Source organism: Callithrix jacchus, chromosome 8 (assembly GCF_049354715.1).
Source record: "Callithrix jacchus isolate 240 chromosome 8, calJac240_pri, whole genome shotgun sequence".
NCBI classification, from domain to species: Eukaryota; Metazoa; Chordata; class Mammalia; order Primates; family Cebidae; genus Callithrix; species Callithrix jacchus.
The window spans coordinates 98,499,393-98,968,944 of NC_133509.1; the positions used below are offsets into that span (position 1 = coordinate 98,499,393).

The window sequence follows — 469,552 nt, forward strand, 5'->3', positions numbered from 1 at the left end:
TTTGAGACAGAGTCTTGCTCTGTCACCCAGGCTGGAGTACAGGTAGAGTGCCAGAGAGATCGCAGCTCACTGCAACCTCCACCTGCCAGGCTCAAGTGATCTTCCCTCCTTAGCCTTCCGAGTAGCTGGGACCACAGGCGGGCCCCACCATGCCTGGCTAATTTTTATGTTTTTTTTTTTTTCCTGGAGAGATGGGGTTTTGCCATGTTGCCTAGGCTGGTCTCAAACTCCTAGACTCAAGTCATCCACCTGCCTATGGTTCTCAAAGCGCTGGGATTACAGGTGTGATTCACTGTGCCCAGCTTGTGTGTTAATTTTAAATCTAGCTACAGGCCAGGCGTGGTGGCTCACGCCTATAATCCTAGCCCTTTGCAAGGCCGAGGTGGGTGGATCACCTGAGGTCAGAAGTGCAAGACCAGCGTGGCCATCATGGTGAAACCCCATCTTTAAAACAAAACAGGCTGGGTGCGGTGGCTCATGTCTATAATCCCAGCACTTTGAGAGGCTGAGGTGGGTGGATCACGAGATCAAGAGATTGAGACCATTCTGGTCAACAAGGTGAAACCCCGTCTCTACTAAAAATACAAAAATTAGCTGGGCATGGTGGTACATGCCTGTAGTCCCAGCTACTCGGGAGGCTGAGGCAGGAGAACTACTTGAACCCAGAAGGTGGAGGTTGCGGTGAGCCGAGATGGTGCCATTGCACTCCAGTCTGGGTAACAACAGCGAAATTCCGTCTCAAAAAATAAATAAATAAAGAGCCCTACTAAACAACTGTTGGATGAAATGGAAAATAGAATTAAAATTGAACTTGAATAATTTCTTTCTCTTTCTTTCTTTCTTTCTTTCTTCTTTCTTTCTTTCTTTCTTTCTTCTTTTTTGTTGAGATGGAGTCTCGCTCTATCACTCGGGCTGCAGTGCAGTGGTGCAATCTCAGCTCACTTCAGCCTCTTCATCCTGGGTTCCAAGTGATTCTCTTGCCTTAGCCTCCTGAGTAGCTGAGACTACAGGCAGGTGCCACCACACCTGGCTAATTTTTGTGTTTTTGGTGGAGGCGAGGTTTCAGCATGTTGGCCAGGCTGGTCTCCAATTCCTGATCTCAAGTGATCTGTCTGTCTCTGCCTCCCAAAGTATTGGGATTACAGGCATGGGCCAAGTACCTGGACTAATAGGGCACTTAAAAATTTCCAGGTGGAAGGAACTACTTGTTTTCTGATTTTGTTCCTGATTTCTAGTTTTATTATATTGTTTGTTTATTTACTTAAAATTAAAAAAAATAATAGAGCAGAGTCCTGCCGTGTTGCCCAGGTTGGTCTCGAATTCCCAGGCTTAGGCTATCCTCCTACCTTAGCCTCTCAAAGTGCTGGGCTTACAGGTGTGAGCCATAGCACCCAGCCTGTTATATTATTTACTTACTAATTATTGTTTAATTAAAATAAGCCTGAATCTGTGGCTCACCGCTGTAGTCCCAGTACTTTGGGAGGCCGAGGTGGGAGGATTACTTGAGCCTAAAAGTTCAAGACCAACCTGGGTAACATATAAAGACCCTGCTTTTGCAAAAAAATAAAAAATAAAAAAATTAGCTGGGTGTGTTGTCATGCGCCTGTAGTCTCAGCTACTTGGGAGGCAGAGGTGGGAGGATCCCTAGAGCCCAGGAGGTCGAGGCTGCAATGAACCATGATCATACCATTACACTCTAGCCTGAGTGACAGCCTGAGAACTGGTCTCAAAAAAAAAAAAAAAAAAAGATATTTGCTTTATTCTACTATTGAAGATTTATTTATGATATATTATAGCCAGTTTTCATTGCTCACTCATATGTGCTTGGGAAGAAAGTATGTTCTCTCTTTCTCTCTCTTTTTTTTTTGAGACGGAGTATTACTCTGTTGCCCAGGCTGGAGTGCAATGGTGTGATGTCGGCTCACAAAAACCTCTGCCTCCTGGGTTGAAGTGATTCTCTTGCCTCAGCCTCCCAAAGTGGTGGGATTAGCAACGTGAGCCACTGTAGCTGGCCCATTGTTTTTGAGATGGAGTTTCACTCTTGTCACCCAGGCTGGAGTGCAGTGGCGAAGTCTTAACTCACTGCAACCTCTGCCTCCTGGGTTGAAGCGATTCTCCTGCCTCAGCCTCCCAGGTAGTTGAGATTACAGACACCTGCCACCATGACTGCCTAATATATATATATATATATATTTTTTTTTTTTTTTTGAGATGGAGTTTCACTCTTGTTACCCAGGCCGGAGTGCAATGGTGGGATCTCGTCCTCCACCTCCTGGGTTCAGGCAATTCTCCTGCCTCAGCCTCCTGAGTAGCTGGGATTACAGGCATGAGCTACCTCATCTGGCCTATTCTCTATTTTTGAGGTGTAAAGTTCAATATATATGATATCCAGGAGGTCTGCCTTGTTTTTTTTTATTTATTATTAAAGGTTTATCAAGTGAAGCAGTGGGAGTGAAGAAGGAACAAATAAATCTATAACTGGTTGTGATCAATTAGTAGTAAACATCACTGCACTCAGACCAGCCAAGGTCTACCTTATTTATTATTAATATATTGTTTAAGTTTTCTATATCCTTGCTAAATTTGGCTGGTCAGACCTGTCGTAGACTGAAAGAGACATGTTCATGCCTCTTATTTTTATTGTGAACTGAGCAGTATGATTAATCTATCACTTTGCATTTGAGGTAAAGCAAACTAGACATACAAAAGGATTTCTTTAAATGATGCATTTATTTCTGTTAAAAACATGTCCAGGTTCTAATTCAGGGACAGACACTACTAGTTTTATTAGGCAAATACTTTAAGGTTTCAGTCTTCTCCTGTGTAAACTGATGTCAGTCATGGAATTTTAAAAATCTGATATTTCAATTGACCTATTCAATAAGTGCTTTTGAAATAATACTCTTCCAAGCCCCAAAGTTACTGACTGAAATAATTGCAGTAATGACAGCTATCATTTGTTTAGTGGTCACAGCCCGCCAGCCTCCACGCTCAGCACTTCACATACACAGTTCCACTGAATCATGGCATAGTCCTTTTTAATTTTTTCTCAATCTCTATTGTTGGACTCTAGTTCAACTGGCAGTACCAACTTGCATCTTGTTGGATGCAACTTTCTACTTTTATTAGGATGATGGTCAGAAAGAACACATTAGTCAAGGGAGCAATTAGCCAACATTTATTTCTGTTAGTTTCCAAGTTTGACAGGAAACAAGACCAGGGTGAGATAAGGAGCTCTGGCCTTTGCAGGGTGTGATTGCACTCTTGGACAAAGAAAAACCGAGCTGTTTTGCCGGCTAGCTATTTTCATCCAGGTTTAAACAAGGGCTCCCAAAGTGGTAAAACATACTGTAGCCAAAAATTGTTCCTTAAGTTAGGCAGAGATAGCATAACAAGGAGTGTTTAGCACTAGTTAATCTCCTTTTGTCTTTTTTAGTAACATTGTAATATAATAGGAGTAAGTAATAAGATGGTCTTACCTTGCCTCAGATTAAGGAATATCGTACCTGCTTCTTTAGATAAAAATACTTTGCGTTGTTTAAAAATTCACTTATCCATCTGGCAAGCCACTTAACATTATTATCTTATTATCTCCTATTACCATCAGGGTTGACAAATACACGATACCATTGTCACACTACCATCCTCTGTGCCCATGGCAGAGAATCAGTCATTAATCAACTTGTACACTTTCTTGCCAAATCTAGTTGGAGCCCCACAATTTCTTTTCTTTTCTTTCTTTCTTTCTTTTTTTTTTTTTTTTGAGACAGAGCCTAGCTCTGTCGCCAGGCTGGAGTGCAGTGGTGCAATCTCAGCTCACTGCAACCTTTGCCTCCTAGGTTCAAGTGATTCTCCTGCCTTAACCTCCGGAGTAGCTGGGGCTACCGGTGCGTGCCACCATGCCTGGCTAATTTACTTTATTTTATTTTAGTAGAGACATGTTTCACCATGTTGGCCAGCATGGTCTCAAACCCCTGACCTCATGATCCACTTGCCTTGACCTCCCAAAGTGCTGGGATTACAGGCTTGAGCCACCACACCAGGTCAATGACCCACAATTTTTTTTTTTTTTAAAGACGGGGTTTCACCATGTTGGTCAGGCTGGTCTTGAACTCCCGACCTCAGGTGATCCACCCGCCTTGGCCTTCAAAGCGCTTGGATTACAGGCATGAGCCACCGTGCTCGGCCGACCTACACTTTTTTTTAAACATGGCACCCAAGTATGACTGGAATTAGCTCCCAAGATAAAATCTGTTACCATTCTTGTTTAGGCACTCTATATGCAGGGATAAATACACAGAACTCATAGCTGAGGGTGGGATGCAGAAATATAAATATTAACACTTGTGCCATGAGATCAGGCGACAGAGAGGAGTTGCTGGCTAACTTAGAGTGGCAAATTTAGCATTTCTTTAATAGCACGAGGATGCCCAGCTCTCTTGAGTTCCTTAGACCATGATTTTTGTAGTGACTCTTGGTTGACCTGCTCAGTACCCTGTGCAAGTATATGTGGAATGTCTACTTCAGTATTGTCACCCATGTGCCGTAGCATGTTTGTGTACCAAGTCACAGATGTGCTTTCATTTTGAGCAACTTGCAAAACTTATGTTTACTACAGCTGGAGTTAGCAAAGTTGCTCAGGTAGGCTGTTGAGCCCAACAGATCGTTTGTTATAAGATACAGAGGCTTGCTGGGGCATGGGGTATAATATGACGACGTACTATTTTATTTTATTTTGCTTGTTTGTCTTTTGAGACAGAGTTTTGCTCTTGTTGCCTAGGCTGGAGTTCAATGGCACAATCTCAGCTTACTACAACCTTTGCCTGCCAGGTTCAAGGGATTCTCCTGCCTCAGCCTCCCAAGTAGCTGGGTTTACAGGCATGAGCCACCAAGTCTGGCTAAGTTTTGTATTTTTTTTAGTAGAGATGGGGTTTCACCATGTTGACCAGACTGGTGTTGAACTCCTGACCTCATGTGATCCACCCACCTCTGCCTCCCAAAGTGCTGGGATTACAGGTCAAGCCACTATGCCAGGCCGACAACATACATGTTGTCATACTATGGGAAAGTGTATGCATGGCTGGGTTTGTGGCAACTCTTACTATTTCCTAGTCAGAGATGTAACCATATGAGCCATCTGTTTATAGGCTCAGGGTTGTGTTTTAAGAGAACTAGGTGTGTCTCTGTTTGGCTTAACATTACATTTGATTTGCACTTCAAAGTACAGAGGATCTGTTTCATTGCACTTGTCATTAGTAATCTGCTGATTTAAAAGTAGGTGTTAATTTAATATCCAAACTGGGATTGCTAAGAGACACTGCAGGTAATTAAAACGCTCTAATTAGAGACACCTAAAAACATTTTGAGACATTGTATTCTGGACTCTTTAAAATATACTAGACAACAAGGAACAATAGTCCTTTCACATCAACAAGGGCTTGTAACATAGATGCCTGACTAGGAAATTAGAACATTTTTCCCAGAGACTGTTGCCATTATGATTTTTGCAAGATTTACTGTAAAGAAAGCAATAGACACAGAATGGAAATTAATAGAATGAATAGAACAGAGAGGGGAAAAATAGCAATGTTTTGTAGACAGGTCCACAAATCTCCGAGCCCAACTTCTCTCTAAAATTGGCTCTCTGGCTTGCAACTATCCATCCCATCAAGCAAAGTGGTTTTATGAAAAGACAGCATAGGACCAGAAAGTTGTTCTTCCTTTGTAGACTTTTGTTGTGACTCAAGCCATTGTTAATAAATAATGCAAAGCTAGGTAGTCTGAGAAGTGATATCATTGGAAGTACAATCTAGGAATACAAGGAACTCTGCATTTGTGAAGAGTTGAGCTAGTGACAATTAATAAAACATGCATTTCAAATAATTTGCCTGGGGCCAGGCGCGGTGGCTCACGCCTGTAATCCTAGCACTTTGGGGGCCTGAGGTGGGTGGATCACCTGAGGTCAGGATTTCAAGACCAGCCTAGCCATCATGGTGAAACCCCATCTTTAAAAATAAAACAAAAACAAAAACAAAAACAAAAAAACAAATAATTTGCCTGAATCATCCTGGTAGTCACAGAGGTAACTGTTTTTGAAACAATCGTTCCAAATCGTGGGTACAATTTAAAACTAATTTTCCCATTAATATATGTTAGCTGAATGCATTATCAAACCTCTAATTTCTGTTATTTGCCATCTACTTTGAGACATTTCAGTAATTCAGGCAAGATTCTGTTGCCACAGACATATATATGAACTTGCAGTTTTCAGAAAAGTTAAGGCCGATGCAGTGGCTTATGCCTGTAATCTTAGCACTTTGGGAGGCTGAGGTGGGAGGATCACTTGGGGCTAGGAGTTTGAGATCAGCTTGGGCAACATGGCCAAACCCCGTCTCTAAAAAAATACACAAATTACTGGTGTAGTGCTGTGTGCTTGTGGTCCCAGCTACTAAAGACGGTGTGTGGCGGGAGCGAGAAGCTGTGTGTTGGGGGAGCGGTGAGGCTGGAGGATCGCTTGACACCGGGAGGTAGAGGCTGCAGTGAGTTGAGATCGCGCCACTGTACTCTAGCCTGGGCAACAGAGTGAGACCCTGTCTAAAAAATAAAATAAGTTAAATCTGATTGTGATAGAAACAATAAAGAAGTACTGAAAAGTCACTGCTCCTTGATGTGATAATAGTGAGGTGCGCCTTTTATTTGGAACTTTAAGTGCCTTAGTAATACTGTAAATAGCAGCGCAAGAGGTAAGTGGGAGTCAAACGACATCCTGAGTCGAAAGGGATTGAGTATTGCTGTTAAATCAAACAGCCATCTGCATGCAAGACGCAGTTCCAAGGATGTAGTTCGCAGTGAGTTTTCAGACCTGGATGTTGTCTGTCGCGTCAGACGACTGAGGCAGCTCTCCACTTCCCCTCATCCAAGCGGGGGGAGGGACCCGGTCATCTGCATTGTTAACAAGAGTCTCCCCTTCTCTCCAGAGGTCCGGACCACACTACGAAATACGGATGCAGATTTTAAAGGCCTTCGAATCCAAATCCCTGGTGTTACAAACAGCCCACGGGGTGAAATGAGTTGTTCACTGCCCGGTAGCTAATCGCAGATCTGCTCTCTTACTCACACTTCCAAGACCCAGGAATCTACGGGCGTTGGAGAAAACCCCTGCTGAAACAGTCCAGAAAAGCTTTCTGGGGGAGTTTGTGACCCCTGGTCCCCCAGCCCCGTGTAAGAAAAGGGCCATGAACCTGCATTGCGAGGTGGTCTCTCCTCACACCACCTCTGATGTCCCAAAACACAGGGAGAAAGTTGCCCGCCCCGGGGCTGCGGCGGGGCCTGCTGCTCCGCCCCGCGCTGGCGGGCGCGCTCCACACTGGCCGCCGAGTGGCGAGCGCGGGACTCGGCGGCGGGCGGCGGGCGGGGAAGGCGCGGGGCGTGGTTTGCCGCTTTCCGAGCGCCAAGGAGCGGAGCGCGCTCAGCTGCGCCCAGAGCCTTCGGCCCGACCTGAGAAAGCGAGAGGGAGAGCGAGGAAAAGGCGCGATCCAGGGAGCCAGGCAAGCGGGGCGCCGACCTCGAGCGGCCCCGGCCCGCGCCCTCGCCCCTCGGCCGGGCGAAAGGTGAGTGAGCGCGGCCGCGGGGCCCCAGTACCCCGGTGCGCCCAGAAGAGAGCGGGAGGGAGGGGAAGGGGCGGGGGCGAGGGAGTGAAAGATCCCCGAGCCGGGGGCGGGGGCGGCGGGAGTCGGGAACAGACCAGATGCCGGGGTCCGAGCCGGGCCACGGGAAACTTTGCTCGGGTGGGGAGAGCGGGGTGCGTGGAGGGCGCCGCAAACTTGTCAGCGGGCGGGGCGCTCCGGGGATTGGAGCGAGCTCCAGCGGGTGGCGTTAGTCTCTCCGGGTTCTTTGTGTCACCTCCGGGCCCCAGCCCGCCGGTCTGCCCGACTCGGGCAGGCGCTGCGCGGGAGGCTGTGCCCGGGTGCCCCGGCCGCCCCCTCCCCGGCCCAGGCCCAGGCGCTCGGTGGCTGCTGATTGTTTTCATTCCTCGCGTCATGCCTGGGCGGGAAAGATTTTGAATGCTGCGTGAGCTGGAAGGCGGACAGCTGCGGCGCAGAGATTGCAGGATCGTGGGCGGTGCGGGGCTCGCCGGGGGGACTCGGGAACCCGCGGGCCGGGGCGCACCCGGGCTGGAGGGGGCACGGGGACGGACGGACCGGGCACTGGAGGGGCGGCGGCGGACGGGACAGCCTAGCGCCTCCGCGGGGGCGGGGGCTCTCAGACGCCCGGGATTATAATTCCATTTTGATTGCTTGGGGTCTTTGTTGTCTGAAATTGCCTTTAGGGTCTGACGGTGGCACCTTCTCCTCCTTAGGTTATTTTTCTTCTGTCCAAAAGGGCGGGGCGGGGGCTGTATGGCATTAGGGCTGCTGGGAACGTTAGCGCCTGATGTGATGGAGGCTGAGAAGTCCTGGGTAGCATTCGCGTTTGGGGATGCCTGCTGTTTCCGAAAGTTGTTTCTCCCTCCGTGAAAGGGAGCGTCTGAGCTGGACGCCGCAGGCGCGATTGTGTACAAGCACCGGCAAGTCGGAGCCAATCCGTGAGGGTTCTTTCGCGCGGCTCCATTCTTGGCGTCGCCTTTTTTTTTCTTTCTTTTTTTGAGTTTCTTTGATTTGAAGCAACTTTCGTCTGCTTTTCTAAAAGTTCCGAAGGCTTCGTTGCAGATACTATGCGGCCATGCTAGGATGGGTTCGATCACTTTTAGAGGTGGGGAATACAATGAAACCACGCCGGGCCACACCTGGCCTTCTCAGCACTCCAGTACTTGCCACTGAGACATTGTAAACAGGTTCAGGGGAGAGCGTTCAGCTTTTATGGAATGGAATATTTGGTGTGTTTTCATGCTTTAATGCATGACTCCTTCTCTAAGTTGTCTTTCTGGAAAGCTATGGAGACTCTCGAGGGCTTTTCCTGAGATAATTACTGAACTGCTTTAGCCTGGCCAGCCCCCTGGGGCGGTGGGAACAGGTGTAATCCTCATTAAGTTTTTTTTGTGGTGAAGACTGGAGATAGCAGAATAAGAAGTGGAAATGTTTTAGGTCTTCGTCCATATGTTTGAATTAACAAAGCTTTACCTGAATTTTAAAAGAAACCACAGCTAGCCTTAAAATTGTTTGAAAAATCATGTGAATAAATCTACCCAATTAAAATTTTTTAAAGCATTTCAGTGGATTCGTGTTGTGTTGTAGGATATTGAAGGTTGTTTAAAGAACTGAGTCACAATGAGGTCATTCTGAGTAGTGCTTTCACTAGCGTAAGGTGAGAGTTAATGTAAAATTTAAAAACAGAATGAATCACATTTTAATAAGTAAGGGAATGGGTGAAAAGCAATTTACTCATTTTTCTTTTCTTTTTCTTTTTTGAGACGGAGTCCCACTCTGTCACCAGACTGTAGTGCAGTGGCCTGATCTCGGCTCACTGCAACCTCTGCCTCCCAGGTTCGAGTGACTCTCCTGCCTCAGCCTCCTGTGTAGCTGGGACTACAGGCATGCATCACCATGCCCAGTTAATTTTTGGTATTTTTAGTGGAGATGGGGTTTTACCATGTTGGCCAGGATGGTCTCGATCTCCTGACCTCATGATCCACCCACCTCAGACTCCCGAAGTGCTAGGATTACAGGTGTGAGCCACTGTGCCTGGCCTCATTTTTCATTATTATATTTTTCATTACTTATATGTTTTAAATATATATTTTCAATAATTTCACAAAGTTATTTATTCATTTACTCAAATAAATTCCTACACATACCAGCCACTGTGCTGGCTTCTGGGGATCTAAATAATGATAATAGTTACCCTTATAGAATGCTTATTTTGTACCAGCAGATACTTTACATAGATTACCTTTTTCCCTTTTTCATCTGTAAATATTTATTGAGTACCCACAATGTATTGTGCTAGCTGCCAGGGTGATAGTGGTGCACAAGACAGCCGTGGTTCCTGCCCTTATCTAGGTGAGGAATATAGGCAGGAAATAAAACATATTGCTAAACTAATCACAGGTTTTGAAAGGTAAATCATATCACATCATTCTTCTATTCAAACCCTCCATGACTTCTCATGTCTCTGACTGAATGGCCAAAGACCTGACAGTGGCTTCCAGAGCATACCTCTTTTGGTTTCCTTTCTTTTCTGTGCTGTTACCTTCCTATCTTATCTGCTGCTCTGAGTGTCTACAGACAAACTAGCTGTCTTGCTGCATGAGGGCTTTTGGACTTGAATGACCCCCTGGCCTGTATCTCTCATGGTTCCCTGTTGACCTGACCCCCTTCACTTCTTTACTTGATGTTATTTTCATCAGTGAGCCTTCACTAACCCCCAAATTTAAAATCACAACCACTCTCGCAACTCCCATTCCTCCTTTCATAAGTTACTGTTTTTCCTCCATAGCCTTCATGGCTGTCTACCATATAATATGTGGCTTGTTTATTGTCTGTCATCTTCAGGAGATTGTATCCTCCTTCAGACCTGCATTAAAGCTGTTTTATTCACGGTTGTAACTTCAGAATCTGGAACAGTAATTGGCAATAACTTGAATGAATGTTGAGTGGAAAGAAGGGTACAACAGAATACTGAGACAGAATAACTGAGGCTTCCTATAATACTGGTGAGAAGGCCTCTCAGTGGAAGTGATGTTTAACTGAGCTTGAAGATGAGAAGGAGCTAGCCATGTTGTTGTGGCATAAGAGGTTGTAGAGAGGAGACAGGCATGGAAGAAGATCAGACAGAGAGATAGCATGCTCAGAGGCCTTGAGGCAGGAAAGAGCTTGGCGGTGTATGGATTTGTTGGAACTGAGAGGTCACTGTGGCTGAGCACTGTCTAGTCAAGGGAGGGTGGGACTAATGACAGAGTGGAAGTCAGGTGACAGATCATGGAGGGCCTTTCTGGAGAAATTAACATTGAATTCTCACATATAACCTATTAGCCCATTTTGTGGTTTAAAAAACTGGGCATCAGGAGATTGAATAACTTCCCGAGATTATGCTATGGGTGAATGGCAGAGCCTAGAATGTAAAGGCAGGCTTGCAGACTCTAAAGGACCTGTATTTAACCACTATGTCAAGATCAAAAGACCTAGTCCCTATCCTGACAAAGCTATTAGTCTAGTGGGAAGACAAGCTATTGCAGTATACACACGTGCTCCTGTGGGCTGCGAGAGGAGGGAAGCACCTCATCCTGCCTGGGAGTGGGGCAGGCTAAATTGGAAACAGTAAAACCATTTTTCCTTTTTTTAAATTATGAAATATTTCAGATTGGCAACATCTTAGTTAAGAAATAATATTAAATGCAATAGCCTACTCTGAGTGTTTACGGTATATTCACTTTTTTTTTTTTTTCTTTTTTTCGAGACGGAGTTTCGCTCTTGTTACCCAGGCTGGAGTGCAATGGTGCGATCTTGGCTCACTGCAACCTCTGCCTCCTGGGTTCAGTCAATTCTCCTGCCTCAGCCTCCTGAGTAGGTGGGATTACAGGCACGTGCCACCATGCCTAGCTAATTTTTTTGTATTTTTAGTAGAGACGGGGTTTCACCATGTTGACCAGGATGGTCTCGATCTCTTGACCTCGTGATCCACCTGCCTCGGCCTCCCAAAGTGCTGGGATTACAGGCTTGAGCCACCGTGCCTGGCCCTATTCACTTTTTTTTTTTTGTTTTGAGATGGAGTCTCGCTGTATCACCCAGGCTAGAGTGCAGTGGTGCAGTTTCAGGTCACTGTAGCCTCCGCGTCCGAGGTTTAAACAATTCTCTGCCTCAGCCTCCTGAGTAGCTACAGTTACAGGTGTGTGCCACCATGCCCAGTTAATTTTTTGTATTTTTAGTAAAGATGGAGTTTTACCATCTTTGCCAGGCTGGTCTTGAACTACTGACCTCGTGATCCACACTCCTTGGCCTCCCAAAGTGCTGGGATTACAGGTGTGAGCCACCGTGCCCGGCTTTTCTTTTCTTTTTAAAGACAAAATACTTGCTTTCACAGGTACAAAGGAACTGTGTCATATGCCCCTTTACTACTTTCATCAAGGATTATGTCTGGAATAGTGTAAAGTCACTTATTTTATTATTTTATTTTATTTTATTTTTTGAGATAAGGTCTCATTCTATCACCCAGGCTGGAATGCAGTGCTGCGATCATGGCTCACTGTAGTCTCTACCTCCTGGGCCCAGCCTCCTGAGTAATAGACTGCAGGTACTCACTACCATACCTGGGTAATTTAAAATTTTTTTTTTTTTTTTTTTGAGACAGAGTTTCGCCCTTGTTACCCAGGCTGGAGTGTAATGGTACGATATCGGCTCACTGGAACCTCCACCTTCTGGGTTCACACAATTCTCCTGCCTCAGCCTCCTGAGTAGCTGGGACTACAGGCATGCGCCACCATGCCCAGCTAAATTTTTTGTTTTTTTTGTATTTTCAGTAGAGACGGGGTTTCACCATGTTGACCAGGCTGGTCTTGATCTCTTGACCTTGTGATCCACCCACCTTGGCCTCCCAAAGTGCTGGGATTACAGGCTTGAGCCACCACACCGGCCCAATTTTTAAATGTTTTGTGGAGAAGAGGTCTCACCATGTTGCCTAGGCTGGTCTCCTAACTCCTGGCCTCAAGTGATCCTCTCACCTCAGCTTCCCAAAGTGCTGGATTACAGTCATGAGCCTGCACCTGGCCTCATGTTTACGTTGGAGAAGGTTTTTTTTTGGGGGAGGGGAGATGGAGTCTCACTCTGTTGCCCAGGCTAGAGTGCAGTGGCTCAATCTCAGCTCCCTGCAACCTCCACCTCCTGGGTTCAAGCAGTTCTCCTGCCTCAGCCTCCCAAGTGGCTTGGATTATAGGCATGCACCACCATGCCCAGCTAAGTTTTTGTATTTTTAGAGAAACAGGGTTTCACTGGGTTAGCCAGGATGGTCTCGATCTCCTTACCTTGTGATCCGTCTGCCTTAGCTTTCCAAAGTGTTGGGATTACCGGTGTGAGCCACTGAACCTGGCTGAGAAGTTTTTGACTTATGTATAGACCTGTGAAACTGCCTCCCTCTAGCCCCTTGCTGTACCGTAAATCCCCCTTCCTCATATAACCAATGATAGATAACTTTCTGACTCTGTGAATTAGTTTGCATTTTTAGAATTTTATGTACATGGAATCATGTAATAAGTTCTCTTCTTTGCCTAGCTTTTGCTTAGCATAATTCTTTTGAGACTCACCCATATTGTATTAATAGTTGATTCCTTTTTATTGTTAAGTAGTACAACATTGTTACTAGATAGACAGTTCATTTATCTTTTCACCCGTCGACAGACGTTTGGGTTGTTTCTGGTTTTGGACTATTAAAACCAAAACTGCCATGAACATTATACACAGTCTTTGTATGCATATCTTTCATTTCCCCTGGGTAGATATCTAGGAGTAGAATGACTAGATTCTATGGTAGGTATATGTTTAACTTTTCTAAAACTGTACTTTTCCAAAGTGGTTATATAATATAACCAAAATAGTCTGTGAGGGTTTCAGTTGCTCCAAATCCTTGCAAACAATTGGGGTGGTCAGGCTTTCATAGCATTCTTTTGGGTGTGTAGTGGTACCTCATTGTGGTTTTAATTTGTTTCCCTGATGGCTAATGACATTGAGCACTGTTTCATATACTTATTTACCATGCATATCTTCTTTGTTGAAGTGTCTACTCAACTTGTTTGCCCATTTTCTTGTGGTTTCCTTATTATTGAGTTTTGGGAGTTCTTTGTGTATTCTGGGTACAAGTTATTTATCAGGTATAAGATTTGCAAATATTTGCATTCAGTCTTGTCTTAGTCCATTTTGTGCTGCCATTACAGAATAGCACAGATTGGGTAATTTATAATGAAGAGAAATTTATTGGCTCATGGTTCTGGAATCTGGGAAGTCTAAGATTGAGGAGGGGGCGACATCTGGTGAGAGCATTTTTGCTGTATCACTACATGACAGAGGGCAAAGAGAGGGTGAGAAAGATGCAAAATGAAGCTGATTTATTCTTTTTATTTTCTTATTTTTTTATTTAAGACACAGTCTCACTCTGTCACCCAGGCTGGATTGCAGTGACACAATCTCGGCTCGTTGCAACCTGTCTCCCGGGTTCCAGCGATTCTTGTACCCAGCCTCCTGAGTAGCTGGGATTACAGATGTATGTCACCACACTGACTTTTTTTTTTTTTGTATGACAGGGTTTCATTGTGTTGCCAGGCTGGTTTTGAACTCCTGGCCTTAAGTGCTCTGCCCACCTTGGCCTCTGAAAGTGCTGGGATTACAGGCATGAGCCACTGCGCCCAGCCTATTTTATGTTTTAAGACAGAGTCTTGCTCTGTTGACCAGACTGGAATACAGTGGCTCAGTCGTAGCTCACTGCAACCTCTGCCTCCCAGGTTCCAGCGATTCTCCTGCCTTAGCCTCCTGAGTAGCAGGGACTCCAGGTGCATGCCACCACACTCAGCCTGATTTATTCTTTTATAAGGAACCCACTCCTACAATGATGGCATAAATCCATTAGTGAGAGCAGAGCCTTCATAACCTAATCACCTGATAAACGTTCCACCTCTTTGGGAGGTTGAGGCGGGTGGATTACCTGAGGCCAGGAGTTCGAGATCAGCCTGGCCAACATGGTGAAACCCCATCTCTACTACAAATACAAAAAAATAAAAAAATTAGCCAGACTTGGTGGTAGGTGCCTGTAATTCCAGCTACTCGGGAGGCTGAGGCGGAGATTGTGCCATTGCACCCTAGCCTGGGCGACAAGAGCGGAAACTCCATCTCAGAAACAAAACAAACACAAACATTAACTGGGTGTGGTGGTGTATGCCTGTAGTCCCAGCTACTAGGGAGGCTGAGGCAGGAGAATCGCTTTGAACCCGGGAGGCAGAGGTTGCAGTGAGTCGAGATTGCGCCACTGTACTCCAGCCTGAGTAACAGAGTGAAACTCCATCTTAAAAAAAAAAAGGCCAGAAGCGGTGGCTCACGCCTATAATCCCAGCACTTTGGGAGGCCGAGGCGGGTGGATCACGAGGTCAAGAGATTGAGACCATCCTGGTCAATGAAGTGAAACCCTGTCTCTACTAAAAAAATACAAAAATTAGCTGGGCATGGTGGTGTGCGCCTGTAGTCCCAGCTACTCAGGAGACTGAGGCAGGAGAATTGCTTGAATCCAGAAGGCGGAGGTTGCGGTGAGCCAAGATCGTGCCATTGTACTCCAGTCTGGGTCACAACAGCAAAACTCCATCTCAAAAAAAAAAAGTTCCATCTCTTAATACTGTAATATTGTAACAGTATTGCCTCTTAATAATTTTATACTGGCAATTAAATTTCACCAGAGTTTTGGAGGGGACATTTAAACCATAGCAAGTTTATTACATTCTCTTAACAATATCTTTTGAGGATACTGTTCTTAATTTTGATGAAGTACAACTTGTCAATTTATTCTTTGTTTTTTTTTATTTTTTTATTTTTTATTGAGACGGAGTTTCGCTCTTGTTACCCAGGCTGCAGTGCAATGGCGCGATCTCGGCTCACTGCAACCTCCGCCTCCTGGGTTTAGGCAATTCTCCTGCCTCAGCCTCCTGAGTAGCTGGGATTACAGACACGCACCTCCATGTCCAGCTAATTTTTGTATTTTTAGTAGAGACAGGGTTTCACCATGTTGACCAGGATGGTCTCGATCTGTTGACCTCGTGATCCACCTGCCTCGGCCTCCCAAAGTGCTGGGATTACAGGCGTGAGCCACCGCGCCTGGCTGTCAATTTATTCTTGTGGATTGTATTCGTGGTATTATATCTAAGAAATCTGCTTCATTCAAAATCAAAAAGGCTTTCTCCTATGATGTTTTTCTAAAGTATTTGTAGGTTTTGGTTTGACATTTAGGTTCATCTGCTTTGAGTTAATTTTTGTTTATGGTATGAAGTATGGGTGGAAGTTTACTCCACCTATGCGAGGAACATTTGGTAATTTTTGGAGGCAGTGTCTGGAGACCATGTCTGGTATAGGAACAAGAGGCATGTATTCCCCGCATCTAGTGGGCAGAGGTCCAGGATGCTGCTAGATACCCTACAATGGATAGGTGAGGTCCTCTTGGTAGAGTTATTTAGCCAAAGTGTTAGCAATGCCACGGTTGAGATGCCCTAGGCTTGAGTTGTATCAGCTTTATTGACCTCCATGCACTAACTGTTGATTTCATTGATATTGTTTAATATTATACCATTTTCCCTTTAATTGAGTTTCACCTTATCTTTATTTTTTCTTCTACTTTACTTTTGGGTTCAATTTGTTCTTATTCTAGTTTCCTTAGGTCATTGATTTGTGACTTTTTTCTTTGATGTCGGTGTTTAGTCCTTTAAATTTATTCCTCAGTACTACTTTAGTGCCATCCCACAAATTTTGATATGATGTGGTTTTATTTTTATTCAGTTTAAAATACTTTTAAAAATTAAATTACAATTTATTTTATTTTTTTTGAGATGCAGTTCTCCTTTCTATACTGCTTTTTTTTTTTCTTTTTTTGAGATGGAGTTTCACTGTTGTTACCCAGACTGGAGTGCAATGTCATGATCTTGGCTCACCACAACCTCTGCCTTCTGGGTTCAAGCAATTCTCCTGCCTCAGCCTCCCGAGTAGCTGGGACTACAGGCGTGTGCCACCATGCCCAGCTAATTTTTTATATTTTTAGTAGAGACGGGGTTTCACCATGTTGACCGGGTTGTTCTCGATCTCTTGACCTTGTGATCCACCCACTTCAGCCTACCAAACTGCTGGGATTATAGGCGTGAGCCACCGCGCCCAGCCTTATACTGCATTTTTTTAAAGAAGGAGGTCACTATATGCAGCCTGCACTAAAGAAGTGGATGCCACTCCTTGGAGGATATTATATATTTTTTTCCATTGTGACTATCTTTGCATTTTAATCAAGATGTTTAGACATTTATACTTAAAGTGATTATTGATGTAATTAGATTTAAATCAAGCATCTTATCATTTTCTTTTTTTCCTCATCTGCTCTTTGCTTTCTTTTACTGTTTTTGGATTACTTGAATATTTTTTATGATTCTATTTTATAGCCTTATGCTTATTAGGTATCATTTTGTTATTTTATTATGTTTCTTATTTTTATATTTTATTTATTTCATTTTGAGACAGAGTTTCTCTCTGTTGCTTACATGGTAGCTTTGACCTACTGGTCTCAGCATCTCAAGTAGCTGGGACTACAGGTGTGTGCCACCACACCTGGCTAATTTTTGTGTTTGTAGTAGAGAACAGGTTTCACCATGTTGGCCAGGCTGGTCTCCATCTCCTGGTCTTAAGTGATCTGCCCACCTCAGGTTCCCAAAGTGCTGGGATTACAGGCATGAGCCACCACACCCTGACCTCTTTTCTCTCCTTTCTTTTCTTCTTCTGTCTCTCTTTCTCCCCTCCCCTTTTGCCTTCCTCCCTTCCTTCCCCTCCTACTTCCCCTTCCTCTCCTCCTTCTCCTCCTTCCCTCCTTCCCCTCCTTCCCCTCCTTTCCCTCCCTTGCTGGAGTGTTTCAACTTCTGCCTCTCTGGCTCAAATGATCTACCTGCTTTGGCCTCCCAAAGTACTAAGATTATAGGTGTGAGCAACTGTGCCTGGCCTAGAAACTAATTTTCTTGAACTAAATCTTTAATTGCTTTAATTTTCCATGAAAAAGAAAAAAAAAGGGAAAAAGGAAAAGAAAAACTAAATCCACTACATTATCATAGAGCAAACCATTGCTGTAATAGAAACGTATTTTATTTTTAAAATACGTATTCTGCTTATGTATAGAACATATTTTAGAATACAGCAGAGTGTTACAATATTCAGAGCACCTCACTGGAGAACCCTCCCCTCCAGATAGGCTCTTCAGGGTGCATTGCCTCCTTTTCTTTCCTTTGGGCTCCATTAGGAAGAGAGAGGTGAATGGGGAGAAGGAAATCTATCTTCCTGTGTTGACATTTTCCAGACCCTGAGAAACGTTGAGTTGAAAGATAAGTGTGAAAGCGTCTCTTCTTTGATGGTGTGTGAGATGAAAAACACTTGCCTAATAGCTCCTCAGGTCTAAGTAACACATTTGACGAAAAGGAGCCTCAAGCTTTTGCTCGTCAGTGTCCATATTTGATTGGAAAGTTCAATCTGAGCTGCGGTGCTTCGATTTTTCTAGAATCTGCCAATTACTTGTTGCTCTGGTTTCAGCTGACTTTTAGTCTCCCTTTGGCTACTACCACTGTGTGCAGTTTGTTATAAGTGAGTAGCTTTTTTCTATTGTGCTGTGTAAATGTACCCCTCTTTAATACATTCAACGAATTATTTTTTAAATACTTACTGAATCTGGGCTCTGACACACGGATGAAAGTCAATGTCCCTTGCCATTAGCAAGCTGTCTAGAAGCAGAAAGGCCCATTAGCATAGGAACATCTCAGTGGGGTGATTGGAGTCACTGCTGTGGAGGCGTGAGCAGGGCAAAGCATGGTCAGCTAGAACACTGGTTCTCAAAGTAAGGCCCAGGAACCAGGAGCAGCAACCTATTAACTATACCTTGACAGTGGGGCCCAGCAGTCTGTGTGTAATAGGCCGTCTAAGTGATTCTGATGCATGCTCCAGACTGTGAACCATGGGCATAGCAGATTAGATAATCTCTGAGTTTTTTTTCAGCTCTTGAAGTCTATGCCTACAGTTTAGAAATGTGATATTTACCCCACTGTATTTTAAGAGCATTAGTTGGCACTAATATTATATAAAACATTAATTGCAAGGTAGGCTGGGCACCATAGCATATGCCTATAATCCCAGCATTTTGGGAGGCCGAGGCGGGAGGATCACATGAGCCCAGGAGTTTGAGACCAGCCTGGGCAATATAGTGAGACCCCCATCTCTTAAAAAAAAAAATTAGCTGGCTATGGTGGTGTGTGTCTGTAGTCCTAGATAGGTACTAGGGAGGCTGAGGTGGGAGAGTCACTTGAGCCTGGGAGATTGAGGCTGCAGTGAGCTGGGAGACACAGTGAGACCCTGTCTAAAAGGAAAAAAAGAAATGTAGGTAAAACAAATTCAGTTTTACTCTATGTGTTGCTGAAGTGAGCACAGTAAAACAAATTCAAAGTGATAGTTATGTTTGGCGGTGGAGTAATAGTAAATTGGATTTAAAATTTCTTATGAAAACTTTCAAATAGATTTGAAAGCAGAGATAATAGTAAAATGTGCTGTCACATAACAATTACCCAGAATCAATATTATTAAATCCTATCAATCTGTTTTTACCCATGTCCTCACATATCCCCCCTGTGCTGGATTATTTTGAAGCAAATTTCATCTGTCATATCATTTTATCTTTAAATAATTGGGTTTTAAATTATTTGAGATGTTAAGGTGCTAGAAATGAATTTGAAATTGAATCATATGTATCCATTTCCTGGTTACCCTTACATCATAGATAAAACTTATCTGGAGCTAATTTATACAAAAGGTGGATAAAACAAAACAACAGGTGGACACATGTACATATATTCCTATTTGCATAAAATCTATTAAAAAGTATACTTTTTTTGTCGTTGAGGCAAGGTCTCACTCTGGCACCCAGGTGGGAGTGCAGTGTGGTGTGGTCATGGCTCATTGCAGCCTCGACCTCCTGGACCCAAATGATCCTCCAGCCTTGTGTTTTGATATTTTGTAGAGACGAGATCTCTCTATGTTACCCAGGCTGGTCTCAAACTTCTGGGCTCAAGCAGTACTCCTACCTCTGCCTCAAAAGGGGCCAGGATTACAGGCGTGAACCACCGTGCCTGGCAAAAAGAAATATACTTGTCACTACTGTGAATACATTTTATTATAACATTTTATGTACTGTCATTATGTTAATAATATGTGCATTATACTTATTAATAATATTCTAGGAAAGTAAGAAAGATATACATGCATGCCCTGGCAAAATTGAATTATTGCACTTGAATGGGAAATTTTAATTTGAAAGGCAGACTTTTAGGAAGGTAGATATTAGAAGGTTTTAAAGGTTTGAAGTGTTTTTTTTTTTTTTTTGAGACAGTCTCAGTCTGTTGCCAGGCTGCAGTGCAGTGGCGTGATCTCAGCTCACTGCAGCCTCCACCTACTGGGTTCAAGTAATTCTCCTGCCTCAGCCTCCTGAGTGGAACTAGGCATGCACTACCACACCTGGTTAATTTTTGTGCTGTTAGTAGAGATGGAATTCACTGTTGGCCAGGCTGGTCTCAAACTCCAGGCCTTAAGTGATCTGCCTGCCACTGCCTCACAAAATGCTGGGTTTACAGGGATAAGCCACTGTGCCTGGCGGTGGGGCAGATTTTTAACGTATGTAAACTAAGAATTCTTACTACTCATTTCAGCAGTTATGTTGCCTCATTTGGAAAGAAAAGGTATTGAGCATGCGGGGATGCATAATACATTTTAAAAATCCATTTGTCTTAGTTCGCTCCATGCCGTCCTGTTTTCAAGGTTAGTGATAACACATTTAGTAGGAGATCAGGTTGTGGGATAGTTGGTGTTCGGAGAGTGGACAGAACTCATTTACAGACATACCGCCTGTTTACTCCTACTTTTGCTTTGGAGGACAAGTTGTGGTATCCTGAGGAAAAACTGATTGTATCACTTATGACTGAGATTTTCATCTTTAGCCGCTTCTGTGTGATACGTGAATTAATGGGTCATACCATAGAAGTTAGCTAATTTTTTTTCCACAGACACCTCATACAGGAGCTAATTTTCATTTTAAAATATTACTCAGAAGAGATTTTTATCTTGGTTGTATATTTCAACAATATAAATAAGCCGTTCAAGACTATCTGCCATACCCCCAAAACAAATAAAAAATCCCACAACTGAAATGCATATAAGCTATTACTACAGTATGATGGTGGGTTATAGCCAGTGTATGATGGGATTATGGATAGGATAATGCATATTAGAGCTTTTAGTTCAAAAAATTGAGATAGTGATTCAGAAAGAAAAAATGATTATCATGAATTATGTTTACTAAAGAGTTAAAGATGTGTTTTATTTATTTTTATTTATTCTTTTGAGACAGAGTTTTGCTCTTGTTGCCCAAGCTGGAGTGCAATGACATGATCTCAACTCACTTCAACCTCTGCCTCCTGGGTTCAAGCAATTCTCCTGCCTCAGCCTCCCTAGTAGCTGGGATTACAGGTGTGCACCACCACGCTCGACTACTTTTTTGTATTTTTAATAGAAATGGGGTTTCACCACATTCCCAGGCTGGTCTCGAACTCCTGACCTTGTAATCCGTCCACCTTGGCCTCCCAAAGTACTGGGATTACAGGCATGAGCCACTGCTCCTGGCCAAGATGTGTTTTATTATTTGCACTTGTGTTGGCAAAGAAAATAGGTTACTAAGCATGCTCTTGTTAGAATATCCTTTGTAGTCAATCATTTGATGACATTAAGAATCTTTCCTCTGTTAATAGACCTTTGTTTAAAAGAAAATATGTTACCTTTGTAGTCTTTGTACATTTTTCACTGCAGAAAGCTTCCCCTCTGCTGGGTAATAATTACTTTTATAGAAGTGTTTAATCCAGAACTGATTATATTCCCTTCTGAGCTGGATGAAAAGAAACTTGTGAATGTTTGTAACCACAGATTGATGATTTGGTTACAAAGACTCTCTGTTGGTGGTGGTTTCTGAGAACTGGAAGGTAAGCTTGTTGCTTGGGTGAGTCATCACGTTGTCTTGCATTTGGTCATGTGTTTTCTTAGCAACTGCTGTTGATTTCAGGTTTGAGCAGGGTGAGCATGTTTTGAAATGATCCAACAGATTTTTTTAGGTTCTATATGCCTGCTAAATCTTATATACTTACTATTATATGTATCACAAGGAATGAAAGATTGCATTCTTTTTCTATCTCTGTCTTCCAAAACATTTCTCTTCTGATTTGTTTTTCAGAGGTAGTCTTCCAAAACATTTCTCTTCTGATTTGTTTTTCAGAGGTAGTGGGGACTGGGAGTGGAGGTAAAAAAGGAGAAAAATAAATGAATCTGGGTTATCATGAGTCTACTTGTTTATGCCCCTGGTCTAGAGCAGAACCAAAAGGACCTCCATGTGCTGATAGGATTAAATACAATTTCCTGGGGTGCTGATCTTGAGTAATACCCCATGTGCATACATTCTAGAGGAACAAGTTAATTTTAAAAATGTCTGTGGTATAGTGTAGTGGTCAAAAGCGTGGCTTCTGAAATCAGTCTGACCCCTGGTTCAAATTCTAGCTTTGCCATACATATACTAGAGGTGTTATTTTGGGCAAATTACTTAACTCTCGGAGTAGAGTTTCCTCATCTGTAAAAGTGAAACTAAAATCCCACGTACTTTGTAAGCGTTTATGAGTATTAGTGAGATAATACAGGTAACGGACAGCATGGTACCTATAGAACACATGGTAACAAATGCTAGTTATTACATTCATTTCGGGGGTGCAGTACAGAAGGGACTAGATAACAGGTGTTGGGGGACAATCAGAAATGGATCAGATGTGAGTCCTAATTCTTCAGGAACTGGGAGAGATGGCCTTGAAAACAAGTCACTGTGGTATTATCTAGAATGGAGGAAGTGCCAACTGAGGTATAAGTGAGGTGCTGCGGGTACATAATGCAAGTGATTAATGCCAACTTTGGGGAAGTTAGAGCTCATTTTGTAAAACATTTGCCACTTGAGATGAGTGTGTATAGCTGGGCCTAGAATGATAAGTGGGGCTTTCGTGGGTGGAGAATGGAGGAGAGTGGATTGCAGGCGGAACACAAGCACAGGGTTCATGGCAGGGTGTGGTGGGAGGGAAGGCTGGCGAGATGATTTGTGCTTAGATTTTGGGAGGTTTTTCACATGCAAGTGTTCAGACTATATTCTCATGGTCAGTGGAGAACCAAAACAGGTGCTTGGTGTGAGCTCTGTTTCATCATAATGTTTTGAAGGATGTACTGGAGAAGAAGGGAGTCATATTACAAGGATGTTTCAGAAATTCAGGTGAGTGATGAAGACATTTGGAGAACAGAGTCTGAGGGATTTAAAAGGAGATAGAAGACAGATAATTTGAAACCAGGTGCCAAAGAGAGCGTTCATGCCATTACTTGAGAGAGAGAAAATACAGGAGGAGAAGGTCTGGGATAAGTTGGGTAGTCCAGCAGGGAGGTGGGCTAATGGGCCTTGTGAGCTCAAAGATTAGTTAGTGGGAGATCTATCTGGCAGTTGGAAATTCAGTTCTGAAAGAAAGAAGCTAACATTTATTGAGTACCTACTGTGTCTCAGGTTTGTTTTTTTTTTTTGAGATGGAGTTTCGCTGTTGTTACCCAGACTAGAGTGCAATGGCACGATCTCGGCTCACCGCAACCTCTGCCTCCTGGGTTCAAGCAATTTTCCTGCCTCAGCCTCCCGAGTAGCTGGGACTACAGGTGCGCACCACCATGCCCAGCTAATTTTTGTGTTTTTAGTAGAGATAGGGTTTCACCTCGTTGATCAGGATGGTCTCGATCTCTTGACCTCGTAATCCACCCGCCTTGGCCTCCCAAAGTGCTGGGATTACAGGATTGAGTCACCGTGCCCAGTTGTGTCTCAGGTTTTATGCTAAGTACCTTTGCAAATTATTTATTGGTAGCAAATGATTTCTTTCTTTCTTTTTTTTTTTTTGAGATGGAGTTTTGCTCTTGTTGCCCAGGCTGGAGTGCAGCGGTGCAATCTCAGCTCATTGCAACCTCTGCCCCGTGGGTTCAAGTGAGTCTCCTGCCTCAGCCTCCTGAGAAGCTGGGACTACAGGTGTCCACCACCACGCCAGGCTAATTTTTGTATTTTTAGTAGAGATGGGGTTTTACCATGTTGGCCAGGCTGGTCTCAAACTCCTGACTGCAGGAAATTCACCCACTTTGGCCTTCCAAAGTGCTAGGATTACAGGTGTGAGCCATCATGCCTGGCTTCAAATAGTTATTTTTAAGATGAAAAAGTAGGGGCTCAGAAGAAGCCTGACATTTAAACATCAACTTTAATTTTAAAGCACTTCTCAGTTTCATCTTTTCTCTTTAAGCTCAGGAGAATGGATAAATGAGTGAGTACTGGAGGCAGCCAGCTGGCTGCTCCCTGGGATACTTTTTGTCAGTTTCCACCTTCAGGCTTTCACTATGAGGAGAGAATAGCTCTTCAACTGGGTGGTTCTCCTTGTTACCCGAAGAATGTCAAGAGAGTTTAATTCTCCATTTTATTTCTCAAGTTCTAATATTTCTTTCCCTTTTGAGCTGCTTGAAGGTTAATGTCCTTTAAGATTTCTCTCTCTTGCTTCTGATGAAATGGAAATAGTTGTTTTGGAGTGGGTAAAAACTTAATCTATTAAGTCTTGTTTTAGTTCAATTGGAGAGGCTAAAGGGACAGAGAGAATGCTCTTTTCCTTAATGGTGTCCCCTTTATTAGATAGTGAAATGTGTAATCTTTATGTCAGGCTCATTGATGCAGATAAAAATTAAGTCTGATCAGACTTTGCCTTTTAAGGAATTTTTGTTATTACAAAAACCCCAGTACACACACGCGCACACATACACACGAACATTTACACGCACACATGGGTAAAAGCCCTTCTCCATAATATTTTCATTTTCCTTTCTTGCAGTCTCTCTTCCTAGAGATAATTGCCGTGGACAATTGTATGTTTATCTCATTTAAATATTTCTGACACTTGGAACCTTGGCAATAACTAGGCAAAGCAGCTAGATTTTGACCTTTTTCTTTTTCACCTAGGTATTTGATATCAGGGTTTATTACTGAAATTTCATAAATATGGGTTGTTTCTTTTTTTTTTTTTTTTTTTTTTGAGACGGAGTTTCGCTCTTGTTACCCAGGCTGGAGTGCAATGGTGCGATCTCGGCTCACAGTAACCTCTGCCTCCTGGGTCCAGGCAATTCTCCTGCCTCAGCCTCCTGAGTAGCTGGGATTACAGGCACACGCCACCATGCCCAGCTAATTTTTTGTATTTTTAGTAGAGACAGGGTTTCACCATGTTGACCAGGATGGTCTCGATCTCTTGACCTCGTGATCCACCCGCCTTGGCCTCCCAAAGTGCTGGGATTACAGGCTTGAGCCACCGTGCCCGGCCTTAAGGTTAGAATTTAAAGACCTTGAGCATCTCATTTGTTGCTAAACCGGTTCTGTTAATTTATTACATAGGTTTGCCAGTTAAGTGCAATAGTGGGCAAAAAACTTCTTTTTCCTTCTTTTTTCTTTTTAGACAGAGTCATACTCTGTAGTCCATGCTAAAGTGCAGTGGCATGATCATAGCTCACTGCAGCCTCAAACTCCTGGGCTCGAGCAATCTTCCCACCTCAGCCTCCCAACACAGGTTCATGCCACCATGTCCAGCTAACTAAAGCAGTTTTTTTTTTTCAAGAGATGGGGTCTTGCTATATTTGCCAGAAGGGTTTTGAACTCCCAGACTCAAGTGATCCTCCTGCCTCAACCTCCCAAAGTGCTGGGATTATAGGCATAAGCCACCTTGCCTGGTCTCTTTTCTTTTTTCCTTCCCTCCGTCCCTCCCTCCCTTCTAGGAGAAAGGACACAGAAGAGCTGAGAGTAGAAATAAACATAGATCAATTTTAGTTTGGTAACTGTATTAATCTGTAAACTAGTTCATATGTTAAATGCTCATATAAATGTGCTGTGCTAAATGTCTGTACATAATCATGGGTAAATGAATAGACTGGATATATCTTGTCCATTAAGAGGTCTCTTGTGGTACTTTTTAAGGACATGGGTTTTGGAGCTCAACAGACTTGTGTTCAAGCAAGTCTTGCCAGTAACTTGCTATGTGATTTGGACAAGTTACTTATCCTCTGTTTTCTTAAATGAGGTGGATGATGTCTGTGTTGTAGGCTTGTGAGGATCAAAGCAAAGTGTCTGGCACCAACTGAGTACTTAAAAATATTAACAATTTTTTTTTTTGAGAGGGTCTCACTCTGTTTTTTTTTTGTGTGTGAAAGGCCTTCTCTGCCTCTATTGAGATAATCACGTGGTTTTTGTCTTTGGTTCTGTTTATGTGCTGAATTACATTTATAGACTTGTGTATGTTGAACCAGCCTTGCGTCCCTGGGATGAAGCCTACTTGATCATGGTGGATAAGCTTTTTGATGTGCTGTTGCAATCGGTTTGCCAGTATTTTATTGAAGATTTTTGTATCTGTGTTCATCATGGATATTGGCCTGAAGTTTTCTTTTCTTGTTCAGTCTCTGCTGGGTTTCGGTATCTGGATAATGTTGGTCTCATAAAATGATTTGGGGAGGATTCCCTCTTTTTGTATTGTTTGGAATAGTTTCAGAAGGAGTGGTACCAGCTCCTCTTTGTATGTCTGATAGAATTCGGCTGTGAACCCATCTGGACCTGGGCTTTTTTTGGTGTAAGATATTATTAATTGCTGCCTCAACTTCAGCCGTTGTTATTGGTCTATTCAGGGTTTTGACTTCTTCCTGGTTTAGGCTTGGGAGGGTGTAAGTGTCCAGGAATTTATCCATTTCTTCCAGGTTTACTGGTTTATGTGCATAGAGTTGTTTGTGGTAATCCCTGAGGATGGTTTGCATTTCTGTGGAATCTGTGGTGATATCCCCTTTATTGTTTTTTATTACATCTATTTGATTATTCTCTCTTTTCTGTTAATCTGGCTAGTGGTCTATTTTGTTGATCGCTTCAAAAAACCAGCTCCTGGATTTATTGATTTTTTTTGAAGGGTTTTTTGTGTCTCTTATCTCCTTCATTTCTGCTCTGATCTTAGTTATTTCTTGTCTTCTGCTAGCTTTTGAGTTTTATTGATGTTGCTCCTCTAGCTCTTTCAATTTTGACAGTAGGGTGTCGATATTAGATCTTTCCTTGCTTCTCATGTGGGCATTTATTGCTATAAATTTTCCCCTAGACACTGCTTAAATGTGTCCCAGAGATTCTGGTACATTGTATCTTCGTTCTCGTTGCTTTTGAAGAACATCTTTATTTCTGCCTTCATTTCATTGTTTATCCAGTCAACATTCAAGAACCAGTTGTTCAGTTTCCACGACGTTATGTGGTTCTGAGTTAGTTTCTGAATTCTGAGTTCTAACTTGATTGTACTGTGGTCTTGAGAGACTGTTATGATTTCCGTTCTTTTGCATTTGCTGAGGAGTGATTTGCTTCCAATTATGTGGTCAGTTTTAGAGTAGGTGTGATGTGGTGCTGAGGTGGATTTGAGGTGGAGAGTTCTGTAAATGTCTGTTAGGTTTGCTTGGTCCAGGTCTGAGTTCAAGTCCTGGATATCCTTGTTAATTTTCTGTCTCATTGATCTGTCTAATATTGACAGTGGAGTGTTAAAGTCTCCCACTATTATTGTGTGGGAGTTTAAGTCTCTTTGTAGGTCATTAAGAGCTTGCTTTATGTATCTGGGTGCTCCTGTATTGGGTGCATATGTATTTAGGATCGTTAGCTCTTCTTGTTGTATCGATCCTTTTACCATTATGTAATGCCCTTCTTTGTCTCTTTTGGTCTTTGTTGGTTTAAAGTCTATTTTAACAGAGATGAGAACTGCAGCTCCTGCTTTTTTTTGCTCTCCATTTGCTGGGTAGATCTTCCTCTATCCCTTTATTTTGAGCCTATGTGTATCCTTGCATGTGAGTTGGGTTTCCTGGATACAGCACACCAATGAGTTTTGACTTTTTATCCAGTTTGCCTTGGGGCATTTAGATCTTTTGATTGGGGCATTTAGCCTATTTACATTTAAGGTTAGTATTGTTATGTGTAAATCTGATCCTGCCATTTTGATGTTAGCTGGTTGTTTAACCAGTTAGTTGACGCAGTTTCTTCATTGTTTTGATGCTCTTTACCATTTGGTGTGTTTTTGGAGTGGCTGGTACTGGTTGTTCCTTTCTATGTTTAGTGCTTCTTTCAGGAGCTCTTGTAAAGCAGGCCTGGTGGAGATGAAATCTCTGAGCAATTGCTTGTTCATAAAGGATTTTATTTTTCCTTCACTTATGAAGCTTAATTTGGCTGGATATGAAATTCTGTGTTGAAAGTTCTTTTCTTTAAGGATATTGAGTATTGGCCCCCACTCTCTTCTGGCTTGTAGGGTTTCTGCTGAGATATCTGCTGTGAGTTTGATGGGCTTCCCTTTGTGGGTAACTCAACCTTTCTCTCTGGCTGCCCTTAGCATTTTTTCCTTCATTTCAACCCTGGTGAATCTGATGATTATGTGCCTTGGGGTGGTGTTCTCTGTATTTCCTGGACTTGAATATTGGCCTGGCTTGCTAGGTTGGGGAAGTCCTCCTGGATAATATCCTGAAGAGTGTTTTCCAGCTTGGATTCTTTCTCTCTGTCACATTCAGGTACACCTGTCAAATGTAGATTAAGTCTTTCACATAATCCCATATTTCTTGGAGGCTTTGTTCATTTCTTTGAGTTGATCTTCAGTCTCTGATATCCTTTCTTCTGCTTGGTCGATTTGGCTGTTGAAACTTGTGTATGCTTCGTGAATTCTCTTGTTGTGTTTTTCAGCTCCATCAATTCATTTATATTCCTCTCTAAGCTGTTTATTCTCATTAGCATTTCATCAAACCTTTTTTCAAGGTTCTTAGTTTCTTTGCACTGGCTTAGAACATGATCTTTTAGCTCAGAGAAGTTTGTTATTACCCACTTTCTGAAGCCTGTTTCTGTCAATTAATCAGACTCATTCTCCATCCAGCCTTGCTGGTGAGGAGCTGTGATCCCTTGGAGGAGGAGAGGCATTCTGGTTTTGGAGAGGTATCCTTTTTGTGCTGATTTCTTCTCATCTTTGTGGATTTATCTACCTGTGGTCTTTGTAGTTGGTGACTTTCAGATGGGGTCTCTGAGTGGACGTCCTTTTTGTTGATGATGAAGTTATTTCTTTCTGTTTATTAGTTTTCCTTCTAACAGTCCGGCCCCTCTGCTGTAGGACTGCTGGAGGTCCACTCCAGACCCTGCTTGCCTGGGGATCACCTGTGGTGGCTGCAGAACAGTAAGGGTTTCTGCCAGTTTCTTCTTCTCTTACCTCTGTCCCAGAAGGATACCTGCCAGGTATCAGCCTGAGCTCTCCTTTATGAGGTATCTCTTTGGTTATATGGGGTTTCGGGAGCTGCTTGAGGAGAGAGTCTGTCCCTTATAGGAGCTCAAGTGCTGAACTGTGAGCTGTTCAGAGCTGCTGGGCAGGTACGTTTAAGTCTGCTGCAGTTGAACTCATAACCACCTTTTCTTCCCAGGTACTCTGTCCCGGGAAGGTGGGGCTTTATTTAAAAGTTCCTAGGCCGGGCGTGGTGGCTCAAGCCTGTAATCCCAGCACTTTGGGAGGCCAAGGCGGGTGGATCACGAGGTCAAGAGATCGAGACCATCCTGGTCAACATGGTGAAACCCCGTCTCTACTAAAAACACAAAAAATTAGCTGGGCACAGTGGCGCGTGCCTGTAATCCCAGCTACTCAGGAGGCTGAGGCAGGAGAATTGCCTGGACCCAGGAGGCGGAGGTTATTGTGAGCCGAGATCGTGCCATTGCACTCCAGCCTGGGTAACAAGAGTGAAACTCCATCTTAAAAAAAAAAATAAGTTCCTGTCATTCTGCTGCCTTTTTTCAGAGATGCCCTGCCCGGTGAGGAGGTGCCTAGTCGCAGTCCGCCAGCAGAGGCATTGCTGAGCTGCCGTGGGCTCTGCTCAGCTGCTATAGAGTGAACTTTCTTGCAGTTTTGTTTATAGGGATATAGTTAGAACTGCCTCGGTAATGGCGGACTGTGTCGGTAATGACGGACTGCGTAGGTAGTGGTGGACTGCGTTGGTAGTGGTGGACTGCGTCGGTAGTGGTGGACTGCCTTGGTAATGGCTGATGCCCTTCCCCCCGCAGAGCTGGACCATCCCGGGTTCAGGTACTCTTGCTGTGAAACTCTCAATCCAGAGGGTTTCAGATTGCTGGTCTTTGTGGGGGTGGGACCTGCCGAGCCAGATCACCTGGCTCCCTGTTTCAACCCTTTTTTACAGTTGAATGGGTGACTCTGTCTCCCAGGTGTTCCAGTCACCAGTTAAAACGGTGCCCGGATTTGTGTGAGTTTTTGTGTGGAGACCCACTGCCCCAGCTGAAACAGCTGCGCTGGAGACTCGTGGTACTTTTCAGCCTGGGAATCTCGTGGTCTGTGGGCAGTAAAAATTGGTTTGGAAATGCAATGATCACTCAACCTCTGCATTTTCGCCGGCAACTGCACTCCAGAGCTGTTCCTATTCAGCCATCTTGGGTCCTCCCTTTTTTTTTAAAGGCCGGATAAATTTCTTTCTTTTTTTTTTTTTTTTGAGAAAGAGTCTTGCTCTATTGCCCAGGCTGGAGTGCTGTAGTGCGATCTTGGCTCACTGCAACTTCAGCCTACTGGGTTCAGGCAATTCTCCTGTCTTGGCCTCCTGAGCAGCTGGGATACAGGCGTGTGCCAGCATGCCCAGCTAATTTTTGTGTAATTAGTAGAGATGGGGTTTCACCATGTTGGTCAGGCTGGTTTCAAACTCCTGACCTTGTGATCTGCCTGCCTCAGCCTCCCAAAGTGGTCAGTTTATAGGCATGAGCCACCGTGCCTGGCCAGTAAATTTCTGATGGAGTCATTGTGCATGTTGCAAGCAACAACAAAAGTTATTTAGTATGCACAGAAGTGCATTCTGTTCTTTCCCTGAGATGATATGACCTCATATCAGATCTTAAAGTTGTGTTCACAGAATTTGCAAGTGTGTATCTTAAGGGAAAACTCAGAAACAACTAATTCTGATTGTTTCTCTTCAGGTGAGAAAGTTCTACCATGCTTAGAAATGGAATGGAAACAAGTTTGCAAGCTCTCTAGCAAGTCACAAGGAAAGCAGGGGCAAAGGGAAGATTTAATAGATTTCACAGTTTGAGATTCTGCTTTTTCAAAAATCAAATCAAATCTGTTTTTCAGAGACACTCTCTCTTTTCTTTCTTTCTTTCTTTTTTTTTTTTTTTGAGATAGAGTCTCACTCTGTCGCTCAGGCTGGCAGGCTGGAGTGCAGTGGCACAATCTCACCTCACTGCAACCTCCACCTTTTGGGTTCAAGTGATTCTCCTGCCTCAGCTTCCTGAGTAGCTTGGACTATAGCCCATCACCTCACCTGGCTAATGTGGATTTTTTTTTTTTTTTTTTTTAGAGACTGGGTTTTAGCATGTTGGCCAGGCTGTTATCGAACTTCTGATCTCAAGTGATCCATGCGCTTTGGCCTCTCAAAGTGCTGGGATTACAGGTGTGAATCACTGTGCCCAGCTCAGAGACACCCTGTGTTTTTATAGTTGTTTGATTCAAATGCTTTTCAACATAAGAATATCTGTTAAAGAGCTGCATTGCTGGTTGGCATGCTAGAACACACAGCTTTTACATCACACTACCGTTAACTTTCCAGCTGTTTTTTCTCATCTACTTTGATTTTCCTTTTTAAAATTAAAATTAAAATTTTTAATCATACTTTGTTGTTTTTAACCAGTCAGAATGCTAAGATTTGATGGTTAGGTAAGACCAGCTATGAAATATTTAGTAAGAACTCCCCATTTATCAATGTGGTTACACAGAAATGGATGGTTCTTGGAGGCAGAGTTAAAGAGAAACACAACCCCAAGAAGGACAGAAAGGAACACTAATTTTGGGGAGATTTGAATTTTTCAAAAAAATGTCACTAGAACAAGTATTTCCTTAGCATTCTAGTATGAAAACCATTATCTAAAGTGGTTAAGAGATGTCATTTTAAAACATATTTCAGAGACAGGGTTTTACTGTGAGAATACCAGCTAATTTTTATGCTTTTTTGTAGAGATGGGGTTTTGCCATGTTGTCCAGGCTGGTCGCAAACTCCTGAGCTCAAGCCATCTGCCTGCTTCAGCCTCCCAAAGTGTTGGGATTACAGGTGTGAGCCACTGCACCTGGCCAACTTAAATTATATCTATATATAGATAAAGTTTAAAAATTACACAATATTTAAGACCTATGACAAGGTATAAATAATTATACAGGGACTATATACCTGCTTTAGCATCCTAGTTCAGAAATAAAATTTTGCTAATTTGGTTGTGACCTCTTCCTCCTCCACAGAGGAAGCTGCTATACTGATTTCAGTGTGTATCAGGCTTACGTGTTTCTTCACAACTTTGTTGCATATGAATGTCTTCAAAATATTTGACAGTTGGTAGTGTGTGGGCCCAGCCATGCCAAGTTGTACCGGCCTAGTAGTTGCATCATGGATTCCCTAGGAAATATTTTAAGATTGTATCTAATTGGCTGGGCAAGGTGGCTGACGCCTGTAATCCCAGCACTTTGGGAGGCCGAGGTGAGTAGATCACCTGAGGTCAGGAGTTTGAGACCAGCCTGGCCAATACGGTGAGACCTCATCTCTACTAAAAATACGAAAATTAGCTGGATGTGATGGCAGGCACCTGTAATCCCAGTTACTTGGGAAGCTGAGGCAGAATGCCTTGAACCCGGGAGGCAGAGGTTGCAGTGACCTGAGATTACAGCACAGCACTCCAGCCTGGACAACAGAGTGAGACTCTGCCTCAAAAAAAAAAAAAAAAAAAAAAAGTAATTGTAATATATAATAAATAAAAATTATATAATATTACAATTTTACTGTAGGTTGTACATTCTTCTGTAAGTTGCTTTCTTTCCTCTCAACTGTGAGATTCATCCATCTTGGTATATATGTAACTCTGGTTCATTGATTTTCATTGTTTTAACATTCCATATTACGAGTATGTCACAGTTTATCCATTCACTTATTTTTTGATACTTAGTTTTTTATGTCTTCTTCTAGGACCCAGCTGTTCATGTCTTTTGTTTATTTTCCTATTGGGTTGTTTGTCTTTTTCTTTTTGACTTGTAGATATATTGTTTTTATTGTTTTCTGTAAACTGTTACTCATTAACAAATACTCATTAACATGCACATAAACTACATAATGACAGCTTTGCCTTTCCAGTACTACTAGAGCTACATATAGCTACTCACATTTGAAAATGGGTATACTTTAATCAGACTGATATGAAGTCCACAAGTAGAATTGTCTGAGTGTTAATATGCTGTGGACTGTAGATATAAACATATTTCTTGAGAATGGATATGACTTATTTATTTATTTATTTATTTATTTATTGAGATGGAGTCTTGTTCTATCACCCAGGTTGGAGTGCTGTGATCTTGGCTCACTGCAACCTCCATCTCCTGGGTTCAAGCAGTGCTCCTGCCTCAGCCTCCCAGGTTGCTGATACTACAGGCACCTGCCACCATGCCTGGATAATTTTTGTATTTTTAGTAGAGACGCTTTTTCACCATATTGATCAGGCTGGTCTCGAACTCCTGACCTTATGATCCACCCACCTTGGCCTCCCAGAGTGCTGGGATTACAGGTGTGAGCCACTGTGCCCGGCTGACTTAGATTTTTTTGGTAAAGATTAATTTCCCTATATTTACATAGTCATGCAGGTAAAGGTGTTGACCCTACAGTACTCTAAAGTGTGAGTACTTACCTTTGTAAGAAATCTTAAGATTCTCATTTTTTAAAAGCAGTGTAATGGTTGGCACCATTGCTTCCTCATTGAACCGTGGATAGGTCTCAGCATGCAAAGGAAGTAGAAAGTGAATGGGAGTCCGGCAGCTGTTGCTCATAAGTTCTTTCCACAGTTTGATTTATTTACACTATTTGGGTTGGTCACGGCTTAGTTCTCTCTCCCTTTTTCCTCCAGGGAACGGTGACTTGACAGGGTACATGGGAGCTGCTTGTTCTCTTGTTGGCTGCTTGTATTTCCTTTCTGAAAGGTTATTGTTTTCCAGGATCTTAAGCACCAGGATTAGGAGAGTTAAACCATTTATTAGCTTGGAGAATGTCATCTTCCCCTTTATCCTGCTGTCCTGGCTGTGTGCTTCCTTCTCTCCCTTCCTGTATCTCTCTTCCTTACAGATTGCTTGCATTACGTATCTATGAGATAGCCATCTACCAGAATATTTAACATTTTGTTCATTGTAGTTCTTTAAAACCTTCTTGTAGTTGCACAAAAAGACATAAACATTTAAAAATACGTTTGGTACTGGAGGCTGCATCTGATTTCCTTGTTATTAGACTAAATCCTACTGAACGCATTGGCCCTCCCTGCCCGCCCTCCACTCCACTGTGTCTGTTTCCCGCCTCACGGCTCTGCAGGCCTCCTTTGTTGTTGGGAACTAACAAAGTACCATAATTTGCTAGATGTTGCAGGAAGATGACAGGCCAAGGGGTTCCAGGAAGGATGTCTATGTAACCTGCCTTAGCTTTCTTATTTTTAAAATTGCCACCTAACTAGCCTCCTCTGTCTTGGGAATAGCCGGAACTTTAGAGTTAAGAATGTTGTTCAAAAGAAAGATGTTTATTTTTAGAGGCAGAAAATATTTTGTGTCTATTTGCCATAACTGCTTCTTTTTTTAAAAGAAACAAAAACGATTGGGCTTTACAAGTGGGTAATCTCAAAGGGAAAACAAAAATCTTGTGGAAAGATTTAGCAATATATAAAAATTTGGGAAACAAGCTTCATTAAGTAACTTTTTATGTTTGCTTAGTCAAAATTAATATTACTGTAATTACTCTGAAATTCTCCTTTACCTTGCATTTCTTGGCATATAATCTGATTTAATGACGTAGAAAATAAAAAATATCAAAGGGGAAAAGTATTTAAAGGCATTTTGTTGTTGGTACAAAGGGTGTGGTGTTATCACTAGAAGACAGAGTTTTCAGAGATGGTGTCATCTCATTTAATTTTATCTTCTTCATGATCACATGGATTAAAAACAACATTTCAAATTCCTGATTTTTTTTTTTTTTAAATGGGGTGTTGCTATGTTGCCCAGGCTGGAGTTCAGTGGCTACTCACATCATGGTGCACTAAGCTTTAAACTCTTGGGCTCAAGTGAGCTTCCTGCCTCAGCCTCCCAAGTAGCTGGGACTACAGGTGTGTGCCGCTGTGCAAAGATTTCAAGTCTTTGATTTTTAAGGAATCCTGATTTTATTTTAGCAGGATAATTTTTACTTTATCAGCCCCAGTTTCTTGTAATAATGCAGCATGTGATATAGATAAAAATCAAAGACCAGAGCTAACAGAATGGCCTTCCTTCTCATAGCATCTTTATGAACAGTTGTGAGTAAAGGTGATTCCCAAAACCCTTTACAGATACTAAGTTCTATTTAAAGATTCACAATAACAATGACAACATTTTAGGGCTCCCTTCCAACACCATCACTTCCTCCTTCTCCTGGGAAGTTGAGCTTGGGGTGGAGGAGGTGCAATGGTATTCCTGGACTGACATTCCTGTTGCCTGCGTCTATGGAATCACAGACCTTTATGGGACACTGAGCAATGGGATTGGTGATGTAGAAATATTTCGATGGAGACTAACAGAATAGGAAAAAAATGAATTAAGGAATGAATTAAGAAACTCATCAACTTCGCCCGTCATGGGAAGAAATACCCTCACCTATTAAACAATAACAAAACTTTTGAAATGCTGATATTTATAGTAAATGGTTTTTTCTATCTTTTGGCATGACTCTTAAGAGGTATATTTGAGGGACTAACAGTGTATAGGCCAAGGGGAGGCTTTGCTGCCCAGGTGGAAGAGCTCTCTCTTGCCTTTTGCAGGGTCCCAAGGCTCCCAGACAAGGGACCTGATGCCAGAAAACCCAGGACAGAAGGGAGACTGGCCAAAGTGCATGTTGCACAAGGTGCATCTTGGAAGATCCCTCTGATTGACTTTGCTGTACTCTAGGGAGGTCTGTGGACCAGCATCATCCCAGTGATTCCAGTTTAAACTAGGATGGACCTGCTTTATGAAGGTACAGGTATGAATTTGATGGCTATGGATTGAGCTAGTTGTTTAAAACTTACTGAATCAGCTGGGTGTGGTGGCTCGCACTTGTAATCCTAGCACTTTGGGAGGATGAGATGGGAAGATTGCTTGAGGCAAGGAGTTTGAGACCAGCCTGAGCAACATAGTGAGACCCTATCTATACAAAAAAGAAAAAATAGTGGGGTGTGGTGGCACACGCCTGTAATTCTAGCTACTTGGGAGGCTGAGGTGGGAGGATTGCTGGAGCCAGGTGTTCAAGGCTGTAGTAAGCTATAATGATACTATTAAACTCCAGCCTGGGTGACAGAGCAAGACCCTATCTCAAAAAACAAAACAAAATAAATAAAATCTTATTTAATTGCAGTAGTGGATACCATTATATTTTTTCAATTAAAAAAAAAGCCAATCAAATATATTCCATTTAACTGCGTTGCTAATCATAGCAAATAAACTGAGATAATTCAGTGAGTTGTTCAAAGCTTCCCAGTGAGTCAGGGAACAAATAAAACAGATCAGAAACCACTGTCCCTGGAAGCCCAGGCTGTTACTTAGTCCCACAGACCTGTTATTGAGGATTAACATCCACTCAGAGCCAGAAATAGACCAATTGAGACCTAAATCAGTTTTGATTGTTAGTCTCTAAGGATGAAAGGATGAGGGATACGTTAATTTGCTGGGCAATTGATTTTCCCTTGGGATAAGAGAAAAACAAGACCAAAATTGTCAGTCATCAAAAATGGCACAGCCGCTTTCGCTAATAAATTATGTTTGGGTTTGGAAAACTTCCAGCCCTATAAATAGATTACGGGAAGCCTTCAGGGAGAGAAAAAAAGGTGCGCCATGACTGCTTTCATATTTAAAAACACAAAAAGCAAAAAAACAGTAGGCCCATAGAACATGGATAAAAAGTGAGAGGCCTATAACCTAGAACTTTGGTCAAAATAGGAACTGTGATTCATAGCTGAAACTTTACTTTCTAAGTTTGTTACCACTCACTTTCAAGTTTAGAAGGAATAGGTCAAAAGTTTGGCAGGAGGATTTTCGGGAACGATTTGTACAAACAGGAGATTTCTGAGCAGTTCCATTTTTCCTGAGAGGTGGTTGATTTGGTTACTGACATTCTCATATTTTGCCTTTGTAGTGATTAAGAAAACCATTTCTGGAGTGGAAATGAGAACCATCTCCACATTTTAATATTGTGATTGTAATAGAATTATGGAATGCTTCTGAAGATCTACACTGTTGGAAAGTGGCACCATTCTGGGCTTTTCGTAGGGATGTTGAAAGTCAGCAAGTGGAGCTTGATATTTAACAATGGAGTTGGGGACCAAAGAGGCTTATCTTTCATAAGTATATGTGCTCCCCATGTGCATATTCTTTGCTTTCTTATTCTCTGTGTCTGTTCCCTTTTTTTCCCTATGTTTCCCTGACAGTTCTACTTTATGACTGTCTGTGAGGTGTGGCATTCTATATTTTACAGCGAGGGCCATTTGCATTAGTTGCACCTTTTTTTTTTTTATTAAAACTTTTTTTTTTTTGAGACAGGGTCTCATTCTGTTGCCCAGGCTGGAGTACAGTGGCATCATCATGGGTCATTACATTCGCAACCTCTTGGGTTTAAGTGATCCTCCCACCTTAGCCTCCCTTGAGTAGCTGGGACTACAGGTGTGCGCCACTGCACCTGGTTAGTTTTTTTTGTTTGTTTGTTTGAGACAGAGTCTCACTCTGTCGCCCAGGCTGGAGTGCAGTGATGCGATCTCGGCTTACCACAACCTCCACTTCCCAGGTTCAAGTGATTTTCCTGCCTCAGCCTCCTGAGTAGCTGAGATTACAGGTGTGCACCACCACACCCAGCTATTTTTTAAATTATTTTTTTAATTTTTAGTAGAGATGGGCCTTCACCATGTTGGTCAGACTGGTCTGGGATTCAACCTCGTGATCTTCCCACCTCAGTCTCCCAAAGTGCTGGGATTACAGGTGTGAGCCACTGCACCCAGCAATTTTTTTTTGGTAGAGATGAAATCCTACTGTGTTACCAGGCTGGTCTTGAACTCCTAGCCTCGAGTGATCCACCTGCCTTGGCCTCTCAAAGTGCTAGGATTACAGGCTTGAGCCATCGTGCCCGGCAAAACATGGTGTTCTTTTTTTTTTTTTTCCTCTTTCCCCCACCCCGCAACGGTGTTCTTTGTATGGTGAGTGGGTGGGTGAATAAGAAATGGCACCTGTGGGAACATGATCATGATCTCCACTCTGCGGGACTGGCATGTCTAGTTATCCTTGGCCTATACTTGGTACACCCACATAATCCGATAAAGTCTGTAGCCCTGATAAGAGGCTTGCCTGTGGAGGCAGTGAACACACCTTTATGGGGAGCTGGGGAGGACTGGTTGATTGTCTAGAGAAGTCAGTTAGTATCTCATATTTGGGACCATACAAGAATCAAGACACTCATTTGCTGATAGGTATTTTCCCTGGATTCTGGTTGTTTCATTTTTCCTGCAGAAGCCTCCTTTTATTTATTTTTCTTTATTTATGTATTTATTTTTGAGACAGGGTCTCGATCTGTTGCCCAGGCTGGAATGTAGTGCTTGGTGCTATCTCGGCTTACTGCAGCTTTCACCTCCCGGGTTCAAGCAGTTCTCCTGTCTCAGCCTCCTGAGTAGCTGGGATTACAGGCCTGGATAAAAATTACCCACTAGGCCTGGGTAATTTTTGTATTTTTAGTAGAGACAGCATTTTACCATGTTGGCTAGACTGGTCTCGAACTCTCCTGACCTAGGTGATCCACCTGCCTTGGCTTTCTGAAGTATTGGGATTATAGGAGTGACGCCCAGCCTGAAGGTCCCCTCCTTTTTTTTTTGAGATGGAGTTTTGCTCTTGTCACCCAGGCTGGAGTGCAATGGTGTGACCTAGGCTCACTATAACTTCCGCCTCCTGGGTTCAAGTGATTTTCCTGCCTCAGCCTACTGAGTAGCTGGGATTACAGGTACCCACCACCACGCTCAGCTAATTTTTGTATTTTCAGTAGAAATGGGGTTTCACCATGTTAACCAGGCTAGTCTCGAACTCCTGACCCCTAGTGATCTACCTGCCTCGGCCTCCCACTGTGCCCAGCCTCTGAAGCCCCTTTTTAAAGCAGTGATCAAATAAGAAAAAAAAAATCTAGGTATAACTCTTAAATATCTGACTGAAACCATTAAATTATATAGTTTGGATGAGTGTGGTGGCTCATGCCTGTAATCTCAGTGCTTTGGGAGGCAGAGGTGGGAGTCTTGCTTGAGGCCAGGAGTTGTTGTGTTTTTTTTTTTTTTTTTTTTTTTTGAGACAGAGTCTCACTCTGTCACCAGGCTGGAGCGCAGTGGCGCAATCTCAGCTTACTGCAACCTCTGCCTCCTGCGTTCAAGCTATTCTCCTGCCTCAGCCTCCCAAGTAGCTGGGACTACAGGCACACGCCACTATGCCTAGCTAGTTTTTTTGTATTTAAATAGAGATGGGGTTTCACCATGTTGGCCAGGATGGTCTCCATCTCCTGACCTTCTGATCCACCTGCCTCGGACTCCCAAAGTGCTGGGATTACAGGCCTGAACCACCACACCTGGCTGAGGCCAGGAGTTTAAGACCAGCCTGGGCAACATAGCAAGACCCTTACCAAAAACAAGTTCAGTTGGTTGTGTAGGTATGTGCTAAGGAGTTTAAAGGAACACAGACTGCCTCATGAGCCAAGAGACTGTAATGGGGGAAACTGAAAACCATTCCATGATCTACCCCAACCTTGAGTTAGGGCTAATTTGTCTCAATAACAAAAGACATCTTTTGTGCAAGTTTTATCAGAAGATTGATTTAAAAATCTTTTTCTCGTAGAGAATGAATCCTCTACCAAGGCAGGAAAACCCTCTAAAAAGTAACCTCTGCATTCTTCACTAGAATCAGCCCCAGTGAACCTGAACTGTGGGTAGACGAAGGAGACAGGCAGAGATCCAGGCCATGAGTCCTTGGGAGAAGTGGTTGGAGCCCACAAAGTCTCCATCCCCTGAATTCTGCGAGTCACCTCAAATAGTCTGTAGCTGTTCATTTCTTCCAGGAAAGGCTCAGGCAACTGGTGTATCCTATAAAGGAAGCTGGGAAGGTAGATGGGAAAGCAATCTGGGAGACTATTAATTGTGCGCAGTTAGGAAAGGGAGAGTGGTAATATGTAACTTTACTAAGGAAAAAAGCGGCTTCCAAAAGTTCCCTTGCCCCAGCCTGAGACAAAGGAGGAAAAATGAATCTACCCAGATGAATAAGCAATAGAGGACAAAAGTATTTTTGTGTTTTCCCTTTGGTATCCACAGATAGCACATTTTACAAATACCGCAAGATTAAATTCTTCAGTTAGTCTGAAAAAACAACACTGGAGAATTCAAGAAATTAAGCCAAAGTTATTGGGGAGATACTTGAGTTTCTAGCACCAACCAGCAAAGGATATCACAGGGGCATAGAAGTTAAATCTCTAAAGCGATTGATTTAGGTTTATTTTTTTATTAACCACAAGTCACATTCTTAAGAAAATATTTTCTTCCCTGGTTATGTTTCATTTTATGGATGAGAACTTTCTAAATTTAATTTTATTCATTTTCTTATTTAATTTCACTTGATGAAGGGGATGTGACAAAGGTTGACGTTAAGTGGTTTTATTTATTTATTTATTTGAGACAGGGTTTCACTCTGTCTTCCAGACTGGAGTACAGGGGCATAATCTTGTCTCACCTCACCTCTGCCTCCCAGGCTTAGGTGAGTCTCCTGCCTCAGCTTCCTGAACAGCTGGGATTGCAGATGTGTGCCACAACTGCCCAGCTAATGTTTGTATTTTTAGTAGAGAGGGTTTCACCTTGTTGGCCAGGATGGTCTTGAACTCCTGACCTCAAATAATCCACTCGCCTCAGCCTCTGAAAGTGCTGAGACTGCAGGCGTGAGCCACTGCGCCTGGCTGAAGTGGTTTAAAAACTGTGTGTGGGTTACATATTTTTCATTTAGAAGATGGGGTAGCAATAATGCTAAAAGACTTTGAATAATAATTCTATGTTTAAAAACAAAGGAATTCTATGTTACATCACCTAGCACACCTTTTTTGTCCCTTACCTTTGAATGCTTGTTTATGTGGGTGTATATTTGTATGGTTACATTCCTATGAATATCAACATTGGATTCTGTTTATCTCAGTATTTTCTTATTTAATATTTTCTGTAGACTTTAATTTTTTTTTTTTTTCCTTTTTTAGACAGGGTCTCCCTCTGTTGCCCAGGCTGCAGTACAGAGGTGTGATCATGACTCACTGCAGCCTTAGCTTCCTGGTCTCAAGCAATCCTCCACCCTTAGCCTCTCAAATAGCTGGGACTACAGGTGTGTGCCACTATGACTGGCTAATGTAAAAAAAAAATTTTTTTTTGAGATGGAGTTTCGTTCTGTTGCCCAGGCTGGACTGCAGTGGCACAATCTCGGCTCACTTCAACCTCTGCCTCCTGGGTTCAAGCAATTCTCCTGCCTCAGCCTCTTGAGCAGCTGGGATTACAGGCATGTGCCACCACACCTGGCTAATTTTGTTTGTATTTTTAGTAGAGATGGGGTTTCACCATATTGGCCAGGCTGGTCTTGAACTCCTGACCTTGTGATCTGCCCACCTTGGCCTCCCAAAGGTGTTGGGATTACAGGCATGAGCCACTGCACCTGCCAATTTTTTTTTTTGGTAGCGACAGGCTTTCTCCAACTTGGCTAGGCTGGTCCTGGACTCCTGGGCTAAAGCAATCTGCCTACTTTGGCTTCCCAAAGTGTTGGGATTATAGGTGTGAACAACTGTGCCCAGCCCCAAAGAAAACTTCTATGCCTTTGGATATGAAGCTATTACCAGGATAATTGTTTGTCTTCAGTTACTTTGTGGGATATTGCTATAGAATAAAAATTTGGGCCAGGCATAGCGGCTCATGTCTGTAATCCCAGCACTTTGGGAGGATTGTTTGAAGATAGGTCTCGTCAGCCTAGGCAACATAGTGAGACCTTGTATCTACAGTAAATAAACAAAACAAAACAATCTGACCTTTTGAGTTAGAGAGCTAATACAGATTAATTTATGTATATATAAAAATGTATATGTATACTTAATGTAAATATGTATTTATGGATAATTATTTATGGATAATTATTTATATATATTTCTAAAGAATTGGAAATAATTCAAATTAATTTCTCTCAGTGAATTAATCTGCCACATCAGGCAATGTGCTGCTTCATGCCATGCAGATGTCCAGTGGATAAGATGTTGCTTATTCAACACCAGTCGAAGAAACACCAGCTTTGCATGGCCTTAGTACTACAGCCTTGCAGAAACCATTAGAACAATGGTACTATGACTGATGTTAGTTATTGGAAACTATAACATATTTCTGATTGACCAGCCAGATAGACGATTGAATTATGGAGACTGTTAGCCTTATGGGAATTTTATTCCTTGTTAGAATAATGTTTGAGAGGAAGAGTTTAAAGTCCAAGCATTTCACTGGGGAAAGATAACAAGGCTACAACCCTGGTGCAGTTTACAGGTTATTGGTCATGCTTTGTGTGAACTATTTAAACCTTCTCAAAAGCTCTGTGATGCAGGTGGAGCTGTAGGTCCTTGTGTAATAGCAGAAAGGGTGGAAGCTCAGCCTCCTGCTTGTGGTTATTGTGTGAGTACACGGAAGAGCGGATGAGAAGCAGTCAGCTCCATGCATCCTGACAAATGTCAACTTGAACAGTGCCATCATTAGGATGAATTAGTGAGCAGCTAAAATTCCATTTATAGTTATAATTAGATATGAGTATAGTAATTGATATTAATAATGGTGTTAAGTCACCAAAGAGAACTTAAAACATATTCTATATATTGTATTTAGCAGGAATTTCTATCATTCTTGATTAAAAACAAATAGTAATGTTAGTGAATGAGTAACATGTGGAGGCTGGGTGAGTGGTGGCTCACACCAGTAATTTCAGCACTTTGAGAGGCCAAGGTGAAATGATTGCTTGAGTCCAGGAGTTCGAGACCTGCCTGAGTAACATAAGGAGACCTCATCTCTACACAAAGTAAAAAAAAAAAAAAAAAAATTAGCTGGGTGTGGTGTCACATGCCTGTGGTCTCAGCTACTTGGGAGGCTGAGGTGGAGGATTGTTTGAGTCTGGGATATCAAGGCTGCAATGAACTATGATGGTGCCAATGCACTCCAGCCTGTGTGACAGAATGGAACCCTATCTCAAAAGAAAAAAAAGATACAATTATTTGTGGAAAGGTTACTTATCTGATCATCTCATTTTGGTATTATATGAAATAGAGGTTGAGACTGTGGACTCAGGATGCAGCTCAGAAACATAGTGGCTGAGCCACTTAGGATAAAGCACTTTGCTTCCCTAAGCCTTGGTTTCATCTATAAATTGGAGGTATGGTTAGTATCCATGTCAGAGAAGTTTTATGAGGATTAAATGATGTAATATACATAAATGCTTAGTGCATAGTAAGCACTCTTTTTTAAAAATGAATTAGTTGGTATTTATTGGCAAATATGCTTCAGTTCTTTATTCTTTTACATTTTATTTCTTCTTTGTTTTTTTGGAGATGGAGTCTCGCTCTGTTGTCCATGCTGGAGTGCAGTGGTGTCATCTTGGCTCACTGCAACTTATGCCTCCTGGGTTCAAGCAGTTCTCCTGCCTCAGCCTCCTGAGTAGCTGGGACTACAGGCGCATGCCTCCATGCCTGGCTAATTTTTGTATTTTTAGTAGAGATGGGGTTTTGCCATGTTGGCTAGGCTAGTCTTGAACTCCTGACCTCAAGTGATCACCCACCTTGGCCTCCCAAAGGGCTGAGATTAAAGGTGTGAGACATTGTGCCCAGCCTATTTATTCATTTATTAAAGTCCGGGTCTCACTCTGTTACCCAGGCTGGAGTGCAATGGTGCAATCATGGCTCACTGTAGCCTCCATCACCAGGCTCAGATGATCCTCCCACCTTGACCTCCCAAGAAGCTGTGACTATGTACAGCTCCACATCTGGCTAACTTTTTTTTGGTATTTTTTTTGTAGAGATGGGGTTTTACTATGTTGTCCAGGCTTGTCTAGAACTCCTGGGCTCAAGCAATCCTTCTGCCTTGGCCCACTTCACCAAAGTGCTGAGATTACAGGTGTTTGCCACTGCGTGGGGCCTTTATCGTATGCTTGATGTGAGGAAATGCCTATAAATCAAGGCTGAAAATACAAAAAAAAATTATATTGGATGATAAATTTCCTACCGGGGTGTTTTGAGTTTGAATTTGGGAATAATTGTTCCAGACACAAGCTTGAAGTTTTCTGAACTAAAATATAAATGTAGACCTGGTTATATTGCTTATAATACAGAAGCTGGTGAACTTGAATAGATGCTGATTTTCTTAATTGGACCCAGCTTGCCTCCCTCCCTCTTTTGCCAGAATGGGATCTTGTTGCTTTATACTGACGTGATTGATCGCTACACCACCTGTGTTGTGCTAACACAGGTAATGATGCCATTTCACAGAATGAAAGTGTTTTTTACATCCTTACTGCTTGTTTTTCAAATGGGATTCCAAATGCACTGTTGGGTGGACTCATTACCTACAAAAACATACATATAAGCAGACACACAAACTTGTCACCTGTTTTCTGTCCTTGGCCCAGGAATGAGGACCCTGACTAAAGCACTAACAGGAAGATATGTGCTTAGGTAATCGAGAGCTAATGGTCCTTATTTTTTCTTTTGGCTTTATGATCTTCAGATAAGTAATGACTTTTAGAATAATTGATTATAATTATTTATATAAGACAAGTTGAAATGCATGCTTTGTTGTCCACTTGTTTATTATGTGGAATTTTCTTCCTTTTTTCTTTTTTTAATTGTAGACTTTGATTTTAAGAGGTAGGTAGAACAATGTAATTTTAAGAATACATTGGGCCAGCGGGCTCGGTGACTGATGCCTGTAATCCCAACACTTTGGGAGGCTGAGGTGGGTAGATCACGAGGTCAAGAGATTGAGATCATCCTGGCTAACATGGTGAAACCCTGTCTCTATTAAAATACAAAAAATTAGTTGGGTGTGGTGGTGCGTGCCAGTTGTCCCACCTATTTGGGAGACTAAGGCAGGGGAATTGCTTGAACCCAGGAGGCAGAGGTGGCAGTGAGCTGAGATCTCGCTACTGCACTCCAGCCTGGTAACAGAGCAAGACTCCATCTCAAAAAAAAGAAGAATACATTGTATGATTAATGGGTGTAAAGTCAATTATTAGGTGCAAGGTTTATCTATTGGATGTTTATCAGTTTTATATTTTGTAATTAGATGTCTCAACTGACAGAATTTATCTTGTACTTATTGGAGTAGTAGCCTTATTAATTTTGTGTTTAAAATGATATAGGCTATTCATCCTTTTTTTGAGATAGAGTCTTGCTCTGTCGCTGAGGCTGGAGTGCAGTGGTACAATCTTGGCTCTCTGCAACCTCTGCCCCTTGGGTTCAAGTGATTCTCCTGCCTCAGCCTCCCAAGTAGCTGGGACTATAGGTGTGCACCCCCAAGCCTGGCTAATTTTTGTATTTTTAATAGCGACAGAGTTTCACCATGTTGGCCAGGCTTGTCTTGAACTCCTGACTTCAAGTGTTCCCCCTGCCTTGGCCTCCCAAAGTGCTGAGATTACAGGCATGAGCCACTGCACCTGGCTGAGTCCCGCTTTTTATAGTGTGATGAAATTGCACTTACTTAGCTGGGAGGACTCGTAGTGTCTAGCTCCATCCTTATGTTATGGATGAGAAAACTAGGGACCAAGTATGTTGAATACATTCTCTACAAACTTGTAGACAAAACTCAGGCCTGCTAAACCACCAGTCCAGGAGAGAGTCATAACATGGTATTGCCTCCTCATAAGACCGTTCAGCTTCCTAGACTGCTCTCGGTGTGGCTTCGCGTATCCTAGGCCTGGGTGGGAGGCACTGTCTTTCACTGGCCAGTCAGCCAGCAGCTGTGTGTGCTGGTCCTTGCTTCTCTTGCTGTGAGCTGGGATCTTGAGGCCAGGCTTGATTATGTTCTATCCTGGATGAGCTTGGGTCCTTGTTACTGCTGCTCATTCGCCATTCATGCCCTACTGGAAATGAGCCTCATAGTATCACTCACCTAATTATTTTATTTAATTTGCACGGCATAGAGAGAGCTGAAGCACAGTGGTGACAATGGCCCTGAATTAAGTAAGGCGAGGTAGTCTGTATCCCATCTTGCTGACTACCCACTGTAGTGCCTGAAATGTATGTAAATTATTGACAAGTAATAAATGAATGAAAGCTAAATGGTAACAGAACATTTTCTCCCTTTTGTCTTCCTGAGATGTTTTAGGAGACTAATCCTTGCTGTTGTTTTCCAATATAAGTTTTTATGAACCATTAAGATGTAATGCAGGCATTAAGATTGTGTTTGTAGAAATTAACAACATGGGAATACTGATGCTTCATATGTAGCAGAGCCAAAAAAATATGTGGTGTAATTACAACTCTAAAAACAAAGTAAAAGATCTGTGATAAAGATTTTAAAAAGATAAAAATTATCTAAAAATTGACCAAAATATTAGGAATGGTGGCATTTGGATGGTGAAGCCAGGGGCATTTTTTTTTTTTTTAGTTTTCTGGAACATTTAAAAATTATTTTAATAAGCTCCTATTTTATAGTATGAAAATCCTCTTAAATACAATGTATATTCCATTGTGTAGAAAATAAACTGAGTGACAGTTTGAATTTCTATCCTTACGGTATATATAATTTACAGGATTTTAAAAAATCCTCTAATAATAGGTGGACACATTTCTTAACCACTGGCTCTGTTGTGGTGGTGGTGTAGGGAGGAAAGGGGTGATACTTTTCCTCACCCATCATAAGGGTCATGGCTGACATTTCTACCTATAATGAAAGTCAGGTTAACCAGAGAAAAGCATACCAAGTATTATTATTAAAGTATAATTAATACTTCTCCTATTAAAGTATTATTTTTATTTTAAAAATATTTATGTTTTGGGGTCCGGGTCCCATTCTGATGCCCAGGCTGGAGTGCAGTTGCACAATCGTAGCTCACTTTAGCCTCGAACTCCTGGGCTCATGGGTCCTCTCATTTCATCCTCTCGAGCAGCTGGGACCACAGATGCAGACCACGACACCAGGCGGTTTAATTCTATTTTTTGTGGACACAGGGTCTTACTGTGTTACTTACCTGGGCTGGTCTGGAACTGCTAGGCTCAAGTGATCCTCCCACCTTGGCCTCCCTCAGTGGCTTAGAGATGTGAGCTACTGTGCCTGGTCCATACTGAAGTATTTAGTCATAGTTTTTTTTTTTTTTTTCTTTTTGAGTTGGAGTTTCGCTCTTGTTACCCAGGCTGGAGTGCAATGGCGCGATCTTGGCTTACCGCAACCTCCGCCTCCTGGGTTCAGGCAATTCTCCTGCCTCAGCCTCCTGAGTAGCTAGGATTACAGGCACGCACCACCGTGCCCAGCTCCCAGCTAATTTTTTGTATTTTTAGTAAAGACGGGGTTTCACCATATTGACGAGGATGGTCTTGATCTCTTGACCTCGTGTTCAAGTGATTCTCCTGCCTCAGCCTCCCGAGTAGCTGGACTACAGGTGCACGCTACCACACCCAGCTAATTTTTGTAATTTTAGTGAAGACTGGGTTTCACCATGTTGGCTAGGATGGTCTCCATCTTTTGACCTCGTGATCTGCCTGCCTCAGCCTCCCAGTGTGCTGGGATTACAGGCGTGAGCCACTGCGACTGGCCTTTTTTTTTTTGAGACGGAGTCTCACTGCGTCACTCAGGTTAGATGGAGTACAGTGGTGTGATCTTGTCTCACTGTAACCTCGACCTCCTGTGCTCTGGTGATCCTCCCACCTTAGCATCCTCAATAGGCCCACTACAGGCGTGGGCCACCACACCTGGCTAATTTTTGTATTTTTAGTAGAGAGGTTTTACCATGTTGGCCAGGCTGGTCTCTCAAACTCCTGAGCTCAAGTGATTCACTGGCTTCAGCCTCCCAAAGTGTTGGGATTACAGGCGTGAGCTAACGTGGCTGGCCATTAGAGATCTTATGACTCACAATCAAACAAGGTATGCCAGAGAATTTCTTTCCTTTTTTTTTTTTGAGACGGAGTCTCACACTGTTGCCCAGGTTGTAGTGCAGTGGTACGATCTCTGCTCTCTGTAATCTCCACTCACTGCAACTTCCGCCTCCCAGGTTCAGGCAATTCTTCTGCCTCAGCCTCCTGAGTAGCTGGGCCTACAGGCGTGCACCACCACACCCAGCTAATTTTTGTATTTTTAGTAGAGATGGGGTTTCACCATGTAGACCAGTATGGTCTCCATCTCCTGACCTCATGATCCACCTACCTCAGCCTCCCAAAGTGCTGGGATTGTAGCAGGAGCCACCGTTGCCTGGCCCAGAGAATTTCTTTATGGCCAGTTCTTACACAGAAAAGCAGGGGGACGTTTGTTATAATATTTTTAGGTTTTATGGCTGGCTTTGGGGAAATGGGGTTCTGATTTCTATGACCCCACTTTGGAGAAGAGGGATTCCAGTTTCCGTGGCTTGCCTGTGATGAGAATGAGGGGAGAGAGACAGGAAAGGGCAGGTGGTCAGAGAGAAACTTTGCTTCTGAGGCTGCCACTTGGGAGTGTAGTTTTCTGAGCCCTAACAGTGGATTAGAGGAACGGACTTATTTTTGTGCTTGTGAATGATTTCTAATTTGAGTAGGTTCACTTGTCCTGGCAGCATGCCCATCCCCCAACTACATTTGCTAGGTCCTAATCTGCCTTAATGGGGAAATCTTGAGGGTAGGAAGACAGAAATTGCTCCTTTTCCTTTTATGCCTCTGTGACAAGCTTTGCTTTTTTGGGCTTCTCCAGGCAATTAGTTATGCTGTTCATGCTCCTGACTCTCTGTTCTTTCTCTAGAAAGCATTTCTCACTTATTCATCCTTGTTCCCTAATGCCTGATACGGGGTCTGGCAAGTCGTAAGCACTCCATTGGTATTTGTTAAATAAATGAATGAATGATTACTGTCACCTCTGGAACTCTCAGCTCTGCAGGAATTTGGTTTATGTTTTTATAATATTTATCTTATGCCCTAGTATTAGAATAAAATGGGGATAGAAAGCCTCTAAATTAACAAGAAGCTCGGCAATTGTAGGGGAGGAAAAACTTCTTTCCTCTACCCTTCTAGGTTCAGTGGCTGGAGGCCCTGCCAATTAAACTGTCAAAAGAGATTAACAAGAGAAAAAACAGTTTTAATTACTTACGTAGGCATGAAAGTTCACAAAGAAATGTGGCACAAGGAGGCCGTCAGAACTTGACGGCTCATATGCCATCCAAAGGATGACAAAGTGTAGAGAAGAGGCTAGTCGTAGGAGAAGGGGACTCAGTTACGGGAAGGTGACTAGGAAATGTGTGGTGTACACAGGTTGTTGGTTAGGTTTGACTTGGAGATTAAAGTGCCTTCTTCATCGATGGGAATTGTTAAGAGACAGCCTCCTCTTCCTGGCACAGGAGAGGGGGGACACCTTTACAAATGGAAATTTCCTTTATAAATGTAAATTTCCTTTACAAAGAGAAACAAGCTCTGTTTTTACAGCTTGTCATGTTGTTCTCAGTTGCTTCAGCTCACAATAATTTATGCCAAAGAGGAATATTTTAGGGTGAATATTGTAGGCCTCCTTTACAATCATATATACATACATGATATTGGGGCTGTAGTGGGATTTGGACATTACAAGACAAAACAGACCCTTATCTGAAAAAGATGGCTTTTGCTAATTTCCTCTGTAAGGGAACACAGTTAAAGAGAAAGAATGGGTCTGGGCCAACCAGCAGCTGGTGCCTCTGTTGATAAAAGCACGTGTAATTTTGGCCGGTTATAGCAGTGTGGGCCAAAAGGAAAAAGCAAATCACTCCACCTTTGCCCATTTGTAGTAATAAATTAATTTCTGCATGTGAAAGCATCCCTGCAGCTGCCACTAAAATTGGCAAACATAGTTTCTCAAGAAATAGTTTGTTTTGGAAACAAACTTCTGATTTTAACAGCGAACATGTTTTTGGCTCTCATAAGCATTTGCTGCCAAACATTTAAAATTTAGAGATATTTCTTTTAAATATCTTACGGAGACTAGTGTTTGGAATTTTAAAATAATCCTTCATCAGTGGGAAAATGCTGCACGACAGAAACGTGTAAAAATGCATGTGCAGTTATATTACTCAAACGCCTGACAAACATACTATTACAATCATAGTGAGATTCTGCATGATTTTCCCCAAGCATTTCTTTTCTTCTCAGAATTTTGCCAGTTGTACTTGTAACCATTTTGACCACAGCTCAGAAAGACTAGTTCACCTTTATAAATTTCATAGTTCCTCCATTTCCCCCAACCTCTTTCCCCCTGCAAAGTTACCTTTTCCCAGAGTAGTTTCAAGTTCTTCTTGAAAACCCAAGGGGAAAAAAAAATCATTACAAGTAAAAATTGGCATTTTACCTTAAAATACATCCAGGAAGATATTTGAGGTCAATTCAGTTTCCATGGCTAAGAATTCTGGTAAAAAAAAAAAAAAAAAATTGTCAAAAATGGAAGAAGGAGAAACAATTCAAGTGAAGATATCCAAGGAAGGAATTGTAACTTTTTTTTTTTTTTTAGTATTCTGTGACTCACAAAGATTTGAGGTTAAAAATGCTTCTTAGGCCGGGCGCGGTGGCTCAAGCCTGTAATCCCAGCACTTTGGGAGGCCGAGGCGGGTGGATCACTAGGTTAAGAGATCGAGACCATCCTGGTCAACATGGTGAAACCCTGTCTCTACTAAAAATACAAAAAATTAGCTGGGCATGGTGGTGCACGCCTGTAATCCCAGCTACTCAGGAGGCTGAGGCAGGACTGCCTGAACCCAGGAGGCGGAGGTTGCGGTGAGCCGAGATCGCGCCATTGCACTCCAGCCTGGGTAACAAGAGCAAAACTCCGTCTCAAAAAAAAAAAAAAAAAAAGATTTTTAGTATTATTTCTATTTTTGTTTGTGTGTGTGTGTAAAAAATATTGGTAAAGAATGCTTTCTGAGTGTTGGTTTTCTGTCTTTTTTTTTTTTTTTTTTTTTGGTAGAGACGGGGTCTCACTATGTTGCACAGGCTGGCCTTGAACTCCAGGGCTCAAGCATTCCTCCTGCCTCAGCCCCCCAAGTAGCTGGGCCCATAGGCGAGGGCCACCATGCCTGGCTGTTTTATTTATTTAGTTTTTAAATTTATTCATTCTCTATTTTATACACAAAGGATGACCACAACAAATACGTATAATATCAGGTATTATATGTCAGTCAAAAGTGAAGACAAAACATAATCCAAAGGCCAGAGAAAAGCAAACAGAATGAGGGTCTACACAGTTACTAGAATTAGGCCTCAAAGTTAGCCCTGTTTCCGGGTGGCTGAAGTGGAAAAGAAACATTATATGCTTCTTATTTTTAGAAAAGAAACCAACAAAAACATTCTTCATTTCTCAAAGGAAATGAAGTGTTTTCTAGCACTACATTCTTTAAAAAAGAAAAAGAAAAAAATTTAATGGAGGGGCTTTCTACAAGGAGAAGCTGAAGATTGTAGAAACGGTGTCCTTGGCCAGGTGCAGTGGCTCCCACTTTTAATCGTAGCCCTTTGGAAAGTCGGAGCAGTCAAATCACTTGAGGCCAGGAGCTCGAGACCAGCCTGGCCAACACTGTGAGACTTACAACATTGTGAGACCTATTGTTTTGTCACTATATAAAATTAGCTGGGCATGGTGGCACGTGTCTGTAGTCCTGTCTATTCGGGATGCTGAGGTGGGATCCCACTTGAGCCTGGGGCTGGGGCTGCAGTGAGCTAAGATTGCACTACGGCGACAGATCAAGTTGCTGTCTTGAAAGAAACTTTCTTCAGCAACATTGCTGCAGTTATTCATTTATTCTTTCTTTTAATCTTTCCTCAGACGTGTTATGTAGTTATTTGGCATGCACTATGCTACACAATAAAGCTAAAACAGCAAGCAAGACAGCCCGTTCTTACAAAGCTAGAGTCTGGAATCGGGCAAATCTGTTTCACAGAGCCAGGGCAGACTCAGTATGGAGAGTCTAAGGAATGGGTTTCTCCATGTTTGCTGGACTAGCTAAACATTCGGGACCTGCAGCTCTAAGTGATGCAAGGATGTCTATGTCTGTAGTATGCTCAACCTTAAAATGCCAGGAAAGGTCTGATAAGAGCTAGGCAATGGGAGTCACGGCTCCAGCCAGCTTGGCTGGGATGCAGGGCTGAGATTGCTCCTGGAGTGGGGAGCAGAGATGAGTGATCTGTCAGTTACTCAGTTACTTCTTTGGGGAAAAAGGCCAGTTCACCTAGAGCAAAGTTACCCAATGATAGTCTGACCTAATTATTTGTTTCTTTTTAATTCTATTTTAAAAGTTTAAACAGTTTGTGTAAGATAAGATGGTTTTAACAGCTTTTTGAAGATGTATGTGATGTTTAAGATGGCCTTTTTCATTTTAATGTGCTGGGCATTTTATGGAATTTTTTTTTTTTTTTTTTTGAGACAGGCATTTTTCCTATGCCTAGGCTGAAGTGCACTGGCTGTGATAATAGGATCATAGCTCACTGCAGCCTTAGTTAAACTCCTGGGCTCAAACTGTCCTCCTGCCTCAGCATCTTGGGTAGCTAGGACTTTAGGCATGCACCACCATGCCCTGCTAATTAAAAATATTTTTTTTTCTAGAAATGGGATCTTGCTATGTTGCTTACTCTGGTCTTGAACTCCTAGTTGCAGACAATCCTCCTGCCTTGGCCTCCCAAAGTGCTGGGATTATAGGTGTGAGCTACTGCATCCCGCCATTATAAAATAACTTACGTTTGTATTGCTGGAACGGGAGGGTGCTGGGGCAGAGTGAGAGAAAAACACACTGCAAAGCCTGTGCTGCTGTTCTCGTGGAGAGGAGATTGAGGGGCAGAATGAGGGAATGGAGAGGAGGCAGAATAAGTGTATTCACCAGGAGTATAATAATTATAAACACATTCTTAGGTGTAAGGGGTCATTAGGAATATATTTTTATTATGAACAATAATTCATTATGGCCATCATTACCTTCTTACTCTCCCCTTCTCTGTTCCCTACTACCCTGGAAACAAGCAATATTGCTTGTAAGGAAGACTATATTTGGGCTCTCTGTGGAACTCGGGCTATTGGTGACATGCATTTAGTTCAAGAGTGATGGGACATGAAGAAGCAGACTCTGGGCCGGGCGCGGTGGCTCATGCCTGTAATCCCAGCACTTTGGGAGGCCGAGGCTGGTGGATCACGACGTCAAGAGATTGAGACCATCCTGGTCAACAAGGTGAAACCCCGTCTCTACTAAAAATACAAAAAATTAGCTGGGCATGGTGGTGTGCGCCTGTAGTCCCAGCTACTCAGGAGGCTGAGGCAGGAGAATTGCTTGAACCCAGGAGGCAGAAGTTGCGGTGAGCCAAGATCACGCCATTGCACTCCAGTCTGGGTAACAAGATCGAAACTCTGTCTCAAAAAAAAAAAAAAAAAGCAGACTCTGGCAGAAATGCTACTCAGGAATAGGAACAGGAACCTACTCAAGTCTCAAAATCATTCCTGTGTTTTAGGTACATGCTTTAGCATGTTGTCTACAAATTAGGCCTCTTCTTAGAGCCTGTAACTGGAATCTAGCTGTCTTCAAGTGATATGGCATTGAGAAATATTAAAATAGTCTCATTTATTGAAAGCACGTAAATTTCCATTTTCTATTACCAATTTTTTCTTTCTCACCAATGAATAACAATTTACATTTGTGACCTAGGAACGGTGGCTCACACTGTAATCCTTACACTGTGGAGGCTAAGGTGGGTGGGTCACTTGAGCCTAGGAATTTGAGACCAGCCTGGGCAACATGACACGACCCTGTGTCTACCAAAAAAATTTAGAAATTAGCTGGGCAGATGTCGTGTGCCTGTTGTTGTAGCTACTCAAGAGGCTGAGATAGGAGGGTGGCTTGAGCCCAGGAGGCAAAGGTTGCGGTGAGCCGAGATTGTGCCCCGCATTCCAGCCCAGGCAACAGAGCGAGACCCTGTCTCCAAAAAAAACAAAACGATCTCATTTTATAATTTTAACCTGCCACATGCTAAATGAGATAATCATCTTGTCCTTACAGAAAGTCTATAACTTAATTTATTTGTATCCTCTCTTATCCCAGGGAAAAGTCTGAAACGCTTTGTAGAGAAACATAAAATTCAATGGAATAAAAATAGATGAGGACATTGGAGTGAAGAAAAAATAGGGATAGACGGATGTAGGCGGTGGTAAAGCAACTTATTTTCTATAAGTCATCTGTAGTTGCTAGAGATGGGCTGTAGCAGCCAAAACAGGGAGGGAAACCTTGTTTATAAAAATAACATGTTCAGTAAATTAAAAGAATAGATGTCTAGGATCACAGTTTTTCATGGTATTGAGACCTGAGAGAATTTTCCACAGCACGTTCTCATAAAAGGAACGCTGGTTTTAGGCTGTGTACTCCTGAACTCCTGTAGAAAGAGTACAATGGTAGGTTTCTCCTGAGTGTTTCCTATCATATCCTGCATAGTAAGGTTTGCGGGGTCACACCAAAATACATTTTACTAAAAGCAGTTCTCTGAAGGGGTAGAACAATGCAGTGCAGGTTCACAGCTCCCTGACGGCTGGACAGGATCCAAAGACAACATCCAGGAATGGGCGGACTCGGTCTCAGGCATTCCTCCGTGAATATTGTTTTTTGTAATCCAGTGTTTGTAAATGTGCAGTGGAGAACTTTGGGTTAGATTCTTTGGCAGGAATCTGAAAGTCTGAACATTGGCCCAGACAAAATCATTACCCTCATTTCACAGATGAAGAAACAGGACCTTGGAGAGGCTGATGATTGCCCAAGGCTGAGTGGTCAGTGGAGAAGCTGGGACTATAGCCGAGTTCTTCTGGCTTGAAGTCTAGTGCTCTTTCAGCCATTTCCTCCCACTTTTCTAACTTAGATAGAATTCTGTTAAAATTTAAAGTGTTCATAATGACTGTTTTAAACATTCATAATGGACTCCATACTTAGATATTAGATATAACTACGTTAACTGTATAGCCCTCCACTCTGTGAAGTAGGGGGTATCGTGCCCTGGCATGTTTTTGCTCTTTTACTGTATACGTGTGTATGTCTATGTTTAAAATTTACATAAAAGCCCTGGTGCAGTGGCTCACACCTGTAATTCCAGCACTTTGGGAGGCCGAGGTGGGCGGATCACTTGTGGTCAGGAGTTCTAGACCAGCCTGGCCAACATGGTGAAACCTCGTCTCTACCAAAAAATACAAAACTTAGCCAGGCGTGGAGGCGCACAGCTGTAATTCCAGCTACTCAGGAGGCTGAGGCAGGAGAATCACTTGAACCCAGGAGGCGGAGGTTGCAGTGAGTCGAGCTTGCGTCACTGTGCTCTAGTCTGGGTGACAGAGTGAGGCCCTATCATAAATAAATTAATAAATAAAATGTATATAAAGGTCATATGACTTCATAGTATATCTGTCCTTTGTGCCGGCTTGTTTCCCCGCCTTTGTAGTTCTTATATCTATCCATGCTGATACTGGTCTTTCATTCATTTTAGCTGTGAATAGTCTTCACTTTTTTTTTTTTTTTTTGAGATGGAGTCTTGTTCTGTCGCCCAGGCTGGAGCACGGTGGCATGATCTTGGCTCACTGCAGTCTTCACTTTCCAGGTTCAAGCAATTCTTTTGTCTCAGCCTCCCAAGTAGCTGGGATTACAGGTGCGCCCCACTATACCCAGCTAATTTTGTTGTATATTTTTAGTAGAGATGGGGGTCTCACCATGTTGGCCAGGATGGTCTCCATCTCCTGATCTTGTGATCTGCCTGCCTCAGCCTCCCAGAGTGCTGGGATTACAGGCATGAGCCACTGTGTCCAGCCTAGTCTTCACTTTTACATTAATCAACCACAGTTTATCTTTTTCTCTGCTGATAGCATTAGATCGTTTCCACTTTTTTCCTTACAAACAGTTCTACCCCGATTATTCCCAAATGTGTCTCCTTGTGTATACATGCAATTTTACAGGACTTTTTATTTGGCAGAAATGAGCATCAGGCAGATGTGAGAACGTTTTTGCTGAGCCCTCATGGGCCAACCTTGGACCCAGCATGCCATTTAGGATCATTCCTAGCCAGTGCTGTTCTGGCCTCCACGAGCCTTCAGCTGCCCTCACAATCCTTGTATGCTTCTGTGGTTGGATGGTTTGTGTTCTCACCTGTGGTTTGTTCCAAGCACCGTTTATTCCTCAAGAACCCCACACTAACCATGTTCCCCCTGCTCCTGCTCCCAAGAGATGACCTCAGCTCTTATTTTCCTGAGAAAAATGAAGTCAAATGATGAGAGCTCCCTCTTCAAAATTTCTCCGCATTCTCACGAAGAAGAACCATGAACGTGTTTTGCAAACCACAAATTATTTGTGGAATGCATTTAAAAAAAGTTTCTGAGATCCCAAATTGGAACTTTGTCTTATCATGAGCTGCTTTATCTTCAGAGTCACTAATTCAAATCCCTCTGACCACAGCCACCAACCCTCCTAGTGTATTTCCTAAGGTATGCAAACTATAATTGTTCTTCAGCCTCACCGAGACAGCTATCTGTACACTCTCTAATTTCATGGGCTCACTCCTGCCTGTAGTACATCCCTCCTTCTCAGGTCGTCTTTCCATAGTTCGCACCCTAAACCTCTCTCAAAAGCTCTCCATTTTCATGTCTCAATCTGCTGCATCGCTATCATCCTGGGAACGTCCCTTTCTCCTGTATTCAATGCCCAGTTGCTGTTTTTCTCACTTTTTAGTTTAGTGGTTTTTTTTTTTTTAAGACAAAGTCTCACTCTATTACCAGGCTGGAGTGCAATGGCACAGTCTTGGCTCACTGCAACGTCCACCTCCCGGGTTCAAGTGATTCTTCTGCCTCAGTTTCCTGAGTAGCTGGGACTACAAGTGTGCGCCACCATGCCCGACTAATTTTTGTATGTTTAGTAGAGACAGGTGTGAGTATATTGGCCATGCTGGTCTCGAACTCCTGACCTTGTGATCCACTCACCTTGGCCTCCCAAAGTGCTGGGATTACAGATGTGAGCCATTGTGCCTGGCCAAATATTTTATTTTGTTGGCATGCTTTCGTTCATCTTGTTTTACCTTCTTATTTTGTTGGTATAACTTTATTTTTTTGAGACAGAGTTTTGCTGTCACCCAGGCTGGAGTGCTGTGGGGGCATCTCGGCTCACTGCAGTCTCCACCTCCCTGGTTCAAGCGATCTACCTGCCTCAGCCTCCTGAGTAGCTGGGATTACAGGTGCATGCTACCACGCCTGGCTAATTTTTATATTTTTTGTAGAGATGGGGTTTTGCTATGTTGCCCAGGCTGGTCTTGAACTCCTGGCCTCAAGTGATTCGCCTGCCTTGGCCTCCCAGAGTGCTGAGATTACAGATCTGAATCATTGTACCTGGCCCCCACCAGTAGCATTCTAAGAAGAAGGGCTCAGGACATATATATTTTTTTGAAGCTTTGTGTGTCAAACACTTGATTCATACTTTAGCTGGATATAAATTAGAGTTGAAAGGTTTTCTCTTAGAACTTTGTTTAAAAATCACAAAATACATATAACATAAAGTTTATCATTGTAACCATTTTTGAACTCCCGACCTCAGGTGATTTGTCTGCCTTGTCCTCCAAAGTGCTTGGATTACAGGCGTGAGCCACCACGCCCGCCTATCATCATAACCACTTTTAAGTGGCATTAATTCCTGCTGGTGAGTTCACGCTGTTGTGTAACCATCACCACCATCCGTCTCCTGAACTCTTTTCATTTTGCAAAACCGAAACTCTATATTCATTAAATAATTAAAAGTTAATTAAAATAGTTAACTCTCCATTCCCCTGGCAGCCACCATTTTACTCTCTGTCTATAAATTTTGATAACTATAGGTACCTTATGTAAATGGAACCAGACAGCATTTGTGGGGAATTTTCTGGATCTGTGCTGATTTCACACATGTGGATGTCAGGTTTTTTAGCTTTGGAAGTTTTCATCCTTAAGTTTTTTTTGTTTGTTAGTTTTTTTGAGACAGGGTCTTGCTCTGTCACTCAGGCTGGAGTGTAGTGGCACAATCATGGCTTATTGAAGCCTTGACCTCCTGGGCTCAGGTGATCCTCCTGCCTCAGCCTCCCAAGTAGCTGGGACTACAGGCACATGCCACCATGCCTAGCCAATTTTTGTTTTTTTTGTAAAGGTGGGGTTTCACCATGTTGCCTAGGCTGGTCTAGAATATCTGGGCTCAAGTGATGCTCCTGCTTTGGCCTCCCAAATTGCTGGGATTACAGGCATGAGCTACTGTGCCTGGCTAAGTTTTTTCACTCTTTGTTTTAGTATTATGACTGGCTTTTAATTTTTACTGCTGATTAAGAAATGGGATAATCTCTATAAATGTATTCCACAGATTATAATAAATACTATTTATATACTGTGTAGTACATTTTTTTATTGCATTTTAGGTTTTGGGGTACATGTGAAGAACATGCAAGATAGTTGCATAGGTACACACATGGCAGTGTGATTTGCTGCCTTCCTCCCCTTCACCTATATCTGGCATTTCTCCTCATGCTGTCTCTCCCCAACTCCCCACTCCCCGCTATCCCTCCCCTGTTTCCCCCCAGCAGACCCCAGTGTGTGATGCTCTCCTCCCTGTGTCCATGTGTCCTCATTGTTAAACACCTGCCTATGAGTGAGAAATGCGGTGTTTGATTTTCTGTTCTTGTGTCAGTTTGCTGAAAATGATGGTTTCCAGGTTCATCCATGTCCCTACAAAGGACACGAATGCATCGTGTTTGATGGCTGCATAATATTCCATGGTGTATATGTGCCACATTTTCCCTGTCCAGTCTATCATCGATGAGCATTTGGGTTGGTTTGAGGTCTTTGCTATTGTAAACTGTGCTGCAGTGAACATTCATGTGCATGTGTCCTTATAGTAGACGATTTATAATCCTTTGGATATATACCCAGTAATGGGATTGCTGGGTCAAATGGAATTTCTATTTCTAGGTCCTTGAGGAATCGCCACACTGTCTTCCACAATGGTTGAACTAATTTACACTCCCACCCAACAGTGTAAAAGTGTTCCTATTTCTCCACATCCTCTCCAGCATCTGTTGTCTCCAGATTTTTTAATGATCGCCATTCTAACTGGCGTGAGATGGTATCTCAATGTAGTTTTGATTTGCATTTCTCTAATGACCAGTGATGATGAGTATTTTTCATATGTTTATTGGCCTCATGTATGTCTTCTTTTGTAAGTACATTTCTTATAGTAAGTATTTGATAAATGTTAGTTGTTGTAGTTCTTAGTTTCATGAGTGTGTTCCTTGAATTTCAGCAACCACCTTATAAGAGAAATATTATGCCCATTCTGTAGCAGTGGATGCTGAAGTTCAGAGCATCTGGGACTGGGTCAAGGCCAGTGGAAGGCTCTTTTAGGGAAGTTGCTACATTTCTTCTGGATGCTCTCATGGTGGGTTAAGTGGGTGGTTTCTCACCTCAGTTGGTATTTCTTGGTGATACTGCTTTGTTGTGAGATTGTAAGCCCAGTGGCATCATGGTTTGAGAATTGCTACATGTTTGTTTTCCAAAAGTATAGTGTATAGATAGGTGTATTAATTTGTTTTCACACTGCTGATAAAGACATACCTGAAACTGGGAAGAAAAAGAGGTTTAATGGACTTACAGTTCGACATGGCTGGGGAGGCCTCACAACATTGGTGGAAGGCAAGGAGGAGCAAGTCATGACTTACATGGATGGCAGCAAGCAAAAAAGAGAGCTTGTGCAAAAATCTCCCCCTTATTGTAACCATCAGATCTCATGAGACTCATTCACTATCACAAGAACAGCGCAGGAAAGACCCACCCCCATAGTCACCTTCCACCACGTTCCTCCCATGACACATGGGAATTGTGGGAGTTATAATTCAAGATGAGATTTGGGTGGGGACACAGTCAAACCATATCATAGGATTGATTGTTCTGGCATTTGTGTGGTGTCATTAGAAGAATAAAGTGCCTGGGAGGAGGTAATAGATTGGACTTTACAAATCACCTGACCTGGGGATATGCACCAGTTGCTTCTAGAGAAGTTAATGGGAAAAAGATGAAGACATTTATTGCAGTGTTTCACCAGCTTTCTGCTGCGAGCTTGTAAGCAGACTGTCAATTGCTGGGAATAGCTCTACAATTGAACTGATAAAGGAGAAGAGCCTTCCAAATTCCTAGGTGGACTATAAATAATAGTACAGCTGAAGAATGGAAAAAAGAACAGGAGAGACACCCCAGTGAAAATGCTGGCTTTAAAATCTCTCTGTTAAAGAAATAAGTGAATGCTACATCCTGCTATGATATACCTTCTGGTCAACCTTTAAAGATAGGACAGATGCCTCTTCCTCACTAGTGGCAAAGTGGTTTTTCAGTTAGACTTTCAGTTATACTGGCCCGGCTTGTTAACAAACTTCCTAATGATGAGAAAACAGAAAACCATTGAGCTACCAAAAATACTTCTGGGAGTATTTTTTAGAAATTTCTGACACAGAGAATTTAAAAAATATTTCATTTTTGTCAAGAGAGTATTTTTCTCCTTATTATGAAGATGTAGTATACAAGTTCTATGGCATATGGAATGAAGAACTGAACCTGAACTAAATAATAGCTTATTCTCATTTTGCTGTCATTTCATTAAAATAAAAGCAAAATTTTTATTTCAGTAGAAATATGCATCCGTCATTTGAAATTTAAAAAATGGAGATAAAAAGAAAACAAAAATCACTCATAAACCCCTTCACTTGAGATATCATCTATTAAAATTTCATCTTTTAGATAAAAAGTTTCTAATTGTAACCAGAGTAAATGCCAAGATTTCTTTAAAAAAGGGAAACTCGACCGGATGTGGTGGCTCACGCCTGTAATCCCAGCACTTTGGGAGGCTGAGGCGGGCGGATCGTGAGGTCAGTAGTTCGAGACCATCCTGGCCAACCTGGTGAAGCCCTGTCTCTACTAAAAATAAAAGGAATTATCTGGGCATGGTGGTGGGCGCCTGTAATCCCAGCTACTTGGGAGGCTGAGGCAGGAGAGTTGCTTGAACCTGTAAGGTGGTGGTTGCAGTGAGCCAAGATAGTGCCATTGCACTTCAGCCTGGGTGACAGAGCAAGACTCCATCTCAAAAAAAAAAAAAAAAAAAAAAAAAAAGGGCCAGGTGCGGTGACTCAAGCCTGTAATTCCAGCACTTTGGGAGGCCGAGGCGGGTGGATCACAAGGTCAAGAGATCGAGACCATCCTGGTCAACATGGTGAAACCCCGTCTCTACTAAAAATACAAAAAATTAGCTGGGCATGGTGGCGCGTGCCTGTAATCCCAGCTACTCAGGAGGCTGAGGCAGGAGAATTGCCTGAACCCAGGAGGCGGAGGTTGCGGTGAGCCGAGATCGCACCATTGCACTCCAGCCTGGGTAACAAGAGTGAAACTCCGTTTCAAAAAAAAAAAAAAAAAGAAAGAAAGGGAAACTCACTAGTGTTTTGAGGTTTTAATAGATAGCACAAGAATATTGCATAAGCAAGCCATAGTCATTTCAAAATAGTTTATACCAGCCAGCTACAATTGCTCACACCTGTAATCCCAGCATTTTGGGAGACTGAGGCAGGAGGATTGTCTCAGGTCAGGAGTTTGAGACCAGCATGGGGAATATAGTGAGATCCTGCCTCTATAGAAAATTTAAAAATTAGCCAAGTGTGGTTGTATGTGTCTATAGTTCTAGCTACTTGGGGAGGATGGCTTGAGCCTGGGACATTGAGGTTTCAGTGAGCCATGATAGCACCACTGCACTCCAGCCTGGGTAACAGAACGAGAACTTGTTTTCAGCAACAAACAAAACCAAACCCAACCCCCCGGAATAGTTTATGTCACTGATAGAAGCATGTGTATTAATTTACATGAATTTTAAAAACAATGCCACATTATTCTACTTTGTTTTAGAATATTTAATATCACTACATTCTTCACCCAATCTTTGGTTATGTTTCTGAAGATTTTATTCACTCTTAAGAATAGTTTTATTTAAAGCTGGGTGTGGTGGCTCATGCCTGTAATCCAAGCACTTTAGGAGGCTGAGGCAGGCAGATTATCTGAAGTCAGGATTTCAACACCAGCCTGGCCAACGTGGCGAAACCCCAGCTCTACTAAAAATACAAAAATTAGCTGGGCGTGGTGGCGCATACTTGTAGTCCCAGCTATTTGGGAGGCTGAGGCAGGAGAATCATTTGAACCTGGGAGACAGAGGTTGCAGTGAGCCGAGATCGCACCATTGCCGTCCATCCAGCCTGTGCAACAGAGCGAGACTCTGTTCCTGGCTTTGTTACATAATTGTGGCAACTTTTATTTGAAAAGAACAAGTAAGACCAAAAGGAGTACCCAGGAAAAGCTCTTCTAGGGTGGAATTTACCTGAGCACAGCTGCTGTCTTCTCCTTGGGGAAGTCAAAACATAGTGATAGATTTCATTTACCAGAGACCAGGGAGACTCACTCTAGCCCTTAGCCAAACCCTCACTCCTCTCTTTCTTTCTCTCCCATCCCTTTTTTGGGAGACAAAGTCTTGCTTTGTCACCCAGGCTGGAGTGCAGCGGCATGAACGACTCACTGCAGCCTTGATTTCCTGGGCTCAAGCGAGGTGGGAACCTCAGCCACTGGAGTAGCTAGGCCTGCAGGTGCAGGCCACCATGCCCAGCTATTTTATTTTTATTTTTTTTATTGAGACGAAGCCTCACTTTGTTGCCCAGGCTGGTCTCGAAGTCCTGGTCTCAAGCAGTCCCCCTGCCTCTGGCTCCCTAAGTCTGGGGTTACAGGAGTAAGCTGCTGCACCTGACTTTTCACTCTTACTTCTGCCTTCCTTTTTTATACCCTTTCTAGCTTCTGCATTCAAATCCTGAGAAGACGCTTGAAGCTCTTCGTTTCTACTGTTTCAGTTTTTCATTGTCCTTTTTGTTAGGTAAATTACTCCCTATAAATGTCAACAGTTTCTCACTGTTTTTCACCAAAAACAATTGTGTTGGAAATACCTTCAATCATATCCTCAAGACCTCTGTAGTATGTTTTCACAAATGATTGTGCTAAGACAGTATTTGGGTCAATAATCTAACACTTCCAGTTGATTCACTGTTCAAAGTTTGGCTTTACTTTGGATGGACATTTCTAGAAGCTCTAAGAAATTGTCCCGGAAGTAAAAAGTTATGAATAATCTTTTGCCTTGTTTGCTGATAAATTGTCCTGGTTAAAAACAGAAACTTCTGGCCGGTGTGGTGGCTCACGCCTGTAATCCCACTACTTCGGGAGGCTGAGGTGGGTGGATCACCTGAGATCAGGAGTTTGAGATCAGCCTGGCTAACATTGTGAAACCCCTGACTCTACTAAAAATACAAAATAATTAGCTGGGTGTGGTGGCGCATGCCTGTAATCCCAGCTACTCAGGAGGCTGAGGCAGAAGAATTGCTTGAACCCGGGAAGTGGAGGTTGCAGAGAGCCAAGATTGCACCATTGTACTCCAGGTGACAGAGCGAGACTCTGTCTTAAAAAAATAAAAGAACCCAAAAAATCCAGAAACTTATAAGTTATCCAGCTATTTTGAGGTCTAGACTGTTTCTTGGGGGGTACTATTTTATCTAGTTGTTTTTCTGACACTTTTGTTATTTATTTATTTTTATTTATTTACTTTCTAGAGGCAGAGTCTCTCTAGATTGCCCAGGCTTGCCTTGAACTTCTGGATTTGAGCAGTCTTCCCACCTCAGTCTCATAGGTAGCTAGGACTACAGGCATGTGGCTGGTCTTTTTCTACATCTTTAATATACAGTACAGTGACTTCCACATACCAGTTTAGGACAGGAATACTTCTTGATTCTCCAGTTACCAACTTGTCTTTATTGTTCTGTTTTTATTTTTAACATAAATACAGCAAACGATTCTTTCCCCTACATCTGATACCTTATATTTGATTAATATTGAACTAAATGGCCATTTTTTTTTTTTTTTTTAATTTCAGAGAGACATTCTTTTTTTTTTTTTTTTGAGATGAAGTCTTGCTTTGTCACCCAGGCTGGAATGCAATGACATGATCTTGGTTTACTGCAACCTCTGCCTCCCAGGTTCAAGCAGTTCTCCTGCCTCAGCCTCCCAAGTAGCTGGGATTACAGGTGCTTGCTGCCATATCTGGCTGTTGTATTTTTTGTAGAGACAGGGTTTCACCATGTTCGTTGGGCTGGTCTTGAACTCCTGACCTCGTGATCTGCCTACCTCAGTCTCCCAAAGTGCTGGGATTACAGGCGTGAGCCACTGCGGTCAGCCTCTATTTTTTTAAATGTTAACTTTTGTTTTAGATATAGAGGGCACATGTGCAGGTTTGTAACAGGTATATTGTAACCAGGTGGTGAGCATAGTACCCAATAGGTAGTTTTTCAACCCATGCCCCCTTCCCTCCCTTCACTCCTCTAGTAGTCTGTAGTCTTTTCTTCCCATGTTCATGTCTATGTGTTCTCAATGTTTATCTCCCACTTTTAAGTGAGAACATGTATTATTTGGTTTTCTGTTCCTGTGTTAATTTGTTTAGGATTATGGCCTCCAGCTCCATCCATGTTGCTGCAAAGGCTAAGGTTTTACTCTATGTTATGGCTGTGTAGTATTCCATGATGTGTATGTACTACATTTTCTTTAGTCCTAGGCTGATTCCATATCTTTGTTATTGTGAGTAATGTGGCAATAAACTTATGAGTGCATATGTCTTTTTGGTAGAATGATCTATTTTCTTTTGGCATATATGCAGTAATGGGATTACTGGGTTGAATGTTATCTTTGTTTTCAGTTATTTTAGACATCTGCAAACTGCTTTCCATAGTGGCTGAACTAACTTAGTTTCCCACTGACAGTTTGTAAGTGTTCTCTTTTCTCTGCAGCCTCACCAGCATCTGTTGTTTCTTGACTCTTAGTAATAGCCATTCTGACTGGTGTGAGATGGTGTATCTTGGTGGTTTTGATTTGGATTTCTCTGATAATTAATGATGATAAGCATTTTTCATGTTAGTTGGCTACTTGTAAGTCTTCTTTTGAGTTGTGTCTATTCATGCCCTTGGCCCATTTTTTAATGGGATTGTCTTTTGCTTGTTGATTTCTTTAAGATCCTTATAGATTCTGAGTATTAGGCCTTTGTCAGTGCATGGTTTATGAATGCGTTCTTCCATTCTGTAGGGTTTTTGTTTACTTTGTTGATAGTTTCTTTTGCTGTGCAGAAACTCTTTAATTAGGTCCCATCTGTCAATTTTTGTTTTTGTTGCATTTGCTTTTGGAGACTGAGCCAAAAATACTTTGCCAAGGCTGATATTAAGAAGGGTATTTCCTAGGTTTTCTTTCAGGATTTTTATAGTTTGAGGTCTTACATTTAAATCTTTAATCTGTGTTGAGTTAATTTTTGTTTATGGTGAAAGTTAAGGAAGGATTCAGTTTCATTCATCAGCATATGGCTATATAGTTATCCCAGCATCATTTATTGACTAGGGAGTCATTTACCCGTTGCTTATTTTTGTCAGTCTTGTTAATATCAGATGGTTGGAAATTTGCAGCTTTATTTCTGAGTTTTCTATTTTGTTCCATTGGTCATTGTGTCTGCTTTTGTATTAGTACCACACTGTTTTGGTTACTGTAGCCATAGAGTATAGTTTGAAATTGGGTAGTGTGATGCCAATTTCTTTGTTCTTTTTGCTTAGGATTGCTTTGACTATTTGGGCCATGTTTTGGGTCTATATGAATTTTAGAATTGGATTTTCTAATTCTGTGAAGAATGTTCATAGTTGGATCAGAATGCCATTGAATCTGTAAATTACTTTGATAGTATGGTCATTTCAATGATATTGGTGCTTCTAATTAATGGACATGGAAAGTTTTTCCCTTTATTTGTGTCATCTCTGATTTTTTTTCAGCAGAATTTTATAATTCTCCTTGAGATCTTTCACCTCCGTGGTTAACTGTGTTCCTAGATATTTCATTTTCTTTGTGGCTGTTGAAAATGGAAATATGCTCTTGACTTGACTGTCAGCCCGGTGCATCTAAATTTTGTACTAAGTTTTGCTACTGAGTTTTGTACATTGATTTTATATCCTGAAACTCTGCTAAAATCACATATCGGTTCTAGGGGCCTTTTGGCGGAGTCTTTAGGGTTTTCTAAGTATAGAATCATATCAGCAAAGAGAGATAGGTTGACCTCTTCTTTTCCTATTTGGATGCCTTTTATTTCTTTTTCTTGCCTGATTGTTCTGGCTACGGCTTCCAGTGCTTGTTGAATAGGAGTAGTGAGAGTGGACATCTTTATCTTGTTCTGAGTCTCAAGGGGAATTGTTCCAGTTTTTGCCCATTGAGTATGATGTTGGCTATGAGTTTTTTTCATATAGCTCTTATTATTTTAAGGTGTATTTCTTCAATGCCTAGTCTGTGGAGGGTTTTTTTAATCATAAAGGGAAATGTTCGATTTATAAAAAGCTTTTCTGTGTCTATTGAGATGACATATGGTTTTTGCTTTTAATTCTGTTTATGTGGTAAGTCACATTTATTGATTTGGATATGTTAGAACCAACCCTGTATCCCAGAAATAAAGCCTATTGATCATGATGAATTAACTGTTTTATGTGCTGCTGGATTCAGTTTGCTAGCATTTTGTTGAGAATTTTTGCGTCTGTGTTCATCAGGGATATTGGCCTGAAGTTTTCTTTTTTAGTTGTGTCTTTGCCAAATTTTGGTATTAGGCTGATGCTGGCTTCATGGTATGAGTTAGGGAGGAGTCCCTCCTCTTGATTTTTTGGAATCATTTCAGTAGAATTTGTACCAGTTCTTCTTTACACTTCTGGTAGAATTCAGCTGTGAATCCATCTGGTCCAGAGCTTTTTTTGGTTGGTAGGTTTTAAAAAAAATTATTATTGATTCATATTCAGAGTTCGATATTGGTCTACTCAAGATGTCAATCTCTTTCCAATTCAGTCTTGGGAAATTATGTTTCTGGGAATTTATCCATTTCCTCTAGATTTTCTAAGTTGTGTGGATAGAGTTGTTTATAGTATTCACTGAGGATCTTTTGTATTTCTGAGGGATCAGCTGTAATATCATCTTTGTCATTTCTTATTATACTTACTTGCATCTTCTCAGAGACATTCTTACCAAATTCAAGGTACTGTCCAAATAATGCTAATAGGACTGTTTGGCAGGAAATGCTATTTTGTAATAAGTACACTCTTGTCTTAGGTGGCTTGAGTTGCTATAACAAAATACCATATAATGGGTAGTTTGACATGACAGAGATGTATTTCTCATAGTTCAGGAGGCTGGGAAATCCAAGATCAAGTCTAGAAGATTCAGTGTCTGTTGAGGGCCTGTTACCTCAGGGATGGCGATCTTCTCAGTCTGTCCTCACATGGTGGAAGGGGTAAGGGGTCTCTCTTGGGCTTTTTTTATAAGGGCACTAGTCCCATTAATGAGGATCACCTCTCAAAGGCCCCACCTCCTAATACCATGACATTGGGGATTAGATTTCAACATATGGACTTTGGGGGATGTAAGATCTCAGTCCACTGCAACTCCTACAGTTGCATCCATCTCCAGCTTTAAGTGGTGGGCATGCTGTCTCCTTTGCTATCAGAATACCTTCTGTCCTTGTTTGTTAGAGGACTTTGCTTAATAATGTGTTCATTTGTCATTCTCAGAGGATTGAATCTCTTGAGAGCAGCATCCAGCCTATATGATTATTTGTTGTACAAATGAATGAAAACAAAAATAAACAACATATGGCAACCTTTCGCTCACCTTAGGAGGTACCATCTTGTGTTGGTTTAGAGGATGAACTCTGAAGCCAAAAGCACGTGGATTCAAGTCTTGGCTCCCTCATTTATTACCTGTGTGTCCTTAGACAATTGTGAATCGTATTGGTGCATCTAAGTTTTATCTTTTCAATTGTGGAGATAACTGTAGTTCCTAACTCTTACCATTGTTATAAAGATTAAATGAAGTTTTATATACAAAGTGCTTGTAACACTGCCTATATACAGTAAGTACTGTTGCTACTATTGCTATTATCCTTTTTTTTTTTTTTTAAATAGCTATGACACGGAATAGTAGGTGCCCTTAGAAGATTCATTCTGGAATTCAGTTCTTAGGGTGCCAAAATGAAGAAGTGCTTTGTCTCTACTTTGGGTTCAGGAGCCCCAGAGTATGGGAAGTGGAGGTCCTTAGTATATCACACAGCTGAGGACATTTGTATTTTTATCAGTTGTCAGGCTGCCGAGGTTCATGGTCAACTAATAAACAGCCTTTCCTTTTGTTCCTCTACTCCACATAGCAACTCTTTTACCTCAGGCTGGTTTTGATTCATCTTAATTCAGAGGATAAACAAATTAATCATGAATTAAGTTATGAAATCTTTAACAACAGTGATCCATACAAGAGATACTAAAAGAGCTGTGGGTGATAAACAGAGGGAGCAGGCAGGATTGCAAGATTTTTGAAGTCTTCTCTAGCAGGAACTGTTCAATGATTTTTACTCTTTGTATTTTTTAAGTGTTCTGTTTAATATTTAATATGATTGTATCTAGCTGTTGGCCTCATATTTATCTTTTAGTCCCCCTGCCAGCATTTTATTATGTAAAATTTCCAGTATACAGCAAAAATAAAGGAATTTAAAAGTGACTACCTATATGGTCAACACATACCATTACTATTTTGCAATGCTTGCTTGATCACAAAGCTGTACAGTTATCTATCACTATGTATACCCCCAACTACTTTATATTTTTATATGCTTGGTTAGGTTTATTTTATTATTTGATCATCTATATGAGAGAAGTCAGTGTTTTGTACTCATCCTCCAGAATAATAGTGGTGAATAAATACATGAAACAGTGCTTTTTAAGAGATATGGAGTAAAAATTGCTCTCACTGGAAGGATTCTTAAAGAATCAAGGTGAGGCAAGGGGAAGAAACGTGTAGGTGGAAAAATAAGCCCTTGGGAAAAGAATTCACGATATTAGATAACTCATTAAAATATTATTTTTGATATGTTAGATTTTTAGTTTCACTTTGCAAGCTATGCAGGCTCAGCTCTTCTTGTTTCCAGTAAATGGCAACATAACTGGGGCAGAAAAGGAACTAAGTTAGTAAAATGTTTTAAAGAAAATCCTTGAAGGTTGAAGGCTAACAATCACATAACAGTAATGCCTAAGATAACAGTTTGTGACCTCTTTACTTCCTCTAGGTAACTTACTACATCGAATTGCCTGGCTTTCCTTTTCATCACTGGTATAGAATCCACAATGCTAGTTCTTTTGGAGTTCTGAAGGCAGCTCCAAAGGGCATGAATAGGTCATAGGGCAAAATCTTGATTATGACTCAAAGGGAAGGCGTACTTTGTTCGTGAACTATGGAAACACGCTCTAGAAAGCCATACTTGTTTTGGAGGACAGTTTTTGGTTGCTGCTGTTTTCTAGCAGTACATGTTTACTAGAAACAGAGCTGCAAAATTATTAATGAACATTTATCTCTTTCACTTTCAGTTCACTTCTTTGATTGAGATGGGCATGATATAATCTCCATTGAGTCAAAGAATGGCATCTAGTCCTCAGCTTCCCACCGAAGATGAACAGGTTTCCTGGGGCATCGATGATCTCCAGATTTCATTGCAAGGTAATTAGGGTTGGGTCGGGGTAGCACCCACAGAAACTGTGGAAACCTCATTCTTACCTAGCTGCAAATCATACTGATTTCTGTCTCTCCTATGAAGATTATTAAATATATCTGTATTTTCCAGCTGTAGAAACCTTTTAGTATACTTAAATGTCTTTATTGCTGTCTTAAATCTGTGGGAAAGTAAGGAATACCTGGAAGGAATTTACTATCTCCAGTTTCTTACTGAGTGTATGTGTTTTATTTGCAGTGAAAATTAAATAGTAGACCATAGTTTACTTGGCATTGTTTGTGCTTACTTCATATCTTTTTGTATAGCTTCTTTTAAATGCATGTCCTTGCCAGGCACGGTGGCTCATGCTTGTAATCTCAGCACTTTGGGAGGCGGAGGTGGGCAGATCACCCAAGGTCAGGGGTTCGAGACCAGCCTTAACAACATGGGGAAACCCCATTTCTGCTAAAAGTACAGAACTGGCCAGGTGTGGTAGCACATGCCTGTAATCCCAGGTACTTGGGAGACTGAAGCAGGAGAATTGCTTGAACCCGAGAGGTGGAGGTTGCAGTGAGCTGAGATCGCACTATTGCATTCCAGGCTGAGCAACAAGAGTGAAACCCCATCTCATAAATAAATAAATGTACATCTTTATTTTTCCGATAGGAAGAGAGGTAATATCATAAATGAATGATCTTTCAATCATGCGAATCATGTGTCCATGTGTATAAGTGCTGTCATTTTTTAAAAATGCTTCTTGTGAAGTTTGGCAACATTTGTGTTGTATTCTGAAAATTCACTCAGTTATTAAACTGGTAAGAAAAAAAAAGAAAGGAAAAAAAAAAGAAAATTCACTAGCCACTAGACCTTCTCTTTGCTGATAAAGCAAATGTTGGAGTTGAGTAAAGTTAGCTAGTATACAAGAAATAAGGCTATAGCAGGTTTTGAAAATATTTATGGAAACAGGTATTTTAAAGTAATTTTAAGATTGTGAGCAGTATTATGCAGCATTTTTAGAATGTTATTCAAAATCATAGATTCTGAGTCATTTATGGTAAAGATGCCAAAATTACTTTTTTTCTAATATTTTCCTTTAAATTAAAGATCTGTTTTGATGCCATATTGAGTGATTTGGCAAAAAAACAAAAACAAAAACAAAACCACCCTGTTTTGAGTTATTTGCTTATATATTTTGAGTTGAGATGGAAATCAGTAGCTGTTAGAATAGACAGTATCTGTATGTATCAGCCTTTTAAAAGTAATTATTGTATAATTTGTGTAGAGTAAGAAGCAAATTGTTGAGAGGTTATACTTGAGGTAAGAATTTAAAAAATTTTTAGTAAGGACTAAAAAAATAGTGTCTTAATACTCAGATGTAGTTGGAATCAAGCTTTCATTTAACTGGAAAAAAATTCTTGTTTTTCTGTGGTGTTTTGGTTGCATGTGAAGTTTTGGCTGCAATAAATAGGTAAATCAGGTTTCTGATGCTGGCTCTGTGAATCATTTGTTCTTTGAACTTGGAGGAGAGATTTCATCTTTTGAGTCTCAGTTTCCTCGTTTGTAAAATGTGAATGAGAGTGCCCATACTGCAGCTGCATTTTGAAGATGAACAGTAAGAGAGACAAAGGGGCTTAGCACAGTGCCTAACACAGACTAGTGACTCAATGTGTACATTGAACTTTCTTTTACTGTGTTTGGGGTCAAAATCTTACTCTCGAAGTATTACTTGTCCAGGAGCACATGGCTGGAATAGAAACTTCATGGTATACAGGAAAAAAGGTGTAAACCAGAAGTCTGGTTTTTCTCTGCTTTTTCTTTTGTTTGTTTTAACATTTCTGTTCAGTGGCTCCCTATCACATATGGGATGAAGTCCAGACTTCTTGACATGGCTCAGGCTTTTGCTGGTCCAGCGCTTGCCTTTCTCTCGCTCTTATCTCCCACCATGCCCCATATACACTCTGTGCTCCAGACCCACAGTTCCTTAAGGGGCCATACTCTTCCCCCCTCAGCCAGCCTGTGTGCTTTCATTTGGGTTGTTTCCCTTGTAGCTCCCCTCTCCAGGCCTCCTTCAGCAGCAGAAGTCACCCCCCCATCCATCCTTCATACATCCCTTATCCATCCCCAGGTCAGTTAGAATCAGCTTCCTCTGTGAACCCTGCTCTCTCTTAGGCTGAGATAAGGTGCTTCCTTCTCTGTTCTCTCATAGTATCTATTTGAGCACTTACAGTATTATAATTATTATACATATCATTTTGACTTGTGTAGCGTGCTGTAACTTACATAGCACTTTGCATACATCATCTCATTCGATCCTCACAACCACATCATGAAGTAGATTTAAAAAAATCTTTGACAAGCTGAGAAAGAAGCTGTGGCTCAGAAACAATGAATTACTTGCCGACAGTCCCACAGCTAGTGAGCAGCAGGTTTGACTAGGAGGGCAGTTTTTTTTTGTATTGTACCATACCCTCTTTGCTACGCTAGTTTGAAAGGGGGAGTTCCCTTAACAACTTTCTCTGGAAAATTTATTAAATCTTATTCTTCACCTATTCAATCCACAGCAAGTTTTTGCATCCAGAATATGGATGGACATCTTCAAGTAATATTAGTGATCTCAGGCTCACACATATCTCAAAATAATTAGCAAATTACTGAGAAATGAGTGGTTTCTTATAGCATGTTTTGAATTATAGTGGGTTATACAGTCTGCTTTACAACTGGAGAATAGTATGGGCTGTTTTGCAATGTAAATATACATGCACTGATCAGTCTGAACGATTTCCTTTCATGATGTATTTAGAGGAATCGTGGGGCTGGACGCATTGCTCCATAGGGGGAGAGGTGGAAAGCCAATACTATAGTGTTGAGGCGACACTGGGCAATCTGTTCACATTAGCCAGGTACCCTCAAGAGATACCAACCATGAAGTTCCCATGCCTATAAGATGAAGGCTTTACGGTGAAACGAACAGGTTTCCCAAAGTTAAGTTCCATGTTGTTATCAGTGAATTTATCATGATTCTTTTAGCCTAACTGGTTGAAGGAAAGAAGGAAGGGAGGGAGGAAGGAAGAAAAGAAGGCAGCAGACACTTGGATGTATTTCTGAAGGCACCTTTGCTTTCGTAGCAGGATTATTAGTTATTTGAGAAAAAAATTGATGGACAATATTATCTGCATGAAGAACTAGTGAACTGAAGACTGTTGGTGGCAGTCTTAAATACACTTGGCATTGTACACACGGCAAGCAGACTCGTATTTCGCAAAATTCACATGTGCTTGATGATCCTTGGAGTATATGAGAAAAGCGATTTCATGTAATATGAGAGGCTCAGGATCACTGCTCTTAAGAAAGTTTTTATTTTTCTTTGTTTCAGAACCGTTTTTAGAGGCAGATAGAGACAGTAGAATGGCCTAGTTAACTTATAAAGCCTGCTTTATTTTAGCAAAAACTTAATCCAAGGTGAGACAATTGTGGCAACACCCTTGTTACAATTTCTTGCAATTGTGCAAGAAAAGATTAAAATGTCTGAATTGAAATGTAGTGATTCATCATTGATATGTTATGAAAGCAGATAGACTATATGTGCAGGGCCTAAAAGAAATCGGCCCTAAAAATAAGGCAGTGCTTTGCTGAAATTCAGAGAGCAGGACAATAAGCAAGTGACTTCATCTTTCTTTTCATTGACTTTTTGTGTGATCTTTGAGAAAATATAAAGCCAATTTGAGGTACCCTCCCTCTTTTTTTTGAGAGAGGGTCTTGCTCTGTCACCCAGGCTGGAGAGCAGTGGTGTGAACATGGCTCACTGTAGTCTCAGACTTCTGGGCTCAAGTGATCTTCACACCTCAGCCTCCCAAGTAGCTGATACTACAGGTACACATCACTGCGCCTGGCTTTTTAATTTTTTGTAGAGATGGGGGTCTTACTCTGATACCCAGGCTGGTTTTGAACTCGTGGACTCAAATGATCCTCCTACCTCAGCCTCCCAAAGTGCTGGGATTACAGGTGTGAGCCACCACATCTGGCCCTGAGGGTACTCTTTATAGGTAAATATTTATGTTTTCTGCATCTAGTGAAGAGGATGGTATTGGACTGTTAGGTTAGGAAGAGAAATGAATGGTATTTATGAATTTGAGTGGGTTCATTTGAAAATGGAGTTCATTTAGTTTAGTGCATTCTCTATTACTCTGGGCAGTCTACATTTTATTTATTTATTCATATATATTATATATATATATACATATAAAATATATAATATATAAAAAAAAATTTTTTTTTGACAGAGTCTCACTCTGTTGCCCAGGATAGAGGGCAGTGGTGCAACTTCCGCCTCCTGGGTTCAAGCAATTCTCCTGCCTAGCTGGGATTACAGGCACCTGCCACTACGCCTGGCTAATTTTTGTATTTTTAGTAGAGACAGGGTTTCACCATGTTGGCCAGGTTGGTCTTGAACTTCTGACCTCAAGTGATTCACCTGCCTTGGCCTTCCAAAGTGCGGGGATTATAGGTGTGAGCCACTGGCCAGCAGGCGTTATTTTAAATGATTTTGAGATATGGAAATTGAGGCTATTAAAATGATAATAAATGGCTGTTAAAAATTTTTTAAATTTAATATAGTTTTAAATTTTTAAAAATTAAAAAAAATATATAGGGAGAATCTTGCTAATTTACCCAGGTTGGTCTTGAACTCCTGGCCTCAAGCTGTCCTCCCACCTTGGCCTCCCAGAACACTGGGATTACAAGTGTGAGCCATTGTGCCTGGGCATAAATGGCTATCTCTAAAAATTATTTGCTTTACCAATATGTCCTTTATACAATTCCTTTAAATCTTTCCATTTGGATTTCTTCCTTGGCAAAGTAATAGGTGCTTCCTTCTCTTTGATCCCAAGAAAATAATAACTATAAACTTCGTCAGAAACAACATCTGTGCTCAGCCCTTTGTGTGGGAAAGGTATGCCCAGGGTAAAATTTTTTGAAGTATTGGATAGATATGATTATGAAAGCAGTAGGGGTAAAGTTGGATAAGTATCACAGGACGTTAAAGTTAGATGGGATTTTCTTTGCAATTCAGTATAATTTGGGACCAAAGTAGGAATCCTTTCTGAAGTATTTCTGAGATTAAGATCCTTCAGGGAGTTGAACTGAAACCCTAGGTTTGGGTTTTTTGCTTTTAGGCAGTGCCTAGCTGTTGGGTTTTGAGAGTGAGAGTTACGGGGTCATATGTCAGAGTTGTGCCTTAGGGGATTAATCTGGCTTTAAGGTACAGGAAGGCTGGAAAGGGCAAGAAAGTAGTTGGAGAAACCTATTAGGGAATGTTAGCCAATATCTGGGTGTTGGTACTTTTGCCTGGGCCAGGGTTTTAGCAGTGGTTGTGAAAGTATGGGACAGATAAGAAAATCTTTAAGGTGGAACACTCAGTAGGAATTTGCAAGTATGAATATGGATAAGGTAGAAAGGCTCCAAGGTTTTGAAGTTGAGCTGCTTGGGATAACAGCAGTAGCATATATATTGTCCAAATTACTAACTTCATTTAGTGTGTTTTATTTTAAAACAGAAGTCTTGCTCTGTCGCCCAGGCTGGAGTGCAGTGATGTGATCTTGGCTAACCTCAGCTTCCGCCTCCTGGGTTTAAGCAGTTTTTGAGTCTTGGACACCCGAGTAGCTGGGATTACAGGCACGTCCCACCACGCCAAGCTATTTTTTTGTATTTTTAGTAGAGACGGGGTTTTGCCGTGTTGCCTAGGCTTGTCTCAAACTCCTGGGCTCGATAGTTCCTCTCATCTTGGTCTTCCAAAATACTGGGATTACTGTCGTGAGCCACTGTGCTCGGCCTATTTAGTGTGTTTTTGTGAGTCATGATAGTATCAAATACAAAGGCCATTAAATATTTTTTATATCAATGTGCTTAAAATAAATTTTTGTAGGTAAAAGTTGCTTTACAAAGACTCTTGAGAACTTCTCCATTATAGAAAGATTAAAAGCATGATGCAGGTGGAGGATCTGTTTGAAAGCGAAATTGGCTGTGTAGGAGGACTCATCATGAGAAATTTTAAATGGCAACTGTAGGCAATTTTGAACTGTTTTGGACACTTACATTTTTGTATTTTAGATTTATTTCTTTTTTAATAAGTAAATATAACTTGTTAGTTATAAAGGACATAATGAACAGCATCAACCAATGCTTTAGAAAAACAGTATCCATATATAGAATATTATCATTTTATAGTACACTGATATTATCATTTTAGACACTGAACTAGGAATGAGTGTGGATTCTGTTACCTTTGCCACCACACAGAAGTTAACTTGCAAGCAGTCCTGACAAGATGCAGGTTCGTCTGCATGAACTTGTATAAAAAACATTCAGCCCAGTTACTGTGTCATTTCAAACAAGGCTCATATGTTTTATTTAATGCTCTTATCATCTCAATGACATATTTTAAAAGATTAAAAAACCCTTTGTGCCTTCTGTGTAGATATTGTTACTTGGTAGGGTCCAGTGGTGAAACGTGAGTCTCTGTAGTTAGGTTATTAGTCCGCTTAAACTTATCTGTTATTTACTGAGTATCCATCTGATGGGAGGCTTTCAATTTTTGTACTATTTTTAGAAGTGTTAAAAATTATCCATGTTTAGTGGGTTAGATTACAAACATCATAGTGGAGATGTCAGGTTTAATTTTATTCATTTACTTGGTAAATGCTGAAGCCAATCATGCGCTGTGGGCAAGGTGTTATGAGTACAAAGAAATAAATTGGGCATCTTCAAGAAGCTTGTAGTCTAGATGTGCTTTTGCTGGTTGATGTCATGTGGAAGTGAAAAGATAGCCTGGGATGCCAATATAATCATTCTTTCTTTTTTTCTTGAGATGGAGTCTCACACTGCCAGCCGGGCTGGAGTGCAGTGGCGCTATCTCAGCTTACTGCAACCTCCACCTCCTGGGTTCAAGTGATTCTCCTGCCCCAGCCTCCTGGGTAGCTGAGATTACAGGCACCCACGACCACACCCAGCTAATGTTTTGTATTTTTAGTAGAGATGGGGTTTCACCATGTTGGCCAGGCTGGTCTCGTGATTTGCTCGAGAATGATTATATTATTATCCCAACCTCCCAAAGTGCTGGGACTACAATATAATCATTGTTGTGAGATGAGCTGAGGTCTTTAACTTTAAAGGGTTATGTTCCTAATTTTGGTATCCATTGTACAAATTCAACCAAAATAGGACCAGAAATGTTGTCTGGAATATCTTTTTATGTTTCAGCTTTAGGGAGGTGAAGAAGAAAAACCATGCTGTACACAGCATTATTTGCAGGGTGAGTTATAAATTCTTCTTAGTGCAAAGATGAAACAGTTTGGTCAGAACTTCCCTGGAGATTGTTGTCTTCTTACCATTCTTATCCTTGAATTTCCTCTCATCTTTGCATATTACTTGCTGCAATAATACTTCAGAGTTCCTCCAAGTGTGTTTTAGGTACAGACAATATTAATGAATCATTATTGCCAAATAAGTTTCTGAATATTTTAGGTTTTCAGTAAACAATTTTATTATGAGTGACTGGGTGGCCATTTTATATATTTTAAAATGTTCTATAAAGTACCCTGGATTAGAAGAACTTTTGAGTGTTCATGAAAATTGTCAGATGGGATGGAAACATGATTTTCTTAGACCTAAGACAGTGAAGTGTGTCTGTGATGTTTTGGGGTTAAATAATGCTTTAGTGTTTATGAAAGAAGAATCTGTTCTACCTTATAACTGTGAGTGAATGAAACCATGTGAAGTCTTAGAAAGAGGAACAAGATTGATTACAAGCTTATAGGCTGGTGCAGTGGCTCAGACCTGTAATCTCAGCACTTTGGGAGGCTGAAGTGGGAGTACTGCTTGAGCCCAGGAGTTTGAGACCAGCTTGGGCAACACAGTGAGAACCCCGGCTCTCACTTTTATATTAAAAATAAAATAAATTATCTGGGCATGGTGGCTTTGCCCTGTAGTCCCAGCTACTTGGGAGGCTGAGGTGGGAGGATCGCCTGAGCCCAGGAGTTGAGACTGCAGTAAGCTTTGATCACACCACTGTGCTCTAGGTTGGACGACAATGGGAGACCCTGTCTCTAAAATAAACAATAACTTATTTTTTTAAAAAAGGATTCTGGGTGGAATTTCTTCCCATTTGCAACAAAGTCCCCACTGTGGGATTTTTGAGGTTGATGATGAATGAAGAGTAAGAAAAGGCATATTAGTAGGTAATTTTTTTGCTTCTCTAACCAGTTCAGATTGTTCATTTATTATGAATAAAAGCACATTTTCTTTGGCTGGTTAGATACTTATTATAGCAATCAAGCTATAATTTACCCATGTTTAGTGGGTTAGGTTAGTCCTTCACTGGCTATCAGTGTTGTAGTGTAACAGTACAAAAGCTTCTAGAAAGTTCCTGTTATCATAGTAGCTGATATTAGCTTTTGCTGTGTTTTCTTGGAAAATTCTTTGCCTTGATATTATTAAGCTTTATAACCTTAAAAATATTCTAATTAAAGGAAAAATAAAATAAGAGCTCTTGTGGTATTTTGAGCTGCATAGTGTTTTTCAGAAAAAAAAATTGTTTTCTTCTTTAGTTTGTATATACAGTTTTGGCTTCTGGGAACTTTGATTCTGTTTTTGCCAGGAATTTGGGGATAAGCTTACTTTATTCTGGGTCAGTTAAATTTTGAAAACTAGGGCAAGATAAATCCAGGGTCATTTAGAGTCTTGTTAAAGTGGGTTAACAAAGATCTCATTCATTCCGTATAGAAATAAAAATCCTTTTTAATTAGCCCCATGAGATACAAGATTTTCTGAGCTTTTCTGTATCCATGTATGTCGGGTGGGGGTGTAATTATTCAGAGCTTGAAAGTAGTACCTTAGAGAAACACAAAACTTAAAATAATATCACCTTTAAAATGGAAAAACTAAGAAGTTAATATAGTATGTTACATTGTAATCATTTGCTGGATTTAGTGTGTGGTTTAACACTGAATTGGAGGTTATTTTCTAAATGTGCCTCTTCAAAACATTACTTCCCTTACCTGATTTCAACATTGGTGATTACAGTTTCCCAAAGTAACTCCCATTTTTCCAAATCATTCAGGGAGTCTCAAAGGTAACTGCATTTCTGTTGCTCGATATGTATGAGAGCCACAGTTGACTACAACCAGGTATTTTTATAGTCATTTAAAAGTGATGGATAAAAGGATATGAATGATTTATCAGAGAGATGGAATGTCTGAAGTTTTCAGTGTGTGTCTCTTTGGAGGAGAGACGTCAGATGCTGGATGAATAATTTCTTACTGTCATTGAGAGTCTGTGCAGTGATGCATGTTGGACGAGCATAGGAGGGAAAAGGCAGAAAGAGTAGCCACACGCTTTTGCTCTTCTCTTGTGGGGTGGAGCAGCATTTACTAGTCAGGCACTGGTTTTTTCCATCTTTACTGCACAGGGGATTACCAGTTTCATCAGTGGTGTCATGTTACAAGGTAAAGGGCACCTGGCTCAAGTGTGGAACACAAACAGACCTTCTCAAATTTGAGAAACATTTAAGATCTTTCCAAAACATTGGAATCATTTGCCTTTTCTTCAGTTAAGTAGGATTTTTAATAGTGGGAACTAAGTCTGCTGTGTATCTCTGCCTCCATCTGAATGCTTTGTTGGCAAACTTCCTGGGGGTTTTGATGTCTTCGAAATAAAATATTTCAGAAATCCAGGTAAATTCACATTTCCCACTTCATTTCATAATTATAATTTTTATAAGCACAGGTGAAGCCATTCACTGATTCATTCATGCAGCAAATGTTTCCTGTGACCCTACCTTGTATCAGGCACTATTTTGGGTAAGAGAATACTGAGGCAAACAACTTCAATAAGGTTCATGTGCCCATGGTGTTTATATTTAAGCTAGACTAGATTATAATCAAGAAGTACAGCAGTTCATGGTAAAATGCTGTGCAGAAGATTTAAATGAGTTCATATCATAGAGCTTGGGTGACTTCTTTAGATCAGAGAAGGCCTCTGAGAAGGGACAGTTTAGGAGCGATTGAGTAACACAAGGACCTTCACTGCAAAGAGCAACATGAAAGTGGCCCAATGTGAGACAGCAGGACAAACAAGATCTCTAGGATAGAAGCAAGGCTGGTGAATTCATGGAGCTAAAGAAGCCTAGTGTGGCTGGCAAGGCTGGTGAATTCATGGCGCCAAAGAAGCCTAGTGTGGCTGGATTGTGGTGGGCAAGGGGTGGCCTGACAGGGTCATGCACTGAATGAGATCACCTATGGAGTGTGCAGCAAGAGCAGACCTTTGGGTCTTTCAGTGTTTAGAGGTCAAGTGGAAGAGGAGGAACAAAGAAAGGACACTGAGAAGGAGTAGCCAGTGACAAGGAAGGAAAAGCAGGTGAATGTGATGGCCTGGAAACCCTTAGATGAAAGTGCTTCAAGAAGGTGGTGGCTGGGCGTGGTGGCTTCTGCCTATAATCCCAGCACTTTGGGAGGCCGAGGCGTTTGGATCATTTGAGGTCAGGAGATTGAGACCAGCCTGGCCAAAATGGTGAAACCCTGTCTCTACTAAAAATACAAAAATTAGCCGATTGTGGTGGCACACGCCTGTAATCCAGCTATTCGAGAGGCTAAGGCAGGGGAATCACTTGAGTCTGGGAGGCGGAGGTTGAAGTGAGCCGAGATCCAGCCACTGCACTCTAGTCTGGGTGAGAGAGTGAGACCCTGTCTTAAAAAAACAGAAGGTGGTGTGGTAAAGCGTGTTGAATGCCACACAGCAATCAAGGAAGGTCAGTACAGAGAGGTGCCCGCTAGATTGGGCTCATAGGATTTGTTGTGATGCTCTGACAAGGTTAGCTACTGTCAAGTGGTAGAAATGGAAGCCTGACTGGAGTGCCTTGAGGAGGGAGAATACGAGAACGAGGAATTGGAGAGAGTCACTTTATTTACACGTTCAAGAAACTTTGCTGTAAAATAGGGATATCAGGCACATGATAAAAGGTAAGATTTTTTTTTTTAAGGTAAGAGGTACTATTTCGTTACCTGTTATGCTTTTCCTAGGTATAGGTCTGTTTACTCTGAAAGCTCCATTCATTTATTTGTTCATTCATTATTCAACAAATATTTTTGAACACTTTCTGTGTATAAGGCATTGTGCTGAGCACACAGGGTTACGTGGCACGTCCCCTTCTAAAATGTGTCCTCTGATTAGAGATACACACAAGCATACAGACTATCCCAGTATCATGGGCTGTGTGCTCCAAGTGAGGCAAGACTTGGTACTGTGGAAGTATGGAGTAGGAGTACCTAACTCAGACCCAAGGAAGGCTTCCCAGAGAAAATGATTCCTAAGCTTTTACCTAAAAGGTGTTCGCAAATGAGCAGTGTGAAGATGAGAAGATGCTGTGGGCAGGAGAGGCCAGAAGGTGAACTGAATGTGGTACATTCAGGGAAATGAGTGTTCAGTGAGACTGAGGATTTAAAGGAGAATTAAAATTTGGAGGATAATGTGAAGAGATGAGGGGTCATGTAAACATATAGGGGTTTGGAATTTTTCCTAAGACCAAGGAGAAGCAATGGAGGGATTCTGAGGAGCCACAGAACTGGTTTTAGAAATTCCCCCAGGCTGCAGTGTGGGAATCTAGTCTTTAAGGGAGTGAATGTAGAAACAGAAAGACCAGTCTGTTAGGGTGGTCCACCCGAGAGAGAATGATGTCCTGATGTGGACGTGGCCACGGATATGGAGAGAAATAGGTGTTCAAGAGATATCATCTAATAGGCATCAGGACTTTTTGATGGACTGGGTATGGGAGAAGAAGAGGGAAGGATGTATCAAAGATGATAGGTTTTGGCCAGGTGTGGTGGCTCATGCCTGTAATCCCAGCACTTTGGTAGGCCGAGGTGGGCGGATTGCTTGAGGCCAGGAGTTCAAGAGCAGCCTGGCCAACATGGAGAAACCATGTCTCTACTAAAAAATCAAGAATTATCTGGGTGTGTTGGCACGGGCCTGTAATCTCAGCTACTTTGGAGGCTGAGACAGAAGAATCGCTTGAACCTGGGAGGCGGAGGCTACAGTAAGCGGAGATCGTGCCATTGCATTCCAGCCTGTGGGACAGAGAGGACTGTCTCAAAAATAAATAGAAAATGTGATAGGTTTATTCTTGGACACATGGGTAGATTATAGAACTATTCACTGAAAAAGAAATGCAGGAGGAGGAACGATCCAAGATGGCTGATCGCTAACATCTCAGGATTGTAGCTCCCAGTGAAAGTGCAGAGAACGAGAGGAGCCACACTTTCAGACAAATTTTGGTTGCTCACGGAGCAGAAGATTCCCAGTGGAGGAGTCGCATGGGTCGCCAGCACGACTCTTGTGGCCGGCGCAGCGGTTTTGCTGGCACCTTGGCGCGGCAGCTCGTGGTGCAGAGTAAACGGGACTGGTTCCCCTTCTGACCGAGGTTTGGAGCTCCGGGAAGGCAGAGTTGCCTATTACGGACTCAAGAAGGAAGCCAGACTGGAGATTCCCGGGCAGAAAAGCACCATCAGTCTTAACGCTGCTGTTTTGGCCGGTGCAGTGGGTTGCGCATATTTCGGCCCTGGGAATTAACAACTTGGGCGTCCACTCAGAGACCTAATTTGAAAGTTGGTAATTACAAAGACGACAGGTGGATAAATTTACAATGATGGGAAGAAACCAGCGTAAAAAGGCTGAGAATACTCAAAATCAGAATGCCTCTCCCTCTAAAGAGGATCATAGTTCCTCACCAACAAGGGAACAAGGCTTGATGGAGAACGAGCGCATCCCATTAACAGAATCAGGCTTCAGAAGATGAATAATAAGAAACTTCTGTGAGTTAAAAGAACATGTTGTAGCCCAATGTAAAGAAACCAAGAATTTTGAAAAAAGGTTTGACGAAATCCTGATGAGAATAGACAACTTAGAGAGGAATAGAAGTGAATTAATGGAACTGAAGAATACAATACAGGAACTCCAAGAAGTATGCACAGGTTTAAACACTCGAATTGTTCAAGCAGAAGTAAGGATATCAGAGGTCGAAGTCCAACTTAATGAAATAAAACAAGAAGACAAGATTAGAGAAAAAAGGATAAAAAGGAATGAGCAAAGTCTCCAAGAAATGTGGGACTATGTGAAAAGACCAAATTTACGTTTGATAGGTGTACCTGAATGTCATGAAGAGAATGAATCCAAGCTGGAAAATATTCTTCAGGATATTATTCAGGAAAATTTTCCTAAACTAGCAAAGCAGGACAATATTTAACCCCAGGTAATACAGAGAACACCACAAAGATATTCCTCAAGAAGAGCAACCCCAAGGCACATAATCATTAGATTCACCAAGGTTGAAACGAAGGAGAAAATATTAAGGGCAGCCAGAGAGAAAGGTCAGGTTACCCACAAAGGTAAGCCTATCAGACTTACAGCAGATCTCTCAGCAGAAACTCTACAAGCCAGAAGAGAGTGGGGGCCAATATTCAACATCCTTAAAGAACAGAACTTTCAGCCCAGAATTTCATATTCAGTCAAACTAAGCTTCACAACTGAAGGAAAAATAAAATCTTTTATGAACAAGCAAGTACTCAGAGATTTTATTACCACCAGACCTGCTTTACAAGAGCTTCTGAAAGAAGCATTACACATAGAAAGAAACAACCAGTATTAGCCTTTCTAAAAATATACCAAAAAGTAAAGAGCATCAACATAAAGAAGAATTTACATCAACGAATGGATAAAACAGCCAGTTAACATCAAACGGCAGTAACCCTAAATTTAAATAGACTAAATCCCCCAATCAAAAGATACAGCCAAAACCCAACTGTATGCTACATCCAGACCCATTTCACATGCAAGGATACACAAAGACTCAAAACAAAGGGATGGAGAAAGATTTACCAACCAAATGGAGAGCAAAAATAAATAAATTAATAAAAAGCAGGAGTTGCAATTCTCGTATCTGATAAAATAGATTTTAAAGCAACAAAGATATAGTGGTAAAAGGATCAATGCAACAACAAGAGCTAACGATCCTAACACCCAGATTCATAGAGACTTAGACTCAATGAGACAGAAAATTAATAAGGATATCAAGGACTTGAACTCAGATCCGGAACAAGTAAACTTAATAAATATTTATAGAGCTCTCCACTTTAAATACACAAAATATACATTCTTGTCAATACCACATCACACCTACTCATAGGTCTAAATGAAATATTGATTGGCCATTATTAATATCCATTTTTTTTAGAATAAAGCAACATTTCTATTCTCTCTCCCTCTTTTTCTTCCTCTTTCTTACTCTCCTTCACTCCTTTTTTTTCTTTCCTTCTCTCAAAAAAAGAAAAAAAAGAAATCAACTTGTAGACCTCTAGATCCAGGTCGGCAATGTCTCTCTCATTGCCTGATTTTCTTCCTTTTCTTCCCTCCCTCCCTCCCTCTCCCTCCCTCCCTCCCTTCCTCTCTCCCTCCCTCCTTTCCTCCCTTCCTGCCTTCCTCCCTTCCTACAAAAAAAAAAAAAAAAAGAAATGCAGGAGAACAACTTTGGTTGGGGAGGGAATTGGTTAGAGATGATGACTCTGGATGTGAAATCCAGAGCATATTATCCAAGACGTACTAGGCTTTCAATAGACGTTTTGTTTTGTTTTATTTTTTTGAGACAGGGTCTCACTTTGTCATCCAGGCTGAAGTACAGTGATCATGGCTCACTGCAGCCTTAACCTCCCGGGCTCAGGTGCTTCTCCAACGTCAGTCTCTCAAGTAGCTGGGAATATAGGTGTGTGCCACCATGCCTGGCTAATTTTTTGTATTTTTTTTTTCCAAGAAAGGGTCTCACTTGGTTGCCTGGGCTAGTCTTGAACTCCTGGGCTCAACTGATCCTCCCACCTCAGCCTTTCAAAGTGCTGAGATTACAGGCACAAGCCACCACACCCAGCTTAGATATTTAATTAAATGAGCAAATAAAATATCCTCCATCTTCTGGGAGGAAGTATTCTCATTCATAAAATGGCTACCTGACCACTTCATTGGTAGGCTTTAATGAGTGTCATAGTTCCTTATTCCTGGGCCTGACTTGCTTCAGCAAGTCGTCTGAGCCCCTCCAGGGTTTCTAAGATATCCATGTATTAGGGCCAGGTGCAGTGGCTCATGCCTATAATCCTAGCACTGTGAGAGGCTGATGTGGGAAGATAGCTTGAGCTCAGGAGTTTGAGACCAGCCTGGGCAACATGGCAAGACTCCATCTCTATAAAAAATACTCATGTTATAACATTTATTTTGAGATACATTATATTAATATCCAGAGTTTATTATTTCATTGCTATTTTTTCTTGCGAGGCCCTTCTTATTCCCTTCTGTTGTTTCAAGAATAAGTTACACGTGTAAATCGTCCAGTCTATTTAGATAACTATTTCACAAAGTGAGATATGTGAAGCCCTGAATCAGAATCTTGGAGAGTTGGGTTCCAGAAACCTGCACTTAAACAATCACCCTGAGTAATTTGCTGGCATTCCAAAATGTAAGAACCCTGGTTATAATCACAGCACAGCTCTGTTTAGTGCAATCTGGTTCTTTTGCACTCAGAAGTCAGAGGTGCTTGGACTGCTGCCCCAGTAGAAAGTGTTCAGGCTCACATGTCTTGACTTCAAAAGAAAAGCATTCAGTTTTATGTGGTTGATAAAAGGTAGCAAGGAGTAATGTGTGTAAATAAATGTAGTCATTTCTTTATTTCTTCATTCCATAGATATTTATTGAGCAACTCAGATGAATCAGAAGAGGGTGAGGAGGAAAGATGAATAGCACCAGCTTCTAGACTTTTATCAGTATCATGGGCTCATTTTCATGTGCTAGAAATACAAGATTTGCTTACTCAGAGAGCCGGGAGCTATGTTCCAGTGAGGCTGGAAACAAAAGCCTCATTATAAGAATCTAAGGTGTTTACACAAGGGTGTGGTTTGCTCATGTGGCAACACGAAGTTGCTGGATTCCACATGCTGAGGCTCAAAGTAGAAATCATTGATCTTATGTCATATATTTTCCCAACAAACTACTTAAATCTCCATGTTGATTGAGGAAAAATAACAACAAAATCCTGCTCCCTCCTTCCCCAGCCATTTAATCATTCATTCAACAAATATTTTCCAAATTCCTGTAGGATGAAAGCTCTGGGGTAGGTGCTGCAGACAAAATGAGGAGCAAAGTGAGACATGGATCATGTCTTATTCTTGGAGCCTGTGAATGAGCTAAGCTAATGAAGAGGCAGAGGTTAATCAAATAATCTCATGGGTATTAGCTAATATTTCATTAAACTTTATTAAGATATAATTTGACATCAAATTCACATACCATGCAATTCCCCCATTTAAAGTGTATGATTTAGTAGTTTTTAGTATATTCACAGTTGGGCAGTCATCGCATTGGATTTTTAGAACTTTATTTTTTTTTTTTGAGACAGGGTCTCACTTTGTCACCCAAGCTGGAGTGCAGTGGTGTGATTTCAGCTCACTGCAACCTCTGCCTCCCGGGCTCAAGCAATCCTCCCATTTCAGCTTCCTGAGTAGCTGTGACTACAGGTATATGCCACCACACCTGGTTAATTTTTTGTTTTTATTTTTATTTTTATAGAGACAAAGTTTCACCATGTTGTCCAGGCTGGTCTTGAACTTCTGGGCTCAAGCAGTTCACCCGCCTTGGCCTCCCAAAGTGTTGGGATTATTGCAGGCATCAGGCACTGCGCCCAGCCAAAAAGAGTATTCTTTTCCTACTGACTTTTTCTTGCCATGCTTATCAAAAATCAATTGACCCTAAGTGGAAGAATTTACTTCTAGATTTTCAGTGCCATTCCATTGATCTGTTATATAGATCTACCCTTAATGCCAGTACCGCACTATCTTGATTACTGTAGCTTTTAGTAAGTTTTGAAATTGGGAATTGTGTGTCTTCTAACTTAATTCTTTTTCAACTTTAGCTATTCTGGGTCACTTGTATTTCCATATGAATTTTAGAATTAGCTTGTCTAATTGTGAAAAAAAAAAAAGGCAGCTGAGATTTGATAGGAATTGTATTGAGTCTGTCGAACAAGTTGGAAAATATTGCCATCCTAACAATATTAAGTATTCTAGTCCATGAATATAGGCTATCTTTTTATTTACCTAGATCTTTTAATTTCTTTCAACAGTGTTTTGTAGTTTTCATTGAATAAGTCTTGTACTTCTTTTGTTAAATCTAGTGGTAAGTAGTTTATTCCGTTTTTTTTTTTTTTTTTTTTTTTAAGATGGAGTTTCACTCCGTTGCCCAGGCTGGCATGCAGTGGTGTGATCTCAGCTCAGTGTAACCTCCGCCTCCTGGATTCAAGTGATTCTCCTGCCTCAGCATCCCAAGTAGCTGGGATCACAGGCACCTGCCACCACGCTTAGCTAATTTTTTGTATTTTTAGTAGAGACAGGGTTTCATCATGTTGGCCGGGATGGTCTTGATCTCTTGACCTTGTGATCCATCTGCCTCAGCCTCCCAAAGTTTATTCTTTTTGATGCCATTGTGAATGATATTTTCAAATAGCAATTTCTTGATTTTTTTCATTGGCAGTATATAGAAATATAATTGATTTTTGTGTATTTATCTTGTGTGTTGTGACCTTGCTAAACACATTAATTTGGGTATATTTTTTTGTAGATAAAATAGGATTTTCTAAATAAAAGTTCATGTCATTGTCTTTAAAGACAATTTAACTTTTCTCCTTCCAGCCTTTGTTCTTTATTTTTTGCCTTACTCCAGTGCAATGTTGAATGGAAGTGATAGAAGTATACATCCTTGCTTTGTTCCTGATTTTGATTTAGGAATGAATATGTACTTCCATCATTTCATGCATTTAGTTTCTTGTCATTAAGTATGTTGTTAGTGTTGTTTTCTTCATCAGTGTTCTTTATCACATTAAGAAAGTTTTCTACCAGGTGCGGTGGCTCATGCTTATAATCCCAGCACTTTGGGAGGCTGAGGCAGGTGGATTGCTTGAGCCCAGGAGTTCAAGACCAGCATGAGCAACATGTTGAAAACCTGTCTCAATCAATCAATCAATCAATAGCCAGGTGTTGTGGTAAATGCCTGTAGTCTCAGCTACTTGGGAAGGTGGGAGGATTGCTTGAGCCCAGGTGGCAGAGGTTGCACTGAGCTGAGATCACACCACTGCACTCTAGCCTGGGTGACAGAATGAGACCCTATCTCAAGCAAAAAAATAAATAAATAAATAAAATAAAGTTTTCATCATTCCCCTTTTTAAAATTTTTGTGAATACATAGTAGTTGTATATATTTATGGGTTACATGAGATATTTTGAAATAGACATTCAATGCATAATAATCTATCTGGGTAAGCAGTGTATCCGTTACCCCAAGCAGTTATCCTTTGTGTTTCAAACAATCCAGTTATATACCCTTTGTTATTTTAAAATGAACAATTAAATTGTTTTTTTACCATAGTCACCCTGTTGTGCTGGCAAATACTAGGTCTTCTTTATTCTTTGTAACTATTTTTGTGCCCATTAATTATCTCCCCTTCCCTTCTTCCTGCACTCCCAGGTACCCTTCCCAGCCTCTGGTAACCATTCTTCCACTGTCTGTCTCTATGAGTTCAATTGTTTTAATTTTTAGTTTTCACAGATAAGTGAAATCATGTGATGTTCTTTCTGTGCCTGGGTGTTTTTTTTTTTAAAGACAGCGTGTCGCTCTTGTTGCCCAGGCTGGAGTGCAATGGCGTGGTCTCAGCTCACCGCAACCTCTGCCTCCCAGGTTCAAGCGATTCTCATGCCTCAGCCTCTCGAGTAGCTGGGATTACAGTCGTCTGCCAACACGCCTGGCTAATTTTTGTATTTTTAGTAAAGACGGGGTTTCTCCATGTTGGCCAGCCTGGTCTCAAGCTTCTGACCTTGGATGATTCACCTGCCTTGGCCTCCCAAAGTGCGGGGATTATAGGCATGAGCCACCACAGCAGGGAGGCTTATTTCACTTAACATAATGACCTCCAGTTCCATCTATGTTGTTACAAATGACGGAATTTCATCTTTTTTTTTCTTTCCTTCTTTTCTGAGATAGGGTCTCATTTTGTCACCCAGGCTGGAGTATAGTGGTGTGATCTCAGCTTACTGTAGCCTCCACCTCCTGGGCTCAAGTGATCTTCCCACCTCAGTCCCCCAAGTAGCTTGGATTATAGGTGCACGCCACCACAGCTGGCTAATTTTTCATAGTTTTTTTATTTTTATTTTTTTGTAGAGATGTGGTTTCACCATGTTGTTCAGGTTGGTCTTGAACTCCTGAGCTCAAGTGATCCACCCACCTCAGCCTCCCAAAGTGCTAGGATTACAGCTGTGAACCACTGTTCCTGGCCAGGATTTTAGAACATTTTGTCACCCCAAAAAGAAAACCCATACCTTTTTACTGTCACCCCTCCCCAGTCCCACCTCCATCTCCACCTCTAGCCTTACCCCCAACCCTAGGCAACCATTAATTTACTTTCTGTCTCTACAGATTTCCCTATTTTGGACATGTCATATAAATGGACTCACATATGCAGTCTTTTGTGACTGGTTTCTTTCACTTAGCATAATGTTTTCAAGATTCAACCATATTTGTGTAGACTAAGCATAGTCTATGCCAGGGACTGGCAAACTTTTTCTGTAAAGGGCTAGGTAGTAAATATTTCAGTCTGTGAATGCCATATGGTCTCTGTTGTAACTACTGACTCTGCCATTGTAGCATGAAAGCAGCCACAGGCAATGCACAAACAATCAAGCATGTGGCTGTTCCAATAAAATTGTATTTACAAAAACAGGCAGCAGGTCAAGTTAGGCTTGTGGACGACAGTTTCCTGACCTCTGGTCTAAGTCAATAGGGGTGCTTAATCCTCCTCAGAACCAGATGAATTAGATACTATTGTCCCCATTTTCAGAATAAGACTGAGGCACACAGCTAGTAAGTGGGAGATTAGGGGATCCCACACAGGTAGTCTGGCTCCACAGCCAGTGTTCTTAACCTTGTCATTGATGACAAATTGAGCTAAGTGCTAAATAGCGGGGACATTCCCCCATGACTGTATGAAAGCAAATGAAAGATTGACTTAGTTTTTCCTCAGGATGTAACACTTGAACTGAGACCTAAGCATGACTAGAAGTTAACTCAGTGAAGTCAATAGGGGTGTAATGGTACAAATGCCTGTGGGAGGTAGGAACACAGCTTGTAAAGGCCCTGAAAGAAGGTGGCAGTGGCTAGAGCCTGGGATGCCGAGAGAGTAGGATGCCTGAGGCTGGTGAGGTGCTGTGGGGCCCACAGAGTGCCTCCTAGGCTCTGTAAAGGATTTTGCTCATGATTTTAAGAGCAAAGAGAAACCATCTAAGAATCAAGAGTAATTTGGGTAAATTTAGGTCAGATTGGAAGGGCCTGGAGCAGACTTAGTTGGCCATGGAAGCATTACAGGGTAGAGTTGATGGTAGATTGAAGAGGAGAGGTCAGATGCAGTAGCTCATGCCTGTAATCCCAGCACTGTGGATGGCTGAGGCAGGAGGATAACCTGAGCCCAGGAGTTCAAGAGTAGCCTGAGGAACAAAGACCCCATCTGTTGTGGTTTGGCTCTGTCCCCACCCAAATCGCATCTTGAATTGCAGCTTCTATAATTCCCATGTGTTGTGGGAGGGACCCAGTCAGGGGATAATTGAATCGTAGATGCGGCTTCCCCCATACTATTCTCATGATAATGAATAATCTCATGAGATCTGATGTTTTTATAACGGGTTTCACTTTCTCTTGGCTCTCATTCTTTCTTGTCTGCCACCATATAAGACATGCCTTTCGCCTTCTGCCATGATTGTGAGGCCTCCCTAGCCACATGGAACTGTGAATCCATTAAACCTCTTTTTCTTTGTAAATTACCCGGTCTCAGGCATGTCTTTATCAGTAGCATGAGAATGGACTAATACACCATCTCTACAAAAAAATAGGAAAAAAAGAAAAAAAAAAAGGATTGAACAGGAGGGCTGCAGGTATAGAGGCCAAGAGGTATAGAGAAGGAAGTGGATACCAGAGATATGAGGGGGCAAATTTGGCAGGATTTGGTGGTGGATTGTACTTGAGAATGATAAAGGATTGGGGTGTCCAACCCACGAGATGGGAACATGGGCAAGGACTGGACTGGGGCGAGACAGGGCGGTAGGGTATGATTTTAGTCCCGCAATGCTGAAGTTGACAGGCAAGTACTTTTTTCCCTATAGTGATAATGTTGATTCTCCAGAGGGAGATGTGTAAAATAAAGTAATTGCAAGGTTAAGAAATGGTTGCTCACTGTGTATATGAGTTGTGTTAGCCAGAAATTACCTCTTAAACTCATTTTACTGATTCAATAAGCCAGAGCTTAGTCTTGGTGCTATTTGTTTTCCTTCCTTACTGTTTGTCTATTTATGGTTGGTTGCAAGAAAATTGTGTTGTAAATTATCCTCTGCTTTTTCTATTAGTTAATAGCCTCCCTTTTGTAGTAAAGTAAACAGGCTTTTTCCTGTTTATCCTTCAAATATCTTAGGCTTGTTTTTTGTTTTGATTGTGTGTGCCTGTGTGTTTTTATTCTCTTAATTTGTTTCTTTATTTATTTCTGTTTGTTATTGCCAAGAGAAACAATAGAAGAGGTGGCTTTATATTTTTAGTTCTCTTTCTATCAGATGGCAGCTTGATTAAGATTTTTTGGGTGGGCTGTTGGAACACATGGCTAAAATATGTTGCATTATTGTCTGAATTTAATTATCATCCTTACTGTGTCTGTCCTAGCTAACAGTAAGTTGTCAGTATTGTTGCAGGGAATGGCAACAGAGTCTCATTAGCACCTGCCTGTGACATAGTAAGAAACATTATTTGGTCTCTGCCCTTGGTTCCTGGCACTTAGCTCCTAAAACTCTTGGAATTTTCTGAAACACAGGGATGTTAGGAGCATCTTTTGTTCTAAGTTTGACCTTGGCTCTGGTTCCTGACACAGAGCTCCTAAAGCTCTTGGCATTTCCTGGTGATAGGACCATCTTTTGTTCTAATGAGGAGACTCTTGATGGCTCCTAGATGGCTTCAGGATGGAGTCTGGTTACCAGAAAGACCAAGCCAGATTAGAAATTTGGAACTCTTCCCACCCCTGTCTTCCAGAGGGGTGAGAAAAGCTGGCGATTGAATTAATAATTCATTTTATCTATGTGATGAAGCCTCCATAAAAATCTCCAAAGTGCAAGGCTAAAAAAAAATCTGTATCCTATGGAATTTATATTCTAGTGGGAAAGCCATATAATATACCAATAACAAATAAGTAATATAATACCATTTACGCAGTGTAAATCTAAAGAAGAAAGTAAATAGGGCCAGGCGCGGTGGCTCACACCTGTAATCTCAGCACTTTGGGAGGCCAAGGAGGGCGGATCACCTGAGGTCAGGAGTTCAAGACCAGCCTGGCTAACATGGTGAAACTCAGTGACAACTAAAAACATAAAAATTAGCTGGGTGTAGGGGTGGGGGTGCCTGTAATCTCAGCTACTGGGGAGGCTGAGGCAGGATAATTACTTGAACACAGGAGTCAGAGGTTGCAGTGAGCTGAGATTGTGCCACTGCATTCCAGCCTGGGCGACAAGAGTGAAACTCTATCTCAAAAAAAAAAAAAAAAGGAAAAGAAAAATTTTATCTGTAGAGATATTTAACTGAAGGCATCAGGATGAGCCAGCCATATGAAATGCAAGTAGAATACGTATTCCAGGATTCCGGGTTAGGGAAACAGCATTTACAGAACTTCATGAAATGAAGTTTTAGAGATAGACAGGAACCAGATTACATGAAGCTATGGGCCATGGTTATGGTTTAGATTTTAAAATACAGTGAGATGGGGCCAGACACAGTGGCTCATGCCTGTAATCCTATGGCTTTGGGAGGGTGAAGTGGGGATTGCTTGAGGTCAGGAATTTGAGATCAGCCTGGATGACATAGGTAGACCCCCCCATCCCTACAAAAAAATGAAAAAAGTTAGCTGTGCATGGTGGCATGTGCCTATGGTCCAGCTACTCGGGAGGCTGAGGTGGGAGGATCGCTTGAGCCTAAGAGGTTGAGGCTGCAGTTAGCGATGTTTCTACCACCACACATTCCAGCCTGGGCCATAGAGTGAGACCCTGTCTCAAAAAAAAAAAAAAAAAAAAAAAAGCAATGAGGTGGTTGTACAACTTTGTGAATTATACACTTTAAAAAGTGAATTTTGCCGGGCGCGGTGGCTCACGCCTGTAATCCCAACACTTTGGGAGGCCGAGGCAGGTGAATCACAAGGTCAAGAGATTGAGACCATCCTGGTCAACATGGTGAAACCCCGCCTCTACTAAAAATATAAAAAATTAGCTGGGCATGGTGGCGCGTGCCTGTAGTCCCAGCTGTTCAGGAGGCTGAGGCAGGAGAATTGCCTGAACCCAGGAGGCGGAGGTTGCGGTGAGCCAAGATCATGCCGTTGCACTCCAGCCTGGGTGACGAGCGAAATTCCATCTCAAAAAAAAAAAAAAAAAAAAGTGAATTTTATGGTATGTGAGTTACATTTCAATAAAAAAGTTGTTAATTAGAAAAAAAATCTCTAAAGTGTAAAGTTTGGATACCTTCTGGGTTTGTGAACACATTCATGTGCTGGGACCCTTCTAGACCTTGCCCTCTGTATGTCTTTATCTGGCTGCGCATCACTTTCCTTTATCATTATCTTTTTTTTCTTTTTAAAGACGGAGTCTGCTCTGTCGCTCAGGCTGGAGTGCAGTGGTGCGATGATAGCTCAGTGCAAACCTTAGCCTCCCAGGTTCAAGCAAGCCTCCCAAGTAGCTGGGATTACAGGTGCATGCCACCACACCTGGATAATTTTTTGTATTTTTAGTGGAGACAGGGTTTCACCATGTTGACCAGGCTAGTCTCAAACTCCTGACCTCAGGTGGTCTACCTGCTTCAGCCTCCCAAAGTGGTGGGATTACAGGTGCGAGCCACAGCACTGTATAATAAACCAGCAAACGTAAGTGATTCCATGAATTCTGTGAGAGCCATCATAGCAAATTATTGAACCTGAGGAGGGGTCTGGGGACTATAAATCCTGATTTATAGCCAAATCAGACAGAAATGTGGGTAACCAGGAATCAACTACCTGTGACTGGCATCTGAAGTAGGGGAATCTTGTGGGACCGAGCCCTTAACATGAGGGGTCTGCACTAACTCCCGGCAGTCAGTTTCATCTTTGAACAGAGGATACCCACTTGGTGTCTGGAGAGTTGGAATTGCTTAATGTTAGGGAAAAACTCACACATTTGGTATCAGAAGTGAAGTACTAAGAGTTGTAGGGCTGGGCATGGTGGCTCATGCCTGTAATCCCAGAACTTTGGAAGGCCAAGGTGGGTGGATCACAGGAACAAGAGATCAAGACCAGCCTGGCTGACATGGAGAAACCCCATCTCTACTAAAAATACAAAAATTAGCTGGACATGGCAGCACACGCCTGTAGTTCCAGCTACACCAGAGGCTGAGGCAGGAGAATTGCTTGAACCCAGGAGGCGGAGTCCACAGTGAGCCGAGATGGCGCCACTGCACTCCAGCCTGGGCGACAGAGCGAGACTCTGTCTCAAAAGAAAAAAAGAAAAAGATTTGTAATAGAGGAAAAGAGTGCTTTTCTTTCACAATGTCTTTTTGTTCAAGGTGTTTTATTAGTTGAAGAAAGAAATTGCCTAGGGTTTACTAAAATAAGAACTAAGAGAAGACATAGGCCTAGAATAACTGTTGCCAGTAAGTTATTTTCCTCCATGCAGTATGTCGGTTTTATCCTCAATACTTTTAGTTCTTCCTAAGTCTTTCAATCAGCCAATATTGAGGATTTTTTTTCCTACGTTACACTGCTGAGGGGAAGCAAAAACACAAAAGCAGAAAGGTTTAATTCCAAGTTGTTATGTTGAATAGGAGGGAAACCTATTAAGTTATGTATCAGAAGATCAAGTTACAGTCTTCAACTACTGGACTCCAGTGATCATCCCGCTTCAGTTTCCAGAGTAGCTGGGACCATAAGCATGTGTCATCATGCCTGGCTCTAAGATTGGCTTTTAATTTCTATTTTATGTCTGTAGGTACTGTTTGAAAAATGTTTATAAGCATTACAGATTACTTTGTAATAATAATAAGCAGAAAAGATTCAACAAAGTGTTGTCAGAGGTCAGAGCCAGAATAGATTATTTCTATTCATTTTAAGAAAGGGAACTTTGGGGCCAGGTGCCGTGGCTCACGCCTGTAATCCCAGCACTTAGGGAGCCCCAGGTGGGTGGATCACTTGAGCTCAGGAGTTAAAGAGCAGCCTGGGCAACATGGTGAAACCCTGTCTCCACAAAAAAATACAAAAATTAGGCATGGTGGTACACACCTGTAGTCCCAGCTGCTGGGAAAGCTGAGATGGGAGGATCACTTGAGCCCAGGAGTTCCAGGCTGCAGTGAACTGCGATTGCCCCAGTGTACACTCCAGCCTGGGTGACAGAGTTGAGACCCTGTCAAAAAAAAAAAAAAAAAAAAAAAAAAGATGTGTACCTTTTAAACTGGATATGTTCGATTTTAATAAATGTTGATTAAATGCTGACATTTGCTGGGTGATGGTGTTACTATGAACACAGAGAGATGGGAAAGAGTAGTCATTCCAGTAGCGTGGCAGTACAGAAAAGGGTGAAACATTGCTGGGGAATTGTAGATATCTCAGTTTGGTCAGAGAAATAGGATATGAGTAGAGGAGTCATGAAGCCGAGTTACAAATGACCTGGAACGTTAGGCTAAGAATTAATCATTTATTCAGTAAGGAATTAGGGAATTATCAAACAATTTTAATAAGGAGAGTGAAAGATCAAAGTAATGAATCTGGGGTCACATGCAATAAACCTGTTATTAATAATCCAATCATAGGAGGAGAAGAAGAGAAATTCTTGGATAGGAAGAGGTCATAAAGCTTCCTTGTAGTGCAGTTATGTGAAAATGAAAGCTAGTGATTCTTAGCCTCAGGTAACTGCTTTTGAACTCTTACTACCAGGAAGGACTCCCGGAGTCAACATTTTAGACCAACTTTTGGGAAGCAACTTTGATGAGACTTAGTAGCCATGGTAGTTTTATAATGAGCTTTAAAATGAAAATCCACGCCCTTTAATTAGCTTAACGCAATTTGCTTTCAGTTTAGTTCCCTTCTGGCTAAGCATAGGAGATGTCCGCTCACAAAAACAGACTGAATGAGGACAAACTCTGGGATTAAATGTATTTTTATGGTAATGACACTTAGAGAAAAATCTTTGGCTTCTGTGCCTCAGTTCTCAAGTCTAGGCAAATATTTTTCGAGGATGATAATCAGAGATACTCATATGGGCCAGAATAAAATTCACTGACCACATTTTCCAACATTATGTATGCATATTTGCCTGAAAAATCAAGAGAATTTCCCATTCTCTTTTCCTTAGCACTTTTACAGAAATGAATCATTGTAGTAGATCGCGTTAGTCTCTTTATTTCTTTGCTTTTCCTATCCCTAACATCTGCTGATTAAAAAGTCCTATTCTCTACATGCCATTCTAAAAAGAGTTTTATTAAGTTACTATAAGCACGTGGCTCTCAATTATTTTTTCCCCAATGGGTCAGCCTTTGAAAAGAACAAAAGGTTCCTTATCCTGCCATAGGGTGAGCTATTTGGCTCTGGTTCCCGTTGAATGCTGCCATTCAGGGATAAAGCAGTATGAAAAGGTGAGAAAAGTGTGTCAAGGGATAAATAGAACGGCCCATACGAAACCGTTTAATTGAGCTGCTACAGAGGTGTTTAATTGCACCTGGGACATCTCTGTTTACCATTAAGCAAAGGGTCTTTATTGCATTTAAAGGGTTCTGATTTCCAGGATGAAGAGACATTCTCTAAGTTCGGACAATGAGTTAAAAGCCATGCAGATTCCTTTCCAAATCTTTTTTCTGAAGCTTTCATTTGTGTACTGTTTCCTTTGCTAACTGGAGAATACCTGTGGGGATTTGTTCTGGCTGCTCCTCTTACTGTTTTTTTTTTTTTTTCCTTGTTTTATGAGAGTTTAATCAGATTAGGACAGAGGTAACTTCAACTCTTCCTTAGAAAAGTTTTGGTAATTTTAAATTCAAGTTTATGTGTCTATAAGGGGATGTTCCTCAGTTTACTCTGAGATTAGCTGCTCCATTTGAATGATCCAGTTAGAGCCCTGATTTTGTTACCACTTTTCTCAGCTAGGAAAGTTCATAGTCCCAGGTTGCTTAGTATAAGACCCCTTTTGTCTAGTATCCCGTGCAAATGAAATGACCCCCATCTTATTTGGAAATAGCTCAAAATGGCTGAGGTTTCCAGGTGGGCATGGATTACTAAGACTCTGAAGGCACTCAGTGCTCTTTCTGCATCTCACCTCCTCTGAGGTTGTCGAATCATGCTCCTCCCTCACGGTAACTCCTGATAATATTGCTGATTAGTTTCTTTTTTACACTTTATCATCCAGAAAGAAAAATCTCTCTTGGCCCCTTAAAAATAAGGCAGAGAGTAATCTTTGCTTTTTTGTCATCGTTGTTTGTTTTCATTTTGAATGTCTGCTCTAATGCTGGGAATGGATAGGGCCCTCTCTGCTTTTACATATGACCCTGATTAGTGTACGATGTGTGCCTATAACTTGATCCTGGAATCACGAAAACTTCTTCAGTAGTTTTTTTCTATTAAGACACAAAATTAGCCTTTGATGCATTTTTTTCGGTAAGTGGCAATATGTATTGGCAATATGTTTAAAAGTTTATCTTCTGATACTGGGGACAAAACAGTGGAAACATTTCTCATAGATTGTAGGAGATTTAGTATAATTTTGAATTATAGGCCAAAATTGTGGTGCTCTGGAATTATTTGGTTAAGAGAAGTGTATTTAAAACAGGAATAACTCTTAAAAGCCTGAATTATCCAGTTGGCTTATCAGAACACAATTTAGTTCAGTTAGCAATTATTGAGCACCCTATAAAGTGTAGATCAGTAGGCTGTAACTAATTTAAACTGGTAATACATAAAAAATGGAATGGATTACAAATGAAAATAATTCCAGTGAGGCTTGGTGCATCTTTAATTCTTACTCAGTTGCAATACTTACTAGGCAATTGTAAATACCACAAAATTCCATTTACACTGCTGGGCCTTCTTCTACTTCTTCAGCCAGAGCTCTTATCTGCCTCAAAATTTTTCCAGAACTTAAATTAGATGTCATACTTTTACAAATATTGCAGGTTAAACACCAACAATTTAATTCACTATGACTATTAGATAGGGATTAATAAGGGATAGAAAAGTCCAAGGAAAATAATGTAGTAGAAGGTAGAACAGACAACTTTAAGAGAAAGGACTGTGAACTCATAAAGGTAAATTTGCTTCAATATAGTAAACAAAATATAACAACCGCAATAATAATTAAAAACATTATCATTAGGTCACACTTGTAATTCCAGCACTTCAGGAGGCCAACGTAGAAAGAGTGCTTGAGTCCAGGAGTCTAATACCAGCCTGGGCAACACAGTCAGACCACATCTCTACTAAATTAAGAAAAGAAAACAAAATTTTTGTTTGTTTTTGAGACGGAGTCTTGCTCTGTTGCTCATGCTGGAGTGCAGTGGCGCTGTCTTGGCTCACTGCAACCTCCGCCTCCCGGGTTCAAGCGATTCTCCTGCCTCAGCCTCTTGAGTAGCTGAGATTACAGGCACGTGCCACCACGCCTGGCTAATTTTTGTATTTTTCGTAGAGATAGGGTTTCATCATGTTGGTCAAACTGGTCTTGAACTCCTGACCTCGTGATCTGCCGGCCTTGGCCTCCCAAAGTGCTGGGATTACAGGCATGAGCCACTGCACCCTGCCCAAAACATTATTATTATTTTAGAAAATATTTATTTAGGGCTTACTCTGGGCCAAGCTTTTCAAGGCGGTTGGGACATATCACAGAGAAAGCATCTTTGCCTGTGTCGTGGTACTTAAATTCTATTGAGAGGAGAGTGAGACATTAACAATAAACCTCCTGCATAAGTGATTTACCTGGAATGTTAGAAGAGATAAGCACTCTCGGAAAAACAACAACAGAACAGAGTAGAGCAGGACAAGAGGGATCATGAGTTGGGGTTGTTACAGCTTTAGATAGGACAGTCAGGGCAGACCTCTTAGATGAGGTGTTGTCTGAGCCAGGATTTGAAGGAGCTGAGGGACTTCGCCTGTGGATAACTGTAGAAAGAACATTCCTAGAAGAAAGAACAGCTGGTGCCAAAGCCCTCAGGTAGGAATGGGCTTGGGAGTTTGAGGAATACAGGAGGCCAGAGTGGTTGGAGCAGAAGGAGCAAGTGGGAAGCAGGGAAGGGCAGATGGTGCTGGGGCTTATAGCCATCATGGAGGGTGAAAGGAAGAGTCGTTGCAGGGTTTTAAGCAAAGGAGTTTTCTGATCTGAGTGAACATTTTGGCAGCCTCACTCTGCCTGCTCTGCTGAGCATAGTAGTTTGGGGCAGAGCTGGAAGGAAGACCTGTTAGGAGTCTGTCATAGTAATCCAGGTGATGGTGATGGTGACTTGGGCCAGGGTGGTGGTGATGGAATTGGTGAGAAGTGGTCATATCCTAAACATATTGTGAAGGTGGACCTAACAGAATATCTGGAGGCATTAAATATGAAACGTGAAAGAAAGGGAGGAGACGACCGTGATGAAGGAGGAACATCAGGAGTCTGGGTCCTGGAAGCAAGAGAGGAGAGTGATCATCTGTATCAGATGCTGCCGATGGGTCCAGCAGGATGAGGGTTGAGAAGGGACCTTGGTTTTAGTGAGAGTGAGTCATCGAGGATCTTGATTCGAGTGACCATGATGAAAAAGCCGTTTCAAGGCTGGGCACGGTGGCTCACGCCTGTAATCCCAGCACTTTGGGAGGCCAAGGAGTGTGGATCACGAGGTCAGTAGTTCAAGACCAGCCAGGCAAAGATGGTAAAACTCCATCTTTACTAAAAATACAAAAAATTTACTGGGCATGGTGGCACACACCTGTAACTGTAGCTACTCAGGAGGCTGAGGCAGAGAATTGTTTAAACCTGGGAGGCGGAGGCTACAGTGACCTGAAACTGCGCCACTGCACTCTAGCCTGGGTGATACAGCGAGACTCCATCTCAAAACAAAAAAAAAAGTGAATAGGGCCGGGCACGGTGGCTCAAGCCTGTAATCTCAGCACTTTGGGAGGCCGAGGCAGGTGGATCACGAGGTCAAGAGATCAAGACCATCCTGGTCAACATGGTGAAACCCCGTCTCTACTAAAAATACAAAAAATTAGCTGGGCATGGTGGCACGTGCCTGTAATCCCAGCTACTCAGGAGGCTGAGGCAGGAGAATTGCCTGAACCCGGGAGGCGGAGGTTGCAGTGAGCCAAGATTGCGCCATTGCACTCCAGCCTGGGTAACAAGAGCGAAACTCCGTCTCAACAAAAAGAAAAGAAAAAGCCTTTTCAGTGGAATGGCAGGGACCTGACTGTTATGGGTTCAATTAAGAGTGAGCGAGGAGGAGACCTGAAGACAGCGAACACAAACTGTTTGAGGAGCTTTGCCACAAAGGAGCAGATAAATGAAGCGATGGCTGGTGGGGAACTGGTGTTGAGAGAGGTTTGTTTTTGGTTGGGAGAATTAACAACATGGCTGTCTACTTATGGGGATTGTCTATGGGAGTGGAGGAAGATGATGATGCGGAAGAGGTAGGAGCAGAATGTTCTTGTATGGGAGTACACGCATGGGATATAGTGTACAAGTGAAAAGACTGGCTTTAGATATGAGTGAGGCTAGTTCATCTTTGCTGATAGGTTGGAGGCAGAGCACTTTTGCAGCTTGTTAGATGAGGGGGTGGGAAGCAAGGTCTCAGCTGAGTTTAATGATGGGAGAGGATGCATTGGACGTTTGAGGAAGAAAACAAGGGGTGATGTTGCCATCTGGGGAGGGAGAGAGGGTGGTAGAGTGTGATTACTGTCAGCGTGGAGGACCCAGTGGGGATGCTGGTGAGACCAGTGAGCACCGTTTAGTGGTTTCTCCGGCCACATTCAGCAGCCTGTGTGTAGGATGAAGTGCACAGAGCAGTCATGAAGTGTCAAGTGAATAGAACAAAATAGGTGAATTGCAAGGAAGTGTTGGTAATAATTGATCATGGAACTTAAAATGGATAGGAATGAAAGGTAGGACATCCTGGAGGTGAGGGAAACTAAAAAACAGGCAGTCAATGGCTTGGAGTTGTTGATGAACTGAAGGAATTGGAGTTGGGGCACTAGAGGGATTGAACTGAATTGAGATGCATGAAATTGAGATCATGGAGGAGTTGTTATTAATAACAATGCAGTCTAGAGTGTGACCATGACAGACAGGTGATTGATGCAGGGCAGAAGACAAGTGTATGGAGAGGAGGAATTTGGGAAACTGAGGGGCCACGACATTGGAAAGTTCATTGCTGTGTATATTGAAATTGCCAAGAATAAGGCCAGGTGTGATGGCTCACACCTGTAATCCCAGCACTTCGGGAGGTGAATTGGGAGGATTGCTTAAGCCTAGGACTTTGAGACTGGGCAACATCATGACACCCATCTCTGCAAAAAATTTTAAAAATTGGCTGGTCATGGCAGTACATGCTTGTAGTTCCAGTTGCGTGGGAGTCTGGGAGGTCAAGGCTTCAGTGAGCCATGATCACACCCCTGCACTCCAGCTTGAGCAACAGAGTGAGACCCTGTCTATAAATAAGTAAATAAGAAATGACTAAGAATTAGACCGGAGTTCCATTGGACAGAGTAGTAGTGGAGAAGGAGCAGAAAGGGTGGTAAATGATAGCGGTAGGTAACAACTGTGATAGCCAGGATAGTCTGATGACATGAGATTCAAAGCTTGAGCATTTCAGGGACAGAGAGGGTAGAGGATGGGCTGGAGGTGGCACGAGGAGCAAAGAAACTGTGATAGGAGGCCTGTAGGAGAAAGCAAAGCTGCCACTTGAGAGGACTGCAGGGGAAGTGGTATTCTCAGAGGAGAGCCAGGTTTTCATGAGAGCAGGAAGGCAAAGCCTCAACACCAGAGAGGGTATTGGGCACGGAGGGGATTTGCTGATGGTGCACCATGGATTTTATCATCTGTGGAAGTGTTTTAGGAGTTAAGGAGAGGTGGGAAATGAGAAAAGTTGGGATATACAGAGTTGTATGGGAATTAGAAAGAAAGAAATGAGAGGGACCTGAGAATTTAGAGTGTATCTGTGTGTGTGTGTGTATACATGTATGCTTGTGTGTGTGCATATATGTGCATGTATATACATGTATGCTTACGTGTGTGCATGTACATGTGTGTATGCATTGGGTGATACAAGCAAAGATAAAGGTATAGTGAGATGAGGCCTGGAGACCTTGAGGTTGATGGTGGCAAGGCCATGAGCATTGGGCACAGGGTGCATTGGGTATCTGGGCCTATTCTTACCCTGCCCATCCAGGTGAGGAGGCCTGGGGAGATGGAAGCTCAGTTCTTGAATGCAGGGCTAACTCTGAACTTCGGTGCTGAGAATGTCTGCTGAATATCGGGGTAGAGGGCTAGGGGAGGCCTGGCGTCAATGCAGGGGCCACTCCTGCTCACAGGGGCAAGGAGGGATATACTCTGAGGGTTCAGGTCTTCCCCTTGACTCCTACTTGTTTTTTTTTTTTCTTTTGAGATGAAGTCTCTTTTTGTTGCCCAGGCTGGAGTGCAGTGGCACCATCTTGGCTCACTGCAACCTCTGCCTCCTGGGTTCAAATGATTCTCCTGCCTCAGCCTTTCTAGTAGCTGGGCTGCAGGTGTGTGCCACCATGCCTGGGTAATTTTCGTATTTTTAGTAGAAACGGGATTTCCCCATGTTGCTCAGGCTGGTCTTGAACTCTTGACCTCAGGTGATCCATGGCCTCAGCCTCCCAAAGTGCTGGGATTGCAGATGTGAACCACAGCACATGGTCCTAATTCTTCAGTCAGTAAAAAATATTAACAACCATTGTTGTCAACAAACCCATGGTTATTTTTTTTTTTTTTAAATATCAACATGCTTTTTCTGAAACACTACTGGGACTAATATCTACAATTTAGACTAAATCCTGGAAAACTTGTAAACTGTGAAACAAAGGCGCACACCCAGCGTGACAGACCTTTGCAGCTTTAATGTGTGCAGGAGGTTTCTAAGGATACTGGTTTTATAACTGCTGATGTTCTTTCTTTGTAGCTGAACAGGAAGACACTCAGAAGAAAACCTTCACGTGCTGGATAAACTCACAGTTGGCCAGGGTAAGCAAACAAAGACCAAATCAGGTTATAAATCTATTTGTTACTCCCCATACCCCTTCTCTTTTGACCCCAAGAAGCCATTAAAAAATGGTACTGGTGATGACAGGTAAAAGGTTGTGGAATTGTCTTTTCTTGAAAGAATGTGCTAAAAGTTATCTTGATCTTGTTTAGATGTATTACTTACTCTTTGTCAACACAGAAAAAAAGGTACTTTTGTTAAGGATATGGGATAGTGCTGTAAAAATATTCAAATTAATCACATCTTTTGTAATTAATTTGAATCACAAAATTTTGGGAGCTGAATCACAGCACTTTGGGAGGCTGAGGCCTTGGATCACCTGATTTTGTATCAGGTGAAATACAGTAATGCTGATTTGCATGTAATGAATATTATGTATTAGAAACTGTCCTAAACTTTTTTTTTTTTTGAGTTGGGGTCTCACTGTTGCCAGGCGGGAGTGCAGTGGTGCGATCTCTGCTCATTGCAACCGCCTCCTGGGTTCCAGCGATTCTTGTGTCTCAGCCTCCCAAGTAGCTGGGACTACAGGCACGCGCCACCACACCCAGCTAATTTGTGTATTTTTAGTAGAGTCAGGGTTCACCATGTTAGCCAGGATGGTCTCTATCTCTTGACCTCGTGATCTGCCTGCCTCAGCCTCCCGAAGTGCTGGGATTACAGGAATGAGCCACTTTGCCTAGCCAGAAACTGTCCTAAACTCTTTAAATGTAATGATTATGACAACTCCCGACAAATGATTTCACAACATCCCTATGAGATAGATAGTAATATGCCTGTTTAAAGGTCAGGGAAACTGTGGTGCAGAGGAGTTATGCGACTTGTGTGTGGTCACACAGCTTATAAGTGATAGTGCTGGGAAATGAAACCGGGCAGTCTAGACTCAGAGGCCTTAATCGTAATCACTGTGCCATCCTACCACACTGATGCAAAGTGTCTAGAGTAACCTAGATACACACGATGAATGAGCCTCTTCTCACAGACTGCTCACACTGTTTTCTCTCTGTCCATTTCAACGTGATGCTTGTAATTCTAACAAAGGGTAAATACATAAGCAGCTTACTCCAGAAATGTAATCTGCTCTCCAGATGGGTCAATAGCGGCTGATACTAAACGTCTTTGATGCCACTTAGGTGCACAGGTTTTAAGCTCTCAGTGAAAGCTCCATGCAGAAAGGGTGTTGTGTTACTGGAAATGTGCCATGAGAGAAATTAAATTAGCTAGTTTTCTTATCATGTTTTGATATGAATCTTTGCATGTTCTCTCTCATTCTCTTAAGAAGAAAGTCATTATTGAATTTTAGTTTTTCACAAAGCACATTTATGATATTCTTAAAGGTATTGTTTTTGAACCAAAGTTTAAATGATTATTTTTCTTTTTAACTTCCGCAGCACACTTCTCCCTCGGTTATATCTGACCTATTCACAGACATTAAAAAGGGGCATGTCCTCCTGGATCTGCTAGAAGTACTTTCTGGGCAACAGTTGGTAAGATTTTTAAATGACACTGTGAAACTTTCTGTTGATTTACAAAAAATCTGTTTCATTTTTTCTGAGTAATATATTTGCTTGAATTTTGCAGCCTCGGGATAAAGGATCTAATACATTCCAGTGTAGAATCAATATAGAACATGCCTTGACATTCCTAAGAAACCGATCAGTAAGTATAAATTTCACTTGCAAATTCACAGGAGATGGCCGGGCACAGTGGCTCACGCCTGTAATCCCAGCACTCTGGGAGGCTGAGGCGGGCGGATCACCTCAGGTTGGGAGTTCAAGACCAGCCTGACCGACAAGGTGAAACCCCCGTCTTTAAAAAAAAGAAAAAAAAAAGAAAATTCACAGGAGAGATGAATGCTCTGGAATATTTCTTCCTTTTAACCTGCATTTCTTGTTTTCCAGATCAAGCTAATAAATATTCATGTTACTGATATCATTGATGGAAACCCATCCATTATCCTTGGCCTAATTTGGACAATTATCCTGCACTTTCATGTAAGTAGATTGATGATATAGAAATCATTTCTGCCCTACCACAGTATGAAGTAAATGTAATACAATAAATGTGACTTGACTAGATTCAGTCCTGAGCTTCTTCTATAAATAGGACCTCTGGAAATCTTGAACAGGTAGAAAATAATAGCAGACCTTTTGCCATTATTGTTGCTGGTTTTTAAAATTTTTTATTTGTTTTCATTTTTATTTTTGAGATGGAGTCTCACTCTATCACCCAGGGTGGAGTGCAGTGGTGCAATCTCAGCTTACTGCAACCTCCACTTCCTGAGTTCAAGCGATTCTCCTGTCAGCCTCCTGAGTAGCTGGGACTATAGACATGTGCCACCATGCCTGCCTAATTTTTATATTTTTAGTAGAGACGGGGTTTTGCCATGTTGGCCAGGCTGGTCTCAAACTCCTGGCCTCAGGTGATCTGCTTGCCTCGGCCTCCCAAAGTTCTGAGATTACAGGCATTAGCCACTGTGCCTGCCCTGTTGCTGTTTTTCAGTTGAAAGTTGAATGATGGATTATCATGGAATCCTGCATTATCCATAATATCAGTGCCAGTTTGATCACAACCTGCCATGATAAATGTTTGCTTCTTATGGTAGAGTAGAGAGTAGGAAGCTTCTGGAGTAAATGCTTGAAATATAACCACTAAACTTTGTAAAGCCTACTTATTTTGGGGGACCCCTGTTCAATCTGACTATGAATAATCCTACAACATCCAGTTCTATCCCAAGACTGACTTGTAGATTCATTTCATTTCACAGATATTTTTGAGCACTTACTATATGCTGGGTCTTGTATGAGGATATCAAGATTTAGTGATGGTTATAGTTCTGACTTTATAAAACATATGATTGATAAATATGTTTTTTCAGGCCTGGAATTCTGACATAGTGCAGGTTTTCTGCACTACCTAAAAGGTTGCATTTACTGTATGTCCATAATTATTTTGAAAATAACTTGGAAATAATACTTATTTTAGAGAAACTAGAAGATAGCGTAACTAACATGTAACATTTAAAACATGCAGAGACAGACGACATATTATTTCTGGATACATGCATTTGTAATTACAATGGAATAATATACACGAAGATGATGAAAACGAAATTTAAGATTGTGTTTTCTTTCCTGAGAAAGGAGAAAATGGGATTGGAGAGGGAAAGACAGAGGCTTACATTTTATTTCTTTAAGAAAATCTAAACCAAATATGGTAAAATGTTAAAATTTGATAGTTCATAGGCATTTATTTTTTTCTTATTTATTACAGCTTTCTGATATTTGAAATATAATTTAAAATTTTAATATAGATAAAAATTATCTAAATCTACCATTCACTGTAACTGCTATAAATAATTTAGTGTATAGTCTTTATGATATATACAGTAAGAATTAATGTATATTCATAAGTATGTATTTTAACAAATGGAGTCATCATGTTTGTTGTAAAGTACTATATTTCTTTTTTTTTTTGAGACGGAGTTTCGCTCTTGTTACCCAGGCTGGAGTGCAATGGTGCGATCTCGGCTCACCGCAACCTCCGCCTCCTGGGTTCAGGCAATTCTCCAGCCTCAGCCTCCTGAGTAGCTGGGATTATAGGCACGTGCCACCATGCCCAGCTAATTTTTTGTATTTTTAGTAGTGACGGGCTTTCATCCACGTTGACCAGGATGGTCTCGATCTCTTGACCTCATGATCCACCCGCCTAAGCCTCCCAAAGGGCTGGGATTATAGGCTTGAGCCACCGCGCCTGTCCGTAAAGCACTATATTTCATTAATGATAGTCAGAAGGCACATGATTATTTGTAATTATAGGTAATTTCAGATAAGAATGCCCTTAAGATCAAACCTTTGCAATACCATCTTAATTATTCTAGTGGGCCAAATTCTTAGAAGTGACATTGTGTCATAGGGTTTGCAAACTTAAAGCTTTCTTTTTGAGACTGAGTCTTGCTCTGTTGCCCAGGCTGGAGTGTAGTGGCATGGTCTTGGCTCACTGCAGTCTCTGCCTCCCAGGTTCAAGCTGATTCTCATGCCTCGGCCCCCCCAGTAGCTGGGATTACAAGTGCCCACCCCCACGCCTAGCTAAATTTTGTATTTTTAGTAGAGACGGGGTTTCACCATGTTGGCCAAGCTAGTCTCAAATTCCTGACCTCAAATGATCCACTTGCCTCGGCCTCCTAAAATGCTGGGATTACAGGCGTGAGCCACAACACCTGGCATTTTTTTTTTTTTTTTTTAATTAAAAAAATTTAAGTAAACGTTTGTTGATGTATATATAACATACACAGATAAAAATGAACAGGTCTTAGTTACACAGCTTGATAATATTTACAAATGAAACACACCCATATAATCACCCTGACAGATAGAAATATACAACTCTGCCAGCATCCCAGAGTGCCCCAGGTCCTTCTCCCAATCACTGCCCTCCTTTCCTAAAGATAAGCACCACTTTGAGCTTCATGGATAAGTGTATAGTCTTTAACTCCATACAAATGGAATTATAAATGTCTTCTTTTATGTACACTAAGTACTCTTTTGTGTTTGACTTACTTCACTCTACATCATATCTGTGAGATTTACCTGATTGTAGCAAGTATCAGTAAGTCTTTCTTTTTCATTGCTGTGCGTGAATATACAATTGTATGTATGTACCATTTTTACCATTGTATTGTTGATGTATATTTCTTTTGCTGCCAGTTTTTTTTTTTTTTGAAATGGAGTCTCACTCTGTCACACAGGCTGGAGTGCAGTGGCACGATCTTGGCTCACCACAACCTCTGCCTCCCTCCTGGGTTCAAGTGATTCTCCGGCCTCAGCCTCCCAAGTAGCTGAATTATTTGTGTGTGCCACCACACCCAGCTCATTCTGTATTTTTAGTAGAGATGGAGTTTCGCATTGTTGGCCAGGCCGGTCTCGAACTCCTGACCTCAAGTGATCTGCCTACCTCTGCCTCTGAAAGTGCTGGGATTACAGATGTGAGCCACCACAAGCAATCTGTTGCCAGTTTTTAGCTTTATGAATAAAGCTGCTAAGGACATTCTTGTATAAATCCTCATTTCCAACCTGTATCTAACTAGGAATGCAATTGATGGTCTTAGAGCCACATGATCTTTAGCTGTAGCCAAACAGTTTATCAAAGTGGTTGTTCCAGTTTACACTCACCAGAGTTTCTTGCTACTAATAGTTGGCATTTAAAATTTTTTATGACCGGGCGCGGTGGCTCAAGCCTGTAATCCCAGCACTGTGGGAGGCTGAGGCGGGTGGATCACGAGGTCAAGAGATTGAGACCATCCTGGTCAACATGGTGAAACCCCGTCTCTATTAAAAATACAAAAAATTAGCTGGGCATGGTGGCGCGTGCCTGTAATTCCAGCCACTCAGGAGGCTGAGGCAGGAGAATTGCCCGAACCCAGGAGGTGGAGGTTGTGGTGAGCCGAGATCGCGCCATTGCACTCCAGCCTGGGTAACAAGAGTGAAACTCCATCTCAAAAAAAAAATTTTTTTTATTTAAACCTTGATGTTATGTGTAATGATTTGTAGGTGTTTAAAAATATATTCTAGGCTGGGTGCAGTGGCTCAGGCCTATAATACCAGCACTTTGAGAGGCTGAGGCAGGACGACTGTTTGAGCTCAGGAGTTTAAGACCAGCCTGGCAACGTAAGGAGACCCCATCTCTACAAAAATAAAAATAAAAATAATTAGCTGGGCATGGTGGTCCCTGTCTGTCCAGCTTTTCTAGAGGCTGAGGTGGGAGAAGCACTTGAGTCCAGGATGTTGAGGCTGTAGTAAGCCATGACTGTGCCATTGCACACTAGCCTGGGCAACAGAGCAAGACCCTGTTTCCAAAAAACATATGTAGGTATAGATAAATACACACACATATATACTGGAGATCATATATTTATACATGTAATATATATGATCTTCAGTGTATGTATTACATATATAATATATATTGATATATATTCAACAAAGAACTTTTATCCAGTGTATATATGTATATGTATGTATACATATATATGTATACTTTTGTCCAGTATACATATGTAAAATATATATATATGTGTGTGTGTGTGTGTGTGTGTGTGTGTGTGTGTGTGTATATATATAATATACATACTGGAGAAAAGTTCTTTGTAGAATATATATAAATTGCAAAGAATTCTGACTCTGTAGCTTGCTTTTTCAGTCTTAATGAAGAAGCATTCATAATTTTAATAGTTTTAATGTATCAACTACTTTTGTGGCTTATACTTTTAGATTCCTTTTTTTTTTTTTGAGACAGTTTTGCTCTGTTACTCAGGCTGGAGTGCAGTGGCATAGTGGCATGATCTTGGCTCACTGCAGCCTCCACTTCCCAGGTTCAAGTGATTCTCCTGCCTCAGTCTCCTGAGTATCTAGGATTACAGGTGTGTACCACCATGCCTTGCTAATTTTTGTATTTTTAGTAGAGATGGGGTTTCACCATGTTGGCTGAGCTGGTCTTGAACTCCTGACCTCAGGTGATCCATCTGCTCAGCCTCTCAAAGTGCTGGGATTACAGGTGTGAGCCACCGTGCCTGGCCTTTTACATTCTTTAAGGACCTCTTTTACTGTGAAGTATTTTCTAGAACAGTTTTGTCCAATAGGATTTTCTGCAATGATGGGACTGTTCCATAGCTATATTGTACAAAACAGTGACCACTAGCCACTTGTGGCTGTTCAACACTTGAGATGTGGCTAGCATGGCAGGGGAACGGAATTATTCAATTAATTTGAATTTAAATCTCACCTGTGCCTAGTGGCTGTCATACTGGACAGCCCAGTTCTGAAAACTTGTTTTAAGTTTTATATTTAGATCTATAGTCTTTCAAGAATGAATTGATTGTCTATGTTGTATTGAAACAATCAAAATTTACTTTTTTCCATATGGCTATCCAGTTTACCCCACACTGTTTATTGGAAAACTCACCATTTTCTTACTGTGTTGTGTAGTGTCATCTTTATACATGAAGTCGCCCTATATGTGAGGCTCCTTTTTTTTTCTTTTTGTCTTTTTCTTTTTGAGTTGGAGTCTCACTCTATCACCCAGGTTGGAATGCAGTGGTGAGGTCTTGGCTCACTGCAGCCTCCACCTCCTGGGTTCAAGCGATTCTCCTGCCTCAGCCTCCTGAGTAGTATTTAGCCCACCACTGTGCCCAGCTAAATTTTGTATTTTTAGTAAAGACAGGGTTTCACCATGTTAGCCAGGCTGGTATCAAACTCATAACCTTGTGATCTGCTCGCCTCGGCCTCCCAAAGTGCTGGGATTACAGGTGTGAGCCACTGCGCCCAGCCTGTGAGGCTCCAATTTCAAATGACCTATTTTGGTTCATGACGTCTTTTTGCGCCAGTACTATACTTGGTTAATTTTGGTAACTATATAGTAAGTCTTGATATCTGATAGTGGAAGTTGTTTAACTTGTTCTTTAAGAAAATCTTCATTATTCTTTACTTTTTGCATTTTTATATGAATTTTATGAATAACTTGTTACACATGTGCATGCACACACATGCACATTTTCTGCTGGGATTTTTATTGGGATGACATGGAATATATGAAACATTTTGGAAAAAAGTTATGTTTAAAAAATACTACTTTTTCAATCTATAAATATATTTTAATCTGTTCAAAATATTTTCTAATGTTCTTTACTATTGCTTAGGCCTAGTGCAGTGGCTCACACCTGTAATCCCAGCACTTTGGGAGGCTGAGGTGGGCAGATCACAAGATCAGGAGTTCAAGACCAACCTGACCAACGTGGTGAAACCTTGTCTCCACTAAAAATAGAAAATTAGCCAGGCGTGGTGGCATGCGCCTGTAGTCCCAGCTACTCAGGAGGTGGAGGCAGCAGAATTGCTTGAACCTGGGAGGCGGATGTTGCAGTGAGCCAGGATTGTGCCACTGCACTGTAGCCTGGGTGACAGAGTGAGGCTTCATCTAAAAAAAAATATGTATACATATGGTGCTTAATTTCTGAATATTTGGAGATTTCGTCTTTTATATATTGCTGCTGACTAGAATTTCAGTGTGGTCAGAGAGCATACTCTGATTTCAGTCCTTCAGAATTGCTGCAGCTTGCTTTATGGTGCAGCATGGTCAGTTTCAGTAACTGTTCTGTATGCTCTTGAAAGGAATGTGGGTGTAGTGCTTTCCAGATCAATGCTAATCAGATGAAGTTTGTTAATTGTGTTGTTGACACACATTATTATTGATTGTCTGGTTAGTCTGTCAGTTGTTGAGAGAAATGTATTAAATGCTTTTATGTTTATGGATTTATCTGTTAAAATTTTGGATAGATATCATATTGCCCTCCAAAAAAATTGGGCCAATTTGTACATTTACTAGCAATATAAGAATGTCTAGTTTTTCATACTTTCACTATCACTGGATATTACCTTTACATTTCTTTTGCCTGTATAATATAGTAAAAGCTATCCTTTTGCTGTATATATTTAAATTTCTTAAATTACTAATGCAACTGTTTTTTGTAGATTTAATGGCGATTTTATTTTATTCCTCTGGACTTGTCTATCCATATGTTTGAGTAGCTTTTTGTCTACGTGTACATTTGTTCTTAATGGACGCATTTTACTTGATCCAGTCTCTAAAGATACTCTAGACTAGGAGCTCAATTTGGTTCAGTTCAATTCGGTTTGACAGGTGTTAAGCTGCCGTGAAGTGCTCGGTAAGCACTTTAGGGGGATGAATGTATACTGGCCCTCAATGTGGGACAGCCTGCCTGGGTGAGGGTAAGAAACGAATCAAGTCATTCCTTAGGAAGCAAAAGTGCAGTCCACATGGCAGATACTACTATGCAAGGATTTGCCCAGCACTCATTTCACCAGGAGTAAACTGTGACTGTCATAGGAGGCTTTTCAGGTCTTATTTTGACTGGAAATTTTGGCCCAATGCTGGTAACTTATGCTTTTATAAACTTGAAGTCTTATTTTGCCTTCCTTAGATTGAGAAGCTTGCCCAGACTCTTTCTTGCAATTACAATCAGCCTTCCCTGGATGATGTGAGTGTGGTTGATTCATCTCCTACCTCAAGTCCTCCAGCTAAGAAATGCTCCAAAGTGCAAGCAAGATGGCAGATGTCTGCAAAAAAGGCCCTTCTTTTCTGGGCTCAGCAACAGTGTGCCACGTAAGTAGTTTGCTATGACCATAAGAGACACACAGGGCGGCTGCATCAACCAATAGCACCTCACCACCCAAACACCACCTTACCACCCAAACCTCCCTCGCTTGCAATGAAGATTCTTACTCTCCCACTTCCTCTCAGTGCATCTTCCACATGTGGAAACCAGAGAGCTCAGCCACTTTTGGTTTCAAAGGCCGGAGTGTGGTATCACCTGGGTAAAGTAACTCATCTGTACCTGCTGTGTTTAGGCGGCCTGTTATTACATGGAAATAAAGTGGTACTTAAATGCCGGGCATGGTGGCTCACTCCTGTAATCCCAGAGCTTTGGGAGGCTGAGGCAGGCAGATCTCTTGAGGTTAGGACTTTGAGACCAGCCTGGCCAACATGGTGAAACCTCATCCCTACTAAAAATACACAAAAAATTAGCCTGGTGTGTTGGCACATGCCTGTAATCCCAGCTGCTTGGGAGGCTGAAGTGGTCAAATTGCTTGAACCTGGGAGGTGGACGTTGCAGTGAGCCGAGATCATACCACTGCACTCTAGCCTAGTTGACAGAGTGAGACTCTGTCTCAAAAAAAAAAAAAAGTGGTACTTAAATATTGTTTTCTTTATGCACAGTTCCCCTATGCATCTGCAAAGTAGATTTAGATTTAAAAAATTTTACCACAGGCCGGGCGTGGTGGCTCACGCCTGTAATCCCAGCACTTTGGGAGGCCAAAGCTGGTGGATCACGAGGTCAAGAGATTGTCCTGGTCAACACGGTGAAATCTTGACTCTACTAAAAATACAAAAAAAATTATCTGGGCATGGTGGCACATGCCTGTAATCCCCGCTACTCAGGAGGCTGAGGCAGGAGAATTGCCTGAACCCAGGAGGCGGAGGTTGCGGTGAGCCGAGATCGCGCCATTGCACTCCAGCCTGGGTAACAAGAGCGAAACTCCGTCTCAAAAAAAAAAAAAAAGTACCACAATAAGAGCTCTTTAAAAGACAGCATGGTATCTTAATTGTATTCCCAGGACCTAGCCTAATGTGATTTTATGGCATGTGCTCCCTAAACGTGTGTGTGTTGAATGAACGAATTAACAAATGAGTGATAAGGCCAGGCTCACTGGGTCACTGGCTCACACCTATAATCCCAGCACTTTGGAAGCCCAAGGCAGGTGGATCACAAGGTCAAGTGATCAAGACCATCCTGGCCAACATGGCAAAACCTCATCTCTACTAAAAATACAAAAATTAGCTGGGCATGGTGGTGGTCGCCTGTAGTCCCAGCTACTCAGGAGGCTGAGGCTGGAGAATTGCTTGAACCTGGGAGGCAGAGGTTGCAGTGAGCCGAGATTGTGCCTGCGTGACAGAGTGAGACATCATCTCAAAAAAAAAAAGAGTGATAAGTAACCAGATGTGATGGTGTACAACCATCAGCTTATATATTAAGCTTATATATTAAGAGACCTCAGAGTTTGGAAACAGCTCAGTTTGGAAGCACAGAGACCAGACAGTGCTTTGTCGCCCAGGCTCGTGTTCAGTGGTGCGATTATGGCTCACTACAGGCTTGACCTCCCAGGCTCAGTTGATCCTTCCACCTTAGCTTCCTGAATAGCTGAGACTGCGGTTGTACACCATCACATCTGGCTAATTTTTGCATTTTTTTATAGAGATGGGGTTTTGCCATGTTGCCCAGGCTGGTCTCAGACTCCTGAGCTCAAGCAATTCACCTGCCTCTGCCTTCCAAAGTGCAGTGATTACAGGTGTGAGCTACCACAACAGGCTGGAGTATGCATTTTTAAAAATTGGGGATAATGAAGGAAAGTTAGTGCTCATATATATATTTTAACAAAGAAAAATGTTTTCTGTTCTTGGGAGACAGTTTACTTTTTCATTGTAACCGATGTCTGAGATGGAGTTTAGGAAGAGCTGTAGAGTTCAAAAGGTATTTCTTATCACATCATAGCATTGTTAGGTTATAAATATGTAGCTAAGCCCTTTCAAATTCAGGATTTGAGAGTAAGTCCTTCCTGCTGAAAGGCCAAGATGGAGCTGAATTTCTGCCTTCAGCCTTAACTTTTATTCTTTTTGAGGGGGAGTTTCCGCTCTTACCATCTAGGCTGGAGTCCAGTGGCATGATCTTAGCTCACTGCAAACTCCACCTCCCAAGTTCAAGCAATTCTCCTGCCTCAGCCTCCTGCGTAGCTGGCATTACAGGTGTGTACCACAATGCCCAGCTAATTTTGTATTTTTAGTAGAGATGGGATTTTACCATGTTGGCCCAGGCTGGTCTCGAACTGATCTCAGGCGATCCGCCCACCTTGGCCTTCCAACATGTTGAGACTGCAAGCGTGAGCCACCATGCCCGGCCCAGCCTTACTTTTCTTTAGTTGCCATTCATCCTCTGAACATACATAACCTTATATGGAGGCTTAAAGTACATTAAATGAATTGTTTCTTGAATCGCCTAGAGATAACTATACTCCAGTTTTATAAATTTTAATAATCCCGAACAGTATTTGTGAAAAGAATTATGTCATACTCAGATTTATTTCATTTATGCATAAATAACCTTCAAGTCCTTTCAAAACTATATATATTTTACCATAGTGTGTCTTTTCTTCATGTCTTCCCACTTTCTTCGTTTTCAACTATAAAGCTTATGCTAAGTTTATTTTTGTGGGGTTTTGCCATGTTGCCCAGGCTGGTCTCAAACTCCAGGTTGCCCAGGTGCTAAATTTAGCACCTCTTTTTAAGTAATTCATCATGAATTTATCCTAGTTTTGACCATCATTACTGGTATTATTAGATAACTTTTATTTCATTATTCTGTGTTATATTTCAGTAAGACTGTTTTGTAAGTAATATGTTGTATTTTTTCATTTGTGAAACAGATGAATTAGGCCTCATTCCCCACATCTAAATGAGCGTTGATCCTGCCAACCAGGAGCCTAATTCCACCTTCTCTAAGGTCTGGCAGCGGTATTGGCTTTGGCTCATCAGTGCAGAGCTGACCTCAGCTGCAGCCACCATCCCTTTAGGTATTATTAGGTTGGTGCAAAAGTGATTCTTGTTTTTGTCATTACTTTTAATTACTTAAAAGTAATTGCATTACTTTTTCCATTGCTTCTAATGGTAATGGCAAAAGTAATGGTACTTCTTTTGTACCCACCAAATAGTTTAGCTTAGTCTTGCACACTCTAAAGTCAGAGAGTACCTGGATTTGAAGTCCTGGCACCCTGTACTTTCTAACTGGTGACTTTGAACACCTTATCTCTTTTTGTAGCAGTCTCTTCAGTCATAAAATCTGGACAACAGTAATGTCATAGGTCGTTGTATGCATGATAAGAATTAATTTTTAAAAAAACATTTAGAACAGTTTCTGGATGAAGTAGGTACCACAAACGTATTTGTTAGACAACACAAAAATGACGGCTATGTGACTGCTATGTAGTTTATTACAGTCATAGTTTTAAGCTTTTTTTCTCTAAGTAAACAGGAAGACCCAAGTCATCTGAAGCAGACTATTTTCTGAGTAGCTTTTATCATTTGATTAATACCTTAAAACAGTCTAGTGAATTTCTTCATGCTTTTTATGGGTTATAAAAGGACACTCTAGTTGTTCTAGAGTATATCCCAAATATTACAGGCATCTATCCCTTTTGCAAGACTTTCACTGATCCTTTATGAAGCACGGAATACTGATGCAGTGATTTTTTAAAAAACAGGTGTCTTAAGCCCTGATTATATGCCAGGCACTGTTTGGGGAATGAGTCTACAGTGGTGAACAAGAAAGCAAAGCCCTTGCTCTCAAAGGCTTGCATCCTGATGGGAAAAGCAGGAATTATCATTAAGAAATATGATAATTACAGTTGGCAAACAGATTAGGAAGGACTTTCAATACGGTCAGGAAGGCTCAGCACAGGGAGAGTGTCTCCTTTAGTGTAGGTGGTAAGGCAGGGCTTTGCTGTGGAGAGACTTTGAGCTGAGTTCTGAAGGCGGAGGCATGATGAAAATCTATGAGAAGGAGCATCCAGGGACGGTGACTAGGAGGGCAGCTGTGAGAAACAGGAACGAGGCTGGTGTGTCTGTAATGCTGTAAGAGAGGGGAGATAGGGCTTGTGGGCCAGGGTGAGAGATGAAATACAATGGCTAGCTAATGTTTGTATATACCTATAGATATCTATAAGATATATCTGTAGATATCTAATGTATCTATAGATATCTGTAATTAAGATATATATAATATAGATATATATTTATAATATAACTATATAATATGTAATATAGATATGTAATATATAGATATATATATGTAATATATACATAATATATCTATAGATAGTTATGGATATATAATATAGGTATAGCTATCTATAATATCTATATTATAGATATGAATCTCTAAATATATATTATATAGATATATATCTATAATATATGTAGATATATATTTATCTATATATAATATATGTAGATATATAATATGTATTAATCTATATATCTGTAAACAAAACAACATATCTATATGTAAAATATATTAATCTATATCTACATATATCATATATATTAATCTATATCTACATATCTTGTATATATCTATATATGTATATATAATATATAATATAGATATATATCTATTATATATCTACATATAGCTATAGCTATATTATATATCTACAACTATATTATATAGTTTTTATTATATAGATATAGCAATATTATATAGTTTTTTATTGTTATAAATATATATGTAATCTAAAATATGCCATTTTGACCTTTCTGTTTTTTTTTCTGAGACAGAATCTCACTCCGTCTTCAGGTAGGAGAGAGAGTGCAGTGGTGAGATCTCAGCTCACTGCAACCTCCCCTCCCAGGTTCAAACAATTCTCCTGCCTCAGTCTCCCGAGTAGCTGGGATTACAGGCACATGCCACCATGCCCAGCTAATTTTTGTATTTTTAGTAGAGATAGGTTTTCACCATTTTGGTCAGACTAGTCTCCAGTTGCTGACGTTGTGATCCACCTGCCTCAGCCTACCAAAATGCTGGGATTGCAGACGTGAGCCACTGCGCCCAGCCCATTTTGACCATTTTAAATTGTATAGTTCGGTGGCACTAACTATATTCATATTGTTTTCTAACCATTACCATTCTCTGTCACCAGAACTTTTTTCATTTTGTGAAACTGCCCCTGTTAAACTATGACTCCCTATCACCCCCCACCACCATTCTACTTCTCTGTGAATTTGACTCTTCTGCATATCTCATATGAGTGGTATCATATGCGATGTGTCCTTTTGTGACTGGCTTATTTCATTTAGCATGGTTTTTAAGATTCATTCATATTGTTGCATGTGTCAGAATTTCCCTCCTTTTTTTTGAGACAGTCATTCTGTCACCCAGGCTGGAATGCAGTGGTGCAGTTGTAGCTCACTGCGGCTTCAGTTTTCCAGTATCAGGCAATCCTCTCGCCTCAGCCTCTCAATGTGCTGGGATTACAGGCATGAGCCAATGTGCCCCGCCAGAATTTTCCTTCTTTTTAAGGCTGAATAATAGTCATTGTACATGTATCCCACATTTTTTAAAATCCATTCATCTTCAATGATGGATTTTATGCAGAAGAGTAACAAGGTCTATCTATCTAGTAAGCTACTGGCCATTGATTGCAGACAATGTATCATTTAATTTGTCCCACTGAAAAAGAAAATGCTTTTCTCTAGTTGGGAACCTTACCTGTATGTGGAAGTTTAAAGGCAGACTTGAGCCAACAGATTTGGTAATGAAGGAAATCAATTTTGAGTGAATATCATTATCTCCTGGAGGGCTTTTAAAGGCACAGATTCAGGGTCACCTCCAGAGTTTGATTCAGCTGGTATGGGATTCAGCCTGAGAATTTGCATTTCTAAACCTGCAGTCCAGGTGATGCTAATGCTGCTGGCTCAGGAACAACATGTTGAGAATCAGTGTTCTGTGATATTTTGAGTTTCATGAAACTTGGCATTTCCCTTTAATTTGGTCACAAGATTAAAAATTTTATCTGGCATGATGTATCTAATTTATTTGATTTGCCAAATTTTGTTTTAATTACTATCGAATATAGTGGAGGTGTGTGTTACATTATTTTTAATAGTATTTATCATGTTTTTGTCCTTTTATGATAGGTATGAGTCTGTCAATGTGACAGACTTTAAGTCAAGCTGGAGAAATGGGATGGCTTTTTTGGCCATCATTCATGCCTTGCGACCAGACCTAATTGACATGAAGAGTGTGAAGCATAGGTCCAACAAAGACAATCTGAGAGAGGCCTTCAGAATTGCAGAACGAGAATTAAAAATCCCCAGACTCCTGGAACCAGAAGGTAAAGAAGCTTCTTTGCTTATAAAACAATTTTTAAGGCCTAGCATGAAGTTGATTTCAAAATAGTATCTACACATAAGCAAACATAAAAGCATTCTATTTTAGTCCTGAAGGGTTTAACTTAAACTCTTTATTTTATTTCATGCAATTAAAGATTTCCTACGTTTGTTAACTTCAGTAATTATAGGGGAAGCCACAGCTGAAAGCAAACAGTGCTGTTATTGGGAATAATTTGAGCCTCTGTCTTGATTTTCTTCTATTACGTTCTGTGTTTTGTTCTTCTTGATTCTATTATTCTGTTCTAAATCTCTTTTGTGAGATGTTTCTCTAAGTCTTGAAGTAAAGTTGTTTATTTGTCTCTCCTTCTTCACTCCCTCTGTGTTAAAGTTGAACCTCTGTGAGTAGAAACTGCTGCTTTCCTGCCTCCCCCTAAATGGTTGGCCAAGCTTTGTCCATTGATTCTACTCGATCAATTGTGTTGGATTGTTAACGGCACCATCCTAAATACTGGTTATTTTTACAGAGATCATCATCAAATTATAATTTAGCTTTATAAAATTAAGATTTAAAAATTTTACTTCTTTCTCAAAAGCACTTTCCTTTGGATTGTAATGCTTCATAATGTAACCAAAGCTATTAAAAAAAACATTAAGGTCATAATAGAGGTATACAGGATTAGTGAAAATTATGATGAATGAGTAGGTCAAGTACATTTAAATTCTAGTTTCAGCTCTATTACTGGGGTGTGTATATAAATGTTTAGTGACTGGCTCTCCCAAACAAAGGGAAACACATACACATTTACACTGTCTATTATAGATTTTACTGATATTAAGAAATGTGTATTATTTTATAAATAATTATAAAATTTGTGATATGCTTTCTTACAGATTCCTTGTAGCCCCAAAATGCTTTTATTTTTGCCAAACTCTATATCCATCTGTAATCAACTTAGGGTTGGATTTGCTGAAAAAGTATAGTTCTGACATGAGTGTTAGTTTAGAATTTCCTTTATGTTAATAAGTAAGTGGAGTAAGAGGTATATAGAACATCATTTGTTTTTCAATGACATGAATGACTTCTTTGCTGAATTGAATACTAGAAGAATATTTTTCAGCTTTTTATGCTATTCACAATGCAGCTAACACCTGTAGACAACACATTTTAAGATTTTCCTGCATTATTAACAATTTCTTCATCCCTTTTTTAGCAGTTAACAAAACAGTCAAGCCCTCATTTGCAGACTTCTGTGTTATAAATGCTACTGCTATGACTGATTTCAAGTTACCAATGTACAGTCACTGAACACAGAATTAGAGAAAAATGTGCAGTACCACATCATTATATATTGTTTCCATCATGCAGATACAATAGACAGCCTCAAGAGCATAGATAATAGTAAAATGTAGTACAATAATTGGGAAGTGATAAGTTTTGAGTATTTATTACCTGTGTTTTTAATATAATTTGTACATTTGTATTTTATGTACATCATTAAAATTATGATTTAATTTTTAATGATGGTTTTTTCACAACCAGCTTACAAAATTTCTGAACATTTAGCAGTCCGCTCTCTTAAGCCTATGTGAGTCAGCTAGCTCCAGCATACTCACTGACTAGGGACTGTGGTTTTGTCACTTAATTTTTTGGTTTCAAGCAGCTTTGTTAAGAGATAATTCACATACCATATAATTTATCCATTTAAGTATGCAAATTAGTGGTTTCTAGTATACAGCCTGCCCTCCATGTCTGTGGGTTTATATCTGTGAAGTCAGCCAACATTGGATTGAAAATACTGGGAAAAAAAAAAAAAAGCATCTGTCCTGAGCATATACAGACGTTTTTCTTGTCATTATTCCCTAAACAATACTTGTTACACAATTGTATAACAACTATTTACATAGCATTTACGTTGCATTGGATATTAAAAGCAATCTAGAGATGAGTCCTGGAACCAGTCCCCGTAGATACCAAGGACAGCTGTATTCACAAAATCAGTCACAGTTCATTTTAGAACATTTTTGTTATCCCCAAAGGAACTCCTGTGACCATTAGCAATTACTCTCCATTTGCCTCCAACCCCTGCATGCCCCAGTATTTTCTGTCAGGATAGTTTTGCCTCTTCTGAACATTTCACATAAGTGGAATTATACAATATATGGTCTTTGTGACTGGTTTCTTTAACTTAGTAAAATGTCTCCAAGGTTATCCATGTTGTGGCATATGTCAATACTTCATTCCTTTTTGTTTGCTTGAGTCAGAATCTCACTTTGTTGCCCAGGCTGGAGTGTAGTGGCAGATCTTGGCTCACTGCAACCTCTGCCTCCTCAGTTAAAGCGATTCTTATGCCTCAGCCTCCTGAGACTCCATCTCAAAAAAAACCCAACTTTGATTTTTAGAACAATTTTAAATTTATGGAAAAATTGAGAAGATAGTGTAAGGGTACCATGTTCTATTTAGTTGTCATGTCTCCTGTGACTCCTCTTGATTGTGACTTTTCCAGACTTTTAAATAAATGACCTTTATAGTTTTGGAGATTACTAGTTAGGTATTTTGTAGGATGCCTGTTTATTGCAATTTGCCTTATGTTTTTTTCTCATGATTATGCTGGGTTTTTGTGTTCTTGGGAGGAAGAACACAGCAGTAGAATGTCATTCTCATCATATCTTTCCAAGGGTACGTACTGTCAACATGATTTGTCACTGCTGATGCTTACCTTGATCCCCTGGCTGAGCTAGTGCTGATCAGGGTTCTTATGGTGGTTACTCTTTTCTCCCGCTTCTTTCCATACTGTACTCTTTGGAGGGAAATCACTGCACAGCTCACATTTGGGAGAGTTACACTCACTCTCCTTATGGCAAATTATCTACGTAAAGTATTTGAAGGTGTTCTGCATAGAGATTTGTCTGTTCTCCCCCATTTACTTATATATTCAGTCATTTGTTTATGTCAGTATGGGCTTATTGATATTTTAAACTCTTAGTTGTAATCCAATACTATTTTGTTTATTTTAATGCTTAATTTTTTTTTTTTTTTTTTGAGGTGGAGTCTTGCTCTGTCGCCAGGCTGGAGTGCAGTGGTGGGATCTCGGCTCACTGCACCCTCCGCCTCCTGGGTTCAAGCAGTTCTCCTGCCTCAGCCTCCCAAGTAGTTGGGATTACAGGCATGTGTTACCACGCCTGGCTAATTTTTGCATTTTTAGTAGAGAGGGAGTTTCGGCATGTTGCCCAGGCTGGTCTCAAACTCCTGACCTCAGGATCAGCGGCCTTGGTCTCAGAAAGTGCTAGGACTACAGGCTTAAGCCACTGTGCCCGACCTTCCTACAGCCGTATTTCTATAGTTTGGACAGGTCGGGCTTCGGGTTGGTTGTTAAACTCTTGTTAATATTTTACCCCATCTTCCTCCCCTTCCCTTTTTACTTTCTTTTCTCCATTTCTTTGTCTTTTGTCTTTTCGTTTTATTTTCCTTTATTTTTCCTCTTGCTCTGTTCTAATTTCCGGTTTTTGATTACTATCTGTTTTAAATACTTTTCTCATATTGTGATTCAGCAAATCTTTATTATTAGTATAAAATATTTTCTCCATTTTAGTATGTACAAATAACCAGGAAACTAATGAAACAGACACTATAGTAGAAACAAATTTCTTCTGCATAATTAATTGCCCATAATTCATTATAAGTGGCTTAAATAATAGCTCAAAAATGTGAAGCGCGCCATGATTATTTATGTAAACCAAATACTTTAGTCATATTTGAATAAGGGAACTATTTTGACATAATATTGTTAACGCATTTAATTATCACGCATGGCTTCATATACAAGGAGAAATTTTTATAAAGCAAAATCTAAATAAGCCAGTATCATTATTTTATGTATCTCTTGATGTTTATATCTTTTTCAGTTAAAGATAGAACAACTTAATTCTTAGAAATTCTTCCTGTATTGAAACTGCCCTGAGCTTCTTATTGCTAGCTTTTATATGCTTACTGCCTTGTTTGCAAATGGATTAGATTTATGTTCTACTTCAGCTGACTTAAAGCACTCATTGAACCTATGAAATATGTCCACTAAAACATGCATGGTGTGTTGTATTTGTTTGTTATTTGTTTTTCTCTCAACCTTTAAATTCCTTGAGGGGCAGATAATGTTTTAAGGCATCTAGCATCTACTAGTTTAATGAATAAAGGGTTGAAACAGAAGCTCTCCAAAGGCATGGACCATACCTTACATATCCGTGTAGCTTCTGTCTGTGACCCACATTTATTGGCTCTGTGTATATATTTGTTGTATTAAGTTTAACTGAATTAATAAGTAGACAGTGAAGTTCTTAAAAAATATCTTCATTGGTTATTTAGGTCAAGAAACACCTCCAAATTAGGTGTTCATTTTGTCTGTGATATATTGCATCCCCTTTTTGTGGCTTTATGATCTCCTTCACTTATTAGATGCCCAGAGAAGTTCTTCACTTACAGAATTTATATACCTGGCACAGTGTCTTGTGCCAGCTACTTGTGAGGCTGAGGTCAGAGGATTGCTTGAGGCCTGGAGCTTGAGACCAGCCTGGGCAACACAGAGAGAACCTGTCTCTAAAAGAAAATAAATAAGAATTTGTAGTCTTTTAAATTTTGTTTAATTCAGCATTTTACAAACTTATTTCACCATGGACTCTTAATGCAACACAAAGCCTGGCCTGTAGAAGGCTCTCAGTAGATTTACTTGTTCCATGAATGAATCAACAAACTCTGTGGATGTCTTAGATAAGCCTTCCTTACAATATATGCTTTTGGAAATGCTTTACTGCACACATGCCAAGACCAGTGTGTCAGGAATGCGTTCTAATTGCTGTATGTTCTTGCATTTCTGGATGAATTTCTGTACCATGTCTCTAGAAAGAGGAATGTTTTATTTTCTCATTTTCTCCTCTTCATCCTCGCTGACTACTTATGCCCTCAGACATACCCCCATAGTGACACTTTATTATTAGAAAAGTGAGACTATGCACATACTAGTGCCAGAATTTAACCCAGATCTCTCTGAGTATAGATCTAAGCTCCTAGCCACTGCACAGTCTTGCAGCAAGGCTGACTACACAGAGATTGCATGGCTGGGTGACTACTTTGGTGCATTTCCAGAGTCTGTGAACCAAATGACAGAGGCTATGACATAGCCTGTTCTTTGAGTATGCATTATAGCAAATGTATAAGAGCTCATTGATAGTGTGATGTATCTTGCAGACGTGGATGTTGTTGATCCTGATGAAAAGTCCATCATGACCTATGTGGCACAGTTTCTTCAGTATTCCAAAGATGCCCGTGGGACTGGAGAGGAGGCTCGGGTATGTTTTCTTCTGTATAAATCAAGCTCATTTTTGTTGTATCCTGCTAATGGTTTACCTTTTAAAATTGAGATATAATTTGCATACAGAACTTAAATATACAGTTTAATGAGTTTTGACAAAGTATTCACCCATGTAAATCATACTTCAGTCATGATGTAAAACGTTTCTAGTACCTGGAATATTCCACTGGGCACCTTTTCTGTCTCTGCCCCACACCCCAGGTAACCAGCATTCTAATTTCTTTCACTGTAGATAAGTGTTGAATATTCTTTTCTTTTTTAAGTTCAGAGAGATAATTTATTAAACTCTACTGAATTATCTGAAACAACTTTTAGATAGGCACTATATAAGACAAATGAAGTTAAACTTTTTAAAAAACTCTAAATATATCAAATTTTTGTTTGTTATAATATTCTATTTTTTATTTTTTTGAGACAGAGTCTCACTCCATCACTCTGGCTGGAATGTAATTGGATTACAGCAACCTCTGCCTCCTGGTTCAAGTGATTCTCATGCCTCAGCCTCCCAAGTAGCTGGAATTACAGGCATGTGCCACCATATCCAGCTGATTTTTGCATATTTGGTAGAGACGGTGTTTTACCATGTTGGCCAGGCTGGTCTTAAACTCCTGACTTCAAGTGATCTGCCTACCTCAGCTTCCCAAAGTGCTGGGATTACAGGAGTCAGCCACTGTGCCTGGCCTATCAAATTTTTGTGTATTATAATATTTATTACCTTTATATATATATTTTGTTTTTGTTGTTGTTGTTTGTTTGTTTTTTATTTTTGAGAGGGAATTTTGCTGTTTCACCCAGGCTGGAGTGCAGTGGTGCGATCTCGGTTTACTGCAACCTCTGCCTCTTGGGTTCAAGCAATTTTCCTGCCTCAGCCTCCCAAGTAGCTGGGACTACAGGCACATGCCACCATGTCCCGCTAATTTTTGTATTTTTAGTAGAGACAGGATTTCACTATGTTGGCCAGGAATTTCGCTCCTGTTACCCAGGATGGAGTGCAATGGTGTGATCTCGGCTCACCGCAACCTCCGCCTCCTGGGTTCAGGCAATTCTCCTGCCTCAGCCTCCTGAGTAGCTGGGATTACAGGCACACGCCATCATGCCCAGCTAATTTTTTTGTATTTTTAGTAGAGTCGGGGTTTCACCATGTTGACTAGGATGGTCTCGATCTCCTGATCTTGTGATCCACCCGCCTCGGCCTCCCAAAGTGCTGGGATTACAGGCTTGAGCCACCGCGCCCGGCTGATAGTCTCAATCTCTTGACCTTGTGATCCTCCTGCCTTGGCCTCCCAAAGTGCTAGGATTACAGGTGTGCACCACTGTGCCTGGCCTATGTAATTTATATACAACAAAATTCATCTATTTTATGTGTTCATTTCAGTGATTGTTAGTGTATTTACATGATCGGGCAACCTTCACCATCATCTAATTTTAGGACATTTCCAGTTTGCCAACTCTTTAGCTTCATATGAATGAAATTGTGAAATTCATATAAATGGGAGTGTTGTGTTCTGTTTCAATCCTATTTGTTGATATACTCTTGAACTACTTTTTCTTTTTTGGTTTGGTTTTTGAGACACAGGCTCACTCTGTAATGAGGCTGAAGTGCAGTGATGTGATCTTGGCTCACTGCAACCGCCACCTCCCAGGCTCAAGTGATTCTCATGCCTCAGCCTCCTGATAGCTGGGATTACAGGCATGGACCATCATGCCTGGCTAATTTTTGTATTTTTAGTAGAGACAGGGTTTCACAATGTTGGCCAGGATGGTCTCGAACTCCTGGCCTCAAGTGATCTGCCTGCCTTGGCCTCCCAAAATGCTGGGATTATAGGCGTGAGCCACTGAGCTATAATTAGATTGCCATTTGATTATTCAATTTTTCCCTTTTACTTTCAGTCAGTTACATAAAATATTGTGGGTGGAAACTTCAGAAAAATTGCTGAGCAGCTGAAAAGAAACTCTTATTCTGCTGCTATGATGATAAATGAGTGCTGTGAATTTAGTAAAATGTTTGAGAATATTACTTAAAAATGTGTTTTCAGCCACATGTTTACATGCATTTCAGACATGTTTACATGCATTTTATTTGACAAATCGGGCCTGTGTTTTCCAGCTGTTAAGTTTCAGGCAATAAGCCAGATTGTTGCTGACTCTGGAAGAGAATCTCAAGCTGAGATGCAGGCTTATAATTCAGTTCACTCATTTCTGGCCTGCTGAGAAGCTATTCTTATCTAATTAATTTTCGTATTAAAAACATAAAATTAAAGATTCAACTGTCCATGAAATTGAGTGCAAAAATATTAGAAAACTTCTACTTAATAGGAAAAAACAAAGTAAATGAAGGTTAAAGAATAGTGGGAATAAGATATAGCTTCTTTGTCCTCTAGCAGTAAAACTGGCTTCCAAATGTAAGCAAGTTTACCACCTAAGCAAGAATCTGCAGAACAAGTCATTGTTGTTCACATCTTAATGATAGCTAGCTAAAACCTTTGGTAGTGTTATTTTTAGGCTCTTGGAAGTGTTTGAGATATTTTTGATGTCAGTGTTTTTGCAGGGTGTGAACATCTCTTGAATTACCCCATATTTAGATTTATTGGAAGGCAGTCTTCTGAAATGCCTGCTATAAAGAAGTGATTTAGAATAAGGTTCTCTAAGCCAAACAGGGATGGGGGTACGTTGCTTGCCCATTTCTTTAGCACATTGTCATGTTCAGATGCTAGTTTCAATCTGGTTCGAAATGTAAGATGTTATATGAACAAGGGAAATTACTCTTTGGCATAATGAATCAATGATGTGTAGTGATGATATTATTTCACTGACATTTCAAATTGTTAATTTTTTTGTTTAAAAAAAACCAAGTCTGTTTAAAATATAGTTCAATCGTGTGTGTGTTAAATACAGGGAAAGGTGAAAAATGCTGTGGTCTGGTTAACTCTGCAAAAGGAAGAACTACAGAAGTTGCTAAAGGATTCAGAAAATGATACCTACTTTCAAAAGTATAATGTAAGTAGGATTTTAAACAGCTGTTTGTAATTTACTATTAAAGAGAAGAGCAGTAAGTATGTTTTTAGAAAACTCTTTCAGAGTGAAGTATTTTAAATATTAAGTGCAGGTTTGAAGGCTGAATTCTAGGACTGTCCATCTGGAACTTTACCTTGTGTTAACATGTGTGTGATCACTGGGTCATCCGATTAAAAATGCACATTCTGCTTCAGTAGTTCTGGGGCAGGCCCTGAGATTTTGGATTTCTAAGTTAGGTGATGTTGGTTCTGCTGGTTTTGGAGTCCTTTGAGAAGCATGGTTCTAGAACAGGAGTTGGCCCATTTTGTAAATGTTATTGGAACAGAGCCACATCCATTTAAGTATTGTCAGTCAATACTTTCACACTATAACCCCAGACCTGAGTAGTCGTGATAGAGACCATATGGCTCATAAAGCCTGAGATATTTGCTGTCTTGCCTCTTGGAATAAAAGTGCTCCGGTCCCTGGTTTAAAGCAGAACATGCTTTTCATAATGAATATTGGATGAAAGAAAAATCAGGAATAGGGTTCCAGAATTTCTTTGGGAAATAATGACAACTGTGATTATTACCATATATTGAACATTTCTTTTTTTTTTTTTTGAGATGGAGTCTTGCTCTGTGTCCCAGGCTAGAGTGCAGTGGTGTGATCTTGGCTCACTACTACCTCCGCCTCCTGGGCTCAAGCTATTCTCCTGCCTTAGTCTCCTGAGTAGCTGGGATTACAGACACCCGCCACCGTGCCTGGCTAATATTTGTATTTTTAGTAGAGACGGGATTTCACCATGTTGGCCAGGCTGGTCTTGAACTCCTGACCTCAATTGATCCGCCCGCCTTAGCCTCCTAAAGTGCTGGGATTACAGGCGTGAGCCACCATACCTGGTCATGTTGAATGTTTTTTAAGTAGCAGATACCTTGCTGATTTGCATTTTATGTATTAAAATATCTTGCTGAACTTGATATTATTCCAGTTTTACAGATGAATAAGTGGCTTATTTAAGGTTACATGGATACTGAAAGATAGAGATGGGATTTGAATGGAAGCCTAGCTTTAAAGACCTAGCTGTTTTACATTGTGATGCTTCTCCGGGGCAAGTAGTTATTCCCTGCATAGTCTTGAAAGAGACTAACAGGAAACAAAGCAAAGGTCCCTCAGTCCTGTTTGTTAGAGCCCATTGTCTAGGCAGTGCTGTGCTTCTCCCCAGTGCTCTGTCCTGAGCAAGCTGCAGATACTGTCAGGTACCAACACGGCACTTAGCACCTGTAGGCCTCCATCTCCCTGTCTGTTAAGTAGAAGAGTTGGATGAGTCCAACCTTTCTAACCATAACATTCAATGGATTGTATGACCTGCTAGCCATATGTTCCTTTTTGCTTTGGAAGCATAGGGAAGAAAGGGATCAAACATCTTTTCTTCCTTTTGTCTGAACTGCATAGACTTCTTGACCTTCTTCCATTTAGCTCTGGTCTAAGATTTTTTCTTTTCTTTCCTTTTTTTTTTTTCTTTTTTTCGAGACGGAGTCTAGCTGTCACCCAGACTGGAATGCAGTGGGGTGATCTTGGCTCACTGCAAGCTCTGCATCCTGGTTTCAATTGATTCTTCTGCCTTAGCCTTCTAAGTAACTGGGATTACAGGCATGCACCAGCACATCTGGCTAATTTTTGCATTTTTAGTAGAGATGGGGTTTTACCATGTTGGTTAGGCTGATCTCAAACTCCTGACCTCGTGTTCCACCCACCTCGGCCCCCTCAAAGTGCTGGGATTACAGGCATGAGCCACTGCGCCCGGCTGAAGATTTTTTTTTCTTGACAAAATGCTTATCATTTACTGAAAGTGCATTGTTCTCACATGTCTTTTATTTAATCATGTATTAGAGATTCAGTTTTCTTAAATAGAAGGCTTTATGAAGTTATTAATTATCAGAAAGTATTAAGTAATTCTTTGACTTCCTCATAACATTTAATTTAAAATGCTGTCAATAATCCTGGATAATGTTTTAAGTGACATTTTAAAACGTTAATGCTGATCCTTGCAGTACTTTCAGCAGCATGGTTCTAGCACAGGGGTTGGCCCATTTTGTAAATAAAATGTTATTGGAACAGAGCCACACCCATTTAAATATTGTCAGTAGCTACTTTCATGCTACAACCCCAGAGCTGGGTAGTTGTGGTGGCTCATGCCTGTAATCTCAACACTTTGGGAGATGAGGCAGGTGGATCACTTGAGCCCAGGAGTTTAAAAGCAGCCTGGACAACAGGGTGAAACCCTGTCTCTACAAAATTACAAAAAAATTAGCCAGATGTGGTGTGCTTATTGGTCTGTAGTTCCAGTTGCTTGGGAGGCTGAGATGGGAGGATCACTTCAGCCTAGGAGGCAGAGGTTGCAGTTAGCCAAGATCACACCACTGAACTTCAGCCTGGACGATGGAGCCAGACCCTGTCTCAAAAAAAAAAAAAAATCTATGTAATTGATAACTCTTTTTTTCCCCTGAGACAGGATCTCTCTCTGTCACTCAGGCTATAGTGCAGTGGCCCAATCATGGCTCACTGCAACCTCTGCCTTCCAGGCTTAAGCCATCCTTTAAGTTCAGCCTCTTGAGTAGCTGAGACTCCAGGTGTATGCCACCATGCTTGACTAATTTTTTGTAGATCTGGGTTTTGCCATGTTGCCCAGGCTAGTTTTGAACTCCTGGGCTTAAGTGATGTACCTGTCTTAGCCTCCCAAATTGCTAGAATTACAGTCGTGAGCCACTGTGTCTGGCCAATTGATAACTCTTAAACACCCATATTTCACACAATTGTGAACCAACAAAAAGCTTTACTTATTAAATGTTTAAAGGCAGACAAAGTATTTTTCAAAGTTTATGTAAAATGAATGGGGAAGAATAAGCTGAAGCTCAGTTAATCATAAACACTTTGAAAATCACTTATACATGACTACTACTGTTATACAGTTTTCACATTCATTCATTCTTATTTTGCTGTGAACACCTATTTGGGGAGGACAAACAAACTCGTATTTTCCATGTGGCATCATGATCTGTTCTGTAGCCCTGTGACCTTGCTGCTCCATTCCAATAAAAATCCAACAATACTGACACAAAGCACAGAGTGAGACCTATGATATCATGCTGGCGCCCAATTATCACAGGGCACTGAAGAAGGAAACCAGAACAGAGAGAGGATACTGGATTCAGGGGATTTTACCTTTAAGTAAAAACTTAAATATAATCTATAGTTATAGACCTCAAAGTAACAGATTATATTATATAAATGGAACTAAACATTTTCAGTCTTTAAAATACTCTTCTGATTGTAGAGCCTGCTGTCCTTTATGGAGTCATTCAATGAAGAAAAAAAGTCCTTTTTGGATGTCCTGACGATAAAAAGGAATCTGGATGAGCTGGACAAGGATCAGTTACAGTTGGGAGAAGCCTGGGATGGCCTCAATCACCAGGTGACTATTTATGTTGATTAGAAGAACAATTGCAGGCTTAAAACGTGGCTCACACCTATAATTTCAGCATTTTGGGAGACCAAGATGGATGGATCACTTGAGGTCAGGAGTTTGAGACCAACCTGGTGAAACCCCGTCTCTACTGAAAATACAGGAATTAGTCGGGGGTGGTGGTGGGTGCCTGTAATCCCAACTGCTTTGGAGGCTAGGCATGAGGATCGCTTGAACACAGGAGATGGAGGTTGCAGTGACCCCCGAGATCACACCACTGCACTCCAGGCCTGGGCGACAGAACGAGACTATGACTCACACACACAAAAAAAAAAAGAATTTCAAAGAGCAGCTTTGTTTTGTTCGATGAGGATTTTACTTTAAACGTCCATGGGAAATTCTGTAAAACACAGGGTAGATGCTTCATCAGAAAATGGGATAGTGTTTTTATATTTTTTCCATGGCATCATTTGGATAGTGGTCATGTTAAGTAGGATTTTTTGCATTCTGCATAGAGAAAACGCAAACTTATCCAAGTTTGATATATTTGCTATCAATTCTTCATTCACCACGGTAGATTATCTATATTTTGATTGATCTGTGGCTTCTCTACTATCATATATCAGTATGAGTAGATGCTTGAGAGAAGTAGGAACAAACCCAGAGTGTGTAACAATGAATTCATGCTTGCGTATCTGAATATATCTGTATGATTTTAATCCTTTTCAGTGTATTGGCATGGTATAACATTCTACAAATGTTAAATTTTTAAAAAATTCAATTCAATTTTTAATTTTTAGGGGTACATGTAGGTATATATATTTACAGGGTACATGAGATATTTTGATACAGGCATGCAATGTGTGATAAGCTTATCTTGGAGAATGGGGCATCCATCCTCTCAAGCATTTATGCTTTGAGGTATGAACAATCCAGTCACATGCTTCAGGTTATTTATAAATGTACAATTAAGTTATTATTGACTATAGTCACCCTATTGTGCTATCAAATAGTAGGTCTTATTTGTTCTATTTTTTTATACCCATTAACCATCTCCATTCCCCCCCTACTCCCTTACTGCCCTTCCCAGCCTCCTGTAGCCATCTTTCTACTCTCTATCTCCATGAGTTAAACTGTTTTGATTTTTAGATGCCACAAATAAGTAAGAACGCATGATATTTGTCTTTCTGTGCCTAGCTTATTTCACTTAACATAATGACTTCTAGTTCCATCCACGTTGTTGCAAATGACAGAATCTCATTCTTTTTTACGGCTGAATAGTACTCCATTGTGTATATTTACCACGTTTTCTTTATCAGTTCATCTGTTGATGGGCACTTATGTTGCTTCTAAATTACAAATATTAATTAATACAAAGTGGTTGTTCAGATTATCTGTGTCTTGACTGACATTTTGTCCAATTCTATTGTAAATGGATCAAAGAGGAGTGTTAAAGTCTGTGGGAATCTCTCTTCAATGCTGTCAAATTTTGCTTCATGTATTTTAAAACATTGTCATTGTGTATACATGCTTATGATTACTTAGTCCTCCTGAGGACTTCTGCCATTATGAAATATTCCTGTTTATCTTGAATAATATTGTTTTTCTTGACATCTGTTAATATTATACTTAATGTTGTACCAGTATAGTCATTCCAGTCTTGTATGCAGACTGTTTAGCACATCTTTTTCCTTCATTTACTTTAAATTTATTTAGTCTTTATATATAAATGACACAGTTATATCTTACTTTCTTATTTACTGTGCCAATCCTTGTCTTTTTTTTTTTTTTTTTTTTTTTTTTGGAGATTGGGTCTTACTCTTTTGTCTAGGCTAGAGTGAGCGTAGCAGCACAATCATGGCTTACTGTATCCTTGCCCTCCTAGGCTCAAGCCGTCCTCCTGCCTCACCTCCCAAGTAGCTGGGACTACAGGTGTGTATCATCATGCCTGGCTAAGTTTTAAGTTTTTTGTAGAGATGGGGTTTTGCCATGTTGCCCAGGCAGGTCTTGAACTCCTGGCCTCAAGCAATGCTCCTGAATTAGAGCTTTGGCCTCCCAAAGTGTTGGGATTACAGGCATGAGGCACCGTGTATAGCCTATCCCTCTCTTTTAATTGGAGTGCTTAGTCCATTTAATGCAATTGTTGATAGAGTTCAGTTCAGGTATATCATTTACTCTTTGTTTTGTTTATTTTCTCTGCTTTTTCTATTCCCATTTCTTTCTTTCTTCCTTCCTTCCTTTTTTTTTTGAGATGGAGTCTCTGTCTCCCAGGCTGCACTGTAGTGGCATGATGTCAGCTCACTGCAACCTCTACCTTTTGGGTTCAAGTGATTCTCCCACCTCAGTCTCCCAAGTAGCTGGGATTACAGGCATCTGCCACCATGCCTGGCTAATTTTTGTTTTTTTAGTAGTGATGGGGTTTCACCATGTTGGCCAAACTGGTCTTGAACTCCTGACCTCAAGTGATCTACCTCCCTCGACCTCCCAAAGGGCTGAGATTACAGGCGTGAGCCACAGTGCCCAGCCCCTGCTTCTTCCTTTCTTGCCTGTTTTGAATCATGCATTTTTTTAAGAATTCCATTTTAATTTGTCTATTGACTTTTGACTCTACTTCTTCCTATCATGTTTTTAATGGTTGCTCTAGGGATTACAATACACATAAAATTTTTACAGTCTACTTAGAGTTTTATAGTTTTTTTTTTTTTTTTGAAACAGGGTCTTGCTCTGTTGCCTGAGCTGGAGTGCAGTGGCTTGATCATGGTCAACTGCAACCTCTGCTTCCTGGGCTCAGTTGATCCGCCCACCTCGGCTTCCTGAGTAGCTGGGACTACAGGCATGCATGACAGTGCGCACACCTAATTTCTTTTGTATTTTTTTTTTTTCCACAGGGAAGGGGTTTCACTGTATTGCCTAGGCTGTTCTTGAACTCCTGGGCTCAAGGGATCCAAAGTGGCCTACCAAAGTGCTGGGATTACAAGTGTGAGCCACCATACCCAGACTTAGAGTTGTACAGTATCCACCTTATTGTACAACTTCTTGTAACATGTAGAAATCCTGCACTCAAATTGATTCATCTCCCATTATTTATGCTACAGTTGTTTTATATATGACACATGTAACATATGTCTTAAAAGCTTCAGGTCCATATTATAATTTTGTTTTTGCTCTAAACAGCCATATATTTTAAGGAAATTAAATGATAAATTAGTCTTTTATATTTATCTAGGTATTTCCCATGTTCTTCATTTCTTTCTAGAGATTTGAGTTTCCATTGAGCTTGGTTCCTTTCAGCCTGAAAACTCCCTTTGACTTATTTTATAATCCAGGGCTGTGATTGACAAATAGACCTAGTTTTCTTTTATCTCTAAATATCTCTTTATTTTGCCTTCGTTTGAAAAGATAACTTTATTGAGGTATAATTTATGTAACATCTCATTTTTAAATGGATAACAAAATGATTTCTAATACATTTACAGAGTTATGAAAGGAACTGTGTGGTCCACAAAGTCAAAATACTTACTCTTCACAGGAAAAGTTTGCTGACCCTTGCTTGGCTGTCAGGAGTGGCAGCCTGCTTTCAGAATGTATTTTCCACATCACTTACTAAGTGTATTAAATGGCAGTTCAGTGGCTTAAAAGAGCCACTCTTTTAGAGAACCTAATTTTGAGGAACTCGCAGCTCCTAGAGTCTTCCCATCAGTGTTAATGCTTCTTGCATTGTCAGTTCCTATTCTGATCACCGCTTTGAAACAGACTCCTGTGAAGGATAAGACCTGTCCGTCTTATTCTTTGTTGGCCAAGTCCTCAATAAAGTGCAAGGCAATGAAGAAGATATTATGTGTATAGTTCAGGCTGTTCCAGGCCACAGAGACCTGGCCTGATTTTGTTAAATACGGAAAAATTGCCCAAATAATGAGAAAAACCACAAAGAGAACTATTTTGCAAGATTAAGGGCCGCAAATTGGTAATAGCTTGAAAATCCATTCCTCAGTCAGGTAAACTGCAGCTCAGTTTCTTGCTGTGGCAAAATGAGACACTGCTAATTTTAAAGTCATCGAATATATAAGAGTTGAAACCATCTACACAGTTCTGGTTTAGTAGTTTGAGAACAGATTTCTCAGAGCATCATAGTAAATGGTTTCATATTGAGTCTACTGTAGAAAATAGCAACATTATGTTACTTTGACCTGTGAAGATCTTATATAAATTTTCAGCCAAATTGAAAAGTAATTACTGCGGAAAGGAAGTGTTCAGTGGGAGAGAAGAGGAACGAAAGGTAAACATTGCCTTCTGTTCTTCCTCTTCTGCCTGCTGTATAAATATTGAGTGTAGCCCTGAGTCAGAAAACACAGGTTTGGTTTAATTCAAAATATATACAACTTTCTTTTGGTTGTGTAAAGAATAATAGTTGAACTGGAGGTATTGCTCTTAGCCTCTCTTTAACTCAATCATTTATCAGTTTTTCTGGTTTATTTTTCAGCAAATGTACAAGTAATTAGACATACTAAAAGCGCATGCTAACTTGTTTATTTGAAAACTCACAAAAATGGCCAGGTGCAATGGCTCACACCTGTAATCCTAGCACTTTGGGAGGCCGACGTGGACGGATCGCTTGACGTCAGGAGTTTGAGACCAGCTCTGGCTGACGTGGCAAATCCCTGTCTCTACTAAAAATACAAAAATTAGCCAGGCAGGGTGGCACAAGCCTGTAATCCCAGCTACTCAGGAGGCTGAGGCAGGAGAATCTCTTGAACCTGGGAGGCGGAGGTTTCAGTGAGCTGAGACATGTCTCCAGCTTGGAAGATGGAGTGAGACTCCATCTAAAAAAAAAAAATTTGCAATAATGAAATCACTTTTTTTCATTTTTCTTCCATCAGGAGACATAATGGCAAATGGTTAATGATGTATAAAATTGTAGAATTGGCCGGGTACAATGGCTCACGCCTGTAATCTCAGCACTTTGGGAGGCCGAGGTGGGCGGATCACCTGAGGTCAGGAGTTCGAGACCAGCTTGCCCAAGATGGTGAAACCCCATCTCTACTAAAAACACAAAAATTAGCTGGGTGTGGTAGTATGTGCCTGTAATCCCACATACTAATATTGGCTGTCAAACTTAAACGTGAGATTCAGAGGAGATAAACATTCAAACTGTACAGCAGTACGTTTATGTAAAAAGTCACATTCTTTTTTTGGAGACAGAGTCTTGCTCTGTTGCCCAGGCTGGATTGCACTGGTGTGATTTCGGCTTACTGCAGTCTCCACTTTCTGGGTTCAAGTGATTCTCCTGTGTCAGCCTCCCGAGTAGCTGGGAGTAGAAGCATGATCCACAACGCCCAGCTAATTTTTTTTCTTTTTTTTTTTTTTTGAGACAGGATCTCGCTCTGTCTCCCAGGCTGGAGTGCATTGGTGCAATCTCAGCTCACTGCAACCTCCTCCTGCCTGGCTCTGTGGCGTCACTTACCACACTTTCTTGTAACCATGTTCTTGGCTGCTTCTTTGGATAGGTGGTTCAGGCAAGAGCTGTGGCTTTTATTTATCTGGTTTATACTGTGACATAGGGGGTGGTGTTAAGTTGCTCTTCATTTATACATAACACATGGAGCTGGGCAAGGCCCTGCTCTTGTTTTTATTCATTGGCTTGTGTTTTGATTTCCTTTTATACTCATACCTTCTTCCTATTTCCCCTTTCTCCTTGAGCCACAAGTTTGGTAATTTAATGTGTTTCTTTTTTTTATGTTTTTGCATAATACAGATAAAATTTATAGGTTTTTTTTTCTTTTCGAGACAGGATCTCACTGTCACCCAGGCTGGAGTGTAATGGCGTGATCATCATGACTTGCTAAAGCCTTGACCTCCTGGGCTCAAGTGATCCTGCCACCTTAGTCTCTTGAATAACCAAGACTGTAGGTACACACCACCACCCCTGGCTAATTTTTGTATTTTCAGTAGCCGTGGGGTTTTACCGTGTTGCTCAAGCTGGTCTTGAACTCCTGTGCTCAACCGATCCGCCTGCCTTAGCCTCCTGAAGTGCTGGGTTTATAGGTGTGAGCTACTGCCCCTGACCTGTACATGTATTTTTGTGTACCCTTACATTGAGGAAATATGTTGTTTCTTTTATTTTTGAGCACAATGTATTTAAGGTGCTTCCATGTCAGCATCTGTGCATCTAATTTGCTCCTAACTGCTATGTAGCATTGAACAATGGGCAACCATCACGTGGTCCTTCTCCACGCCAGAAGCTTTCTATATCTTTATCTCCAGCTCTTAGCGCAATAGGTTGTTCATAAATATTTGGTCAGAGGATGAATGAATGAATGAGTGAGTGAGTTTTGACAGTGCTTATGGGGGGACATCCAGGTAGAAGAGGCAGCAAGAGTTAAGACACAAGAGTACAATGAGTGAAGAAGCAAGCCGTCCCGAGTGTGTGTGGCTCACGTGCTTGTGCATGCAGGAAGTGGTGGGAGGCTGACAAAGGAGGAGATGGACCTGGATTTGAGGATGGGTGGTGCTTTAGTGAAGGACAGAAATTCGGGAGCTCCGGTGGATATATGTCACATGGATATACAGTTAGGGCTAGAGAGGGAAGTGGTTATAAGTCACTATGGAAGATGCAGTTGTAGAGTCAGCACACCAGGACAAACACCGGTCATTCAGTAAGATAGTCTATCCTTGCTTAGAGGCGTACTTTAAATCTTTTGAATTTCCCCCATGTTGTTTTTTTTTCCCCCCAAGACGGAGTCTCACTCTGTTGCCCAGGCTGGAGTGCAGTGGCACGATCTTGGCTCACTGCAACCTCCATCTCCCGGGTTCAAGTAGTTCTCTGCCTCAGCCTCCCAGGTAGCTGGGATTACAGGCACCCTTCAGCATGCCTGGATAATTTTTTTTCCTGTATTTTTTAGTTGAGACAGTGTTTCACCATCTTAGTTAGGCTGGTCTTGAACACCTGACCTCGTGATCCACCTCCCTCGGCCTCCCAAAGTGCTGGGCTTTCAGGCATGAGCTACTGCACTCGTATCAAACATTTGTTTTTCCTCATGCCTTCTTTTCCTATAGCTTTTGAACAAATTATATTTCTGATCAGTAAGTAGGTAAGTGATATTTAGAACTAAGAAATTTACCCATTGATAAAGATTTCCATGATAATGGATCACATTGATCAGTTAGGACTTTTAGAGCACTTCAAAGAATCAAACCAACAAGAAAAGTTCTATAGAAGAATATCTTCCCTTTTTTTCAGATTAATGCATGGACAGTAGAGCTGAATTGTGCCTTGCCTCCACCCCTCCATCAAACTGAAGCTTGGCTTCAGGAGGTAGAAGGGCTTATGGATGAAGATTTGTCAACCTCCCAGGATTACTCTCAAGACATGACTCTGATACAAGAGAAAATGACTTTATTCAAGGTTGGAAAAGCAAAAAAAGAGATGTAGAAAAACACGTTTTGTTAGGGATTGTTCTTGAGGAAGACTTTTTCCTAAAAAGAAGGGAAGGAACTATAATGGATATTTGAGGATGGTTTAGAATATTCCTCTGGGGATTTTTGGGACCTAGAAGATAACTTTATATTCATGACCATTGTGCTAGTTTAAGGTTGAAACAATAAGGATAGAATCTAAATAAGGATAGAGTTCTAAAGCAACTGTAAATAAAGTCTGACCAAAAAAAGGTCAAGGTGTAGGAGGGTGGAGAAGAGGGGGCCTGATTTAAATTTTGAGAGACTGGATTCCCACTAAAATGGCATGAAAGAAACGATGTGAGATTTTTGGTATTTGAGCCTACAAAGGAATGGAAAATACACCAATAAATAAAAGATTATAATAATGGTTTTACTAAAGACACTGTGGTCTACCTCTATAAAATATTCAGATTTGAAACATTTATGATGAAAATATTTATTCACAATATCTTAGTTAAGGGGAGGAGTTTCAGCCTAGGCAATATAGCAAGACCCCACCACTACAGAATTTTTTAAAAAAACAAAATTAGCTGGGTATTGTGGTATGTGCCTGTAGTTCCAGCTACTCGGGAAGCTAAGGTGAGAGGATCCCTTGAATCCAGGAATTCCGGGCTGCAGTGAGCCATGATTGCACCACTGCATTCTAGCCTGGGTGACAGAACGAGACCCTGTGTCTTAAAATAATAAAGAAAAGTGGGTTAGGGGAGGGCTTTATGATTTTTTTTGAGAAAAAGATACAATGCAAGTAAGATAGACAAATCCTTAATTACGGTGTTTGGTGATAAATATGGCTTATGTCATGCTGAATTTCTTTTCAGAGCCTGATGGATAGATTTGAATATCATTCAACCAATCTCCTTACCTTCGAAAATAGAGATGAAAATCATCTGCCATTGGTGCCACCTGACAAATTGGAGGAAATGAAAAGACGGTGTGTAACACTCCCATTTCACCCCTGCTGGTGCTATTCACGTTTGAGTAACAGCTTGTACTACAGAGACCACAAGATACAGATTTTTAGATAATTTTTACCAAATATTCTCCTTTCAATCTTGATAACAATGTCTTCATGTTTTATGTAATAGTAATATTGCAGATACTTTACAAACATTGTAGATACTATGCATACTTCCTTTTTATTGAATGGTAGAATATGTTGATGGAAAAAGTTGAGAAACTGAGCTCTATATCTTGGTTTTGGATAAGTTTTTCTCTTTTTGAGCATGTTTTCTCCTTTGTAAATTTAGGTTAATGATAATCACCCTGTCCAGGTCTCACCAGGAAACTGGATCATATGGGAGGATGGATATTATAGTATTTTATAATTGTAAAATACTATAAATATTGAGATTATTTAATCAATTATCTTTTCTCATTCAAAAGTAACTTATTAGAGTAATGAGGGTGTTAGCCTTAATAATAAAAAAGCTTAATATATAAACTTAGATTATAGTTTTATATTAAGTCATATGGAAGTTTTCAGATTTAGTAAAATATTTCATAGATCAACATTTTATTGTAGGATTTGTCAATTGGGAAATCATTTGTTCAGAAAATGTTCTTTGTTTTATGTTTTTACCTTAGAAATGGTTATTTTATATCTAGTCATGGTATCTTACAGTGTTTAAAAAAGAAAGAGATAATGATACATCTGAGTTCCATGTGCTTAAAGAACAAGTTGAAGCCTCAATATTTTTAAAAATGCTGAACAGATTTCTCATGTTTGGTCAATAATATGAAGTTAAATTCCTAAACTTGCACTGTTTTCCAGAATCAACAACATTTTGGAGAAAAAATTTATTCTACTTCTAGAATTTCATTACTACAAGTGCTTAGTTCTTGGTTTGTTAGATGAAGTGAAATCAAAATTGGATATTTGGAACATTAAATATGGGAGCAGAGAATCTGTGGAATTATTGCTGGAAGACTGGCATGTAAGCTTTTAATTTTGTGTCATAGGCAACTATTCTCCATCTCTTGGTGCTGTGTTTGCATTTTTACTTGGCACGATTTCCCATTAACTCTTCAGGCTTTAAGATGGGTTTCTTAATAGATTTCTTTAGCTTAAATATTGCCTGAAGAAAAGATTACAAGGAGTCAAATAGCAGCACAGGGAAGAGTAAAAAAAAGATGTATCACTACTTACTACCCAAGGGGAGATGAAGAGTTAACCAAGTCAGTTAATGTAATATAAAAGGTTGCCATGCTTTTTTTCATTAAAAATTCCTCCTTTCACTTACTTGAAATGTTAATTTTTGTTTCCTTTTCTGCTGCATACTTTCATGCAGTAATTATATTTTTCATATAACATTTTGATTTTAGCTTACTAAATTTACTATTTAACTATAAACAGTGCATTTTCTCTTTTGTCTCGAGGCTTTCTTTTTGGCTTTAACTCTTCCAGTTTATAGGAAGAAATGTTTGAAGTCACTTAAATATAAGTATGTGCACATCTAAGTTAAAACTACAGCATCACAGAAATGCCAATTCTACACTCAGGCCTTATCCTTCTTTTTGTTTCCCTCCTTTTAGAAGTGAGGGGGTTCTGGGTACGGTGGTGCACAGCTGTAATCCCAACACTTTGGGAGGCCAAGGCGGGCGGATCACCAGAGGTCAGGAATTCCAGATCAGCCTGGCCAACATGGCAAAACCCTGTCTCTACTAAAAATACAAAAACTAGCCAGGCATGGTTGTACGTGTCTGTAATCTCAGCTACTCAGGAGGCTGAGGCAGGAGAATCGTTTCAACCCTGAAAGGTGGAGGCTGCAGTGAGCTGAGATCGTGCTACTGCACTGCACTCCAGCCTGAGCGACAGAGCAGTTGTCAAGGAAGGAAGGAAGGAATGAAGGAAGGAAGGAAGGGAGTGGGGGAGGGGAGGGGAGGGGAAGGGAGGGGAGGGGAGGAAGAATTGACGGGGAAAAGAAAAATTTCAAGATTGCAAATTTTATTGTAAAAAATTTAAAAAATGATAAAGAGAAGTTTACTTCCAATTTATGATTTAAACACTGTATGTTCCCAAACAGGAAGCAGCGTCATTCTAAACTAGGCTAGATTTTGAATATTTCTACTTCTTTGATTTTTCATTTTTCTATTTACATGTTCATACTATTGGCACATATAAGTATACAGTAAATATGAATTTTGAATTAGGTAATATTTTTCCATAACAGAATCTGGTTAATGGTAATTTCTGAAATGTTTTTATGTGATGGATATCTCTTTGTAACATACTCTAATATATCTGAAAAGATTACTCAATAAAGCATGTGAAATAAGAGCACTGACACAAGTATGTAATATTAGTAAAATGTGCAAAGTAGGAGATCCTGAAATTACTATAAATACTTAACTTGCCTTTTTCCACAAGAGGAAAACTACTGTAGCATCATGTCACCACATTAAGATCAATTTCATCAGATGTCATACCTGTTTAATGTTCACACTCAGCTTCTGTCTCCTAGATTTTAACCATGTTTCTTCCTCTTTTCCTTCCAAATACATAGTATTAAAGACCTAAAGAAATGTCGGTAACTACGTCCTTCATTGAATGTCTGTATCTCCCTATCTGGATTTCTTGGCACAATTTTAAAAGTAAAAACTGTCAATATGTGTTTTTCTTTTCTTCCCAGAAATTTATTGAAGAAAAAGGATTCCTAGCCCAACTTGATACCTCTTTTCAAAAATGTGAAGAAATTTATAAGAATTTGGGTAAAGCAGTTCAGTTACTTTTTGATGGAATGACTGTCACTTAATGATGTTTTATCTGTTTTACTTTCTATATAATGTTTTAGAAATTAGTTTTATGTGCATGTTTTCCTGGGAAAATTCTTGCTTTCACTTTTAATATTGTCAGAGTACATATTTTGCCACTGTCAATTAATGCAAATATTTTAAGAATATTATTAATAAAAAATTGTTTTTTAAGATCACTTTTTTGTTTCAATTTGCAGCTGGAGAATGTCAGAATATTAGTAAACAATATATGGTGATGAAATCTGATGTTTGTACGTATAGGAAAAATATAGATAATGTGAAGTCCACTCTACAAAAAGTGCTGGCATATTGGGCTACTTATGTGGAAAACCTTTGCTTACTAAGGGCTTGCTTTGAGGAGACAAAGAAGGAAGAAATTAAAGAGGTATTTGCAGTCTAATAGTATCTGCTCAATTTTATTTTTTAATTGTTTTATTTTATGACCCTCATTTTCAATTCAAAGATGAGAAAGCGGAGACAAGTACACCAGTGTTTTGGAAAATTCTTCGAGGTTTGGAAAGAATTTAGTTTCTTCCCAATGTAATTGCCAAGAGGCAGTTTTCTCCACTGGTTTATAGGTTTTACACATGGTCGCACACATACATACAACCCCCCTCACGCACCCACTGCCAACAACACAGAGCTTTCTTGAGGTATAATTTACATACAGAGTAATAGCTTTTTGGAGATGTTTTGCTAAACTCTTTGGAGAGGAAATAAGACTTAATGTACTGGGTAGTTTACAGACACATTTAAAATAAATTACTGTTCAGAAAATTTTATTTTTCCATTTGGTTGAAACCCTCCGGCTCTAAAATATTCCTGAGTTTCTGGAGGAGGACAGTCAAGGTACCTTAACTTATGTGTAGAGGTGTGGAAGAACTGCCAATGTTTTAATGTGTTATTCCTGTAATAATCTGTTCTGTGATTATCTGAGATAGTTTCTCTTTCTTTCATTTGTTTTTCTCTGTTGTAGATAGCTATAGTCTTTCAGATTAAACATTTTCAAAATAGAAGCTAAAATTACTCAACAGAAAATAGATTATTTGTATTAAAGTGAAAGTGTGAGAGTACAAAAAAGAGCATTTTAGGGGTTGAGTCATCACTTCTTTCTGTCACCCATATTAATACTAGAAATTCAGATCTTTGTCTTCCAACAGTCCCTCTGCCTTTAAAGGTCTCCTATAAAAATGTACGTAACTCAGAGAATAACACTCTAAGCTTGTAATACCCAAACTGCTAAGAAATCCTGAGCTACCAGAGAGAACTAACAGAACTTACGGAACACTCTAAAATGTGAAGGAGACACAACAACATCCATCTGTTGGACACCATGCTGCTACTAAGTTGTTGAACTGACCATTAAAAATGGGAACTGTTAGATAATATTTCTGGCCTAGGGACTCTCTGAAAAAATAAATGAGACAGTTAAGGCTCCATGAACTTAACAAGTTTGGAAACCTCTGCTGTAAGTTCATCAGCCACATGAAAGAGAGATCAGATGCATCTTAAAAGTCCAGGACCAGGAGTGATGACAGACAGCTGGCACTCCCCAGTTAGCACTTAGAAATGAAGAGCTAGACCAACAGGGATGGCAGATTCCTCTAAGGGGAAAGTCAAAGTCCCTGCAAAGAATGTTGCTTAGAATTATTCTTGGTGTGGAGGTTGCAATGAGCCAAGATCACACCACTGCACTCCAGCCTGGACAACAGAGCAAGACTCCGTCACACACACACACACAAATCCAGTATGGTGGCTCATGCCTATAAGCTCAGCACTTTGGGAGGCCAAGATGGGCGGATCACAAGGTCAGGAGTTCAAGACCAGCCTGACCAACATGGTGAAACTCCATCTCTACTAAAAATACAAAAATTAGCTGGGCATGGTAGCGTGCACCTGTAGTCCTAGCTACTCAGGAGGCTGAGGCAAGAGAATGGCTTGAACCCTGGAAGTGGAGGTTGCAGTGAGCCAAGATCAGGCCACTGCACTTCAGCCTGGGTGACAGAGCAAGACTCTGTCTCAAAAAAAAAAAAAAAAAAAAAAAAAACTTGGTGAACATTTATTATACATAATAAAAAGACACTATTATGTCATTAAGATAGTATGTTGCTTATCTGTTACTTAGGTTCCCTTTGAGACACTAGCCCAGTGGAATCTAGAACATGATACTTTAAATGAAGCAGGAAATTTTTTAATCGAAGTCAGCAATGATGTGGTTGGATCATCTATTTCTAAAGAACTGAGAAGGCTGAATAAAAGGTGGAGAAAGTTTGTTTCAAAAACTCAACTTGTAAGTTCTCTTAACTGGTTATAGCTTTATTTAGATATGATTCATGTACCATATAATTTACTCATTGTAAGTACATAACTGATTGATTGCTGGTATATTCACAGAGTTGTGTAGCCATTACCATACAAAATTTGGAGTATTTTTATTAATTCATAAAGAAACCCTGTACCCCTCAGCAGTCACTTCCTATTTTCTTCTAACCCTACCCCCACAGCCCTACACAACCACAAATCCACTGTCTTCTATAGATTTGCCTATTCTGAACATTTTACATAATAGAATCATATAATATGTGATCTCCTAGGGCTCATTTTACTTGGCATAATATTTTTGAGGTTCATTCATGTTATAGAATGAAATAGTACTCATTTCTTTTTATTGGCAAATAATAATTCATTGTATGGATATATACCACATTTTGTTTATCTGTTCTCTAGCTGGTGCTCATTTGAGCTCTTTTCACTTTTGGGGTTTTTATGAACAGTGCAGCTATGGACATTCGTGTGGACACATGTTTTCTTTGAGTGTATGCCTAAGAGAGTGTATGCCTGAGAGAGCTGTTAATTCTTCAATCCTTTCTACTATAGAGCCTTCTAGTTGAAATTCACTTACCATAAAGGAAAAACAAGCATTGTTTTGCCTACTAGATTTTCAGCTCCTTGAGAACATACACTGAAGCTTATTTATCTTTATATGCAGCATAGTGCCTCATAAAAGCAGACTTTTTATAAAACATTTTTCAACTAATTCCATTTCTTAACAATTTGAGACTTACGTTTTTTATGTGAAATGCTCATGTTTTATAATATTGTTGCTAGTTGAATCCTAAAAATATATTTGAATATATTATGTCCACTTACTGTTTGTAATGTATATTAGCATAAAAGTATGAGTATTAAATTTTATAAAATTAATTTTGTATAGGAAATGAACCTACCATTGATAAAAAAACAGGATCAGCCCACTTTTGACAATTCTGGAAATATTCAACTATCTGAAGAAGAAAAAGCAACTGTTGAGTTTTCAACAGATTTATCAATAGAACTTCCTGAAAATTATAATCAAAATATAAAGGTAAAATAGTCATACTTCGTATATTTCACTTGCATATAGACATAATTTAACTTTGGTACTAAAAAAAAGATATTACTGGGCCCAGTGGCTCATGCCTGTAATCCCAGCATTTAGGGAGGCCAAAGTGGGTGGATCGCTTGAGCTTAAGAGCTTGAGACCAGCCTGGGTAACATGGCAAAACCCTATCTATACCAAAAATACAAAGTTTGCTGGATGTGCGGGTGCGTGCCTGTGGTTCTAGCTACTTGGGAGGCTGAGGTGGGAGGATTGTTTGAGCCTGGGAGGTGGAGGTTGAAAGTGAGGCAAGATTGTGCCACTGCACTCCATCCTGGGTGACAGAGTAAGACCCCTGTCTCAAAGAAAAAAAAGATATGGTTGAGATGGTGGTAAATGTGTGGATTGATAGATGACATTTAAAGTGTGATCATTTCCAAGGAAAATGCTTGAATGATTTCCCTCATGAAGTTTTTAGCATGGAAGTCTTACTCCACTTACTATGCTCTCACAGACACACAGAGCAGTATAAATTGAGTTGATGTTTTCCTGAGATTACCTCTGACTAGTGCTCAGAAATTGTCTAGCTTTAGGCTAGCCCTTGGCGTCTGTGTGTCTTGCTTCCTTTCTGTAAAATGAGGGAAAATATTCTATTTCTTCCTTGTTTTGTTGGGCAATTTGGCGGATGACTTTAAATCATGGGAAAAAGTATAGAAAAAGAACAAAAAATAAATTAAAAATTGTATATTCGTAAGATATAATACCTAAGACTTTGGAAATACTCCCTTCATGATAACTTGTACAGCTTTATTTAAACTGCTTTTAAACTAGCGTGGATCCATTTGCATGATGGAGTGCCAGTGTTTTCACACTGTAAGAATGCCTACTTAGAATATCTGGAAATATCTGAATTTTTGCAGCGTGCTTTAAAATACTAGCGTCTTTTGATACATTTCAAATATAATCTCACCAGATCAGGTGGCTCATGCCTGCAATCCTAGCACTTTGGAAGCTGAGGCAAGAGGATTACTTGAGCCTAGAAGTTCAAGACCAAACTGGGCAACATAGTGAACCCTGTCTCTATTTAAAATAAAATAAACAGTGATCTTATCTTAAATGATCTAATCATTTAAGAATGTATCTGTGGGTAGCACATGCCTGTAATCCCAGCACTTTGGGAGGCTGAGGTGGGCAGATCACTTGAGGTCAGGAGTTTGAGACCAGTCTGGCCAACATGGTGAAACCCCATCTCTACTAAAAATAAAAATAATTAGCTGGGTATGGTGGTGGGTGCCTGTAATCCCAGCTACTCAGGAGGCTGACGCAGGAGAATCGCTTGAACCCGGGAGGCAGAAGTTGCAGTGAGCCGATATCATGCCACTGCGTTCCAGCCTGGGTAACAGAGCAAGACTCCATCTCCAAAAAACAAAAAGAATATATCTGTGTATTTCATAAATATAAGCCATTATAATTTGTCAATATACAGTTTAAGACATAATATATCTATTATATAGCTATAGTATGTCAACCTATAGATTATTAATGGGAAAAGATTTAATTTTGTTGAAATTTGATTCTGAGTTTCTTCTTGGTATTTTACAATAATAGCTGTATTTATTTAAATAGTATATGAGTTTTAGAAATGTGTTTATAGTCACCCTAATTTACTAAACTTTAATCTTCTTACATATAAAATGAAGAAAATATCTAACTGATAGGAATGATATTATAATTAAGAAACCCTGAGCAAGACTTTTAATTTGCAAAGTGATGCATACTATTTTAGTGTTAATCATTGGCCAGGCATAGTGGCTCATGCCTGTAATTCCAGCTCTTTGGGAGGCTGAGATGGGACTTAAGCCCATGAGTTTGAGATCAACCTGGGCAACATAGTGAGACCCCCATCTCTACAAAAAATAAAAAATTGTCTAGATATAGTGGCGTACACCTGTAGTTCTAGCTACGCAGGAGGCTGAGGTGGGAGGATCACTTGAGCCTGGGAGGTTGAGGATTTAATGAGCTGTGATCGTGCCACTGTACTACAGCCTGGGCAATAAAGTGACACTTCATATAAAAAAAAAGTTACTATTGTCAAAAAACTACATCTTATATCATTAAAATATGTTGAATTGCTACTCTTCAGGAGAGAAAGTGGCGTAACTTTTTAAACTTTTATTTCTGAAGACAGGGTCTTGCTTTGTTGCCCAGGCTGGAATGCAGTGATATGATCATAGCTCACTGTAGCTCCAAACTCCTGGGCTTAGGCAATTCACTTATCTCAGCCTCTTGAGTAGCCAGGACTACAGCACGCACCATTATGCCCAACTAACTTTAAAATTTTTTGTAGAGATGAGGTCTCACTCTGTTGCCCAGGCTGGTCTCAAACTCCTGGCCTCAAGACATCCTTCTGCCTCGACTTCCTAAAGAGCTGGGATTACAGATGTAAGCCTGAGGTGTAACTTTTTGAAAAGGAAAATTATTTTGTTATATACGTGCTGATGTTTTCTCGGTGGTAATTTTGAATGTTGTAGGCTGGAGAGGAACATGAAAAAGAAAATGAAGAATCCACAGGGCAACTAAAAGTGGCTAAAGATGTTGAAAAAGTCATTGGACAAGTGGAAATCTGGGAGGCAGAAACCAAATCTGTTTTGGATCTTCTGAGAGATGAAGATGATGTGAATACTTCAGTGGAAGAGTCTTTGAAGGTATGAGTGTAACAGTATTAAGAGGATAGTTTCATGGTTGTGCATTTATGTTTTAAGATACATAAAAAGTGTTAAAGTAAGTAGTAATAAGCCTACAGTTTTAATTTTCTTTGTTGGGAGTTTTAAAAATGAATGGATTTTTATCTCTTGATTATTTGCTGTTATTTTGCTTGAAAGCAGAGGGTAGATGAGGAGACCACTGATAATATCTATGAATGTTAAGCTCTTGAACTTACTATCTTAGCCATAAAAGGGGAGTTAAAATATTGTCTTGCTCTGGAGGACAATGAGGAGATGAGTGAGTTCAATCTCATATAGCATAGTGCAGAGTGCACATAAGAGATTGTACAATCAGGCCAGGTGTGGCAGCTTATGTCTGTAATCCCAGCACTTTGGGAGGCCGAGGTGGGCAGATCACAAGGTCAAGAGATCAAGACCATCCTGGCCAACATGGTGAAACCACGTCTCTATTAAAAATAGAAAAAATTAGCTGGGCATGATGGCATGCACCTGGAGTCCCAGCTACTCAGGAGGCTGAGGCAGGAGAATTGATTGAATTGCTCCCAGGAGACGGAGCCAAGATCGTTACACTGCCCTCCAGCCTGGGTAACAGAGCAAGACTCTGTCTCAAAAAAAAAAAAAAAAGAGATCACTACAATCTATGCTTTGAAAGTTCACCCACTGATTAAGTCACTCTCCTTAGTGCAGGGAGACTGACTCATGTTGTTAGATCTTTGTTCTGTCTGTATTCTCAGGCAGTTGACTCATTGAAAGGCAATGAGGCAAGAGAGTGTTTTAATATAACTTAGTTCTCTTGGGAAAGGAGTTATCATTGAGGTTTTTACTGAGTTCCAGCTCAGCTCTAATACCTACAGAGTATAAGTTACAACAAGATGGGGAAGTTTCTGGAATAAAAAGGAACATTTACATACTTTTTCTAAGCCTACATTTCTGAAAGGTATATATTTCAGCATTTTGTGTTTTCAGTATTTGGTAGTTTTTATTGCTTTGAAAATATTACATAAATTTATCATGCCATCTCATCTGCCAGTGCTTTTCTGATTTTATTTTTATTATTTATTAATTTATTCTATCTGGAATTTATTTTTTTGGAAAAAAATGTGGTAGAAAGTCAGTATTTTAAAAATGTTTAAATGATTTAAAAATTATTGTGTAAATACAAGCACACTGAAATATATTTATATTAAGAAAGGATTAAGTAGATATCCATTGGATCAAAATATTGGATCAAGATTCATTCTAAAGAAGAAATACAAGTTCTAAACAGTATGGATAATGAGATAATGTGATTTCATTTTTGGTTTTTAAAAGAGTTGTATTTTTATGTATAATGTATTTATATTCATAGAAAAATATCTGTAAGGATATACCGGTAACTGAGTCTATCTTAATCCCATATTACTCCCAGCTCCTAGTACATGGTAGACATCTAGTAAATCTTTTCTTTCCTTTCTTTTTGAGACAGGGTGTTGCTCTGTCTGTCACCCAAGCTGGAGTACAGTGGCACAATCATGGCTCCCTTGACCTCCCCAGGTTCAAGTGATCTTCAGCCTCCCAAGTAGCTGGGATTACAAGCATGCGCCATCACGCCCAGCTAATTCTTATATTTTTAGTAGAGATAGGGTTTTGCTGTATTGCCCAAGCTGGTCTTTAACTCCTGGGCTCAAGTGATTTGCCCACTTCAGCCCTACTAGGTGCTGGGATTGCAGGCGTGAGCCACCATGCCTGGCTATACATATTTTCTTTTCTTTTTTTTTGAGACTGAGTTTCGCTCCTGTTACCCAGGCTGGAGTGCAATGGCGCGATCTCAGCTCACTGCAACCTCCTCTGCCTCCTGGGTTCAGGCAATTCTCCTGCCTCAGCCTCCCGAGTAGCTGGGATTACAGGCGCACATCACCACTCCCAGCTAATTTTTTGTATTTTTAGTAGAGATGGGGTTTCACCATGTTGACCAGGATGGTCTCGATCTCTTGACCTTGTGATCCACCCGCCTCGGCCTCCCAAAGTGCTGGGATTACAAGCTTGAGCCACCGCGCCCGGCCGGCTATACATATTTTCTTTACATGCTGTACCTTTCCTTTTTTTTTCTTTCAGTTTTTTAAATTACATGAACTTTTTTGTTTTATAATTTAAAAGAGGGAAAAATGGAAATGATAACTGAACGTGCTAGTTTCAGGAAATTAAAATCACTGTAATTCCACTGCCCTAAGGTAAATAAGATCAATATTTACATAGTTGGTATCACACACTATAACTTCTATTTTATCATACCCATGTGTACTAGTCCATTTTCACACTGCTGTTACAGATATACCCAAGACTGGGCAATTTACAAAAGAAGAGGTTTAGTTGACTTACAGTTCCACATGACTGGGGAGGCCTCCCAGTCATGGCGGAGGGTGAAAGGGATATCTCACATGGCGGCAGACAAGAGAAGAGGGTTGTACAGGGAAACTCCCCCTTATGTAATCATTAGATGTGGTGTAACTTATTCACTTTCATGAGAATAGCACAAGAAACACCTACTCCCGTGATTCAGTTACCTCCCATCGGGTCCCTCCCACAACACGTGGGAATTCAAGACAGGATTTGGGTGGGGACACAGCCAAACGATATCACCATGCCACTGTGAGTTGTAATTTAAAAATTATTTTTTGCTGACTTGAGAACTGAAAAGTGGTATCTCCTTATTGTTTTAATGGGTACTTATTTCATTACATGTATTACTTAGCTATCATATATTTATTAGGCATCTGTTTCTATGAATTATCTGTTCTTATATTTTCAAAATTTTCTTTGGGGTCTTGGTATTTTTTAAACTGAATTATACAAGCTCTTTGAATTGTGATTCATTTTCAATTCTGTGTCAAATATTTTTGCCAAGTTGTTGACTTTGTGTATTTTATTTTGTATCACAGGTTTTTAATATTTATGTAGTCAGGTCTATCCCTACGCTTAGGCCTGAAAAGACCCTCTGCAGTGAGATAGGAGATTGGATTTTATTTTATTTTTGAGACAAAGTCTCGCTCTGTTGCCTAGGCTGGAGTGCAGTGATGTAATCTTGGCTCACTGCAGTCTCTGCCTCCTGGGTTCAAGAGATTTTTCTACCTCAGCTTCCTGAGTAGTTGGGACTACAGGCGCCTGCCACCATGTTAGCTAGGCTGGTCTCAAACTCCTGACCTCAAATGATCCACCTGTGTTGGCCTCCCAAAATACTGGGATTATAGGCATGAGCCATTGCTGATTTTATTTTATTTTATTATTTTTTCTAGTTTTCGAGATGTAGTTTCACACTCTTGTTGCCCAGGCTGGAGTTCATGAGTGTAATCTTGTCTCATTGCAACCTCTGCCTCCTGGGTTCAAGCAATTCTCCTGCCTCAACCTCCCAAGTAACTGGGATTACAGACGTGCAGCACCGTGCCCAGCTAATTTTGTATTTTTAGTAGAGATGGAGTTTCACTATGTTGGCCAGGACAGTCTCGAACTCCTAACCTCAGGCGATCTGCTTGCTTCAGCCTTCCAAAGTACTGGGATTACAGGCATTAGTACCTGTGCCTGACTGCAGATTGGTTCTTATGGATAATGTCTTTCTTTTTGTGGTTTCATATTTCTGACCCATTTGGAATTTATTTTTGTTATGATATATAAAGATTATTTTCCGGGCCGGGCGTGGTGGCTCACACCTGTAATCCCAGCACTTTGGGAGGCCGAGGCGTGTGGATCACAAGGTCAAGAGATCGGGACCATCCTGGTCAACATGGTGAAACCCCGTCTCTACTAAAAATACAAAAAATTAGCTGGGCATGGTGGCGCGTGCCTGTAATCCCAGCTACTCAGGAGGCTGAGGCAAGAGAATTGCCTGAACCCAGGAGGCAGAGGCTGTGGGAGCCGAGATCGCGCCATTGCACTCCAGCCTGGGTAACAAGAGTGAAACTCCGTCTCAAAAAAAAAAAAAAAAGATTATTTTCCAATAGCTGTTTTATCCAATAACATTTATTGAATGGTCCCCTCTCCACTAATTTGGCATAGAACAAGTTCATTTTAAGGTTTATTACTATTGTCTCAACTTTCTATTGTCATTGCTTTTCTTCTATTCTTTATTTCATTGAAGTACTAACTGTATAAAGAATAATCTAAAAAACATGTTCAGAATCTGCTTGTATCAATATGAAATTTCAAATGACTCCTTAGAATTCTTTTCAGAATGCAGATTTGCTTGATTTTGGATTAATAATGAACTAATTTGGTTTCCTGATGAGATTGTTTTGATTAATGTTTAACATATAATCAGAATGTTTATTGCGATCTCACTTCGATTTGTTTTAATAGCATCTTATTGCCAAAGGCTCTATGTATGAGGAGCTTATGGCAAGAACTGAAGATATGTTACACATGGATATACAAAATTTTTCAAGCCAGGAGTCCTTTCAACATGTTCTCACAACTGGGCTTCAGGCAAAGATTCAAGCAGCTAAAGAGAAAGTCCAGGTATCTCTTTAACTTTCCCTATTTAGTGATTCCGTTCTCTAAAAGAGAGGGGTCACGGGGTGGGCAGTGAAGGGGTTGATAGCCCTGTAGCTTGGAAACATTTCATAAAATATTACCTTTTCATTATATTTCTTTATAATTTAGAGCATATTAGGAAAATATAAGTATCATAGTTTAGGTAGCTCTTTGTCTAGTGGGAAAATAACAAATAGTCAAAGTACTTGTTAACTTAAGAATTTATTAAGAATTTGGTTCACATGTTAATTTGAGAATTTTTTTGTCTTCAAGATCAATGTGGTAAAACTCGTTGCAGCGTTGAAGAACTCAACCGACATTTCGCCAGAATTGGACGTCAGGCTGAAGATGGAAGAATCCCAGAAGGAACTTGAATCGTACATGACGAGGGCTCAGCAGTTACTAGGGCAAAGAGAGAGCCCTGGTGGACTCATTTCAAAATACAAGGTGGGAATCTTTTCAACCAGCAAATGTGGGACATTTATTACTAACTGCCTATCTTCACTGTAATTATATACTGAGTTACTATAACTGAAAAGGATTTCCCAGTATTATATATCATTTTTCCTGAGGTTAGTAAAAATAAGTATTCAAGTGTAGAATTTTTTAGTTCAAATTTTATTGTGGATCTGCTGAATGTACTCAGTGATATGATGTAAAGAGTGCAGCCGACTCTATCACACTGAACAAGAATTTAATCTCTCTGGCTATTTAATTTGTAAATTGGTATAATAATTCCATCCCTACCCAGCTGTCAGATTTGTTGTGAGGCTTTAAGTGGAAATAAGGTACATGAAGTTACTTTGCATAAATTCTCTGAATGTTAAAAAATTATCATTATTAATTAAAATACTTTGATAAAAGTTATTCAAGGAAACATACTTATCTGTAGTTAAAGACCTAATAATGTTGTTTTGTATGGAGACAATTTCAAGTTGATTTATATGATTTGATAGGCTGAGGTTGCAGCTTAAGATGTCACCAAACCAGAGACTCACTCTTTTTTTTTTGAGACGGAGTTTCGTCCTTGTTACCCAGGCTGGAGTGCAATGACACGATCTCGGCTCACCGCAATCTCCGCCACCTGGGTTCAGGCAATTCTCCTGCCTCAGACTCCTGAGTAGCTGGGATTACGGGCACGCGCCACCGTGCCCAGCTAATTTTTTGTGTTTTTAGTAGAGACAGGGTTTCACCATGTTGACCAGGATGGTGTCGATCTGTTGACCTCATGATCCACCCACCTCGGCCTCCCAAAGTGCTGGGATTACAGGCTTGAGCCACCGCGCCCGGCCAGACTCACTCTTAATTAACATAGTGGGAGGTGCTGGGGGGATTAGAAGCAAAGCTAAACAGTGCATCTACCATGAAACAAATTGGAGGGGTAGAGTAATACCAGTACTTTTGTTCATTTATATTCAGCATTTAGCATGCTTTACTGAACACTTAAAATGAGCTGGGCATTTGGGGGAAATAAAGATGCAGGAAGGCAGTGCCCTGTTCCTGCTCCTACTCTTTATGAAAGGGTGCCCTATGGGAGCTTCTCTTCATTCTCATCAAGGCCTCTGTCTGTCTTCTGGGCCTCAACCCTATTTTGGCTTTCTGGATTACTAACTACACTGGGACGCTGTTGTCAGTCATTTCAGCATTGCTTTTCCTATGACCTTATAGCCTTTGTCTGCTTGATCTCACACCATTTGCACTTTGCTAGCTGCCGCATTCAGCCACTTCACTCTGTCTTTTATTCCCAGGTTCCTGGGAACTTTTACTCCCAGGTTCCTGAAAGTACTAAAGTGACCTTAAGAATGAATCGTTGTTTTAAATGATGGTGAGGCTGGGATTCTAGGTGGGTAAATATGGTCTGGTCGGGAGAGGAGGAAAAAAATATATAGAGGTTCCTAAGCTCCTTCTTTTATTTTTATTTTTATTCTCAGAGACAGAGTCTTGCTCTGTTACCCAGTTTGGGGTACAGTCGTGCAATGTCAGCTCACTGCAGCCTTCAACTCCTGGGCTCAAGCTATTCTGACTCAGACTCCAAGTAGCTGGGACTACAGGCACACATCACTACACGCAGCTAATTTTTTGAATTTTTTTTATAGAGAAAGGGTCTCACTCTTTTGGCCAGGCTGGTCTCAAACTCCTAGCCTCAAGTGATCCTCCCACCTCGGTCTCCCAAAGTGCTGGGATTACAGGCATGAGACACTATGCCTGGCTTCATAGCTCCTTTACCAGAGAAGGGCTGGAGGTATCTGTTCTCATACCATTTTCTCTCCCTGACCTTCTTCCTTTTGGTTTTTCCCCATTTTGCCAATGGTATTTAGTCAAGTGGAGACACTTTTACAGCAGAAGAAGGTCCCTGCCCTGTTAGGTATTGCCCTGAGACCCCCGCAGGACTCCATGCACGCAGGGGCACTGGGAGCTCCCAGCTATGAAGAGCATACAGGGTAAAGGTGTCTACCCAGGCTATAAATCTCACAGTTCTCAAGGAGGCCTTGGAGGGGGTCCTGGAGCTCAGCATTGTACCTTACCTGCAGCCGATCCGTAAAAGCGTGTAATGAGTGAAAGAGCAAATTCCCACCCTGCTCGGCTTCTCCCCAAGAATGACTTTCATCTTCTGTTTCCTATAGATTTTCTGCCTTTTTCACACACAGGCCTGTTGTTTTTTTTGTTGTTGTTGTTCTATCATCACTAGTTACCTAGGCCAGGTTTTTGCTTCTGTGGAGTATGCCAGGTCGGGAGCAGACACATCTGGGTCAGGGCTCTTTCCATTCTTGTCTACTGCTGGGACTGCCAATGTGGGTGGCCTTGGGCAAAACTTTGAAGTTGATGGTGAAACAAATTGGCCTCCTTTCAGCATAACTGCTTATGCATGATAGTAAACATTTGCCATATTAACCTTACTGTAAATTTTGTCTTGGCTGGGCATGGTGGCTGACACCTGTAATCCCAGCATTCTGGGAGACTGAGGTGAGTGACTTGCTTGAGCCCAGGAGTTTGAGGCTGCAGTGAGTTGTGATTGTGCCACTGCACTTCAGCCTAGGCGACAGAGCGAGATTCTATCTCAAAACAAAACAAAACAAAACAAAAAACTGATATACTCTTCATATTATATTGCTTCTGTAGTATGATTGTCTGCTCAATACTGAAGAACTTTAGAGGAAACATAGCCAGTGGCTATTCCCCTGTACAGTGAACTTTATAGTTACTTATCAGTGGGGTAACAAAAATCATCTTGAATATCATGAAGGTCTCTTAATCTGTGCCTCATGTGCAATTACATTTGAATAATAAATATTTGGTACTCTTTTGAAAAGAATTCAAGAAATGCCAAAGGGCTAGCAACCTCGATTTACAAAGAGAAATCTCCTGTATACCTTCAGAGAGCCCCTTCCTACTTCACCAGTTAAAGACATATCCAAATTAGCTTTAAGAATTTGGCAGTAGAGTGAGGTTTTTATGATCTTGTTTTCTTTTTCTTCTTCTTCTTTTGTTTTTTTTTTTAGGAAGCGCTAATAATTTCTAATACGAAAAGTCTGGCCAAGTATTTGAAAGCTGTTGAAGAACTAAAAAAGAATGTAACTGAGGACATAAAGATGTCCTTAGAAGAAAAGAGCAGAGATATCTGCGCCACATGGGAGGTGAGAACACACATATGTACCTGAACTAGGTTCTTTATGTCTGATTCTGGGCTGTCAGTTGCCAGAGCTGTTTCTGGGGTTTCCTTGTCTGCACTCTGTCAACAAGTGTAGGGCTGGTCCCTGCAGGCTGCAGTCCCAGGATTCATACAGTTTCCTAGTAGAATAGGTCTAGGCTTTGGTGGCAGACAAACCTGAATTCAGCAGCTATGACCCTGGGAAAGGTACTTAACTTTTAGGAGCCTCCCTGATAAAAATGGGATAACACCACCTACTGGGCAGAAATGATGCACGGGTTTATAGAAAGCATCTACCACTGAGACTGTGTTCTGGTAATTAATGGCAATTAATATTCAATGTAATATTGAAATGTGTAATTAATATGATAATTAAAATATGTGAGCCTGTATATCTTTATTTGTGTAAGTGGATTGAATATGTACTGTTAAGGATCCTCTTAAAACTAATTTTAAAATAAACTTTTTTACTTTTAGAATAGTTTTAGATTTACAGAATTACTGTAAAGATGATGCAGAGAGTTCTAGTCATGGCTAGATTCCTCTGTTATTAGCATCTTTTTTTTTTTTTTTTTTTGGAGACGGAGTCTTGCACTGTCACCAAGGCTGGAGTGCAGTGGCGTGATCTCTGCTCACTGCAACCTCTGTCTCGCGGGTTCACTCAGTTCTCCTGCCTCAGCCTCCCAAGTATGGGATTACAGGCACACACCACCACACCTGGCTAACTTTTTGCATTTTTAGTGGAGATGGGGTTTCACTGTGTTGGCCAGACTGGTCTCGAACTCCTGACCTGGTGATCCGCCTGCCTCGGCCTCCCAAAATGCTGTGATTACAGGTGTGAGCCACCGCGCCTGTCAACAAGTGTATGCAATTACTGGGTCAATATTAATATATTGTTTTTTTCTAGCAGTTTACCTTGACAGATTGATTCATTATCATTACCTAAGGTTTGCACTTTATTCACATTTTCAATTTTCCCCAGTTCTGTCTGTTCTAGAATCTCATCCAGGATACATATTACATTTACTTGTGTGTCCTTGGGCTCAGATATCTGTTTTGCATATAATTTCCCTCAGTCTGTAGCTTGTCTTTTCATTTTCTTAACAGTGTCTTTAACAGCTAAAATACATTTTTAGTTGTTAAGAAAAGAAAACATTTATGGGCCTGGGATGTTTTAAAACATCTCCCCCCAAAATGTATGGATGAATCAGAATGTCACTTAAGCTTTATTTCTGTCCTTTTGTTACTACACATGCATTAATTGTTACTGTAAATACTTTTTTGTATATTTTGCTTCCATGGTTAATATATTCCTTTGTTTTTTTGCAGTCTCTTCATCATGAACTGTCTTTATATGTTCAACAACTAAAAATAGATATCGAAAAAGGAAAGCTTAGTGACAGTATTTTAAAACTTGAAAAGCAAATAAATAAAGAAAAGAAGCTTATTCGTAGAGGACGGACTAAGGGTCTCATCAAGGAGCATGAGGTACAGTAACGTGTTTCCTCTTAAATTTTGTCATGATTTTGGGGTTTATCTGAAATGGCTGTATGTATCTTTAGCCTAGGATGAAATCTGTTCTGAAAATTACCCCAGCCCTCCTCTCCCCTGGGGATGATCACTTCTGTGCTTCACGCTCTCTCCAGAGCCTGTGCTTCTTACTTTTTAGAAGTGAGAAAATTTGGCACTGAGTTAGTATTTTATGATTTCCCCTGATGTGTCTCAGTGGCCCCTGTCCTCAGACTCTGGTCACAAATGTGTCAACTGTTACTAAAGTACCCACAGTTGCTTTTGTCAGGACACGGTGTCCTCAGAAGCACAGCTTTTGGGAAAATGAGCACATCAGGGTATAAAGCAGCTGGGGCAGATCTCATGAGCTCCTTTCAGTCTCCATCATATTTGATTGCTTTTATGTATTTGACATTTCTAACTTTCATTTTTTTTTCATTTCTTTTTAACTTTCTGCTGCTATGGCTCTCCCACTATCAGTCTCTCTTGCTTTATATAATTGTCTAGCTAGCTAGCTATCATCTATCTATCTATCTGATATAGATATATGTAAATAGGTATAGATGTAGATATGTAAATATATAGAGATATAGAATTTGCATTGAGTTCTTTTTAGTGTTTTCACAAATATTCTTTTTATTCTGTTATCTTAATGTTTTACTTTTGAAGAGGGGGCAGGTCACCTCCACTTTTGGCTAGTTTCATGCTTCCCTTAGGCGATTTTATGCACTCTGGGTACCTGCCTTCTCTACAGTGATAGTGCTTAAATGTTTCTCTCAGCTGAGTCCTTTCACCTAAATTCTATGTTCTATTTCTCACTGATTGGTAGATATCACTAGTGTTTTTCAGAGAACTCAGATTCAGTAAGTTCAAAACGAAACCAGTAATATCTTCTCTCAAAGGTTCGTTTTCTGTTCTGCTTCCTGGTAATGAAAGGCATGGCAGTCTCATGATGCCCTTCCTCTCCTTCCTTTCCACTCAGCCTTAATTAAATCTGTTGCCAAGCCCCATGTGGGTTTCTTCGGAACAGCTTCTTCCCTTCCAGTTGTTTTGCCACTTACCTAAGCCAGGGTTCTTTTCTCAGTATGATGATGGTTGCGTCACGTCATCTTCCAAATCATCACCAGAGTTGTCCTTTTGAGCTATAAATCTTATGTCGCCAATTCCCCATCCCCCCAGGACAATTCCAGACTGCTTCTTTTTTTTTTTTTTTTTTTTTTTTGAGATGAAGTTTTGCTCTCCTTGCTCAGGCTGGAGTGCAGTGGCACAACCTCAGCTCACTGCAACCTCTGCTTCACAGGTTCAAGTGATTCTCCTGCCTCAGCCTCCCAAGTAGCTGGGATTACAGGCATGCACCACCATGCCTGGCTAATTTTGTATTTTTACATTGCAACATAGGGTTTTTCCATGTTGGTCAGGCAATTACTGGGTCAATACTAATTATGCAATTACTGGGTCAATTACTGGTCTTGAACTCCCGACCTTGGGTGTTCTGCTCATCTCGGCCTCCCAAAGTGCTGGGATTACAGGTGTGAGCCACCTCGCCTGGTCCAGACCTCTTAGAAGGCCACTTAATTCCTTCCCAGTCTGGCCCAGAAAAGCCCTTTAGCATCCCTCCTTCCTGGGCCAGGCACTCCAGTCCTACTGGAGTACTGGTCCTTCGAGACATCTGGTGCTTTTCGTTACCTTTGTGCTTTTCTGGTGCTTTTTGTCCTCCTGGTGGTCCTTCTGCTAGAAATAACTTCCCTCCCCTTTTACTTGGAGAACTTGTCCTTGTTTCTTCTACATATAGCTCAGCTGCTTTCCCCTTGTGAGGTAGGCTTCTCTGACTCCTTCAGGCAGGTGGGGCCTCTCATGACACTTAGCAGACTCCGTGCTGGTTCTTTGTGCAGAGTCTAGGTTACTAAACCGAGAATTCCTTTAGGGCTGACTCCTCTTTTTTTCTCCAGTGCCTATCGTCATGGCACTTAGATGGCCTATATAAGAACGCATTGTGAAAACCACACACATCTGTTAGTTTCTAGTCCTTATGGAATAATCATGTAAACTCATCGGAAGTGCATTTCCTGCTTTATTTCTTCAATTAGGCCTGCTTTTCCGAGGAAGCCTGTCTGTACCAGCTTAATCACCACATGGAAGTCCTGAGGGAGCTGTGTGAAGAGCTGCCTTCACAGAAGAGTCAACAAGAAGTGAAGCGACTACTCAAAGATTATGAACAAAAAATAGAAAGACTTCTGAAATGTGCTTCCGAGATTTATACGACACTGCAGGCCACAGCGGGAGGCACGTCGAGAAATGAGTCAGTACTTCTTAAGAATAGCTACCCTTCAAGATAAAACCAAATGAAGCCTTTTGCACGGTCAAATGACATGAAGCGTTATTCACGCTTGTTTAGGTTTCATTTTCCTTACTCTTTTTTAAACATGCAATTTTGATTCCTTTCTAGGGGGACCATCACCACATCTGAGAATAGAGGAGGGGATTCCCACAGTGAGGTACTATTTGCAAAATCAGATAATCAGCCATCAGCTGAAAAGGTGTTAAATGTGGATAATGTATTTTAGAAGTAAACCCAGTGTGAAAGACCAAATCTACAATAATTCACTTCTCAATTAATTAGGTGTTGGTTTTAATTATCCAATTGTCTTCATCAGTGGAGAATTTCCACTTACACAAAGCAAAAGACTGATTTTCAAATAAGAATGCAAGCAACCAAAGCAATAGTGAGCATAACCTAATCTTCCTCTGAGTGTACAAGTAGTTCTTTTAAGCAGACACTCTTTTGAACCATTATGAATACCAGTTATCTGGGTACATTGTTACTGAGAGTAGAAGAGGTTGAGCTTGATTGGGACAGATGCTTCCATTTCATTGGAATGAACAAATTCATTTATCATTTGCCTTTTCTTTTTCTGCATTATAATGCACTTCATTTTCTGTGGGAATTGACTATTCTAAATTCCTGAAGTCTAGATAATTTGGCGTTTACTGTATATTATAGTCCAGACTGCCTCTTGAACATGTGGGGGAAGGAGCGAGGTGAGGTGTATCTGGTTTTAGAGGTCAGCTCCTGCATGTTAGCCTTCTGTCTGCTTTTGACTATGGGTACGTAGTCTCAGGCAGAAATAGCATTTTGGGGCTGGGAATCTTCCTTTACCATGCTGACATACCAATTAGAAGGTGAGAATCAGTCTAATAAATCTCTGTCCTATGAGAAGGCTTTTCACTGAGCCGAGATATCTCAAAGAAATTGTATTATCTCCTGGTTTGGGGTATAAAGATTCAATGATATATATTTGAACATAAAGCATTTCTCTTTTCCAGATAATTAAATATGTCTAAGATATTACATTTACTATTTTGCATATTCTTCTAGGCAATGAAACCTGTTATGAATTTTAGCCTGGCGTCAGAGTTAAAGCCTCGGCAAGAAGAAAGCATGATGGAAAAGGATTACAGTGCATCTATAAACAGTTTACTAGAGAGGTAAACTCTCTTTAAACAACTGGATAATCCACCAAATATCTTTCATCAATACAAACATGTACTTTTTAAAAGTTTTATTTTCATTTAGTCATCATTTTGCATGTGGTCCTGTAACTTAAACAGAAATTCCATGGTATTTCCTTACACACAGTTGACAGTAATTTTAAATTATTTCTTTGTGTTATTTTATTTTTCTTATTTTTTTGTTTGTTTTTTGCTTATCTTTTGTTATTTTATTTTTATTTTTTTGAGATAGAGTATTGTTCTGCTGCCCAGGCTGGAGGGCAGTGGCACAATCTCGGCTCACTGCAACCTTAGCCTCCTGGGTCCAAGTGATTCTCCTGCCTCAGCCTCCTGAGGAGTTGGGATTACAGGTGCCTGCCACCACACCCAGCTAATTTTTTGTAGTTTTAGTAGAGACAGGGTTTTGCCATGTTGGCCATGCTTGTCTCGAATTCCTGAGGTAATCCACCAGCCTTGGCCTCCCAAAGGCTTACAGGTACAAGCTGTAGGATTACAGGTGCAAGCCACCACACTCGGCCTTGTTATTTTAAACTATTCATAACTACTGTGATGTTGCATTTCATTTTGCCCAGGTATGATACATACAGAGATAATCTTGAACACCACCTGCAAAACAGCGAATTCAGGGTTACTTCTGATTTCTCTAGTGAAGAGGACAGGAGTAGTTCTTGTCTGCAGGCTAAACTGACAGATCTACAGGTAATTACCAAAAATATTATTTCTCTGGTTATCTTGTTTATTAGAAAATAGTACCACTGTGAGTCTAGACATCCCCGTTTCTGTTGAGGTCACATCTGCTCAATGTTTCCAAAGAACTCTCTTTGTTGGATTGCATTTCTAATGTCACCCTATTCCAGAAAGTGATTTTCTTTCAAGTACCAACCCCAGGAAAAGCTTTAGTTTGAGGTCTTAATTTACTACTTATATTCTAATCTGGTGATCCAGATAATGTGACTTGAAAAGTTTTTGTTTATTTATTTTTTTTGTGCTTTGGGCTTCAAGGGAATTAGTCAAAAACAAAGCGTTTGAAGGGAATTTCATCCTGCTCTTGGGTTGCTCCAGAGTTAACCAGCCAGTGAATGTTTATTTCAGTCCTTCATCATCTTTACCAAATTATCACATTGTTTAAAACTGCTGTACAGTAACCGTTGACTGTCTGATATTGGGAGTTTAGGGGCAGGCAGTGGAGGGAGTTTTTACTCTAAATGATGGATTCTCCTCCTAAAAAACCTTCAGAGGACGTTATTGCAGTTGACTAAGAAACCAGAGGAAAAGCAATCTATTAGTGGTTGGCACACAAATCACAACCTCTACAAATAATATCTTCCTTATTTTGAAGGTGATCTGTGCACTGAAGTGCCTTATTCTTGATGCACGCCCTGAGTGCGTTAGAGGGAATGCTCACAATGGAGGACCATGGGTAGTTCCTACAACATGTTTCTGTATTTTCTAGTTTCTTTTATTTAATTATACCGGGTTTTAGTCACACTCTACCATCTGGCTGCTCTCTGTTTTTCATCTGAGTAAGCAAAATGTATCTGTTAATATCCCCGTTGCTCAAGTGATGGATTTAGCATGTTTTCATCACAATTAAGAAACTGTCTTGAGACTCTTCCCCAGCGACTGAATAATGAGTTGGTTAGTAAAACTGTACTAATCTTTGGGTAAAGTAAAGAACAAATTATACTGCTGATTGCTGATCTCTCAGCAGTATTGTAGAGCAGCGCCTTACCAGCAAAACAGAAATCAAGATAAGGAGCTGGAATAGTATAGAGTTATAGATGTTAAGTATAAACCATAAATTAATTTAATTTACTGCTTATTCATATAGAAAGTTTTGGTTCACTCCAGTTTTCTTTCAGTTTAGAAGGTAACAAATCTTTCCTATCTAGAGAAAACAGAGTATCTGTCCTTATATATATCTGTATGTTCCTGAACTGTATTCTGTGTAATGGCCTTGGGGAAGGGAGTTTGGGTACCTTTGAAAGCTTCATTGTTGACTCCCTTGACTTCATTGAATGGGTCCTCTGTGAGCACAGTGAATGTCATTGTTCCCTAAAGGAGAGTTTACTTGTAGATGGTTGGAAAATATTTTTAAACACATTTTCTTTTTTTAAATTTTTTATTTGATTATAGGTTTTGGGGTACATGAGCAGAGCATGCGAGACAGTTGCGTAGGTACACACATGGCAGTGTGCTTTGCTTTTCTTCTCCCCTTCACCCACATTTGGCATTTCTCCCCAGGCTATCCCTCCCCACCACCCCTTTAAACACATTTTCATGGGAAACATTGTGTTTGCTTCCACAGTTGGTGAATGTCTCATGTTTTAAGAACAGAATAATTGTGCCTGTTAACCCCGTTAATTGATAAATTAATTAATGTGTTCCATCTAGGTCTTAAAAAATGAAACTGATGCTTGCTGGAAAGAGTTTGAAATTATTTCATTGAAGTCAGAAAATCTTGCGAATGACATAAAGAAGCCTTTTATAGTTAAGGAAAGAGACAGACTAAAGGAAAGAGAACGAGAGCTTCAGATGACTCTTAATACCAGGTAAGATTCTGAGATCTATTAATTATGAATCAAATAAACTCACTAAATTCTATAATGCCGTTTTAAGCAAGACTATGGCTATACTAAGTATGTTATTTTATCTGGATGTCACAACAACTGTAAGAGAGGCTACCATTATGATTGTATTTTTGCCGATAAGGAAACTGATAGGTTAAATATTAATAATATAAACAGGCCACTCTGGAGACTTAGTGGACCTTAAGGTCTGCCAGCGGTCAAAGGCCATTGTCTTCCCACTGTCTCTTTTGGGCATAAATTTGTCCAGGTCACATAGACTCTCTGGGTATTGATTCCTTCACTTCTGAAATGAGAGTCCTGTTAGGACCTTATATACATAGGGTATGTATCCCTAGCATGTATTCCCATATTATATAGGAAAAAACTGAGGCTCAGAGTCTTTATATTACTTAACTATGCTCACACATATCAACTGATTATCAGCAGAGCCTATTCTTTGAACCCCATTGTATTTGTAATATGGAAATATAACAAATTATTCCATAATTAAAATAATTATGAGATTTCTTAGTTGTCAAGGTGAAGTTAAGTAACAATTCAGTTTTTATTTCAAAAGAGAGAAATGCTTCATGTGTTTTACAATTTTTCATCCAGTATGGTGTATATTACACTGCTAAGAATACTTTGGAGCCAGGAACAGTAGCTCATTCCCATAATCCCAGCACTTTGGGAAGCCAAGGCAGGCAGATCACTTGAGGTCAGGAGTTCAAGACCAGCCTAGCCAACATCGTGAAACTTTGTCTCTACTAAAAATACAAAAAAAAAAAAAAAAAAAAAGACTTGGATATTGGGGAGCATTTTAGAGTGAAAAAAGAAATCGTTAATGATACCAAAACAGCTGGAGTTGTCTGGGCCAGTGGGTCATGGTTAACCTAGCTCTGCTGCCTGTCACTAAATAAATATATGTTGATTGGATGAATAAATGGATAGAGAGATTAACAAAAAAAAGAATACTTGGATATAGCAACCAATTAATTACTTGGCATTATATCGATGGGTTTAGGTATTAATGTGGTAATGTGTATGTATCATTCTATGTCTATTTATTGGATGATTATCTTCTGTTCTTAATTCAGTAATTGTGTTGATCAGTTTTATAGGATATCTTTCTGCTGGGTTTTCCTCTCATGTCTGATTTACTTTGTGCCTAGAATGCAATCTTTAGAGACAGCGCTGCAGCTTGTGTTACCTGTAGAGAAGACATCACTCCTTCTCTGTGGCTCGGACCTGCCTCTCCGTAAAATGGCTATCCAAGAATTTGGTCTCATTAATGCTGATGGCATTTATCAACACCTGAGGGTAAATATATACGTTCTCACAGTGTATTTACAGAATAATCAAGTCTTCTGAGGTTTATAAATCCTTATGGATTTTTAATTATTCATCATAGCATAGATTAAGGTATAAGCCATGACAATTTTTTTCCAGTAATTTAGACTTGCTTTTTATTTCTTAACTCTTTAATTCCTTGCAAATTTGGAGGTAGTAATGTAGAGTACATAATGACGTATTTTCTTTGAATTCAAAAGGAAGTCTTGTTTATGAATGCCTTCTTCAATGACTAAATTCCTAACTATCATACTAGACTCATACTTAAGTACCACATTCTACTGTTTTCATATTCCAAATCCCATTCTAAATAAAAATATTTATTTTTCAGATTATAAAACTGATCTCTGAACAGTTTAATATCTAATTATTTGCTTTGAAGCCATAGATTTATGTGCTTGTTTTCTTTTTAAAATTGAAACATCACCTGGGACAGCTGATCATTTGTAATTAAAATGTTTCCTTAGGTAGAAACTGTCACTTTTTGTTGAACTCAGAAGCATTTTTCTAAATCAAATCTAGTCATGCAGTTTGGGGCTGGTTTCTCACACATAGTCTTTCTTTTTTCCACCTCAGTTTTTCAGCTTTTCTTATCTTCTTTATTTCAGAATATCCAAGATTCTATAGGAAAACAGACTGAAATATGTAACCGCTTAGAAGAGCCGGGAAACTTTGTATTGAAGGAGTTACACCCATGTGATCTACGTGCAATGCAAAATATTATACTGAAATACAAAACACAATTTGAAGAAATGAATCGCAGGGTGCAGAGGAGTGAAGATACTCTCAGAGCTCTGGAAGGCTTTTTGGAATCTCTCAAAACAGCTAAACTTTCTACTGAGCCTGTTATAGACCTTTCAGCCTCAGAAACACAGGTGGCACAAGAAAATACTTTGACAGTAAAAAATACAGAGGGAGACATTCATCTGATGAAGGACAAGGCCAAACATTTGGATAAACGTTTGAAGATGCTTGATATGAGCTTTAAAGATGCTGAACAGGGTGAAGACACCTCCTGTGAAAACCTTGTTGATGCTTTATTAGTACAGTTATCTGAGACACATGGCTATGGGGTACAGGAGGAATTCACTGAGGAAAACACATTACTAGAGGCTTGCATTTTCAAAAATAATGAACTCCTTAAAAATATTCAAGATGTGCAGAGTCAAGTCAGCAAAATTGGTCTTAAGGATCCTACTGTCCCTGCTGTGAAACATCGGTAGGTATTGTCCATCCATTTCCATCCAAGGTGACCGGCACTTTTTTTTATATTTTCACCTCGATTCCTTTGTCTTTCTGTTTCTGTTCCATCCCACTCTATTCAGTGTTCAGCACTCTTTTCTGTAGACGTTTTAAGCAAGCTTCCTTTTTGTTGATACTGTACCTGTGCAAAATGTTGCATAATTTTTTTCCCTCTTTAAAAGTATATCTTCTCATGGACAAAGGAGTGGTGAAGTCAGATATGCAATTAAGTACTGTACATGAGTTACTTCTGATTCCCTTGTACTTCTGCGTGTTTACTGTGGCATTCTCCTAGGGACGGATGACTGGCAGACTCCACGCATGTGATAGTAATGAAACCAGGGTGAAAGATGCATGTGCCACATCTTGTCCCTGCTTCTTCCTTAGTTATTCGATCTCTTCTTCCTCCCAGCAGCGTTAGGGTGGGAACTGAGTGGAAGGGCAGGAGACTGAATTTAAGAGGCGATCTAAAGTGAGTGTTGATTCTGGAGATGGAGCAGCGTTGCAGTAGACTGAGGTAGGCAGCCTTCTGTATACCTGCTGCCATTTTAATTTCATCATTTGGAATTGGGCCGTCAAATTCCAAAAGCTAAAATGTTAGCAAGAGTTGCTTTTGTGGAATTCTTTCCCCCTTTCTTCTTCTTCTTCTTCTTCTTCTTTTTTTTTTTTTGAGATGGAGTCCTTTGGGAGGCTGAGGCAGGCGGATCACGAGGTCAAGAGATCAAGACCATCGTGGCCAACATGGTGAAACCCTGTCTTACTAAAAATACAAAAAATTTAGCTGGGCGTGGTTGTGTGTGCCTGTAGTCCCAGCTACTCGGGAGGCTGAGGCAGGAGAATTGCTTGAATCTGGGAGGCAGAGGTTGCAGTGAGCTGAGGTTGCGCCACTGCACTCCAGTCTGGCGCCTGGTGACAGAGTGAGACTCTGTCTAAAAAAAAAGAAAAAAAAGAAAAAGAGAGAGAGAGAGAGAGATGGAGTCTCGCTCTGTTGCCCAGGCTGGTGTACAGTGGCACAATCTTGGCTCACTGCAACTTCCACCTGGTTCAAGCGATCCTCCTGCCTCAGTCCCCCCGCAGCTGGGGTTACAGGCATGCACTACCAGGCCTGGCTGATCTTTGTATTTTTGGTAAAGATGGGTTTTGCCATGTTGGCCAACCTGGTCTCGAACTCCTAACCTCAGGTGATCCACCCGCCTCAATCTCCCAACATACTTGGATTACAGGCATGAGCCACTGTGCCTGGCACCTTCCTTGCTTTCTAAATCTGTCTTGCTTTCTGTCTCCTTCTCTGCCCACCTGTAGTCCCTCAGGCTCAGTGGGATCACGAGGATCTTTAGATGACTGTGTAGTCAAGTGTGCTCTTCCTTCTGAAATGTCCCACACCCTCAGGTCCAGTGAGACTTTCATTCCTAGGGTGTCCCGCCACTGCACGTGATCGTACCGCTGCCCTCCAGCCTCAACAACAGAGCAAGACTGTCTCAAAGAAAAGAAATTCTAAGTAAGGAAGGAGGAGGGTGTTGCTCTTGAATAGGGTCATCAGGGAAGGTCTTACTGAGAAGGTGGCCTTGGCATCAGATGAGAGGCAAGAGCAAGCCACTTGAACCTGGACTAAGAGCCATCTAGGCAGAGGGAGCAGTAGGTACAAAGGTCAGGTGTGTTTGAGGAAAGGCAAGGAGGTAAGAAGGTGCAGCAGTGAGGGGGAGATGTGGCTTCTTAGCTCATGCCATAACTTGTAGGCTGTGTAATGAGTTTGGCTTGTTCTTTGAGTGACATGGGAAGTCACTGCAGTGTTCTAAGCTGAGTAAAATGTCTTGGTTTTCATTATAACCTGTCTTCACTGGCTGATGTGTTGGAAATAGACTATAGGAGTTGAGAGAACATATTAGAAGTCTGGTTTGACCTATTGCAGTAATCCCTAGTAGGGATGAAGTTGGCATGGACCAGTGGTGATGTGGTAGAAAGTGTTGAGATTCTGTGTATAGTTTGAAGATGGAGACCAGATGATTTATTGACACATGGACATGGTGTGGAAAAGAGATATTGGGGTCAAGAATGGTTCCAAGCATTGGAACCTTCCTCTAGGCTCAGGTGTTCTTGACTCTCATTGTCCATTGTGTCAATGGTAACTTGAGCAGTGAGTAAGAACCGAGTTACCATTGATTGAGATGAAAAAGACTAAAGTTGGCTGGGCGTGGTGGCTCATGCCTGTAATCCAGTACTTTGGGAGGTTGAGGCAGGCGGATAACCTGAGGTCAGGAGTTAGATCAGCCTGACCAACATGGAGAAACCCTGTCTCTACTAAAAATACAAAATTAGCTGGCGTGGTGGTGTGTGCCTGTAATCCCGGCTACTTGGGAGGCTGAGACAGGAGAATTGCTTGAACCTCGGAGGCAGAGGCTGCGGTGAGCCAAGATGATGCCGTTGCACTCCAGCCTGGGCAACAAAAGCAGAACTTCATCTAAAAAAAAAAAAAAAAAAAGAAAAAGACTAATTAGTCTTGGATGAAATTTATCAGTATTGAATGAAAGATTGGGTATGCTCAGTTTTAGAAATGATATGTTCAAGATACTTATTAGACATTTAAGCAGCAATATCAATAAGACACTTAAAAGTAGATGGCATTAGGAATCAGGAGAGATGTCTGGGCCAGAGGTATATATTTGAGAGTTTTCAGCATTGTACAAGAATGGATGAAATTTCCGAGGGAGTGAGTTTAGATAAACGAGAGAAGAGGTCCAAGTTGGATTCATATCTGGGGCACTCTGTATTGAGAGATCAGGGAGATGAGGGGGAACCAGCTGAAGACACTGAGAAGGGGAGGCTAGTGCAGTAGGAAGAAAATCAAGAGACTTCTGGGGCTACCTGAAGAAGGCATCTCATCCAGGAGGATGTGATCAAGTGTCAAATGCTGCTGACGAGTGAAGTTGAGAATGGAACAGGGATATCGCAGTGTGGAGGCCAGCTGTTTCAGTAGGCAGTAGGGAAGAGAGCCTTATGGGAGTTAATTGAAGAGGAAATTGGAGGCAAGGAAGTAGAGGCTGTTAGCAGTTTAGCAATTTAGATATAGGTGAATGGTGTGAATCCCTCCAGGATGACTTTACCCTTAGTTAAATAACTCCTTTTTGATAGGGAGAAGTACATAAGGGAGAAGTGCAAGAATTCCCTTGCTTTTCCTTCCTCCTTGGCCACCCCTATCCTTCCTTAGGTGTCCTGCAGTTCTGGGTCATCCATCTTCTCTGCTTCTCCCATGTCATGCTGCTTTTCCTCTACATATGCACACATATGTGCTTTTTCTCTCTCTCTTTTCTCTCATGCATATACACCTTTTACAAGTGTGTTCATTACAGAAATATATTACTGCTAATGTTTTGTATATTTATTATATTTATTAAAAGTACCAAATAAATATTCTGGAAATGCAGCCAGGCGTGGTAGCTCACACCCGTAATCCGAGCACTTTGGGAGGCTGAACCAGGAAGATCACTTGAGTCCAGGAGTTTGAGACAAGCTTGGGCAACATACTGAGACCCCATCTCTACGAAAAATAAAAAATTAGCCAGGTGTGGTGGTATGCACATGTGTACCAGCTATTCGAGAGACTGAGGTGGGAGGATCACTTGAACCTGGGAGGTTGAGGCTGCAGTGAGGTGAGATTGCACCACTGCATTCGACCTAGGTGACAGAGTGAGACTCTGTCTCAAACAAAACAAAACAAAACAAACAAATCAGAAAAATTCTGGAAATGCAAAAAGCATCCTGAACTCTGTAACAGGAACGTGTAATTTTGGCATTAACCTCATGAGGACAAATTGAAGTTAGTGTGCCTCCCAAAGTGACCCATATTTGTGTTGAATCAGTGGTTGACATTTGGCTATCAAACTTTTTTCTCATTCATAATCAAGGAAAAGATCTTTAATCAGACTGGATAAGGATCTAGATGAATATGAAGAAGAGAAGAAACATTTACAAGAAATGGCTAATTCTCTTCCACACTGCAAAGACGGCAGAGAAAAAGCTGTGAGTCAGCGGTGCCAAAGTACAATACTCTTGTGGGAGAATACCAAAGCTTTCATCACTGAATGGTAAGGAGGAAAAAGAATCCCTCTTGAATCTGAAAAATTGTCTGTAGCAAATTAACTTTTTCAAATTGCTGGGTTGAAAACACATCCCCATGGACCTAAAGGAAGGGCGGTCATAGGGATTTCCCACCAGAGCTCACAGGGCCAGTGTCTGGGACAAGACCTAGAATTGTAGATTGTAGCCAGAATGCAGCAAGAGGATAACCATGAAACATAACACACACACAGTATGGTACATTTATGCTCATTACCATCCCACCTGTGTTAGCTTCCTGTTGTTGTAAATCACCAAGCAAATCATGAACTTAGTGGCTTAGAAAGAACACAGGTTTATTACCTTATGATTCTGGAGGTCAGAAGTGGTAAAATAGGCTGCACAAAGTGGCTCACACCTGCAATGCCAGTACTTTGTGAGGTTGAAGTAAGAAGATTGCTTGAGCCTAGGTGTTTAAGACCAGCCCAACCCCATCTCTACAAAATATAAAAAAATTGGCCAGGTGCCGTGGATCACACCCATAATCCCAACACTTTGGGAGGTCAGGGTGGGTGGTGGATTAACTGAGGTCGGGAGTTTGAGACCAGCCTGGCCAATGTGGTGAAACCCCATGTGTAAAAAATTAACTTGCATGCTGGTGTGCACCTGTAGTCCCAACTACTCAGGAGGCTGAGGCAGGAAGACCGCTTGAGCCTGGGAGACTGAGGTTTCAGTGAACTGAGATAGCACCACCATACTTCAAAGCAAGACCCTGTCTCAAAAGGAAAAAACACCCTAAAATCAAGCTGTGTTCCTTCTGGAGGCTCTAGCAATATTCATTTCCTTGCCTTTCCATATTCTAGAGGCTTCCTGCTACATTCCTTGGCCTGTGTGCCCCTCCTCCATCTTTAAAGCCAGCAGTGTAGGGCCTTCAGATCTCTCCCTGCCCTCTGTTCTGTCATCACGTCTCCTTTGACACCTCTTCCTGCCTCCCTCTCACAAGGACCCTTATGATTACACCAGGCCCACATGAGCAATCCTGGATAATCTCTGTATTTTAAGATCCTTAGCTTAATCACCTCTGCAATGTCCCTTTTGCCTTGTAAGGTAACCTGTAAGGTAACATTCACAAGATCCAGGGATTAGGCCGAGGACATGTTTTAGGAATTGGGAGCATTACTTTATCACACATACTTGAATGGGAGATGTTGCCTGTCAATAACTGCTCTGTTTCCTGGAGAGTCAGGGCTATTTGCTAAAATTTTTCCAACTGTGAAGTCCATTACCTATCAATCCCAGTTGTCAATTCTTTTTTTTAATATGTGATATTATTTATTAATTTGACAGACTGCTTTGGAGAGATTCAGTGTTTTTTAAATACGATTGCTTGTGTGTCCACTTGTCCATTCCATGGAATATCCTTTGTCCATACTTTCTCCCTCTTACTATCTACAAGAGGGTGGAGAGTGGTGGGAGGGCTGGTCCATAGAGGCTGAACCGCCGAGACCAAGGGTTCCAGTAGGGTTAGGCAGTGAGGGGTATTATAGGGAGAGTAGAGGGCAAGAAGAGAGGCCAGGTGGTCTCACCATCCCACTTTGCTTTCATATGTGGCTCTGCCACCATCTGATGGCACCCTCCTGTGTGGCTCAGGGCATCTCCCTAGCTCTCTTCTAGGGGCTAGGTGGCGTGACCTATTTGTGGGAGTTAATCCCTGTGTGTCTCGGCCTCCCTGGCAGCTTCCCCTGATTCTCTTCTCAGAGGTCTGTTCAGCACCCTGTCTTCAGAATTTCATTTGCATACACCTCCTGTTTCCTACCAGAACCTGAGTATACAGGAGTCAAGACAAAGCCTGAATGTGGTATTTGATCTAGTCTTCCCTCTGATTTTACTGAAGAAAGAATTGAGATTCAAAGAGGCTGAAGTAACTTATCCAGAGTCTCAGACTCAGCATTGCCCAGCTGTACTTGAAACCAGGTGTCCTAACTGCCACATTGTCCCACTACCTTATTTTTTAAAAAAGACTAAATCCAGAATGAATAGAATAGATACATAAAAGGCTGGGCGCAGTGACTCACACCTATAATCCTAGCACTTTGGGAGGCCAAGGCAGGTGGATCACCTGAGGTCAAGAGTTACAAGACCAGCTTGGCCAACATGATGAAACCCTGTCTCTACTAAAAATACAAAAATTAGTCAGGCATGGTGGCACATGCCTATAATCCCAACTACTTGGAGGCTGACACAGGAGAATTGCTTGAATCTGGGAGACGGAGGTTGCAGTAAGCTGAGATCGCACCACTGCACTGCAGCCGAGGTGACAGAGTGAGACTCTTGCCAAAAAAAAAAAAAAAAAAAGAATAGATATATAAACCACCTGTGACTTGCTGAATTAATGTTGTAATAATCTGCCAGAGTTATACTAAGGAACCCTGTTTTCCAAGATATCTTCTGGTGAATGATGAAATTGAGATGCTGATTCCTTAGGGTAATGAATCCTGCGTTTCTTTTTGGACCTTAGATCTGGTAACTTTCTATTGTTTACCTAGCACCAGTACTAATCCAGCGATTGTGCTATCTCTTTGCCAGATATATTGATGTGCCATCATTCTTAGGTTAAATTGGTAAAAAAAAAATATTAAGAAACACATTAAGAGGAAAAGTTCTTTACAACTTACTCATCATTTATGTAGGATACCTGCAAAGAGAAAGAATGATTTTGCTATTTTTGGACATTTAGCTATTGTGTGTATTTTTCTATTCATAGTCTTGAACAATGTGGAAGAGTTTTGGAGCTCTTAAAACAATACCAGAATTTTAAAGGAATCTTGACAACTTTGATTCAAAAAGAAGAGAGTGTCATCTCCCTGCAGGCTTCATACATGGGAAAGGAGAACCTGAAGAAAAGGATAGCAGAGGTGAGTCCAGGTTCCATAAGAAAAAGTGGTACAGTGACCTCACTGACAGGCCTGGTAGTAAAGAGATATTATAGACTAAGTCTGTTTTGAAACTTTGTTTAAAAGAAATTACTAGTGACTCTATTTTACCAGGTATCTGAAAATTTATTGAATTTATCACCAAGGTTGGAAAAAAGAAACAGTCCCCAAGTTGATGGTGGGTCACTTCTGATTGGGTTGTGATTGGGCTGTTTTTGTTGGAGCCTGAGTCACCCCTTCTGCTACTTCTGTAAGATTGTAACAGCCTTTGCACTGACTTTCTGTTTATAAGGGACTTGACCCTTCATTGCAGGCCTGACAGAAGGAAGATGGTGGGAAAATCCCCGCTGTTGTTAGTGGAGTAAGGAAAAATTATGCTTTTATTTATTTGTTTTCTGCGAAGATATGCAAGCTTATTACCACGTTGCTCCATCTGTATTTGTATTCTAAGAAGAGTAATATTTTTGGACACTAGATGTCATTATTTTCTATGGTTTTATGTGGTTATCAACCAGAGTGGCAGAAGAATTGAATAGTTAGAAAAGAATATACTACACTATATGACTCTACACCAGACAGTTGCTTTTTCTACTTATTTCTTTCTTTCTTTAGTGATTCTCCTGCCTCAGCCTCCTGAGTAGCTAGGATTACAGGTGCGTACCATCATGCCCAGCTAATTTTAGTAGAGACAGGGTTTCACCATGTTGGCCAGGTTGGCCTCAAACTCCTGACATCAGGTGATCTGCTCTCCTTGTCTTCCCAAAATGCTGGGATTACAGGCCTGAGTCACCACGCCCAGCCTTTTTCTATTGATTTTATAAGTAGTAAGCTAAAGTGCCGTCAAGATGTCAAAACTATGTGAAAGGTAGTTTGCTTGATGTACTTGGAGGTTGGAAAGCAATCGTATTAAACTTTCCAGTAGCTAAGAGCAGCATCAGTGAAAGCTTAAATAGGACAGTGGTTAGTCCTTATCTAGAACTATTAACCCTGAAGCTCAAGTGACACCAAGAGTGTCAGGAATGGCCCTTGTCTGGACCCACTTTCTCAGACTTAGTTTCTTAGAGCTGACCAGTTGGAAGGAGCCCTGTTTAGATACCAGCTGTACAATATGCGACTATGTAGCTGGTTTTTGTTGGAGTTAATCAAAACTGTCAAGACCATGAGCAAATAGTCAGAATTGCTTAGAATGTAACCTGTCTGGTTCCCTCCAGTGGAGGCAGCTTTTGGGTTTGACTGGTCTTGGCATCTAGGAGGGTCCTGTCTTCATTCAGTAGATTTAAGGAGCTCCGGTTTCCTAGATTCTTAGAGAATCCAGCATGTTCAGCCTTACCAGATCCTCTTGGGTTCGTGTTCCAGTTTGCGGTTACCCTTCTGCCGTGTCCCTGATAGCAGTCTCCTACGTTGTACTCTTGTTTTAGGATCAAGGTCTCTGCCTTATTCAACAGACCCTGAGACCCTGCCTTGTATGCTGACCGGATGTCTAGTCCTACTTGACTTGCAGCTTTTCTTTTCTTCTTTTTGAGATGGAATGTCACACTGTTGCCGGGGCGGGAGAGCAATGGCACGATCTTGGCTCACTGCAACCTTCGCCTCCTGGGCTCATGAGATTCTCCTGCCTCAGCCTCCCAAGTAGCTGGAATTACAGCTGCACACTGTCACAGCTGGCTAATTTTTTGTATTTTTAGTAGAGGTGGGGTTTCATTATGTTAGCCAGACTGGTCTTGAACTCCTAGTCATTCACCTGCCTCAGCCTCCCAAAGTGCTGGGATTATAGGTGTGAGTCATCCTGCCCGGCCTCAGCTTTTCTTGTTCCTGCAAATCCTCCTCAATTCTGGCGCCCTGCCTTAGCCCTGTTAAGTGGGATCTTCTGACCAGTGGAAAGGATTCCTTTTGATCTGGTGATGTGGCATCTGTAAAGCATCATCAAGACCTACTTAGGTCTTGATGAGTGTTGGTTATGATGCCCCATGCTGCACGTGGCCTGTCTGCTGCTCTTCACACTACCCATAAGTGTATAACCTTGTAACTATAAACTGTAGTTTCTAGGTAAGTTATTTATCTGACTAATAAACTTCTTGTCACCTCCAGGGAGCTGACTCCTCTCCTGGGTGAGTCTCCCTAATCGGAATCTAGGCCCAGATCTTGGCCTTTCTGCCATCATTAGCTCCTCTGTGGCTGTTACAGCAGGACCTCATCTCTGTCCTCAGCTGTATTTGGCAGCCCCAAGTCCAGAGCCTCCCTAGAAAGTCAATCTCTGTGGGTATGGAGGGCAGCCATGCAACCAGGTGAAGGAGGGCCTGACAGTCTACATGTGTTTCTCTTAAAAAATGTCATCCAGTCTTCCTGTTTGTGGTTGACCCTAATGAGAAGTCATTAAGTCATTACTAGCCTTTTGAGATTCTGTGACACAAATGGCCTTGCTTCTTACTGGCTTCTCTGCACCCTCCCCACTACCCCATCTCCTTTCTAGAGTAAGGTTTCAGCTTTAGTTTGTTGAATCAGTTACCATTCATTCTTCAGCTTTTCAGCTTCCCAACTTCTCATATTCCACCTGAGAGTACTCTCATCCTCTGTTCTCTTTGTGCTTGTTGGTTTGTTCCATTTTCAGTTCTTTTCTCTTATTAAAGTAGCATGTGGGGATTAAACATGGATATTTAATCCACCATGTTAAACTTATTTCAGTGTTTTGCTCACTGCATAAAACTGCCTGTCCTGAAGACATATTTGAAGTATGTATACAACAGAATAAAAATTAACTCTGCTTTGTCTGTACTCCTTACTCAACTGTAAAGGGTATTTTTAAAATTAATAAAATAATTATGACTACTTTTAAGAAACAGCAGGCCTGGCTTTCCTTATTTTGTTAAAATGAAAATTCTACATCTAGTACATGGGTACTTTATACATTTGCTGAAATAATCTATTATTTTGTATAAAATATATAGAAGTTTTAATACACTAATGTTTAATTCTTTTGTTAGGCTTTTAAAAAAAACTGAAAAAAACAAATTTTATTGCTGATTATTAACATAACTTTGAGTTAATTTTGTGATGACATAGGCACTGTCTTCACACAGTCCATTTCTGTAGCATGGATTTTTATGCTGCTTTGCAGCAGTGCCTGGAATATGATACCACTGAGAAATTTTGTCCTTTAAAACCGTAGTAACCTGGATGTTTATCTAGGATATGGTGACAAATTTCTACTCTCTTTAGTGAAAGACAGAAATGCAAAAGTTAGACTAGAAGGCTGGAATGTCAGCAGACTATTGAAGTTTGGAAATGTCAAAGTGGACCTAGTTCCCTTTATTTTACTCCTTCCATTCATTGTACAACAAAACTCATATCTGGCAATGCTAAAAGTACACCCTCTTGCCCTTTCTTTTCTCATCACGCTGTGGAAACTTGTGCTAGTTTAACAAGAAGTTCTTTGCAGGCAAAAAAATTTACCGTGTTCAATTAAATGAAATATATCAATTAAAGATGTGTGTGTGTGTGTATGTGTGTATTATTTAATTGAACCAACATTTTTGCTTACAAATGTTTTTCCTCATTTAATTTTTTTTATATATATTTAGGGAGTACAAGTACAAATTTCTTATATGTGTATATTGTGTAATGGTGGAGTCTGGGGTTTTAGTGTACCTGGCACCCAAATAATGAGCATTGTACCCAATATGTAAATTTTCAGCTTTCACCCCACCTCTATTGTCCCACCTTTTATAGTCCCCAATCAATGCCTATTATTCCACTCTGTATGTTCATGTGCCCCCATTGTTTAGCCCCTACTTATAAGTGAGAACATGGAGTGTTTGACTTTCTGAGTTATTTCACTTAGGTTAATGGCCTCTAGTTCCATCTGTGTGGACAAACATTTATTGTGCCCCAGTGCAGAGTTCTGAACCAGGAGAAAGAAGACCTGGGTTTGGATCTCAGCTCTGCCAATGTATCAGTCACATCCAGCCAGAAGACAAACCTCCTTGGTATTGAGTTTTCATTTTAAATATTTTATTTAATATTAATTTTTAAATTAGCCTTTATTTTGAGATAATGGTAGACTCACATGCAGAAATAATACAAAGAGATCCTATGTATCCTGTATTGAGTTTCCCCAAAGGTAAAATTTGTAAACTGTAAAATATCACAATCAGGATATTGACATCAGTACAGTCAAGATAAAGAACATTTTCGTCACCACAAGGATTCATTCCTCTTACTATCATTTTCTAGCCCCATTCACTTCCCTCCTTCTCCCATTCCTTCTAATCTCTGACACCCACTAATATAGTCTTCATTTCTATAATCTTATTTAAAAAATGTTGTATGAATGAAATCACATAATATGTAACTCTTTGGGATTGGCTCTTTTCCTTCAGCATTATTCTGTGAAGATTCATTCAGGTTCTTCATATTGATAGTTTGTTCCTTTTTCTTGCTGAGCAGTATTCTGTGGTATGAATGTATCACAGTTTAACTGTTCACCCACTGAAGGACCTCTGTGTTCTTTACAGTTTTGGACTGTTATGAATAAAGCTGTTGTAAACATTTGTGAAGGAGTCTTTGGTGAATATCAGTTTTTATTTCTCAGGGATGTGTCCAGGAGTGTGCTTGCTGGGTCATATGTTAATTGGATGTTTATTTATTTATTTATTTATTTATTTTTTTGAGACGGAGTTTCGCTCTAGGCTGGAGTGCAATGGCGCGATCTCGGCTCACTGCAACCTCCGCCTCCTTGGTTCAGACAATTCTCCTGCCTCAGCCTCCTGAGTAGCTGGGATTACAGGCACGCGCCACCATGCCCAGCTAATTTTTTGTATTTTTAGTAGAGATGGGGTTTCACCATGTTGACCAGGATGGTCTCGATCTCTTGACTTCGTGATCCACCCGCCTCAGCCTCCCAAAGTGCTGGAATTACAGGCTTGAGCCACCGCGCCCAGCGTGGATGTTTACTTTTTAAGGAAACTGTCAAAATGTTTTTCAGAGTGGTTGTACCATTTTACATCTGTGCTTTTCTGCATTAACTGACATGATTATATAATTTATTTCCATTAGCTTATTAAAATGGGTTACACTGATTTTTAGATGTTAAACTAGCCTTGCATAGGTGTATAATTCGTTTATATATATATATATTGCTGAATTATATTTGCTAATGTTTTGTTAAGGATTTTTGTGTATTTTTTTTGAGAGATACTGTAGTTTCTTTTTATGTAGTGTAAAACTGGCTTTCATAAAACTAGTTGGAAGTGTTCCCTTCTCTTCAGTTTTCCAGGAGAGATTGTATATAATTGGTAATATATCTCTTTTAGATGATTGGTCAAAGTCTGCAGTGAAACCATCTGGACCTGTAAATTTCTTTTGGGGGAGTTTCTATATTCATTCAATTTATTTAATATTAATAGGGCAGTTCACGTTATGTATTTAATACTGGATGAGTTGTAGTAGTCAGTGTTTTTCAAAGTATCTGTCCATCTCCTCTTACGTTTTCAAATTTGTGTATGTAGAGTTATTTGTAGCATTCCCTTATTTGCTTGATGTCTGTAGTGATATCCCTACTTTATTCCTAATACAGGTATTGCTTTCTTTTCTCTTTGCTTTTGTCAGCCTTTCTAGATTATAGAAGTTTATCAATTTTACTGATCTTTTGAAAGAACTAGCTCTTTATTTTATTGATTCTTTTTCCCTAAGGGTCTTGTCTTTTCAACTTAATTGATTTGTTTTAATTTTTATTATTTCCTTCCTTTTGCTTGCTTTGGGTTTCTTTTATTCTTAAATTCTTGAAGTGGTCACTTAGATTATTGATTTCAGACTTTCCCTCATTTTTAATGTATGCATTTGGTGCCATAAACTTCCCTCTCAGCAATACTTTAACTGTATTACACAAGTTTTCATGTTTTATTTTCATTCTGTTTGATGTATTTATAAATTTCCTTGAGACTTCCTCTTTGACCCATATTTAGAAATATGTTGCTTAGTTTCCCAGTGATTGGAGATTTTCCTTTTGATAAGGTAGCATTTTGCCTTTTATGTTAGAAATGATAAAGTTAGGATCCAAGATGTGTTAGAGGTCTGTTTATTTTGCTCAGGTAAGCACTTAGGTTCTCTGACACTTAAAAGATAATTCCTGTTAGGCAGATGTAGGAACTGTCTTTTTTTTTTTTTTTTTTTTTAATGTCATTTAGTGGAGGTGCTTTTTTGGCAGGTAGAATCTTATTTCACATGGGCAAGAAATATGGTTTTAGGCCACTATAAAAATTTCATCATGCATAGCGGCAGGAAATTTGAATATAAGATTAACATTGAACCAATGGTTAAGATGCGAAAAACTTTTCATTGAGAAAGTGGGACAAGAAAAACCTGCTTTAAAGAAGAACACTGTAAGAAGGTATTACATTGTTTTTGTTGGGTATTGCTTTTAAGCTCCATATCCAACAATAGAATTGTGATTTTTTAGCTGTTTGTCTATGTCCGTATATAAAAAATAACTTTTATATATTTTTTTTACAGATTGAAATTGTCAAAGAAGAATTTAATGAGCATTTAGAAGTTGTAGACAAGATAAACCAGATCTGCAAAAATCTACAATTTCATCTAAATAAAATGAAGACTTTTGAAGAGCCCCCTTTTGAAAAAGAGGCTAATATTATTGTGGATAGATGGCTTGATGTATGTGATAATTTCATTGACTGCAAATTTAATTTTGTTTCTGATTTTTTTGTGTATCTTTAGTATTTTTATTTAGTTACAAGATTCAGAAATACTCATTGTAAAAATGCTCAAATTATATAAAACTTAGGAATTAGTTTTACCCCCAGAGTTTGGCACTACTAACACATGGGTTCGTCATCTACGTATAAAAACACATACTCAACTTTAAAATAAGTTAGTTAATAATATTGCTGTTCATGCCATATCCTGATGTTTAACTGCATATTTAATATAATTTTGGTTGAGTAGTAATGATGTTACTACTTTTTATTAATTATAAACTAAGAACTCATCTGCGTTATATTTTCATCTGGGTTCTTAAAAGCACCCTTTAGCAAAACAAAATTGTGGTTTCGAAATTAAGAAGACTAGACCGGGTACATTGGCTCACGCCTGTAATCCCAGTACTTTGGGAGGCCAAGGCAGGCAGATCACAAGGTCAGGAGATCGAGACCAGCCTGGCCAACATGGTGACACCCTGTCTCTACTAAAAATACAAAAATTAGCTAGATATGATGGTGCATGCCTGTAATCCCACCCTCAGGAGGCTGAGGCAGGAGGATTGCTTGAACCTGGGAAGTGGAGGTTGCAGTGAGCCGAATTTGCATGACTGCACTCCAGCCTGGACTGTTGTCCAGTGAGACTCTGTCTCAAAAACAAACAAACAAACAAACAAAACCATGTTTGGCTGAAATAGTGGTTTTCAGACTTTTCACTGCTACATATCTTGCTTCTCTTTTTAAATTATGGTAGATAAATGAGAAGACAGAAGACTACTATGAAAGTCTTGGTCGAGCTCTAGCTTTGTGGGACAAACTTTTTAACTTAAAAAATGTCATTGACGAGTGGATGGAAAAGGCCCTTCAAAAAATGGAATTACATCAGTTGACTGAAGAGGACAGAGAAAGGCTGAAGGTAATTTAACAGATAAAATATATGCTTTTCTTGGTACACAATTGACATTTTTTTTTCTCTTTTATTTCTTATTATCTGCTAAGGCTCTGTCATCTGCACGGTTGACATTTTAGTATTGAGTTTGTTTTCAATGAACAGGGTGGAAAATCACAAAGAAATCTTTTTATTTCTTTTGTAATCCCTGAGAGGTTCTTGAACTCTGTCCTCTCCTTGCTGATATCCAGGGAGATACTAACAGGTACTATTCAACTGGAGTTCACAGACACCCAAAGGGTAAGAAGACTTTGGATGGGAAAAAACTGCATCTTTGTTATCATAACTAAAAGGTAGAACTTGTCTCAGTTATGAATATAGTGAACAAATATATTAGGATGATTATATGTTACTTTGTTATCAAGAAAATCACAGGTATTTTTGGCTCATTATTCAGTTGTTGTATCTGTTAACCTTACCACTCCTTTGAAAGTGTGGAATTTCGTAGGTCTATTGCTAGATCTTATTATATAATAGGGAAACATGTACTACTGTTATGTATCACAAATTGTTTTTAATATTTTGATAATTATCATTTCACTGTTTTTCTTTATAATCCTACCTTATTTATTTTACGCTTTGTTTAAAAAATACTATTACAGGAAAGGCCTATAGGCGTCACCAGATTGCCAAAGTGATTGGTAGTATGAAAAAGATGTAGCTCGTTTCCAATAAAAACTTAATTTATAAAAACAAGCTATCAGCCCTCCGGCTATAGTTTGTTAACCTCTGATCTAGACCATGATTGTGGACAGCCTTCTTCAGTATTTGAATTAAACAGTGCCTTATAAGGATTAGAAAAAATACATGGCTGAGTATCACCATCTTTATAGAACTTCAAGAAAAGCTGCTTTTTAAAACAACAATCTCAGGTTGTGGCATTTGGAAAGAATCGAAGTTACTTCTCTTTCAACTCTAGGGAGAATTATTTCTAATTGCTTGTTTGTTTACATATTATTTGTTTGGATCATATAAATTTGTTGTTGGCTGGGCACGGTGACTCATGCCTGTAATCCCAGCACTTTGGGAGGCTGAAGCAGGTGGATCACTTGAGGTCAGAAGTTTGAGACCAACATGGCCAACATGGCAAAACCCTGTCTCTACTAAAAATACAAAAATATTGGCTGGGTGTGGTGGAGTGTGCCTGTAATCTCAGCTGCTTAGGCTGAGGCAGGAGAATTCTTGAACCTGGGAGGAAGAGGTTACAGTGAGCAGAGATCGCACCACTGTACTCCAGCGTGGACAACAGAGGGAGACTTTGTCTCAAAAAAAAACTGTCTTGCTAGGTCAGAAAATAGCCAACTGTTGCCAGTTATATATGGTTCAATGTAACATAAAAATTCATGCTAATATCTCAAATCTTACTTTGTCTCCAGTTCTCACTATTTTATTCACTTGTCAATTCATGTGTTTAGTTTTACACTTTTGGAAAAAGTTTTTTAAGAGTTTGGAGGTTACAAATTTCCTAGATATATTATAATAGGTATTAAGTAAAACTATGATTTTTCTAAGTATAAATAAATCATTTCTAAGAGTCCTTTAAATTTGTCTTGGATTATGGGTTGTTTAAAAATCTGAAATTAAGGATTATAAACTGACAGCTGTGGGCCAAAATCTGCTAAAGTTGCGTGTGTGTGTGTGTGTGTGTGCACATGTGCAGGTGCTCATACACGGGGTTTGCAATTTACAAATATATTTATGAAATTTCTTTTTTTTTTGAGATGGAGTTTTGCTCTTGTTGCCCGGCTGGAGTGCAGTGGCTCAATCTTGGCTCACCGCAACCCCCACCTCCTGGGTTCAAGCCATTCTCCAGCTGAGCTTCCCAAGTAGCTGGAATTATAGGCATGTGCCACCATGCCTGGCTAATTTCGTATTTTTAATAAAGACGAGGTTTCTCCATGTTGGTCAGGCTGGTCTCCAACTCCTGACCTCAGGTGATCCACCCACCTTGGTCTTTCAAAGTGCTGGAATTATAGGTGTGAGCCACTGCACCCGGCCAACAAATATATTTATGAAATTTAATGCCTTAAGGCAGACCATGCAGTCACTTGTGGTGCAGGCCTAACCTTTCTCTTGTCTTATACCTAGAAAGACAGTCGGTTATAGCACTTGCCGGCCCCTGAAGGCACTTGGTTTTGTAACTTCTAGGACTCTGACAAAACACAAATGATCTGTGGGAAATTCAAGGGCTCTCAGTTTCTATATATAAGCAGTAGTAATTATGGGTACCAGAAAATAAGGTATGAAATAAAAAGACACTATCCTTTAAAATTACATGTTTTAGGAAGAATTACAAGTCCATGAACAAAAAGCTTCAGAATTTTCTCAAAGAGTGGCTGAAATACAGTTTTTACTCCAAAGCAGTGAAATACCTCTTGAATTGCAGGTAAGAATTTTTATTTAAAAGTTTCAGTTATTGAGGCCTCAGTGAGCTATAATCGTATCACTGCGCTCCATCCTGGGCGACAGAGCAAGATACCCTGTCCCTAAAAGAAAAAAAAAGGCTCAATTAAGGATTATAGCAGGGCTGTCCAGTCTTTTGGCTTCCCTGGGCTGTATTGGAAGAAGAATTGTCTTGGACCACTAACACTAATGATAGCTGATAAGCTTAAAAAGAAAGTCGCAAGAAAATGTCATAATGTTTTAAGGAAATTAATGAATTTGTATTGGGCCATGGATGGGACAAGCTTGCCCTGTAGCCTCTAAAACAACATTTATAAACCATTCTAAACATTAAAGCCTAAATTAAAATTAGGATCATTTATTCATTCCTATGTTAAGTCCAACCAAATTTTTAATAGTTGGTATAAATACATTTAATCCTTATTTAGCATGAATGATACTGTATTTTTAAATTCCTTTATTCTCCGCTCACCTATTTCACAGGCTTCAGCGATGGAGGGCAGATGTTGCCTGAGCTTCTGTGTAAAGTAATGATGCTTTCCTATGTGTGCGTAGGAGCGAAAGAGAATTTCGCTCAAGTCATCCTATGTTTATTATTTGCTAGATGGAGAGAGAGAGAGAGATTGCCTCAAGAGCGATTTTCGGTTGTGTGAAGAGATTTGTTTTTGTTTTCCTTAGGTCTAGGTACATAGTGGTTGAATATGAATGCTGGAATTAAGACCTTCTGGGTGAGGTTCTGGCTGTACTACCTACCAGCTTTATGAGTTTGGACAAGTTACTTAATATTCTTAAGCCTGTGTTTTCTACACAAAGTGCTTACCACAGTGCTATATGCATCATAAATACTCAATAAAAAGCTGGCTAATTTTTTTCTATATGTTTGAATCTCATCTATATGTTTTTCTTTATATTTTATCTCGTGAGCACCATGAGACAGCATCTTAGTTGGTACGCTAGATTAGACTTGTGTTGGGTGAAAGGATCAAGTTTGTCTCTTAGAAAAAAGTCGGGATATCCATTTCAGTTTTTTTTTTTGTTACGCTTTATCTTTAAAGGCAAAATTTGAATTTTATCAGTGATATTGAAAAATGTAGAACAATGAGAAGAATGCGTTTCACATTGAAATGAAGTAACGTCAACCCATTCTCTAGCAATGTAGTTGTCTTAAATCTAGTTAAATAACGACCATTACACTACTTCATGTGTTTCCTGATTTCAGGTCATGGAGTCCTCTATTTTGAGCAAGATGGAACATGTGCAAAAGTGTTTAACAGGAGAATCCAGCAACTATGCACTCAGTGGCAGCACTGCTGAGCTAAGGGAGGATCTCGACCAAGCCAAGACTCAGATCGGGATGACTGAGTCCCTCTTAAAAGCCCTGTCTCCTTCTGACAGCTTGGAGATCTTCACTAAACTAGAGGTGCTACCCAACTGCTTGTCTTCTGCAGTTCAGATCTATTTTCACACTATTTGCAGTGGTCTTAAGCTCTTAGAGTTAATAAAAATAGAAAAGAAATGAAAGTCCAAGAAGAAAACCTGTTTTTGTATAGTTAGCATTTTTACCTTTGAATTGCCTTGCTGATGATAATTATTTGATATTAACTTGGCATTGTATCACACATTTACTAGCAAAGAGAAAGTGAATCCACTCAACGAAGAGAGTCATTGAGATTTTTACAAAACAATTGAGATCTAATATGCTTTGTGTAAATTGAGCCTGTTTTTAAGACTTAATGGTTGTTGTTGTTTATTTATTTAGGAGATACAACAGCAAATTCTGCAGCAGAAACACAGTATGATCTTACTTGAGAATCAAATAGGTTGTCTGACTCCTGAACTTTCTGAATTGAAAAAGCAATATGAAAGCATCAGTGATTTATTTAATACCAAAAAGAGTCTTCTGCAAGATCACTTTTCTAAGTTACTGAATGGTGAGTGCAATGTTTCTCTTATTTTCTTTCTGGAACTCTTGAAGTAAGAATGTAGTACTGTGAACACAAAGGCTAATCTAAAGCCTGACTTAGAGATGGTTTGCACAGACTACATTTAAAGAAATAATAATTGACAGATCTTTTGGGAGAAAATACTGATTTATGCTTGACATAAATAACATCTAGTTCTCGCAAGCTCCAAATCTTTCTTTCTTGAAGTTAAGTCACCAAGGTCCTAGTGTTTGACCTGCTCACTGTGGTTGGTGAGTCTGGGGAAACACTGTGTACCGGCTGCCCGGGCAGTGTCTCTGAGAGTCCTGTATGCTTGAAAAAGATGTTCACTATAGAAAATACACTATAATTACTCTCTAGGATTTATTAGCCCTGAACATTGGGTTTTAGAGTTTATCACTAGTTTCACAATGATGTGTATCTATGGCATGGGAAACAAGTTTCAAAAGCTCTCGCTTTAACAAAATGCGTGAAGTCTTCCTTGAATGAATCGAGCTTTCTCCCCTGCAGATCAATGCAAGAGTTTTAATGACTGGTTCGGCAACATTAAAATGAATCTTAAGGAGTGTTTTGAATCACCAGAAACAAAAGGGAGTGTGGAACAAAAGCTACAAAAACTTTCTGTAAGAGATATGTGCATTTTTAATAAAAATTTTCAATACTAAAGTACTGGAGGCATGGAACTATATCTAAATAAATAGGGAGGCCAGGCCTGGTAGCTCATGCCTATAATCCTAGCACTTTGGGAGGCTGAGGTGGGTGGATCGCTTGAGCTCAAGAATTCAAGACCAACATGTGTCTCGAACCTTGGTGAAAGGTTCACCAAGCTCATAGTGAAACCTTGTTTCTATAAAAAAAATAGGAAAATAGCTGGGTGGGGTGGCGAGTACCTCTAGTTCCAGGTGGGAGGATTGCTTGAGCCTGGGAGGAGGAGGGTGCAGTGAGCTGAGATCACGCCACTGCATTCCAGCACTCTGGCCTGGGTGACAGAGTAAGACCTTGTCTCAAATAAAAAAGAAATAAGAGTAATAATTATTTTGACTTCCTAATATTTTCACATAAGAGATAATATTCCCGAATAACTTGGCCTTTTCCCAAATATTTAAGACTCTATTTATTGGGTATGTGTACAAATGGCTTACAGAATCTCTACTCTTACATTTATTCTAAGATGCTGCTTACTTTAGTGCCCACTGGTGAATTCAGTTGTTTTGAAATCATATTTGATAAAAAATAAAGATCTAATTTGGACTTTAAAATCCCCTTTCTTGAAAGAGGTCTCTTGACTTGCTTATACATCTTTTCCCAGTTATATTTCTTTTAAAAATTGCCACTGAACTTCAGTACATTTCTGGTTGGAACGTAGTGGAGGATATCCTGAAATGAAAGGCAGAGAGCACGGGGTGTATGAAAGGCCTATGGTGCCCTAAAATCTTGGTCACTTTAGGGTAGACTATCTATATTACTTTAATGTCTTGATGATGAGTTAGATTCTTAAGCTTATCGATGGCACTAAATGTTCACTGTTGAATTCCGTGCTTTGATGGTACCATTCTTTACTGATAGAATCACCTGTCTTCTCTTTTAATAATTTGAAGCCCCATCTTTTTTTGTTTGCTTGTTTGCCTTTAGGTTCGCCTATTGCATGGGCCTTAACAATTGATGCCCAAATCTTGAAACATGAACATTGAAGTAAAATTCTGATTTGGGCAGCATTAAATAGAGAATAGTCTGTGGAGAAGTTGAACACAGCCAGGATAGGGAAATGTCGCTTTCCTGGTGTTGCTCCTGCTAACCTTCCTAGTGGCTCTTATAACTTTGCTTGATATAATTCCCAGGAAGTCAGAAGCTAATGTAAATGTACACATGCCATCTAGAACTACTATAAATCATGTGCCATTGGAGATGGCCACATCTCCCTCACCCTTCTTTCATATGGGATCTTTAAAAGGTGGTATGTCTGTGTGCTGGTTTGGAAAAGGGTCGTAAGGGTGGCAGAGACCATATTCAGACTTGCCAGGAGATCGTAATGGACTTTTTTGTCTTTCTGAAGGATTTCTTGACTCTTGAAGGAAGAAACAGTAAAATACAGCAGGTGGACAGCGTCCTGAAGCATGTGAAGAAGCATCTACCCAAAGCACATGTGAAGGAGCTTAGCAGTTGGCTTGTGGGTCAGGAATTTGAATTAGAAAAAATGGAGTCCATATGCCAGGCTCGAGCAAAGGAGCTTGAAGACTACTTGGAACACCTACTAAGGTAGGAAATAAGGGTGATCTCTAAGTAACATGTTTTCTTTTTCTTTTTTTTTTTTTTTTCTGTTGTTACCCAGACTGCAGTGCAATGGCATGATCTCGGCTCACTGCAACCTCCACCTCGTGGGTTCAAGCAATTCTCCTGCCTCAGCCTCCCAAGTAGCTCAGCCTCCCAAGTAGCACGCACCACCATGCCCAGCTAATTTTTTTTGTATTTTTAGTAGAGACGGGGTTTCACCTTGCTGACCAGGATGGTCTTGATCTCTTGACCTCGTGATCCACCTGCCTCGGCCTCCCAAAGTGCTGGGATTATAGGCATGAGCCACCGAGTAACATGTTTTCTAACTGTATCTTTATTTGTACTCTTCCTCAGTACAGAGAACACTGGGATAGGCAGTACACACAAATTTCAAACACAAAAGACATACTTTTAAACCCAGGTTTGGTTCTAGGAATATAAAAATTTGGAAAAAATCTTCAAATATCTAATGTAGCAAAGGTTCATGGGATAGGCTGAAAAACGTTTTCTGTTTCCTGTTCTCTATGAGACATTTGTGTGGTTTTATTTAATAATATAGAACCCCAGTATCATCTAGTCTGTAATTTAGATTTTTGTTACAGGTTAAATTCTCTCTAAACTGTAGCAAACATACATTGTAAAAACCTGGTTGACTCACAAGATTGTGTCATTCTTTTCTTCAGTATAAACACTCTTTGCTTATTTTGTATTTAAACATGTATAATGCTCTTTTAGACTCCAGGATGACCACAGAAATCTGAGTAAGTGGTTGAGTAATCAAGAAGAGAAATGGAAAGGAATGGAAGAATCAGGAGAGAAAACTGAGCTGTTCTGCCATGCTTTAGCTAGAAAGAGGTATAGCTGATTTTGTGTGAAATACGTTAACTGGGAATATGGTTTCTTCCATCATGTGGTTACTCCTATAAACTTTAAATGATATTTGGAATTTATAGGGAACAGTTTGAATCGGTGGCCCAGTTGAACAACTCTTTGAAGGAATATGGGTTTACTGAAGAAGAAGAAATAATAATGGAAGCAACATGTTTGATGGATAGATACCAAACATTATTGAGACAACTAAGTGAAATTGAGGAAGAGGATAAGTTACCACCCATGGAAGACCAGAGCTTTAATGATCTTGCACATGACGTAATTCATTGGATAAAAGAGATTAAAGAGTCCCTTATGGTTTTGAATTCATCCGAAGGCAAGATGCCACTTGAGGAAAGAATCCAAAAAATCAAGGTATAACTATGGAAACTAAATTTCAAAGTCAGAGTGAACTCTAGTATTAAAAAGATTTAGAGGAAATCTGTAAAGATTTGCTTCTTAATGGAAAATAGGATCACTGTGAAATGGTTGAAGAAATTCAGATAACTGAGCTTGCAAAAGAGAAGGATTGTGATGGATCTAAAATTATTTTGATGCATATGAAAGAGTGAAAGCATGTCCTATCTTGGAGAGAGCAATGCCTATTGTCCATTTTTACTGAGTGCTGCAGAAGAATTGACATTGGATCAGAGCAGCTAGTGGGAGGGAGTTTGGGGGCATGTCAGTACAGCAGAAGCATCAGCAATGTCGAGTCAGGGGAATTCTTCAGAGTGGATGTGTATGGTTCATAAAAGATTACTAGATAGTGGGTGGGAAAAGCAAGGAAGTCTCAAGCTCCCTTGGGCTCCCTTTTTATCTAAGGGGAGATTCAATAAACATTTTTTTTTTTGAGACGGAGTTTCGCTCTTGTTACCCAGACTGGAGTGCAATGGTACGATCTCGGCTCACTGCAACCTCCGCCTCCTGGGTTCAAGCAATTCTCCTGCCTCAGCCTCCGGAGTAGCTGGGACTACAGGTGTGCACCACCATGCCCGGCTAATTTTTGTATTTTTAGTAGAGACGGGGTTTCACCATGTTGACCAGGATGGTCTCGACCTCTTAACCTCGTGATCCACCCACCTCGGCCTCCCAAAGTGCTGGGATTATAGGCTTGAGCCACTGTACCCGGCCCTCAATAAACATTTTTTAAAATTAAAATTTAATTATAGTAAATTTAAAATATCAATTACTAGATAAAAATACAAGGGACAGGAGCACTTGTGCTTAAAGGGAACTCAAGGAAATCACATTCACTCAAAAATCGTGAGCTCTGATGGTTGGTGAGACTTAGTAAATAATCAGAATCATTTGGGATTATATCCAGACATTTTCCCATAAAAAGTGAGAATGAGAATTAATTATGTCATGGTAGAGAAACAAGAGTTGGCCTGAGGGACACTGCATTTTCCTATGGGCAGTCAAAAGTCTGTGCTTAGGTTATAACAGTGTCTTGTCAGATTGTTATTTATCCATCCATAAATAATAGAGTGGATAGGAAGAGGTTTTGCCAGGATTGGGGGGGCGCATAAAGAAAGTATTGAAAATCTAGAGTAGAACAGGAATGCAGTCAGCTCACACTGACAAATATTTATGGAGAACTAACTCTATATAATGTAAAGGGAGATATCTTTGTCTTTTGGGTACATATAAAAATGAAAAGATTATGTTGAAATATATACTGCAGTTAGAATCTCTATATAAAACTTACAAATATATAGTATCTCTAAATAATACAGATGACATTATAAAATATTTTTTATTTAATTCAGGAAATAATTTTGCTGAAGCCTGAAGGGGATGCCAGAATAGAGACCATCATGAAGCAGGCAGAGAGCAGTGAGGCCCTGATGGTTCAGAAGACCCTCACTGATATCAGCAACCAGTGGGACAACACACTCCATTTAGCTAGCACCTACCTAAGGTAAAGGGCATGCCTGCACCACTCGCATCATTTTCCACTGCCCAGTGAAGCCGTAACAAGTATGTTTTGTCTGCCTCCTGGGTTTGGATATAGTATCTGCTGGAGAGAAAGTCAGGCATGTCAGGGACATCCACAGTGTCAGAGACAGAAACCAAAACTAGACAGCCTCATTATCTGCATGGTATCACTGTAGAATAATTCTCTTAAATATTATTTTAAGAAATTCTTAAGTATGTGAACATTGATAAATGTTGGCTGAATCCAATGGATGTAATTCTAGTGCAAATTCTTAATTCATATCATGTCCACAATGGTACATTTAATATTTAGAAATGTGGATTTTCTGTTTGTCTGAAGAGCCTATCAGATCCTAATTTTAAGCTATAGAAGGCATAAACTAGTTCGTTGGTTAATATACTTTTTGCTTTATGAAGAAGTGAAATATGGGAAACTATAATTTCTTAAATATGATAGAAACTGTTGGGACTTGTTTGAAATCTAAATTATGAAATAATCTCTGGTCAAATTATGTAACAGAAAATAATTATTTTGATTAATACTCAAATAATTTCTGTCTTGGTTTCTGAGCTAAACAGTGTTATTTAGAATGTTCTAATATCAAGAGTCTCTGGGAAAAATTTATAATAGTGTTATTTTAATTTTTATTAGGATGTATGCTACATTATAATATGCAACATGCTAGTTCATTTTGCTAAATGTCATTTCATTTGTAAAATATTTTGTGAAATTTAGCCATCAAGAAAAGCTTCTACTAGAAGGAGAGAAATATTTACAAAGTAAGGAGGATCTGAGATTGATGCTCACAGAACTGAAGAAGAAACAGGAAGCAGGCTTTGCTCTACAACATGGGCTGCAGGAGAAGAAAGCTCAGTTAAAGATTTATAAGAAATTCCTCAAGAAAGCACAAGATTTGACATCCTTGCTAAAGGAGTTAAAATCTCAAGGTAATTACCTCTTGGAGTGCACTAAAAATCCCAGCTTCAGTGAAGAGCCTTGGCTGGAAATAAAGCATCTACATGAAAGTCTTCTTCAACAACTGCAGGTGAGGTGGTCAAAATAATTCTTTAAATGATTGTCCTAATTATACATAAGTATGCAAGATATATGTGGAACTTTCTGTTGTTCTTTTTATTTTATTTTATTTTTTTGAGACAGGGTCTCACTCTGTGCCCAGGCTGGAGTCCCATGGCATGATCTCAGCTCACTGCAGTGTCAACCTTTGTGGGCTCAGGTGATCCACCCACCTCAGCCTCCCGAGTAGTTGGGACTACAGGCACATGCCAGTATACCCGGCTCATTTTTTATTTTTATGTTTTAGATGGGGTTTTGCAATGTTGCTTGGGCTGGTCCTGAACTCCTGGGCTCAAGCGATCCTCCTGCCTTGGCCTCCCAAAGTGCTGGGACTACAGGCGTGAGCCACCACACCTGGCCTTTTGTTCTTTTGCAAACTAAGGGCCTTCTAATTTAATTGATCTTATTTATTTATGTATTTTTTTAATTTTTAGAGACAGTGTCTTGCTCTGTCACTTAGGCTAGAGTGCAGTGGTGCAATCAAAGTTCACTGCAGCCTCAAACTCCTAGGCTCAAGTGATCCTCCCACCTCAGCCTACATAGTAGCAGGGAGTGGAGGCATACGCCATCATACCCCTCTAATTTTTTTATTTTTGTAGAAATGGCGTCTTGCTTTGTTGTCCAAGCTGGTCTAGACCTTCTGGCCTCATATGATCCTTCTGCTTCAGCCTCTGGAGAGCTCGGATTATAGGCAGGAGCCACCATACCCAACTCCTAATTTATCATTTTTAGATGAAAATTCTAACTCGCGACTGGGTGTGGTGGCTCATGCCTATAATCCCAGCACTTTGGGAGGCCGAGGCGGGTGGATCACGAGGTCAAGAGATCGAGACCATCCTGGTCAACAAGGTGAAACCCTGTCTCTACTAAAAATACAAAAATTAGCTGGTCATGGTGGTGTGCGCCTGTAGTCCCAGCTACTCGGGAGGCTGAGGCGGGAGAATTGCTTGAACCCAGGAGGCGGTGGTTGCGGTGAGCCGAGATCTTGCCATTGCACTCCAGTCTAGGTAACAACAGGAAAACTCCATCTCAAAAAAAAAAAAAAAAAAAAAAAAAAAGAAAATCCTAACTCACAAGGATAGAGGAGTAAATCCAGCTCATTTTGCTAGTGTATTATTTGGTGATGGTATTATATTCTTATCAAACCTCCCCTCTTCAGGGGTAGAATGGGTTAAGATTTTTCAAGCATCTCTGTGAAGGTCACAGTGTCAATATTATCCATCCATCCATAGTCTGTTGTTAGTAGTTTGCATCTGTTATCTTATATCCACCTTCTTATCAGTGCCCCCCCCTCACATCTTTCTGCACAATCTTTAGTAAAATAATTACGAGGTAGGCCAGGCACGGGGGCTCGTGCCTGTAATTCCCAGAACTTTGGGAGGCCGAAGTGGGCAGATCACGAGGTCAGGAGATGGAGACCATCCTGGCCAACATGGCAAAACCCAGTCTCTACTAAAAATACAAAAATTAGTTTGATGTTGTAGTGAGCACCTGTAGTCCTGTCTACTCAGGAGGCTGAGGCAAGAGAATTGCTTGAACTCAGGAGATGGAGGTTGTAGTGAGCTGAGATCACACCACTGCACTCCAGCCTGGTGACAAAGCAAGACTCCATCCCAGTAAAAGTAAATAATTACGAGGTAAAATGTCAGCTTGTCATGAGAGAGTATGTTCTTTTAATAGAACTGTCTATAATTCTTTGCACACTGAAAGTCAGATTCCATGTAAAGATTACCTGGGTAAGAAATCCTGCTTGTAGAAAAGTTGGGCAGGGATTAAGATAGACCTGTTTTCTGTAAAGTGTTTAGTTTAGTGGTTGCTGCTTTTTGATCAGGTATGGGCATTGTGTTTTCCTATCCCAGGGAGAGAAACTAAAGGTGGCTTTACATTTGAGTTAGGATTACATTTTCCTAACATACAGTTTGAAGTTTGGTTCTTAAGACACGAATCTGAGGTTAGTTTGATCTCATATGGTCTCATTTCCCAGAGTAGAAATTGGTAGTTGGTTTTAGTGCAAAGGATAATTAAGGAAGTCGCTTTATTATGAATGTTTGGGATTTAATGATATAATTTGTAGCTATTTCATTTTATAAACATCTTGACAAATTATCTTCATGAAGGGGAAATGCAAGCAAAGAAGAATGGAAGAAACCAATTGTTTTCAGTAAGAGTTATTTTTGTGGGGGGATGGCGACTTTGCAGTGAAATATCTCAAACTCTAAAATCTTTCCTTTAAGAACTCTGGATAATTTATAGCCATATTCCTGTTTCAAGATGAAACTTGTAAACAAGTATTTATTAGTCATTTAATTATTTTCAGAGTGAAAAATATGAGAAATAATTTGTAAATTTTCTGTGGCTTTATTTTTAGGATTCTGTGCAAAACTTGGAAGGTCATGTACGAGAACACGATTCATACCAGGTTTGCGTCACAGACCTGAATACCACACTGGACAATTTCTCCAAGGAATTTATCAGTTTTTCTGATAAGCCTGTGGATCAAATAGCAGTTGAGGAAAAATTGCAGAAACTGCAGGTACTAAACAGTGTCCAGACATGATAGACATTTAAAAAAATCAGTGTTATTACAACTTGATTAATCAATGTCCTCTATCAGAAATTCCACTGCCATTCAGATGACTCTTAGGTAATTAATGCTCTGACCAGTCATAATAAATGAGTATGTCCTTCTTTAGTGGACAAATCAATTTATAATTTGAATTAACCCTTATATGGTAGGCCCTCAGAGACAGTTTTTACCCACTAGACTATAGGACCTTGAAAGGCCTGTTTGTTACTCCTTTATGTAACTTCAAAACCTGTCCTAATACCTGACTGTTAACTGGATAAATGAATGGTTGAGTGAATGCTTCTTGTGTAACCCATTAGGATAATCACTGATAAATCATACATAGTTCACCTAGATTTATTCTGCTTCCAAGTAGCTGCTGCAGTACATCAAATTCCTTTTGAGTCTAGGGTTTTAAAATCAGTCATCTTATTTGTTTATGTATTTACTAAATATTGATTGAGCTTCTGCTATATTTAAGATAGTACACTACTTTATTAATTGATTAATTTCTTTATTAGTTGATTAATTTCTCATCAACACCAAGATTTGCTCTGAATTGTAAATATTAGCATTAGACTCAGGTAGGTACATTCCAAATGATTCTTCTATTCTTTTTAATATGTTGCACAAAGTAGGCCCCTATTATTTCGTGTTTTGATTATATGACAAAGATGTATCTTGAACAAAACATACATATTCAACAAATATCTATTGATTGCCTCCTGTGTTCTAAGAACTGTGCTGTTATAATTTTCTAATTGCTTGTTACAAATATTCTAGTATCTTAAAATACCTATTTGAGAATTTGATCGAAGATGCAACATTGGTTTAAATTTTGCCCAAGTTTCTTCTATGTGATGTGAGTTGTTAAGTTCACATTTTCCACTGGTAAAGCAAGAGTACTCTAATTTACAGAAGTCAACTAACTTTTGTGGCAATTGAATGGAGATATAACAATCTTTTCTCTATTCACAGGAACTAGAGAATAGACTCAGTTTACAAGATGGCACATTAAAGAAGATTTTAGCTTTAGCAAAATCCGTCAAGCAAAATACATCTTCAGCGGGGCAGAAGATTATTAAGGACGATATAAAATCACTTAAGTATAAACAAAAAGATTTGGAAAACAGACTTGAATCTGCTAAGCAGGAGATGGAATATTGTCTCAACAGCATTCTTAAATCAAAATGCTCATCAAAAAAGAAAGAAAAGTTTCCTCTGCCAGGCAGAGAGAAGCAGGCCACTTCTGATGTGCGGGAGTCTACTCAGGAATCAGCTGCAATGGAAAAGTTGGAGGAAGACTGGGAAATAAACAAGGTAAGTGCTTGTGATTGCACTTTCAAGACAGTGAGTCTGAGAATGAAGAGGTATTTGGCTCTGAAAAGAGGGTCGTGAATCAAGCATTCTGATTTCATAATTAAATCCTCAATGTCCTGGCTATTTATGAAGCCTGCTTGTAAAAAGAGCTCTTAGAAAATCGTTCAGGATTTCAGTGGTGAAATATTACTGTTCTGTCTGTTAAAATGTCAGTCGTCAATTTAGGTTTATTATTCTCTCTGATAGGTAATCAGATACTGTTTCTTGGGTCAAGAGCACAAAGGCAAATTAGAAAAGGTGAAAGAAAAGAAAATACGCTTTACCTATTTTCTCAGGAAAAAAATCCAAAGATCCCAATTTTTGGGGGGTTGATTTCATAATGAAATCAGAGACTGTTGGAAAAGATAGTTTTTTATCTTTTTCTTCTTGTGTTAACCCTCTGTTGTTAGATCATTTAGTGTGAGGATAGCAACATTTAGGCTCCTAGTTTTACCTGGGGAGAAGAAAAAAAATGTTTTCTTGTTTTCACTATAAACAATCACATGGGTACATTACTTGTGGCTCCTAAAGTGCTTTTTCATAGGTAACAGATTGAAATGTGAATCACACAAAGAGAGATCCAGTAAACTGTATTTGAGAGGATCTCCCTGGCAGGCAGCTTCTCACAGTCAGGGTCCAGTGAGACAATAGCGAAGGTAGAACATTCAGGTATGAGTCCCCATCAGCTCTTTAGGGAATAAGTAGTCAACAGGAATGAAGAGAGCAAACATCCACTTTTATTGTCTCCCTGAAACAGAAATGCATGGAAAATTAAAGGAATCATGCAGGATTTTCTAAAAATACATAAAACAATGTTAAATGCTGATGGAGCATCTCTCTATGAGGAAAGGTTTTTAAACAAATTCCACAGTGTTAGATATTGCTAAGGAAATGTGTCAGGCTGAGCATGGTGGCTCACATCTGTAATCCTAGCACTTTTAGAGGACCTGGAGGATCCCTTAAGACCAGGCTGGGCTACAAAGCAAGATCCCTGTCTCTACCAAAAAGTAATAATATTAATAACTGAGCATGATAGTGCATGTCTGCTATCCCAGCTTCTTGGGAGGCTGAGATGGGGGAACACTTGAGTCCAGGAATTTGAGGTTTATAGTGAGCTGTGATTGCACCATTGTACTCCACCCTCTGTGACAGAGTGAGACCCTATGTCTAACTTTTTTTCTTTTTTTTGAGATGGAGTTTCACTCTTATTGCCCAGGCTGGAGTGCAGTGATGTGATCTCAGCTCACTGCAACCTCCACCTCCCCACAACCTCTGTTTGCCAGGTTCAAGCGATTCTTTTGCCGCAACCTCCAGAGTAGCTGGGATTACAGGCATGCAACCACCATGCCTGGCTAATTTTGTGTTTTTAGTAGAGACAGGGTTTCTCTAATTCTTTAAAAAAGCAAATATGTCTTAGAGGATTAAAGGATCAGTGTGTGAGGCTTTCAATGTTTTAGGTGTGAAGAAACCTTTAAAACAGTATTTAAATAGCAATAGATAGGCAAGACTTAGTGGCTCACACCAGTAATCCCAGCCCTTTGCGGGGCTGAAGCAGGAATATCAGTTGAGCCCAGGAGTTTCAGATAAGTCTAGGCAACATACGGAGATCCCATCTCTACAAAAAATTTAAAAATTAGCTGGGCATGGTGGCTTGCACCTGTGGTCCCAGCTATTTAAGAGGCTGAGGTGGGAGGATCGTATGAGCCCTAAAGGTCGAGGTTGCAGTGAGCCTTGATTGGATCACTGCACTTCAGCCTGGGCAACAGAGCAGCACCCTGTCTCTAATTAAATAAAGTGATAGATAAAGTCAAAAAGGAAAAATACCTGAGTGTTTTTTATGAGATAGGTTGTACAAGAGGGCACTGTCCTAACAGATGAACTTGCTAAAGGGAGTTACTTGCCTAACAACTTTTAAACTAACTTCCCAGATCTGTTTTGACTATGAACCCCCAAAATTCAATAGAATATGTTGAGAACTATATAAAGATCATAATCTAAAAATAATCATTGTTTTTGCCCAGGCTCACAGCCGTAATGTCAGCACTTGGGGAGGCCGAGATGGGTAGATTGCTTTAGCCCAGGTGTTCGAGACCAGCCTGGGCAACATGGTGAAACCCAATCTCTACAAAAAAAATACAGAAATTAGCCAAAGGTGGTGACACATGCCTGTAGTCCCAGCTACTTGGGAGGTTGAGGTAGGAGAATTACCGAGCCCAGGAGATCGAGACTGTAGTGAGCTGAGATTGTGCCACTGCACTTCAGCCTGGGTGACAAGGCAAGACCTTGTCTGAAAATAAAATAAAAATTTAAAAAGGTTTAGAAATTTATTTATTTATTTATTTTTGAGACAGAGTCTCACTCTGTCACCCAGGCTGGAGTGCAGTGGCGTGACCTCGGCTCACTGCAACCTCTGCCTTTCATGTTCAAGCAATTCTCCTGCCTCAGCCTCCCAAGTAGCTGGGACTACAGGCCCATGCCACCACCTCTGGCTGATTTTTGGTATTTTTAGTAGAGATAGTTTCACCATGTTGCCAGGATGGTTTCAATCTCCTTACCTCATGATCTGCCTGCCTCAGCCTCCCAAAGTGCTGGGATTACAGGTGTGAGCCCTGTGCCCGGTCTAAAAATTTATTAAGTTTTTACTTAACCTTGAATTATAAGAGTTATTGAATTATAACCTTGAATTATAAGAGTTTATGATCCAAATGTATTTAACTTTTACTTAACCTTGAATGATAAGAATTATTGATAGTTTGTGATACTTCATTTAAATGATTATTTTTTTCAGGGCAATTGGAGGAATCGAAGTCCTCAAATAATTTTCATAAGTCTGGATACAGATAACTGGTTTTTATTCTCTAGCAACATTTTGTTTCTTTTTCTTTTGTAACACGACTATTTTTCTGTGTCTGTGTGGCTTATTTTCTCTGAGTACTGGCTGTGTTTACTTTTATGTAATATTAGCGTATATAATATTATATAACAGTCTATTAAGGTCAGGAGCAGTTTTAAGGTTGAACAATGAGCAAAAGAGATCAGATTTATGCTTAGACAAAGTACATGTATAATGTGACAAATGACATAACTGTGTAAATGACTTAAGCTTGATTCTCAATATAAGGAATACATAGAACACATAAAGGCATAGTTTACTGAATTATAAATTTGATTAATGTAAATTCATTGTCATAGTGAAAATAAGCACTTCAGTCATTAAAAACACTTCTTAAGACCTATTTTGTGCTAGTCATTCTGCTAGAATATGAAGACATAATTATCACAGCTTAAAATCTAACACAAATTAAATAGCTAATTAATATTCTCTTCACATGCCTGTCTTGGAATCTAGAGAGGCTTTTTATCAGATTATTTTAAATAGTCTCCAGAAGACTTTTTAGCAAGTTTTTATTTCTTGTACTTTTTCTTTAATAAACGTCATTAATCTTATTTTGTTGAAAGTGTGATTGCAGTTTTCAAAACTTGCCGTCATAACAAATATATATTTGAATCCATTGCCAAGAATTTCATTTCAGATGAATTTCAGGTGATTTTTGTAGATCTGGACCTTTGGTTGATCTTTTCTTTATTATTGGAAATGTTCAGGCAGACCTAGAAGCAAAAGCAGTTGCAAAATTCAGTATGATGGGTGTCTGTGCTTATGATTCAATACCATTCTGCATATTGTTATAGATGTGAATTTCTGAGTTTTTACATATGAGTAGGCAGAACGACCTTCCATTTCCTTCTTTCTATACAGGTTAAGTGAAGCAACAGATTAGGATATGGTAAAAAGTGAAAACTGTCTAATGTCTTAGGATTTTTTGTGTCCATGAAGGGAAATGATAAAGAGGAAAAACAGGGAAACTCATACATTTCTAATTTATTATTTTTTTCTAAAAAAGGATAATGCAGCATTTCATCTTAACTGGTATCAAACGATCTTTCTTGCCCCATCCTTCCAGAATAGCATCCTCCATGACATAATTGCTATTTAAAACTCAAATCCTTTTGTCTGTAATTACTTCTTTAATTTCCTTATCATTGGCATAATTGTTGGCATTTCTGAATTGATTTTTGTTCTTTTCAGAAGTTTCTGAGCATTTCTAATTTGATGTTTAAGAAGGCATTTGTAGATAATAAATCTTGGAAGGTAGATGATTACGCATACAGGCAAAATGTGCAAGGCCCTAGCTGTGGGTGAGTGAGCCGGAACAAAGCCTGGAGCCAGAACTTGAATGAGAAGGAACCTGCTTACTGGAGAGTTTTCAATCCTGGGATGAATTATGTCTATTTCTGGCGTTGTTTATCCTGTTAACTCAGTAGAAGGAAATAAGTTGTAACAGAGCACATAGTTGGGCTGTGTGTCAACTACAGTGTCCTACTTTGCCCTTTCTGGCCAATAAGCAAATCTTGCATCTTACTTCAGAAGTGTTTTCACAATCCAAAATTTATTCCTTAATGGGATAACCAACTTACATAGTGCATGTTTTTTTGCCATCTATACACAACGTGCTTTTGAGAACATGCTCCAAAGTTGTAAAATCTCAGGCTGAAAGAGACCTTAGAAATTGTCTAACCTAACCCTTGTATTTCAGGTGAGGGGATTGAAGTCCAGCAGAGCTGGGACTAGAACCTAGGCATCTTTTATTTATTTTTTTTTGAATTTTAGAGACAGGGTCAGCTCTGTCACCCAGGCTGGAGTGTAGGGGTAGTACAGTCATAGCGTACTGCAGCCTTGAGTTCCTAGCCTTAAGCCATCCTCCTGCCTTAGCCTCCTGAGTAGCTAGGACTACAGGCGTGTACCACAATGCCCAGCTAATTTTTGTATTTTTGGTAGAGACGGGGTTTCGCCATGTTTCCCAGGCTGGTCTCAAACTCCTGGGCTAAGGCAATCCTCCCTCCCATCTTGGCCTCCCAAAATGCTGGAATTACAGGTGTGAACCACCACACCTGGCCACCCTGTAGTGTCAGAGAGAGCTCCCAGGAAGCAACATTGGAACGGAGACTGGAAGTGTCAGTTGGAGTTAGTGAGCTCAGGGCTGGGTATGGGGAGCATTTTTGACAGAAATGTTATTTCCTCCTATGGTGGGTGAGAGCATGAGGAGTTTCAGAAGCAGACTGAGGACACGGTGGCTGTAACACAGGAAGCAGGCAGGTGGCAGAGTAGAGTGACATAGATGAGGCCTGAGAGGTAGGTGTGGCTGGCTGTGCCTCATGGGTCACATTAACATTTTAGATGTTATACTAAGAAAAGGGCAACCTCTGAGATTATGTTGATCTGGCTTTTGGGTTTGCCTCTAGCGGTGATGTATGCTTATGCAAGGAGTTGTTTTTCACTGCTTTATATTGTAAAGCTTTAGGGAAAAAAGAAATACGTCATCCAGAGCTGGCATAACACTCTGCCCCACTGTTGCCAGGTTACAAGTATTGGATTTAGGTTTCTGCCTGTCACAAAGTTACCATATCCATGGGCCGTAGTTCCTGAAAGGGAAAGGGATAGTGAAGCTGTGACTGACTTGCCTCTTGTGACTGTGCTAACATGTTTGCCAAGCTGGAGTCCATGCTCGGTCATTTAGAGCTCAGCATTTTTAATGCTGAAGTGGAATGTTTACTTTGTGACTCAGGATGTAAAGATGAAACTGTCATGGGCCTGCCCATAGGAAGAGTTGATGATATTCTTATCACCTCCCATTCTTTTTCAAACAGACCCAAATGAAAGTAAAGGTATATTTTTTTAAAAAAGCACCATTTTAAAAAAAGAGTAAATGTTGTTGGCAATATAACCCAACCACACTTTGATAGAATGGTCATTTTCCACTTTAAATTTATTATTAACTTTGAACATTTTATGTATGCTCAGAAGCTCAGTATGTATGCCTTAGTACACTGTTTAAAATTGTACTTTGTCTTGAGTTTTATGCTAACCATAATTTCTTTTTTTAATAGAGAAAATTCAGGAGTAGGGGAGAAGGGAAAGAATTAGATGTCCAGGGGCTTAGAATTTGTAGGGGCTCAATGAGAGGCTGTGCATTGGTAGATAATCCACAATAGACATGGGTCTTTGAAAATCTTGTACCTTTGGGGAAAAGTAGACCAGGAAAATCTCAAGCCAGAGAGAGGACTAGGAAGCTTCGTTTTCCAGTTACAAATGGAAATAAGAGGTCTTGCATGAGAAACCTAAACCAACCCCATGCAGGTTTTGAGTCTAAATTTACACTAATTGCATTGTGGAGCAGGTCTAGCAAAGAAATTAACATGAAAATCAGTCTCTAATCTGTCTGTCTATCTACCAACCTGCCTACCTACCTACCAGTCAGGCCAAAGAGATTCCCACAAGTAGGTTAAAAAAAGAAAAGTCTGATAATAAAGAAATAGTAAGAATGAATGAATGAATGAATAAATAAATAATACAGAGGAACACTCTACCACAAGGAGGAGTACTCATCCCATCAAACGAGAGAATACACTAAGAGATAATGCAGCAAAATGAAAGATATTTTACCATAACATGTTTAAATTGATTAGTGATTTACAAAAAGAAAAAACTGAAATCATAAGGAAAGAATACAGTACTTTGAAAACAAAAGGACAGATTTGAAAAAGAATCATAAGGGACTTTAACAAAACAAGTCAGTGTCCATTGCTTTGGCCAAATTAAGCAGCAAATTTGACGTAGTCTGAAGAGACTTAGAATATATGACTGAGAAAATTATCACCAAATCCAACATCTGTAATGAGATGTACCCCCTACTGTAGAGGTGAGGTTTAAAAAAAACAGAAAATAGGAAGGAGTTTTAAGAGAGCCAGAGGCTGTACTGCAGTGATTGAACACATTTCTGATAAGAACTTTAGGAGAGGAGAATAGAGATTGGAGGAAAGGCAAAACTTTAAATTTTCTAAAATTGAGAAAAAGTATGAATCTTGTTTCAAGAAGTACAGAGAGCCCTGAACAGACTAAATAAAAACAAATTCTTATCCAAATGCATTTTAGTTAAACTAGTAAAACACCAGAGCCAAAAAGAAGAATCTTAAAGGCAACTAGAGAAAAAAGTTACCTCTAATAAAACAAGTATGTCAATAATAAATTTCTCAACATGGAAAGTAAGAAGGCAATGCAGATAAGATCTTCAAGGAGCTGTCAACCTAGCTGAATTATCATTCTAGAATGAGGCAAAATACATCTTCAGACAAAGACCAAAAGTTTACCTATCTCAAACTTCAAACAAAAATATGCTAGAGAAAAGCTTAAATGTGAAGAGAAAAACTTTAAATCTTTACAAGTGAATATAAAAGAACGGTTTTTGTCATATTGGGGCATAGAAAACTTTCTTAAACAGTCCCTAAAACCAGAAGCCTAAACAGGAAAACAGAGATAAATTTTGACTAGATTAAAACAGTAACCTCTTGTTCAACAAAAGACATCATACATAAAGTTTAAAGACAGTCTACTGAAAGATAATGACAATGCATGTAACTATTAGAAGATTTACATCCAGAATACAGAAAAAGCCAAAAGGCAGGACTCACATGTCCAGTGAACATATGAAGAGTAGCTCAGGCCAGGCGCTCTGGCTCATGCCTGTAATCCCAGCACTTTTGGAGGTTGAGGCAGAAGGATTGCTTGAGCCCAGGAGTTCAAGACCAGCCTGAGTAGCATGGAAGACCCCATCTCTAGTTTAAAATTAGCTGGATGTGGTGGTGTATGTCTATGGTCCCTTGGGAGACTGAAGCAGAAGGATCACTTGAACCCAGGAGATTGAGGCTGCAGTGAGCCATATTCACACCATTGCACTCCAGCCTGGATGGCAAAGAAAGACCCTGTTTAAAAAAAAAAAAAAGGAAATATGAACTCTTTTACTATGCTGGTAGGAATATAAATAGTAATTCAGTGTGGAGAATAAATCAGTAACTATCTATTGAGAGTCAAAGGAAGCACACTACTAGCAGTGATTTTAGTTCTAGATAGATATCCTAAGGAACTCCACACATGCACAAGAGGAACTGTACAAGGGTATAGATCACAGCAGTATCTATTATGTGAAAAGATGGAAACGATGTTGTTTTCCACAGTAGTCTAACATGAAAAATTCATTTTCATTCATTCAATGTAATGAGCTAGATTTATATGTTAACATGGGTAAACCTCCAAAGATACTGCTGAGTGGAAAAACCAAGTTATGACATAATACATCCATGATTCTATTTCAGTAAGAATTAAAACACATAAAGCAATGTTATATGAATACTAACATAAGTAGTGAAAGCATAAAAGTGTGTGTGTGTGTAGACTTTAGAACACTGGTTGGTTTTGGAGAGGAAGAGTTGAAAAGGGATAGAGGTTGGGTTTTAAATTACTTTTTTAATACAGAAAACTATATCACTTTAAATTTGTGTGATCAGTAATATACATCTGTTATTGATATGGTTTGGTTGTGTCCTCACCCAAATTTCATTCTGAATTGTAACTTCCACAATTCCCATGTGTTGTGGGAGGAACCTGGTGGGAGGTGATTGAATTATGGGGGTGGGTTTTTTCAAACTGCGCTGTTCTCATGATAGTGAATGAGTCTAATGAAATCTGAATGGTTTTGAAAAGTGGGAGTTTGCCCGCACCTCTCTTTTTGCCTGCTGCCATCCATGTAAGATGTGACTTGCTCCTCCTTGCCTTCCACAATGATTGTGAGGCCTCCCCAGCCATGTGGAACTGTAAGTCCAGTTAAACCTTTCTTTTGTAAATTTCTCAGTCTCGAGTATGTCTTTATCAGCATCCTGAAAACTGATTCTGAAAATTGGTACCAGTAGAGTGGGGCGTTGCTGAAAAGATACCTGAAAATATGGAAGCAACTTTGGAACTGGGTAATAGGTAGAGATTGGAACAGTTTTGAGGGCTCAGAAGAAAACAGGAAAATGTGGGAAAGTTTGGAACTTCCCAGAGATTTGTTGAATGGTTTTGACTAAAAGCCTGATAGCAATATGAACAGTAAGTTCCAGGCTGAGGTGGTCTCAGATGGAGATGAGGAACTTTTTGGGAACTGGAACAAAGGTGACTCTTGTGTTTTAGCAAACAGACTGGTGGCATTTTGTCCCTGCCCTAGAGATTTGTGAAACTTTGAACTTGAGAGAGATGATTTAGGGTGCCTGGCGAAAATTTCTAGCAAAGCATTCAAGAGGTGACTTGGGTGTTGTTAAAGGCATTCAGTTTTATAAGGGAAGCAGAGCATAAAAGTTAGGAAAATTTTCAGTTTGACAATGTGATAGAAAAGAAAAAAAACATTTTTTGAGGAGAAATTCAAGCCGGCTGAAGAAATTTGCATAACGAATGAGTAGCCCAATGTTAATCCCCAAGACAATGGGGAAAATGTCTCCAGGGCATGTCAGAGGTCTTTACAGCAGCCCCTCTCATCACAGGCCCAGAGGCCTAGGGAAAAAAAATGGTTGTGTGGTCTGGGCCCAGAGTTCTTGTGCTGTGTGCAGTCTAGGGACTGAGTACTCTGCATGTCAGCTGCTCCATCCTTGACTACAAGGAGCCAAGGTACAGCTCAGGCTGTGGCGTCAGGGTATGTAAGCACCAAGCCTTGACAGCTTCCATGTGGTATTGAGCCTTTTGGGGCACAGAAGTGAAGAATTGAGGTTTGGGAACCTCTGCCTAGATTTCAGAAGATGTGTGAAAACACCTGGATGCCAAGGCAGAAGTTTGCTGCAGGGGCAGGGCCCTCACAGAGAACCTCTGCTAGGGAAGTATGGAAGGGAAATGTGGTATTGGATTCTCTACACGGAGTCCCTACTCGGACACTGCCTGGTGGAGCAGTGAGAAGAGGGCCACAGTCCTCCAGACCTCAGAATGGTAGATCCACCAACAGCTTGCACCGCTTGCCTGGAAAATCTGCAGGCACTCAATGCCAGCCCATGAAAACAGCTGGGAGGGAGGCTGTACCCTGGAAAGCCATTGGGGCAGAGCTGCCCAAGACCATGGGAACCCACCCCTTGCATTAGTGTGACCTGGATGTGAGACCTGGAGTCAAAGGAGATCATTTTGGAGCTTTAAAATTTGACTACACTGCTGAATTTTGGACTTGCGTGGGCCCTGCAACCCCTTTGTTTTGGCCAATTTCTCCCATTTGGAATGGCTGTATTTATCCAATACCTGTTCCCTTATTGTATCTAGAAAGTAACTAGCTTTTGATTTTACAGGTTCTAGGCAGAATGGACTTGCTTTGTCTCAGATAAAGATACTTTGTACTGTGTGTGGACTTTTGGGTTAATGCCGAAATGAGTTAAGGTTTTGGGAGACTGTTGGGAAGGCATGATTGGTTTTGAAATATGATATAAGATTTAGAGGGGCCAGGGGTGAAATGATACCGTTTGGCTGTGTCCCCACCCAAATCTCATCTTGAATTGTAACTCCCACAATTCCCATGTGTTGTGGGAGGAACCCAACTGCAGATGATTGAATTATGAGGGCAGGTATTTCCTGGGCTGTTCTTGTGATAGTGAGTCTCATGAAATCTGATAGTTTTTAAAAAATGGGAGTTTTTCTATTCAACCTCTCTCTCTTTGCCTGCTGCCATCCACGTAAGATGTGACTTGTTCTTCCTTGCCTTCCACCATTATTGTGAGGCTTCCACAGCCACGTGGAACTGTAAGTCCAATTAAATCTCTTTCTTTTGCAAATTGCCCAGTCTCAGGTATGTCTTTACCAGCAGCATGAAAATGGACTGATAGAGCTATATTTTATTCTTTTAAGTTCATATGAAATATTTTATATTTTAAAATAAAATGTTTCAAATGAGCCTGCAAAGTAAAGATAAAATGGAGCATAGGGTGGTGGTGAGCAAAGGACGCCTGTTGATAAAAGAATCCATCATTCCGGGAGCCTGTCCGGACCTGGAGTCTGTTCTAACCTCCCTGCCACAAGCAAAGGAATGTTTCCTTTTACATTTGAAATATTAGTCTAAGGGATTCTGTTGGCTTTTCTGCCAAGTTAGAAACATGGCTTTGGGGGTTAGTAAACAATCGATCTTAGGGGATAATTTCAGGTTTTCGAGAATCCTTTCTTTTTCTGACTACTAAAGGCGGTCATTAGGAATGCTGCTTTTTTGCTGTGTAACCATAGTCCTCAGGCACTGGATCATCAGATAAGAGAGACCAAGGGCTCCACAATCTTACTAGATGGTCAGCAACAGATAAAAGTGTTCTTCAGGTCCAGTTTCCAGGCCTTTAGTGCAGGCTCTCTTGGGCCCCAGCTATATTTCTGGGGGGTCCTCTAAGAAATAGTAACCATCAGATAGAAAGGAGACAGCTGTCTAGCTCATATGACGGTGGCTCATAGACAGAAAGCACTACTGGCCAGTGAATCCTGAGGTGTGGCACCTCTCTTTCTTCTCACAGTCTTCTTGGATCTTTCCCCTGTGAGGTGCTGCGGCCCTCGGACCTCGGTGTAGATTTTCACCACAGTTTGCATGCATACATTGTTGGAACTGGAGGAAATTTGCAAAGTTATTCAGTCATTTGCAGCCTTTTAGAAGTGACTCATGCTGAATGCTAATTAAGTACTTCACAACTAGTAATCCCGGACAGCTGAATTATCTTTCCAGTTAGAACTGGTGACGCTCCAGACAGGATTTGTTTTATTTAAATTAACTTTTAATTTTAGAATAGTTTTACGGTTACACAGAAGTTGCAGAGATAATACAAAAAGTTCCTTTATGCCCCTGCACCCAGTTTCCCCTATCGTTAACATCTTATATTACTATCTAGACAGATTTTTAAGACAATAATTTCTACCTTGTTTGGGGACGTGGTCATGTTTTATTCACGGATTTGATACCTCAAAGATTCTACGAACATGAAAGTATGTAGCACAATTAAATGATTTTTCATTTGTAAAGTAACCTGAAAATAAAAACAATATCTTAGCAAAACAGTGGACATCTTTTAAAATTACTACCATGGTGCTTGGTATATCTCAGGACTCCACAAATATTTATTGAAAGAATGAGCAAGTGAATGCAAATGTGTTATCTCTCCATGCCCTACTGAGAACCCCAAGTTCTTAAAACTTTCAGAAAAGGTCAAATTATCTCATATATAACTTTTTCTGTCTTACCGAGGGTTGAATTCTTACTACAGATTGGCTTAAGACATAATTTATCCTTTCTTTTTTTTTTTTGAAATAAAAATGTTTTTGAGACAGGGTCTGACTGTCACCCAGGCTGGAGTGCAGTGGCGCAATCATGGCTCACTGTAGCCTCAGCCTCCTGGGCTCAAGTGATCCTCCCACCTCAGCCTCCTGAGTAGCTGGGATTATGGGAACATGCTACCACACTGAGCTAATTTTTGTATTTTTTGTACAGATGGGTTTTCACCATGTTGCCCATGGTGAACTCCTTGAACTCCTGAGATCAAGCATTCCACCTACCTCAGCCTCCCAAGGTGCTGGGTTATAGGCATGAGCCACTGCACCTAGCCAATTTATTCTTAATGATGCAGGATTTTTCTCAGCCCCTTAACCATGCTCATAAAAGGGGTTCCCTGTTTACTTGGCTCCTTGCAGGAGGGAGCATGTGAGCAAGTGAGCATAGGATATAGCCAGCTACTGTGTGTGCCAAGACAGGAGCAAGATCTGTGCAGGGCCTGCGGCCAGACTAGGCATGTCGCCTTTAGGGGAATATGGTGGTGCCTAGCTGAGGGTGCCCGTGATCCTGAAGCCATAGAAGGGGTGTTACAGCACTCCTTTAGTTCTGCTGTCCGCAGATGGCAGTGTGTTAGTAGTTCACTTGGCCCCTTGCCTTGTTGTGTGGGGCAGCTGCCCTCCACCAGCAAAGGCAAAGCACTAGTGTAACAGCTTTTCTGGGTACCTACATTTGGTAGGTCCTGAGCTCTTACTCAGCATCTAAGAAGAATGAGGTCATGTGCACCATTGAAAGATGGTGAAGGCAAAGAATTTTATTGAGTGATAAAAATGGCTATCAGCGGGGAGGGAAGCTGGAGAGGGGATGGGAAGGGCAGGTTGTTTTCCCTGAAATCAGGTTTTCTCTTCCCTGAAATCAGGCCATCTCCTCCTCTACTGACTGAGTCTGGGGTCTTTATAGGCACAAGATAGGGAGTGCGTGCTGATTGGTTTGTAATTATCCAAAAAAGTTTAAAGTGAAGACACCACTCAAAGGTGAGCATAAAAGTGTGGAAAACCAATTAGGAAAGGGTAGGTAAATGTAGAATAGGGGAAGGATGGGGATCAGTTAGAGGAAAGTGTGCCAAACAGGAAGACAAGGAATTAACTTGCAGTTTGGCTTTTAGGCTTTAAATTGTCTTTGGCATGGAGGCTGGGTTTCACCGGGGACCTGCCCCTATCTGCCTAGGCATTTGGCTGCCTCCTGTTGCTATAATTGATATCATGAATCCTTGGTGTTGCCTCCATCTAGCCACTTATTTAAATCTACCAGTAGGTAACAATAAATGCCTGTTATTTGCCCTGCCCACTGTATCCTGGTGAACATTAAAGCATACACTTTTGTTTTTTTTAAATATCATTTTTCTGTCTTTAAGACTATAGATTTTGCTTCAATATGCATTTGAGCTATGCTATATTCTATACTACTTGGTCAAAAAAGGTTTCATCTTGGGGTAATACCGACACAGGCATGTTGTATGAAAAAATCATCTTTTGTAGAGCCCAAATATACTTTTAAAGTCTATAATCCAAGTAAATAGAAGAAACTAGAATGTTTTTGTCAAGAAAAATACAAATTATTTATTTGGAAAGTAAACTATTCAGCAATTAATCTTTTTATGTTTTCAGGATTCAGCTGTGGAAACGGTTATGTCAAAACAACTTTCTCTCAGTGTTCAAGAAAGCATGAAAAACACTGAAGATGAGCAGAAAGTCAATGAGCTGCAAAATCAACCTTTAGAATTAGATATTATGTTAAGAAATGAACAATTAGAAGAAATAAAGGTATGGAAACCCGAAAAACACTGACCGGATGATTGCATCATTTATCCATTGCAATACAATATATTTTAATTGCCAAAATCTTGCTTGTACAGAGTGAAAAGTCTTATTTAACCTTTGCCTGATGATCAATTTGGTAACTGTATAATTATGTATGAAGTAAGTTGTATAAATCTTTCCATTTAGAAAGTAGAAGAGTTTAATGAACATTAGTCTTCTTTCTATTTCACAAAGTTTCTAAAAACTTAGTGACAAAATTTGGAGATATTGACTTGCCATCATTCCTTTTGTTACTCATATATATTCTTCTGATTCTGACAAATGTATTTCTCCTAACAATCAGGATTCTCCTAACAATCCTCCTTTGTTTTTACATCTGTGTTTACATAATTAGGTTTATGTATTTATATGCTTCCAGCTATATAAAGTAGTTAAAAAATACAACATATGGCCGTGTTCTAAAAAGCAAAATTGCGGCCAGGCATGGTGGCTCATGTCTGCTATACCAGCGCTTTGGGAGGCTGAGGTGGGAGGATTGCCTGAGTCCAGCAGTTGGAGACCAGCCTGGGCAACATTGTGAAACCCCATCTCCACCAAAAAAAATTCAAAAATTACTTAGGTGAGATGGCATGTGCCTGTAGTTCCAGCTACTCAGGAGGCTGAGATAGGAGGATCACTTGAACCCAGGAGTTCAAGGTTGCAGTGAGCTGTAATTATGCCACTGCACTCCAGCCTAGATGACAGAGCGAGATCCTGTCTCTAAAAAAAAAAAAAACTAAAAGGAAACTATAAACATTCCATGCAATTTTAGCCGTTGCCACAACAGTAAACACACATCTAAAATAGGAACGTATGGTAATGTATGTAAATAATAAAAATAAGGTGAATCTTCCTTTAGATATTGCAGAACCCTTTAAGAGAGTAGAGTGATCTAATTGACATTAAATGCTGGACCAATGGTGAATTTTAGACTAAATTTTAACATGATTTTTGGGAAGAAAAACCTTTTAAATGTTAGGGATATGGTGGCTCATGCCTGTCATCCTAGTCCTTTGGGAGGCTAAGGTAGGAAGATTGCTTGAGGCCAGGAGATCAAGACTAGCCTGGGCAGCATAGCAAAACTCTGACCTCTACAAAAATAAAAAAAGTTGTCTGGGTGTGGTGGCATGCACCTGTAGTCCTAGCTACTTAAGAGGCTGAGGTAGGAGACCTGAGCCCAAGAATTTGAGGTTACAGTGAGCTATGATTGCAGCCTGCACCCTCTCCTGGGTGACAAAATAATAATAATAATTTAAAAAGTTACGACTATAGTTACCCTATGTGCAAATGAAATATGTAAAACCAAGAAGATGAATGAAATAATACATAAGTAAGTGAGTATTTATTGAGTGATTTGCATGACTTATTTTTAGGAATTATATACCCAGTTGGAAGCAAAGAAAGCAGCCCTTGAGCCACTGGAACAAACGGAATGTCTTAACAAAACAGAAACTGGGGCCTTGGGTCTCCACAGCGTAGGATATTTGGCACAGCACTTGGACACTTTGCTTCAGGCACTTATTACTTTGAAGAAAAACAAAGAAAGTCAATATTGTCTCCTCAGAGATTTTCAGGAACACCTTGCTGCAGTTGAATCCTCAATGAAAGCCTCGTTAACAGACAAGGAAAGCCTAAAAGTGTAAGTGTAAGAATGTAGGACTTGCATTCTTTTTATTCAAGCACAATCATCTACCACTTTGGACAGGCCTAGAGTTTTAAGAGTTTATATTGTGAAAGGGTATTATGACTTTAAAACTACAGTATTGAAATTTATTTCATATGGATGCTGTCTTTTTTGGGCTGCTGTAACAAAATGCTGCAGACTAGGTGGCTTATAAAAAACAGAAAATTATTTCTTACTGTTCTGGAGGGTGGGAAGTACAAGATCAAGGCAACAGAAGATTCAGTGCCTGACGAGGGCCTGCTCTCTAGTTCACAGATGGCACGTCTTAGCTGTGGCCTCACATGTAGCAAGAGCAATGCAGCTCTCTGGAGTAGCTTTTATAAGGGCTCTACTCTTATTCATAGGGGCTTTACCCTCATGACCTAGTCACTGCCCGAAGGGCCTAATTCTTAGTGCCATTACATTGGAGATTAGGTTTCAAAATATGAATTTTAAGGGACATACATTCAGACCATAGCAGAAGCCATTTAAGGAAACTGTTTGTTTCATGCAAAAAAAAATTTATATTATTGCATATGTTTTACATAGTAATTTATGAAACAATTCACGCTGTAAATATCTACGAAATACATTTACATTCTATGGAATTCAGTACTATTTTTGTCAAGAATTTCTTCTAAACTGTGGACGGGGAGAGAAACTTGTAATTGTTTAGTATCAGCATAATTAGTTAAATAGTTTGGTATATATATATATGTATTGCAATGTTTTCTTTTAAAATTTATGCACTCCTTTTGGCTTTGAAAATGATGGCAAATGGTATTAGATGGAGTCTTAATATGTAAATATTTTCTCATTATTCAAAAAGTTTATTTTAGGCCAGACATGGTTGCTCACACCTATAATCCCAGCACTTTGGGAGGCCAAGGCAGGTGGATAACTTGGGGTCAGGAGTTTGAGACCAGCTTGGCCAACATGGTAAAACGCTGTCTCTACTAAAAATACAGAAAAAATTAGCCAGGCATCATGGCACACGCCTGTAATTCTAGCTATTCAGGAGGCTAAGGCAGGAAAATCACTTGAACCTGGGGGGCAGAGGTTACAGGGAGCTGAGATCACCCCAGTGCATTCCAGCCTAGGTGACAGAGTGAGACTCCATCTTAAAAAAAAAGTTTATGTTATACTTAGATCTAAATGGGATTTGCTTTTAGTAATATCCCTTAAGGAAACAATTTAGTTTAGCTTGATGATTGCAGCTTTTTGGTCAGTATCTTTCCCTTTGTTGGAAAGATAACAAAGTGGTTGGATATTATGGTAATATCTCTCAGTCCTAGACTAACCTTTATACAAGTACTTTACAGTTTACAAAATATTTTTATGTACATTCTTCCCTTCACTCTTCATTTTTTCCTGTGGTTATTCATTTTTATAACACTCCTTTTTTTTTTTTTTTTTGGGATGGAGTTTCACTGTTGTTACCCAGACTGGAGTGCAATGGCACAATCTTGGCTCACCGCAACCTCCGCCTTCTGGGTTCAAGCAATTCTCCTGCCTCAGCCTCCCGAGTAGCTGGGACTGCAGGCGCGCACCGCCATGCCCAGCTAATTTTTTGTATTTTTAGTAGAGACGGGGTTTCACCTTGTTGACCAGGATGGTCTCGATCTCTTGACCTCGTGATCCACCTGCGTCGGCCTCCCAAAGTGCTGGGATTATAGGCATGAGCCACTGCACCCAGCTGACACTCCTTTTCTTTTCTTTTTCTCATTCAAAGTAATTTATAAGTGAGTTTTCTATATTAATTGAAAGCCTCAGTAAACAAGATTCTGATTTTTATTTTAAGGATAGATTTTTTTTACAGACAGCCTAATTTTTTCTTTGAATTTAGAGCAGAATTAGTTTCTTCTAATGATATTTATCCACATTTTGATGTAGAATAAGCATTTAATATTAACAAGCTCTATTTGTATTCTTTTTCTAGAGGACCACTGGACAGTGTAACATATCTGGACAAAATTAAAAAATTCATAGCATCCGTAGAAAAAGAAAAAGATTCTTTAGGTAACTTGAAACTCAAATGGGAGAATTTATCAAACCATGTGACTGACATGGATAAGAAATTGTTGGAGAGCCAGATTAAGCAACTTGAACATGGTTGGGAACAGGTGGAACAACAGATTCAAAGGAAGTATTCTCAGCAGGTAGTGGAATATGGCGAGTTTACATCTCTCATGAATAAGATAAGGGACACTGAGATTTTTCTACAACAGCAGCAGCAACATCTACAGTTAAGGCTGAAGTCTCCAGAAGAACAGGCAGGGAACCAAAGCGTGATTGCCTTGACCACTGACCTCCAGGCTGCCAAGCATGGATTTTCTATTTTAAAGGGGCAAGCTGAATTTCAGATGAAGAGGATTTGGGGAGAAAAAGAAAAGAAGATTTTGGACGATGGAATAAATAACTTGAAGAAACAATGGGAAACACTGGAGCCGTTAAACTTAGAAGCAGAAAATCAGATTAAGAAGTGTGACATAAGGAACAAGATGAAAGAGACCATCTTATGGGCCAAGAATTTGTTGGGTGAACTTATTCCCTCCATTTCCCTTCTACCAGATGACATTCTTTCACAGATCAGAAAATGCAAAGTGACACATGATGGCATTCTAGATAGGCAGCAGTCTGTGGAATCGTTGGCTGAAGAGGTCAAAGATAAGGTTCCTAGCCTTACAGCCTGTGAGGGCAGTGATTTAAATAGTACCCTAGAAGACTTACGGGATCAATACCAAATGCTGGTCTTAAAATCAACTCAAAGATCACAGCAGTTAGAATTTAAGTTGGAAGAAAGAAGCAATTTTTTTGCCATAATAAGGAAGTTTCAACTTATGGCTCAAGAAAGCGAAACACTGATAACTCCCAAGGTGGAGACAACTGCCACAGAAGCTGAACTAAAACATCACCATGTTACTTTGAAGGCATCTCAGAAGGAATTGCAAGAAATTGACAAAGTAATCTCAACATATCTTCAGGAACTAACAAATATCTATGAGGAACTAAATGTGTTTGAAAGATTATTTCTGGATGATCAATTGAAAAATCTTAAGAATAGGACCAACAGAACACAAAGATTCATTCAGAATAAATGTAATGAAGTAGAACACAAGATAAATTTTTGCAGAGAATTCCATGAAAAATCATTAGCGCTTCAGGAGGAGGTTGACAGTATACAGCACAATGAACTACTACTTAATCAAGAAGTAAATACAGGTGTTAAAGAAGATATCTATAATCTTAAAGACAGACTCACTGCTATTAAGTGTAGCATCTTACAGGTATTGAAACTTAAAAAAGTGTTTGACTTTATTGGAGTAAACTGGGATTTTTCACAACTTGACCAATTACAAACCCAAGCATTTGAAAAAGAAAGAGAACTTGCAGAAAAAATTAAGCAGTTGGACACATTTGAGGAAGAACATGGCAAATATCAGGCTTTGCTAAGTGAAATGAGAGCTATTGATCTGCAAATTAAGAAAATGACTGAAGTAGTACTAAAAGCTCCTGACAGCTCTCCAGAAAGCAGACTGCTCAATGCACAGATGTTAAGTCAGAGAATCGAGAAAGCCAAGTGCTTATGTGAAGAGATAATAAAGAAATTAAATGATAGTAAGGCCTTTGATGACTCATTCAAAGAGAAAGAAATGCTACAAATAAAGCTGAATGCAGAAGAAAATGATAAGTTATACAGAGTTCTCCAAAACATGGTATTAGATCTCCCACCAAAAGAAATGGATGAAAAGAATTTTCAGGACAAACTAGAAACTTCCTTTCATGTTTTAAATCAGATAAAATCTCAATTACAGCAGCCTTTACTTATAAGTTTGGAAATTAAACATATTCAAAATGAAAAGGACAATTGTAAAGTATTTCAGGAGCAAGTCTGGGCAGAAGTGTGTAGTATTAGAGCTGTGGCTGTTACTGAGAAGCAAAGAGAAGAAAATTCTTCGGAAGCGAGTGACGTGGAGACAAAACTACGTGACTTTGAAGATCTTCAGATGCAGCTTACCACAAGTGTTGATTTGCGCATAGTAAGTTTTAAAAATTGGGTAGTTAGTGACTGGGTGCTGGGGCTCACACCTATAATCCCAGCATTTTGGGAGGCCAAGGCGGGCGGATCACTTGAGGCCAGGAAGTAGACACCAGCCTGGCCAACGTGGCAAAACCTCATTTCTACTAAAAATACAAAAAAAATTAGCTGGTTGTGGTGGTGCATGCTTGTAATCTCAGCTACTCAGGAGGCTGAGACACAAGAATCACTTGAACCTGGGTGGCGGAAGTTGTAGTGAGTCAAGATGGCGCCACTGCACTCAGCTTGGGTGACCGAGCTAGAGTCTCAAAAAAAATAAGTAAAATAAAATTGGGCAGTTAGTGCATCTATTTTGTTTTGTGATTTTCTGTTTTGCTGGTTAATGTCTGTAATTCTAAAGAAGGTATAGGTTCTACATGAAAAGTCTCTCCAGAAAGAGAGCCATTTTCAAAAATTATAGTGAACTGGTTTGTAATCCTGACTCATACTGCATGTAAATGCAGTGCCTTCTAGTTTGGAAAAGGACAAACCTGACTCCTTTATTTCTGTTTTCCTTGTAGCCTCTATTGAGCTCAGAACATTAAAAAAAAATCTTTTTTCTTTTTTGTTTTTAGAGGTAGTAAGAGATAGTGGAAGAATTATGGTGCCGAGGGAAGAACCCCAAATAATAACTAACATTTATGTAGAACTTTCAGTGTTGGAGACACAGTGCTAAAAATTTCATGTCAAATTCTCATAGCCACTCTGTGAGATGGGTACTATTATTAGCCCCATTTAAAAATAAGAAAATTGAAGTTTAGAAACATGAAGATTTTTCTCAGAGTCTCGAGAAAGTAACAGAACCAGAGCAGGGAACATCACATTAAGGCCCAAGAGCCAAATCCTTCCCACAGTGCCTGACTTTGATAAATAAAGTTTTATTGGACTATAGCCATACCCATTTGTTTTTGTATTGAGTACATTTGTTTTCATGCTATAGCAGTAGAGTAAATTGTGATTATTTGCTCACCTCTGTTGAAAAGTGACTCGAACATACTCCCTTCCCTTCCTTTTGATAGAGTAGATATCTTAGGCATCATTGTAATTCACACTGTGCTGAATATAATGCCAAACATAGTGTTTTCAGACTGATCACATGGAATTTGTGATCAATCTGAATGGGAAATTAACTCCCTTTTCTAATTTGAAGAGTTATGAGATACTATATTTGGAATATTTTGATAGATGTAAAGGCTATGGAAATGTAAAGTATTGTGAATTCATATTACTCAAATAGTTTTGCAATAAATGAGTAATTTGAGTGCTTCTCCACTTGAATTTTAATACAGTCTCAGGAAACAATGTACATAAATCCCAAAAATAATAGGATTAGAACTGAACTGGAAGGGACGTTTATTTATTTCAACTATTTGTTATTTCAATGAGATGACTGAAGTCTGGAGACATTCATTCAATAAGGTACCTAAACTAAAGTTAGTGGCAGAGAAATTAGTTCAAAAATATAGAATGTCTCGTGATTTTGCTTTCTTTTCATTTGTTCACAAATGTTGATTAAGGTTATATACATTAAACAGAATCCATTGTTTTATTTAATTCATAGTCTAGTACAAGAGTTCCAAACCAGGAAGATACATTAATAAACATTATTCTTGAGATGTTATTTTGAATTTAGATTATATTTCTTATTAAATCTGGAAACAACTTTTTTAATGCAGTGTTATTCACTTAAAAATAATAGTGTAATATTGTCAAACCGTAAGCATGAGAATGCTAACTCTTATAAGACTCAGAGACATATTATGAATGCACCACAAATATTTAAGAATGACAGAAATTCCAAAAGTTTGACAGTTTTGTCACAGCATTTAATCTCTTATTCACCAGAATGTCTTGAATAATGCTTATGAAAATCTAACACGCTATAAAGAAGCAGTCACCAGGGCAGTGGAGAGCATCACTTCCCTCGAAGCCGTCGTTGTACACTACAGAATGGACACTGGTAATCCAGAAGAATCTCTAGCGGTGCCTCTTCGAAAACAGGAGGAATTGGAATCCACAATAGCAGACATCCAGGACCTCACTGAGAAACTGGGAATGATATCCAGCCCCGAAACCAAACTACAACTTCAGTGTACTTTACAGGAACTAGTTTCTAAGAACTCAGCAATGAAGGAAGCTGTCAGAGTACAGGAAACTGAGGCAGAAAGGTAGGTCCTCTTCCGAAGGTAATCTTTAAGAACATAAAACATAGCTTTAAGATATAATTCAACTGTATTTTAAAATACAGTTTTAAGAACATAAAACACAGGTTTTTTTAATTAACACGTATGCATTAGAGATAATTTGGAAAATATGGTAAAGTAGAAAAAATTACAATGTAAAGAAAACTGGTAAATATTGTATTTCTTCTTTTTTTTTTTATTATTGTTTTCTTATTTAATATTGGGTCCATACAACAGAGTGTTTATAAAAGTATGTGCATGGTATAAGTAATAATGATAAAACTAACATCTCTGTACCCAAAGGTACATCATTAATTTGAGTTCTCTTGTGTGCTCCTTCTCTCTCCTCCCAGAAATAACCATTCTGCTAAATTGTGTTTACTGTTCTCCTGACTTTCATTGTACTTTTACTATGTGTTTGTGTGTCCTATTGTCACAATTTCAAACTAATACCTAGTGTGTACATTCTTCTTTATTTTTAATTTTTGTGAGTATATTTATGGTGTATATGGAATATTTTGATGCAGGTATGCAGTGTGTAATAATTGCGTCAGGGTAGATGAGATACTCATCATTTCAAGCATTTATCTTTTGTGTTACAAACAATCCAATTATATTCTTTTAGTTATTTTTAAATGTACAATTAAATTATTACTGAATATAGTCACTCTGTGGGGCTATCAAATACCAGATCTTATTCATTCTTTCTATTATTTTGTACCCATTTACCATCTCACTTCCACCTCCCCTGCTACTCTTCCCATACTCTAGTAACCATCCTGCTACTCTCTATGTTCATGAATTCACTTGTTTTGATTAGATCCCACAGATAAGTGAGAATATGTGATGTTCGTCTTTCTGTGCTTGGCTTATTTCACTTAACATAATGACCTCCAGTTCTATTTATGTTGTTGTAAATGACAGGATCTCATTATTTTTTATGGCTAAATAGTACTCCATTGTGTATATGTAGCACATTTTCTTCATCTGTTCATCTGTTGATGGACACGTGGGTTGCTTCTAAATCTTGACTATTGTGAATAATGCTGCAATAAACATGGGAGTGCAGATACCTTTTCAATAGACTGATTTCTTTGGGTATATATACAGCAGGGGGATTCCAGGATCATATGGTAGCTCTATTTTGAGTTTTTTGAGGATCCTCCAAATAGTTCTCCATAGTGGTTGTGCTAATTTACATTCCCACCCACAGCATATGAGGATTCTCTTTTCTCCATATCCTTTCCAACATTTATTATTGCCCGTCTTTTGGCCAAAAGCCATTTTAACTAGGTGAGATGATGTTTCATTGTAGTTTTGATTTCTGTTTCTCTGATGATCAGTGATGCTGAACACCTCTTCATATACCTGTTTGCCATTTGTGTGTCTTCTTTTGAGAAATGTCTATTCAGTTTTGCCCATTTTTTGATTGGATTATTAATTTTTATCTGTAGAGTTATTTGAGCTCCTTATATATTCTGGTTATTCATCCCTTGTCAGATGGGTAGTTTGAAAATATTTTCTCTCATTCTGTAGGTTGTCTCTTCACTTTGTTGATTATTTCCTTTGCTCTGCAAAAGCTTTTTAACTTGATGTTATTCCATTTGTACATTTTTGCTTTGGTTGTCTGTGCCTATGGGATATTATTACTCAAAGAAATCTTTGCCCAGTTCAGTGTCCTAGAGAGTTTTCCCCAATGTTTTCTTTTAGTAGTTTCATAGGTCTTTGATTTAAGTCTTTAATCCATTTTGATTTGAGTTTTGTGTATGGCGAGAGATAGGCGGACTAGTTTTACTCTTCAGGATAAAGATATAGATAGTCCAGTTTTCCCAGATATCTTTCTGTAGGTTAGGAAGTTCTTTGTTATGAGCTCTTTGAGTAAATTTTCGACCCATTATCTCTCCCTCTACCTCCTCTTTAAGGCCAATAACTCTTTTTTTCTTTTTTGAAACAGAGTCTCACTCTGTCACCCAGGCTGGATTGCAATGGCACAATCTTGGCTCACTGCAACCTCTGCCTTCTGGGTTCAAGCAATTCTCATACCTCGGCCTCCCAGATAGCTGGAATTATAGGCTCAAGCTACTACACTGGCTAATATTTTGTATTTTTAGTAGAGACAGGGTTTGCCCATGTTGGCCAGGCTGATCTTAAACTCCTGCCCTCAAGTAATCTGCCTGCCTTGGCCTCCCAAAGTGTTGAGATTACAGGTGTGAGCCACTGTGTTCAGCCTAATAACTCTAGAACTTACCTTTTTGAGGCTATTTTCTAGATTTTGTAGGTATGCTTTTTTTTTTCTCTATTCCTTTTACTTTTATCTCTGGTAACTGTGTGTTTTCAAATGGCCTGTCTTCAAGCTTAGTAATTCTTTCTTCTGCATGATCAGTTCTGCTGGTAAGAGACTCTGATGCGTTCTTCAGTATGTCAGTTGCGGTTTTCAGCTCCAGAATTTCTGCTTGATTCTTTCTGGTTATTTCAATCCCTTTGTTAAATTTATCTGATAGGATTTTGAATTCCTTCTCTGTTATCTTGAATTTCTTTGATTTTCCTCAAAACAGCTATTTTGAATTATCTGTCTGAAAGATCACGTATTTTTCTCTCTGAAACTGGTACCTGGTGTCTTACTTTGTTTGGTGAAATCATGTTTTTGTGGATGGCCTTTATGTTTGTGGATGTTTGTCAGTGTCTAGGTATTGAAGAGTTAGGTGTTCTTGTAGTCAGAATCTGGGATTGTTTGTACCTGTCCTCCTTGGGCAGGCTTTCCAGGTATCCTAAGAGACTTGAGAGTTACGATTTAGGTTTTTGGTCACTGTAATCATATTTGCATTACAGGATACCCCAAGCCTGATAAGGCTTTGTTTTTTGCAGAGTCATAGAGCTACCATCTTGGTGGTCTTATATAAGATCTGGAAGAATTCTCTGGATTAGGAGGCAGAGACTCTTGTTATTTTCCCTCACCTTTTCTCAAATAAATGGAATCTCTGTGCGGAGCTGCCTAGAGCTGGGACAGAGCTGACACAAGCACCCCTGTGGCAACCACTACAAGGAGTGCACTGGATCAAACCAGAAGTCAGCACAGCATCATCACTGGGTCTTGCCCAAGGCCCTCTGTAAACAGTACCTGGCAATTGCCCATGTTTACTCAAGGCCCTAGGGCTCTACAATCAACAGATGATGAAGCCAGCCAGGCTTATGTCCTTCCCTTAAGGGTGGCGTGTTGCCCTGCACCTGGGTGAGTTCAGATATGCTGCCTGGGAGCCAGTGCCTGGAGTTGGAAACCTTGGGACTCTACCTGGTCCTGTGTACCATGGCTGAGCTGACACCCAAACCACAAGACAAAGTCCTTCACATCTTGTCTCCTCTTTCCCCATGTTCACCACCACTATAAGCTCATGGAAAATACTGCCAGGGTACTGCTCATGTTCACTGAAGGCTCAAAGGGTCTTCAGTAGCTTGTGGTGAAGGCTGCCAGGCCTGGGACTCATTATTCAGGTCCATGGGCTCTCTCCTCTGGCCCATGGTGAGTCCAGAGATACTGTCCAAGAGCTAAGATGTAGACCCCAAGAGCCTACTTAGTGCTCTTCCCCACTGTGGTTGAGCTGGTACCTAAGCTCAGGACAGTCTCCTTTACTCTTTCCTCTGCTTGCTCAAGCAGAAAAGGCCTCTCCTGCAGCCACCACAGCTGTGAATGTGCTGAGTCACACCCGAAGTCAGCATGTCTCCATCTCACCCAAGTCCCACAGCGTTATACTATCCAGTTGCCACTGGGGATTATTCAGGGCCTAGGGCTCTTTTGTCAGCAAGTGATGAATCCTACCAGGACAGGTCCTTCCTTTCAAGGCAGTGGGTTCTCTTCTGGTCCAGGGTGTGTCTAGAAATATCATCTAGGAGCTTGGGCCTGGAACGGGGGCCCAAGACTCTGCCCAGTGCCCAGTCCTACTTAGCTGGTATCCAAGTTGTAAGAAAAAGTCCCCTTTACTCTTCCCTCTCCTTTCCTCAAGTAGAAGCTGTGAGCTGTGCTTCATGGGGTTGGAGGAAGGGTAATACGAAGGACTCCCTTAGTCACCCTGCTGGTGTCTCACTTGGTCGTATGCCTCACCAAGTCCTCTGGCTCTGATTGTAGCACAGTATTAGGACTTACCTAGGAGTTGAAATCTTTTTGGTTTCAACAACCTTTGAAGTTTATTAAGGATCGCATAGTACTTTAGCCCGAGGTGGTGAGGCTTGCTGCCGTTCTGGTTTCAACCCCTGGGTTGGGCAGTTGCCCTCTGGCTAGGGCTAGTCTAAACGCTTCCTCCATGGGTGCTGGCTGACTTCTGTCCTATGTTGGAGCACTACATTCCAATGCAAAGCCCCCAGTTGCTGGGCTTTCCCTCCCTCAAGTGCACAGATCCTCTCTCTTGCCATGTTGCCACTGCTAGCCATTGGGTGAGGAGTGGCATCACCAATTCAAGACTGCCTTTTTAATACTCTTCCATGCCTCTTTCAGAGATATGAAGGTAAAATTAGGTACCGTGATTGCTCATGTAATTTTTATTTTCTGAGGTTGCGTTTGTATGGAGATGGTGTCAAATTTGGTGTTCCTATGGGGAGGATGATCAGTAGAGGCTTCTTTCAGCCATCTTACCTCTCTTGCATACCTCACTTCATTTTTTTCAAACCCATCATTATGAATCTGAGGTTTATTCATGTTCTTAGTAAAATTTATTTTATTTAATTAGTTAATTTATTATTATTTTTTTGAGATGGAGTCTCGCTCTGTTACCCAGGCTGGAGTGCAATGGTGTCATCTCAGCTCTCTGCAACCTCTGCCTCCGTGGTTCAAGCAATTCTCCTGCCTCAGCCTCCTGAGTAGCTGGGATTACAGACATGTGCCACAGTGCCTGGCTAATTTTTGTATTTTTGGTAGAGACAGGGTTTCACCATGTTGGTCAGGCTGGTCTCGAACTCCTGAGCTCATGATCCGCCTGCCTTGGCCTCCCAGAGTGCTGGGATTTCAGGAGTGAGCCACCACGCCTGTTATTTACTTAGCTATTGATGGACATTTGGATTGCTTCCAGCTTTTGCATTCCCAAACAGTGCTACTTAGGAACATTTTTAAGTGTAATAAATTCCCTTGGGTAATTATCCAGGAATGTGATCATTCGGATCAAAAAGTTATATACATCTTAAATTTTTAATGCCAAATGATTTTGCCGTTTTCCACTCAAACCAGCCGCATATAAGTATTCCAGTTGTTCCATATCCTTGCTAACATTTGATATTGTGAGACGTAATTTTTGTCATTCTGATGAGTAAGAAGAGTTATTTCCCCAAACAGGCTTTGTGTGAGCAACATGGCTGTTTATTCACCTGGGTGCAAGTGGGATAAGGCTGAAAAGGGCATTAGCAAAGGGCAGTGGGGGATAGGAGTTGATTTTATAGGTCGGGGGTGGGCAGTGGAAAGTACAGAGTAAGATCAGTTACAGTGGTGGGGGTAGGAGCAAGGAGTATACTTTACCATAAGTTAGTTACAATGGCAGGTGGGATAACAGTGTTTTCATAATAACAGTTAAGATGGCAGGATGGGGTGAGGGGCTTGTCCAGGGAAGCTGGGCTGGGCTATTAGGGACAATGGCTAACGCAGGTGGTGGGTGGGAGACAATCAGCCGAGGTAAGCAGGACTTCAGTTGACTTCAGACATTCAGGCTCCAGGCTTGCATGTGGAGACCTGACAGTTTTAACTTGTGCTTCTGTTACTGCTAATTAGTTTGATCTCTTTTTTTGAATGTTTATTGGTCATTCATGTTTTCTCATTCATGTTTTCTCTTCTGTAAAATGCTTATTCAAGCCTTAACTTAGTTTTATTGGTTATCTGATTTTTTCTTACTGATTTGTAGGAATCCTGTATTTTAGAGACTGGTCGTATGTGTTACAAATATTCCTGCAGAGGGAGTTTTCTGTTAGACACGCATCCTGGGATCTGCTCCCAGCCTTTATGGTCTGCCCCCCACCTTTCAGTAGGAATCAAAGAAAACTGAAACTCAAGTGCCCTCAAGGCAAAAAACCGGTCCTACAACTTTGCTCATTTCTGTATATTTCCATTTTGCAGCATGACTCCCCAATCCTTGCCAATTTATTGATGTGTTTTAAGAGTTGTTTTTAAAAAATAATTTGATACAGAGTTTTTAGTTACATTAAATTGGTGATTTAGGCTGTGTCTGTTTTGGTATGCATAATTTTATAGTGTTTTAAAATATATACGGTGTATATAAAATGTCAAATATCAAGCTTTATTTTAAAATTTTATAACATTAGTTCTTGATCGTAATAAACACTTTGTAAAAGTAATTGTAATTACTCTATAATATTGTATATGATAAATTGTTTTAATTTCCTAATCATACCTTTGTTAGTTAAGGGTATTCCAATATGTGCTGTTTTAATTAATACTCCAGTGAGTAAAGATGTTTTACTGTGCAAAAGATTTAGGATAAATTCCATATGTTTAGGATACATTTCTTTTTTTTTTTTTTTTTTTTTTTTTGAGACAGAGTTTCACTCTTGTTACCCAGGCTGTGGAGTGCAATGGCCTGATCACCGCAACCTCTGCCTCCTGGGTTCAGGCAATTCTCCTGCCTCAGACTCCTGAGTAGCTGGGATTACAGGCACGTGCCACCATGCCCAGCTAATTTTTTGTATTTTTAGTAGAGACGGGGTTTCACCATGTTGACCAGGATGGTCTCGATCTCTTGACCTCGTGATCCACCCCCCTCGGCCTCCCAAAGTGCTGGGATTACAGGCTTGAGCCACTGCGCCCGGTCAGGATACATTTCTTAAGGTAAATTGCAGAAGCTACATTAATGGAACAAAGATAGGAATAGTTTTAAGACCAAGTGGTTTTCCACAAGAATTGTACCAATTTACAGCTCATCAGTGTGTTCAAGAATGCAGTTTTCATTTTATGGAAGTGAACTTTAAAAAAAACTCGAAACTCTCCAGTTTAGAGGACAGTTCCTTTTAAAGTTTGCATTTAAAGCCATATTCAGGTCCCTTTGGGAATGATTAGTTGGTAATAACTTCTTAGAAAAGGTGTTAAAATGCATTGGCTAGCAAAAAAAGTTATCATATCTTCTCTTAAAAATTAAGTGTGAAGTATTTATTCTGGGAAATTTAGAATTGATTGTGTTAAATTTAATATCATTTTTCTTTCTAACTGTGACTCACTAGGTATCTTGAGAATTACAAATGCTGTAGAAAAATTGAAGAGGATATTTACACTAATCTCAGCAAAATAGAGACAGTTCTTGGGCAGTCCATGTCCTCATTGCCACTGTCTTACAGAGAAGCTTTAGAACACTTGGAACAGAGCAAGGTAATAGTATTTTCAATTATCCAGTAAGTCTGTGTGCAAAAAATTGCAGAACAAACTGGCGGAGGCAGCAGAGAATATGGCCCTGTTATGACCCATGGAAATCTTCATGCTGAATTAAATACCCACAAATATTCCTCAAATTGAAAGCCAGAGGATAATGTTATATATATATATATTTGAGAGAGAGTCTCCCCCAGGCCGGAGTGCAGTTGTGCAGTCTCAACTCACTGCAGTTTCCACCTCCCAGGTTCAAGTGATTTGATTCTCCTGCCTCAGCCTCCTGACTAGCGGGGATTACAGGTGCCTGCCACCATGCCTGGCTAATTTTTGTGTTTTTAGTAGAGACGGGGTTTCACTATGGTTGCCCAACTGATCTTGAACTCCTGACTTCAAGAAATCCACCAGCCTTGGCCTTTCAAAGTGCTGGGATTACAGGCATGAGCCACTGCACTTGGACTAATGTAATATATTAAAGCTTAAAAAAAAAACCAGAAGGGACCAGACATGGTGGCTTACACTTGTAATCCCAGCACTTTGGGAGGCCGAGGTGAGTGGATCACGAGGTCGGGAGTTCAAGACCAGCCTGATCAACATGGTCAAAACCCTGTCTCTACTAAAAATACAAAATTTAGCTGGGTATGGTGATGCGTGCCTGTAATCACAGCTACTTGGGAAGCTGAGGCAGGAGAATTGCTTGAGCTGGGACCCGTCCGGAAGGTAGAGGTTGCAGTGAGCCAAGATTGTGCCACTGCACTGCAGTCTGGGCTACAGAGGGAGACTGCATCTCAAAACAAACAAACAAAACCGGAAGGAAGGAAATGAAGCAATGGTACTGGGAGATTTAATTAATCAGGTTTACAGGACAGTCATCTCTCCAATAGCATCCTGTCCTTGTAGCCGGGGAACTTATATAGATAGATATGCTGGGCAAAGGGAAGATTCATATCCCAGGTGGGATGGAGAGAGATGGCATGAGATTTCATCACACTAGTCAGAATAGCACTTACATATTTATTTACAAATAAAACATACATTTTATACAGATAAATCTTGCACATTATTTCCTTCTGGAATTTTCAAATATTTTTGGACCATTATTGATCACAAATAACCTAAACATTGAAAGGAGAAACCAAGATAATGAGGACTACTGTACTTTTAGATTTTTTTTTTTTTTCAAATAAGACAAGGTCTTGTTTTGTCACCTACACTGGAGTTCAGTGGTGCAATCATGGCTTATCACAGCCTTGAACTCCTGGGCTCAAGGGATTCTCCGACCCCAGCCTGCTAGGTAGCTGAGGCTACAGGTATATGCCACCATGCCTGGTTAATTTTTTAATTTTTTGTAGAGACTGGTCTTGCTGTATTGCCCAGATTTTCTCAAATTCCTGGCCTCTAGCCATCCTCCTGCCTCATCCTCCCAAAGTGCTGGAATTACAGGCATGAGCCACTGTGCCCAGCCTCTTCTAGAATATTTGCTTTTGAAAGTAGATTATTTCTTGGAAAAAAAATGGTTTATAGGTCATTATTTGTCCCTGTGGTCCCAAATTCATACAGAATACAATAATACATAGATAATTCTCATCTGGTCTAAATTAACTTGGAAAAGGATAAGGAGGGGATCATGCAATACTTACGGAAGATTGAAATAATTGTTCAAGATTTAAAAAGAGTTTGTAAGTTTCAGGGAAAAAATAATACTATGTCTCTCCTATCTTTTTTCTTTTCTTTCTTAAGGCCTTGGTATCAAATCTTGTATCAACCAAAGAAGAATTAATGAAACTACGACAGATCCTTAGACTCTTGAGACTCAGGTGCACAGAAAATGATGGCATATGTTTGCTCAAGATCGTGTCAGCTCTGTGGGTGAAATGGCTGAGTTTGCTGGAGGCTGCTAAAGAGTGGGAGATGTGGTGTGAAGAACTGAAGCAGGAATGGAAATTTGTCAGTGAAGAAGTGAGTGCTTCAGTTTCAACAAACCATATAGTGTCTAACATGTTATTTAAATTGTTTTATGACTTTCACCTTGTTTTTATATAAAAAGAGTCCTCAGATTTGTGGCCATCACTTATACATGATACATGAATGTTTATAGAGGTCAGGCTTTATTAAGATAACCTCCAAGAACTGATTCAGATCTTTTTATAATAGTGCCTATTTTGATAGCAGATAATTCTTTTTTTTTTTTTTTGAGACGGAGTTTCGCTCTTTTTACCCAGGCTGGAGTGCAATGGCGTGATCTCGGCTTACCACAACCTCCACCTCCTGGGTTCAGGCAATTCTCCTGCCTCAGCCTCCCGAACAGCTGGGATCACAGGCACGTGCCACCATGCCCGGCTAATCTTTTGTATTGTTAGCAGAGACGGTGTTCCACCATGCTGACCAGGATGGTCTCGATCTGTTGACCTCATGATCCACCCGCCTCGGCCTCCCAAGTGCTGGGATTACAGGCTTGAGCCACCGCGCCCGACCTGATAGCAGATAATTCTTATTATTAAGTGACTACTAGCTAGTTTGAGCTTCACAGTCTTTATTGTGAAAATAACCTCTCTTGGTAATAACTGCCTCTACATTATACTAAAGCTTAGAATTAGGTAATATGCATAATCACCAAATAATTTTGAAATTATGTTTGTAGAAAGTGATTTATTTAAATAGAAAAACAGGAGAAGGAAAGAGAAATAGCTAGCTCTCACACTGAGTGAGAGATGGAAAAGCCATTCTCACACTGAGTGAAAATAGTTCCCAGAGGAAGAAAACCAGAGAAGGAAAACTCCCCTCACACTGAAAGAATCCGAAAAAGTGGAATCCAGGAGAGGAAAGACAGCTTCCACACTGGGTGGAAGGGGACAGAGAGAGAGATGGAGTTTAGGAGGGGAAGACAGGCTTCCATGAGAGAGTATGGAAGGGAACCCCAGAGGGGAAATCCAGAAGGGGAAAGACAGCTCCCACTATGTGGGAAATAATTTTTAACTATGGAAATTAACTGTAGTTGTTAAGTGTGGACCTAAAAATATGTGAGGTTATGGTGTTCTTTTGGAAAATGGTCTCAAAATCTGCACGATACATATCAATCACAAATGTTCATTTAACCTTGGTTCAGGATTTGGGTATCACCTGTATTTAGAAAGAAAAATAATTTAGAAAATTAAGCTGGGTGCAGTGGCTCACATCTGTAATCCCAGCACTTTGGAAGTCTGAGACAGGAGAATTGCTTGAGCCCAGGAGTTCTAGAACAGCCCAGACAATGGAGTGAACCCCATCTCTACAAAAAATTAAAAAAATTATTTAGATGTGGTGGCACATCCCAAGTATTTGGGAGGCTGAGGCGGGAGGATCTCTTGATGGGAGGTCAAGACTGCAGTGAGCCATGATTGTGCCATTATATTCTAGCATTACAGCCTGGACAAAAGGGCGAGACCCTGTCACACACACACAAAACCATCAAATTATCTTAGGATGAAATGTTAACCTCTATCCACTATACTATCATATTATCTTGCTTAAAACTATTATCCGGGCCGGGCGCCGTGGCTCACGCCTGTAATCCCAGCACTTTGGGAGGCCAAGGTGGGTGGATCACGAGGTCAGGAGATCGAGACCATCCTGGTCAACATGATGAAACCCCGTCTCTACTAAAAATACAAAAAATTAGCTGGGCATGGTGGCGCGTGCCTGTAATCCCAGCTACTCAGGAGGCTGAGGCAGGAGAATTTCTTGAACCCAGGAGGCGGAGGTTGCGGTGAGCCGAGATGGCGCCATTGCACTCAAGCCTGGGTAACAAGAGTGAAACTCTGTCTCAAAGAAAAAAAAACAAAAACTATTATCGGTAAAAATGAATATTATGTCAGTGGTCCTTGTGAGGCTTGACTAGAGAATAGTCTCCTGAATGTTAAAATACACTTTGTAAATTACACTTTTGGTTGGTGCTGCTGGCACAAGTGCTTGCCTGTTGATAGTAGTACCATTTATTGAGTTACTATGCTGTGCTGAGAAGGCAGTTCACACCTGTTCTCACTGAATCTTTGCATCGTCCCTGGGAAGTAAATATTATCGCCATTTTATGGATGGGAAAACTGAAGCACTGACAGATTAAGTACAAGGCCCCCAGGTAGAGACTGATTAATCTGTAAGCCCCTGTGGGCTGGGGCTGGAGCTGGGGCTGTCTTGCTCATGGCTGTAACCTTGGAACTTGGCTAGGGCCCTGCGCTTAGTGGGTACTTAGTTAGTAAATATTTGTTGAGGAACATCTCCTGTTCAAATTCAGATCTGGGCTAATTCTAAGATTTTGCTCTTTTTATTTTATCACATTATTGTTCTATAACCATTTGCAATTATGTCTTATTAATTCAGACTCCATTCATATAGAACTTTCTAATTATTCACTTAAGCATTTGACAAAATCTGCTAACAAAATGGATTTTCAAAGATTAGCACAAGCAAAAAAAAATGGTTTCATGTAATGACAATAATAAAAACCACTACTAAATTGAGCACTTATTGTGTGGCAAACACAGTAGGCATAGTTCAGAGCACTAGTCAAGATTCTATGAAGATATTTTTATTATCCTTACTTTGTAGATGAGGAAAGTGAGACACAATGAGACTGACTAACTTGCACAAGAGGTAGAAGAGGATTTAAACTTAGACTCTGGTGCCTAACCATTAATCTGTCAACTTACATGATATTTACATACATCAAATTGATATGACTTTAATGTAGATTTTATCCATTCAATAAAAATTACATCATCTAACAACCCATACATGTGAGCTTCTGTTAGCATGGTTGGTGCTTTTATATATGACAAAGTAAATTTCTGTTTTAAACATCCCTGTAGTAGCATAATAATTCAGTCTTTGTGAAATAAACAGTTTATATAAGCCGACTTCTTAAAAACTTAAATGCCCAGTTTATAAGTTTACAAATTAAAAACTAAATTTAAATTTTGATTGAACTTATGTCCCCCTGCTAAAATTTTATCTACCTGTTTTCTTAAACAGAATCTGCTTACTATATTCACTTGCATTATTCAAATCATCATTTTATGCTTCGATGATTGTAATGTGCTAGAATAAAGTCACGTTGTCAAAGATAATGAGAGATATGAGACTGGCCTCTTCCACTTGCACTAACAGTCATTTCTTTGTTGGTTCCCTTCTGTGCTGGGTTCTGGGTTTTTCGGTCTCCTTCATTGGATTTGCATATGGTGCAACTATGGGTCCATCCCCCTTTCTAGACTGGACTTTACAATTGACCATGACCTTAAAAGTTTTTTTTTTTTAAGACAGAGTCTCATTCTGTCACCCAGGCTGGAGTGCAGTGGCATGATCTTGGCTCACTGCAGCCACTGTCTTCCAGGTTCAAGCAATTCTCCTGCCTCAGTCTGCCGAGTAGCTGGGATTATAGGCATGCACCACCATGCCCAGCTAATTTTTGTGTTTGAGATGGGATTTCACCATGTTAGCCAGGATGATCTCCTGACCTTGTGATCCCCCCACCTTGGCCTCCCAAAGTTCTGGGATTACAGGCGTGAGCTACTGTGTCCGGCAAGCTGAGAGTTTTATAACCAATTTTATTAGGATCCCATGTCTAAGGAAAATCATCAAGGATTCCAAAGCCTCTTCTAGATAGAAAAGTGAATGCACAGGTTTTTTGGCAACTATTTTACTGATTCTGAGGCTGTCTTCACACTTTTTCGTGTAAAATATGTTGTTCTGACAAGTGCACAGAGTCACATGATCACCAACAAAATCAAGGTTTAAGACAATTCCGTCACCCTAGAAGTTTCCCTTGTTCTTCTTGGTGGTCAGTCCCTTCATAACCTCCAGCCCCTGGCAAACCTCATTTATTTGTTTCTGTTCCCATTGTATTTCCATTTCAAGAATGTCTTGTCAGTGAATTCCCTCCAGTTTGTGGCCTTTTGAGTTTGGCTTTTTTTCACTAAGCATAATGCACTTGAGATTCATTCTTGCTGCTGTTTGTATCATAGTTAATTTCTCTTGATTCCTGAGTAGTATTGCATTGGGTGGGTATAATACAGTTTGTTTTTTCATTCACAAGTTGAAGAATTGCCTAGTTTTGGGGTAAAATTACTGTCCTAATAAAAATTGTTCTCCCTCTGTATTTCCCCTTCTCAATCACTTAGCAACTTCACAGTGGACAGCAGAGCTTGGGACTGAGGCTTACAAATGGGTGGTTTTTTTGGAAATTGATCCCAGGGAACAGGAGTGGGAGACTAGGAGAACTGAAACAGGAAAGGTCTGAGCCTTTAGTCGCTTTACTCTTACTGGATCATGGTTGCTACAGCTGCCCATTTCTGGTTATTATCAGGTTAAATCCTCACAGTTCTGATGTGTAAGCACCAAGAGGTGCCCCCATTAAGTCCTGGATTACAGACAGTTTTTTCAACCCTGAGGCACATTGGAAACCCTACATGTACAATTCTCCCATCGATGTAGCAATTTCTTTATTTGCATGCTAGCTTCCAGCAGGGGAACACAAAATGACCCAGTGGAACCCTTATCTCATTTCCTGGTGGAAGTGTAGCTGTCCGGCGAAGAACCAGGACTTCTAATCGAGCTGAATTTAGGTTTGAGGTGATGAGAAGCACCCATTGCACACCTGGGTCTCTTGGACAGTGGCCAGTCTACACCTGCATCCATGTATTCTAGTTATTGGGTACCCAACTGGATCATATAGCCCAAATGGCAGGGCAGCTTATACCACAGTCTGACCCTCCTATGGTGCCTTTTCTCTAGGCCCCTCTCGATGTTGGCAGTATTCTGATAAATGGATCTGAGCAGTAATCCCAAGGATAGCATATGCTGCCTCCCAGATCCCAGAAGGTCCATTCAATGCATGTGTCTCTTTCTTAATGGTAGAGTTACAAGGTTGAACAACTTGACCTTTACCTTAGAGGAGAAGTCCTGGCATGTCCCAGACCACTGGACCCCTGGAAACTTAACTGAAACTGGGGCTCCTGAATTTTCACAGGCTTTGTTTTTCACCCTCTAGCATGTCTGACTAGACATTCAGGTCCTGCCTCACCATTTCAGTTAGCATGACATCATTAACATAGATGACTGGAGTGTTACGTTGTAATGTCATGATTGCAGGATCCGTGACTGAACACAGAGCAGGAGAGTAGTTAGCCATCACTGAGGAGAATGTGGTAACTGAATATGGCAGTTGAGGAGTAGACCAGGGGATTCAAGTGGGGGGCATAAGAATGACCTGATTCAGGGGCCTTTGAGACTTTTTTCTATATCTTAGTTGAGTTCAAGACTGGTGGAACTCCCAGTTTCTATATATGTGATGTAATAGGTTATGTATTTCTGAGTTCTGTGTACACCGTTATTGATAAATACTTGATCGGTTCAGTCTGTGTCTGGGTAATTAGAATCTGCTGGACTTACTTTTTGAGCATATTGGGATTGGAAGTGAAAGAAAAGAGACCTGCAGAAAAATTTTTCATGTCTAAAAGTTGCCCAACCTCTTCTACTTAGTGAAAGCAGTTTGGTGGAGCTCATATGCTTATCTCAGGAGAAATGTTGCTTTATCCATCTGAAATCTGAAGGAGAAATAAAGTATTTATGAAGATAAGCAACAATATTTCCTTCATCCCACGAGAGCAGTACTCCATTTCAATCACACATCTACATGAGCGATAGCTGGGAATTACGGGATTATGGGATTCTGATAGTAGATGATTAATATTCCCAGCTATAGGAAAACAGACTAGGATATGGCACTAGGAACCCTTTGAAGAGAGAACATACAAAAATGATGGCTACTTCAGGTCCTGGAATGCTTATTGTGTATTTTACTTATTTTGGTTCTTTCTTTTTGTTTATTGAATTAGATTGAACGAGAAGCAATTATTTTAGATAATGTTCAGGAAGAACTCCCTGAAATTTCCAAAACAAAAGAGGATGCCACCACAGAAGAACTCTCTGAGCTGCTAGACTGTTTATGCCAATATGGAGAGAACGTGGAGAAGCAGCGGCTGTTACTGACTCTACTTCTTCAGCGCATCAGAAGTATCCAGAATGTTCCTGAAGGCTCAGGGGCTGTGGAAACTGTGCCGGCATTTCAAGAAATTACTTCTATGCAAGAACGATGCAACCAGTAAGATTTATGAAAAATGATTAAGGACAATTATGGCTCAAAATTTAGAAACTATGTCTAGAATAATGGTAAATGATACAATAGAATTGAGGTGAGACAACACTGATAGGTATAAAAAGGGATGGAAAAGATTAATAACTATAATTAAGCACACTTTTTGCATCCTGGTATTAATGAAAGTGAATATCCTTCCAATTTTTTTATTTTTGCCCTTTTTCTAGTTTAGTAATACATATATTCATTACAGAAGATTTAGAAAATGTGAAAATTACAAAAATTAATATAAAATCTACCTTAATGTCACCACTCAGCAACAACCACTGCCAGTCTTTTTTTCTCCTTTTTTCAACTGTGATTTTGTTTTTAAATAAGTTGAGATCAAAATACTTATACTGTTCTGTATTCTGCTGAGTAATTTATCAGCAAATTCCGTTTGCCTTTTTTTATGCCCTTAAATGTTCTTTTAAAATGTATCTAGCTATGGCTGGGCATGGTGGCTCATGACTGTAATCCCACCATTTTGAGAGGCCAAGGCAGGTGGGTCACCTGAGGTCAGGAGTTCGAGACTAGCCTAGCCAACATGGAGAAACCCCATCTCTACTAAAAATAACAAAAAATCAGCTAGGCTTGGTGGTGCACGCCTATCCTAGCTACTCAGGAGGCTGAGGCAAGACAATCACTTGAACCTGGGAGGCAGAGGTTACAGTGAGCTGAGATCGTGCAATTGCACTCCAGCCTAAAAAACTTCATCTCAAATAAAATAAAATGAAAAATGTAACTAGTTGTATAATTTCTACCTTATAGATATGCCATAATTTATTACACCAAGCCTCTAATAAGGAATCTTTAAATTATATGGTTTTGTTTTTAATTTTCATAACACTGCTGTGAATATTCTCAAGGCAGAATCTATATTTTCATCTGTGACTAATTCATTGAGAAAGATATTGAGAAATAGAATCACTAGGTCAAAGAATGTAATAGTTTTATGGCTGGAGGTCCTCTGAAGAAAAGAACTGTTTTTTCTCTCTACCCTCACACACCATGCAACAAAGCGCTTCTGACACCATATTGGGTGGCCACGGTGGGGGGGGGTGTCCCCACACACCAAGCAGTTCTCGAGCAGACACCAATTCATTCCTGATCACACAGGCTGGAGGCACAATCCATCCCACAAGAGGCCCTCCACTTCAGATGCCAAACACAAGTAGTAGTTTGCTAACTATACTATACTTCTCCTTTATTTTATTTATTTATTTATTTTTATTTCGAGACAGGGTCTTGCTCTGTCACCCAAATTGAAGTGCAATGACACGATCTTGGCTTACTGCAATCTCTGCTTCCTGGGTTTAAGCAATTCTCCTGCCTCAGCCTCCTGAGTAGCTGGGATTACGGGCATGCACCACCATGCCCCACTGATTTTTGTATTTTTAGTAGAGGAGGGGTTTCACCATGCTGGCCAGGCTGGTCTCGAACTCCTGACCTCCCACAGTACTGGGATTACAGGTGTGAGCCACTGAGCCCAGCTGGTACACTTCTGACTGATAGGCTATAAATCAAGGGAGACACCTTTCTTAGGTTCAATTTATTTGCTAGAGTGGCTCACAGAACTCAGCGAAATACTTTACTTATATTTACCAGTTTATTAATTTTATTAATAAAGGATATAATGAAGGCTAGAGATGAACAGCTAGATGGAAGAGGTGTCTAAGGCACGGTATAGGAAGGGGCATGGGGCTTCCCTGCTTTCTGGATGGTTCAACTTCCAAAAGTTCCAGGCTTTCAAATCCAAAAGCTCTCTGAACTCTTGTCTTTTTGGGTTTTTATGGAGACTTTATTTTGTAGTCATGATTGATTACATAACTGGCCATTGGCAATCAACTCAATCTTCAGCTTCTGTCTCCTCCCCAGAGATTTGGGGGTGTATGTTGGAGGGTGGGGTGGTACTGAAACTTCCAGCCTTCTAATCACATAGTTGGTTCCCCTGGCAACCAGCCCTAATCCTGAGGCTACTTAGGATCCTACCTAGAGTTGCCTCCTTAGAACTAAAGATGCTCCTATTACTCAGGAAATTACAAAGGTCTTAGGAGCTCTGTGTCAGGAACTGGTCAAAAACCAAGTATTGGAACAAAAGACTCTCTTACCTAGCACTCCTGTCTACAAGGGTATTAAGAGCTCTGTCTTAGGAACCAGAGCAGAGATCAGGCATGTATTTATTGTATCACAATCTCATAGATACCAAATAACTCTCAAGAAAGATTTTACCCACTTCAGTGCCTCTTCTGATGTTTGCTGCATCCATAGCAAAATGGGTCAGCACAAGAGAAAAAGGCCAGTGGGTTGTCTGTTGCCAAGAGCCCACCCATGACTCCTTTGGACACCTCTAAGTCATTTTCATTTGAGCTCAAGGATTACGTGGAGAAGAAGAGAGGACAGAGATGTCAGTTACAATGTAATGTGTGAAAGGAGAATATTTGCAGTGAAAAGTTTGGAGAGATTTTTGATTCAGTGATAGATTTTGATACCTGTTTTTATATGTGGTACATCCATTGTTGAAAGTTGTTACTTTGTTTCTTAGAGGAAGTAACCATCCTTTAGGAGCTATTCAGGCATTTCATTAATTGTTGCAATAAAAGTGTTTCACAGAAAATCGGGAGAAAGAAACAATTATATTTTGATGTTCTCTTTTAGGCTTCTTCAGAAAGCTCAAAAAAATAAGGGATTGGTGCAGACTGAAATCCAAGAAAGACATTCCTTCACAAAAGAGATCATTGCTTTGAAGAATTTATTTCAACAGACTACAACTTCTTTCCAAAATATGGCATTGCAGGACCACACAGAAAAGGCAGAACAACTTGAAGTAAGTGAGGAATTAATTAGTGAATGTGGCAGGCACAGGCCCACAGTCTTGTATCCAAAGTCCTTAGGGTGGAGATAAGTCAGTGGCCGGGTTTGGGGGAGTGGTCTGGGGAGAGAGAGAGGCACATGCAAAGGTCCTGTGGCATGACATGGGCAGAACCGAGGGAGAAGATCTGTGTGGCTGGAGAGCGGGGAACAGAGTTGAAACAAGGCTGGAAGATAGGCCAGTCTGGACCAAGCAGCCTGCTTTCAGCTATGTTTCCAGTGTGTTTGGTGAACAAGGGCCTCAGACCACTCTTGAGTAGCATGATAGGCTACTCTTTTGGTAGCACATGGTGCCCTGTCTCTGATAGGGGCTGCGTACACCCTACAGGTCATCTGGAATCTCATTTCATTTTTTTTATTACTATATTTTAAGTTCTGGGGTACATGTGTAGTTCGTGCAGAATTGTTACATAGGTATACACATGCCATGGTGGTTTACAGCATCCATCCCCCCATCTTCTACCTTAGGTATTTCTCCTAATGCTATCCTTCCCCAATCCCCCAACTCCTTGCTATCCCTCCCCTAGCCCTCCATCCCCAAACAGGCCCCAGTGTGTGATGTTCTCTTCTCTGTGTCCACGTGTAGTCATTGTTCAACACTCACTTATGAATGAGAACATGCAGTGTTTGGTTTTCTGTTCTTGTGTCAGTTTGCTGAGAATGATGGTTTCCAGATTCATCCATGTCCATGCAAAGGACATGAACTAATCCCTTTTTATGGCTGCATAGTATTCCATGGTGTATATGTGCTACATTTTCTTTATCCAGTCTATCATTGATGGGCATTTGGGTTGGTTCCAAGTCTTTGCTGTTGTAAACAGTGCTGCCATGAACATGCGTGTGCATGTGTCTTTATAATAGAATGATTTATAATTCTTTGGGTATATACCCAGTTATGGGATTGCTGGATCAAATGTAATTTCTATTTCTAAATCCTTGAGGAATCACTACACTGTCTTCCCCAATGGTCAGACTAATTTACACTCCCACCAACAGTATAAAAGCATTCCTATTTCTCCACATCCTCTCTAGCACCTGTTGTCTCCAGCTTTTTAATGATCACCATTCTATTTATTTATTTATTTTTTGAGACAGAGTCTGGCTCTGTTGCCAGGTGCCAGGCTGGAGTGCAGTGGCGCAATCTCAGCTCACTGCAACCTCTGCCTCCTGGCTTCAAGCAATTCTCCTGACTCAGCCTCCCGAGTACCTGGGACTACAGGGTCGTGCCACCACACCCAACTAATTTTTGTATTTTAATAGAGATGGCCAGGATAATCTCGATTTCTTGCCCTCGTGATCTGCCCACCTCTGCCTCCCAAAGTGCTGGGAATGATCGCCATTCTAACTGGCATGAGATGGTATCTCAATATGGTTTTGATTTTCATTTCTCTGCTGACCCGTGATGATGAGCTTTTGGGATCTCCTTTCTTCAGAATAATCTCTTTTTTCATTCCAGTCCAATTGTGACAGTCCAAAAGAAAATTGGGAAGTTTATTCAAAAGTTACATTTTGGCTTGGTGCGGTATCTCACACCTGTAATCCCAGCACTTTGGGAGGCCAAGGCAGGTGGATCACTTCAGGTCAGAAGTTCAAGATCCGCCTGGCCCACATGGGGAAACCCTGTCTCTACTAAAAATACAAAAATTAGCTGGGTATGGTAGTGTGTGCCTGTAATCCCAGGTACTGGGATGCAGGACAATTACTTGTACCCAGGAGGTGGAGGTTGCAGTGACCTGAGATGGTGCCACTGTACTCCAGCCTGGCTGACAGAGCGAGACTCCATCTCAAAAAAAAAAATAATAATAAAGTCACATGCTGTGTAACCAGAACTTTTGGTTATTAATGTTGGAAAGTAAACAAGCAGTCTTTATGGGAAAGCCTTCTAAGTGTACTTCTGAATGAAAGCCTGTACTCCCGGACTAGGTGTAGATAAAAGGGGATGACATTTACTTCTTAAACCCTATCTTTGAATGTCATTATTCTCAAACTTTCTCTTTCTAGATTTTTCCTCTGCTGAGGATTAAGAAAAGAAAACAGTGACATGTCACAGTCACTTAAAATTGTAATCATTCTTCAGTGCAGTTACTCAATCCATGATCACAAATAATGCTACCGAACAGCTACTGTACAAACAAAACAAACAACAAAAAAGCCACAGTCAAGTCAAGAAGTATTTTTCCACTTGATCTTTGGGAAACTTTCCCAAACAAATGAGTTTCTCCTTTATAATTACTGCAGGAGAAGGTAGATCAGATTTGGTTTCTAGGCCACAGCCAATAGACTGTTTGTTCAGGTTTCTTTTATCTCCTAAAAACCTACATTCTTTGTATGGAACTGGAACCCTCCCTTTTGAAAGAAGTTGAGCTCTGCTGGGCTGTCTAATTACATGAAAGTAGACACTTCTGCTCCAAGTGTGGGGCTTTTAGTGGCCTTGAATTATTGTGATGATAATGGAGGAAGAAGTAGAAATAGCAACACGTTAATAACAACAACAAAAAACTTCTTTGAAACTTTTTTTCCTGCTTGCAGCTTTTTAGATCAGGACTGCAACTGAGATACAATTAAATCCTAAAGGTACTTTAGAAGCAGGGGGTGTTGTAATGTCTTTTCTAGATAATGGTGTGACACTATGAAGAGATATCAAGTTTAATTCTTACAAATTAGCATCATCTGACTAAACTGAGTGTCTCTCAGGCTTAATCAGCTTGTATCACTCATGGGGTTTTGTCATGCAAACCATACTCCTTTAAATCATAAGGAGATGCTGGAAGGGTGCTTTCACTTTTTAGAGTTAAACTTTTCCCCCAGTCCTATGAGTTATCGAAACTCTCTTGATGTTTTCAGGAGCTTCAAAGCATCCTTAAGAAAGGGAAACTAACTTTTGAGAATATTATGGAAAAACTGCGCATCAAGTATTCTGAAATGTACACCATCGTCCCTGCAGAGATTGAATCCCAGGTGGAAGAATGCAGAAAAGCTCTAGAAGACATAGATGAGAAGGTAATAATAATGTTTGTACTACTGTTATTATTTATGGAGGCGAATGACTGTCAAGAGGAAAATATCATTTAATGTCAAATTCTGTCTGCCAGGATTTCAGCTATGATTGCTTTTAAGAGTTAAGTGACCATTTTGTATATTGAATACTAAGATAAAGATGCTTTAAATATGTGACATAACAGCATTAGATAATTTGTATATATTTAATTATCAAAATGCTTATTCTTCTCTTGCATCTTATAATGTAGTTATATAATATCTTTTACTGGTTTTGTTTGCTTTTGTATAACTGCTGTACAACCACTTGAACATTTTGGATGTTAACACTTTGCTTTAAAATATATTCTTTGAAACATTTTGACATGACAACTGAGGACAGTAAGAATACAAATTTCACAACTCACTAGGAATAGTACTTAGCATGTAGTGTCTGTCTAATGATGATGTTAACAGAATTCTCATAAAAAGTACCTGAGCAAATCTTTACACCTGAAAGTCTAAATTTGAAGAAAGGTTGGAAAATATTTTATAATACTAGAAACATAGGAGCTTAGCAAGATATTTTGATTGGATTGTAAAAAGACAGCCCATATGAAACAGAAGAATATTCTGTTTGGTTTGGTATCCACAGAAGGATTTTTTTTTTTTTTTGAAGCCTAGAATACTTATAACTTGATAAATAAAATAGATCTTAACCACAAAAAAATCGGATTTCAAACTTAGTTGCTAGAATATGACATTAATTCTATGAAAGATTTCTTAGGAAAATCTCACATATAAAAAAACATGTAAACCCTTAAGGTGTATATATAACAAATCTTTTTTATTGAACACTCAAGAAAACCTGTTTGGTACTTTCTCAAGGATCACGTACTATTGATTTTATCTGAGGGAAATACTGAATGTTTTGAGAGAAATTAAATGCTTTTCTCATGAATACTTACAAAAGTCCCTAGCAGAGTAAATTAATAATCAAAACCAGTTGTTCAAATTCAAGGTTGAAAATTTCCGCAGTGAACCTGTATATTTGTAACCAACAGCAACTAATTTTTATTGTGTGATGTGCCTAAAGGAAGTTCAAGGGTCTGAGGGATAGACACGGTACCACTGCGTATGATTCAAATGGCTGCTTACGTGTCCTAAATCATGATCTGTCCTAATATATCTAAATGGCGTACATTTCTACCAGGAGAATAAGTGCTCAAAATATCAGAAAACTTTGTCTTCTGCTAATTTGTGACACAACCGGTGGGACCAAAGTAGGATTCTTTTTTCTAATAATATTGACTGCAGTATGGTCTGGGAAATAAAGACATGATATAAAAGTATCAACAGCCCGATGTTGTGAATAGAGCCTGGGACTTGATATGGGGACTTGGGGGCTTCTTGGGACAAGTTTAGCTACTTCCTTCAAAAATGACTATAGCAAGTCATTTAGCCTGTGTTTCAGTTTCTGCTTCTGTATACTGTCTGCATAGGATGGTTTTAGTCTCAATGGTTACACAGATTTTGTGTGTGTGTGTGTGTGTGTGTGTGTGTGTGTGTGTGTTTAATTTAGAAAACAAAGAATTATACAAAATCATAAAGTATTACTTGGTTATTTAGTAGCTGCTTGGAGAAAGCCTTATCAAATAGCAAAACAGGAACACAAATACCATTCAATGTATCCATTTAGAAAGTGATACATTCAACATTCATTTATTATCTTTCCTAGCACAAATTTTGTTTGTTTGTTTTTAAGATAATCATTTAGATAAAAAACATACTGTTCATTAGCTAAGTTTCTGATGGCTGGGAAAACATCTACAAGTGGTTACACAGAAAATAATTAAGCTCTATGCATCCTCAAGAAATAGCTGCTTTAGAAGGTTGTTTCCTGTAAATGAATACTTTGACGGCAATTACATTTAAAAGTCAGCTTGAGTAAGTTTGGTTTTACTGAAAACAGATCTATGCAGAGGATTTTCTTACAAAATAGAAAGATTGTATAAGAATTGTTTATCCCCCAGGAATTCTTCTGAGACAGAGTCTTGCACTGTTGCCCAGGCTGGAGTGCAGTGGCGCTATCTTGGCTCACTGCAACTGCTGCCTCCCAGGTTCAACCAATCCTCCTGTCTCAGCCTCCCGAGTAGCTGGGATTACAGGTGCCTGTTGCTGCACCCACCAAATTTTTGTATTTTTAGTTGAAACTGGGTTTCACCATGTTGGCCAGGCTGAACTCGATCTGACCTCGTGATCCACCCACCTCTGCCTCTAAAAGTGCTGGGATTATAGGCATGAGCCATTGCGTCTGTGCGCGCCCGGCTCCCCCCCCCCCCGCCGCCTCCGGCAGGAATTCTTTTATATCATTTGGTCCATATGGGCATGTTTCAAACAGTCCACTCAGTAGTTTTGCCCAACACAGCATGTATCTGTAATGTATGTTATGCTACATTAAACAGATTTTTGTTTAAGATTGAAGAGGTCGGGTAAACACACCTGCCATTTACTAGTCTGCCTATTCACCTTCTCATTAACATATTTGCAAGAATTTCTTCCCCCAGCCCTTAACAAATTTTTACAAGTTAAAACAGAGTGACTACCACTTTCGTTGTTCGAACCTGTGAATAAAGTGCAGACAACCTCTCTAAGCCAACTATGTCTTTCTTTAACAGATTAGCAATGAAGTCTTAAAAAGTTCACCAACATATGCAATGAAGAGAAAAATAGAAGAAATTAACAATGGGCTACATAATGTTGAAAAGATGTTGCAGCAGAAAAGCAAAAATATTGAGAAAGCACAAGAAATTCAAAAGGTAAAATTATTCTGTAACTCCATTGAGCATTTGGTATTTCTGACCCACTCCTCCCCCATTCATTAGTCATCACAAGGTGAGTTTTTGAATTACTCTGAAGCACAGAAACCCTAAATCAAATCTACAGGTGTATCACCTAAAGAGGCTTGATAGGGAAAGTTGCATTTAAAAATTATTTTGTTACAGGTGCGGTGGCTCACTCCTGTAATCCCAGCACTTTGGGAGGCCAGGGCAGGGCAATCACTTGAGCCTAGGAGTTCAAGACCAGCCTGGCCAACATGGCAAAACCCTGTCTCTACTAAAAATACAAAAGTGAGCTGGGCATGGCGGCACATGCCTGTATTTCTAGCTACTCGGAAGGTTGAGCATGAAAATCCCTTGAACCCAGGAGATGGAGGTTGCAGTGAGCTGAGATCATGCCACTGCACTCCAGCATGAGTGACAGCCTGAGACTCTGTCTCATTAAAAAAAAAACAAAAAAAAAAACCAACTCTGTTTTTCCATGGTGGGCATATACCCAAGCTTCTGAGAGCCTGTAATTGTGAACTAGCATTTTCACAAGTAAAGGAAAGTAAGGATTTTATCTTGGGGATACTGATATTAAAAATCATTCAGTAGAATATGAAAAATATTAAAGCTCTTTTTCAGACTGCCAAGGTTTAAATAAATAAATAAAAATTCCAAATTTATTTCCCTTGTAAAATGTCTTATAAAATAAAATCTTAGGTAAGACTATACATAAACATACTATTCTACTTTTTTTCAGGTGGAGTTTCACTCTGATGCCAGGGTGGAGTGCAGTGGCATGATCTTGGCTCACTATAACCTCCGCCTCCTGGGTTCATGAGATTCTCCTGCCTCAGCCTCTCGAGTAGCTGGGATTACAGGTGCCTGCCACCATGCCTGGCTAATTTTTCTGTATTTTTAGTAGAGACAGGGTTTCACTATGTTGGCTAGACTGGTCCCCACTCCTGACCTCCTGATCCCCCTGCCCAGCCACTATTCTACTTCCTAATTCCCAAGTAAACTCCAGCATAGGGAAAGGATTATCGTTCAAATCTATTTTTTAAGGAAATATTTTTAATAATTTGGGGCTTTTGGCTGGGCATGGTGGCTCATGCCTGTAATCCCAGCACTTTGGGAGGTTGAGGCGGGTGGATCACAACATCAGGAGTTCGAGACCACCCTGGCCAACATGGTGAAACCCTGTCTCTACTAAATATACAAAAAAATTAGCCAGGCATGGTGGTGGGCACCTGTAATCCCAGCTACTCAGGTTGTTGAGGCAGGAGAATCACCTGAACCTGGGAGGTGGAGGCTGCAGTGAGCCAAGATTGTGCCACTGCACTCCAGCCTGGGCAACAGAACGAGACTCTACCTCAAAAAAATAATAATTTGGGACTTTTAAAATTGGTTAGAATATGGCTCACTATTGGACAAATCTTAAGCAGAGGAACCTAATTTAACAAGTTAAAATTTCCTAGTTCTCAACATAGGAGAAAAAAATGTTCTTAAGCAGACATTAAGAACTGAGTATTTTACCTTTGAAATTTTCCTCTGCCCAGCAAAATTCAGATTTGAATCCAACCTATTGGTTTCTTGAGTCAAAAGCAGTTGCTCCTAACACATGTTTCTAGAGCTTTTTGCCTCTGCATTCATCCCAAGTCAGCAGATAATTTTCCTTGTTTTAATTTTTGAGTAGTGTCTCATTCTGTCACCCACGCTGGAGTGCCGTGGTGTGATCAAAATTCACTGCAGCCTTGACGTCTGGCTCAATCGATTCTCCCACCTCAGTCTCCCAAGTAGCTGAGACTGCAGGTGTGTGCTGCCACACCCAGCTAATTTTTGTATTTTTTGTAGAGATGAGATCTCCCTGTGTTGCCCGGGCTGGTCTCGAACTCCTGGGCTCAGGCAGTCCACATACCTTGGCCCCCAAAATTGTGTGAGCCACTGCACCCGGCCCAGATATTTTTCTTTATTTTTTCACTTAAAATTATTTTCTAGATTAAGAGTGTGTGTGTGTGTGTGTGTGTGTGTGTGTGTATGTTTATGTATGAACTAGTGTAAATAGGTTAAGGTATTTTCAGGTACTTCCCCAAGCCTTTTTTTTTTTTGAGACGGAGTTTTGCTCTGTCACCCAGGCTGGAGTGCAGTGGCATGATCTCGGCTCACTGCAACCTCAAATGATTCTTCTGCCTCAACCTCCTGAGTAGCTGGGATTACAGGCGTGAGCCACCATGCCTGACTAATTTTTATATTTTTAGTAGAGATGGGGTTTCACCATATTAGATCAGGCTGATCCCAAACTCCTGACCTTGTGATCTGCCCACCTTAGCCTCCCACAGTGCTGGGATTGTAGGCGTGAGCCACTGCACCCGGCCTCCCCAGGCCCATTTAAAACAATGTTTTGTTCATGACTCTTGAGAAAGGAGGGCTACATTGACCTTGTTTGTACCAGTAATCTCTAGAAATGTCCAGGTCTTTCTGTTTCCCTACAGCTAATTTGTAGTGAAATGAATACAGTTACAGTTAGGAGAGCTCAGAAAAGGTGTTTTTTGGGTTAGATCACACATGGTTGCTGGGTATAAATTAACAGCTATTCTTATGATGTTGTTTCTGTGCTGTTTTAGTAACATTTATAAATGTAAATTCTGGGTGAAAACCAGGCATTGCCTCCATAAACTATGACCTTTTCATTCAAACTGACTTACGATTTCCTTCTTCAGAAAATGTGGGACGAGCTAGATCTCTGGCATTCCAAGCTAAATGAGCTGGATTCTGAAGTTCAGGACATTGTTGAACAGGACCCTGGACAGGCTCAAGAATGGATGGATAACTTGATGATTCCTTTTCAGCAGTATCAGCAAGTATCACAGAGAGCAGAGTCTAGAACCTCACAGTTGAATAAGGTATGGCCGTGACTCATGGTAGCTTCATAGCATTGGTGTTAAGTGGTGGTATTAAGATGGTGTTGAAACAAAACAAAATAATATTTTGAGAGTCAGCCTGTTTCCCTTGAATTGCCAGTTATAGGACTTGATGCTGGGGGCGCGGTAGGCTCATGTGGGCACCGAGGAGACAGATTTCAATGCTAGTGTAGGCAGAAGTCTGGTTAGGCAGACAGAACCAAGTTGACCACAGCAAGAGCCAGACAAACTGTTGGGAAGTCCAGGCTTCCCAATAGGTAGCTAAAGACCAGCAGTGGGTTAGGGCAGGTGATCTCAGGAGTCTAGGGATGGAGACAGCAATGAGAAAGACTGTCTTTCAGAGACAAGATACCCTTTCTACCTTCATTCCAAATAGGAGTTGTGGTTGGCTGAGTTGTGTTCCTGATTTAATAAGAGAGAGGTAGCATTCTGGTGTTAGAAGAACTGTAGGGCAAGGTCCCGAACAGGAGGACAAAGTACAAGCCCAGTTTTAAAAATGAAACATAAAATGGGAACCAGAATAGTTGCAAGGCTAACCCAGAACTCTTGCTGAGGCCTATAACGTTGGAGTAAAACCATTTAAACCTTTCCACCAGTGGTCAGAGTTAGTCTTAAAAGCCAGAAGTATCTGCCAGGCTCAGTGGCTCCCATTTGTAATCCTAGCACTTTGGGAGTATAAGGCAGGCCGATCACGATGTCAGGAGATTGAGATCATCCTGTCCAACATAGTGAAACCCTGTCTCTACTAAAATTAAAAAAAAAAAAAATTAGCTGGGTGTGGTGGCATGCCCCCGTGGTCTCAGCTACCTTGGGAGGCTGAGGCAGGGGAATTACTTGAACCTGGGAGGCGGACGCTGCAGTGAGCCAAGATTGTGCCACTGTACTTCAGCCTGGGTGACAGAGCAAGACTCTGTCTCAAAAAAGAAAAAAAGGTCAGAGGGTATCATAACCTAGAGCAGGTGAGCAAGTGGCCTCAGGCATGGGGAGCAGACATCTGCAAGGTCTGATACACCCCTGACTAGCAGCAACTGACTCTTCATCGAGGAGTCACTCAGCTCCAGTAAAAGGCATCCAACTAAGTTTGGCCCTGCATCTCTTTCCCAGGCCACAGTTAAGATGGAGGAATATAGTGACCTTCTGAAGAGCACTGAGGCTTGGATAGAAAATACCAGTCGTTTGCTGGCCAATCCTGCTGACTATGACTCTTCAAAGACACTGAGTCACCATGCTAGCACTCTGCAGGTAAGTGTTCTCAGGTTTTCTGCCACTCGTAGCAGCTACATAAGGATTTGTGGCTTAGCTGATCGCCCTGTTGCTTTTGTCTTCCTTTCCTGAAATACAGCCTTACCCCTAACCATGCCAGTGGCAGAAGGAAGCTTGAGGGAGTAGCAAGCACTAGACAGGGATTTTGGAGAGCAGGATCCAGCTCTTTCTGTCCTGATAACTGCTTTGGGACTTTTTGGATGATTTAGCATATCTTCTGTGGGCCTCAGATTCCCCCCATGAAATAAGAATGTGCCCAGGATAGTGCTAATGGTTTTTGGTTGGTAGAATTCTAAGATGCGTCCCCAATATTCCTGTCCTCTCATGTATATCACCTGAAAGAATAATTCCCTTCTCTTGAATGTGGGCAGGAATGTGCATATGATGGGATAGTCACTTCATTGATTAGGTTATATTGTATGACTAAGGTAATAGAGTAGTCACTCCCATAAATACTTGATTAACATGATTATAAGACTCTAATATGGGTTTTTGGATTTTCAGATTTGGAACGCTCCACCGGTCAGTATAATGCTTATATTCCAAAATCTGAAAAAGTTTAAAATCCGAAACTCTTCTTGTCTCAAGCATTTCAGATAAGGGCTACTCAACCTGTAGCAGAGTGTAGTGAGATTCTCCTTGAAAAAGTAAGCAACTATATTGTGAGAGGGCCATGGGGCTAGGACCCCAAGGCTGTTTCTAGAAGCTGAGAGTCACTGAGAGCGAGCAAGGAAACAGGGACCCCTGTCCTATGGCTGAATTCTGCCAACAACCCGAATGATCTTGAAAGAGAACCCCGAGCTCCAGATGGCACCGGGACTGCAGCCTGTGGCTCCCCGTGCAAAGGACTCACCACAGCTATGCCAGGACTCCTTACTCCTGGACAATACGAGATAACTTTGTTTTGCTTTAAGCCATGAAGTTTGTGGGGATTAGTTACACAGCGATAGAAAAGGAATCCATGGTTCCTTCCACTTCTGACACACCGTGATTGCAAATTTCCTGTCCTTCCTGGCACTCCACACATGCCCCATGTCTCCATGCTGGCTTACAAAGACAAAACAAATCAAAGTGTTTTCTACTTGAGGCCTTGGCTGCAAAACATCTTCCGGATGCTGAGTATTGAGGGAAGTTTCATTGTGCTGTATGTTTCCCTTCTCTCCATGAGAAGGAATCCCTTAGAGAAATTTGGTGACTGTTTTTACAGAATCAGACTTGCAAGGTGATTCAGCTCCTTTTTCTATCTTTAGAATGGCACAGTGTGTTCCTAAGTGAGCTGCTGACCTCAGACTTCCCTGACATTTGAGAATTGTTGGCATATTTTTTTCTTTCGGTAACACTTGTAAAGATGCTGCATTTCTATCCATTGTTTTTCTTTTCTTCTCCTTGCTTGTGTTTTCTTTTGCCTTCCCCCACGTGGATTAACTTTCCATATCCTCGAAGTTTGTCATTTTTAAACTTTCTATCACCTCTCTAATTCACTATTGTTGAGGACTTTACCAAGACAAAAGAGAGGAATGATGCTTTTTTCTTCCCCCTCCACGTTTATGAGTTAAAAAATCAAACTATACAAAAGTGAGCTCGGGTAAAAGCAGGTGGGATTTTGCTACCTTCTACTGAGACAAATGCAAAAATATAAAAGCATCTCTCAAACTCTTCAGGACTTTCTGAATTGCTAGACTTTCTTTATGAGCTAGAACTGAGTAAAGGAAGTAGGAACAAGGGAAGGTACGGGTTTATTTCTATGTGTCTTGATGTGTCCTAATCTCTCCCTGGGAAGTAAGTCCTAAATAACTAGTCCTGTGTGAAATCCTGGTTTGTCCAATAATTCTACTTTTAGGATACCCTTTAACATTTTCTTTCTTTTTTTTTTTTTTTTTGAGACGGAGTTTCGCTCTTGTTACCCAGGCTGGAGTGCAATGGCGCAATCTTGGCTCACCACAACCTCCACCTCCTGGGTTCAGGCAATTCTCCTGCCTCAGCCTCCTGAGTAGCTGGGATTACAGGCACGCGCCACCATGCCCAGCTAATTTTTTTTTTTTTTTTTTTTTGTATTTTTAGTAGAGACGGGGTTTCACCATGAGGACCAAAATTGTCTCGATCTCCTGACCTCGTGATCTATCTACCTTGGCCTCCCAAAGTGCTGGGATTACAGGCTTGAGCCACCGCACCCGGCCCTCTTTTCCATTTTCTAGCATATTCTGGTGTTACTGTTTAAATTGACTTTTAAAGGAGTGTCAGAACTCTAAACCAAGCTTTAAATGTTTGTTTTAATTGCACTATACCCTTCTACCTGGATTTGTAACCTGAAGATAATTTCACAAATACTACTGTTGTAAGAATCACTGGAACATAAATTGTTGTAATTATAAAAATAGAATACTAACTTTTTTTTTTTTTTTTTTTTTTTTGGAGACAGAGTTTTGCTTTTTTGCCCATGCTGGAGCAGAATAGCACGATATAGGCTCACTGCAGCTTCTGCCTCCTGGGTTCAAGTGATTCTCCTGCCTCAGCCTTCCCAGTAGCTGGGATTACAGGCTCACACCACCATGCCCACCTTATTTTGTATTTTTAGTAGAGACAAGATTTCACCATGTTGGTCAGGATGGTCTCGAACTTCTGATCTCCCACTTCGGCCTCCCAAAGTGTCAGGATTACAGGTGTGAGCCACTGCACCCTTTTACCCACCTCCAACCCTAAGTAATCACTCACTGTTTTCTGTTACTATAGTTTTGCCTTTTCTAGAACGTCATATAGAGGGAATTAAACAGTATGTAGTCTTTCGTGTCTCACTTTTTTCACTTAGCATAATGCTTTTGAGATTCACCCAGGTTGTTACGCTTATCAATGCATAGTTAATTCTTTGATTGCCAAGTAGTATTCCAGTTGGGGAAATAAGTAGTTTGTTTATCTACCAGTTAATCAGTATTTGGGTTGCTTCCAGTTTTTAGCTATATATTAGCCATTGCTGTGTAACAAATTACTCCAAAAGTTAGCAGCTTGAAACAGCAAATTTCTATTACCACAGTTTCTGTGGGTCAGGAATCCACAGGCATGGCTTAGCTAAGTATCTCTGGCTCAAGCTCTCTCATGAGAATGTGATCAAGGTGTCGGCAAAGGCAGCAGGCTCATCTGAAGGCTGAACTTGGGTGTGGGAGAGGTGGGGGATCCGCTTCCAAGCTCATTCCCATGACTGTTGATAGGCCTCAGAAGATCTCCTTCTACTCACAGACACATGGGCTCTTCCAAGAGTCTGCCTCACACCATGGCAGCTGGCTTCTCTCAGCATAAACTGTCTATAAGAGAGTAAGAGAGAGCTTTCAAGACAGAAGCCACATTTTTTTGTTTTTTTAGAGACAGGGTCTTGCTCTGTCACCCAGGCTGGAGTGCAGTGGCAAAATGTTGGCTCGCTGCAGCCTCCACTTGCTGAGTTCAAATGATCCTCCCACCTTAGCCTCCCACGTAACTGGGACTACAGACAGGCGCATGCGACCATACCTGGCTAATTCTTAAATTTTTGTAGCTAAGGTCTCTCTTTGTTACCCAGTCTGGGCCCCAATTTTTGTAATCTAATCTTTGAAGTAACATCTCATCACTTCTGCCACATTTTATTAGAATTAAATCAGGAATTCCAGCCTGCATTTAAGGAAGCTGATATAAGGGTATGAATACCAGGCAGGGGATCATTCCAGGCTACCTCAGAGGCTGCTACCATAGGCTGTTACGAGCAAAGCTGCTGTGAATATTTATATGTAAATCTTTGTGTAGACATGTGTTTTCATTTTATTTCAATGAATAAATACCTCTGACTTTTATGATGTGTTTTAATAAATAATAAGCTGAGAGCCGGGCGCAGTGGCTCATGCCTGTAATCCCAGCACTTTGGGAGGCCGAGGTGGGTGGATCACGAGGTCAAGAGATCGAGATCATCCTGGTCAATGTGGTGAAACCCCGTATCTACTAAAAATACAAAAAATTAGTTGGGCATGGTGGCGCGTGCCTGTAATCCCAGCTACTCAGGAGGCTGAGGCAGGAGAATTGCCTGAACCCAGGAGGCGGAGGTCACAGTGAGCCAAGATCGTGCCATTGCACTCCAGCCTAGGTAACGAGCGAAACTCAGTCTCAAAAAATAAATAAATAAAAATAAAAATAAACTGAGAAATACTTTTCCAAAATAGTTGTGTCATTTTTCATTCCTACCAGCAACATGAGTTCTAATTGTTCCATATTTTCAACAGCACTTAATATTGTCTGTCTTTTAAATTTTAGCCATTGTAGTGACTTAAAGTGGTATGTCATTTTGGTTTAAATGGCACTTCTCTAATAAGTAATAATTTTGAGCATTTATTTATGTCTTTTTTTTTTTTTATTTGAGGCAGAGTCTCGCTCTGTTGCCCAGGCTGCTAGAGTGCAGTAGCACAATTTTGGCTCACTGCAACCTCCACCTCCCGGTTCAAGTGATTCTCCTGCCTTAGCCTCTGGAGTAGCTGAGATTACAGGCACACACCACCATATCCAGCTAATTTTTATATTTTTAGGAGAGACGGGGTTTCACTGTGTTGGCCAGGCTGGTCTTGAAACTCCTGACCTTTTGATCTGCCCGTCACAGCCTCCCAAAGTGCTGGGATTAGAGGCAGGAGCCACCGCCCTGGCCTTTAGTATTTATGTCTTTATTGGTCATTTGTATACTTCCTTTGCGAAGTATTTATTCAATTTTTTTTACCCATTTCAAAAATTCCATTGTTTGTCTTCTCGTTGAGTTGTAAGTTATTTGTAAAGTATTCTGAAAACAATTCTTCTGTCATATATGTCATTTACAAATATTTTCTTCCAGCCTGTGGCTTGTTTTTACATTCTTTTAACACTGCCTTTCAGCAAGCAAATGTTATCAATTAGATGAGGTCCACTTTATCACTGTTTTCTTTTATGAATTATTCTTTTGTTCTGCATTCTAAGAAATCTTTACCTAATGCAGGGTTACAAAGATTTCCTCCTATGTTTCTTCCAAAAACTTGATAGTTTTAACTCTTACTCTTAGCTCTGTGATTCATTTCACATTAATTGTTGCCTAAGGTATGATTTGAGGATCAAAGTTCTTTTTTTTCCATAAGGGTATTTAATTGTTTCTGTGTCATTTATTGATCAGAATCACCATTAAATTACTCTGACCTTATTGGGAATCAGTTGACCTCATACATGTGCTTCTATTTCTGGGCTCTCACTTCTGTTCAATTGATTTATGTCTATATTTTCACAAATATGACAGTCTTCATTACCATAGCTTTACAGTAAGTCCTGAAATCGGGTAGCATCAATTCTACGACTTTGTTCTTCTTTTTCGGATTTGTTTTGGCTAAATCAAGGCCTTTGCATTTCCATATAAATCCTAGAATCAGCTTGTCAATTTCTAAATAAAGTTCTGTTTGAATTTTCAGTGGGATTGCATTAAATTTGTACATTAATTTGAAAGAGAATTAACGACTCAACCATATTGCCTATTCAATCCAGGAACATGATATATCTCTTTATTTCTCTTGGTGTTTAATTTCTCTCAGCAATGTTTTGCAATTTTCAGTATACAGTTCTTGCATGTATGTTGTTAAATTTATTCCTAAGTAGTTTGTGGTTTTTGATGTTGTTGTCAGTGATATTGGTAAAAAGTATTGGTTTTAAGTTTTGTTTTCCTAAAAGTTTTCTCCTATAAGGATTTTGAATGAGGTTAATATAAAATTATGAATAACACACTTAGTTTTAGTGACTTATGACTAAAATTTCCATTGCATAAGTGAATGTTCTTTGCCTATCAGTAATTTTTTATGGAATTACCTGAAGAGTACATTAGCAAGCTGAGCATTTTCATTAGGTGGCTGAGCTATTTTGACATCTTAAATTTGAAAATTATTACATGTATAAAAGCAGCTTATTATAAATAACAAAAGATACTTCTCTAACCCCTGTTGTTAAAGGATTCCAAGGGGTTTAGAAGTGGACGAAGGCAAAATATATGTATTTCTTATTATAGTAGAGTATACAGGTGGATACTCTAAAGTCTTTCATTATCATTGACATTAGAGAGTATTTGGTTTTCATTATCAAACTAGAAATGACTAGAAGTTTAAAATGTTGAGACAACTTTAAATTTTCTCTGATTTAAATTTTAATCAACTTATATCAGGATCTTGATGTCCCTCTCTTTCTCTCATTTTGTGTTTATATAGATGGCTTTGGAAGATTCAGAACAGAAGCACAATCTTTTACATTCAATCTTAATGGATCTAGAAGACCTGTCAATAATTGTTAAAACAGATGAATTAACACAATCCATACAAGAGTTAAGTAATCAAGTAACAGCTTTACAACAAAAAATAATGGAAAACCTTCCACAGATTCAGCAAATGGCCGATGTAAGTTGGCACCTTAAAGATGCGATTTATTTTTCTTAATTTCTATTTCATTCAGAATTAAATTAGATGCTGGGCACAGTGGCTCATGCCTATCATCCCAGCACTTTGGAAGGCCAAGGCAGGCTGATCACTTGAGGTCAGGAGTTCAAGACCAGCATGGTCAACATGGTGAAACCCTGTCTCTACTGAAAATATAAAAATTAGCTGGGCATTGCGGTACACGCATATAAACCCAGCTGCTTGGAAGACTGAGATAGGAGAATCACTTGAACCCGGGAGGCAGAGGTTTCATTGAGCCAAGGTTGTGCCACTTGCACTCCAGCCTGGGTAACAGAGCAAGATTCTGTCTTAAAAAAAAAAAAAAAAGAAAGAAATTAGATTTATACTGACCAAGTACTATACAACTAATCATTGTGAAGACACACTGATCTGGTGAAATTCCGTTTATGTTATTTGTTGAATTATATGTTACTTTACTTTGCAACCTGTAATGTAGCTATAACAAAAAACATCTCCGCATTTTCAATCTGGAAGTGGTCTGTTTAAAGAGTAGAGAATCTTGATAAAAATAAGCTCTGTGTTTTCTCTTTGTCAAAGAGAAATATGATTGATTTTTAAATGCTGGATAGGAAAGAGGAAGTTGAAAGAGAATCCTGGCCAGGCGCAGTGGCTCACGCCTGTAATCCCAGCACTTAGGGAGACAGAGGCAGGAGGATAGCTTGAGCACAGGAGTTTGAGGCCTGTCTGGGCACTATGGTAAGACCCCATTCTCCACAAAAAGGAATTAAAAACAAGTTTAAAAGAGGTAATCCCAAGTCTTTATTTACTAATAACAAATATTTATTGAAGGACTGTTGCATGTCAGCCTCTGGATTTTTACTTTTGCTTGAAATATCTGATGCATTTGTTTAAGGATAGAGTCACATAGTAGAGGCAATTTCAGTTAGTTCTTCGTTATTTACCTTTGTTTCTCAGTTACATTCCCTATACCACACTCATGGACCTTCAGGGAATAATAATTGTTAAAGTAGTTTTCTTGGTTATTGAAGCTTAAAAAATTTTCAATGCTTCTATAATTTTTTATGAAAATTACCCTAAAATACATTGTATAATTCTATATACTTTCTTAAACAGTAGGTGCACAGAATAATGCCCATTTAACTTTTCCTCATAATTTGGAGATATCACCATAAACAGCTATTGTACATACTGCTTCATTTGCTTATAAAGTTTTGTTGGTTTATATGTTGAAAACTGCTGTGGCCTTTTATGACCTGTATATAATGTAGAATAAAAATAATAAAATACTTAAAAAATTTTTTTAAAAATAAAGTTTTGTTGGTTCCTGGCTAGACATGGTGGCTCTTGCCTGTAATCCCAGCACTTTGGGAGGCTGAGGTGGGCAGATCACCTGAGTTCAGGAGTTTGAGACCAGCCTGGCCAACATAGTGAAACCGTCTCTATTAAAAATACAAAATTAGCTGGGTTTAGTGGCAGGTGCCTGTAATCCCAGCTACTGGGGAAGCTGAGACAGGAGAATCACTTGAACCCGGGAGGTGGAGCTTGCAGTGAGTCGAGATCACGCCATTGCACCCCACACTGGGCAAAAAGAGCTAAACTTCCTTTTCAGAAGAAAAAAAAAGTTTGTTGGTCCCTGTATTGAATGGCTCCAGACTGCTATAATTTGATATCCTGTCTATTTTTATGTCGTTTTAAAGTCTCCTTCATTATCTACCATACCTTCTTATGGGTACAGTCTGTCTGCATTGAGCTCTAAAGGCCTATAGGCTCTCTTACAGTTGTGTGGACTTCAGTGGTAGATTTTGCAGCATAGGTTTTGCTTATTTTTGCAGCATTTCACTTGAACTTTCTTGACCAGGTCCTGCAGGTTGATGTTGATGAGAGAATAACCAGTGGAAAAATGATCCATTGTTTACATTAATCTGAATAGGTTTGGCAACAATTTATTAGGGAGTTAGTGAAAAAGTCCTGACCCTTTTCTAGTTCCTGTGTGTCCGTTTCCCTAGGGTAACTTTATCATTTTACTTCAGGTGGTGGGAGTTTTTAAAATGTCATACCCACCTATTTTCCCATCTTTAAATGTAACCCAAAGATAAATCTAAAGAGTTTGTTTTAAAAAAATTGATTTTAATATGTATGACCTTTGATCTCATAGTATGAGTAATTTAAAGTTGGCCATACAATGATCGTTAGTCTAGAAGGTATATAAGCAATGCTTTGTAGTATGATGTGCTATTTATGGATTAACATTTTTATTAAAAATGGTGAACATTATTTATCTGTAGTGCTTGGTTAGTTTTTAAGAGGTATAGATGGCAAACATTATTTGGCTAAATAAGAGAATAGCATTAATTCCAATAAACTGTTTTATAGATGATTAATATACAATATATATTGTATCAGTTTGTTCTTGCTTCTGAAATTCTAGGATGTGGTTGCTATTGAATCTGAAGTAAAATCAATGGAAAAAAGAGTTTCAAAAATCAAAACTATCCTATTATCAAAAGAAATGCTTGATTTTTCTCCTGAAGAACATCTTAAACATGGGGAGGTAAGCATAGATCATTATTTAAAGTATTTTCTTATAATACTTATTATGTCTTTTTAAAAACGATATGATGTGATACAAAAGCATTTAGTCTTAGTAGAGGAGTTTAGGAAATTGATGGGAATGACTATCTATTTTAATCATAGTTGTAGTACCACCTATGTAAAGATAATCTTCCTATAAGTTATTTTTTCATTTAAGTCAAACTCAAGGGCTTGAGTACCTAAGTCGGGCTGAACTGGGTTCCAACCCCAGCTAGACTGCTCACTGGCTGCATCACCTTGAGTAGTTAATGTTTTTTGGATTCTCTTTCATATCTGTGCACTGGTACTGAGGTGATGACATTGGCCAATTATAATGTAATAGAGCCCCTGACAGAGGAGCTGGGACATAACTAAACAGCAAAGGTTGATCCCCCACTCAGCCTAGTGATTGAGAGCATATGGCTTAGGCTCAGGGAGGCCTGGATTCTATTCCCAGCTTTGCCTCTTTCAGACTAAGCTTACCTGGATCTTCTAACTTCTGTGAACCCAACTTCCTCACCTGTGAAATGGAGGTTAGGATACTTAGCTCTCAGGGGGGTTGTGAGGATAAATGAAATGATATTATATGAAATATGACTTAGTAAAGTGAATAATCTCTTCTAATGTATTGGTTACATAAATCTAGATTTCTATGGCTCAGATGTTATTAAAGCAAAATATAATTATACTCCTGGGAGTGTACATAGTCCCTGCATGTGTCCTGGGACTAATGCAGGTCAGTTATGTTGAAGTCAGTAAGCATTTTTTAAGACCTACTACATGGGAAGCCTGCGCTAGGTGTAGTTGCTACGAAAGTGAGAGGCAGTACCTGCCCTTACATTACTCACTGCCTAGTGACAATATACACAGCAAAATGCCAGCTCTACACAGAAAGTGGAGGGAGAGAAGGGAAAAAAAGTTGTCCAAATGCATAATTGAGTACTGATAGGTTACTCTTGCCCCAGGTATTCTTTCCTGAGACCCTCAACTCCCAGATCATGAGTGACATTATAGTTCTTTTCAATCTGAGCTAAGAAATTGTTTTAAAAATGGAAAATATAAAAACTAAATTATACAGTATTTTAATTTTGAATAAATTTAACAGTGACCATTGTCTTTTCACTTTTGTAACATGCATCTCTTACATAATTAAGGTCATACTTGAAAATATATGTCCCATGAAGAAAACCATTGCTGAGATAGTGTCTTACCAGGTGGGACTGAGGTTACCCCAGACAGGAATGAAACCTCTGCCTGTGTTTCAACGGACAAATCAGCTTTTACACAATATAAAACTCTTGGAAAATGTGACTCAAGAACAGAATGAGTTATTAAAGGTGAGCAGTTTCTAATGACAGCCAACCTAGTAGATGAAAATGTTCACCAGTGGTTTTGTTTTCATTTCTAATTGAAATTGTTATCCTATTAATTGTTATAGGAGGTGGCATATGATGTAAAAGCATATCTTCATGCTGAAATGGAGCTAAGGTTATTTTTCTCAGTTCTTACCCTTGTTCTGGTTGAAGACATGAAAGCATAGTGATGGTCTATTTAATTTCATTCCACAGTTTATTAAAGACCTTCATGGACAAAATGCTGTGGGAAGAGAGTCAAACATGAACAAGGCATTGGCAGCCTCTGAGGCCAACAGATCTAGAAAGTAATCATCACCATAGTAATCTCTGTTTTCTCAGTCACTCTCCTATTGATCGTCTCGTTTTATTACCAAACATGCGATGTAGGTTGAGTAGGCAGTTTATCTTCTTTGTTCCTACAGATAAGGAAGTTGGCATCAGGGTTAAGTGACCTGCTAAAAGACCACAAAGTTAACATGTGTAGAGGTTAATTTCTGTATACATGGAGCAAGAATTTGAGTTTCTAAGCTCCTGGTGTCATTTTGCATATTGAGAGGTGATATTTTTTATCTTCTCCCCAGAGGGGTTTGGTGGTGGTGGTGGTGGTGGTTGGGTTTTGTTGGATCACTAGTATCCATCAGGAATCGTCATTAGTTAGAAATCATCTTTAGTTTGTATTCCTAGATCAACAATCACTCCCACAGGAACAGAAAGTTGCAGAAAGGGCCTTAAACTGCACAGACTTTTAGTCTCTCCATCCACCGCCTGCATGCTGCCTTTCCTGATTAGATGGGTCACTGCAGGGCTTACTTTTTATGAGAAAAATGAAACCACCTTTTGCTTGTAAAAAGAAAAATGACTATATCTTATTCCCTGTTAAGTTTCATGCACGTTTTTGTTCTGTTCTCCTAAGGTTTGAGGATACTGTACTCTCTGGTTTGCATCTTAACTCTGCTCTGGCTACTAGTCAACTGATAGCATTCTGTAACATCCGCAGAGAGAAAAAAGATCTAGCACTCACTGTACTATCTGTAATATAAAGAGAAGAAAAAAATATAAAATGTGATCTATTATTTTCATCCTTTCGTGCTTTATTGGTCTCCTGGTCAGAAGAAGAAAGCAATAGTCCTAACTATGCTTTCAGATAGCTTCTTCACAACATGAAAGGGGTGAAGTAGAAGAGGAAGTTCTATTTTGTGCCAAGTTTGGTATCAAACTGTGCTGCCCAAACTTTCCATCTCATTATGCTGGTGGCAATCAGATGTCCCCTCATATATTTCAAAGCTAAGTAAGACAGGGGTGATGACAATCATTAGAATGTGGTACATTTCCGTTGATTTCTACTTTAGATACTGTAAATGACCTCGTAGAAAATAAGACAGATTGCTTTTGTGGGGAGTAGGGGGCTGTAGTTCATTATTGAGGGCTGGGGAGCAGATGTGCACAGTGCACATAGTTACTCATTTCCAGCCTACAGCTAAAATTAAGGTTAAATATTAAAGAAAATACAAGGAAGAATTCCGTGTTAGCTAGAAGCTTTGTAGTTTTAAAAGGCATTTTGCTTCATTATGTAGCATACCAAAGAAGTATCTCGTTATTCTTTTGAAGTTCGTTTCTTTATTTTTCATCATACTTAATCATACTATTTAGTCCACAGATAGGTCTGAGCTTTGCTGTTCCCCCAACACTAGATGCCAAGTATTGTTCTGGTTAGTTTTGCTTTATTCTGCAAATTCAGGCTGTTCTTGAACCCTCAACCTCTTACTCATAAAATAAACATCACTGATCGCAACGGGTACCAAGTGAAGATGAGTGTGGACTGGGAAAACCCATTATCACTCACATGCTCTGTTCAATCTGAATCAGTTATGTCACCTTTCTATGTGGAAAGCCCACCATGGAATATGTATTAAAATGGTGTCTGTGACTCATCAGTAATTTTTCAAAAGTTAGCAACTTTATGTTAACATGCCATAAAATGCTTTACAGAATAAACTTACTGGACTGGAAATACTTAAGAGTAAAGGTGTGTCCAGTGAAGCTTGTACTTTAAGCACTGCCCAGTGTGCCCTGGCATCTAGGAGAGCAAGAAGATCAGGTGTCAGCTTGGTAAACATTCTTCTCTCTGTTTAGGTGACCATATCCTATTGAAATCTCAACGGGTGCATATTTGGTCTAAGTGATTAAAACTTCTATGGGGACGGACAATGAAAATAGTTCATTAACCTACTTAGATTATGACGATTTTTTTTTTTGCTGGGGTTATTTTATAGGTAGTCATAAAACAGACCAATGAATATGATGAAGAAATAGAAAATTTGAAACGGATCTTAAATAATCATTCAGCTCAGTTCTCCTTTGAACATATGTCACCAGACCAAGCTGCCAAGCTGCCACAGCTACAGGTATGTTTCTTTCATTTCTAAAGGTATGTTTCATGTGTCCATCAGTTCATTTATTTAATACTTACTAAGCCTTTGGTGTCTAGAAGCCTTTCTAGTGTATAGTGTAAGTTCCTATTTCTCTGTAACAGTTTCTGTGTGTGTTTACTTTTTATTCCTATTTCATAAAATAGGTGATTTTATAATGATCATTACTAAAAAATGATAAAATTATAGCCCTTGATGTTTAATCACGAGAAGCTGTATCTGTGTATATAGCCTGGGCAGCCCTAACCCCAGAAATTGGGCCAGGGTTGCCACATCTCCTTCTTTAATGGAGGGCTTTTTAAGTGCCCATAGCCTTAGCTTGATGCCTTTTGATCTGAATTTGCTCTGGTACCAAGGAAGCTGATGTAACACACAGGATATGTGGACAACCTGACTTTCTGGGATAGTCTCAGGCAGTGTGAGCAGGCTGGGCTTTGGCAGTTAAAGACCCCAAATACTATTGTAATGAAGAATTCCATATTCTAAGTAGTATTGCCATATGTCAGAATTCACAGTGTCCTATAGATTCAGCTACAATGGTTTGCAGGTTAACCGTCTATTACTAGTTTTTTTTCAGTCATTGCTTTTGAAGTAGCATTTCTATAGTGAAAAAAAAAACCTGATTGTATGCTAGGGATAATAGAAAGCTGCTTTTTTTCCTGCCATCGAGTTGATGCAGGCAGGCAATTAATATGGTACTCAAAGGAAGATTACACCACTTGCTGGCTGTGAGACCTAGGGCAAGTGATTTGACATCTACAGGGAAGTACAGGGGAGTGCAAAGTGACACAGCTGTTCAATGGTAGATCAATAATTCCCACTCAGTATTAAAGACTCAATTTGTAAAAACATTCGATTTCCCCTTATGATAAAAATTCGAGGACCCTAAAGAGCTTTTTTTTCTATGAATTATATTCCTTGATACAGAAGTTAAGACTCAGAAATGTAAAAATATTTGTTTAGTTTTTAAGTAACAATAATAAACCCACAACATGTTAATAGGAATAACTATTTTATTATTCTTATTTTTTTAGAGAAGAGGTCTCACTATGTTACCCAGGCTGAAGTAGAAATAACATTTTTATTGAAGTAGTTGTATTTTCTAAAACAAATAGTAATGAGAAGACTGACACTGTTTTATGTATTTGTAATATCTTTAATATCTGGCTTAATATTAGGTCAGTGCACCCACCTAATAGACAGACAGATTCTTATGTTTCTGCATTTGATCTGTTTAGGAATGTAGTTTTGTTTTAAGTATGTGAAGACAAATCTAGCCTCTCAAAGACATGCACTTGGAAGAGGGAGGAATATTTTAATAGTCCTTTTGAATAATTGTGGACATTTTTCTTTGAAACTATACTAAAACCCAACAAGTGCGAATTACATATTAATTGTAAAATGGAATCTGAAGCCATGTCAGTGACCTTTACATGTTCTTACATTAAAATCCATTGGTCTACTTTTTACTTTGAATGGATCCTCTAACGATGAATGCTTTTATAACATCACGCTAGATCATTTGGAAAATACTGCTTTACTGAGTTATGCAGATCTTCCAAATGTTGACACATTTCAAGTCAGTATTTCTTTAAATCATAGTTGCTGATATTAACACCTGTCTCTTCAGAAAAATCTTTTAGTATCTAAGGAAATCAATATAGTTTATCATCAGCTGGCATTTTTCAAGTAAAAATAGTGTTCTATGAATAAAAAGGAGAGTTTAGCTTACAGCTCAAACAATGGCCGATGTGATTTTTCTCATCCATTGGCCCTTGGTATGCAGTAGAAGTGCCATATGCATACTTGCTATTTTTTCCACAAAGAATACTAAAAATACATGCTGCTGTGGTTTGAATGTTTTTGTCCCCCCCAAAAATGTTGCTCCCCTCCAACATTTTTATTCATGTTGAAACTTAATCACCAACGCAGCAGTATCGGGAGGTGTGGCCCTTGGGAGGTGATTGAGTCATGAGGGCACCTCCCTCATGAATGGGATTAGGTGCCCTCAGTAAAGGGCTTGAGGGAGGGAGTTCACCCATTTTTGCCCTTCTGCCTTGTGCCACGTGATAACTCAACAAGCCTCCCACCAGGAAGATGGAATTTTTCCTTAAGAATGTCCTTGATAAAGATATGTGTCTTAGTTTACTTGTGCTGCCATAGCAGAATACCCGTGATTGGGTAATTTATAAAAAACGTTAAAGTCAAGAGCCCAGTAACAACGAACATACTTGGTGTTCCTGCCTTGACTGATATAAGGTGCCAGTAGTTATACCCACCATTGCTTTCATGCCATCAGTGCAAATGTCAGCACAGTGTAAAAGGCAAATAGCATGTTAGTACTACGAAACTTATCTGGACCTCGTGCACTGTGGCCAGGGGTCTGCAGATGCTGCTTTGAGAACAGCTGCTCCATGTAGGACCATGGCTCTACTCTGTTTCTGTTATTCTAGCGCTGTAGTATTGCTCTTGTTGGAAGGCAGTGTACTTCTAAAGTTTGGTGTTTATTGAAAATGGAACATATAATGCAGCCAACTCAGATTGAAGTCAAACAACTGTTATTTCTCAAAACAGAAAGGTTGACTTCAGACAGAACAGGGGTGTTGGCCTAGGAAAGTGTGCAGTAGAGCCACGAGAAAGCCCAGGCCTGTGTTCTGCTGGGTGCTAGCTGCAGCTTTGGACAATCACCCTCTTTCCCTGGCCTTTGGAACTCTCCCTTGCAGGTAGAGACAGATCACGTTTCTTTCTTCTGTAAGAAAATTAATGCTTCTGTGGATATCTGTAGGATGGGTGGATGGATGAGCCACTGCTCAATTACTTATTCTACAGTAAAATCTTCCTGCTAAATAGGAATAAACAAATAAAGGTACTATTAGTATATCTTATTAGGGGAATGATGGACAGATGGAAGAAAGGAGGAGGAAACAATAGGGGTTTAAGGAATATATTGGGAACAAATTTCAAACACATGAGGTTTTCTAAAAAAGAGCAGGCTGCTTCTGATGCAGCACTCACTTCAGGAGCTCAGGCAAGTTGAATGACATCTCTCAGAGGTGCTAGAGAGGGGGATGTTAGTGTATTTGACACCTGCTATTTCTTCCACATCTAAGAATCTATAATTCTATAGTCATCTCAGATAGACAGTGGGCATTTGCGTATCTGCCATGTATAAGAAATTTTATTTGCACATATCAATAAATAAAAATGTTAAAAGTAACATTATGAAGCTTGGGGTCATCTGTCCACCATTCTCATAATAAGATACACTACACGGTGCCTTTATTTGTTTATTTATTCCTATTTAGTAGTAAGATTTCATTGTAGAAAAAGTAAGTGATTGAGCAGGATAGACTCTGCTAAAAAAAAAAAAGTATGCTGGCTTGTGTTGCGGTAACAACAACAAAAGAAGTAAATGAATTTAGTAAAACCAAAGAAGACTTTCAAAGATGACAACAAAAGAATGAGATTTATATTTTCATTTTCTCTTGGTGGTTCCCAAATGTTAGTCTGCCTAAGGATGTCCTGGAGAGATATGGGAACATGTCTCCTGGGGACGTGATTTTTTTGGAGATGGAATTTCACTTTTGTTACCCAAGCTGGAGTGCAATGGCGCGATCTCAGCTTACCACAACCTCTGTCTTCCCTCCCAAGTTCAAGCGATTCTCGTGCCTCAGTCTCTTGAGTAGCTGGGATTACAGGCGCCCGCCATCACGCCCTGCTAATTTTGTATTTTTAGTAGAGATGAGGTTTCTCCATGTTAGTTAGACTAGTCTCTAACTCCTGACCTCAGGTGATCCACCCATCTCAGCCTCCCAAAGTGCTGGGATTACAGATGTGAGCCACCGCGCCTGGCTGGGACATGCATTTTAAATACGCTTTGGGACACAGTGGGAAGTATGCATAAGCCACTTATGCTGTGTTGGTTAGTGTACAGACTCCTGGGCCCTGGGCCGTAGATTCTGGTTCTCTCAGTCATATAGCCAGCCACTAGGCCAGTAGCTCCCAACCCTGGCTGCACACCCGTAGTCATCTCTGGAGCTCGTTACCAGTTTCCATACTTTGGCTCAACCCCCAGAGATTCGGATTCACAAGGTGTCTGGCAAGACTGAGGGATCCTATAGCTTATAAACCCTACAACGGACCTTTGGAAATGCAGCCAGGATGGAAAGGAGCTTTGCTGTGCCAGAGACTAGCTTCTGGCTTTGTAAACCAAATAGCAGAGAAAAATCTTTAGCCCTTGTACCAAAGGAAGCAGGCTGCTATGGGCCCGCAAAGGCCTCAGACTTCTCAAACCTCTGCAAACACTCTTTCTACACAGGGAGAAATCGAAGGTATGGAAAAACAGATTCTGAGTTTGAACCAGAAAAAAGAAGATCTGTTGGTAGACTTGAAGTCCACCGTACTAAACCTTCACCAGCATTTGAAGCAAGAACAAGAAAAAGTAGAAAGAGATGTGCTGCCAGCTGTAGCATCAGAAGAGGGCAGAGCGGCGGAGAGGGATGCTTCTGAGTGGAAGGTGGGTATGAATTTAGGTTAGTGCTGGCCCCAGACTCCACAGGAGCATTAATGGGTAGTGTTTTCCATCTGAACAACCTGTGGCATCTACGTCTATGTCCTGTAGTAAAGGAATTTTGAAAAGTGGAAATATTCAACCTGAGGTTGTTTACTAGTGAATATAAATCCTCAAGGTGTGCCTGTTCTGGGCTCCACCCAGAATTCTTATGCCTGAGTTACTTTAGGACATGCTTATAAAATTTCACAGGCACATAGATCAAGCCTCCCTTTGAAGTATGTTCCTACAGAAAAGTCAGCCGTTTGCAGACCCAAGAAGGGCCCAGTGCCTCTCTAAGTCCTCTCTGCATCCACATCAATGACTCACATTCTTTAATTGTTTACTGGGGGGCTATGGGGTGGGGGCATGAAAATGACAAGACCGAAGGTTTGACTGACTCGGGATATCTGGCTGGAGGAGCGAACTGTACAGGAGGCAGAGGCTACTTGTGGGGTGGGCATCTTGGATAAAGTGAGTAAAAAATTAGCTACATAAAAATGCAGCCAGACCAGGATCTTGGTGATGTTGGCAAGCAGCCAGACTGCAGGTGTTCTTGTGCTGTGCCTTTCAGTTGAACAGAAGAGACTCCATGTCTTACCTGGCAGCAGTCGAGGAAGAGGCGGAAGAAAGTTCTGTGAAGAGCAAAGTAAGGGAAATGATTTTCTTGTTAAAGTTTGTTAGAAACGAACCTCTAAAAGAAGGTCAATGAAAAGATCTTAAAGTGAATGGAAACCTAAGAATTTTTAAAATTTATGTTGATATTTTAAGAGTATGACTGAAGCAGTTCTCTTACGTTATTAATGTTTAAGTATATCGAAACCTACTTCACTGTGTAAGAGTGAGATGAATGTAATTCAGACACTCTTGTTGGCATACGGGAGAAGATGAAGAAGTTCTCTGTAGTATCCTGATTTCTGAGGACTTTCTCTGAAGTTTTGAGAGCATGCTGTTTGTTTGGCACTCCTGGTCTCATTTTTAGAACTGTGTTTTTCCACATTTCAATTACTCTTTTGGTCTAAAACAGTATTCCTGAGGACATGAGGAGTTGTGTTAGCAACTAGTACTAAGAATTCGTACTACTTATTATAACTGGTTGAATGAGACATTTTCAGTTGTCTTTTCTGACATCTGTTTCCATATCATACTTGAAAAATGAAAGTTGCAATGGGTTTTATGCCAAAAGGAAGAAAATTGAAGCAACTTACAGTTTTTGTGACTCACATGTAACCACCAGACACTTTTTAGGCTCATTTTATAGATGGTTAAATAGCTCTACTGTCACACAGAACAGACCTCCTGTCCTACAGTGTGTCGCTAGGACATGGTGGAACTGTGACAAGGAAGAGTACAGGTTTACTGTGCTCTGGGACCAGCAGACAACTTTGCAATCTGATTATAACCCTTCATGGCAGAGAGAACTATGAGAATCACGAAGGGACCAGGGGCCAAAAAAAGTGACTTCAGTACAATGTTAATTTGAGACGTGTATTTTGGTTCTGAGCTCATGGTTATAGTATTATTTGTCTTTGACAGCAAGAAAACAATACCTGTTCATCAAGATGTTAGTTTTGTTTTAATTGACAAGTAAAAATTTTATATGGTCAAAATATTAGCCAGGGGTGGTGGCAGGTGCCTGTAATCCCAGCTACTTGGGAGGCTGAGGCAGGAGAATCTCTTGAACCTGGGAGGTGGAGGTTGCAGTGAGCAGAGATCACACCATTGCATTTCAGCCTGAGTGACAAGAGCAAAACTGTCTCAAAAAAAAAGCATATATTTATGATATCTGTGATGTTTTGATACAGTATATGTATATATGCATTGTAGAATGGCTAAATAGAGCTAATTAACATACACATTACCTCACATATCTTTTTTTTTTGTAATGAGAACACTTAAACTCTATTCTCTTTGTAATTTTCAAATATGTATTAACTATAATCACCGTCATATACAAAAGATCCCTTGAACTTATTCCTCCTGTGCCTTTTCTTAAAGTGCCCTTTGACAAACGATTGTGTAATCTCTGGTCGCTGGTAACCGTTACTTTATTCTCTGCTTCTATGAGTTTGACTTACTTACATTTCACGTATAAAGGAGATGATGTATGTGTTCTTCCGTAGGCCTGGCTCATTTCACTTAACAGAAGACACTCTAAATTTACCCATGTTGTTGCAAATGACAGAATTTCCTTAATTTTCTAAGGCCAAATAGTATTTCACTATGCCTCTGTACACCACATTTTCTTTAGCCATTCATTTGTTGATAGGCACTTAGGTTAATTCCGTACCTTAGTTTGTTGTGAACAGTGCTGCAGTGAACACGGGCATGCAGACATGTCTTTGACATACTGATTTTTTTTCCTTTGGATGTATATTCAGTCGTGGGATTGCTGGTTCTATTTTTAATTTTTGAGGAACCTCAATACTATACCAATTTATATTCCCACCAACAGTATTTGGGGGTTCCATTTTATTCATGTCCTCATGACCACTTTTTATTTTTTGTCTTTTTGATATAAGCCATCCTACCAGGTGTAAAATAGTATCTCACTGTGGTTTTAATTTGCATTTCCCCCATGATTAGTGATGTTGATTATTTTTTCTTATACCTATGAGGTTGTTATTCTAAAGATAGCATTTTCATTTTTTTTAACTTTTATGTATTTTAAAACATTTATTTATTTAGCGACAGGATCTCATTCTGTTGCCCAGGCTAGAGTGCATTGGTACTCACTGCAGCCTCCAACTCCTGGCCCCAAGTGATCCTCCCACTTCAGCCTCCCAGAGTGCCGGGATTATGGTGTGAGTCGTGGTGCCTGACCTCAAAGATAGCATTTAAAGTTACATTTAACAAAACATATTAAATTCCTAAAAGCACTGTTTTAAAGATTTCCTTTGTATGACATGAGCCGAGCCCCTGCTTTTCAAAATATTTTCTAGGCTTTAGGAAGAGCAGTCATATTTGGAAACATGATATAGTTAGCAAAAAATACAGATTAAAAAATGGGGGAGGGCTGCAATAAAGGGCTATGGTTACACTGCCTGGTAAGTTGGGCCTGGTATAAAAGAGGTGAGTGAATAGGGTGTCGGTTATGACAGTAAGGGAAGCTTGTTCCCTTTGCTAACCAATCGATTACTCTGACAGAATGGAGATGAGAAGGCAGAGCTACCTCCTCAGTCTTGGTCTTCATTCTGGAAGCATGACAAGGACGTGGAGGAAGACAGAGCTTCCTCATCCTCTGGAACGATTGTTCAGGTAATGCTGGGCCTCTCAACCACATTTGGGAGTTATGAGGAGGGTGGGGAGCAGGGATCTCTTTTTGCACCACTTTCTCTTTCCACACTCCTCGCCTGCCCCCGGCCCCGAGGTGGAGTCTTGCTCTGTTGCAAGGAATGCAGGCTGGAATGCAGTGTCACGATCTTGGCTCACTGCAACCTTCGCCTCCTGGGTCTAAGCAATTCTCCTGCTTCAGCCTCCTAAGTAGCTGGGATTGTAGGCATATGATACCACGCCCAGCTCATTTTTGTATTTTTAATAGAGGTGGGATTTCACCATGTTGCCCAACTTTCTATGTTAACTTTGCTTCCTCTCTTCCCGCTTTCGTTTGGTTTTCAGTCAGCACTGCCTAAACCTTTAAAATGCCCATCTGTAGCTCAGACAAGGAATAAAAATAAGGATGGTAAAGAACTATCTTGTTTGAAGGAATGCTTAGAGAGGGAACCTGCCTGGGCTGATTTTTTTTTTTTTTTTTGAGACTCGCGACAGAGTTTTGCTCTTGTTGCCCAGCCTGGAGTGCAGTGGCACAATCTCAGCTCACTGCAACCTCCCCGTCCCTGGTTCAAGCAATTCTTCTGCCTCAGCCTGGCCATATAATTTAAATTTTCATAAGAATATACTTTTAGGCTGGGCACAATGGCTCATGCCTGTAACCCCAGCACTTTGGGGGACCGAGGCGGGCAGATAACGAGGTCAAGAGATTGAGACCATCCTGGACAACATGGTGACACCCCGTCTCTACTAAAAATACAAAAATTAGCTGGGCATGGTGGAGTGTGCCAGTAGTCCCAGCTACTCGGGAGGCTGACGCATGAGAATTGCTTGAATCCAGGAGGTGGAAGTTGCAGTGAGCCAAGATCGTGCCACTGCACTCCAACCTGGTGCCTGGCAACAGAGCAAGACTCTGTCTCAAAGAAAAAAAGAATATACTTTAAAAAAATTATTCAATGAGACAAAGCATACTTCTGAAAGAATCTACTTAAGTACCTACTTCTCTAGATTCTTTATGTGTTCATTAAGAAGAAAAGTTTGAAGAATGTAAGTCTTTCAAATAAATACAATCCTGAGGAAGCTGATTTTCTTCTTAATGAACAAACTTTTTTCTAATTGTACCTGACTTCTCTGCAAGCAAGTAATTTGTAAAAAGCAGGCACAGAAAGAAGAACTCATGTGGCACCACAGCAAGACCTTTTCTGGAGCTCTGATTCTTTTCTTTACAGGAAGCATATGGGAAAATAAGCACCTGTGATAATTCCATGGCACAAATCCTCGCACCAGACTCACCAAACACTGAGCAAGGCTCAGAATGTTCCCTAAGAACCAAGCAAATAGAAGAGGTAAGTCCCTGGTAGTAGTAAGCAAACTGCTCTGATAGCTGGACTAGCACCTAGAGGTGACCAGTGTTCTGCGTCCTGCAATACCGTGAATGTCAAGCCAAGTGTTTCCTGTGAACTTTAACATATGAAAATAATGTGCTGTCAGGCTGTGGAAATGGAAGACTTGTCGTCAGATATTTATAAAGAAAGTAAGCATGGCATACAGAATTAGACGCTGTTCACTCATTTACCGTTTGTCAACATGAAATAGTCTTTCCATTGATGACTACTTTAATCTGTAGATAGAACTTACAGGGGGCAAAGGAAGTGGAGAAGGGTTAATATTAATGGCCTGTTACATAAGAGGCATTCATAGTTACCTGTTTAACCCTCAGACTGTATAAAGTAGGTTCATACCTACTATATGTTTACAAATGAAGAAATCAAAATTCAGGGAGCAAAAATATAGCTACTGGGCCAGGTATGGTGGCTCATGCCTATAATCCCAGCACTTTAGGAGGCCAAGGTGGGCAGATCACCTGAGGTCAGGAGTTCGAGACCAGCCTGGCCAACATGATGAAACCCTGTCTCTGCTAAAGATACAAAATTAGCCAGGCATGGTGGTACATGCTTGTAATCTCAACTAATCCAGAGGCTGAGGCATGAGAATCAGTTGAACCTGAGAGGTGGAGGTTGCAGTGAGCCAAGATTATACCACTGTACTCCAGCCTGCCTGGGCAATTAAGCAAGACTTTGTCTTAAAAAAAAAAAAAGTCCAGGTTTGGTGGCTCACACCTGTAATCCCAACACTTTGGGAGGCTAAGGCGGGCAGATCACGAGGTCAGGAGATTGAAACCATCTGGCTAACATGGTGAAACCCCATCCCTACTAAAAATGTAAAAATTAGCTGGTCGGGGTGGCACGTGCCTGTAATCCCAGTTACTTGGGAGGCTGAGGCAGGAGAATCACTTGAAGCAGGTAGTTGGAGGTTGAGGTTACAGTGAGTCGAGATCGCACCACTGCACTCCAGCCTCATGACAGAGTGAGACTCTGTCTCAAAAAAAAAAGTATACATATATCTATATATATATATGTAGTTAGTGAATGGGGGAATAAGGAATCAAACCCTGATTATTCTAACCTGCCTTTCTAATTTGGAATCTTGTACCTCAGTTGTTCTCAAGACCCCATCTCAAAAAAAAGTGTGTGTGGTATATAATAGGTGCTCAAATAAATTTTTAATATAAATAATGAAGGTGGGTGGTAAATCTGTTATTATAACAGTTAGTTAATATTAATAGATTGTTTTCTCAAGTGGCCAAAAAAGGAAAGGGGATCCCAAAGTCTTTATCTGTAGCAATATCTGAAAACTAGAAGGGAATTAATCAGATGACTAGAAATAGATGTCTGGAAGTAAAATCACACAGCTGCTGCTTTAAAAAAAAAAAGAAAGAAAGAAAGATAGCTGGGCACTATGGCTCATGCCTGTAATCACAGCACTTTGGGAGGTTGAGGCGAGTGGATCACTTGAGGCCAGGAGTTTGAGACCCAGCCTGGCCAACATGGCCAAACCCTGCCTCTACTGAAAATACAAAGTTAGCCGGGTATGGTGGCATGTGCTCCTAATCCTAGTTCCTTGGGAGGCTGAGACAGGAGAATCACTTGAACCAGGGAGATGGAGGTTGCAGTGAGACGAGATCATGCCACTGCACTCCAGTCTAGGTGACAGAGCGAGACTCTGTCTCAAGAAAAAAAAAGAAGGATTAAAAAAGAAAATTAAGGCTGAGTGTGGTGCCTCATTTCTGTAATCCAAGCACTTTGGAGGCCAAGGCGGGTGGATCACCTGAGGTCGGGAGTTCAAGATCAGCCTGACCAACGTGGTGAAACCCCGTCTTTATTTAAAAAAAAAAAAAGGAAAATTAAAACAGGTAAATCCAAGCATAGACTTGATTATATGTGAAGTTCAGAAAAAGCACAACGCAAAGGAAAGTTTCTTTGAGAAGGTGATTCTTGAAGAAAATTGTAATAATAGATTAATGAAGGCAAGGAAGAAATGGCATTTTGGCAGAAAATAGCAAATGTATGTGAAGAAAATAGGTGGTGAAAGGTAAAAAATACAACCCAGAGACACTTGTGCCAGACCAGCTTTTGTAATACTCATCAGTGCACATGAAAAGGAACAGCATTCTCACACCCGGCACGTGTTCGTTACCAGCTACCAGTTTTGTTCACCCTTTGACACCGAAAGTTCTATGTCTAAACAAAACTCCATAAACGTTGGGAAATATGCATTTGCCTTGAGTTAGGGTATACATTTGCGAGCACCTCCTATTCGAAGTTTGTCACTTGGCCAGAATTACATTGTATTAGATGCTAATATGTTAACAAAATCATATAGAAAACATTGTATTTTATCATAATTAATAAAATATTTATTGAGACCAAAAAGTTTATAGAGCAAAACACAAATCCTTATTCCTAAAGGAATTTCTCTAGAAGTGTCAATATTTTTCTTTCTATATTCTAGGGAAGGATAGATAATACAGTGGGAGGTAAATACTTGTTTGTATCAAATTATCTTTTGCTGCCTGCTTGAATATATCTATTATATAATTACTGGAATACTTTTATTTGGTACCTGGAAGAAAATTTTCTATTAAATTGATAAACAACCCAGTTATTTTAATATAAAAAGAACACAGCACGCTTTCTTTATACTATGAGCATCTAGTCCTTAACTCAATCATGTTTGAGTATGCAGAAGGGGAAAGTCATTTTAGGGATTCTGTCTGAGGAAAAGGAAAAACGTTTCCAGATTACCCCACTGAAGTTCATTAGTTGACTCAAGCTGTTTTTATTAGGGAAAAGTTTGGATGAGTAATATCATGTATGTTTTTAGAAAGTTAAAATTTTTATAATCTAGCTATTTGAGAAGATATTAAGTTAAAATTATGTGGTATATGTTATTGTATCCCTGCTGGTATGTAAAGATCGTGTTCTGTTTTGTTTTGTTTTTCTGTTTGAATAGAGTGTACAGCAATGTAAGCATTGCTTAATCATGTGTCACGTAACTGTAAACACTGGCCAATTCCCTCAGATGTTTCAGACACACACACACCCTGTCACTCATATTCTCACCTGTCTCCCGGGGCTCACCGGCTAGTGAACTGCAGTCCTGTTTGCTTCCTCTGTGCCCGGGAATACGGTACCTGTGTACTCACAGATCGGCTGCTTGGAAACCTGTGGCACCAGGTCACGTGATTGTTGCTATGAGTGTGGAGGTGCATTTCTCTTTTCTTTCTTCCTTCTTCTGCACTGATTTTGTTTCTTTTAACTGGGGAAATGTGGGCTCCCAGGTCTTTGCAGGCCCAAGTCTGAAAACTTTGGACTCCCTGCCTTTTCACTGCTGGATTATCTTTGGATTTCTTTTAGGGCACCACACCTCCTATCAAGGTTGCCACTCTGGACTTTTCAGACACGCAAGGAGGTTTGGAGCACAGGGTGGAGAAAACTAGGCCAGAGCCTGCGGAAGTCCTGCATGCCTGCAAGACCCAGGTGGCCGAGCTGGAGCTGTGGCTGCAACAAGCCAACGTGGCATTTGAGCCGGAAACATTAAACGCAGACATGCAGCAGGTGGTGGAACAGCAGCTGGTTGGGTGCCAGGTAAGACCGAGAAGTCAGAGTTCATGGTTTGCCTCTCTACCAATCATCTGCCAAGATTGGGTGAGTTTCTCTTAAAGCAACACTGTTTTTCTTTCTGTTACTCTGACCCTTACATTTATCTTGGCTTCAACTTTTAGTTCTCAGGGTAATTATTTATGGAATGCTTTATGAAAACATCTTATTTGAGGGGACAGTAGTGGGTTAGAGTTAAGAATGTAGAGTCTAAATCCAGCTCTGTCACATTAACTGTGAACGTGGGGAAGTGAACTGCTCAGCCTCGTTTTCCACACATAGTAGGTTATCTCATAGGATTTCTGTCAGGATTAAATAAGGTGTTTAAAGTAGTGTCATAGGATTAAATAAGGCATTTAAAGCAGTGGCATAAGATATAAATGCCACTGCTTATGCCATGGATTTTTTTCAGGATTAAATAGGTATATAAAGTAACAAGTGCTTAGTAAATGCTATTATTTTATCACTAAAATTTGTCATTAGAATATTCATTCATTAGATGTTATTAGGGACAAAAAAGTTATTCATCAGAAATGAAACCAAATGTCTTGATTTGCAAAATTGAAGATACAGTATAAAAGGGCTTTGCAGCCATTTTACTAGGAACGCCATTGGTTTTGCTTGGGAGGGGCAGGGATATATCAACTTCCTTGCCACTAGTCACTCTGAGTAAAGCTTGCCCGCTCAGCCCAAAGGTTGGGGTTTCTAATCCCTCCAGGGAGGGGCTAGAGTGATGACATCGCAACAGTATAATCGAATGTCAGAAGAGCAGAAGCATGCGAGCTACTTGAAAAGGCCTCTCTCCCAGCTGCGCTGAGGATACCAGCCTCGTCTCTACCTTATTGGCCTGTTTGTCTGCTAAGAATGAAGACATCCTCTTGTCTCAGCCCTGCTCCTGGGAGTATTTCCCACTGTGGCCTGTTATGTTGTTGTGGGTAGCCTGCCTTTGATCCCCAGGTGTACATTCTCCCCTTCTGTTTAAGCCCACAGTCTTACAACATCCAGGAACCAGACGGACAGGCCAGCCTCTTTCTCTGTGCAGCTCGGCACCTCTGATCTCAGAAGTCAGTTCTTTCTTTTCAGGGTCTCATTCTGTCGCCCAAGTTGGAATGCAGTGGCTCAGTCATAGCTCATTGCACCCTCGACCCATGGGCTCAGGTGATCCTCCCACCTCAGCTTCCTGGGTAGCTGGGACTACGGGTCTACACCACCATACCCAGCTACTTTTTGTGGGGTTTTTTGGTAGAGATGAGAGGTCTTAGTGTATTGTCCAGGCTGGTCTTGAACTCCTGGACTCAAGCAATCCACCCACCTCGGCCTCCCAGAGTACTGGATTACAGGCATGAGCCACCATGCCCAGCCCAAAAGTCAGTTCTAAAGGGATAGGTTCACTCAGATACTGGCACTGCCACTTGGCCTGGCTGATGAGCACAGATGAGCCTGTGAATGGCATAGAGCATCAAATAGCACAGAGCAATGCTATGCTAAACTGAACTCGAGGCAGTCCAGATTATGAGCCCCACCCACTTAAGGCCATTCAGGATTGATTTGCCAACTCATTATCTACTGACTGGGTAGACCCTATGCCAACTCCTTGATCATCACCAGAATCCCATATTAATTGCCACTTGTAGTGAGTTCAAGGACTGGGTAGACCCTATGCCAACTCCTTGATCATCACCAGAATCCCATATTAATTGCCACTTGTAGTGAGTTCAAGGACTGGGTAGACCCTATGCCAACTCCTTGATCATCACCAGAATCCCATATTAATTGCCACTTGTAGTGAGTTCAAGGATTTCCAGGCTGCTCAAGGAAAAGACATGACTACCAGGTGGCAGTAGCACCCAACAGGTTTATTTGGGCAGCATTTTGACAAGATTATGATTGTGAGGGACAGGTCTTTACTGCAGGAGACCTTCCAGATGCTAAGGCATAGACTGGGGGTCAGGCCACCACCCAGAAGGGAAGGAGAACCAGGGAGCTCCCAGGAGAGAGGAGAAATAAAGAAAGGACTTAGGTGTCTAGCAGTATCTCAGCACAGGGGAGGATCTCTGGGTCAGAGAGCTCCAAAGGGCAGCAGAAGCTTGGGATATTTTTATAGCCCAGGGTTAGTCTTATCCATGGCTGGCAGATGTTGGGTGCAGTTTTCAGGGGTACGCAAAGCAGACAGGCTCTAAATGGATTAAAATATGCTTATTCGGGCTGCGTTTAAAGCCGTCAAATGTGTAAACATTTGAGTCTGGTTCTGGCACTCTTTGAACTTACTGCTTCTGACTTGGTCCGAAGAAATAAACCACATAGGGGCTAACATACAAGGGCATCTTTGGCTCATTAATATAACATGACACATTAGTTATTATTGAAACATATAAAACCTTAAAGTGGGGGCCAGGCGCGGTGGCTCACGCCTGTAACCCCAGCACTTTGGGAGGCCGAGGCGGGTGGATCACGAGGTCAAGAGATTAAGACCGTCCTGGTCAACAAGGTGAAACCCCGTCTCTACTAAAAATACAAAAAATTAGCTGGGCACGGTGGCGCATGCCTGTAATCCCAGCTACTCGGGAGGCTGAGGCAGGAGAATTACCTGAACCCAGGAGGCGGAGGTTGCGGTGAGCCGAGATGGCGCCATTGCACTCCAGCCTGGGTAACAAGAGCGAAACTTCGTCTCAAAAAAAAAAAAAAACCTTAAAGTGATCTGTAAAAAACACTAAATTCCAGTGGAAAGGCGGCCAAAGGACAGGAGCAAACAGTTCAGTCAGAAAAGATTATGGACCAGGTGTGGTGGCTATGCCTGTAATTCCAGCACTTTGGGAGGCCAAGGCGAGTGGATTGCTTGCGGCCAGGAGTTTGAGACCAGCCTGGGCAAGATAGTAAGACCTTGTCTCTAAAAAATTATAAAAATAAAGAAGTAAACTAACTGGGCATGGTGGCATATGCCTGTAGTCCCAGCTACCTGGGAGGCTGAGACACAAGTTTCTCTTAAGCCCAAGAATTCAAGACTGCAGTGAGCTATGATTGTACCACTGCATTCCAGTCTGGGCTAGAGAGTGAGACCCTGTCAAAAAAAGAGAGAGAGAATGGTAAGAAGGGAAGGAGGAAGGATTATGCTTAGTAATTTAATATTTGAGAATTGTTTAATCTTGATTATTCAAGATGTGAATTAAAACAGTTGTTTTGTTTCTACATTACACTAGCAAAAGTTATATCATTCTGGAAAAATGGATCCTATGATGTCTGGTAGTTCCATCTAATTGGCTCAGTGTTTTGGGAGGTCAGTTGTCAACATATAAGCTGTTCATTTTCTTTGAGCTGAAAGTACCATTACTTGTTTTCTTTTGAGATGGAGTCTCACTCTGTCACCCAGGTTGGAGTGCAGTGGCACAGTCTCAGCTCACTGCAACCTCCACCTCCTGGGTTCAAGCGATTCTCCCGCCTCAGTCTCCCAAGTAGCTGGGATTACAGGCATACATCTCTGTACATGGCTAATTTTTGTATTTACACCAGGGTTTCACCATGTTGGCCAGGGTGATCTCAAACTCTTGACCTCAAGTGATCTACCTGCCTTGGCCTCCCAAAGTGCTGAGATTACAGGCGTGAGCCTACCATGTCCAGCCAGTACCAATGTTTTTAATTTACCTTCTGAAAATAATCCAAAATGAGAAAAGTAATTATAGAAGCATTGATCACAAAAGTGAAGAACTAGAAACAAAGGGATAACTATGGGGAAGTCGTTAAGTGAATCATGGAATATCAACTTGTAGCTGTTAAAATGAAAATCATGAAACGTGTGTAGACATGAAAAAGTATGTAATAGTTAAGTGGGAAAAATAAAGCATAAAATTATGCTACATTTTATATATAGCCACTCTACAGTCTATGGGTACATATTGTTTAAGCTTCAAAGACTATAGAGGACATAAGTAGGGTAGTCCCACCTTATCTGTGGGGGTGTGTTACAGGACCCCCAATGGATGCCTGAAGCCATGGACAGTACCGAACTCTATGTAGATTATGGTTTTTTTTTCATCTGATAACTGAGATGGCTACAGATTGAGTATACCTTATCCCAAAATGCTTGGAACTAGAAGTATTTTGCATTTGGGTTTCTTCAGGTGGGGGGAATTTGGAATATTTGCATACACATAATGAGATATCTTAGAGGTGGGACCCACATCTAAACACGAAATTAATTAATTTATTTATTTTAGGGTTAACAAGGTCTTGCTCTGTTACTCAGGCTGAAGTGCAGTGGCATGATCATGGCTCACTACAGCCTCCAACTGCTGGGCTCAAGCAGTCCTCCCACCTCAATCTTCAGAATAGCTAGGACTACAGGTGTACACCACCATGCCTGGTTAATTTTATTTTTTGTTGAGTTGGGGTCTCAATATGTTGCCCAGGCCAATCTCAAACTCCTGGCCTCAAGTGATCCTCCTGCCTCAGCCTTCCAAAGTGCTGGGATTACAGGTATGAGCCACCATGCTGGGCCTTATTATGTTTTATCTACACCTCATACACATCTTTGGCTATTTCATATAATAACTTTAATAATTTTATGCATGAAACAAGTTCAATTGTGACCCATCACATGAGGTTGGGTGTAGAATTTTCCTCATCTGGCATGGGACTTTAAAAAATTCAGATTTTGGAGCATTTTTGGATTTTGGATTTTCATATTAGGGATGCTCAACCTGTACTGAGTAACTAAGGGTCCGAGTGCTAGAGTGTGTGTATGCTGGACAAAGGGATGATTCACATCCTGGGCGGGATGCTGTGCAATTTTATCATGCTACTCAGATGGTGCAAAATTTAAAGCGTATAAAATCTTTCTGGAATTTTCCATTTAATATTTTTGAGCCATGGTTGACTGCAGACAACTGAAACCACAAAAAGTAAAAGCGTGGATAACTGGGCCTATTGTAGCTTGTTCAGATGAAGAAGTTATAAGATAAATTATTTGAAATTTTGTTTTAAAAATAGTTTTTCCTTAAGGAAAATTTATAATTCCTTAAATCCTCTCAATGAATGGAACTTGTTCTTAGTCCTGCACCGAGTCTTAGTACAAATGATCGTGGTGCTGGAATGTGAGTTTGTATGTTGCTGCTGACTTGAGTGTCCAGCTAGTTGGCATGACCAAGCAGGCTGCTGAGCCCCAGGAGAGGGCAAACTTGATCTGTTGAGGAGGAATACAATGACCGAAACTTACTGGGAAACTTACTTCATCCAGCTGTTGTATTTTTAGATCTGTGTGAATTGGCCAGTTGTATCAATAACCCAAGTATTTTAGGTTCCAAATTATGTCTTATGTGGTGTTCTTCTGAGAGTTTAGAGGCTTATTTGGCTTGAGAAAGAGAAGGAAAAGAACAAGGGAAATAATTTTCAAACAGTTACATGGAATTCTTTTTAAAATTTCTACTCCACACTTGGATTGCAACATTAAAAATTAGGAAGGTGGGGAGAAAATGAGAACTTTTTTTTTTTTTTTTTTTTTTTGAGACGGAGTTTCGCTCTTGTTACCCAGGCTGGAGTGCAATGGCGCGATCTCGGCTCACCGCAATCTCCGCCTCCTGGGTTCAGGCAATTCTCCTGCCTCAGCCTCCCGAGTAGCTGGGATTACAGGCACGCACCACCGTGCCCAGCTAATTTTTTGTAATTTTAGTAGAGACGGGGTTTCACCATGTTGACCAAGATGGTCTCGATCTGTTGACCTCGTGATCCACCCGCCTCGGCCTCCCAAAGTGCTGGGATTACAGGCGTGAGCCACCGCGCCCGGCCAATGAGAACTTTTTAACTGTGGACAGTGTATTAAGCACTGGCCAAAGTTCATGGATCTAATTCATTCTCTCCTCACAGTGACCCTAGGAGGTAAGTTCAGTTATTATCTTCAGTTTACAGACTACTAGAGGCAACTCCTCTAAAATAAGGTGCCTATGTTTACACATCTACTAAGTGTCAGGACTGAGATCTGAAACCAGGTAGTCTGGTTCCAAGATCTGTATTCTTATCCACTATCCTCTGCTGGATAATTTCCGCTGTGTTTTGTAAGCTGACTATAGAGTCACTTACTTAACTGATTTTACAGGGTGACATCTGTAATTGGGGTTGGTTTGGTTGCACCTCTGCTGAAAAGCACAAGAATTTTATGGAAGTTTCTGTTTTTCCAAGGTTTCTTCCATCCTGTGTTTCTGGGGCTTCTTGTATATACTTAGGTAAAAAGAATAAGTCTGAACTTGTTTGGGGGAACAACACTTATTCAAGACCAACACTGTGAGTAATTCAATGCTTTTATTTCCTAGGCTATGCTAACAGAGATTGAGCACAAGGTTGCCTTTCTGTTAGAGGCTTGCAAAGATCAGGGCCTGGGAGATAATGGAGCCACTCAATATGAGGCTGAAGCACTTTCCCTGAAACTGAAAACAGTGAAGTGCAATTTAGAAAAAGTCCAGATGATGCTTCAGGAGAAGCACAGTGAAGATCAGGTAACAAATGACTATTTGTGGACGTTCACCTTGATATACATACGTAGCAGACCCTCCAGAAGAGAACTCTGGTTGGAAGTGTTGAACCAGCTACAGAGAAACTCTACTAAGTGTGCAAGAATTACACACGTTAACACTGTAGATGAGTATACTGGCTTGTTACTTTTATTTCATTTTACTTTGCAGTTTTCCTGTCTAGGTGGTTGTTGGCGATGGTGGTGGTTTGGTTTGTGTTGGTTTAATGTGGCTGAGTGTTCTTGCTGGCAGTGAGCTCTAGCGTCAGGCTTCTTCATAAAAGAAGAATGTATTGTAAAGGAATTTTGTGACTAATTGACCAGAAAACAAAACTTTTGTAGATATGACTAAAATTTGACATCAGAAACATAAACCTGTTTCCAGGATACTTTATTTTTCAGTTGCAAATATTTATATATACTAATCAAAGTATCATGTAGTTAAAGTGTTCTTGTGATTTTTAAAAGCACTTTGTGTTTATGAATGCAAATATGCATCTTATGAGTAGATCTTACTATATAAGATTTGCATCTGTACTTATGAGTGGTTCCTACTTAGAGACTTTTGTTCACAGAAATAAGACTAGCTGCAAATACACAGGGCATATGGTTCCTCTTTCATCCTAATATGTTCTCTCTTTTTAAAAAAATATATTTAGCCATAGGGGAAACTTGAATTTATAAGTATAATACTGTTTCTCTTTTTGGTACTTCTTTATTAGGTATTTGTTCTTAAGAAAAAAGGCAGTACATTTTCTTGCTTTTAGTAATTCGTTGGATGAATGAAGTTGAAGAAATAAGATGATCACTTCACCAAATGTAGTGGTTTTTGAAGTTGTTATGAAATAAGCACATTAAATGATAGTAGACTGTGTGCAGTGGCTCACACCTGTAATCCCAGCACTTTGGGAGGCCGATGTGGGCAGATCATCAGAGGTCAGGAGTTTGAGACTAGTCTGGCCAACATGGTAAAACCCTGTCTCTATTAAAAATACAAAAAGTAGCTGGGTGTGGTGGGTGCACCTGTAATCCCAGCTACTCTGGAGACTGAGGCAAGAGTATCGCTTGAATCCAGGAGGCAAAGGTTGTAGTGAGCCAAGATTGCACCATTGCACTCCAGCCTGGGGGACAAGCATCAAACTCTGTCTCAAAAACCAAAAAAAAAAAAAAAAACAAACAAACAAAAAACCATAGTATATCATTATTGCAAATAACAAAATGCCGTATTTATTTCATATAAAATCTTTCTATTTAGTCCTATTATTAGAATTGAGATAAAGTGGAGTTTATTTTTTAAATAAATAGCCTGCCATTATGAAATGTTTTGCAGCATCCTACCATTCTAAAGAAACGCTCAGAGCCAGAATATCAGAAAGTTCGCCAACCAGTTAACCTTCCTGAATTGGAATCCACGGTAACTGAAAGGCCACAATTCAGCAGACAAAAAGATTTCCAGCAGCAACAGGTAATTCTAGCCCCCAACAGTTGTAGAGACAAGAATAAAATGTTTTAACCAGGCATGGTGGTGCAAACCCACAGTCCTAGCTACTTGGGAGGCTGGGGTGGGAGGATCACCTGTGCTCAGGTGTTCGAGACCAGCCTGGGCAACATAGTGAGACCCTGTTTCAAAAACAAAAATGGGCACAGTGGTTCATGTCTGGAATCCCAGCACTCTGGGAGGACAACGTAGATGGATCATTTGAGGTCAGGAGTTCGAGACCAGCCTGACCAACATAGTGAAACCTTGTCTCTACTAAAAATACAAAAAAAATGAGCTGGGCGTGGTGACATGTCTCTTTAATCCCAGCCACTTGGGAGGCTGAGGCACAAGAATCACTTGAATCCAGCAGGTTGAAGTTGCAGTGAGCTGAGATCACACCACTGCACTCCAGCCTGGGATAAGAGAGTGAGACCCTGTCTCCAGGAAAATAAATGAATGAATGAATGAATGAATGAATGAATGAATGAATGAATCTTTCTATATGGCATGTTCTGCAAAGCGTGGTATGTGGGTGTTTGTGTGTGTGCCGCAACTCTGAGAGTTTTCAGCATTTACCATAGCACCTGCTTTGCTTTCAGCTGCTGCCACTGGGGACACCATAACTTTGCTGCTTTATTAACTTGCATCTTATATCACCTATCTTCAGAGTGAACTTCTGTAATTGCAACTCTGCTTTGCCTGTCTTTTCAAAATATGTTTGTATATCTTTGATGATTTTCTATGTATGCAGTTTAACAGATATTGTGTGAATATTTTAAATAGATTTTTGGGAAGTGAGAGTTTACAAGAACAGGGATGCAAGAAAGAGAAATAATCATTAATGATTTAGGAACTGGCTCAAAATTAGATTTCTCTCAACAGAGGAAGCTATTGGGTACTAATTGAAAACTTAATGGTTTGGACCATTTGTATCTCATTCAATTACAGGTTCTGGAGTTAAAACCAATGGAACAGAAAGATTTCATCAAATTCATAGAATTTAATGCTAAGAAAATGTGGCCCCAGTATTGCCAACATGATAAAGCTACAACTCAGGAATCATCTGCAAGGTAAAACATTTCAAAATATAGTTGGACATTCAGTGGTTTTATGATTGGGAGAATTAAGAGTATTTCTTTTAAAAATTGCTCATAAAACTTTGTAATACAAAATTTTTAGTGTTGATTATTCTCCTCACCTTTTGTTCTTCAAAAGCAACCAGGCATCCAGCCCTGAAAATGACGTTCCAGACTTGATGTTGTCACCCCAGGGCCAAAATGGAGATAAATGGCAATATCTGCATCATGAACTCTCATCAAAAATGAAGCTCCCACTCCCTCAGCTTGTGGAGCCTCAGGTCAGTCTGCTTCTACATGGTGTAAATAGCCTGTTTATCTTTGAAAATCCAACAAGCATTCATTAAATAAACATGTATATTCTGCAGAAAGCAAAGTTGCCAAATGAGTTTTCATTTTCTTGATCTTGGAAATCTGCATTAGGGACCCCTCCTTCGTGCTTCTCTAGCACCCTAGGCTTCCCTCATCAGAGTTCTTACTACACTATTCACCTCTTTATTTATAGTCTGTATTTCTCATTAGATGGGGAAGAAAGATCACGTCTGCCTGGTTGGCATTTGAGTGCCAAGCACAGTACCTAGGACATCATAGACTCTCAGTTACTTTTTGTTGAATGAATAAAGGAATGAATATATGTTTTAAGAAACACTTTAATAACTATACATTACTATATGAGTGTCATTCATTGATCAGAAAATTCTTTGGAATCTACCATGTGCCAACCCCTGTGCCAATGGCACAGGCCTTCCCATTGGCCCTCCTTATTACTGCTATCACAGGCTCTGTCAGGCTGGCTTGTTGTGTTAGCCACTGCTGCCTCTCTCCAGACAGGGAGCAGGTAAGCAAAACAACCTTGCCACCCACAAGGCAGGCTTCTGCCTTTTACCACGCACTCAAATTGCCTGGGCAAAGGTTACCCATGATTTCCCAATTCCCCAGTCTAATGAGCACTTCTCAGCTGTCCTCTTTCCTACCAAGGCCCTTACTTGACCAATTAAAGTTAAATCAAACTCACCGGTTGGCCACTAGCCTTGGTTTCTCTTTATTACACTGTAGTATGTACATACATCTCTTGCAAAGATGAGAACTCCACTCATTATTAGTTCTTTCTCCAAGCAGAGTCATCTACCACCTCACTCTGTTTCCTTTTATTTGTTAACTTCCCAATTTGAGAAAGAAGCTAACTCTGAATCATTCACCTTTCTGAAATCACGGCTTGTTTCCATTCCTAATTTAGCTTTTCAATAACAAATCAAGATGCAAATCCATCCCTTAGAGGAGACTTGAATTCTAACAGTTGGCTGTGTCAAAAGTAAACTGGAAATAAACAGCTAACCCTGTAGCATGAATGTTGTTATTACTGAAAGATTAATGATTTCACACACATGCACACTGCCTTTTTATTTTTTATTTTTATTTTTTTGAGAGACAGGGTCTCTGTTAACCAGGGTGGAGTGCAGTGGCATGACCAAAACTCACTGTAGCTTTGAACTGGGCTTAGGCAATCCCCCTGCCTCAGCCTTCCAAGTAGCTAGGACTTCAGGTATGCAGCACAAAACCAGCTACTTAATTTTTTTTGGTAGAGAAATTGTCTCATTATGTTGTACAGGCTGATCTTAAACTCCTTGGCCTCAAGGGATCCTCCCACCTCTACTTCTCAAAGTACTGAGATTATAGGCATAAGCCACTGAGACTGGCCTTTCCCCTCATTTAGATATCTAAGTGGACCCTCAAACATCTAAATATAACCAGTCATGACTTTTCAAAGCTGTCCAAAATATTAAAATGTAATTTTTTTTTAATAAATGACAAGATAGACAAAAATGCTCACCAAGAAAGTAACTCAGAAGACAGCATGCTAAGACACCTTTTTCTATTTAAATTAACATCAACAGGCTGGACACGTTGGCTCATGCCTGTAATCCCAGCACTTTGGGATGCCAAGGCGGGTGGATTACCTGAGGTCACGAGTTCCAGAACAGCTTGGGTAACACGGCAAAACCCCGTCACTACTAAAAATACAAAAATTAGCCCGGCAGGGTGGCAGGCGCCTGTAATCCCAGCTACTCAGGAGGCTGAGGCAGGAGAATTGCTTGAACCTGGCGAAGGTTGCAGTGAGTTGAGATCACACCACTGCACTCCAGCCTGGGCGACAGAACAAGACTCCATCTCGAAAATAAATATCAACAGGTCTAAAACTGTCACTAACAGAGTTCCCTTTTGTCAAATAGGTTTCCACAAAAATGAGTATTCTACCCAGTGTGAGTATGTATAACTTTAGATACCCAACAACTGAAGAACTGCAAACCTATACAACCCAACTTGAAGACCTGCGCCAAGAAGCAAGTGACCTTCAGACACAGGTAGAAGTTGCACACGATGTATTTTCCTCATTGCAATAACATAAAGAAAGGAGGCATGAGCCACCAAGCCCAGCCCCATTGCTGTTTTTCAGACACTGTACCTCCTCTTTGTAATCAGCCCCTTCAAGCTTCTCTTTTGTGACTTTTCCTTCTCCCTGCTATACTTGATTTCATTAACTGCTTCCTCCTACGTTCGATTGTGGAGGGTGGGTAACAGTGGTAAAGGAGGCAGTGTAATTTATCTGGGACCACACTTTCACCTGGATGGCTCTGCTAAGGGATCCTTCATCTCGTGATTTACCTTTTAGTTCCGTTCAGTACGCAAATAACTACCTAACGGTGAGCTTCTTAAACTTGTTTTTCTCCGAGTTTAACATCATTTAAGTTTATTTATTTATTGGTTCTGCTACCTAGTTCACAAAGTGTTTGAAGCAGCTTACTACAAAAGAAGCATAACAGAAATCATAAACTATAATGGAAACCAGGGAAAATACAGGTCTAGGAAGGCAAGGAATCCTATTTTTTTTCTTTTTTCCTCTTGACTCAGGAAAATATGACAGAAGAAATGTATGTCAACTTAGATAAAAAATTGTTTGAACTATTCCTGACCCTCCGTCAGTGCCTCAGCAGTGTGGAGGAGGTGCTGCAGATGGCCGAGCTTTACCGGGAGGATGGTTCTGCCCAGCAGGCGCACTATGAGGTAGGGCACTTCTCATAAGCCCATGTGTCAGCCATCACAGCAGCTCCGTGAGTTAAGCCCGGGTGAAAGCCTCTTGAGGTCCGAGTTCATTTGTTGTCTTCCTTCCTCTCCACTTCAGACATTGGCTCTTGAGTTGAAGAAACTTTATTTAGCGCTGAGTGACAAGAAGGAGGATCTTTTGAAAGCCATGACTTGGCCTGGCAGGAACACCAACTTGCTTCTTGAATGTTTTGACAACCTTCAAGTCTGCCTGGAGCACGCTCAGGCTGCTGCTGCCTCTAGAAGCAAGTCCCTAAAAGCTGGCCTCGACTACAACCGTAGTTTCCAGGTATGATTCTGAGCACACAGCCTATTTTGGCACTGTTTAAGTTACAACGTGTACCCCTAATTCCTATTAATTCCCATTCTTGGTGACATTTATTAGTAAGAATTGCTAAGGGAAATTGTGAGATTCTTCTGTTTGTTGCTCATGGTTGGAGATCCTTTGAAAGAGAACCCCTTTGCAAAGCCTTGGCTGGGCACAGTAGCTCATGCCTGTAATCCCAGCACTTGGGAGGCCTTGGTGGGTGGATTGCTTGAGCCCGGGAGTTCAAGATCAGCCTTGGTAACTTAGATCCCATCACAAAAAAAGAAAAAATTTTAAAAAGTTAAAAAAAAAAAAAAGTAAGAAAAAAATAAAGTCTTGAGTATGAATTTTTTAGGATGAGCTAATATAACGTTTCATTTCATGCATTACATTTAGCCATTTAACAATTAAAATAGGGGGGATTTGTATTTGTTTTTCTAGGCTAGAGGGAGCCATTAAAGTTTTTGAACTAAGGAGTATTTAAAAATACTTGTATGTTTCAGGTAGATTCCTCAGCAGTTTGTAAAGTGAATTGGAGAGAGAGAGACCTGAGGCAGGTAGATGAGTGAGGAAGTTACTAAAACTATCTAATGAAAAAAAATGAAACCCAGTACTATTTATGAATGAGTCTTGCCCATAAAAATCAAGCCTAAATCTGACCGAGTTTCTAGAATCCAAATAAAACAGACACACGAAAAGAAGAACAGGTTAAACAGCACAATGGGGTTGCAATCTGCCAAATCCAGCCTATGGGAAACTGTACTAAACAAATGACCCATTTTTTCACACACACACATTCAAGAAACAAAAAAGAAAGGTAATTGGGGATTCTGCAAATTAAGAGAGATCTAAGTTGTATTTATTCATCATGACATGTGGACCTCATTTGGATCCTCATGGAAACAAATCAAAAAGAAAAGTTAGAAGCAGTTAGAGAAATGTGAATCCTGTCTGGGTAACTAATCATACTAAGGAATTACTATTGATGACGGGGGAGGAGTATATTGAAGTATTTTTAAAGAGAAGGATCTTTATCTTTTAGAAATATATACTGAAATGTATACTGATGAAATGACTTGAGACCTGGGATTTACTTCAAAATAGCCTGAAGGAAAGGAGATTAGGTACAGTTGAAAGCTGCAGGGAGGATGTAGAGGGAAGAAGGCCAGCCATTAATCAATAATTGTTGAAGTTTAATGATGATAAAATGGGGATTTCTTTATTTTTTGTATTTGTTTGAAATTTCTAATGTCACAAAACTTATAAAAACCAATTAAACATAAAAAAGGTAATGAAGGCCTAAATGAGATTGCTCAGTTTCCTGCATTTATCTTACAGAATGAAATAAAGAGATTATATGATCAGCTCATTAAGAGTAAGACATCTTTACAACAGTCTTTGAATGAAATCAGTGGCCAGAGTGTGGCTGAACAGCTTCAGGTAACCAAGTCAAAATAATCCAGACTGACTTAACTTTGAACCAAAGAGCTTTCTGTGTAAGCCATGCTTCTGAACCACTTTCTTTTGAGAGCAGCAGCAAGGCTGAAGTAAATAAATAAAAAATGAAAACTATTTATGTTGTTGACCTTTTAAGGACATCTCTTAAGTCGTATTTTCTGAAGCACAATGTATTAAAACAACAGGAGACCATTTTCACTTGCCAACCATGAAAAAATATGTGTACAGTGTTGGTAAGGGGATTGCAAAATGAGACCCTCATCCTCTTGCTAGGGGAGTCCTATTCCATCCAGCTTCTGGAAATCCTTTGTTTGTATATCAGAATTTTAAACTTAAATACTCTGTCTTCCAGCAATAGTTTGACTTCATTTATTTAGCAAATATTAATTGAGGATCCACTATGTTCAGGCACTGTTTGAGGTGCTGGACTTGTACTCTTCCTAAAGAGATAAGACAAGTGCATAAAGATAAATATCTTGGCCAGGCATGGTGGCTCACGCCTGTAATCCCAGCACTTTGGGAGGCCAAAGCAGGTGGATTACTTGAGGCCAGGAGTTCGAGACCACCCTGGGCAACATGGCAAAACCCCGTCTCTACTAAAAATACAAAAATTAGCCAGGTGCAGTCGCTTGTAGCTGTAGTCCCAGCTACTCAGGAGGCTGAGGCATGATAATTACTTGAGCCTGGGAGGCAGAGATTGCAGTAAACTGAGATCATGCCACTGTACTCCAGCCTGGGAGACAGAGCCGACCTTGTCTCAAAAATAAATATATCATAGATATTTAAGGATGGACCTGGCAGTTCTGCTTGAATTAAAAACTGCAAATAGCCCACTGAAAGCTAACTCTTACAAAAGCAGGGTACACTCTTATAATGGCATGCTGTGTGTCTGTTTCAAAGAAGCTAGATCTGTGTATACAGATGTGAAGAGATGTCGAGAGCTAGTAGGTGAGGAGTGATAGCTTCAGGACAGAATGCCGTGGTGCAGTTCATTGAGTTTAAGGATATGCATGTATACCCCTACTGGTATGGAACATGTTAGGAACTTGGGGCCTCTGGGAAGATTGTTAAGGAGAGCAGGAGGTAAGGGAGGGGAACTGGGATTTTCATTTTTCCCTTCGTCCCTTTCTGTACTATTGAATTCTTTTTAAATGACTGTGTGTACTTCTCTGACTTACTGAAGGGTTTTCTTTTCTTGTATTGTCTCTCACTTAGAAAGCAGATGCACATACAGTGGAGCTGGAGAACTCTGAGAGCCAAGTGGCCAAACTAAGAGACGAAGGGGAGAGGCTTCATTTACCTTATGCTTTACTCCAGGAGGTTTACAAACTAGAGGTATGCCTGAGCAGCATTCACTCAGCACTGTGATTGTGAGGAGTCAGACTTTTTTATTCCACCAACAGAGTTTAGATTTGTCTTCAGTTGTTTCCCTGGTTGGATGAGAATGCATGTGTGCACCTGTTCTTCTCTTTTCAGGATGTACTTGACAGTATGTGGGGAATCCTAAGAGCCAGGTACGCAGAACTCAGCGGCCCTTTTGTCACTGAGAGCCAGCAGGATGCTTTGTTGCAAGGTGTGGTGCAACTGGTGAAGATTGGGAAGGAAAAGCTTGCTCATGACCACTTAAAACAAACCAAAAGCAAAGGGGCGTTACAGGCTCAAATAGAAAATCACAAGGTGAGACACATGGGTTGGATGACCCCTTCATAGACTAAAACCTTAAGGTTTTTCTGACTGGAAACAGAAAGGATCCATTTTTCTTCTTTGTTGAAATTTAAGCTATTCATTCTTCTAATAAACATCTATTAGAGTGCTTAATGTGTACCAGGAACCCTGGTATAGGAATTTGGGTTATGAATAAAAACAGAGACATTTTCTTTCAATGATGGAGCTTTCAGCTGATTGAGAAGACAGATGTTTATCAACAAGTCTTCAAACAAATGTAAAATTAAAATGAGGATACATTCTGTGAGAGCATTTAACAGCAGAAAGTCACAGGAAAGCTAGAAAAGGCTTTCCTGAGAACTAGAATCAAAAGGAAGGTATAGTATTATGTAATATAAGACTATAATAAATCCTTTCATTTTTAAGATTTATTAAACAAAAACCTCCTGATCACCAACTAAAGATAAAGAGTAATCTAGGTGCTAACAATTAAAAATTATAAGACAGTCCCTACCTGAGATAAGCTTACAGTTTAGCATTTGGAAGGTAGAGCTTAGTCTAAGAAAAATTGAAAGATAAATATTGTATGAAGGATGGAAGGGAAGAGGGGAAAATAATATTGATTATCTACAGTGTGCCAGGCCCTTGCTAGATGCTCTTATAAACATCTCTATGTATATGTTCTTTTCGAGGCTGAGGAGAAGGGATTCACATGATATTACAGGGTCCCTCCAGACAGCTGGAGGAGGTAGGACATGGAGAAGAACCGTGTGAAGTAAAGCCTTCCTCTTGAAAGATTCTTGAAGTACAAATACAGATACAGGACTTGAAGGACAAATGGCCAGGATTCCTATACACCCCCATTAGCAAATTCCCTTTGTTTAGTCATTTTCCTGAGTAGAAGTTAAAGCCAGGGTTAAGGAGCCCTGTCTTTCAACTATGTGGGCTGCTTGAATTTGCACATCTGTCCATCCAACTTGTCTTGAAATTCATCAAACACAGTGGCATCTGTCTGTTTGTTTAAGAGACAGGGTTTCTCTGGTTTCTAGGCTGTAGTGCAGTGGTGTACTCATAGCTCATTGTAGCCTTGAAATCCTGGTCTCAAGCGATCTTCTCACCTGAGCCTCCTGAGTAGCTGGGAGTACAGATGTATGCCACTATACCTAGCTGGCGTCTATCCTTTTATAACATTTAAAGAATTCAAAACAACTGATTTAGAAAGATCTATCTGGAAATTGAAATTGACTAACAAAAATGTTTGCATTTAAAATGGATTATTTTATGGAAAATAATACTTAAGGATAATACTTCTTTATAATTTGTTAAAGTTCCACTAATGTTCAAAGACTAAGAGTTTGGTTTTTTTTGAGGCAGAGTCTTGCTGCCTCGCCCAGGCTGGAGTGGTGCAGTGGCAAGATCTCGGCTCACTGCAACCTCCGCCTCCCAGGTTCAAATGATTCTCTTGTCTCAGTCTCCCAAGTGACTGGGATTATGGGTGCCCACCACCACGCCCAGCTAATTTTTGTATTTTTGGTAGAGATGGGGTTTTGCCATGTTGGCCAGGCTGGTAAATTTTCTTTTTGTTTTCTCATATATTTGACTCTACATGAATGTCCTGGGATTTTGGATTTAAAACAAAAATAGCTGGATATAAAGTTGAAGTAACTTGGTTTTTAAGATTTTCACAATTTGGAAATAAATATTAAAAACGTTTTTCATCTCATAGGTTTTTTTCCAGAAGCTTGTTGCTGACATGTTGTTGATCCAAGCATACTCTGCCAAAATACTTCCTTCTTTATTGCAAAAGAGAGAGACCTTTTGGGCAGAACAAGTAACAGAAGTTAAAATACTAGAAGAAAAGTCACGCCAGCGTGGTATGAAGCTGCAGAGTTTGTTGCAGGTATTTGGATTTTGTAAACATTATACTGAAGCTGGGAATTTCTGATTTTCTGTCACCAGAACAGGTGTTGAGAAGTGTTGGTTATCATTAAGCTATACTTAAATGGAAGCCTGACAGTGAGGAAGGTGGACCCCTGCTCGGGTTCCGAGGCCACTCCCTGAGGAAAGGCCGGCTGGTATTTCCCTTACATAGATTTGGGATGGTACTGTGTCTCTCTGCCACTTAGGTTCATGTATGAATAAGCAAAACGATAATCACTTTGAGATCTTGAATGAGATCATTTGTGTGAAACAGTTACTAATTTAGAAACTGTACTTCTTCAAGAGAACAGGCCCAGAGGTCCTAAAATGGATTCATGATATTTTGTCTAAATTCAAAGAAAAAAAATGAAGCATGTATAAAGCTCCTTCTCTGTTTTAAGCCATTCCGCTCACACCTTTCACAGCCAGTGTTAGTAAAGAAAAACAGGGAATAAAGAAAAAGGGAAGCAAATCTTCAACTTGATAATGTAATATGGTATTATTTTATGCTGACAAAATTTATTTTCTAGTTTGTCAAGTTGATATTTTTAATATTTCAGGGTATTTTTTTTAAAGACTCTGTGGACCCTGTGAGTGTTCTATAAAAGCCAAGTGAGCCACTGTGTGAATAGATATGGAAATTAGTGAGGTGCTTATTTTTCTAACAGATGATGTTTGGAGTCAGTAACTCGGCTTTGTGGTGTGTTGGGATCCTAGAGAGAGGTGGGTGTCCGTGGAAATGGGGCAAGCTAGAAGAAGACCAGACTCGGGCTGAGGCAGTTGTCCCCCCAGATAAAGCGTAAGCCTATACTCTTCAAAGAGGCCTTGGGCAGACCTGTGCTTCAAGTGGCATGGGAGTTTGGTGAATTTGGGCTTGGGCTTGGAGAGCAAGAGGAGCCTAATAAGAGCTCCTGTTGAATGAGGGTCTAAAAGTTAGCTCTTTGGCTTTCTTAATAAGAGAAAGGCTCTCTTGTGGCTCTGAGGTCTCTACAGAGTTGCTGGGAGTATCACTTTAACTTCATTGTGTCACTCCTTTAGTCATGGTGCCCAGTTTGACAGGGCAAGTGTAAAACACTAATGCCAACTGGGATTCTTTTTAAACCTTGTCCTCAAAGGCAATGGAAATATTTTCCATTAGATGCTGAGCTCTTACCAGGGTGGGTTACATCTCTCAGACATGCTCCTGGAATCTGTGCTTTAATTTTGTATGGTCTTGGTGTTCATTTTTTGTTTTGTGATTAATTGTGTTGTTATCTGGAACCAGTCTAGTAAATGGCTCCCACTGATTTTATGTCTTTGATTCTCTAGAAATGGGAAGAGTTTGATGAAAACTATGCATCTCTCGAAAAGGACCTGGAGATTCTTCTGTCTACATTGCCCTCTGTGAGTTTGGTGGAAGAAACTGAGGAAAGATTAGTGGAAAGGATTTCATTTTACCAGGTATTTTTCTTCCATTTCAGTTATCAAAGGCATGTACATGGCACTTTGTGTTTTATATTTGTTTTGACTAAATGGTTTGATTTCGAAGGTTTGAATTCAAACAAAACATTCATCATACAACTCACTGTTGAATGCCTTCAGGGAGACTGCAGCTTTCAATGTGAACTGCTCAGTATACCATATGTCTGGCTTTGGGGAGAGGACCTTGTTTGAGTCATGGCTCCATCACTTATCACTTCTGTGACCTTACTGTCCCTAAGCCTCAGTGTCTTTGTGGAATGTAGATAATCGAGCCAATTCTACCTGTCTCTGGAAGTGAATGCCATTGAGCTACTCGTGTGGAAATGAGCTGAAGAATGGAAAGAACTTTGTCAGCCTTCAGCCTCTAAACGTATATTTAGTTTTATTTCTTTTTGTTTGAGACAGAGTGTCACTTTTGTTGCCGAGGCTGGAGTGCAATGGGGTGATCTCGGCTCATTGCAACCTCTGCCTCCCAGGTTCAAGTGATTGTCCTGCCTCAGCCTCCCGAGTAGCTTGGATTACAGGCGCGCACCATCATGCCTGGCTAATTTTGTATTTTTAGTAGAGACTGGATTTCTCCATGTTGGTCAGGCTGGTCTCGAACTCCCGACTTCAGGTGATCCAACCCCCTTGGCCTCCCAAAATGCTGGATTACTGGCATGAACCACCGTGCCCGGCCTAGTTTTATTCCTACAGTGAAGTCCTGACTGGATGTAACCCATGAGACAGACAGTAATCTTACGTGCCACCAGCATTATAAAAACACCTCAAACTTTTCAACTTTGTGTGTGTAACCTTTAGTATTATTATCATCTGTCTCTGTGTCTCTAATTTTGGTGCCAAAGAAAAGAAAATGGGTTTCAAGTGGCATTGAGAACACGTACAAGATAAAAACAAGTTGTAAGTCTTCCCACCAGGAGGGTAAAGTGCTTAGTTTTAACTTTAGAATATACGCGGTCAGAATCTGAGTTGCGCGGCTAGAGGCAGTTATCACGTATCAACTTTCAAACTTCAGAATCACATTTATTGCCTGAATAAACTAGGTGGAAAATGAAAGCAGGAAATACTTACAGAGCCCTCTCTTCCGTGGAGGTGTTTTAGCCCCTATAAAAAACATTTTCCAGAGGCTGGGACACTGTTTACACTCTCCAGATGCCTGGAAAGCTACAGCTGGTCTCACTGGCACCTTATTAATTATATTGAGCCTAACTCTAAGGTAAATCTGAGTCCTCTGGGGTGGGTGGTAGTGGGGGTGAGGGGAGTACTGTTTTGCTCTTTGTTAGCCTAGGGATACAGAAAGTATCATCTAAACAGCTGAAAGAATGCAGTTGAAAACAGTATTTTAAGGCTTATTATTTTAAGCAACAGTCTAATATTAGCCCACCTAATATGAGTGTGATTATTTCCTTCAGAAGTGACCATATCTGGTAAAATGTGTGATTCTATTACGTTTGAAATATTAAAAAGAAAAAGAATTGTTCTAAGACTTTTAAATAAATTTGTCAGACTAAAGGAAGACATGTCTTGTAAAGCCCATCTCCCATATAGACTTTATAGGCCATTCTGAGTTCATAGTCAAGGAAAGGGTTGTGTGAGTCTGACAGATGTCGTCATCTTGATCAGCGGATGTCTGTGAGGCTTGGAACCTAGGGGTTGTGTGGCCTTTGAAGTCAAACAAACCTGTGTTCAAATGCTGGCTCAGCCTAGTGACCCGTGCACAGACTGTCTCCCATGCATAAAATGGGTGAATTAGGCCGGGCGTGGTGGCTCATGCCATTAAGCCTAGCAATTTAGGAGGCCAAGGCTGGCAGAAAACTTGAGGTCAGGAGTTTGAGACCAGCCTGGCCAGTATGGTAAAACCCCATCTCTACTAAAAATGCAAACATTACCCGGGCATGATGGTGCATCCCTGTAGTCCCACTTACTCAGGAGGCTGAGGCAGGAGAATCACTGGAACCCTGGAGGCGGTGGCTGCAGTGAGCCGAGATCACGCCACTGCTCTCCAGCCTGGGTGACAGAGCAAGAATTCATCTCAAAATTTAAAGAAAAAAGGTGAATTAAGACTTTTCAGAGATGTTTTAAAGATAAAAAATCTGGCACTTCACTTAGAAAATGAGACTGATTGTTTTTTTCCTTTTAATACAGATGTTGGGTGTTCTGTTTTCATTCTAGCCCACACAGGCTCAGACAGTGGGAGTGAATTACAAATGGGAGTGCTGGAAAGGGCCATGGAAGTGGAGTTTTTTGGTAATTTTTTTTTTTTTTGAGACAGAGTTTTGCTCTGTCGCCCAGGCTGGAGTGCAGTGGTACAATCTCAGCTTGCTGCAACTTCTGCCTCCTGGTTCAAGCAATTCTCCTACCTCAGTGTCCAGAGACTACAGGCATGCGCCACTGGGTTTTACCATATTGGCCAGGCTGGTCTCAAACTGGTTTTCACCATGTGGGTCACGCTGGTCTCGATCTCCTGACCTCATGATCCACCTGCCTCGGCCTCCCAAGGTCCTGGGCTTACAGAAATGAGCCACCATACCCAGCCTTTTTTGGTAATTTTTTCTTTTTTACCCTGAACCACATGGAATGGACTTCTTTAGTAATTTTTTAAAAGGCTTAGTTAAAAAAATAGCAAACCTGTTTTGATAATTATTTTTTAAGATTAAACAAGTGTCAGGATAAATGGCATTAGCTGAATCCAGCTGTGTTAGATAATTACCTTTAGACAGACTTCTCTTCAAAGAATTTCGTTTTTCTTTCCATGAAGTTGGGTTAATGATGTGCTGTCTGTTTTAATTTATTTCTCTAAAGTTTTCTTCCTTTCTCTCTACTGAATCTTTATATTCAGTAGAAGACCCTGAAAATAAATTTTTCTGCCTACTATTTGCATCTCATGGATGATAAAGAAATACCGTTTTATTTATCCTCTTCCTATCTAAGTCACCATCTAAAGTGCTTGGGTCGGGGGCAGGCAGGAGAACAGAAATAAGGAACATCTGCTGAGTCTGAATCGGGGTGGTGGGACTGAGCTGAGGGAAAAGGAGAAGGGTATAAGCTCTCTTAGCACAGTCAGCTGCTGCTCTGTTCAGGCCACCCTTTGCAACATGAGATGCAGAGCAACAATTGCTAGGTCTTCCAGTTTTCCCAGAGACACTGGCAATCCTGATTATTAGGTAAGATTTCCTGATTTTTCAAACTGATCTTGAGGTTACACAAACCTGTCTGTGAACTCAGCATGGCCTGTAGACCGCCAGCTTCTTTGTTTTGTTTTGGTTTGTATGCGATACATCTATAGAGTTGATTTGGTTTTTTTGTTTGTTTGTTTAAGACAGAGTCTCACTCTGTCACTCAGGCTGGAGTGCAGTGGTGCGATCTCAGCTCACAGCAGCCTCTACCTCCTGGGTTCAAGCCATTCTGCTTCAGCTTCCTGACTGGCTAGGATTACAGGCCTGTGCCACCGGGTCCTGCCTCAGCCTCCTGAGTAGCTAGGATTATGGGCATGTGCCACCACACCTAGCTAATTTTTTGTATTTTTAGTAGAGATGGGGTTTCACCATGTTGGTCAGGCTGGTGTCAAATTGCTGACCTCAAGCAATCTGCCTGCCTCAGCCCCGCAAAGTACTGGGATTACAGGCATGAGCCACCGCCTCCAACCAATCAGTCTACAGAGTTGAATCTATGCTCTAGAAATGCGGGATGGGATACGCATAATGAAGGTGACCCATTCGCCATTAATCATGCATCCAGTCAGACTATAGTCTTGAAGGTGGGGAAGTGTTCATGTTTCATCAGTAGACACAAATGTCAGTTTTAAACGAAATATTTGTGAATAGCTTAGTAGACTTATTTTTTAAATAATTCATTTTGTGACTTTACTTTTTATTAGCAAATAAAGAGAAACATTGGTGGAAAACACGCTCGGCTTTACCAAACTCTGAACGAAGGCAAACAATTGGTGGCATCTGTGAGCTGTCCTGAATTAGAGGGCCAGATCGCAAAACTGGAAGAGCAGTGGTTGTCCCTGAACAAGAAAATTGACCATGAGCTCCACAGGCTGCAAACACTTGTCAAGCATCTGCTCAGGTCTGCCTTTTTTGGGGTGGATTGGCTTCACATTGCGCTGTGGAGAAAGACCTCAGGGATTCTGGAGTCAGCTAAATTTTACCTGCAACCCACCTTATGCTGTTTTTTTCTTGGGCATTCGGGTCCGTCTTCTGGGCTAAACGCAGTGTAGAATCTCTAATGGTTTGCTAGGCACCGCATAAAATGTAATCAGTGTGCTGGGATCGTTTTGTTCGTTTTGTTGTTGTTGTTTGGAGGCAGAGTCTTACTGTGTCACCCAGGCTGGAGTGCAATAGCGCTGTCATAGCCCACTGCAACCTTGAACTCCTGAGCTCAAGTGATCCTCCTACCTCCGCTTCCCAAGTTGCTGGGGCTATGGGCATAGACCACCATGCCTGGCTAATTTTATAAAATTTTTTATAGAGACAGAGTCTCACTTTGTTGCCCAGAGTGGTCTCAAGCTCCTGGCCTCAGGCAGTCCTCCTCCTCAGCTTCCCAAGCTGGTGGGATTACAGGTGTGAGCTGCTGCACCCACCCAGTTAACACATTTCTATAGAAGCTGGGAATTATGTTACAAAATATACGTAGTAGGTTATCTTTATACCACAATAATGCTCTTTCTTACCCTCTTCCAAGTTTTAAAATTAAAAAAATTAAATGATTTTAGCTAACAATAGTTTGAAATAGCCTTTTGAGTTCTTCAGAGAATTTCTTGTGCTTAGTTTGTGTAATCTTGAACCATGTGAAGAAGGAGAACATAGAACATTTAAACCTTTTTCCTCATCCTTGCCTCTTAACCTAAGGCAGTTTAAAAGTTACGAGAAGGGCGGAATTTTGTTTGGATATTTTCGCTACCTCGGGCAAATATGTTGGTGTTCAGCCACCAGCAGTTCGTTATTATGCAGCTTATACAAATGCTGGGGGTGTGTGTGGCAGCGGGGGAAGCGTGTATGTGTATATGTATGTGAAATTTTATTTTATAAAAATTATATATATAATTTTATTTTATAAAAATGTATGTGAAATTTTATTTTATAAAAATTATATATGTATAATTTTATTTGTTTATTTTTTGAGACAGGGTCTCACTCTGTCGCTCAGGCTGGAGTGCAGTGACATCATGGCTCATTGTAACCTTAACCTCCTGGGCTCAAGCAGTCTTGCCACCTCAGCCTCCCAAGTAACTGGGACCACAGGCAGATGCCACAATGCCCAGCTAATTTTTGTGTTTTTTATAGAGATGGGGTTTTGCCATGTTGCCCAGGCTGGTCTCAAATTCCTGGGCTCAAGGTATCTTCCCACCTTGGCCTCCCAAAATGCTGGTATTATAGAAGTGAGCCACTGTGCCTGGCCTTTATTTTTACTATAAACAAATTTATAGAAGACAATTGATGAATAAAAATAATCTCTGCCCCTTCATTGGGTGTAATTTTGTATAGCTGTAATAAAAAATAAAAAAGAATGCCTTAGGCTTTAAGATCCTCATTGCTCTTTTGTCTTGTTTTGTTGTGTTGTGATTTTTTGATACAGAGTCTTACTCTGTTGTCCAGGCTGGAGTGCAGTGGCATGACATCAGCTTACTGCAACCTCTGCCTCCCAGGTTCAAGTGATTCTCCCGCCTCAGCTTCCTGAGTAGCTGGGACTACAGAGGTGTGCCACCATGCCTGGCTATTTTTTTGTATTTTTTAGTAAAGACAGGATTTCACCATGTTAGCCAGGCTGGTCTTGAACTGCTGACCCCAGGCAATTCACCTACCTCAGCTTCCCAAAGTTCTGGAATTAAGGCATGAGCCACTGCACCTGGCCTAAAATCTTCATTGATCTTGCTGAGCTATAATGAAGAGAGTCCTAGAAAACGCCAGGGGCATCAGTTTTGGGGCATGGCATAAAACATGATATGATCCTTATTATTATCATGATATTCTGAATGTTAGGACTGATCAACATAGGAAGACACAAGAGAAGAAAATTTGCTGGTGATGCATATCATTATCAGAGTATGTTTCTCATCTGCCTTCTCTCTCACCTTTCTTCTGTTAGTTATAACAGAGATTCGGATCAGTTAACCAAGTGGTTAGAATCTTCCCAGCATACTCTGAATTACTGGAAAGAACAGTCCCTCAATGTGTCTCAGGACTTGGATACAATCAGAAGCAACATCAACAATTTTTTTGTAAGTTGTAATAGCACATGTTGAATTAATTACTGGTCAGAAATAGATATCAAGGAAAAAGCATCAGGGTTAATGTGATAGTCTTCGTATTTATTTGTGGATAAGACTTGGGCGAATAGCAGCTTTGGTCTTCAAACTTAGAACTATTTGTTTATACTGTTCATTTATAATGATAAAATGTATTTTTAATTGATCCTATAAAATATATATAAATTTAAAACTTGCTGACATGGGTCATGTTTTACAAATACAGAAAATACCCCCGATCAAGACCCACAAACAATTTTATAAGGTTATTGACTTATAAATGTTAACAATAAATGCATAGTTTTAAATTATTGTAAACAAAATTGATATTTGTAAAAAGTTTTTGTTCCATTGTTTTGAGATTTTTTTTGGGAAAAAAATTCAAAAATATTCCCCAAACTTTGGGGGAAATAAAAAGGTATTATTCTTGTAATATAATTACAAAATGATTATTTGTCAATGTACTTATGAAGCGTGGTCTTTTCCATTAGACTTTTCTCCGTTTTTTCCATTTTTCATACTTTGTAGCTATGGTTACTCACTTTGGTATTAAAATATAAATGTTTTTCAACATACTTGAAAGAATCTATACATAGGAAAGATTTAAATATTTTAATTACAGACTTGTTGCAAGTAATGTATTTAATATGTACTTGGTGTTGTGTTCCACAGTTTATTGTAAAACTTACCATTTAAATAATGACTTGTCTATTTTTAAAAATACTAACCCACTGGGTTATAAGCTTTTTGAAGGGTATCCATTCCATCTCTTTTGTTCCCCTCTGTGTATCTGATGACTAGCAGTAGGAAAAAGGTGTGTGTGTGTGTGTGTGTGTGTGTGTGTGTGTGTGTGTGTCTGTGTGTCTGTGTACACATTCAAATATTTACTGTGTTTGATTTCCAACTCTAGCCAGTTATTCTGACTCTTACTTTCTGCTGTATTTAAATTTTAAAAGTTTCTAAATTTTAAAACTCTCTCCTGTAGGAGTTTTCAAAAGAAGTTGATGAAAAGTCCTCCTTGAAGACTGCCGTTATAAGTACAGGGAACCAGCTTCTTCACCTGAAAGAAACTGATACAGCTACGCTGAGAGCTTCTTTAGCACAGTTTGAACAGAAATGGACAATGCTCATAACTCAACTTCCAGATATTCAAGAAAAACTTCACCAGGTAAGCTTTTAGAGACTCAGCATTTGAATTAGCATTCACTTGTTAGCTCCCAACTCCTTTTAAAATTATTTCTCTGACTCAATAATTTTCATTGACACTACCTATTTTTCTCTGGCACCACTGAATATAGGTCCTAATTACTGGACTCTCCTGCAATGGGGTCTTGCTTAAGAGAGAAATCATGCTTAATTACTTTATTTCTCAGTTTATCTTTGCCACTATGTCAGTTTATGTGAAGGTCATTGTCATTGTTTTGGGGTCACTTATTCTAAGTTTGAATGCTGGATTTGTTTTTTTGAGTTACCTGCATAATTATATTGAAAGACCTTTTATCAAACCCAATATCATCTTTAATGATGCCCTGATTCATTTTGTTAACTGCAGGCAATTAAATGGAAATCATTTTGTCCTTACAGCTTCAAATGGAGAAATTGCCATCTCGTAAAGCAATCACAGAAATGATTAGCTGGATGAACAATGTGGAGCATCAAACTTCGGATGAAGACTCCATGCATTCACCAAGTTCTGCATCTCAAGTTAAACATCTTCTTCAGAAGCACAAGGTAATTATGCAAAAGGAGCAGAAGTCTTTTCATTGAAACAAGAAGGCTAATCAGTTAGAGGGGTAATGCTGGATAAAGGGACACATAGGATATAATTTCAAAAAACGAATTCTAGGGGTAGCAAACTGGGGTGGTGGATGGTTCTAAAGAGATGTTAGTAGACTTGCTTTTATTCCACTTAAATTATTTTTGCTAGCCCCCATCACTACAGGACAACCCAATCAAAGTTTTAACTGACTCTGGTCTCACCTTTTTATCCACACCCTGCCGCCCCCATAAACCGTGGACCCTGCCCAACTGAGTGATTTTGGTTCCTTAACAGTTTTTGGTGCTCTCTGTCGTCGTGCTGTGTACATGCTGCACCCTGCACCTGGAATGCCAGTGCCCACTTACCTGTATACATCCTCTCAGTCATTCTTCCAAAGGCAGCTCAAGTTGTCCTCATTTGGAAATCTGCCCTGACTTCTAGCCAGATTAGGTGACTTTTCTGGTTTAGATGTCTCCATGGTGCTATTAGTAGATCCTATCATGCATTATTATAATTATTGGTTTACCTCCCTGTCTCCCCACCTTGACTGAGCTTCTTGAGATAAGGGGCTGTCCTTCACTTACCTATAACATAGCACACCTATCCCAATACCTGCCTTCCTCCAACAGGAGTTTAAATGTCTTTGAGTAAAAGAATAGGTAAGAAAATGTCGAGATTCTTCTACTATTAGATATAAATGTGGCCTTCTCCATGATATTTAATTTCAAGTGGATTTAACTAACATTTCACGAGCCACATGCAAACATATATTGTGTGCTCAGCAGTATGCTGGCCACTGGGAATACAAAGATGAGTGACAAGCGTGGTCATTGTTTTAAGACCGTGCCAGGCTGATGGAGTTAGATTCTGGTAGGCAGAAGATGAATGGCTTAATCAACAAGCACATGAGCGGAGGATTTTGTTTTTATGTACCATCACATCCTAACTTCAGTGTGTAGTACAGTCTTTGAAAAGTCTACATGTGTATATTCATTCTCACAGGCTGTAGCAACCTCGCACATACCACATGACTGTCACCCCTGGATGTCTCCAAAGGAGGTGCTAGAACTTGTAAGGATAAAATCAGTGAGTGAGAGGTTTGGCAGAAATGTTGTTGGCCCTCAGTGGATTTAGAATTGCTGTACAACTTAAAGCCACCCAAACTGCCCCAAGAGGCCTTAACTATCCCAGAAGGAACAGGGAAGCTGCCTAAATGACAGAGTTCCTTAAAGGTGTACTGGGTTTTCTAGGAGAGCCTTCACTTCCTATTTCCCGTCTGGTTGTTTCCATGAGCCTCCAGAATTCCAGCACAGCTCACAGGCCGCCTCTCCCAGGAAGGCTTTGTCATATCTTGGGTCCTCATTTGAGTTCAGTTGACAGGAACTGTCATATACGATTCCCCTTTGACTTTTCAACCTATTTGAAAGTAATACATCTCTGTGTAATTCCCCAAAAGAATCTACTCAAATAAAGCCGACTCCTGGTGGAGGTTGGGGAGGGTAGAACCGAACTCCTCACAGGTGCCCCTTGATTCATGAATGGAAGCTTGGCGCCCCCTGGAGTACATAAAGGGAAATCGAATTCATCTAACCAATGTCCATGACTGATTTGGGTGTTTAACTTTGTTTGTTTTAGGAGTTTAGAATGGAAATGGACTATAAACAGTGGATAGTTGACTTTGTTAACCAGTCATTACTTCAGCTAAGCACCTGTGATGTAGAAAGCAAGCGCTATGAAAGAACGGAGTTTGCAGAGCACCTGGGGGAGATGAACCGCCAGTGGCACCGTGTACATGGAATGCTGAATAGAAAGGTGTGTTCCTGGGTCACAGCTGGATGTATGGTTTGGCCTTTGTAAAATACACTCTCTGAAAAATCAAAAGACATTTAATTAGTTGACTAACTGATTACTAAGCCTAATAACCATCTCAACTAAATTCCTTTTATAAATCCTATGTTTTAACATTCTCCATTCGTATCTATAAGAGTATATGGGCCGGGCGCGGTGGCTCAAGCCTGTAATCCCAGCACTTTGGGAGGCCGAGACGGGTGGATCACGAGGTCAAGAGATCGAGACCATCCTGGTCAACATGGTGAAACCCCGTCTCTACTAAAAATACAAAAAATTAGCTGGGCATGGTGGCGCATGCCTGTAATCCCAGCTACTCAGGAGGCTGAGGCAGGAGAATTGCCTGAACCCAGGAGACGGAGGTTGCGGTGAGCCGAGATTGCGCCATTGCACTCCAGCCTGGGTAACAAGAGTGAAACTCTGTCTCAAAAAAAAAAAAAAAAAAAAAAAAAAGAGTATATGAAAATAGTTATTATATTTGAGATTTCTTAGTGGGAAATTGAGTTAGGCAAATGAAGAAGAGAAATTTTATTTAGGAACATGTCAAGTATTATGTCAGGCTCCTAGCTCCTAAATGATTAGAGATTATACATTTTCTATGAAAGCAGGTGTTTGAAAGGGGCAAAGCTATTTCAGCTTTGAAAAGATTATAAAAAGAAAGAAAAATGCATGTGACTTTTTGGTAGATTTTTTTACTCCATTGACTCTTGAAAAGATTCGGAAAACTTATTCCTGAAAAAACACTGTACATGTAATCATAATGATAATTGGTGTGTTTACTGTGTAGAGAGTGCATGCAAATGGATTTATACAATTAAGATACAAGTAAATGAATGGATTAAGAACATGAGCACAGTTCGCAAAAGGAAATTATAGTTCGCAAATAAACATGGAAAGAGATCATTATCAGATACTCAAAATAAACGCTATGTAACACAATGCACTTATTAAATTAGAAAAAGAATTAATCAGATAAGGACAAAAACCCAAAGCGGTCATGTTTCTACATTGCTGATAATGGCTTAAGTACTCTCTTGGAAAGCATTTGGAAAATTTAAAGCACTGTAACAATAATCTTATTACTTAAGCAAGTCATCTCTTACACATTTAAGTAGATAGTCCTTCAAAAAAGAAAAAGATACGGGCAGAATGTTCAACTCAGCATCATTTATGCTGGTGAAAATGCTCCATGCCTTAATTCCCACTCTAGGGGAATAATTAATCAAATTATACTGTATTCATTTGATGAAACATTGGGGCAATATTTTTTTTTTCTTTTTTTGAGGCAGAGTGTCACCCAGGCTGAAGTGCAGTGGCACAATCTCAGCTCACTGCAACTTCTGCCTCCTAGGTTCAAGCAATTCTCCTGCCTCAGCCTCCAAAGTAACTGGTATTACAGGTGCCTGCCACCAAACCCAGCTAATTTTTGTATTTTTAGTAGAGATGGGTTTCACCATGTTGGTCAGGTTGGTCTCGAACTCCTAACCTAAAGTGATCCACCCACCTCGGCCTCCCAAAGTGCTGGGATTACAGGCATGAGCCACTGCGTGTGGCCAGGCAGCCTTTTAAAATTATGTCATGATACAGTACTTATGATATATTGTAAAAAGGAATATTAGGCCGGATGTGGTGGCTCATGCCTGTAACCTAAGCACTGTGCAGGCCAAGGCAGGTGGATCACATGAGGGTATGGAGTTCAAGACCAGCCTGACCAACATGGTGAAACCCCATCTTAAAAAAATAAAAAAAAGTTTTGTAAAGGAATATTAAAGTTTGTGTATATTATTATGACCTAATACAAATTTTATTATGAATGAGAAGAATATCCAGACATTAAAGAAAATGATTATTTCATTAAATTGATAAATTATTTATTATTGATATTGATAGAAATTTTTAAGCAATTCTAATGAAGAAAGTCTGAGGAAAGAAATTTTTCTTTTTTTCTTTTTTTTTTTTTTTTTTTCTGAAATGGAGTCTTACTCCGTCGCCAGGCTGGAGGGCAGTGGCACAATCTCGGCTCACTGCAACCTCCTCCTCCCGGGTTCAAGCAATTCCCCTGCCTCAGTCTCCTGAGTAGCTGAGACTACAGGCGTGCAGCACCATGCCAGGCTAATTTTTTGTATTTTAGTAGAGACGAGGTTTCACCATGTTGGCCAGGATGGTCTTGATCTCCTGACCCCCACCTCGGCCTCCCAAAGTGCTGGGATTACAGGCGTGACCCACTGCGCCCAGCAGAAAGAAATTTCTCTTACACTTTACATATGTCAATAGATGACTCAGTGAAAAATATTGACTGTTAGCAACACTTTAGTTTGTATACATCTGAAACTCCAAAACAATTACCTTTCTCAGCAGATTAGCTTTCACTTTAAATAAGAGATTTTTTTTCCAAAGAGGAACTTTAATTCTGTTTCCTGATTTATTAATCTTTATTTCAAAAGTTATCAAAGCATCTTATTACATGAAATATTAGAAATTTGAGAAGAAACAAAATTGTTCTTTAAAAAAGAACATATGATGGTATTTCCCTTTTAAAACATACATTTTAACATTTTTTGTACTTTTGAAATTCATCACTTAGATACAACATTTAGAACAACTTCTGGAAAGTATCACTGAGAGTGAAAATAAAATACAGGTTTTGAACAACTGGATGGAAGCACAAGAAGAGAGACTGAAAACTTTACAAAAACCTGAAAGTGTGATTTCGGTGCAGAAGCTGCTCCTGGACTGTCAGGTGAGGAGGGGGACAGCGTCCCGTCCAACCCGCGAACTGGGGCAATTTGGTCACCTCTCCTGCCCCAAGGACAGGTGGCTGCAGTTAATGGAGACTCTCCTCCATCTCCCATCTCTTGACTTATTTTCTTATGTCCATTAGATAATGACCCATTGGTTTTACAAAACTACAAAGTGCCATTTTTTTTATGATAACCAGAAGAATGTATTTTCACGGTTACAGTGTTGCTGCTCTTAAGAGGTTTGAGTAGTACTCTTGGGAAAAAACTGTTCACAGGGAATTTTGATTTAAATCTTTCCAGTCTTCCATTTGTTTAATCGTTTTGCCCAATGTTCACGAAATTACTCTAAAGGTTTCATTATTTTTAGCATTTCATCCTGTGTTTCTTCAGAGGAAAATGATTTCCTTCTACCTATTGCGTATCGTGTTTTAAAAAGTCCGCTTGTCCCTTGGAACCTCTGTGTGAATGACATTTGGCCTTGAGGGTGTTGTGTTGTCCGTGGTTCAGCTGTGCGTTGCTGCATCACTCAGTGTCTGCACATTGATCCTGCTTCAGCACTGCCCTTAGGGCTGCTGCCTGTTCAGAGCACCTTTGCCATCGCCATCACTGCAGGAGGCACGTGCTGTGCTGTTTCTGCACCTTCTGTGTGACAGTCTCACACTAGTCACTGTCAGGACTGGAAAGTCTGGCCAGACCCCATTTCCATGGAGGAGGTTACAGGATAGCGCTGGACATAAATGTGAGCAGCAGCACCACTGTAAGAGGTCTTTTCAGATGGTCATATCCTGGTCCTGCCTCCCCATGAGCTAGCTCTACTTTAGCCTTCTGGCGGCCACCTTGGAGTCCATATCCTTCCTTACTGGAAGCCTGCATTCTGCAGCTTGGTGCTGCACTGTCCCCTAGCAGGTGGTTCTTTCCAGAGCCCAGGAGGTATTTTCACACGGGTCTCTACCTCCAGTTTCTCATTAGTGCTCTCGACTTACTCCTTACTGTCTGGTCAGTCTGTCTCAGACCAGCTTCCTTCAGACCACTCTTGGTGCAGGCCTGTTTCATGCAGCTGCTTCCAACCCACTTACCAGCCTCCTCCGTCATTTCCTTCTCATTCATTCTCCACATTACTGCAGAGGGATATTTCTGAAATACAAAGGGTCACAGCAATCCCCATTGAAAAATCCTTCAGTGACTCCAGATTGACCACAGAATGAAATCCACGTTACAGAATGACATTTTGGTCCCTCACCTACAAAGAGTTGTAAAGAGACCTAAGTCAAGTGAGTCTTTGCCCAATTGTGTGTCTCTCTTTTATAGATAATAGTAGCCACTGAACAAGGCTGAAATGTATTAAATTTATTCTTCACACAACCTCACTACCAAGTTGTAGTTAAACAAATTCCAGACACAATGCCAGCATCCACAGAAACATAGATTAGTAAGCAAGCACTAAAAATAGTTTATATAGGTGAGTTCAGCAAAGCCTCTCTGTCCTCTTTAGTGTACCACCCACCACTTTTTAAGAAAGGCAGACATAGTAATATTCCAGAAACAAGAGTCTGTTATCATTTATTTATTGTTGTGTATGTGTGACGGAGTCTTGCTCTGTCGCCCAGACTGGAGTGCATTGGCACGATATCTGCTCATTGCAACCTTGTCTCCTGGGTTCAGGTAATTCTGCTGCCTCAGCCTCCTGAGTAGCTGGGACTACAGGCACGCACCACCACACGCAGCTAATTTTTGTATTTTTAGTAGAGACGAGGTTTCAGCATGTTCAGACTGGTCTCGAACTCCTGACCTCATGACCTGCCCACCTTGGCCTCCCAAGTGCTGGAATTACAGGTGTGAGCCACTGTACCTTGCCAAGAGTCTATTATTTCTATGACCAACATTAGGCAACTGGAATCCTTGGAGTTTAAACTGGATACAGAAACTACATAAGGACTTACCTTAGGGGTTGTTGCACTGGGGTGTTCAAGTAGGGGTGGAAATTATATCTGCAGTAGTTTAGCAAATCCATGAATCCTGGGTACATGAAATTTACCAGTGAGAACCCATTTCTAATATTCATTATGTTATTTAACAAGCCAGTAAGGCCAGACACAGTGGCTCATGCCTGTAATCCCAGCACTTTGGGAGGCTGAGATGGAAGAATTGCTTGAGTCCAGGAGTTCGAGACCAGCCTGGGCAAGATAGTGAGACCTTGTCTCTGCAAAAAAAATTTTAAAAATCAGCCAGGCATGATAGTGCATGCCTATAGTCCCAGCTACTCAAGAAGCTAAGGGAAGAGAGGATCCTTTCAGCCCAAAATTCAAGGTGACTGTGAGCTGTGATCATGCCACCGTAGTTCAGCGTAGGTGACAAAGCAAGATCCCATCTCTAATAATAATCATCATCATCCATTAATTTTACCAATAGAAAACCATTTCTAACATTCACTGTGCATATTAGAAAAATGCCTGGTGTTGAATGAGACATGGAGCTTTTAAAGAAATTTACAGACCTGCCTGGCCAGCATCATCTCTTATCAGTCTGCATTTGCCTCTGTGCCATTACATATGCTGCTGATGGCAGAAATCTGTATACCTCCCTCCCCTCGCCCCCACCATCTACACACAGGTTCTCCTCCATCTTTATCAGAACTCATTCGAAGCACCCTACCCCCTCCTTTGCCACATGCCCCCTGAGTGTGCCTTCCTACGTACTCCCACATTTCCATTAGCTCATTTCTTCCTGTTTTAATTTTTTATGCTGCTTCTTGGATGCTTCCTTGTAAAAGGCCATAAACAAGGCCAAGATGGAAACAAACAAATAAAACAGGTTGCCCTAGCATCCCATGTAGTATCATTTGCAGAGACTGTACTGGACTCATGTGTCCACTGGTCTGTCCTCTAGCAGCCTGTGGGTTTCTCAGGGTAGGCTGGCACATCAGCATGCCTGTGATACCTGTCACCGCCTGTGAAACCTGTCACCGCCTGTGAAACTCATGGGTGCTTAACAGTTGCTTGAGTATATATCTACTAGTAGACCTAGAAGGCTGCTTTTCTATACATGTTAATTTCTCCATTTTTCACTATTCTTTGCATATACGAATTAAATGAGGCCAGGTATGGTTGCTCACACCTGTAATCCCAGCAATTTGGGAGGCTAAGGCAGAAGGATCATTTGAGGCCAGGAGTTCAAAACCAGCCAGGGCAACATAACAAGACGCTGTTCCTTCCAAGAAAAAAAAAAAAAAAGAAGTTATCTGGGCATAGTATTGCACTGTAATCCTAGCTACTCAGGAGCCTGAGGCAGGAGGATCACTTGAGCCCAGGAGGTAGAGGTGCGAGCAATAAGCCATGATCATGCCACTGCACTCAGCCTGTGTAAGACCCCATCTCTAAAAAACAAAAAGAAAGAACAGAAAAAAAAAAGAAAATTTTGAAAATGATTAATGTGTCCTTTAATGACTTACCCCAGTAGAATGTTTCAGTTCAGGTAAGCTTGCTAAAGTGGCTTTCCTCTAGAAAACTTAAGGACTGGAGTTGATGAAGTATTAAGACATTAGGCTTTGAAATACTCTGAAGGGCTTCTAAAAGTCGTTGATGACTGGTAAAAGGCTATGTTTGGCATATTATAATGATCAAGGAAAACTGTATAATTGACTAGATTGGGGAGGTTTGAGATGAGGTTATTAATCCCTCAAGTTTGCTGCGTCTATACTATAAGCAAACACAGCTTCTTAAAGAAGGATGTTCATGGTAATCTCAGAGGAATTTAGATATTTTAAAAATATTTAATGCTAGGTCTCACAGAATAGAAGAGCAGGACTTGCAAATTCTAGTGAATCTCCATAATTAGCAAAAGATTATTTTTAATTCCACCCTGATTTATGTGTCACAAATTGGAATTTAAAGTAAAGCAAAACAATTGCCAGTGCAGTGGGAGTTGGGAAACTTTAAAAGTCCTGTTAGGCCTCAGGGACACAGGGCAGATGACAGGATTACGGGACCAAATCCATGTTGTTCTGTGGAGAAAAAGAAGCAAGCAGCTCCACCGTGTATGGGTATTTGTGTGCTGTTATTGCTATGGCTTTTTTGTTGTTGTTGCCTTTTTTTTTTTTTTTTTTTTTTTTTAAGAGGCAGAGTTTGTCACTCTGCCGCCCAGGCTGGAGTGCGGTGGTGCAATCATAGCTCACTGCAGCCTTGAACTCCTAGGCTTAAGAGATCCTCCCACAGCTGGGCGTGATGGCTCATGCCTGTAATCCCAGAACTTTGGGAGGCCAAGGCAGGCAGATCACTTGAGGTCAGGAGTTAGAGACCAGCCTGGCCAATACAAGTCCCTGTCTCTACTAAATATACAAAAATTAGCCGGGTATGGTGGCGTATGCCTGTAGTCCCAGCTACTTGGGAGGCTGAGGAGGAAAATGGCTTCAACCCAGGAGGCAGAGGTTGCAGTGAGTCAAGATCGAGCCATTGCACCAGCTTGGGCAACAGAATGAGACTCAGCCTCAAAAAAAAAAAGATTCTCCCACCTCAGCCTCCCAAGTAGCTGGGACTACAAGTACATGCCACCACATCCGGCTAATTTTTGTATTTTTTATAAAGACAAGGGAGGGTTTCGTCACGTTTCCCAGGCTCGTCTCAAACTCCTGGACTCAAGTGATCCGCCTGCCTCGGCCTCCCAAAGTGCTGGGATTATAGGAATGAGCCACTGTGCCTGGCATGGCTGTTGTTTATGCTGCCATTTTTGCAAGGTGCGGGTGAGGGTGTGGGTGTGGGTGGGCGTGGGTTTGTTATTTTCTTTTGTCTGCTACACAGTCATTTCTTATCAATTTTCTTTACATTATAGGGGAAGTATGACAACTTATTGGTAAATTAGTGTTTTTAGAAATCTTTAGTTAGCTGAGCCTTTAGGAAAGACTTTTTTTTTAAGACGAGTTTTGCTCTTGTTGCCCAGGCTGGAGTACAGTGGCACAATCTCGGCTCACTGCAACCTCCGCCTCCCAGGTTCAGGTGATTCTCCTGCCTCAGCCTCTCGAGTAGCTGGGATTACAGGTGTGCATCAGCATCACCAGGCCCAACTAATTTTTGCAATTTTTAGTAGAGGTGGGGTTTCACCATGTTGGTCAGGCTCTTCTTGAACTCCTGACCTCAAGTGATCCACCCGCTCTGGCCTCCCAAAGTGCTAGGATTACAGATGTGAGCCACTACACCCAGCCAGGAAAGACTATTTTATAAATTCAAAGAAGGAAAGTGATTCAGTATTCTTAAAATGTTTTCAGTTGTAACTTTGAAGGTGAAAAATGTTAGATTTAAATCGATGATAAAAAACATGCTAACAAATAAGGCTGTCAGGGTATGAGGGAGCGAGTTAGGGCAGCAGAGATGGACAGAGGTAGCAGCTGATTGAATCTCATTGGCACAGGCTATTTCAGAGAACCCGTTTTGTTTCCTGGGTGCCTTTGTAACCAGTCCAGAAGAATAATTTTTTACAAATTCACCCGCATGTCAGTATGGATGGATTGTTAAGACAGTGAGAAATTTTCTGTTACTATGCTATATATTCGTGTGGCTCTAAATTTTAAAAACAGAGGGTAATACAGTGGAAGGTTCCTCTAGCTCCATTCTCTGGTCGTCCCTTCTCACTGCCAACCTTAGCTGTGAGTTTCTTATGGAACAGATATTTTTTTTCTACTTTCCAGTCCAGAAGACCCCTGACATTCATTGATGTAGAGTTTGTGATTTCCAAGAATGACCTGAGGCTCCCCACACATGGTAATCTGGCAGTTTTGCTGGACTGGATATCAGTGCTCTACTGTGAGGCTAGCACGAGAGAGCTCATCCCTCACCAGGGTACAAACCCAGCCACCTGCTCAGCTACCCTATGCCCACGAGGCACTCATGTTTCTCTTTCCTTATGGACCATGCAGTGATTATTACAAAGGATTTAAGAAAAAAAAAAAAAAAGGAAGCTGGGATCCTTATGCAAAACAATTTTCAAGAGAGAAATAGAACATGAGCGAAGGGTCATTAACTTAAGGCCATGCATTCAGAACACGTGCATCTGGATAAAAACGAATGCTCAAGAAAGTGTGCACAAGCACATCCCAAATTTGTGAATTGGGAGACTTGAGGGGAATTCAAAATGAATTCCTCTGAATGCCAAAGATCTCTGGTGTTTTCTAATTTTTCTGTAACGAGCATGTCATGCTTTAATAATTTTTTAAAAGGTTAAACTTTTTCCAAGTTGGATTTCAACTGCAGTCCTGAGAAGGACAAATAAGCAGCTCCGACCGTCCTTCCTCTGAGTGGAGTGGCAACTCTGTTACTGGCCTCATTCATCTCTGTGTTCAGACTGCTGGCTCCATAGTGTCCTTTCTCATAGAGAGATCCTATAGGTTCCTAAAAATTTGTTTATAAAGAGTAGACCAGGTCAGGGTGCCTCTTATGAGTGAATTAATAAACTAAGAGGTAGAAAAAGATTAAAGTTATTGCTGACCGAACTACCTATAATTATATAGTCTGTCATTTAAATGATGCTATATGGTTTAAAGGCACCTTTCAACTTGTGATTTTATATGAGTTCTTAGCTTGGCACACGTGGTGCGTGGGGTATCATCACTTTTTCCAAATGAGAACAGCCAGTCAAACAGCCAGCGCAGGGCAGATGGGGAATGGGGACCAGCTCTCAGACCAGCATTCTTTCTGCTCTGCCACGATGGTTCGGACATGTTGCCTAGATTCTCCTAAAATATAGAGTGTGTCATATGTCATTGAACTAAGGGTATTATGATTTAAATATCTTTGGTGTAATGCTATTTAATTATATAATCTAATGGCTTTTTTACTTGAAAAGAGTGAAGTCCTGTCTCTGACACTTTATTAATTGTTTTGTAATATTGTACATTGAAAACCTTTTTCTCTTACACTTCCAGGATATAGAAAATCAACTTGCAATTAAATCCAAAGCACTGGATGAGTTGAAACAAAGTTATCTGACTTTGGAGAGTGGGGGAATGCCATTATTAGAAGATACAGCATCCCGAATTGATGGGTTGTTTCAAAAGAGGAGCAGTGTCATCACTCAGGTACTAGAATGCGTTTGAAATGTGCTATTTCTCTTCATATATTCTTTTATCTTATTTGTTGTTGTTATTGTTCTTTAATCATGGAGGCTATCTATACCAAACACTGAAAAGTTGCTGAGAAAAATAATTGAAGTAAATTAGAGAGAAGCAATTTAAGTCCCATTTTATGCACTGAATAATTAGAGGCAAAGCCACCAATTCCAACGTCATTGACAGGCTGCAGATCCACTTGGTTATCTTTGTTTTGTCTAATGTACTCACACAGACATAAATATCTCCATACCCCAAACCCAACAGAGTGTCTGCCATTGTTTCCAGGCGAGATAGACAGAAACAGCGATGAAGCAGTGACTCCATGTACAGGGAGATGCCTCAGGGAGGAAGTGATCCTCTATCATGTAGCCTGTGTGAGCTAGGAGCTCGGTCAGTTTCAGGAGGACTCTAAAGGTTGGAATAAACACCACGTGGTGTTGAAGAGGCAGTATAAAGGAAGAGAGTGTGCAAGCCATCTAGTAACCTTACAAAAGCCATGTTGATGTCTGCATTTTACCCCTTCCAGGAGAGTACCAAAAGAGAGAGAGCTCAGGCATCTCTAGACATTGCAACCTTGACATTTTCCCACAACAGAGGGAGAAAATTAAAATACTAACCAATTATAGGTGTGTTCATGTTTCCTAGAGAACCTTCATCGTGGGTTGTCACCTACTAACATCTACTTTCAACCATTTGTACTAACCAAGAGGGAACTGGGAATAACCTATATGACTGAAATCCATAGGCAACACTCAGCCTCATTCCTCAGTCCTTAATCCCACAGGAATCTAGCAGAAAAATAAAGCTGAGCTTATTCAGTCATTTGTTAAGCCTATGTTGTGTGAGGTGCTGGGCTCACTTCCAGGGTTACAAAGATAAACAAGAAAATAAATGAATCCCACCCTGAAAGATCCCATAGGCTAGTGGAAGAAATGCACATGAACAGATAATTGCAATATAATGAAAATATAAAGAGAAAATGAAATGAGACAATGCATGTAAAAAGCATGCAGATAGTACTATCATAAGGGTAGATATATATATATATATATACATGTACTTGGAATAGAATTGAGAGACCAGAAATAATTGAGGGACCCTCATGTTTGTAGTCAATTTTCACTAAGGATTATAAGACAATTTAATGAGGGAAAACATTTTGTCAAATATGGTACTGGGACGACCACATATCCACATGTAAAATAATGAAGTTAGACCTCTACATTCTTTCAGTATACAAAAATTAACTCAAAATAGATCAAAGACATAAATGCAAGCCAGAGATGGTGGCTCATGCCTATAATCCCAACACTTTGGGAGACTGAGGCAAGAGATCATTTGAGGCAAGGAGTTCAAGACCAGTCTGGGCAACATAGTAAGACCCTCATTTCTATTTTTTAAAAAAAAAGACATAAGAGCTAAAATTATAAAACTGTTAGAAGAAAACATAGGTTTTCTTCATGACTTCATGGATCAGGCAGGGATTTCCTAGGTATGACACCAAAATCATAAGCCATCAAAGAAAAAGACAGATAAATTGGACTTCATCAAAATTAAACACTTTGATGTTTTAAAGCACAGCATCAAAATAGTAAAAAAGGCAAACCACAGACTGGGAAAAAATATTTATCTATCATATATTTGATAAGGGGCTTATATCTAGAATATATGAAGATTTATCACAACTTGATAATAAAAGGAAAAATGACCAAATGAAAAGAAAAAATGGACACAAGCCAAACTCAGTGGCTCCTGCCTGTAATCCCAGCACTTTGAAAGACCAGGTGGGCAGATTGCTTGAACTGAGCATTTTAAGATCAGCCTGGCCAACATGGCAAAACCCTACCTTTACCAAAAATAGGAAAAATTAGTTGGGTATAGTGGTGCGCACCTGTAATCCCAGCTACTTGGGAGGCTGAGGCAGGAGAATCACCTGAGCCTGGGAGGCAGAGGGAGCAGTGAGACAAGACCATGCCACTGCACTGCAGCCTGGGCAACACAGTGAGACCCTGTCCCCCCCCCCAAAAAAAAGAAAGACAAATGATCCAAATAGACATTTCTGTAAAGAAGACAGTACAAATGGCCAAAAAGCACACTGAAAAGATGTTCAGTGTCATTAACCATCAAGGAAATGAAAAATCAAAACCACAAAGAAATACCACTTCCCATCCACTAGCATAGCTATAACAAAAAGACAGACAGTAACAAATGTTAACATGGAGACAGAGACACTGCAACCCTCACACACTGCTGGCGGGGTTCCGTGGAGTTGGAAAAGAGTCTGGCAGTTCCTCAAATGCTTAAACATAAAGTTATCATGCGACTCAGCAATTCCACTCCTCCATGGATAGCCCAAGAGAAATGAAAACATATGTCCACACCAAAAACTTGTACGTGAATATTCATAGCACTATTCATGATAGCCAGAAAGTGTAAACAACCCAGTGTCCATCTACTGATGAATGTATAAAGTGTGGTCTATCCACACAAAAGGAATGAAGTAGTGCTGATACGTACCACAACACTGATGGAAACATTACGGTAAGTGAAAGAAGCGAGTCACAAAAGATCACATATTGTTTGATGCTGTTTACATGAAATATCCAGAATAGGCAAATCTATAAAGACAGAAAGCAGATCAGTGGCTGGGGGAGAACGAAGAGTGACTGCTAACAGGTTTGCAGTTTGTTTTCAGAGTCATGAAAATGTTCTAAAATTGATTGTGGAGATTACACATTTTAAATAGATGAATTGTTATGGTACATGAATTATATTACAAAATTTTTAAAAAAATCCTGAAGGTGTGAGGCACAGATTATCCATCTGTGAGCTGTCAAGAGTCAATGTAGGCCTGGCCCAGGGGCTCACACCTGTAATCTCAGCACTTTGGGAGGATCACTTGAGGCCAGGAGTTCAATAACAGCCTGTGCAACATAGCAAGACCCCATCTGTACAAAAAGTAAATAAAGTTAGCTGGGCATGGTGCCATGCACCTGTAATCCCAGCTATTCAAGAGGTCGAGGTGGGAGGATTACTTGAGCCCAGGGGTAATAGTCAATATAGCCTAGTGTTTAAGAACAAGGGCTTTGCAGTTTCTGCCTAAATAAAGATCCTGGCAACACCATTTTTGATCTGTATCTTTAGTCAGGTTACTTAACCTCTCTAAGCTTCAATTTCCTGGTCTGTAAAATGGGGACGATAACACCTACTCATTTATTTCTACCGTAATAGTGATGCCTATACAGTGCTCAATAAATGCTGCCCTACTGATAACCGCAGTTTCAACATTCTGAAAATATTCCTCCCGCTTGTTTCTGATGTAGTGTATTTTACTTAATGATTTTCTAATCCTTTCCCTCAAACCACATGTATGATGTCTTCCCCATGAAGCTGTATTCTAAGGCCTTTAGGGTGCCAGAAGTTGCACCAGCTTTATACGTGGAAACTGCAGAAGGCTTGTGGAACATGAGCCGTGGCAGTTCTTGTGTTGCCACGTGCCTGTGGGCTCGGGGATGATGCAGTACTTTGTGCTAGTTATCCCTGTTACCTAGATAGATCTGAGGTCATTTCTGGGAAAAAGGTACATTGATGAGGAATTCCTTCCCTGCTTCTCTTTTTTTCTTTTCTTTTTCTTTCTTTTTTTTTTTTTTTTTTTTTTTTTTGGAGACAGAGTTTTTCTCTTGATGCCCAGGTGGAGGGCAATGGCTGATCTCAGCTCACCATAACCTCTCTCTGTCCCTGGGTTCAAATGATTCTCCTGCCTCAGCCTCCCGAATAGCTGGGATTACAGGCATGTGCCATAATGCCCAGCTAATTTTTGTATTATTAGTAGCAACAGGGTTTTACTATGTTGGCCAGGCTGGCCTTGAACTCCTGACCTCAGGTGATCCACCCACTTCAGCCTCCAAAGTGCTGGGATTACAGGTGTGACCTGCCACGCCCAGCCTTCTTTATTTTCTTAACTAAATGACTTGGTTTCTTTTTCTGAGCCATCCTGCCCTTATAAAGACATTTGGCCCACATAGTTACCAACATGAGACTCACATTTTAGCGTCCCACTTTGATTTTTGTCCATCCGTGTTTGGGGCAGAGATGGAGGAGCCTCCCTGTCACTGGATGTGCCAGTTTTTCCTGTAGTTGTTAAGCAGAAAACAGGGTCTGAGTGCCAAGCTGTGTGATTGTAACTGAAACTCACATCACACTACCCATGAAGATGGCTTGTTGAGCCACATAGTGATCATATTCCATTTCAACCCAGATCCTTTTAAAAAATTGAGATATAATTCATATACCACAAAATTCACCTAAGGTACAGTTCAGTGGTGTTTAGTATATGCACAGAGATAAGCAGCCGTCACCTATCTCATTACAGAACATTTTCATTACCTCAAAAAGAAACCTCCATACCCTTTGGCAGTCATGCCTCACTTTTCTTTTTCTCTAGCCCCTGGCAGCCACTAATCTACTTTCTTATGGATTTACTTATTCTGGACATTTCATATAAATAGAATCATATGCTTTATAGCCTTTTGGGTCTGGCTTCCTTCACTAAGCGTAATGTTTTCAAGATCATCAGTGCTGTAGTAGTTACAGTACTTCATTTCTTTTTATGGGTGAATAATATTCCGTTGAATGGATATACCATATTTAGCGTATCTGTTCATCAGTTGATAAACGTATAGGTCGTTTCCATTTTTCGGCTCTTATAAATCATGCTGCTGTGAACATTTGTGTTCAGGTTTTTATGTGAACATATGCTTTTAATTCTCTTATATGTATATCTGAGAGGACAATTGTTAGGTCATATGGCAACTCTCTTTAATTTTTTGAGGCACTATCTAGCTGTTTCCCACAGTGACTGTACCATTTTACAGTCCCACCAGCAATGTATGGTGGGACTGTAACCACCAGGTTTTCCACATCGTTACCAACACATTATTAACTGACTTTTTGATTGTGGCCATCAAAGTGGTTGTAAAATAATATCTTACTGTGGTTTTCATTTAGGTTTCCCTCGTGACTGTGGATGTTGCATACCTTTTCATGTGTTTATTGGCCATTTGTGTACGTTCTCTGGAGAAATGTTTAGTCACATCCTTTGCCCAATTTTTAGTTGGTTTATCTATCTTTTTATTGTTGAGTTGTAAGTTTTCTTTACATATTCTTGATTGATTGTATATGAGATCATTTTCAATTTTGATATGTCCAAAATGCTTGGACTCCTTTCATCGTTATCAAAACATATCAGTGGACAAAATACACTCACCATGGCATTGCCTCCTGCTTTGCACTTGCCTGTCATTTTGTTAGAGTCTGTTCCTCTCTCATCAGTGCTTGCTCTATAGTAATAATCAGACTCACGTGCCAGGTAACATCTTACATTTATAAAGTTGTACTGTTTTCAGAGCATTTTCACAGACACTATTTTATTTGTTTTGTCTTATTATTATTATTATTTTGAGATGGAGTCCCATTCTATCACCTAGGCTGGAGTGCAGTGGCACAATTTCGGCTCACTGCAACCTCTAACTCCCAAATTCAAGCGATTCTCTTGCCTCAGCCTCCCAAGCAGCTGGGATTACAGGTGCACTACCACGCCCAGCTAATTTTTTTGTGGTTTTAGTAGAGACGGATTTCACCATGTTGGCTGGCCAGGCTGGTCTCGAACTCCGGACCTCAGGTGATCCGCCTGCCTTGGCCTCCCAAAGTGCTAGGCGTGAGCCACCACGCCCAGCCTATGTTTTCAATTATTATCTCTGTTTCGTGGATGAGGAAACTGACTCTAGGGTTCAATAACTTGCCCAAGGTCAGAAAGCTAATAGAATATAACTGACCCTTGCACTCACAAATTCTAATACTCGCCCAGTGTTCTTTCCCTGGGCTGTCTCTTCCTAGTCTGAACTCCTTCAGTGCTGATCCTTCTGATCTTTGGGCTCTTTTTCATTCACTCATTATAAAACAGCCTTCTCTGATATTTTCTTATACACTGACCTACCCTTCCCACCTTCAGTTAATCACTGATGATCCTTCAGTACCCTCACATTGAAATGCCTAAATTAGGTACAGTGGTAGATTCTTTGGAGAGCATGTCTTCTCAGTGATGTTCTAAATCAGTATATTTCTGCTTTTTGCCTAGGTCAATCAGCTCAAAATTTCCATGCAGTCAGTTTTACAGGAGTGGAAGATTTATGATCAACTCTATGATGAAGTGAATATGATGACAATCCGATTCTGGTACTGCATGGAACACAGCAAGCCTGTGGTGTTATCGTTGGAGGCCTTGAGATGCCAGGTGGAGAAGCTTCAGGTAAATTAACCAGAGCTTGGCACGGTGCATTATTGGCAGGAAATTACAAATGGGAGGAAGCACAGTAATGGGCATAATTGTGTTCGTGCCCTCCCACAGAGAAGAACAAGGCATATTAAATAGCCGTTTCAAAAGGATAACTGGAAATTCCGAAATAAGTCACATGAGCCAAATCAGGAAAACATTGTAAAGTGTTTGAATTTTGAATGGAAAATGTTGAATCTTCCTTTATTTTTCATGTTTATATTATTTCACAATTGAAGGTTTTGAGGGGGGCCTTTTTTAGTACCCCTAAGTGCTAAGTACTTAATATTACTTAGTACTTAAAAGTTCAGCCTCAAGTAAAGAATGCCTTCTTTACTGTTTTCTTCCCATCCCTAATAGTTTATCAGACTTCTATAAGATTTGAGTGTGTGTTATTGCTATATAGTGGCAAGTGTTGAGAAGTAGCCGGGCCATTGTGAAACTTATATTTCTTGTATGTCATCTTAGTCTTTGCAAGATGAAGCTGAGAGCAGTGAAGGGAGTTGGGAGAAACTCCAGGAGGTTATTGGCAAACTCAAAGGTCTCTGCCCCTCAGTTGCTGAAATAATTGAAGAGAAATGTCGAGATACTCATAAAAGGTATGCTTTAAGATATAATTTGAATGATAGATATCTTTATCTTAATGACTTGTGGTGAGTGAGGGGGCATAGGCACTGAAGAGTCTTCCTCATCCTCTGAGATGGCTGGTTTCCTATTCTGGTCTCTTCTGCTTTGATGGATCCAGTCTATGTAAGATTCTATGCCATGAGGACTGTGACATTCCTTGTACAAGTGTTTGGTATAATTAGTCTAGAAATGGCTTAATTATAGCCCCAGTGTACTTACTTACAGAGGTATAGACCAGATGTCAACTTCGATCTTAGAAACACCAAAGTCAGAGGCAGAAACAGACAAAGGGGTAGGCCAGATGGGCAGTCTGCAGGGGGTGTTCAGACATTACTGGAAACATTATAAGGTGGAAGAAAGGGGGTGTTAGAATATCTATTGGGGAGGGTGTTTGTGGTGTTGGAAGGAATTCTTTAATGAACTACTTATGGTAGGATATGAAAGCTCCCTTTAAGGAGTGTGGCCCTAGTTAATTGTAGGGCTTTTATTTTGATGAGTGGGATATAAAAGTTGGCCTCCAGCCAGTTGATTAGAGATAGGGATTAAGAGTTATGCTACTTTAAGTGTCCTTCTTTATTTTTCCTCTGTGCAGATTCAGCCTCTCTTGTAAATCACCTTTGAGCAAGTAATGAACAAGGGATTCCAAATTACGTACCTTGCAGTGGTGCCCTTAGTTCTTGATCCAGTTTTTATTTAAAGAGGGGGAGGAGAAAGACTAAGAGGAACCTTCAAATGCTTTTGACTCCACATACAGTACCAGGGCTGCCCTCAAAGCATATGGCAGGGCAGTCTGTTGCTAAAGGAACTCAGTTATTAAACTGCACTTGTTGGCACAAGAATATGTTGGGGCCAGGCGCGGTGGCTCATGCCTATAATCCCAGCACTTTGGGAGGCCGAGGCAGTTGGATCACGAGGTCAAGAGATCAAGACCATCCTGGTCAACAAGGTGAAACACCGTCTCTAGTAAAAAAATACAAAAATTAGCTGGGCATGGTGGTGCGCGCCTGTAGTCCCAGCTACTCGGGAGGCTGAGGCAGGAGAATTGCTTGAACCCAGGAGGCGGAGGTTGCTGTGAGCCGAGATCATGCCATTGCACTCCAGCCTGGGTAACAAGAGCAAAACTCCGTCTCAAAAAAAAAAAAAAAAAAGAATATGTTGGAAGACATGTTAAAAACATGCATAGGAAAAATACGGAATAATATAGTACCAAAGTGCTAACAGTAGTTACCTCTGGATAGATGAGATGTCAGGCATTTCTTAACTTTCTCATGGATTAGCAGGTAGGTAGGATAGATAGATAAAAAGAAAGACATACCTGGAGGGATTTTGTTTGCTTTTTGACAGTGACTATATGTTGTATTTATAACTAGGGAAATCTTATTTTAAAAAGATAGTTCTGATAAGATTTTTGAAATGCATAAAAGTAAAGCAGTGTGCTGTTTTCCACCTTTTATTCTTTTTTTTTTTTTGAGACAGAGTCTCGCTTTGTTGCTGGGCTGGAGTGCAGTGGTGTGATCTCGGCTTACTGCAACCTCCGCCTCCCAGATTCAAGCAATTCTCCTGCCTCAGCTTCCTGAGTAGCTGGGACTACAGGCATGTACAAACATGCCCAGCTAATTTTTGTATTTTTTTAGTAGAGACAGGGTTTCACCATATTGGCCAGGCTAGACTTGTCTCTAACTCCTGACCTTGTGATCTACCTGCCTCGGCCTCCCAAACTGCTGGAATTACAGGCGTGAGCCACCACACCCGGCCTTATTCTTGAACCAGTTAGCAGGGTTGAGGATATTGTGAAGCAAACATTCTCATGTATTTCATGTTAGAATGTAAATATGCTGCTTTCAGAAAGCACATTGACCATTTATTCCCATAATCTTACAAATATGTGCATCTTTATATTATTCGACTCTGTAATTCTCCCAGAAATCTAGTCTCAGGCTAATATCTTAAAATACAGGGGGAAAAAAAAAACCTTCTGAACACAACTGTATTTGACCATTATCATAATAGCAAAAATTGCAAATATCTTAACTATCCATACTAAACAGGAATTAAACTAAGGAAACAAACAAAAAAGAACCCTCAGGCCATTTGCAGACCATTTTTACAGCTTTTTAAAATGAGGTTTACTTATTTTCTTTTATTAATAACATTGGGAAAATGTTTTTTAAAAGTTAAATGGGCCAGGCACGATGGCTCATGCCTGTAATCCCAGCACTTGGGAGGCCAAGGTGGGCAGATCACTTGAGTCCAGGAGTTTAAGACCAGCCTAGGTAAAACCCCATCTCTACAAAAAAAAATACAAAAATTAGCCACACATGGTGGCACACACCTGTAGTCGTAGCTACTTGCAGGGGCTGAGGTGGGAGGATCACCTAGGCCCAGGAGGTCAAGGCTACAGTGAGCTGAGATCGTACCCCTGCACTCCAGCCTGGGCAATAGAGCAAGACCCTGTTTCGGGGGGGTGGGGGGAGGTTAAATGGGAAAGAAAGGCAAGATATTTCAGTCTATATATGGAATAATAAGACAATTTCCTTTATTTCCACTTTTATGTAAGGAACATTTGTATAAACAGAAAATAAATTTTATTCGATATAACTAGAATGTTAAAGCCTATTTAAAGATATCATATCTCTTTAAACTGGGAGCTTCTTTATGTGGAGACATTTTATTAGGCATACAGTTCAGTATTTTCTCCATCTTTGCCAAAAAGACATTCATAGGTGGGGCACCATGGCTCATGCCTAGAATCCCAACACTTTGGAAGGCTGAGGCAGGAGGATTGCTTGAGGTGGGAGAATTGCTTGAGCCGCAGAGTTTGAGGCCGTCATGGGCAGCATATCAAGACCCTGTCTCTACAGGGGGAAAAAAACGTTTGAGCTCCCTTTATCACTCCTCTCCCTTACAAAAAAGAGAGTGAAGCATGCAAGCCGGGTGTAGTGGCTCATGCCTGTAATACAAGCACTTTGGAGGCCAAGGTGGACGGATCACCTGAGGTCGGGAGTTCAAGACCAGCCTGACCAACATGGTGAAACCCCATCTTTATTTAAAAACCAAGTAAATAGCCTAATTTGGATTTATTTTATAGAATGGTTTCTATAATGGTGATGCCACTAATTTTAAAAAGCATTTAACAGTGTCTTCTTAATGCTCCATCTGCTAATAACTTACCAGTAGAGTGTGTACATTGTACTTTTGCTACAAGGGAAAGGAGAGAATGAGGGTCCTGTTATTTGTGTTGCACTGACAGGTGGACTCAGGTGAACCAAGCCATTGCAGACCAGTTGCAGAAGGCCCAGAGTCTGCTCCAGCTCTGGAAGGCCTATAGCAATGCTCATGGTGAAGCTGCTGCAAGGCTGAAGCAGCACGAAGCAAAGTTTCAACAGCTCGCAAACATCAGCATGTCTGGAAACAACCTGGCAGAGATCCTGCCCCCAGCCCTGCAGGACATAAAGGTGGGTACACAGCCCATTTGGAAAACCAGGGCAAGTCAGCCCAACAGACAGAGCCAGGACAAACAGCCATGACCTGGGGACCAGACAAACCACAGGGACAGAGAAGTCAGTCAGAACAGGTGCTGGGAGCCACCTCAACCAACAGGTGAGGCTGGGAGGACCAGGTGGTGGCTCAAAGGTGACATCCAGGCAGCAAATAGCTGGATCCAGGGGCATCTGATATCACCCTGTTCCAAGTCTGTGCTTTCTCTCTAGTGTTAAATCTCTTAAGGCAGAAGCTTCATATGAAGTCCGAAGGAAAAGAAAGTGTCTCAACTGATTGTGACCCTGTAGGAATAATACATGTTGTATCTCTTGTTTTAGCAGTAATCACAGACTTGGTGCCATGTTACTATGCCCTTTCTGTGGGTCTAGTAAATTTCAGACTATATTAAAGAGTTGTATAATTTCCTCTGTGGTGGTTTTTCTGTTACTGTTAATGAATGCCCAGAAAGTGAATACTCTTTAGTTCTGAACTGGGTGAACAGATGCATTTTGTATCTTCTGCTACTGTAGGTCAAATCAAAAAGTAGCAACCAGTTTAATTAGGTGAGAATCTAACAGATATGGTCAGTATTCCTAATTAACTTCCACCTGAGTTGTTTAAAAGAAAATAAAACAGAAATTTTATGCACACAGTATTTTCCAGAATAACCTTAAAATCAGCCTGCTTAATAAGATTCTATAGTTTTTGCACGTGAGTCCATTTATATTAGAAAGTCTAAGGCAGGAGTCAGAGTTGCATTTATTCTTGAAATGGTGGGAAAGCAGATACCTAAACTATTTGACAATTGAAGCAGAAAGCACATGAGTACCCAGGTTGTGTCCAGTTTCTATATTCTAGAAGCCTCAACTGTATTGGTCAGTAGTCACTTTTAGTTTTGAACTGACAATTTCAGTAAAGCACCAGCAATGTACATCATTTCAAGAAAGCTCAGCCTTTTTAGCTATTTAAAATAACTCATAACAAAAGGTCATGTCTACATTTTCAGGGCAAATATTATTTGATGGAGCAGCAGTGGGTAGGGAATTGTAGTATGAAAGGAGGAAGGTGTTTGCAATCTCTTTTGCTTCTGCAGGAGCTGCAGCATGATGTACAGAAGACAAAAGAAGCGTTTCTCCAAAATTCCACTGTCCTGGATCGACTCCCACAACCCGCAGAGTCCAGCACTCACATGCTCCTCCCGAGTCCCCTGCACTCCCTCCAGAGGGCTGCTTATTTGGAAAAGATGCTGCTTGTGAAAGCAAATGAATTTGAGGTTCATCTTTTCTTTCCATTCAAGTTTTAGTCTTGGACATTTACATTCCAGCCTCAATCCCTGGTATCCTTTGAAACAATAGCTGTTTCACTGAAGCTGCCCACAAATATATATGATTCTAGCTTCAATCACATGGGCAGACCTGAAGCAACCCTATGGAAGATGTTAGTTCTAGAAGTCATATGTGCATTATGCCCAGGCTGGAGTACAGTGGTACAATTAAAACTCAGTGCAGCCTCAACCTCCCAGATTCAGGTGATCCTCCTCTTCAGATTTCAGTTATTTGGATTTCTGAGTCAAATAATTGAGTCATAGAAATGGCTGCTTACAGCATGATGATTTTTGGTATCTTCATTCACTTTTTTTTTAAATTTGAGATAGACTCTTGCTCTGGCACCCAGGCTGGAGTGCAATGGCATAATCTTGTCTCACTGAAACCTCTGCCTCCCGGGTTGAAGCAATTCTGCCTCAGCCTCTTGAGTAGCTGGGACTACAGGCACCCACCACCATGCCTGGCTAATTTTTATATTTTTAGTAGAGATGGGATTTCACTGTGTTGGCCAGGCTGGTCTCGAACTCCTGGTGGCCTCAAGTGATCTGCCCACCTTGGCCTCCCAAAGTGCTGGAATTACGGGCATGAGCCAGTACTCTGGGCCTTCATTCACTTTTTATGAAACCTTTCATTTATGAGCTGTCAACAAGCTACACAGAAGGCCATGGAGCTCCAGTATCACTCTCAACACCAGCAGGAAAACAAACAAAAAAACCACATTTAACTAGTGGGACTGAGGGACAGAGTGCCTACTGACTGTCCTCTCTGTGGTCCCCTCAAGCAGGTGATCTGCCCATTTGGAAAGGCTCAAAGGCACTGAGTGAAAAATCAGGGGGCTTCTGAATATTTATCTATGATTCTTGAGTTAATAGTGAGCTTCTGGGTGTCAAAAAACAACTTGAAATTTTTTTTTTTTCTTTTTGAGACAAGGAGACAATGTCTTACTCTGTTGCCCAGGCTGGAGTACAGTGGTACAATTAAAACTCAGTGCAGCCTCAACCTCCCAGGTTCAGGTGATCCTCCTGCTTCAGCCCCCACAAGTAGCTGGGAGCACAGGCATGTGCCACTGTGCTCAGCTATTATTTTTTTTTTTTTTTTTTTTTGTAGAGATAGGGTCTCCCTATGTTGCTCAAGCTGATCTTGAACTCCTGGGCTCAAGCGATCACCTTTCATTTCCAAAATGCTGGGATTACAGCCATAAGCCACCATGCCTGGCCAAAAACATCTTGAATTTTTAGCAGCTCCCAAGCCTGTGTTTAATTCTGTTTTATATGAACATGAAAATAATTTCTAATGAAAATTTCTCTTGTTCTAGTTTGTTCTCTCACAGTTTAAGGATTTTGGAGACCGGCTGGAATCTTTAAAAGGTCTTCTTATGCATGAAGAAGAGAATTTGGATAGACTTCACCAACAAGAAAAAGAAAATCCTGACTCATTCCTGGTATTGCCAATTTTTGTCTTTTATAAAAGCTTAGACTCACCATAGAGTTAAAAAAAATAAGCTGATTACTGTGAAGTTACAGAATGTTTCTATCTTAACTTTTTTTTTTTTTTTTTTGAGACAGAGTCTTGCTCTGCACTCTGTTACCCAGGCTGGAGTACAGTGGCAGAATTGCAGGTCACTGCAACCTCCACCTCCCAGGTTCAAGTGATTCTCCCGCTGCAGCCTCTTGAGTAGCCAGAACTACAGGCATGTGCCACCATGCCCGGCTAATTTTTGTGTTTTTTAGTAGAGACGAGGTTTTACCGTGTTGACCAGGGTGGTCTTGACATCAGGTGATCCGCCTAGCTTGGCCTCCCAAAGTGCTGGGATTACAGGCCTGAGCCACTGAGCACAGTCATTTTTATGCCATTCATTACCATCCTATTTCCCCTCAGGTCTAGAAAAAGTAGGATGACATAGGGATCTATTTTAGCAATATGTCAGAGTAATTTGTAGTAGATGTTTCTTCATAATTACTGTCAGGAAACCAAAACAATCTAGAAATGAGCTGTTGTGATTGAGTTTTTCTGGTTAGTTTAATATAAAAATAAAATAGTCTATTAAAATTATGCATTTTTCTTTTATTTACCTTAGTAAATTTAGTTTAGTAATCATGAGTCACTGAAAGAATTAAATAATTCTGGTCTTATAACTACTAGGAATCAACATTCATAACTTGGATCAGCAGTCAACAAACCGGCACACTGTCCACCACTAATTTTTTTCAGTAAAATTTTATTGGAACACAGCCATGCCCTTTCATTTACATATTGTCTATTATAGTGCTCACGATACAGGGCAGAGTTGCCTAGTTGCTACAGAGACCATATGGCCCACAAATGCCTAAAATATTTATGATGCGGCCTTTTACAGAAAAAGTTAGCTTATCCTGACCTAGATATTACAGCAGAGTTCTGTGGTGATAACTTCAACATTGTTAAGGATGTTTGCTTGACATATTGTCAGAGGCTGTTGTTGGATTATCTTTTTTAAAATGAAATTTTGATAAGTTTGCTTTCTTGTGGTGTAATGTTCTATCAAAATATGGGTGTTTAAGTCCCACGCTCTGCTAGGGTTATTTTAAAGATCAAATTTTCATCACTCTATGCTTGACCTGTTTGTTGAAGGTCAGGTTGTTAGCAGACTAAATGGGACTTAAAGGTCCAGAATTGGTTCTTTTTAAAAAGCCTATTTGGCCAGCCACTCCTAGGCTGGAGTGGCTCACACCTGTAATCCCAGCACTTCGGGAGCCTGAGACAGGTGGATCATCTAAGGTTAGAGTTTGAGACTAGCCTGGCCAACATGGTGAAACCCCGTCTCTACAAAAAGTACAAAAATGAGCTGGGTGTGGTGGCAGGCACCTGTAATTCCACCTACTCAGGAGGCTGAGGCAGGAGAATTGCTTGAACCTGGGAGGCAGAGGTTGTGGTGAGCCAAGATTGTGCCGTTGGACTCCAATCTGGGCAACAGAGTGAGACTCCATTCCAAAAAAACTAAATAAAAATTTAAAAGCCTATTTTCTGTGTTCTTCAGTGACAAATTCTGAGATCACTTTTTATTTCCTGGGCTATTTCGGGGCTGGCTGTGTGTGCAGGTTGGTATTCTAGAAGACACAGCATTGAGAGAGCTGAATTCAGGTCCCACTGTAATATTAGCAAGCTGTTTGACCGTGGGCAAGTCATTTTCCTGTTCAGGCTCTGGTTTTCCTTCATCTTTGAGATAAGGAGGGTTTTCTTGTCATCTAGATATCTTAGTGGCATCCAAAAACCTGTACTTTAATTTCTTAAAAATAGAATCATCTGCTGGCACTGACAGCCCAATCACCTGATATTGAACATTTGAATGAAGTGAGCCTCAAGCTCCCACTTAGTGACATAGCTGTGAAGACATTACAGAATATGAACCGGCAGTGGATTCGGGCCACGGCCACCGCACTGGAGCGCTGCAGGTTAGAGCATCTCTTCTCTAGTGTTTTTTCACTCCAGGTCAAACTAACGGCTTCAGCTTGGGAATGGCATTGTTAATATGGATGTGTTTTGTTTGTTTTAAACCTTTGTAGTGAGCTTCAGGGAATTGGATTGAATGAAAAGTTTCTTTGTTGCTGTGAAAAGTGGACCCAACTTTTGGAGAAGATAGAAGAGGCACTCAAAGTGGATGTGGCTAACAGCCTTCCGGAGCTTCTAGAGCAGCAGAAAACCTATGAGGTAAATCTGTGTTCTCTGCCACCCTTGAACTGCTCACCTGGGGCAGGAGTCAGGAAAAGATAGCTTTAAATAAAACACAGGAGGTGTGCCTATCAGTCTCTAAATACAGAATGTATATCGTTAAGCAAATTTAGTTGTCAATTGGTCATTTGTAAAATTATTGTACCTTTCATTCATTTTAGCATTTACTGCTCCATTTTATTAGGAACAGGACTCCTAGATTTTCTGCAGTGCATGGAAGCTTCTAGTACAACTTTGCTTCTGCAAAATGCAAACATTATGCCATTCCATCAAGAGCATAATAAAATACTTCAACTCATCTTTGCATTTTCACTCACTAATTCTCTATAGTATTAAAGTACCTGGTATAGTTATAACTGTAGCTTTAATGATTTCACAGGAGTTTCTCCATTGTTTATGCTGACATGTATGTGAAAACACTCGTGGTGGTTATAGGCAGATCCTGCATTTTTTGTTCTTTTTGGAGACAGAGTCTTCCTCTGTCATCTAGGCTGGAGTGCAGTGATGAAATTTCAGCTCACTGCAACTTCCACCTCCCAGGCTCAAGCAATTCTCATGCCTCAGCCTCCCGAATAGCTGGGACTACAGGCATGTGCCACTGCATCTGGCTAACTTTTGTATTTTTAGTAGAGATGGGTTTCACTATGTGGCCTGGCTAGTCTCAAACTTCTGACCTCAGGTGATCTGCTTGCCTCAGCCTCCCAAAATGCTGGGGTTGCAAACAACACATTTCAAAAGTGTGCAGATTAGTTCACTGCAACTTTTTAATGTAACTGATTGAAGTCTGTATTGCTACATTAAGATCATCCAATTAAAATGAAATCACCTCTGCCAAAAAGCTGTGTGGCCTTGGCTAAGTTATTGAGCATCTTTATACCTTAGTTTCCTCCTCTTCAAATGGATGTAATCATAGTGCTTTAGTCCTAAGGCTGAGAAATAAATACAACAACGCATGTTTTACATAGTGCCTACCAAATCGTAAATGCCCAACAAATGGGTATTAGATGTCATTATTATTAGACCTGTTTGCTTTTAAGAATATTTTCATAGGTGATGTTGATGTGATAGTTGAACATTTTTTGCAGTAGGTTCAAATAATATGAAAATCAATTATCCCTTATATCCTTTGTGAGCTTAGATTTTAATAGGAAATACAGGTTCCCAGATTCATAAAGTGAATTTTGCTAGCTGATATTTTCTGTTTGGACTCATATGCAGATGTTAGAAGCTGAAGTTTCCATAAACCAGACAATTGCTGATTCCTATGTCACCCAGTCCTTACAACTCCTGGACACAACAGAAATAGAGAACAGGTGAGCTATCTGGGGCTCATGAAGGTTGTGGGTGGATGGAAGGTAATACACTCAGGTGGCACAGGCTTTCTGCCATGTGAACCTTGAGCATGTTGGTGCCTTGTTGCCATGTTCGTTGACAGATCACCATAGGACCAGGCTTTTCACTGTGTCGTGGGACTAGATCTTTCTGGGTGACCATAGAAACATGTGACAGACACCTTTTCCCTGTGATAGGTGGATGGGGTTAGCAGCCCAGAAGCTTTGAAAAATGCCCACTTTGCAAGTATAGTTAACTAAGTTTGTACCCCAAATGATTCTTCTGTAGAATGTTTCCCTCTCTACCATCACCATGATGTTTTGTTACTTAAAAAATAATTTCTAAAAAATTAGTGTTCCTGGTGTTCCCAGCAGGTAGCTACATCCTGTAAGTATGAAAAACGGGCTTTCTCTCTGTGTTACGTATATGTGGGCTTAGGGTCACTGGGCAGTGCCTGTCAGGCTGAGCAGAGCCACTTCAACCAGTCTGCCGACGCTGAGTGAGTCTGCTCATGCAGCTGGTACACATGGCAGGCAGACAGCCTGGAGTAGCCCGAACACTTAAAGTACTTAAATACTTCTCTCAATGTCCTAATAGGTATGATTTTTCTTGCACATTACCACCCATACACCTTTGAATCTTCTTTCAGCATAACTAAGAAATATAAAGCCCATTCCACCATAGCACTGAAGTAATAAATTCAAACCAGTTTCAGGATGATAGCTAATTTCCATTTGATCTATACAGAAAAACATGACTTTCCCATAATAAATAGAAGGCCTTATTTCTCATGTGAAGAATATTATTTATCTAGAAAAGAACTGGTTGAGTAGTTGCAATAAAGCATGCTTTTTATTGCTAAAACTATGTAAAGTACACTCAAGTAATCAATACTGTTACAAAGTACCTGCCTGTTCATCTGGTTCCCATTGATCCAGTTTCTAGTTTTCCCTTCTGCATTTAGCATAATATATATTAAAACAGCCTCAGTTTGTTTAAGGGTATGGTTAGCATGCATGCTGGCAAAATACCGGGTTACGTGCAGATAGCTTCTGCCAAACTCAGTCTGCATGCTGCCCTTCCCAGAACTTTAATCATGTTTACACTGAATAATACTCAGGTTTTTAGAAGTTGGGATTTTTTTCATGAAAATTGTACTTATAAATAGTGAATCTGAGCTGCTATTACCCACTGATAGTTATTTTTTTCTACATGTTGATGTCGGGATTCTATAACCATTTGTTTTTCCCCAGACCAGAATTTATTTCAGAATTCTCAAAGCTGACAGATCGGTGGCAGAATGCCGTCCAGGGTGTTCGGCAGAGGAAGAGTGACATCGATGGGCTGGTGAGGCAGTGGCAGGATTTCACTACTTCTGTGGAGGACTTGCTCCGCTTCCTCACTGACACCAGCCACCTGCTATCTGCAGTGAAGGGCCAGGAGCACTTCAGCCTCAACCAAACCAGAAGTCTGATCCATGAGCTGAAGGTAGTGCATGCATCATAGCAGCATGAGAACCACAGATGGTCATTATTTGCAAGATGCTCATTCACCTTTCATTTAATGTTTTTGATGACAAAGTGATTCAAATGTGCTCTTCAGTGTGAGGCCAACAAGGTGCAGTCACCACACCCCACAGCCTGGTCCCTAGTATTGTGGGGTTGGAAACCCAGTATTACCCATTCATCCAGAAATAGTGGAAGCAGACGTCCCCTCTCTTGTCCAGGCTGGAGTGCCTGGTTCTCTTGGGCCATGAGAGGAGGCCCGGAGTTGAGATGGGTGAATAAATGGGGGAAGTTTAGGGTGACAGACTCACACCACCAGATTCTAAAACCACTGATGAATGTATAAATTGATGATTAGTATAGTAATGTACAGTAGAATTGTTTACTCTTGAAGGAAAAATTCAATGGGTATGAAAAAAATAGAATGAATAAGACCTACTATTTGCCAGGCACGGTGGCTCACGCCTGTAATCCCAGCACTTTGGGAGGTTGAAGTGGATGACGAGGTCAAGAGATTAAGACCATCCTGGTCAACATGCTGAAACCCCGTCTCTACTAAAAACACAAAAAATTAGCTGGGCATGGTGGCATGTGCCTGTAATCCCAGCTAGTCAGGAGGCTGAGGAAGGAGAATTGCCTGAACCCAGGAGGCAGAGGTTGCTGTGAGCCAAGATCGCGCCATTGCACTCCAGCCTGGGTAACAAGAGCGAAACTCCGTCTCAAAAAAAAAAAAGACCTACTATTTAATAGTAAGTAGGGTGGCTAGAGTCAATAATAATTATATATTTTAAAATAAAGAATGTAATTGGATTATTTGTAACTCAAAGGATAAATGCTTCAGGAGATGGATACCCCATTCTTCATGATGTGCTTATTTTATATTGCATGCCTGAATTAAAAAATCTCATGCACCCACAAACATTTTTTAAACTAATTTAAAAAAAATAAAAATAAGGGACAAATACATTCAGGCAACAAAGCTTTTCAAAAGAAACTTGCTGGATGAGCACAGGATTAGAGTAGGTGATTGGAATATCCCATGGAGCTATAGAGCCGCTCTTCACCTTAGAGAAGCCTGTCAACAACCACCACCCTCCTGCGATCCTGTGCAGCCCTCACTCATTATGCAGTCATTGCATTTTAAGTGGGTACCTGCTCTGTGCCTGTCACTGTCCTAAGTGCTGAGCTTATTCTGTGGATGGAGAGAAGACCTTCACTCTTAAAAGGGCAGACAAAGTAGTAACTAAACCAGAATAATTAGTCAGATAAATTAATAAATAGTATAATATCAGATTATAATATGACTTATGTAGATCATTAAAACAGGGCCAGTAAAGATGGGAATGTGTGGCTCCTTTAGATTGGGTTGTCTCTGGCCATGTGACTTTTAACCTGGAACTGAATAAGAAGGAGCCAGCCATGCAAGATCTAAGGAAAGAGCCTTTCAGACCAAGGGAGAGGCTTACTCCAAGTCCCCAGGATGAGAACAAGCTCAGCACAGCAGAGGAACAGCACAAAGGCCAGTGTGGCTGACACAGGGCTGGCAAGGCAGCAGTGGCAGGTGAACTAGAATGACAGGTGGGGAGAAGCATTTTGCAGGCCAGTGTGCTAGCTGGATTACCTGGTCTGGCTGGAACCACGGAGCCTTTGAAGTGTTTCGGCTGAGGAAGAGGGTAGCATGACACTGTTTGTTTCCTTTTTTTTGAGATGGAGTCTCACTCTTACCCAGGCTTGGAGCACAGTGGTGCAATCTCGGCTCACTGCAACCTCTACCTCCCAGGTTCAAGCGATTCTCGTGTCTCAGCCTCATGAATAGCTGGGATTACAGGTGTGCACCACCACGCCCAGCTGGTTTTTGTGTTTTTAGTAGAGATGGGTTTTCACCATGTTGGTCAGGCTTGTCTCGAACTCCTGAGCTCATCTTGGCCTCCCAAAGTGCTGGGATTACAGGCATGAACCACCATGCTCGGCCCCATGTTTTTTAAAGATTGCTCTGGCTGCTCCTGATTGTAGGGAAGCTAAAGGAAAACTGGGAATCCTACCTATCGCTGCATCGTGACACTCGTTATTCTGTCCTGTCGTTCTTGGGAGTGACTGGGGTTGGTGGTTCCTGCTTGGGATCTATCAGGCAGTTGCAGTCAGATGGTGACTGGGGCTGGCATCATCTGAAGCTTACTCACATGACTGATGCTTAGGCTGGAGTGACTTGGGCAGCAAGGAGCTGGCACAGTGGGGCTCCTCTCCTTGGGCATCATTCTCTATGGTCTTGCCATGTAGCGGCTTCTGGTGGCCAGACTTCTTATATGGTACCGTACCCATGGCTTTAGAGATGCTTATCAAAAGAACAAGCTGTATTGCTTTATAAACCCAGCCTCAGAAGTCACATACATCACTTCTGCCACGCTCTAATAATGAAGGCTGTCATATATGCCCACATGAGTTTGTGAGGAGGGGACAGAGGGGCCACAGTTTGATGAGGGTTGGTTCTAATCCCAACACTTTGAGAGGCTGAGGTGGGAAGATCCCTTGAGCCCACTTTAAGACCTGCCTGGACAACATAGTGAGACCCTTGTTTCTACAAAAAAAAAATTAAAAATTAGCCAGGCATGGTGGCATGCACCTGTACTCCCAACTGCTCAGGAGGCTGAGGCAGGAGGATCATACTTGAACCCAGGAGGTTGAGGCTGGAGTGAGCCATGGTTGCACCACTGCACTCTAGCCTGGATAACAGCAAGATACTGTCTTAAAAAAAAAAAAAAAGTTATCTTTGGAATTTAAATGATCCTTGGAGGCAGTCATCTTGAAAGAGTCTGTTTGGGTGTGGTTACATCTGGGTCTTCTTTTCTGCAATAAGATAATGAGGTAACGGGAAGGGAAAGAAAAAACAGTCACTTTCTGGGTCTTAGGGAGATAAAGGAACTTCTGTAGGAGACACAGGGCTGGGAGGGCAGAGAGACCCTGAGGCTTCTTCACTTCAGCATGTCAAAACACTGTATTTTGGAGTGTTGGTTTCTGAGTCTGGTAAAGGAAAAGCTAGATGAAGGATGACTGTGGGTTGAGGCTCAAGCATCTTGGTGAATAGTGTGCTGTTGACCAAGTTAGGGAAGACTAAGGGAGTAGCAGGTCTTCTCCAAGTGGCTCATTCACACAGCACAATATGTAGGAGAGACGCGCGTGGAGTGCCTGTGGTCCAGTTGCTGTTTCTCTTATTTGTGTCCTGCTCCTGAGGGTGCGTTTGGCTTTCCTCTTTTGGATATGGGTGATCTACAGGCTTCTCAGAAATGCCTTTTTAATTAGTGATGTTCTATTGATGTTGATCAGCGCCCATTTTGGAAAATGCCCACACACTGTCTCCCTCAAGAACTTTCAAGGTGAAGGAAATAATATTTACGTATTATTTATTTACTTATTTGTTTTAGAGACAGATACTCGCTGTGTCTCCTTGCTGGAGTGCAGTGGCGTGATCATAGCTCACTATAACCTCAAACTTCTGGACTCAACCAGTCCTCCCAACTCAGCTTCCTGAGAAGCTGGGACTACAGGAACTCACCACCATGACCAGACAGGAAAACATTTTTAGAACAGACAAAAACTATTTAATTTTTTCCCGGAAACCAAATGCCTTTAGAAGTATGAATCAATTTTAAAGTTTTTACTTCATTTTTGTGTTATAAATGCCTAGTTTCAGCCTCTTTAAAGAATGCCCATGTAGCCAGGTGTGGTGGCAAATCTCTTAAAAAACAAGGCCTCAGCTACTCTCGGCACACTGCCTGTGGGTGGCCCTGCTCTGCAGGAGCAGTCACAGAGCTGTAACACTGCCTTTAAAAAATTTTTTTTTTTTTTTTTTTTTTTATAAAGACAGGGTTTCACCATGTTGGTCAGGCTGGTCTTGAACTCCTGACCTCAGGTGATCCGCCCGCCTTGGCCTCCAAAGTGTTTGGATTACAGGCATGAGCCACCAGGCCCGGCCATTTTTTAAAAATTTTTATTGTTTTGAGACAAAGTCTCACTCCATCACCCAGGCTGGAGTGCAGTGGCATGATCTTGGCTCCACCTCCAGGTTCGAGTGATTCTTGTGACTCAGTTTCCCAATTAGCTGGAATTACAGGCATGCACCACCATCCCTGGCTAAGTTTTGTATTTTTAGTAGAGATAGGGTTTCTCCATGTTGGCCAGGCTGGTCTTGACCTCCTGACCTCAATTGATCTGTCCATCTTGGACTCCCAAAGTGCTGGGATTATAGTCATGAGCCATCCCACCAGGCCTAAAAAACTTGTTTTTAATTTTCAGAAAGTCTACATGATATATGGATGGAATTTGTTGTTGTTTTTGTTTTTTTGAGACAAAGTCTCACTTAGCCACCCAGGCTGGAGTGCAGTGGTGCATTCTCAGCTCACTGCAACCCCCGCTTCTCAGGTTCAAGAAATTCTCCATCAGCCCCCCGAGTAGCTGGGATTACAGGCATATGCCACCACATCAGGCTAATTTTTTTGTATTTTTAGTAGAGGTGGGGTTCCACCGTGTTGGCCAGGCTGGTCTCAAACTCCTGACCTCAGGTGATCTGCCCATCTCGACTTCCCAAAGGGCTGGGATTACAGGCTTGAGCCACTGTGCACGGCCTCAGATGGAATTTTTTAAAGCTGTCCCTTTGGGCACACATTGATGTATGTGTTTATGTACCCATAATAAGCTTAAGAAATGTATATTTTTTTGTATTTTACCCTTTCTTGTATTCACTCATTTTATATTTGTTTAGCATAATGTACATATCCTGCTCCTATGGGTTAGGAGTAAAGTGGCTTTGTCCCATGATCATGACCCAGTATTTGCTCTTGATTTCAGGTCTGATACTCCAGTCTCCAGTCTTTTTTTTTTGAGACAGAATCTTGCTCTGTCACCCAGGCTGGAGTGCAGTGGCTCAATCTCGGCTCACTGCAACTTCCGCCTCCTGGTTTCAAACGATTTTTCCGCCTCAGCCTCCCGAGTAGCTGTGACTACAGGTCCAGCCACTTTCTTAATACTCTTAGATCCGTTTACCTTGCAGACTTTTATCCTGTGATGTATACTTTTTTATTTCTCTATGCTTGTAATCATTATACTAAGAATCTTATCTCACCAGTCTTTGGAAATTATTTTAAGACCACCTCGCTTAGTTCTTTGCTTATCTACTCAATGTAAAATATTAGCTTTTGATGTGAGTGTGGGTATGTCCATTCTGACCCAATTTGTCTAATTTATATCTAGTTTAACACTTAAGGAAAGCTCTGAAGAAATATACACAGACACACATAATCACATTTTGAACACATCAAAAGCCTAAGCAAATTACTTTTTTTTTTCTTAGAATAAAAAAATTCATTTTCAAAGATGGCGAACCACCTATGCAGTAACCTTGGAAGCTGGAGAAAAGTTACTGCTCAGAACTAACCTGGAAACTAAAGAGTCGGTGGGTAGGAAAATCAGTCAACTTCAGGACAACTGGAATAACACAGAGCCCCCGCTGGCAGAGATGATTCACCAGTTCCAGAGCACTGTAGAGGTAAACTCACCACTTACTTTTCCATTCATGATATTCAAATTCAGTACATAAATTTTCATTCATGGTATAACAATGGAAATGATTTTAGGAAATTACAGTATCATGAGTTTCTAACTCAAGCTCTAATCCCTAAGACATGCCGGTTACTTAATGTGAAATGTTAATATAGCATTGCAAGAGCTTGATGTTTAGTATTTAAATACTTAAGATTCTACTAAGATTCTTACTTTTATGAAACAGGAAACATATTCTTATTCAATGGAAGTTCAATACATAAAATTAATGTTCCATATACAACTTGTCCTTGGGCATAGTATATGAAAATAAACAGGTGGCCTGGCATGGTGGTTCACACCTGTAATCCCAGCACTTTGAGAGGCCGAGGTGGACAGATCATCTGAGGTTGGGAGTTCAAGACCAGCCTCAATAACATGGAGAAACCCCGTCTGTACTTAAAAAATACAAAATCAGGTGGGCATGGTGGTGGGCACCTATAATCCCAGCTACTCAGGAGGCTGAGGCAGGAGAATCGCTTGAACCCGGGAGGCGGAGGTTGTGGTGAACTGAGATTGTGCCATTCCACTCCAGCCTGGGCAACACGAGTGAAACTCTGCGCCCCCACAGGAAAAAGAAAAAGAAAAGAAAAGAGACAGGAGTGCTTCATTTTTTGGCTATCATCAGAGAATGCACTTTTCCATATAAGTGAATTTTCCAAATAATTTATGATTATACATTTATATTTTGAGTCACTATTAGAAAAATCGTTATTGTTTGTTATACTAAGATACCAAGTTGTTCTCAAGGCCTCTAAATTGCTTTGAACCTATGGCCCTCCCTGAACTACTATGCTGTGAGTGCTGATATGGTTTTTATCATTTTTCTTTCTCTCCTGTTAATGTCAAGCTGTCCATTTTTACTTTTCCTTTCACCAGGCTCACTTAGTTTTTATAGCCCACTCCTCTCTCTAATCTGTTGTGTGTGCCAAAACTGAATAACCAAGCTTATCAGACATATTTTTCTGAATTAAGAGTAAATATATGCTGAGTTAGAGCTTGAGAATTTCTCCTGTGAATAAAGTACCTGAATTTTATTTGGTACATGGACTGTATGGAATTCATTAACTAGCAAACATTTGTTAAGCATCTGCCATATTCGTAAAGCATAATGCTAATTGCAAGTAACAGTTTGGTGGGAGAGATAAGAACTCATAGTTTTGCTTCTCCCTTTGCTTTCTCATTGAGTTCCAGATAGTTGATGCTGCTAGACAAGAGGCCTTCCCTTACGTGAGGGGTTACTATAGACTTAGGCCAACCCAACCAAGTATGTTTAGGTATCAGCTGTACTGAAGAATAGAGTAGTGGGTCACTATAGGTTTGTATAGTTTAGTGACGTCAGGAAAATAAATTTATCCTAATGAATCAAATATAAATACCCCACAGTTGAAAATGCAGGCAGCTTTTTGCTCAACAATATAAAGTTTGAAGAAAAGAGACAGTGGACCCTTGACATGGCTTTTTAACCCCAGAACCACAGGCTAGTCATTTTTCTCTGAGCTTTAGTTTTCCCATTTTAAATATGATAATACTTGTTTTAAACATGATAATACTTTCCCTGTCTATCTCCCAAGGTTATATAATTACAGTAAGTTAATAAAGTTGAAAATGCTTTGTAAAAAGGAAAGTGCTTTAAGCAGAAAGTGATAGTCAGCACAGTGGTGAGAAATGGAAAGTGAAAAGGTCACTAAAGCCAAGCTGTAGAAAAGAGAAGAGAGCCAGCAGAGGAGGGGGTGACAGTGGACAAGAAGACAAGGAAAGTGGCTGAGTGCTTATGTTCTATGGGGCTAGTATAGCATGTGCCAAAGACGGACAGTGCTAACAGTTCATCTGTACAGTAGCCTTTTAGATGTGAACTTTTCCAAAATTAAAGTAGATATCACATTGGCTAGATGAGAGGGATATGGGGAGGAAGGAAGAACTTTTTTTTTATTTTTATTTTTTGAGACGGAGTTTCGCTCTTGTTACCCAGGATGGAGTGCAATGGCACGATCTCGGCTCACCGCAACCTCCGCCTCCTGGGTTCAGGCAATTCTCCTGCCTCAGCCTCCTGAGTAGCTGGGATTATAGGCACGCGCCACCATGCCCAGCTAATTTTTTTGTATTTTTAGTAGAGATGGGGTTTCACCATGTTGACCAGGATGGTCTCAATCTCTTGACCTCGTGTTCCACCCGCCTCGGCCTCCCAAAGTGCTGGGATTACAGGTGTGAGCCACCGCACCCAGCCCTTTTTTTTTTGAGACAGTCTCGCTCTGTCACCAGATTGGAGTGCAGTGGCGCAATCTCGGCTCACTGCAGCCTCCACCTCCTGGGTTCAAGTGATTCTCGTGCCTCAGCCTCCCAAATAGCTGAGATTACAAGCAAGCACCACCACACCCAGCTAATTTTTGTATTTTTAGTAGAGACGGGTTTTGCCATGTTGGCCAGGATGGTCTCGAACTTTTGAGCTCACGTGATTCACCTTCCTCAGCCTCCCAAAATGCTGGAATTATAGGCATGAGCCACCATGCCCAGCCCAGAAGAACTGTTTTCAAGTAAAGGCTAGCCAGATGCTTGAAATGAGCCACAGGTAAAGCTACAAGGAGTCTCAAGTCATATTGGTGTTCCTTCTGCTTTTGGAGACCACAGTCTGCTCAAGACAAGGAACTGGGTGTCTGTGTGATTTATAAAAAACAAACTTAACAGAAAGATAATGTGGATTAAATGAGCTATTCTATTTCCACAATTCATTCTAAAGAGCAATGTACTTACCAGTTTTAATCTTGTTTTCAAATAGACCTGGGACCAGTGTGAAAAGAAAATCAAGGAGTTGAAAAGCAGGCTGCAAGTTTTAAAGGCACAAAGTGAAGATCCTCTTCCAGAGCTTCATGAGGACCTCCATAACGAAAAAGAGCTGATTAAGGTATTGAAATCCAGATAAGTGGCCAAGATAATCACTTAGCTGTTTTCTGAGTACTTTGAAGTGCTTCTTTGCCTATTTCTGTGTTGAAACTGAGTTTTCATTTTCAATTGGAAAATATTTTTCTGATTTGCTGTCTAACGTAGCATGCTGGTCTCTTAAAGAATTAGAATTGATGCTTTTTATGATTGTTGTTTGAAGATGAGAAAGACTTTTGCAAAAACTCACTTCTTAGGATCTTAGGAGTTTTCTCCTTCAGGTCCTCTTTCTGTCTGCTTCTCCTCTGTAATGTAAGATGTGGCCTCTGAGATTCCTGTAAAAGCTGTTACCTTATCAACTGTCCTTGTCTTTGAAATGAGAGTGAAGTATGACTAAAGAATTCATTTTTGAAAGTGAGTAGGTTGGGTTTTGCTTCAGTATAACATTTTTGTAAAACCGTCCAAACTATATTCTGCCTAGTGAATACCACACTAGCAAATATTCCTGGATATTTTATGCCTTTGCTGAAGACAAGGCAAACTTATGGATAGGAATTGGGGCCAGAAAAATCCCCAGGTCAGCAACTCTCTGCAACTTTGATGTTTAAAAACATTGACAGACTTGGAATGGTCCTTTCGTTTTTTTCTTTCTTCAGTGACTTTCAGGGATCAAATTGAAAAAATTAGGAAGAAATGAATAGTCTGATACTTCAAGTTGGACCAGAAACTAGTGTCTTTCTCCCTATGTCATTTTCTTTGTTGTAAAAATATCTAATATGCGGCCGGGCGCGGTGGCTCACGCCTGTAATTCCAGCACTTTGGGAGGCCGAGGCGGGTGGATCACGAGAAATCGAGACCATCCTGGTCAACATGGTGAAACCCCGTCTCCACTAAAAATACAAAAAATTAGCTGGGCACGGTGGCGTGTGCCTGTAATCCCAGCTACTCAGGAGGCTGAGGCAGGAGAATTGCCTGAACCCAGGAGGCGGAGGTTGCGGTAAGCCGAGATCGCGCCATTGCACTCCAGCCTGGGTAACAAGAGCGAAACTCGGTCTCAAAAAAAAAAAATACCTAATATGCTAAAAGGCATAATAAATGATGTGACAAGCTGGCATGATGCTATCACCTGGCTTAAAAAAAAAAAAATTACACACACAGTTCAAGTGTCCCGTATAATCCAACTTCTCCTCAGACGTGTCGGCAACCCTGGATTTGATGTTCATCATTCTTACACATTTCCTAATAATTTTAATTGATACATGTGTTTGTAGGTGTCAGTGTTTTTGTTTGTTTGTTTGATTTTGAGGTACAGGTTCTGGCTCTGTCTTCAAGGTTAGAGTGCAGTGGTGCATCTCAGGTCACTGCAACCCTTACTTCCCAAACTTTAAGCGATCTTTCTGCATCAGCCCTCTGAGTAGCTGGGACTACAGACACACACCACCATGCCCAGCTAATTTTGTATTTTTTGGAGAGATGGGGTTTTGTCATGTTTCCTAGACTGGTCTCAAACTCCTGTGCTCAAGCAATCCTCCTGCCTTGGCCTCCCAAAGTGCTAGAATTACAGGTGTTAGCCACCACGCCCAGCCTGCTGTCAATGAAATGTAGAATTGTTTTCTGTTTTGAAACTTTACATGGCTATGCATGGTGGTTTACAGCTATAATCCCACACTTCGGGAGGCTGCAGCAGGAAGATCCCTTGAGTCCAGCAGTTTGAAGTAGCCTGAGCAACAAAGCGAGACCCCATATGTACAAAGAAAAATTTTTTTAATTAGTTGGGTGTGGTGGCACATTCCTGTGATCCCAGCTGCTGGGGAGGCTGAGGTGGGAGGATCCTTTGAGCCCAGTAGATTGAGGAGTCATGAAGGCACCACTACACTTCACCCTGGGTGACAGAGTAAGACTGTCTCTAAAAAAAATAAAATAAAATACTTAAATTTTAAAACTTTATATAAGCAATACTACATATAGTGTACTTTTTTTTTTTTTTAATCTCCTGTTGCTCAGGCTGGAATACAATGGCACCATCTCGGCTCACTGCAACCTCCCTTACCCAGGTTCAAGCAATTCTCATGGCTCAGCTTCCCAAGTAGCTGGGGTTACAGGTGCAAGCCACCAGGCCCAGCTAATTTTTTTATTTTTAGTAGAGATAGGGTTTCGCCATGTTGGACAGGCTGGTCTTGAATGCCTGGCCTCAGGCAATCCGCCTGCCTCAGCCTCCCAAAGTGCTGGGATTGCAGGAGTGAGCCACCATGCCTGGCCTACAATGTGATATTTTTCCCTCATTATGATTTGGAGTCATAGATGTTGGTACCTAGTGCATATTCATTCTCACTGCTGTATAGTGTGCATTGTAGGAATATACAACAACTTACGTATCCCTTCTATAGTCACTTGGTATTGTCAGATTTTTTTTAACTTTTGCTAGTCCAACAGCTGTGAGTGAGATAGCGTCTCTTCATAGTTTGCTAGTCAGTTGCACTTTTTTTTCATGTTTGCCCTTTTGTGAATTACCTGTTTGTGCCTTTTACTGATTTTTTTCTGTTGGGCTATTTGTCTTTTTCTTACTGAGTTGAAGGAGCTGCTTATTTATTCCAAATTTTCCTTGAGTGTATACATTGCAAATGTCTATTCACATCTGAGAGCCTGTTTTTCCACTTTTCCCTTGGTGTTGCTGGCTCAACAAAAGATAATATTTTGTTATTTTAATGTAGATGCATTTGTCAGTATTTTCCTATATGATTTGTATTTTTGCTTCCTTTGCAAACTCTTCATACTAAAGTCATAAAATACATGCTTACAGTTTCCTCGAAAAGTTTTCAGTTTTTACTTTTGACATTCGCATCTTTATTGATTGAAGAATTGATTTTGGCATATTTTAAGTCTGTCATTCATTTTCTAAGTCTTGGTGCCTATTTATTGTCTAATGTCGAATATCAAATTTCCATATAGGCAGGATTCACTTCTCAGTTTTCTATTCTGTTCATTGGTCTGTTTATCTCAGCTTTAATATCAAACTATCTTGATTATTGCACTTTGTTGTAACACATCTTTATTTCAGGTGTGACGTGTACCCATACCTTTTCCTCTCACATTAGTTTGGATGTCCCTGGGTCTTTGATCTTCCATAACTTTGAGGAACAACAGCTTTTTAAACCATGAAAAGTTCTGATAAAAGTTTTAATTGAATTGCATTGAATTTATTTTTTATTTTTAAAGATGGGGTTTCTCCATGATGGTCAGGCTAGTCTTGAACTCCTGACCTCAGGTGATCCACCCACCTCAGCCTCCCAAAGTGTTAGGATTACAGGCGTGAACCACCATGCCTGGCAGAATTGCATTGAATTTATAGATTAATTTGAGTAAAATTGTTTAGTATTTCTGCTCATGAATGTGGTATATATTTCCCTTTGGTAATATGTAGTTGTTTTCACTAATGGTTTATAATTTTCTTTATTCTTGTTATAATTTTCTTTTCTTCTCTTCTCTTTTCTTTTTCTTTTTTTGAAATGGAGTTTTCTTCTTGTCACCCAGGCTGGAGTGCAGTGGCACGATCTTGGCTCACTGCAACTTTTTCCTCCCTGGTTCAAGGGATTCTCCTTCCTCAGCTTCCTGAGTAGCTGGGATTACAGGTGCCCATCACCATTCCCAGCTAATTTTTGTATTTTTAGTAGAAACAGGGTTTCACCATGTTGGCCAGGCAGGTTAACTCCTGACCTCAGGAGATCCACCTGCCTCGACCTCCCAAAAGTGCTAGGATTACAGGTGTGAGCCATCACGCGCGGCTTATTCTTGTTATCATTTTCTTCATCAGAAAAGATATACCTTTTGTTGGTTATTTCTTGGTTTGATATTTTTGAAGCTATTGAAAATACTGCCTTTTTCTAATTATATTTTATAACTGATTATTCCTGATGCCTAGAAATGCAGTTGGTTTTTGCAGATTTATGTTTAACATCTTGCTAAACTCTTATGTTAATTCCAATAATTAGCTTATGTATTTTGGGTGTCTAGGAGACTAACATCATCTGTCAATAATGACAGGGTTATTTTTGTTTCTTTCTTTCTTTTTCTTTTTTTTGAGACAGAGTTTTTGCTCTTGTTACCCAGGCTGGAGTGCAATGGCGCGATCTTGGCTCACTGCAACCTCTGCCTCCTGGGTTCAGGCAATTCTCCTGCCTCAGCCTCCTGAGCTAATTTTTTGTATTTTTAGTAGAGATGGGGTTTCACCATGTTGACCAGGATGGTCTCGATCTATTGACCTCGTGATCCACCCGCCTCGGCCTCCCAAAGTGCTGGGATTACTGGCTTGAGCCACTGTGCCTGACCTCTTTCTTCTTTTTCATATCCTTTTTTTTTTTTTTTTTTTTCCGATTTTTTCTACATGGGCCAATACCTCTAAAACATTATTAACCAGAAGTATTAATAGCTGACTCTTTCATGTCATTCTTCCATTTTAAAAGAAAATGATTCTAACATTTCACTATTAAGTGTGATATTTGCTGGTGGTGGGTCAGTTAGTGGCTTTATTAGGTTAACAGGATTTCTATCCCTAATTTTCAAAGTTTTTTTGTTTTTTTGTTTTTGAGTCAGAGTTTCACTCTTGTTACCCAGGCTGGAGTACAATGGCGTGATATTGGCTCACCGCAACCTCCGCCTCTTGGGTTCAAGCAATTCTCCTGCCTCAGTCTCCCAAGTAGCTGGGACTACAGGCGTGCACCACCATGCCCAGCTAATTTTTGTATTTTTAGTAGAGACGGGGTTTCACCGTGTTGACCAGGATGGTCTCGATCTCTTGACCTGGTAATCCACCCACCTCGGCCTCCCAAAGTGCTGGGATTTTCAGAGTTTTTATCATCCCTACCTCATTAGGTGTAGGGCAATGCTTTGGTAACAACAGAGAGAATTTGGAGTAGTGTTCTCAGCTGATACATAGTTTCCTTTCATAAAGTCTAGAAACCAGTGCAGAATGTGAAATGCAAACCTTGAGCAGCCATGGTTTTCCTCAAGTATCATCTCTCAGTTTCCAGTGGGAGCTTTTCAGCTTTCACAGTCTCAGCATCCTATTTATCAGTGGAAAGAATCAGGGAAAGGCAGAGATCATTGAGTTCATTCAACCCATGACCATATTCCAGAAAGATCCCAAGTAACCCAAAGATTGTCCAGATCCATGTGTTTCATCCCTGATTCACCTGGGGGAGATATGCTAGCCACTTGACCAATTTGAGCTTCACTTTCCTCCTCAACTCATATTCCTGGCTGGATGTGGTGGCTCACACCTGTAATCCTAGCACTTTGAGAGCCCAAAGCAGGCAGATAACCTGAGGTCAGCAGTTCAAGACCAGCCTGGCCAACATGGTTAAACCCCATCTCTACTTTTAAAAAAAAGACAAAAAATTATATTCCCTTCTAAGCACAACTGCAAAAAGAAAAACCGGGCATGGTGGCTCACACCTGTAATACCAGCATTTTGGGAGGCTGAGGTGGCCGGATCACCTAAGGTTAGGAGTTTAAGTCCAGCCTGGCCAATATAGTGAAACCTCGTCTCTGCTAAAAATACAAAAAAAAAGAAAAAAAAATTAGCTGCGTTTAGTGGCCGGCGGCTGCAATCCCAGCTACTCAGGAGGCTGAGGCAGGAGAATCCCTTGAACCCGAGAGAAGGAACGTGAGGCAAGAATGCGCCATTGCTCTCTATCCTGGGCAACAAGAGTGGAACTGAGTCTCAAAAAGTAAATAAATAAAATAAATTTTAAAAAATAGAAAGAAAAAAGATAAAAAAGAAAAATTATATTCCCACTACAGCCAAGTGGAGGAATGCAATTATTTCCTTACATATATGTTGTATGTATATTCTAACTTCACTATTATGAAAATTGCTACAGTGGACATCTGTGTTTCATTACACTCGTCCAAAGATTGAGTCCTTGGAACAATTTGGTTTTTAAATAATTTTTGTATAAGTAATATAGTCACATGGTTCAAAATTCAGAAGGTACAAAAGGCATCTGTGATAAATTTTTTTTTATCAGTTCCTCTCCACAGAAACACTTAGTGTTACAAGTTTGTTGTATGTTTTTCCAGAAACAGAATATAAATGTACAGGCCAAAATTTATTAATATACCCATTCTTGTTTGGTCCTCCTTTACCCAAATGGTAGTACAGAGAAATGGGACTTGACAGTTCTCCTGGTAGTTGAGTCCACAGGCAAGGCATCAGTGCTGACCCTATCTATACTATAGAGAGTCTATTCAACTCCTGTGCAACACACTGCTTTTTGTAGTCAAACAACTTGAAGTTTTACATCTCGTGTTACATAAAAAATTGAAATTTTTCAGGTATTCTTCTTTTTTTATTTTTTGGCAAAGTCTCGCCTTGTCACCCAGGCTGGAGTGCAATGGCGAATCTCAGCCTACTGCAACCTCTGCCTCCCAGGTTCAAGTGATTCTCCTGCCTCAGCCTCCCAAGTAGCTGGAATTACAGGCGTCCACCACCACACCCAGCTAATTTTTTTTTATCTTTAGTAGAGACAGGGTTTCATCATTATATTAGCCAGGCTGATCTCGAACTCCTGACCTGGTGATCCGCCTGCCTCAGCCTCCCAAAGTGCTGGGATTACAGGTGTGAGACACCACACCTGGCTTAGGTGGTCTTGTGATATAGGTAATTTATCTGGTTGAATGAAAATGATGAAAACTTATCTGACTTCTCTTATGACAGCTTGGTTGCAAATCTGGGGCAATTTAATTTAAAGATAGGCATGATTGTTGACATTTTTATACATACTGTGGTCATCAGCTATAGTAAACTTGCACAAGAGACCTCATTCTATATATTGGTCGACTCCCTGCTTCTTTTCATTTAGTGTTTATGAACGTTTTAAAGTTCTTGAGACATACATTTTGGTATCTGAAAACTTGCTGTCCACCAGCACCATGGCAGGTTCTGGGCACTGCATCAGTGAGCACTGTTGTCATGGTGCCTGTCATGTGTGCAGCTAATAGTCCAATCTGCCAGAGAGCTTCACTGCATGCATAGGAACTGTGTGTGTATGTGTGTATATAACTGAACATGCTGAATGTTAGAGGGGAAAAGGGCACGGCAATGAGAGTAAAATGAGAGTCTCAACCTTATCCAGTGACTGTACACCTTCTGATTGTCAGCATTATAAGTATTCAAACCAAACTGAAACCTGGCTGTGCATAACTTGGCAGCCAAGCCAGCACCTCTGAGCAGGGCGCAGGACAGGCTGAGCTTCCTGCCACGTGACTAGGAAACTGAAGCTCAGCAGTTTCCAGATCTCCAATTTCAAGCCAGTGAGTGGTATAGCTCAGCTGGCAGGTGGTCCCCTTTATGTTACGTAGCTTTCCATAATGTTCCACTGTGGAATCTGCCATCACCTGCTTTAATGGAACCAATTATGACACCAAAAGTAGGTAATAAAAATGTTAAATACCTAGTGATTTATCTTCTGAGAAAAGTGTTATTCCTCAGTCTTCATGCAAACTTTAAAAAGAATCCTCTGGGCCATTTTATTTAACATAAATTCTTGCTGGTAAGTTATGAAATCATACCAGTGTAGCTTTTAGACCTGTGAAAATCAATCAGCATTAACACATTCTTAGAGCCCTTCAAACTTATCCCTGATTTTAGGCATAGTGTCAGCAGGGCATGGTGGCTCACCCTTGTCATCCCAGTGCTTCAGGGGGCTGAGGCAAGAGGGTCACTGGAGCTGGGGAATTCAAGACTAGCCTGGGCAACATGATGAGACCTCCATCTCGACAAAAAAAAATTTTTAAATTAGCCAGGTGTGATGGTATGTGCCTATAGTCCCAGCTACTCTAGAGGCTGAGGCATGGGGATCACTTGAGCCCAAGAGGTCAGTCAAGGCTGCTGTAAGCCATGATTGTGCCACTGTACTCTAGCCTGGGCAACAGGGTTAGACTCTGTCTCTAAAAAAAAATAATAATAAAAATTTAAAAGGCTTAGTATCTTATTTCAGATTTCAGTTGACAGATAGGACTGAAGACCCTTAAAATGCGCCAAGTTATGAAGAATTGTAAGCACAGTGAGAACCTGGCAGATCCTTGAGTGTTTTGGCTGTTTCCTTTTACCTTCCCTGATGTGAAAGTAATTCTTCTTGAGTAAATTGTAGATTTCAAAAAGTTTCAATTTGACAGATGCTTCTTTTTGTGTGTGTGAGACAGGCTCACTCTCCATCGCCCAGACTGGAGTGCAGTGACATGCAATCAGTTCACTGCAACCTCTGCCTCTCAGTTTCAAGTAATTTTCTTGTCTCAGCCTTCCAAGTAGCTAGGATTACAGGTGCGCACCACCACACCCCGCTAATTTTTGTATTTTTAGTAGAGGTGGGGTTTCATGTTGGCTATGCTGGTCTCAAACTCCTGACCTCATGTGATCCGCCCACCTTGGGCTTCCAAAGTGCTGGGATTACAGGCATGAGCCACTGAGACTGCCAATGCTTCATTTTAGATAGATGTTTCCATGGCCAGAAAATTATCTGCTAACTAATCTTTGCCAATTAGAAAAGTTTATTTTTTTCTTCCATTATACTCACTCATTTTTTTCAAAAGTTAACCAAAAATCATTCCCTTGGAACAGAAGTCGTTGCTGTTACATGATTGCCACAGTAGCAGCAATACATTTCTTATGTTTTTTTTTTTTTATGGAAAAATCACACTTTATATCTATCTGAAATGTAGTTTCAGGATTAAAAATTATGTGTGCGTATAAAGATCATTAGACTCCAAATACACTTTCCTCTAAATAAAGAACTGCATGACCTTAAAATAGAATAAATTCTAACAAAATCAGAGCTACCTGAGGAAATGAAAATAAAGGTGGAAGAGTTTTCCTTTGAGAAAAAGGTGGTGGAGTACTGGCTAGCGAAGACTGCAGGCACTCGCCTGGGGCTGTTTCCCATTCAGAAGGTCCCTCCCTCTTTCCTGGCCTCCCCTCCCCCAGAGCCTAATCAAAGGATTAGCCTACAGGTTTGGAAACAACAGCCGCTTGAGTTGAAGGCTTTTTACCCCCTTCTTGTGCTTAAATGCAGGAACTAGAGAAGTCTTTGGCTAGCTGGACTCAGAACTTGAAAGAACTTCAAACTATGAAGGCGGACTTAACACGGCACGTTCTCGTGGAAGACGTGATGGTTTTGAAGGAGCAAATAGAGCATTTGCACAGACAATGGGAGGACCTCTGCTTTAGGGTAAGTTCACTGCAGGGCACGGCTGCTTGGGAGTAGATTGAAACGGCTCTGAAGGCCAGACAAAGTAGAAAGCAGCTTAATTTCGTTGAACCGGAGGCCCTTTTCAGTGGGACCCCTGGCCCGGCTGCTGCTCCTTTGGAAGGTAGCAACATGGTTTAACAGAGTTGGCCCTTTTGTTTCTCTAGCGCTAAATGCTAGAACTTTGCACGCTTTTAATAAGCTTTTTAAAAAGTCACCTTAAGTGGAGACAAAAATTGCGGTTCTGATCAGTTGTGTAGACTGCCCTCTGGCTTGTGTAGGTGACAAGTCCTAATCAGTGTATCAGAAGCAGGATGCAGTGAAAAGGTCCCCTTCTGAGTCTCTTCTGGGCCTAACAGCAGGAGTCTTCCTTAATGCCCAGCAGGCATGGGAGCATTTCCTATGAGTACTCTGCATTCACATGCAATCTGATGTTTATTTCAAGTAGCTGGTTTGTAAAATTCTCTAAGAAATGATAAACTGCTACGTTGTGTCTCAGTGGATTACTTCGACTTATTAAGAATGGGATTCTATTAAAAAGAGTATTATATGGTATATGCTTGTGACAGGATCAAGATTGAATTAAGGGGTTCAAATAGTCTTAAAGATCTTTGCTTTAAGAGCATGGAATTCTAACGAAAATAAATTCCTTAATCTCATTTGTGTGAATAATTAAGAAGAGATGTGTTTAAAAAGTTGCAATTCAGACACGTTGTTCTTCTTGATTTTAGTATTTAATATTCACAGTGTACCCTAATTTTGAATGTTCTTTTAGAACTTTTCAAATTTTATATAAAAGGAAATGTTTAGAATATATGAAAAGTATTCTAAAAGTTAAGGTAGACGGGCAGACTGGAACCCACATGTTCCTGATTAGAACGACACTGTGCAAAATGCCAGCGGTTTTAAGAGCTAAAATAAACAGACGCCCTGAGGAATGGAAACACAACACTTGTTTTTCTAGCATAGTTTTTCAAGCCTTTTTAACACATTTGGCTGGGTAGGATATATAAGCATTCAGTATTTCCTCCTCTGAAAAGAGCAGAGGTTTCTTTGTACGCAGCAGGAAAATCTCAAGAGAATTCAACCTTGGTTTCCTGGTCCATATAGTGGGGTGTCAAAACTTCACCAAGGCCGGGCTCGGTGGCTCACGCCTATAATCCCAGCACTTTGGGAGGCCGAGGCAGTTGGATCACGAGGTCAAGAGATTGAGACCATCCTGATCAACAAGGTGAAACCCCATCTCTACTAAAAATACAAAAATTAGCTGGGCACGGTGGTGCGCGCATGTAGTCCCAGCTACTCAGGAGGCTGAGGCAGGAAAATTGCTTGAACCCAGGAGGCGGAGGTTGCGGTGAGCCGAGATGGTACCATTGCACTCCAGTCTGGGTAACAACAGCAAAACTCCGTCTCAAAAAAAAAAAAAAAACTTTACTAGAAGAACTCTTAGCCACCGCCTTTTAACTCTAAGATTCTTGAAGATTCTTAAAACCTGGGAATACTTTTTTCATCTAATAAGGCTGATTTGCATTACTTAAATTTATATTTAAGCAGTAAAATGTAAACCTTTGAGGAGGAGGACCCTTAGCTGATGTCGGTTTAGAGGTTACTTACATATAATGGGGTATTGCGTATTTTGGGGTCAGCCTGCTTTCTGGGGACCAGCTGCTGGTGATATTTCCATGGTGTCCATCCAAAAGCCACAGTGCATAATGGGAAAGTGGGTTAAATGAGTGATGTACATTGTTTTTTGTTTTGCTTTGTTTTGAAGCATAACACTAGGACATTTAAATGGATGTAGTCTTCCTGGTCCGTTTGCATTATAAATGTTTGATTTACATTCTATCTGGATTAATAGTTTTTAAATTAAATAGGCAGGACATTGCCCTTATGTAGGTATAAGGATTTGATTTGTTGTTAAAAGGGCAAGGATTTGGGTTATATATTCATCTAGCTGTTCCTGTTTCTAATTTTTAATGTAACTGGATAGTAACACATGTGTATTGGGTAAAACAGTCTTTTTAGTTGCAGTCTCTATTTTGTTACTTTTTTCAGCATTTATTCCAACGGTGTAAGGAATATCTGTTGGTGCTAAAGCCTAGGTTTTTAAGAGGCAGAAGTGTACGTGTAGAGAGCTACTGATTAAAATGAATGAAACTCAGTCTTTTTGATGTGAGGGAGAGAAGTGGGTGCTTTCCTTCCTGGTGATACTCAGCTGCCAAATGTATTTTCATTCGCAGGTGGCTATACGTAAACAGGAGATTGAAGACAGACTCAATTCGTGGATTGTATTCAATGAAAAAAATAAAGAGTTGTGTGCCTGGCTGGTGCAGATGGAAAACAAAGTTCTACAGACAGCAGATATTAGTATCGAAGAAATGATTGAAAAGTTACAGAAGGTAAGGGAGGACACCAGGTGGATGTAGTTATGACTACAATGGAATTCTCTGTTCTCTCTCCTAGGCCCAAACAGGTGGAATGTTACAGGTATGTTCCTGGGAATTTTAGAAATTTGAAAGGACTTCACTGGTTTTGATCCTTTTGAGAGAACAGTTACAAGAGAGAAGGTTCCAGAGAGATGGGAGTATGAGACCACTGTCAGTGGGCATGGTACTGAAAAGAGTTGCTTTCTCTCCATTAGGAAGTTTGGCCAGGGAAGGGGCTTACATATCCTTACACATCAGCTCTTGCCCAAGTGAGTTAGAGTTTCTCTAGTTGTTGTTAAGAAGCTCCCCTTGGCTGGGCACAGTGGCTCATGCCTCTAATCCTAGCACTTTCAGAGGCCGAGGTTGGTGAATCACCTGAGGTCAAGAGTTCGAGACCAGCCTGGCTGACACATGGTAAAACCTCGTCTCTACTAAAAATACAAAAATTAGTCTGGTGTGGTGGTAGGTGCCTGTAATCCCAGCTACGTGGGAGTCGGAGGCAGGAGGATTGCTTGAACGTGGGAGGTGGAGGTTGCAGTGAGCTAAGATCATGCCATTGCACTCCAGCCTGGGCAACTGAGCAAAAACTCTTGTCTCAAGAAAAAAAAGCTCCCCTGGCCAAAGGGAAGAGGCCAAAAGCAGCAAGGCTCATAATGTTGAAATGGTAACTGATCCCCACAGGGAAAGGTAATAAGAACATTCTTGCTGCAATCACCCAAAACACCACTCAGTCAAACCTCAGGGAAACTGTAACCCAGAGCAGGCTAATTAGTTATGCCCAGTTGTCCTCAGTGCCCAAGTAGGTTAGAAGAAATCGGTGAGAGGAGACAGTGGGATCTTACTGTGTTGCAAAGGCTAGTCTTGAACTCCTGGACTCGAGTGATCCTCTTACCTCGGCCTCCCAAACTGCTGTGATTATTAATATGAGCTACTATGACTGGCCTTTTTTTTTTAAATTTCAAGAGGCAACTCTGTATATTTGTGGCAGGAGAAGAAATGACTTTTCGGGTAATAATCCAGGCTTTGTGTTTTGGTGCCTTTGCCAGGACTGCATGGAAGAAATAAACTTGTTTAGTGAAAACAAGTTACAGTTAAAGCAGATGGGTGACCAGTTGATGAAGGCCAGCAACACATCGAGAGCAGCAGAGATCGATGACAGGCTCAACAAAGTTAACGATCGTTGGCAACATCTTTTTGATGTCATCGGATCAAGGTAAGAAATGGCCTAAAAATGATTCTTATCTCCAGGAACAGTGATTATTTTACAGATCTAGTAAACTGAGCTTCCTCTAAGACGATCCAGCAATTTTATATACAGATTAAGGCACAGGTTGATTAAAAATGAGTGGAAATTCTTCCTATATTATTCAAAAAAGTGTATGCTAGTATATTTCATGTTAATATTTCCTCTTTAGCTTACAACTTCACATGAATTAGAGTAGTTTTAAATGACAGTTGGAAACTTATTTGGAAAGGGATCCTTGGGAGGGGTTATTGTTTAGAAATTCTGACTCTCTTAGCAGTGAAATCATGCCTGTTGTTCCTGCCTCAGTATGGCAAATCAGGCAGGTCAGGGTCCAGGCCCAGTTTCTGGAGGCTGAGGGCCCATGACTGCCCCACTACCCTCACTCAAGGCAGGGGCGGGACTCTTCTGTAAGCATGTGGGCTCAGAGTGCCAGGTCTCTCATGGTCGTCTTGTTCTAGGGTGTGGATTTGGGCACAACCAAGTCCTAAATCAGAGGACCACAAATCAAAGCTGTATTTGCCAGTGTGGTCTTATGAGAAACAGAGCTGATAATTATCTCTCTCCTCCCAAAATGACGATGATACCCAAAGTTCTTAAATGTCTTGTCTTCAAATTCCCTCTCTGAATACAGACTCCAAGTGGATGTTTTTTCTGTGGCCACCTGGCATACAGAGAACAGTCACTTGGCCTTGGGACCACTTGTGCAGCTGTGTTTCCACTGGCCACACAGGTTCTTTCTGTAGCAGTGTGAGCAGATGTTTTGAACACACATCGAATTTTGAATATACAGGAGAACCTGTAAGGTGAATAAAGAATTTAGGGGGTGATGAAAGTAAGATACTCTTCATAATTTGGCATCTTCTTTACCTCATTGTTTACTGGAAACCATAAGTGAACCTGAGTCAGTCAACAGAGGCACTGGGCTAAATGCTATGAGAATTACAGGCAGAAAGTAAGATGCGTCAGTTACCGTAATGGGAGTTGGTATCTGAGCAGCTGTCAAGTGGTTTGAGAGCTCAGATCCCATCTTCCTGGGATTAGGAAGAGCCTCTCAGAGGGGCTGTGTTCCCAGATGATCCTGAATGAGGGATTGCGATTCCTGGCGGTTACTGGTGGCAGAGAGGAGGACACATAAGTTGAGAGCAAAGCAGTACAGAGTAGAGCAGCATCAAAGCCATTCAGGAATTGATGAGAAGTCCTGTTGACCCCAGCATAGGAGATGAGCTAGAAGGATAGGCTGGGGATAAATCGTAGAAGACTTTTGTTTGTTTGTTTTTGTTTTTGAGACAGAGTTTTGCTCTTGTTGCCCAGGCTGGAGTGCAGTGGTGCAATCTCAGCTCACTGCAACCTCTGCCTCCTGGTTTCAAGCGATTCTCCTGTCCCAGCCTCCCGAGTAGCTGGGATTACAGGTGCATGCCACCACATCCAGCTAATTTTTGTATTTTTAGTGGAAACAGGGTTTCATTATATTGGTCAGGCTGGTCTTGAACTCCTGACCTCGTGATCCACCTGCCTCAGCCTCCCAAAGTTCTGGGATAACAGGTGTGAGCCACTGTACCTGGCCTAAAGACTTTAAATCTCAGCTAAATACTTAGCCTCCTAAAAAATATCTGAGTTATGCCTGGTTCCTTAGCAGTGGAGGGTTTGCTGAAGACAAATATTAGGGGGATTTTGCTGGCAACATAGACTGGCCCAAGTTGAAATTCTGTCCACAGCCAATTTGGAAAAAAAAAAAATCTACAGAAATGCATGGTAGAAACCTAAGTAAGGATTAAGAGCACAAGTTTTGAACCATTCCTAACTCCCACTTATTCACTGTGGAATCTTGAGTATGTGATTTAACCTTTCTAAGCCTCAGTTTCTAAACCTATAAAATAGGTCTAATTGGCTCACATCAGAGGACATCACATATGAGCCAGCATATATGGGCCAGCATTTACGGAGTGGTTGTTTTCATTACTTTCCCATAAGAAGACTCTTAAGTCACATGTTTATTGAGTGGAAGATGATTCTATCAGTTACATCTAGTGATGAGAGATCTTTCCCAGGGAGGCCTGAGACTGGACTACCTCCTTGTCAGAGCTTAGAATAGTGCGTCAGATGTTTGTTGAAATGAAGAAATGTTTTAGTGCGTTTGTTAAGAATAAGATAATTTCTGTGGGATAAATTGTGTCTTCGTGGTCACCTTTATAGCCTAAGTCTTCTCGGGCCCTTGGCACTAGTCGAAGGTAGGATGGCATCATGCCCGTTCATGGATCATACAGGATCAAGACCTAGCTAATGTTTCCTGAGGGTTAGAGTGACAGTCCATTCTTAATCATTAATGTTCTGCTTATATCACACTGGAGTGTAAAAAGCTGTTTGCTTTCCTCGCTGCCTCTTTGGCTGCCTGTCTTCAGCCAACCTTTTGGTGGGAAAGAGATAAAACAGTGGGTGAAACTGTATTAATCTTTTTGGAAAGAACAATTGGGGAAAAAGGGTTGAAATAATAGCAAATATATTGTCAGCCTCCTATATTCTTAATATGCCGTTTGTGTATGATTTCACTTAAACATTGTGATTCTGAAATGTAAATATCATTGCCCCATTTTATACACAGATAAGGAAACTGAGGACTGATGCTAAATAACTTACCCATAGTTACACAGCCAGCATGTGACTCAACTGGGATTTCAACTCAGGCAGTGTCACCTCTCTGACAGCCCAGACCCTCTCATTTGAAACACTGCAATGAGCAGTACATGTTGAGTGCCTAATCCCTTCGGCGCTGAGGAGTTTGGGAGGGAATCATTTTTCTTATTTTAAAGCAAGGGCTAGGCTGAGAAGCTCTTAGCTAAGTTTGTTCAGGTGAATTTGTGGTTTCAGGCCAGCGAACTTGGACCTGTCATAAATCAGCCTTACATAGAATCCCTGATGCTGACTTCACCCTGGGGATTGTGCAAAGGGAAGGAAGGGTTGGAAGAACAGGCTGCAGAATTTATGTTTGAACAGTGGCAACAAGAACCTTCTCTGCAGGACTCCCTGATGGCTTCATTTGCCCACCAGATCCAGGACACCATGCCCCCTTTTCCATCCTGCCCACAGTATTCTGCTGCTTTGGCCCTTTGCAGGGAATAGCATCTCTTGTTAAAATTAAGATTGGCCAGTCCAGTGCAGTGGCTCATGCCTATAATCCCAGCGTTTTGGGAGGCCGAGGTGGGCAGATCACGAGGTCAAGAGATCGAGACCATCCTGGCCAACATGGTGAAAGCCCATCTCTACTAAAAATACAAAAATTAGCTGGGCGTGGTGGCGTGAGCCTATAGTCCCAGCTACTGAGGACACTAAGGCAAGAGAATTGCTTGAACCTGGGAGGCAGAGGTTACAGTGAGCTGAGATTACACCACTGCACTCCAGCCTGGCAACAGAGCAAGATTCCATCTCCAAAAAAAAAAAAAAAAAGAAAAGAAAGAAATTGAAAATAAAAAAAGATTGGCCAGGCATGGTGGCTCACGCCTATAATCCCAGCACTTTGGGAGGCTGAGGCAGACGGATCACCTGAGGTCGGGAGTTTGAGATCAGCCTGACCAAAATGGAGAAACCCCATCTCTACCAAAAATAGAAAATTAGCCAGGCATGGTGATATTAAATGCTTCTGGGCCAGGCACTATGGCTCATGCCTGTAATCCTAGCACTTTGGAAGGCCAAGGCGGGGTGGGATCATGAGGTCAGGAGTTCAAGATCCACCTGGCCAAGATGGTGAAATCCCATCTACATTTATAGTTTTGAAAACTACAAAAATTAGCTGAGCATGGTGGCAGGCGCCTGTAATCCCAGCTATTCAGGAGGCTGAGGCAGGAAAATCGCCTGAACCCTGGTGGCAGAGGTTGCAGTGAGCCAAAATCATGCCACTGCACTCCAGCCTGGGTGAGAGACTCCGTCTCAAAAAAAAAAAAATTATGTGCTTCTATGTTTATTAGTCAAATTAAACAAAGAGTTAAACTTTTTTTTTTAATTGTGCCTATTAGACCCTCTCCTCCTTTTTGAGACAACATCTGGCTGTATGGCCCAGGCTGAAAATACAGTGGCACAATCACAGCTCATTGCAGCCTCAGCCTCTCAGGCTCAAACAGTTCTCCCACCTCAGCCTCCCTGGTAGCTGGGACTACAAGCATACACCACCATGCCCGGGAAACTTTTTGTTTTTGTTTCTGTTGTTTGCTTTTTGTAGAGATGGGGTTTCACCATATTGCCCAAGCTGGTCTTGAGTTCCTGGGCTCAAGTGATCCTCCTACCTCTGCTTCCCAAAGTGCTGGAATTAGAGGCATGAGCTGCCCACTTCCAGCCTTCAGTAACATCTTTCAAAAGTAACTTAGCAAAACTTCTGAATGCAGGACAGACGACTAAATTACAGAAGTTATTTTTCAGAACTACCAACTGTGTGTTCCTCTGTTCTGGAGGAACCTGGATTACCTAAGAGCAGTCGAGATACAGACTGATGGGTGATAGACAAAAAGATGCAGCATTAACCTTCACAGCCATCACAGACTGAAGCTCGGATAAGAGGGTCCTTGGATCTCATCCCGTCAATGGGACTGATGTCAGAGAAGGAATTGACCTGCCACCTGATCTCACCTATGCCTCCCATTATTTTTAAAAACCCAATAGTTGCTGCTGGATGCAGTGGCTCACGCCTGCATCCCAACACTTTGGGAGGCTGAGGTGGATGGATTGTGAGGTCAGGAGTTCGAGATCAGCCTAGCCAACATGATGAAACCCAATCTCTTCTAAAGATACAAAAAATTAGCTGGGCGTGGTAGACGCCTGTAATCCCAGCTACTTGGGAGGCTGAGGCAGGAGAATGGCTTGAACCCGGGAGGCGGAGATTGCAGTGAGCTGAGATCATGCCATTGCACTCCAGCCTAGGTGACAAGGCAAGACTGCATCTCAAAAAAAAAAAAAAAAACAAGAACCCAGTAGTTGAACTCTTTAAAAATTCATCTACTTTTGTTTCCCAGAATGCCCTTCCTGTTTCATGAATGAAAACCCTGGCTTGTCCTATGACACAGGAGCTCTGTAGCCACAGGCTGGGCTGTGTCTTCAGTGAGTCCCTCTGGCAGGTTACACATCTTGGTGAATTCCTTTAGAGTCTTGGGATCGGGTTGAGGAACTCTTTTTAAAGACTCTTTCCAGCAGCATGTGCAAATCTGAGAAAAGCGTTCAGTGCCTGATATAAGTTCGACAGTGAAGTGGAAAGGCATACCCAGCCCCCCTCCCCCCCACCCTGCCCCAGAAAGCTTACACTGGTTTTTCTCTTGGTTGGAATCATTTTAACGAAAAGATTTTAATTTTCTTTTTGCTTATTTGTACTTTCTAAATGTTCATTATGGAAGAAGATGTCATGTTACGATGTGTCGTGAACAAATGTCATCAATTTCATGTTCTCTCTCCTAAATTCCTCTCTGATGGTAGCACCACTAGTAAGGCCTGTCATCCTAATGAAGCCACTGACACGGAGGGACTTTCCTAGTACTGTATGACCTCAAAGATTAGCTCCTTCCTGTTTAGACTGAATTGCTCTTCACTATCAGAAATATAAAGGTTAAACCAAGCATAACCTTTACATTTTACCTACCAACCTCAAAAGCCCACCTACTTTATAATAGTGGCAATTAAAATGTTATCATTAAACTCAGAAGTTATGACCATGGCAATTGTGAGTTAAGATTGTTTTCCATTCCTTGCACAATGGGCAGGAATACATGTGCCTTTTTAAGCCGATACAGCATTTCATTGTTCTTTTTTTTATCTGTATTTGCTCAAGGTTTTTGGAAGAGCAAACAGTGCTGCTAGTCACAAAGTTGACTTGTGTTGGTCTTAGCAGGTTGCCTGATCCAATGGGACTGGAAGGACTGAGAGATTATTTTAGCACAGGGAGAGCCAGATGTAAGGCTCCTCACTTTATCAGCCTGATCCTTCTAGCTCTAGAATGGGTGGCCACTGCTCCCAGACCCTGCAGAAATGACTGAGGGTCGGAGAACTCCCCCAAGGAAAGAGTAGCCATCACTGGGGTACTGAGCAAGTAGGTTGATGGCCAGCATCAGGCACGTCCAAGCCTCAGAGGTTCATGTTTAGCAGGTTGCAGGATCAGCCAACCATGTGGGCCTGAGTTAATGCAGCATTTTGGGTGAATTATTACCAGATCTGCACTTCGGATTCCACTGATGTAGCACGTGTTTGCTGTGTTTCAAGGTGGGGATGTAATAATGACTAAATGTTGGGCTTTAGGGACTTCTGAAAAATGATATCGAGTCTCAGAATAAGGCTGGGAATGAGTCTAAGGTAGCCTAGACACAAGCCAAGCACTGCCAGTTAGGATTGTCAGGAGAAACTGAGGCTATGAATAAGGAGGAATTGTAGAACACCCATATTACAGAAACCCTGGGAGGAGCTAGCCAGGAAAATTACAAATTTTCTTCCTCTGCAAAGTCCTAAATTCCCTTTTTACTGCAAAATAGAATTTTTTGGCACAAACCAATGAACTAAATGAACTCTCTGACCCTTCTAAACCAAGATGTTTAGGACAGAGCAGAAAACCCCCATAGGGAAATTTCTTCTTTAAGAGGATGAGAGGAAGGCATCCCTATTAGACTCAGGGACTTCCAGTTTCGCTGTTTCTTTTAAACCTGAAACAGAAATTTAATTTGAGGAGGATAGAAATCCTTTTTTGCATGCCCCAAATCTAAATGTTTCTTCTCTCTGTTTATAGCACTTCATAAATAACTCATAGCCAAGATAACACTGTGACTTTCTTCTCCCAGCGTTGCAATCCTGGAACGTCAGAACAAAGACTGTGTGTGTGAGGAAAGAGCTGGAGATATTTGTTTATTGGAAGGGAGAAAACTGAGATTAAAAATTGCAGTTAGCAGGGGAGAGGAAGGTGTCTTCCTTCCCGCTGGCACTGCCCTGTGCCTGTGAGCCAGCCATGCCCACAAGGAGCCTTGGAGAGGGCTGAGTCCGCCTCTGTGCAAGATGCTGAACCAGTGAAGAGGGCACGCCGGGCAGGGGGAGGGGCTGCCTCGGCCCTGGGAGGTGGAGGTGCAGCCGGGAACTTGGAGCTTTCACTTAAACATAAGGAATGATTTTTTCTCATCAACAGTAAGTGCCATTTTCGTCATCAGCTCTGCATAGGGCCAAGGCATCAGCTGCTGTCCCTTGTGTCTTGCTCTCTGGCCGTGTCGCTTTGGTTACAATAGAAATCACCGATGAGATGGTGGCTGCGGAGTGTGTGTGCTCAGCCATCGGGGGATGGGTTCTTTCCTAGCGTCAGCATGCGTGTGGTGTCTGCAGTCTGCCTCTGACAAGCAGGGCAGAGGAGCGATTATGCCGTGTGGAAAATGGAAGTCCTCCGGTGACAAAAATGCTTCAAAGAGGCAGTGAGCTCAGACGTGTATTGTAATGCCTAATGCCTCTGCCCCTAAAGCCAGGGCTTCAGGATCTTGGAGTAATGCATTATTTTGCGATAAGGGTGTTTAGTCACGTAAAAGGATAAATTGTACAGGATTTGAACAGTGTGTTTGGGAACTGACAGCTGCCCACAGGTTTGACTATTTGTTTTTATTAGTACAAAATCAGATACTTGAACCATCTCAGTTTTCCTTTCCAGTATTTTTAAAATAAGGCTGTCCACATGGACATAGGAATTTTTTTGTTAACTTAGGCTGATTTAGGGCTTTTATTATAATTTAACTATAGACTCCTGATCACTTAGAGGATAGGATTAAATGGTAAATTATTCCATGTGTATAAATTGGACATGTAAAGCCTTCTTCATGCATTGTAAAGGCCTAGGCTTGGTATGGAGCGTGATGCTAACCTGGCTTGATTTTGTTTGTTTGGAAGGAGAGCAGTGTTCATCAATGTTATGTTCTCATCCATCGCTAGTTAAATGAAAAACTTTGTTTGCCTTGATTCTTTTCTGCATTTTTACCCACAGTCACTGCAGAAGAACTCTTCTAATTTAAAGTGACTCTTAGGCATAGTTCTTTTGTTTGGTTTCATAGAAAACATTTTGCTTTTGTTCAGGTCTCCCAATAAAGAGCCTACACAGGTGGAAAACTTAGCTTTTGTACTGAAAAATTTTCTTTTTCTGATTCTCAGAACTGGGTTTTAAAATGCTGCCTTTTCCTGGAGAAATGTTATTTGTTGAAATGTCTGTGTGACAAATGCTAAGAGCACCTGGGTGAAAACCTGGGCAGCTGCAGAGATGAGGGCCATGGCAGCAGCCGGCTCAGGTAGCTGATGTCAGGCAGTGCTGGGGTTGCTTCTGTGTGCCAGCAGGCTGGGTTCGGAATAGGTTTTCTTATTTCCAGATATTAACTCGTGATTTTAAATTGTTTGAGAGTAGTATTAACAAGGCTTCACATGTGGAGGTCAGTTGCTTGGGTGTGCAAAGACAAACGCTTCCTGACCTGGGAGAGGTGATAATTAGACGACAGTGTCTGCACAGAACAGAATGATGCATACCCAGCAGTGCACCTGATGGGTCCCAGAGTAAGTGGTTACCTGATGATCTGAGGAACGGCATTTGTATTCCCAGGCATTTAGGGCTATTAGACCTCTGGATGGAGTTTGGGACATACAGGCTATCCTGGCTGGATGAGGGCTTTGTCACGTCCTCTTGAATTTGCACTAAGTAAGCCTCTGATGTGAGTGTCTGGCAGCACTTCACTGGCCCGTGTGAAACCAGGGCTGAGGAGCACAGGTGGCTCCTAGGATGGCAGCACACTGCTTTGTGGCAGAAAGGGCTCTGATATGCTTGGTCTTTACCTCTTTTCTTTACAATCTAACATGGCCACCTCTTTTATGAAGAAGACAAATCAGATAGATCGTAAGGTATGAGTGAACATCATTCACTCCTTCAACAGCTATTTTTTTTTTTTAAGAGACAGGGTTTCACCATGTTGGCCAGCCTAGTCTCGAACTCCTGGCCACGAGTGATCCACCTGCCTCGGCCTCCCAAAGTGCTGGGATTACAGGCATGAGCCACCTCGCCCAGACTTCAACAGCTATTTATTGAGCAGCTCCTATGTTGTATTATAAGGTCAACATTACATCTAAGTTAGGTGATGACCTCTCTGGGAAGAATGCCTTTCCTCTAGTGATCTCTGAATCCTCAGGATGTGATGTGTGCAGGATCCAAGACAAAGCAATGGTTAAGTGTTTACTGAAAGAAAATCATGGAAGGGAAATGTGGGCAGCATGTATTGAGCCTTCTGGCCTCCTCCCCAGGCACCACCTAAGAACCCCAAGCTATAGCATCCATTATACCGGATCCTACCCCCAGTGTATCCTGAGCTATGAGTCCAGACTTCTGGTCATGTTCTCTGACAGCAACAAAACAATCCTGTACCTCCCATATGTGCACGTTAGTGTGTGTGGGATTATGTGAGAGGATGGGGAGTGCTTAAGAACAGCAGCTTTGGACCCAGCACAGTGGCGCATGCCTGTAATCCCAGCACTCTGGAAGGTCAAGGTGGGTGGATCACTAGGTCAGGAGTTCAAGACCAGCCTGACCAACATGGTGAAACCCTGTCTCTACTAAAAATACAAAAAATTAGCTGGGTGTGGTGGTGCATGCTTATAATTCCAGCTACTCAGGAGGCTGAGGCAGGAGAATTGCTTGAATCCAGGAGGAGGTTACGGTAAGCCAAGATTGTGCCGTTATACCACTCCAGCCTGGGCAACAAGAGCAAAGCTCCATCTCAAAAAAAAAAAAAAAAAAAAAAAAAAAAATTCAGATCAGACTGCCAGGTTAGAATCCTGACTCCATTATTGACCATGTGACTTGTGCGAGCTATTTACTCTCTGTGCCTCAGTTTCCTCATCTGTCCAGTAGAGATAATATTACCTATCTCCTAGCGTTGTTATAAAGGGCAAACGATGCCTGTAATGCCAACACTTTGGGAGGCCAAGGCGGGTGGTCAAGGTCAGGAGTTTCAGACCAGCCTGGCCAACATGGGGAAACCCTGTCTCTACTAAAAATACAAAAATTAGCTGAGCATGGTGCCGTGCACCTATAACCTCAGCTACTCGGGAGACCGAGGCAGGAGAATTGCTTGAACCTGGGAGGCGGAGGTTGCAGTGAGCCCAGATCTCACCACTACACTCAAGTGTGGGCGATAGAGACTGTCTCAAAAAATAAATAAATAAATAAATGAGTTACTAACATGAAGTACCACAGGCCTGGCACATGTAGACATCAGCATGGGATGCAGATGTTTCATTTTAATAATAAAGTTTACCATTTTAAAAGAATGGGATGACAATAGACAGTCTCCTATTTTATTCCCACATTCCATTGATTTGTCCTGAGCACCCTATTTTGGATACCACAGTCCTGGGGAAACCAAGCAAATTATTCCCCCACCTTCTGCATACCCCTCTGCTTTGTTGCACACCTAACCCCCAGGGTTAACAGAGTTCGAGATCACCACATCCCTGTGCTTCTGTAACCCAGGTTATTGTGTTGCTAGTTAGCACCCTTCATTTCAACCTGTGCGTTCTTTGGTGTGTTCCTTGCTTTTTTTTTTTTTTTTTTGGAGATGGAGTCTTGCTCTGTTGCCCAGGCTGGAGTGCAGTGGCGTGATCTCAGCTCACCGCAACTTGCGCCTCCTGGGTTCAAGCAATTCTCCTGCCTCAGCCTCCCAAGTAGCTGGGACTACAGGTGTGGGCCACCACACCCAGCTAATTTTTTGTACTTTTAATAGAGACGGAGTTTGACCATGTTGGCCAGGCTGGTTTCCAACCCCTGACCTTGTGATCTGCCCACCTTGGCTGCCCAAAGTGCTAGGATTACAGGTGTGAGCCACTGCCCTCTGTTCATTGCTTTTAAGTTATAAGAGAGGAGTTAAAGAAGGAACAGAAAAAAAAAAACAAGGCAAAGTATGTAAAGAAATACTTGAATTCTAGCCCTCTTCTTTTCAAAATAAGAAAGAGGCTGGGATTCTTATGGTGGAATGGGATCAGAGCTAGATGAAGGCCGTGGGAGATTTCATTCTGGGAAGAGGGGAGGAGTGAGGAGGGCAGGAGAGCTGTGCAGAGGTCACAAGCCTGAGCCCTTCCCACCTTGGGAAGCTCTGGTGGCTGGGCCTCTTCTCCAGCAGAGCCTTCTAGGAGGGCAGTTCCTTGGGAACTGCCTGGAGGACTCCTTGTCCCATGGTGCCAGGGGTTCCCAGCTATCCTGGGAGTTGCCTGGAGTCTTCTTTCTGGAACCAGGACAATCAAGGTGGCAAGATACTGGGGTGAGGAGAGTGTACCTCTGAAGCTGTAGGAATGAAGGTGGGATCTAGGTTACAGCTGTATCCACACCTGGCCCTGGATTCCGTTACTTCCTTTTTAATAAATCATCTGTGGCTTTGAAGGGAACATATCCTTGTGGTGTTTGCAGTAAGAATATAATTTGGAAAACATGCCTCCTTGAAACTTACCATGACTATAAGTTGCTGGGCATTTATCTCTGAGGCATTCTGCCTTTCACATGCTATAGCTCATTCAGTCCCCTCAGGTACCCAGTGAAGGAAGGTACTACTACTACTGGGTTTTGTTTTTTTTTTTTTGGCGGGGGGCGGGGGGTTGTTTTTTTTTGAGGCTGAGTCTCACTCTTGTTGCCCAGGCTGGCATTCAGTGGTGCAATCTTGGCTCACTGCAACTTCCGCCTCCCCGATTCAAGTGATTATTCTGCCTCAGCCTCCTGAGTAGCTGGGATTATAGGCGTGTACCGCCACGCATGGCTAAGTTTTGTATTTTTAGTAGAGGCAAGGTTTCATCATGTTGGTCAGGCTGGTCTTGAACTCCTGACCTCATGATCCGCCACTCTCGGCCTCCCAAAGTGCTGGGATTACAGGCGTGAGCCATCGTGCCTGGCCTGTTATCACCATTTTACAGATGACGTTAAATATGGCCAGGATGCAAACCCAGGCCTTGACCACAGAGTCTGTGTTCTTCCACCACCAGACTACACGGCCTTCTTCCAGGCTTGCCCTTGAGAATAAAATATTTATGAAAGAACTTTGTGATGTCCAGGCTGTGTAAATCATGATGGTAGTGTCACATGGTCCCAGTGAGCATTCACTCTGTGCAGATGACTTTACATGCAGCCTCTTAATTCAATCTCACCACCACCTGCAAGGTGTATAATTTTACAAGTAATGAGGAAACTGGGAGGCAGCGGTGGGCAGTTTACAGAGAGCAGAGATCTTAGATGGGAGAATGGAATTTGGGCCCAGGTCTGCTTGTCTCTGGAGTTCTGGCTTCACCTCACCTGATGCTACACCTCCCTGAAGTTAAGGGGCCTGGAAGGTGTACTAGAAATAAGGGGGCTGAGGTAAAAGGACTTTCATTAAATCTTAACAGTAGCTGGTAATAGAACTAGAAGTAGAAGTCAGTCCCTTGGATTGACTTGGTCAACCATAAGATACAATTTTTTTAATCCACACTTAACATGACTACTCCATGGTCTACTTAAATCATAGTTTCTAGTGGAAGAGGTTGTCCATATTTATCTATTCACCAAGCATTTGTGGAGAGCTTCCTGCCCACCAGGCGCTGTGGGAGGTGCTTCATGTGCAGAGGAAACGCCGGCTGCAGCCTGGCCGTGGTGGTCCCTGACCTCTGGTGGGTGCTCAGTGTCTGAGAGAGTGGCTCCTGAATGCTTGAGGTACAAAGATCAGGGGGCTGAACCAGTTTTTCAGGGTAGGGCAGGGAATACTGAAGGCTTTGAGCATGCATCAGACATGCCTTGTAAAACTTATTTACACTTTGGCTACAGAACCAAAAGTGGACGGGAAGGCTAGGGGGCTGAGAGGAGGTTGTTCGGTCAAGTAAGAGGTGATGGAGGCCTGGAGTGCAGTGTTTCCTGAGAGTTAGGGTCAGTGCCCCATTTCTCTCTCTAGCTCCCAGCCGTGGGGCGCAGTTCTGACAGCATCAGCATCTCCCAGTGTAGGTATTGATGAGTAGGAACTTTACATTGGAGCCATTGCTTTTTTTTTTTTTTTGAGACAGTCTTGCTCTGCCACCTAGTCTGGGGTGTGGCATGATCTCAGCTCACTGCAACCTCCGCCTCCCGGGTTCAAGTGATTCTCCTGCCTCAGCCCCCTAAGTAGCTGGGATTACAGGCACCTGGCACCACGCCTGGCTAATTTTTTGTATTTTTAGTAGGGACGGGGTTTTGCCATGTTGGCCAAAGCTAGTCTCAAACTCCTGACCTCGTGATCCGTCTACCTCAGTCTCCCAAAGTGCTGAGATTACAGGCGTGAGCTGCCATGCCCAGCCTGGAGCCATTACTTTTAAGTGTCTGGGATTAATGACAAATCCCACAGAATGCCAGGACAGATCCTGGCTCTACTCACTCTACTTGAGGACTTTAAGGAAAGCAGTTTATTGGAGCATCTTATTTTAGTCTATATGTCAAAAAAAGATTGTTTTCCTTCAACAGCTACATCACTTCCCCTTGACAGCATGTTGATGTGCATGCCAAGCTGCATTCATGCCATGTGTGAGCTTTCAAATCTGCTCCACGCCGAGTTGGACTGCGGAGGCAGATTGGCGAGGGAGATCACATTTAGAACTGCACTTGCATGCCGATTTCCTTTGCCTCCTCCCTTTTTGACGGACAGAGATGCCCCATAATCCACCCACATGGGCTGGTTCAATGTATATGGCTGGGCGAACCCCGCAGACAGAAGTGGTAGGGCTTGGCACATGTTCCCTGCCAAAGGGGAGGGTCCCATGAGAGGCCTTGTGGACCAAATGCTACCAAGTGAACTGTGAACCAGGCATGTAATATCTTTAATTTCCCAGGGTAGATGACTGGCCGCTGCAGTCTCAGACATACCCATGGCAGAAACTGGACAGAAGTTGGGAGTGGTTGTTTCTAATTAGAAAAAAATGGCATATTTTCTCATGTCTGAAGCCTCAGGACAATGGACTGGGTCTCAGGATCTCATTCTGGGAATGATAAGACTTCCATATTTGCTTAGGTAGATTAACTCTCAGTCCTTTTGAAAATCAACAGAAATAACAGCTTTGCAAAGCTTCACATCTTCTCTGAGAACTTGTATCTGGTGATATGAGAGTTGTTCCTGATATAAAATCAGAGCAAAGTAGATTGTTTTTTACCCTGCAGTGCCCTTATTGGCACATTCTGCCACCACTAAGTATTGGAGTTTTTTTTTTCTGCAAATATGTTTAGGGTGAAGAAGCTGAAGGAGACCTTTGCTTTTATTCAGCAGTTGGACAAAAACATGAGCAACCTTCGCACCTGGTTGGCTCGTATTGAGTCTGAGCTTTCCAAGCCTGTTGTTTATGATGTCTGCAATGATCAAGAGATCCAGAAGAGGCTTGCGGAGCAGCAGGTGGGACAATCAGAAATGAGCTCTTTTAAGAGGACAGGTGTCCGTGATGTGCACTGACTCAGGCCCTCCCCATATTTCCATGTGTGTTCACATGCTCACATTTCATAACATTGGTTTGCTCTTTCCGGAGAAAACTGACCACCTTTCCATGTTGTTGCCTCCATCTCTTTGAGTGCTCCCTCCCACGTGCACATCACTTTTTGTGAAACTGAGTGAATCATGTTTAAGATGCAAACCTTAACCTTGGTGGTAAATAAGTTTCTTGGTTTTTTTTTTTTTCTGGGAAGTTTACACTGAAGTAAATAAGGTTTTTTAATTTATGTCTTTTTTTTAACTCTGATCGTTGTTGTGTTCTGTTAATATAGTTTTGGAAGGCAATGAATTGAAAGAAAAGCAACTTTTCTAACCAAGGAAGGTTTGCATGGGATCATATTGTGTGTAACTGGTATAGCTTTTTAAAAAATTAAAACAAGAAAAGGTGTGATAGGCTGGGCGCGATGGCTCACGCTTGTAATCCTAGCACTTTAGGAGGCTGAGGTGGGTGGATTGCCTGAGCTCAGGAGTTCAAGACCAGCCTGGGAAACATGGTGAAACCTCATCTCTTAAAAAAAAAGCAAAGGTGTGATAAGGAACATGCTTAGACCAGTAGTTTAGGAAGCCTCTTAAGAGCTGCCATGCTCTGTGCGTTTTTGTTGTCAGATATGTGTGCTCCGAGCCAACCCTGGGGAATGAACCTTGTATTGCCTTCTGTAGCTGGTGGCAGCTACCATTTATAATATAATCCTCTTATTAACTGAACTTGGTTGAGTTCTGGGAATTGGATTTAGTCTAGTTAATAGCGGCTTATTTAAAGTAGTATAGGTTTCAAATATTGGTATATTATCAAACAATTAAAATAGAATTTAACTTAGTCTTTGCTTTTTCACAATGTAATTTGGATATTAAAATTAATGGTGTTGTCTTATGACGCTTATCACAGCATTTGGACATCAAGGATGTCTAATTCATCCAGAATGGCAAAATGGGTTCATCACCTCTCTCCCTCCCCGCAGCCCACCCATGGGGCACAGAAGAAATATTATCTCATTATGACTGAAAAGGCTATGTTTATCCCTAAAGAGGTTTTCCAGTTTTTTCCTGTGACCATCCATTTTCCCTTCATAAATGTTATTTTTCTGAAATTGGAGATTGCATCACTATTACCATCAAAGGACAAGACTCCAAATCCCATGTCTCCCAAGCCACCATAGCCATGGCTAGACTTCATCAGCTGGGGAGGCGAGCTCTGTACCCCACATTCCTCCCTTGGGCTGATGAAGCCCTTGAATGTGCTCACGGGGAGGCTGTGGGTGCCCACACTGCTGCATGCACTATTTGATGTGTGTGTGTGAAGACTTCAGGGTCTTAATAGATTGAAGAGTTTGGTAGCCCATAAAAGGTTGAGAGTTCCTGCTGAAGACACTTAGTTTCTTTCTTTGTTTTTTCTTTTTCTTTTTTTCTTTGAAGCGGCAAATCCATCATAGGGGGAGACTCAGTTTCTAAAGAAGACCTCCCTGAAACCATGTCTAAACTGGAGGCCTTTGGGGTTGGGTGGTATGGAATAGATCCCATGTGTACCCGGGGTCTGTGGGGTGATGGGCTCTCAACGGTAATGGCACCACCTGTGAGGGTACAGAGGACACCCACCACTGTGCCACCCCTCATATGGTTCAGCACATAAATCCTAGATGTTCCAGTGTTTAAACTTTGTATCAGGTGCTGATAGCACAAAGGTGAGAGGGATTCAATGTGTACTGCCGAACCCACGGTGGGAATGCACCCAGAGAAGTATCCTCTGGGCTGGGAGAAGGGAGGGAGGAACGGAGGTCCTTTGATGCTGACCCTCCTGCTGCTACCAGCATCTCAAGAGGTTTCTTACTCTGTTGTAATCACAGGATCTGCAGCGAGATATTGAACAACACAGTGCCGGGGTGGAGTCCGTGTTTAACATCTGTGACGTCCTCCTGCACGACTCCGATGCCTGTGCAAATGAGACTGAGTGCGACTCGATCCAGCAGACCACCAGGAGCCTGGACAGACGCTGGAGGAACATCTGTGCCATGTCCATGGAGCGGCGCATGAAGTAAGAGCTCAGCTCCCCCAGATGTCTTCCGAATGCAGTACACCCTTCTGACCACACTCACAGTAACTATTTCACTTAGAAATGCACCAGTAGGCTGGCGCAGTGGCTCACGCCTGTAATCCCAGCACTTTGGGAGGCCGAAGTGGGCAGATCACCTGAGGTCGGGAGTTCGAGACCAGCCTGACCAACATGGAGAAACCCCATCTCTACTAAAAATACAAAATTAGCCAGGCATGGTGGTACATGCCTGTAGTCCCAGCTACTCAGGAGGCTGAGGCAGGAGAATTACTTGAACCCAGAGGGTAGAGGTTGCAGTGAGCCGAGATCATGCCATTGCACTCCAGCCTGGGCAACAAGAGTGAAACTCCGTCTCAAAAAAAAAAAAAAAGAAATAGACCAGGTATTGGCAGAGAAGGCCCAATGCTTATCAAAGATTTATTCAAGAGAAACGTAACAGGAGTCATGTCTCTCCCCAGCTCTCCTGTGCAGGGTGTGGCTGTGGGCTGGCTGCTGTGCTTCTGTTGACCTAGCCCAGCCATCGCGGAGGCAGCCCTGTCTCCTAGTTTTTTTAGCCTCTGTGAAGCAGGAGCTCTGGGGTGCTTGGCACTCCCAGGTGGGAGGAGCACAGACAAGAAGTGGTGTCCCTGTGATTCCTCAGAAGGGGTGACAGGGCCTCCCCCACTAAATAGTACGAGTGTCAGGGGATTAAAGAAGTAGGAAAGCACAGGCTCGGAGGGGATGGCTTGTGTTAAGTCACTGCCCTCCCATCAGAATCGAGGAGACGTGGCGTCTGTGGCAGAAGTTTTTAGACGACTATTCCCGCTTTGAGGACTGGCTCAAGTCTGCCGAGAGGACGGCAGCCTGCCCAAATTCCTCAGAGGTGTTGTACACGGGTGCCAAGGAGGAACTGAAGAGGTTTGAGGTAAGTGCCTTCTCCTTCCCAGCCTCCTGATCATAACTCAGCCTGCAGGGAGTGGGGCAGCTGCTGAAATGACCTCCCTAAGTAGTCAGCTTTCCCTCACCTCTGGGGAGGGCTGCCCAATCCACAGCCTTTCCCAGCTGCTGAGACGGCTTTGCAAGACATGGCTGATGTATGCCAGTGGCTATGCAATGAACTTGAAAGCCTGTTCTGTAGCTGGCATCAGGACTGGTGAATTGGGCCCTCTGCTGCCATTGCAGTTTGGGGGGTGAACTCCTAGCAGCAGGTCGCTTGGGGTGTAGAAGGGAAGGAGGGTGTCCTGGCACTCTGCACGCTTTGGCTCTGACCCCTCCCGTGTGGTGCAGGCCTTCCAGCGGCAGATCCACGAGCGGCTCACTCAGCTAGAGCTCATCAACAAGCAGTACCGGCGGCTGGCCCGGGAGAACCGCACGGACACGGCCAGCAGGCTGAAGCAGATGGTCCACGAGGGCAACCAGCGCTGGGACAACCTCCAGAGGCGGGTCACTGCTGTCCTGCGGAGACTCAGGGTAAGTTCCTCCGCACCTGGCTCGGCTGTAGGTTTTCAGGGAGACATGACACGCCATACACAATGGCAGGCTTGTCACCCAAGGCACTAGGTAGAAGGGTTCACTTCAGGCCTGAGCTGTCTTAACATTCCTCCAACACAAAGAAGCCCAAAGCTGCCAACGTTCATTGATGAAAAGAGGGATTTGCGTGTGGGGCTTCTTAGGCAGGACCTGTTTATGGGACTTGTGTCACCAACACACATCTCTTTTTACAACTTCCATAACCCGTGGTGGTGTACCTGTTAGTGCAGGGTCCAGGGTGCCGCCTCGCTGGGTCTGGAACAGGCAACACGTGGGCCCCTGGAAGGAGCCCTGCTCTTCTCATCTGTCTGTTTTTATGGGCCCTGCCAGTTCTCACGCTGAGGAGGATGGATTCATGCATGAGCCCCTGTCTGCACCGGGGGTTGGGGACTGTGATCATTCTCTGCATTTCAGAGCACACTGACTAATTCCAAAGGTTTGGTTTTTGAAGGTAAATATTCACCCTAGATTTCTGACATTCAGAAGACGTGCTGTGTAAAGCTTGTGAGTCCAGGTATAAACTGAAAGGACTGTCACAGGCAGGGACTGCAGGACACAGTTTTAACTTCTGGGTCTGTTCTCAGGGCAGGGCATTGTTGAACACATTCTAGAAAGATACAAATGGCCTGCCTGCCTGCCTTCCTCCCCTCTTTCCCTCCCCTTTCTTCTTCCTTCCCTCCTTCCCTCCCTCCCTCCCTCCCTCCCTCCCTCCCTCCCTCCCTTCCTTCCTTCCTTCCTTCCTTCCCTCCCTCCCTTCCCTCTCCCTTTCTCCCTCCCTCCCTCCCTCCTTCCTTCCTTCCTTCCTTCCTTCCTGCCTTCCTGCCTTCCTGCCTTCCTGCCTTCCTGCCTTCCTTCCTGCATTCCTGTCTTTGCTTTCTCTTTTCTCTGTCTCGGGAAGACACTGGCTTTTCTAGTCGTCCAGACAACTCCCTTGCATTTCTTTTTTTCTTTCTCCCTTCCTGTCACTCTTTCTTTCTCGATCCTCTTTCTCTTTTCTTTCTTGACAGGATCTCACTCTGCTGCCCAGGCTGGAGTGCAGTGGTGACATCATAGCTCACTGCAGCCACAAACTCCTAGGCTCAATGGATCCTCCTGCCTCAGCCTCCTGAGTAACTAGGATTACAAGTGTGCATCACCGTGCCTGACTAATTTTATGTTTTGTGGACATGGGGTCTCACTATATTGCCCAGGCTGGTCTCAAACTCCTGGCCTCACGTGATCCTCCACCGTGGCCTCCCAAAGTGCTGGGATTACAGATGTGAGCCACTGTGCCTGGCCTCTTGCATTAATTATCTCCTGCTGATCTGCCTGTGGCTAATCTGCCTTCATTTGGCACTAAATGCTACACTGATGTATCAGCTGCCTGTCTGTGAAGTGGTAACCTGAGAGGCATCCTTAAATGGAGGTGATAAATCTGCTCTGGGTCTTCTGTCTCTGGGGAGACACATTCAGATTTCAGTGAAGGCAGAAGGGGCACCAGGCTGACCTCAATGCTGAGATCAGGGCTTTTCTATCTTGAAGCTGCTAAATCTTTCTGTCAAGCAAAACCTGCAAAAGGCTGATGCATAAAAACAGGCAGAAGGCCTGGCATGGCCGGTCAGGGGCCTCTTCAAAGGACAGAGGAAAATCACTGATTTGGACTAGAGAATTACAGAATTTCAAATGCTCTCAAGGACCTCAGAGACCATAATGAACATTTGCACTCTCTCCCCGACTTGCCAGTGTAGAAGCTGGGGCTCAGAGAAGTGGGGGTGAGGGGTCATTTGGTATCACAGAGCCAGGACCAGACCCCAGGCTTCTGAACACAGTGCTTCTGGGGCTTACTGGGTACCCCAGTGGGAGATTGCTCCCTGAGTATTCTGGGCACCCTCTTCTTGTGGCCAAAGGTGACCTTGCCATCTGTCTGCACTCCTGTTCAGTGGTCAGTACAAATGTGATTTCCTCCCCCCTTCTACAGCATTTCACCAACCAGAGGGAAGAATTCGAGGGTACCAGGGAGAGCATTCTGGTTTGGCTCACAGAGATGGACCTGCAGCTGACCAATGTGGAGCACTTCTCAGAGAGCGATGCAGATGACAAGATGCGCCAGCTGAATGTGAGGGCCGCTTCCTTAGCTCTTCTGAAAAGAAGTCACGTTGGCGGGGGAGAGCTGGTCAAGTGCAATTTCACCCGATACTCTGAGAGCAGATTTCAGAATTCCTAAAGCAGCCAGGCTACTTCCCACCTGTATACTGCTCGATTATCCCGTGCCAGGACACTGTTCTCTGTGGCCCCGGAGTATCTGTGTCACCAGTGGGGCCAAGAACAGAGATCCACTCTCCCATTGTTTCCAATGTCTGTATGACAGACTGATCTCACTGCAGTTCTCTCCTTGGCTAGATTTTGGAAGAGGTTGCAAAGTGGAAATTTGCCTTCCCCAGTGAAATGGCACCAGTGAATATTACTGTGCCAGCAAAAACAAATGCCCATTTGTGGCTTGTTATGGGAAATGTTCTGTTTCCACCAGGTTTTGCTGTGGCAAGTTCTTTCTCTCACACCCAATAACAGTAAATGTCCACCCGTGTCAAACCTTCAGAATTATTTTAATTGGAAAAGCTAGTGCCCATAAAGAGGGGAATACAGACAATCATTTTAAATTTTCTTTTTTTATTCATTTATTTTTTTTTAGTCAGTTTCGCTTTTGTTGCCCAAGCTGGAGTGCAATGGCGCGATCTCAGTTCACTGCAACCTCTTCCTCCCAGGTTCAAGGGATTCTCCTGCCTCAGCCTCCTCAGTAGCTGGGATTACAGGCACGTGCCACCACGCCCAGCTAATTTTTGTATTTTTAGTAGAGACAGGGTTTTACCATGTCCACCAGGATGGTCTTGATATCTTGACCTCATGATCCACCCACCTCGGCCTACCAAAGTGCTGGGATTAGTGCTGGGATTACAGACATGAGCCACCCCACCCTCCCGGCCAATCATTTAAAATTCTTAAGGTGTCATTGTCACTTTATTAAAAACTAAAGCTAGAGTATTATGTGAAGGAACAAAACAATAATGACATTTGGATGTTTTTTTCTGTGGCCCCCTTAGAGGAAACAGGCTCTGGATGCCCCGGGGAACTTTCTTTGAAGTCCTTTCTTTTTCCTCTCTCAACAGGGCTTCCAACAGGAGATTACATTAAATACCAACAAAATTGATCAGCTCATTGTGTTTGGGGAGCAGCTGATTCAGAAGAGCGAGCCCCTGGATGCCGTGCTGATCGAGGATGAGCTGGAGGAGCTCCACCGCTACTGCCAGGAGGTGTTCGGAAGGGTCTCCCGGTTCCACCGGCGGCTCACCTCCCGCGCTCCGGTACGGGCACTGCCACCTAAAAAGGGCACCTGGGCTGCTCAGTTTACGTGAGATAAAATGTTTAAAAAGTTAGGAGACTATCTTATCATAGTGAACTGTGGTTTGTGTTTTGGTTTAAAAAAAAAGACTATCGAAAAATTTTAATTTCCACTTTTATTACTGTAGAGCCACAATAACTTACAGGTTCCCATTCCCCAGTGGAAAGCATGGCACTTCTGAAGCGCATGCTCCTCGAGTCTGTTTTAAGTATTCCTCTAGACTGGGCATGTGTCTCTTCCCCTAGAATTCCTGAAGAACTCTTCTGGCTTTTATTACGTCAGTAACTTGGGAATTTATTTGCCCTTCCCTTTTTCTTAGAGGCTGGAAGCTTTTAGTATTTTGTGCATTTCTGATGCTTTCTTCTCGAAGAGTCAACACAACAGTTTCAAAAGCAACTTTGACGTTTCCCTGGATGAAAGGCCTTTTTCTTTAGGAAGTTCAGGTGGAGTTAAGGCCACCATTGAAAGTTTACGGCCTTTGTGTGCCTGAAGCTCCAATGATGACCGTTGACCAACACAACTGGCCACTCTCTCTTTTTCATCTTTCCCACTGGCCACATTCAGATGTAGTTATTTCATCAGACATGGCCTCAAAAATTACCCTACAATTCTTATTTTTAAGTACAGCCACTTAAGGTCGTTTTTCTTAGATGGAGTCATGACACAAGCAGAATACAGGCACTGAACAATTAAGTTGGAGGACAAGAAAGAACCTGATGGATATAGTTCTTGAAGTCATGAGTCTTATCCAGTACATTCAAATGCCCTTTTCAAAAATACTCTGATTCTTGGAGGAACCTGACATTAACCATCAATGAAACTTTGGCAAGCATGACCGTATCTCTTAGATAAAGTTATTTAACTTACATTATCAAACTTCAGCTGTTTTTTCTAAGGAAAAAAGCTGGAGGTTTTGGAAAATACGGATTCTAGGCCCCACTCCAACTTGTCTAAACTGGAATAACCAGAAACAGGACCTGGGAACCTGATCTTTTTAAAGCTGCCTTAGAAATGCTATTGGTAGTTATTTTTGGAAACTGCTGGACAAGCAGACTTCTCATGCTCTTCGAATTGCGTAGCCTGTGAGTTGATTAATTCTAACAACTGGATACTCTGGTTTAGGGCTTGGAAGATGAAAAGGAGGCCTCTGAGAATGAAACAGACATGGAAGACCCCAGAGAGATCCAGACTGATTCTTGGCATAAAAGCGGGGAGAGCGAGGAACCCTCATCTCCTCAGTCCCTGTGTCATCTAGTGCCCCCAGCCCCGGGCCACGAGCGGTCAGGCTGTGAAACCCCTGTCAGCGTGGACTCCATCCCTCTGGAGTGGGACCACACAGGCGACGTGGGGGGCTCCTCCTCTCACGAAGAGGACGAGGAGGGTCCATACTACAGCGCACTGTCAGGTAACAGCTGGTTCCCAGCACCCTGGAAAGTGACCTGTTTGGCTGTTTTTAGCCCCTTAGCAACACGGCCAGCTCTTGATGACCAAGAGTCCTGCTTGTGGCCGACCCTGACTTCTGTGGCTTCTTGTGTTCTGTCCTGCCCATCTCTTAACTTACCTGTGAATTGGCTCACTCTCATTACAGGTGGAATGAAAGGGAAAAAAAAAGAAAACAAAATTCACATTTAGACATTAAGGCTATTCTTCAGTGATGGCTCTGGGAGACTTGTCAGTGATTTTTTTTTCTTTTTAAGAGAAAGGGTCTCACACTGTCACCTAGGCTGAGGTGCAGTGATGCGATCACGGCTCATTGCAGCTTCAACCACCAGCGCTCAAGTAATCCTCCCACCTCAGTCTCCTGAGTAGCTGGGACTATAGGTACACGCCACCACACTCAGCTAGATTTTAAATTTTTTATAGAGACAAGGTCTTGCTGTGTTGCCAGAGCTGGTCTTGAACCCCTGGGCTTAAGAAGTCCTCCCACCTCAGCCTCCCACAGTGCTGAGACCAAGCGTGAGCCACGAGGCCTAGCCTCCCTTTCACCTGAGTGTCTTAGAGTGTCAGCAGATTGAGTTTCTCCCTTGTTTTGATACCCATTGTCCTGCTTTGGACAGTTGAGTTGGCTGGGGGGGGAAGTCCTTCTGGATTCCAAAATCCTTTTAATTTAAAAAACAAAGGGTAGTTAGTTTTCTCCTCCCAGCTGACAGTGTTACTACTGTGTGTTACTACTTGGGCATTGATCTTCAGGCACCTCCAGTGAGGCAAATGACATTGTTCTTTTTCAGATGTAGAAATCCCTGAAAATCCTGAGGCATATCTTAAAATGACCACAAAAACTTTGAAAGCGTCTTCTGGTAGGCCCCTGCCCATGCATGTCTCAACATGGCAGCATCCTGTGGCACACACTGCATCCTCAACCTCGCTCCCATGTCGTGTCTGCCTCTGCCTTCTGTGGACACCATGCGCCTCGGTCCTTGTGTCATGGTGTATTTACACTGCCGTACTCACCCATACCTGCGTGCTCCTTACAAAACCCCATCCAAGCCAGAGCTGTCTCGACACCAACCCTCTCCTCCCTGCAGGAGGAGATTTTTTTCTCCATCTAACTGAAGTCCTTTGGCATGGGCCAAGCTTTCTTCATGGTGGCTTGGTTCGGAACTATTTCCTTGCTTTACTGGGATCTCCTGGTGGAACGGGTGGATGGGTGAGTGGGTAGGGGGTAAAGGTACTGATGATGATTTGCCATAGGAGGAAAAAACCTTCCTTTCCTTGATTTTGCAGCTTTAATCTTCATCCTTTGCCCCATCCCCATCTGTGATGGTGGGTCAAGGAGAGCCCTCAGGAGCCCTTGGGTTCCCAAGACCATCTTGATGTTCACTGTTCCCCTCATCCTGAGAGGCCTTCTGCCCTCTTGGGCCCCAGACCCGGCCTTGCTGCTCAATGTTCCTGCCACTCGAGACCCTGGCTCCAAAACGCCACTCATCCCACAGCAAATCATGTTGGTCGTGCTCCATTGTGTACCCATCTAGTGAAGGCACAATGTTGCTGAGTTGCATGACTCTCATCTCATTCTCTTCTGGGACCTACTGACATTTTGCAAACATGCATGCTTTGCAAGGAAAGCTGCAGAACTCATTTTCATACTATAACCTGATGCTATGTCACCCATGATCTGTTCGTTTGGAGAGAATGGACTAGCGCTTGCTGCCTTTCATTTCAGGTAAATCCATTTCGGATGGCCACTCGTGGCATGTTCCCGACAGCCCTTCCTGTCCCAAGCATCACTACAAGCAAACGGAAGGTGTTGGGAACGTTCCACCTGTTCCTGCCGAGTCCAGCACCCCTTATAACCCACCCTATGTAAGTCTTGACTCCACTGGGAATATAGCCTTTGTGTGTGAGTAATAGTTACATTTGCAAGAGAGATCTGGCGTGAACCGTGTGTGTTCACTCCCCACCCCCAGCATATTTTGGGATGGTTTTCTCATGGTGACAGTATCTCTGCTGAGCTGTCTGTACTTCATTAGAACCCTGGCAAAACTGATTAGACTTAGAGGTAGGTTTCTGGCCAAAAACCATCTTAGTATGTTCGCGTGGTGTAACAGTCATTATTACTGTCAAGTCAGGTGTCTGTGCAAATAGTGAGCAAGCAATGTGCTGCCTTTCCTGAACTGCTCTCTGAGCTCCCAAGCCTTTGTCTTTTTGTGGTGGGTGTGTGTTTTGTTTGAGATGGGGTCTCATTCTGTTTCCCAGGCTGGAGTGCAGTGACATGATCTCGCCTCATTATAACCTCCGCTTCCTGGGTTCAAGTGATTTTCCTGCCTCAGCCTCCCAAGTAGCTGGGATTACAGTTGTGCACCACCATGCCTGGCTAATTTTTGTATTTTTAGTAGAGACGGGCTTTTAGCATGTTGGCCAGGCTGGTCTTGAACTCCTGACCTCAAGTAATCCATCTGCCCCAGCCTCCCAAAGCACTGGGATTACAGGCATGGGCTACTGTGTCCAGCCTTCAAGATTTTATGTTAACCTTTTGACCATACATCCTATTCCAAAAGCCATAAGTTCATATTCAGGTTTTTGTTTTTTTTTTTTTGAGATGAAGTTTTGCTCTTGTTACCCAGGCTGGAGTGCAATGGCGCGATCTCAGCTCACCGCAACCTCCTCCTCCTGAGTTTAGGCAATTCTCCTGCCTCAGCCTCCCGAGTAGCTGGGACTACAGGCACATGCCACCATGCCCAGCTAATTTTTTGTATTTTTAGTAGAGACAGGGTTTCACCATGTTGACCAGGATGGTCTCGATCTCTTGACCTCGTGATCCACCCGCCTCGGCCTCCCAAAGTGCTGGGATTACAGGCGTGAGCCACCGAGCCCGGCCTCATATTCAGTTTTAATGGTGTGCTACAGTGGACACGGAGATTCCTAGCCCTGCCAATCCATTGCCATCATACTTGAGGCACTTCGACTTGCCTCTTAAGCCTTTCTTACCGGAGGATAAAGCCATTTCACCTAATTGTTGTTAAGATTATTGTGAATAGGCTCACACCTGTAATCCCAGCACTTTGGGAGGCCGAGGTGGGCAGATCACAAGGTCAAGAGATCAAGACTATCCTGGCCTTGGTTTCACATGGTGAAACCCAGTCTCTACTAAAAATATAAAACTTAACTGAGTATAGTGGCTTGCATTTGTAGTCCCAGCTACTCCAAAGGCTGAGACAGGACAATCTCTTGAACCCAGGAGGCAGAGGTTGCTGTGAGCCGAGATCACGCTACTGCACTCCAGCCGGGCAACAGAATGAGACTCCGTCTCAAAAAATAAAGAGTATTGTGTATAAAGGTAAAAGAAGGTCCTTAAAAGTAATGGTTGTAATTATTACTCCTGTATTGGTTTGTGGTTTACAGCAACGGCTGTTTCTTCTTAGTTACATTTTCCTCAGCTGGCAGCTCCTGGGAGGGCAGCCTAGGGCAGCAGCAAGAGATACTAAGAAAATATTATTACATTATTGGAGAAGATTCTGCCTTTGCATTGTCAAATCTGAGCCAGTTGATAATGAGCTGTCTGTGTCCAGTTCAGAAACTCTTTCTCTTGCTTAACAAGCAGGTGTCATTTTTAATCTGCCTCTCTGCAGTGCAGAATAAGAAGACGGGGGAAAGACAACGGTCCCTAACCTCTGCATGACATCCTTGGCTCATGTGGCTTGGCTGTCCCTTTCTGTGATGACGCCTGTGTTCCTCACCTGGCCACTTTCAAAAGTTCAACCCTTTGATTGTGGCTGAAACCAGATGTATCACCACAAATCTGAAGGGTTTTTATTTTTTTCATTCTGCACAAATAAGCCATACAGACACAATCCAAAGAAAGCAGAGCTTTTCTAAAAGAAGTACTTTTATTTTTGGAAAGGCTCGAGATAATACCCCAATCGGCTATGTGATAACAGAAGAGTCAATACGTGCAGTGAAAGATAAACACTTGGTAACGAATGTCCCTGGGAGGCAGATTCATCCTGTGTGCATTTCTGATTCTCAGTGATAATGATGCCAACCACCTCCACAGAGTGACGGGGTGGGGTGGGGGGCAGATAACTAAAATTCTGTATAACACTGTGAAAATATAAAAGTGTTAACTAACACAGTAACAGTCTGGTAAGCTCAACAAATTGTTCCCATTTGTTTCACATGGTTCATTTGAGGGGTGTTTGGAAACATTCAAACAGACCTTTTTTTTTTTTTTTTTGGAGACAGAGTCTCGCTCTGTTACCCAGGCTGGAGTGCAATGGCACGATCTCAGTTCACTGCAACCTCCGCCTCCCAAGTTCAAGTGATTCTTCTGCCTCAGCTTCCCAGGTAGCTGGGATTACAGGTGTGCATCATCACACCTGGCTAATTGGTTTTTTTTTTTTTTTGAGACGGAGTTTCACTCTTGTCACCCAGGCTGGAGTGCAATGGCGCGATCTCGGCTCACCTCCTGGGTTCAAGCAATTCTCTTGCCTCAGCCTCCCGAGTAGCTGGGACTATAGGTGTGCACCACCATGCCCAGCTAATTTTTTTTTTTTTTTTTTTTTTTTGAGACACCGTTTCACTCTCGTTACCCAGGCTGGAGTGCAATGGCGTGATCTTGGCTCACCGCAACCTCTGCCTCCCGGGCTCAGGCAAATCTCCTGCCTCAGCCTCCTGAGTAGCTGGGACTACAGGCACACGCCACCATGCCCAGCCAATTTTTTGCATTTTTAGTAAAGACGGGGTTTCACCATGTTGACCAGGATGGTCTCGATCTCTTGACCTCGTGATCCACCCGCCTCAGCCTCCCAAAGTGCTGGGATTACAGGCTTGAGCCACCGCGCCCAGACTAATTTTTTGTATTTTTAGTAGACGGTGTTTCACCTTGTTGACCAGGATGGTCTCGATCCCAAAGTGCTGGGATTATAGACATGAGCCACTGCGCCTGACCACTGTATTTTTTTTTTTTTTTTTTAATAGAAACGGGGCTTCACCATCTTGCCCAGGCTGGTCTCGAACTCCTGATTTCGTGATCCACCCGCCTCAGCCTCTCAAAGTGCTGGGATTACAGGCATGAGCCACCACGCCTGGCCAAAACAGACCATTTTCTTCCCATCATTGACATCTAGTCTGCTTCTCCCTCCCTGGGCCTTAGCACACTTTATTTCTGCCATCAGCTTTGCCAGCTTATATAATGCTACCTAGACACTAAAGCACCACTGTATTCCTAGTAAGATACCTTTCAAAGGAAAGGGCCCCATCTCCTCAGTTCTTGACTGTTAATATGAATCCAGTTGTTCTTCAGAAATCCTTAATGTCCACAGATGATAACTTTAAAACTGGCTCATTCTAGGGAAAGCTGCTATTACCTCCAGGCACAGATGGTGGCAAAGAAGACCCACGAGTTTTGAATGGCAGCCCACAGCCGGGAGACGGGAGACTGGCTGGTATCACAGCACAGCAGTCAGGTACTGCCTGTAACTAGCAGTTGTCCAGAGAGGCAGAGTATGATATTTAAGTCCTTGCTCAACAGAACATTAATTAGATATTAACCAACTATATGATTCACCAAAACTGGGGGACTTGCCCTACAACAACCAATGTTATTTTTAAACCAGCAGTTTGTATTCATGAACAAATTCCTACACAGTTCAGTGTAATTTGAAAATTAGTCTTTAAATATTGGTAAAATAAGCCTCCTGATGAGTGCATGCTTTCTCTTTCTACATTTGTATGTAAAGCTCAGACATGAGGATGATGATCAACTTGTCTCTCATTCGACCCAGTAATTAGTAATTACTCACCTAAATCTAACGTAAAGTTGACAGCATTGACCTGTTGTTTGTGGGCCAAAGGAGAAAACTGAAAAAATTCAGCATGAACTGAACTGCTGAGCTTGAAACTAACACATACTGGCAACATTGGGTTTTCTACCTCTGACCTCCCATTTCATTCCAGTCTTTGTGGGAGTGTAGGCCTCAGATCCTGTGCTGTTCCACATTCCAGGAGAAGAGAGAACTCCTAAAACCAGACCCTTACAGTTTATCAGCCTGAACCCTAATTAGCTGGAGCAGAGAAATCTGTTGCATTATTGCTTGTTTTAATTGGCTGTTTTTAAATTCCAGGTGCCTTTGACAGATGGGAACTGATTCAAGCACAAGAGCTTCACAATAAGCTGAAAATAAAACAAAACTTGCAACAGCTGAACTCTGATATCAGCACCATCACCACTTGGCTGAAAAAAACTAAAGCAGAGCTGGAAATGTTAAAGATGGCAAAGCCTCCCTCTGATATCCAGGAAATAGAACTCAGAGTGAAGAGACTGAAGGTGAGTCAGAGGTGTGAGGGGAAGAGGAATTCAGGATGTGCATGTGATAAATGCATTGCTATGCTGGATGAACATATCACATGTATTCATGGTGTAGCTGCAGTTTGCAGATGGTATATGGTAGAGGTCACTCTTCATGTCAGTTCCATAGCTGGCAAGGACATAGATGCAGATTTTTGTTTTCATATGGAAGAGTATCTACAAATGATCCTGATCCCAGAGTGCTGGGGAGATGTGGCCCAGATCTTCAGAGATGGAAAGATCTGACATCCAAGGCACTTTTAGACTTTTCTGGAGATACTAGTGGCCACTGTCAGGCAGTGTAAAATCACCCTTCCAAACTGTATGCACAGTTTCAGAAAAGACTAGTGGTGGAATCTTCCTTGAAAGGCCTTGGGAAAGGACCAGCTCACCTGCTGTTGAATCCCATGGCCTGAGCTCATTACCCTTTTATGCAGTTAGGATGCGTCACCCACATAAGTCCTGGCCCACTGGAACTAGCCCAGGGAGCTGCAAAGGGACAGTTTGAGCCCTGCACCTTAGGGGTGTCCTGAGCATTAGCCTGAGGTCCTGAGACCTAGGGCAGGAGTTTTGGGGGTATCCAGGCCCCCTTCGTATTTGTACTTTAACTTTCTGCATCAGTATATTAGGGGTTACCATTCCGTCTAAGGAATAACATTTCTGGGATATCTAGGAGCAAATCCAGGATGCCCACATATACTTTTTCTGGAAGACCTTTAATCTGGTACAGAAACATTATTAAGCCAATTGCAGAGCAGTTGCTGTAGAGGTCAGCAGGGTCTCCTCCTGCCTCTAGCAGGCCTCTGCTTTAGGGCCCTGTTGGCCAAGTTCACTGACTTTGTAAGGCAGCCCCCTCACCTGATGCTTCCCAGCCAGTCACAGGCGTGGTCACTCTGATTTCTGTGGCCACAACTTGAAAAGTGTGTGGAAGATTCGTTCCCTACTGAGGTTCAAAGTGAGCCCCTCCTCCCCAGTTTCAGAGCTCCTAACCTCATTGTTTCCTTCTGTGGTAGGAGATATTGAAAGCCTTTGATACCTACAAGGCATTAGTGGTCTCTGTCAATATGAGCAGCAAGGAATTTCTGCAAACCGAGAGCGCCGAATCCACAGAGCTCCAAAGTAGACTCCGCCAGCTGAGCCTGCTCTGGGAAGCGACACAGGGCATGGTGGACAGCTGCAGAGGGAGCTTAAGACAGTCGCTCATGCAGTGCCAGGTATGTTGACTCAGCACCCAGCCTCCTAGAGCTGGCGCCCAGGCCCACGTGGTGGGAGCAGCAGATATTTTTATCATTGTCAGGCTGCTTTGGTGCAGCCAAATGTGGCTTGTGTCGGGAAACATGTGTCTTACCATTTGTTTCCAAAGAGGCCCTCCGGCCACTGCAGAGACCCACTGCCTGCCCCAGGTCTCTTGCTCTGTTGCCCAGGCCCGGAGCCACTCCTGGGTAAGCGTACCTGCAAGCGACCTGCAGGTTAGAGATGCCCCCCACAACTCTTTTTGTCCTTTTGCTGAGTGATTAAGGGATCTGGCCTTGAAACAGTGGAGCGGTTACCGCTTAATAGCCATCTGACTTTGGGCAAATCATTGAGTCTCCTAGACTTCAGTGTTCTCATCTGAAAATGAGAATCATTCTGTGCCTACCTCTTAAGGTTCTTTTTGGGAGAAAATGAGGCAGTGTATACATTCCTAGCCCAGTGCCCGGTATATGAGTAAATGCACAGCAGGTGTCAGCTCCGCACCACTGCCTAGCTCTGGCCATGTCTCAGGGAACATGAGCCCACCCCCTGCCTGCCCTGGTGGGTTGTTTCCCTCTGCCACAGAGCCCAGCAGATTGGCTGAGGAATGCGTGTGACCTTCATATGTAAAATTACCCTGGCATCCCGAAGCCCCACCTTCCTATTGGCATTTTTATTCACTGCCTCCTGGCCGTGCCAAGTGCCTGCCGCCTTTCCTCTTCCTTGTTTTGGGGCTCTGGCGTTTAGTATAAAGCTGGCCCTTGTATTCACTGGGTGAGGCAAAAAAAGCAAATGACTGTGACGGATTGGAAGCAGCAAGCTGTATTCCTAGCATGCCCTCTTCCAGGGCTCTAAGAAATGGCAGTGCTCTGATGTGTGTTGTGTTTTAAGGACTTCCACCATTTGAGTCAAAATCTGCTGCTGTGGTTAGCGAGTGCTGAGAACCGGAGGCAGAAGGCTCATGTCGCCCATCCGAAAGCAGACCCCCAGGCTCTCCTGGAGTGTCAGAGGGAACTAGTGGTAAGTTTCTTCCCAAGGGCTATGTACTGCCACCAGCCTCTGTCAGTCCCAGAGAGGCAGTGCACTTAGGTAGCCTCACCTAGTATTTCAGGACCTGTGCCAGTGGTGTTTCCCTGTAATGCACGAGTTCAGCCCTGTTATTCCTCCAGTTGGTGTCTACCGAGCAGCCCTTTGCGGTTCTAAAGCCAAATGACTTGCAGGATGGAGAGCCACAGTCCACAGAACTGAGGACAGAGGTGGCCTGATATCCTGAGAACCTTAAAGCCATTTGAGTGGAAGTATTTTTTTCTCTTGTGACTACTGCTCATCCAAGGAGAAAGATGGTGCTCATTTGCGCCACAGCTGTGATGAGCTGAGTGGGTTTTCCGTATCCACTATGGAAAAATCTTTCTTCTTGGAGGAGAGTCATGTCCTCATGTATTCGTCAGTAACACACCATGATGAGATTTCTGTATTCTCACTTATGCTCAAGGTGACATTTTCATCCATAAATCTGTATGTGGTTTAAATATTTTAAATTTTAATCAGAATACTAGCCATTGTTTAAATATATATGTATTGTTTTCCTAAAATGTTTGCAAAGCCCCAGTCTCTAGAGCAGTAACAACCAGGAGAACTTTTTGCAGTGATAGAGATGGCCTGTATCTTCCCTGTCTAGTAACCTCATGTGGCTATTGTGACTGAAGCGGAATTTTTAATTTTAGTTAATTTAAATAGCCAGATGTAGGCCATGCTCACGCCTGTAATCCCAGCATTTTGGGAGGCTGAGGCTGGCCAATTGCTCAAGATCAGGAGTTCAAGACCAGCCTGGTCAACATGGTAAAACCTCCATCTCTACTAAAAATATAGAAAAAAAATCAGCTGGACATGGTGGCGGGCACCTGTAGTCCCAGCTACATCGGAGGCTGAGGCAGGAGAATCAGTTGAACCCAGGAGGCAGAGGTTGCAGTGAGCCCAGATCGTGCCACTGCACTCCAGCCTGGGCTACAGAGTGAGACTCCATCTCAAATAAACAAACAAATGAATAGCCACATGTCTAGTGGCCATATTGTAAGCAAGATAACCACCCTTAACAATTAAAGCCTGTCTGGCTGGTGTAAACCTCCATGTTTCTAAACAGTATGGTTATGCTGCTGGTTCTCAGTTGATTGACTTTAGTTTCCCTTTACTTCCTTCCGTGGTAGATGAAGGACCTGCTCTTCCCACACCACTTGCCTCCCTTCCTCTAATTTCTCTAGCGTCACAACTGTCTTCAGCGTGAAAAGAAATAAAAAATAGTAAGGGCAGGGTATAATCCACCTGCTATCTAAGTAGTGCTGGGCTGGAGGACACAGACAGGTGGATATGAGAAATAGAAGGTTCTGGAGTTGAGTACCACCCATCATTCATTCTGGAACTTGGAGAAAAACCTCATGTGGCCACACTAGCTTCCCTTTTGACAAGTCACTGTTTCACACAGTTTTTCTATTTTCAGCAACTGGAAAAGGAGCTGGTAGAATGTCAACCTCAAGTGGACTTGTTACAGGAGATTTCAAACAGCCTTCTCATTAAGGGACATGGAGAAGAGTATATTGAAGCTGAAGAAAAGGTCCATGTTATCGACAAGAAACTCAAACAGTTACGGGAGCAAGTGTCCCAAGACTTAATATCCTTACAGGGAACCCAGGTGAGTCTACCTGTAGCTTTTAAATGTAAAGATTACCATATTGATGCAGACAGGATGGCGGTGTTGCAGCCCTGCTCTAAGAAGCCGTAAGCAAGGGGCAGGTAGGCCGAGTGGAGCCTCATGTCATGCCCTTTTCTAGTTGTGCAGACTTTGGCTACATAAGCAGCCGGGCGCAGTGGCTCACACCTGTAATCCCAGCACTTTGGGAAGCCGAGGTGGGTTGATCGTGAGGTTAGGAGAGGAGACCATCCTAACACAGTGAAACCCCGTCTCTACTAGAAGTACAAAAAATTAGCAAGGTGTGGTGGCTTGCGCCTATAGTCCCAGCTATTCGGGAGATTGAGGCAGAATAGCTTAAAACCTGGGAGGTGAAGGTTGCAGTGAGCCAAGATGGCACCATTGCACTCCAGCCTGGGCAACAGAGCGAGACTCCATCTCGCTCTGAGGGCAAAAAAAAAGCTGCATAAACTCTTTGAATTTGATCATTTTGAAAAGCCGGGGAGTGGAGGTGTGACAATTTTTTAAACGTTTTAAAAAAGGAAGTGGCTAATTTTTGTATTTGTTATAGAAGGCTCCTTGCCATGTTGCCCAGGCCAGTCTTGACCTCCTAAACTCTAGCGATCCAAAGTGCTGGGATTACAGGCATGAGCCACCACACCTGGCCTGTTTTAAAATGGGTCCAACTTAACACAATGGGAATACCCAGACTGTGGCCTCACCAGACCTAGGGCAGTTCTATCCCCTCCATTCTAGAGTCTGTTTTCTTCTAAGCAGCCAAGACTAGACTCTTGATGGCCACATGATCTCATCACTGACCTGGGATGAGCTCACCATCAACTGAAACTGCTGCTGTGGTCCTCTTGCTGTGGCTACACTCAGTCTCCCCAGCTCTGTGCTGTGGCTTGGTTTTTAATACTGGTTGGCTTTTCTCTGTTTACATTCCTTTTTGTCTGAAAGAGTATTAACATTAAGAGTGAGAGCAATAGGAGAGCCCCTTGAGGAAAGATTTAAGGCTGAGCACAGTGGCTCATGCTTATAATCCCAGCACTTTGGGAGGCCAAGGCAGGTAGATCACTTAAGTCCAGGAGTTCAAGACCAGCCTGGGCAACATGGTGAAACCTCATCTCTACAAAAAAAATTAATCAGGTGTGGTGGTACATGCCTATAGTCCCAGCTACTCAGGAGGCTGAAGTGGAAGGATTGTTTGAGTTTGGGAGGCGAAGGCTGCAGTGACCCATGATTGTGCCACTGCACTCCAGCCTGGGTGACACAGTGAGACTGTCTCAAAAAAAAAAAATTGATTTAAGCTGGGGGGAGGGTGAGCTATACCATGAAGAATCTGCATGAAATATATTTCTGTGCTTAACCTTTGGGGTCTGCATTTCAGAACCCAGACTCACCTCTGCCTGGCTTTGACAAGGTAGACACAGGAGACCAGCCTCTCTCGGCATCTATGCCAGCTCCCCGAACAAAGGTAAGAAGCCCCTTCCTGGCCCGGCGCGGTGGCCCAAGCCTGTAATCCCAGCATTTTGAGAGGCCGAGGCGGGTGGATCACGAGGTCAAGAGATCAAGACCATCCTGGTCAACATGGTGAAACCCCGTCTCTACTAAAAATACAAAAAATTAGCTGGGCGTTGTGGCGCGCGCCTGTAATCCCAGCTACTCGGGAGGCTGAGGCAGGAGAATTGCCTGAACCTAGGAGGCAGAGGTAGTGGTGAGCCGAGATTGCGCCATTGCACTCCAGCCTGGGTAACGAGAGCGAAACTCCGTCTCAAAAAAAAAAAAAAAAAAGAAGCCCCTTTCTTCTGTGAGAACCTCACTGGTTATTTTTAAAAGTCACTGACATGAGAGAAACTTGGGACAAGAGGCCATTAGCCATTTCAGGACAGCACAGGTCTGCTGTAGCCTTCCTGACCCATGGAGAGGCTTACTACAAATATATATTTTTTTAATAAAATGTTCTTTTTAAAGACTTAAAACCTGTCTTCTAGTCAGTTACTTTTCTTTGGGATCACAGTAAGTTGTGAAAGATGAGAGTTCTTACAGTGTTGCTAAAGAGGTTTCCTGATTTCGCCATTAAATATAGATCAGCAAACTTGACCCTGAAACTAAGTGGTGTAACAAACCTAATTATTTTCTATATCATGTGACATTTAATCCCAGTTGTATTACTCTAGTCTCCAAAGTTTAGCTGTAACACAACATGAAGGTGTTATATAATTTAAGAGAGAATATTTTATCATTGACAGGACTAAGCTGTCTTCAACTTACTAACTGGAGTTTCTTTACCCAGCAGTTCAGAGGAGAGAGAACGACAGAAGGCGAGGAGGAGACAGAGAGCAGGTAATGGGACTTAGTACCACAGCAGTGCATTCCCTGCCCCGCACTTCCACTGCCTCAGTCTTGCCAATGCCACTATCAGGTCCTTGCAAAAATCTGGTTTTCTTTTGTCTGGAAAGGGCTGGTCTTCTGTGAAACTGAACCCCAACTATTGGCCTCATTTAAATCTCAGATCTTGGATTTCTTACTTACATAAGCAGGGGGTTAGGAAACAGAGTGGGTCATGCCTGTGGAGCCTCCCGGTCAGCTCTCAACCTCCTCTGTTGGCAGGGTTGCCGGCAGCACACGGCCACAGCGCTCCTTCCTCTCACGGGTGATCCGGGCGGCCCTGCCCCTGCAGCTGCTCCTCCTGCTGCTGCTGCTCCTGGCCTGTCTGCTGCCCTCCTCCGAAGAAGACTACAGCTGCACTCAGGCCAACAACTTTGCCAGGTCCTTTTACCCCATGCTGAGGTACACCAACGGGCCACCCCCCACATAGAGGGAGTGACTGGCTGTAGTGTCACACCACCTGCCTGATGGCTAAGGGCCAATCTGTGAGTGACTCAGTGTTGGCAAGGTCCAGGGACCTGTGCAGACACCTTCTTCTGGGCTCGCCCCGCATGGGCTCTCTGGAGCCCAGGGCAGCTTTCAAATTATATTCCTCCCCAGGGGCAGGGAACCTGTGTGGCAGTTGCCCCAGGTATTCTGGCAAAGCTAGTTGATTGGTTTAGGGATCTCTGGAAATGTCAGTTTCCTGAAGAGCCAAGCACTTTGTGAATTCTGATTTATTTGTAAAACAGCATTATCATAAAGTAGCTAATATGATCAATGAGCAGTGGTGTCCATGATGTATATTATAGAAGCAAGTGAGCACATTCCACCCTAGAAATGGTTCAGAAACTCATAGGCACCCTTAGCTAATGAAAACAATCATATTCAATACATTTAGAATCAGTTTTACTCTGATCAGCTGGCAATTTTGAGCTACAGGTTATACACCAAAATGTTCTGTTAAGTACCTAGCTCTGCTCTTTTATATTGGTTTACATTTTTAAAGAAATTATATTGCATGGATGTGGTTATTTGTGCATATTTTTTAACAATGCCGAATCTGTATGAATAATGTAAACTTTGATTTTTTTTAAAAGTCAGATTTTAGCTGGAGCTTTTGACTGACTAATGTACAGTAAATGCCAAACTGCTGACTTGATAGGGATGTTTTTGTAAGTTAATTTTCTAAGACTTTTTCACATCCAGAGTGACACTTGGGGTTTTAACTGTTTGGCCATGGCGGGGGGGTTGGGGGCGGTTCAGAAACTTGAAGCTGTTTGTGGTATGTACAACTCAGATGTTTCTCATTAAAAAGACAAAATTAGCCAGACTTCTGGATTCTTTTACAAAGCAGTTCAATGGTATGCTTAATCTTCCAAAGAAGAAAAATTATTTTAAAAATATTTGGGGAGAGTCTTTCATTCTAAGTCTTAGGAAATTAAACTTGTCTTATAGTCTTTAACTTGTACAAAATTAACTTAGATCTAGACTCACAGCCTGTTTGGCAAGAGGACCCGTGTGTGTATGTAAATTACTCAGTGTGTGTGACCCTCAGACACTATAGGGAATGGCGAAGACAGAATAGGAGGTGGACACAAAGGAAGGAACTTATACCCAGTTTACTCCTATCACCAAGGCTGGAGTGCAGTGGCCTGATTTCGGCTCACTGCAACCTTCACCTCCCAGGCTCAAGCAATTCTCGTGTCTCAGCCTCCTGAGTAGCTGGGATTACAAGGCAGGTGCCACCATGCCTGACTATTACATTTTTAGTAGAGATGGGATTTTGCCATGTTTGCCAGGCTGGTCTCAAACACCACCTCAGCCTCCCAAAGTGCTGGGATTACAGGTGTGAGCCACTGTGCCCGGCTCAGTTTATTCTGTTCCCGGTCCTCTCCACAGGAAATTAACAGGCAGTCAGGGGTCTAACAAATGTTACAGGCAAAGCCCCTGTTGCCCATTTAAGTCCAGTAACATTGTTTACTTTCTACCTAAACAGAGGATATGCGTGAGCATTTCCCCTTTCTTGAGAAGATACTGAACCCAGTTCCTAACCTGCATGTCTTGGCAGGCACCGCTGACCACACCATCCCAGTCCCCTCCTCCCCTTCTCAGCAAAGCACAAACCTCAGGGGAAAACAGTGGAACTCACTCATCAGTAGAGGAAGCCTCAGCTTTCCACATTGGTGCCCCTCATGGGTGAGACATCCACAAGGCCTGGGCAGTTAAGGAGACCACCTGAAGAGAATCTGTCTTCACTTTACCTTCAGTGTTTACAGTTATTAAATTGCTGGACCGATCTAAAAAGGAAGATGTTTTTTAACCACATAACTTCAGTGATTCCAGAGGGAAACTGAAGTGAAAATGTTACCCAAACTTTTTCTTTAGGCCACCGAGTTGATTAGAGGGTCACTGCTCCATCGTTGCTTCAGGCAAGAGTCAATCTCCATCTTCCATTCCAAAGGAGGTGAGTGAGTGAGAGGCCTTTTCTGCCCTTAAGTAGAGATGCGGGACAAGTCAGAGTTGCAGTAAAAGGAACAGTGTGGTCTTCATTTCAAAGCCCAATATTGTATGTCAATTCTTGTCCCTTCCAAAGGACAAAGGCCTTTAAGCTGGTTTGCCCCCATCGCCGGGGAGGCCCCTGCAGCTTCTTCACTCAAAGCTCAGTGTATTCCCAGAACTGTTTTATGAGGTAGTCTGGGTGTTACATTGTCTGCACATCTTTCATTGCCCACATGCAAAGAACATTTTCACATGACTGTTGGCACTAAGATAACTTCAAAATGAATGAGTGGCTTTTCTCCCCATCTACAGAGGATATAATTCTAATTGAACTCAGATGGAATGATAGAAAATCTATCCAAATAATTGATGCACTAGATACCAGGACTTTTGTGGGCTGTGTTTTACTTGTATACGCGGAACCTGTGGTCATAAATCAATCACAAGTGTGAGAATTGCTGACTAAAGATGAAACTGTCCCTTTTTAAGAAGCCATACATTAAAGCAGAGCTTAACTCTTCTGAAATTGTACACAAGCATTTGTGTTCTCGTGCCTTTTCCCATGAAGACTAGCCCTGGTTTTCATCAAATTCTCAAAGGACTCTAACCCCAAAATAATAGAACTCAGAAAAGAATGTAGACACTGCTTTGCCTAATTACTGTATATTCTTATACTCAACCCTCAACAAATACATTTTTAAAGCCAAAATAATGAAAACACTTTATTACTATCATGTTAAATCTCTGTGACAGTGCCATAGACATTGAAGGGACACAGTAAGGAAAAACTCCCTGGAGGAAGGGAGAGCAGGTCTCAAAGTCTGCTTTCACATAGCAGCATACATTCATTTCTACAAGGCCCAAATGTAAAGCCTGCAAATGAAGTGAACAAATTAGTGTAATGGTACAAAGCATTCATCTGAGAAAATGGCAAATTATAGCCAACCAATAGGCTCTGAGGTACACATTAAATGATAAAAGGTATAGGACCAACAGTTAAGGCATTTAGAAACCCAACAGAGGAAACAAATGCAAAACCATCCAGTTAACAGGAACTGTTCACAGCTGGCATCGCCATGCCTTATGTGCTTCCCATAGAGGAAACCCACCACCAGTTACCAGTGGCCAGCCTTACAAGTCAATAGAATCCTTGGAATTGAAAAAAATAATCATTGACTCCAAAGCAACAAAAATGGCATTTCAATAATACATCACGGATAATGCACATCTTAAGAGCCGCCACTGGAACCAAAATTCCAGCAAGTGTGAGAGCTATAAAGTATAAGTGGCATATGTTTTCACACTATAGTATACCACACACCACAGGGAAGGATCAGTGCCTAAAAGATGTTAGTTTTACACGAGTACATGTCCAAGGAACATATTGCATGTGTTCAGGGAAAGCAGTCACGGATAGGAGGTGATAGCAGTACCCACCAGCTCACAAACCTGAGATGGGACAGTGGGAATAACAGAACCATCTTATTTTTCCATCTGTCACTGGTGCTTTTCTGTAACAGTGCATGCAGACCCAGCTAAGCTGAGGAGATGGGATCTAAAGGTACGGCGGAAAGCAACCCTAACTTCACTACCCCTCCTTTCTGCTGTGACTCAGCTCACAAAGCAGAGTCTCAAGAAACAAGTCCTGGAGCAGGAGCGATACTGGCCCACCAGGTGAACAGAAGACTTGAGCGCCAGTCCAAGCTTTGCCATGAGTTGTTTTAAATGACCTTGAATAGGTGCATTTGCCCCTGTGAGCTTTAATTTACACATATATGAAAGGTACAGTTGAACTTCTGTCAGAGGTTTACAAACTAACTGTGTCTAGGGTGTCCTGGACATTGTGGTAGGAGGTGAGGGGGTGACACGAGGAGGCCTCATTTAAATCACAGCAGCCATGCATGTCAGGTTGCATCTGATGGACAGATTCTGCAGTTTTAAAACAATTTTTTTTTTAAACTGGTTGAAGTGCATGGTCACTGTCGGCACTGGACTTAGACTGCCTGTGTTTAGCTCATCGCTTATTCCCCATGTGACCTTGAGCAAGTTTGCTTACACTGCCTCTAGTTCCAAAACCAGAAAATCAGGACAACAACAGTTCTTAAAAGGATTAAATGTGAATGACTGAGGCACCAGGAACTGTCTGGCACAAATATTATCTTTAGGTACTAAATAATGTGTTTTTATCTTTTTAAAAGGTTTTCAGCAGCTTAAAAACGTGTCGGGCTGGGCACAATGGCTCATGCCTGTAATCCCAGCACTTTGGGAAGCCTTGGCAGGCAGATCACTTGAGCCCAGGAGTTCAAGACCAGCCTGGGCAACACAGCAAGACTCCATCTCTACAAAAATTACAAAGAATTGGCCAGGTGTAGTGGTTTGAGCCTGTAGTCCCAGCTACTTAGGGAAGGCAGGGGCTGAGGTGGGAAGATCACTTGAGCCCAGGAGTTCGAGGCTGCAGTGAGCCATGATGGTGCCACTGCACTCTAGCCAGAACTGAGACCCTCTCAAAAAAACAGTGTCAAATAGTATTAAATCAAGATACTTTGTTTCAAAATAGGCCTATAAACAGAAGGTTCACTTTGAATTTGAAAAGTCCTTTAGCAGATGTAAATAAGAACCAAACCCCGTTTTCATAAGCTAGAAAATTCTAGAATTGCTTCAACTCCACTTATATATATAAATATATGTGGATTTGTAATATGGCTCTGCCAAGTATTGGTAACTGATTTTTCTTCCTTACTGAAATCTAAAATAGTTGCCCTTCCAGCTGGGTTAGCAGACGTATTCCAGATCAAGACTTGTACTGCACAGCTCCCGTCAATTTTGCCCTGTTTTGTTTTTAATGCAGATAAGAGTCCTCAGATTTGTTGTTAGGCTGACAGCTTTGTCTCAGGTTCCCACCTTACTTTTTTGAGAAAAATCCCTTCAAGACTATTTTAGGGTCAAATCTTTTGTAGTCAGTCCTGGTGGGCAGTGAGTATGGGACAGGCCTGAGGCCAGACAGAGGGGTGAGGTGAGAACAGAGGGAGATTCAATGAGAACAGCCGAAACACTGCGGCACACGTGCCAGATTGCCCTCTCAAGGCTCTAAAGGGATTGCCATTGCCAATTCACTCTCAGGAGTAGGAATGAAATCTGTCTTAAGATCTCTCCAAAAGTATATATATATTTCCTGGTAATTTTTTTTTTTTTTTTTTTTTTTTTTTAAGATGGAGTGTTACTCTTGTTGCCCAGGCTGGAGTGTAATGGCACCATCTTGGCTCACTGCAACCTCCTCCCTCCCAAGTTCAGGCTGGAGTGTAATGGCACCATCTTGGCTCACTGCAACCTCCTCCCTCCCAAGTTCAGGTGATTCTGCTGCTCTAGCCTCCCAAGTAGCTGGAATACAGGCACCCAATACCACACCCAGCTAATTTTCTGTGTTTTTAGTAGAAATGGGGTTTAAACTTGTTGGCCAGGCTGGTCTCAAACACCTGACCTTGTGTTCCTCCCACCTTGGCCTCCCAAAGGGCTGGGATTACAGGCATGAGCCACTGCGCCTGGCTGGTAATTTTTGTGTTTGACAGGGTCTCCCTCTGTTGCCCAGACTGTAGTGCTTTGATATGATCTCAGCTCACTGCAGCCTTGATCTCCCTAGGCTCAGGTGATGCTCTCACCTCAGCCTCCCAGGTAGCTGGAACTACAGGCCTGCGCCCTCACGCCTGGCTAATTTTTGCATTTTTTTGTAGGACAGGGATTCTCCATGTTGCCCAGTCTGGACTTAAACTCCTGGGCTCACATGGTTCACCTGCCTCGGCCTCCCAGCACATTGGGATTTACAATCATGAGCCACCACATCTGGCCTTGTTTTGGTTTTTTGTTTTTGTTACCTGGTAATCTCCTTTAAAAATACGTTTAGTGGAATTTCACTGGAAGATAATGAGTTGTTAAAGGCTGCCTCCTTTGCCTCTTACTTCCTACTCTCCAGCTTCCAAACCCCTCTCTTGGGAGTTGGGGATTCTAGGCTGGCCAGGAAGAAAGAAACTGACACTAACTGGTTCCCTGGTTTCTATGAAATCAAGCTAATCCTACCTGTACTAAATCTTACTAAGGCTGTAACACTGAGTCACTACGAATAACTTCAAACTGCCTCAGAACACAGACAGCACTATGTTCTCTAGGTACTTGTCCAAGCGTTTCTGAAACAGCTAAGCTCAACTTTTAGTAAAACTGCACCAATATCAAAATTAAGGATTATTCAAGGTCTCACTAGCAGAAACCAATCTTTCTAACACTGAATGTAATCTTCCTAATGACTTAGTAAATACAGGATACACTAGCCAAAGTGAACCTATTTTCAAAAAGAAAATATATTTAATATATCACAAGGTAATTGTTTAAAACATTACTGCAGTAATCAAACATGATTGTTTCATTGCTTGCTTCCAAAGTATGCTGTTACTCATTTTGCACATTGACTGTTTCCAAAACTGAAAATTTCAAATCTTTTAAAAAGTGAGTTAAGGCCGGGCACAGTGGCTTATTCCTGTAATCCCAGCACTTTTTTTGGGAGGCCAAGGTGGGCAGATCACCTGAGTTCAGGAGTTCAAGACCAGCCTGACAAACATGGAGAAATTCTGTCTCTACTAAAAATATAGAATTTGCTGGGCATGGTGGCAGGCACCTGTAATCCCAGCTACTTGGGAGGCCAAGGCAGGAGAATCAGTTGAACCCTGGAGGTGGAGGTTGCAGGGAGCCGAGATCGCGCCATTGCACTCCAGCCTGGGCAACAAGTGAAACTCTGTCTCAAAAAGAAAAAAAAAAGTGACTTAAAACTGTCACTTCAGAGGCGCCTTTCTTCATGTCCTATTTGTGTTCCTCTTGGAATAAGAACTAATATTTTTACTGTTTCTTTTTCACCCAGAAACCACCATAAAATCTTTTTTAAAAGAGCTCTCAAGTGTAAAAGAATTCTTTCTTGCTATAAATAATTATCCCTAAATATTTGTGTTTCAGGAGAGTTCACAAACCAGGTCTTGTTCAAGGGGTGTACTCATCAAGGCTATGCAGTATGGCCCCAGAGCTGACACATTGGGGTGCGTGGCTACTCATCCATCTGCAAAACAGCATGCTGTGCACACCCACAGCTCAAAGTGTCCCTGACTGCTTGGGGTGGCTGCTTCCACTGTGGATGGAAACTGCATCCACAATGCCCCCAGGGAAACACTGTGACTGTCACCCACACCCACAGGAGAGAACCCCATTCCTGCAAACACGGCCTTTCTCCAGCACCCATGCTGGCCCCATGGGACAACAGAGGTTTAAGGAAGGGCAGCTCCAGGAGCAGGGAGATGTGTATCTCCCACAGTCTTCCATGAAAATGATCACACTCTCATACACACATACCACAAATTATTGGCAGGCCCTGTGAATGCACATCAAGAGGGATTAATCTGTGTGTAGCTGGCAGCAAGGTCAGAGAGAGAACATGACTCACATCCCAGCCTGGCTACAGTCCCTTTGGCCTTTGACAGAATAAGCATCACGATACGATCAGTCCCCACAGGCCTGGGAGGTAGGTACGCAATTGTCACAGGGGTTTTCAGTCTTACAATCAAGTGGTCCAGACAAAAGCATACAAAGGTCAACTCAAAGGGAAAGGTAGTGTGTGCGGCACAAGAAGGGTTAGTCCACTTCCTGTAAGCGTGTTACTTCCTCTCCCCTTTCTGATTCACAGCCCTTTCAGGTCACATTTCCACCATTCATTCCAAAACCTTTAAGATGTTTCACAAAGGGGAGAAAGGGAGATGTGTAAGAAAGACCACATCGAGATCCTGTGACGCTGTTCAGTATGAAATCACTGCATTCAAGTGTGTGCCCTGCTAACAAGGAAACTATGGCTTCCTCACCCTGTCTCCTGGGAGGTGGGGAGGTCAGGGGAAGGAAGGTACATGACCAATCCTGCCATCACCAAATGAGGGACCAGACAGCAGAAAGATGAAGCCCAGGCTCCCAACACACTCGAGTTCACGCTTCAGCCTGTGACCTCTGTGGGCCTGTTCACCTCAGGGCCAGGCGTCACGGAGACTGTGGGTTCTGGGAGCCCTCTGTGCTTTTACTGTCCTCTGCCGGGCTGCACTCGGACCCCGTGATGGAGGACTTGCACCCGCGAACCACGTGGGCATTCATCATCTCCAGCAGCAGGTCATACACTGGGACCACATTTTTGCACTTCATGCTGAGCAGATGTTCCATGCCCTTGTTACTATGGGGACAAAAAGGTGCTGAGATTCCCTCCTCTGAGATAGCCACAGGACACCAAACCCTTCCCCAGTTCTCTTTGCGCACAGCCAGTCTACCCCACCCCTAATCCCACACTTCTGCCAGCCCATTGCTCCATGGCACATGCATCCAGCTCCCCCTGATAATTTATGCTCAAGGGCAAGGAGTGTCCTATCAGCCTCTGTGCCCCACCACACACCCGCAATGGCCTGGCACATAGGACAGTCGATTCTCATTATTTGCAGCAATTATGTTCCACAACGTCACTGTGAACACTGAATTATCACTCCTAGGGGAAACACGGGGTTAGGTTCCTGCAAGCCTCTGGTCACATCTTCATTGGCTAATCACAAAACCTTGTTGCATGTGTGTTTCTTTTTAAAGATGCCTCATCTAATATCGTTGACTCATTAACATTAGGCTCATGGCCAACAGCACTGTAACTCAGGCTCGAACAAAGCGTATCTAACACATACTTGCTCCATAAGGCACATCACAGCTTTTTCACACTGAGGAACACTAGACAGCTCTTCAGCACCACACCAGGGGCCCCATTTAAACAGTGAAGTTGCCCACCAAAAGCACAAAAATGTAAAACCATGACGCTAAGTAGACCAAATAAAGGACACTTGTTTACAGTAGGAGAGCAGCTGCTTGTTCCATCTCAGCTGGGACTGTGCATAGAGGGTGACTCAAAATTTTTGCCACTGTTAATGACCTCAAAAACACACCATGAATACTGATTTGGGGGTTACAAGTAAATTTTAGGAAGCAGATAAATTCACAATTAAGGAATCTACAAACACAGGATCAAGTGTATCTACAAACAAAATGGTTGTGTGCTGAGTAACCATTAAAGGGGAAACAGGCAGAAGTCTTCTTCCTCTCCTCTTGCTTTTTAAGATTATTGAGGTGAAGGCCAAGTGTGGTGGCTCAAGCCTGTAATCCCAGCACTTTGGGAGGCTAAGGCGGGTAAATCACCTGAGATCGGGAGTTCGAGACCAGCCTGACCAACCTGGTGAAACCCCATCTCTGCTAAAAATACAAAATTAGCTGGGTATGGTGGCACATGCCTGTAATCCCAGCTACTTGGGAGGCTGAGGCAGGAGAATCCCTCAAACTCAGGAGGCGGAGGTTGCAGTGAGCCAAGATGGCGCCATTGCATTCCAGTCTGGGCAACAAGAGTAAAACTCCATCTCAAAAAAAAAAGAAGATTCTTGGGGTATATATCGTCCTTCCCCACAGTCTTTATACTTGCTCCTCAGTGAGCACTTAATTACCTTCCCTTCTCGACTTCCCTCCTCGAGCTCCAGGGTAAGTCTACCCTCCATTCTGGGTGACACCAAGCACTGAGCATCACTGTCCTGGCAGTAGCCACCACCACACACCATTACATTTCCTGATCAGAAACATGCCATACCCTCAGCTCTGCCTTCCTACATCTGTTGGGCATACCACTTCTCTTAGGTCTTGTCCTTAATTTCCTGATGCCATCAAAAGAACAACTCTTAGGGAAGCCTTTGTGCACTTCTCCATATCACCAGCTTAAAGGGCCATCTAGTAGAGGTCTGAGCCTCTCCACAAAAAAATGACTTCAGGGCCTCAGCCCTGGGTGGTATAAAGAGGGGTGGCAGTTCATGTAAGGGGAGGAACTGCCCCTTTTAGGACTCCATAAACAGGCTATAAACCCAGCAACTGAAAAACAGATGAGCCACCACTGGATGCTGTGAAGATCCTGAAAGATACCACGTGACATTCCTTCAATGCCCACTCTGCCCATCTTTGGTTACAGGTGTGTAAGCTGACAAATCCCCCATTCCCTTTCAGGCATTCATTTTCCTTAGCTTTCAAACACTTCCCAAATCCCTTCACCCTCCTCTGAGCACATAATCCCACCCCACGCCTGAGCCGAGCAGCTCCCGAAGGCGCATACCTCGCATGCCTGATGTGGGACAGGAGCATCAGGAGGTTAGCCAGGCGCACCGACTGCTGCTGGGAGGAGAAGCCACTCTTAGCGATCACCCAGACCAAAGCGTCAGTCACGGCATTCAGCAAGTGGGCCAGCTTCTGGCTGCTCTCAGCATCCTGGGTTGCTGTGACCAGAGGGTACATACCTGGACAAAGAATAAAAGCCACAAGTCATTGCTCTGAGCAGAGGAGTGGAAGTCATGTGCTCAGCTGTACAGCGTGCCTACTCCAAGGTGATCTGGGTTGCTCTGACATCTGCATGTGTGGCAGGATCTTATTATAAGCATGGTCTTACCTCCCCAAGGGCTCGTCTCTCAGAGCCAGCTGCATCACAGAGCTAGAAGAGAAGCCTGGCTTAATGCAGACAGACTAAATGTCCCCTTGAAGTACTCACCGGGCCCATAATTATGGCCTTGCCATGCAAGTATATCTAGTCCCCTGAAACCATTATATGGTGTTTCTCATCTGCAGTAACAGATACACAGAGATGGTCAGAAGGTGAGAGCAGTTCTACTCTTAGCCCCAGGGAGGGCTCCCCATCTAAAGAGAGTTTAATAAAGGAATGGCCAGTGTGTGAAGCCTCCTCTGCTACCTCCTGTGTGTACCACGTGCCTTGGACAGCCACAGCAGGGCCCCTGCTGCCACCTCTACATCTCACTGTGTGGCACCTGGCTGGAGCAGGAAGACCACCAATTTGGAGTCAGATGGACCTACCTTTTATCCACCATCTGGATTTCTCTGAGCCTCAGTTCCTCATACAGCATCACGTGCAGGAACACATCTCCTTAGGTCCCCACAACCACGCCCGGGTAGTCTGCCTCCCCTATCCTGCCCTGCCCTGCATTTAACTGCCCTCCAACTCTAGGATTGAGATACTGTGGCGTCCCAATTGCAGCAAAATAACAGCTCACCTAAATCTCCTCCTCCCCACCCCACCCCCACCGCTGCCTGACTCCTTGATTCCCTTTAATAATTAGCTTCTCTTCCAGGCTTTTAATTTCAAATCAAGAATAAATAACAAATATGTGAAATCGACAAGGGAGCTGCTGAGTCTTGGCTGTCATGAGACTGAATATGGCTGGTGCTCCAGCATCCACAGAATTTGTTTTGGCAGTTTTTGTTCTATTTTTATTGGCACTTTCAGTTCAATTAAGGCAGCTCAATTTAACTAAGTTCAACTCAGTTAAGGCAAGGGACATACTGAAGCACAATTACGTAAGTGTAGTGCTTTGCCACATCCCTAGGGATCTCCATAATGACTGATGATGCAGATTTAAAATATTCATCTTTTCAATATCCCTGAATCTGCTTCTCCAACCCCTGCCCCCCACTTTGTTCCACAAACTGGTTCTTTCCGAGTCCCCCCCCACCTCAAACTTCCCACTGTCACCCCAGAGATGACCTGTGCTCCCACCACAGAGGAAACAAGATCCCACCCTTGATCCTGTGTGTCCCCTTCTGAGTGGCCAAAATGCAGATCTGCTCATGGGGCTACCTTTAATGACTACCTGGCTCATAGGGTAGAGAGTCCAAACCATCTGCTGCAGCTATCAGGGGTACCAGGCCCCTCCCTGCTCCTCTCATCTGCAGTTCCCACCACACCTCGCCGTGAGTCCCACTCTCAACTCCCGGAACAGGTGACGCTCCAGACATGCTCAGCTTTCTGCTTGGGAACTCTCTCCTTCCTTTCTACCCTGATTTTTTTTTCTTTTGCTTTTTTTTTTTTTGTGACGGAGTCTCACTCTGTCACCAGGCTGGAGTGCAGTGGCACAATCTCAGCTCACTGCAACTCCAACTCCGTTGTTCAAGGGATTCTTCTGCCTCGGTTTCCCAAGTAGCTGGGATTACAGGCATGCACCACCACACCCAGCTAAGTTTTATATTTTTGACAGAGATGGGGTTTCACCATGTTGGCCAGGCTGGTCTCGAACTCCTGACCTCAGATGATCCACCCGCCTCAGCTTCCCAGAGAGCTGAAATTACAGGCATGAGCCACTGCACCCAGCCTTCTACCCTGTTTTCTTGTTGATTTATACCCATTCCTCCTGTAGATTCCAACCTGGTCGTGAAATTCCTTCTGGAAGCTTCCCCCAACATCCCTACCATTTCACCCTAAGTCCGGTTTGAGTTGTCCCCTGGCACTCTGACAGGCCCCTTTCATCCCAGCAGAGGCACCACCTTGCCCACATGCTGGAGGTCTGCCTTGTCCCCACACACACCCCACAGCCACCTTTCTGCCCTAAGCAAGACTGAAATGAGTGCTTTGAGGGCACAGACCCTTATTTTATTTTTTTTGAGACGGAGTTTCACTCTTGTTACCCAGGCTGGAGTGCAATGGCGCGATCTCGGCTCACTGCAACCTCTGCCTCCTGGGTTCAGGCAATTCTCCTGCCTCAGCCTCCTGAGTAGCTGGGATTACAGGCATGCGCCACCATGCCCAGCTAATTTTTTGTATTTTTAGTACAGACAGGGTTTCACCATGTTGACCAGGATGGTCTCGGTCTCTTGACCTCGTGATCCACCTGCTTCGGCCTCCCAAAGTGCTGGAATTTCAGGCTTGAGCCACTGCGCCCGGCCCCTTATTTTTTTTTAGCCAAAAACATATTTGAAATTATAAACATTCGTGCTAATATATGTTTTAGGTACACACAGAAAATTATTAGTAAAAAATAGAGAAAATTATTTCAAGCTTACTTTCCCTAAAATCAAGCCCAGCTGCATGAAGGAGTGCTTCCTTTTAGCTACCCTGCAGTCTATTCAGCTGCATGACATGTGACTTCCACTGCCATCAAGAAATACTGTGTCTTAGAATTCCAAAAGGAGCCAAACTTGTGTACCTGTACATGTCTCAGTTCAAAGTGACATAGATTAAAAATGTAAAAACAAATCCTCAGATTTTACACAAATGTTCGTAGCAGCATAACTCAGCCTAAAAGTGGAATGTCCACTGACTGATGAACGGTTCAACAAAATGTGGTCTATCCATACAGCAGAATAGTATTCGGCCACGAAAAGGAATGAGGTCCTGGTAGATGAACCTTGAAAACATCATGCTAAGCAAAAGAAGCCAGACACAAAGGACCACACGTTGTGTGATTCCATTTATAACAAAACGTCTAGAATAGGCAAATACATAGTCAGAAAAGCAGATTAGTGGTTCCCTAGGGGTGTGGGTGGGATAGGGAGCAGGAAATGATGGCTAAGAAGCATGGGGTTCTTTTCAGGTGATGAAAATGTTCTAAAATTGATAGCGGTGATGGCTGCACCACTTAGAGTGAATAAACTAAAAACACTGAATTGTATACTTAATATGGATAAGTTATATGGTACATGAATTACATCACAGTAAAGCTACTAAAGTTACTAAAAATAAAAGTAATGATAAAAGAACACCTCAGAACCAAAATTACAATAACATAAATTCCCTGGGCTGTGTGTGACCAAGGTTCCCTCAGAGAACATGTATGTGTCATTGTATTATCCACTTCATGAACCACAGTCATTGCCAAGGCCAGACCCTGGGCCTTCTACAGGCTGTGGGGGCAGCACAGCTCCACGTTGGATAGAGTCCATCAGCCACAAGCGGTTTAGGGAGGCAAGGCACTGCAGTTTTGGAAAGGCATATGCTAAATCCATTTTACATATGCGGGGGCAGCGTATATACAAAAAGACTGACCTGTGTAAAATTATCCTGGGGACTCCTGTTCTCATTGATCACACAGAAAAGAAATACCCTCCCGGAAAGGAACTGTGCTGAAGAATACCCAGGCTGCTGCCTGACTCTCCAGTTGGCAGTACCGTGCCTGCGCCTTGGGCATTCGTGCTCAGGACCTTGCTCATCAAACATATATGTACAGAGTACTTGCTAAGTGGCAGGCCCTGGGCAGGGTGGGGCAAGGGACAAGAGCCAAAGCCCTGCCCAGTCAGACACAGAAAACAACAAAAATTTAGCCCCCACTCCACCCCAGAAAAGTAAAAACATCAGTTAGGATTCACTGTAGAACAAAATTAAATTACATTTCATGAAACTGAAGAAGTATAGTTAAAAAAAAAAAAAAAAAAAAAAAAAAAAAGACAAGATCTTGGCACCATGCCCACACATACCAAAGAAAGTGAAATAAAATCAAGGACACATCTCTCCCCTTTATCAGCTGAAAACAGCTGTGTGCTCCGCTCACCAGCCCACCTGATGACATACTGGGCAGCACAGTGGTGGGGGAGAGCCACCTCTCCTTCAAGGTTTGCCACATCTGATTTGTTCAAAGGATGAAAACATAAGCTTTCCTTGACTGAAGGCAAATACATGAGAAAATCTAATGTGTTAATAAAAGTCCCAGAATACTGACCAAAGAAAAGAAGTCCTGGGCTGGAGAGCCATATGTGGTGTTTGCTTGTTTGCTTTGAGGAAAGGAACCTCTGGCCATGACCCATACCCTCTGTCACTACCTCCTGTCCCCAGCACACAAGGGCAGATGGGACTTAAAAGGTGCTATGAGGCCAGCAGGCTGCTGTTCAACTGTGTTTTGCCTCCGAGTTCTTGGTCAACAGAAAAGGGCCCCCCATCTTTCCTCATCAGCATCCCTCTGCGTCTTTGTCTTCTCCACCCTCCCACTTCATGGGACCTCTCCCCATAAACTCAGGGCTTGAGGCAATGTCTCTTAACTTTCTTAATGTAAAATAGGATTGCCTGACTTAACCCATTTCTTTAATTTAATGAAAAGTTTCATTCTTTGTAAGTCTTAAAACTTTAAATAGACTTGTTTCTAATTTAAAATATTTTAGAGACTATGGATAATTAATGTAATCAATTATATTCTAATTCCTAAATTCCATACCCTCTCTAATTCTATCCAAGGGAGAGGATTTATCTAGTCCTCAAGTTCCTGTGTGGCAAGATGGCCATTCTCTCTGGTGAGTGCTGGATATGCTATTTTATTGACTACCACACTTGCATAACACTTTAGAGTTTATAAAAACACTCTAATAAGCATTGTAATGGGTTGTTAAATTCAACATTTTCTGTTGTCTTTTAGTTTCAAGAGCCATATCAAAGGCTAAGTATGATACAGGAATCCCAAGTACCACACATCCTATATATGTATAGTGGAAGAGGATTGGCTGAGAGAGTTAGAATGGTGTGGTCCTCTCCCTTTCCTCCCCAAGAGAGAAATATGTGCCTCTCCTACTTAAGCCCATCCAGGATCAGACTTTTGATTAACTATTTGAGTGTATATCCCCTGTTCTAGACCAAAAGCATTGTATCTAAATCATTCTGACATCTTTAGAAATCATTGATATACACACCAGAAACTGAGCTGAAATTTAGTTGCATGACACAGTTAATTTCCATTCCATATTAACCAATTATTAGAAGATACGCATAACCCAGAAATGGGCAGCTTTTAAAACATAACTACTGACAAACCCTGACCTGGCCAGCTAGTGTGCTGTAGCAGTGCAGACATGATTGAGTGACATAATCCTAACTTAAGCATGTCATATACACAGGAAAACAGGAGACCAAACTATGCAGGAGATCCTCTTCAGACAGCCCAGTGCTTATCTAGCCTGGCAAGGCCATCTAGCAGCAACCAAATGCAGCCCTTGGAGACTCTGCTATCCTAATGTGGGATACAGAAGTTCACAGCCTTTTGACTTAAGAGACCTGAGAGGTGGAGGTTGTGGTGAGCCAAGATTGCGCCACTGCACTCCAGCCTGGGCAACAAGAGTGAAACTCTGTCTCAAAAAAAAAAAAGAGAGACCTACCCCATTTCCACTCTCCTGACCCTTATCCTCCAGGGCCTCCACCCTGTGCTTAATTTGGTTCCCTGCTTGGCGGTATCTCTTTTCCATTCAGCCTCTTCATCTTTTTATTGTTTTCATTACCCTGTTCGCAGATTCATTGAGGTATAACTGACATACAGTAACCTGCACGTATTTTGTGTGTATGATCTGATGTACGTTGACATACATATACACAGTGGAACCATCACCACAATCAACATAATGAACACACTTATCTGCATTTTTTTGACTTTATGATGGTGCAAGAGTGATACACATTAAGTAGAAACTGTACTTCCAGTACACATACAACCATTCTGCTTTTTCATTTTCAGTAATCACTTTTGGTATTCAATAAATTACATGAAATATTCAGTACTTTATTATAAAATGGGCTTTATGTTAGATGATTTTGCCCAACTGCAGGGTAGTGTAAGTATTCTGAACACATTTAAGGTAGGCTAGGCTAAGCTATGATGTTCAGTAGGTTAGGTGTGTTAAGTACATTTTTGACTAGCAACATTTTCAACTTAAGATGGCTGTTTTGGGACATAACCCCATCGTAAATTGAGGACCATCTGTAGTTGTACAGATGTATTTCTGGACTCTGTTCCATTGATCTATTTGACATCAATACCATATTGTCTTTGAAATCAGGTGGTGTAAGTCCTACAGGTTTGTTCTTTTTCAAGGTTCTTTTGACTATTCTAGGTCCATTGCATTTTCATATGATTTTAAGAATCAGCTTGTCAATTTCTACCAAAAAGCTTTACTAGATTTTTATCAGTTTGAATCTATAGATCATTTTGGGGGAGAATTAAAAACAATACTGAATCTTAGGTCCATTAACATCTCTCTCCATTTATTCAGGATTTCTTTAATTTCCTTCAGCTCTATTTTGCAGTGTTTAGTGTGCAGGTTTCACATCTTTTGTAAGTTTATTCCCAAGGTTTCACAGTGTTTGATGCTACTGTAAATGGTATTGGTTTTTTATTTCAATTTCCAATTGTTCACTGCTGCCACACAGAAATACAATTCATTTGTATATGTTGCCCGTGTATCTTACAAACTTGCCAAATTCCTTTTTTTTAGACTCCTAAGGACTTTCTGCGTAGATTATCATGTCTTTCACCTCTTTTTCTTGCCTTATTGCACTGGGTAGGACATACAGTAAAATGTTGAATAGAATTAAGGACAGTGGACATACTTGCCTTGTTCCTGATTGTGATTAAGTATAATATCAACTGTAGTTTTTTGTTTTTGTTTTTTTTGTTGTGACAGAGTCTCGCTCTATTGCCAGGCTGGAGTGCAATAGGGCAATCAGCTCACTGCAACCTCCACCTCCTGGCTTCAAGTGATTCTCCTGCCTCAGCCTCCTGAGTAGCTGGGACTACAGGCAGATGCCACCACACCCAGCTAATTTTTTTGTATTTTTAGTAGAGATGGGGTTTTACCATGTTGGCCAGGATGGTCTCAATCTCTTGACCTTGTGATCCACCCACCTCAGCCTCCCAAAGTACTGGGATTATAGGCATGAGCCACCATGCCTGGCCCACTGTAGATTTTTCATAGGTGCCCTTTAATGGATTGAGGGAGTTTCCTTCTGTTCCTTGTTCATTCAGTGTTTTAGCAGAAATGGATGTTAAATTTTGTGGAATGCTGTCTGCATCTGTTAAGCTAATCATATGGTTTTTCATTATTATTCTGTTAACACAGTGAATTTTGTTGTTTGATTTTCAAAAGTTAAAGAAACCTTGTATTCCTGAAAATTCTCCTAGTTCGTGATGCTCTATCCTTTTAATATACTATTGGATTCTATTTATCAAAAAAAAATTTTAGAAAACTTTTGTATATAATGTATGAGGGAAACTGGCCTGTTGTCTTCTTTTCTCCCAATGTGTTAGTCTGGGTGTTCTATCAGAGTAATGCTGGCCTCACAGAATAAGTTGGAAAACATTCCCTGCTCTTCAGTTTTCTGTAAGGGTATGTGTAAACTTGGTATATGAGTCCATTTTCACACTTCTGTAAAGACATACCTAGACTTGGCAATATACAAAAGAAAGAGGTTAATTGGACTTACAGTTTCACATGGCTGGGGAAGCCTCACACAATCATGGCAGAAGGAGAAAGGTATGTCTTGCAGCGCGGCAGACAAGAGAAGAGGGCTTGTGCAGGGAAACTCCCATTTTTATATAACCATCAAATCTCGTGAGACTTATTCAGTATCTTGAGAACAGCATGCTAAAGACCTGCCCCCATGATTCAATCATCTCCCACTGGGTTCCTCCCACAACATACAGAAATTATGGGCACTACAAGATGAAATTTGGGTGGGGACACAGCCAAACCATATCACTTGGTATTATTCATTCCTCAAATGCATGGTAGAATTCTCCCAGAATTCCAGGATGGTGGTAGAGCAGGCAGAACACACAAATTTATAGATTAAGTTTGCCATCTTATATGGGCACAGTTTCTGGCACCCCAAAACAATTACAATAGTAACATCAAAAATCATTGATTACAGATCACCACAATAGACATAATAATAATAAAGTTAGAAATATTGCAAGTGTTATTCAAAATCTGACACAGACATAAAGCGAGCATGTGCTGTTGGAAAAAATGGTACCAACAGATTTGTTCCATGCAGGGTTGCCACAAACCTTCGATTTGTAAAACATGCAGTATCTGTGATGCACAATAGAGAAAAGCGCAATGAAATGTGGTGTGTGTGTCTCCATTCCTGAGCTTTGTGCTTGGATGCAGTTAAATCACTTAGCAATCATTTGATCCTCCAGGCTTGCCTTTCAGTTTTGTTTGGTAGGATCATAATGGATTTTAGGCCCACCATTGAGGCAATTCCCTTCCGAGCACTATATGAAGGCTGAGAAGTGCCCAATGCCCAGGCTACTACAAGGTTTTTCCCACTGGCTGGTGAGAACGTGATCTGTTCCTGGCCCTGTGTGACCTCTAGGGATTGTTTTGCCCACTCCTTTCTGATGGTTTTTTCTGTCTTCAGTAGCCTCAAAATCATGGGCAGATTAGTACTTAACTGAAGACTTGAAGAGGACGCTCTATAGATCTCCAAAGTTCTCTCTGTGTGCAGCTCTTTCCCATTCAGTACTCTCCCCTCCAAGTCCTAGCTGCCTTGGTCACCAAGGGAGACTACTGGTGTCTATCTGGGTTACCCTTTGTGATGATTAATTTTAGGTGTCAACTTGACTGGATAAGGGATACCCAGATAGCAGATAAAGCATTATTTCTGGAACATTATACCCAGAAATAATGCTTTATCTGCTATCTGGGTACCCCTTTAGCTGGGTATCCCTTTAGAGTGTTCTAGGAAGAGACTGGCATTAGAATCAGTGGACTAAGGCTAGGCATGGTGGCTCACACCTGCAATCCCTTCACTTTGGGAGGTCAAGTTAGGTGGATTATTTGAGGTCAGGAGATTGAGACCAGCCTGGTCAACATGGTGAAACCCCATCTCTACTAAAAATATAAAATTAGCTTGTAATCCCAGGTGCCTGTAATCCCTGCTATTCGGGAAGCTGAGGGAGGAGAATCACTTGAACCCAGGAGGCAGAGGTTGTAGTGAGCCGAGATGGTGCCACTGCATTGCAGCCTGAGCAACAGAGCAACACTCTGTCTCAAACAAAAAATAGAATCAGTGGACTAAGTAAAGAAGATCTGCCCTTAACCAATGTTGGCAGATACCATCCAACAGGCTGAGGGGCCAGATAGAACAAAATGGCAGAGGAAAGGAGAATTCTCTCTCTTTCTTTCTTTCTTTCGGAGCTAGAACACCCATTTTCTCCTGCCCCTGGACATGAGAACTCCAGGTTCTCTAGCCTCCAGGCTCTGGGACTTGCACCAGTGGCCTCCCAGTTTCTCAGGACTATCAACCTCAAACTGAGAGTTACACCATCAGCTCCCTAGTTCTCAGCTCTTCCCATTAGCCACAGCAGTCTGTGCTGCTGGCTTCCCTGGTTCACTAGCAGGCAGACAGTGTATCATGGGACTTCTGAGCCCTCATAATCGTTCAAGTCAATTTTCATAATAAATCCCCTCTCATTTACCTGCCTACCTGCCTACCTGCCTACCTACCTACCCACCTAACCAACTGTCCTATTGGTTCTGTTTCTCTGGAGAAACCGAATAGACCCATCCCTGCATTGCAGCCTGGAAAGTGGCTGCAGGCGGTAAACTGGACAATCAAAGCCTTACCTCGTTTGTGTGTCTCCTCCTGGGGATCACTGTTGTCCAATGTTCAACATCTGTTTTACATATTCTGTCGGGGTTTTAAATTTTTAAGCAGGGAGGCAGATTCCATCCCTATTTTTGTGTTTAATTTAAATACCACAAATAATCCAGAAGGAAAAAGCCTGTACTTACAAACCCTAAAAACCTAGCACAGAAAAGACTCACCTATCCTGGCAGTGAACGCTGTCCCATTTTCTTCCTAGCAATGCTGAACAGGATCAATTTATTCTGACAATTGTTATGACTACCAAGAAAGTAAGGCGCTTCCTTAAAAGATTTCTGGCCAGGGGTGGTGGCTCTTGCCTGTAATCACAGCACTTTGGGAGGCTGAGGCAGGCAGATCACGAGGTCAGGAGTTTGAGACTAGCCTGGCCAACGTGATGAAACCCCGTCTCTACTAAAAATACAAAAATTAGCTGGGCATGGTGGCGGGCGCCTGTAATCCCAGCTACTCCAGAAGCTGAGGCAGGAGAATCACTTAAATCCAGGATTCAGGAGGTTGCAGTGAGCCGAGATCGTGCCATTGCACCCCAGCCTGGGTGTCAGAGTGAGACACTGTCTCTTTAAAAAAAAAAAATTCTTAAACTTGGATTTACAATAAACAAATTTTACTCGTTTACCCCCACAAGCGGTAATTACATCACATGCCTCCCTTGCCTTCTGTAATTCTCTCAATGTGGCAGTTCTTTCATGCTGCAGGGGAATGCTGTAGCCTTCGTCTTTCCCATTTGCACAGATGCTGCATCTAGCTTTGACAACAACACAATATGATGTCTGGGAGGCTAAGATGCCTGTAAGTAGCCTTGCCAAACAGAAGGCTTTATACTACAAAGTGTTGTAACAACAAGCAAACACTGCTTTCCGAGAAGCAATTTCCTGCACAGAAAAGAGTTCTAAATTATTTCTGAAAGAGAAGCCCCATCATCTGGCATTTGATGATCCTCCATGCCAAGATGAGAAGGTACTCTTCAAGCAGATCCTCCCTTGGAAAGAAATGGTAGCACCTATGTGAGATAATGTTGGTAGGTGGTTTGGAAAAGAAGGTCAGAAAAAGTTGGTTTTATTCCATGGTCCATTCAAACATCCTGGCTGGTGGGCCAGATGTGGTGGCTTACACCTGTCCCAGCACTTTGCGAGGCCAAGGTGGGCAGATCACTCAAGGCCAGGAGTTCTAGACCAGTCTGGCCAACATGGAAAAACCTTGTCTGACATGGTTAGGCTTTGTGTCCCCACCCAAATCTCATCTTGAACTGTAGTCTCCATAGTCTCCATGTGTCAAGGGAGACACCAGGTAGAGGGAGAGACCAGGTGGATGTGACTGAATCATGGGGGCAGTTTCCCCCATGCTGTTCTCATGACAGTGACTAAGCTCTCACAAGATTTGATAATTTTATAAGTTACAGGGCTCTCCTGCCTTCGCCTGGTACTTCTCCTTCTTGCCACCTTGTGAAGAAGGTATCTTGCTTCCTCTTCACTTTCTGCCATTATTTTAAGTTTCCTGAGGCCTCCCCAGCCATACTGAGATGTGAGTCGATTAAGCCTCTTTCCTTTATAAATTACCGAGTTTCAGGTATTCCTTCACAGCAGTGTGAGAACAGATTAATGTATCATCTCCACTAAAAATACAAAAATTAGCCACATATTGTGACATGCACCTGTAATCTCAGCTACTTGGGAGGCTGAGGCAGGAGAATCACTTGAACCTGGGAGGGTTCAGTAAGCCAAGATTGCACCACTGCCCTCCACTCTAGCCTGGGATACACAGCAAGGCTCTGTCTTAAAAAAAAAAAAAACCCTGGCTGGACTTTCCTACATGCACATCAACACAATCATCAGTGTAAGCTGGGCCCTCATGTTATTCTGTAAAAGGTGAATGATAACAATAAACAGGGAAGGGTGTGTTGAGTGCATGGGAAATGACCTGTGAGGCAGGTAAGGCCAGACTCAGACTCAACTAGGAAATGCTCGAAGGTTGTCTTCAAGGTCTCTGTACCCTCACATGGCCTTCAGATTCCTTCTTCATTTTCCCTCACTCAGTTCTTCCAGGGCTAACCCTGCCCTCCACCCCAGACCTGAGCAACTCCTGGACAGCATCCTGTGTTCTCTCCAGAACTAATGTATGGTCTGTTGCCCATTTACAGAGAGATAGGTAGAAATTCAGTGTAAGAACTTAGAAACTTTTACAGCAATCAACAGAATAATTTTAAATTTGTTGAATATAATAACTAATAATATTATAAACCAGGACTTGTATTTTGCACTTTTATTTTTCTCATAATTCATTTCTGTTATATTTTGCAAAAGTAACTGTCCTCAACACTCCAGCCTGGGTAACAGAGTGAGACCCTGTGTCAAACCAACCAACCAACAAACAAAAAAGCAACAAACTAGTGCCAATATCCAAGTCTGTGAGAGAAGAAACACGTGAAGGTCTGCCGGCCCCACATCAAGAGGCAGCTGGAAACGTGGTCACAGTGAATTCTGCATTGAATCTTGGCTTCAGGAATGACTACTTAGGCTGATTTAAAAGACTATAGTATAATATGATCTGATATACATCCCTGTTCTTTAAAGCACTGAACTGTAAGACTGGATATAGAAAGCCCCATATGTTGACCAAATAGAGGTGTCTGTAAGTCTTCAGGTGAACATTAAAACCAGGATGTAAACAGTACTTGAGAAAGAAAAAAATCAATAGCCTAAAAGCCCAGCAAGAGTAAATGGCTAAGCAAAGCCATCAGTATCTGCTAGAGCAGCTGGCTTGGATGCCAAGTAGATCATGAACTGACCAGTGTGACAACTACCTACAAACTTAGAAATTCATGCAAAGTTGCAAATCTTTATTTATTGCAGTAATGTTTATAATGGTTTTTAAAAAAGAAAGAGGAACTGGATGTTTAGTAACAGAGAAATGGTTGAACAATGTAGTATAATGCCCTCATGTCAAAGATTGTGTTAGATCTCTCCTAGTTGAACCAGAATAGTTTCACAGCATTTTGAAAAGTGGAAACAAAAAAATCTGGCATGATGGCTTGTGCCCATAATCCCAAAACTTTGAGAGGCTGAGGCGAGTGGGTCACTTGAGCCCAGGAGTTCGAGACCAGCTTGAGCAACACAGGGAGACCTCACCTCTACAAAAAATACAAAAATTAGTCAGGTGTGGTGGTGGGCCCCTGTGGTCCCAGCTACTCAGGTGGCTGAAATGGGAGGATTACTTGAGCCCAGATGGTCAGACTATATAAGCCATGATCATGCCACTGTGTTCCAGCCTGGGCAACAGAGTGACACCCTGTCTTAAAAAGAAAAGTGAAAAAACAAGATACAGACTGGGCACAGGGGCTCATGCTTATAAATTTTAGTACTTTGGGAGGCTGAAGTGGGAGGACTTCTTGAGGCCAAGAGTTCAGGGCCACCTCTGGCAACACAGCAAGACTCTGTCTCTACAAAAAAAAAAATGTTTTTAATTAACCAGGTCTGGTGGTATGAACTTTTAGTCCCAGTTACTAGTGAAGCTGAGGTGGGAGGATCACTTGATCTCAGTTCTAGGTTACAATAAGCTATGATCATGCCCTCCAGCCTAAGCAGCAGAGGAAGATTTTGTCTCAGAAAAAAAAGAAATAGTCACCAAAGTTATGGTAGATATTTTGAAGGCAGTTATTCCTGATGATTTTATTTTCTTCCTTGTATTTCTCATTTGAATGTTTATTTACAATAACCAGATATTATTTATATAAGAAAAAACTCACTAAAATACACCATCTACATATCCTAGATTGTACCTTCCTTATTTCCCTCCTCCACGTCCCACTTCCCCCTCAAGTCAAGTCCCTTCCTCCCCAGCCTCATGCCACAATGACAGTTAAGGCTTTCATTGTCTCTAATGGGCCCCTGCTTCAGTCTCTGCCCTTTCCAGTCCTTCACATGGAAGCCAGGGTGACCTTTCTATGTCGTGCATCTGTGTAAGACACTCCCGTGCCTGAACCTCTTCTAAGCTGCTCAGACCCGGAGCAGCAGTTTCTAATCTTCAGCACTGCATTTTATAGCCACAGCTACTTCCCTCTGTCCTTTCCTGAAGATTCATTCAAACATCACTTCCTTCAGCAACTCCAGGATCTCTCCTCCCATTTTCCTGTAGTACTCTGTGTATTTTTAGTAGAGACAAGGTTTCCCCATGTTGTTCAGACTGGTCTTGAACTCCCAACCTCAGGTGATCCGCCCACCTCTGCCTCCCAAAGTGCTGGGATTACAGGCGTGAGCCACTGCACCTGGCCAGAAATCATTATTTTTAATGATTTGTTGTTTCTCCCTCCCTGCCTACACTATGAGCTATTTAAAGGTAGGACTGTATTTTTACTGCATCAATTAATCTGTAAAAAAGCAGGCCCCCAAAGTGTAAATGCATACCAACCATGTAAAGTGTCTGTGTAAGCACTGAAAAAAGGTTAAAAGATAAACAGTTTCAAGTTTTTTCCCTTTTCCAGAAAGTTGCTTGAGTTACTTTTAACTTGATTGCCAGTCATTCACTTAATGAGTAATTTATGTACAAGTTATCAAAAGTTACCTACAGTTTAAATCGAGATCAAAATAAAAACAAAGTCCAATAGGAAACCATTTTACCCTTTTTAAATAAAATAGAAGTTCAACATTCTCCTTCATATCATGCTAGTTCTAGACACAGCATCTCTCCCCGATAAAACATGGCCCAGCTGTGTGGTTACTTACTGGAATTGAGCAGGACCATGGCCTTGACACAGAGATACTCTTTGTGTTGGAGTTTCAACTCTCGAAACCTTGAAGTAGTTGCCAGGAGCATGTCAAAGACTTCCAGAATTCCTTCTACGCATTTCCCCTCATCCCTATAAAAGTTCATTTGAAAATTTAAGGAACACGGCTTCAAGAAACCATCAGGAAACAATCAGGAGTGTTTTATTTTTAAACTCAAGTTTCATCTTTCAACATGTTCATCTGATAATACCATGTTAACTACAACAGGGTGTTAATGAGACCACACCCAGCAATATGAAATTACGAGAACTGTCTTCATATAAAGAAGATAGGCCAATTCCTATAAATCCCTATAGTAAATATATGAATAAATATTATTTAGGCAAAAATGTGCATTGGAATTATATTTTCCTTCTACATTTTCACCAAATGTTTTCTTACAGGAATACCACTCCTATTGATTGCTTTCAATCTAAACCATGTCAGTCAACCAGCCCCAGATATGACACATATTTCAAAAATGAGATGTTCCATATTAATGAGGAAGACTGTGTGTCACAGCAGCAAATATCCCAAGAATAAACCTCTAAATCTAGGGCTTAATTCTCACTTCCTGGTGGTCACTTAGAAACTGGCGTAGCAGCCAGGTGCAGTGGCTCACACCTGTAATTCCAGCACTTTGGGAGGCTGAGGCAGATGGATCACTTCAGGTCAGGAGTTTGAGATCAGCCTGGCCAACATGGTGAAACCCTGTCTCAAAAAAAAAAAAAAAAAAGGCCGGGCGCGGTGGCTCACGCCTATAATCCCAGCACTTTGGGAGGCTGAGGCGGGTGGATCATGAGGTCAAGAGATGGAGACCATCCTGGTTAACAAGGTGAAACCCCGTCTCTACTAAAAATACAAAAATTAGCTGGGCATGGTGGCGCGTGCCTGTAATCCCAGCTACTCAGGAGGCTGAGGCAGAAGAATTGCCTGAACCCAGGAGGCGGAGGTTGCGGTGAGCAGAGATTGTGCCATTGCACTCCAGTCTGGGTAACAACAGCCAAACTCCATCTCAGAAAGAAAAGAAAAAAAAGAAAAGAAAAGAAAAGAAAGAAGGAAGGAAGGAAGGAAAGAAAGGAAAGAAAGAAAAGAATGAAAGAAACTGGTGTAGCAACTAAGACATTCACATTTAATTTGAAAAAAGCGAATATGACATACAAAGAAATCACAATTAGAGAAGATGGATTACAATCAGGAAAAGAAGGTACACATGGAGGTGGGGAAAATTTTTGACTTGCCAAGGGATTATCTTTAAACTTTGAGTAATCTAATCAAAATTATTTTGAGCACTCCTTATAGAAATAAATGTTTACATATACTTTTGAAGTAAATTACTTGAACTTTATCTGGAAACATATCAGCTTCTATTCACTGCAGCCAGACACACATTATTCTATCTCACTGCTCCCCCAAAACACTATATTATCAATCACAGGGGTATTGAAAGTCCTTACCAAGCAGTTAGATGATTTTGTCACAAAAACCACCATTTGCTCCTGAAAGCCTGCAGTTCACCCGAAGGGCAATGGGTTTATGTGAGTTCCATTTTTAGTCTCCCAGCAGTCCCTGAAGGGACCTTGAGGTCTTCGAAGAACTGGTTACTCCCCTCCTCCTTCCCCAAAGTCAGGGCATTTTCAGTGACGACAGTATTTCAGGAAAGGGCCTCTGACACCACTGCAAACAGCAATCCTGGGGAAGTCTTTCCCATTAGCTGCTGTATGATGGCACTCACTGGGATCCTGCATTCCAAAGCATTCACTCACCCACCCCCACAGACTCACTCACATAGAGCTACAAGCATGCAAATTGCTTACTTTGGCATATGAGAGTTACTAAGTTATTAAAATTTACTAAATTGTAAATTCTGCAAACACTTGCAAGTTTCTGTAAGTACACAGGTTAAGTGACAAAACACCAGTGCCCCCTGGAAGTCACTCATAGGAAAAGGTCATTTTCGAGAATCCAGAGCACTGGGCAAAGAGTGCCAAATCTGTAGGAGGCCTCCAACTCTCCCCATGCCCCACCTTTCCACCTCCCCAGCTCTGGGCTCTCCCAGGCAATCTGATGCAGACATCCAATAAGGACAACGCAGGCCCTGCACAGAGATGACACATAAGAAACACTTGGGCACTGAATACCTTCATGCCACATCACCAAATCACCCTGCCCATGGACAATTATTATTGGAAATTGTAACTGTTGAACTTTAGGATATTTGATAACATGGAAAGCTAGTTTTAAAATATCTCTGTGGGGCAAAACCAAAAAATCCACCAAGTCCTACACGATGGTTTGATTATCTCTTTATTCTTCTGTGCTGATGTGGGATTATACACACATGCGCAACACATACACACACACACTCACGCGCACACACATATACCCCTCCCCAAGTGGTATGGTAAGGGGACCCACCTCAAGTCAATCCGATTTTCCAGAAGTACCCGTGCCTTAGTTCCTAAATACTGAAACTGGTATCATTTCCTCATTAAAATACATGCTATTTTCACTGCAAATTCATGTTTCAAAAATGGGGAGAGGGTTTGCATATTGAGGTATTTAAAACCCTGATAAAGGGTATCACTCACAGTAATCAGACCATATGTACCTCGTGGAAAAAGTTAATTTCTAAACAAAGTCTAAATAACTAGGTCTGATTACTTTCTTTTTAGCAGGATTGACAGTCAACCATTTCATTCAAGGGGTGGCAAAGTTAGAATATTTTTATTAACTTCACAGTCTGCAGAAACCAAATACATTTCTACAAAATAAGTGAGAAATGAAGGGGCAATAAAGTGTAAGACATAATAAATGGCCAGGTGTGCTGTCTCTCGTCTGTAATCCCAGCACTTTGGGAGGCCAAGGCTGGTAGATCACGAGATCAAGAGATCGAGACCATCCTGGCCAACATGGTAAAACCCCGTCTCTACTAAAAATACAAAAATTAGCTGGTATGGTGGCATGTGCCTGTAGTCCCAGATACTTGGGAGGCTGAGACAGGAGAATTGCTCCAGCTCAAAAAAAAAAAAAAAAAAAAAAAAAGAAACCACATCATAAATAGCCCAATAAAGGTCTTTCAGATGAGTTATACAGAACAAAATTACAAGACTCTAAAATAGGCCAGGCACTGTGGCTCACACCTGTAATCCTAGCACTTTGGGAGGCCGAGGTGGGTGGATCACCTGAGGTCAGGAGTTCAAGACCAGCCTGGCCATCATGGTGAAACCCTATCTTTAAAAAAAAAAAAAAGGAAAAGAAAAGAAAAAGACTCTAAAATAAATTAATTACATATATTTCATTTATTTTATAATTTTAGATTGAAACTGAATTATAAGTAAGAAATTAAACAGGATTAAAAGAGTTGAATTAAAGAAAGGACCGGCTGGGTACAGTGGCTCTCATCAGTAATCCTAGTGCTTTGTGAGGCCAACGTAGGAGAATCACTTGAGGCCAAAAATTCAAGACCAGCCTGGGCAACATAGTGAGACCTTGTCTCTACAAAATTATAATAATAATAAGCAGGCATGGTGGCATACACCCATAGTCCTAGCTACTCAAGGGGCTGAGGCAAGAAGATGACTTGAGGCCAGGAGCTCGAGACTGCAGTGAGCTATGAGGGCACAACTGCATTCCAGCCTAGGCCACAGACAGAGCCTATCTCTAAACAAAAACAAAAACAAAAACAAACAGGGCATAGGATTTGAATGTTAAAATATTGAAACAATGTATCAATCAAACTGATCTACTTAGAAAATTTATTTTTGGACACTATCTGTCCATAAACTACTAAATAAAAGTAAAATCAGTAATAACATGGAATATCTTTGCATTAGTCCATTTTCACACTGCTAAAAAGTACTACCTAAGACTGAATAATCTATGAAGAAAAAGGGTTTAATTGGCTCACAGTTCCACATGGCTGGGGAGTCCTCAGGAAACTTACAATCACGGCAGAAGGCAAAGGGAAAGCAAGGCACATCTTACATGGAGGCAGGAGATGAAGTGAGTAAGCAAGACGGGGAACTGCCAAACACTTTTAAAGCATCAGCTCGAGGAACGATCCAAGATGGCCGATCGCTAACATCCCGGGATTGCAGCTCTCAGGGAAGGCGCCGAGAACTAGAGGACGCCACACTTTCAGACAAAGTCGGGTCGCTCACGGAGCAGAAGATCCCCCAGTGGTGGAAACACACGAGTCGCCAGGGCAACTCTCGTGGTCGGCGCAGCGGTTCCGCTGGCACCTCAACACGGCAGCACTCGGCGCAGAGTAAACAGGACCGGTTCCCCTTCTGACCGAGGTTTGGAGCCCCGGGAAGGCAGAGTCGCCTACTACGGACACAAGAAGGAAGCCCGACAGGAGAATCCTGGGCAGAAAAGCACCATCAGTTTTAACGCGGCTGCTCTGGCCCTGGGAACTAACAACCTGGACGTCCACTCAAGAGACCTAATCTGAAAGTTGGTAATTTCAAAGATGACAGGAGGATAAATTTACAATGACGGGAAGAAACCAGTGTAAAAAAGCTGAGAATACTCAAAGTCAGAACGCCTCTTCCTCTAAAGATGATCACAGTTCCACATCGACAATGGAACAAGGCTTGATGGAGAACGAGCGCCTCCTGATGACAGAATCACTCTTCAAGGAATGGATAATAAGAAACTTCGGTGAGTTAAAAGAACATGTCGTAGCCCAACGTAAAGAAACTAGGAACTTTGAAAAAAGGTTTGATGAAATCCTATTGAGAATAGACAACTTAGAGAGGAGTATGAATGAATTAATGGAACTGAAGAATACAATACAGGAACTCCGAGAAGTATGCACAGGTTTAAACACTCGAATTGTTCAAGCAGAAGAAGGGATATCAGAGGTCAAAGTCCAACTTAATGAAATAAAATGTGAAGAAAAGATTAGAGAAAAAAGGATAAAAAGGAATGAGCAAAGTCTCCAAGAAATGTGGGACTATGTGAAAAGACCAAATTTACGTTTGATAGGTGTACCTGAATGCAACGGAGAGAATGAATCCAAGCTGGAAAATACCCTTCAGGATATTATTCAGGAAAATTTTCCTAAACTAGCAAAGCAGGTCAACATTCAACCCCAGGTAATACAGAGAACACCACAAAGATATTCCTCAAGAAGAGCAACCCCAAGGCACATAATTGTTAGATTCATCAGGGTTGAGACGAAGGAGAGGATACTAAGGGCAGCCAGAGAGAAAGGTCAGATAACCCACAAAGGCAAGCCTATCAGACTTACAGCAGATCTCTTGGCAGAAACTCTACAGGCCAGAAGAGAGTGGGGGCCAATATTCAACATCCTCAAAGAACAGAACCTTCAGCCCAGAATTTCATATCCAGCCAAACTAAGCTTCACAACTGAAGGAAAAATAAAATCTTTTATGAACAAGCAAGAACTCAGAGATTTTATTACCACCAGGCCTGCTTTACAAGAGCTTCTGAAAGAAGCATTACACACAGAAAGAAACAACCAGTATTAGCCTTTCTAAAAATACACCAAAAAGTAAAGAGCACCAACATAAAGAAGAATTTACACCAACGAATGGATAAAACAGCCAGTCAACATCAAATGGCAGTAACCCTAAATTTAAATGGACTAAATTCCCAATCAAAAGACACAGCCAAAACCCAACGGCATGTTACATCCAGACCTATTTCACATGCAAGGATACACAACGACTCAAAACAAAGGGATGGAGAAAGATTTACCAACCAAATGGAGAGCAAAAATAAATAATAAATAAATAAAAAGCAGGAGTTGCAATTCTTGTATCGGATAAAATAGATTTTAAAGCAACAAAGATATAGTGGTAAAAGGATCAATGCAACAACAAGAGCTAATGATCCTAACACCCAGATAGGAGACTTAGATTCAATGAGACAGAAAATTAATAAGGATATCAAGGACTCGAACTCAGATCCGGAACAAGCAAACTTAATAAATATTTATAGAGCTCTCCACTTCAAATACACAAAATATACATTCTTGTCAATACCACATCACACCTACCCATTAGTTTAAATGAAACATTGATTGGCCATTATTAATACCCAATTTTTTTCAAAATAAAGCAATATTTCCATTTACTCTCCCTCTTTCTCTTCCTCTTTCTTCCTCTCCTTTACTTAGTATATTTTTTTCTTTCCTTCTCTCAAAAAAAAAAAAAAAGAAATCAACTTGTAAACCTCTAGATCCAGGTCGGCAATGTTTCTTTCATTGCTTGATTTCCTTTCCTCCCTTCCCTCCCTCCCTCCCTCCCTCCCTCCCTGCTTCCTCCCTTCCTTCCTTCCTTCATCCCTTCCTTCCTCCCTAATGTCCTCCTTCCCTTCTTCCCCCCCCCCCAAAAAAAAAAAAGCATCAGCTCTTGTGAGAACTCACTATCATGAGAACGGCATGGGGGACACTGTCCCTGTGATCCAACACTCCCACCAGGTCCCTCCCTTGATCCGTGGAGATTACAATTTCAGATGAGATTTGCCAAGGACACAGAGCCAAACCATATCAATTTTATTGCTTGATTTTATTGATTGATTGAGACAGTCTCACTCCAATGCCCAGATTGGAGTGCAGTGGCATGATCTCTGCTCACTGCAAGCTCCGCCTCCAGGTTCAAGTGATTCTCCTGCTTCAGCCTCCCTTGTAGCTGGGATTACAGGCACACACCACCATGCATGGCTAATTTTTGCATTTTTAGTAGAGACAGGGTTTCACCATGTTGGCCAGGCTGGTCTTGAACTCCTGACTTCAAGTGATTCTCCCACCTCAGCCTCCCAAAGTGCTGGGATTACAGGCATGAGCCACTGTGCCTGGACTAAAGAAGAATATTATTTACTACAACAAAATGTTGAATGAGTGGGCCTTCCTTTGGGGTATACTATTTTATACCTGCATATATACCTGCTGGCAGCACATACCTGCGTACAGACCGTGATTGACCTCTGTGTGTATAGCAATGGCAGGGAGTGCTTAAGGCTTAGAACATAAAAAGAACTTAATAAATATTGAACTAAAGTGAAATTACTTATGTGCAAAGGGTAAATTAAAATTTGGAACTGAAAATTCAATGGCTGACTTGAAGGAATTTAGCATACAAACAACTAATGTGAATGTAAACTCAAGACAGTTATACATATACAATTCCATGGAACTGTCTACAAGTGTCCATGATGGGTCCAAGCTCAGATACAAACTTCCTCTGACTTTTTAATAATTTAACATTAGTCAGTTGCCTGTTGATACTAAGGACACATAAAATGTCTTTGCTTATGTGATTTTTTTGAGCAAGTAATCTTCACAAGCATTTATGATGAATTTAGTAGTTAGCAAAAGAACTAAATGCTTAGAAATAAGCTGAGCTAACTAGATTTTCCTCTCATCCTCAGTAGCAACAAATTTTCTTGTTGCAGATGCCTCAACAAGATTAAAGGGAAACAGAAATCATAGTTTCAGTATCCACAAATGTGCTGTTAGTTGTAATCACTGTTTATACAGCCATATTACCACTGGAAGAAACTCTGCTAGGACAATCCAGAAGACAGTTGTTTTCAAATGGTGTGAAGATTATCTAGTCACTTTGCAAAAAAGAGTCCTAATAGAACTTCTTTAAGGAGCATGACTCCTGACTTTTTGAATGAGCAACTCCTCCAGAAATACACCTATTACATAAAATTATATTTATCTGTATAAAAGATGACTAAGTAACTGAACTAGCTTAGACTTCAAGTTCCAGACTTCACAAAGTTAATATGTTAAAAATACTAGATTGTAGGCTGGGCACAGTAGCTCACGCCTGCAACCCCAGCCCTTTGGGAGGCTGAGGTGGGAGAATCACTGGTAGTCAGGAGCTTAAGACCAGCATGGCCAAAAGAGTAAAACCCTGTGTCTACTAAAAAAAAAAAAAAAAATACAAAAATTGGCCAAGAGTGAAACATGCCTGTAATCCCAGCTATTCAAGAGGCTGAGGCATAAGAATTGCTCAAGCCTGGTAGGTGAAAGTTGCAGTGAGCCGAAATTGCGCCACTGCATTCTAGCCTGGGCAAAAGAGTGAGATTCAATCTCAAAAACAAACAAAAACTACTAGAGATTGCAACAAAAAATAAACACCAATAGTCATTCCAAAAAAACAAAATGCCTGCTCAATGTGAATGCATTTTAAATTCCCAAGAATTCCTCTTCTATACTCAATCAAATGTACTAGATTTATATGTTACAAAACATAATACTTTCACATAAGTTATAAAGGCAGTGTGAGTCTATTAGAAATAATTAGTAAGAAAAATAACTTTTCTTCTATTAACTAAAAGGTAGACCTAATATTTTTCCAGAATTTGTGTCCACTTACAGTAATGTATACACACACTTACAGGAATTAGAGAACCCATGCAGAGAAAAGGGAGAGTTAATTGTACTAAAAACCAGGAATGAAATGGTCACCAAAAATAAACACTAAATTTGCCATCAATTTAGAAATCAACACAAAAGATAATTTAATCCCAATGTCTGTAAATTAATCGATTCGTGAAGGGATGGAACGTCTTCCTAGGACTAACTTCTAGGAGAATTATATGTGTATATTTATACATATGCATACTTGGCTCCAGTTAAAACACCAAGTGGAATACAATGAATGAATGAGAGCAACGGCTTGGCTACTGTGCTTGGCTTTTCAGCCTGCCTTGCAACATGGTACCCTGAGATGACAGCGGGAGGAGCGGGTATCTGCGGTGTGCTAGGAGTAGAACAGGGCTATTCTCTACCAACACACTTCTGTTCTGCAGGATGTGCTCTTTGTCAACATTGTTATTGATGACAACAGGCAGAACAGACAGTTTGCCATGGCAACCCCCCAAGTCCAGCTCCACCAGCTACTATTCCACTCATAAGCAGGTTTCTTTCTTTTTTTTTTTTAATTTTTTAATTTACTTCTAAAAGATGGGGTTTCAGGCCGGGCGCCGTGGCTCACGCCTATAATCCCAGCACTTTGGGAGGCCGAGGTGGGTGGATCACAAGGACAAGAGATCGAGACCATCCTGGTCAACGAGGTGAAACCCTGTCTCTACTAAAAATGCAAAAATTAGCTGGGCATGGTGGCACATGCCTGTAATCCCAGCTACTCGGGAGGGTGAGGCAGGAGCATTGCTTGAACCCAGAAGGCGGAGGTTGCGGTGAGCCGAGATCGTGCCATTGCACTCCAGTCTGGGTAACAACAGCGAAACTCCGTCTCAAAAAAAAAAAGATGGGGTTTCACCATGATGGCCAGGCTGGTCTTGAACTCCTGACCTCAGGTGATCCACCCACCTTGGCCTCCCAAAGTGCTGGATTACAGGCGTGAGCCACCGTGCCTGGTCCTGTAAGCAGGTTTCTTAATCTCCCATTTCTAATACCTGAATGACAGAGATAATAATGGTGCTTATTCCCCCAAAGAGTGTAGGAAGATTGTGAAGATTAAATGTGTCAACATAAGTCACAACATAAGCACAATGTAAGGTGCTGCCAAGCACAAACAGGCCAATAGGTTAGCCATTTTGTTTGTTACTGAAGGGTCTTATGCCCTGCACTGCTCTGGGCTTCCATAGCCTCCCTGTGTGGTTCACCACCTAGGCTTGCTCCTGTTCAAGTCACATCAGTCCTCCAGCTTTTCCCTAAGGATCTGTTCTCTATCAAAACACCTTCATTATGCAGAACAGTTCTCTTTTAATAACATTGTCAACCATGACAAAAGGCAGATGAGACTGATACCTTGGGGTATCACTCTTCATCTGTGTAACACAGGGTCTTCTGATGATCTAAAGTGTAACAGGATAATAATGAAAGAGTTGGGGTAGGCACTAGCCATCCTCCCACTCTGCAGAGTCAGATGTGGCTGAACACTCAACACTAGCAGTTTTTCCATAAAAGAGGTGTGGAAATCAATTTCCATGAAGATTTTCAAACTGCTCAAATTTATACCAAGAAGGTAGTCTACTTTTCCCGCTAAAAAAACTTGAGTGTTTTTATATAGTTCAGGTTTCCCTCCATAAACAGTTCACCTAAGTCAATTAAAAATTGGTTCCTTTTCCATGTCATCTTTAAAAGAAAATCAAACGCAACCAAGTTATAGCAACACATCCCAATTTCTGTTAAGTTTCATGTGGTTTTAGTAACTCTTCCTCTCACCACTATTGTGAAAAATGCTATGTAGTACATGCATTAGAATGAGTTAAAGCAGGCAGGGCACAGTGGCTCACACCTGTAATCCCAGAACTTTGGGAGGCCAAGGTGGGCAGATTGCCTGAGGTCAGGAGTTCAAGACCAGCCTGCCCAACATGGTACAACCATCTCTACTAAAAATACAAAAATTAGCCTGGCGTGGTGGCAGGCTGTGATCCCAGCTAGTTGGGAGGCTGAAGCAGGAGAATCACTTGAATCCAGGAGGTGGAGGTTGCAGTGAGCCAGATTGAACCACTGCACTCCAGCCTGAAGAACAGAGTAAGACTCTGTCTCCAAAAAAAAAAAAAAAAAAAAAAAAGAATGAGTTAAAGCATATGAAAATAAACTTGGCAGATTTTTAAGACTATTATCACCTGTCCAGAAAGCTACAGATGTAATTGGTCACTATAGGTACAAAACACAGAAGGACAACTTAAGATTGTAACCTGAAAATGGAATTTTTAATGCAGAAAAGTCTATGTCGACTTATATACATAGTGGCCACATCCCTACAGGATACAGTCCCCTATTAAGGCGCTGGCCTGTAATGCACCTCAGATTAAAAATGAGTCACAGGACCCTGAATCCTTGATCCTCTCTCTCTCCTTCTCTGGTTCTTGACCCACTGAAGGATCTAATGATGCCATCATCCTCTAATTGCCCTGCAGGTGTGAGATTTTAATTGCAGCACCTAGGACTTTGTTCCCACTCACTCAGCACCTTACTCAAACAAGTTGGAGAAGAAACACAATATGTTTTTTTCTCACCTGTCCAGAATGAGATTTGGAGCAAAGATGAGCTTGCCGGGGTGGTCAATTGAGCGCCACATCAGCCCCACCATTAACACCTCCAACCAGCAGCTCTCCAAGAGCCGCACTTGGTCCAACAGGCTGAGCTCCACAAAGCCTGGGGAAAGTAAAAGGTAGTGAGACACCCCCACCCCTCCTCCTCAGCTCCCTGTTTCTGTAGAGATAGAATGGCAAGTGTTAAAACACTAAGAAAACAGAAACCATTAGGGAATCAATATTTTATAGATGTGATTAACTGCTCATTAAAGGAAGAAAACTTTTAAGTTAAGCTGCGCAACCGGTTTCCAGTCTTGGACCCCTTCTAGAGACATCATTTGGAGTTTGTCAAGCACTATGACCTGGGCTCAGAACCAACTGTCGTTAGCTGCGTCCTGATCATTCCTCTGCGCTACTGAGAAGGTTAATGTTTGGCTGCCAGTCAGAGGAGCTGCCTGTCTGACCCAGTCCTTGACTGGGATCAGAAGGCGCTGGGGAATGCGGTAGGTGGAGGCTGCAGGTGGAGGCATGCAGACAGCAGTGCCAGCCCGCACAGAAAGCCAAGGACTCAACAGCAAGGATTTCTCTGATTGCTTAAAATCTCCCATCCAGTGTTAGGATCCTTCTTCTAGGTAGAAGCACTGTTTCTGGGTGATTCTATCCTAAACAGCAAACATAGCCCAGGCACAGTGAGGCACAACTGTAATCCCAGGACTTTGGGGGGCCAAGGTAGGTAGATTGCCTGTACCCAGGATTTGGAAACCAGCCTGGCCAACATGGGGAAACCCCATCTCTACAAAAAATTACCTGGTCACGGTGGTAGGTGACTGAAGTCCCAGAAACTCTGAAGGCTAAAGTGGGAGGATGGCTTGAGCCCGGGAGGTCAAGACTGCAGTGAGCAAGATCACACCACCACACTCCAGCCTGGGCAACAGGGTGAGACCTTGTCTCAAAAAAATAAATAAATAAATAAAGAGCAAATATGGCCAGGTACAGTGGCTCCTGCCTGTAATCCCAGCACTTTGGGAGGCCAAGGCGGGAGGATCATGAGGTTAGGAGATCAAGACCATCCTGGCCAACATAGTGAAACCTCGTCTCTACTGACAATACAAAAAAAATTAGCTAGGCATGGTGGTGCATGCCTGTAATCCCAGCTACTTGGGAGGCTGAGGCAGAAGAATTGCTTGAACCCAGGAGGCAGAGATTGCAGTGAGCCGAGATGGCGCCACTGCACTACAGCCTGGGCGAGATGCAAGATTCTGTCTCAAAAACATAATAATAAAAAGCAAATATAACGAAGCAGGTCCTGACAACCTAATAACACATGTTGGTCACAATACTGATTGAAAACAGGTAACCTCTGGGGAGGGGAGCACTTTAAAAAAAAGCATAGAACACCGGGGCTTCCTCCACAAGCCATGATAAAAGGAGAGGACCATGTAATAGAAATATGGTAACAAAAGACAGAGCATTGGCATGAAATGGACTCTGGTTTGAATCCCAGCTCAGCCTCTTGCTAGCTGGTCACTTAATTTCCCACTAAGTCTTTGTTTTTCTTATAGGAAAATGGGGATAATAATGCCTATCTCTGGGAATGTCCTATAGGCAGGATCTCTTACCATCCTTATTTTACAGATGAGGATGCTATGGCAGAGAGAACACATGTGGTTCAAGTCTTGGAACAATTATAGTGCCAATTTGCATAAAGGAGAATTTCATGGTGTTATGAATGTAAAGATGGATAAATACTTTCTAAATCCACATGCTATGCTCAACTTAGGTTCCTAATGTGTATACACCTTCCCAATCTCACCCACAGTGATAGACAATAGCCTACCCAAGAGAGATCACGGTTCTTAATCTTGTAGATATTCAACAAAATTAGGGCTAGATGATAACTTTTTTGTTTGTTTGGACAATGACTATGCCAGCTAGGAGAGGGGGGAAAAATCACGCCTTCAGACTATGCCTATGTTTCCCAAAAATTTTTAAAAACACCAGGTTTAATAAGGAATAATGCAGCTGAAAAGTTCAGATTTCTTATGGCACAAAGAAGGGGCACAGCTTTCAGTAATAACTAATTTCACCACTGCTCTCCATGTGTGGTCCTGCAAAACTGTGTTTGGAATACATTTAAAGCAAAAACTAGAGCAAAGTGCATCAGCACTGTCTCCTCTGGGAAAAAGCAGAGAAAATAAAGTAATTCTGGCAAAGGTGAAGATGCTAGACAAAACAAAATACAACTAGAAACCAAAAAATCCTCAGGAAGCTCAGAAGAAATGGGCCCAGGCCAACAAAAGTCCCCAAGTGATACTGTCACTGTAGGCCTCAGTTCCCCGGGCTCTTTACCTGGAACTGCTCTCCCCCCAGCTTCTCACCCCTCCTCATCTTTACATTTGCCCAGTACACTTGCTGCTCTCCAGGCCATGGGAATGTCCCCAGTGGCTCAGAACTTGTAAGAGACTTCTTTTCTTCAAGGACTGTAAAGAAGGGCATGGGGAAGCTTTCACAGGGGGATTGTGGGGTGTTGCCATTCTAGGTTAGAATCCTAGATTCACTCCTCCACAGAAACACCAAGTCAAATGATAATTGGCTGGTAATTTTAGCATCATACAGCCCTTCAGGTATATATTACAAATGGGCTTGGGAGAAGTGATCATTTTAGAGGATGGAAAATGCAGGTTCCAAATGATAACTCACGAGTCACTAAGCTCACTTTTAACTCAATGGCATTCCAAGTTTATGGGCCCATTGAGGATTCATGTAACTGATTTACTCTATTTGTCCATACATACTTATTTATGTACATAATATTGATTCTCTATTGGAATAATAATTTATAAAATTCTATTTAACATCTGACAAACCTTTCACTTCCAAACCAGTCATACTGCACCCTGCCCCATCCTATCTAAACATGCCCCTCCTCTCAAGGTGAGGAGTCCACAGCCAAAGGACAGGTCAATGTGGAGCCCAGCTTTTTAATTAATTAATTAGTTATTATTATTTTAGACAGAGTCTTGCTCTGTTGTGATCTCGGCACTACAACCTCCGCCTCCTGGGTTCAATCGACTCTCCTGCCTCAGCCTCTCAAGTAGCTGGGATTACAGGCATCTGCCACCATGCCTGGCTAATTTTTGTATTTTTAGTAGAGACAAGGTTTTGCCATGTTGGTAAGACTGGTCTTGACAGCTGACCCTGTATTCCGTCCTCCTCGGCCTCTCAAAGTGCTGGGATTACAGGCGTGAGCCACCACGCCTAGCTGAGCCCATCATTTTAACCCTGTTCCAGGTTCCAGGACCCTAGGATTTCTTGCCCAAATGACCCCAAGCCCAATTTCAGAGCCTGGGTGGGTTCCCTGGGTCCATCCTCCCAGACCACCTCTAGGCATGAAAGGTGGCCAACAGGTGTCTGTAGCAGACATGGACACATAGGATGGGGTTTGTGCAAGGAAGGTAGTATGGGATGCATCTGTCCATGGGAAAAGAAGGGAGTCAAGAATAGAAACGGCTGGGTGACAGCTCTTTCTGCACTACCATGTCTGGTACTGAACTTAGAGGAGTCTTAGAATTCTAAATCGGAACATGGCCTTGTTGAAGGTAGGTATGCCAAGATGGGAGCAAAGAACATATTGCACTCAGAAGTTACAAATCCAGCTGTGGAACTGTTAAATATCTAGGCACAGCTCGTGGACCTCTACTTTGTACTCTTGCCCCTTAAATATTAGCAGCAGGCCTTTCTACAAGCACATGGAAAACTAATAGCCAGAAGGCCCTACCGGGAATCTTCTTGGCCCAGCTGATCATGTGTACCAACTCCTCGTCGGCCAGCTTGGTCAGGGACATCATCATGGAGGCCTCAGTGAAGGGCACGCTGGGGCGGCTGATCAGCACATGGGGCGGTTCGGCCTCCAGGAGGGTGAGCACCAGCTGCTCGGGGCTCAGGGCGCTCAGCAGCAGCTCCCGCACTCGGGGCACGTGACCACCACTTCTCTTGGCCTTGCCGGCGCAATGCAGCTGCTCCTCGGCATTTCCCTGTCTCCGCACAAGGCGGTACCCACATCTCTCTCTCCGGGAGCCTGAAGAGGAAAGCAGAGTCATTCGAATTGCCAGGGTAAAACCACAGTCAACTAAAAGAAGCCTGACTCTTCAGCGTGTAGGGCACATATCAAAGATTACTATGGTCTTGACTCTACTAGCAAACCAACAACATAACTTTTCAGCAACTTTTCAGGTCTCCATTTCCAGGTCATCTCTAGATGCTAACTCCATTTCTCTATAAAGAGCGCTCACATACCTGTTTCCAAACCATGAAATTAGGAATTTTCTTCAGGTAGAAAAATGGGGATATTTCTGAAGGTATCAAATAATACACTTTTATTATAACACATTCTTAAAATGTTTATATGCATGTGTGCATATATTTATATTTCTTTTCCATACTTACACAAAACAAGTATATTTCAAAAAACTAAGTGAAAAAAATCTGGAGAATATAAAAGAGAATAAATTTTGGCATAAACTCTTTGAGTCTTTTTTTTTTTTTTTTTTTGAGACGGAGTTTCGCTCTTGTTACCCAGGCTGGAGTGCAATGGCGCGATCTTGGCTCACTGCAACCTCCGCCCCCTGGGTTCAGGCAATTCTCCCGCCTCAGCCTCCTGAGTAGCTGGGATTACAGGCACGCGCCACTGTGCCCAGCTAATTTTTTGTAATTTTTAGTAGAGACGGGGTTTCACCATGTTGACCAGGATGGTCTCGATCTGTTGACCTCGTGATCCACCCGCCTCGGCCTCCCAAAGTGCTGTCTTTCAGTCTTTTTAATGCTTTTATGTTTTTCCATGTTTTATACACAAAATTATTTATTTATTTATTTATTTATTTATGAGCCGGAGTCTCACTGTGTCAACCAGCCTGCAGTTCAGTGCTGCAATCTTGGCTCATGCAACCTCAGTCTCCAGGTTCAAGCAATTTTCCAGCCTCAGCCTCCTGAGTAGCTGGGAATTATAGGTACCTACCACCACACTTGGCTAATTTTTTTTTTTTTTTTTTTTTTTTTTGAGATGGAGTCTCACTCTGTCGCCAGGCGCCAGGCTAGAGTGCAGTGGCACAACCTTGGCTCACTGCAACCTCTGCTTCCCAGATACAAGCAATTCTCCTGCCTGGGCTGCCCAAGTAGCTGGGACTACAGGCACATGCCACCACGCCCAGCTAATTCTTGTATTTACTTAAATAGAGACAGGTTTTCACCACATTGGCCAGGCTGGTCTCAAATTCCTGACCTCAGGTGATCTGCCCATCTCAGTCTTCCAAAGTGCTGGGATTACAGGCATGAGTCACTGCGCCTGGCCTTTACATACAAAACTAGATTGTAGTATATACACAATTTTATTTTCATTGTATTTTTGAGAAAGAGTCTCACTCTGTTGCCCAAGGTGGATATAGTGGTGCAATCATAGCTCACTGCAGCCTCCATCTCCTGGGTTCAAGCAACCCTGCTACCTCAGCCTCCTGAGTAGCTGGCACTCCAGGAACATGCCACCATGCCCAGCTAATTTTAAAATATTTTTGTAGAGATACGGTCTATGTTGCCCAGTGCTCAATAGTTTGACTATTTTCTCAGACCCATTTGGCATTAAAAATCATTTTTAATGTGTGCTAATCTAACAAATGACTAAACCATCTTGCTTTACTTTGTATGTTTTAATTACTAGCAAATTTGATTTATATGCTTATTCTTTGTATTTATTTATTTATTTAGAGACAGGGTCTCTCTGTCCCCCAAGCTGGAGTATGGTGGAATGGTCATGATCACAGCCCGCTGCAACCTCAACCTACCAGGTTCAGGTGATCCTCCTGGGTAGCTGGGACTACAGTGTGCACCGCCACACCTGACTAATTTTTGTATTTTGTGTAGAGACAGGGTCTTGCTATGTTGTCCACACTGGTCTTGAACTCCTAGGCTCAAATGATCCTCTTGCCTTGGTCTCCCAAAGTGCTGGGATTACAGGTAGAAGCCACCACATGCAATCCAATATTTAAAGTTTTTGTGATACAGAAACAAGGTGGAACCAAAATACCTAACAATAACATGTAAGATGAGAGATGAATGACTTTGGTTAGAATTTCTAAAATTCTTTTTTTGGGAAGATAAAAGCTTAAATTCTCATATTAATCAAGAACACATGTTGAAAAATAGAAATGTCACTAAAGGAATTTAAATGTGGCTAAGCATGGTGGCTCACACTTGTAATCCCAGCACTTTAGGAGGCCAAGGGGGGGAGGGATCACTTGAGGCCAGAAGTTCAAGACCAGCCTGAGCAACATGGTGAAACCCTGTCTCTACTAATAATACAAAAATTAGCTGGGCATGGTGGCATACCCCTGCAATCCCAGCTCTTTAGGAGGCTGAGGAAGGAGAATCACTTGAACCCAAAAGGCAGAGGCTGCAGTGTGCTGAGATCGTGCCATTGGACTCCAGCCTGGGTGATATAGCGAGACTCTGTCTCAAAAAAAAAAAAGGGAAATAAAACAGAATGTATGACTTTCAAACTAGTAAAAGAAGAAAAATAAAACAAAAATGTGATTAAATCCTAAAAGGAAAGAAGTAGAAAATACATAAAAATTTTAAAATCACAAAATAAGATAGAAATGAACCCAAATATTAGTTATCACAATAAAGAAAAAATACTAAATTGACCATTTAAGAGTGACTCTGAAATCCTATATATTTTTAAATCTAGACATAGATTAGTCATAAGAGATATACCTCACATACAGAAAAACAAAGTAGACAGAAAAATATATAACAGGCAAAAATTAATCAAATAAATTGATGTTACTCTATTGATATCAGACAAACTTTAAGGCAAAATTTATTATTATAGATTAGGAGACTCATTTCTAGAATATTAATAAAAGATAAATAATTCTAAACTCATATACTTCAAAACAACATAGGCCAGGCACAGTTGGCTCACACCTGCAATCCCAGCAATTTAGGAGGCTGAGGCTGGTGGATCACTTGAGGTCAGGAGTTCAAGACCAGCCTGGCCAACATGGTGAAACCTCATTTCTACTACAAATACAAAAATTACCCAGGTATGGTGGCACATTCCTGTAATCCCAATCTCAGGAGGCCTCCAGAGGCAGGAGAATCACACAAACCTGGGAGGCAGAGGTTGCAATGAGCTGAGATCGCACCACTGCACTCCAGCCTGGGTGACAGAGCAAGATTCTGCAGAAAAAAAAAAAATCATAAACAACAAAACACAGCCTCCAAGTACAACACAAAAAATGATTGCAAGAAAAAGAGAAACTGACAGATGCACTATTATAATGGGATATTTAAACCTCTCAACAGCTGAAAGAGCAAAAAGTCAGAATGCAGAATATTTGAACTACATAATTAACAAGCTTCATCTATAAAGACCATAGAAATTTTGCAAAACTTATCACATACTAGGCAATGAAGAAAATCTTAAGTAAAATAGGTATCATTCAGACCATATTCTCTGACCATAAGAAAAATAGAAATCAACAACAAAAATATAACTTCTAAATCTCTCTACATTTGAGCACCAAAATCTTTATAAGTTTTCATTGGTTAAAGACAAAAATGTGAAATGGAAATTAAGAAAGACATGTTGTAAGTCAGGATGTCATTAGCATGGTTACAACTTTTATGTGAATTTACCCTTAAAAAAACCCTAAAAGTTAAAATCCGCAAAATGCTTAGTTTTTATAGCCCATTTGATTATGTTTTTTCACTAAATTCAATTGTCTACATTAAAAAAAATAAATATTAGTTAGAAAGTATGAGCAAATTTAAATTATTGGCTCCCAGGAAAATTTATCAGAATTTCCTCTTAACCTTGACTAGTTATAGTAGAAGAAAGGGCTCTATTTATTCAGAAACATTTGAAGCAAATTTACTGCTGAAAGAATTAAAGGCCTAAAATATAATTCATTTTATTTGTAATCAAGTAGAATGCTATGGGTATTTAAGGTCAATTATACACCTAGGGTAAAATGGAACACAGTGTATGTTTATTTTTATTTTTACTATACTTTAAGTTCTGGGATACAAGTGCAGAACGTGCAGGTCTGTTACACAGGTATACACGTGCCATGGTAGTTTGCTGCAAAATGTATGGTTTTAAAAAGCACCTGTATGCCAGGCACAGTGGCTCATGCCTGTAATCCCCCAGCACTTTGGGAGGCTGAGGCAAGAGGATCACTTGAGCCCAGGAGTTCAACTAGTCTGGTCTCTACAAAAAATACAAAAATTAGCCAGGCACGGTGGCACACACACCTATAGTCCTAGCTACTCAGGAGGCTGAGGTGGAAGGATTAGTTGAGCCCAAGGAGGTCAAGGCTGCAGTAAGCCAAGATTGTGCCACTGTGCTCAAGCCTGGGCAGCTGAGTGATACCCTCTCATGGGAAAAAAAGAGAAAAAAAAGCACCTGTATGATCATGCATTTCTCTTTTGTAGAGTATATGAGAAAAAGCAATTTAGAAAACAGATTTACACACCCAAAGTGAGAGATTTTGAACTCATACATTCAAATTTACTTGACAAGTTTTCACTGACAAAGTCTAATGTTCTAGGCCCTGTAATGAGTTCTGAGAATTCTAGACTCAATAAATAAAGCCCTTGACAAGGAACTCATTTTTCTATCGAGGATGTTTCTAGTGTTACGGCTTTTATACTGTAACCTAGGCAGCTGCCTCTCAGTGAGCTTAATGAGCAGCTCTACCAAATAGGAGTGCTCCATATTAGAGTGGCAAATAGCCCCAGCCAAAGATGATGACGATAATAGTGACAAATGATACTAATGGCAGCTAACATCTACTGGAAGCTTCTATGCACCAGTTATTGCATATTGCACATAGATTATTCTGACAGCTACTCTACAGTATAGGAGATATTACTGCCTCCAATATACAGAGGAGGAACCAAACATAAGCTTAAATAACTTGTCTAAGATGGTATAGGTAGAAAATAGTAGAAGCAGGATCTAAACCCAAGCAGTAGCCTGAATCCAGAGCTGATGCGTTTAACCACTATTTTATACTACCTACCTATCAAATCCCTTTCATGGAAAAATATACAGCAGGTATAGAAAGATATGGCATCCAAAAGATTTTGAGCTATCCTAGCAATATGGGGATATAGGCCAAATACATGGCTATTTAGATGGATTTCCTGGCTCCTTACATTTCAGTGTATCCTTATAACGAAGTTTCATCCATAAAGTTAGTCTAAGTGAATGTCCTCCTGCCATTATAGGACCACATCAAAACTTTAGTAGAAAAGACAAGATCAGAAATTCAGAAGAAAAAGGTGATAACAGACTACATGGCTTCAGAATAATAGGGGGAAGCAGGATGGTGCAGGAGGATCCAAAATGCAGGTAGAACCTCTAAGCCTTCAAGACCTGATAGAAGAAAAAGCGTGGCCAGGCGTGGTGGCTTATGCCTCTAATCCAAGCACTTTGGAGGCCAAGGCAGGCAGATCACCTGAGGTTGGGAGTTCAAGACCAGCCTGAACAACATGGTGAAACCCCATCTTAAAAAAAAAAAAAAAGAAAGAAAAAGTGTGCATAGAGGGTTTGGGGAAGGGCAGATAGGAAGAGTGATGGGACAGGAAAGAGACAGAATTAAGAAAGTTCATCTCTAATGGTCTTTCTCTATGGTCAGTGAAGGGTGAAATATCCCATTGTATATCTGCAACAACCCATCTCATTTCTTCTGTAATCTCCACAGAGAAGACAGTCTTCTCTTAAACTTTCTGGCTAAATTCAGAAATTTCTCTCATTCCCTTTTCTATGAAAGCTTCTTTATCCCTTTGTACTCTGTCTCGTGAAACAGTATTGAATCAAAACTCATATGAGCTTTCCAGGGAAGGAGAGAGAAGGAGAAAAACTAAAACTGAGTGTCAGGTACTGAGCTAAGTCTTTATACATGTTTTCATACTTCACAAAATCCAGTGAAGCAGATATCTCTGTTCAGAGATAAGAGAACCGATGGCCAGAGAGGTTCACTAGTTTGAGCACAGTCACAATGCAAGAAGTGATGAAACACTCTATGGGGTCCAACCTCCATGCCCTTCCCAGCATAGACTGCCTTGGGCCATGAGGGCTACCTCTGTGCAACGGACACTAGTACAACAAAAGAGTTCTTAAGACTAAGCTGGAAATCATTTTTTAAACACACACACACACACTCGCCTTAAAATATTGTTTAACTTAAAACTTAAAACATTTATTTGCAATCTTTTGTCAGGGAGCCAAGGCTCTTTAATTATCTGGGCCAATTAGACAAAGTCACTTTTTTGCATAAACCTACTCATGAGATATCTCTGGATTTTTAGTTTCAGCTTCTTTAAAACAGAGCAAGAATCTAGATACTTCTAAGGAATTCTGAATTCAGGATCTTCCTACGTTTACGTTTTGCCCCCCAATCTCACCCATACCTATCTCAATAGCTATTAGCCCTTTAAGATTTTATTCAAGTATTCATAAAAGATTTTATTCAAAACTTTCAACTAAACTTTCATAGAAAAAAACAAACTTGTCTTTTCCTATTCATAATATGTTTGCATAAATTTTAATTAAATTTTATAATGTAACAATTGCATTGAGCAAAAACAGGTTTGAGAAGAAGCCCATTGGTTTCTGATAAGGACAAACTGAAGCAATGGGAACAGAAAAGTTTAAGTGTTTGAGAGAGTAACCAATACATGCACTGATGTTCTTCATTCCTCTGTAAAACATCCTACCAGTACCCAAAGGTGAGGCTTTGGGTACTGGTAGGATGTTTTACTGAGGAATGAAGAACATCAGTGACTCTAGGAAGCCAGAGAAGCGTGATCAAATTAAGAGGACTTCTGCTGTAACTCTGAACTATAATAGCTGAGGGTTCTAATCTGTTATATATAACACAGAGAAAAAGAAAAAGGCAGAGAATGCTCACAAGGCAGCGCTATTAAGAAACTGTCAGGGAGTAAAGAGATTTTTGTTTTAAATTTTCAAATAATTATAAAGAGAGAAATTACAACTAACCACAGGTAAAATACTGGCTAGCAGAAGAATAAGTGCAGGCAAGCTGCTATGAGTGCCTATAAACAAGCCAGTACAGACAAATGAACCTAAACTCGCCAGGTGGACAGAGCTGGGCGTCGGCATCTTTGTCAGTTATATACTAAAACTGCTCACTTTTCTTTGTGTGTGTATAAAATGTGAATATATATACGTAAATATGTTAATATACACACATGTATACACCTATTACTGTCCTAGAACAAAATCTATGCTGTATGTACTTTTGATAGCTCAATTATGTTTCTGACTCCTACATATTTTTCTACTTCTAGAAAGCTAGTCAAGGTATGACTAGCTTCCGCCTGGCTACTCCAGTAATCCACAAGATATTCTACTTTTTTGTCACAAGCTTTAACCGTGGACATTTACCAGGATTTCATCCTTAGAACTGGATTTTTCAAGGTCACAGACAGATGGTCACCCAGTCCTGTTTGAGGACTCCAGTAGCTAGAAGTCCCCTAACCCACGTGGTGACCTATGCTGTGGTCAGACCACTAGAACTGTATAAAGTTTTTCTCTACCTGGGGCCAAAATCTGCCTCCCATGATATGTTCCCATTCACCCCAGCTCTGTTTTCTGCAGTTACTGTGGATAAGTCAATGCCCCCTCCAACGTAGCTACACACACTGTAATCCCAGCACTTTGGGAAGCCAAGGCGGGTGGATCATGAGGTCAAGAGACCAAGACCATCCTGGTCAATATGGTGAAACCCCGTCTCTACTAAAAATACAAAAAATTAGCTGGGCATGGTGGCGCGTGCCTGTAATCCCAGCTACTCAGGAGGCTGAGGCAGGAGAATTGCCTGAACCCAGGAGGCGGAGGTTGCGATGAGCCGAGATTGCGCCATTGCACTCCAGCCTGGGTGACAAGAGCGAAACTCAGTCTCAAAAAAACAAACAAACTACACACACATACTTAATTACTATGTCCTAAATCATCTTCTCTTCCCAGCTACATGTCCCCAGTTCCTCGGAGGACAGAGCTTTTAGCAAGGCCCACATGCAATAAGAAGGGAAGCGAGTACTCACCACACTTTACCATTCCCACTTCGTAGCACTTCCGAAGTCGGCAGGCCTGGCAGCTCTTGCGCCGGTTTTTATCGATTGTACACTGATTTGTAGCTGGACAAATATAATCATTATGTCCTATAGCAGAGTGAGGGAAAGAAAAGTTTATTGCTACGATCTCTTGGTTAACTCTCTTCCTGGTTAACAACACTGATAACACTTCCCAGCTGAGAGACAGGGGACGTCTTAAGGACCGTATAGGTACAAAGCCAAAGTCAAGCTACATTGTCACCTTGTTAATAAGTAAACGAGACCTAGGAATATTTCAATATCCTTGTTTTTGACTAATACATTATCCTCTGCATATTCTGAGAATTCTCAAGAGAGAGAGATGTAAAAACATATCCTTTGGATGTGGAAAATGAGACAGTAACATTAAATTGACTTGCTCCAAGTCATAGAACTCCTCAAGAGTGATATCAACACATCAAATTCAACTGCTTATATTCTTTTACATGTATCCCTCTTTGGGGTTTAATAAGATATTTTAATTGGAATTCACAGTCAAAATAACAAAAGGAACAAATAAAGAAATTAACCATCTAAATAAGGACAAAATGTACTGCTATTGACAAGGGTTGTGGTGTATTAGATTACTCTTCACAATTCTTCATTCTCTCTCTCAGCCTTGCGACCCTGCAGTGTACTAGAGTGGGCAAAGAATAAACACTTCCCTACCAACTGATGCTGGGCTTGACCACAGGACTTTCTGTAGTCACTGATATATCAATAGATGCGCTGCTCTAACAGTTTGGCTTGGCATCTTGAGCTCCTGTGAGGTAGCCCGTGGTCCAAGGAGAACATAGTGACATGTGGAATGGATCTGACCTCCCTGAAAAGCCCAGAACCAAGTTGATGAAGTAGAGCTACTCTAAACAACTCAAAGACATAGAAGTACAAAAAATAAGGCTCAATGCCTTATTTTTTGTACTTCTTAAGATCCTAAGAGTTTGAACTTGTTCATTATATAGCAATCTCTAAGACAATGGTGCTTTTAATTCATTTATGCAAGGAAGATTTACGAATATTTCATTTCAAAAATTATTATTTCGGAAGAACCAATGAGAGGCGGCAAAACTGATGGAGGCCAGGAGACTAGATAAAGCAAGCCTGCTATAGTTGTGCAAATGAGAGCTGTCTGAATGAGGTGTTGGTAGGGAGAATGAAGACATCTACATGGGTCTGAGAAAGGATTAAGAAATAGAAATTATAATAAAATAGATGGAAAGTGAAAGTGAAGAGGGCATTTTTGTGTCTTTGTTTCTAATACACAATATGGCCTGAACATCTTACATTAAGCCTACAATGAACCAGAATTTCAGTGTGGAAAATGAATGAATCTCAATGATAAATGAAATGAGCAAGTCATAAAAGAAAAAAGCCACCAAATAATATGAAGACATGAACACATAAAGTTTTAAAACAGAGAAAATGACCCTGCAGTGTTTAGAGATGCATGTGTACATGGTTAAACCATACGCACCAAGGAAGGCAGAAGTAGGACTGTCCCACCTCTGCAGGCAGGGAGGCAGGCGTGGCAGGAGAAACCACTCAGAGGGATTCCAGGGTGCCATTATATTCTATTTCATTGTTTGAGCACTGGTTACATGGGGATTTGCTTTATAATTATTCTTTAAACTGGGCACATTACATGCAGAATTCTACACATTAGCATACAATGGAAAGGTAATTTTTTTTTTAGAAGAATCTTCCTCTGTTGCCCAGGCTAGAGTGCAGTGGTACAATCTCAGCTCACTGCAACCTCTGCCTCCTGGATTCAAGTGATACTCCTGCCTCAGCCTCCTGAGATGGGATTACAGGCACCCACCACCAGGACTAGCTAATTTTTGGATTTTTAGTAGAGACAGGGTTTCGCCATGTTGGCCAGGCTGATCTCGAACTTCTGACCTCAGGTGACCCTATTGCCTTGGCCTCCCAAAGTGCTGGGATTACAGGCGTGAGCCACTACAGCCAGCCAGAAAACCTAAATTTAAAAACTAATTGTAACTCCAATCTTGAAACAGTCTTTACAATCTCTTAGATCAACATGAGTCTCTCATGTTGCAAAGAAGATGTATATGAAGTACAACAATATTTTTCAAGATTTCTTAGACTCCTTTTCTATTGCACTTAAATTATTAACTACACTTGATATCTTTTATTTCAAACAATACCATGTTTGAAATGATATGTATGGCCCAATTTTATTAAAATACTTTGAGCTATCATTTTTTTTTTTTTCCAAGAAGGGTCTCCCTCTGTCACCCAGGCTGGAGTTACAGTGGTATGATCTCAACTCACTGCAACCTCCACCTCCTGAGTCAAGCAGTCCTCTGATCTCAGCCTCCCATGTAGCTGGGACTCCCACTTCCCCCATTCCAACCACCCTTCCTAGCCTCTGGCAACCATCCTTCTACTCTACCTTCATGAGTTCAATTGCTTTCATTTTTAGCTCCTACAGATAAGCCAGAACATGGGAGGTTTGTCTTTGTGTGCCTGGCTTATTTCATTTAACATAATGACCTCTACTTGCATCCATGTCATTACAAGTAACAGGATCTCATTCTTTTTTATGGCTGGATAGTGACGTGTATGTTCCGCATTTTCTTTATCCATTCATCTGTAGATGGACACTTAGGGTGCTTCCAAATCTTGGCTATTGTGAACAGTGCTGCAACAAACATGGGAGTGCAGATATCTTTGATATACTGATTTCCTTTCTTTTGGGTATATACCCAGCAGTGGGATTGCTGCATCATACGGTAGCTCTATTTTTAGTTTTTTGAGGCAACTTCAAGTTGTTCATACAGCTCAACTACCATATGAACAGTACAACTATTATAGTAGGTGTAAATTAGAACTACAGTAGTTGTAGTTGTACTAATTTACATTCCGACCAACCGTATACAAGGGTTCCCTTTTCTCCACATCCTCACTAGCATTTGCTATTTCCCATCTTTTGGATATTTTGACTGGGGTGAAACGATATCTCACTGTAGTTCTGACTTGCACTTCTCTGATGATTAATGATGTTGAACATCTTTCATATACCCGTTTGTCATTTCTATGTCTTCTTTTGAGAAATGTTCACTCAGATCTTCTGCCCATTTCTTAATTGAATTAGATTTTTTCCTACAGAGTTGTTTGAGCTCCTTCTATATTCTGCTTGTTAATCCCTTGTCAGATGGGGAGTTTGCAGATACTTTCTCCCATTCTGTGGGTTCTCTCTTCACTTGTTTCCTTTGCCACGCAAGGAGCTTTTAAACTTGATGTGATCCCATTTGATCATTTTTGCTTTGGTTGCCTGTGCTTGTGGGGTAGTACTCAAGAAATCTTTGCCCCAGCCAATGTCTTGGAGAGTTTCCCTGTGTTTTCTTTTAGTTTCAGAGTTGGAGGTCTCTGATTTAAGTCACTGATCCATTTGGATTTGATTTTTGTATATGGTGAGAGATAGGAGTCTAGTTTTATTCTTCTGTACATTGATATCCAGTTCTCCCAGCACCATTTACTGAAGAGACTATTTTTCCCCAAGGTATGTTCTTGTGCCTTTGTCAAAAATCAGTTAACTGTAGATGTATGGATTTGTTTCTGGGTTCTCTATTCTGTTCCACTGATTTCTATGTCTGTTTTATGCTGTTTTGGTTGCTATAGCTCTATGGTATAATTTATAGTCAGGTAATGTGATTTGTCCAGTTTTGATATTTTTACTCAGAACAGCTTTTGTTATTCTAGATCTTTTGCAGTTCCATACAAATTTTAGGGTTTTTTTTTTTTCTGTTTCTGTGAAAATGTCATTGGTATTTTGATAGAAATTACATTAACTCCGTAGATTACTTTGGGAAGTATGAACATAACAATATTAATTTTTCCAATCCATGAACATGGAATATTTCCTTTTTTTGTGTACTCTTCAATTTATTTCACCAATGTTTTATAGTTTTCATTGCAGAAATCTTTCACTTCTTTGGTTAATTCCCAGGTATTTTATTTTATTTATAGCTACTATAAATGAGATCTCTTTAGATTTTTTTTCCAGACTGCTGTTGGCATATAGAAATGCTACTGATTTTGGCCGGGTGCAGTGGCTCACGCCTGTAATCCCAGCACTTTGGGAGGCTGAGGCGGGTGGATCATGAGGTCAAGAGATCGAGACCATTCTGGTCAACATGGTGAAACCCCGTCTCTACTAAAAATACAAAAAATTAGCTGAGCATAGTGGCACATGCCTGTAATCCCAGCTACTCAGGAGGCTGAGGCAGGAGAATTACCTGAACCCAGGAGGCGGAGGTTGCAGTGAGCCGAGATCGTGCCATTGCACTCCAGCCTGGGTAACAAGAGCGAAACTCCATCTTAAAAAAAAAAAGAAATGCTACTGATTTTTTACGTTGATTTTGTATCCTGCAACTTTACTGAATTTATTAGATCTAATAGTTTTTTTGGAGGAATCTTTTAATTTTTCCAAATATTAGATCATATCATCTACAAACTAAGATAATTTGACTCATTCCTTTCCAAGTTAGATGCCCTTTCTCTTTTCTGATTGTTCTAGGTAGGACTTCCAGTACTATGTTGAATAACAGTGGTGAAAGTGGGCATCCTTGTCAGGTTCCATATAGAGGAAAGGCTTTAGTTTTTCCCCATTAAGTATGATACTAGCCATGGGTCTGTCACAAATGTCTGTTATTGTGTTGAGGTATATTCCATCTATACCTAGTTTTTTTTTAGAATTTATATCATGAAGGGATGTTGAATTTTATCAAATGCTTTTTTAGCATCAATTAAAATTATCATATGGTTTTCAACCCTCATTCTGTTGATATGATGTATCATATTAATTTGCGTATGTTGAACCATCCTTGCATCCCTGGGATAAATTCCACTGGTTATGATGAATAATCTTTTTGATGTGTTGTTGAGTTTGGTTTGCTTGTATTTTACTGAGGATTTCTGCATCAATATTCATTAGGGATATTGATCTGTGATATTCTTTTGATGTTTCTTTGTCTGATTTTGGTATTAGGGTAATACTGGTCTCACAGAATGATTCTGAAACTATTCCCTCCTCCTCTATTTTTCAGAATTGTTTGAATAGGATTGCCATTAGTTCTTTAAATGTCTGGTAAAATTCAGCAGTGAAGTCATCAGTCCTGGGCTTTTCTATGCTGAGATTTTTTTTTTCTTTTCTTTTTTTTTTTTTTTGAGACCTGATCACACTCCATCAGCCAGGCTAGAATGCAGCAGTGCAATCTTGGCTCACCACAGCCTTAACTTCCTGGTCCTAAGCAATCCTCCCACCCCAGCCTCCTGAGGAGCTAGAACTACAGGTGCACACCACCACACCTAGATAATTTCTTATTTATTTATTTATTTTTGGTAAAGATAGGGATCTCCCTGTGTTGCCCAGGCTAGTCTTGAACTTCTGGGTCCAGGTGATCCTCCTGCCTTGGCCTCCCAAAGTGCTGGGATTATAGGTATGAGCCACTGTGCCCAGACTGTTGAGAGACTTTCTGTAACAGCTTCAATCTTGTTGCTGGTATGTTCGGATTTTGGATTTCTTCATGGTTCAATCTTGGAAGGCTGTATGCATCTAGGAATTTAGCCATTTCTTCTAGGTTTTCCAATTTATTGGCATATAGTTGCTTATACTAGCCTCTAATGAGCCTTCAGATTTCTGTGATATCAGTTGTAATGTCTCCTTTTTCATCTCTGATTTTATTTGGCTCTTCTCTTTAAAAAAAAAACGTTAATCTGGCTAAAGGTTTGTCAGGGTTATTTTCTAAAAAAAAAAAAAGCTTCATATTTTGTTGATGTTTTGTGCTGTTTTCTTGGTTTCAATTTTATTTATTTTGCTTTGATCTTTTTATGAATATTTCTTTTTGTCTGTTACTTTTGGGTATGGTTTGCTCTTGCTTTTCTAATTCTTTAAGATGCATCATTAAGTTGTTTACTTCAAGTTCTTCTACTTCTTTGATATAAACACTTATGCTATAAACTTTCCTCTTAGTACTGCTTTCACTGTACCCTATAGGTTTTGGTATGTTGTATTTCCATTATCATTTGTTTCAAGAATTTTTTAATTTCCTTCTTAATTTCTTCATCAACACACTGGTCATTCAGGAGTATATGGTTTAATTTCCATGTTTGTATAGTTTCCAATAGTCTTTATTGATTTCTAGTTTTATTCCACTGTGGTCAGAGAAGGTACCTGATTTGACTCCAATTTTTTTTTTTTTTTTGAACGTTTTCATGCTTGTTTAGTGGCTTAACATATGGTATATCCTTCAGAATGATCCATATGCTGAGGAAAAGAATGTGTATGTTGCAGCCACTGGATGAAATATTCTGTAAATATCTATTAGGTCCATTTGGTCTTTAGAGCAGATTAAGTCTGACATTTCTTTTTTTTTTTTTTTTTTTTTTTTTGAGACGGAGTTTTGCTCTTGTTACCCAGGCTGGAGTGCAATGGAGCGATCTCGGATCACCGCAACCTCCGCCTCCTGGGTTCGGGCAATTCTCCTGCCTCAGCCTCCCGAGTAGCTGGGATTACAGGCACGTGCCACCATGCCCAGCTAATTTTTTGTATTTTTAGTAGAGACGGGGTTTCACCATGTTGACCAGGATGGTCTCTATCTCTTGACATCGTGATCCACCCGCCTCAGCCTCCCAAAGTGCTGGGATTACAGGCTTGAGCCACTGCACCCTGCCCAAGTCTGACATTTCTTTGTTGATTTTCTGTCTGGATGATCTGTTCAATGCCAAAAGTGGAGTGAAGTGTCTAGCTACTGTCATATTAGTCTGTCTCTCTCTTTAGCCCTAATAATATTTGCTTTATATATCTGGGTGCTGCAGACATTTTTACAATTGTTATACTCACTTGCTGCACTGACACCTTTATTATATAGTGACCTTTCTGTCTCTTTTTATAGTTTTTGTCTTGAACTCTACTTTGTCTGGTATAACTATAGCTACTCCTGCTCTTTTTTGGTTTCCATTTGCATGAAATACTTTTTCCCATCCCTTTCTTTTCAATCCATGTGTGTCTTTATGGGTGAAATCTGTTTCTTATAGGCAACAAATGGTTGGATTTAAAAAAACCAAAATCCATTCAGCCACTCTGTCTTTTGACTGAAGAATTTAGTCCATTGACATTCAATGTTATTAATGGTTAGTAAGGACTTACTCCTGCCATTTTGTTATTTGTTTTCTGATTGTTTTGTGGTCTTCTCTTCCTTGTTTCTTTCCTATCTTCCTTTTAGTGAAGGTGATTTCCTCTGATGCAATATTTTACTTTTTAATTTTTTGTGTATCCATTGTATGCTTTTTGATTTGAGGCTACCATGAGGCTTGCAAATACTGTGTTATGTTAAACTGGTAACAACAAACTAACAAACAAGCAATGAAAACACTATTAACTTTAACTTCACTCCCCTTAACTTTTTGTTATTTCTATGTACATATTATGTCTTGAAAAGTTGTTGTAGGGCCTGGCACAGTGGCTTATACCTGTAATCCCAGCACTTTGGGAGGCTGAGGCAGGCAGATCACCTGAGGTCAGGAGTTTGAGACCAGCCTGGCCAACATGGTAAAACCCCATCTCTACTAAAAATACAAAAATTAGCCAGGCGTGGTGGTGAGCGCCTATAATCCCAGTCATACCAGAGGCTGAGGCAAGAGGATTCCTTGAACCCAGGTGTCAGAGATTGCAGTGAGCCAAGATTGCACCATTTCACTCCAGCCTGGATAACAGAGTGAGACTGTCTCAAAGGGGGAAAAAAAGGCGGGTGGTGGGGGGGGCAGTTGTTGTAGTTATTGTTTTTAACTGGTTCTTCCTTTAGGCTTTCTACTCAAAATATCAGTAGTTTACAAATCACAATTAACAGTGCTATACTAGTCTGTGGTTTTCTATGTACTTACTATTACCAGTGAGTTTTGTACCTTGAGATGATTTCCTATTGCTCATTAACATCCTTTTCTTTCATACTGAAGAACTCCCTTTATCAATTCTTCTAAGGCAGGTCTAGTGTTGATAAAATCTCTTAGCTTTTGTTTGTCTGGGAAATAACAAAAAGCTAATATAACCCTTTGTTTGCTTTTGTTTGTCTGGCTAATAACATTCACATATTAATTATGGCTTGAAAGATATTTTCACTGTACACACTACTATAGGGTAAAAATTTTTTCCTTTGGCACTCTAAATATGTCATGCCTCTTTCCTGGCCTGCAAAGTTTCCACTGAAAAGTCTGCTGCCAGACGTCAGAGCTCCACTGTAGGTTATTTGTTTCTTTTCTGTTGCTTTTAGAATTTTTTTTTTATCCTTGATGTTAAAGACAAAAGATCATGCAATTAAATCATTCTAACATTCCAAAGAACAAACTAGAAAATAACTAGGACATTTTAAAACTTATAACAGCAGGTGTTAAATACATTATAACACTATAATAGTTCAAATAACCTAGAAACATGTAAAATAGTTCTTATGCAAGAATGAAGAAAGAGATCAATGGAACAGTCAGAATAAAATGCTAGTATATGTAAGAACTTTGTAAACCATATTTATACATATGTAGAGAAACAAAATCCAGTGGAAACATGAAGAGATGCACAAAATCATCATTAGGGAAATGCAAATTAAAACCACAATGAGATGCTACCACATACCCATTAAAATGGCAAAAATTAAAAAGACTGACAATGCCAGGCGCGGTGGCTCATGCCGGTAATCCCAGCACTTTGGGAGGCCGAGGCGGGTGGATCACGAGGTCAAGAGATCAAGACCATCCTGGTCAACATGGTGAAACCCCGTCTCTACTAAAAATACAAAAAATTAGCTGGGCATGGTGGTGCGTGCCTGTAATCCCCACTACTCAGGAGGCTGAGGCGGGAGAATTACCTGAACCCAGGAGGCGGAGGTTGCAGTGAGCCGAGATCGCGCCATTGCACTCCAGCCTGGGTAACAAGAGCGAAACTCCATCTCAAAAAAAAAAAAAAAAGACTGACAATATCCAGTTTTGGCAAAGATGTAAAGCAACGGGAACTCTCTCACACATTGTTGTCAAGAATGCAAAGTCGTGCTCGCTTCAGCAGCACATATACTAAAATTGGGAAAATGCAAAGTCATCCAGCCACATTGGAAAACAATCTTATAAACATACACTTATCACACAACTAGAAATTTTATACTTAGGTACCCAAGAGAAACAAAAACATATGTCTGCACAGAGAGATATGCATGAATGCTTGTAACAGTTTATTCAAAATAGCACAAAACTTTAAACAACCCAAATGAATGAATAAACAGTGATAGATCTATACATTGCAATATTACTCAGCAACAAAAAGGAATGAACTACTGATACATGCAACAACACAGATAAATCTCAAAAGCATTATGATAAATAAAAAGCCAAATACAAATACAATATGGCATTCTCAAAAAGGCAAAACTAGAGTGACAGAAAACAGACCAGTGGGGTGGACACAGTGGCTCACACCTGTAATCCCAGCACTCTGGGAGACCGAGGTGGGTGGATCATGAGGTCAGATGGAGACCATCCTGGATAACATGGTGAAACCCCATCTCTACTAAAAATACAAAAAATTAGCCAGGTGTGGTGGTACATGCCTGTAGTCCCAGCTACACGGGAGGCTGAAGGAAAAGAATCGCTTAAATCTAGGAGGCGGAGATTGCAGTGAGCCAAGATCAGCCACCGCACTCCAAGCTAGGCAAGGCTCCGTCTCAAAAAAAAAAAAAAAAAAGGAAACAAACCAATGATTCCCAGGGCCTGGGAAATTCAGGAGAAACTGGTTGCAATGGACATGAGCAAATTTTAGGGGTGATAATAACATCCATATCTTAATTATGGTGGTGGTTGCATGACTACATATATTTTCAAAACTCATAAACCCACAAAATTAATATAGGTAAATTTTATTGTATGCAAATTGTATCTCAAACTCATCTTTTAAAAAATTGGCTCTCATTTTTTTTTTTTTTTTTTTTTTCTTTTTGAGATGGAGTTTCGCTCGTTACCCAGGCTGGAGTGCAATGGCACGATCTCGGCTCACCGCAACCTCCCCCTCCTGGGTTCAAACCATTCTCCCGCCTCAGCCTCCTGAGTAGCAGGGATTACAGGCACGCGCCACCGTGCCCAGCTAATTTTTTGTATTTTTAGTAGAGATGGGGTTTCACCATGTTGACCAGGATGGTCTCGATATCATGACCTCGTGATCCACCCGCCTCGGCCTCCCAAAGTGCTGGGATTACAGGCTTGAGCCACCACGCCCGGCCAGCTCTCATATTTTAAATCAATGAAAAATAAATGTATTCAGTAAAATAATGTGGAGAAAATTATTGAGACAAATCCATTTGATTCTTATTTCATTCAGTATGCCAAAATAAATTCCTTTTGAATTAAATGATAAAATGTAAAAACAAACTATTAAATGACAAAATATAGGCAAAGTTTATATAATGCCTGGGTATGAAATGACCTTTTTTGATTTAAAAACTATATACAAAACTGTCAAAGTTAGTGATATTTGACTATTTAAAGATTAAATATTTCTGCATGTCAACATCAGAATCAAGTAGAAAAAATATTTGTCATACATGTAATAAAAGGTTGATATGGTAACATATAAAGCACACAATAATTTATCAGGAAAATGTGAGAACCTGACAGAAAAATGGGCAAAAGTTCTGAATAAAGAAGAAAAACAAGAAAATACAAATGGCAGATAGATTTATGGGAAAACATTTACCTCACTAATAAAGAGAAGCAAATTAAAAACCAAAAGATACCATACATGACCTATCAACATAGAAAGGTGTTTTTCTTTTTGATGATAAGAGTCAGTGCTACCAAGAGGCTGGTAAAAGCGACACTCACACTGCTGGTAGAAGAGCAAGTCTGTACAACCTTCTTGAGACTTGAACACTTGAAAACATCAGTCAAGAACTTTAAACGTTAATACACTCTGACCCTACAGATTCGTTCTAAAAGTGTATCCAGAGAAACTATTAAAGATTTTTTCAAAGCTTCATGAACAAATAAATTAACCATAGCATTATTTAAAACAATGAAAATAACTGATAAGGTCTTTAACAATAAAGAGTTCAATTAAATCTGATCATAAGATAGATTATTACACAGTTTTGAAAAAGTTGTTTGGAAATTTAACAACAGAAATGCTTACAAAATGATATTAAGTTAAAAAGGGTACAGAACTCTGTGTAGGAACTCAATTAATTTTGAAACATTGCCATTCAAGGAATTGTTGAGTGCCACTAGTGAACAAAATGGACGAAAATCCTTGCCCTCACAGAATTTATAATGTACTGTCTTGTTCACCACTGTATCCGTAGAGCCTGGTACAGTGCTCAATAAATATTTGTTAAATGAACACCAATAGGAAAGACAATAAAACGTAAAGGGTAAGCTTGAAAAACAAGCCACGCCTTCATCTGGATCAGAAGAAATGATGAGGTCACTCTCCCTATGTCCTCCCTTCCTCTGTGCTCCATAACCCAGGAGAGAAACAACAGCACTTATTACTCTGACAGCAACTCATTGTGTGAAGAAGCCAACAGAGCATCAATGGAACAGCAAGCACAACACAGCTTCCAGTGCACTTGTACAGCGAAGGGGACAGACACATGCCTGAGATACAAGACAAGTTTAAAATTATATAAACAAAAGAATGTTAAATGCAAGGAATTTCTCAAGTGAATACTGTACGATCCTGGCCTATTTGAGACAATTTTAAAAATGAGTGGCCACTTTCAGTTACTACAATGCACTTCTATCAAAGGCAGGAAGCATGCAAAGAAAGGATCATTTAAGCGCTAAACAACTGTAAGAGCTTTAACTCTTTCCTCTTTGCACATTTAGAATTTAACGTTCCTATCTGATGCAGCAGGAAGGAAGAAACACCACAGAGAAGCAGAGGGAATTTACTTTCAATTGCTATCAGCTATAGTCTTAACAGTCAAAGATGTTTCAAGCAGACAGATGTTTCCCCAACAGCAAAAAAAAAAAAGGGTCTCTTTTTTAAAAGATATGGTTAGTAATAATTGGTCAAAATGTTCTTAAGGGATAAAATTCTAAAACCTCAGTAACATAGAAAATAGTCATCATATCAAGAGTTCAGTTCAAAATTTCAGAAAATCTAGATTGTTCTTATCATATAGTAGGGAACAAGACTTGGCCTTATAATCTACTGTTAGAGTTATCGAACAAAATATTTGAGCACTGAATATGTTTTCATATAATCAACCTCACTTCATCTTTAGAAAATCCCTCTGAGTATCTCCATTTCACAGAGGAGGAAAAGGCTGGGAGGTGAAGTCATGGAGCTAGTTAAGCATCAAATCCAAGACAAATGTCATCCACACAGGGTGAATTTCAGGGCACAGGTAGGAAGGTGACTCTATCTACCAACATTTCACTCCTCACCACGTCCTGAATTTTATCAGTGTCTCTCTGCCTGAGGTAAAATGTCCTCTTCATCTAGAGTTATCAAAGGGTGAGTTAATTTAGTAAATTGCCATTTGCCATTTACTCACTATGAATTCCCTCAGACGTAAAGAACAAAAGCGCTAAGGCTCTGATAGAAAAAGGAAGGGAGCTTTCAGATGGAAACATAGGGTGTTACCTGGGAGGGGGCTATTGAGGGAGAAGTTATATGGCAAAAAGAGAAAACAAGAGTAAGCAGGAAAGTGACTTCAGCAAATCAGGGCTGTCAAGGGAGAGTGTGTAGCAAGGACATGTGCAGGGAGATGGGCTGCCTGGCCTTGAAACCAGGGGTGAGCAACTAGAAGTTTTATAAACCAAAAAATAAAATTCTAAGGCCCACCCTTCAACCATCTGAATGGGCCCCTCCTCTTGGCCAAGGGCATTCCAAAGTTAATGTGAAAAATAAGTTTAGGCCATGATGGGAAGGGGGAGTCAGACATGGTTCATTTTACCCTTCTCCGTTTTGGAATCACTGACAGAACAGACTCTTTAAATCCCATAAGAAACATTTACAATCTATTCTCTCTGAAGCCTGCTACCTGGAGGCTTCATCTGCGTGATAAAACCTTGGTCTCCACAATCCCTTATTGTAACCCAGCCATTCCTTCCTATTGATAATAATTCTTTCAACCAATTGCAAATCAGAAAGTATTTGAATCACTTATGACTTGGAAGCCCCTGCTTTCAGCTGTTCTGCCTTTCCAAACTGAATCAATGTTATCTTGCATGCATTGATTAATGCCTTATGTCTCCCTAAAATGTATGAGACCAAGTGTGGCCTGACCACCTTGGGCACATGTTCTCAGCTCTCCTGAGGGCTGTGTTATGGGCCATTTGTCACTCATATTTGGCTCAGAATAAATCTCTTCAAATATTTTACAGAGTTTAATTCTTTTCCTCAATAAGTTGATTTTTTAAAAATCCAGAAGGAATTTAGACAAAGTCAGGGAAATAGTCTAAACTCAGCCCAGAAAACAAGGGGATTGTGAACTGAGACCCCTTCTAACCCAGGGGAAGAAATGTGTCTAGATCAATTCTCAAAGTCCACTGCAGTTGAATTCCCGATTTCTGACCATTTCCATAAAATGTGTTTATTCTCTCTTCCTCAGGAGCCAGCCCACCATCATGACTGCTAAGCATGTGGTATATTACATTTAAGTAAAAGAAAGAAACATCTTTGCAACTCCTTGTGAGCACATGTTTTTCCAAGAGACATCTTCCCAAGGTTGTAACTCGATGTCTTCTATCCAACACCCATGTGGGTGAAGAAGGAAGGGTAAGACCCCTTTGAATTGGCTGTATAATCTTGGGTTTCTGGGGTAGAAATCTGCAACTCCCCTTTACCACCCAAACCACTCCCAGATGCACATGATCCTCTGAACTGTTCATCAAATACTTTGTGTGCCAAACAGGCCAACAGTGACATTTCTGCCAAGTCATCTCTGCAAAATTGTTTGAAAGCAAAAGTAGGAAAGTAAACAAGCAGTTAACAATTCTCTTTTACCTTGAATGCTTCTTTTAAAAAAGGCCTTACATCCTTCACACGACCAGACTCCATAGTGATATCCCGATGCGTAATCGCTGCAGACTGCACAGAAGTGAGCATCCCTCTTTGAACTTGGACCAGTAACAGGGCTGGCACAATGGTTCCCACTAACTTTCCTTTTCAGTGTCTCTCTAGGGAGCAAAGAAAATATCCATTGAACAGAGAATAAAAGGGAAAGGAAGGGCCTTCTAGGAAAAAAAAAATAGCATGAACATTGCCTAATTTAATCTCTTTTTCCTCCAGGGTTCATGGTAAATATATTCCAGGAAATCTGACAGAGAAAAATTTTTTTTTTTTTTTTTTTTTTTTGAGATGGAGTTTTGCTCGTTACCCAGGCTGGAGTGCAATGGCGCGATCTTGGCTCACTGCAACCTCCGCCTCCTGGGTTCAAACAATTCTCCTGCCTCAGCCTCCCGAGTAGCTAGGACTAGAGATGTGCGCCACCATGCCCAGATAATTTTTGTATAATTTAGTAGAGAGAGGGTCACCATGTTGACCAGGATGGTCTTGATCTCTTGACCTCGTGATCCACCCGCCTTGGCCTCCCAAAGTGTTGGGATAATAGGAGTGAGCCACCGTGCCCAGCCTTAGAGAAAAACTTTTGATACTGGTATCATAGCTACAAAAAGCCACGCTGTGGGGAATGACTGATGTTTGAAAGTGAGTTTATGCCCATCCATGTGATGCTGAGCATTTGTCACTGCAGAAGACCTGTCATAGCCATGGGGTAGGGGGTGCATCTTTAAGTGTAATGAAAGGAGTGGCCAGATCAAATCTTACCCACAGATCTGAACCATAGGCAGGATATGCATTGGTCTTCTGTAGTTACTAGAGTTCACAAATGCTGCATGGATGAGTCTGGAAGCATATAGACACTTCCAAATATCAGTAATTCCCAATAGCATTGCTAAGCAGCCCTTCAGACATTTGAGGGTCCCACTTAAATGGAGAACATCTTGCACTCTGCAATTTCAGCTAAAGGTCTGGATTTAAAATAACTTTAAGGTCGGGTGCGATGGTACAAACCTGTAATCCAAGCATGTTGGGAGGCCAAGGTGGGCGGATCACCTGAGGCCAGGAGTTCGAGACCAGCTTGGTCAACAAGGGGAAACCCCATCTCTACTAAAAATACAAAAATTAGCTGGGCATGGTGGCACACACCTGTAATCCCAGCTACTTGTGAGGCTGAGGCAGGAGAATTGCTTGAACCCAGGAGGTGCAGGTTGCAGTGAGCCCAGATATGCGCCACTCCACCCTGGACGATAAAGCGAGACTCTGTCTCAAAAAAATAAAAATAACTTTAAGTAACAAATGGACTTTAAGTTACCTTGAGATCAATGGGAGAGAAGAAAAACGGGGAAGAGAAGAGAGAGAGAGAAAAAAAAGAGAAAAGAAGGGAGAGAGCAAGCAAGTACCTGGCCTGGAAAGGCCTGGAAGGAAGCAGAGGCTCGATGCTGGACCAGGGGAAAGAGGTCCGTAAAGGAACAGAGAGTCTAGCAAGGGAGCCCCAGGAAGAACCCAAAACATATGTGGCTGGTTCCTGATGTTGCAAGGGCATGGCTCTTTTGGGAAGGGAATAGTAAATGTATTATTGATCTATAAATGAAGGTAATCATATCATGGGGCTTAATTTTCTCAAAAATTAGCATTATTTGATTAGAATTCAAGCTGAGAAACAAAATATCTACTTTTACAGAAGAAAAAAAATTACTTTAAAAAAGTTATCCACAATGTTTATATTCTCTTCTTTTACTGCTTTAAGAGTAAAACAAAAGAAGACAAGTAAAATTTATGGTACAATGTTGCTTTCTCAAAGTTTTATGACAATATTTGAAAGTAACGAATTTCAATATCCAGTATGCCCTTAGTAGTTTCACTTAGATGTTTATCTCCCCGTCTCCTTTCTCATAATACCATCCCTTCCCTTCGTACCTATGATTATCATTAGAAATATTACAAATTAAATGGAAATAATCCATAATGTTACCTTGCATTTAAAGAATACACATATCTTCTTTTGTAAGACAGAGTTTCACTCCTGTTGCCCAGGCTGGAGTGCAATGGCACAATCTCAGCTCATCACAACCTCCGCTCCAAGTTCAAGCAATTCTCCTGCCTCAGCCTCCCAAGTAGCTGGGATTACAGGCATGCGCCACCATGCCCAACTTTTTTTTTTTTTTTTTTGAGACAGAGTCTTACTTTGTCACGAGGCTGGAGTGCAGTGGCACGACTCGGCTCAGTGCAACCTCTGTCTCCTGGGTTCAAGCAATTCTCCTGCCTCAGCCTCCCAAGTAGCTCAGACTACAGGCACCCGCCACCACACCTGGCTAATTTTTTGCATTTTTAGTAAAGACAGTTTCACCATGTTAGCCAGGATGGTCTCCATCTCCCGACCTCCTGATCTGCCTACCTCCCCTCCGAAAGAACTGGGGTTACAGGTGTGAGCCACCACACCCTGCCATGCCCAGCTAATTTTCTATTTTTAGTAGAGATGGGGTTTCTCCATGTTGATCAGGCTGGTCTCGAACTCCCAACCTCAAGTGATCCTCCCACCTCAGACTCCCAAAGTGCTGGGATTACAGGTGTGAGCCACCACACCTGGCATTTTTAACTTCAGGAAATGTCAACTGAAGCCTATATTTCAATAGTTTCCACCGATCTTTAAATAATGGTATTGTTTTAGTTCAGGGTTAAAAAGCTTATATCAATTGTCTGTGTTTTCAAGCTTTGCATGTCTAGAATTTCATTTAAGTCGTAATACTGCCACAGTTACTTTTATCCTGGAAACAATTTGTCATGAACACTAAATTGGGATTTCACTATTTAAGAAGACTCCAAAACAAAGTAAAAACTCATTTTTCAAATCCAAATAACTCCATTAAGAGTGAGCTTAAGCAAGGTGTGGTGGTTTACGCCTGTAATCCCAGCGCTTTGGGAGGCTGAGGCAGGCGGATCACCAGATCAAGAGATCAAGACCATCCTGGCCAACATGGTGAAAACCAGTCTCTACTAAAAAAAATACAAAAATTAGCTGGGTGTGGTGGCATGTGCCTGTAATCCCAGCTACTCGGAAGGCTGAGGCAGGAGAATTGCTTGAATCCAGGAGGCAGAGATTGCAGTGAGCCGAGATTGCACCACTGCACTCCAGCCTGGTGCCTGACAACAGAACAAGACTCTGTCTCAAAAAAAAAAAAAAAAGGCCAGGCATGGTGGCTCACGCCTGTAATCCCAGCACTTTGGGAGGCCGAGGTGGGTGGATCAAGAGGTCAGGAGTTCAAGACCAGCCTGGCCAAGACGGTGAAACCCCGTCTCTTATTTTAAAAAAAAAAAAAAAAAAAAAAAAAAAAAGAGTGAGTTAAGTTCAGACCAGGTGCAGTGGCTCATGCCTGTAATCCCAGCACTTTGGAAGGCCAAGGTGGGAGGATCATTTGAGGTCAGGAGTTTAAGACCAGCCTGGCCAACATGGTGAAACCCTGTCTCTACTAAAAATACAAAAAAATGAGCCAGGCATAGTGGTGCATGCCTGTCATCCCAGCTACTCTGGAGGCTGAGGCACGAGAATTGCTTGAACCCAGGAGGTGGAGGTTGCAGTAAGCTGAGATTGCATCACTGTACTCCAGCCTGAGTGACAGAGTGAGACCCTACCTCCAAAAAAAAGAGTGACTTAAGTTCAGTCTTTACTGTATAAAGACAATAGTCTCAATAGCAAATTCTCCCTACAACATTGATGTATACATACCACTTTTTAATGAGAACTAGATCAGAATAGAACAAGGCATTCTATGTTTTGGGTGCTCTAAGTAAACTATGTAATTAATAAAGACCTTGTCTAGCATGGTATTTTCTTCTCACTAAACCATAAGTGATTTGAGAAATGCCCAGGAACTATAATTCAGAATAAAGACTGGACTTACCTGCTTACAGGTAAGGTATGTTCTAGTGATCTTGCTTCACACCAGGGACTCTTTTGAGGTTCTGCATACAGATGTGATAACTGGTGATGGACAGCTAAAGGAGAAAGGTGGCCAGGTGTTGACCACAGCATATTTGGGCTTGTGATCTGCCGACCAGGCCCCTCTTCCAAGTTAGTAACACTGCTGGGAATGCTGTAATTCATCACAGCAGGGCTATAGAATGTCATGGCCGGATATTCATGGTGGCTCTCTACATAGGAGGAAGGTATGTATATAGGGCCGTGCTCCAAGGGTAAGATGGATTGACCAAAATTGTAGGAAGAAGGAGAATTAAGGCTGGATGGTGAGTTTTTTATATCCATGTCTTGAGATAACAGCTAGGATAACACCTCGCGAGAAGAGGCACAAAGGGCATTATAATGTCGTCAAAGATTCTTGGGTAAGTTTAATGACTGTAAAGAAAAACAGAAGACATTGCCAAGTTAGAGCTATAGGTGTAACTACGAAAATTTAAACATTTTTACTCAAAAAAAAATACACTTGTATGAGATTAAAAATACATCCTGAGAAATATATATATGAAAATATGAACCTCATAAGAGTTGAAATGTGAGCATGAAACTCTCAGTTCTCCAGAACTGACTTCTGGAGAGTCATTAAGAGGCTAGGTGCTTTTTGTTTGGACATATTTTAGATCAGATTCACATGACAACTATCTGTCAGTGGCCTTAAATAATCAGGAACTTGGTAGCCAATGCAGAGTTTTTCTTCCTAAACAAAGCCATAAAAAGGGAAAGGAGTGATGAACTTAAAGCATTTTAACAGTCTGTGAGACAGGAGAACAGGTAGCAAAAAGAGGGGTCTTTCCCCCAGAGGTCTAGAAAAATGAATAAACAAATCCATTCTGGGTGAGTAGTCCTACTCTAAAACAGAGATATAAACTGGTCAAAGGAAAGACTCCCCAAAAGATGGAATTTCTTTAACATCGTAGGGTAGAGAGTTTCCCAATACATCGTTTAAATATCCAGATGTGGCCTCAGTAACCACAATGTCTGGTACAACAGGAAAAAATGGTCTCTAAAGAGTTTAATTGTTGTGCCTGGCATGGAATTTCACCTGGGCAACCAAAGAACCAGTACCCAGTATCCTGATTCTAAAAATTATTTATTTACATGTCAATTTTCTTTAATTAGTGACCATAACCTAAAATAGTTGGTCCCCATCCTGGGTGGTGAGCAGCCCTTGTGTTCTGTTTAGAGATTTCTCTCATTCCCCCAGCACACACACCTGTGTTTGGCCCTCTCAAGTCACATCTGAATTCAGCCATAAAGCTTTTTGTACACATGGGATTATGCATGGTGTTCTACTGTACCAGCTGGGGAACATATTATGGCTCTTGAACTAAAACAAAAATATTAAAAATTCCAAATATTGACAGTCATTCTGTCAAGAAGAAAAAGGTTGGCCCTAGAAATGGCAGAAAGACACTCCAAAAAGACTAGACTTATTTTTATCAAGGCACCTATAAATCTAGTTAATAAGAGGTCAGCCACCATCAAGCCTGTTCTTATATATATTTCTATCAGTGGCCAAAGCAGAACATTCGCTGTAGCCCTAGCTCTGCCTGAAAGCCAGGCAGTCTTAGACAAATCCACAAACTCCCTGAGCTCTGCCACATTTTCAGTAGAAACAGGTACCAATTTGGGGCTGTGCCTTTTCACAGTGCTCTGAGAATGAAATGAGATAATGTCTGTGAAAGGATTCTGTAAGGTATTATTACACAGACTATGGTATGTGCCAGACTATTGGTATGTCATTGGATACACATATAGTGTTGGTTGGAATTTCCAGACAAGTTACAATGTCTTTTGGCCACCTTGAAGATTTCTGCCTCCTAATTTTACTTTTTGGTTTCTGTTCTACAGAAATCCATCACCCCTAGATTCCAGATAGCTGGGAGCCTGACAACACTGTGTGTGCGGACAAAATGCCACATATTCCTGATCCCATATTCTCAAGCTTGCAGAGTAGGAAGACTCTGATAGCTCATCCCTGTTCCTCTTCCACCTGCCCATCACACTTTCCCAAGCATTCAGTTCAATCATCTCACATTTATGTGCCCTATAGAAGTAAAAACTTCACACTCACAAAGTAGAAACTAGAAGGAATTTCATGGTAAAAATTTAAAAAGATTTCTTAAGCAACAAGAATCCTTGATGTGTGTAAGTAGCTGTTAGGCGACTATTAGCCTTTTTTTTTTTTTTTTTTTTGAGACATGGTCTTGTTCTGTAACCCAGGCTGGCGTATAGTGGCAAGATCATGGCCCACTGCAGCCTTGACCTCCTGGGCTCAAGGGCTCCTCCAAACTCTGCTCCCCAATAGCTGGGACTAAAGGCATGCACCATCATGCACAGCTAATTTTTAAATTTTTATAGAGATCCAGTCTCACTGTGTTACCAGTTCAAGACTGGTCTTGAACTCCTGGCCTTAAGCAGTCCTCCCATCTTGGCCTCTCAAAGTGCTGAGATCACAGGCCTTAGCCACCACACCTGGCCAGTTATTATCTTTAAATGTATCCCTTTTAAAAAAATTTTTTTGAGATAGAGTCTTACTTTGCTGTCCAGGCTGGAGTGCAGTGGCACGATCTCAGTTCACTGTAACCTCTGCCCAGGTTCAAGCAATTCTCAGCCCCCTGAGTAGCTGGGATTACCAGCATGAGCCACCATGCCCAGCTAATTTTTGTATTCTTAGTAGAGACAGGGTTTCAATATTTGGCTAGGCTGGTCTCAAATTCCTGGCCTCAAGTGATCCACACACCTAGGCCTCCCAAATTGCTGAGATTATAGGCATGAGCCACCACACCCAGCCTTTTTAAATATATTCTTTCAAAACAAAATATTGAGACTTTTAATCAATTTAATATTAATTAGGAAGATAAAACACTCCAAAATCACCACAGAACTCATCACTAAAAACTGTTTGGTGGCTGGGCGAGGTAGCTCACGCCTGTAATCCCAGCACTTTGGGAGGTTGAGGCGGGCAGATCATGAAGTCAAGAGATCAAGACCATCCTGGCCAACATAGTGAAACCCCATCTCTACTAAAATACAAAAATTAGCTGGGCATGGTGGTGCATGCCTGTAGTCCCAGCTACTTGGGAGGCCGAGGCAGGGGAATTGCATGAAGCCAGGAGGCGGAGGCATGCACCATCATGCACAGCTAATATTTTAATTTTTGTAGAGATCAAGTCTCACCGTGTTACCCAGACTGGTCTCGAACTCCTGGCCTCTTTCAATATACTCTTTCAAAACAAAATATTGAGACTTTTGCAGTGAGCCGAGATTGCCCTACTCCAGCCTAGCACTTTGGTGAAAGAGCAAGTCTAAAAAAAAAAAAAAAAAAACTGTTTTGCATGTAATTCTTAAGAACATGCATATCAAGAAACCCTGTTTCCTTCCAAAATGAGGAAAAGCTAATTATCCTAGTAACCAATTGGTGCTTATTTAGATAGGAAATAGTTTTGAGGGCTTGAATAGGGTAAGAGGACAAAGCCTCAAAGGCAGGCATGGGAGAGAGTTCATCTGTCTTTTCTCTTGATAGCAAGTTTCTGCTCCTCCCCAATACCCACAACAGCCACAGACAATGCTCTGCAGAAACTGAACCAAATTCAAATATTCATTTGGGACAGGGTTAGAGAGAATTCTGAGTGAAGAGATGCAAGATAACATGGCCAATCCAAAGTTAGGCTGAATGCACTACACCTCCTTCCAACCCTGGGTTTGACAGAACACAAAACAATTTACCAACAAAATGCTGCAGTCTGGCTTTGAGGAAACATATACAAGTCCAGCAGTGTTTTTCCAGGTCACCCTAACTCTCCTGCCCTCTGTCAAGTACACCCACACAAAGATTCTCCACTAAAAGTCCTTCATTTTCAAGACCTGTCTTAATTCCAGCTAGAAAGGCCAACTAGTTCCTCATAAACTTGCCACTCTGCATATCCTAGTTACTACCACTGTAACTGGGTATGCAAGGTAAGTTACATATTTAAAACACAGACTGTTTTCCTTTTTTTTTTTTTGAGACAGAGTCTCATCCTGTTGTCCAGGCTGGAGTGCAACGGCACAATCTAGGCTCACTGCAACCTTCACCTCCCAGGTTCAAGCAATTTTCCTGCTCAGCCTCCCAAGTAGCTGAGGTTACAGTGCACCATCATACCCAGCTAATTTTTTGTATCTTTAGTAGAGATGGGGTTTTACCATGTTGGCCAGGCTGGTCTCGAATTCCTGACCTTGTGATCCACCTGCCTCAGCCTACCAAAGTGCTGGGATTATAGATATGAGCCACCATACCCAGCTGAGACTGTTTTTCACAGAATGAAAGAAAAAGGAAAAAGACATCTACTTTATATGTGTATATATAGACACACACATATATATATTAGAAATAACTACCAATAACAGGCTCCTAACTGTATAGTGAATTAAATACTGTATTAAACAAGAAAAACTATTAGTTTACAAAAGATTTTGCATCTGCACCCTGCAGGAAAATCTAGACTTCAAGGCATGAGCACAGAAATTTAAAAATCCTGACATCTACAAGTAAGTTGGGTACATACCTAAGCTCCTATGAAGATAAATATTTTACCCTGAGCAATCGTAATCACTCTGCATTTTAAATGTCTTCAAGTTGTTGTTTTCAATCCCTCTTTTGCTTCTCACTATTTGATAATATGCAATTTCAGGTGTAGCTTTCTTAATCTGAGGTATAATGAAAGTAGTTTTTTCAAATACAGAAATAAGTTTTAAATTTCAAAGATTGGAACAGAATGGTGCTATTAATATGATATAAATAACAACTTTTAATAGCCTATTTCAATTCAGGATAACCAATGATAATATACCATAACCAAAGGCTTAAACCGCAATAGAATCTAAATCTGCTAAGAACTAAATCTGTTAGACCAATATGAATTTAACACTTAGCTCAAGTCTCTAGTTTCCCATTTGCAAATAGCATTGTCTTTGCCTTAATTTATCCCAAGGTACTAGAATTCAAACAAAAATACCACAGACTCAGCCTATAAAAACAGAAGAACAGGTTTTTCTTTCAAGAAAAGTGAAGAAAGGAAAATATGCATAAGTAAAAACATACTAAAGAGCAAAACTTGTGGTATAACATTTTGGAAAAAAAAAAGAGCAAAATTACATAATCAGCAAACAGATCAGTGATTTTCAGGGGCAGTGGGGTAGGTGGAGAGGGTTGACTACAAAGAGGTACATGGGGGACTTTTGGGGCGATGGAGCTGTTTCGTGTCTTGTCTGTGGTGCTGGTTATATAACTGCATCTGTCAGAATTCACAGAGGTACACTTACAGAGGCTAAATTTTACTGTATGCAAGTTACACTGCAGTAGCCTAATTATTTAAAAGTACTATTACATGTAAAACAAAATGCTGGACACCTGAATTATGAAATCTAATGTTCAAGCATACAATTCTCAAGGGTTCTAGATGTATTATCAAAAATTTACTAGTAAACACTTCAAGTTCAGCCTTCAGTATTTTATATTTTATTCATATTCATGTTCTACAAAATGATTCAAAACATCACCTAAAATTATCACAAGATGTATTTTGAATCATTACATGTTGAATCATTTATAGAAAATGTCAATGTCTTATTTTTAAGAGTGACCATATCAATATCTATTAAATGTTAATTAAATGGTTATAAGTTGAATTTACTACTAAATTCACCTTTTCTGAATTATAAATACATTTTGAGAAGTGTAAATGGTGATTAGATTTATTCACATCCCTCAGAACACTATGAAATGTGTCCTAAACATGTTAATTGATTTCAGAGACTTCTGTCTTGAGCAAAACTTAAGTGCTACAAGCATCTGATAGCTTTTGAAATGAGAATGTTCAAGAAATTCATCTAAAAAAAAAGACTTGAACGTAAAATGCAATCCTAAGGTGTATGCTCTAATGCCTATTGATGAACAGATCCTTACAGTTTCCTTCTTCTAGAACTTATGCCAAAATATATTGATTTTCTTCAGAAAAAAATAGTTGAAAATGTGAAGCATGTTTTCATAGTCATAGTACATTTGCTTTTCACAACACTCTCAGAAAAACCTTTCCTTTCACATGTTCACTTTTTAAACATCTTTCCCCTCACACAGAGGAAACTAGACACTGAGTTATGAAACTTACAGCAAAAGGAAAACTTTCTAATGGAATGCCCATGTAAATACTAGAAATATAACAAAATAAGGCAAACTCTTTCCTCCCAAGTGTTGCCTACCACACCAAAACACAATTCTGCTTTTTAAACAGCAAGTAAAATTAAATCGACCTTATCTTCCTCAATAGAAGTCCATTCGAAGTTTTATTTTTCACAAAAATGACATTTACTTGACTTAATATTACCCTTCCAATAAGAATAACACGGAGGGGGTTAGAGGGCAGTAGTTGGACCCCTCTTCAGCAAATAAAGGATACCAGATAGCGCTTAGCCCAGGAAAGGAGGAACTCAGCTTGCTGACATGGCTGAGGAATGCCAATACATTAAAAAACCCCTATCATCTGTTTGAGACATGTACATCTTCCCAGGTCCTCAAACTTCAATCAGAAAGTGTGTTCAACAGTCATTTCATCTACACTGGGGAAATCCACCGAGGAAAACCAGAGAAAAAGCAATTTTTTTCCCAGACATTCATATTAGCAAAATCAATCCAGAGCTCACAAGCACAAACTAAATAAGTTAACTTGCCGGTATCTTGAATAGAGACATTTGATCAAAGCATGATCAAAAGTATTTTCCATCTTTCCGGCAGCTTGCAATACAGTTGGTTTTGGTGATTTTTTTTTTTTTGGTCTTTTATTGTTCTCAACATGACTGGTTTCTCATCGCAGGATTTCAAACAAAATGAGAAATCACACCTTGAGCGAAAGGGCGCTTACCTTGCGGATAAACACACCGGCCTTGCAGTCTCTAAAATGCGGACACGTGCTTTTCCCGCAGTAGGGGCCTCCCGGCACGCGCCCCGCGGCCACCTGTTGAAAGCGAGCGCTCCTCGTGCAGCCCCGGCTCCGAGCGCCAGCCCTGGGGCCCGTCGCAGCTCGGGTGGTCCCTTCCCAGCCCAGCGCTCGCCGCCTGCTCTCTGCCCTGCAAGTTTCAAGAGGCAGTTATTTCCCGCAGCTGCCTCCGGGCGGGGGAGTGAGTATCCGAAAAGCCAGCGGCTGGAGAAACTGAAAAGATCACCAGCGACTTAACGATAAGCCCCTTTTTTCTTTTAAAGACCGAGAGGACGGTAGAGGGGAGTAGTGCCTAAGCCCACGTGACCACAGAGGAGCCCGGCGGTCTCAGGAGCACCCGGCGCCGCGCGTGACCCCGAAGTGGGAGCACCCTTGAGCCGCCTCCTGGTCCACCCACAAGGACAGTGGCGCACAGATGGCGCTCCCCGCAGCCCCAGTCTCATATTAAGGGTTTTGGAGTAGCCCGAGAACATGCATTTCCAACCAGGTCCTGGGAGATGCTGACATTGATACAGCCAGTCTGGGGACCATACTTCGATGATCACGTCCCCAGCTCCTGACTCCCCTGACTTACATGGGTGCCATTCAGTACAGAAGTCCGATTCTAAGGATCCAGTGGTGAAACCAGAGAGGCTTTGGGTTTGTCAGATCCCCAGCAGCAAACGTAACCTCGGGTCCTAGAGTGGCAAAGCCGTGAACTAGAGGTGGAAGGCTTGGGTTCTCAGCTCTTCAAGAGCTCTCTGGAAAGGCCTTTGGCGTTATATCAAAGATCCCAGGTACTTCCTCGAACTCACTTGGTGGAAGTGGCACCGCGAAGACCTGTGCTTCCGGCTGCGGTGCCCTTCTCCCCTGGAGGCGCCTGCCCACTCCCTCCTCAGATGAGGGACCCTCGCGCCCCCTGGTGGCAGCCCCAGTTCCCCGAGCTTAATGGGGTGTTCCCCTCACACACCCCAGGACCCCCAGGTTGTGAGACTAGGACCACAGGCTCAACTGGCTTTAGGGCAGCTGACGATGATGAAAAGGAAAAGGAAAGTATCATGTGACCCACGGGCCATTGTGAGACTCGTGTCACATCTGTGCCTAATTAATCATCAAACCATCTACTCAGGTGGCATAAGGGACGTGGTTTTTGAGGGTTGTGATCCAGATCTTTAATAGAGGAAAACCAAGGGGGCATTTGGAGGGAACATTTTACAGGGCCAGCCTCAGTTGTTCGGTGTTTAGCCAAAATAGAGAGAGGGTTCTGGGTTGATAAGGATGAGGTCCACAGGTAGTGAAGACAGGCTCCAAAGATGGAGAAGCACCTGCTTCTTCAGCTAAACAGTGGCTGTGAAAAGTCTCCACTGCCCCACTCCAAGTCCAATTTTCATTAAAGCTGTGAGTTCTGGTTTCTCTCCGGTTGAAAGGCAGTCTTTCCTTGAGGCAGAGAAGTTAGTTTGGACAGGAAGAGTGTGTCACTGGCAAGCAACTGCAGCAGACAACATGCCAATCTCAGCCTCTCTGTCCCGTCTTGGGGTCTCTCAAGGTACCCAGTCCCCATATACTCCCTTCTCCTTGCCACCTTATGGAGAAAATGTTAAATGATGGGTTAAAAAATCAACTTCGTTTGGTGGTGTATACTTGTTAACAAGATATCTCTGGAAATGGAAACCATCGTGAAGGAATTTCAACCATGAGCCAACAGGCAAAGATGGGTGAGGGTGAAGAAAACACATCTATCAGTATCAACATCATACCTAACTATGTGCTAAGCACCTGCACAGCATCTCATTTAATCCTCATACCAGCTCAGTGAGATAATATTGACTCCACTTTTCAAATGAGGAAATTGAGGCTCACAGAGCTTCTATCAGCTACCTGAAGCCACATAGTGAGAAAGGAACCCAGTAACAACAGTGGCTTCATAGAGAGCTACCACTTATTGGACATTTTATGCCCCACTCTCAAAAATTCTTATTTTATATGCAAGCCTGTGAGGCAAATTCTATAATCCCCATTTTATACTTGAGAAAATGAATGATCAGGAAGGTTAAACAACCTACCTATGGTCACATGACCTATCAGTGGCTAAGAAGGACTTGAATCCAGGAGAGAGACCAAGGGCCCATTTACCTCATGCCTGCAATCAGAAGTGAAGGTGGCTTGACTCTGCTCTATGCAGAACACTGCAGACAAACTCCTGCCACCTGTGAGGCAAGCTTCTACTCTGTGTTCACTGTGATGCTTCCTTTAGAAGGCATTCTACACACAGGAACAGCATGTTCTCTTTCTAGAGCAACTCAGACACCCACAGAAGCTGTTTATTATACAAGGAAAGCTCACTGCAGGAAATAATAAGCAGAAAATGAATGGGAGTGAGTAAATTTTCTTCTGACTCACCCTTCTATCAAGAAAGACAATGGTACCCAGGGATGGAACCTTTGCCTGGTTTAATGCAGAGTGAAGAGGATGATTATTCCAATTCTACCTGAATTGTGACCACAGCAAAGAAGGGATTATTCTCAAGGTAGTTCATATTAATGGGTAGACCAAAAAGCACCCTGAAGCCTGGTATTGAAGACAATGCCTCTACTCAGCAGGGTCCCAGCCTCATTTCCACCTCACCCCTGACCTGCCTAAGGAGGCACCCACATACTACATTGAAATGACTGCCTGCTTACAAAATATCCTACAATGGGGACTGAAATCTTCACCATTAAGTCATAGTTTGGGGATAAGGCATTGAATTCTTAAAATTCAGTCATGTTATATATAATGGGTAATACTAATTTACTAGCATTTATGATTAGTAAGATGAGCTAAATGTTACCTGGGAAAGCAAAGGAAGTCAATATGGGACAGGTATGTTTTGCAGTGAAGAGGAAGGAAAGCCCCTCCATGAAGGTTCATATTCCTCATCTTCCCATCCCGCCCCTTCTCTGTCTAGTGAAGTCTTATACATTCCAAAGCCAAGAGCCTGAATAAAGTGAAGAGCACATTGGCCCAGTGGAACGTGCACACTGCCTCCCCAAAGCCCTCATCTTACCTGTCAACACAACCTGCGCTGCGATTGGACAGTGCATGTCTTATATCTCCAGCATTTTCCGTGGTCCATAACGCCCACCTAGCATAATCCAGGCATTCAACAAATATTTGCTGAAGGCTTCGACTTGGAAAGATCAGGGGGAAAGAGTGGGGCAAAATTTTCTGTAGGAAAGAAACTACCAAGAGGCAAAATAAAACTCTGTCAAAAGCAGGAATGCAAAAGCTAAGATGAAAAGTGGAGGGGAAGAAGGAATCCTACAGATGTCTAGAAGGGTGTCATGCCTAAAGGTGCCTTTGGATTATTGCTTTATTCTCTGAGCTTGAGGCCAAGCAGGAGGATATGGGTTCTGGAATACTCTTATCTGTTCCAGAGTATCATAGGAACGGGTTTATTCATATTATGTGGGCATAAATTGGTCTGTTTTAAGAGAATCTAAGAGATAAAACCCTACCCTTATGGACTTAATAAAGGAAAGGAGATTCACTGAACCTGCAATAATACTTTTGGTGGTGATGAATAAGAAAGATGAGATTACTAATTCATAATGCAGAGGTCACCTCAACTGAACATGAACCAAAGTTCGCAAAATGTGATTTGACATTTGAAACTTGAATTTGGATGGAGCTCTTAAGGATCACATTTTTTGTAGAAATAAAAACAAACCTAATATTTATCGAGCATCTTTCTAGCCTGGACACCACAATAGTCAGGCTTGCATAGGTTGATTCACTTTTATTTCATTTAATCCTCAAAAATTCCCCAGGACTGTCTATTTTACAGATGGGAAAACTGAGGCTTAGAGAGCAAACATTTCTTTTATAAGGTCACCCACATGCATGCGGCAGAGTGAAAGTTCCAACCCAACTTTACCTACATACCTGCACATCCCGTGTTTTCCCCACTGTCACTGAGACACTTTTCTTATTTGTTGCATAAATGGAGGCATGTCTGTTCTGTAGAACCCAGATATTGTTGAATGCAATTTCTTTTCTAGGAATGACCATCTATGAGCATATTTATGTAACTTATTCTTTATTGATCTGTGTTGGACTGAAGTCCTCAGAGGGTAACAAAGGACATAAGCAGAAAGATAGACCTAACCTGATACCTGAGCACCAGAACCATGAGACAAGGTTACTGACCTGCAGTTTAAATGAACCACCTGAGCAACCAGCACCTGCAGCCAACTCTTTCTAAATCAACCTCATTTGTCTCAGTCTTGATATTTGATAATTATAAACAAACAGGTAAAAAATAACTTTTTATCCTGTCCACTGCCCCTTGAAGGTACTTAAATTCCACATAAATCTTTTGCATATATTGAGTTTCTAATTTTCTATGCATTTGCAATCAAACATGAAGAATACACATTTTTGGCTTTACTTCCAACTCTGAACAATTCTCTCCAGCTAGAAGAGAAACTAGCTCCTAGTTAATATGAACACCCAGTTGAGAAAAAAAAGTTATAGGACTGTTAGAAATTGTGGCAAATTGCAATATGCAATTTCACAAATTACTCAAATGCAATTCTGAAAATGCAGCTTCCTTACCTTTTCTGGCTCAGAATAAGATTAACAAGAGGCCAGCCAGTGTAATATTCCCTGAAATGAGATCAAAAAAGAAATAAGGTGTAGACAGACATGGCTTGAGACCATAGATAAGACTGGTTCCACTGAGTTTAATTTCAAAAAATATTTCAAAATTGTTGACTAAAGTTTTTTCTACATCTTCCTGTAAATGTATCTAACATTTTCAATTTCTTTATTCATATCATGGAAGTTACTAGAAATGCCTCATATTATACTTTAAACCAACAGCAACTAACTCCCCAGTGATGCACAATGCACAAACAGCTTTTATAAAAATACAGACCTGATTTTTTGTGCACAGAAAATGCTTTCTTCACATATGTCACTGCTTGATCTGATGAACCTAACCAGAGAAAGGAATTTTCTTCTTCTCCTTATTCAGTCCTCTCCTTTGCTGGGAATTATAACCAGAAAATTAACTTCTCTAAGCAGCTCACGCAGCTACTTAAGGATCACCGATGCTGTTCTGTGGGCCAGGATCTCTGCATTCTCTTCCTCACATTGTTTCTCTTCCTTTTACATACCCACATAGGATTTTCCCACTGTCCAGGCAGTTTAGCTAACTTCTTAGTGGTTCTGCTCAGATTCAAGTCAAGAACTTCCTCAGCCTGCTCCACATGCTACTGAGCCAGCAGCCACAACTTCCTAGAACTGCTACCCCAGCATGACATTGGCTTCTAGTTAAAAAGCATGTGCATGGGCACTTCATGCTGCATTTTCACACCAACCCTACGACGTTGATTTTATCACCAATTTGCTGACAAGGAAACCTGAGTGAGTTTTCCAAATTTGCACTCATAGGAACACAGGTCATCTGACTTATATATAGATGCACACCTGCCTCCTTGCAGGAGATTCAGTTTCTGTGTTCCTAGCACTGAGGCTGTCGATGTCCGCCATATTGCACTGCTAGTGTCTCACAGGTGTTCAACCTGACCCCATCTCTTCCTTTCCTACCTCTACCCTCCCTGCTCTCTGTCTAAAATACCACTCAGGGGAGAAAATTCTTAAGAGCTTCTTTATTTTCGCTTTAAAATTTTTCTGACAGATGAGGTGTGGTGGCTCATGCCTGCAATCCCAGCACTTTGGGAAACCAAGATGGGAGGATTGCTTGAACCCAGGAGTTCAAGACCACCCTGGGCAACATGGTGAAAACCCATCTCTACAAAAAATACAAAAATTAACTAGGTGTGGTGGCACCTGTAGTCCCAGCTACTCGGAAGGCCAAGCTGGAGGATCACTTGAGCTCAGGAGGTTGAGGCTGCAGTGAGATAAGATTACACCACTGCACTTCAGCCTGGGGTGACAGAGACCTCGTCTCAAAAAAAAATTTTTTTCTGACACTGAGCATTACATTTATGCCTTCATAAAACTCTTCTTTGAGACTGCCTCTTGCCCTCATGCATTTATCTCTGTGACAATACGCCCTTAATGCTGAGAAACAGTAATAGCTTAAGTGTCTACCTGAGACACAAGGAAATAGGAGGGTGTTTGCTCTCAGATGATATGAGTAGAAGGCTACAACTACCATTCGTTCAGCTGAATCCTTTGCCTGCACTATTTCATTTTATCCTCAGAACAATCCAATGAGGTAGTTACTACTTATGTTTCCAATTTACAAATGAGAAGAGTAAGACTCAGAGTTTAAGTAACTTGCCCAATAGCTAGTAAGTAGCAGAGGGTTCAAACCAGATCTGTTTCACACCGAAACCCATTCTCTCTGAACTGCTGGTCTCCCTAATGCACAAAATGACCTACAATTCCAGTTACAAATGATAAGTGACAAATAAATGGGGGCAGTCAGGAATTTTGTGGACTTTCACATAGTGAGAAGTCACATTCCTGCTTGGGTTCCTCTGAGAGATTTACAGTAACTCTCAGAGCTCCTTACCAGGGCTAACTGGAGGGCAGTGATCTCTGGGCTCTCGTCTGAATTCTACAGGTGCATAGGCCTAGCCTTGAATTCTTCCCTTGGAGTCCCTCATTCTTCCATTCTGGTACTCCAGAAACTTCATTCAGGGCACCTGTAGACTACAAACTGCCTCCATCTGCTCCTTCAGCCTAACCTTGTGTTTGGGAGAGGAGAGCCAAGGATTTCTACAGAGAGAACAGAGAACACAAGGAAACTAGTGCACACAAATCAGAATTGCACAGTGCAATGGTGGAACCCAGGCTTAGAGTTCCAAGGCTTGGGCCTAGGGTGAGGTTTTAGCCCAAATGCTTCCTAGTTGTGTGCCCTTGCACATTTTCCTGACTTCTTTGATTTTTCTCTGTAAAATGGGAATAGTGCAAGAAGCTACTTCATAGGATTGTTATGAGGAGGCAAAGAAATGACAAATTGCTGTAAAGTGCCTGATGCTTTGTAAATTCTCAATTAGTATCTTGAAAACAATCCAGAGAGTCTCAGATTGAAGGACTTCTCAGGTGTACAGAAGCCTTGGCCTAAGAGAGGGCAAGGAGCAGGTTTTCCTCTTTGGGAAGTTGGGACTTTGATGGCAGAGGAGATAGTGGAGGGGTTAAATGCCTGCCTGGAGTGTGTTGTAGAACTCTGCATCTCTGCATACATCTCTTCAAGCAGACCCAGTTGTAAAGTTAGAGAAAGACCCCTGACACCTGACCCAATTATAAGAGTAATTTACAGCAGTGTTTCCACACTTCCCTGGGTCACAAGAGTTACCTGGGTCGCTTATTTAAAAAACAGATTCCCAGCCATCTCCATCAAAATGTTCTAAACCAGGTGCTCTGGTGCAGAACCTGGGAATGTTTATTTTACACATGCCATTGGGTGATTTCATTATCAGAGAAGTTTAGGACTCACTGCTTTAAGTGTTCAAAAAACTTATGTGTCCTTTATGTAATAGATCTACATAATGAGTAGATCTATCATCCCCACTTTACAGGAAAAGTGACTAAGGCCCAACGAAGTTCAGCAGCATGCAGGAGCCTGCTTAGGCTGGCTCAAGAGAGCCTACTGTTGTTGTTTTCTTTTTTTTGACATGGTGTTTCATTTTTGTTGCTCAGGCTGGAGGGCAGTGGCCCGATCTTGGCTCACTGCAATCTCTGCCTCCTGGGTTTCAGCAATTCTCCTGCCTCAGCCTCCTGAGTAGCTGGGACCACAGGCACCCGCTACCACACCCGGCTAATTTTCTGTATTTTTAGTAGAGATGGGATTTCACCATGTTGGCCCAGGCTGGTCTCAAACTCCTGACCTTATGTAATCCTCCCACCATGGTCTCCCAAACTGCTGGGATTACAAGCACGAGACACTGCGCCTAGCCAAGAGAACCTACTGTTAAATATTCAAGGAATTTGCAATTCGGTGGTTAAACCCGGAGTGGCTTCAATTTGGCTATGGTGGAATACACTCCAGATTTCTCCTGGCCAGAAAGGAGCTCACAGGTGCTCAGGTTGGCTTCTTTTTTCAAACAACACAGGGCACTGATTGAACTGAACACTTCTTAGCTGTTCTCTGGTTTTCAGTGCATGGCTCGATTTGAATATTGTCTTTTTCTCTACAGACATTCATAAACATTACATACAAATCAGCAACCCAGGGCTTTTTAAAAAAACTTTTTTAAAGAGCTGGTTTACTAGCACATCACTGAGTCAGGGTAAGTAATCAGTCTCCCTGTTAGCAAAAAAGCTGAAGCTCACCTGTGTTCTGGCTCCCTAATCCATGTGCATTCTCCTTCTGCATTTAACTCCCTTTATTGTCCCTGCAACCTCTAGTCCTGGATAGAGTTAAGGGCTCAAATTCTAACAAGGATCACCAGCTACAGAGTTGGTTCAGTTTCTGGTTAAAAACTTCAATTAATCGTTCTTTTCCACAACAGGTTGATGTCTCCCTCTAGTGGATAGGAAAGAGTAAGACAAGTCAGATTTCTATGTTTTTAGATCATTGCATATATGCAACATGTTGAAATACACAGAGGAGAGCTAATTTCCAATAGCAGCACAAAAGTTTCCTTTTTATTAATTTAATATTTCATTCACTTAGTATTTATAATTTGCTTACCATGTGCCAGATGTTGAAGTATAAAGATTTTTAAAAAAATGAAAAAATCACTATATACTGAGAAAGATTGCCAAGATACTTTATGAGAAGAAAACCAGAGTGCAGAATGTCATGAAAAATATACTACCATTTGTTTATAAAGGCAAAAGAAAGAATACATACACACATTCACATAAGATATCTTTAGAAAGACACACAAAATGCTGTTAACATTAGTTGGTTTCCTCCTGGAATAGAATATCTAGGAAATAGAGATAGGAGAGAGTTTTCACTGCATTCCTTTTGTGTGTGTGTGTGTGTATTCAAAAAATTTTTTCTTTCAAGACAGGCTCTCACTCTGACCCCGGGCTGCAGTGGCACAATCTCAGCTCGCTGCAGCCTCAACCTCCTGAGCTCAGGTGATCCTCCCACCTCAGCCTCCTGGGTAGCTGGGACTACAGGCATATGCCACCATGCCTGCCTAATTTTTTGTAGAGACAGGGTTTCGCCCTATTACCCAGGCTGGTCTTGAACTCCTGGACTCAAGCGATCTGTCTGCCTTGGCCTCTCAAAATGCTGGGATTATTGGCGTGAGCCACTGTGCCCAGCTGCCTTTTATGTATTTTTATTGTGAACCACATAAAGCTATTTCCTAATCATAAAATACATATGAAAACTTAAGAAGAAATTGAGGAGGCTGGTGCTGCCCTCAGTTTCTCAGAAGGAAATTCACACACATATACAGTACAATGTGATCAGGCTCTGTTAGAAGCAGGCACAGTGCACTACAGAGCATGAGGCAGAGGTCCCAACCCAAACTGGTTGTGGGGACAGAGTGCAAGTAGGAAAGATCACGAGAGGCCAGGTTAAGGAGGACCTTGTATGCCAGGCTAACGAGCTTTCACTTCATTCTGTAGCAACAGCAAGCCATTGAAAGACTTGAGCAGGGGACTAACAGGTAGATTCTCATTTTAGAGGATCAGCAGTCCAGGGGAGGATTTGAGGAGGTCTCCATGAGAGGGAAGGTAAAGTCATGAGCCCTTTTCTGTAATTTATCTCTTCAAAGATGTGTTCTCTAGAGTCAGAGGATTCAAGTTAAGAACAGGAAAAGTGAGTCTAGGTTAAAGATGATTTATGTGGTCTTTATTCAGATGACTTGTTCATAGTCTGGGGAGAATATAAATTATGTATAATTCACTTACAGTGTGGTAGGAACACTAGCAAGTCCTTTATGAAAGACGCCTCATTAATCCTCACAATAATCATAGAAAATGGGAGCATGATTATTCTCCTAAAAAGTACAGATGAGAACATTGAGACTAACTTGCCCAAGATTAATAGCAAAAAAACCTGCCAGATTTAACTCCATCTGTCTGATTGTAAACCCATATTTTAAAGGATTGGCAAGAGTCTCCTCTAAACTGTTCGAGAGAAAGCCACTACCCATCTCTGCCAAAACCAAGCTTCTAAAATATTCCCCTTGGCCAGGCGCAGTGGCTCGTGCCTGTAATCCCAGCTCTTTGGAAGGCTGAAGCCTGTGGATTGCTTGAGCCCAGGAGTTCAAAAACAGGCTGAGCAACATGGCAAAACTCCATCGTTACAAAAAAATATAATTAGCCTGGCACGGGGGTGCACACCTGTAATCCCAGCTACTCGGAAGGCTGAGGTGGGAGGATCACCTGAGCCCAGTGGGTCAAGGCTGCAGTGAGCTATGATTGTGCCACTGCCCTGCATCGTGGGCAACAGAGTGAGATCCTTTTCATATTAGACTAATGCGTATGCCACAGCAATTTGATTGATTATAGATTGCCAAATTCGAAGTCGGAATACTTTATTACTCTATAAGGAGGGGCAATGATCTGAGGGGTTCTTATCTGGTTCTGTTTCATCTTAATTATCTGTAGGAAAAACAAGGCAGAAGTTGCAGCAGCTGGCCATGTGACTCCGGCTGCACAGCCATACTCCTCTCAAGGCTCGGAATTACTTAAAGTTCCAACAGCTTTAAGTTTGAATTCTTGGCCGGGCGTAGTGGCTCACGCCTGTAATCCAAGCGCTTTGGAGGCCAAGGTGGGCGGATCACCTGAGGTCGGGAGTTCAAGACCAGCCTACCAACATGGTGAAACCCCGTCTTTATAAAAATAAATAAAAATAAAAATAGTTTGAATTCTTTTAAGTTTTAATTATTTAATTTCACATATTTATTTAAAAGTCAATTAAAAGCTGAGGCATAGTAGTTGATGCCTGTAACCCCAACACTTTGGGAGGCTAAAGCAAGAGGATTATCTGAAGTCAGGAGTTT

At 41.2% G+C, this 469,552-nt stretch overlaps 2 protein-coding genes across 18 annotated transcripts; one reads left to right on the forward strand and one right to left on the reverse strand.

Annotated features, from left to right (window-relative positions):
• The first annotated feature begins 7,423 nt into the window (after positions 1-7,423).
• On the forward strand, positions 7,424-386,240 carry SYNE2 (spectrin repeat containing nuclear envelope protein 2). 14 transcript variants are annotated; one of them, XM_035260694.3, is made up of 117 exons: positions 7,424-7,610; positions 35,704-35,903; positions 69,660-69,789; positions 103,087-103,148; positions 104,556-104,651; positions 104,746-104,823; positions 105,066-105,158; positions 112,157-112,338; positions 118,483-118,679; positions 123,914-124,014; positions 126,933-127,034; positions 130,369-130,506; positions 137,735-137,899; positions 138,771-138,883; positions 139,724-139,886; positions 141,582-141,660; positions 141,903-142,090; positions 143,831-143,995; positions 144,920-145,069; positions 147,595-147,768; positions 152,119-152,277; positions 152,566-152,739; positions 155,793-155,927; positions 157,271-157,429; positions 159,538-159,749; positions 159,897-159,945; positions 160,827-160,936; positions 161,533-161,659; positions 163,355-163,512; positions 164,703-164,850; positions 165,489-166,099; positions 170,025-170,204; positions 172,940-173,090; positions 179,616-179,774; positions 180,570-180,731; positions 183,049-183,150; positions 184,387-184,587; positions 184,927-185,098; positions 185,621-185,733; positions 187,164-187,366; positions 188,117-188,236; positions 188,335-188,626; positions 190,021-190,172; positions 190,926-191,235; positions 193,633-193,797; positions 194,809-195,150; positions 208,988-209,143; positions 210,553-210,818; positions 212,782-214,882; positions 216,766-217,088; positions 224,310-224,454; positions 226,192-226,410; positions 232,320-232,585; positions 235,277-235,445; positions 238,334-238,489; positions 241,144-241,284; positions 244,011-244,193; positions 245,316-245,453; positions 251,693-251,878; positions 254,328-254,450; positions 255,625-255,807; positions 258,099-258,230; positions 262,573-262,770; positions 263,378-263,452; positions 265,951-266,061; positions 267,303-267,419; positions 270,831-271,061; positions 277,373-277,555; positions 278,900-279,034; positions 279,998-280,119; positions 280,265-280,406; positions 282,357-282,488; positions 283,036-283,188; positions 283,307-283,516; positions 284,873-284,974; positions 286,208-286,327; positions 286,469-286,669; positions 288,384-288,557; positions 289,886-290,017; positions 293,916-294,112; positions 296,132-296,264; positions 297,277-297,459; positions 297,876-298,022; positions 299,686-299,862; positions 302,483-302,638; positions 309,550-309,702; positions 315,872-316,042; positions 316,535-316,665; positions 319,944-320,148; positions 321,267-321,446; positions 322,814-322,939; positions 324,775-324,929; positions 325,041-325,185; positions 326,425-326,519; positions 327,792-328,026; positions 333,388-333,582; positions 336,412-336,537; positions 345,581-345,736; positions 347,995-348,153; positions 349,227-349,393; positions 363,657-363,819; positions 365,754-365,941; positions 366,713-366,863; positions 367,226-367,408; positions 369,426-369,563; positions 370,612-370,806; positions 371,967-372,249; positions 373,073-373,141; positions 374,008-374,147; positions 377,635-377,749; positions 378,407-378,609; positions 379,644-379,844; positions 380,755-380,883; positions 382,358-382,549; positions 383,937-384,023; positions 384,843-384,892; positions 385,160-386,240. In XM_035260694.3, the coding sequence occupies exons 3-117, from the start codon at positions 69,711-69,713 to the stop codon at positions 385,365-385,367; spliced, it is 20,703 nt and encodes a 6,900-aa protein (XP_035116585.3). In that variant the 5' UTR covers positions 7,424-7,610; positions 35,704-35,903; positions 69,660-69,710; the 3' UTR covers positions 385,368-386,240. The 14 variants fall into 14 exon arrangements, with proteins under 14 accessions (XP_035116585.3, XP_035116586.3, XP_035116584.3 ...); XM_035260695.3 differs by having other exon boundaries at positions 35,704-35,897; XM_035260693.3 differs by lacking the exon at positions 35,704-35,903.
• Positions 386,241-387,215: 975 nt separating this feature from the next.
• On the reverse strand, positions 387,216-459,465 carry ESR2 (estrogen receptor 2). Of its 4 annotated transcripts, none has more exons than XM_078333158.1 (10): positions 459,220-459,465; positions 458,571-458,775; positions 451,598-452,049; positions 447,642-447,814; positions 433,583-433,699; positions 425,232-425,531; positions 421,436-421,574; positions 410,420-410,553; positions 395,613-395,793; positions 387,216-387,410 (listed from the first exon to the last, which is right to left on the reverse strand). In XM_078333158.1, the coding sequence occupies exons 3-10, from the start codon at positions 451,957-451,959 to the stop codon at positions 387,356-387,358; spliced, it is 1,461 nt and encodes a 486-aa protein (XP_078189284.1). In that variant the 5' UTR covers positions 451,960-452,049; positions 458,571-458,775; positions 459,220-459,465; the 3' UTR covers positions 387,216-387,355.
• Between the last annotated feature and the right edge of the window lie 10,087 nt (positions 459,466-469,552).

Coding starts and splice junctions, on each gene's coding strand:
- SYNE2 (XM_035260694.3), top strand. CDS start 69,711: ATGGCATCTAGTCCTCAGCTTCCCACCGAAGATGAACAGGTTTCCTGG. Junction 290,018..293,915: donor AAAGGATTTCATTTTACCAG/GTATTTTTCTTC, acceptor ACTTTTTATTAG/CAAATAAAGAGAAACATTGG. Junction 336,538..345,580: donor ACGAAAAAGAGCTGATTAAG/GTATTGAAATCC, acceptor GCTTAAATGCAG/GAACTAGAGAAGTCTTTGGC.
- ESR2 (XM_035258620.3), bottom strand. CDS start 451,959: ATGGATATAAAAAACTCACCATCCAGCCTTAATTCTCCTTCTTCCTAC. Junction 425,532..433,582: donor AGTGGGAATGGTAAAGTGTG/GTGAGTACTCGC, acceptor TTTCCTCTTCAG/GCTCCCGGAGAGAGAGATGT. Junction 410,554..421,435: donor CCAAATCTCATTCTGGACAG/GTGAGAAAAAAA, acceptor GAACTTTTATAG/GGATGAGGGGAAATGCGTAG.